The sequence below is a fragment of the Heteronotia binoei genome, chromosome 17 (assembly GCF_032191835.1).
Source record: "Heteronotia binoei isolate CCM8104 ecotype False Entrance Well chromosome 17, APGP_CSIRO_Hbin_v1, whole genome shotgun sequence".
In the NCBI taxonomy this organism is placed as follows: domain Eukaryota; kingdom Metazoa; phylum Chordata; class Lepidosauria; order Squamata; family Gekkonidae; genus Heteronotia; species Heteronotia binoei.
This window is the reverse complement of record NC_083239.1, coordinates 23,195,339-23,772,054: the sequence shown is the minus strand read 5'-3', so window position 1 is coordinate 23,772,054 and position 576,716 is coordinate 23,195,339. Positions and strand designations below refer to the sequence as shown.

At 46.0% G+C, this 576,716-nt stretch overlaps 1 protein-coding gene and 1 non-coding gene across 2 annotated transcripts; one reads left to right on the top strand and one right to left on the bottom strand.

Moving 5' to 3' along the window:
• Positions 1 to 44,347: 44,347 nt before the first annotated feature.
• LOC132586565 (U8 small nucleolar RNA) lies at positions 44,348 to 44,471 on the bottom strand. Its single transcript, XR_009556372.1, has one exon. It is a non-coding gene; the product is annotated as a U8 small nucleolar RNA (small nucleolar RNA).
• A 136,469-nt stretch (positions 44,472 to 180,940) lies between these two features.
• Positions 180,941 to 471,999, top strand: GRIK3 (glutamate ionotropic receptor kainate type subunit 3). The gene is made up of 16 exons (XM_060258608.1): positions 180,941 to 181,332; positions 351,185 to 351,361; positions 356,770 to 357,027; positions 359,410 to 359,591; positions 374,704 to 374,757; positions 383,034 to 383,207; positions 384,803 to 384,946; positions 395,444 to 395,551; positions 398,647 to 398,760; positions 401,685 to 401,888; positions 425,676 to 425,899; positions 431,485 to 431,603; positions 434,780 to 434,997; positions 468,609 to 468,831; positions 470,036 to 470,286; positions 471,100 to 471,999. The coding sequence occupies exons 1-16, from the start codon at positions 181,206 to 181,208 to the stop codon at positions 471,292 to 471,294; spliced, it is 2,772 nt and encodes a 923-aa protein (XP_060114591.1). The 5' UTR covers positions 180,941 to 181,205; the 3' UTR covers positions 471,295 to 471,999.
• Positions 472,000 to 576,716: the final 104,717 nt, after the last annotated feature.

Genomic DNA, 576,716 nt, shown 5'->3' with positions numbered 1-576,716 from the left:
CTTGGGCGTTGTTCCTTATAACAGCTGATGTTGAGGGATTTTCCTCTTGTGCGTCAGACATTATTGAATTCAGGCTTCAGCAGGAGAAAGCGGCCCTTGAGGAATGCAGTGCTTCCAGCTTCTAATTGAAATGCAGATTTTTGCTCAGCGGACAGCAATCAAGGGTGAAGAAGGCTCCCAGCGGGTCCTTTGTTCCTCTCGATCGCTCCGATAGCAAAAAACACGGCCTTTTCAAACAACTTCTGGTCACTCTGAAATTACTTTTCACTGTCTGCCTGTTCTGACTTCAAAAATCATTTCCCAATATGCCAAACTCCAATATAAACCATGCCCCACTGCAACCAATCCTCTGCTACCAATTCGTTGGGAAATACATGTTAAATTCAGAGTCTAGGAATGGTAATAATTGGAGACAAGGCTTAAGCTTATCAAAAGAAATAAAGTTTACTAGACAACATCAGGATAGGGTACTTGGGATAAAACAGAAAAAACAATTTAGCATACCAGCTAGTCTAAGTATGTCTGTCCTACATGGCTACATCCTTTGTGAGACTGTTCTCCCCAAAAAGCATTTTGCCAGGAAGAAGAGCAATTCAGCTTGCATACAAGATCAAAGCATTTCACACCTAACATCCTTACTGACCACTGTTGTGATCACATCTTTCGCGGGCAAAACAAAAACCAGCCCACAGTTGGGTTTAGGTCACAATACATCACTTCCTCTATCAGGTAAACAAACAGTTAACTCTATAATGGCTGGAATGTACATAGCTTGTATTCCAACAAAAAGAATGTGTAGGATTTTTCAGGACAGGCACTGCTAAACCCAGATCCACTATAGTAGAAAAAGATTTGGACAGCTAGATACTCAAAGGACTAGAGAGAGAGACATCTATGTAAACAAATTTTGGTTCCACCTGGCTCCATTCACAATATCTTGATAGCATTACATAGCAAAGCAAAGCAGAAAAGCTGTATCAACAGGTCAAAAGCTGGTACTGGTCCACATCTGTTAAGGACTGGGTTAAGCCACGCTATGACTGTGGGCTCCACAGAGCAGCCACTACTTGCTCCAGGCTCCTATGGTGGCCATACAAACAAATCTCCCACTGGAAAGAATAGCAATTGATATATTAGGAGACCATTACCTTTGACAGTAAGGGGTAACAAATACCCTTGTAATAGTGGCTTACTTTTCCAGGTGGTCAGAAATAGATGTTCTGCCTGATTCTAGAAGCAAAAGCAGTTACTCTGGTATCTTTGGAACAGTTTTGTTTGCCAGTGTGGTGCACCTGACTCTTCACACTGACTAAGGGTGAAACTTTGAATAATGAGTCTATCTGGAGGTCTCTCATTGACTTGAAGTTCTACACCTTACTACCCATAGTGTGTTCGGCCTGTGGTACATTTGGATCACATAGTGATGGCTGTGTTGTCTTCCTCTGTAGAAGTCAATCAGAAAAACTAAGACAGTTTGCTTCTGTGCATCATGATCTAGTGTGCAGTAATTCACACAGTGGATATGGTAATGTTTGGGCATCAGATCATTCTCACTGTAGAATTGCTAAATGGAGCAGATGTATCAGAGAACTATACCAGTCTAACAGCATATCTCACAGACTTGGCTGATATTCTTAGCACTGCAGGGCAAATAGTGAAGTTGCACCAGAACAAAGCTACTTAGATGCAAAAAAACCCAGTAAGATCTGTATGCAACAGCTCAGTAATGTTGTCAGGCATGGCAGGCAGGAGAGATGTGAGCAGGAATATGTGTGGGCTCAGTGTTGGAATATGTGTGGGCTCAACGTGTGGGCTTATTACTGGAAGAGACACAAGTAGCTCTAGGAAACACCAGAAACTCTATGGTAAAAACATAGAGTTTTTTCCCTGATTCCTAGAGCTACTCTTTTCCCTAGAACTGACATGATGCCACAGCTGCTATTGCACAAGGATGTATTTTCTCCTGCTGCTGTTCTGAGTGGTGTGGGCAACCAGGAGCAGGAGCTAAGCAGCCCTACCACTCAGACATATTGAGAGTATTGGAGTATGGACCACAGGACAAGGAAAGGCTCAAGTTCTAAGTCTCAGCAGAAGGGCCCATACAGAATAATTAGCAAACTACTAGAGGTGCAATACAAGCTTCCATCTGTCCTAGGTGGGACCAGGTATGTTATGCATTACAATGATCTGAAACCATACCTGGGTCTGGATCCAACTGAACAGCACAGAAACCATGAAACAAAGTATGACCCCCCATTTTGTAATCAACCAGAGCAGTTGTCAGAACTTGTATCTGTTATGTATGCTGAGCTTAGTGCTGTTAGCCTAACCGGCTCCATGTTGTAACTGCCTACTAATCCCATGTCCTTGTAGTCAGGCTACTAACCAAATGCCTTGCATTTCAAACAAACTGTAACCACTGAAGGGTGACAGATAGCCTCTGGAAAACATCTGCAGGTGTCCTTTGAAGCTAGCCTGCCAGAGCATCACAGCAGGGCTCCTTCCTCCTCTGTGGAGATAAGGGACCCTGGGAACAGACAACTGTCTCCCAGAGTGTGAGAAATGGTTTTATTGTTTCTGTTACAACTGCATAAAGAACGTATCGATAGCTGAACCCGTTATCAGAGTCAACTTGTGCTTTCCCTGAACACAGTTCTCAATAAACGTCTTATACTTTGGCAACAAAGTAATGAGTTTCGTTTGAAGTTCTTCAAGTTTTGACAGCAGTTCAGTAGCTACTCTTATCCAAGAGAAGACTTTGCAGAAGGGCTCTACAATGTGGTTTTAAAAAAATTTGTATATTTTGTGTGTGCGTGTTTGCACCCGGAAGTCATGTTGACCTCTCATGACCGAGCCCACTACCAGAGGCCTGGAGGATATTCAGAGAAGTGGCTGAATTAGAGTCTGCCACCCGTCCTTTCAAAGGAGGTCTCCCATCTAAGTACTTACCACAGTCAACCCTGCTTAGCTTTCTGAGGTCTAAGAAGATCAGGCTTGCCTGGGCTATCCAGGTCAAGGTGAAAGGGACTCTTGTGTATCCAGTCAGCCAAGAGTATGGGCTCCACTGATGGGGGATTCTGTCACTACTGAAGGACAACTGGAAGGTGAGAACCTGATGGAGAAGGCCCCTTAGGATATCAAGGCAAATTAAACCAGACACCCACGCGAGCATGCAGACCTCTCTAAGACAGCAGATGAAGGATTCTCAAGCTTGCAGATTCCCTACTCAAGTTTCTCTTCACATCTCCCTTTAGTTATGATTTCGATATTTACCAACTTACCAACATAGAATGAAAGGAGCACCTTGAGATGTAGTGATGCCAAAAGGAAATGTGCACCCTCTTTCAGGAGACTGAGTACCCCATCTTTTTCAGTGCTTCCAGATTCTTTGAAATTCTTAACTACTCCAACCTTTTGAAGACTTTTCTTCTTGGCCAGACACAGGCCTCAGATTCAGCAGGAGCTCACAGGAGCACAGCTCTTGAACCTTTCTGAGGGTTCCCCCTCTTTGTCTTTACCTACCTTGTCCATTGAATAGTAGGTGCAGCTGCATAACAATCCCTGAATTAGGAAGGCAGTCAGCCACCAGGGGCTTTGCCACACCCCCAGCAGCCTTCATTAAGATCTCTAGCCAGCCCAAGCAGGCCTCACTCACCCAGGGCTCTCCTTTCTTGCATCGGGTTGCTTTTGGCTGGGAGAGCATATACTAATGAGTTATGTTAATGAGCTCTGCCACCTATTTTTCTACAAAATGACCCCTGGTCAGACATAATGCCTTACCCCTTAATGAATTACCGTATTTTTTGCACCATAGGGCACTCCGGAGGATAAAACGCACCTTCCTCCTGGGGGGCGATCTGCTGCCTCTTCCTCCGATCCGGCGCTTCCCCCGCGCCTGCTTGCCTGGCTCCATCTTCTTCAGGCAAGCGCTGGGATCGCTCCATGTGGCCCCCTGCGCTTCGCAAGCACCGGCTGTGGAGGGGGCAGCGTGCTTCCTACTTGCCTGTGTCCCTGCCTTCAGCTGTGATGTTTAAAGCAAGTGCTGGGATCGCTCCCTCCCCCCTCCAATCCCAGCGCTTGCTTTAAACATCACAGCTGAAGGCAGGAACACAGGCAAGTAGGAAGCACCCGCCCCCTCCGCAAACGCAGCGCTTTGTGAGCGCCGGCTGTGGCGAGGGCAGCGTGCTTCCTACTTCCCTGTGTGCCTGCCTTCAGCTGTGATGTTTAAAGCAAGCGCTGGGATCGGAGGGGGGAGGGAGCGATCCCAGCACTTGCTTTAAACATCACAGCTGAAGGCAGGCACACAGGCAAGTAGGAAGCATGCTGCCCCCTCCGCAGCCAGTGCTTGCAAAGCGCTGGGGCCATGTGGAGTGATCCCAGCGCTTGCCTGAAGAAGATGGAGCCAGGCAGGCAGGCGCGGGGAAGCGCCGGATCGGAGGAAGAGGCAGCAGATCACCCCCCCCCCCGAAGGTACGTACCTTCGGACTATAAGACGCACACACTTTCCCCCCACTTTTTTGGGGGGGGAAAGTGCGTCTTATAGTCCGAAAAATACGGTATTTGGCAGATTCTCAGATAGTCCGATTGAACAGAGTCTGCCTGTGTGAAAAGGTGAAGATGGAAACACTCATTTTTTATCCTACTGTGATTTATACTCTCATATAAGATCTTTTATTTCTCCACTGATTTCACAATTCCCAGTATTTTCACATGATTTCCATTTATTATATTTGCAATCTGGCAAAGATAAGGCTGTTACTCTATCAGTAGCTTGTTATTTAATGGCTCCCTTGAAAATTCATCCAAAGGTATAATTAATTCACACCTAAATGCTTATTTGCACACAGGCGCTCTTTTGCACCGCAACAATAAGCAGACTTCTCTGCTGCCGTGGTTATTATTACTTTGATTTGTCTGGATACAAGGATGGACTTTTTAAGCAGAGGAGCTATGCAATGGAATTCCTTTCTCTCAACAGCCCTGACTGTGACTGAAGAAACACTTGCCTTTCTCCTGAGGGTCTATGGCTCAGTGCTAGACTATTTGCTTGGCAAGCAGAAGGTCCCAGGTTCAATCCCCAGTGCCTCCAATTAAAGGGATCCCAGGTTCAATCCTCAGCATCAAAGGATGAAAAAGTGAAAGACAAACTCAGTCCAAAATATACCAACAATGTTAAAAGGGTCAAGCTAACATTAAAATTAAATATCATCATCTCTCTGGAAAAAGTTTAAGAACAAATGGTCTGAAAATCAGAATACATATAGCGTTAACATGAGCTTTACAAAAGCGGTAATCATTTTATATAAAAAATGTAAAATGATAAAATATCAAGTGACCTATAAGACCATACACGTTTTGGCCACAAGTGCCTTCCTCAGTGACCAATTTAGAACATAAGAACACAAGAGAAGCCATGTTGGATCAGGCCAATGGCCCATCTAGTCCAACACTCTGTGTGGCCAACCCCCCCCCCCCACCAAGTGCCATCTAGAGGTCCACCAGAGGGGCTAGAAGCCCTTCCACTGTGCCCCTCCCAAGCACCAGAATACAGAGCATCACTGCCCCAGACAGAGAGTTCCAATGATAAGCTGTGGATAATAGCCACTGATGGACCTCTGCTCCATATGCTTATCCATTCCACTCTTGAAGCTGTCTATGCTTGCAGCCACTGCCACCTCCTGTGGCAGTGAATTCCACATGTTAATCACCCCTTGGGTGAAGAAGTACTTCCTTTTATCTGTTTTAACCTGACTGCTCAGCAATTTCACTGAATGCTCACGAGTTCTTGTATTGTGAGAAAGGGAGAAAAGTACTTTTTTCTCTACCTTCTCCATCCCATGCATAATCTTGTAAACCTCTATCACAGGAGTGTCGAACTCATTTGTTATAAGGGCCAGATCTGACATAAATGAGACCTTGTTGGGCCAGGCCATGTTGGGTTGGATCGAGCTATGCTGTGCCAGGCCATGTGTGTACCTATTTAAGATTAGGTAGGAGGGATACAAATAAAGAACACAGACAAATACAAATATATTTTTTAAAAAACAAACATGCTTAAAACGTTAGCACTCATTGGTTTTAAGTATGTTTTCTTTGTATCTCTCTCATGCAAACCAGGGAACTGGGCAAAGGGAGGAGCCTCAGCCAATAGGAGGAAGAGAGGCCTGGCTCAGTAGCTCTGCTGTGCAATTGAGAGAGTCTCACAAAGCAAGCTATTCCTCTCCCCTTCCTCTCTAAGGGCTCAGCCAATGGAATAAATACAGGTTTTGCTCTGTAGCTCTGCAGTGCGATTGAGCAAGCCTGGCAAAGCAAGCTGCTATGCAGAAGGAAGCAAGAGAGAGGAAAAAGGAAGCAGATGATAGCCAGTTGCTTGGGGGCCTGATAGGAGCTCTCTGGAAGCCCAATTCAGCTCCCAAATTGCATGTTTGACACCCCTGCTCTATCATGTCACCCCACAGTTGATGTTTCTACAAGCTAAAGAGCCCCAGGCGTTTTAACCTTTCTTCATAGGGAAAGTGTTCCAACCCTTTTATCATTCTAGTTCCCTTTTCTGCACTTTTTCAAATGCTATAATATCTTTTTTGAGGTGCGGTGACCAGATTTGTACACTGTATGCCAAATGAGACTGCACCATCGATTTATACAGGGGCATTATGATGCTGGTTGATTTGTTTTCAATTCCCTTCCTAATAATTCCCAGCATGGCATTGGCCTTTTTTATTGCAATCGCACACTGTCTTGACAATTTCAATGAGTTATCTACCACGACCCAAGATCTCTCTCTTGGTCAATCTCTGCCAGTTCACACCCCCATCAACTTGTATTTATAGCTAGGATTACTTTGCACTTGGCCACATTGAACCTCATCTGCCATGTTGACACCTACTCGCCCAGCCTCGGACAGATCCCTTTGGAGTGCCTCACAATCCTCACTGGTTTTCACCACCCTGAACAATTTAGTGTCGTCTGCAAACTTAGCCACTTCACTGCTTATTCCCAACTCGAAATCATTAATGAACAAGTTAAAGAGCATGGGACCCAGTACTGAGCCCTGTGGCACCCCACTGCTTACCATCTTCCACAGCGAAAATTTATACTCACTCTCTGTTTCCTATTAATTAGCCAGTTTTTATTAGCCAATAATACTATTATAAAGAAGCACACATCCAGAAGTGTGTGTGTATTGTTATTGTTCAGTCGCACAGTCAAGTCTGACTCTTCGCGGCCCCATGGACAAAGTCACTCCAGGCCCTCCTGTCTTCCACCATCCTCTGAAGTCCGCTCAAATTCGTGTTTGTTACATCAGTAACACTGTCCAGCCATCTCATCTTTTGCTGTCCCCTTCTTCTTTTGCCTTCTGTCTTTCCCAGCATCAGGATCTTCTCCAGTGAGTGTTCCCTTCTCATTTGGTGGCCAAAGTATTTGAGCTTCAGCATCTGACCTTCCAAGGAACAGTCTGAGTTGATTTCCCTTAGAACTGACTGATTTGATCTTCTTGCAGTCCAAGGGACTCTCAAGATTCTTCTCCAGCACCACAGCTCAAAAGCATCTATTCTTCTGCGCTCAGCCTTCCTTATGGTCCAGCTCTCACAGCCATACATTACTACTGAGAATACCATCGCTTTGACTATACGGACTTTTGTTGGCGGGGTGATGCCTCTACTTTTTATAATACTGCCCAGGTTCACCATAGCTGTTCTCCCAAGGAGCAAACGTCTTTTAATTTCATGGCTACAGTCACCATCTGCAGTGATCCTGGAACCCAGAAATGTGAAGTCTGTCACTACTCCCATGTCTTCTCCTTCTATTTGCCAAGGTGTGATAGGGCCGGATGCCATGATCTTAGTTTTTTTGATGTTGAGTTTCAAGCCTACTTTTGTGCTCTCCTCTTTCACCCTCAACAAGAGGTTTTTTAGGTCCTCCTCACTTTCTGCCATTAGAGTGGTGTCATCTGCATACCTGAGGTTGTTGATGTTTTTCCCGGCAATCTTAATTCCAGCTTGTGCTTCATTCAGGCCAGCATTCCGCATGATGTACTCTGCATATAAATTAAATAAGCACGGTGACAATATACATCCTTATCAAACTCCTATTCCTATTCTAAACTAATCAGTTGTTCCATATCCTATTCTGACTGTTGCTTCTTGACCCTTATACAGGTTTCTCAGGAGACATGTGAGGTGGTCTGGTACTTCCATCTCTTTAAGGACTTGCCACAGTTTGCTGTGATCCACACAATCAAAGGCTTTAGCGTAGTCAATGAAACAGAAATAGACATTTTTTTGATACTCCCGTGCTTTCTCCATAATCCAGCGAATGTTGGCAATTTGATCTCTAGTTCCTCTTCCTCTCCCAAATCCAGCTTGAACTTCTGGTAGTTCCCAATCTACATACTGCTGAAGCCTAGCTTGTAGGATCTTTAACATGACCTTGCTGGCATGTGAAATGAGTGCAATGGTGTGATAGTTTAAACATTCCTTGGCATTACCCTTCTTTGGGATTGGAATATAAACTGATCTTTTCAATCCTGTGGCCACTGTTGCGTTTTCCAAATTTGTTGACATAAAGTCTGCATCACTTTAACAGCATCATCTTTTAGGACTTTGAATAACTCAACAGGTTACCGTCATCTCAACTGGGATACCATCATCATTTTATATATATAAAAAACAGGTGTTGCTTTCTCATATGTTATGCGGTTGCTAAAAATTTATGATGTAAGCCATGGATAACTTCCCAGGGTGACTGTACACACATAACAAAATCTTCAGTGATATAATAATCTGGTATGAAATTTCCTAGGTCTTTGAATGTGTGTGTCATCAACTAAGAGTTTCAATAAAATGTGAAAGCAACACCTGGCTTCAATGTTTATATAAAGCTCACATTGATGTTATATGTAGTCTGATCTTTGCGCTGCTTGTTTTTAATCTTTGCCACATTATACCACACAGACGCACACAGAGCTTATTTTGAGCAGGAACATACAGGAAAGCAGTTCCAGCTGGCTTGGCCAGGGCTTAGGCTCTAAAAAAGGTCTCTGGCAGAAGGAAGGCATTAGGCAGCCATGTGCTCCCAGACCATGCACTCCATTCTATCTGCCGCCTCCAGTCTCCAACAGGCTTGTGAAGAGACCATGAGTGCCCCCTCCTGGGAGAAGCTGGGCCCACTCCACTGCACATGGCTCTCTCTCTCTGACCGTGTTTTTTGGGGGAGAAACAAGGTCTTTCATTGGGCTGTGTGAGAAAACACATCCATGAAGTGCAGCTGATGGCATTGTACTGTTCTGTGTTGATATGTGGAAAGTAACCTAGTGAATAGGTGACATCACTTCCAGTGATGCCAGGGGGTGTGGCCTGATATGTAAATGAGTTCCTGCTGGTCTTTTTCTACAAAAAAGCCATATATGAAACAGCTTTTTTATATAAAAATAAAAATTCCAGGACAGACAAGGATTGGACCTCTGGGGAAACTACAAGGGAGTGGCTGCTGCTAGGCAACTAACCTTGCTTCTCTCAGTAAAAAGCAACCAAGCTTGGTTCTCTCAGTAAAAGGCAGTGGGGGAGGCCCTTTTAAGTCCTATTGTGGCCTTTCAGGGAGAACTCATTGGTTGACTCCGCTCCTCTCTCCCACCTAAGTGGCTGTTGCTAGCCATCCAAGCTGCTTCTATCAGACAAAGGCAAGAACCTTGATTCTGGCAGTTTATGGTAGGGGTGTGCATTCGGTTCGGCCGAACCGCATAGTCCACTGAATCACCCCTGATTTGGAAGTATATGTCACCGTATACTCTCGATTCCATTTTTAGGCCATTAAACGGGAGCCGTATATGGCTCCCCGTATACTTCCGTATAGATATTCGGAAGTATACAGAAGTCAATGGAAAAGGCGGGAAAAGAGCTTCTGCAGCCTCAGGGGTGCTGCTTGCTTCCTTTCCCGCATTTGGAAGCCTTTTCCCGCCTCTCCCATAACCTCCCTGGGATCAGGGAGGGAGGGGGAGGGGGAGAGGTGCCCCAGCAGCCAATCCAAAGCATGCATTTGCAAAATGCATTGCAAATGCATGCTTTGAACGGCTTTTGTGTAGCTGATGGCTGGGCTAATCCCTCAGCCATCAGCTACATTGTTGTTCTTTTGTTCTTTTGTTTACTTGGGTATCCATTCCATTCCATTCCATTGCTGTTGTGTTTTGTGTTGGTGTGAGAGAGAGATTGTGCTGCGCTGGCCCTTGGCCTCAGCTGCTGCTGCTCTCTCTCAGCCTTTCCTGACCTGCCTTGAGAAGAGAAGACATCTAAGGTAAGACAGTCTTGGGGTTCTTGTTTTTATTTTAGTTAGTAAAAGGACTTTTTAAGACTCAGAGTCCCTTTACTTATCCAGATATGGGTGGGTGAGTACTGGGTAGCTTATTTGGGGTTAGGGGGTTCTGCTGGGGGTGGGGGCCTGGGGTGGGGGGTTTGCCAATTTGCCAGTATCTTACTTTAGTGAGAGGACTTTTAAAAGTGCAGTGTCCATTCACTTTTCTTGATTTGGTTGGCTTGGATTTCTTGGGGTTAGAGTGAAGGGGTTTTTTGGGAGGTCGGGAGGGGTTGGTAAAGTTCCTGTATTAAGTTAAGTTTCTTACTGTTTTAAAAGGATTCTGTTTTGTTTATTATTCCGTGTTGTTTATTTATTTCTATTTATATCCCGCCCTACCCCACTGAAGCGGGCTCAGGGCGGCTCACAACACAGAATTCTAACAATAAAATCAAGAATTAAAATACATTAATAATTTACACAGTAAAAATAAACACGATTGTCAGTGTACTATCCTACAATCTTCCTTAAAATTCAGATTCAGATGCCGGTTAGTTGTATGCCATCTGAAAGAGGACTGTCTTACAGGCCCTGCAGAACTGCCCAAGGTTTCACAGGGCCCTCACCTCTTCCGGCAGCTGGTTCCACCAACAGGGGGCTGTGATTGAAAAAGCCCTGTCCCTAGTTGACTTCAAACGGGCCTCCTTTGGCCCGGGGATTGTAAGGAGGTTTAGGGCAGGGCTGGAGAGCTGGCATCTGGGTTTGCTGCAGCAGATTGTGTTTTGTGTGGCAGTGACGTTGGCAACTGGATTTATGTTGGTTCCAGGCCTGCAGGGTTCATAGAGTAGATAGAGGGATGTAGTGCATTTGGGTCCTATAGAGATTATCTGGTGTGAAGTTAGGTTTGGCTTTGGGTGCCCCAGGAATTGGACCCCCTGGTCTAATTTTTTTTTTGGCCTTGTGGGTTTTGTGTGGGACAGTGCCCTGAAGCTGCACAGCAGTTTGGAGGGCTCTCCTCAAAACCTCCTGCTCCCCAGAGCCACTTTTCCCACAACAATTACAGTGAGGAAGTGGCTCTAATTGGTTTTTCCTCACCATTGGAAGCAGTGTTCCTTTTGGGGTGCACACTGATGGGTGCAGTCTTTTTGGGCCAGGGGGGTTTCATGCTGGGGAGTCCCCTGAAGCTGCCCTGCAGTTTTGGGGCCTCTCCCTCAAACCCCCCTCTGGCCAGAGCCACTTTCCCCACAATTATAGTGGAGTAAGTGGCTAATTGGGCTTTCACCATCATTGGTGGCAATGGGTCTATAGCAGCGCCCGCCTCACGGCCTCACTGGATCTCTTTAACTCAGTCTCTTCGGGGTATTTTACTTGTTTATTATCTGATGGAAATAGAATTTACTTCATAGGGGACCACAGCAGCTTTGTTTGTTCTACCCAAAAATATAGGCTCTCAAGAACTTTAACTCAAACCACAGATTTATTGTAACACAAAGTCTTTAAACTGGGGATATGGGAGATATTTACACAGGCTAACACATTGCTCAGTTGTTTCAGGCTTTACATTAACTTTTTCTTCCTTTGAGTCTCTCTCAGTTTCCCAGTTCACAGTTTCCCTATAACTCACTCTCCACCTCTAGCCAAGGTCTGGCCTCTTGGGAATGATGTGCCAAGTCTCACCCCTCAACTGGAGTCTCTCCTCTCAGCCCTTCTGGTGTCTCAGACCCACATCCACTCCCTCAACCACCTCACTAGATCTTCAGAGTTGTCTATAGGTGTCTGTGACCGTTCAGGTCTTGACTGACTCACACTTGTTCCTCACACACAGCCCTCTTGGCTGGTTTTGTCGAGCTTGCAGTCTCTGGAAGACTTTCCCGTCACTGTCTCAAGCTCCTTCACAGGATCAGCTGCCCTCCCAGCCTCGGTCAGGCATGAACTGACCCACTCAGTCTCTGTCAGGCCCCAACACTGACAGACTTCTCTGACAGGCACCAACTCTGTCAGACACCAACTGACTGAACGACTGCCTCAGCAGTTTCTGTCCCTCACCCACTTTCCCTCCCTGAGAGCTCTCAGCACTTTGCCCCCACCCTCAGGTCACCTGACGCAGGCCCTGTGCATCTTCAGTTTCTGGTTAACCCCTAGCTTTCCGTCACAGGGTCTTTTGGGGAGTCCAAAGACAGGGACCCCCTGGCCCAATCTTTTTGGGACTTGGGGGTTTTATAGGGGAGAGTTCCCTGCGGGTTCCCTGCAGTTTTGGGGGATCTCCCTCAAACCCCCTCCTCTCCAGGCGGCTTCCAATATACCCTATTTTGCCATTGATTTCAATGGCCATAGTGTATAATGGGGCCGTATATGCGGAAATAGTCGCGCATCTACCGTATATGCGGCTATTCCGAGTACGGTAATAGGAAATACACGGTATTCCGTATCTTTTCAGCCCCGTGTATTTCCGAATCCGTGTAATTCCGTATTTCTTTTTTTGCACACCCCTAGTTTATGGCTCTCCCTACTCTCCCATTGGCTAAGCTGCTTGTTGCTGTGCTTTGCAGAGGAGAGAAAGAAAGCATTTCCTTGACTGGCTGAGAAATGGAGAAGGGAAAGAGCCATTGATAAAGCCTTCTCACGATTGGCTAAGGGAGGGAGGAAGAGGGAAGGCTGTCTCTCAATTGGCTGAGGACTCCTCACTATCCACCTTTGGAAGGGAAAAAATGGTTTCTTTAGCAGTAGGCCAGATATATAAAGAGAGATACAATGGGAAAGTGAGTGACAGAGTTCTGTGAAATCCTGTGCTTAAGACCAACAACGTTATCATAGAGGGATTGTTGGTCTGAAAGGTATCACTAAAGGCCTCTGAGGGAGAACTCATTGGGGCTAGTCCTAACTATGGATGCCAGTTTCAGGTTTCTGGGAAATCCTTGGAGAATCTGTAGTGGAGTTTGAGGAGGGCATAAAAGTTAGGGGTTCAGAGTGGGGTCTGCCGGACCCAGGTTCTTGTGGAAGATGACTGGATGATTTTGGACCAGTCACAGACTTTCAGCCTAACCTGTCTCACAGGATTGTTGTTGTTTAGATCAAAGGTGGGGGCGGGGGGGAAAGAGGAGAATGATATAAGCTGCTTTAGTCCCCACCGCTTTGGAGAGAGACTGTCCTTTCCCTAGATGGAGGCTGCAGGGAGGGGGGAGGCAATGGAAAGCTGAAGTCAGAGGGGCAGATAAAGGGAAGGCGATACGGTTGCCAACTCCAGGTTAGGAAATTCCTAGAGATTTTAGGGGTGGAGCCTGGAGATGGTGGGGTTTGAGGAGGGGTGGGGCTTCAGATAGGTACAATGCCATACACTGCAGCCTTCAAACCAGCTATTTCCTCCTCAGGAACAACTGTTGCCAATCCCCAGGTGACAGCTGGAGAACACTCAGAATTTCAACTGCTCTCCAGATGGCAGAGATCAGTTCCCCTTGAGGTATGGGAGGGAATGAATGTCTTCACTTTGGTGGGTAGGAAGACAGCAAGGGAGGGCACTCGCCCAGAGCCTCTTTCTAGAGCTCGTATTTTTCTCTTAAACGTGCCTTATTCCTAGTATATATGTATATTCCCCGTGTGTGTGTGTATAATATTTATTTTTAGGTTGACCTTTTAACATTGTCATTCCCCAGCATTTCCTAGCAGCTGCTAATATACCTTCCATGGCCAGAGATCTATTGCAGAGATGAATTATTCAGAATGAGCACATGTGCCTGAGACATCTGTTTAGCCAGTGTTTAGTGGTTAGCTGACCACTGGTTCTTACTTTCCAGCTCTAAGGTATGTTTTGTGTATGATGTAACTACTAGCAACTTTCCATGAGCTTTGAAGGCTGGACAAAGGGCATCTTCCTCCAAAAGTGATGCACAGAGTGACAGAGACACTGTTGCCATAAACACTTTAAGGCAGGGGTGGCCAAACTTGCTTAATTTAAAAACCACATAGAATAAATGTCAGATGTCTGAGAGCCGCAAGACATGAACATTAGATGTTTTACAGCTGCAAGACAGGGAGGGAGGAAAGCAAATAGGAGGGAGGGAGAAGTAGAAAGAAAGCAACTTTAACTTTAAATGCGTTCTCCAAACTGCCAGCTAGCTTGGCTTGGAGAAGTGATTTAAAGAGACAAATGCCTTCTCCAGGCTGGCCAACAGGGCAGTGGGACTTCAAGAGCCACACAATATGTGTGGAAGACCCACATGTGGCTCCTGAGCCACCATTTGGCCACCCCTGCTTTAAGGGAAGCTTGACCAGGCTTCTGCTTCTCAGGTCCTGATTGTTTCAACAGCTGCTTGGCTCGCTGACTTTCTCCCTCCCCCTTGCACCTTGTGTGCATTTGCTTCATAAACCCATAGGTTTCAAAAAGCTGGTATGGATTTGCTGTTTCTTTGCATGTCAAGAGAGGAGATGACATTTTGCAGGAACTGAGGAGCATTGCACAAAAGCTATTGTTGGAAGAGGGGAAACGGCCCCACCGGTCTCAATCAATGTCAACAGAATCCTTTTTAAAACCCTTGACTGGCATGACAGAATGGGGCAAATATAGCGGGACTGAAATAAAGATGCCAACCTGCACACTCTTGTTCTTCTTTGAAAATGTCAAGAAGCAGGGAGTTGAGCTCTTGGTTACTAATCCTCTCTCCTGGACCAGGACATAGAGGATGGTTTAGCCAGGCCTCAGACTCAGCGGAACCTCACAGAAGCACAGCTCCTGAACCTTTCTGACAGTTTCACCTGCTCCTTCCCACCTTGCCCATTGAATAGTACTGCAGCTGCATAACAATCCCTGGATGAGCTCCACCATCTTTTTTTCTACAAAACGACCCCTAAGTTTAACCTAGATGACTTGGTGGAAAGGATGGGCTATGACCCATTCAAGAGAAAGAGAGGCAATGGATCCAGCTGGCCCATGATCAGAGCTTGGTTGAAAATCCGGGCAGCTGAAGTGGAAAGGTCCATTGGGGCTCATGACCATCTATCTGTGCTATCAATAAAAAGCAATGGACATCCAACATCTTTGTCTGGGCACTTGCCAAGAGTTCATTGGAATCTGTAATAATTAGCAGCCCCTTCTTTGAAAAATAGCAATGGTCAGCGTGAGAAGTATTCTGTTCAACAATATTAGGCAAAATGCATGGAATTTAGAGGCAACAGAATTTCTGGACTGTGGGAGAAGGGCCATGGGATTTCTACAGACATGACCTTCTCTCTGTTGGAGATATCTGGTGTGATGCTCCTGTGTCTCAGACTTCAAGAAGCAAATGACCACAAAGTAGGCAGGATAGGCAGGCACACACTAAGCTTCTTATTGCTTACTCTCTATTGTCACAGATTCCCTTTAAAGTGCAAATGAACACTTCTTGGGGAAAAGCAACCTCCTTCCTCCCTCCCTCCCTCCCTCACAAGACGGGTCTGCAGGATGCTCCTCTCTGCATCCCTCCCCACTTGCTAGGTAGATAGCTTAGGATCTTTTTCTGTCTTTTACCCTGCACTATCAGACATTTGTCTGTCTAACTTCATAACTTTGCAACCACATGGTCTGTTCAGATTCAATACAAGCACCTCTGCATTAAAGTTTTTTGTGCACTTTGCTAACTAAAGAAGGATCTGGACCACCAGAACCCACCGCTCTCAACTGATGGAATGAATAAGGTGATTGATATGTGTTGGGAAATTTTCCTTTTTTTATACTTCATAAACACTTTCTCTACCATAACTTCCCAAAACATCCTGATTCTCACAGCTTCTAGTGCATGGAACACGGAAACACTTATAAAGAACTGATGATTGTTTTAACAGAGCAATGTAAACACATTTTCTTAAATTTTGTTATTCAGTTACACAATGAACACACATAGGCCCTGTTCAGACGCACAGTATAATCAGATGTCGCTGCTGTTTCCTTCTGGCTTTAAAGTGGCTGATCAGACAGCAACATCTGCCTCCTGGTATTAACTCGTGGTAGCCCCCCCAGTCCTTCCCAGAACCGGATTATTTTGTTACCTGCTCCTTTGCGGTGTTTTTTGAGTTCTCCGGTTTCACCTCATAGTTTTCTCCGTCTGGATAGTTCTGCTGTGATATTAACCAACTCCCAGATGTCTGAAACCTGTCCCAGAGGAAAAGGAGCCTCAGACATCCGGTTTACGGTCGCCATTTTTTTTTTTACTACTTAGCGATATGTGCATAACCTCATAACCGCATAATGTTTTAACCTATGAACTGCACGGTGCTGTCGTGTGGACAGTGGAAGACGATTTCACTGCGGAGTGATTCGAATTGCAGTATGACAGTCTGATTGATAATATCTGGAACAAAGATATTCGGAACAGAACCGGGTCAGTTTAACACGGACTCAACATGCTGTTTGAACTGGGTCATAACCATATATTAACAAAACATAATGACTAAGAAGACACACAAAATCAAGTAAGCAGAATTTTAGAAACCAATTAAGGGTGGTGGTAGTCAATACTCCCTCTAAGCTGTGGAGGCTTGTGAGCAAAAATTCTGCTTTGTGAGCTACTGACATTAAAGTTATGAGCTACTACATAAATTACTTTGCTCTGGGACTATTTTTTCTGAGCTAAGACAAAATTGTGTGAGCTGGAGGTTAAAAACTCAGCTTAGAGGGAACATTGGTGGTGGTAGAAAATGAAATCAATTCACAGCCAATTTATGGTAGTCTGATAGAGCTTCCAAGGCAAGAGGTGAAGAGAGGTGGCTTGCTGTTGCCTGGCTCTGCATAGTGACTCTTGGCTTCCTTGGCATCTCCCATCCAACACCATAGCCAAGAACTTTTTCCAGGCAGGGGGTAGTTTAGCATGGAGAAGCTTAATTCTGAGGAAACCTGCCAAGAGGATTGGGCTGCACAAATGGAGAAGCTGCTCTCGTTTTGTTTTGACTGAGCAGCTGATGTGTGTCTATCCCAGGTCAGGGCTGGCAAACAAACCTTTATAGGAAATTGCATATTAACTTTACTCGTGGATTCGGAAGTTTGGATTGTTCAAAACTGTCACCTCCATTTTAGCATAGTCTCCAGCCTCACCTAACAGCCCTTTTGAAATGCTAATGACTTCCCTGGACAAACAATCTACACCTCTAGCTAGAAGCTGGGTCCAGCTAGAAGGGAAGTGAAAACAACTTTTACCTACCGGAGCAGACAAGGCACCTACCGGAGCAGACAAGGCACAATCAGTCTTCTGCCTGGGCTAGAAAAATTGAGGTGGCTTTGCCTGGAGAGAGCCTTCTCCTAGCTACCTGCCTGCTCCTATCCAGTGTCAACCCTGCTTAGCTTCTCAGATCTACTGATGTTGGGCTAGCCTGGGCCATCTAGGTCACAGTCAACGAGAGGAGCCCCCACAGAAAGCAAAATCTACAAGCTGGAGACATGCTCTATTCTTGCTGGTGCTCATAGATTGTTTTTCTTTTTAAAATCTACCTGAATTTTCCATTCTGGACCATATTTCCCCATGTACTCATTCTTGTATGGGTATTCTTCACTGAACTAAACTAAAGTGCTGGAATTCGTCTCTCCTTATCATATGCCTTGCTGATGAACCTTGCAGTAAGTAACCTTCCAGCCGAGCTCGGTGGCCTCTTCCATAGCTGGGACTTGTCTTGTGCTCTGCTGCTTGATTCCTGCCCTCCCTCTCCATCACCAGCTTGGCGACAGAGTCCTCCCCTGCCAGGGCCAAGTTCTAACACAAGTGCAATCAAGAGAGCTGCTCCCCAAAGCCATTTTAATTGAGCTTATTTACATACGTTATGTAACTCTCTGATATCCTGAAGGTGACAGCGGAGAGCGCCTGCCTCTTGTTAAAAGTTTGTCAGGAGGAGAGGAGGGGGGGAGCGCAATTAACCAACAGTTTGAGGCTGATGAAGTGGATAATGAGAGACGTGGTGATATATTTTTGTTCCTCTTTTTAAAAAAAAACCAACAAAGAAAGCAAAATAAGTGCCTGTGGAAGGAACTGGCCTGCAGCTGCTGCCGCCTTGCTGTCAGCTGCAAAGGCCTCACATTGAGAGTCAAAGGTTAGGGGTGTCAAAACCTGACAGAGAAATAAGCTGCCTCATTTCTAATAACAGGGATTGTTAAAGGCAAAACTTGCCTGTGGAGAAATGCATTTTCTCCTGGTGGGAGGCTGGAATCGAGCAGGGTTTCCCTGTGTGGTTTACCAGGTTTTTTCCTTTCTAGTCAGAGGAGGAAGTCCATTCATAGGCACTCACCTGCACACAGGTGCTAATGGATTTAGACAAAGGAATGGTCAGTCAGATTTTTGATGAGACTCCCACCCTCATCTGGCCTCACTGTGCACTTCTTCCATGGTTGACTGTTCAGATCAGGGCCTTTTTTTGAAGAAAAAAAAAGCCCAGCAGGAACTCATTTGCATATTAGGCCACACCCCCTGGTGCTAAGCCAGCCAGAACTGTGTTCCTGTGCGTTTCTGCTCAAAAAAAGCCCTGGTTCAGATTAGTGGTGAATGTCAACCACAGAACGTGCAGTCTGGTTTTTTTTTTCTTTTTAAACCCAACAATTTCTTGGGTTTGCATGTGTGCCCATGTGTCTGTGCACTACCAGTTAAAAACAACAGCAAAAACAGAATTAAAGGGTTACACTTCTGAACTGGTTTAAGCACACACTGGGGGAGTTCAGACATATAGCAACACAGGATGAATGTGTGGGGATTCGAAAGAACTTGATTTTCTCTGGTGGCTATTTACTCTATCCAGCTCATCATATGGCTGGGGAGTGGCTGTCAAACGTGGGTGTGTGAACAAGCCCACTGAATCTGTTAGGGAAAAGTAACGATATCCAAACTGCCCACCTGACTGCAGTCATCATGGTTTGGTAAGCGACTAACAGTCTCCAGGTGTCAGTAGAGAAGAAAGCAAGACGGCAGGAAACGAGAGATCTCAAGAACAATCAGCAGGAACCACAAGCATACTTAACTTTTAGGCTAAGCAGGATAGTCAGCTGATGTTCATCTAAACTGAACATGGCTCCTTAGAGAGATGGGCTCCAGCCTGAAAACTGCCAGGTAAGAATGCACAGAACTCCCAGATGGATGAGGACACAAGTCTCCCGGATGCCCAAGAGAAGGGAGGCAAGAGGCATCTTCTGTTGCCCTACCCCAATGCACTGCATCCGAACATGAAAGTTTTATGGCTAATAGTCATGTTTTCCATTCATTGAAATCTATGTAGGCTAGAAATAGAGTTGCCAACTCCAGACTGAGAAGTTCACGGAGACTTCAGGGTGGACCCTGGGGAAGGCAGGTTTTGAGGAGGGGAGAACCTCCATGGGGGTATAATGCCATACAGTCCACCTTCCAAAGTAGCTGTTTTTTCCTAGGGGCCTTCTCTCTGTAATTTGGAGATCAGTTGGAATTCTAGCAAATCTTCAGGCCCTGCCTGGAAGTTGGCATCCCTGACCTCTCATTAACATTCCAGACCTCTCATTAACATTCCAGCAAACAGGCACTCGTAAGATCACCTCACTCATAAGCACTGAGGGGGAAAAAAGCCCAGGGTTTACAGAAGAGTGTAGATTCTCATCCATGTAATCCAGCTCTGCACGCTGACCTGGGGTCAAACTCAGGGAAGAATGAATAGCTCAGTGGGAGTCGGTGCTGTCAAACGGTTGCTTTGAAGTGCTTTGGGTCTCATGGGATCTAACAGGCTTTTCATGGCTCAATGACTCATGACCTCTTCTAACCTCGGCATCCTTAAAATACCCCCTTGCTCATTTAATGAGAGAGAATTTCCTGCAGGGGGTCCAACACCCAGATCATTTGAGTCAGAAAAAGGAATGAAGGATTGACAATCTTTGGTGTTAGCTACAAAAAAGAAAGCTTTCTTCGGTATCCAGTTAGAAAGAAGGAAGTGGATGGCACTCCATGGTGAATGGAGCTTCAAACAGGTAAGATAAATTCTGGGTAGGTTTGTACCAAGTTTGCACTCTAGAATATCTTTGAGGTTAAAAGAAGACTTTGGAGGGCCACCAAAATGCACTGAAATCCCCAAAGAGTACTTTTTGCTATTTGTTCCACCACCACCACCACCACCACCCCTACTAATTTTTAAAAAGCAAGCTTCCTCTTTCCTGGGTGATCTCAGCCAGTCAGGGATCACATATGGAAAAAGGAGCCCTATCAGATTTGGCTGTGTGCCACCATAACCGGGGGGGGGGGGGGAATGAAATTAGTGCTTTCGCCTGAGTTTAAACCAGCCTTCAGAAACGGGCTATCCATATGGCTGAGGGAGCTGTAAAGTATTTTGCCTGGGTTTTCTGGTTCCTTCTGTCTGATGAAGATTTCTGCAGTCTTTTGAACCTTACGGAACAACTGGCAACAAGGAGAATCCTTCCTGTATGCGAGTGAAAGGGTGGCGTCAGCATCCCCTGCAGTGGGCCAGCTGCCAAGACCCAAAACTTCTGGCAAGTCCCACTTCCACCGACCACTCACTTCCCCTGCTGCCCACCCTCCCTCCCCCCTCCCTTGCCAGCACTCTGCCAACCAGCCCCCCCCCCCCCTTCAGCCTTAGGCACTTCCCAGCATCATCAGGGAATGGGCCTGTGGGTGGTGCAAGAATCTGTGAGTACCAAGTGGCAAAAGAGTTCATGGGGAGTGGGGAAAGATGTGCAGGCATATGGGCCAGTGCGTTGGAAGGGAGGAATAAGAGGAGGGCCTGATGGTAGCAAGAGGAGAAGGGAAGAGACTTGGACATAACAAAAACATGGAACTGACCCTGTGCAAGTGGCCTGATAGCTGGGGAAGGGCGACCTACCCAGAACAAGAATGCTTTCTAGAATAACTTCATCTGAACATGCGTGTGACATCTGCATAGTAGCCTCCCACCTCTCAACCAGGAAGCTAACATCTGGAAAGGCTGGTCCCTTGCTCTGTCCAGTTTGCACTGACTGTGAAGTTCTCCACAAAGCAAACCCCTTTAGACAGTCTATCTTTGCCAGGGCCAGCCCTAACTTCTGCACCCTCTCTGCACTGGTAACGTCACTGAGTCACACGAAGGGTGCCCAGTTCAGCACCCCAGAAGGCCAGCACCTAGGCAAATGCCCAGTTTGCCTAGTGGCAGGGTCAGCCCTGATCTTTGTGTACAATAATTTGAATGAAAGGAAGATGTTGTGTGCTGGGCCACCAAAAAGAACAGGGGAAGTTCAAGAGAAAGAATTTGTCATTTGGACTTGCATTATGCAGCCATCTACAGCTATGGAAAAATTAAGCAAAACTGGGGTGGGGGGAGAGAAAATAGCAAGAGACTCAACAAGAAAGTGGGACAAATCAAAACCATACAAACCAAAGGATCCCAACATAGGAAGGAAGGAACATATTTGGAAAGAGAGAGAGATCCCAATTTTCAAATAGGAAAACATTCCTGCAATAATAAAACTTAGTAAAATGACTGAGCTGATTCAGGCGGCTGCATCCGATAGTCATGGTTGCCTCGTTTGTGCTAATACTTTTACTTTTCATGAAGGGAAAAGTAATTTCTCTCCCCGTGCTCAAAAGCATCTGTTGAATTAAGTATGAACCTAATTCCTCTGGAATAGACTATGCATAAACTACTAAACCAAATCATAAGATAAACAAAAAAATCTCCTTTGTATTATGAATCAACCGTAATATGGAACAAACCTTAAAACGCATCATGAATAAGTGAGCAAAGACTCCATAGGAGACGGCCAAAGGTGGGTTTGTGAACCCCGACGTTCCATTTAGTCGAAACTGCAGCAGTGAAAGAGTGATTCCTTCTCATGATCAAATTGGTAATCGTTTCACAAGCCAGTATCAAAATTCACAGTATTGCAGGATCATACAATATGAGAGCATTACAGTATCAAATGTCCAAAAGGGTCAGGGGGTTTAAGCCTCGTAATCTATTCCTAGGAAATTAGTTCTCTTTCTGCCTACAGTTTCTGTAATTGCTTTTCAGTGCACCAGGAATATGGGTGATAAATAGGGCTGCCAGCTCCATTTTGAGAAATTCCTGGAGATTGGGGGAAGGGGAGGGTGGAATTTGGGGAAGGGAGGGAGCTCAGTGTGGATGTAATACCCTAGAGTCTACCCTCCACAGCTTCCATTTTCTAGAGGAGAATTGATGTCTGTGGTCTGATCTTTTGTAGAAAAAGCCCTGTGCAAAACAATGGTGATGTCAGGAGGTGTGGCCTAATATGCAAATGAGTTCTTTCCCTCCACCACAACCTTTCTTCAAAGCCCTGATGAGCCTCCCCTTTTTTCACCATTTTGGAACTGGATGTTTGAGCTTGAAGTCATTGGTACAGACAAAACCTGCTGGAGCAGAAAGGCAACATCTGTGACTGGGGACTAATTTGAGGAGAAACTTAGACATGATGCACTAGGAGGTTTGTTCACAAAATGTGACACGACGTTACACCTCCAGAATAGAATTTACAGGGCTCAGTATTCTCCATAAGGAAGGCTGAATGAAGAGAAAATGTTTCATTTTTGTGGTAATAAAGAAACATTCCCCTCTGTGTGCTTTTAGGAGCACCGAATAAAGCTACTGTGATTGACATCTGTCCACTTCTACGGTTAGGAAGGAAGAGCATTTGTAGAACTATTTGGAACAAATAAGCTTTCTACCCTTGATTTACAGAATGCATTACTGTTGCATGAAGACCGCAGACCTCTCAGAGCAGTTACAACACATGATGAACTGCTTTATTTTAAGCTTGCCCTATATTTTTATTTATTTAAACTCTTTATATACTGTGTATTTTTTTTTGTTAAATGCTGTATGGATTTGCATTCCCTCCCAGTGGTTTTTGAATCATGATGTCTCCAGTCCATAAGATCTGATGTGGAATTCGGTGTTATCTGAATGGAATTATAAGGTTGGTTTCACAGCATCTCTGAAGTAGTCTGCAGTCTGTACTAACTTGTGTCACTGTAGCAGGCCAAATGGAAAGTGGGCAAACAAAACTCTCTTTCCTGGGGCCTTCTAGCTACTCCTCTCCACAGTGAGGCAGAGGCGGGCTATAACTCCTTTCCTCCCCCTGACTCTGCCCTGCCAGAATCTGTAACCAGAGATAAGTGGACAGCATCCTTTGTTTTTTCTGGCTTCCCTGGGGAGGGGCTATGGCTGATTTGGTACAACATCACATTGTGTAAAGAAATGAATGTGTGTGTGTGGGGGGGGGGGGTTGAACTGAGCAAAACCTTCAATATGAGTTTTTCTTTCTTGGCAGAGAACAGACAAGAGGAGGGAAGTTAATTCAGTTACTTTCCAGTCTCACCTTAGCCAAGGCTAGGATTCAGTTCTTATTGAAGGCTGGAGGTGTTCCATCAGTAAAAGTTTTTGCCCCTGCAAATATTAGATTTTGAGGTACAGGAGAAGATGCTCTCATGAGAATAATAGCTGTGGATCAAGAACATTTGAAATCAGAATACATTGATTACTGGTTATGGATATTTATTTCAAGGTCTGGGAGTGGCGATTTGAAAAGACTGTTGTATTGGGTTGGACTTATCAGCCACGTGTTGGACTTATCAGGAATTTTTCTGAAGAGCAGTACTCTGCTTGCGTCATGTCACTTTGTTCGTTAGTGGGTAGTTATATTGGAACTTTTGAGATGTATTGTGAGCACTGTATTGTAATATTTTGATATTGATAATAATATAAATATTGCATTATAAATATTGTATAAGATAGTTGTAATGTACTGGGAGACGAGACGTGGTGAAGGCATAGGTCTTTATTGGCTGGTACATCACAAAACTGGGAACACGCGGCCGGGTCCGCTAATATATACATGCATCCCGGAACATCCCCTTCGCTGGCCAGCCCAATCCTGGCCAGTTAAACTTCCCGCCCTTGGTCAGGATTGGCGGTGGCTTTTCCCGCGCTGCGCACGGCGACCCGAGGGTGGCTCGGGTCGCGCGGCGCTTGCGCTGAGTCCGATACACTACACTCCTCCCCTCCTAGTTTAAACTACATAGTCCTGTAGGTACGCTGGCGCCCTGCGTTCCCGTGTTGATCTCCTCGGGGTTGCCGTTGGTGTGGGGCCCGATCCCAACGTGGGTGGCGCCATTTCTGGCTGTTGCCGGCCCGGGTCGGGTGCTGGCTCCGGTTCTGGTCCCGCGGCTGCGGGGGCCTCGTACGTGGGTAGCTCCTGTATTGGCGGGGCCCCTTCTGGCGGTTCCGTTGCTGGCGGTTCCCTACTCTCTGCCTCTTCTGCCTCCTCGGGTAGGGTGCGGCGGCGCAGCTGGTCGATGTGCCGTCTCAGCACCTGGCCTCCGGCGGTGGTTACCTCGTATGACCGGGAGCCTGTCACCCTTAGAACCCTTCCCGCCAACCACTCGGGGCCGCTTGCGAAGTTTTTCGCATACACTGGGTCGCCCGGAAAGAATCCTCTCACTGCTTCCCGGACCTCGGGGGACCCGCGGACATCCGGCGCCCGGTCCGGGTGTAGCCTATCTAGACGAGTGGTCAGTTTCCTCCCCATGAGCAGTTCTGCGGGGCTGAAACCGGTTACAGGGTTTGGGGTGATCCTGTTGTGGAACAGGAATGCTGAGAGGCGGTGGTCCCAATCCCCATGTACTATACGGCCAAGGGCCTCTTTGGTGGTCCGCACCATGCGCTCCGCCTGGCCGTTGGTGGCTGGATGGAATGGTGCGGACCTTATGTGCCTTATGAGGTACCGGTCGGTGAACTCCCGGAATTCCCGGGAGGTGAATGCAGTGCCGTTGTCCGTCACCAGGGTGTCCGGGATCCCGTGTGTGCAGAGGACCCTTCTGAGTGCCCTGACTGCTGCTGCGGTGGAGGTCGAGGCCACCGGGATTACCTCTAGCCATTTTGTATATGCGTCCACAAGTATAAAGAAGATCTGGCCCTGATACGGCCCCGCGAAATCCACATGGAGGCGGGACCACGGCCGCCCGTTCGACTCCCACCTGTGGACCGGGGCGGACGGCGGATTGGGTCTGGACTCCTGGCATGGTTGGCACCTTCTTACCTGTCACGGCTGGGGCCGGGTCAGGCAAAGTCCAGAGGCAGTCCGAGGTCTGTAGCCAGTAAGCAGGAGGGTCCGAGGCGCCAAATCCGAATCACTGTAGAAGTATCGCAGGTCTGAGGTCCAGAAGCCGAGGTCAGGGAGTCCAGAAGTCCAAAGCCAAAGTCAGGGAGTCAGGAACCAAAGTCAAGCCGGAGTGGATGCTAGAATGTCAGGGAGATGACTAGTTGCTTCCACAAAGCTTCCTCCCAAAGCCCACAGCTATATAGCCCTCTGCTGGCTGTTGCCCGTTTGGGCTAATTGCTGGCTCAGGGAGGCAGCCAGGATCCTGTTACCACTCAAGCATCCTTGCTCTTAGAAGGGCCAGAATCCTCTCAGAACTCAGGGCTCAGGGAGCGTCTTGCTTGTGAGCGTGCCGCCCTCCTCCGATCCCTGAGGTCCTGCCGGAGGCGGTCACGCACACGAGCCACCCGAGAGGGCGAGGCAGGGGGGCTGGGATCTTCTCCAGCAGGAGGCAGGGGCACTGGTGCAGGTGGCAGGGGCACAGTTTCCTCATCAGACTCAACTTCCTCTGAAGGGTCCCCAGCACCCATGACACTATCCCCCCCCCAGGGCCCCCCTCCGTCGAGGGACCTGGAAGGTCGGGGTGGTCGTTGTGGAACTGGTGCACCAAGTCCGGGGCATGAAGATTGTCCTCGGGCTCCCAAGACCGGTCTTCTGGGCCGTATCCCTCCCAGTCCACCAGGTACTGGAGGCCTCCACGATGGTACCGGGAGTCCAGGATCTGGCGCACCTCATATTCTTCCTCGTCATCCACCAACACTGGTGGTGGCGGCGGTGGGGAAGGAGTCCGAGCTGGGTCAGGGGGTGCAGCCGGAACAAGGAGGGAGCGATGAAACACGGGGTGAATGCGGAGGTGGGGTGGCAACTGGAGCCTGAAGGCGACGGGGTTTATTTGTTCAACGACGGGGTAGGGTCCAATGAACCGTGCATCCAGCTTGTGAGACCGACCAGGCCGGCGCAGGTAGCGAGTTGAGAGCCACACCTGATCCCCCGGCTGCACTGGAGGGCCTTCTTGCCTCTTTCGGTCCGCAGCCCGTTTATATGCCTCCTTGGCTTGCTGTAGCTGCTCTCGGAGCAAGTCTTGGCTGGCACGGAGTTCTTGCAGGTAGGCATCGACGGCGGGGACATTCGTGGGTGGTAGGATCGCTGGGAAGAACCGAGGGTGGTACCCGTAGGTTGCAGCAAACGGGGTCATTTGGGTGGATGAATGGACCGCGTTGTTGTATGCAAACTCCGCTAGGGGCAATAGAGTGGTCCAGTCATCCTGCTGGTAACAGGTGTAACAGCGGAGATATTGCTCTAGCGTGGCATTGGTGCGCTCTGTCTGGCCATCTGTCTGTGGGTGGTAGGCCGAGGACAGGTGCACTCGAGTACCCAGGCTGGAATGGAGGGCTTGCCAGAACCGAGAGGAGAACTGAGGGCCCCGATCGGAGATCAGATGGGCTGGGAGTCCATGCAGACGAAAGATGTGTTGCAGGTAAAGCTGGGCCGTCTCCTGAGCTGTGGGGAGTTTCGGGCACGGAACAAAGTGGGCCATCTTGGTAAATAGGTCGACGACCACCCAGATACAAGTCTGACCCTTGGAGCGTGGAAGTTCCGTGATGAAGTCCATCGAGATGGTATCCCAGGGTCCTGAAGATGTGGGCAAGGGCTGCAGCAACCCTGAGGGTTTGGCTGGGATGTCTTTGGCCCGTCGGCAGACGTCACAGGAGCTGACATAGCGGGCAACATCAGTGCGAACTCGTGGCCACCAGAATTCCCTTGTCAGCAAGTGGGTGGTCTTATGCTGTCCAAAGTGCCCGGCGGGTAACGAGTCGTGGGTCAGGCGTAGCACTTCTGCCCGCAAGGGCCCGGGCGGCACATAGAGGCGTTCGCGGTGTAGCAAGAGGCCGCCTCGAGTCGTGAACTCGCCTGTTGGGTCATCTTGGAGAGCCTGGAGGTGTTGCTGGACCCAGGGATCATTGGCCTGGCTAGCCCGAATGTCCTCCACGAGTGCTGGTGAAGTGGAGGTGGCTGCAAATACTGAGGGCGGCAGGATTGGAGCAGCGGGCGCGGTCTCAGTTGAGGCAGGGGCGTATTCCGGTTTCCGGGACAGCGCGTCTGCTTTCCGGTTCTGGGTATGGGGGATGTAGGAGATCCGGAAGTCGAAGCGAGAGAAGAATAGGGACCACCGGATCTGGCGCTGGTTGAGACGGCGGGTGGTCTGGAGGTGCTCCAAGTTCCGGTGATCGGTGAGCACTTGAACAGGGTGGCGAGCCCCTTCGAGGTAATGTCGCCAAACCTCAAACGCCGCCTTGATCGCGAGCAACTCCCTCTCCCAGATGGTATAGTTCCTCTCTGCAGCAGTGAGCTGCCGCGAGTAATAGGCGCAGGGCTGTAGTGGCTGGGACGGCTCCTCGCGCTGGGACAGCACTGCTCCCAGGGCCACGTTGGAGGCATCAGCTTCCACCGTAAAGGGAAGCTGGGGGTCGGGGTATCTCAGGAGTGGCCCGGTGGCAAAGCGAGTCTTCAGGGTGGAGAAGGCGTTATCGGCCTCTGGGGACCAGTGGAAGGGTTCTTTGGGGCGGAGTAGTTGAGTCAGGGGTGTGGTCAGGGATGCGTAGGCCGGGATGAATTGCCGATAGTAGTTGGCAAAACCGAGGAACCGCTGCAGGTCTTTGCGATTCTGAGGAGCCTGCCAGGTCAGGACCGCTTCTACTTTTTTCGGGTCCATGAGGATCCCCTGCGGTGACACAATGTGCCCAAGGAACTCGACGGAGCGCAGGTCGAAGTCGCACTTCTCCAGCTTGGCGTAGAGACCATGGGCTCGTAGGCGCTGCAGGACCTGGCGGACGTGCTCGGCGTGCTGGGCAGGATTGCGGGAGTAAATTAGGATGTCATCCAGGTATATGATCGCGAAGCGGTCGAGCAGGTCCCGGAATATGTCATTCATGAACCTCTGGAAGACAGCGGGGGCATTGGTCAGTCCGAAGGGCATTACCAGGTGCTCGTACTGCCCGTATCGGGTCCCAAACGCGGTCTTCCATTCGTCTCCGGGCCGTATGCGCACCAAATTGTACGCTCCACGGAGGTCCAGCTTGGTGTAGATTTGGGCCCCCTTTAGGCGATCCAAGAGTTCAGGGATCAGTGGTAGAGGGTACCGGTCGCGGATGGTGATCTTGTTCAGGGCCCGGTAGTCATTGCACAGCCGGAGCTCCCCACTTTTCTTCTTCACGAAGAGCACTGGAGCAGATAGGGGAGAGGTTGAGGGTCGGATGAATCCGCGTTTCAGGTTCTTGTCCAGGAAGTCTCGCAGAGCTGCCAACTCCGGCTCCGACATTGGGTACAGACGCCCCACCGGGAGTGGTGCCCCAGGTACCAAATCAATGGCACAGTCGTAGGGCCGGTGAGGGGGAAGCTGATCAGCTCCTGTCTCTTCAAAGACATCAGCAAAGTCCACATACTTCTGAGGGAGCTGAGGACCACCACTCGGGATGCCAGCTGCTAGAGTGGTGGGAGGAGTCAGATGGGGGCATGGGTCTCGGAAGCGTAGTTCCTGCTGGGCCCAGTCCACGATGGGGTTGTGCAGCTTCAGCCAGGAAAGGCCTAGAATCAGCGGGAAGCGAGGCATGCGGGCGACATCAAACCGCAGCTGTTCTTGGTGCTGCTGGACGTGGAAGGTGATGGGACAGGTCTCCTGGGTGACGGGGCCAGAACGGAGGAGGCGCCCGTCAATAGCCTCCACCAGCGACGGAATCCCTTTTGTCTGCACAGGGATCTGGTGCTGCTTCACAAAGGCGGCATCTATAAAACAGTGGGCCGCTCCCGAGTCCAGCATGGCATACACAAACAGCCAGCGTTCGTCAGGCAGACGGAGTTTGACTGGTAGCAGGAATGGCCCTGGGGTATCAGCCCGCTGTTCGGAGGACCCAGCTAGTCGCCCCAGGCTGGGGGGTCCACTTACGCCTGGGGCTGCCCTTTTGGCGGCGGTGGCAGCGAAGGTCCAGGTATCCGATGCTTAGCAGGGCAGCCAGAGGCATAGTGGCCTGCCGTGCCGCAGTAGAGGCACAGATTCTGCGTGCGGCGTCTGGTCTTTTCCTCTGGGGTCAGGCGGGGTCGAGCAGCTCCAAGCTGCATAGGCTCGTCCTTGGTGCTGGTACTAGCTGGGGACGGGCGAGGAGCCAGGTAGCACGGCGCAGGGAGCTGGCGCCCTCTGGTCTTGGCTTGGCGGCGACTTTCCAGGCGGCCATCGATGCGGAGGCAGAGGGTGATAAGTTCTTGGAGCGTGGGTGGCTGCTCCACCCTGGCCAGTTCATCCAGGACCTCCTCTGCCAACCCCTCAGTAAACTGGTCCATCTGGGCAGCCTCATTCCACGCCAAGTCCTGGGTCAGGAGCTTGAATTCAGTGGCATATTGAGCCACCGAGGAGTTGCCTTGTTTCAGTGCCCTGATCTTCCGGTTAGCTGTGGCTGCTTGGACTGGGTTTGAGAAAGCAGCAGACAGGTGGGCCTCAAACCCCTGGTAATCAGTCAGTAGGGGAGAGGACGCGACCAGTAAGGGTGTGGCCCATTTGGCCGCCTGCCCCTTTAACAGACTGATGACGAAACACACCTTGGTTTTGTCATTGAGGAAGTCCCGTGCTCTCAGTTCAAAGTACAGCCGACACTGTGCTAGGAAGGCAGGAAATTCTTCCACGGCACCCCCAAATCTGTCAGGTGGGGGAACTGGGCACTTGGCTGGAGCACTGGCCGCAGGTTGTTGCTGCAAGTGCACTACTGCCTGTGTTAGCTGCTGTACCTGGGCTTGAAGCGCAGCCAGTAGTTCTGTGGTTTCACTTGCTTCAGCATCCATCCTGTGGAGTGGGTGTTTGTCGGTGGAAGCAATCTGTCACGGCTGGGGCCGGGTCAGGCAAAGTCCAGAGGCAGTCCGAGGTCTGTAGCCAGTAAGCAGGAGGGTCCGAGGCGCCAAATCCGAATCACTGTAGAAGTATCGCAGGTCTGAGGTCCAGAAGCCGAGGTCAGGGAGTCCAGAAGTCCAAAGCCAAAGTCAGGGAGTCAGGAACCAAAGTCAAGCCGGAGTGGATGCTAGAATGTCAGGGAGATGACTAGTTGCTTCCACAAAGCTTCCTCCCAAAGCCCACAGCTATATAGCCCTCTGCTGGCTGTTGCCCGTTTGGGCTAATTGCTGGCTCAGGGAGGCAGCCAGGATCCTGTTACCACTCAAGCATCCTTGCTCTTAGAAGGGCCAGAATCCTCTCAGAACTCAGGGCTCAGGGAGCGTCTTGCTTGTGAGCGTGCCGCCCTCCTCCGATCCCTGAGGTCCTGCCGGAGGCGGTCACGCACACGAGCCACCCGAGAGGGCGAGGCAGGGGGGCTGGGATCTTCTCCAGCAGGAGGCAGGGGCACTGGTGCAGGTGGCAGGGGCACAGTTTCCTCATCAGACTCAACTTCCTCTGAAGGGTCCCCAGCACCCATGACATTACCCACCCCTCTATTTCCTCATCCATGCCCGGCCACCACACGTAGCTCCGGGCCAGGGCTTTCATTCTCACGATGCCCGGGTGGGTCTCGTGGAGATCCTCCAATACCTGTCTGCGCAGGGGGGGGGGCACCACCACCCGGCTCCCCCAGAGTATGCACCCCTTGTGTGTCGATAGCTCGTCCTTCCTGGACGCGAACGGCCGGAATGCTTCTTCCACCTTGCCCGAGGGCCACCCCCTTCCCACCCAGTCCCTGACCCGTGCGAGGATGCGGTCTCTCCCAGTCGCCCGAGCCACCTCGTCCGCGTGCAGTGGGCGCTCGGGGAGCGACTCCATGAGCATCACCCCGTGTGCCGGGGCGGGATCTGGGTCCGTTGTGGGTAGCGGCAGGCGGCTGAGGGCATCTGCGTGTCCCATTGCTTTACCGGGGCGGTGTATCAGTGCGTAAGTGTATGAATTCAGGAACTGGTTCCACCTTAAGACCCTCTGAGACAGAATCTGGGGGGTTTGACGATCGGGGGCTAGGAGGCCGAGGAGCGGCTTGTGGTCAGTGGCGATGGTGAAACGCCTACCGTAGAGGTAGTCGTTGAACTTATGCACCCCCGCCACGATCGCCAGGGCCTCCTTATCGATCTGGGCGTAGTTCCGCTCGGCAGGGGACAGAGTCCGGGAGTAGTAAGCGATCGGCGCCTCTCTCCCGTCCGGGAGTTGGTGCCCTAAGACCGCTCCTACTCCGTAGGGGGAGGCGTCGCAAGCCAGGATCAGGGGTAGGTTTTCATCGTAGTGATGAAGTACCGCGTTAGAGACCAAGAGGTCTTTCACTGCCTGGAACGCCGCGGCTTGGCGTTTACCCCAGACCCACGGGGCCTGTTTATCTAACAAGCGGTGCAACGGTTCCGCCACGGCGGCTTTGTGTGGCAGGAATGCATGATAAAAGTTCAATAATCCTAAAAAACTCTGTAGTTCTGCCTTGCATTTGGGGGCAGGGGCCTGGACTATGGCCCTGGTCTTGTCCGCCGTCGGGTGAATTCCAGCCGCGTCCACGGCGAACCCCTGGAACTCCACTCGCGGAACACCCAACAAACATTTCTCCCTTTTGACTCTCAGCCCCGCCGCTTGGAACCGTCTGAGGACCTCTCGCAGGCGGCAGCTGAACTCTCCTTCGGTGGGGGCGGCGATTAAAACGTCGTCAAAGAAGGGTTGAACTCCGGGGATCCCTTTCAAGAGAGCGTCCATTATGCTCTGGAATATCCCCGGAGCTACACTGACCCCGAACTGCAGCCGTTTAACCCTGAACGCGCCCCTGTGGGTCACGATCGTCTGCGCCTCCGCTGTCTTAGCGTCGACCGGCAGTTGCTGGTATGCTTGTGCTAAGTCCAGCTTTCCAAAAACCCTCGCCCCGGCTAGTGCTGCTAGGACGTGGCTAACCACCGGGACTGGGTAGGGGTTGTCTTGCAGCGCCTTATTGATCGTGCACTTGTAGTCAGCGCAGATCCTAACCTCCCCGTTGGGTTTGACTGGCGTTACTATGGGGGTCTCCCATTCCGCATACGTTACAGGTTCTAGGACGCCCTGGGCTGTTAGGCGGTCCAGTTCTGCCTCTATTTTAGGCTTAAGGGCGAACGGGACGCGCCTCGCTTTAAGCCTTATGGGCCTGACCATTGGGTCTATCGGTAAGGTGATGGGCGGACCCTTGTAGCTCCCCAAGGACCCGTCGAAGACCTCGGGGAACTCCCGGCAGACCCTGTCGAAATTGCTGGCCTGCAAGTGGTCCACCCCCACCAGCTGGATCCCCAGTGGATTGAACCACGCCAACCCGAGAAGTGTGGTCAGTTGGCGCTTGACCACTAGGATGTCTAGGGGCCCCCTAAAACCCCCTCTTTCTACATGCACCCGGGCCCACCCCACGATGTGTACTGGGTTCTTCTGAAAGTCCCTCAGTACGAAGTCCGCTGGCCTCGTTTGGATGCGGCGGCGGGGACATAGTTTCTTGAGGGTTTCCTCCGAAATGATAGAGATGGAGGAACCCGAGTCTACTTCCATGATGCAGGGGGCGCCCTCGATTAGGACCGACATTTTGACCTTGTCTGGGGCCGCGAGGGGCAAGTTCAATACCTGCAGACTGGGGGATGCCGTCGTGTGTGTGTCCAGGGAGTCGTGATGCGCTGACGGTTGGCGGCGGCTGTTCTTGGCCCGGCAAGCCCGGGCGATGTGGCCTGTCTTTCCGCAGCTGCGGCAGTCCAGGTTGCGGTACGGGCAGTCCCGTCGCTCGTGGGGGTCGCCGCAGCTGGCGCACCTGGAACCGGTGGTGGCGGTGGCCCTCTCCGTCGCTCGTTGTCTCGCGGGGGCCCGTGTGTCCGCTCTCTGAGGCCGCCGGAGCTGAAACGCTTCTTCCTCTGCTCGGTCTTCCAGCTCCGTTTCTCCTTGGTGGACTGCTTCGCCGCGTGGCTGGCCGAACGCCTTGGTGGCCCTCTCGAACGCCGTCGCCTCGTTGAAGGCTTGTTGTAGCGTGAGCTCCTCCTTAGCGAAGAGCTTCTGCTGCAGTCGTTCGTCTCGGAGGCCCCAGACGAAACGGTCCCTCAGGGCTTCGTCCCTTTTGTCAAAATTGCAGTTCCCGGCGATCTGCCGAAGGGCCGCCAGGTAGACTGCCGCTGTCTCCCCCGACTTTTGGTCCCTCTTGTGGAAGAGGAATCGGCGGGCGACGATGGACGGTTGGGGCGAAAAGTGGCCCGTGAGGAGTCTCACGACTTCCCGGTAGGTCCTCTCGGTCAGCTTAGCTGGAGCGGAGAGGCCTCGTGCGATCTCGAAAGTTTCTTCTCCACAGACGCTCAGCAGGACGTCTCTCTTCCTGTCGTCATCTTCGATCAGGTTCGCCCGCAGGTAGCACTCGACCCTTTCTGTGTAGGTCTCCCATCTCTCGGGGTGCTCCGGGTTGAATTCCGCAAGATGGCCCGTCGTTACTGAAGTGTTCGCCATGGTGGCGGCGGGCTGTGCGATCCTGCGGTCTCACGCCTTCCTCGTCTCCGGCCCGGTCAGGTTCCCCTCGGGGCGGCCGGACCTATCTAGATCCCATCCTCGTCGCCAGTGTAATGTACTGGGAGACGAGACGTGGTGAAGGCATAGGTCTTTATTGGCTGGTACATCACAAAACTGGGAACACGCGGCCGGGTCCGCTAATATATACATGCATCCCGGAACATCCCCTTCGCTGGCCAGCCCAATCCTGGCCAGTTAAACTTCCCGCCCTTGGTCAGGATTGGCGGTGGCTTTTCCCGCGCTGCGCACGGCGACCCGAGGGTGGCTCGGGTCGCGCGGCGCTTGCGCTGAGTCCGATACACTACACTCCTCCCCTCCTAGTTTAAACTACATAGTCCTGTAGGTACGCTGGCGCCCTGCGTTCCCGTGTTGATCTCCTCGGGGTTGCCGTTGGTGTGGGGCCCGATCCCAACGTGGGTGGCGCCATTTCTGGCTGTTGCCGGCCCGGGTCGGGTGCTGGCTCCGGTTCTGGTCCCGCGGCTGCGGGGGCCTCGTACGTGGGTAGCTCCTGTATTGGCGGGGCCCCTTCTGGCGGTTCCGTTGCTGGCGGTTCCCTACTCTCTGCCTCTTCTGCCTCCTCGGGTAGGGTGCGGCGGCGCAGCTGGTCGATGTGCCGTCTCAGCACCTGGCCTCCGGCGGTGGTTACCTCGTATGACCGGGAGCCTGTCACCCTTAGAACCCTTCCCGCCAACCACTCGGGGCCGCTTGCGAAGTTTTTCGCATACACTGGGTCGCCCGGAAAGAATCCTCTCACTGCTTCCCGGACCTCGGGGGACCCGCGGACATCCGGCGCCCGGTCCGGGTGTAGCCTATCTAGACGAGTGGTCAGTTTCCTCCCCATGAGCAGTTCTGCGGGGCTGAAACCGGTTACAGGGTTTGGGGTGATCCTGTTGTGGAACAGGAATGCTGAGAGGCGGTGGTCCCAATCCCCATGTACTATACGGCCAAGGGCCTCTTTGGTGGTCCGCACCATGCGCTCCGCCTGGCCGTTGGTGGCTGGATGGAATGGTGCGGACCTTATGTGCCTTATGAGGTACCGGTCGGTGAACTCCCGGAATTCCCGGGAGGTGAATGCAGTGCCGTTGTCCGTCACCAGGGTGTCCGGGATCCCGTGTGTGCAGAGGACCCTTCTGAGTGCCCTGACTGCTGCTGCGGTGGAGGTCGAGGCCACCGGGATTACCTCTAGCCATTTTGTATATGCGTCCACAAGTATAAAGAAGATCTGGCCCTGATACGGCCCCGCGAAATCCACATGGAGGCGGGACCACGGCCGCCCGTTCGACTCCCACCTGTGGACCGGGGCGGACGGCGGATTGGGTCTGGACTCCTGGCATGGTTGGCACCTTCTTACCCACCCCTCTATTTCCTCATCCATGCCCGGCCACCACACGTAGCTCCGGGCCAGGGCTTTCATTCTCACGATGCCCGGGTGGGTCTCGTGGAGATCCTCCAATACCTGTCTGCGCAGGGGGGGGGGCACCACCACCCGGCTCCCCCAGAGTATGCACCCCTTGTGTGTCGATAGCTCGTCCTTCCTGGACGCGAACGGCCGGAATGCTTCTTCCACCTTGCCCGAGGGCCACCCCCTTCCCACCCAGTCCCTGACCCGTGCGAGGATGCGGTCTCTCCCAGTCGCCCGAGCCACCTCGTCCGCGTGCAGTGGGCGCTCGGGGAGCGACTCCATGAGCATCACCCCGTGTGCCGGGGCGGGATCTGGGTCCGTTGTGGGTAGCGGCAGGCGGCTGAGGGCATCTGCGTGTCCCATTGCTTTACCGGGGCGGTGTATCAGTGCGTAAGTGTATGAATTCAGGAACTGGTTCCACCTTAAGACCCTCTGAGACAGAATCTGGGGGGTTTGACGATCGGGGGCTAGGAGGCCGAGGAGCGGCTTGTGGTCAGTGGCGATGGTGAAACGCCTACCGTAGAGGTAGTCGTTGAACTTATGCACCCCCGCCACGATCGCCAGGGCCTCCTTATCGATCTGGGCGTAGTTCCGCTCGGCAGGGGACAGAGTCCGGGAGTAGTAAGCGATCGGCGCCTCTCTCCCGTCCGGGAGTTGGTGCCCTAAGACCGCTCCTACTCCGTAGGGGGAGGCGTCGCAAGCCAGGATCAGGGGTAGGTTTTCATCGTAGTGATGAAGTACCGCGTTAGAGACCAAGAGGTCTTTCACTGCCTGGAACGCCGCGGCTTGGCGTTTACCCCAGACCCACGGGGCCTGTTTATCTAACAAGCGGTGCAACGGTTCCGCCACGGCGGCTTTGTGTGGCAGGAATGCATGATAAAAGTTCAATAATCCTAAAAAACTCTGTAGTTCTGCCTTGCATTTGGGGGCAGGGGCCTGGACTATGGCCCTGGTCTTGTCCGCCGTCGGGTGAATTCCAGCCGCGTCCACGGCGAACCCCAGGAACTCCACTCGCGGAACACCCAACAAACATTTCTCCCTTTTGACTCTCAGCCCCGCCGCTTGGAACCGTCTGAGGACCTCTCGCAGGCGGCAGCTGAACTCTCCTTCGGTGGGGGCGGCGATTAAAACGTCGTCAAAGAAGGGTTGAACTCCGGGGATCCCTTTCAAGAGAGCGTCCATTATGCTCTGGAATATCCCCGGAGCTACACTGACCCCGAACTGCAGCCGTTTAACCCTGAACGCGCCCCTGTGGGTCACGATCGTCTGCGCCTCCGCTGTCTTAGCGTCGACCGGCAGTTGCTGGTATGCTTGTGCTAAGTCCAGCTTTCCAAAAACCCTCGCCCCGGCTAGTGCTGCTAGGACGTGGCTAACCACCGGGACTGGGTAGGGGTTGTCTTGCAGCGCCTTATTGATCGTGCACTTGTAGTCAGCGCAGATCCTAACCTCCCCGTTGGGTTTGACTGGCGTTACTATGGGGGTCTCCCATTCCGCATACGTTACAGGTTCTAGGACGCCCTGGGCTGTTAGGCGGTCCAGTTCTGCCTCTATTTTAGGCTTAAGGGCGAACGGGACGCGCCTCGCTTTAAGCCTTATGGGCCTGACCATTGGGTCTATCGGTAAGGTGATGGGCGGACCCTTGTAGCTCCCCAAGGACCCGTCGAAGACCTCGGGGAACTCCCGGCAGACCCTGTCGAAATTGCTGGCCTGCAAGTGGTCCACCCCCACCAGCTGGATCCCCAGTGGATTGAACCACGCCAACCCGAGAAGTGTGGTCAGTTGGCGCTTGACCACTAGGATGTCTAGGGGCCCCCTAAAACCCCCTCTTTCTACATGCACCCGGGCCCACCCCACGATGTGTACTGGGTTCTTCTGAAAGTCCCTCAGTACGAAGTCCGCTGGCCTCGTTTGGATGCGGCAGCGGGGACATAGTTTCTTGAGGGTTTCCTCCGAAATGATAGAGATGGAGGAACCCGAGTCTACTTCCATGATGCAGGGGGCGCCCTCGATTAGGACCGACATTTTGACCTTGTCTGGGGCCGCGAGGGGCAAGTTCAATACCTGCAGACTGGGGGATGCCGTCGTGTGTGTGTCCAGGGAGTCGTGATGCGCTGACGGTTGGCGGCGGCTGTTCTTGGCCCGGCAAGCCCGGGCGATGTGGCCTGTCTTTCCGCAGCTGCGGCAGTCCAGGTTGCGGTACGGGCAGTCCCGTCGCTCGTGGGGGTCGCCGCAGCTGGCGCACCTGGAACCGGTGGTGGCGGTGGCCCTCTCCGTCGCTCGTTGTCTCGCGGGGGCCCGTGTGTCCGCTCTCTGAGGCCGCCGGAGCTGAAACGCTTCTTCCTCTGCTCGGTCTTCCAGCTCCGTTTCTCCTTGGTGGACTGCTTCGCCGCGTGGCTGGCCGAACGCCTTGGTGGCCCTCTCGAACGCCGTCGCCTCGTTGAAGGCTTGTTGTAGCGTGAGCTCCTCCTTAGCGAAGAGCTTCTGCTGCAGTCGTTCGTCTCGGAGGCCCCAGACGAAACGGTCCCTCAGGGCTTCGTCCCTTTTGTCAAAATTGCAGTTCCCGGCGATCTGCCGAAGGGCCGCCAGGTAGACTGCCGCTGTCTCCCCCGACTTTTGGTCCCTCTTGTGGAAGAGGAATCGGCGGGCGACGATGGACGGTTGGGGCGAAAAGTGGCCCGTGAGGAGTCTCACGACTTCCCGGTAGGTCCTCTCGGTCAGCTTAGCTGGAGCGGAGAGGCCTCGTGCGATCTCGAAAGTTTCTTCTCCACAGACGCTCAGCAGGACGTCTCTCTTCCTGTCGTCATCTTCGATCAGGTTCGCCCGCAGGTAGCACTCGACCCTTTCTGTGTAGGTCTCCCATCTCTCGGGGTGCTCCGGGTTGAATTCCGCAAGATGGCCCGTCGTTACTGAAGTGTTCGCCATGGTGGCGGCGGGCTGTGCGATCCTGCGGTCTCACGCCTTCCTCGTCTCCGGCCCGGTCAGGTTCCCCTCGGGGCGGCCGGACCTATCTAGATCCCATCCTCGTCGCCAGTGTAATGTACTGGGAGACGAGACGTGGTGAAGGCATAGGTCTTTATTGGCTGGTACATCACAAAACTGGGAACACGCGGCCGGGTCCGCTAATATATACATGCATCCCGGAACATCCCCTTCGCTGGCCAGCCCAATCCTGGCCAGTTAAACTTCCCGCCCTTGGTCAGGATTGGCGGTGGCTTTTCCCGCGCTGCGCACGGTGACCCGAGGGTGGCTCGGGTCGCGCGGCGCTTGCGCTGAGTCCGATACACTACACTCCTCCCCTCCTAGTTTTGGTACAACATCACATTGTATAAAGAAATGAATGTTTGTGTGGGGGGGGGGGGTTTGAACTGAGCAAAACCTTCAATATGAGTTTTTCTTTCTTGGCAGAGAACAGACAAGAGGAGGGAAGTTAATTCAGTTACTTTCCAGTCTCACCTTAGCCAAGGCTAGGATTCAGTTCTTATTGAAGGCTGGAGGTGTTCCATCAGTAAAAGTTTTTGCCCCTGCAAATATTAGATTTTGAGGTACAGGAGAAGATGCTCTCATGAGAATAATAGCTGTGGATCAAGAACATTTGAAATCAGAATACATTGATTACTGGTTATGGATATTTATTTCAAGGTCTGGGAGTGGCGATTTGAAAAGACTGTTGTATTGGGTTGGACTTATCAGCCACGTGTTGGACTTATCAGGAATTTTTCTGAAGAGCAGTACTCTGCTTGCGTCATGTCACTTTGTTCGTTAGTGGGTAGTTATATTGGAACTTTTGAGATGTATTGTGAGCACTGTATTGTAATATTTTGATATTGATAATAATATAAATATTGCATTATAAATATTGTATAAGATAGTAGTTGTACAGTGTCTTAGGGAATTGTTATTGGAGCTGGGGATTTCTTGATTGTTGTTTCCTGTGTGCCCCAGTTTTCCCGTTGTATTTTTTGATTTACCCTATTAGAAATGCTGTCAGGTAAGAGAGGATGGAAAGATCAAGCCCCCACCCTCTTCCTGGGAAACATAGATCTGGAAGAATTAAATACCAGAAGGACTTCAGGAAGAAACTCCTGGAGTCCTCAGGAAAAGTTTCTTTGACCCAGCCTGACCTGGTCAGTGGGAGGAGAAAGAGAAGTGATAAAACTCCTGGGAGCAAGAAGGAGGATCTCTTTGGTCCTGATATCATCAAGGCAGACAGAACTCTTTCCTGAGGTCTGTGAGAGGCAGCCATTGCCATGTGCCGGCCTGCACACCTGAGAGAGGCTTGAAGGTAATGGTGCCCTATAGAATATCTGTAACTTTCTAAGCGAGGAGCCTGCCTTATATTTAACATCTGCTAGGGCATGTATAGAGGGAGGGACAGATGAATTGTGTTTTACTATGTTCTTTTGAATCCTTTGCTCAGTCTGGTGCTGTGCTAAAAGTATACTTCTGAACATTTTCTTCTTAATAATATAACTTTTGATCCTGCTAGGGGTTCTCTTTCCTGCACAGATATGGCTGCCAAGCTCCCGTTGGGGGCGGAGAATCACTTGGTCTGGAGGGCCTTAACCCGCCAGCAGGGAGCAGGCTGCCAGGGGGATCCAGCTCCCGAAAAGCCTTATCGCCACATGCATGACATAACCTGGAAGTGACATCATCGTGCCAGAGACACTCTAGGAATTGCATCAAAACTCTGTGATACCATATCCTAGAGCACCCCCAGTGTGACACTCTAGGAATCATGGTAAAACTCTATGATACCATAGAGTTTTATCATGAGTCAAAGAGCATCCCTGGCATAATGTCCCCGGCGTGATGATGTCACTTCTGGATTATGTCATTGTACCATGCTCACTTTGCATGTGTGAGAGAGTAGTCCCTCACCACAGCAGTGGAGGGACTTGGCAACCCTATGCATAGACCTCCACCACCTTGGACACACTATTTTAAAAGGAGCACCAGGAGGGAGGGGAGGGCAGTCAGTTGGCAAGTGGCCATTGCCCCCAATAAACTGTCGCTATGGTAAGCAAACTTTGGGTAGTGGGAGACTCAGAGGCAAGGCCTCAGAACTTGGAAGGGTAGCTGGGACTCAGAATTCCCAGTGGGCAGTTCCTACAAAGGTCAGGTGGTGATAACAGTTGAACAGAAAAGCCTCTCCTGGTGCTGGGAAAACCTTGGAGGGCAGGGTGGAGCAAGGTCAGCAGGTCACAGCAGGACCATTCCATCACATCTTGGCATGCAGAAGGTCTCAGGTTTACCTTGGCATTCCCAATGGAAAGGATGAGGTTGTAGGTGATGTGAAAGTCATCTGCCTGAGACTTTGGGGTGCTGTTGCCAGTCTGTAGACAATACTGACTGTGATGGCCCAAAGTTTTGATTCAGTTTAAGGAAGATTCATGTATCCTCAGGCAGTATTGGCCAACCTACCTGACCTCTGATCTGGGTGTGTGTGACTGCAATAGCCAAAGAAAGGCAACCTGGAATTCTAGAAGAGGAAGATACACTGATATATTCCTTAAAATTTGCTGAAGTCTCAGATATTAGTTGTTGTTATCCAGGAAACACGCAGTGAAGAACATGAGAGATTATGCATGCATTGCATACATCTCAACATCTGCACAATCTCAAAATACCCCATCAGTCAAGGGGACTAAGAGCTTTGTATATTTAAAGCAGAGATTTTGAAGGGTGTCCACTGTACTTGAAACTTTGCAGCAGGTACTAGATACTGTGTGGAATCTCAAAAGAGGAATTGACCCAATTGCAGTAGTTCCATTAAGAGTTTATCTGAATGTTCAGGGAAATTCATTTCTCACTCTTTCAGAGCTCCTCATTGTCTGCATTCATCACTGATTCCAGATCAAGTACCAACCTCCCCCTCCCCCCCACCCCCAAATTAAAACATCTTTAATGGCAAAATCCACAGAGGAACAGGAAGAGCTCAGGGACAACTTTGCCATGCCTCTGAGATGGCCATTGTCTGTTTTGTGATTAATAGGGACAGGCAGGCTCACCAGATAATAATCAAATAAGCCTGAAAATAAATTTCAGACTGAACCAACCTGACCGGGCCTTATGATGACTTTGCAAACATTGTTTTGTAAGAGTTAAAGTCTGGGGGCGCATTCACAGGGCCAGGGTGGAATGATGAGCTGAAGGCAGATGAAAAGAGCAAGGGGCATTGGGGTTTTCAGGGGCCACTCTGACCAAATTTGACTTCAGCCCATCTGTGGCCTCATTATAGAACAAATTTCTCTACCACCCAGTTGGCATACAGAGCACAGAGAAGGTGGTCTCCTGCCCAGTTGCTCTTAGCAAACCTGTTGTGTGGCTGTTACTAGACTTGCATTCAGCATTCCATCATAGACTCAGAGAATTTTAATTCTCTATGACTGTTCCTTGCAGATTCCCTTTTGCCCTTTCCTTAGGGACATCAGAGACCAATAGAGGATGCTGGATAAGGTAGAGACAGCTCTGATCTTGGGAAGTCTTCGAAAGACACAGGGCAGGGCTTTCATGTTGTGCTGATCTCAGTTTTTATTTTATTGGCAGTAAGGCAGGAATTTGTATCCCACAAGCATAGGGGATGGTATTGCTTTCCTCTGTAGAAGGTAGCTTGACCTCCTTACATGAACTTCCATGAAGCTGCTAGGTCAGCAAGCACCTTCTCTGCAGGATGCCTGTGTTCTCTACCTAGGACAAATGGTGCGATAGGTAAAATACATGGATCTGTGTGGATGGGTGCGGTGCATCTCTGGTTTGTCTTTTGGGCAGACAACAGATTTGCCATTCACCTTCCTGTGGCTGGTAAACTGCTGTCCTTGACTCCAGTCGCCCACCGTGGAGAACTTGAGGAGCAAGAGGAATTAGCCAATGTGTCCATGGTCTTTACCACAGTGAGTAGGAGAAATTCCTTGGGCATTACCTGGAAGTGATGTCACATCCCCCCGTAATCCACCTCCCTGAAGCCCCACCTTCAAAATCTTCCAGTATTTGCTGAGGCAGTGCTGGCAGCCCTTTCAGAGGACTACACTGAGGGGGCTTTTGACCTGTTTCCACCTCTGTCATATGCCACTCATTGAACTGATTCTTGTTTGCACACCATTTTTCACTTCATGCAGATGCATGACTCCAGCTCTGAGGGAAAATAATTAAGAAGTGTGCCCTGCAGATGAGCTTCACAACTCTCTGTTTGGTGTAGGGTTACCAGATCCCTCCTAGCAACTGGTGGGGGATGGGAAGACTTACTAGGAGTGGGAGGGAGTTTCAGGCTGTGTTGCTGGCAATGTGGTGACATCACTTTTGGAGTGTACCAAAACTCACATAATCAAGTCAGCCTGTCCCATCAATGCTCTGTTATTTGGGCAAAACCTCTATGGTAAAAACCACTTCTACCATAGAGTTCAGCCCAAAGTCCAGAGCATCGCCCAAATGTTGCTGATGTGATGACATCACTTTTGGTAGATGCCAGAAGTAACTTCCACATTGTTGGCAATGTAGCCTGCCCCCCCTGCTCCTGGCAAGTCCCCACCACTGGCCAGCTGATTGGCAGCATATTTTGCTTGTTCTGGCAGAGCCTTATGGGAGCTCCTCTCCTTTCTCTGAACTTTGAAAACAGGAGACCATACTCGGCAGAGATTATCCTATTCGCTTTCCTTGAAGCAGTTTAGCCATTCTATACATTCAGAGCTGGATATTGGCAGAATAAAAGATGCTTCCTGCAGACATTCTCTGGGGGGACTTGAGAAAAGGGGAATTTAATCCACGTTCTACAAATGTGTAATGAAAGGGAAGTGCTTAAAAAGAGGCTGACATATGGAGGACATCTCTAGAATTATTCCTGGAGAAGAAAGGTGATCTTGCCCAGCATGTGTCTGATAAGCTACAGGCTGATTACCCATCTGTCTGGCACTTGGGACCACCAGGTAGAAGCAGGTGGTATATACACTGTGGTCTCACCATTTGTGGAAGCTGGGAGCCTTTATTTGTTATGAAAACTTAGAGGCCACCTCTCCAAAGACCTGCACAGAGCGGTTTATGACAATAAACAATGCCATAAAACAAGCCACTAAAAACAAGGCAGGCAGAACAGCAGCACAAAATGTATATCAAATGATCTAAAATCAAATAAACAAAATTATCCCCAGGCCGGAAGCAAACTATGAAACCTAAAACAAGGGTCCCCCAACATGGTGCCCATGCATGGCTTTTTTTTGTAGCAGGAACTCCTTTGCATATTAGGCCACACACCCCTGATGTAGCCAATCCTCCAAGAGCTTACAGGGTTCTTAGTACAGGGCCTACTGTAAGCTCCAGGAGGATTGGCTACATCGGGGTGTGTGGCCTAATATACAAAGAAGTTCCTGCTGCAAAAACAGCCCTGTGTTCATGGGTGCCTTTTTTGGCACCTACTAAGAGTGGAGCAAGGGAGGGTTTTTGCCAGCAAAGCTTTTGAACGGCTATCAGAGCTCTCTAATAGGCTGTGCAGATTTTTTTAAAAAATGTCGCTTTGTCAGCAGCTGCCTCCACAGCACAAAAATCTTCACTGTGTGACTGAAGTAAAGCTACGGCAATCATCCGGTAGCTGGATCTACCTCCTATGGCAGCTATTTTGTGGCTGCGCCCACCATGCTTTGTCAGAATTCCAAAGGTAGGCACCTGCAAGTCAAAAAAGGCTGGGACCCCCTGATCTAAGAGACAAACCTCTAAACTAAAGAAGACTATGCTGTTGAGTCACAGCTGACTCATGGCTACCCCTTCCATGGAACGTTCCAGGTAAGAAATGAGCAGAAGTGGTTTGCCTGTATCTTCCTCTGCATAGCAATCGCAGTCCTCCTTGGCGGTCTCTCATCCAAATACTGACCATGGCTGACCCTGTTCAAGACTCAACCCCCTGACAAGCTCAGGCCAAATTGAGGTGCTGCTTAGTTAAAAACCTGGAATGTTCTAGCCTACAAGAAAGTAAAACAAGGGCCAGGTGAGACTCCTGGGGGAAGGCATTCCAAAGGCATCCTACCTGGTACTATACATGCCCACAGGGCTTTTTTTGGTAGAAAAAGCCCAGCATGAACTTATTTGCATATTAGGGCACACCTCCTGGCCACACAGAAAACAGCTAGCCAGATGTTGCTGGGCTGTGGCATCTCATCTCATCTCATGTGCCAACAACATTCATCATGTGCTGTTCTCCCAGAAGATGAACAGGTAAGGATATATCTCACTGATGATCTTTTCAGGAATTCTGAAGCAAACACTCACCACAGAGTAAGCTCTATTGACATCTTTGGGACATTTAGGATTAGAATATTTGTGTATTATCCTGAAGTATGTTATCTAATCAAATAATAATGGTTGTTCAGGAGCTTCCTTTCTTCTGGTTTGGCCCAGCCAGCCTCTGAACAAGCAGGATACTAGAAAGAAAGACTGGACGTTCTGATGTCTCATGATTCCAAGCTAGCAGAAGGTTCATGTTGTCTTCTCCCTGTCTTCTGCCACCACTGGGATTGGTCAGTAGCCCTTTGCCATATCTGTTGTGGTCCAGAGGTGGGCTTCATTCAGACATTCTAACAATTGAGACCACCAGGATTCAGGTTACTAGGGCTGCCAGCCTCCAGGTGGGGCCTGGAGATCTCCCGTTTTTACAACTGATCTCCAGCTGGCAGAGATCAGCTCTCCAGCCTCTCCTGGAGAAAATGGCCACTTTGAAGGGTGAACTCTATGGCATTGTACCACACTGAGGCCCCTCCCTTCCCCAAACTGCACCCTCTCCTTGATCCACTCCCAAAGTCTCCAGGTATTTTCCAACATAGACCTGGCAACCCTACAGGTTACTAACCTCAATTTGGCCTGAGCTTGTCAGAACTTGACACCTGTGCAGGGTGTCAAGTCAGCAGAGTCAATAACCGGTTGTTTGTTGATACAAAGAAACTAGTTTATTGCTACAGTTACTTGAGGCAAAGCCAGCATTGAAAGACTAAAGAATATACCTTGATACATTGCATTTAAGGGGGCACTTCTGAGGAATTCCTAAGGGTGGGGGGATTATGTAGGGCACATTCACACATTGATGTTACCAATTCGTTTCCAGGCTGATGGCCTTGATCGTCCCGAGCTCTCGACTCCCTCCTGAGAGCCAAGCCTGAGAAGGCACAGATAAGGCTTTCACATCTTTCCATTTCAAAGCAAAACTATCCACTACAGGAAGGAGGGGATGGGAAAGGTTTGAGCTAGCAGCATTTGGTTAAACTTTGGGTTCTATCCAGGATGCTCTCTGACTGAGCCAGAGTTTACAGACAGACTTGACACAGGGTCAGCCATGGTGCGGCCTGAATATATCATGGATTTACAAGTAATCTCCAAACTACAGAGACCAGTTATTATTGCTTTAGATATTATTGCTCTGATGTTTATAGCAGACATTAAGACCATGGCTTAATTAATATAAATTATATTAATTAAGCTATGGTCTTAATGTCTGCTGCTGCTTTATTTGCTTTAATCTGCCAATTTAATTTTATGCTTTTATTGATAAATTGTTCCATTGCTACAATTACTATGATTGTGAGCTACTGCAAGAGCTTTCAAACTGAGAATGTAGCATGTAAATATTTTTATTGAATAACTAACTGGGAGAAAGAGGGAAGGCACCATGATATAGCTCGATCTTGGCGGATCTTGGAAGCTAAACAAGGTTGGTATATGGATGGGAAACCACCAAGGAAGGCTCAGCAGTGGGAGGTAATGGCAAACCACTTCTGCTTTTCATTTGCCTTCAAAGCCCATTGCTGGGGTTGCCATATGTGGGTTGCAACTTGACAGCCCATAGGTCAGATTCCCCACCTTTTTGAGCCTGTGGCCGCCTTCAGAGTTCTGGCACAGAGTGGTGGGCGCAACCCCAAAATAGCTGCCATACAGTGGCTGCTGCAGGAGGTGGAGCTAGTCACAAAATGGCAGCCACAATTCATGTTCAATAACATGGTAAAGATCTTTGTGTTGTGGTGGCAGCTGCTGCCAACGCAATGGAGTTTTTTTGGTATTTTGTATTTGTGTGTGTGCATGTGTGTGGGAGAACCAGGTTTGATTCCCCATTCCTCCACGTGCACCTGCTGATGTGACCTTGAATTAGTCACAAGTTCTCACAGAGCTTTTCCTCTCAAGAGCAGCTTCTGTCAGAGCTCTCTCAGCTCCACCTACCTCACAGGGTGTCTGTTGTGGGAAGAAGAAGGGAAAGGAGATTTTAAACTGCTCTGCAACTCCTAGTGAAGGGCGAGGTATAAATACAGTCTCCTCCTCCACTACTACTACTACTATGTCTTCATCTTCTTCTTCCCTTGAAGTCATATCAACCTCTGGTGGCTGACTCCTACTGGGGGCCTGGAGAATATTCAGAGAGGTGGCTGAATAGAGCTGTCCCGGCTTCCTGACTGGGTATTTCAAGGAAGTCGACCCTGCTTAGCTTCCAAGATCTGACAAGATTATTGGGCTTGCCTGGGCTATCCATGTCAGAGCCCAAAACAATGTTTATAAACGTCTGCACAGCCAGCCTTGTCTCCTGTGCATATGTTTAAGCCTTGCTGGGAAAAAGCCCACTTCGCCCCACCCACTTTCTAAAAATGCTTGGTGAGCACAAGGGAAAGTGTCAGTGGGTGCCACAGTGCCAATCAGGACCTCATTGTGGACCACTGCTTAGGTACATATAACTGGAAGATGCTGGTTCTGGACAAGTCAAAATTCTAAGAAGATACCATTGGATTGTTTCATAGCTATTGCCTCTTCCACATAAACATTACACTTTTCTAAGATGTTGCAGGCAATATCTAAGGAAAGGTTGTTAAAATTACCTCTGTTCTTTGGGTTGTGGGGTTATTCTTAATCACTGGCATTACTGTTTATGAAGTATTGAATCCCAAGTATTATGTAACAGAAATCCTGAAGAATAATTACACTTTTCAGAACTTCAGAGAACAATTTGCTAAGTCAAGAGTTCAAAGTGTTACCAAAGTAATCATTTGTTGCAACCGATTTCTTAACTTTTCTCAGATGATTTTAACAATTGAAAAATTTCACCGGCATTCATCACACAACCTTATTGATGTGAAGTGCTGTGTGACAAGTAAATCTCTTACCGATTTGATAAGCACTTTTAGGTTGGGTTGCTCTAACTAATTATTTGTGATTCTAATTATTTGTGATTCATGTTTTATGCTCTCTTTATGTCTTTGTGACTGCTCATAATGGCCTTTTGGCCACATACAATAAATGCTACATCCTGCCTTTTTGGTCAACTTGAGCAAAAAGAACAGCGCCCACATGTCATTGCAGTATTTCTGACTGAGGTAGGACTTGGGAACACTATGGGATGAATTAACTTGATTTTGGTTGCCAGTGACACATCTTTACCCCTAAGAATCTTTTCTAGTTTCTTCAAGCCTGCCTTTTCCAGTTTCAATCTCCTTCAGGAGTGGCCTGTTCACTAGGCAGCCTTAGGTGGCTGCCTGGGGCATGGCCTTGAGGGGGCGCGTGTTAGGCCCTCCCACCCATCTTCACCTCCGCGGCGAGAGAAATAGCCAGGCTCAGCCATGAAATGGCAGGGCGCCTGCGCCTCAGAGTGCACTGCCAGGCTGCCATCGCTCTGCCTTGTGTATGAGACATGGGAGGCAGAGCTACGGCAGCCTGGGGATGCACCCTCTATGATGCAACCATTGTGCCACACAGCCACTGCGGTTGCCCTCACTGGGGGCAGGGTGCCTTGCCTACGGTGCCAGCCATGTCTCAGCACCCAAGAGCCACCACTGATCTGCTTTCTTGGTGGCAGTCTTACTTTTGGTTGATGATGGAGCGAAGGAAAAGACCATTTTGAACAATTTCAGTTTCTTTGTCATCAGCCTTAAAGTTGTGTAATTGGACTTGGTAGTTCAGGGACATTCTAGCTGCTCTCTAGTCTCAGCCAAGAAGAAGCACTGTCTCTTTGAAGGAAACTGGTGCTTCTAAGTAGGGGTATGACCACACCAAGCAATTAGCCTGGTGTGATGGTGGCGCTATCAAACATACTGAAGAACAGTGTCATTGCCTGCCAGTTGATTTTAAAGCTGCAGGTTGCCATCTAGATTTAATGGCCAAGGTTAGCCACATCACCTTTGTGCATGTGTCCAGTGATAAGTATCAAGTCACAGGTGATGTGGAAGTCCTCTGTCTCAGACCCTGGAGAACGACTGCCAGTATGAGCAGTCAACACTGACCTTGAAGGACCAAGGGTCTGACTCAGTAGAAGTCACCTTCATGTGTGTTCATGTGCCACCTTAAAGAGAAACAACATCGTATCCCAGCAGAGTCCACATTTTCAGATGCGTTCATGAAAAACTCCATGAAAATGTATGCTGGAATATAATTTTTAAAGTCTTTACAATGTGACTTGATTAGTTTATTTTTCCTGTAAGGTAGGATAGGCTGAAAAGACAGTGACTGACCCAAGTTCACCAAACAAGCTTCAGGGCACAGTGGAGATTTGGATCCAGGTTCCCTATTGGGTTGCTAACTCTGGGTTGGAAAATTCCTGGAGATTTGGGGGTGAAGCCTGGTGAGGCTGGAGTTTGAGGAAGAAAGATGTCTCCATAGGTAAGGTTGCCAAGTCCTCCCTGACCACTGGCAAGGTGTGTGTGTGGGGGGGTAGGTTGCCAGTTCCATGTTGGGGGACTCCTGGAGATATGGAGATGGAGCCTGGGGTGGACAAGAACCTCAGTGGGGTACAGGGCCATAGAATCCACCCTCTGAAGCATTCATTTTATCCAGAGGAACTAATCTCTGTAGTCTGGACAGGAGCTGTAATTCTGGGGGATCCCTAGGTCCCACTTGGAGGCTGGGATCCCTATTAGCAGGGTACAATGCCTTAGAGTGCACTTCCAAAGTAGCCATTTTCTCCAGGGGAAGTGATCATTGTTGTCTAGAAATCAATGGATGTATAAACAAATTTATTAGTAACATATGGTAGCAGAATTATATCTACAACTTATAAAGAGCTTAAAATAACATTAAAAAAATCGTTCTACCCCATATCTTACTTTCCTCCCACCCCTCCCTCCGTTACTTGACCCCCGCCAGTGTTATTTTTTTAAAAAAAAACAAATATTAAGGTACCCTTAACTATAAAAATCTTAATCATCAAAAATTGTCCAATGTCCTTTTATTTTCCACTCTTTCTCTACGTATCTTCTAAATTTCTTCCACTCCGCATTAAAAAGTTCTAAATCATAGTCTCTTAGTTTTCTTGTTAATTTGTCCATTTCACTCCATGACATAACTTTTGTAATCCAGTCCCATTTTTCTGGTATTTTTTCTTGCTTCCATAACTGCGCATACAATGTCCTAGCAGCTGAGAGCAAGTACCATATTAAAGTTCTATCTTCTTTTGGAAATTTTTCCATTTGTAATCCCAGCAGAAAAGTCTCTGCCTCTTTGTTGAATTCATATCCCAGAATCTTAGAGATCTCTTGCTGAATCATCTGCCAAAACATTTTGGCCCTTTCACAAGTCCACCACATATGGTAGAAAGAACCTTCATGTTTTTTACATTTCCAACACCTATCTGGCATCTTATTGTTCATCTTTGCTAATTTTTTTGGAGTCATATACCATCTATACATCATCTTAAAACAGTTTTCTTTAATACTATGACATGTTGCGAGTTTCATAGAGTTCTTCCACAAATACTCCCAAGATTCCATCTTTATTTCTTTATTTACATTAATTGCCCATTTTATCATTTGAGATTTCACTACTTCATCTTCTGTAGACCATTGTAAAAGTAATTTGTATACTTTTGAGATTAATTTCTCATTGTCTCCAAGCAGAACTCTTTCCATTTCTGTTTGTTCTTTCCTTATTCCTTCGGCTTTAATATCATTCTCCATCAAGCTTTTTATTTGTTGCATTTGAAACCAATCATATTTATAACTCAGTTCTTCTGCAGTTTTCAGTTCTATTTTCCCACTTTGTATTTTTAGTAACTGGTTATATGATAGCTGTTTTTCTTTAACTGTTTTAGCCGTTAACTTTATCACTTCAGCTGGCACTATCCATAAAGGTCTCCTCTCATCACCATATTTCTTATACTTTATCCACACATTTAGTAGACTACTTCTTATATAATGGTGAGAGAAAAGACCATCCATCTTCTTTTTTTCCGTAATACAAGTATGCATGCCAGCCGAATTTTTTTCCATGGCCTTCCAACACTAAAAGTTTTTTATTTAACAGCGTTATCCATTCTTTCATCCATACTAAACAAATTGCTTCATGATACAGTTTCAAATCTGGTAACTGGAATCCACGTCTCTCTCTTGCATCTGTCAAAACTTTCATTTTAATTCTTGGTTTCTTCCCGGCCCACACAAATTCCGAAATTTTCCTTCGCCATTTATCAAACTGTTTAGCATCTTTCACAATAGGGATGGTTTGAAACAAATACATAATCCTTGGTAAAATATTCATTTTTATTGCAGCTATTCTGCCCAACAATGACAAGTTAAGCTTGTTCCACTTTAGCATATCTTCTTCTATTTTACGCCATAGTTTTTCATAATTGTTCCTGAACAAATCAATATTTTTCATTGTTATCTCTACCCCTAGGTATTTAACCTTAGAGGCAACTTCATAACCCGTTAGTCTTTGTAATTCTTGTTGTCTATTTATCTGCATATTCTTGCACAAAATTTTTGATTTTTCTTTATTTATATAAAGTCCCGCCAACTCCCCAAACTCTTGTATTCTCGTTAATAACAAAGGTGTAGCTTGTATGGGATTTTCATTTATAAACATTATATCATCAGCAAATGCTCTATACTTATATGTATAGCCTTTTATTTGTAATCCTTCTAGATCTTTTTCTTCTTGAATCTGCATCAGTAAAATTTCAAGAGTCATTATGAACAGCAATGGCGAAAGCAGGCAGCCTTGTCTAGTACCTTTGCTGATTTTCATTTCATCTGTAAGATCTGCATTAACGCACAACCTTGCCCTTTGTTCAGAATATATTGCCTTTATCATTCTTATAAAACTTTCTCCAAGCTCCATTTTTCCATCACTGCAAACATAAAGTCCCAGTTTAAATTGTCAAATGCTTTCTCTGCATCCGCAAAGAATAATGCTACTTCTTCTTCTGGGTGTCTTTCATAATATTCTACAATATTTACAACAGTTCTAATATTATCTCTTATTTGTCTTTTAGGAAGAAAACCAGCTTGATCTTCCTTTATAAAATTTATCAGATATTGCTTAAGTCGTTCTGCCAGAATTCTTGTAAATATTTTATAATCATTGTTCAAAAGCGAAATTGGTCTATAATTTTTCACATTTGTGACGTCTCTTTCTTCTTTGGGTATCAAAGAAATAACAGCTTCTTTCCATGTATTTGGTACATTCCCTTTAGTTCTTATTACATTCATCAGCTTCTGTAATTTTGGTATTAATTCATCCTTAAAATTTTTTAAATATTTAGCTGTGTAACCATCTGGCCCGGGAGCTTTATCATTTTTCATCGCGTTGATTGCTGCTTCAATTTCTACTTTTTCAATTGGGTCATTCAAAACTTTTCTCATATTTTCAGTTAAGGGCTCAATTTTTATTTTTTGTAGATATTCGTCTATCTTTTCTCTCTTTACTTCAGCACCTTTAAACAACTTGGCATAGTACTTAAAAAATTCTCTTTTTATTCCCTCTTGAGTAACTACTTCTCTTTCATCTGTCACAATTCTACTAATTATTTTGTTTTCCCTCTTTTTCTTCAGTTGCCACGCCAAATATTTCCCCGTCTTATTTGCTCCTTCAAACGATTTCTGCTGAAGCCTTTTCAAATTCCATTCCACTTCTTTGCTTAACAAATGTCTTAATTGAGTTTGTAATATTGAAATTTCCCTTAGAGTTTTCTTTTTCCCTGGTCTTTTCCTCAACTCTCCTTCTTTTTTCTTTATTTCATTTTGAATGTCCAAAAGTTGTTTTTCTTTTTCCCTTTTATCTTTATTGTTCAAAGTAATCAACAACCCTCTCGTTACTGCTTTATAAGCATCCCAGACCGTCTGGAAGTCAATATCTTCTTTGTCATTTACTTGGAAAAATTCTTTAGTTTCTTTTCCTAGAAAAGTCACTGGGCGTTTTCGCACTGACCTTCAAGTAGCGCGACCACCCTCTTCACACTGGAGGATCTGCCCGGATTTCGCACAAGAAGCGCCGGCGCACCCAAAAGAGCCGGCTACTTCCGTCACGAAACCCGCTCAAACGGAAACCGCCAAGAAGCAGGAAAACGTTTGAGCGGGTTTCGCGACGGAAGTAGTCGGCTCTTTTGGGTGCGCCGGCGCTTCTTGTGCGAAATCCGGGCAGATCCTCCGGTGTGAAGAGGGTGGTCGCGCCACTTGAAGGTCAGTGCGAAAACGCCCACTGTTTCTTTGCTCTGTAGCAAATCTTCATTCAATCTCCATCTTCTCAGTCTTTTGGACAATTTTGTAATCCACATTATTGGGTTATGGTCAGCTCCAATTTTAGGTAGGATCTCTATCTTCCTTGTTATAAGGCCTAAATCTCTGGTTCCCCACAGCATGTCAATTCTAGAAAAAGTCTTATGTCTTGCAGAAAAAAAAGTATAGTCCCTCACTTCAGGATTAAACTTTCTCCATATATCTTCCAAATTTTCTTGTTTAACTAATTCAAAAAAAGACTTTGGCAATTTCCCTTCTTTCCCATCATTTTTTTTCCCCTCCGGATCTATCCAGTGAATTCTGAACTGTTCCATTAAAATCTCCCATTAAGAGTATTTGATCATAAGTCAACTCATCTAACTGTTGTGTAATGTCTTTTTAAAAAGCATCTTTTGCACCGTTAGGTGCATATAGTCCCAATAACAGCGTTTTTTTCCCATTTGATGTTATCTCCACTGCTGCAAATCTTCCATCTTTATCTTTAAACACCAATTTTGGCTCCAAATCTTGTTTAATATAAAAAACTACTCCCCTTTTTTTCTGCTCAGCTAACGAAAAAAATTCCCTTCCCAGTTGCTTGTTCCATAAAAATTTATAATCCTTTTGTTTGATGTGAACTTCTTGCAAACAAATTATATTACAATTTTGCTTCTTGATCCAATGAAAAGTTGCTCTTCTTTTTTGTGGTGAATTTAGTCCATTAACATTCCAAGACAATAATTTGTAATCCATCATGGTGCAAATTCTTTATTTTCTTCAAAAAATCTCCTCAACTCTCGGGCATTTGTAATTGTGACTCTCTTCCCCTGAAGTTCAAAGCTCAAACCCTCGGGGATTATCCATCTGTACCTTGTGCCATTGTCTTTCAATTTTTCTGTCAACTTTTTGTATGTTCTCCTGTCGTTTATCACTTGTTTAGGTAGCTCCTTCATAATTCTCACTCTGCTGCCTCTTACTATCAATGACTCTTCAAGGTTTTTCTTCATGATCCTTCCCACCATTTCCTTTGTCATAAATCTTACAACAACATCTCTTGGTAAATTGTTTTTTTTTTTTGGCAAAAAGCGAATTAACTCTATACATGTGATCATACATGCTTTTAGTCTTATCAGGGTCTTCATCTAAGAATTCTGCAATTATGTTTATTATATATCCTTTCAGATCACTGTTCTCTTCCTCAGTACTCCTCTCAAACGTATCTGATTTTCCATTAATTTGCAGTTGTGGATAGTCACTTTTTCTTGAACTTTCAACAAGGTGGTATCATGTATTTTAACTTTCTCTTCCACCTCCTGCACTTTCTTAGCTGTTTCCCTAATTCTATCTTTGAGCTCATCCACTTCCTTTTTAATCACTGTGACAAGTTCTTCCTTCATTTCTTCCATCATTTTCTTAACTCCTTTCATAATTCTGGCTTCCATAGCCTCCATTTGGTCCTGCATTTTTTCTAATGAAAGGGCCCTTGTTCGGGGCTGCCTGGGCTCAGACATTTAAGCCAAAGACAAAGGAATAAAAATACCAAAAATTTCCGTTTCACCAATCTCAGGTTTAACTACCAAATTCAAAAGGTCTAAATTTCCTCTCTTAGTTAAACTTTATTCTGTTTTCTTCTGAGCTTCCCAGGCCCAGATATGAATTTTTAAAGATTTTTTTTCCTTTAAAAAAATGACAAAATTTTTGACCTCACCAAACTGAAATCTGACAGTCGGGTTCAATAGAGTAGGGCTTGCCCTTTCCAGCAAGCCCAATTTCGCTGGTTTCTGAGCCCCCTAGGCCGAGATATTTATCAAAAAAGTCTTCAAAAATTCCAAAATGGCAGCCGCGATTTTTTCTCCTTTAAAATTTTTTTTTCTTTTTTTTCTTTTTTTTCCTCTTTTTTTTCTTGGAGATTCAGGGCAATCTCCCCACCTAGAGGTTGGCAGTGCTACTGCAAAGCCAAAATTATTGCACGTTTCACCTGCCAGGGCCAGCCCTAGACTGCCTGGCACCCTAGGCAAGGCTAACTTGTGGTGCCCCTTGCACTGATTACATCACTGTCACATGGTGTGCACCCAATTCGGTGCTCCCAGAAGGTCAGTGCCCTAGGCAATCACCTAGTTTGCCTAGTGTCAAAGCCGGCCCTGCCACCTGCTCCAAGTGAATAAGTGGTCCAGCCTGTGTGAAACCCACCAGCGCAGTCTTACCAAGAATGGATAAAGATGGAGAGGGAGAAAATGAAATGCTGACTGTTGAACTGTTAATCCATAGTGTCTTTTCTGTTGTGCTGATTTTGATGTTCTTCCACTTCTGTTTTCATCAAGGGGGCCAAAAATGCTTATTATTTATTTGGAAAGTGCCGGGATCAGAGAGGTGAGACGACCTCAAAGCCTGGAGAAAAAGTGTTTGTCCAAGCTATCTTTGCAAAAGCAGGATGTCTAAAGGGGCTATCAGTTTGTTACCAAGGCAACGTGCACAGGTGGTGAATAAACCTGGAATGAACCCTAACCCAAATCCAGTTACATCTGGCAGGCAAAGTTCTCTAAGCAGAAATTGCATTGGGATAATCTTGTAGCACAGACATGAATAGGGGCTTTAGGTGAGCTGTTAACCCAAAAGGAAATGCCCAGTCACGGCTGGAGGGACATGTTGCCCTAGGCAGATTTTCATCTGCAAAGAGCAAGCTCTTTATGCCCACTGACTCTCCTTTGAGGATCTTGTGCACCGGGGCGCCAGTGAGGATGTCCTAAAAGGAAAGAACTATAGAGCCGCTATCCTCCAAGTGCATCTGCAATGACAAATTCTTTTAGTTTTTCACCTGATGATATTTTGTTTCCTCACCATCTCTCTCTCTACTAATACAAAAAAAAGGAAATAGTATTAACGCATTTGATTGTCCTCTCCTGAAAATTCTTGATCTGATTAGAAGTGGCAGATTACAGAAAACCCAAGCAGGAGGAAATATGGAAAATAATAAACATGAAAAGCGTGAGATGAAGGGGTTAGAGGGGGGAAGGCAGGCAGGCAACTTCTGTCTCTGGGGCTTCTGATTCCTCACAGAAGGAGGCATTTTCTTTTCTTTGCTTACTGCCCGGCTCATGTATCAGATTAAAAATTCACTCTGATTCCCACCTCTCTCTCACCTTTTCGCTGTGGAATAGATTTGCCCCATAGTTAAGGCCTGATTTTACTCCAGAGTTTTTTCAAGCTTGATAAAGAATCTCCCATTCTGGGGATGAAACAAACACAACAGATGCTGGATGTGAATTCAGTGTTCTCTTTAAATGCATGGATCACCCTTATTTATGGCTTACAATAATATATCCATGAAACTACTTGTGGGAGAGGAGCCTGTTTTATGCAATTTGTCACTGGCTGAATGTAAATCCCATGTAATACTGGAAATTCCCACTCTAAAGGATATCAAGTGGACCTAGGATTTCACTACCTATCCCAGCTGCCTGCATAATAATTCTAAGTTCTGGGCTTTAATTAGCTGTCAGTGGTGCTAAATTTGCACCCCATTCCCTAGTAAGCCAGCTAAATTCCTTTCTAAGCATTCAGCACCCTTAATTTTTTTCCTTTATGTGCACTGGGTAGGGTTGCTACAACCTCCAGGTAAAGTCTGAAGTTCTGAAATAACAGTGGATCTATGGACGACAGAGTCAGTTGTCCTGGAAGGAAGGGCAGATTGTATAGTATGTCATAGGGCGTTTTCGCACTCACCTTCAGCCGGCGCGACCCCCCTCTTCACCGCGCAGGATCTGTGCGGATTTCGCACTAAATGCCGCGGAGCAGCCGGAAGAGCCGGAAACTCCCGTCGCAAAAGCCGCGCAAACGGAAACTGCTTTTTGGCGGTTTACGTTTGAGCGGCTTTTGTGCCGGGAGTTTCCGGCTCTTCCGGCTGCTCCGCGGCATTTAGTGCGAAATCCGCGCAGATCCTGTGCGGTGAAGAGGGGGGTCGCGCCGGCTGAAGGTGAGTGCGAAAACGCCCATAGAGATGGCCCAGGCTAGCCCAGTCTTGTCAGATCTAAGAAGCTAAGCAGGATTGGCACTGGGTAGTACTTGGACGAGAGACCACCAAGGAAGATTAGGATTGCTACACAGAGGCAGGCAATGGCAAGCCACCTCTGAACACCTCTTGTTTTAAAAACCCCAAGGGTTTGATGTAAGTTGGGTGTGACTTGATGGCATATTCCATCACAGCCAAAGGTATTACATCCCTGCAGAGCTTTCTCCCCTCTCCAAACTCTACCCTTTACAGGCACCACTCCCAAATCTCAAGGAATTTCTGAAAGCAGACTTGGCAACTTTAGTACTGGGTTCCCTGCCACAAATGAACCATTACTAAGTCTCCTCTGGGCACCAGCAGGCGATGGGGGAATAGGATGGCCAGATTCAGATTGAAAAACTCCTGGAGATTTGAGGATGGAGCCTGAGGACAACAGGGAGCTTTGTGGTTACAATGCCACAAAGTCCACCCTCCAAAACATCCAGTTTTTTCTAGGGAAACTGATCTCTGTAGTATGGAGATGAACTGTAATTCCGGGGGATACCCAGGCCTCACCTGGAGGCTGACATCCCTACAAGCCAGGTTCCCCAGCATCATACTGTGAATCCAACCCTCAAGGTAGGATCAGAACAGTGCCTTCCAATCCCAGTCCTGAAAGGTGATCCAGAAGGATACCATGATCAATGGTATCAAAAGCTGCCAAAAGGTCCAGGAAAATTAACAGGATTGTGCTCTTGCTGTTCCATCTTCAGGCGTTTGTCATCCACTAGGATGTCCAAGGCTGTTTTGATCCCATAAACAGGCCTGAAACCAGATTGGGATGGATCTAAACAATCTGCTTCATTCAGGAATCTCTGAAGTTGGCCACCCACCACTTGTGCAGTCCTCTTGTTCAAAAACGGTACATTGGAGACTCCATGGTCATATTCAACACTCCTGGGTCCAGAGTAGATTTCTTTAGGAATGGATGCTCTACTGTCCACTTCAAGCTGTGTGTGTATGTGTGTGAAGGAGAGAGACAGAGAGAAAAGGGAGGCAGGAAGCAAAGCACCACTGAGGGAGCTGGGGAAAAGGAGGGTACTATATGACAAGACAGGTGTGACCGCACCATCTCTCAGCATTCACTGTCTCCTGGACCCGCACCCCCCCACAGATCTAAGCAACTAGAGAGGCAAGGGTCATACAAACAAGTAGTAGGTCTCAAACGATCAAGAATCCTGTCTACATTCTCAGACTGTACATAGGTATCCCATGCAACAGAACAAATTGACACCCTGGGACCATCCAATCCTGTGGCTGCTAATGTAGAGTTAGACATAAGGTATGTAGAGTTAGATGTAAGATGTTTTAAGTGTTTGTTCAAAATATGTACAATGTGAATGCAATAAACAGAGGCCAGTTGCAGGGACCCCAAAAGTATATATTTCTGGGTTTGCTGCTGTGTAATGTGGATGAGGCCCTGACTTTGATAGCCCAGGCTAGCCTAAATTCATTACATCTTAGAAGTTAAACCAGGGTTGGCTCTGGTTAGTATTTGAATAGCAGACCACAAAGGAATTTGAATAGCAGACCACAAAGGAATGGGAGACCACCCATTCAATAGTATTTGAATACTATTTGAATACTATATTCAATAGTATTTGAATAGCAGACCACAAAGGAATGGGAGACCACCAAGATTATTATGCAGAGGCAGACAATGGCAAACCACCTCTGTTTGTCTCTTGCCTTGAAAACCCTTGTGACAGACTGTGCTGTAAAAGCTCATAAGTGCTGTTTAAACATGTGAAGGACTGTGAAAGGTTAATACTGGAGGTGTGCAATTTTTTCCTCTGTATTGTTTTATTTGGGTCTATTGGACCTGAAAAAAATTCAGGGTTCCCGGGAAAAACCCAGATACCAGCAGAAGTAAAGTATTCAGATCAGGGATTCTTTGGAAACCCAGAATTTTTTTTAGAGTCCAATAGACCTGAACTGGAAGACACAGAGAGGAAAAAACAGCAGGAACGCTGCAAAAAACAGCTGAGAGGTGGCTTAGCTGGGGCTCTCTTGGGGAGCCTGGTTTTAACTGAACTGCCCAACAAAGCCTTCAAAGCAGCTTATCCTGCAGGAAGAAGAACTCTCCCCACAGGCTCAGCTGGGGCTCTCTTCAAACAGCCCAGAAGAGCTCCAGTGGGGAGAGTGCCCCCCTCAACAGTTTTGCAGGCTGTCTTCTGCAGTCCCTTAAAACCACCCTATTTAAAGGAATTGCAGAAGAGAGCCCCAAAACAGCTGAGCTGCGGGAGCAATTTCTCCATCCCCTCAGCTGTTGTTCCAGGTTTTCTGGTAATTAAAAAACATATCCGAGATTTGGGGAGGATTTCTCTGTTCTCCTGAAAAATCGCAGATACATTTGGGATGATGAAATATACCTGGAAAATACTGATAAAGTATTTTTCAGGTATATTTTTGTTTTGGGTAGACCCAGTCATACCCCTAGTTAAAATCTTACAGAGCCAGAAAGCTTGAGTGACAGGCAGCTCAAAGGGTTTTTATTGGTTAGTGTCTGTTGAGCAGAAAGACTTGGGAACTAATTGCTGGAGAGAGCTCAGTTTAGCTCTGACTGAGAACTAGAACAGTTTAGCTCTGACTTAGGAGAGTGTAGCACTGACTGAGCAAAGTTTCACATTGACTGAGGACTGGGAAGGTTGGCAAGGAGGAGTGAGAGGATTGCTTGAAGACCCCCATTTGGGTCAGAAAAAGGGATAGATCTTCTAGTTAGACAAGTGATTCCCTGCCCAGCTGAAAAAGAAGACAGCTCAAAGAGTGGAATGATCCCTGGTGTGTTTAGAGAAGGAATTTGGGTACTTGGTAGTGTACACCTGCCTTCTGAAACCTGAAGAGTCAGTTAAACTCAAAGTGAACTGGGGTGTTTAGGAAACACTGAAACCAAAGCCTCTCACCTCTAAGATAGGGTATTAAACAAATGGCCTGTGGGACAGATCCAGCATTCACAGGGCTCAGTTCTGTCCCATGGCCATGAGCAACTTCCTTCTCCTGCTTCCTTTTCCAGGGCTGTTGCTGCAGTCATATAGTACCCTCCTTTTTCCCAGCTCCCTCAGTGGTGCTTTGCTTCCTGCCTCCCTCTTCTCTCCATCTCGCTCTTTCATATACATACACACACAGCTTCCCCAGTGGCTGCTTCCTGCTTCATGTGGGTGAGATACCATCACAAACGGGACCAGAGAGGGCCTTCTACTGACCGTCGCCACTCTGGTAATGGTCTGTCTGGGAAGGCCCAGAGCATCCACCCAACCCCTGTCTTTCTTCTCAGCAAGCATCTTTTATCTGTGGCCAAAGAGGCGTGTAGACCCAGGCGCTATAACTACAAAAAGTTTATTGTAAGAGCTCAAGAACAAACAAGTGGGTTGTAACTTTTAGTGCAAAAGTGAACATGGAAACAGTAAAGGTAGTACAAAGCATAATAAAAAAGCCCTGAAGCAACTAACTATATGTTCTCTTCCTCTAATTCCAACTGACTCGCTACTCTCCGGATGAGGGAACCCTCCTAGCTGCAGCATCTTTCTAACTCAGTCTTTTTCAGAGAGAACAACCCTCCCTCTTTAGCTGGGCCTTTTATTTCCTTCCTTCCAGGCCCCACCCCTCTGGTTTCCACATGGCGAGTTTTCCCTCCAGAACTGCTGCCCACCCAATCAGAGGGATAGAAGGAATCCTGAGAAATGTTAGCCCTGTAGCTACTCTGATACTGGGTTCCCTGGAGCCTGTAGGCCTCACTAGGTCTAGGATCATGATAGATACAAAGACAAGCCCCACCCCCCTCTGTCACAGACCCCAACCCCCACAGAGTTTCTGCTTCCTTTTCCAGGGCTGCTCTTCCTCCTTTGGGAAGAAAAAAAGGGGTAGGAAAAAGAGATAGAGAACAGTTGAATCTTGTGACAGCTTTAAGACCAACGACATTTTATTCCAGGTATAAGCTTTAGTGCACAAGCACACTTCTATGGAGGGAGGGAGGTGGATGGATAGGTGGATTCTTCTGACAAGCACAATGTACATTGAGGAAATTATTTTGGCTTATTGTGAAAAGCTGTTTAAAAAAAAGATTGAATTTCTCTGTTCCTATCTGGATTTAGAACACTTGGATCTGGATTAGAACACTCGGATTAGTCCTTATATCTTGGAGAATGGAGTGATTTCAGATGCCAAATGATAATAGCACACATTGGTAATGAGGCAGGAAGCCTGGGTCTCAATTTAGTCCTGGAGGATGCATTGTCTCGAGTTTCATTATCAATTGCAATTCAGTAGTCTCTCTTTCTAATCTCCTTTTGGAATTCCTTTGTAAAAGCACTGCTACTCTTAGGTCAGCAGTGGAATGTTGTGTTTTCTAATGTCAGACTTATGTCCATTTATTCTTTGCATCCTCCCAGACAGAACTGAGGCCTAGGTTTCCTGCCTCATTACCAATGGTGGTATCTCCTGCCTCTGCATATCACATGTAATCCAGTCACTTGCTATTGCCATTCACTAGCTATTGCCATTTGGCATCTGTTATCAATTTTATAACGTTTATATCTCCAGTATCTTGTGTTACATTTTATGGTATGCATGCCCCAGCCCAACAAAGTGACATTTATGTCAGATCTGGCCCTTGAAAAAAATGAGTTCAACACTTCTGTTCTAAGACTTTGTGAAAATCTTTAAACTTTCACTCTAGGAACATATAAATATGAAATTACTAAGAGAGCCAGTTTGGTGTAGTGGTTAAGTGTGCGGACTCTTTTCTGGGAGAACCGGGTTTGATTCTCCACTCCTCCACTTGCACCTGCTAGCATGGCCTTGGGTCAGCCATAGCTCTGGCAGAGGTTGTCCTTGAAAGGGCAGCTGCTGTGAGAGCCCTCTCCAGCCCCACCCACCTCACAGGGTGTCTGTTGTGGGGGAGGAAGGTAAAGGAGATTGTGAGTCGCTCTGAGACTCTTCGGAGTGGAGGGCGGGATATAAATCCAATATCATCATCATCATCTTCTTCTTCTTCTTCTAAGTTGCCTCAGAGTTAATTATTGATTTACCTCAGACATTTTACCCCTGATTTCACCTGACCTTTCCCCCTCTATGAATAAAATATCTTATTTTTGAATGTTCTAAAGCATCTTATGTGCCATATTCAGAAGTTTAAGTTAAAAAGATGATTTTGTATTTTCCCTCAAGCTCGAAGACTGAGCCAGCATCAGAATATAATACTGTGACAGGATGGGACAGCCATACACCTTTACAAGAGAAGAAAATAGATAAAGGGGCTGCTCAGCCAGAAAGAAAGAAAAAACAGACAGAAAATCCGGTATCTGAGTGAGGGAACAGGGCTAGTCCATCATTATTCCAAAGGGATACCATAAGTAAGCTCTGATTTGATGGGGAAAAAAAGAGTGAGTGAACTAGCCTCTAGGTTTGCATTCCAAATCTGTGGAGGTAGGATTGTAAATTCACATATGCTCAGATACGCCCACAAATGCCAGTTGAGCAATGTATTGCTAAAAGGCAGTGGAATCCAACTTTCCCACAGCAGCTGAGGGGTCCATCTCTTGATTTTACCTCTGCCTCACACTGTCAATCTGACTTTAATGAGGAAAAGAGCAATATGTGGAAAGGCTGAAGCTTCCTGCTACCAAATTCTGTCCCTCATAAAGGACGTTCCCTAAGGCCTGGTGTCAGATACACTCAGTTCATCTTCAAAACCGGGGCACTGAATGAAGTACACACACGAAAACCCTTTAAAAGAGATTGGAAAGGTGGCGGTGGCAGGGGAGGGGGAAGGCTTTATCATCATCGCCTCTTTAAAAATGAATAAAATGATATTAACAGATGCTGCGCACTGTGAAGCTCCATCACAGGAGAATTATGTTGCTGTGCAGCCAATCGCCATGGCAACTTGCTTATGTGGCCAGAATAGAAGAAATGAGAAATTAGGGTTAGGCCTGGCCCTCCCAGGGGGTCCGGGATCAGCTTTCTGTCATCTAAGTGAATATCAGAAGGCGAGGGAGCTAATAGGTGTATCTACTGGAGCGGTGCTTGTGGAAGGGGCAGAACTTTTTTGGGAGAGGGAGTCAAATGGAGTGCCTTTTCCCCTTTTTTACCAGCAGAAAAGCTGCTTGAATCCAACCCAAAACAATGTATAGCTCAGTTACAGCAGCATGCTGCTGACACCCAACTCTCAAGCTATGAACAATTTTGCATAAAGGCTTCAGTATATATTTAAAAACAGGGGAAATAGCCTTGATGCTCATGGCATTCCTATGCTGCTGACTGTAAACCCCTTGCCGTAACTTTACAGCTATGGCTAGATAATAGCCTGGACTAGCCCAATCTCATCAGAGCTTGGAAATTTAGTAGTATCAGCCCTGGTTAGTGCTTGGAGAGGAGACTTCCAAGGAAGCCAGGTTGCTGTGTGGAGGAAGGCAATAGCAAACTACCTTAGTTCTTGCCATCAGAATCTTGTTTGTTTGGCAATTGCCATGAGTTGGCTGCAAGTTGACACCACACAATTATTATATAACTGCTTAGAATGGAATCAAACTAGTTCAACATTTTTTCTCTTTCTCCAGCTCCAGCTTCCAGGTGATTCAATAAAACTGAGTGGTCGACCATGGTAAAAGCTCCTGACAAATCTAATAACAATAAATGCCAGTAGAGACTGTCCATCAAAGCTGACTCTGTTCCAAAGCTGGCCCTGGAGTCAGATTGAAACAGATCAAGGGCAGATGAGTCATCCAGGAAAGCCAGGTGTTGCTATGCCGTGGCTCATCTCCAGAAAAGGTAGATTTGAAACTGACTTATAATTGGCCACAGGCTTCTCATCCTTTAACACACTGTATACTTTAGCACCCTTGGGAAAACACCCTCAGATAAAAGAAGTGTTTCATTAAAGGTTCTCTCACCATAGACTGACAAGTTGTTCTTAAACCAGGAATCAAAAATACCAAATCCAGGCTTTCATAACCTCCAGGGCTGTCAACATCCTTCACAGACAGTAAAACAAAACCATGCAAGGAAAAGACCAAGGAGCACTCCACACTCTTCTGTGCGTAAAGTACCGCCACGTTGCAGTTGACTTATAGCAACCCTTCATGCGATTCTTCAAGTTAGAGATAAGCAGAGGTGGTTAGCCATTGCCTTGCCTCTACATAGCAACCCTGGACTTCCTTGGTAGGCTCCCATCCAAGTACTTACCAGAACCCATCCTGCTTAGTTTCCAGGATCTGATGAGATTGGGCTAGTCCCATTCTCCAGGTGGGACCTGGAGGTCTCCTGGAATTACAGCTCATCTCCAAACAGAGATCAGTTCCCCTGGAGAAAATGGATGCTTTGGAGGGTGGACTGTATGGCGCTGTACTCCACTGAGCTCCCTGTCCTCCACAGGCTCCACCCCCTAATCTCCAGGAACTTCCCAACCTGGAGCTGGCAACTCTAAGTCAGGACCACCCAGATCAGGACCCACACACCTCTATTACTGCTCTATCCCCAAACTAGAACCTAAGTCACATACAAAAGAGTGCAAAAGTGTCAGAACCAATGGTTAATTCCTCCTCATTCTGGGACTCCACTCTAGGAAGTATTAAATAATAAAGCCTGATGCAATTTTACTGAAAGTAACATTTCTTTGCTGCTGTCACCAGTCACCTCATAGATTTTCAAATGAACTCTGTAGAATGCTTTGTCTGATTCAACATACACCAAACTTCAATCCACCCTCCATCTTTTGCTCTGGGCTTGTGGGGTAGGGCTCCTCCTCCCATATGGAGAGAATGGGCACTAAAGAACAACTTTGGTTATTGTCCCATTCAGTCTGGTAGTCCAGGCTGTGCCATTGATAGGTTTGCATTCTGTAGTGTTGTCTTTGGAACTATTAATTAATTAATTATATTTCTAGACTGCCCTCCCCTGTGAACAGGGCTCAGGGTGGTAGACATCAAGACAAACACAATCATAAATTAAATACACAATTAAAAACAGTAAAACACAACAGATACAACAATTTGATTAATGAGATGGTGCTAGAGAACTTCAAATTGTTACTTGTTACTTGAAGGCACTTGGGGTGGGGAGACAGAGAGAGAACCACAGTTTCCTTGCTGAGCTCCTCAGTGGAAGGACTGGATAAAAATGCATTGGTAGAATCTGAAATAATTATGAACAGCTTTAGAAATTGTCCTCTTGCAGATGATGAATAACCCCATTTGCCCGAGCAGACTTTCTGTATCTCAGAGAGCAGAGTTAAAAATGTTGCTGGTTTGCCTTTTGTTTTTAACAAGTTCCCAGGTGAGGTTGTGGAGGAGATCCAGATAACCGCCCAGTGTTTTACAAAAATCAGAAGACCATCTACTTTTCCTTACAGTGCTTTGAAGGGAATGGTGGTTCAATGCTATCTTTGTTTCAAAAAGATGTGTTGACTCCTTGATGCCTATGTATGCAGGCTGGATTCAAATACTCAGCGTTGTTTTTGAGTACAGCCACAAAAACTGATTCCCCCCTCCCCCCAGAGCAGAAATGCAGAGTCAGGAGGAGAGGCAGAGATTCCCAATGACTCAGTGTGCAACAAAGGGCCAAGCAGGGTTGAGAAGAGGGATTCCCAACCTTTTGAGCCTATGGGTACCATTGTAATTCTGACAGGGGGTAGTGGGCACAGCCACAAAATGGCTGCTACAAATTGGCTGCCACAGGAGGTGGTGCCCACCTAGGGCAGGGGATCCCCCAGTTTGGGGTGCCCCGACCTGCCAGCATGGAGCAGGCCGCTGGGGGGATCCCCACCCCCAAAGAGCAGGGCACACGGCATGATGATGTCATCTGGAAGTGATGTCATCATGTTGGGCACATTGTGCCGGAGATGCTCTGAGATTTGCGATAACTCGATCTTTCTCCTTCTTCCCAAAGACGGTGCCCCCCTCCTCCATTATTTCCAGTGGAGGAAAGACATTTAAAAGGAGCACAGTCATTTTAAATGTGATGGCTAGAGCTCCCTTTGGAGTTTAATTGTGCTTGTCACAACTTTGCTCCTGGCTCCACCCCCAAAATTCCCAGATATTTCCTGAGTCGGATCTGGCAACCATAATTGTTTTGTTAGTTATTATCTATCTTATTTTAAAACATTTTTTTAAACCAGAGAAGACAATTCCTAGTGTTTTGGAGAATTATGGATTTTTTACATTCCTGCCCTGATAGTCCAGAGTGTCACTGAGCTCAGAAACTAAGCAGGATCAGCAACGGTCAGTAATTGGATGGGAGACCACTAAGGAAGACTGAGGTTGCTATGCAGAGGCAGGCAATGGCAACCAACCACCTCTGCTCATCTTGAGTCTTGAAAACCCCATGAGGGGACACACATAGAAGCTTCTTACAAATAGATTCATGGTGTCCAGTGGAGGAGGAGAAGAGTGGATCTGTACCCCACCCTTCACTACCTGAAGGAGTCTTAGAGCAGCTTATCCTTTCCCTTCCTCACAACAGACACCCTGTGAGGTAAGTGGGGCTGAGAGCACCATCTTCCAGAACATTTACATGCTCCTCAGGCTCCACCCACAAAATCTCTAGATATTTCTCAACCTTGCACTTACAACCTTAGTAGGATGAAGATGTCACCTGGCTATGAAGGATGCTCAGGCTTTGCCATTCAGCACAAAAGGAAAGATGGTGCTAGGGTCTACAGCTGTGAGCCCTTCTAAGACTCAGGTACCTCAGCACCAGCCAACCATGCTAACTCTGGATGCCAGCCCTCACCTGACAATCACATATGTCTACAGAGGGGAAAAAGCAAAGAATGTGTTGGCTTCTCTTTTCTCCCAAGAAGTCCTCATTTTCTCCGACACTCAGGGCTATGAGATCAGGTGGCCATGACCTGCTCCAGAGCCAATGAACTGTTTCAGAGCCAATTTTTTTATATAAAGCCCATTCTTCTCCCCCTCCCCAACACTGAACTAAAATCTCCCTTTGTTTGCAGACAAGCCTGACCTTTGGATGGTAAATAGAACAAAACCCAGCTTCAGTTTAAAACTCCAGCTTTTTTTGTTATATTTGAATAAAGGCAATTTAAAAAGCCAACGTGATTTCTCTAAAAAGCACTTCAGCTTTTTTTTTTAAAAAAAAAATTGTCAGGGATAATAAGGGCAGGCTGAGAATTTAGGTACTTTCTTTTGTGAGGACATTCTGACCTTCTCCAGTGGCAGGCTTCTGGGGCACTTTATCAGGGAGCAAAGAAGGGCAGAGAGAAAAGCTTTGGAAAGAGGCCCTGAAGTCTCTTATTCTCCTGGGTGGCCAGAGATGGGCAGCTGAGGCTTTCATGGGCTCTTAATAATTGAACAAATGTACAGTAGCATGAAAGGGGACTTGCCTTGACACATCCATCCCATAATATTCATATTCTTCATTATCAAAGGTCACTGGCAAGTTCTTTCCCCCATTCTGAGTAGAAGCTTGCAATCTTCCCCGGGTATATTTTCATAAATCTCCTTTTGTATCAATGTTTGACTTTTTACACACATCTTAAAAATGTATTCAGGATTCTCGGTGGAATTTAAGGCAGCGGTTTCTAAAAACAGAGGTTGTGTAAATTTGAATTTTTCATTATGAACAGGAGGAATAGTTTAAAACATCATGTATCTAACCTCTGGCTCTCACCTGTGGCCCTATCTATGTTCTACAAGAGTCTATATAAGGGTGTAAATCAAATTACGTGGAACCTCCACATTCAGAGGCAGTCAACCTGTGGATCCCAGTGCCAGGAGGCAACATCAAGGGAAGGCCTCTATGCCCTGTTGTTGGCCTTCTAGAAGAACTAGTTAGCTACTGTGTGAGACTATGGACCACTGCTCGGATCCAGCAGGGTGCTTCTTACATATTATGTTGTAGGTAAGACATACCTGTCTGGGCTTTTTTCTTTTAGTAGAAAAAGTCAAGCAGGAACTCATTGGCATATTAGGCCACATCCCCTGACATCACCATTGTTTCACACAGGGCTTTTTTTGTAGAAGAAGCCCAGAATAAAAAGTCTATTTGCATATTGGGCCACACCCCTTATACTAAGCCAGCCAGAAGTGCATTCCTGTTCCAAAAAAGCCCTATAGCTGCTGTCACTGATTGGCATGATATTAATAGCCCTACCACATCTTAAGATAATTCTCCATGACTAATGGCACATCTCCTGTTTATTAAGAATGCTTCTGTGTCCCTCAGCTTTGGCTTGCCCGGAATTGTGCTGAATGGGTGTGTGTGTGTGTTTTCTTTTGAGCTCCACAGTGAGGCATGTGGGGTGCTGCAGGGCTCAGTACTGGGCCTGATGCTTTTTAACTTCTTCAATAATGATTTGGAGTTGGGAGTGAGCAGTGAAGTGGCTAAGTTTGCAGATGACACTAAATCATTCAGGATGGTGAGAACCAGAGAGGATTGTGAGGCACTCCAAAGGGATCTGTCGAGGCTGGGTGCGTGGGCGTCAACGTGGCAAATGAGGTTCAACGTGGCCAAGTGCAAAGTAATGCACATTGGAGCAAACAATCCTAAGGGACCACTCAAATGGCTGCATCCCACTTCCTGTGTTTTTGAACCACTTTTGGCTTTACCAGAAGTGGTCCAAAACATCAATTGGGTTTGGGGGTGGGATGGGGGACAATTAAAAATGATCATAAATCAGATTGACCTGATGTCGTGTGCCAAACACATGAATCAACACGGAAGAAGTGAATCTCACACTTGCTAGTCTTACTTGCATGTAACATAGAGGTTACTTCTCATGGCAGCTTTTGGGCAGGTTAGAGGTCTGCCACCACGGTACCCACTTTTAGTGAGACCTTCCAAATGGACCAGAGGATCAGGAAGGTCATGCCTTGGGTGCCATCCACATGCTCACATGTGGAGCTCAGCAGAAAAAAGCCCTCCCCCCATTCAGCACAATTCAGGGCAAGCCAAAGCTGAGGGACACAGAATCATTCTTAACAAACAGGAGATGTGCCGTTAGTCCTCCTGGAGAATTATCTTAAGATGTGGTAGGGCTGTGCCTTGACTTGGATGGCCCAGGCTAGCCTAGTCTCGTCAGACTCAGCAGCTAAGCAGTGTTGGCCCTGGTTAGTATTTGGATGGGGAGACTGCCAAGGAATAGCAGAGTTGCTATGCAGAGACTGGCAATGGCAAACCACCTCTGAAAGTCTTGCCTTAAAAGCCCTATGGGGTAGCTATAAGTCTGCTGCAACTAAATAGCACTTTCCACTGCCAGGGCTAGGTCTCAAGTCTGCCAAAGATCTGGATAGTTTTTTAAAAGGCCCCTGGCCATCTTTGAGGAAACTTTTTACCCACCTGTTGCCAGGCTTTGTGTTCTTTCCGTTTGCTCCAAAACCCCCCAAGAGTCTTCCTGCAGCATTTTTGGGGATGGTCCCTCTGTGCAGCCAGAGGAAACACTGAGCCAGACGCTCAGAGGGGGAACATGACACCTGGATATGACCGGCTGTAATGGAACCAGTCAACTGGTAAATGTAGCTTTTAAATAGCTTTTGTGTTCTCCATTAACTCCCCTGATGTTGATTAGTTCTGACAGGGGGGGAAATGGGCTGGTCAGCAACTTTTCTTCTGCCAGGTTCTGCCGGCTCACTGCCACTGTTGGGGCTTGCTGGATTGATCCGATGTCATGTGCAAAACACATGAATCAACATGGGGCTATCATGTTATAATGTTGTACTAGTATGTTTTTATTTATTACTTTGATTTTTGACTTGCCATTCGTCCAAGGAACTGAGGGGAAGGGATAGGGTTTCCAGCCTCCAGATAGGGCCTAGAGATCTCCCAGAATTTCAACTGATCTCCCAGCTACAGAGATCAGTTCCTCTGGAGAAAAAAAAAAAGGCTTTGGAAGGTGGACTCTAAGGCATTGCACCCCACTGAGGTCCCTCCCCTCCCCAAACCACACCCTCCCCAGGCTCTACACCCAGATCTCCAGGATTGATCTGGCAACCTTTCTTGCATACGTGGTCCATGCCCCAGCCTCTGTTTTCATAATTACTCTGAGGAAGGTCAGGCTGAGGGAGAGAGAATGACTGGCCCACAATCATCTTGAGATCTTTTGGGAAGAGCAGGGATTTTCCATCTGGGATCCCAAGCTGACAAAATCCTGGGAGTTCTGTGAACGGAGCATGCAGCATTTTTACTCTGAAGGAGTGGCATGCCTCCCCCAGCAGGGCAAAGAATGGCACTCTGGACCAGGGCTTTTTTTGAGAAGGAATGCACAGCAACCTAGTTCCAGCTGGTTTGGCATCAGGGGGTGTGGCCTAATATGCAAATGAGTTCCTGCTGGGCTTTTTTTCTACAAGAAAGCCCTGTTTGGAACCATTTCAGATCTGGAAACTTGACATGTGTTTGTGGGTGGGGTGATCTCCTCTTGCACTGTGGTGCCAAACTGATCTCTTGCACACCTGGCCTTTACTGGAAGAAAACCCTGTCAGCTTTTACTAGGCCTCCCCCCTCTGCAAAGCAATCTTGGTATTTGATGGACCTCTGGACTTGATTGGTCATGCTTGTCAAGGCAGTGTTTTTAAGTTCTGTATATTAGCTGTTTTATATTGTAAATTTTAACATTGTTTAATATTAATTTTTTTGATTGAACCCACCCTGAGTCTGATTTGTGGGAAGGGCGGGATATATAAATTGAATAAAATAAATAAACAAATAAACTTCCAGCATTGCACCCATATGAGCTAGGGTTGCCAACCTCCAGCTGGAGCCTGTAGGCCTCCTGGAATTACAACTGGTCACCAGATGACAGAGGTCAGTTCTGGAGAAAACGGCTACTATGAAAGGTGGACTCTATGGCATTATACCCTGGCGAGGTCCCACTCCTTTCCAAACCCCACCCTCCCCAAACTCTGCCCCCAAGTATCTAGGAGTTTTCCAAGCTGGAGTTGGCAACCATACTTCGAGCCCCTCTGCCTTCTCAGTTGCAGTCTGGCCACTGTGCCATGCTAGCTCTCTGTATCATCTGTCTCAGACTGTAATTCACAAAAAGAGTTTGCACAGTGAGCAGCACAACCAGTTGGCTGCCATAAGCTGCACTACGAACTCACATTGAGATGGATTCAGAGGGCAGTCATGTTGATCTTCAGTAGAACAGCTAAATTCAAATCTAGGAGCACCTTTGAGAGTTGGAGGGCATAAGTTTGGTGTAGTGGTTAAGTGCACAGACTGTTACCTGGGAGAACCGGGTTTGATTCCCCACTCCTTCACATGCAGCTGCTGAGTGATCTTGGGTCATTTACAATTCTCTCAGAGCTTTCTCAGCCCCACAGAATCACAGGGTGTCTATTGTGGAATGGTGTCTGTTGTGGGACAGAAAGGGAAAGGAGATTGTAAACTGCTCTGAGACTCCGAATGAAGGGCAGGGTATAAATCCAACTCCTCCTCCTCTTCTTCTTCTTCCTCCTCCTCTACCTCTTCTTTTTCTCTTCCTTCTCCTCCAACTTCTTCTTCTTCAGTCAAAGCTCCCTTCATCATGTATCTGATCTCAGAAGCTAAGCAAGGTTGGTACTTGAATGGGGAACCACCAAGGAATGCTACAGAGAGAGGAAATGGCAAGCCACCTCTGCTTCTTACTGGCCTTTCTGGGATCATTGGGGTTAGGGGGTTAGCCTTGCAATGGCTCTCCTCCTTCCTCTCAGGCCAGGGACAAAGGATGGCCATTGGGGGCGAGCGGTCCCGGAGACACACACTAGATTGTGGTGTGCCTCAGGGGGCAGTTCTTTCCCCAATGCTATTCAACATCTACATGCGCCCCCTTGCCCAGATTGCCTGGAGGTTTGGGCTGGGTTGCCATCAATACGCAGATGACACCCAGCTCTATCTGCTAATGGACGGCCGGCCCGACTCCGCCCTAGGGAACCTGGATCGGGCTCTACAGGCGGTTGTGACGTGGCCCAAGTTGAGTGGGCTGAAGCTGAACCCAGCGAAGACAGAGGTCCTTTGTGTGGGCCGCGGCGCTCTAGGAGGGGAAATAGCTCTCCCAGCTCTCGATGGCGTGCCATTGAAACCAGCGCGCCAGGTAAAGAGTCTGGGTGTTTTGCTGGAGCCTTCATTATCAATGGAGGCCCAGATAGCAGCCACTGCCAAGTCAGCCTTCTTCCATCTGAGGCGGGCAAGGCAGTTGGCCCCCTACCTGGAGCGTCGCGACCTCGCAACAGTGATCCACGCAACGGTCACCTCAAGATTGGACTACTGTAATGCCCTCTACTTGGGGCTACCTTTGTGCTGGACCCGGAAACTGCAGCTGGTGCAGAACGCGGCAGCCAGGCTACTGTTAGGGCTCCCGAAATGGGAGCACATACGGCCAGGGCTGTGCGAACTGCACTGGTTACCAATTGTATACCGAGTCCAGTACAAAGTGTTGGTTATTACCTTTAAAGCCTTATATGGCCGAGGACCAGCCTACCTGAGGGACCGTCTCTCCCCATATGAACCCCAGAGGGCACTGAGATCAGTTGGGAAAAACAAAATGATTATCCCTGGACCGAGAGAAGTCAAGCTGCAAAACACCAGAGTGCGGGCCTTTTCAGCTGCGGCCCCGGTCCTATGGAACCAGCTCCCAGAGGAGGTGCGGGCCCTGCGGAATCTCGACCAATTCCGCAGGGCCTGCAAAACGGTCCTCTTTAAACAAGCGTATGCCGGCTGCTGAATTAGGACCTAGAGTAACCGTGTCTCAAGATTCTCGTCAGTATAGATACTTAAACTGGCAGGCACCAGCGTCAGAATATTATTATGCTGCCAGATTAATTTAACTCAAACTGTGAATTTTAAAATTTTTTAATTATTAACGGGTTTTTATAATGTTTAGATGTTTTTACTGTTAACTAAGTCTTATCTATTACCTATTGTTATACATGTATAGATGTTGTTAGCCGCCCTGAGCCGCCTCGGCGGGGAGGGCGGGATACAAATAAAATTTATTATTATTATTCTTAATTTATTATTGTAAGTCAGATACCTGGAAAAAAGGAGCTTTCACTCTCAAGAGCTGATACCCAGTAAATCATTGTTGGTCTGTAAGGACTTGAATCTTCCTGTTCAACTCACATAGAGGGGATCTGAGCAATAATTGGAGGGAATCTGAGCCATAATACATGCCCATTGTTTTTGACATTCCAGGGACCTGCCTCATTCTGAATGAGACCGCCAGTCCTAGTAAAGAAACCTTATTAACCACCAATTCATTTACACAGTGAAATGCAGCTTGGGCACCACTCCAAATACACCTTCTTCACACAACGACAGCACCGGCTGTTGGGAAGGTGGTTTTCAAGGGATGGGCCTTTTCTATCCCAAAGAAAGCCTGCATGAATCACCAGTACGCACTTCCTGAAGTTCCATAACGTGCGCTCCAAGACTGAAAAAGTGTCTGTTGACACCCCAAGTCCATCTGTTCTTCATTCCCGTTTTTTAAAAAGCCTTTCTTCTTAAACATGCAGAGAAGACTGCTTGCGTAATTCAAGGAGGTTGTTATTTCCACTGTGTTCTCTCAACATCTCACACTTAGAACATCCCACGCCCAACAATACAAAAGCAAAAGATGTTTCAAGCCGAAGATGTTGCTTTTTCAAGAGACGTTTGTGCTGCTTTTGGAAGTTCCAAACGTCTGCCAAGAGTGCCGCACAACTCTGCATTATGCAGGTTCACATGTTAATGTTTAGTGTTAATAAGAGCATTGCCATTTTCTGGGGGTAAGGAGGCTGCAACACTTTCTCTGCAAAAGGCAGTCTGGTTTGATTTTGGTTTTTTACCTCTGCAGGGCATCCTGTATGCTGATGGAGCTGCATAAAACCAGCATTTGATACCATTATTATGCTTCTGTAGGAGAAATAACTTTAGATAATATGGTAGCCACATTGGTCCATAGCATGATCCCAAACTAAAAGCCATAATTGCCTTTAATTAAGAGCAGCCCAATTAACACAACACAGTATGCCAATGGTTAGCAATACACATTAACCAACTTATGGTGACCCTCAGCAAGGGGCTAGCAAGGGAAGTGAGAAACAGAGGTGGCTTGCCATTGCCTTCCTTTGCTGAATCTTCCTAAGTGGTCTCCCATCCAAGTACTGACCCTATTTAACTTCCAATATATGACAAGATCAGGCTACGTCATGCTGCCTTCCCTTCTCAATACACATTGTTAGTACCAGAGAAAAATGCCTTGTGTATTATTCAATAAGGCTGATGGGCATCCAATGAAGCTGATAGGCAGTAGGGGCAAGATGGATAGAAGGAAAAACTACTTTACACAGAGAATTATTAAAGCCAGAGGATGTAGTGATGGCCACCGGAATAAACAGCTTTAAAAGGGGATTAGATAGATTCATGGAGGACACATCTATCAATGGCTACTAACTATGGTGACTGAGAGGAACCTCCATGTTCAGAGGCCTCTGAATCCCAGAGGCAGGAGACCACATCAGGGGAAGGCCTCAGCCTCTATGTCCTCTTCTTGGCTTCACAGAAGAACTGCTTGGCCACCGGGTGAGACAGTATGCTGGACAAGGTGAATCGCTGGTCTGATCCAGCAGGGCTCTTCTTAAGTTTCTGTTCTCATGAAATAGTCTGTTTCCTGATATAAAGAATATGCCAATCAAACTCTAAAAATACACACACAGCCTTTACACTGAATGACAAAATGTAATCTTCTTATCACTAGTGAAAATTACCATGAGAAGATGTTCTAATGTTTGCCAAATACCTGAGTTTCTTCCAATGTTCACCCTGAGCTGATCAGCTTGCATTTCCTTCAGGCTAGAAAAGGGAGAAGGGAAAAAACAGGATGCCTGGAGGAATAGTCCTTGTTATTTATTAAAACAAAATGCATCTTATTTACTTATTTATTTCCTGTGCACTGGGGCGTGTCTTTGTGTTGTTTTTGTACTGTTATAACTGGCATAATCGGCCAGGGGAAAAACAACCACAAATCGAAATCATTCTGATGTTTGCTCTTCATAGACCCCTCCTTCCAAGGATTTATGGCTCTGTAAAAGAATAGATGCAATGCATCAGAATCATGCCGGCATGCTGAGCCCTCCTGTGTAATTAAGAAGATGTGATACTGTCTGTTCCTTGGAGTAAGGAGTCTTGGGAAATAATGGACTAGCTTTGGGGTCACATAGCATTCTTTGTCAAACTGAATAAATTAAGGGGAGGGACTTTCCCATGGCCAAGTAAAGTTATTTTCCCAGTCATTGCTACAGTTGAGTTTCTGTCTTGAACTGGAGATAATGAAGCGAGACATACCCCTGAGGGTACTTCCACTTTCCAATATAGGGTTGCCAGCTCAGGGTTGGGAAATACTTGGAGATTTTGTGGGTGGAGCCTGAGAAGGGCGAGGAAAATGAGAATCTGGAAAAGCCTACAGTTGCAAATAATTGCTAAAGTGCATTAGAAGTGCCATTATCCAATGTGTATGTAAGCAGAAATGAATACAGGGAGTAAATTATTCCCAGGAGGCACATGTATCCCTGCTCTCAAAACTAAGATTTTGTCAGGGTAGAGGATGGGGAGAGGGGTGTGTGCAAACGCAACTAGTACTTGCGGTCTACTGAGACTCAGTTGCCAACAACCCTGTCAAGCATGTATCTGCTGAAATAGCCTCCCCTTCGCTGCACATTCCACTTCCCACTGCCTGGGGAAAAGAAATCAGACAGCAAAGCACTGGAATTACTGTCTGATCAGAAACTCTCTGGCCCACTCTTGAATGTCAAGAAATAATTCCATTTGGATTCAGAGCTTTTATAATTTTTATAATTGAGTACCGTTCAGGTTGTGTTGACAATTCTAATTTTGGAGACAGTGAAAATGTTGAAGTCAGATGCAAGCCTGACTTCATTGAGATACATCTGTCAAATCTTGTGTGATGCGTAAATGAAGTCCTCATTAACAATAACACAGTGCTTTCACTAGTACTGATTAAGATATAGTGTGATTGCCTTTCTGGTCACCCTTCTTCAAAGAGAATGTCAAGGAGCAGAAAATGGTGAAGAAAAGAACAGACAAAAAGGGGTCAGAACATCTTCCCTCCATGGGAACACAAATGAATTTAGGGATTTTTATTTTAGAAAAAAAAGGCAACTAAGTGGGGGTGCAAAGATGGTTTGTAATAGTATACAGGACTTTTTTGAGCAGGAATGCACGGAACATGGCTGGCTTGGTATCACAGAGTGTGGCCTAATATGCAAATGAGTTCCTGTGGGGTTTTTCTACCCCCCCCAAAAAAGCCCTGATAGTATGCATAGTGTGGAGAAAATGGAGATAACTTTTTCTCCTTCCCAAATACTGCAGCTCCATAAAAGTCACCTCAATTAACACAAATATATTTGATTTGGGGAGTGAGTCAGGCCAGACTGGAATGCTAGAGAGGGAAATTCTGAGGGCTTTTTATGTAGTTTTTTGTGTAGTAGGAACTCCTTTGCATATTAGGCCACACACTCCTGAGGTAGCCAATCTTCCTGGAGCTTACAGTAGGCCCTGTACTAAGAGCCCTGTAAATTCTTGGAAGTTTGGCCACATTAGGGTGTGTGGCCTAACATGCAAAGGCGTTCCTGCTACCAAAAACCCCCCCAAAACCCTCTGCTCAAAACAGTTGATGCCCTGACCTGAATGGCTCAGGCTAACCTGATCTTGTCAGCTCTTGGATGCTAAGCAGGATCGGCTCTGATTACTATTTGGATGGGAGAGCATCAAGAGGATGCAGGGTGCTATGCAGAGGCAGGCAATGACCAACCACCCCTGTTCATCCCTTGCTCTAAATTGGCTGCTACTCGACAGTGTTTTATCCTCATACACAACGAAGTTGATAACATGGACATTTGAACCCTTCTTTAACATAGTGATTGTGTTACTTTCCACAGTATGTCCTTACTGCTCTGAAGCTCTGCAGGAAAGTCTTTTTTAATGCTGTGATTACTTCCATGGCAGGTGCTTTCCTGTGGCGTTTCCTTTGCTTATCACAAGTGTTTGATCCCCTGGCAACTTGATGGCCATTCGTAGTTGATAGGAAATTTATCAAAAGTTTATATTTGGGGTTGCCTTTCCCTCCCTGGAGGTGGGGGATCTCTCACCCCTGGCCCCCTGCTACGGATCAGCTGGACAACAGAGGAACTTACCCGCAACAGGGGAACACAATATAAGTAGCACAATAACATGATTGCCTTGGACTATTAAAAAGAAAAGAAATGGAAACAATGAGCTAATCAACCAGAATCTGTTCTGCAGTAACGTGAGGTTGGAGGGTGGAACATGCAAACATGGAGGGGAGTGCAGACCTCAGGTTGAAAAACACCAGATGAGAAAGATTTCCCCACTAGGATGGCGTGGGTTCAATGCTGGGATTGGAATACTTCCCAGAAACAGAGGATTCTGATGCTGTGCAGCAAGTGGGTGCAAATTGCATTTTTGTGCCTGGTTGGGCAAAATCATCCACAGAAACCAGGGAAAGCCAAGGATGAATACACATTCAGGTGCAGGGAAACTTGGCAATGCGGAATCAGTTTTTGATCACAAGTGGTGGGCAGCACCCTTGAACACTTGGGAGGGGTTGCTTTGGTTTATTTTAATCACACCTTCATCCTAAATGGCTTTGCAGATCTTTTGCACCTGGATGATCTGCCTCATGTGACAACCAGAAGAAAACAATCACTGACCAAAGATTTCCGCCCCACCCCCCACCCCCAGTCCTGCTTGGGGACTTGAAGAAGCTGCCTGCTCAGAATTTCCCTCTCTAGCATTCCAGTCTGGTCTGACTCACTCTCCAAATCAAATATATTTGTGTTAATTGAGGTGGACTGCACTATAAGCAAGTATGTAGGAATAAAATGCAATAGCCCCATGGGGATGGATTCTGTCAGAAGTAAACCTAGTGGCCAGGTATCAGTCTACATGCCTTTGTTTCTATCCCTGGGGATGAGAGATTTATGTTAGCATTGTCCTCAAGTTGCTAGACAGCACTGAGCAGTTCAGCCCTCTCCAGCTTTTATCCCTTTTGTGTCTCTCATTGCATCCACCAACAGGCCCAAGTGCAAATGCAAATATAATTGCTTTCTGTTAGCCAGGATGTGACCATAGGGTTTCCATCCCCCTGAATCTCCTTCATGACCATAGGGTTTCCATCCCCCTGATGAGGGCAGGGGTTCCCCTGCTCTTGGGACCTCCAATCTGCCAGCACAGAGCAGCCTGGTGGGGGGGGAAGCCCCATCCCTGAAGAGCTCCATCGTGGCTGATGTGCTTTAGGCAATTATGTCACCTAGAGGCAATGTCACCATGCTTGGGCAGACTGCATGATAGACATGCCCGGTGTGATGCCATCACTTCTGGGTGACATCATTGTGCTGGGCATGATGGAGCTTTTCAGGGGTAGGGCTATGACCTGAAAGCACTTTCCACCACCAGGCAAATCCATGCAAGAAGAAGAAGAAGATATTGGATTTATATCCCGCCCTCCACTCCGAAGAGTCTCAGAGCGGCTCACAATCTCCTTTACCTTCCTCCCCCACAACAGACACCCTGTGAGGTGGGTGGGGCTGGAGAGGGCTCTCATAGCAGCTGCCCTTTCAAGGACAACCTCTGCCAGAGCTATGGCTACCCCAAGGCCATTCCAGCAGCTGCAAGTGGAGGAGTGGGGAATCAAACCCGGTTCTCCCAGATAAGAGTCTGGGAGACTCTTAACCACTACACCAAACTGGCTCTCTGCAGGCTAGATCCACAAAGGATGTTAGTTACAATAGTTGTTCAAGCACTACTAGGGGTGTGTGTGTGTGTGGGGGGGGTTTGTAAATGAAAGGGAAGGCTGATTGCGTTCATGCCCTACTTGTGGGCATTTGTTGTCCTGCATAGGTAGCAGGAAGCTGGTCCTGACAGAGGCTTGGTCCGATCAGGCGGCACAGCTTTTATTACAGCCGTAATGATGATGATGATTATCTGATAAAATACCTACATATATCTTAAATGTTAAATTCACAACAAAAAAGAAAGATTGGTATCAGTTGATATCTATATTAAATCTCAAGCTTATAAAGTCAATATATGGTTCCCTAGCTTTTTGGGGGGAAATTCCATTTGCGGGAAAAGAGACTATTGGCTTTAAAAAAACCAAACCTCTGATGGCATAATCCATTATTTTAGCCATTATCTATCTCTTATGAGCTTTTTTCTGTCAAAGCTGGACTATCATGATGATACCATTTATTTGCTCATAAGACTTGAGTAGCAATTAATAAACCGATGCCTTCTGTTCCACCTAAGCAATGTAGAGTGACTGCCCCAGCTCTAGTCACCCTCTCTAGGCCTTGCTTTCTGCTTTTGACTTGTTTCTGATTGTGCATATGAAAGCTTTGCCTGGTTCCATATACTCCCATAGCAAGACCTTATGGCAACCCCATAGGATTTGCAAGGCAAGATATTAGTTGGCCATTGCCTGCCTCTGCATAGTAACCCTGGACTTCCTTGGAGGTCTTCCATCCAAATACTAACCAAGACTAGACAAGATTAGGTATCCTGTGCCATCCAGGTCAGAGCATAAAAACGCACCATCAAATTGCAACTAACTCATCACAACCTCATCTGCAGCAGTTTCAAGACTAGAGATAAGCAGAAATGGTTTGCTGTTGCTTGCTCTGCATAACAGCCGTAGTTTTCCTCCTTGGTGGTCTCCCATCCAAGTATGAACCATGGCTAACCCTGCTTAGCTTCTGAGATCTGACAAGATTGGGCCAGCCTGGGCCATGCCATATAAATATATTGTCAAGTCTCAAGTGTGTTATGCCAACCCTATCTGCAAGGTGTTCAAGGCAAGAAACAAAGAGAGATCATTTGCTGTTGCCTTCCTCTGTATAGCAACCTCAGATGTCCTGGTTAATCTCCTATCTAAGTACTGGCTGTGGCTGATCCTGCTTAGCTTCCTAGCTCAGATAACCAATGTTCTACCAAATTGATCAGATTATAATATATGGTTGTTTACATAAATGTGTTTATTCTATTCCTTATCAGTATTACATAAATGTGTTTATTCTGTCCCTTATCAGTATTTTAAACACTGATATTAGACTAAGAATCATTAGCTTTTCATTAACTATTCAGGAAACCTAAAATGTAAGTTTGATAAAGATGAAGTCATCAATATATTAATATGTAACTTCCTTTGTAACTTTGTTTGAATATTGGTTTATGGATAGATATGTTGATCTCACACACTAATTGTTTGTAATGCTTGGAATGAAACCCCTTCTGTTTGTTATGCCAGTTAAGTTTAAAAAAATTCAATAAAATTTAAATCAGAAAGCTTCATAGTTCAGAAGACCTCAACAAAACTAGCCGCTGAGGGAGTGGGGAAATAAAGTTGCTTGAAAAATCCTCCCCCCCCCTTACATTACATTAAGTTACATTAGAACCAGTTCGAGCCCCAGACTGTCTGGCACCTTAGGTAAGGCTAACTTCTGGTGCCCCTCCCCACACTGATAACATCACTGAGTCACATGGGGAGCACCCAATTTGGCACCCTTAGAAGGCCGGTGCCCTAGGCAATCGCCTAGTTTGCCAAGTGGCAGAGCCAGCCCTGATTAGAACTTAGCACTTCCTCAGGTGAGGACATCTGGGTTTGCTACTATGAAGACCAACTGTGCATTTAGCAAACTACCTCCTGCTCCTCCCCTACAGAACATTTGGAAAGCCTTTTCTCAGAGACCACCGTCCTCTCCTAAGCAAGATATCAGCTACAAAACCGGAGTGCACTTGGGGCTTCTGCAGTATTTCTTCTCCCAAGTGGTATTCAGGTACATTGCAGTCCTTTGCACAGAAACATTAAATTTTGGCACTCCAGCTTCTGTTTTATTAGGCAATAAAACAATGGACCTATAAAATTTCTGGACCTTAAAGGTCATTTAGTCAAGTGTATGAGACAAAAGAAAGCAGCAAATGTGATTTTTGTCACCGCAGAACTTGGAGGGTCTGGTCTTCTTCGTGTGCTATAAAGGGAATCTTCAGTCCTGGGATTGTTTTTGTTTGTTAGAAACAAAAAAAACAGAAGAGCACAAACCCTCTTTCTAAGGACAAGAAAGCTTTTTATCCCTAAGTAATAAAAGCTAGAGAAAAAGGATAAATTAAAATAAAGGCACTGTAGCATACCTGAAACAAGTGAATAGCCCATGCTGTAGTTGATGAATGGGTGGCAAAACCCTTTTTAAAATCTCTCTCTTATTTTATTTTATTTTTTTTGCAAAGCAAAAGTCTTTTGTAGTGACTCGTGTGACTTTGGGGAAGAATTAAAAAAAAATCCCTTTTTCTGAAGATGGCAAGAAAAAAGACTTCTGATGATAAAATGGAGAACATCCTAGTAGGGTTGTGCTGCTTCCTAACACTGCAACCCTACTAAGCAGAGTTAAGCTCTTCTACACCCCTACAAGACAGTAGACTTTCAAGGGTGCAGCTCTGCTTAGGACTGCACTGTTAGTTAAGTTAAGCCACATACTAAGTTCCAGGGCTTTTTTATTTTAATAGCAGGAACTCTTTTGCGTATTAGGCCACACACTTCTGATGTAGCCAATCCTCCTGGAGCTTACAGTAGACCCTGTACTAAGAGCCCTGTAAGCTCTTGGAGGATTGGCTACATCAGAAGGGTGTGACCTAATATGCAGAGGAGTTCCTGCTAAAAAAAAAAGTCTGGCTAAGTTCCTTTTGTGCTTGCTAGCAGGATGAAAGATATCATTTTCATTCAGCCCAACCATCACTGAGCCCTTGTTTTAGCTCTAGAGAACTGAAAATGACAAATAAGTGGGTTCAAATCAAGACTGAATTCTCATAGAAGCTAAAAATGACTAAACTGAGGCTCTCATACTTTGATTACATTACTGAGAAGATGTGTCACTGGGGGAGGGATGGTGGCTCAGTGGTAGAGCATCTGCTTGGTAAGCAGAAGGTCCCAGGTTCAATCCCCGGCATCGCCAACTAAAAGGGTCCAGGCAAATAGGCGTGAAAAACCTCTGCTTGAGACCCTGGAGAGCCACTGCCAGTCTGAGTAGGCAATACTGACTTTGATGGACCGAGGGTCTGATTCAGTAGAAGGCAGCTTCATATGTTCATATGTTCAAAAGACAATAATGCTAGTTAAAATTAAAGGCAGCAGGAAACTAGGAAGACAAAGACCCAACATCAAAATGAACTGACTCTATTAAGAAAGTCACAACCCACAGTTTGCAGGACTTGAGCAAGGCTGTTAATGATAGGACATTTTTAAAGTTATTAATTCATAGGGACTTCAGGTTGGAACCAACTTGATGGCATTTAATACACACACAAAATCAGTCCTTTTATGCTTCAAAATATTCCTCTTCCCACCTACATCAGGTCCTACCAGCAGGAAAGGATGGTAGAAAAACTCATCTCCAGGCTTTGTTTGCCTGCTCTGCATGTGAGAATTTTAGCTCCCCACAGCTACAGTATAGTCAGGAGCATCCTTGGGGTACAGTCCCTGCAAGTTTAATCCAAGCGGGAAGGGAAGGAAAAAAATGATAGCAAGAAACCTGTTATGCCTTCTGTCCAGGACTGTGGGGCTCCTGCCTCTTGAGTTCTGGGTGGGGGCTAGGGTTGCCAATCCCAAGGTGGGGGCAGGGGATCCCCCAGTTTGGAGGTCCTCCCCCTGCTTTAGGGTCATCAGAAAGCAGGGGGGAGGATGTCTGCTGAGCACTCCATTATTCCCTATGAAGACGGATTCCAATAGGGTATAATGGAGAGTTGATCTGTGGGTATCTGAGGTGGCTGAATTTTGAGATAGAAGCACCATATTTTCGGCATAGCATCTGGTGCCACTACTCAAAGCAATCTCCAAGTTTCAAAAAGATCAGACCAGGGGATCACATTCTAGGAGCCCCCAAAGAAGGTGCCCCTATCCTTCATTATTTCCAATGGAGGGAAGAAATTTAAATTTAATGGCCAGAACTTCTTTTGGAGTTCACTTCTTCCTGGCTCCACCCCCAAAGTCTTCTGGCTCCCCCCTCGAAGTCCCCAGATATTTCTTGAATTGGACTTGGCAATCTGATTGCCCCCCCCCCCCAACCTCAGGACCCCCAACCAGCCTCTGCAACCTCTGCTGTGGGCTCCTCCCTCCCACAATTGAAATTGCATTAGAGAGGTGGCAGGAACATGCCCCGGCCTCCATGTGTGATTTAAAAGTCCCAACAACTAGCTGGTTAGCAGGGTCTTTAAATCGCAAGTGGAGGCCACGGCATCTCGCCAGTGAGATTTCAATCATGGGGAGGGAGGAGGCTGTCAAGCCATGGTGGAGGCTGGGGCCGCTCCCTCCCCCATGGAAGCGAAGAGGGTGGGGCCCGCCTCTCCCTACTGAGCGATTTAAATTGCACTGGAGGGGCATCTAGGAACAGCCACTGGCCTCCAGCATGATCTAAAAGGCCCACCAATCAGCTGATTGGCGGTCCCTTTCAATGGCATGGGAGGGGCAGTGGCTGCTAAGAACATAAGAGAAGCCATGTTGGATCAGGCCAATGGCCCATCCAGTCCAACACTCTGTGTCACACAGTGGCCAAAATTTTATATATATATATATATATATATATATACACACACACACACACACACACACACACACACACGCTGTGGCTAATAGCCACTGATGGACCTCTGCTCCATATTTTTATCTAACCCCCTCTTGAAGGTGGCTATGCTTGTGGCCGCCACCAGCTCCTGTGGCAGTGAATTCCACATGTTAATCACCCTTTGGGTGAAGAAGTACTTCCTTTTATCCGTTTTAACCTGTCTGCTCAGCAATTTCATCGAATGCCCACGAGTTCTTGTATTGTGAGAAAGGGCTGCTACAGGGCACCCCCTCCTGCACAATCTAAAAACATCTTACCTATTAACACAACTTACCTTCAATTTCTCTCACTATAATTCTTTTTAACTTATGCTATCCCCTCTTTCTCTTTTTATTTAAGTATTCCCTTTCGTTTGGCTTGGGATGGAGCAAGGCATTATTCTTAGCTTAAGAGTCAAAAATTCTAGCCCAATTATCAGTTATTTTAGCCTTAATAAGATATTTATTTATCTATCGATTGATTGGCGAACTGGACGTTAGCTTAAATGCTAAATAAGATGTTCTACAAAGTTATATATACCATAGTACTTTATGCACAGTAGAATTTTGTTATGTGTGGACTTAATCTACTTGATACTACTTCATCCAACAAAGTTCTGTATAACTTGGAATTTTAAAAATAAACTTATCATATGTTAAAATAAACAATCACAAGAGATCAATTTCCTTAGAGAAAACGAATGCTTTAGACTGGGTGGAGTCTATGGCATTGTACCCCATTGGCATCCCCAGGCTCCATTCCCAAATCTCCAGGAATATCCCAACCTGGAGGCCCACATCTTTTGCCCGTGGCCTACTCCGGCAACCCTACTCTGCTGCCGCAATCAATCCAACTTCTCAGATGGGAGTTGGAAGAGAGAGACTTTACTTGAAATCTCAACAAGCAGAAGTTGTTCTTCCCACCAGTTCAGTTATGTTAAAAGCTTGGTAGACTCAGAAGGGAGAATTTTTAAGAAGAGCTTGTGGGCAGGGAAATTTGGTCCCCTGTCATTCAATGTAGTGCTGCAGAAATGAAATATTCTCACACATTCAAAACAGGAAGGTTCTTCCACATTCAAAGACATCATCCTGAAAATGTACATTCACATGAACAGATCCAAGTAGGGGATGTGGAATAGGGTTTGTTGGTCATAAAAAACAGTTTTCCAGTGGTTGAAACCTCCCCATCCCAGGTCCCACCCCCAGCCCAAACTGAAAGAAGGAACATTGCCCAGGGGAGTTGTAGCAAATTTATCCTGTAATGTTATAGCAAACAAAGAGGCAGTGGTCCATATAATAATTAGTGAGGGGGATCTTCTGGTAATAACATGGATTCAGGTCAGTGCTTTAATGCTGGCTACAAAGCACACAGAACAATGGCCGGATGTAGGTGACATGCTTATCCCATCTGCCAGCAGACATGGTGATTTTTGGCAAGCCTAAATCATATCCAAAGGGCAACCTATCAAAATGATGTATATGCCACGTTCATTTTCCTAAAGAAGAATTGTAAAAACTGTCATAAGCAGAGCTGTCAGTGGCAGAAACAGGAGCCGAGAGGTGAGAGCTAGAGAGGAGCTTCATGCTGAGAGCACGTGAGGAGACTGCCCATTAAACTGTTACCCAAATGGCCCATATAGGGACGTCCCCCTTTTAAGGGGTCAGAAGCATATATTCAGATAAGCTCAGAGCACATATTACTGGGACCATATTGCTTATATCTACCTGGGTCCGAGACTTCATCCAGCGCTTCATAAAGTTGTGCAAATTGCTAGAAATGAACAGACATTGCTTTAAAGTTGGATTTATTAAGAAAAGGAATAATAGCAAATGGAATTAGCAAACTGACTACAAAGTTAAAAAGTTGAAGTTATTAAGAAAAAGAATAATAGCAAAGGGAATTAGCATGTGCCTCTGGTTTCTGGCAGTTTCTGGTGCTTCTTGCAAAAATGTTAGCCTATTTGTTTAAACAGTCTTCAGTTGTCCAATCTAATTTGCAGGTAGATGGACATGGTTTTATGTACTGACATTTGTGATGCCCTCATTTCAGTAGAGGGGGCATTATCTGGGTTGCTACATGATATCTGATTGGGTAAGATCGCTCAGGTGACCTATTGAGAAAGGAAGCAGCAGTGGTTGCCAGGGGAACCAAAGGCCAGTTGCAACTGGACTGGCAAATACTTACACAAACAAAGTGGTTTTTTTGGAGACAGGGGGTTATATGCCAGTGAAATTGCTAATTTTGACCTGAAAATTTAAACTGGCAAATGTTCAGTGCAGCTATACTCCCCTAAGTTCTTTAGTGGGGCTATGAGTGAGGTTTCCAGGAAGCGGTGAGTCTTTCAAATTAAACTCTGGCATTACTCCTGAGCAGTATCAAGAAAACACTGCTGGCAAATCATCTCTTTTTTTAAAAGGGGAGAAAAAAACCCGCACCTCAAATGTATTCTTTATTTTTAGAAAATGATGATTTCCTAGCGCACTGTTCCTCACCCCATATTGGCTGATTTCCTTTAAGAACAGCCCCAAGCATCAATGCCGCTCTTGGCTGAAGACTGCAGGTTCACAAAAAGTCTGGAATTTTAAAATTATGGTTCCCACAGCAACTGCGAATGGCAATTATCCTCGTTTTGTCCATTTTTGAAACTGAAAGATATATTGATCTTCTCAGTCTTGAGTCCCCACTGTTTTATTGCCGCTTAAATACCCTTCTTTGCAGTGGTAGGTGGGTGGGTGTAATCGTGTTGGCAGGAACGGGCTCCTTTCCTGTCCTTTTCTTCCCATCCCTTCCTTCTACATCTTCTTCCCTTTTCCCTGGGTGCTGCCTTTGCAAAGAACACCCACTCCCACTTCACAACACCAAACCCTCTTGAAACGCATCGCGTTATAATTTATTTCCAATTAGATCATTAGATTGACTCTTTGCAACAAACATAATTCACGAGATGGGCTGCATCAATGGCTCTCGTTCTATACATCATTCGTAATAAATATTGCCACGATAAAATTCATTGCTTGCAGCCTCCTTATTAATGTCAGTGCATCTCAGCAAGGAGATCTAACATCAACCTGGCTGGGATGAATTTATACAGACCATGCTGGGCTTGATTGTTTGGTGGCAGCCAGGCTGCAACATATCTAAACACGATGCAAAGTATTAGGTGATTAGCTTATTAGAGGCATGGTTGGGCTTTCAAAGAGGGAATGCTATGATGTCAGGTGTTGATAGCAGGAGGGCATAGTGGAACTCAGGATCGTCTTGACTGCTATGAAGTTTCATTCAGTGAACTCCCCCTCTTCTGCACACTGATTTCCTTCCCTCCCTGTTTACTTTCCCTTCTACTAGAGCAGGGGTGTCAAGCATGTGGCCCAGGGGCTGAATTAGGCCCCTGGAGGGCTCCTATCAGGCCTCCAAACAACTGGCTGTCCTCTGCTTCCTTCTCCTTCTCTCTTGCTTTCTTCTGAATCACAGCTTGCTTTGCCAGGCTTGCTCAATCGCACAGCAGAACTATTGAGCCAAGCCTCACTTTCTGTTGACTGAGAAACAGCCTAGCCCATCCAAGTCAAGGCAGGGGAAAGAATGAGGGATGTACTGATCCAAATCTATTTAGTCACATTCCAGTAGAAAATAGCAGAATGGTTCCCAACCTGAACAAAAATATTGCATCAGAAGTCTTCTCATCTGGCTTGGTAGTTATTTTGGTGTCTCGTTGTCCGGTTATTTCCCCCCCCCCCTCAAAGGGGCTGAGGGCAATGAGGGAGGGAGACACAGCCCTGACACATTTGTGCATGACAAGGATCTCATCCAACCACCTAGCATGACCATCCTGATGACTGGCATGTTTTCAGCTGATGTCAATCATGTTCCTCTGTCTCACTGGCTTGTGGAGAGCTTTTTTAAGTACCAAGGAGTCCAACTTACCCGAGAAATTCTGTAATATAGGTCAGGAGTGTTGCATAGTGAGTTCAGTCAGCTCTTATATAAGCAGCAACAGTCACAACTCATTCAATATATACACTGTGGCTGGATTAAACATGCCCCCTTTAGTTGGCGGCAATCCCTGCTATTGCCCTCTCCAGGATCCTTCATTTGCATTTCCTGGAAAAAATGCTTCACGTCCCAATTGGCCAGTTCTAAGAGAATGGCCAATTGGAATGCAGGCATTAGGATCCTGGAGAGTAATGGAAGCATGCTTCAGGCTCAGGCCCACTAACAGTGAACACAGCAAATACATAACAAGGGTAGATCCGAGTGGGCAGCCGTGTTGGTCTGAAGCAATAGAACAAAGCAGTAGACAAGCGCACCTTTAAGATCAACTAAGTTCTATTCAGAATGTAAGCTTTCGTATGCTCTAAGCAGACTTCATCAGACAAAATTGGAGTGTCTGATGAAGTCTGAGTTCCGCAAGCCACCTTTAAATATAGAGAAAGTGGGCAGTGAGTTGGTATGTAGAATCATGGGAATGTTTTTAGCAGATTAAAAGAATCACAAATTGGGGTCTATGTTTGTTTGTTAGTGTTGTTAACTGGGCTGTAACAACAGTGGAGGGTGATAAAAGCAGATAGATGCCATAGGTGTGAAGTGCCATAAATCTGGGTGTCATTCTGGCCTTGTTAGTTGTGGGTTTAAATGGAGGGCAAGAGAGTATCTCAAGCGCTTATAACATCATTATAGTTTGCCATTAGAAAAAAAGAATACATTAAAATATAGTGGAAGATGGATTTGTATATGTAATAAAATAAACAGCCAATATCCCTATTTGAGTATGTCAATACAAAAAGCCAAAATATTCTGATACACTGTTCTAAAAGAGAAATATATTCTAGTTTGCCATTAGAAAAAAAAGGGTACTTTAAAATATAGTGGGCGGTGGGTTAGTATATGTAATGAGATAAAAAGCCTATATCTCATATTTGAGTATATCAACACACAAAAAACAACAACAAACAACAACATTATTCTAATACACTGTTCTAAAAGAGAAATACATTGGAATACTGTGAATGTATAGCTATACTTAGTGAGAGTTGGTTTAGCATATGTAATGAGTTAAAAAACCAATATTTCTGTTCAGTCCTGGGGAGGAGTTTGTCCCAAGTTTCATAATAATTTGTAATTCAGCAATTTCTCTCTCCATTCTGTTCTTGAAGTTCCTTTGCAGTAAAATAGCTACTTTGAGGTCACCCACTGAATGCTCAGGAAGGTTAAAGTGTAACAAGGGGCAACACTTCACTTGTACCCACTGCAAGGCAAAGCAAAGGCGAGGCGGAATAGAAGCACAGCTGGCCTGGGAGAAAAAGCTGCAAGCCTCAGTGCACAGTGGGGCCCAGCATGGGAGGGAGGCAGGATTTCACACTTCAAAACACTTGCTGCTTGAGGATCCTGGGAAAGAAAGAAACTGGCCAGAAATTACCCACATACTCAGTCCCATTGGCTTGTGCCCACCCTGGAAGTTGGAATTTTCACTGCTTGTAAAATGGAAACACCACACTTTCCACTACCTGCCTGAAATTAAGAAGAGATGCTCCTTGGAGTGATCAATGTCATTTCAGAATCTAAGGGTGGGTGGAGGGCAATGTTCCCTCTAAGCTGCAAAGTCTTTTGAGCAAAAATTCTACTTTGTGAGCTACTAGCATTAAAGTTGTGAGCTACTACATAAATTAGTGTGCTCAGGGGCCATTTTTCCTGAGCTAAGACAAAAATGTGTGAGCTAGAGGCTAAAAAACTGTGAGCTAGCTCACGCTAACTCAGCTTAGAGGGAACACTGGTGGAGGGATAGTGACACCTGGAAAAGTAAGACTTTTGAAGCTGAGAGTCCAACTCCAGGCTTCCCAGATGGTCATGTGCAAGTCAGGTTTCCACTCTTGCAGAAGACATGGAAGCCTCAGAATGAAATGTTAAGTATGTTTGCTCAGAGAGAGAGAGAGAGAGAAAAGAGGAACAGTGCGGAAGTGTTCAGCGGTGGCTCCACTGACAGTATTCTTCAGGGTACACAGCATTCATAACCTGTTGTGTTTCTGGAGCTTGGGTAGGCTTGTCATGTGCTCACCCATGGTGGGTAACTGCCTATCCTCTGCCTCAATTCCCCACCCTTGAAAATCAAGGGATGCCAGGAAACATGCCTGTAAAATGGTCTCCATAGTGACTGGCTAGGAATTTCTACATGCCTCCATGGTTTTTATCATAGCAATTAGGGGAAATTCCTTGAGCATCACTCAAAAGTGACATCACATCCTCCCCATATTTCACCCTTCCAAGGCACTGCCCTCAAAATCTCCCAGCATTGGTGGCAATCAGCTCAAGGCTTGGACTGACAAAGTGTGGAAGGAGAAGAGTAGTAGAGTACCTAGACCAACCTTTGTTCTTGAAAAAGGCATTGTGGTTTACATCTCAGCCAGGAGTCTGGTTCACACTTGTCCTGAAGGTTTCCAATGATGCTGCAGCTTCCCTCGGTAATTTATTACGCCACCAAACTAGTCATACCTTCAGGAAAGTCTTCCTGAGGTCAAGGCTGGCTCCTTGAGGTGAGAGACTTGTAATGTCTTGTTCAGTGGTCATTTTATAGGAAAATAGGTGGTGGAGCTCATCCAGGGATTGTTATGCAACTACCCATACTATTGAATGGACAAGGAGGTGGAACTCTCAGAAGGAGGAGGAGAAACTCTCAGAGAGATACAGAAGCTGTGCTCCTGTGAGCTCCCACTGAGTCTGAGGCCTGGTCTTGTTGCTCCTTCTTGCTATGTGGGACACAGACAAGACTTTTTTGAGCAGAAACGCACAGGAACACAGTTCTGGCTGGCTTGATATCAGGAGGTGTGGCCTAAATGCAAATTAGTTCCTGCTGGACTTACCATGCGAAACAATGGTGCCATCAAAGGGTGTGGCCTAATATGCAAATAAGTTCCTGCTGGGCTTTGTCTACCAAAAAACCCCCCTGGACACCGATAAGATGCAGCTATCTCTTGCTGGTGTCCAAAGAAGCGATCCGGGATTTGGCTTAATGCAGCTTTCAGGACAGAGATCTTTCTAATGGTTCTTTAAGTCCTGCTTGAAACACAGAGGTTGAATGGGCATTACTACCCCTTGGGGTACAAAAAGACTCCATTTGCTTTTTTCTGCACACTGACTGCTATTCAAAGCAAAGGGCAAGTTCAGAAAGTTAGCAGTGCTAGGCACCCTCCCTTTTTCCTGGAAAACTTTTCTATATTCTCAGCATATACACCTTTCATTTTTATTTCTCCAGACCAGAATGCTTCCCTTCAAGCCAACTATTGCCTAGTAGGCATAGCGGGGCACTGACCTGGATGGGCCAGGCTAGCCTGATCTTGGACTCTAAGCAAGTCCAGGCCAGGGTTTCTATGCAGAGGCAGGCAATGGCAAACCACCTCTGAACATCTCTTTGCAAACCCTATAGAGTTGCCACGAATCAGCTGCAACTCAACAGTACTTTCCACCATCAGGAATAGTTTGTGCTCTTTTCCCAGCCACTTAGAATCTGTGGATTGAAAGTATAATATAGTGGGTTCAATGCAATGAAGAGGCGAGGTGGTAGTGATCATAGCTCATTTATTAGGTACAGCATAGTATAGGGCTGCACTAAAAGACTGAAGACTGGGCCAACGGGGCCAACTATATATACAACATTGGTTCCCAACAGAAAACATCTGTGCCAAATAGCAATGATGCATCATCCTCGGAGTACAGTGACCAGACACTGGGCATTTAAGTGACAAATGCTCAACTAACAGAGCAAATCAACCCCCCCCCCCCCCCGACTAGTTTAGTCAGGTTTACCCTGGGTTTTAGTTCTTTGAAGTCAATACAAATGTATCAGCTGAAAACCAGGTCCTGCAAGATTCTAGATAGGCCATGCTTATATTTGAGCAGAAGACAGAGCCATCAGACAGACAGCCTCTCAAAGATCCCACCAGACCAATGGATGGACTTGCCTATCCACCAGCTGTTGTCTTGCTTTGCAAATGAGCCAGCTCCCTCTTGTTAGCAATCCCTTTATCCTCCTGGAAGGGTGATTTATGAGCATGGATCAGCAGTAGGAAATGCTGAACAGAAAGCAGACAGATATTTGGCCAGCTTTGAAAGGGGATCTTTCTTTTTTGGGAGGAGGGCAAGCAAATGCCTGGGATAATTTCAGGCACAGTTATCTGAGTCCCTGAAAACTGCTCTTCACCCTCTTCCAGGAAAAGCAGCATTACCTCCCTCACAGAGTCAAGTTCTGGTCTGCTTCTGGAAGGTAGTGAATGTAGTTAGATGGTTTATCTTCCCTTTGCTTTGCAGAGAAGTCTCTCTGCTTTTTAGTGCCCAATGCTGAACCCTGATCTGGCATTGCTGGTTCATGGAGAACCAGTTCCTTGAGGGGAAAACCTGGCCAGCTAAGTTGCATCAGTAACTGAATCCTGCAGCACAGCCGGCTTGTTCATTTCTGAATGGCATTAGTGTTGCACACTGTCTCAGATGGTTTTAATATTCATACTGTATTCAAGACTCTCAAACGTTGGTGGCACCTGATTTAAATTGCTCCTGTCAGTTTTGATTAAAAATTAACTTGCACACAGTTAAAAAGGAAATTACATTAACATTCTTTTTGAGCAATCCCATGTAATTTAATAGAACAATTAATACAACTGATTTTGTTGTATTAATCCTGAACAGAGAATTGTGGTGTTTTTTTTTAAACCCCTTCAGTCTGAGAAATCTGCTTTCCTGAGATGTTTTTAAAAAAAGAAAACTGGGAACCTTTTCTCAGGCAACTAGCTTTAGATATTGAAGTAGCAAATCAGAAAAAACACCTCTGGCCAGGTAAGGCACTTTGAGTCTTGTCAGAATGACCACCTGATGATGGCTTTGCCACAATGTAGTCAGTGTTGGGCCCAGAGACTGTAAATTATTCAACAGTTCTATTGGCGACAAACTTTACAGAAACATTAGGCCACTGAAATGTTATTTGTTCCCTTTGTTTGTTTCAGATACCTCTATCTATTAGGCAAGAAACCTCTCTTGATTTGTACGGAGTGCTGGTTAAGGCCTGAAGGAACCAAGCCAAATGTGATGAGCAGTAGGTGGCAGAGCACTGGAGCCATGAGCAGTTGTCCTGCAGCCAACAGGTCAGTTTTAGAAGCAGGACTGGTAGGAGTGGATTAGATGAAACACACCTGAGTCTCTATAGCTCCACCAGTGTTTGACATATGAGCAGTAGCATATCTCATATTCACTATACAGCAACCTAACTGGGTCTTGAGAGATTCAGCTGGGTAGCTGTGTTGGTAGGGCTGCCATTCACCAGGTGGGGTCTGGAGATCTCCCACTTTTACAACTGATCTCCAGCTGGCAGCTCCCCTGGAGAAAATGGCTGCTTTGAAGGGTGGACTCTATGGCATTGTACCATGCTGAGGCCCCTCCTCTCCACAAAGTTTGAGTCTGGTGGCCTCTTTAAGTATCAGACAGCAGAAATCTCATGCCTGAGATACCTCTTTGCTGGCCGTTTCGTTTTAAGAAGCATCTAACCTTCCCAGGCCCTCCAGCTGGATGGACCCCAACACAATCTGTCCTCTGTCCCCACCATTGCTGTTGCTATCAGTCATTTCTCAGCATGTTCATGTAATTTTTACCGGATATGGTGTCCAGAACTGTATTCTAATTGTGGCCATGCTATAGGTCTCTACAAAGGTGTAGCTTTATTGGCTATTTTATTCCCAGCCCCTTTCCTAATAATCCCCAGCATGCAGTTTGCCTTTGTATTGCTGCTGCACATTGAGTCATTTCTACTGGGCTATCTACTATGTCCCAAAGATCTCTTTCCCTCTCCAGTGCAGACCCCATCAGCATATATTCAGGGCCAGACCTAGGCTGTCTGACATCCTGGGCAAGGCTAACGTCTGCCCCCCCCACCCCCCCTGCACTGATAACATCACGGAGTCACAGGGCAGGTACCCAATTTGGCGCCCCCAGAAGGCCAGCACTCTAGGCAATCGCCTAATTTGCCTAGTGGCAGGGCCTAGTGGAGAGGCCAGCCCTGCATATAATTGAAGTTATACATAAAGTTACATAAAGGTATGAGTTTTTGTCCATCACCTTCCCCTTAATCTACATTGATCTTAATATACATTAAGCTTCACTTGCCATATTGTTGCCCCCTTACAAGTTTAGAGAGACCATCCTGGGCTTCACCACCAGCTTTAGTTTTCATTCTCCTGAATAACTTATCACCATACAGGGGGGCACCACACTGTTTACCCCCAATTCCAGATTCCAAAATTTTTGGAAGGAAATAGCACAGTTCTGAATGGAGATTCTTATGGGATCCTACAGCTCACTTCCCTCCAGTGAGAAAACTATCCGTTTATTCTTGTTCTCTGCTTCTAGATGTTTAACCAAATTTAATCCATAAGAGGACCCATCCTCTTATCCCATGACTGCAAAACTTACTTAGGAGTCTTTGGTGGCGAATCTTGTCAAAAGTGTGTTGTAAGTGGAGGTATATTATGTCTACTGGATCTAGGGTTGCCAAGTCCAATTAAAGAAAAATCTGGGGACTTTGGGGGTGGAGCCAGGAGACTTTGGGGGTGGAGCCAGGAGACATTGGGGTGGAGCCAAGAACAAGGATGTGACAAGCATAATTGAACTCCAAGGGAGTTCTTGCCATCACATTTAAAGAGACAGCACACCTTTTAAAATGCCTTTCTTCCATAGGAAATAATTAAGGATAGGGGCACCATATTTTGGGGCTCATAGAATTGGACCCTCTGGTCCAATCGTTTTGAAACTTGGGGGGTATTTTGGGAAGAGGCACTAGATGCTATACTAAAAATTTGGTGCCTCTACCTCAAAAAATAGCCCCCCCCCAGAGCCCCCAATACCCACGGATCAATTTCCTATTATTCCCTATGGGAATCGTTCTCCATAGGGAATAATAGAGTGCCTAGTAGACATTTCCCTCCCCCCCTGCTTTCTAAAGGGGGGAGGGTCTCCAAACTAGGGAATCCCCTGCCCCCTCCCTCTCACACACACACACACACTTACCAGATCTTCCAGATCTTACCAGATCTTCCTCCGGACAACTCTACTTCCTGTGAAAACGAAAGCAAAGAAAGGAAGGGGCCGTTCTCAGAAGCCCTTTCTGCTTCCTGCTTCCTGCCCAGCCTTAAAGGGACAGACATTTTGCAAATGGCTCAGAAGCTCTACAACATGAAGCCTAAAGGTATGTTCTCCCCCCCCTCCACCCCCACCCCCGCTTCCAGAGTTTTGAAGAGCGGGAGATGAGGCTGCGAACCCAGAAGTCTCCCGCCAGAGCGGGAGGTTTGGGAAGCCTAACTGGATCGCCTTTATCCATATGCTAGAAACCTGCTCAGAGAACTCCAAAAGGCTGGTGAGGCAGGGCTTTCTTTTACACAACCCATGTTGATTTCCCCACAGCCAGGTTTGTTGCTTGAAGTGCTTAATAATTCTATTTTAAATAACATTTTCTACTGATTTACCTGGAACAGATGTTAAGCTAACTGGACTGTAAATTTCCTAGATCCCCTCTGGACACCTTTTCAAAAACTGGAGTAATATTTGCTACTTTCCAGTCCTCTGAGGCTGAATTTAGAAACAGGTTTCATATACCGCTTAGTAGGTAAATAATTTCATATTTGAGTCTGTCTCTGCTGGATCTTGTTCCATATTCCCAAGCCCAGCAGCAAGGCTAAGATGGAGTGTTTTAGCAAGCTCTGGAAGGAACTACCCTCCATTCCCAATAGACAGGCACCATGGATGTGGAACAGGTTGCAGCAACAAACTTTTATTCAGCAACTGTACAGCAGGTCAGGCTTTCTCAGGGCAGTTTTGGCAATCCCTTAACCCAGCTGCCTTCACCTATCCTGCCCTCTTGCATCTACCTCTCACATCCTGAGGCACACGTGCTGCGCCCACCACTCAAACTCCTTCCCACATCTGTTCTTAAATCCTCCCCTAGCCGTGGCCTAGTACCTGGGTGCTCTGGGAGGGGTTTCCAACCATGCCAGTGTGGTGTACTGGTTAAGAGTGGCAGACTCTAATCTTGAGAACTGGGTTGATTCCCCACACCTTCACATGAAGCCTGCTAGAGAAGGTCACAGTTCCCTCAGAACTCTAGCAGCCACCTCACATGTTGTGCTTGTTGTGGGAAGAGGAAGGAAAGGTGATTGTAAGCTGCTTTGAGATTCTTTAGGGTATAATAAAGTAGGCTATAAACCCCAATTCTTCTTCCAGTTTGGTGTAGTGGTTAAGTGCGTGGACTCTTATCTGGGAGAACTGGGTTTGATTCCCCACGCCTCCATTTGGAGCTGCTGGAATGGCCTTGGGTCAGCCATAGCTGTCGCAGGAGTTGTCCTTGAAAGGGCAGCTACTGTAAGAGCTCTCTCAGCCCCACCCACCTCACCAGGTGTCTTTGTGGAGGGGGGGTAAAAGAGATTGTGACTGCTCTGAGACTCTGAGATTCAGAGTATAGAGTGGGATATAAGTCCAATATCTTCTTCTCCTTCTTTGACTTCTCCAGCCAAGGGACATGTCTTCTCCTGACCTAGCAGCATCAGCCCCAATAACCAGCCTCTCTCTCTCCCCCCCCCCCCCCCCGGTTTCCTTCTAGCTATACTTGGGCTACTGGCCTATTGCCCTCAGCTGGGCTACCAAGTGCAGCCCTTAAAAGTACCTCACCCTTCTCTGGCTCCCCAATGCCACAGGGTTCCTTAAGAACCCTCAGGCATATGCCATGTGTATCCACTTATGTGCCATATGTACTTATTCACTTTTCATTTGGCCAGGAGTTCAACATCATCATCTCTTTTCATGTCAATTTGAATCACTTCTTCAGATAACAGAATAGTTCTGTGCTGTTAAGTTGCAACCAACTTACGGTGCAAGAGATAATTTCAGAGCAAGAGATAAGAGGTTTGCCATTACCTTCCTCTGCATTGCAACTCCAGTCTTCCTTAGTGGTCTCCTGAGGCCTAACTGTGGCCAGCCCTTCTTACCTTCTTATCTTAGATGAGATCAAGCTTATCAGGACTAATCAGGCTGCTCAGTTCTTCTGTGTCTTCCTTAAGCAGTCCTTTCATTCCACTGGCATCCACAGGTTATGGCTGAACCAAACCACTGTGGCAATTCTTGCATTACCCCGTTACAGCAGATGCCACACTGTAGAAAGTGTGAAGGAAATACACAAGGCATACAGAACCCTAATGAATGATTGGGTCCCTTTCCTTCAACCGCATACCTCTGCATTTGATGAGGACCAGAACTTCAGAGGGTGAAGAACAACTGAAATAATGCCCCTTTTCATCTTGGCAAAGGCACAGATGTTTCCCTTAAGGCCTCTGCAACCTTATAGTTTTCCCTGGGCAATTTGTCCTCCAGAAGAAATATAGGATCATTTAAAAGATTCCCAATAGCTTCCTAGGTTGTGAGTGAGCTCAATGATTGGCATACGGAGTTATTTATTTAGCTGCTAGAGAAAGAGACAGGGGAGGAGGGGGAAATCTTCCCTTGTCATTTTTGCTACAGGTTGAGGAAAAGTCTCAGGGTCAGTCAGGTACAGAGACTTCAGCATCCATCAAGAGTGCAATTTAAATCACTTCATTAGGCAATGACCTGCTGACCTGGGACAGCCACAAGCTATAAAATGGAGCATTTGAAAAGCTGTCAGGTGTTCCTGAGGCAGCCATTTCTGAGGCTTTGTCAAGGTAAAGAATGGGTCACACCTCTGGATGGCTTAGGGCAAAGACATTGGTCTTTGGCAATCCAGAAAGGGAAGGAGGTGCTGCTCTTCCCAGGATCCTTCCTGGTTTCATTATCTCATATTGAATCAGACCATTCAGAATGGTCTACTCAGACAGGCAGCAGCTCTCTAGGGTCTCAGACAGAGGTCTTTCACATCACCTACTACCTGATCCTTTTAATGGGAGATGCTGGAGATTGAACCTGGGACCTTCTAAATGCCGAGCTGATGTTGTGTTACTGAATCTCCACCTTCCTTGAGCTTAGAAGATACAGCTAGCTTGGCCAGGAAACCAATCAGTCTTGCTTGGCTTACCTGCCAAGGACAGAAGACTGTCTTGTATCACTGTCCATATTGTGGTTGCAGCTGACTAGAAATGAAGGGAGTCTAAGTCTCCACACACACCCCTTTACCAAAAGACTTGGAAACTATCAGCACCAAATACAAAGAGACAAGAGGAGGACTCCTACACTTGTGTACATTTATGAGACTGCCCTTCTGTGGTTAACCATTTCATCACAGGTGTAGGCCTAAGAAACTCACCAATATACAATGTTTTGCTCTGTGAGAAGGATTCAGGCAGGCAGGCGGGAATCTGGTTTTAGTTTCAAATAATGGCTTCTGAGGTAAAATGACATTTTTTCTTCAGGCTTTAGCCACCTGCTGGGGGGAAAAAGGCTAAGAGGAGTTCTTGAAAACTTTCATTAAACACACCTGTCCTTGAAAAATGATTTTTTTTTTAGTCCTAATCTCTTCCCTCCTCAGTGGGAGGTCATGGACTTTCCAATATTATAGATACTGAACTGAGGCAAAGAGACAGTGGCTTTGCCTCAGCTCTGACTGAGCTGATATTTTGATCAGTGTGGATCTTCCCTCACGCTTTCTTGTTCTTGTGCCCTATTTCTTTATAACCTTTCATATATAATCCTTTTCCTACTTAGTCCTTCTCAGATCTCTTGATACTGAGGTGCACTCTGCTCGCCTGCCTCCTTCAGTACCAGCAAACTATCCTGACACCAGGATCACTGTGGATCCTCACTCATTTAAAACCTGCTTTTTTGGCAACAAAGGCTGACTAGCTGCTGAAACCATTCATCTTAAACAAAGAACTGTTGAGGACACCATATGTATAACATAAAATGGATAAAACCAGAGTTTATTTTCAGAATTTGTATTGAGTTCAGAATATTCAATCACTTCTCCCATCCTCCAGTATAATAGACGAAAAATATATATCAGACAAAGGAAATTCTACAATGCTGTTTGTTACTTTCACGCTTGAGAAGAGACAAATGGGCTGAAACCAGTCGGCTGGTTTGGAGTGGCTTGCGGCCACCCCAAAGAGAACCGGCTGGAAATAGAGCGCCCTGGAGCTTCCGGACAGCAATGGGAAAGAGGTGGGCCGTAGGCACCCAGGGAGCATCAGGAAAGCTCGTGCGTCCTGGCCGTGGCTCCCCAGGCGCTCTCCAGGCACTTCCTGCTCTTTCAGACAGCCAGGAGGTGCCTCAGAGGCGCTGTAGCAAAAAGGCACCACTTTTGAAGCGGTGCCTTTTTGAGCCGGGTGGATCGGCCCAGAGGACGGGGTGAGTATGGGACAGGGGCAGGCAGCAGATGTTGCCATCTGGAGGGGTTTTTTGGGTCAACTTCAGAGTTGTCTCTGAGTCGACCCAAAGTGCCAGTCTGTAATCAGCCATGGGGTGTAATAAAGGAATTTTGGTTAACCTATTTTTTATTTATTTATGTTGGTTTATATTCCGCCCTTTCCCATAAATGGCTCAGGGTGCTTCTCAAATTAGAAAAGGTTCTCTTAAACACTTACCTCCAATTTTGAAATGTTTATTGCTTCAACCCTTGCTCCCCCTTAATTGGATCCATACAGCTGTTGACCCTGTACACTTGGCTTGTTGTTCCTGTTTTGCCTCAAAAAGTCATAATCATTTTATATGCTAATTTACTTTTCAGCCCTGTCTATAAGCTGAATAATTTTCTTCAGTTTCATTTTATTTGAAGAAGTGTGTTTGCACACATAAGCTCTTACCTTGAATAAAACTTCATTGGTCTTTAAGGTGCCACTGGGCTTTATCCTATTGCTTCAGACCAACACAGCTACTCACCTGGATCTCTCTGCCTTTCCTAACTGCCTTACTTTACAATCCCTGCCTGTACATCCTAGTCCTTCCTGTTCTCCTTTTCTTTCTCTGCTCTCTCTTATTCTGTCACTTGAAATCCCTCAGTTTCTCTCTCACACACTTCCCTATTTCCAATCTCTTTACCTTTCAAACTGCCTGTCAAGAATTGTGTACACAATTCACAACATTTTAGGTCATTATATGCAGACAGGGATTTTTTGTTTTTTGTAGTGATACCAGCACTGAGAACCAATACCTTTTCGGGGAGTTTTCCCAACCCTTGAGGAGAGATTGGTGGAAACTGTTGCAATTTTATATACAAGCAACAGCACTTTTGTTTTAAAACAAAAAAGGAACTGTTTGCAGATACATTTCAGCAAACAGATTTCCCAAGTTTTAAACTATCTAACATGAATCCCTCCAACAAGCTAAGGGCCTAAAATGCCAGTACTCCAGATATAAACCTGTAACCAATTGCCTCCTTCGGTTTTCTCTTGAGGTTGGGGGTGGGAGGGATGAAGGACAGTGTTTCCCCAGATCTATGGCAGGGTGTCTTTGGTATTAGCTATGGGGCAGTGAGAACAGTTCACAAGCACAGAGAGATTAACTGCTGAGGAGAAGATGCCATCCCACGGAGTGCTTCTGGCTCCATACATCTCCCTGAAGAGGCCCTTCTTTATCTCCTTGAAAGAAGTGTCTTCACCAAAAGTCACCAGATGAATATGCTCCCCAACAATGGTTTTTATGTTATGAAGAGGATTTAGGCAGTTATTCACAGACTGCAGCTGCTGAAGTTCATGCAGAACTTCCTTTTTTTTTTTTCCGAGTGCATGAATTTATTTTTATCATAAAGTTACAAAACAAAATACAAAAAACCCTACAATTAAACAAACAAATAACTACCAATATTCTAACAAATAAAAAACAAACAATTAAAATTGGAAGATGAGAACTTGATCTATTTTAACATTTATTTAATCCATCAAGATCATCATTTCTCTTTTTCCTCACCCTTCTCACGTGTTGCAACAGATTCTACATATTCAACCAATCATACATAGGTTGCCATACCTCTTTACATTGGCTTAAATTCCCTTCAGACAATTTTATTGAAAGAAAATCCATTTCAGTTGCTTCCAACAATTTTTGTACAAATTCTTTTTGGGGAGTTTGTGGTACCTTCCAATACCTTGCATATATAATCCTCACAGCAGTAGTTGCGTGAACTAAGAATCTAGTTTGCATTTTAGAAATGTGGGATTGACATATACTCAAAAGATAAAATTGAGGTAGGTGTTTTATATTTATTTTGAGTATCTTTTGTAGCCAAGTATGCACTAAAATCCAGTAGCTTCTTTCTTTTTCGCATAGCCACCACATGTGGTAAAACGAGCCAACTACTTTGTGGCATTTCCAGCATCTATTAGAGGTATTCTGATACATTTTTGAAAGCTTCTCAGGGGTAACATACCATCTGTAAATCATCTTGTATATTTTTTCTTTAAAGGTCGATGATTCGGTCATTTTTATGTTCATTTTCCATAACTTCTCCCAATCTGCTAGTCCAATCATATAACCAATGTTCTGCATCCATTTGACCATACTCTCTTTGACAATTTCTTCTTGCATTCTTCTTCCCAACAGTAAGCTATGTTAGTAATCAATTTCTCTTCAGTGCCAATCCATATCTGATCTAATTCATTCATTTTCTTTTCAAAACCAATGGTCTTATCCTTCACATATCTGGACTGAATTTGTGTCTTAGTCCACCAATCCAGCTGTGAATGGTTATCAACCTTCAAGTTCCCTTGGTTATCTAGTAAGGTATGATAGGTATAGATTTCATCCCAATTTAGCAGGTTGGTATGTACCATAGCTTCTACCGGGGACAGCCACCTCGGCAGTTTAGTATAAAATTGCGGTTTTATCCATTGCCAAGCTCTATATAGTGTTTTCCTGGTTTCATGTCTGACAAAAATGCCATTTTTTGAGGGGGGTTGATACCAAATATAGAAGTGTCATCCCCGCGAAAGGTCGGCACCTTCAAAAGTCAATATCTTCTTGTTTTCTAAAATAATCCAGTCTTTGACCCACACCAAAGTACAGGCTCTATGATACAGTTTCCAGTCTGGGAGACCAACCCCCCCCCCCCTCTGTTTGAGACTAGGATATTCAACTGTCAAAAAAAAGTTTCTGGAAGAGCTATGGGAATCATCTGAAACAAAAATAATAATCTTGGGAGGATATTTGATTCTTCCTAGGAGTGATAATTGTATATCTCTCCATCCTTCTAAATCTTTTTAAATCTCTCTTAAAAGTTTATCATAATTGTCAGTTTTCAATTTCCTAATTCCCGCTGTAATATGGATTCCTAAATATTTCAACTTTTTCTCGTATCCAAAGCCTGATTTATTTTCCAGTTTTTTAATTTGTGCATCAGTAATGTTCACCAAAAACTTCGTTTTCTTGTAATTGATTTTCAAACCAGCTACTTGCTATATTGAGCCAATTTCTTTTTTTAATTTTTCAATTGAGGAATTAGGGTCTTCCAAAATAAACACCACATCGTCTCCAAAGGCCTGTACCTTGTAATGCTCGCCTTTTTTTTAAACCCTTAATCTCAGAGTCCTCCCATATGGATTGGATCAGATATTCCAATGACAAAACAAACAGCAATGGGGACAAGAGGCATCCCTGTCTCGTACCTTGTTGAATATTTATAGGTTTTGTCAATTTTCCGTTATTATTTACTCTTGCTGATTGCTTCGTGTATATGGCTTGAACCATACGTTTAAAATGTATCCCAGAATCAATATTTTCCAGACATTTTAGCATAAAACTCCAATTTACGTTATCAAAAGCTTTTTCTGCGTCTAGAAAAAAACAGGCAACTTGTTTGTCAGGATGCTCATGATAATATTCCAAAATGTTTAAGATATTTCTTAAATTCTGTCTCATTTGCCTTTTTGGTAAAAACCCAGTTTGGTCTTCTTCTATAATAGTCACCAAGGCTTTTTAAATTTTTTGTGCCAAAACTGTTGCAAAAATTTTATAATCATTGTTCAAAAGTGATATGGATCTGTAATTCCTTAAATCCATTGGGTCTGATCCTTCTTTATGAATCAAAGATATCATCGCCTCATTCCATGACTCCGGGACTTTAGCTGTACTTTCTATGCCTTCTATTACTTTTTTATATGGAAGCAAGAGCTCTTCTGAAAAAGTTCTATAAAATTCCGTTGGCAACCCATCCAAACCTGGAGCCTTATTATTTTTCTGTGATCTTTATGTATAGACAATTTTTTAAATTGTTATCTTTACGGATAAAATCTCTTTTAACTTAGAGGGGATTTTTTTCATCTTGATTTTCTCTAAATATTCTTCTTGATGTTTGTCTAGAATTTCTTGTTCCATATATAATTCTTGGTAAATTTTTCTGACAATCTGTTCCATTTGCTTTCTTTCCCAAATTTCAACAAGGTTATCATTCTTTAAGCTTTTTATCATCCTTTTTTCTCTTTCTTTTCTTAATCTAAAGGCCAACCATCTGCCAGTTTTAATAATAATAATAACTTTTTATTTCTATCCCGCCCTCCCCGCCGGGGCAGGCTCAGGGCGGCTCACAACATAATTTGCATTTGCATTTTATTTGCATTTTCAAAAAAGTTTTGCTTGGCCCATCGTATCTTTTTCTCTAATTCTTCATTTAACAATAAATTTATCTGATGTTGGAGGTTTTGGATTTTAATTCTGATTTCCTCATTACTATTGCTCTTCAATTTCTTTTCTTGAGTTCTTCTCTATTAGCTGCTTGTATACTCGTGTTTTTTCTCTGTTCCTCCTGGAAGAGTATTGTATTGAAATTCCTCTGAAGAAGGCTTTAAATGCATCCCAGATTATATGAATTGAGGTGTCTTTTTCCAGATTTTCTTGAAAAAACATTTTAATTTCCTCTTTGGCTTTTCTCAAAAAAGCCTCTTCCTTTAAAACTTGAGAATTTAAAGTCCATCGAAGTCTAGTTTTATGGCTTGACAAAATAACCTGTATTGGGCTATGATCTGCAAAGGATTGAGGTAAGATTGTTGCTTCTCTAAGGTTAAGAGACAAAGTAGATGAGATCCAACACATGTCAATTCTTGACCAGGAATCACGGGCGTCCGAATAAAAAGAAAAGTCTTGAGATTTAATATTTTGTATTCTCCAAGCATCTCTTAGTCTTAATTCTTCAACCATTTTAAGGAAGGTTTTGGGAAGTTGTTTTTGACATTTCTTCTTCATCTTCTTCCCTGATTTCCGATCTAACTCTGTATCAAATACTGCATTGAAGTCCCCTATAATACACATATCTTGATAGTCCAAGCTAACAATCTTGTCATATGTTGTTTTATAAAATCTCTCTTGCGTTTCATTGGGAACATAAATATTCCCTAATAACATTTTTTTATCATTATATATGATTTCAACCAAAAGCAATCTGCCGTCTTCTGCTGCATATAATAGTTGAGATTCAATCTTTTCCTTTATGTAGATTGCGACTCCCCTCTTCTTAATTTGGTCCAATGCCGTATATAATTTACCTAGTTTTTTGTTTTGTTAGTGTTTTACATCCTTCTGTGTAATATGTGTTTCTTGTAAACATAGTACATCAGTTTGTAATTTTTTCAATTGCAGAAAAACCCTTCTCCTTTCTGGGGTGCATTCAATCCATTGACATTGATCGACACTATTTTTAATACATCTCTATCCATTATTCCTTCTGATTATTCCTATCTGGGGTTGGTTCTTTTTCTTTTTGAGTTTGGGATCTTGTTTTAATTTTGTCTCTTTTCTTCTTTGATGTTTCCCGTCCTGTTCCTGACCATCCTCTTCTTCTTTGTATTCACATTCTTCTTCTGCTGCTGAGTCTGAGGATTGTCTGTCTTGCTTTACATAACGGTCCAAGAAATCTTACGCTTTGTATATTGAATTCAAGTTAAACCTCTTATCTTGAAAAATGGCTTCACAAGTTGAGACTTTTGTGAATTTTACATGGATCTCCCTTGGCAGATTAAATTTCCTAGTGTATGATGAGACAATTCTTCTGGTCCAGTCAATCTCTTGTTTAATGTCTTTTAACACTGCCTCTACACATGAAGCTAAGCATTTATTTTCTTAGGTATATCTTCTCCTTTTTCCTCAGGGACATTCTGGAATCTTAAAATATAAGCTGCTTTTCCCATTTCCAATTTAATTGTTCTATCATCATTCTCTTTACATTTATTTCCAATCTTGTATCGTAACAGACATCATTTTCATTTTTTCATCCAGTTCTTCCACTTTAAGTGATACCTTATGAGTTTGTTGACTATTAATTAACAATTGCTTTTGAAACTCATCAACTTTTTCATTGGTCTTTCTTAGTTCTTCTTTAAGCTCCACCTTGATCCCCTCTAATGTTTCTTGATTTTTCTTAAAACCTGCCAACACCATATTTTGTAGCTTTTTGATGGCATCTTGGCTTATTGCTGTAGCTACCGACTTGGGTACTCCAGGCGAAGCTCCTTGCCCCACTTTTTAAATTTTGGATTCTAAGTCCCCCCATTTCTGGCTCTACAATAAGTTTTTGCTATGTACTGTAAACTACACAATACAATTTGAGCAACACGTTCTGAAATTTCATCGATCTTATATTACTTCTTAGGTACCTATTTCATCAAATCAAATCAATTCAATCAATTCTTATTCCAGTCTAGTCAACCAAGATCATTTAAACAATTTTAATCAGCCTTACTTCAATCAATTTTTTAATCACAATCAAAAATAAATTTATTATCACATGGGGGCGGAGCGTCGCTGGCTCATGGCGGACGCGTTCTGAGGTAGCTCCCGAGCTATCCCTCTGATGTCAGACTTCTAACAGCACCAGACTTCGTTGCTATAGCCCTTCTAATGGGACAACAAACAAAACACAAGAAGAAATCGACTCCCAAAGGAGGAAAATCTGTGGCTGACTTCTTTAAGCCAGAAACTTCGGAAAAGGTCAGTTTCCCCCTCAATAGATCAGCATCAAAGATGGCCACCAGCAACCCCCCTTCCCCGGCATCGGAACATGAAGATGAGGGAGCTCCCATATGCAAACGGGACCTAGAGGGTCTAAAGACCGATATATATCGGTTCTTCACGGAATCTATGGATAACTTCTTAAAACCTATCCAGTCCCGAGTGCAAGAACTCTCAGAAGAACTAACAGTCACTCTGGATGGCTTCACTTCTGAATTTTATAAAGCATATAGTTCTACATTATCTTCCTACTTACTATCTCTTTTTAACTATATTCTCGATTCTGGCTCAGTCCCTCAGTCTTGGAGTCTTGCCAAAATTATTGTTTTACACAAAAAAGAGAGAGATGAATTAGACCCCAAGTCTTACCGACCGATATCTCTTTTAAACACCGACTACAAACTTTTTACTAGCATCTTAACAAGGCGACTGAATAGTTTTATGGCAAATTATATTGCCTCTGATCAGTCGGGTTTCATCCCTGGTCGTGACTTAACTGATGTCACCCAAAAAACACTGAATTTGATTCATCATTGCAAAACCAAAGCTGTTCAGGATGCCTGCATCCTATCAATAGACATAGAGAAGGCCTTTGACTCGGTCGAACCTCTCTACCTGCACTCCTTACTAGAAAGAATGAATTTTGGTCCCAAATTTCGTACTCTTATTGACTTCCTCTATCTCTCTCCTTCAGCACTACTTCGGATTAACAACTTAAACTCAGCTATTTTCAGTCTGTCTAGAGGCACACGGCAAGGCTGCCCTCTCTCGCCCCTACTATTCGCTCTTGCAATTGAGCCGTTGGCCATCAAAATCAGGAACGATGCTCTCATCCATGGTATTCTCGTGGGGACCGAAGCTTTTAAAGTTAGTCTCTTCACAGATGATATAACCTTGTATCTTACCAACCCTTCCTCGTCACTTCCAGCAACTCACTCTCATCTTTCAGACTTCGCTATCGCCTCAGGCCTCACCATAAACTTTGATAAATCTCTCTTGCACCCCATTACCCTATCTTCTACCTCTATTTCTTTTATCAGCAAGCACTACCGATACAAATGGGTTAGAAAATCTTGGAAACACCTTGGTGTTCACATCCCGTTAGACTTCACTACTCTCCCAACCGTTAACCAGACAGAAATTTCCAAATCTATCAATTCTCTCCTATCCCACTCGGGGAAAATTTTTTTCACCCTTTTGGAGCGTATCTATCTAATTATTAATTCTACCTAAGATTGTGTTCTATTTACGGGCGGTCCCTCTGTGCGTTCCAGCCTCTCTGCTGCATAAATGGCAATCCCAAATAAATGAATTTGTGTGGCAGCATCGGAAGCCAAGGCTCAACTTTGCCTCAAGTAGACGGCCTATTTCGCTGGGTGGATTAGCTTTCCCAGATATTTCAAACTACCACGATGCTATTATCCTCACTAATTTGGTGAAATATTATAGGTCCTCCTACGTGGCGGACTGGAAGTCGATTGAGGATTTTTATCTCAGGGCCCCCTCTTTCCAGGAGGAACTCTGGTGTGTGTCTAAGTGCGTCAAAACTTCTTCTTCTCCGAACCCTTTTTTGGCCTCCATGCTGCAGGTTTGGCGTAAACACCGTAATAAGTTAGCTCCCCCGACCTCCTCCTTAACCACTTTTGTTAGACAGCCCTGGTTCGCTCCGGCACTGAGTAAAGACTCGTTTATGCAATGGAAACGTCTAGGACTGACCCGATTTGCTGATGTTCTTCTTAAGGGGGTACTGAAAGATAAAGTGACTCTGGAGGCTGACTCTGACCTCCGACTACCCTGGTTCGAATACCTTCAACTTAAACATTTATTAGATACACATTCCTTCAGTCCCCCTCTGCGCGTCCACCTTGCTGGCTTTGAAAAGATCCTATTTGGTGATTCAATCCCGATCAAAGGACTGATATCAAAAATATATCAATTGCTACTCAGCCCCCTTAATGCAAAGCTGCACTCCTATCAAGGTGCCTGGGCTCGAGATTTGCAGATAGAACTAACTGAGGAGCAATGGCGAGCCATCTGGGGTTCTTCCATATATAAAACGAAAGCAATGAATGTCCAACTTCAAGCCCTTAAAGTCCTCACACGATGGTACCGTACCCCAGTGCAGCTAGCGCACTCGTCTTCCATCTCACCCCTCTGTTTCAAGAACTGTGGACAGAGGGGCACTTTTCTCCACTTCTGGTGGCACTGCCCAATCATAAATAGCTTTTGGAGACAAATCTATCAAGAAGTACAAGAACTCACATCATACTCTCCTCCATTTACGCCCGAATTTGCCCTTTTAAATCTTCTAGATAACTCAAATATCCCCGAATCTGCAGAGGAATTGATCTCACTCATGTTTGTGGCTGCTAAATTTGCAATAGCTCAAGTTTGGAAACAACACTCTCCCCCCTCACGACAAACTTGGTGGTTAAAATTGTGGGATTATTTTGCACTGGATAAGCTCACTTATGACTTAGGCCCTCATTGTTCCCAACAAATTGCTTCCTCAAATTTTATAGAAAAATGGCGACCTTTCATTGATAAAGTTTATGCTGATAATAGAATCCCCAATGCCTCATACCACACTATATTGATGTCCTGTCAATTACTTTCGTAACTGCACTCTGTAATGTTTCATGGTGTCATGTTTTGATATTTGATATTTGATGCATACTCATGGTTTTCGTTTGTTATATCTGTATCGCACTTCTTAACTCAATAAAGCATTCTTAAGTTTAAAAAAAAAAAACAGTCACCGCCAAACTGGCGGAAGAATCGGCTGAAGCCGCGTTGGGGCTAAAAGAGGACATCAAATCAATGAAAAAATACGAGTCCCAGCTTGAGAACAGAATTGCAATACTGGAACATCGCCATAGAGCCGCCAACCTCAAATTTAGAGGGAGAGAGGAGGGGGAGGAAAGAGACTCAGAACTGTCCATATTTATGAACAAATGGCTGGCAAAGGCATTAAAAAAGGAGGAGGGAAACTCAACCGCGATCGCGAAGGCACAAAGACTTGGCACAATGGCGACTGCAAAGCACGGGAGGCCACGAGACATACTAGTAACTTTCGTCTCCCCATCAACCAGAGACACGATCTTAAGAGAGGCGAGGCACCATGGAGCACTCACATTTAAAGGCAAAACTGTAATGGCTCTCCTGGATCTACCCCCCGAAGCCCTGGCGAAACAGAGGAAACTCAAGCCCTTCGTCACCAAACTTCACGACGCGAACATACGCTTTAGATGGAGCCCCTCATCTGACATCATAGTTTTTAAAAATGGCGCTCCGCTGAAAGCGCACAACAACGAGACCGGAAAAGAAATGCTGAACGCACTGGCCATCAAACTATCTCCAGCCGAAGAAGAAGCCCTAGCCAAAGCAGACGATACTGGAGAAAACCTACCTACTGGACTCTGAATAGCTGTAAATTGCCTCCTGTGTTAAGCTCGCTGGCGTCGCCTACTCCCGCCGGGTGCCATAACCGCAAGCGCGCCTTCCAGCAAAGACATCACAGCGACGCCTATGCAAGGTCGTACGGCGCTTATTATGGTCGAACGCCTCTATTGTAACTACGTTGAAATCCTACGGGAAGCCTACCTCTGTTTCAATGGTGCCGAGTGCAAGAAAGGAGTGATTGGTGGTGAGAAAGAATGGGATCTTAGTCTGGAGGGGGATGAGGGGGGGGGAGCGTGTGTGAATGGAGGTGAGAGGGACTGGAGCGCGAATGCAGTGTGAAAGGCGTGGAGCCCCTATCGGGACGGAAGGTGGCCGGCAGGTCATAGATGCTTTTATCCCCGTTAGCGATGTTGAACCCCCACCGCCGCCCGGAGGAAACTTTGTTTGTTGGAGGAGCGAGCGCGGAGGGCAGGGGAGGGAATGGGTGCGAATGGGGAATGTAGGTGTGACTGGTGTCGATCTCGAGATGTAGGGATTCAACTAAAGGCTATCATAGATGTTTTCTCGTTGGCTGGGTTTGCTGGACCTTCCCGGGGCGCTCCTTCGCTCGCCCCCTGGTTTTGCGCTGCCCTGCGCGGGGCCTCTGTCCTTCCTCGCGGTGCTTCTCCGGGCGGGCGTCCTCTCCTTGCTTGCTTGCCTTCCCCCCGCCCTGGGGCTGGCCCCCTGCTGGGCGCGCCCGCTTGGCTCCCTCGCTGCCCCGCCGCCGTTCCGCTCTCTCATACCTCCCTGCCCAGCTGCTCCGCTTGGGGCGGATGCGGTCTCCCCCGGCGTGCGCTGTCTGGGCTCCGCCTGCGCGCGGGGGGGGGGGTGGCCGCGGCGGCCTCCGATCGGGGGCCGTCGCGGAAGTACGCTCGCCCCTGGCCCTTCTGGGCGGGCGGGGCGGGGTTGGCATGCGCTGGGGGGGCGGGCCGGGGGGGCGGTGGGGGGGCGGGGCGGGTGGGTGGGGGGTGTGGCGGGGAGGTGGGGGGCGGCGGGTGAGCGCGCGGGGGGGAGGCGGGCCAGGGGGGAGTGCGCTTGGGGGGGCGGCGCGGGGGCGCGGGGGGTGCGGGATGGGGTGGCGGGCGGGGGGGCGCTGGGGGGTGGGGTGGGCTCAGTTGGCGAGGAGAGTAGAGAATTGACTGCACCAACAAACTACCTCTTGACCAGTAACGGAGTGAAAAGAATCATGCTAAATAAGCCTAATACAGAGATGGGCACAAGAAATGTGAGTGAGTGTGGATGAATGATACGTAGCTATAATGGTATTATAGAAACGCACCATCTAATATGTTAAACATAAAACCGGGCTACCCTGCACCTTTGAATGCTCCTAGTAACCCCTACTCCATATCTTCTACGGGAAGACCATATGGGACGCTGTACCACAAGGCTTGTTGTCCCAGACCTCACCATAATACTCAAGAAGACTGGAAAGGTACTCCTACGTATAACTAAAGAGGGGGGGCGTAGGAGCCACAATGCAGACTGTGTACACCTATTCGAATTTGATTGTTGCTCCCCAATAAGAGCGAAACAGTTTCACGTTAAGGGAGTACACTGAGTACTTCTCCCTTGGTCTCCCAGCTCAGGGAGTGGTGAAACCTCTCCCCTGAAGGGGGGTGGTTGTGATTATTTGCACTAGCTACGAAAAGTGGTATAGTGACCTTTTTAGCAGACCCCCGACCCGGCTGCCTCCAAGTTTAGGGGGCAGAGTACTGGACCCTAGTGTAAGGGGGGAGAGTAAAGACAGACAATCCCCAACTTAGTAACACACTCCTCACCCCTCCACAACCAAAGGGGGGCATAGAGTTAGTTAGTTAGTTAGTTAGAGTTTAGTTGTTTGTTATTGACCGTTTAATACCCGGGCACCTAGACCCTGATAAGCTCAAGATAGATACATGGCCGAACACATTAAAATAGCCTCCTGGAATTGCAGGGGATTTCAAAACCCTATAAAACGCAAACGTATTTCTAATTACCTGGAAAAGAAGAAACTCAATATCGTGTGCTTGCAGGAAACTCACATTAAAGAGAAACATATCAGCGTCCTCAAATCACGGTGGTTTGTGCAAACATTCCAGGCTCCTGGTACCTCCAAAGCAAGAGGGGTAGCTATTCTTATCTTTAAAAATACTTCCTTTGTCTGCTCTCAAACCAAACATGACCCAATGGGTAGATTCCTGTTCATCAAAGGCACATTAGACGGGACACCTACCACAATCGCCTCAATCTACGCCCCTAATTCTGGGCAGATTGAGTTCCTTGAAAAAACACTCTTAGAATTGCAAAACTTCCAAGAAGGCAATGTACTAATCGGAGGAGACCTTAATATGGTTGCTGACACCATGCTAGATAAATCAAACCACCATAGAGCATTAAAGGACCAAACCTCCACCTCAAAACTGGGCACGATCCTTAACAACTTTAACTTACTAGACACATGGCGTAATCTACACCCCAAAGCTAGAGACTACTCTTTCTTCTCGCCAGTACATAACTCCTACTCAAGAATTGACTTTATACTCGTATCCCAGTCCCTAATCAACAGCATAACTTACGCAGACCATGATATTAGAAATATTTCAGACCACTCTATGGTGGAATGCAAATTATCAACCCAGGCTACTGATGGAAAGGGCCCTAGTTGGTCTCTAAACAAGCTTCTACTGTCCAATGAACAGGCATGCCAAAAGATAGAACAACAAATACAGACATACTTCGAGCTTAACACCAACTGCGGGGCCCCTCAAGCGGTCGTATGGGACGCCTTCAAAGCGGTTATGAGAGGCAATCTTATATCTATCTCAGCTGCCTGCAACAAAGCACGCAAAAAAGCCATAGTAGACTTAAACTTACCCATTGCAGAACTCCAACATAGACATCAAAACTATGGGGGGAAAAAAACCTTAAGAAAACTAGACCAAGCTAGAAAGCAACTAGAACTTCTGGAGTCTTCCTCCATACAGAAGTCATCCCTATACCTCAAGCATAGGTATGTAACCAAAACTTCAAAATCAATTAGATATCTGAAATTCCGTACCGCCCAAAAAAATCCAACTAACGCTATCCATGCCATAAGGGACGCAAACGGAACCCTTCACTCATCCTCTAAGGAGACCTCAAGGGCCTTTCTTGAATACTATAAAAAGCTTTGTGAATCTGGGAAACCTAATAGTCAGAACATTGAAAACTATCTGCGATCAATCAATTTTAACTCAACCCTCACAGCAGAACATGCAGACTTCCTAGATAGGCCGTTCAACCTTACAGAGTTAACTACGGCCCTCTCCAAAACTAAAAACAACAAAACCACTGGCAGGGACGGCTTTCCCTCGGAATTTTATAAGCTATTTAAAATGGCTTTATCAAATCCCCTTCTTGAGACTTGTAACACAGCACTGAGGGATGGCCAGCTCCCCTCCAGCTGGGCGGAGTCACGTATGATTCTCATTCCTAAACAAGGCAAGGACAGGCTCAACCCCGCATCTTATAGACCCATCTCAATTTTAAATCACGACTTCAAAATCTTTTCCTCCATGCTGGCGGAGCGGTTAAAAAAAATCATCACACACTACATTCATCCTGACCAAGCTGGCTTTATGCCAGGCCGCTCCATCACGGATAATATCCGCAAAACACTAAATCTGATACACATGGCAAAGCTGTCCCCATCCCCTTCTCTGATTCTCTCGTTAGACGCTGAGAAAGCCTTTGACAAAGTGGAGGTCAACTACCTAAAGACCCTACTGCAATTTATGAACTTTGGCCCAAGCTTTTGTAAAGCTATATCTGCGATATACAGTGCCCCATCGACGCAGATACTCACCAACTCCTTTAGATCTGAGGACCTGTATCTATGTAGAGGTACCAGACAGGGCTGCCCCCTATCGCCCCTATTGTTTGCTCTATCGGTAGAGCCTTTAGCCCACCTTACCAGAACCTCCAGAGAAATCTCAGGCATCCAAGTCGACGAACACGAATATAAAACAAGCCTCTTCGCAGACGATATGGTGTTCTACCTAACCAACCCCTGCACCTCGTTGCGTCACCTCAAAACTAGCCTAGATGAATTCGGCAAACACTCTGGGTTCTCTATAAATTACACTAAATCAGAAATTTATCCTATTAACATCCCTGCAAACCTCCAAGCAACAATAAATTCCTCCCAGCCTTTCAAATGGGTATCAAAGTCATGGAGACATCTGGGCATCCAAATCCCATTGAAAATAGAGGAGCTATTCCGAGCCAACTATGGCCCCTTAGCCAGCTCTATGACCGCGTCTTTATCTGCTTGGGCTAAACTGAACTTCTCCCTATTAGAAAAAATAGACCTCCTCAAGTCCTTCCTGTTACCACGTCTACTGTTCTTATTTCAAAACCTACCAATCCCAATCCCCAAGAAGGAGCTCTCCAAATGGCAAGCACAGTGGTCAGCCTTCCTCTGGAATCACAGGAAACCTAGAATTGCTCTATCACTATTGACTAGACCATATAACTTGGGAGGGCTGGCTGCCCCCTTAGTAGATAAGTACTTCCTGGCTGCACAATTGAGAGTCATTGTCTTATACGCCTCGCCACATCCCCAACCCACGTGGGTTCAAATTGAAAAGGCAAATCTACCCACCCTACATCTACACGAGTTTATCTGGTCCCCGAGGGCAGACAGAAGGGAGTATCCAATTTCAAACCCATTTCTAAAATTTACTATACAACTCTGGGACCAATGGAGAAACACCATAACACCAGCGTCATCCCCGGTTATGGCGTTTCTGGGTCAGTCCTGGTTCCCCCCGGGTAAAGACAAGTCCCAATTCAGAGCCTGGAGGGAGAAAAACATTTTCAAACTAACTGACATCACGATGAATGGAAAATTGTGCTCTCACTCCCAACTGGAAAATAAATTTAAGACCACTATCCCATGGTACCAATACGCACAAATCCACCATGCATTACACCAAGTAATACCCATCGTGATGCATAATAGACCACTGAACCCAGTAGAGAAGCTAATCAGTAAAGGTAACACCTCCATAAAAGGAGTTATATCTATGATCTATACTCTCTTAAACCAAAAAATGTGGAAAAGCCCGTCTACCCAGCAAAATAACTGGCAAAAAGACTGCTCAGTCTCAATCAGTGACGACCAATGGAATCGGCTCTATTTAAATCCAAATCACTTTACTTTCGACTCCAAAACTATAAGATATTTGCAAGGTGGTACGCAACTCCTCTGAAACTGTTTAAGGCCAGGGTGAAAGCCGACCCTCTATGCTGGAGGAGGTGTGGGCTACCAGGTTCATTTATCCACTGTTGGTGGGAGTATCCGAAGATACACAAATTCTGGAAGTCTATCCTGGAAGCGACATCAAAAATAATAGGGGTTAGTATCCCTTGCACACCCGCAGTAGTCCTGTTAAACCTATGGCCGGATCAGAAGCTCCCGACCTTGAAACAGGAACTAGTTGCATTGCTTTTCCTAGCAGGCAAAATAACTATAGCCTCATACTGGAAACAACCTGATAGCCCACCACTCCAGAACTGGTGCAAAAAGGTGTGGGATATCTTGATACAGGATAAACTGACAACAGCTATCACTATGCTAGACAATACCAAACAGGGAGATTGGTTTCTACAAAAATGGCTTGACTTCCTTGAACACGTGAATAGCGCTGACACTATGTTCGGGAAAATGCCGGCAAAATATGTGAACTTCACGATCTATTAACACTGAATTGGACACAACCCATTGATCACTAACTCTCTGTTATATTTGCACTCTGCGAGAGATTTCTCCTTGCTGTAAAAGCTTTTTAACAACAACGAACGTGACGGCTCATGTAAGGTTATGTCTTGGACCACGTGTTGGGGTGTGTTGTAGTTGTTGAAATGTTATTTAAAATGTTAATAAAATTTTAAATTAAAAAAAAAAAGAAATTTATTATCACATTTTTTAAAAAACTTACCCCCTCTACTCCACTTAACTCAAATCTAGTTAATTTAATTCCTTCTATAGAATTCAATTCATTCATTCAGTAGTATACTATAATCAACCTTCCAATTAACAGCTCACAATTAATTCCCCCCCAATCATAAACAATCACCAACCATTTCAGTATCTAATATTACTATTCAGTTGTTAATCAATATCTGTTATTACTGTTAAATATCTGTTATTACTATTAAATATCTGTTATTACTGTTAAATCACTAATACTTATTTCATTAAACACAAAGTACGGTAATTCCACTTGGTAAATTCCAAAATATTTAGGACCTTTAAAGAAGTTAATTTCCAACATTCACATTCACTTCCTCCTCCCAGCTAGCGAGTTCTGTTTCTAGAATGTATCTGAATAGCACTTATATCCTTCCTTCTTCCTGTTTTTTCTCCATGCAATCCTCTATGGCACTATGTCCATCCTTCTTTCTTCTTCCTGCTTCTTCTTCCCACAATTCCCTGCAACACCAGTGCTGGTAAATGTCTTCAGTTAATCAATACATATCCCATGTCGCCCCTTCCCACTCAAGTCAGACTACTTCTCTCCAAGAATTTCCCAATCTTTTCTGCTCAACCAACAACAGGTTAAGCACCCTTTCTTCAGAGAAGAGGCAGCCGCGTGTTCGCTAAGAACTGCCTCTTCCCCCTTTCATTCAGACCAAAATGGCGATTTCTCTTCCACTCACTCTGTTATCTGCTCTAACCCCTCCGCTTCTTTACTTCTTCCCACAGCTCTTTCTCAACATTCACTCATCCTCTCCACATTCCGCCACCTCCTCTGTACATATCAATCTCCGTTTCTTCGTCTCTGTCCCACTACACTCCTTTCACGCCGCTGTCGCTACACCACCACCACTATTCCAACACAGCCGCCACGTCTCTTAGTCTTCTCCACTCCGCTTCACTGTCTCACCGTCTCTCCTCCTCTCCGCCTCTAAATCTTTCACCACCACTGCACCGCCACCACCACATCTCTCTGTCTCACCGTCTCTCTATCATTAAATCCTTCATCACCACTCTGCTCTGCTGCACTGCCACCACTACGTCTCTCCAGCTCACCACCAAACCTTCAGCCCTGTCTTCATCGTAAGTTTACGATTGGTATATTGTCTATTAAGTTGATTTATCCAATAGTGCTGCGACCAGCCATTCCATCTATTGGGTTAAATTAGTTGGATGTGATTTTATTCTCCTCCTTCAAGATCCAGAGACCCAGTTGAGTCACCAATGCATTTACTAACCTTGGCACAGGACAGATTAGAAGTTTGGGAAAGGTGGCCTCCGCTCCTCCCCCCACACCGTTCCAATCAGCTCCCTTAGCTACAGAGAATCTTACCGATTCTCCTTTAGGGGTCTTCCTTGCGAGGAGTCTCCCTCTAAGGCTAGTAATCAGTGCACTAGCTGAGGAGCCTCAGATCTATTCACTGTGTCACTGCGCCATTTTCTGGATTCCCATGCAGAACTTCCTGCAGGGTTCTTCCTGCCACATGACCCATCCTTGAGGGCAAAAAAGTCTTTGGCACATGTAGCAAATGCTGATGTGATGATTAGATAAAGTGAGGGGTGGGGTGAGTTTGTTGATGTGTGAAGAAAAAAGATCCCAAAGGGTTTTTATCCATGGCCAGAGGTGGCCCTCTCGGGAGACAAAACAAACCAGTCAGTTCAGGCAGAAGATTCTAGGAGCTTCTAAAGGCAGAGAAAAGGGGGTGGACCTATCAAAACCCATGGACACAATATATTGGGAAGCTTTTGGTGGTATTGTTGCTCAGGTACTAATTTCAAGGAGGGTCAATTGGTGAGTGGGGAAGGGCAAGAGGTCCTGTGGCCAGTCCCTGGCATTTCTGATTAAATGGTCTGCTAATCGGACTGGGAAAGGTCCTTCTTTGCCTGGATGATTCAGTGCGAGACATCACTATCATTGTGTGCACGTTGCGTGTCATCAAGCTGTTTCTGACTCATGGCGATCCAGTGAATTAATGACCTCTCATAGCATCCTATCATTGGCAGCCTTGTGCACGTCTTGCAAACAGAAGGCCTGCAGCTTCCTTTATTGAGTCAATCTATCTCATGCCGGGTCTTCCTCTGCCTTCTACTTTTAGTTCAGTGGAGAGATGCTCTCTGGACTTTTGACCCGAGGCATCCAAATATCTCTTACCTGCCTGGCTGTGGCTCGAAAGGGAAAAGGGGGGAGGGCAGCAAAGGCACTTGCCAATCGGTCCAGAGTTCAACATGCAGGCTTCTGCGCTCAGAAGCAGAAAGGAGATTGCAGTCCTCTCAGAAGTCTTGCTCAAAAGAAATCCTTTATTGTCTGCCATCAGGTGCTCCCATTTGGAGTCCTTTTCAGTTGCGTGGATGATGGTCTCTCCAGCAACGGACTGGAGGGATAATTGCGGTGCTTTTCACAAATGAAGTATGGAAGGCACAAGAGAAGGAATTAAGCTGTCAATAGCACGGCAACAATGCTCAGATATTGTTTGTGTTTGACACAAAAAGCATCAATCCTCCCTTTGGTGCGGCTGAGCCCATGAAAGGAAAATAATGGCAACGAGGGAATGAGGGAGTGGAGGGACGGGAGGCAAAGTGGGGAGAAAATGATCCACAACTCACTCTGGAGGGTAAAGATGGTCTCTGATCAACAAAGGCAGACGGGCCTAGAAAACTCTTTTCATCTGAGTGTTCTGAAAACTTGCTTATGGCTGATTTTTTTCACCTCAGTAATCCTGATTCCTTATTGCCTTCCCCAGCAGAGGCAAGGTGAGACAGCTTCCTCTGGCTGCAGCTCCACCAAAGGTGGCAACCCTGAGAGTTGGACCCATCAGTTCTAGGAGGCACAGCCCACACATGTGCTCTAGCACAGCACCTTGGCAGCTCTGGGTTGGGAAACTGCTGGGCATTTGGGGTTGGAGTCTGGGGAGGAGAGGGACTTCAGCAGGGATGTGATGCCATAGAGTCCACCTTTCCAAAGGAGTCATTTTCTCCAGGGGAACTTGTCTCTGCACTTTAGAGAGCAATTATAATTCTGTGAGAACTCCACAATCTGCTTGAGGTTGGTAACCCTAATTAAACATGAAGTAATGAAGCTCCCTAATACTGAATCAGACCCTTTGTCTATCATGGTCAGTATTGTCTACTCAGACTGGCAGCAGCTCCCCAGGGTCTCAGGCAGAGAGTCCTTTCACATCACTTTCACACCCAAAGGGTGATTAATATGTGGAATTCACTGCCACAGGAGGTGGTGGCGGCCACAAGTATAGCCACCTTCAAGAAGGGTTTAGATAAAAATATGGAGCACAGGTCCATCAGTGGCTATTAGCCACAGTGTATGTGTGTATATAAAATTTTTTGCCACTGTGTGACACAGAGTGTTGGACTTGATGGGCCGTTGGCCTGATCCAACATGGCTTCTCTTATGTTCTTACTTACTTCCTGGTGCTTTTCTAACTGGAAATGCTGGGGATTGAACCTGGGACCTTCTGGATGCAAAGCAGAGATTCTTCCACTGAGCCATACCCCCATTCCTCAAGGGGATCCTCAATGCATTCATACATGAACACACACATGACATTGCCTTATATGGAATCAGGCCATCAGTTCAGCAAAGCCAGTATTGTCTACTCAAACTGGCAAATCTTCAGGATCTCAGGCAAAAACTGCTTGGTCTTTTAAACTGAATTTTAGAATTTTTATTGTAGTTCAGTTATGTTATTCTACATTGCTGTTAGGTGTTATATTAAAGGTAAAGGTAAAAGTAGTCCCCTGTGCAAACACCAGTTGTTTCCAACTCTGGGATGATGTCGCATAACGATATTTTCATGGTAGATTTTTTACGGGGTGGTTTTTTATGGGGTGGTTTGCCATTGTCTTCCCTAGGAATCTACACTTTACCCCCAGCAAGCTGGGTACTCATTTTACTGACCTTGGAAGGATGGAAGGCTGAGTCAACCTTGAGCCAGCTACCTGAACACCCAGCTTCCACTGGGATCGAACTCAGGTCGTGAGCAGAGAGTTCGGACTGCAGTACTGCAGCTTTACCACTCTGTGCCATGGGGCTGCTCGGTGTTAAATTAGGGTTACGATATTTTAAAAAGCAAAAAAAGAGAACATATTTCCCAACTGACTCCTTCAAACAAGTGATCACAATGATAAATCTCATTTTTAGATTCCCTTGCTATTTCAGCTGCGATGCTTGCTACTAATGAATATTCCTAACCCTTCCATCATCAAAAGAGGACATTTTCATCAGTTTTTTTAAAGATCCCAAAAGAGGATGGACAGCAAATAAAGAGGACATCTTGTAATCCTAGTTATATGGTATTTAACTTGTTGAAATCATGTTATTTTACATCATAGATAGCTGTCTTGAGCTGCATTTGCTGTCAGAGAGATGGGATATAAACATGAAAAAATAAACAAATAACTGAAAACTGGGGATTGAACCAGGGACCTTCTGCATACAAGCAGATGCTATACCTATGAGCTATAGCCCCTCTCTAAGCACATATAGCACAGGCCAACTTTGGAGGTAGTGACTGAGTTTAAAAAAAAAAAAATTGACAGTTTACTTCACTTGCTGCTGCACTCGATTGCATTTTGAAGTCGGTCCAGTCTTTTTGTTCCTTTGGATAGAATTCTGCTCCAAATTGAAATCAACAACAGTAAGAATGGACTTTAAAGACATAAGTGGTAAAATGCACAGGAATGCTGGTGTGATCCTAGAGATGGGGAGTGGGGAGAATAAAAACACATTGGGACAGAAGTGGTGTTTTCAATATGTTTTTAATTGCCTGGGGCCATGGTATCTTCCTGCAGTTGGGATTGAGAGAGAGAGAGAGAGAGAGAGAGAGAGAGAGAGAGAGAGAGAGAGAACTAAAATACATTAACTTCCCCTCCACCTCCACAGAAGCAGTCTTGTTATTTTAAAATTTGTATTTATTGTTTATTGCTTTTCTACTTCAAAAGGTTAACAAAAATCAATTCAAATCAGTAGGGAGCAGAAGATGAAGCCCGGAGGCACTTTGCTTGACTATCCATCATGCTCATAACCCTCCTCGCCAGCTCCCCCCTGGCCAATGGAAGGGGAGGGTTGGCAAATCCAGGTTGAGAAACTCCTGGAGGTTTGGGGATGGACTCTGGAGTCTGGAGAAGACAGGGACCTTTGAGGGGTGCAATGCCATAGAGTCCATCCTCCAAAGCACCTGTTTATCCCAGGAGAACTAATCTCTGTAGTCTGGAAGTTTGCATCTATAGGAGTCAGTTCAGAATCCCTAGGAGGAAAAAAGCAAGTTTTTAAAAATATCAGAACAAAATTTCCAACATTTCCAACCCCCCCCCCCCCACCTTGGGAGTGGGTTTTCTGCCATCATCCCCTCTGGGGAATTGTGCCCCAGTGGAGATGGAATTTGCTGCCTCAGGCATCCATAATGCTTTGAGCCAGCCTGCTCCATAACTTTATCAACCTTCAGGTGGGGGCTGGAGATCTCCCACTATTACAACTGATCTCCAGAGGACGGATATCAATTCTCCTGGATTAAATAGCTGCTTTAGAGTGCGGACTCCACCCTTCTGAGGTTCCACTTCTCCTTAAACTCTGCTCTCCACAGGCTCCACCCCCAAAATCTCCAGGTATTTCCCAACCCAGAGCTGGCAACCCTCATCCAGAAAGGACCCTGTTTTCTGTGGTTAAGTAAGATATAGTCACCCTAAGTAGAGTTGCCATCCTTCATGTGGGGCCTGGAGAGCCATGTGGACCTGGAAAGAATAATTTATCTCCAGACTACAGAGATCAGTTTGGCTGGTTTGGAGGGCATTGTGCCCCCCCCCATCACTTCCAAAGCTCACTTCCCCAACCTCCACCCATAAATCTCCGGGAATTTCCCAACTCAAGATGGCAATCCAACATTCTCCTTGCTCTTCCCCTGCTCCAGAGCTAAGGCTATATTTGAACTGCTACCCAGAGTCCAGCCTCCAAAAGCAGGCATTTTCTCCAGGTGAACTGCCTTCTGTTGTTTGAAGATCAGTTGCCATTCCAGGAATATCTAGGCCTACCAGAAGGTTGGCCACCCGATCAGAGGGGTCTGGAGACCAAGTCCTATGAGGAAAAGTTGAAGGAGCTGGGGATGTTTAGCCTGGAGAGGAGGCGGCTGAGAGATGATAGGATCACCATCTTCAAGTACTTGAAGGGCTGTCATATAGAGGATGGAGTGGAATTGTTTTCTGTGGCCCCGGAAGGTAGGACCAATGGGTTGAAATTAAATCAAAAGCATTTCCAGCTCAACATTAGGAAGAACTTCCTGACCATTAGAGCGATTCCTCAGTGGAATAGGCTTCCTCGGGAGGTGGTGGACTCTCCTTCTTTGGAGGTTTTTAAACAGAGGCTAGATGGCCATCTGAGAGCAATGAAGATCCTGTGAATTTAGGAGGAAGTGTTTGTGAGTTTCCTGCATTGTGCAGGGGGTTGGACTAGATGACCCTAGAGGTCCCTTCCAACTCTGTGATTTTATGATGAGGGATGGAAGCAGCATGAGAACCAGGACTGGATCTAGATGTTTTTTGAGGGGGGGGGGGCAAAATTAAAAAATGATGCCCCCTTATGGCAAAATTAAAAAATGATGCCCCATTCTATCTTATGGTCCCATAGAATACAATGGACTCCATATGCAATTTGGCACCCCCTGTCAAGACGTGGAACTTCAAATAAAGGCGGATCATAATGTTGCAAAATTAATCCATTTATTTGAGAACAAACATGCTAGTTAGGAGGCAGATTGAGTTTGATGCCCTCCAAGGCTGAAACCAGCCTTTTCTACATTTCAAAGCAGGAAACAATACAGTCTTTTCACACCCCCGGAGACAGTCAATGCTTCCCATGGTCTTATCTCCTTCTCAGGGAAAAGGGACCTTGAATATGTTAACTTCAAAGACCACAGATGGCTTCTAGGCTGGGTGTGAGATTTTTCTCCTTGGGTTACAGAATGCTTTGGGGAAAGGTGCTTGCTACATTTCTCATGGTTAGTAAAGCAGAGGTCACACTGGATACATCATGGCGTTAGTCATGTCAAGTTACAGTTTCTAATCTACAATTTGATTCAAGTAAGTTACACGTCTGACACCCCCCTCCATTGGCACCCAGGGCAAGCACCCCCCTCTGCCCCGCCTAGATCCGGCCCTGATGAGAACACACATGCACTGCCCGCTTTCAAGCCATTTGCAAACATCTGTTGATGACAGTGTTCCTACTTGGTGCACAAACTGCAGTCTTTAAAAAGGGGTGATAGAGCTCTCCTGGCCACGATCCACTGAGGCTCATTTCCTTCACATACATCCCAACTGAAAGAATAGATCAAATCTCCACCAAACAAGTCCAGTTTGCCACCAGATGTTTTCTCCACTGAAGGCAATTTGTTTAAGGGAGGAAGAAAATCGGAGGAGTTGTCTTGCCATCTGTGACAGAAGGGAACTGGACACCTTTCACCCTCATTAATGTCTTTTTGTCATCTCGTTGTGAGGTCCCTTGACAAGTGCCCCAGTCTGTCAGGATGATGGACACAGGGCTGACCCTCTCTCTGTTGCCCAGCAGAGCTCTTGATCCCCAGAGCCGCCTCTCATCAGCAACTCCACAAGTTCTAGGCTTGAGTCCAACCTCTGTTCCAGAAGCAAAGCCCCACAGACAAAACCGCAAAGACTTCCCACCCCTCCTTTGCTTCCCTTTATTTCAAGCACAGCAGATCTGTCACAGCTGGGAGTATTTGTGAGTGCCAGATGCCAGCATGCAGATGTGTTCTCTCTTTCCTAATTTTTATAGGCAAATTACTCCAATTTAACCCATTAACCTGCACAGGAAGCCACTCAAAGTTAATCAAGATTCAGTCAATGCAAGGCCAATCACTGGACTGAAAGGTATCATTTTTTTTTAAAGGAAGTTTTGAGGCCTGCTTTGGAAGTCTGTGTGGAACTGAGGTAGGGCTGCCAATTCCAGGATCAGAAATATCTGGAGAGTTGAGAGTAGAGCCTAACAAGGGCAGGCTTTGGAGAGGGAAAAAAGAAAAAGAAGATATTGGATTTATATCCTGCCCTTCACTCTGAATCTCAGAGCGGTCACAATCTCCTTAACCTTCCTCCCCCACAACAAACACTATGTGAAGACGGTGGGACTGAGAGAGCTGCCACAGAGCTGCTCTTTCAAGGACAACTCCTATGAGAGTTATGGGTGACCCTAGGCCATTCCAGCAGCTGCAAGTGGAGGAGTGAGGAATCAAACCTGATTCTCCCAGATAAGAGTCTGTGCACTTAACCACTACACCAAACTGGACCAAATGCCACTCAGTCCATCTTCCAAAGTGGCTATTTTCTCCAGAAATGGAGGAATGTTTTAAATAAGCAAATAAAGAATAAGTGATTATGTACTCTGGAGATCAGTTGTAATCCAAGTGACCTCCAGCACTCACCTGGAAGTTAGAAACCCTAAACTGAGGTCCTCCATGTTGATTGACATACCTTCCCAATAACGGCACAAAACACTGGCTGCAGAACTATAATCAGAGCACTTTCCTCAGGCACACAAAGCTGAGGGGAGCTGAAGAAGTATATCATGTCTAAAAGAAATGTTGTGCTATTATTACATTTGTTATTTTTACAAAAACAATTACTATGCAAGTAGTGACTCATACCCTGCCACAAATTTTGTTAGTCTTTACGGTGCTCCTCCACTCTTGCTTTTTTCTAGGGTTGCCAGATCTTACCTTTTTTCCAGCGGAGGGCTCCAGGGTCCATTACTGGATATTCCTTTTGCATGCATGCTATGATGATGTCACCCCAAAGTGACATCATTGCACCAGGCATGTCACAAGGGTACACTCTAGCGGACGTCCGGGGTTGGAAAATGGTGAGCTGAGTTGCTTTCCCTAACGAGGGCAGGCTAGCATGTCAGCATTGGGCACTTTAAGGAGAAAAGTGCTGATGCACTGTTATGTAACTCCTACTATACCTGCTAATGAAAGGCATGTGAGAATCATGTGCAGCTAGTTAAGAATTGGGTAACATGATTGGCTAGCTGCACTATATCAACAGAGAGCCTAACTCTCATTCTCTGTGGGTTGATGAATACGGAGGACGTGCAGAGGTGTGGAGAGCTATTGTGATCAGAGGCTGTTACTCTGTCGGACTGATTGATGATGATGATGACTTGGTATGTGTAAGACTACTCTCTTGGACTGTGACTGTGTACTGCTAACTTGGATGGACTGAACTTGCTGTGTATTGACTATCTGCCTGCCTATTACTACTCTCTTTGCCTTACCCCAAATACAACTGATTCAACTGGCTTGTTGGAGTTTTTGTCTTCATAGAACTTTTACTGGTGGCTGCACTTATCAGGGCACTCGTACCTGCAGAACTTCCACGCACACTGACATAGCACTTCTGTTCAGGATAGCAAAAGGCAAATTAATGCCTTCTGCCTACATTTCTCAGCTAGAGAATTGTTCAAGATATGCACAGATACTTTGAGGAGACTTACCTTGGCTGAAAGGGAGTCCCAGGGGGGGCTCCTTTGAGGCTTTGAGGGATCTCCAGAGAGAAGTTGCATATTCATCGTCTGCAGAAGTTTCCAGAGTCATCAATTTGGCATAAGCTCGACAGGATCCAAACCTTCTTTTACAATTTTAAACATCTAATCTACAAAGGACTGGTGTTGATTTGGATAAACTATGGAAAAAAGGTACTGATTGCTATCTCTTCATTCCGGGACTAATTAAAGTTAAACAAAACAAAAGTAAAAGGTGGGAGTTGGAAATACTAAAAGCCTGAAAGGAGAAGAAGTTAAGGGGCTAAATTTGAACTTTGTAAACTTAAAAGACAGTGTTAAAAGAAGAAAGGAATTTATTGTTTAGTCTATCTGTGGTTGAGGAGGCAGCTCCATCGTTATAGATCTGCAGCGTTCACAGTCAACACAGGAAATATGTCAGATATCGTGAGATTTCTCTACCAGTGAAATGAGATTTGAAGGCAGGAAAAACAGGAAGTATTGGAGGAAGAAGAAGGAAGTCAATGAAGTAAACAGCCTACTCTAGGATTATAATACCAGAAACATCGGTGGCCATTGTTGTTGGGAGGACTAAGTTTTAACATCGTTTTTAAAGTGACTGGGACATTAAAAATTGGTGGAGTTAACAGATTTGGCAATTAAAAAATCACTACTGTTGGATAGTAGATAAGAAGACTTGAACTGGTAAAAGGGAAAAAAGAATTTTTTTTTAAAGTTTAGCAAAAGTTGCGACCGCCATTTTTGGAAAAATAAAAGCTTTTTGTCCTCTGGGAGACTCAGAGGACAGCAAAATTGGATGCATTGGAAAGGGCAAGCTTCACTTTATCAAACCTGATGGTTCAAATTTAATTTGGTGAGATCAAATTTTTGACCTTTTTTTACATGTCAGACCCAAAACAAACTCATGCTAAGTCTGCTTCAACAGAGAAAATGCAAATCCAATTAGATGCAATGGAAGCTAGGATAATGAAGGGGGTGAAAGAAATGATAACTGCCTCTAAAAAAGAAATAAGAAAGGATATTGAGGACTCAAAAAAAAAAATTAAAAAAAGAAATAGAGAATCTCAGAAATGACACTGTGGTAATAACAAAGAAAGTACAAGAAGTGGAAGAGAGAGTGAAAACACATGACTCCACCTTGTTAAAATTACAAGAAAAAGTGACAATTCATGACTGCAAACTGATGGAAACTCAGATCCGTCTGAGAGGTGTACCTGAAGATGAAGAATCAGACCTGAAAGAATACATAATAAAAATAATTGCAGAATTTTTGGAGGAAGATCCTGAAGGGAATAGAAATATGTATGACTATATGTATAGAGTGAATTCACTTTATGCAAAAAAGAACAATCTGCCAAGAGATGTGGTCATAAGATTTATGACAAAAGAAATGGTGGGAAAGATCATGAATAAAAACTTTGAAAAGTCATTGATAGCAGGAGGCAGTAGAGTAAGAATTATGAAAGAACTGCCAAGACAAGTGCTAAGTGATAGAAAGGCATATAAAAAATTGACAGAAAAATTACGTGACAATGGAATGAGGTACAGATGGATAATACCTGAAGGTTTGAGCTTTGAACTTCAAGGGAAAAGGATTACAATCACAAATACACAGGAACTGCGTAGATTTTATGAAGAAAATAAAGAATTTGCACCACAATGGATTACAAATTGATATCTTGGAATGTAAATGGACTAAATTCACCACAAAAAAGAAAGGCAACGTTTCATTGGATAAAAAAACAAAATTGTAATATAGTGTGTTTACAAGAAGTGCATATTAGACAAAAGGATTATAAATTTCTGTGGAATAAACAATTGGGACTAGAATTTTTTACATTGGCTGAACAGAAGAGAGGAGTAGTCTTTTATATTAAACAAGAATTAGACCCGAAATTGGTATTTAAAGATAAAGATGGAAGGTATATAGTGGTAGAAATTACTTTGAATGCCAAAAAAATGTTGTTGTTGGGACTTTATGCTCCAAATGGTGCTAAAGACATTTTCTTTAAAAATATTACACAACATCTTGATGAAGTGACCTATGAGCAAATTTTATTGATGGGGGATTTTAATGGAACAATTCAGAACACGATAGATAGATCTGGAAAGAAAAAAATGATAAAGAAGGGAAATTGCCAGTCTTTTTTTGAATTGGTTAAACAGGAGAGTTTGAAAGATATATGGAGGAAGTTTAATCCTGAAGTATGGGACTATACCTTCTTTTCAGCTAGACATAGCTCTTTCTCTAGAATTGACATGTTGTGGAGTACTAAAGATTTGGGACTTATAACAAAGAAAATAGAGATATTACCTAAAATAGGAGCTGATCATAACCCAATAATGTGGATTACAAAACTGTCGAAAAAGTCAAGAAGATGGAGATTAAATGAAGATTTACTACAAAATAAAGAAATAGTGACATCTCTAGAAAATGAAACCAAAGCGTACTTCCAGGTAAATGACAGAGAAGATATAGAATTTCAGATGGTATGGAATGCCTACAAGGCAGTAATGAGAGGATTACTAATAACATTGAATAATAAAGACAAGAAAGCAAAAGATAAACAGATGTTGGACATTCAAAATGAAATTAAGAAAAAAGGTGAATTAAGGGAAAGGCCATGGAAAAAGAAAATTATAAGGGAGATTACAATATTGCAAGCACAAATGAGACATCTGTTAAATAAAGAATTGGAATGGAATTTGAAGAAATTAAAACAGAAATCTTTCAAGGGAGCGAATAAACCTGGAAAATATTTGGCCTGGCAATTGAAGAAAAAGAGAGAAAGTAGAATTATTAATAAAATTGTGGCTGATGGAGGAGAGATGTAGATCAAGAAGTAATAAAGAGAGAATGTTTTAAATATTATGCTAAACTATTTAAAGGTGTTAAAGTAAAGAAGGAAAAGATGGAAGCGTATTTGCAGAAGATTAAAATAGCACCCTTAACTGATTATATGGAAAAAGTTTTGAATGATCCAATTGAAAAAATAGAAATTGAAGTAGCGATTAATGCAATGAAAATTGGAAAGGCGCCTGGACCAGATGGATTTACGGCAAAAAATTTTAACGTTTAAAGAAGAATTAATACAGAAACTTCAAAAATTAATGCATGTGATAAGAATAAATGGGAAAATACCAAATACATGGAAGGAAGCAGTAATTTCGTTGATTCCAAAGGAAGATAGAGATGTCACTAATGTAAAGAACTATAGACCAATCTCATTATTAAACAATGATTATAAGATATACACAAGAATCTTAGCAGAACAGCTTAAACAATATCTAATAAACTTTATAAAGGAAGACCAAGCAGGTTTTCTCCCTAAAAGGCAAATAAGAGACAATATTAGAACTGTTGTAAATATTGTAGAATACTATGAAAAACATCCAGAGAAGGAAGTTGCATTATTCTTTGCGGACGCAGAGAAAGCTTTTGATAATTTGAATTGGGACTTTATGTTTGCAGTAATGGAGAAAATAAAGTTGGGGGGAAACTTTATAAGAATGATAAAAGCAATTTATACTGAACAACGTGCAAGGTTATGTATAAATGCAGATCTTACAGAAGAAATGACAATCAGCAAAGGTGATGATATAATGTTTATAAATGAAAATCCTATGCAATTAACACCTTTGTTGTTAGCCAAAATACAAGATTTTGGAGAATTGGCGGAACTTTATGTTAATAAAGAAAAATAAAAAATTTTGTGTAAAAATATGCAAGTAAATAAACAAAAGGAATTGCAGAGATTAACGGGATGTGAAGTTACCCCTAAAGTAAAATATATGGGCGTGGAAATAACAATGAAGAATATTGATCTGTTTAAAAACAATTATGAAAAGTTATGGCGTAAAATGGACGAAGATATGATAAAATGGAACAAGCTTAATTTGTCATTGCTTGGTAGAATAGCTGCAATTAAGATGAACATTTTGCCGAGAATAATGTATTTGTTTCAAACTATTAAGATTGTGAAAGACAGTAAACAATTTAATAAATGTCAAAGAAAGATTTCAGAATTTGTATGGGCCGGGAAAGTATTAAAGAAAATTGTTTTAAGATGATGTACAGTTGGTATATGACTCCTAAAAAGTTGGCAAAGATGAACAATAAGATGCTGGATAGATGTTGAAAATGTAAAAAACATGAAGGTTCTTTTTACCATATGTGGTGGACTTGTGAAAGAGCGAAAAAGTATTGGCAGATGATTCAACAGGAGATTTCTAAGATCTTGGGATACGAATTTAACAAAGTTGCAGAGACTTTTCTGTTGGGATTACAAATGGAAAAATTTCCAAAAGAAGATAGAACTTTAATTTGGTACTTGCTCTCACCTGCTAGGACATTGTATGCGCAGTTGTGGAAGCAAGAAAAAATACCAGAGAAATGGGATTGGATTGTAAAAGTTATGACATGGAGGGGAATGGACAAGTTAACAAGAACCTTAAGAGACTATGATTTAGAAGTATTTAAAATGGAGTGGAAAAAGTTCAGAAGATACGTAGAAAAAGAGTGGAAAATAAAAGGACATTGGACAATTTTTGATAATGACTAAGTATAAGAGGGAGGAGGATATTAATTTTGGTTTTTATTAATTAAGGGTACCTTTAATATTAAGATTTTAAGTATATAACACCAGCGGGGGTCAAATAACGGGGGGAGGGGTGGGTAGAAAGTAATATATGGGATAGATAAAAAAAGTAATTATTAATGATGTAAGAACTTGAAATTTATTACCATATGTTACTAATAAAATTGTTTGAAACAAAAACAAGGGTACACTCTAGCATTTTGATCAAAAACTTTATGGTTACCATAGAGTTTTTGGCCAAAATGCTAGAGCACCTTCACACAATGTGCCCAGCGTGATGACATCACATCTTGGTGATGTCATTATTGAAATGGGAGCAGCTGTTCAGGAGTGAGGCTTCCCCCACAGGCCAGTAGGCTGGTAGTGGATTTGAACCCCTAAAACTGGGAGAAACTCTGCTTGGACCACCAGGGGATTGGCAATCCTACTCTTTTCTACTACTACAGATAGACTAACACAGTTACTCATCTTGAATGAGTGGGAAGGGCAGCGGCTCTCCCTCCCTCTTTCTCTCACTTGCTCCCCCCACCCACTGTCCGGGAAGGGGGCACCCAATTTGACACCCCCAGGGCTGCTCCCATAGGTGACCACCTAAGGTCGTCTAATGGACATGCTGGCCCTGAGAACAACTGGCCTAAAATCATTCATTAAGTCTCATAGTACTACTCCATACCACATGCATGCCTCTCAATCCTTTTCCTGACCAAATACCAACCTGCTCCACTGCTTTATCTGGATCATTGCCATTTTCAACTTTCTTTAACTCAAGAGGAGCCTGGAAAGCAGCATTTCTTCCCTCATGGTAAATGAAAAGCTCCAAATGAATAGAAGAATTGGACCAGTTTTGCACTAGGGCTTATTCTGGTAGGGTTAGGGTTCCCAAGTCCAACCCCAGAAATATCTGGGGACTTTGGGGGTGGAGCCAGGAGACACTGGGGTGGAGCTAGGAGGGAGGGGGGGAAACGGCGAGCCGCCCCGTCTTGGAGTGGGCGAGGCCGCTGCCGCCTCTTCTCCGCTCGCCGTGGCTGCTCCTCCAAGATGGGCTCAGGCTGAGCCCATCTCGGAGGAGCAGCCACGGCGAGCGGAGAAGAGGCCACTGCTCCTCCTCTGGGGTGGAATCGGAGGGGGGGTGGAGGCAGGCCTGGGGCGTGGCGAGCCGCGAGTCCGGGTCCTAGAAGGGCCTGGATTCGCGGCTCGCCATGCTTCTGGCCTGCCTCACCCTCCCCTGCACTGCTGCTGCCTCTTGGCTGCTCCTCCGAGATGGGCTCAGCCTGGGCTCATCTCGGAGGAGCAGCTGCGGTGGGCGGGGAGGGGGCGGCAGCGGCGCGGCGGCCTTGCCCGCTCCAGGATGCGGCAGCTCGCCATGCTCCCCGGCGCCATTTACCCACCTCCCCCTGCTTCTGTTTTTTTGGGGAGCGGGGGAAGAGGGTGGAAATCCTGGGGTCCCCCGCCAGGGCGGGAGGGTTGGGAAGCCTAGGTAGGGTAGAGAGCCCTTTTGCCCCTGGGCTTCTCTCCATTTTTGCATAAGCTGCCGTGGAGCTTCAAGTTGGCGCACCACTTTTCCACAACAAGCAGAAACCGCTTGTCAGAGGATCTCGCTCGCTGTGAAATAGCGGCATACCAACTCGCAGCTCCGGGGCAACTTGTGCAAAAATGGAGAGAAGTCCTGGTAGCAAAAGGGCTCTCCACTCGGAACAAGCCTAGTGCGAAATCAGTCTTGTTTTTTATAACCCACTTTTCTCCACCCCAAGGAGTCTCAAAACAGCTTGTGATGGCCTTCCCTTCCTCTCCCCACAATATGCACCTTGTGAGGCAGGTGGGGCTGAGAGAATCCTGAGAGAGCTGTGACTGGCCTAAGGTCACTCAGCAGGCTTCAAGTGGAGGAGTGGGGAATCAAACTGGGGTCTCCAGATTAGAGTCTGCTGCTCTTTACTATTACACCTCACAGGCTCTCATAAGCCTATTGTTCCATTGAGACAAGAAAGTGCTTCTTAACTCAATATGTAATTAAACAGTGGAATTCACTATTAATGCATCTAGCAAAGGCCATGAATATAGGTAGCTTGAAAAGGGGATTGGACAAGCTCATGGAACAGAATGCTGCTTGGAGACCTGAGCGAGAAAGTACTGGCAAGAAATATGAGTCATTCCCCTCACACACACATATGCTGGGTACAGACAGGCAGCTTTGCATGCACCGGAGGTGTCCCAAACCATGCCACCTCAAAGTGGAGTGGCCAAATCCTGTTCATATGCTCTTGCACTATGTGCCTATATATTGTGCAGGGGGTGCTTTGGCACATTCACACAGTTGTTGCATGTCATTCCCTTAGCGTAGTTTGGGTTTCTTTTTCCCTCTTACATTCTTTATTAGCCATGCGCTCATGTGCTCTGTGGCAATGCTTTTTTAAAAGAAATAATACCAGTGAGTGCCTAGAGCAGACTGGCGGATTCACACCACCGATCTACCTCACTTGTTCACTCCCATGTTCACATGCCCAGAAAGATGGATGGAGTGCAGAAGAATTTGCTACCACTTCCCAAGTGGTAGCTATTTGATCCATTTCAGAGATGTAAGAGGAGGGGGTGAGAGCAAGAGCGGGACGGGCAGCAGCTGTGCCTGTCTGTCCTTGCTTTTTTAATCCGCCTGAGGGCCGTGCCTATGTTGGCTCAAATTGGCTGTCTGAATTCAGCCATAGGGCCAACACCAGCCCTTTGAACTGTGTCCAGAGAGAAGCTGGGACCCAGGGAAAATTTCTGAGCACTGCAGAAAGATGCCCAGAGTGGGAACCTCCCTTCTTGGTACCTAACTGAGCATTCTGGAGGTGCTGAGCAAGTGTGGTGGAAGCAGAGACTCATCATTCTTCTTTACCTCTCTTTCTGCCACTGAGGAGGCCTTCACATGAAATAGTCATAAGCTACTCTAGCTGGAGTCTGCAGGACAATGCCTGTATTCACTCTCACCTTTGTCTGCAGCTGTGTTCATTCTTAACTTTTCCAAAGACCACACTGGCAGAAATGTCAGCCAAGAGAGATGAATTCCAAAACAGGTCTTATGCAGGGTTTTTTTTAAAGAGGGAACTCATTTGCCTATTAGGCCACACACCCCTGATGTAGCCAATCCTCCAAGAGCTTACAGTAGGCCCTGTAAGAAGAGCCCTGTAAGCTCTTGGAGGATTGGCTACATCAGGGGTGTGTGGCCTAATATGCAAAGAAGTTCCTGCTAAAAAAAAAAGCCCTGGTCTTATGTCTTTAATCAACAACAAACCTGAGTCAGATTCTTTAGTTTTTGAATTAGATATTAAAACAGCAGTCTAATAGCTGTTGCCCATGGGTTTTAGTAGGAAACATATTTCTGGAATAACTCCCATGCCCACAACTGCTCTCCCCAGTTCTTGGGATATATCATGTGCCATTCCTGGTTGGTGTCTGTTCTCCAGTTGTCTGTCAGCCTCATTGGCTTGGAAAAGGCTCTCTTCCTAGAGAAACACTTTGATGGAGGCCTTGACTTGAATGACGCAGGTTAACCTGTTCTCATCCGATCTCTCAGCCATTATTGATGCTTGGATGGGAAATCCCAAGGAATTTTGGGGTTGCTACACAGAGGTAGGCAATGACAAATCACCTCTGTGTGTCACTTGCCTTGAAAACCTTATGGGGCAACCATAAGTTGACAGGGGCTTAATGCCAGTTTCCAGCAGCACCTTGATGCAAAGACACCAGATGCCAGGTTTCTCCAAGTGCTGTCCTGGAAGCCAACAGCAATGGCTGAAGGTAAAGAGCATAGTGAGGCAGAAATTTTGTGCAGAAGTGTTGGCTCTGGTTAACACTTGGTTGGGAGACCGCCAAGGAAGTCCAGGCTTGCTATGCAAAGGCAGGCAATGGCAAAAGCACCTCTATTCATCTCTTGCCTTGAGATGAACTTGCACTTTACATGCACTCTCTCCCCAGGTATATTCAGGTTGGTAGCCATGTTGATCTGAAGCAGGGGTGGCCAAACTGTGGCTCAGAAGCCACATGTAGCTCTTTCACACATACTGTGTGGCTTTTGAAGCCCCCACCACCCCATCGGCTGGCTTGCAGAATGCATTTTAAGTTAAAGTTGCTTTCCTCCTCTCCCTCTCCTCCTTCCCCATCTTTAGAGGTTCCAGAGCTCTGCTCCTGTGAGCTCCTGCCCAAAATGAAGCCTGTTTCTACCTCTCCCTCCCCCTTCTATTCCTTCCTTCCAGCTCTCAAACACATGTTCATGTCTTGTGACTCTCAAACCTGACATTTATTCTATGTGGCTCTTACGTTAATCAAGTTTGGCTACTTCTGGTCTGAAGCAACAGGACACAGTTTGTCCAGCAGCACCTTTACCTTCCCCAGGTAGACTGCCATGCAGCCAATACCTTTGTGGAAGGGGCAAAGATTTTGCCAGTAAGGCATAAAAAGCTCTCATGCCATTGGTGGGACAGCCAAAGAACCAGAGTGGTTGTGCTCTGTCTTCTCCCCCTCTTAAGATAAACATTCCCTTAAACCCAACAGTAAAGAACAACAACAGATCACTCAGGTGCAGATGAAAGGCAAGGCCCTGTGATGGGTCAAATCTCTTGAAAAGAGAGAGACTCTGGACTAATTCCAGAAAACAGCCCTGGGGGAACCTGATGACGAATGGACTGGCTGCCCATATCTATGGTGGATGCAGGTGGATGCATTATTTACAAAAATGGAGCATGCAGGGGACAAGAGCTAAATCTCACACCTGTGCCTGTTTTATTTCACTGTGCTCCACACGATTTCCGTCATGCCCTGAAGCATTCCTCCCAACAAACACTTTTTTTTGTTTCGTGCTGAATATCCAGTTCTAGAGAAATTGCACACAATGTTTCCTGATATTTAGTTGGTCTTAATAAAAGACATGCTGTGCTGTTGTTTTTGTTTAGGAAATTATCTGTGGACCACCATGGCTACCTACCTATCTTCTTCAGCCCAGGCAGAGACACTCAGGCAGACTATGAACAAAATCCCTGAGTGCTTTTTTTGTAGAAAAAGCTCAGCAGGAACGCATTTGCATATTAGGCCACACTGGTGTGGAATTCTAGCAGGATCTCCTTTGCATATTAGGCCACACACCCCTGGTGTAGCCAGTTCTCCAACATGGTTCTTGTGGGTGCCACGGCACTTGCTGACACCTTTTCTGGCACCCACCATATGTTTTTAGAAAGTGGAAGGGGCCAGGTGGGATTTTTGCCTAGCAAGGCTTCTGATTGGCCACTGTGCAGATTTAAAACAAAAAGCATTGCTTTGACAGCAGCTGCCTCCAAAGCACAAAGATCTTCACTGTGTGACTGAAAGGTAAGCCAGGGCAACCAGTCCAAGGGCACCTGAAAGACCAAAAAGATCCCCAGGGCCTAAGCGTTCAAGAATCAGAACATAAGAGAAGCCATGCTGGATCAGGCCAATGGCACATCCAGTCCAACACTCTGTGTCACACAGTGGCAAAAAAAAAAAATCAGCACTTCCTTTATTAAATAAAGGCAGGAATAGGAATCCCTGAATCTTCATATCCCAGTCAGAAGGTGGGAGAGGTATTGCAAAAAAGGGAACCAGGATGCAAAGGTACAATGGAAAAATGTAAGTGACTTGATTAAAGCAGAGGAGGAAAGCTTGTTTGTACCTTGGAAATCTTGTTGTGTTTTGGCTTTGACCCTGACCTGCTAGTTCCAGGATGATCTGGACATGTGGGGCACTTCCAGACAAGCAGTCCCTGCTCCACAGGCAGAGCTGAGATGACTCAACCTGTCCCTTGTGCCTTTCTGAATGACTGAATGAGCTCTTGGATGTTGATGAGGGGTAGAGGGAATTGCCACCCAGGAAAGACAACGGACCTGTCACGAATCCTTTCCATGGAAGCAAACAAAGTGGATTCTTCTGCAGGCCTAAGCAGCTTCTGGAAGCAAGCCAGAGCCAGGCTACATCATGGGGGTCACAGTTGCTCTTTCCACCTCCTTCTTAACAGCAGGCACTAAAAATCTAAAAAGAACTAGTTTAATTTAGAATAATGCGATGTGGTTCCCCATTGAGCCCCTCACCCGTGAAGGGTGATTACATTGCTTTTTTGCATGTATGAAAGACCTGAAATATGGGTCTTTGGGGCCTCTTGTCAGGTGGGAAGGGGAGGGGAGAACAGCCGGAGTAATCTGTGGGGAGGGGTCCCCTTCATGGGTGAAGTATTGTCTATTTATTATTATCCAGGAATGGAGACGGAGGCAGAAGCAAATAGGTGTGTTCAGAAGGAAAGCATGCAAAATGAATCAGTGGCAAATGGAGGTAATCGCCATCTTATTAGCACGGTGATGCTTGTCTTGAAGCAAGACAGGACGTGCACAGAACAGCAGATGTCTCTGGGTAAATCAAATTTAACCCAATTTAAAAGGTAGCTTTGTAAGATGAAGAGATCCTTTGCAAAGATAGACAGATGATAGATGATGGATGGATGGATGGATGGATGGATGGATGGATGGATGGATGGATGGTAGGTAAAGGTAGTTCCCTGTGCAAACACTGAGTCATTACCGACTCATGGGGTGATGTCATATCATGATGTTTTCTTGGCAGACTTTTTAGGGGGTGGTTTGCCATTGCCTTCCCCAGTCATCTATACTTTATCCCCAGCAAGCTGGGTACACATTTTACCGACCTCAAAAGGATGGAAGGCTGAGTCAACCTTGAGCTGGCTACCTGCATCTACTGGAATTGAACTCAGGGAGTCAGACAGACAGACAGACAAAAGAAGAAGAAGAAGAAGAAGACTGCAGATTTATACCCTGCCCTTCTCTCTGAATCAGAGACTCAGAACAGCTTACGATCTCCTATATTTTCTTCCCCCACAACAGACACCTTGTGAGGTAGGTGGGGCTGAGAGAACTCTCACAGAAGCTGCCCTTTCAAGGACAACCCCTGTGAGAGCTATGGCTAACCCAAGGCCATTCCAGTAGCTGCAAGTGAAGGAGTGGGGAATCAAACCCAGTTCTTCCAGATAAGAGTCCGCACACTTAACCACTACACGAAACTGGCACTCAATAGATGATGATGATGTATTTATTTATTTATTTATTTTGTTCCACTTACATCCTGCCCTGCCCCCGAGGCAGACTCAGGGCGGCTCACACAGACATGCACATGCATGAATAAACATAATAGTGCAACATTAAAACCATAAAACATAGAGTAAAATAAACATAAATACATAAAAATATTTTGGTGCTATGATCTTACAATTTCCAAATTTGTAATTCTCTGTACAGCAGATCTTAAGTTGTCCTCTCTGAAGCTGCTGTACAGCAGATTGTTGGTGGTGGTTCATGTGTTGCTTTAAACTGTATTGGCCAGCAGCCTAGTTCACAAATGCCTGGTGGAAGAGTGCCGTCTTACAGGCCCTTGGAACTGTATGAGCTCTCACAGGGCCCTGACCTCATCCAGCAATTCATTCCACCAGCATGGGGCCACTACAGATAAGGCTTTGGCTCTAGTTGTCATGAGCCTGGCCTCCTTAGGGCTGGGGATTGTAAGCAGATTTTGCGAACCAGACCGAAGTGCTCTCCGGGGAACATGTGCAGAAAGGCGGTCCCTCAGGTATGCAGGCCCCTGGCCATATAGGGCCTTAAATGTGAGAACCAACATCTTGAAACGAATCAGGTATGCTATAGGCAACCAGTACAGCGCTTTCAGCACAGGTTGAATGTGTGCCCATTAGCAACCTGGCTGCTGTGTTCTGCACTAATTGAAGCTTCCGAGTTCGAGACAAGGGCAGTCCCATGTAGAGGGCATTGCAGTAATCCAAACTTGAGGTGACCATGGCATGGATCACCGTTGCCAAGTCACTGCGTTTGAGGTAGGGGACCAACTGCCTTATCAGCCGTAGGTGATAGAAGGCTGATCTGGTGGTGGCTGCCACCTGGGCCTCCATATTTAAAGAGGGCTGCAGGAGCACCCTTAAACTTTTGACCTTGGGTGCCGGTGTAAATAGTGCCCCATCCAAGGTCGGTAGTAAGACCTCAGTTCCCAGACCGCCACGACTTCGGTACGGGAGCTCTGTCTTCATCGGATTCAACTTCAGTGGACTCAGCCTGAGCCACCCTGCCACAGCTTGAAGTGCCATGGTCAGAACTTCTATGGAGGAGTTGGACTGGCTGCCCATCAGCAGATAAAGTTGGGTGTCATCCGCATATTGATGACATCCCAGACCAAATCTCTGGGCAATCTGGTCAAGGGGGTGCATGTAAATGTTGAACAACATCGGGGATAGAACTGCCCCTTGTGGCACACCACACACAAGTGGGTGCCGTCAAGACAGTTCCTCCCCTATTGCCATCCTTTGTCTCCGACCCTGAAGGAAAGAGGAGAGCCACTGTAAGGCCAACCCCCGTACCCCAGCGTCGGCAAGGTGGCAGGTCAGCAACTGATGATCGACCGTGTCAAACGCGGCCAATAGGTCTAAAAGCATCAGTACTGCCAAGCTACCTCTGTCCAGATGTCCCTGGAGGTCATCCGTGAGAGCAACCAGAACCGTCTCCATTCCATGACCCGAGCGGAACCCAGATTGAAAAGGGTTCAGTACAGAAATGTCATTCAAAAAGCTCTGTAACTGCACCGTGACTGTCCTCTCAGTAATCTTACCCAAGAAAGGCAAGTTTGACACCGGCCAGTAATTTGCCAATATGGCCGGGTCCAGAGATGGTTTCTTTAAGAGGGGGCGGACAATTGCCTCTTTAAGAGACTGAGGGAAGGTCCCTTCAGATAGGGACCGGTTTACAGTTTCCCTCAGGGGGACCCGAAGTTCATCCCAGCTAGTCTTTATAAGCCAGGATGGACATGGGTCCAGACTACAAGTAGCCTGACATACAGTAGAGAGTGTTCTGTCAACTTCCTCCAGGCTGAGTGGAGTGAAGTAATCCAAAAACTGACTAGAAGATGTACATGGAGCCTCAAATTCCTTTACTGACTCAAGAGTGGCCAGGAGGTTGTGGCGGAGTGACAAGACCTTATCTGAGAAAAAATTCGCAAAAGCCTCACAGCCTATGACCGAATTGTTAATGACCAAATTGTTCTAAACAATTGTGCCGGGCATGAGTTCGCAGATGCAATCGTGGCCATAAGATAAACTCTCTTAGCAGCTTTGACTGCCATCTCATAGGTTCTCATAAACGACCTATAGGATATTCTTGTCACTTCGTCACGAGCACGCCACCATTGCCTCTGCTGTCTCAGCCCCTGTTTCATCAGCCATAGCTCCAGGGTATACCACGGAGCCAGCTTTGAACGGGGGTGGAGAGGGCGCCTGGGAACGATCTCATCAGATTTATGATGATTATGATGATGATGATGATGATGATGATGATAAAGATAGGAAGGAAGGAAGAAAGGAAAGAAAGAGAAAGAAAGAAAGAAAGAAAGAAAGAAAGAAAGAAAGAAAGAAAGAAAGAAAGAAAGAAAGAAAGAAAGAAAGAAAGAAAGAAGAGCCAATTCCCACAATCAACCTGGATAGATGAGAATGCAGGAAGAACAGTGTAGCAGATCATCTAGCAGATGCTGAAAGAGATGTCATCAAAAGTTTGCTTTACTATGCAAAACTCCTGCAGCCCAATGTTTTTCTGCAAAGGAACTTTAAGAACAGAATGGAGAGAAAAACTGCTGAATTACAAATTATTATAAAACTTGGAACAAACACCTCCCCAGGACTGAACAGGGATATTGGCTTCTTATCCCATTATAAATGCAAAACCCATTCTCACGAAGTAGAGCTATACATTCACAGTATTCCAAAGTATTTCTCTTTTAGAATAGTGTACAGAATAATGTATTTTTTGTACTGACAAACTTAAATAAGGGATATTGGTTGTTTATCTAATTACATATGCTAAATCCATCTTCCACTATATTCTAACGTATTCTCTTTTTTTTTGTATTGGCAAACTGGAATAAAGTTTATAATGTGTGTTACATGTTAAATAGTAAATTAGGTGGACAGGAACACCTTTAAGAAAAGCATGTTCTCAATTTAACCCAGGCTTGAGGAGCAATAGAGCAATTAACAGACTGCATTTATTGCCTTGTGACACTTTCACTATCATTCTCCAATTCTGACATATTCACTGCCTTGTTTTCCCACACAAATCTTACCCAGACAAAATGTTTATTCTTTGAATTAGTTAATTTCACTATTTTGCCATTGGATTCTAACTTTGTACCACTTTGTATTCTTAACCACTGTCCACCAGCTATATGTAGCACTGCTCACTGGATCCCATTCTATTGTCTGATGAAGTGTGTGTGCTTACATTCTGAATAAAACTTTGTTGGTCTTAAAGGTGTTACTGGACTCCAACTTTGTTCTGGCTGCCCACCTGGATCTAGCTCAATATATGTTTACTACACCCTGCTTAGTCCTGTCTTGGTGGCTTTTGCAACAGCTGGGAGCCTGCCCTCTCACACAGAGAAGCAAGGATTCATTCAACAGTCTACCATATTCTAAATGGGATGGAAAGTGCCCATCAAGTCACAGGTGACTTATGGTGACCCCATAGTTTTCAAAGCAAGAGATGAACAGAGGTGGTTTGCTATTACCTGCCTCTGCACTGTAACCCTTGACTTCCTTGGTGGTTTCCCATTCCAGTACTAACTTGTGCTAATCCTGCTTAGCTTCCAAGATCTGATGAGAACACATTAGCCTGGGTCATCCAGGTCAGGAACTCCACCCAAGGGCACCTTGCTTATCTAGAAAGAGAGCCTTTCCCAAGCCAGTGAGACTGACAGACAACAGGAGAACAATGACACCAACCTGCTGAGTTTGTGAGATCTGATGAGATTGGGCTAGCCTGGGCCATCCTGGTCAGGGCCCTGGAAGCACTAAGTACTAACTAGGGCTGATCTGGCTTAGCTTCTGAGATCTGACAAGATCCAACTAGCCTGGGCTATCCAAGTCAGAGTGAGCTCCAAATACAGACTCTCATCTCATGCAAAACATGTCAGTTTGGTTGGTCATATGAGAGCCTATGACCTTTCTTTAAAAATTTCTACTCTGGAGTTCCTTCTCCAAGTAGCTTCCAGTTGAACAATTGTGTTCAGTTTGAGGCACCACATTTTAAGAAGAATGTAAATTTGGAATGGATCCAGAGGAGGGCAACAAAGATGGTGAGGGGTCTGGACTGGAGACCGTCCTATGAAGAAAGGTTGAAGGAGCTGGGCATGTTTAGCCTGGAGAGGAGGCGGCTGAGAGGTGACATGATCACCATCTTCAAATACTTGTGGCTGTCATATAGAGCAGGGTTTCCCAAACTTTTCATTCCCGTGGCCCGGTTATTTTTACAGTTCTCCTTTGGGGCCCACTAAAATTTGGGGGTGGAGCCATGAGACTTTGGGGGTGGAGCCGGGAGACAGGAATTATGTCATTTCCTGTGGTGTCAAGGACCAAGTGATGTCACTTCCGGGGCACACTGAACCAAAATTCCACCTTTCCCTGTGATGTCACTTCCAGGGCACTCCCCCAAACCTGCCTCTTTTTCAGAAGTAAATTCATTTTCAGAAAAATCTCTCTGAAACTCATGCTGAGCCAAAATGGGAGTGGAAAGTGAGCAGTCCTCTCTTTTCACCCCCACACCTGCATGCACCTATCTGTTTGTGTATTCTTCGCCAGCTTGCAAGCACTCCTAATGCCCATGTGCAGTTGCCTGCACCATCTACATATCCCTTCCCCAATAGCACTGGCCAGTGTATGCAGTGGGAACTGCTGTTGCCATTGCCATCAGGAATGCCAGCACTGTGTACCACCCACACTGAGCCCTGGCAGCTGCTCTACCTCAAAATATGCTGACACATTTAGTAGGCTCTTCCTTCAGCTGCTACTACTGGAACCCTGTCTCAAGCTACAACCAAGCTTGCTTGGTTTCAAGAAAATCTTTTGACAGCTATTTTTCATACTTTTCTTTGGTTGAAACACAGCGAAATTGCTGTGAAAGGTAGCAGAGAATTGTACTGCAATTAATGAATTAATTTCTCAAGTTATATGAAGTTCATACAAGCTTTTCTGCAGTTATCCCAAAAAGGATATTTATGAGGGGCTTGCAGCTTTTTACTGGCTGTGTTTCCCATACCTTTAAAAGCAACATGTTGTGCAGATACTTAGCCACTGAACTACTTTCATCCTTTTTAATATCTACAAGAGGAGTTTAATTTTGGTGTCAGACAGCTGTTAAAAGCAGGACCAGTAAAATGGTGCCAAGTTCAAAGTACCATCTCTTCCAGTGCTGTTGAGATATATCGCAGTAATCTCAAATAATCTCTTTCTGCCCCACACCTCTTACACTCACTCACTCTACACAGAAATCTCATAGAAGGCCACCTGGCTACAACTGGGAGTGCCAACTTTTCATTGGCAGAGCTCCTATGTCTGCAACAATAGTATGATGAACAGAAAAGTTTCATCCAGTACATGGAAAGACATGGAAAGAAAAAACATAAACATAAGAGGAACCATGTTGGATCAGGCCAGTGGACTTTCCAGTCCAAAATTCCCTCATACAATGCCCAAAAGGCACCAGAATGTCCACCAGTGGGGCCAGGGCACTAGAAGCCCTCCCACTGTTGCTTCCCCCCCCCCAGCACCAAGAATACAGACAGAGCATCACTTGCAGGGAAAGAAAGAAAGGAAGGAAGGAAGGAAGGAAGGAAGGAAGGAAGGAAGGAAGGAAGGAAGGAAGGAAGGAAGGAAGGAAGGAAGGAAGGAAGGAAGGAAGGAAGGAAAAAAAGCCTTCCTCACCATCAGATGACCCCAGCCAGCAAGAATTCTGCCCAGGGGTCGTTTGGTAAGAAAAAATAGCTACCGGAATGCTCACTCCCCGCCCCTCCTGGCTGAAACACACACACACCCTTCTTTGCCGCCCAGGCCTCGTGGGGAAATCTTCCCAAAAGAACATACTGCAAGGCACATGAAAGCTCATACCTTGAAGAACACTTCATGGGTCTAAAGTGCCAGTGGATGCTAGCTTTTCTCTCAAACACTGGGAGAGGGGAAGAAGGATGGAGAGGCAGCCCAGCTCCTCTCTACACAACACAGAGATGGGGCGGGGCTAGCGTTGCTGGGAGCAGGGCTAGCTTTGGCTTTTCTTGTGACCTGGTAGTGAGGCATCCATGGCCCAGTACCGGGTCACGACCCTGGAAATGGGAAACACTGATATAGAAGATGGTGTGGAATTGTTTTCTGGGGCCCCAGAAGGCAGGATCAGAACCAATGGGTTGAAATTAAATGAGAAGAGTTTCCAGCTGAACATTAGGAAGAACTTCCTGACAGAGCGGTTCCTCAGAACAGGCTTCCTCGGGAGGTGGTGGGCTCTCCTTCCTTGGAGGTTTTTAAACAAAGGCTAGATGGCCATCTGACAGCAATGCAGATCTTGTGAATTTAGAGGGAGGTGTTTGTGAATTTCCTGCATTGTGCATGGGGTTGGACTAGATGACCCTAGAGATCCCTTCCAACTCTATGATTCTGATTCTAAGCTTCCCTACAACTTCAGCGTTTCAGGACTGTTATGGTTACTGTTCAGTTGAGAACCTACGGAGGCAGTCTGTTTGAAAAACACTTCCATGGTCTTGACCTCATACCGGTTTCCATGCATTGATTTTGATGCTTGCCCAATCAGCCCCTTCGAACAAGCTATTTGTTTTCTGCCATCTGTGACTTCAGAGATAAATTCACCTTTTAGAGGGGGGAAAAAGCATGTTGTCACCCAACAACCTATTTCCACAGTATCAGAAGAGCTGAACAGCACTAACGGCAACTTCCATGCCATGTGGATTCCCCATACTGCAGAGCCAAGATACATGGCATTGAACCAGATGATAGCAGGGCAACGGTGGGAGGCATTTGCTCTGGGTTTTTGTCCTCTTTCCCAACTCTGCCTTTGGAGAAAATGGTTTGGATTTCAGATGCTCTGCCATTTGCAAACTTTTATGAAAATATTGTCTTTCAGAAAGTCTTCCTTCTAACACATCACAAGCACAGGCGGTCAGCAGGTGTATTGTAGGAAGGGAAGAAAGACCCCAATAAATCCCACATTAAAATCAGATCTCAAATTCTGCAGCAAAAATTGCTCGAAAAGGAGCAGGATCGATAGCAGGCTGTTCTTTTCTCTTCTGTGTGTTGGCCTTATTGTTTCTAACAAAAAAGCAAAATCAATAACAGATGCTACTTATAGTTCATTTTTCAGTGCTCAATAGCCACAAATGCAATTTTGACCAAGAGTTACGAATGATCTGTTATCTTGTCCAGCCAATCTTCTACAGTCAGGTATTCTTACATGGGGTGCAGTGTGGGGGGGGGCATAGCTTCGTGTTGAACATTGGCTTTACTCCCTCCATTTCTATCATAATAATTCAGAAATAGGCTGAGCAGACTGATCAATTGCATCATCTGAATGGAAGAGTTATTAATGCCTTGAAGCCCAGAGTCAAAAGTTTTCCAATCCATTAGCCGTGCACCCCATTGATTAAATAAACAAAGCACAGCCCCCTACCAGCCAGCCAGCTATTTCTTTACAATGGAAGGCTAGGTGCTGTTCTGAGCTACCATTATAATGTAATTATTAAAACAGCATGAGATGATTCTCCGATTCCAACACAATGACTTCCTCTTGTGGCTAGGAATGTCCCAATAGTTTACTGAATGTATCTCCTATCTCTCTCACTCAGGCTTGTCTTTAACCACCCCCCCCAACAATAACAATAAGTACGCTACATCCTTTCTTCAAAGAGAAATGTTCAAGAAATGCAGGAGAGTTAGGGTGCTATTTAAAAAATCAACATAGGAAGCTTTGTCTGGCTGACTGCTCATTTGAGACAACCTAGGAACAATATGTGGTAACCATCCACTGTCCTGTTCAAGGTGGTGAGTTGGGGTTGGCTGGCACCCTCCATTTGGATGAATTGTGTTCTTCATCAGTTTATTTACTTCATTTACAGCCAGTCTTTCTCCTCCCAGGGGGACCAAAGCAGCTTAAATCATTCTTCATTTTATCCTCACTACAACATTGTGAGGTATGTTAGACCGAGAGTGTCTCAATGGCTCAAGGTCACCCAGCAAGCCTTCATGGCAGAACAGAGATTCAAACCTGGGTCTATGAGGTCCTAGTCCAATGATTTAGCTGCTACACAGGGCTTTTTTTTTTTTAGTGGGAACTCCTTTGCATATTAGGCCACACACCCTGGAGTAGCCAATCCTCCAAGAGCTTACAGGGCTCTTCATACAGGGCCTACTGCAAACTCCAGGAGGACTGGCTACATCAGGGGTGTGTGGCCTAATATGCAAAGGAGTTCCTGCTGCAAAAAAACCCCCTTCATGTAGCAAATTGTCAAATCTATGATTGAAGGTCCTGTAAGGTCCAAGGTCCCTGGCATCTCCAGTTAGAAAGATCTCCAGGAACAGGCCTGGGAAAGACCTCTGTCTGCCAAGGACGGTGGAGAGCTTCTGGCAGTCAGGGTAGACAATAGATTGACCACTCTATGTCAGCTCTCTGTGTCTGTCTTCTCTGGGAAGTTTTTTTTATTTAGAAAATGTTAAAAGTCTGCTTCTAAATATCTCAGAAGTGTCCTGGGACTGCAAGAAACACTTCTCATAACACATTTGCATGACATCCCAGAAGTTATGATGCCAGATGTGCTGCTATCGCACTTCCCATTCTTAAGACACATGTTCTTGGGTTAAAGTTTTGGGTAGTCTCTGGGTTTCTTCCTACTGGATATTTTAGCATGAAACATCCCCATGGGCCCATTTCCACCTCCTTTGTCTAGAGTATTCAAGATGCACCACTTAGAAACTCATTTGTGCTAAAGGATCACAACTTCACTATGCCTTTTTATAGACATTTCATAACTTCTGTGTGCAGTGTGTTTATGACCTCTTTTGCACACACACAAAGACTGTTCAGCCTTCTCAATCCTCAGAGAAGATGACACATACCAACCCCAGGGTCATAACCTGTTCATTGAAGTGAACTGCTTTTTGCTCCTTCCTTTTTGCTGCCTTTTCTTTTGCTGGTCAATGAGACTGGAAATACTGTGTTGCAAACAGCTCCACAATATATCCTGTTTAGCAAGTGTTATGTCTTGCATCCAAGTCTTCATGTACAACACAGCGAATGCTACAGAGGCGACCAGTGGAAACCCACTGGTCCCCGGATGTAGCTCGCTAATACGCTCCGCCAATCAAGATCTGTGGCGGAAAGTTTAACTGTCCAGGATTGGACCAGGCCAGACGGAGGGTTGTTCCGGGGCATGTATATAATCGGGACCTGGCCCGCGTTTCCCTCTCTTGTGATGTACTCACCAATAAAGTATGTTGCCTTCAACATGTCTCGTCACTCAGTACATTACAGTGGCGACGAGGATGGGATCCTAACCAGGTAACTCCCAAAGCAGGACTTCGCTGACCTGGCAGGAGCTGAGGAAGGCACACAGACTAGGGAGACTGAAGTGCCCGCTGCTGCCACCATGGCAAACCCAAGCATGACGGGCCACCTTGCAGAGTTTGACCCAGCCAACCTCGATAGGTGGGAGACCTATGCGGAGCGGGTCGACTGCTACCTACGAGCGAACATGATCACAGACGACAGCCGTAAGAGAGACGTGCTCCTGAGTGTCTGCGGGGAGGCCACATTCGATATCGCAAAGGGTCTCTCGCCCCCCGCGAAGATCATGGGGAAAATGTATGAGGAGATAGTCAGACTCCTGACCATGCACTTCTTGCCCCAGCCATCCCTCATCGTCCGCCGATTTCTCTTCCACAGGAGAGATCAAGGGGCGGGAAAGACAGCTGCAGTCTACCTGGCCGCCCTTCACCAAATCGCGGAGAACTGCAGCTTCGACACTTTCCCCTCATTTAACAATATGTTTTTTATGTTGAAGATGTTGGTGTGCAGGACTTGGTAGTGGGAGAGAGGGAAACTGAGAAAAGAAGCATGATCTCATACCTCCATAAGTAATATTTTTTCTCACTGTCAGACATGTTTGAGTTGTTTGGATGGCAGATGCCTCATCCATCAAATATTTGGCTTCTGTGATCACTACCTGAGAGCGGGATGCGAGGTGATGCTTGTGCCATTATGCTCTTTAGCAGAATCTAGGACACGGACTCGCTGTTATCAGTTTCCTTGGCAAACTTACAGGGCCTAAACTGAGCTTTGTGCAGAGCAGAGATGCCAAAAAAGGTCAGAGGAATCATCATGGTGTTTCCAGACTTCTCATGGAAGTTACATGAATCCTAGTTAGGAGAAACTGGGGTTCATCTTGGCATGGTAGCAAAGACCACATGTTCTGCTTTCTGTACATCTAACTGCATGCTTTCCAAAACTTCCTTTCTGCAAACTATTTCATTTCTAAGACTATAAATCACACACATTGCTGCTTCCAATATAATTTGCACATGTCTAAATTAAAAGCTAGCATCACCTACTTCAACGGGGCAGAGGAAGACATACACAAACAGAGTAATTTTTCCGCAATTAAATGTCCATTAAGCATAGCTAATTAGTCCAGGGACTTCACATTTATTGAGCTAGGCAATTACTGCTTTCCCTCTTGGACTGAAACACAATTCTGCCCCCAATTCAAATTGCCCAGTCTTGTCTGAAGGGTGAAGAAAAGGAGGAAGAGAACGGAAATTTGACCGAACAATGGAAATCCTTTCATCCTCATGCATTTGGGAGACAGGGTTGGTGGAGGACTGTTATGAGTGTGTATATGACAAAGGTGGGGAGCCTTCCATGAAGCACATTAAAATTTCAGGAACATTTAGAGAGTTGTACATGTTCAAACATAAACACAAAACAATTCAGTTAATTTATAATTTTTGGATCATAATAAACAAAATAGTATAGATGTTTAAAGTTTTCTCAATAATTAGCTATTTTCTCTGTAAACAGGATGATCCTATTGTAGTGATTCTCAAGTTCACATGGAGGTGCATTTTCAAAAAGTTGCCTAGATCACTCCATGCCCCCTGCCCCACTTCACACATACATACATATGAAGCTACCTTATTCTGGGTGGGAGAACAGGCCTGCTCTAGCTTGCAGGCGCTATTCCACCCTGCACTCCAAGGTTTTCCCAATACCTGGAGTGGCTCTCCAGTAACATGCCCACACCACCTGACTTTTGTATCGAATTGCCTTATGGATGGTCAGGACTCCCAGCTTTTCTTCCAAGTTCTGAAGCCTTGCTTCTGTGTCTACTGCTGCCCATTGCCTGGTTACCATGGGAACTGTTACTGCCTTACGCACCCCTGAAGGAATAGCCACTTGCCAACTGCCTGCCTTCCCCCTAGGGCTCCTTTTTTACTATAGTGTCCAAGATGGTGGAAGTCTATGTGGTACAGAGAACCATTACCAGCACCAAAAGTTACAAATTATTTATTACAAATAAAATGTTCACAAGTATACTTTTAGTACGGCACCAGACTGAGCAAGGGATTCAAAAGAAATGGATTATTATTATTATTTATTAAATTTATGAATCACCTCATCCCAGCCAATGCCGGGCTCTAGGCAATGTACAACAAAAGGCACACATAGGCCCTGTTCAGACACACGGTATAATCAGATGTTGCTGCTGTTTCCTTCCAGATTTAAAGTGGCTGATCTGACAGCAACATTTGCCTCCCAGTATTAATTCATGGTAGCCCTCCCTCCCAATCCTTCTTGGAACCAGATTATTTTGTTAACTGCTGCTTTGCGGTGTTTTTTTTAGTTTTCCGGTCTCACCTCGTAGTTTTCTCCATCTGGACAGTTCTGCTGCGATATTAACCAACTTCCGGATGTCTGAAGCCTGTCCCAGAGCAAAAGGAGCTTCAGACATCCGGTTTATGGTCACCATTTTTTTTTTTTACTACTTAGTGATATGCGCATAACTGCATAACCACATGTTTTGACCTATGCGCATATGCACATAGTGCATGCGTGTGCATAGTGCGTGTATGTGCATAATACATGCATGTGCATAATAGTGGAGAGAAAAAAGGAACTGCATGGTGCCATCATGTGGACAGCAGAAGACGGTTTCACCGCGGAGTGATTCAAATTGCAGTATGGCAGTCTGATTGATAATATCCGGAACAAAGATATTCGGAACAGAACTGGGTCAGTTTAACAAGTCCACCACATGTGGTAAAAAGAACCTTGCTGTTTTTTACACTTCCAACACCTATCCGAAACGTTATTGTTCATTTTTGCTAGTTTTTTATGTGTCATCTACCATCTATACAGCATTTTAAAACAGTTCTCTTTTATGTTATAGCACGTTGATATTTTCATAGAGTTCTTCCATAGGTGTTCCCACGTCTCCATTTGTATTTCCTTGTTAAAATTTATTGCCCACAATCATTTGAGGTTTTACCACCTCCTCTTCTGTAGACCATTTCAGTATTAGCTTATAGATCCTTGAAATCAATTTTTCATTTTCACCCAACAGCACTTTCTCCATTTCTGTTTTTTCACATCTTATACCTGTACTACTGATATCTTTCTCTACCAAGCTTTTAATTTGTAAAAATTGAAACCAATCAAATTTATCTTTTAGCTCTTCCACCGACTTCATTCTATTTTGCCTCCATGAAATTTTAGCAGTTGCTCATAGGTGACCTATTTCTCTTCCTGTGAACTTTGAGACAGCTTTATGACTTCAGTTGGCACTACCCAAAGCGGTTTCCTCTCATCACCATATTTACTATATTTTTTCCAGGTATTCAACAAAGTCCTCCTTATATAATGGTGTGAAAAAAAACCATCTAACTTTTCCTTCCCATAGTACATATACGCATGCCAACCAAAAACATTTCCATGGCCTTCTAATACCAATAGCTTTTTGTTAATCAAAGTCATCCAGTCCTTAATCCAAACCAAACAAACTGCATCATGGTATAACAATAAATCAGGTACTTGAAAGCCTCCTCTGTCTTTTGCATCTGTCAGAATTTTCATCTTAATTCTTGGTTTTTTACCTGCCCAAATAAATTCTGAAATCTTTCTTTGCCAGAGATGGAATTGTTTCTTATTTTTCACTATTGGAATAGTCTGAAAGAAAAACATAATTATTGGTAGAACATTCATTTTAATTATTCTTCTTTAGCATATCCCCTTCAATTTTATGCCAGAGCTTTTCATAATTGTTCTTGTATAGATCAATGTTCCTCATCGTAATCTCCACACCCAAATACTTTACTTTTGACACAACTTCACAACCAGTAGCATTTTGTAACTCCTTCTGTTTACATGATGACAACTTTTTACTAAGGATTTTAGATTTTTCATTATTAATATAGAAGCCTGCTAGCTCACCAAACTCTTTAATTTATTTCAACAACAAAGATGTTACTTGTAATGGATTTTCATTGATAAACATCATGTCATCCGCAAATGCTCTATATTTGTAGGAAAAACCTTTCCACTTCAGACCCTCTATCTCATTATATTCATCAATTTGAGTCAGTAAGGCCTCTAGGGTCATTATAAACAACAGCGGAGATAGAGGGCAGCCTTGTCTTGTAGCCTTGCTGATTATCATTTGTTCAGTCAAATCATCATTCACACAAAGTTTGGCTTGTTGTTCTGTATAAATTGCTTTAATCATCCTTATAAAATCGGCTCCTAATTCCATTTTTTCCATCACTGCAAACATAAAATCCCAATCAAGATTATCAAAGGCTTTTTCTGCATCCACAAAAAATAAAGCCACCTCTTTTTCTGGGTGTTTTTCATAGTACTCTATAATGTCTATTACTGTTCTAATATTATCTCTTATTTGCCTTCTGGGGAGAAATCCTGCTTGTTCCTGTTGAATAGAAATGTTCAAATGCTGTTTGAGTCGTTCTGCTAGAATTCTAGGAAATATTTTATAATCATTATTCAGTAGTGAAATTGGTCTATAATTTTTAGCATTCGTGGAATCTCTTTCCTCTTTCAGTATAAGTGAAACTACAGCTTATTTCCATGTATTTGGTACCCTCCCCTCTTGCCTGATACAGTTCATCAATTTTGGAAGTTTGAGTACTAATACTTCTGTCAAAACTTTATAAAATTTTGCTAAAAAACCGTTAGGACCTGGAACTTTACCTACTTTCATTGAACAAATTGCTGCTTCAATTTCCATTTTCTCAATTGAATCATTCCATTTTTTCCATGCTTTCATTTAAAGGTTTCACTTTTATTCTTTGCAAATAGGCCTCAATTTTCTCTTTATTCACTTGTTGGCCTTTAAATAATTTGGCATAAAATTTGTAGAATTCCCTTTTAATTCCGGCTTGATCTAAAATTTCTTTACCATCTGAAATAATTTTATTTATAAATTTCTTCTCTCTTTTCTTCTTTAATTGCCAGGCCAGATACTTCCCTGGTTTGTTAGCGCCTTCAAAAGACTTCTGCTGCACTTCCTTATTCAATAGGTGTCTCAGTTGGTTCTGTAGAATTGTAATCTCTCGCAATATTTTTTTCTTCCCATGTATGGAAAATAATCAAACTTGACATTCCCCCTCCCAGCCTGTTCTCTGCCCAGAAAGAAAAAAAGTTTAAATCTCAGAGTAGAGGTTTTGCTCATTTCAAACCTCCAAAGGGGGAAAAAAAAATCTTCAATGCTGGTTCAATCCCCAGCATCTCCAGTTTAAAAGCCCAGGCAGTAGCTTATGCAAAACACCTCTGCCTGAGACCCTGGAGAGCTGCTGCCAGTCTGGATAGACAATACTGACTTTGATGGACCAAGGGCCTGAGTATAAGGCAGCTACATGTGTCCATGTATGTGACTGGCCACGGCTCTCCAAAGTCTCAGGTGTTTGTTCACATTGTCTGCTCCCTAATCCTTTTACGTGCTGAAGCTCTGTCATTGAGTCATAGCTCCTCCCCTAAGAAGTCCCCTCTCCAAAAATGTCCCTTTGAAGTCCAGCTTCGAAAAGGTAGTTCATAGTAAGGGTGGAGGAAAGGGCAAGAGACAATAGGGGAAGGGCAAGAGACAATAGGTGATGGGGCATAGAAAGCTAGGCCAAGTGGAAGAGCCAAAGGACTCTGAAGGGGAAAAGAGTGATAGAGAGGCTGCAAAGAATCATTTGATTTTACAAAATGTACATCCTGAGTTTCTGCCCTCATATGGGCCACTAAGTGGCTAATAATTTAAATATGTATAGATTTAGATTCCAGAAACCTTTATTGGCATAACTTAAATATGTATATAATATGTATATAATAAAATTGTCCTGACCAGGCTAGCCTGCTATTAAAAGATCTCAGAAGCTAAGCAGCCCTGATTTAGATGGGAGACCACCAAGAAAGTCCAGGGTTGCTACACAGGTACAGACAGGGACAACCTACCTCTAAATATCTCTTGCCTTGAAAACCCTGCAGGGTCACCAGAAGTCAGAAATTACTTGCTGGAAAAAATGAATAAAAACCCTTCTTAAAACCTAAGAAAACCAACAAAACATGCATCATTTAAAACAACTACACCTAGGAGCTATAATACACACAACCCCCTAAAAACAACAGTTTAAATTCTGAGCAGGGAGAAGATAATGTAAGGAGAAAATACCTAAGATAATGTAAGGAGAAAACAACCAAGAACGCTTGATAGATGGGATTCTGCAAATAGATACCAAGGGAACAATTGCTTGAGCTGTATATACCTATAAGAGCTGAAGAACATTTTAGGTCCAGCAGTGCAAGCTGGGAAGGAAGTAGAAGATGCTGACTGCTGCAGTCTGAAGCTGCTTCAGGAACTGACCTTCTGCCAGCTTGTGCTTGCCTTGGAGTAGAAAACACCTGATACATCCCCTAAGTGAGGTTATTTACAAGGGCTCTTCTAGCTTGGATCAATGCATTGGGCCTGCTGAAGTACTGTTTCAATATTCCCTTGAAAAACTTGGATCAAAGAATGCTGAGTCTGCAAAGTCTTTTCACTGTTGAGAGATTGAACTTGGGCTGTGCTCTTGACAAGAGGCTGAGCCTTCAGCGACCCGTGCAAGAGCCTAGCGAAAGCCCTCTCCTCCTGGTGAAATGGGCTAGGGGAAGTCAATTGTTGTGACCCTGAGCCTGCTTCGGCGGGAAGGGCGGGATATAAATCCAATAAAATAAATAAATAACCTAGTTGCTTGGGCTGCTGGGCATAAGCAGGAAGGGGGATTGAAAGCAACCTACCAGGCCAAGCTGGCTGTGGCCCAGGCTAAACTAAAGAAGACCAATAAGTGGGCAGAGGGCCAGGGGATGCTTGGCTCTGAAGGCCCACTGAGTGATCATTGGCCAGCTGCAGCATAACCTACTTCACAGGGGTCTTATGAGGATAAATAGAATGAAGTGTGAACAGCCCTCAGTTCCTTGGAGACTGGTGATGGAAAGGGCTGTAAAGTTGTAGCTGATTTATGGTGACTCCTCATAGGGTTTTCAAGGCAAGAGATGTTCAGAGGAGGGTGTGCTCTGGTTTGCCTCTGGGTAGTGACCTTGGACTTCCTTGGTGGTGTCCCATCTGAGCACTGACCAGGGCTAACGCTGCTTAGCTTCCAAGATTTGATGAGATACGGCTAGCCTGGGCCAACTAGTCTGAGCCATCCAGACCTTCGGGCATATTTAAAATGCAGGCCTCAGATTCAGTGGGAGCTCACAGAAGTGCAGCTCCTGAACCTTTCTGAGAGTTCCACCTCCTTGTTCATTGAATAGTATGTGCAGCTGCATAACAATCCCTGGATGAACTCCACCACCTATTTTTCTACAAAATGACCTCTGTAAAAATGAATGTGCGGATAAATGGGATGCTGAAGTCCTGGAAACACCCAAGCGCCTCTCTGCCATGCTGCTGTGTTTTTTTTTTTTTTTGGGGGGGGGGTTGGGGGGGAGCTGTCTTCTGCAGGCCTTTTAAAGTTTAAAGACATCCAGAAACAGCTGAGCAGCAGGGAGTGCCTTGCCACTGCTCAACTGTTTTTGCAGCTTTTGTGAGAAATAGAAAGCTGGGGGTTAAAGGGGCTCAGAGTCTTTTTAAACCTCTGCTTTCTGCTCCATCCATGAACCATCACTAACCACATGAATTCCCCTAAAAGTCTGTGGAAATTCGTGATGGTCGACCCATCATAAATTTTTGTTCTAGAACCACAAACAGGGAAATTCATGTCAAGTTTTGCTTCGTAATTCAGATCATGCCCATCCCTAACAGCATTCCTTAGAGATTCCCCTCTCCCCTCCCACAGTCTCTTGGATATTCTATCTTTCATGGTCTGAAGAGCTCATGATAGAGGAGCTTCAGGAATACAGTTTCAGGAATCTGTGCATTGCGGTGCTGATGGTCTCCTTATCCACCAAGCATCTGGATCTACTGTCTATGGCAGGTCAAATTCTTCTGTCTGCCATCTTTTTAAAAAGGGGGCTTAAGGCATCATGGTTTCTGTTCCCAAATTGCTCTTTGAAGCCAGGTCACAGCTACAGAAGCAGCAAGCTCTGCTTTGAGACCGGCAGGCCTTCCCAGTTTGAAAGGTCAGGACACGTAACAAAGCTGGGCTATTACAGCTAATGCTGCTCTGCTCATGCCAGTTAATTTGCCGTCGTGATGAGACACTTAGAAGAAATAGTGATTAGAGCTCTCTCTCCCTAGACAGGCTAATTGCTAGAGCAGCTAAGAAGACGCTGGGCCAAGCCAGAGAAAGGCTAGAGTGCACCTTGATGAGAGTGTCAGTAATTTAGGGTTAAAGTGCTGAAAGAGCTGTTGACCCTCCAAAAATTATTATGTTTGTAGGCAACCCCCCTGGCAAGAACAACTCTCTCTCTCTTCCCTCTTTCATGTGTTGAGTAATAGGTACTTGCCTGAAAGATCTACAGGCCTGTGTTTCTTTAAGGCTGACTACTTCTGCTGTCTGAAGGATACTTCTGTGTTCATACCTTGTAACACCTTGAGACTGGAAGGTCTAGGTAAAGAGCAACCAGTTACAAGCACTCAAACGTATTGTAATGGGACTGCCACTCCCCCCCCCCCTCACTCTGGTATGATTGCTGTCCCAACTGGGAGGAGAGCAGACTGCTCTGTCATTTTCAATTGAAGAGAGAGAGCTGGTGGAGAAGCCGCAAAATCAACCTAGGAGCCAAGGGTTCATATCCCTCTTTGGACAGTGGCTGTGTGGCCATGGACAAGTCACCATTTCCCCGCCTCTCAATGTGAAGGTAAATGTTAAGGTTTTACTTTAGCAAGGTAATTTTCTTTTTCTCCTCATGGAAGACAAACCACTTCTAAATGTCTCTTGCCTTGAAAACCCTAATCCACAGCCAATTTAGGGTGACCTCATAGGGTTTCTTTCCTTTCTTTCCATAGGGTTTCAGGTCAAGAGACATTCAGAGGCAGTTTGCCATTGCCTGCTTTGGTGTAGCAATCCTGGATTTCCTTGGTGGTCTCCCATCTAAGTACTGATCAGGGCTGGCCCTGCTTAGCTTCTGAGATCTGAAAAAACCAAGCCAGCCTGGGCCATCCAGGCCAGGGCACCTAATCTATAGCCTTTCTTTGTGATCCAGGTTTTTATAACCCTTACAGCAGTGGCAAACAATCTTGTTTCATGGATGTCTTGAAAGGCACAATTACAGGGATGATCAATCTGGAATATTATCTAATTCCCATTTCAGGAGCTGTAAACAGATCCTACTCCTCTAATTGCCCTTCATTGATGGAAACAAGGGGCAAATATTAGAGAACACGATATCCGTTTGCAGGGCTTTTTTGCAGCAGGAATTCTTTTACATATTAGACCACACATCCCTGATGTAGCCAATCCTCCAAGAGCTTACTAGGCCCTGTAAGAAAAGCCCTGTAAATTCTTGGAGGATTGGCTACATCAGGGGGGTGTAGCCTAATATGCAAAGGAGTTCCTGCTACAAAAAAAGCCCTGTTTGTACTTATACTTGGGGGAAGATTTCTACAGAAAGGCTATTGGGCCACTGATAGGATCCAATAGGGGCCGTTATGTTATTATGTCTTCAAGCTCAAACTTGCTCTTTCCCTTTACTCAACATGGCCCACCCCTCAGACAGCAGCAGGAGCTGCCTGCAACATTCCTTTGCTTGATTCATGCAGTCAATGCAGAGATGGAGCTCTGATGAATTCATTTTGCTCTCATTGTGGAACCTTCACTGTAACCCTTAGAACCAGGTGGCTCATCTCTGACTCAATTTTGATCAGGATGATGTGTGTTTTTTCAACAGGAAAGGCTGTATGCACACATTCTCTTTGTGTGCTTGCCATTTGGGACCTGTTTGTGCTTCAATATAAGCTGTGTGTGTGTCGTCAAGTTGCTTTCGAATATGGAGACCTTATAAATTAATGTCCTGCAAAATTCTAGTCAGACTTTAAAGGTGTGCCAGTTCTCCTAGTTATTTTTACTGTAGCAGCCTAATGCCTGTAAAATGGAGCTATTCCACCAGGCCTTCACCTGGGGCTGTGGATGTCTAATATTATCTGGCCCCTCCTGCTCAAACTCCCTGCCAAACTGCTTTCTAACTGTGGAGCACACAACTGTAGAGGGCAGGACTTGGTAAATCCAAAACCCTCAGATCTGGCCATACTATCAGAATGCTAAGAAACGCAGAAGTAGAACTGGTATGGCATGATCTTTAAATTGCCATCTTGAAGGGTTATCTTTCTTGCTTTCTGATTGAAATTGGATGTTGGTTTTTAATAAAAATTTTAATATTATTGTTGTTATAATTTTATGCTGTAACCCACCCTGAGCCTGTTCATGGAGAGGGCAGGATAGAAATAAACAGGGCTTTTTTTTGAGCAGGAACACACAGGAATGGAGTTCTGGCTGGCTTGGTGTCAGGGGGTGTAGACTAATATGCAAATTAGTCCCTACTGGGCTTTTTCTGCAAAAAAGCCCTGCATGAAATAATGGTGATGTCATGTGTGTGTGTGCTTAATATGCATATATGTTCCTCTTGCGCTTTTTCTAGAAAAAGAAGCCCTGTAAATAAAATAAAATTGAATGAATGAATGCAGGGCTTTCTTTGTAACAGGAACTTCTTTGCATATTAGGCCAGACACCCCTGATGTAGTAAATCCTCCAAGAGATTACAGGGCTCTTAGTACAAGACCTATGGTAAGCTCCAGGAGGATTGGCTACATCAGGGGTATGTGGCCTAATATGCAAAGGAGTTCCTGCTACAAAAAAAGCCCTGAATGAATGAATGCAGCTACTCCTCTGGCAATGCATCTCAGTTTCCACATCCTTGAGGCATTCATTGATCAACATACAAAGCTACTTTATTGGGAGTCAGGCCAGCGACCCACTGGGTTAAATGTTCTCTACCCAGATGGGCAGCATCTCTGTGGGATCCTTTTAAAGGAACATACTGAGGAATGAGCCTTGGTTTTTTGGTGCGCAAAGTATGTGCTCAGCCACTGATCCATAGACTCTTCTCTATTAGTTTAGAATCTACACAGAGAATTCTAACCCCTCACTAATTATTCAGGAGAAAGCCAGGAAGCATGATGCGGTCCCTTTGATATGGACTCAATAGGCCATATGCATCATTTTCTCTTGGCGAGTCCCTCTGCAAGCCATCAGGGTGGCATTGGGGATGGAAAGCAGGCACCTACCAATTCAAGCAAGCAGAGAATTCACCAGCGGCATCTTTCCCTTAAAAAAAAATTAACATTAGTTGAGTTCCATTAGCTCAACCCCGCAAAATTTACATGCAGTTTCCCATCTGCTGTGTTGAACAGAATCCCATCCTGGAGTTTGTAGTCAATAAAACAGATGGAACTTTTCTTTTTTAAAACTCATGGGGGACAAAAAGAAGAAAGAGGCTCAGAACAGAAATGTGGGGGTGTTTCAAGCAGCCCAGTGCCCTCACGCTTATTCACCAGGTGCCTTGGGGGAAAGGAGAAATGTTTACTTCTCTGGCAAGAGAACTCCCCATTGTGGAATTTCACTTGCTTCTGAGTTTGGGGAGTCTCCTTACTTGTAGGGCCCAGTGCAAAAGAGGGGAGGGATGTTTCAAGTTGAGAAATAGAGAACGTGTCAGAAAATGAGCGACTTTTGGAGGGTTCTGTGGGAAAAGAGGAACTGCTGGGGGTTGGAGTAGGGGAGTGTAAACAAAGCTAAATCAGTTTTGTGGCTTTAAATGCTCATCAGATTCTTAAATATGAGAATTAAAGCTAGTCATATTTATTCTCCAATCTGGCAATCATTTTCATTTGTATCTACAGGGGTTATATTTCCAGGTATAACTTTCCACTTCAATGGGATCAAATTCTCAATTTTGTACACCCCCCACCCCACCCAAGGGGTCTTCCTGCCAAACTGCAGACAAGTAGTAGAGAAGATCCCCCTTTAGAAACAATTAAAATTCTCTTGCAGAATGGAAACAGAGAGACACAGTGCATGACGGAGTTTCTCCTCCTTTCCTGGGATCCTCAAAATGACAACAGAACTCATGCTTATATGGAATCAGAAGGCCCTCCCAGCACCTCTGAGAGGATGCAATGATGAGCAGAAAGTGACAACACTGTGCACAGAAGTGCCAATCTGGACAAACCTGTTTGACAGGAAGATTGGCTGGCTGTTCTGGGTGGATAAGGTCCCTAGCATGCACATTTCTGCAAAGTCACCTTTCTCCAGGCTGCCTCTTCCACTGTCTGTAAAAATGAAATCACACAAGGGAACAGAGTAATTGTCAGACTTGAAGTTTTCTCACTGATCCTATAATAATTCATATGTGAGTCTTTACAAATGGGAGCAATTTCTAATTTTTTTGGTACAAATTACCATTGAGGAGCTGGGTTCTGTACCCCATTTTCACTACCCTTCTTCTTCCCACAACAGACACCCTGTAAAGAAGGTGGAACTGAGAGAGCTCTGAGAGAACTGTGACTGACCTAAGATCACCCAGCTAGCTGCATGTGATTAGAGTTCACTGCGCTGAACTACTACACCACAGCTGGCTCCACCACAGACAAAATAAGAACTGTCAAATGAGGATGTGGAAGATAAACCTTACAGCATAAAATCTAGGGTAAAATCAGATCCAAGCATGAGACAGGATGCAAAGTAGAGGTGGGTCAAGATTTGGTCTAGAATTGTAAGAAGAGAAATAAGAAAAATTCTGCTGGATCAGGCTTGTGGTACATCCAGCATACTGTCACACAGAGCAGCCAACTGGTTCCTCCAGAGGCAAACAACCGGGCATCTCCTGATGTTGCCTCAGCCAGGCAAACAGGCAAACAAAAACAAAACAAGTATCTGTGGGGGGAGAGGGGGACAGATAGATCTGGGTGTTCAAACTACAGATTGGTTAATTGCTCCTGGAATATGGCACTTCAAATAACCAGCATGTTAGTGGTACTCTGTGTTAACCCAGTCCAGTTGAGCCCTGAAGAGTGTGGCTGTGAATACCCTGCTATGCTCCCTTTAAAAAAAAAAACAGCCTAAACATTGGCTTAATGTTGGTGCAGCTATGAATTCTTCTCAGAGAAAGCAAATGGAGGTGCTGAGAGGTAAAGTTCAGGGGCTAACAGACAAAATAAGAAGTGACAAATTAAGGACTGACAGATCCAGATGGCATGTATCTAAGGACCTCATATGCAAAACTGCTGCTCTCCTAAACAAAGATATGCAACTTGTCACAAAAATCAGCCTCCCTTCCAGAAGACTAGAAGATACTAACGTAACACAAACATCTCTGATTTTTAAAAAGGGATCCTGGAGAAGATCCAGGAATTTATACACCAGTTAGCCTAATATCTCTGGTGGGCCAACTGTTGGAAACTATCATGTGCTGCCCCATTCTAATCTTGGCTGTGGTGCTGGTGTGGCAATACCAGGGCAGTGTCAATGGTAAAGAGCTCCAAAAAGATCTCTTCAACAACAGTGCATTAAATGAAGCTCATTGTAAGTGTAAAGTGATGCACTGTAGAGCAAAAAATAATGTTAACTTTAAATGGACATTGATCAGTTCTGAAGATAGACCGTTTGGGTAGAATTAAAACATCAGTTTTTAAATAATATGTTTAATGTTTAAGAACATAAGAGAAGCCATGCTGGATCAGGCCAATGGCCCATCCAGTCCAATACTGGCAAAACCCCCCAAGCACCATCAGGAGGTTCAACAGTGGGGCCAGGGCACTAGAAGCCCTCCCATTGTTGCCCCCCTAAGCACCAAGAATACAGAGCATCACTGCCCCAGACATCTATACTCTGTGGCTAATAGCCACTTATGAACCTCTGGTCCATATGTTTATCCAGTCCCCTCTTGAAGCCATCTATGCATGTAGCTGCCATCACCTCCTGTGGCAGTGAATTCCATGTGTTAATCACCCTTTGGGAGAAGAAGTACTTCTTTTTATCTGTTCTAACCTGACTGCTCAGCAATTTCATTAAGTGTCCACAAGTTCTTGTATTGTGAGAAAGGGAGAAAAATACTTCTTTCTCTACATTCTCTTTCCTGTGCATAATCTTGTAAACCTCTATCATGTCACCCTTCAGTCATTGTTTCTCCAAGCTAAAGAGCCCCAAGCGCTTTAACCTTTCTGCACAGGGAAAGTGCTCCAACCCTTTAATCATTCTAGTTGCCCTTTTCTGAACTTTTTCCAGTGCTATAATGTCTTTTTTTGAGGTTTTTAAAGCCCTGACCTGGATGGTCATGGGGTGATCATGGGGTCACTATGACTCAGTTGCGATTTGATGGTACACTTTACCTTAACCAAGAGAATGAGCTGGAAAAGTTGCAAGAAGAGGAGAAACAAAGGAGGTGTTCAGCTTCACAGAGCCTACAGGAGAAGAAAAAATTGGAGAAGAGTTTCTTGCATTGGGGCAGTTATTCATTTCACGTGGAATGCCAGAAAATCTACATATAACTGAGCCGGTACGTAGTGTATTAAAGCAAGCCAAAGAAAAGAGGCAATGGCTGACAGGGACTGTGATATAATATAAATAGTTACTGCCAGTGAAAAGAGGTGAGAGCAAACAGCCTGAATATAATGGAGAACAGAAGCACTTAGAGAATCATCCTGTTTATGTGTACAGTGTTTTCATTTTCTGTCAATCATTGCAGGGAAGAGATTTTTCTTATATTCCCCCAAAGACACACAACTGCAGAAGTATAATTTCAGAAGGAAGCTCTGTTGTTCTGCAGTAGAAGGGAACTTTGACTCTTGAAACCTTATACCCCCAAAATATTGTTGGTCTGTAAGGTGGTACTGGACTGGAATCTAGCTGTTTAACTGCAGAATGAGAGGAGACAGAAGCTGAGGCCATATTCCCCTTATTAAATAAGGAAATGCACCTCCTGGGGACTGGAACAAATAATCTTCAAAAGCAAAAGCAAAAGTGCACAACCTGATTAAAGTGTAGATAAAGATTTATTTAGGAACTAACAAACCTGACAGTAAAAAGGAGACAGAGGTAGTGTCCTAGCTACATCACTAGCAGAGAGAGAGGGCAAGGCTAATTGTTACAACGCCCACCCATCATGCAGGGCACATGTTAGACTTGGTCTTTGCGACGGGAGTTTTAGTGAACGATATTACTGCTAAAGCAGTGCCATGGTCAGATCACTATGCCCTCAAGGCTTGTATGGATGTGCCACCCCAAACCTGTTTAGGCGGAGAACGTATTTTAGCTCGCCCACGGAGCCTGATGGACCCGGAATGGTTCCTGACGGCGCTACGGGATCCCTGGCCCCCTGGTGATTCCTTGGATGATCTGGTGGAGTCTTGGAATGATAGGCTCTCCAGAGCCATCGATGAGATCGCACCTAGGCGTCCTCTGTGCCCGCGTTTAAAGCCAACACCTTAGTATAATCAAGAGTTGCGGCAATTAAAACAGGGACTCAGACGACTAGAGAGGCAATGGCGGTGTACTCGAGACGAAGCGACTCGAACATCTTATAGAGAGATTATGAAGTCTTATGAGATGGCAGTCAAAAACGCAAAGAAAACATACTTTGCGGCTAAGATTGCGTCCGCAATTTCACGCCTGGCACAACTATTCAATATAATTCGGAATCTTACAACGCTGCCACAAGGCAGACCAAATTCTAACGAATTGGAGATTGGCTGTGAGGCTTTTGCGAATTTTTTTGCGGATAAGATAGCGTCACTCCGCCGCGACCTCCCTGCCATATTAGAGACAGTTTGTGAACCCGAGGACCATGCCTGTCTTCGGATCATGTTCTAGATGGTTTCATTGCTCTCAGCCTAGAGGAAGTTGACAGGATCCTCTTATCTGCATGACCAACAACTTGCAATTTGGACCCATGCCCTTCCTGGCTGATTAAATCCTGCCAGAGGGAGCTTAGATATCCTGTACGGGATATCATAAATAGATCCCTGAGGGAGGGGCACTTTCCAACACCACTTAAAGAGGCGGTGGTCCGCCCCCTCTTGAAAAAAAACAACATTAGACCCGGCCGAATTGGCACACTACTGGCCGGTCTCAAACTTGCCCTTTTTGGGCAAACTTATCGAGAGGGCAGTGGCGATGCAGCTACAGAATTTCCTGAGGATGCTTCCATCCTTGATCCCCTTCAGTGCGGCTTTCGCCCGGGCCATGAGACGGAGACGGTGTTGGTTGCCCTGGTAGATGACCTTCAATGGCATCTGGACCGGGGCGGCTCGGCGGTGCTGATGTTGTTGGACCTGTCGGCAGCGTTCGACACGGTCGACCATCGGCTACTGGCCTGCCGCCTTGCCGACACGGGGATTCAGGGGTTGGCCTTACAATGGCTTTCCTCTTTCCTTGAGGGTTGGGGACAAAGGGTCACGATTGGGGGTGAGCTGTCCCGGAGACACACGCTTGATTGTGGAGTGCCTCAGGGAGTGGTTCTCTCCCCGATGTTATTTAACATCTATATGCGCCCCCTTGCCCAGATTGCCTGAAGGTATGGGCTGGGTTGTCACCAGTACGCTGATGACACCCAGCTCTATCTGCTTATGGACGGCAGGCCGGCCTGCGTCCCAGAAAACTTGGACTGGGTGTTACAAGCCGTGGCCAGGTGGCTCAAGCTGAGCGGGCTGAGGCTAAACCCGGCGAAGACAGAGGTCCTTTGCTTGGGTCGTCATGGTCCGGGAGGGGAAATCCCCCTGCCAGTTTTTGACAGCGGCGCACAAGGTCAGGAGTTTGGGGGTACTATTGGAGCCTTCCTTAACGATGGAGGCTCAGATAGCAGCCACTGCTAAATCTGCATTTTTTTCATCTTAGGCAGGCGAGGCAGCTGGCTCCTTTCCTGGAGCGCGACGACCTAGCAATGGTGATCCATGCAACTGTCACCTCGAGGTTGGACTACTGTAATGCCCTCTACATGGGGCTGCCCTTATGCCGAACCCGGAAGTTGCAGTTAGTGCAGAATGACGCGGCCCGGTTGTTATTGGGGCTCCCAAGATGGGAGCACATTCGGCCAGGGCTCCAGACTCTGCACCGGCTGCCAATATATACCGAGTTTGGTACAAGGTGCTGGTTATTACCTTTAAAGCCCTATATGGCCTAGGACCTGCCTACCTTAGGGACCGTCTCTCCCCACATGTTCCCCAGAGAGTACTGAGATTGGGATCTCAAAATCTGCTTGTTATCCCCGGGCCAAAGGAGGCCCGCCTGCAATCCACCAGGGACAGGGCCTTCTCCATAACGGCTCCTTTCTGGTGGAACCAACTGCCGGAAGAGGTGAGAGCCCTGTGGGACCTTGGTCACTTCCGCAGGGCCTGTAAGACAGCCCTCTTCCGGCTGGCTTATAATTAACTGGCATTGGAAGCTGAGCGTAGTTCTGATAGACTGCCGTTATATGTTTTATACGTTTTATTATTCTACTGTTTTAGCTGTGTAAGATGTTTTAAATTCAAATTATGTTAGATTTTTATGTGTTGTGAGCCGCCCTGAGCCACTTCGGTGGGAAGGGTGGGATATAAATAAACTTGAACTTGAGTGTGGAACTTCTGAGAAGAAGCAGGATAATGCCCTAAGAGTAACAAACTGGGAAAAGACTGGGAATGACATTCAACAAGAGAGAAGGTGCTGACCTCACTATCTTATCTAATCGTTTTCTTGCTGCCCCCTTCAGGGTCTTCTCTTCTTCCTTGTACACCAGACATTGCCTGTTCTAACACCAAACAAGATGAGGCTTGAGAGATCCATGGTGAGGATGGATGTGAGATCTCTCTCTCTCTTTCTCTCTCTGAAAGATAAGTGAAGCTCAAATTGCTGAGCAGTCTGGATGCCTTTGATTTCTATTCAAAGCAGTGCTGTTTCACCAATACAAATACAGCTGTCGGCGCTGTAGCAAAGAAAAGAAATGAGAAAAGAAAAAGACAGTCAAGCTTCCATTTGTATATAAAGAAAGAAGGGGGGAGGGTGGTCTCTAAAAAAACCAAAAAAACAAAACAAAACCAGAGTGTGAGGACAAGGAAAGCTAAGCCCTGTCTCTTCCCACACTTGACTCTGGTGGTCTGTGAGACAGTTTTCGTCCATCTTGGCTTTCTGCTGTTATCAGAGAGCATATTGCAACTAGGAGCACAACAAGGGAAGAAAAAGAAAGATTCACCATCTCCCACCCATGTGTTTTAGCTTTATTTAAAAACAGAGCCAAGCACCCACTCACCTGGGCAAGGAGGAAAAAAACATGTGAGGAGAATCTCTGCCTCTTATCCCAAGCACAGCTCACCAAAGTCCATAAATTCTGCTTGAAATTGCACTGTTAACGGCCTCTCTAAATGATCCACCTAACATTAGGGCAGAAGTATTCCCTGAATGAGGGGTACCATCTCAAAATACTCTCCCAGTTTGGTGGAAAATGAAAAAAAGTGATGTGCAAAAGTACTTCTTATTGACGTGAATAAAGAATAGATTTTAAAAAACAACAAAAAGAAAATGAACACAAATAATTAAACAACAAAACAAACTGCAAGCAACGCAGATAATATTTCCTTGCATCTCCCCAGTGGTAGGTGAAGTTTGTTCTGCTATTAAGTTGATCATTCTCCAAGCCTACCAAAGGCAGGAGGGGGAGACATGCCATCCTGGTTGCAGCAGCAATGCTCATAATTATAGTCATTTCCTTAGGCAATTAGGTTATTCTCACCAGTCAGGAGACTAGAATTTGGCCCTCCACACAAGTTAATGTTCTGTCTTGCAATTCCCCTTTTCTGCCTTTATCCCCACTGACACTTAAAAAATATTAGATAAACACCAGATTGTTCAGAGATAATTAACAAAGAACTGTCTCTATTCTTGGGCACTAGAAAGACTGCAGGAGATATACATTCACCACCCACATTTCTCTCCTTCTAGCACCCCCCCCCCCCAAAAAAAAAATCCACACTGAAGAACTGCCAGCTATAGCCACTTTGTCTAACTGAAAGAGATATGAATCTCTGAAATGCCGTTCCTCATTAAATAATATATCAGGGTGCTCAATGTTTAATCTAGATGGGGATAAAAGAGTCCAGGGAGACTGTGACCTCTTGGCCTGTCAGTGTCTGTATGAGGGAGGGGTATAAACACTAAACACACAGGAAAAGTCCTTTAAAATGCAGGTGGCTTTTAATCTGGAACATTCTAACACAAGACCTGGATTTATACCCCACCCTTCACTCAAAGTCTCAGAGGAGTTTACAATCTCCTTCCCTTCCTCAAAGAAGAAGAGGAGGAGATTGGATTTATACCCTACTCTTCACTACCCAAAGGAGTCCCAGAGCGGCTTACAATCACCTTTCCCTTTCCCTCTCTACAAAAGACACCCTGTAAGGTAAGTGGAGCTGAGACAGCTCTAGCAGAAACTGCTCTTGAGAGGAACAGCTCTGTGAGAATTTGTGACTGATTCAAGGTCACACCAGCAGGTGCATGTGGAGAAGTGGGGAATCAAACCCAATTCTCCCAGATAATAACCGCTACACCAACAGGCACCCTGTGAGGTAGGCAAGGCTGAGAGAGCTTTGAGAGAACTGCTCTTGAGAGAACTGTGCTAAGAGAACTGTGACTGGTCCAAGATCACCCACCAACAAGCCATCTGAAAATGGGCTGTTTGGCCACATGGCCCCTACAAGTTTGATAATGTCAACAAGAATCCGACAGGACTGTGAGCTGTATTTTATATACTTTGTTTACTTCATTTCTGCCCTGTCTTTCCAACCAATAGAGACCCAAAATGGCTTACATCATTCTTCTGCTCTTTGCAGAGAGCCAGTTTGGTGTAGTGGTTAAGTGTGCGGACTCTTATCTGGGAGAACCAGGTTTGATTCCCCACTCCTCCACTTGCACCTGCTGGCATGACCTTGGGTCAGCCATAGCTCTGGCAGAGGTTGTCCTTGAAAGGGCAGCTGCTGTGAGAGCCCTCTCAGCCCCACCTACCTCACAGGGTGTCTGTTGTGGGGGAGGGAGATAAAGGAGATTGTGAGCCGCTCTGAGACTCTTGAGTGGAGGGCGGAATATAAATCCAATGTCGTCGTCGTCTTCTTTATCCTCACAAAACCCCAATGATATAGATTAGGCTGAGAGTATGAATAGCCCAAGGTCAGTAGCAAGCTTCAATGACAGAGTGGCAATTTGAACCTTGATCTCCAGAACCTAGTCTCACATTCTAACCTCAGGGTGGCCAAACTTGCTTGACATAAGAGCCGCATAGAATAAATGTCAGATGTTTGAGAGCAGAAATAAATGGGATGACAAATGTTTGAGAGAAGGAAGGAAGGAAAATAGATGTGAGAGAGACAGGTAAAAATAAATCAACTTTAACTGTAAATGCATTCTCCAAGCTGCCAGCGGGCTTTTCTTGGAGAGGTGATGTAAAGAGACAAATGCCTTCTTCAAGCTGGACAATGGGGTGGTGAAGGCTTTGAGAGCCACACAATATCAGTGTGGCCACCCCTGATCTAGAGCCTTTATACCATCAGTCTCTGTGATCCCTGATTCCAGGAGCCCTGCTTGTTGAGCAACTATAGCTCGGTGCGGGCTTACCTATTTGTCTTGTTCCACCTCCCCATGCTCTGGCCTGGCTTGTTCCTCACTGGCTTGTTCCTCACTGTGTTCCTCACTTGTTCCTCTTGTGTTGGGTTGCTTTTGGCTGGGGGATATGCTAATGAGTTATGCTAATGAACTCCACCACCTATTTTCCCATCAAAACGACCCCTGGGGACAACTGTGGAATGACCAGTGCAGTGACAGCAGAAATGAAGACTGCAGTAACAAAATTAAGAAAAGGCAAAGCTCCCTGGGACGTTTAACAGCAGGACTGTTGGAGCACAATGCTGATGGATTCTGGCAAAAGTGTTTGGAGAGTGGCTCAAGAGTGATGCTAATACAAATGGAAGTTTGAGCCAAAAACCAGTAGGCATCTTGGATATTATCCTCATCATTTGTTATTAATGGGTAGTCTTGAATGCTACTGTCGTTGCGGGACCATTCTGTGCTGCGAGTTGCACAACAGGTATTTGATCATCCTCAGTCACTGGGTTGATCGTAACCTTTATTTGCAGCATCCGCTCAGGCATTTGACTCCATTAACAGAGAATTACTCTCGGGGAAAGTTAGACAGATTGCAGGTTTCTTACTTTGCCAATGCATTCTGTGTTCAAAACATCGCTTGGATTTTGAGGGGGATTGAAGGACAGTTCTTTGATCCAAGGGACTGGACAGGGAACTTGTTTTTGTATTTTATAGCAATAGGGCTGTGTCTATGGTGGTCCTATAATGAGGAAGCAGGAGAAAGGTGGCCTGGAGTGGGGTTTCAGTAGCCAAGAGAGCATCATGCTCTGGGACCACGTGATGCCTCAGGGGCTAAGCTGCACTGTCCACATTTGAGTTATATTAACCTTATGCTGCAGCTTGCTACACAGTTCAAATGAAGGAAAAATTAGCCTGAAGGTGCCTCCATCCAGTTTTGTCTCAGCCATTCTACAAAAGCCCTGATGTGGATAGCCCAGGCTAGCCTGATCTCTTTAGATCTCAGAAGCTGAGCAGGTATTGACCCTGGTTAGTACCTGAACCACCAAGGAAGTCCAGGGTTGCTATGGAGAGGCAGGCAATGGCAAAGCACCTCTTTTTCTATCCTGCCCTGAAAGCCCTCTGGGGTTGCCATAAGTTGGCTGTGACTTGACAGCACTTTCCACCACCACCATTCTCCAAATGGATGATTAATTTCCTGAGCCTCATTTCTTCTCTTCCTTCCTGTTGTTGTAGTCTGGGTCTGCTGCACTGGGAGCGGGGAAGGGGCTAGGACTTCTGGCATGTGGTGCAAAAAGCTCCAGCACTGGGAGTTAGGATAAAGACAAACATGACTGAAACCCAGCAGACTACCTACCAAGGACAACGGCAGGCAGCTGCCTGTTCTACAGGGACTAATTTCCTCGCCTGACAGACCAGGGACAATTAATGTCCGTCATTCCTAGGCAGCCCACAGTCTCAAGGGCTGGTTTGAAATATCTTGGGAGAAAGGAAGGATGAAAGGAGATTTCCTGCTTCCGCAGAAAAGGGAAGGAAAGCTAATGTGAAAGATTGCACAGCTCCGGCAGGAGTAATAAATGCATCCGAGGCTTCCCAGTCAAACTGAGCTCCAAAGATAGATCAGTATCTAAAGAAGTGAGCAGTGACTCATAAAAAGCTCATACCCTACCACAAATGCTGTTAGTCATTAAGCTACTACTGGACTCTTATTCTTTTCTACCAAGCTCCGGAGAGTCATTGGTGAGCCAATGTGACAGGACCTTGAAGGAGCCCTTTAGAGTAGGTGACAAACATGGATTGCCTTGAAGGTAGTGGCTGAAATGGGCCATACTTATTCATTTGCCCCTTTCCTACCCTTTTCAAGGCAGGACACACACTGCAATTTGACAGAATGTGGAAGGCACAAAATGGATATGGTGATCACAGCAGAGCTCTTGATGCTTCCCCATAAGCCCATCTATCCTACTTCCATTGATCTCCAGTTCTTTCTGACAGCATTTGATTCCTTAACCCTTGGAGTACTATGCATTCCACTGAAATTAATAGGAACTTAGGGACAGTTTGGGAGGGAAGGTGAAATGGTATAGCCTCATCTCATCAGATCTCAGAAGCTAAGCAGGGTTGGTACTTGGATGGGGGACCACCAAGGAAGGCTCTGCAGAAGAAGGCAGTAGCACTGAGGCAAACCTCCTCTGCTTCTGCCCTGAAAGCCCCATGCTGGGGTTGCCATACGTCTGTTGCAACTTGATGGCACATACATATGTAAGGATAGTTTACCTATTACGTTCCTCACTCTTGGTTGTAATTTATTTAATTAAAACATTTGTGTGAGTCCAGAGCTGGGCCCTAGTTTGATCCAGTTAAAGTCTCAAACTTTGGAAAGGATGGATTTCAGACTCTGTGCAGTTTGACATCAGAGACTGTGACTGATTTCCCACTAGCCTTACCTCGCTTACCTCTCCTCTTCTCAGTGGGGCTTCCATCAGATTTCGCACAAGCTGCCCCGAGGCTGCAACTCGCTCTGCCTCTTTCGCGCAGCAAACAAGATCCTCTAAAAACCAGTTTCTGTTTGCTGCACGAAAAAGGCAAAGCTAGTTGCAGCCCTGCAGAGAAGAGCAGCGTGAGAGCAGCATAAGGGCTAGTGGGAAATCGGTCTGTGACTTTTGCTGAGACTGCAGTGAAACAGTACCAGATTCTTCTTTGGCATTCCAGGAGGAACATCTAACTGCTGGTACACACTTGAAAGTGCCTCTAAATATCAAGAGGCAACTTTTGTTCAAGGCAGCTTGCACAGATGATCCCACCCTGCATAATATTATGGGATGAAAAGAAGCATGGTTTGCTGGACTCTTGGTCTTATTCTGAGTGATTGCCCCAGTGGCTTTGGGAGAATCTGTGGATTCAAGTGAAGGAAACCCAAAGCTGGTACATTCACTGCAATTGGGGGTTGGGTGGTGCCCCTCAATAGGAGAGCCACTGCTTTGCATGCAAAAGGTCCCAGTTTCAGTCCTTGGAATCTCTAAAGACCAGGCAGTAGGTGATGTGGAAGACACTTCCTGAGATCCTGGAGAGCTGCTGTCAGTCTGAGTAGACGATTCTGACTTTGATGGACCTAGGATCAGCTTCAGTACAAGGCAACTTCATGTGTTCAATGTGCTGTATTAACCATGCCAACTGAGTTAGGATAAGCAGCTGTTGAGATACCAAGAGACATCTGGATCAGAAGCCACCATTACAGGCATCCAGATTGCACAGGACCAGGACCTGCAGAATAGTTGGCATGTCTAATCATGCCATGGAGCGGTAACCCTTGCTTGGAGTCCTCATTTGAAATCCCTGTAAGCACTGCTGATTGCTGAGAAATGCAAGAAGTTCCCAGGACCCAGGTGCTCACCCATCTAAAGAACTTGGCTAGTGTTATTCACAATTTGGTGACTTTCTGTTCAGATGACAGCAATGTGAGCAGTGTGTGGGGCTGCCCTTGAAGACAGTCCAGAAAATCCAGTTGACTGAGAATGCAGCCTCCTAACTGCTGACCAGTCTGTCTATGATCACCTGAGGCAAGTCCCAAGAGCTGGTCTTCCCTTCTGGGTTTGTGACTTTCTCAAATGTACCTGGCAAGGCACTGCTGCAGACCAAGTGTGTGGCATTTCCACGGCCTTTTTTTTTTTAGCAGGAACTCCTTTGCATATTAGGCCACATACCCTGGATGTAGCCAATCTTCCTGGAGCTTACAGTAGGCCCTGTACTAAGAGCCCTGTAAGCTCTTGGAAGATTGGCTATGTCAAGAGGGTGTGGCCTAATATGCAAATGAGTTCCTGCTACAGAAAAAGCCCTGGGCATGTAAATTCTTAAATAAAGAACTTGTAACATTTCCAAACACAATATGTGCTTCTTTAAGGTCTAGCATGTTGGAAGAGAAACCCTGAGGTATGGCAGGATAAATGTCCTTGTTTCAGGGGCATCACCTGGGGACAGGTGAATTTAGTCTCCTGTGGAGTCCACCTGCCACCTGGCAGAGACTGGAACCCGCCACTTGTCTGGAAGAACACCAGTGCCATGAGAGAGAGAGACAGTCTGTGGCATAATTAATTTAAACAATGCTGCTTCTCTGTCTTGCTGTCCTAATTATTTCCTTCCTTTCATGCTCTCAGTTGGCCAAAATAAATCCCGCCTTAGGCAGGAACAGCTGCCAAAGTTTAAGCAGTTCCTTGGGGCTTGTCATTTTAGGATTCCAAGAGCAGGGTCACCTGTTTGTCCTTGATTTCTCTCCTAATATGGCAGAACAAAACTAGGGCCAGAGCAGACACAGATATTGTGGTAGGAAATGCTTAAGAAACAACCAGAGAGACAATCTTCTGTTAAAATGTCTCTCATTCCACTTCAGACATTCAAGACAGGCCCTCAAATTTAGGCCCAAAATTTCAAAGAGATTATTTGTTAGCATGAAAATATTTGCACCCTATTTTGCTAAAGGAAGTCTCATGATAATACAAAACCAGCAATACAATTAAAAATCAGAACAAATTAAGACAAAGAGTCATCTTCTCAAGGACCACAAGTGTCTCCGCAAATGTTTAAATCCAATGGAAGAAAAAAAAAAGTGATTTTGAACTGAGGACCATAGAGTGAAACATGAATTATAGTCCCAGAAGGTGCCAGGCAGGTTTCCAAGAAAAGGGAGTTCCACAATTGACTTATTGAAGTTGATAACTCACTTTTTGCCCGTACCCTCCTAAATTCACTGAAGTAGATGGGCTTAGAAGAGTGTAGCTCTGAATAAGATTGCAGTCAGAACATCTAACAAATACAGTTCCTCCTCCTCCTCCATTTCCTCTTTCTCTCTTCCTCCCTTCACATTATCAAGATAATACAAAACTATCTGGGTGCCATTGTTGAAAAGTCCATATGGTCACCAAAGGACCTTTGCACCAGAAATGGTACAAATAGATGGATCTGAGAGTCTTAATGTTCAGGTAGGCTAGCAGCCCTCACCTGGATTGCCCAGGTTAGCCTGATTTTGTTAGATCTCAGAAACTAAGCAAGGTCAGCCCTGGCCAGAATTTGGATGAGAGATCTCCAAGGAATACCAGGATCATGATGTGGAGACAGGCAATGGCAAACCACCTCTGAATATCTCTTGACTTGAAAACCCTACAGACCAAGTCCTATGAGGAAAGGTTGAAGGAGCTGGGCATGTTTAGCGGCTGAGAGGAGACGGCTGAGAGGTGATATGATCACCATCTTCAAGTACTTGAAGGGCTGTCATCTAGAGGATGGTGTGGAATTGTTTTCTGTGGCCCCAGAAGGTAGGATCAGAACCAACTGGTTGAAATTAAATCAAAAGTTTCCGGCTCAACATTAGGAGGAACTTCCTGACCGTGATAGTCTGGTTAGAACGGATAAAAGGAAGTGCTTCTTCACCCAAAGGGTGATTAACAAGTGGAATTCACTGCCACAGGAGGTGGTGGCGTCTACAAGCATAGACAGCTTCAAGAGGGGATTGGATAAAATTATGGAGCAGAGGTCCATCAGTAGCTATTAGCCACAGTATATTAGTGGAACTGTCTGGGGCAGTAATGCTGTGTATTCTTGGTGCTTGTGGGGGGAGGCAAAGTGGAAGGGCTTCTAGACCCACTTGTGAACCTCCTGATGGCATTTGGGTGGTTTTTTGGGGGGGCTTTTGGCCACTGTGTGACACAAGAGTGCTGGACTGGATGGGCAATTGGCCTGATTCAACATGGCTTCTCTTATGTTCTTATGTCAGAGGTGACTTGACAGCACTTTCCACTGCCAGGCTAGTAGAAAGTCCTTGATACACCCTGATTTCAAACTGTTTAAAATCCACATCAGTGCTTTGCACTGGGGATAGAAGTATACTGTCAGCTACTGCAGTTGACATGGAATAGGCATAAACAGATTCTACCGTATAGCCTCCATTAATAACCAGACTGTTCCGTTCTGCTCATTATAGCTCTGGATACCTTTCAAAGGTAGTGCCACTTCAGGTGCATTCATACTACACTAAATAATGCATTTTAGAATCATAGAGTTGGAAGGTACCTCCAGGGTCATTTAGTCCAACCCCCTGCACAACGCAGGAAACTCAAAAATACCCCCTCCTAAATTCACAGGATCTTTTTGGAAGTGTATTTTTGCTATTCTTACACAGTAAAAATCCAGTTGCAAAAAATGCATATTATTTAGTGTAGTGTGAATGCACCCACAGTCTGAACATAACCAAGGCATGAATGGCTACAGCTGGGTTGTGTCTTTCATAAGAATATAAGAGAACCCATGTTGCATCAGGCCAATGGCCCATCCAGTCCAACACTCTGTGTCACACAGTAACAAAAAAAGCCAATTGCCATCAGGAGGGCCAGGACACTCCCACTGTTGCCCCCCCCCCAAGCACCAAGCATACAGAGCATCACTATCTCAAGCAGAGAGTTCCAACAATACACTGTGGCTAATAGCCGCTGAAGGATCCCTGCTCCATATGTTTATCCAATCCCCTTTTGTAACTGTCTGTGCTTGCAGCTGCCACCACCTCCTATGTTTCCTGGAAGTAAGCAGCTGGAGAACCAGCCTGATCTGGTTAAACATGCTCCTCAAACCCCCCCCCCCCCCCCATCATTGGAGTATCCAGCTCATACCAAAACAGTGAATCTGAGTCTAAATGTACATCGGTACATAGATGCCATCAAGCAATCAATTTATGGTAACTCCAGCAAGGGGCTTTCAAAGCAGTCAAAAGCAAAGGTAGTTTGTCATTGCCTTCTTCTGCAGAATCTTCCTTGGTGGTCTCCCATCCAAGAACTGACACTTGTAGTTTCCAAGATCTGATCAGATCAGCCTATACCATGCTGCCTTCCCTCCGGGTCTAAAGAGGGAATGAAGTCCTATTCTATACAGGCTGTACAGCTCTGTCATCAATGAGAATTCTTTCTAGTCCAATATGCTTCCATCTTATCTGGATTAAGTTTCTGTTGATTCATCCTTGTCTAGTCTATTACAGATCCCGAATCCCAGTGGAGGGCCGATTCAAATATCTACATAGTGGACACATGGCCACCTCAAGAATTTTGGATCAGACATGTGCCTGAAATTCCATGCTAGAAACTCAGTTCCCAGCTCCGCAGGATCCTGATTTTGGATTGAGACTATGGCATGCGAACAGAGAGAGCTTAAGCCTTTATACCACCATTTTCCTGATTTGAAATAGCCATAGGGAGCAATTGTTTGCCACAGTCAGAAAACTCATATGGCTACACAACAGTTTCTCCAGGGGGCAAATAACAGCTCTGGGACCATTTAAGATCAAAATGGAACATTGAAAACCAAGCTGAAATGGTCTCAATCATCTCAAGAGTCTCTTTCTTTCTTTCTTTCTTTCTTTCTTTCTTTCTTTCTTTCTTTCTTTCTTTCTTTCTTTCTTTCTTTCTTTCTTTCTTTCTTTCTTTCTTTCTTTCTTTCTTTCTTTCTTCTTCCTTCCTTCCTTCCTTCCTTCCTTCCTTCCTTCCTTCCTTCCTTTCTTTCTTTCTTTCTTTCTTTCTTTCTTTCTTTCTTTCTTTCTTTCTTTCTTTCTTCCTTCCTTCCTTCCTTCCTTCCTTCCTTCCTTCCTTCCTTTCTCTCTCTCTCTCTCTCTCTCTCTCTCTTTCTTTCTTTCTTCCTTTCTTTCTTTCTCTCTCTCTCTCTCTTTCTCTCTCTCTCTCTTGCCTTTGTTGAGGCCCTACTGACCATCCTTTCCCTTAGATTTCACTCCTGTCTTGGAGAGGAATTTCTGATTTCCACTCAGGGTGGAGCCATCTCAGATTCTCATTGGCTCAGCACTATTCCCTGGTGCTTTCTTGCAACAGCAATTGCAGGAGAAGCGTGTTCATTTCCAACTGACACAGCAGAGTACAGTTGTAGTTCTTTCAAGGGCAAATCCTGGGCAGCGGAGTCTGGTCATATATTTTCCTGCTTTGCTTTTTTACCTCTCTTTCCAGATGTACAGTAATGACTTTGTACAGTAACTTTTGCTTCCCTGACAAATCTATCGAAATGTGTCCAGCAAGGGCAGGCATCTCGGCAGCATATTTAAAATGCAGGAGCTGTTCTTTTGACTTACAAATCATGTTCCCAAGACAAGCAAGATGCCCTCTGGTTACTGTGCAAGGCAAGAAGCTGCTGCTCTAATGAAAGAACTTTGGGCATTAGCGAGAAGGAGAAACTCCTGAACTAGGTGTCAGGATTTGTTTATTGTTCAGCAGCGAGATAAGAAGAGACCACTTATGAGTGGGGTTGCCAGCTCCAGGTTGGAAAATGCCTGGAGATTTTGGGGGTGGAGCATGTGAGCTGATCTCGGTTGCTTGGAGATCAGTTATAGTTGTGGGTGATTTCCAGCCACCACCTGGAGGTTGCCAACTCTACTTATGAGGCTAGTGAAGTATATCAAGACCAGAGGTGGCATCAGCATACCCTGAGGCAGGGCATCTGCCAAGGAGGCCCTGAGCTTCTGGCAGGGCCTGTTGTTGCTGATCATCTCTCTTGCTGCCTTTCCAAATGCCCCTGTGGCCAACCAACTACCAGCAAGCTGCTCTTCACTTGCAAGAGCTCCACCACCCATGTTTCTAACTTCCTGACACTGATGGAGGAGTACACATGGCATGGGTGGCTGTCTCAGCCCCACCTACCTCACAGGGTGTCTGTTGTGGGGGGAGGAAGGAAAAGAGATTGTAAGATGCTCTAAGTGAAAGGTGGGGTATAAATCCAATCTCCTCCTCCAGTGAAGTTCAGATCCCTGTCTGAAAGCCTTGACCAGTTCCACAGGGCCTGCAAGACCACTCTTTTCAGGATGGCCTTTGCCGGCTGAGCGACTGATGCTAGATGACTTCTACCACCATTATTTTTATGAACAGAATTAGCACCTGAAATGTTTGTGTTTTAAATTGGAATGTTTTAAGATTAATGTGATTTTAAACCCTTGTATAATTATATGGACATGTTGTTAGCCGCCCTGAGCCTGCTTCGGCGGGGAGGGCGGGATATAAATAAAATTTATTATTATTATTATTAAAGTCCCACTCAGCCAATGGCCTAAGCCATCCAGGAAGAATCCAAACTTTGCAGGTCCATGAAAACCCTTCTCCATCCAGAAGCTATAATACATGGAAACAGTACCAGACTGCAAGGTAGTGTGGACTTCCTTACAAGTGAAGCCTAGCACAGGAAGCTGGGCTTGCATGGGAATATAAATATCAGCAGGGGTAATTTTGTAGAAAAATTGGTGGTGGAGCTCATCCAGGAATTGTTATGCAGCTGCACCTACTATTCAATGGGCAAGGTGGGAAGGAGGAGGTGGAACTCTCAGAAAGGTTCAGGAGCTGTGCTCCTGTGAGCTCTCACTGAATTTGAGGCCTGAATATCAGTCTCTGCAGCTCTGTAGAGCTACCTGACTTAGAACTCATAACAGCGGCAGCTCACTTTTATGCACTTCTGCTTATGAATCTGTCCAGTCTGTAATGGTTCCAGATTCCAGAGTAAGCCACTAAAAATACAAGGCATTGGACATAAAACTCATAAAAAGTTATCCACAAAAGAGAAACTGGTGACAGAGAGCCAGCTTGGTGTAGTGGCTAAATGTGCAGACTCTTATCTGGGTAAAAAGCTGCATTTTGGCTTGGAGCCTAAAAGAAAGTAAAGTAGGTGCTAGGGAAGCCTCCAGTGGGAGGACGTTCCAAAGATGAGGTGCCACCACAGAAGAAGCTGTCTCTGGTTACCACCCACCTCACCTCTGAAGCCAGGGGCCCAGAGAGCAGTGCTTGAGAGGCAGATATTGGAGAGTATGGGAGGAAACAGTGCTCCAGGTACCTTAGCCTCAAGCCTTTTAGGGCTTTAAAGGTAAGACCCAGTCCTCTGAATTGTGACCAGAAACAGATGGGTAGCCAGTGGGGCTTTTCAGCACAGGGTGATACCAACCTCGGACAATAGCTTGATTGCCACAATTTGAACCAACTGAAGTTTCTGAACAGTTTTCAAAGGCAGTCCCATGCAGAGTGTGTTACAGCAGTCTAACTTGGATGTGATCAGACCAGGGATCATTGTTGCCAGATCATGGTTTTTACCCAGTTACTGCAATTATGAATGCAAAGAGCATTTTAAGGTCCAGTATTTTTGAAGCTAAAAGCCTCATGGTGCAGAGTAGTAAACTGCAGTACTGCAGTTCAACCTTTGCTCACAACCTGAGTTTGATCCTGGTGAAAGCTGGTTAGCCGGTAAAGGTTTTATTTTTTTTTATTTACTTTAAATTTCTATCCCGCCCTCTCTGCAAGCAACCTAGGGTGGCTAACAACATTCATATTTACAAGTTAAAACTAATAAAATATAGCTACAATTTAAAACCATTACGTGGTGCTGTACCACTGCAATATAAGCGAGTTCTTCTTTTCTGATTGTGATCACATAGTAGCTCTATAATGATGTGGGGTGGCAGTCCTCTTTTGGCTAGATATCAAAGGCCTGTTGGAAAGGTTAACTCAGCCTTCCATCCTTCCAAGGTCGGTAAAATGAGTACCCAGCTTGTTGGGGGAAAAGTGTAGATGACTGGGGAAGGCAATGGCAAACCACCCCATAAAAAGTCTGCTGTGAAAATGTTGTGATGCAACGTCACTCCAGAGTTGGAAATGACTGGTGCTTGCTCAGGGGGCTACCTTTACCTTTATATTTGAAGTTAAGTAATTAAAGAAGAGGAAAAAACACCTAATAGGATTGAAGGGTCTTTATTATTTTTTAAAAAACAATGAAAACTCTTAGCACTGGCTTTAATTATTTCAGTCAAATATTTATATCCCACCTTTCTTTGGGGCTCAAGGTGGCTTACAAGTCACAATTTAAAATGAATGGAATTTAACCCCCAGATCCCTACTCCAAAGATGCCTAAAATTTTTTATCTAATAGGGTTTTTTTTTAAAAAAAATATTATATATAGTTTGACCCCTGCCTCTCTGATACTTTGTTTAAGGCAGTTTAGGGCTATAAAGGGGGCAAAGGGTATGGATTTTGGCAGGGAAACGTGGCCGGTGGAATGAATTTCAGTTCAGCGCTCTCATCACTCAAGCTTCCAGCTATCAAATGTGAAGACATTGAGAGCATTTCAGTAGAGGGCACTCCAGACTGAGAAATCTATCCTTGCCAAATCCTGGGCATATTTACTTGGTGGTTTTAGAAACTCGGGCATATGAATCTCAGTAATGTGTACATGGGGTCTCATAACTCACGCTGATTGTGACTGTATTATACCTGATGCATATAAATTTAAACAAAATGCGGGCGGCTGTGTCTAATCCAGCCAAGAACCATTTTACCCACTTCCTCCTTTATTTCTGAAAAAGCCCTCCTTTTGTCTTCATTACTGTTGAAAACTTAAAATTCCCCAAGGCAAAACTGCTTATTTCACACCTCTTTTTGGGCAGCTCATCTTTCAAACACTGTTTTGATTTGGGCTTGAAAATACTCTGACCCATCAGCAATTTTCCCCCCTTCTCTCTCCTGAGATTAATAAAATGTTTCAACATTTGTCCTCTCTTGTAAGCAGTTTTCCTTTGTACTTGAGAAAACTGGCGTTGAAATTAATAGGAACAAGTCCACCAATAAATCTGCCCTTTTTGCTCCTGGATGGAGCTTGCACAGAGGGTATGATATGCTTTGCATCCCAGGGTTCACTTTGTCATGAATGAAGTCCTTGAACACACAACACATAGATGGGCAGGTTTGGACAGGATACCTTATCTTAACACCTAGTAGGGCTGACAACCAACCCACCTGGCTGACTTTAGAGGCCAGTTACCAAAAATGCAAAAAAAGCTTCATTAAAAAAGAAGAAACTGTACACCTTTACTGCAAAAACCTAAGGTTGTCAGAGCAGCACTTCAACGCAACTGTCCCATTTGTGTCAATTATAATGGTAATAAATAGGAAAGTCAACAATATTTGTTAGTATTCATTTCTCTTCTTTACAACACTGTCTTGCTGTCTGGTTTAGAGTTCAAGTCCTTTTCTTCCTTTCCCCACTCATTGTGTGGGCTTAGGATTTGGACTTGGGCTCCTGATACACACTTGTGAAAGAGGCTCTCTCTTTGTAACATCAATCGCATGAAGACTATGTTTTCCTGTGGGTTGGAAGAAGAGTTCAAGGCCCCAGGGAGGAGGCCTAAGGGAGTGATATTCTCATTCAGCCCACCTTGGGCCAGTAGCAGTCCTGTCCACACATAATAAGGGGAAATAAAAATGCTTGGTAATGAACAGAAAGAAAACAAAGATTCCTGGAGATGGGGCTTTCAGTGGGCTGGTTACTAGTTTTGGTGGGTCTCTACTCCCACCAGTACCGTAGGCAGTATGCTTATACAGAGCTTTTTTGGTAGAAAAAGCCCAGCAGGAACTCATTTGTATATTAGGCCACACCCCCTGATGTCACCATTGTTTCACGTAGGGCTTTTTGTAGAAAAAGCACAGCAGGAATTAATTTGCATATTAGGCCACACCTCCTGACACCAAGCCAGCCGGAACTGCGTTCCTGCTCAAAAAAAGCCCTGCTTCTATACATCAGTTGCTGGGGAGCATGGCCAAAATGATGCTGTTGCAGTTGTCTTGCTTGTGGGCCTCCTAGATGCATCTGGTTGGCCACTGTGTGAACACAATGCTGGAGTCAATGGGCCTTTGGTCTGATCCAGCATGACTCTTCTTACATTCCTTTTTTCCCCCTTCAAAAATGAGATTTCCCCCCATCCATAACTATCTTTCTATTGCTAAGAAAGCAAACTACAGCAACAGTTGTGTGGACATCAGAAAGCACTGCATATGAACATCTGCACTGAGCATTTGCCACCTTGCTTGGAACTGGCAAGTTCCACTTGTGTGGCAGAGCCTCTTGCCATGTGTGTTGAACTGGATGTTGGGGATCAGGCCCCTGGTGGGATCTTTGCTTGGGCAGACACTGCAAGTCGCAGCCAGAACATTTCTGTTCTTGCCAGGAACTCCCTAAAGAGGCTCACCAGAGCACAGAGCAAGAGTTCAGCAGCTGCTGCACCGGTAGGATCTGTGGCTGCTCCCAAGTAGCACAAACATCTCCTCTCTGTTTAGGATGCTGTAGCTGCTACTGCCAAACTGGAAACTGTAGCATGGTTTGAGCTTATGGATAAAGCAGGGTAGAAAGAAAGGTTGGACAATATTTCTGCACAGGCTGCGGTCTGAAGCATGCCAATTTTGCATCTGGGATGGGCTCATCTTTCAAGGATTTAGAACACCTGCAATCTTTTGGGCATATTTTAGAACCCAGAGCCCTTTTTCTATCATTACATTTTTGTGCTCCTAGGTTTGCATTGTGAAGGCAATGGCAAATGACCTCTGCTTCTCGCTTGCCTTGAAAGCCCCTTTCTGGAGTCACCACAAGTGAGTTGCAAGCATCGTGACAGCATATAGGCACATAGAAAAGAACAAGAGGCTGGTAGCAGACTAACAAAATTGGTGACAAGGTATGAGCTTTTGTGAGTCCCTGCTCACTTTTTCAGGCTACCTAGCTTGATTATCCACAGATAGGTTTAGGTTGCATATTCACCTTACCCTGCTTTGAAGCTTGAAAATATACAGTTTGCCTATTCACAAAATGGTGACTGCAACAACCAGGATGCGGGGAGGTCTGCGTGCACACAAAGGAGGTGCGCCAAAACCCGCAAGGACTGGAAAGAGCTGAGTGCATGCGCGTACACACACAGTCTAGCCAAACTCCTTTCAGATCCATGCTGAGCAGAGAACAAATCAACCTGCTGGAATCCGCCATGGGAGCAGGTGGGTGGGTTTGCCCGGCCTTTAACATGCAGAATGATCACATCTGATTAACTTAATGATTCTTCCTGCCTGAAACGAATTTACTCATTTTGCAGTTGCCGAGCAATTTCACGCTTTCAGCCGCTACCCACTTTTGATTGCGACGGCAACTCTGCGACAATCAGAGGATAAAACGGGCTTTCCCTTCGCTGGGGGGGTCAAAGACACTGGAGGCTGCCAAAACTGACTTGGGGGGTGGGTGGGAAGACAAAGTCGCTGTGTTTTATTATGGGGTATATGTGTGTGTGTGTCTTTTAGCCCCAGCCGCTGGAGTCTAGCAGAGGCCCAACAAATATATCACTGCAGGGTGGGACTTGCTCCCCGGTCCAGGCCACGCCCCTCGGGTAACTTTGGCAGAAAAAACTCACAAAACCCCCCAGGCATAAAGAGCCTCCTTATTTGCCTCACTTGTACCGCCGCCGGAAGTGTATTTATAGCTGTACGAGATCACTCCTCCCCCCACAACTCCCCTCTTTTCAGCCCCCCAGAGTCCACTCCGGGGTTCAAGCTCGAGCGCCTCTGCTGGCCGCCACGGGGAATTGCAGAGTAAGTGTGCCCACGGATCCCCCCCCCCTCTGGCAGCCGACTCTTCCCAGGGGGGGGGGGGCGGCGGCTCTCGTTCAGGCCGAAGCAGAGAGGGGCGCGCTCGTCCTAGCGGCGGAGCCATCACAGCCAGGAGGACTCGGCCTTCTGCCTCGGCTGTCATTTCGCGTTTTGAGCGCCTGGCCCTGGACGCTTTCCGGCCCCACCTGGACACCCTTGCTGCGGCCGCCTCTGGAAAGCCCGCTAAACAGAAAGCCACGTGGCAGCTACCAAGGAAAAGAGCACTCTGCACATGCTCACTGGAACTTCTCGCGCCGCTTCAGGTCCACACGGAAACTTGGCCTCGGCTTCCTCGCCCGGCCCGGCCTCCGGGTCGGCGAATCTGGCTCGGTCCCGGGTTTGGGAAAGCGGGGGAAAGGGTGCCTCTGAGCATGTGCAGAGCGCCGTTCTCTAACCCGTCCCCCGGAGATTAGGGGGCCGGGCTTTGCCGGGCAGAGGGCGTGCCTTGCTCGGAGGCTTGCGCCCAGCACCTCTCCGCGGAGTAACCGGCCGGCCGGCCAGCTAGCTTCGCCTGCGTCCGAGCCGCCCCCCCCCCCCCCGCTCCCCGCAGCCGGCGCGTGTGGACGCGTGTGCACAAGTCCCCGCCAGGGCTTGGAGCCAGGCAGGCAGAGAGCGGGCAGCGGCGGCCGGGGTGGGCTGCCTGGCTGGAGCCGACGAGCGGCTGCCTTTGGGGGGCAGGTGAAGCCCGAGCCGGGCGTGGCAGGGCAGGAGGGGCGGCGGCTCCCGGTCCCGCTCGTCCTCTCGCTGCTGCTGCCGCTGCCGCGGGAGCCAGTACGATGTTCCCCGCTGCGCCTGGCGCAGGCAGCCCGGAGTCGGACGCGCCCTCGCCGCCGTGCGTAGCCGCCAGGCTCCCCGTGCTCGCCGCCTGGCAGGAGCCGGAGCTGTAGCGGGCGCCCGAGCCCGAGCCGGAGGAGGGGAGCCGGGCTGGGGCTTTGGCGCGCCTCGCCCGCCCAGGATGCTGACCTGCTGCTGCGTCCCGCGCTCGCTCCTGCTGCTGCTGGCCGAGTCCTGCGCCGTCGGAGCCTTCGTCTGGCTCGTCTGGCTGCCCTCCTGCCACGGGATGCCCCATGTCATCCGCATCGGTGAGCGAGCGGGGCGGCGAGGCGAGGCGAGGCGAGGGGGGACGAGGCGAGGGGCCTCCCGCTGGCGTCGACGACCTCTCCCTCCCCGGGCTGCCGCTTGGCCAGAGGTCGGGGGGCTCGGCCAGGCGTGGGGTCCGGGCTTCTCCCGGGTGCAGAGCGCGTCCCTTGCCGGTGGGGGGAGAGGGAGCGACCCTGTGAGGGGCCGCTGTGCTTCCAGGGGGAGGTCGTTGCGCGCAAGACGTCCAAAGCGCGGACCTGAATTTGCAAAGAGTTGAGTAGGGGTTGGGTTGGGTTTTTTTTTGAATGCACCAGGAAGGACAAAGCGGCGCCATGGCGCGCAAGGCGGCGGCGAGGGGGGGCATCTCTGAGCGCAGTGACCGGTTAGGAGTGCCCGCTGGAGGGTGCGGGGATAGCCGCCGCTTTCTCCCCGGCTGAAGTGGTTTGGTTGGGGACTCGAAGCACTTCAGAGGTCAGCGTGGCCGTGATGCGGAGGCCGTCGCTCCCCGCTCCCTTCTCTCGCTTCCTTTGGCGTTGGAAACTTTGCTTGGCTCTTCCAGACTGCTTCTGCTTCTTTGGCGGCTTCCCCTTGGAGATGCTGTGGTCCAGCAGCGGCTGCGCTAAAAGGATGCTGTGGGCCAGGGACTTTGCTGGAGAACCGGCAGTGCCTGGATTTCTAGCTGGAGATCTTGGTGCAGGAGAGAGAGGCTGAGATTTGGACGCTCTTGTTCAGCCAGGAGAACTTGCTGATGCCTCTGCAGGGATTGCTATTTTTGTGGACTGGATTTTGGCCTTTGGAGTGGCTGGTGTGGCAGACCCCACCGGCATCTGCTTGTCGCCTTTACTGGTTTCAGTGAAAGCCACATTTGTTGCTTTGTTTATTCAGTGCATAAGGGGAGCAGGCAAGAGTAACAGCTGAATTTTTTTTAAACATGTCACGAATGACAAAAGTGAAACAGGTCTGGTGCCTTAAGGGAAGCAAAGTATCCCCCCTTCTCCCCACCCCCTTTTCTTCAAAATCACAGCAGCATCTCTGTGGCTGAATTCAGCTCTCTTTGCCTCGACTTCAGAAAGTTACAGGGTTCGGAATCTCATTGTGCCTAGGGTAGCCATAGCAAAGACTTTTCAGTGCCTGAGGTGGACCAAATCCAGATGCTCCCCTTCCCGCTGGTGAACAGTGCCCCTCCCATTTGGAAAGTTCTCCTGTGCAAGCTTTATTGTCCCGAGCAGGAGCTGTTGGGTCTCCCTGCCAGCCAACCGTGGGTACCCGGCAATCCTCTCCCTCAGGCAGCTGCTGCCGCCACTGCTGCACAAATAGAAGTTGGCACTGTAGCCATCTCCTGCTTTGGTTCTCCTTCTGGCAATGGGGCAGCTGCACCAACACCAGTTGAGTTGTCTGGTTGGGGGGGAGGAGGGAAAGGGGCTGCAGCCATGGAAGCCAGAAATGACAGTTTGTCAGTGCTCATCTGTCAAAGGCAGAGGACCACAGAAGTGCCGCTGGACCTTTTGCATAGTGACACTATTCTCTCTCCCCCCTCCCTTCCGCCTTTGTTGTGAGTTGGATGCTTGCCAGTGGTCAACCTGATAGGATGGTTTCCTGTTCATGTCTGCCTGTAATACTGCTTTGCTGGTGATGAAACACTCTTGAAGCTCCACAGAGACCTCCTGTGACTGTGGGTGGGGTGTGGGGTGGCAGCAGCCCTTGCCTGGTCTGAAGGCTCATGCTGCTGTGAAAATCTGGGGCTTTCTCTGCAGGGTGAGCTCTGGATTCTCCCCTAGCAAACCAATTTAAATGCTGACAAGCCTGTACAGTTCAGGCTGTGCGCTCTCCAAGTTCACTGTTGTTAACAAAAGGGTGGTGTGTAGCTCTTAGGGGCTTCCTTTTCTTCCCCAGGTCCATTGCCCCTGCCTGGGCCACCATCTTCCATATGCTTCCTAACAGGCCACCAAAGGGTGAAGTCGGCAACACTTGAAGAGTGAGGCTCAAACAGAGACTTGTGCTTTCTCGTGACTGCACACACTGCTGGATTGTAACTTGATTAGCCTAATTTTGGGTGCTGCCCAAGTGATGTGTGCACGTGGCCTGAAGAAGATGGGCTTTTAGGATCTCAGGGTGGGGGAAGACTGCAGATTTCAGTGGTTTCAAAATGGTGGTGGAATTGGAAGTCAGCAGTCTCTTTCTTTGACACCGAGTGTGGTTCCCACCCCATCACGTTTTGCGCTCTGCAGTTCCCCGTGTTCCACAGTTCTCGCTGTTTGCCAACAGTTAAAATTAATGCGCATCATTGAGAGGGAGGACCGCTCATTTGGGCATGCCCGAGTCTGTGTTCAGAGCCTTCATTGATCATTTCTGACTGTGGATAGCACTTGGCTTGTAAACATAACTCAGTCCAGGCTGCTTGATGCTGTTGCGTTGTGACACCGTCTGAAAGGAGTGTCTCTGGGCCACTGTTTCCCCCTTCTGGTCCTTGAATTAACCATTAAGGGGTCAGGAGGTAACATGCTCAGCTGCCTCCCACATCCCAAGGAATGGGATTTTGGGAGGGGGAGGGTTGTAAAGACTACAGAGAGGACTGGTTGCAGTTGGGCCAACATTTTGCTTAACTTCCTGCGGAGATGAACTGTTTGTAGTAGATGACTGAAGGTGTGCCTGACTGCCTGTACCATCATTTCTTGAATGTGCATGCCATGCTGCCAAGATATTCAGGGGGAAAGGATCATTCCTTGCGCTTCCTTGCTTCACAGATCTGTCTCAAGCAGAGATTCTGTTGATGTGGAGTGCTAGAGAGCCTTGCCTGCCTGTTAGCGTATGCAAAAAATCAACACTAGTCAGGTTTGAGTGATTGCTTCTCCCCCCTCTGCAAAAATCTGCTCATTTAACCTTTATAAAAATGCCAAATGAGAGGAGGAAGTTGAAAAGACAGTGTGCAAGAGAGAATTTTGTAGCAGCCAGCAGCTATTTCAGGTTAGCTGCAAGTCTACGGCGTGCGGATGCCAGGCACTCTTGTCGTCTTCCCCCCTTTTTAGGGATGCGCCGACGTTCTCCTCTCCGCTTCTTCAAATTTAATTTCTTTATCACTCCATGTTGATATATGAAATCTGATTTAATAAAGTGAAAGGCAGGGAAGAGCTTGGAGAGAAAAGCTTGTTGGATTTCAAATGGAATTGCTTAGTAAAACAGTTACAAGGTTTGATTCTGTGAAGGCGATTTCGAGCGTTGGAGGTGATGGGAAATCGGTGGCGCTCTGCTGCAGCCCAAAGTCAGATGTTTTTTGCGCTGATTTGTGTCTCAACAGGAATTTATTCCAGTGTTTTAAACAGTCTGTGACTGATGCAAATGAAGTAACATGTTCCACACTGTTCCACATCTTCAGATATTCCAGAATGGCCCTCATGAAATTCCGAATGCGATCTTTTTATTTTTTAAAGTGCAATTTACTGTAACTGGTGCAAATGTAGCTTAGTCATCAGAATGATGCTTGCAGAGCAACAAAGTATTGTGGTGTAAATCTGAATAATTGAATTAACTGGCATGGATAGTAGCTGGCGTAAATGAGGGGCTTCTAGTTAATTTCAAATACTACTGAATTAACCGCTTTTTTTGGAGTTGTAAGTATCCTCTGATTCTTCCCATGAAACAAACTTACTTTGACTCAAATATGCTCTGTATTTATCCATCCATATGTTTTGTGCCTTCCCATCTTTGCAGGCTTGCCAATAATGCAGGAAAGCTGGGTTTCCCTCCTAGTGCTGCCCTGCGGCCCGTGACACCAAAAATCCCTTCCGAAAGGAAACAGTGCTGCATTTTCAGTTGTCTATTCAGATGTCATATTTGATGTTTTGATTGCCATGGCAAAAGAATTCATCCCTAGGAAGCTTCCGTTAATAGCTTGCTTTGCTGGAACAGGACAAACATTTGCAGAGGCTGAAGAGGGTTAAAAAAAAAGAGTACATCCTTGTGTATTCTTGACCTGGATATAATTGTAAGAGGGGCTTCACATTTCTGTGGACTGCTTGCATTCTGTGTGTGGCCCGAGTCTCTCCGGGACATGACAGAGCTCTGCAATGAGTCTTCCTTCACCTCACTGTCTTGTGCTGCCTTTGTTCTGGCTTAGACTTGAATGGGAAAATTGGGCTGGACCCAAAGCGCAGGACTTAGGCCTGGCAGCTTGCCCAAATGTCTTAGCATGGAGCCCCAGAGTGCTTGCTCCGGCTGCGACCTTCTGTCTCTTCTGCATGCAAGGACTGTGGCGCCAGCTTGCAATTTTGTTCAGTAGAATAATTGTAAGAAAGGATGTGTTTGCTATTCATGGGTGCTGTAGCGGCAGCCCCAACAAGGAAAAGGGGAGAGATGTTGCTGGTTCGCAGTATTCAAGGGAGCCGGGCCACAATTCTGATTCCGAAACAAACAGGAGATGAGCGATGCTACTTTGTGACAGAGCAGAGAAGGTCGCGCCATCAGTTGTTGGGATAATCCACAAGGAACACAGCACGGAGGCATGTGGGCGGTTGCAGCCTGCCAAAAATAAAAGAATCCATTGATTTATTTTATAGAAATTCATTGTGAACAAATTCAATTCATAATTATCTTTCTTTGAGGGGGTGGGCTTGTTATTTCCAGGACATTATTTGGTGTTTCCTTTTATAAGCGTCATTTCTAATCTGCCCCCCCTCCACACGGATACAAAGGGATTTTAACAGCATTTTGTTCTTCTTCCAATCCCCCACAATAATAATTTGACTAATGTCAAATCAACGGCATTCAATTATGCCTTTTCTGTATGGGCCTGGCATCCAAGTGGGAGGAAAGATTCAAATATTATTTTATTTGCCACAGGCATGAGTAATTATTATTATTATTATTTTGCTTTCAAGTCTCAGCCAATTTTTGATGACTCTGGGGGGCTTTCAAGGCAAGAGATGTTCAGAGGTGGTTTTGCCTTTGCCTGTCCCTGCATAGCAGCCCTGAACTTCCTTGGTGGTCTCCCATCTAAGGACTAGGCAGGGTCAACCCTGCTTAGCTTCCACGGTCTGTCAAGATCAGGCTAGCCTGGGTTGTCTGAGTCAGGGTGATGTGAGCAACAGTGTGGAGACAATCTTATATGGGCAGGGGCTTGAGATCAGGTGTGTCCCCAGGGCCTTCATGTGAATTGTGTGTCTGTGGCAAGAAGGTATCTTGGGTTACATGTGGTCTCCAGAGAGGAGGCCCTGAACAAATGGCAAGCGTTGCTCTTCTTCTGGGGTATGAGTTCCATCCCTTGGACAGAGCTTCTCCTCGTTCTGTACATAGAGATCTACCCTCCAAATACCTACGAGCAACATTTAGTTCTGTAGCCACAGTCAGCATGGAGAAGGGGTGCCAAATTCATTCCCGTATAAACTTGGAGCAGTGCCTTGAGAAGACAATGCCTTGGCTGCACATTTGTAGAGGCATAATTGAAAATCGATGCTGTTGAAGCAAAGCTGGTATGGAAATGTTTGTAAGCTCAGGAAATGATTTTTGTTAGGGTAATTCGGCAAGATTAGGGTCCTCGGCCGGTGGGATCTGTTCACTTTGTCTCTGTGCAGACGAGGCAGCAATCCCTGCTGGCTCTTTTCTTTCTGAACCGGTGATTCAGTGTGTCACCGTAGCCAAGCAGGGCCTGTCTCCGAGTTGGTGAGTGTAAAACAAGGAGGGGAACCCTTTCGGCAGCAGCGGCTGCATTCGTTGTGATGAAGCTCTGCTGTATAGGAGCAGACACAAACTGAATGAAGATCAATATGTCCTCCCCCCTCTTCCCCTGCTTCACAAAGCAAATAGCTTCAGACAAGTGGCTTCTCACCACCCAGGAATGGAACAACCAAGTTAGAAAACATTAACCTGAGGACTTGTCCCTGCCATCTCAGGAATTCCAGATGGCTTTAAAAATCGGAATTTAATCGGAAGCGGAAGCAAACAGAATGAAGCATCCGTCTGTTCATATACGGGCCAGTTTACAATGGGAGATGTAACACCAAGGTTAGGAATGTGAGTAGCCTGATGCACAGGGGAGAAACAATGAGAGACAGTATCTCTCTTGGACCGGCCCAAAGTGGAAAATGCTGGCATGTCCCACTGAGTTCTTTGGGCCAAGAAAAGGTACAAAAATACACTGGTGCCATTTTCTTCCTTGTTTCTTTTCAAAACAAAAGAGGAAGATGCAGTATACACAAATGCTACTATTTTCATCCTGGGTGGGTTGGATACAAGGTGTAGGGGGCAAAGCAATAAATGGGAAAATTGTATCCTCCCTTTGGACTGAGTTGTGCCAGGGTTTCCATATTGATGCTTAATAAAAATGCCTTTTTTGAATTTCTAGATTTCATTTTTTTTTTAAAAATGCAGGCATAAAACCCTCATAGGCTAAGGGCCAGATGATATGTGAAGCTGGAGTTCTGTGGATGGAACTCCAGGCATATAAATATCAGCTTGGGGGGCTGGAGGGTGGTGGGATTCTGTACTGGGACTGCTGAGCTGTGGAAGGCAGGATTAATTCCCTCCTTGTCACAGCTGGACATGCTGCCTTCCTGGCTGCTTTAAGCCATTGTTGTGGGGGAAAGGCAGGCCCAGTGCCCTCCTTTTATTAAGGGGAATTTCTGCTTGGAGAAATGGGGTGGAGTTAATTGTGATGCCTTCCCCCCCCTCCCCCAATGCCTTGGTCCAGTTTGCCTCCTCCTCCCAAGCCTGCAGCTGCCTTTTGTAAGGCTAATGTCAACCTGGCACTCCCACCATGCACCATTTGACTCTCCTGGACCCCCTGTGCATAGTGTTTAAAATTGGGCCCCGCCTGTACATGACGTTGCCATAGCCGGGAACGGTGCTGAAGACACAAAGGGTCGTTTGAGCTCCTGCTTGGAAGTGTCTTCAGCATCACCGCATATCTTTGGGCTCTGAATTTCCATACATAAATTGAACAAGCAAAGCTTGTTCTAGTTATTGGGATTGTGGAGTCGGTGACCAAAATATCCCGTCCCTTAGCATGAACCCAGGGCCCACCTTGTTCATTTATTTCAGCCAGATTCCCTCCACCCCCAGCTTCAAATTCTGAGGCTTGGGGCTCCCGCCTTCTCATCCTCATTGCCGATGCTTCTGAAATAGTTTTGCCTTCTCTCTGGATCATGGACATAATAGTTAATTTTAAGTCAAGCCGTACCTGGTAATTTGCATGGGGGAGGGTGGTGATTTGGACAGCAACAACTGAGAGATACATCTGGAGCCCCTGTGTCCTTTTTGTGGCAGGCAAATTGAGCTTAATCCCTGCTCTCTTGCTGGAGAGCCACGGACCTGCTCCTAAGTTCTGGCGGCAGAACAGGAAACCCTGCAGTGGGGAATGGAAGGTTGCAGAGGCCCAGAATTAACCAAGAGCAGGAGGGCTGGGTGAGTCCTCTATGATCCAAATGCAGGTGTTTGGGCTTTGCCTGGAAGAGAGTCACTAGGTCGGTTGCTGGGAGGAAACAAAAGGCTTCAGAGTTTTCTGGACAAGTATAAATAAATCTCACATCCGGAATCCTGTGGGTTGTGCTACAGTCCCCCGTATGAAAAGTAGAAATAGCTTTTTTTGCGTTTTGCCACATTTTCATTCACTTCAAAAGTTTGTCTTTTTCTGCACAGAGCACAGATCGTGTGTGTTTGGTTTTTTCCCCTGAGGGTGTGCTTTCTGATCATTCTCTTTGTCTTGCCCTTTTAATGGGCTGCCTCTTGAACAGATCCCATTAAGTTAATAATGCCAGGTGAGAGAGGGCTGATCCGCTACGACTCGGCAGCCGGTGCTTTGCTTGGAGACGGCAGAGGGCAGCCTGCCGCATAGGCCTTTGGGAAGCTTCGCCTTCCCCACCCCCCTACCTGCAGAGCTATACTTTGTTAGCCTTTGTATGGTTGCTGAGTGACCCTTCCTTTGCTTGTTCATGTCTGAAGCTTATTTCTGTCCCTGTTCAAAACTCCGTAGCTAAGGTTGTCATACGGTTTCAATAAAAATACTAGATACTGTTTTATGCTGTTTGAGTGGGAGGTAATGCTGAGAACATGCTTCTACTTCAGTATTTCCTCTGGTTGTTGGCCTCCTTCACCTGGCAGCCATCTTTTGAGGGTGAAGGTGGCTGGAATTGGCCCCACCCCTCCACTGGAATCCTGGCACTTCCGCCAACCCTGGCTGTCTTCTCTTCTAGCCAGGCTGGCAGGAGGGCCCTGATACAGTCTGGGCTTCCTTGCAAAAGTACTACACATTTAAATGTCTGGTATTTTTGCCAGGGTTTACTCGGTGAGATTACCAGACTATCCAGGTCAATCCTGGGTACCTGCCAACCACACCTGTAGCCACTAGGCATGCTGCTATAGCTTTCTGAGGTGAGGGAATGTCAGCCCCCCCCTCCTAGTATGTGCGGATCTCCCACCCTCTCATCCTTTGCTGTTTTTCTTGGCAAAAGTGTTTCATAAGCTGTGGTCTGAGATAATTGTATTTCTTCCATAGCATCTCTGCCCCAAAGTGATTTCTCCCTTCCCCCAATGGATCAAGATTCTGTTCCTTCCCTGCTAGAATTCTGCATCTTCTCAGGTATCTCAGGGTTGGGGTGTTACCTGACAAGGTGAGTCCCCTCTTTTCTACCTTCAGAGGCTCTTGAGCTGCCTGCTTCCCAATCTTTGAACTCTCTGGGGATTTGGTACTTAGTGTCATCGCCCCCTCCACCCCGAATCTTGAGATTGTGTGCATGTGAAGGAAAACTCTTGTCAACAAGGGATGTTGATGGGGAACTGACTCCTGTGGTACATTCAGAAGTGCTCCTGAGGGTGGTTAAGGTTTAGGAGATGGTACAGTGTCTGTTCATGCGTATGCTTTTCTTTGTCACAGTTCCATGGCGAAATCTTTGTTTAGGCATTCTGTAGCTCTCCCAGGCCCTATTGAAGTACTTCTGGACTCCAGGAGTGGTGGTCTTATTGATGCTGGGCTGAGGCTGTGAGCAGATCCACCCCGAGCATGTGTTTTCCAGGGCTTCTGTGGTCAGTGGCAGGAGCTAGGAATGTGGCAGACAGAAATGCCTGCTTTGTTGACCAGGTGAGGGGCAGAACTGGCCTAGATCCTAGAGTTTGTGCCCACCCTGGCTTCATGCTGCCTCCCAGTCAAGGTTCCAAGGGGGCTCTCAGCAAGCTTGAGATCCAGAAACATGTCTTGTTTTATAAAGAAATCCACTTGATGGTTCACCCCAGGCTTTTGCCTCAGCTGCTGCACTATGTGCACCAGCCCTTCTGCCAGATTTTGATTTACTCTTTGCCTCAGGGCTTTTTTTTCTGGAAAAAGAGGTGCCAGAACTCTCAAGAGGAAAATGAAGGGGAAACACATGGGTGCCCCTTGTGAAATTGTAAACATTTTTTGAGAACTTTGTTTTCACAAAGAGGTTCTGGAGCTCTATTCTATCATGTTCAGGTACCTTTTTCTCCCAACTCACGCAGGGATGGGTGAGAGAGAAATCTATCATTCTAAACCCGACTCCTCTGAGTTAAAGGCAAAACCAAGCCCGGCTGTTTTGAAAGGCACCAAAGTGGATCATGATGAGAACAGAAAGGCTTCGTGGAGGCTGTGTATTTTCCAGTTTAATAAATAGTTGGCTGTCATCTTTTGTCTCCTGCAATAAAACAGTAAATAAAATACAGAATCAGCCACAGGCTGCGCTAAGCGAGGGAGGCCTTCTGGGACCCAACGTCAGACTTGCCTGCTGCTTCTCTGCACTGAATTCAGAGCGATCAAAAAGCTTGATTTTTGGGAGACATCCCTTGAAATTCTGCCTTCTGCCTGGGTCCCAGGGGCATCTTTCCCATGCCAGAAGGGTGGTCATGCATCACTTGGACAGTGGCTGCAACAGAAGTAGTCTGTTCATGCTGGGGCTTGAAGCAGTGGGGTAGATTTCCAAATGAATTAGGCTCCCACCTCCATTCCGCTGCTCTGAGTTCTGTATAAGGAATCAGCACCGGCTTTGACCAGACCTCTTCAGGTACTAGAAGTGTTCTGCTTGGACACAGAGGCAGACTGTGGTTGCAGAGGTTGGAGCTCAGACTGGCCCATCAGGAGGGCTTGGCCTGCTGTCTTTTAATACCAAGCACACAGGCAAAGACATTTTGCTTGAAAAACGGTTGTATTAAGTAGTCCCTGTCCTTGGCATGCTGCTACTTTGCATCCTGGGATGGAGAACCTTGCAGAACACTAAAATCTCTCTCCTGCTTAGCCTTCCTCTGTCTCCTAAGATTTTTGGCTCCTGCACTTTTTTGTGGTCTTTTATTTTTTTTAAAATAATAATAATAATTGTTTTGTTTATACTGTAAGTTGCCCTTGAGGTAGAAGGTAGAAAAATGGTGAATAAATGTTTATAAAATAAATAATTCTGCCCCTCCAATGGTAGAGGATGAAATTTTCACTCTTTGAATTGTTCCTTTCTTTTAAACTTGAAATAAATGGGGTTTTGGTTCCCCCGCCCAATCTAAAAATCTGATTGAGTATTCCCACACACATTCTTCACCATTTCTCCCCTTGATAACTTTTAGATTTCAAAGGAGACTAGGCAATCTCCCTGCCCAACAACATTCACACTGAAGAATCTGGGACTACAGTACAAAGAGCCTGGGAAGGTTCGTTCTTGTCTTGTCCCACATCCCTGGAGCCCATATGTTGATTTCAGCATAACCCCTACCACCCAGCCTACCTCCCAGATTGAAAAGCAGTGATTCTCTGCTGACAGAGTGTGAGGTTGCCGAAGTGGGGAATACATAAAAGCCCTGGGTGAGAGAGCCTTTTGTTGGCTTTGCAGCTGGCTTTTTTCCTCGTGCCTTCTGTGTTTGTGGTTTAGTTTCCAGCGATCATGCTTCTAAACCTGATGAGTGCAGACTTGGCCTGCAGGATGAGTCCAGGGGATTTTTGTTTCTGCAGGAGAAGATGTTGTGTGCCCTGTGGGAGCATGCCCTGTGGCAGTCTGCCATTGCTGATGGCTGCAAAGATGCCAGGCAGAGAAGAGCTCCCAGAAAGACACAGCCCTTGTCCTGAAACCAAAGTAGGCAGTGAGGTGCAAGTGAAGAAGGCAGGCAGGGTAGACCATGGGGAGAGCTGTGATAGGCTTTGCAGAAGATTTTGGGGGAAGATCTGGTGGGTGAAAACATCTGGGGAGAGGATGCCCAGAGGAAGCTCAGGCTGTAGTCAAGAGGTAAGTTTTAATTCTGAGAGACCTCCATGCCCTACCTGGAGTCTGGCAATCCTAGTTTATGGTCACTGGACCCTACTTAACCACAGAAAACAGGTTCACTTTCCCTCAAAGGCCAGATCAAGAAGGTGGAGGAAGGGACACTTTGACAAAACCGAGCCAATGCCTCCTTTGCCCAGAAAAGACTCCCAGAAAATGCAGACGCCAGAAAACAGAATGAATTAATGATAAAGGCAGCCGAGGCAACAAGAACATCTGAGAGCAGTTGCTTCTTGTCAGGGAAGGAGCCTTGCTGGGGGGCTGCCTTTGATTTCCCCCACACCAGCAGCTCTAACTCTGCAGCTGGGAAGAACCATTCAAAGCCCACCTGGAGAGGCTGTGGAACCTTCTACAAAGGAACAGGAGGATTCCAGAAGAATGTGATGTGTGTGTTGGAGGGGGAGCTACATCATAAACACCCAGAGATTTCAGACAATCCTCCAAGCTCTTCCACAAGCTCCCCCCATTTTATGTTGTACACCTTCTCAGCTAACCTGCAAAAAAGAACTTTTTAGCCATCCAACTTTTGCTCAGCTGGAAAGCCTCTAGAGGTAGCACACATTTTCACCTGTTTTATTTATTTATTTGGTGTGCTAAAATCACAAAGCTTCACGCTTTCGGCTAAAATGCTCAGGAACCACTCAGCATGCACCAAGAGGAATCTGCTATCTTTAGACGTCACATTTCCATCCACTGGGGATGGAGAAAACCATGGCTTTTATTTCCTTTTTAATGTACAGGATGTCAGAAACATCATTCAAGCAGCCCAAGAGGATTCCATCAATACCCATAAACCTAGAGTTGCCAGCCTCCGGCCAGGGCCTGGAGATTTCACAGAATTACAACTATTTCTGGGCTATGGAGATCAGTTCCTTCGGAGAAAATGGCTGCTTTGGAGGGTGGGTCCATTATAAACCCATGTGCTCTTGACTGAGTCAGCAGATGCCAACTGGACCCTATCAGAAGGGGGAAGCACAATTCTCCTTCACAGCCTCATAAAATGGATGAGTGTCATAGAACAACTTTTCACAAATGCTTCAAATGTGGACAGGGGTCAGCAGGTCATTTTCATGTGTGGTGAATCTAGTCGTTCAAACATTTTGGGGGAAATATTCAAGAAGTTAACCATCTGTTAACCATCTCTTGAGGTTTAACTCCATAATAATTCTAAAGTTACCCTGTTAAGTCTTTTCGGAAGGTACCCCTGTCATTACCAACAAGATTTTCAGGATGTAAGCTTTTGAGAGTGGAAGCTCCCTTTGTGAAATGATGGTCTCAAAGGCTTTAGCTCTGAAAATACTGTTGATCTCTGAGGTGCTAACTGAACTTGAATCTCGCTGTTAGGTCCTGTAGCTGATCAGTGTGAGAAAAAAAAAGAATGTGATGTTAGATCTAAGTTTGGCAGTTACTGTTAATTGCAAAAAAAAAATTGGAAATCAGATCTGAATCTGAATGTCAAAAATTGGGTGAATAATGTTTCGCAAATATTGAAACTACTAAGGGTATGTGGGAGGTGGTAGACGCTAAAAGATGTCTTTTCTGATAACATGATAGCCTTTTTTGTCTTTTCTGGCAGCAGAAATTTAATTTGAATGTATCTAATTGTTATTTTAAGAAATCAGAAGAAGTAGGCTATTGTCTTTAGGTGTGGATTGTTACAAATATAATTAAAGAAAAAAAATTGCATATGATTTGTTTACTTGTATGTCTAAATTATTTTCATTATTATTTAGTCTGCCTATATGATAAACTTTCCAGCCAATCAGTAAGCAGATTGCCTGATGTTGTCATATTTTGTAATCTGTGAGTGAATTGCAAGAGATGAATCTTAACAACAAAGAGTTTTCCTGTCTTTTCTAAGAGGAGTTCAGTGGCCTAACTGCAAAATAATCTCCGGTTCCGCTGGGCATCAGATGCTTCTCACAGATGCAAACCCTGCTTGGATTCCTGTTGTTATGAACTGGACCCTTTGAACAGAACCACTTCCCCCCTCCCCAACTCCCAACTGGGTTAAGAAACCATGTTGGCTGCTGCTAGAAAACCTGCCACTGTACAAGAATTTACTCTGTTGCACAGACAGAAAAGACACTGAATACAGAGGGAAATGCAGTTAATGATTTTAAAGCCAAAGGATTTCTGGAGAAAGGTCTTCAGCTTGGTCTGGGAGGTCTCCAGGAATTATGCTACTCCTAAGGGGGGGGGGGGACTTCCATGATCTGGGAGTAGGGTTGCCAACCTCCAGGTGGGATTTTCTTGAGTTACAAGTGATCTGCAGGTGACAGAGATCAGATCCCTGGAGAAAACAGCTGCTTTGGAGGGTGGTGTCAATGTCATTATACCCTGCTGAGGTCCCTCCCTTCCCTAAGCCCCACCTTCTCCAGGCTCCCTCCAAATCTCCAGGAATTTCCCAACCTGGAGCTGGTAAAATTGTCTAGGGGGTAAGGTTGGCTGAGGAGACCCTCTTCTGTGTCCTACTAGCCTGGCTTCAGTGAAGTCTGATTCCCATACAAGACTCCATGAATGGATCATAATTCCTGGGCCTATCTTAAATATCCTCAAAGCAGAGCTAAAAACTTAAATCCACAGTCCAAAAACAATAACAGTCAGACGGGGTTGCTGAAAAAGAACTGTCGGGTTGGAGAGAATGAACAGGTTTGCTTGGTGCATAACAGAATATAGCAGGGATGGCCAGTGGTAGCTCTCCAGATATTTTTTTGCCTACAACTCCCATCAGCCCCAGCCTATGTGGCCAATTACTGGGGCTAATGGGAGTTGTAGGCAAAAAACATCTGGAGAGCTACCGTTGGCCACCCCTGGAATATAGACTTGGTGTCAGCAAACTGAGCTTGGAGCGGATTTCAAATTACCTCCATAGTCTTATATTCACCTGTGGAGCTGCAGAATGGGAATCGTGGTGATGACCTTGTGTCATCTTCCCTCTTCAGTGTATGCAGTGGGAGGAATGTGCCTTGCTTGATGCAGGTCTGCTCAAAGGGCCGACCAACCATTGGCTAGAACAGGAGTGGCCAAATTTGCTTCACGTAAGAGCCACATAGAATAAATGTCAGATGTTTCAGAGCCACAAGACATGAATGTCAGATGCTTGAGGAAGGAAGGAAATAGATGAGAAGGCAGGAGGGAAGAAGTGGAAAGAAAATAACTTTAAACGTATTCTCCAAGCTGCTGACTAGCTTGACTTGGAGGAGTGATCTAAAGAGACAAATGCCTTCTCCAAGCCAGCCAACAGGGCAGTGGGAGCTTTGAGAGCCACACAATATATGTGAAAGAGCCACATGTAGCTTCCACGCCACAGTTTGGCCATCCATGGGCTAGAATATTGGATGGTGGGAAAGAGTTTGCTTCTTGCTTAGCAATTGGACAAATATTCCCTGCCCGTTTTCCCTGCTATTACAGTGATTGCAAGAACCAGGCATTTCCTTTTAAAAATCATAGTGAGGAATCTGGGCCAGCTCATGCCCTGAGTGGCACAAATCCAGTCAAAACTTACCTACCTGAGCTGCCTCAAGAGTATGCACCAGGTAGGGATGAAGAAGAATCAAGGGCTGCTACAGTACTATGGTAAATTCCTTAAGAACTTCAGAAGATGTGTTGTCTTTGCTCATATAGCAGATGCTAGGTGACTGTTCACCTCCTCCGCTCAAGAGTTGCTGTGGCTGACCGCTACAGACTCATATTTCTCCCTTTTTATAACTCTGCATTCATAGGGCACACGGTGATTTATTAGATAATCAATTTCTTTATCTACCTAATGCTTTCAAGTACTCCATCACTGCCAAGGCAATAAATCCAGCCCATGATTTTAATTCTGCCTTGGTTGCTCTGTGGGTAGTTTGGTAAGACTGGCCTAGCATCTTCTGTGTTTGCCCTGTGCTCAGTCCTCCTTTTCCCAGTTTATATGGCGCAAAGAGTTCTCCCCAAATCTTGGCTTGAATCAGGAGTTCCAAAAAAGGGTGCTGGTTTCATCTGAGGGTGCACAGTTATTTGAACATCCAGTCATATTGAATTGACCAATCAGTGGGAGCAAATTAACATGGCTGAATGGCAGCCCTGGAGTTTTGTTCTTTCTGCGTTGTGGTGTGTTGCTCAGTTAGCCTGCCAAACTATTTTCCATTGAACTGTGAACATCTTGCTTTCCAGGGAGATGTGATGGGACTCTGAGTTCCTCCCTAGTTGTGATTGGATGGATTGAAAATTAGATATTCGTATTTAGGGAGATAGATCCCAGGAGACAGCCATGGTAATTTGAAGCAGTAGAACAAAGCTTGAGTCCAGTGGCACCTTTAAGTCTGACAAAATTGTATTCAAGGTATAAGCTTTCATGTGCACGCACTCTTCCTCAGATACATTGAAATGGAAGTTAACAGTTCCTATATATAGACAGATGCCTCACATAGATGAACAGCAAGTTAGCGTACAACTTAATGAAGATGTTTTGACATATGCAAAGGCCAAGCAGCAATACCAAGCTAGGTTTGTATGGTCACCATGTCACCATTTGTTTGGACTGGAACAGAATGATTTAGGAAGATTACCCAATTGGCCTGCATACCTGTTGGATCAGCTTGGGTTGCATATTGTATATTATTATATGCTTCCCGTGTGTAACTTTGCCGTACAACAACTAAAATAAATAATATGAATTAAGTGTGGTTAAGTTGCAACCTACCTCCAGCAACCCCTCTTGGATTTTTCAAGGCAAAAGGTGAGCAGAGATGACTTGCCATTGCTTTCCTCTTCATAGCAATGCTGGTCGTCTTTGGTGGTAATTGTGGTTGACCCTGTCTAGCTTCTGAGTGCTGACAAGCTCAAGCTGTTCAGGCTGCTGTGCTACTCAAAGACAGAAGGAAAAGCAAAGTGTTAACACAGAGCTTTCTCTCCTGCCAATGGCCTGCAGCTTTTGCTTGTTACATTGTAAACTCTTATGCTTTTCTCAATAGCCTAAAAATGGCACATTCGTTGACATCTGGATTATGTGCACATTTATTAAGATTTAATCAGTTAATTGATGACTAATGAATTTTCGTTAAAAGCCTATTTAATTGGGTGATAAACTTTTTTTTTAAATGCTTTTGTTTTGGCCCTTTTTGCAAATGCCTGCATGGGACAAAGGCCCAGGGGCTTGGGCTGAGAATGATTTTGCAAACCTGGAACGGAGGGCAAGCTAAAGATAGGCTACCTCTGCAACTCCACTGCATGAAGAAAAGGAGGTATTTCAGTTGCCGTGGCGCTTGTGTTCTGTCCACTGTAGCAGGAGAGGGCATCCCCCCCCCCCCCCCCCGGCGAACCTGACATGTGCTCTGCCCATCTTTCTCTGCATTTTTTTAAAGTACTCAGGTGCAATACTCCCTCTAAGCTGTGGAGTATTGTGAGCAGAAATTCTACTTTGTGAGCTACTGGCATTAAAGTTGTGAGTGGCTGCATAAATGAGTTTGCTTTGAGGCCATTTTTCCGGAGCTAAAACAAAAATGTGTGAGCCATGGGCTAAAAAAACTGAGCTAGCTCATACTAACTCAGCTTAGAGGGAATTCTGCTTGCGTGTACAAATTCTCCTTCCAGAGAGAACTGACCCATCCTGAGTCTACTGCTTCTGCTAGAGAGCAATGAAAAGGCTGAATTAAAAAAGATAGGCTTTGTGAGAAAGTCTTGTTGGATGCTGATGCTCTGGGTGAAGAGAGGGGCTTTGCCAGTCCAAATCCCCCCTCTCCCCAGTAGCTGCTTTTTTTTAGAACAGGGGTGGCCAAATTGCGGCTCAGGAGCCACATGTGGCTCTTTCACACATACTGTGTTGCTCTTGAAGTCCCCATTGCCCCATTGGCTGGCTTGGAGAAGTCATTTGTCTGTTTAAATCACTTCTCCTAGCCAAGCCAGCCTGTGACTCAGAGAATGCATTTAAAGTCAAATGCATTTAAAATCTTTCTTTCCACCTCTCCTCTGTCTATTTGCTTCCCTCTCTCCCAGCTCTCAAACATCTGATGCTCATGTCTTGTGACTCTCAAACATCTGTTTTATTCTATGTGGCTCTTAACATTAAGCAAGTTTGGCCACCCCTGTCTTAGAACGTGGTGGGTGCTTGGATCCCATCTCCCCCCCCCCCCCCCGCCATGTTCTATCTGAACATTCATCTGCCTCACCAGCACAGTTAAGGACTGTACCCATTTATGAGTGGCAAAGGGGCTGTTCCACATGGAAGGAATCAGGTTGGAGTTCTCTATTCAGGGGGTCTGCCAGATATTAAAAGAGACATTCTGTTACCAACAGGCTATCCCAGAAGTTTCCCCCCTTCAGTTGCCACTCCGCTATTCACCGAGGGCCCATTTGTGTTATCTGTTTTGCTTGGCTCAAATAATGTCACTGTTTGTACCATTTTGTTATATTGAAATATTAGTGTTGCTTTGGCTATTGGATTTTGAAGTGGAACTCGTTCTTTTCGCCTGCTGCGAAGCTGTTTTACATTTTGAGTACCTGGCTTCTGGGGCCAGATCCATTTCTCCCAATTAGACAGAAAGCAAATTGCACACTAAAAGCTGTAACCCTGCCCAATTTGCATCTCATTATCCATAATACTGTCCATTATGAATTCGCATTTAATTTTAGTGCATTTTGAAGGCAACTTTAAACCTAATTAAATCTTGCTTTTTCTCCCCCCCAGGAACATGCTGCGGCTTTTTCTCCCCCCTCCCCAAACACCCATCATTCTGGCTGCAATAGCAGCTGATTCATAACAGGAAAGCGCATGCACACACGCAGACACCACACACACAAATTGCTGGGCTTATAGCCCTGGCAGATGCGCTCTCTGCGTCCATCTCATCTTGCTCTTAAATAATAGTCTTGCTTTGTAATTCTGATTCCCATATGCTGGCTCATCCAAATCCTGGTTTTTGGAAATTAAATGGCTTTTCTCAGCTTCTGCTGTGAAAATAGGGGTCCTGGCCACTCCTCTAACTGGGGTTGTGCTTTCCGTCTTGTACCGAAGCCAACTGGAGACGTTGCTCAGTTACAGCACAACAGAAGGGGCCTTTTTTAAAAAAGGAAAAGGTTGAACAGCTCTAGCAATTTCTAGTGTTGGGCTCCTTTCCAGGGATTGGGCAGGGAGAAGGAGCATCCTCTTGGGCTGGTTATATAGAGCAGTGTTTCCAAATCTGTGGGTCAGGACGCAAAAGTGGGTTGCAAAGCCTTTGAAAGTGGGTCATGGGCTAGCTCTCCTAATGGCTGCCCCTTTCTTTTCATTGCTTCTAGATCTAACCCTGGAAACAGACTCTTAAGGGCTTTAGAGCAGGGGTGTCAAACTTATTTGTTCTGAGGGCCAGATCTGGCAATGAGACCTTGTTGGGCCAGGCCATTTGTGTCAGGTAGCAGAGATATAAACTTTATAAAGGACACAAACACAATAAACACAATTAAAGATTTTTTAGAAACTTAAAGTATGCTTAAAAGATTAGTACCCTTGCAATATTTTGTTTGTCTCTGATAACTGACACCTCTTGCTCTGAAATATTGCACCAAGATCTGGAGACAATGTCTGTGCTGTAGCCATCTGAATTCAGGTGTTTATCTGTAAGTTGCAAACCTACTTTTGATTGACATTCATTACAGAAATCTCATTGTCAATGCTTTGAGCCTAAGACCCAGAGGAAAACATGAAATGGCTGGGCATTGTGAGCTTTTGTACATAAGTTGCTTCATGAGCTGGTCAGCCAATGGAGAAAATAGAGGCTTTGCTCTGTAGCTCTTGTGCGATTGAGCAAGCCTGGCAAAGCAAGCTGTGATGCAGAAGGAAGCAAGAGAAGGAAACAGATAACAGTGAGTTGCTCACGGCCTAATAAGAGCCCTCCAGGGGCCTGATTGGGTCCTTGGGCCACACATTTGGCACCCCTGTTTTAGAGGGAGTGATGGAGAAGGAGAGGATGGTCAAAGATTGGAATGTGGTTGGGAACAAATGGTATAGAGGAAAAGCTAGGCAGCTGTCATGGATTGTTCTTATCTTTATTTTGGGGGGGGGCAGGGGAACTGGAGCAGCACTGTGAACATGTCTGCATACCAGATACAGCTCTTTGGTTCCTGAAATGACCTACCAGCCACCCTATGGGTCGGTCTCGAGAGCAGCCACCTGGCTCAGTCACTTGCCTCATGGTGGCATTTGATGCAGAAGGATTTACAGGGAAAAAGAGCCCAAGGTATATTTGTTGGGGCAGCCCTAATGAGCATTGCACTAATGAGTGTTCTGTATAAGGATAACCTGAATTGTAGGTGAAGGGAAGCTCATTTCTATGCATAGTTCATTCTGCTTTGCATAATCTTATTTTGACTTTTGCAGGCTATTGGGAAGGGGTTCTGCAGGACACAGGCAGCCCAATCCAGACATAAGTGGCAACCAGCCGCGGCTTAGCTGCCGCGCTACTAGTAGACTTCCTGAGGACTTTGGCATGCTGGAGTGTGGGGAGGGGAGAGGTGTAGCTTGCCGTGAGGGAGACGGTCACCATGGCAACGCCGCTGGCGGAGGCACAAGGGAGGTGGAGGCAGCTGGAGGGGAGGGCCAGCCCACCTCTCCCATTGGCCAATCCTGGCACATGCACCATGGCTAATGACAGTCAGGGATAGGGAGAGGCAGCCCCAGAGAGGCTGATAGCCATCCCCAACCCGCCCCCAAACAGAGAACGGAGCCAATGATGGGCAGACCATCACAGGCAAAGGAGAGGCGTCCCACCAACATGGGGAGGGAACAGGATGAGGCTGGGCATGTGCGCACTAGAAGCCTGGCTTGGTGGCGAGGTGGGGGTCGGGGCGAGACAGGCCTGCATGGGGCCATGGAGAAGCTGTCAATCCCTTCACACCCTCCCACTGTCAGAGACTCTGCCAATGGCAGGCAGACAAGCAGGAAGTACCAAGTGCAGGAGTTCACTGTCATAGACAGCGGCTGGAATGTGTATCTGGGAGTGAGCAGCCCAGCAGCAGACACCCCCCCCCCCCACCCAGAGACTCCCTGTGTTGCCCTGACACCCCTCCCATGTGCACGGAACTCCTCCCCTGGGGGCCGCGAAACTCAGAGTGCGAGTGAATCAGCCACAGAACTCTGAGTCCACCTCATCAGCCCCCCCTTAGTGCCCTATGCACAACAGCACTGCGGGGTCACATAGCTGTCAGCGGCACTCCCCTCCCCTGTCCAGCCATGCAGGGGGCAGTGTGGCGGCTCATAGACCATTCCCCCCCAAAACCAAATCTACCCACCCTCCCAGGCATTCCCTCGGAGAGGCCAGGGAACGTGCAGCAGATGCCAAGCAGGATAGACAACAGAGGCCATAGCTCAGACTTTATTTTTCCGGAACAGAGTGCAACAGTCTCCCTGGCGCGCGCTGGACAGTCTCACCTTGGGCAGGGCTCCATTCTGAACGAAGGGCAGAAACATCTGAGGGAGTGGGGGGGGCAGTGGAGTGGCACACGCGGAAGCCTCTGTTGGAGTCCCACCTGCAAAACGGAGATAGAGATCAAGAGCACCTGCAGGGGCGATGGCTGGAAGAGCAGGCTGCGTTTCAGCTGGGCGCTCTCTTAAAGGGACAGTCTCTGACCCACCTCCCTGCAACGGGGTAGCTGCCACCCCCCCCCCACGCCCTGCCAGGGGTTGGGAATGCGGCAGAGAGCAGACCCAAGGGAAGGGAGCAGGCGGCAGCACAGGGGAGTGGGGTCAGCAAATGCCCCCTGTTGGAGCCCACTGCCTGGTTCAAGTGCCAGAGATGCTTGCACATCAAGCGGTTGAGAGCGAGGCGAGGGGGAGGCTGGGGGGGGGGGTGGGACAGTGGAACTTACCCAGCAATGGGCAACAGTCCTTGCATGCAGAACCTCCGGGAGCCCGGAACCTGTGGAGACTTGGAAGCAAGAGCAGTTAGCCTCGCAAGTCAAAGATACTGTCAAAGCAACCGCCCAGTGCATAACCTGTCACCAACATGCCTGCCTGTCCCTCATTCTAAGTATGTATGACCGGGAGCTCGCCGGTAGTGCTTCCCACCATGCACTCCTCTCCCTAACGACTGAGTTGTGCAAGGTCAGAGTGGAAGTATTTCTAGGAGGGCGGAGACTGCGATTGGGTGCTGGGGAGGGGACTTGTCAGCCCGAGACGCGAGGGGATTGGTGAGGCAATCACGCCGCTCCCTAAGGGGTTTGCGAGCTTCCACAGAGGCGACCTTTGTTTTTGGTTTCAACGAGTGCCTATGGGCCACATCGCCATTTTTGCCGGTGTAAAGTTGCGCCTCTTGGGGGGGCGTTTCATGGGCCAAACTGCTCAGGAAGCTGCCTAAGCTTGGCCGCACCCCCAACTCTACCCCCTCCTCTGCCTGAATGCCGCACTCCGCCTCACTTCTGCCCATGCTTGGCGGAGTGGGCGGAGTGGAGCGACGCTTAGGCGGCCCCTCACGCATGTAACTCCCCCCCACTGTGGTGGCACCGGTCGTATGTTGGTGCAAACCCTTCCTGCGCCCACGCGGCGGCTCGTCTGCTCCCAAAAGACTTTCCAACACCCCCTGGATTGTGCTGCAAAGCTCCATTCCAGCTCACTGGAAAGCTAATTCCACCCTTATCAGGGCTTCTGAGAATCCACTAGACATTGCCTGCCAGTTTTCAAGCAGATATTTCCAACCATGAAGTCTAGAAACTTTTTTGGGTGTGTATGCGTATATATCTGTAGGTTTTTTCCCCGCACAAAAGTCCCTGCAACTCTCTAGAAGCTGCGGTTCCACAACCCATATATTTGGGTGCTTGTGCACAAGAGTGCAATTCGCATTCAACACCACTCTCACCAATTCAGGAAAAAGCTTTTGGAATGAGACTAATGAAGCTATCAAGCCTTGGGGTTTGGTAGAGCATAGCTTGGACTGTGTTGGGCCTCTTTCATATAGGCTGAACTTCACTAACATGTAAGCAGGATGTACATTGGCCAGGTTTCTACCTGAGCTGTTGTGGGCACCTCCCTCCACCCTCCTTGCACATTAGGCATGAGCTCTTCTTACCTGAGACAGACAAATGCAAGCATGCAAGTTAATCATAGAGAGTATCCTTCCTTTCCTCAAGCCAAAATTCTAGGTCTGGGTTAAACTTTGATTTAGAATCCTGGTTTGTGTGTGTCTGTGTAGGGTGGGGAGACTGGTTTCTAGAGCATCTCCCTGAATCATTTTGTTTCAGTGCAGCCACAATCCCTGTGTAAAAATGCATTGTTGGTGGAAAATGCCATCAAGCCGCAGCCCACTTGTGGCAACTTTGGGGTTTTTAAGGCAAGAGATCAAGGTGGCCAGATCAGCCAAGTCAAATGGGAGGAGGGGATCTTCTGAGTCAGAGCTGAAAGGATTTTTTTTGCAGCTTTATTAATTTGTTTCTCCAGCAGTATTGTTAGATCCAGTGTCATGTCAAGCAGTTCTCCCTCTAAACTGTGGAGTCTTGCAAGCAAAAATTCTACTTTGTGAGCCAATGGCATTAAGGTTGTGAGCTGCTGCATACATTAGTTTGCTCTGGGTCATTTTTCCTGAACTAAGACACAAATGTGTGAGCCGGAGCAAAAAAACTGTGTTCTGGTTCACACTAAGTCAGCTTAGAGGAAACACTGATCCCAAGGTTTTTAACTGATTCAGCAAGGGACAGCTGAATTAATTTTATTGAAAGTGGGAAATGCAACGTCCTTCAAGATATCCACCTTTCCCGACCAGTATTACCTCAATTTATTTTCAGCTGAAAGTGACATCTAAATACAGCCATAGAGAAACCCCATCACAGTGAGCTACATCTTCCTTTTCCCATGGAGCACCTGGTATGTGTGTTCTCTGGGGTGTTTGGGCTGGGCTCCAAGGAGATCTCAAAGGGCAGGTTCTACGTGTGCAAGTCTTTGCACTCTTTCTGTCCAAGATGAGTAGAAAGCTGGTCCCTTGCATTCATTATTAATCAATGTAACAAGAAGGTGTGCAAAAAAGGAAAAAAAACTCCCACAGCTTTATATTTCCTAAATTTAATGAATTCTGGAAGTTTATGACTAAAGGTTTTCTAATAACAATATGCATATCTCTGCTGTCAAGTTGCCCCCCACAAGGGGCGTTCAAGACAAGTGGTTTGCCATTACTTTTCTCTGCAGAATCTTCCTTGGTGGTCTCCCATCTGAGCACTGACCCTGCTTAGCTTCCAAGATCTGGCTAGATTCGGCTATACCAGGACTTTTGGTGACCTCAGCAAGGGTCTTTCAAGGCAAGTGAGAAGCAGAAGTAGTTTGCCATTGTCCTTCCTCTGCAGAGTCTTTCTTGGTGGGCCCCTAGCCAAGTAACAGTTTCCAAGATCAAGCTGTACTGTGCTGTCTCTTCCAATAACAACAATGCCTAAAATTCTGGTCGGTGTTGGCTTGGCACCTATGATGTACACTCATGTAATCCTGATTCCTAAGTGTACAAGTATGCACAGTCTTCCAGTCCATAATGTGGAAAGGTGACCTTGGAGGTCTGTTGATGTTCTAAAGCACTTTTTTTGCCTTCTTCTTGAGGTAGTTTTTTCAGTCAGATTGTTTCATTTCTCCCAGGGAGCTCATCCACTTGGGTGTGATGTCTGAAGTAGCCGTTCTGGTGAGAATATGAACTCCAAGGCAGCTGCTGCTTGAACCTAGAGAGCAGTTGCCTCCGAGAAGCAGCCTGGCTCTCCTTCAAGAACAGGCTTGGTCTGAAAGGGCTGTAGAGACCCTCACATTTGCAAACACATTAATTCCTTTTCTTAAAGCATCTGACCTCAAAGGCCACCTTGCCTCCAGCTGGCAGTGTTGCAGTCTTGCTGTCTTTCAACTCCTGGCGTTGGGCACTTAGCATTTCTTTCATATTTTGAAGAACACAAAAGGTCATTTCCATTTAGACTGCGGCACTGATCGTTGTAGAGCCTGGGTGCCATATTGCAGATGCAGACAAAGCATTCTGGTGCCGTCTGGAGAGTCCAATGTGGGCCTTTCTGCCCAATAATTCGAGTTTCTGTATTAAGGATTTTTCTGTCTTTCACTCATACACATCAGCCTTTAAACCTGTAGGCACCTTTAGAATTCTGACACGAGGGGGTAGGCACAATCATAAAATGGCTGCTGCAGGAGGCGGAGCTGACTGGAAAAAGTCAGGGAGCAAGGTTATAGGTAACTCTCATAGCAACTCTTCAACATTTCAAGCTAAAGCTCTTTAACAGGATGCCTTTTAATATGCCCTGCTGAGCATAAGCCCCACCTAACCCCACCCACTTTCTAAAAGCACCTGGCAGGCACTAGGAAAGGTGTTGGCAGATGCTCATGGGCACCATGTTGGTCCTCTGCTTTAGCTGCTTTATTAAGTTGACTTTTGTGTTGCTTGGTGCTGCCTGTCTGTACCTTTTTCAGAGTTCAGTTCTGTAGGAATCAAAATTCCATATAAATTCTGACTGCTTGCACTGCAAATAGCTAGGTTCTGAACATTTTTTTTCCTGTCGTTTGTGAAAGAAAACCTGGGGAAACCAGAGGGGTGTGTATGGTGGGTGGGACGCAGGAATGGTAATTCTTGCCTCTCACTCTCAAGGCAAATGGGCCTGTCAGCTAGGGAGAGGAATGTCTGGGCCAACAATTATTGATGATCATTACCCCACAAAACTGTGTGTTTGCATTTTTATTGGAAGAAAATTACTTGTAAACCACAGGGGAGCTAATGATTTTTTTTTTTGCTTTTAAAGCCATGTTGTATGTTTTATGGCTTGTTGTAAACCATCTGATTCAATTTATAATAGTGATAATTACCTCCGAATCAGTCATTCTGGAAAATAATCAAGCACGTTCAAGGGATGGTTTTTAGTGGACAGATTCTGGCATTCCGAGGGGAGGCTTGGGAGAAGGGGAGTATTGGAACGAGAAGCTGGGCTCTGAGCTAGCAATAGAGTCCGATCGTGCTGTACAGGCTTTCATAGTTCTTTGCTGTCTCTTGCAGGACATTGGAGTGGCATTTGCTCCTTATATGCTTGTGTTGTTCTTGCCCAGCAGTATTGTGAACTGGATTAAATGGAGCTGATTTATTCTTTTAATGGAGAGCTTGGATTTCTTAGTGCTCTCTCTCCTGTAATCAGTGCCTATATCTAAATTCATTTCCTTCTGGTTACACATGAAGCTGATGACTATACAAAGCAGATCCTTGGCCCATCAAAAGTCAGTGTTTATCTACTGAGACTGGCAGCAGTTCTTCAGGCAGAGATCTTTCATATTACCCACTACCTGTTCCTGTCAACTGGAGATAACCAGGGATTGAACCTAGGACCTTCTGTGTGCAAACCATAGGCACTTCCACTGAGCCAGAGCTCTTTCCTGAGGGTTATGTGATAAAACAGGCTTGTTCTTCAGGCATAGAAATGGATACACACCAGGACTCCCGCCCCCCCACCCCGCTCCTGAAAAAGAGGTGCCGGAACTGTTGAGAGGGAAGTGAAGGAGAAACACATGAGTGCCCCTCATGAATTTTAAACATTTTTTGAGAATTTTGTTTTCACAGAGAGGTACCGAAACTTCATTCCTCCGCATTCCCCCAGGAAAAAAGAAGCCCTGATACACAATGTTATGTAACATTTCTGCTTTTCATTGATATTGTATGGGCTTTGGAACAGAGGAGACATGAGGGCATGGAGAGGGAGAAATATTTGGGGTGGCTGTGGACTGAGTGGCTGCTGAGTTAGAACCTTAGAACTTGACCAAATTGGTCCCGCTTTCTGTTTCAGCACAGGCTGCCTTTTGATGTTGAACTCCAGGCCTTTGACCTTTTGAGGATTCCATGAGAATCCCTTGGAAGAGAGTGGAGTTCAGGGATAGAAACCATAAATGTTACTCTCAGATGAATTCATTGTTAAGTGTAATATTTGGCATTTGCTGCTGTTCTGTGGAGGCTTGCTAGGTGATCTTGGGCCAGTCATGCACTCTCAGTCCCACCTACCTCACATGTGATTATTGTGAGGGTGAAATGGATAAGGAGGACATTTTAAGCTACTTTGGGTTCCTGCTGGGGAGACAAGTGGGATGTAAATGAAGTAAATAACAACAAAACAAATAAATACAAAAAGGCAACTAGTTAACTTGCAACAGTAATAAAATTCTGCTGAGCAGAGAAGATCCCTCATACTGGCTTTACTATCTTAGTGCTGTTTTATGTTTGATAGTTGAGAGAGCCCTCCAAATACAAAGAGAAGCCATTGTTTCCATTGATCAAACGTCCACCAAAGTGTCTGCTTTCCTTCCTTTCTTTAAATATCCGCTACTTCCATTTCAGAGATTCTGAGGATGGGAGCTGTTTTACCCAGAAGCTCTCTTCCTGTCCTGATTGTGTCTGTGTATGTTCAGGCGTTACTTTCCATGTCCTATGTTGCAGTACCATTCCTGCTGTAATATTAAACTATCTCTTTACTGTGCCAGATTCTTAATCTATATAAACATGTGCCTAACTGAGCCACCACCTGTAACTGTTTATGATCAAATTGTATTGTTTTATTGATATGATCTGTTTTGATTGTTATTTATACTGTTTTTATAATGTTGTTATCCGCCCTGAGCCCTTTTTGAGATAGGGTGGAATATAAATAGTCTATATAAATAACTAAATAATTGCTGTCAAGTTTGACCAATTTATGGAGACCCCATGTTCTTCTATGCCTGACTGAATCATTTTCTGGTGGGCAGGTCACAGCTTTTGTATTTGAGCTCTGTAGAGCTTGCCTACCGTTCTTGGGTGCTGAGTACTATTCCTCACAAACTGAAATGACTCCTTGGGGTCTGAGGAATCCTTTGATGTGGCAATGCCCTTGGCAAAGGTATCTCTGCATCCTGTGTGAATGCTGAGAGTGGAACAAGTTAGAGCCCAGTGATACCTTTAAGACCAACAAAGTTTTATTCCAGGTGTGAACTTTTGTGTGCAAGCACACTTCATCGGACAAAGAGTGGAAATTTCCCTCAGATTTGCCTTAGGACTTATGGCTTTAGGACTGACCCAGTCAGCCTGTCTACATAGCTGCTGCCATTCTTGGCTGTGTTGCGTTTCCTGGAGACTTCAGTTTCTCTGCGTATTTCTGTGTTTTTTACTGTCATGGGTAAGTAATCATGAGTGCTGGGTGAATGCAGAGAAGACTAGGATAAAGTACATTCACAGTTACAGGCATTGTTTAGCAAGTACATGTCTCTTTGATAATTTCCTTTAAAGGTTATGTACATGTGCAGTAACTGTCTGTTAAAAAAATAACCCTTGGGTGGAAGATTCCTGGTTTGCTGGAAAGTCAAGAATCCTCCCTTGTTCTCTGAAATCTTGTTTTTTACTGCTGACTCTCACACTGTGATGGTATAAAAGATAGAGGGAGGGCAGAGGTCAGTAAAGCTCCCACCCTCCTGACCTTTCTCAAACTATGCTAAACTGAACTATTCAAGAGGGCTTTTCTGTGCAAGTGATTAGGCTGGCACCATACAATATCATTCACAGACTTAACTTGAAAAAGACTTGGAACTTGTGGTCTGTGCTGCCGTATGTACCGCATTGTAAGTATGATCTTATGTGATTTCTGTATTGCTTAATCATGTGTCATGTGAATACTTTATACTCTGCTTCTCTTTCTTTCTGGTGGTTCCAAACTTCTAGATCTCCTAATGGATTAGTTTTCTTGAATGCCCAAATTTTGTTGATTGTGATGAGTCACTTTGTGTAATCTACCTTGAGTCCCTGTGAGAAAGGTGGACTATAAATAACATAAATAAGAGCCACCAAAGTGGAGATGTTTGAGGCCTGAGTTCTCCCTTGCTGGTACTTTTCCCACGGAATGCTAATTCTTGGTAGTCTAAGATGGAAACTGCCCTCCCTCTCCTCTTATGGGCCCAACTTTGAGGTGTCTGTCAGCCAGGCTGTGTTACAAGGTTTGTGTGAATATTCCTTTTTTCCTTGGGAACTTTTTTTTGGGGGGGGGGGCATGGGGGGTATGCAAGGGCCAGCTTCAGGGCATCTGGCACCTAAGGTAAAGCCCTGCCCCACTGCCCTACCACCTGCAACCTTCCTCCCCCACCCTCACCTCTGGCAAGGTCAAGTGCTATGGCAGCAGCACCTCAGAGTGTGCGTGCCACCTAGCTGCTGTTGCTCAGCTCGACTTCCATCGCTGGTGGCTGGGCTGAGTGACAGCAGCCGGGCAGTACACGAACCCTGAGTCACAGGAGCTGCACTGCTGCACTTGCCTATTTCCCTCATTGAGGAGGCGAGGGTGGGCAGGAGGGCCTAAATCAGTGCTCCCTGAGAGCCACACCCCAATGGATGGGCCAGACCTGTGGGTATGGATTGGAAGTGTGAAGGTATTGCCTCATCCCCAGATCTGGAAAAATGTACAGAGCTCCACAGTATGTTAGGCACCAATTAAAGGAGAAAACCATGGAAAACAAAGTTGGAGTCCGGTAGCACTATTAAGGCCAACAAAGTTTTATTCGGAATGTAAGCTTCCATGTGCTAAAAGCACACTTCATCAGTGCTTTTAGCACACAAAAGCTAACATTGCGAATAAAACTTTGTTGGTCTTAAAGGTGCTGCCGGACTCCAACTTCGTCCTGTTGCCTCAGACCAACATGGCTGCCCACCTGGATCTATCACCATGGGAAAACAATTACATAAAAATTATATCGAATTTTTCTATCACATGTGTTAAGTGCAGGTAGGTAGTTCAACAGGCAAAGTCAAAGTCCACTATCACATAAGTACAGGAATGTAGTTCAACCAGTAAAATCCAGATCCGTCAGCAGCAACGATGTCAGCAAAGCAACTGTCCTGAATAGGGTGAAAAGTTTCTAAGAAAGTAGTTTGACTCAGAATCACTCCTAGTGACTCTTCCAGTGTAGACAAGTGTGGAGAAAAATGTCCAAGCTGACAATTGTTTCAGGATTTAGTTCCCTTTATCAAGAGCCTGGTACCTTATTCACATAATAGTGAATAGATGCATCAGTTTCAAATGGAACAGCAAGCCTACAAATAATCAGCTTCACAGATTGCAGAATTGAGTTGAATATATGTAGGCTTATTGTTCCATTTTGAAATTGATGCATCTATTCACTATTATGTGAATAAGGTACCAGATATGTCAGTTCATCATATTCCTGCAAATAGGATTTCTTGGAAATGATTTTTTTTTTAAGTCTAATGCCTCAGCAGCTACATCCCAGGCATTGTAGTGTGTGTGGCAGGCAAATACAGTGCTGGTAATGGAAGGTCCATTCTTTAGGGCTTCCCCATAATGGAGCTGTGAAAAAAATGAGTATAAGTTATGGGGGGTGTGGTTGTTGAAGGAGGAGCACAGAGATCAGAGACGCTTTTAGTCTGCTCTGTGTCCAGTTGGCAGACTGTTTTGCATTTTCCATCTCTCAGTTTTTCAGCAATAATTCTGTGTTGCACTGCAGTGCACATCCTGCACTTGCCTTCAGGTGTCTGGTAGGTGGCAGCGACTTTTAAAAACCTTTAAAAGGGTATATTGGGGAGGGCACCATGGCTCAGTGGTAGAGCATCAACTTGGCATGCAGAATGTCCCAGATTCAATCCCCAGAATCTTCAGTTGTCAAGTACTAGGTGATGTGAAAGACTCAGTGTGGGACCTGGAGAGTCACTTCCAGTTTGAGATGGACCAGTGAGCCAATTCAGTATAAGACAGTTTCATATGTTCACATTTCTCACCCTCTTCTAAAGGTGAAAAGAGGTTTCCAGATGTTTCCCCTCAGATTGCAGACAGCGATGGCAGGGCCTGGCAGCTCCAAATCCAGACTTTCCCCCCACCCTAAACTTTTCCCATGGATGGAGTTTTGCTACTGATCTCTTGTGCCCTTTTCAGTCTGTGCACCAAAGCTTGTGCAGCAAAGCATTACTGCCTCAGCCCTGGCAATGTTATAGGTTCAGACAAAGGAGCTGGGGTAGCATCTCCATTGTATATTGTTTAATTTAATGTTGTTTGCATAGCCAGTCCACTTTACCTAAAGAAGCAAAGATTTTAAATTGGGACTTCTGGGGCCCCTACTTCATGATGGGTTGCTGGAAAAAGGCATTGCCCTTGGGCACCTTGATGGGCTTTCTTTCATTGCAGCTCTGAGAAACTCTCTTATAAATAGGGTTGCCAGCCTAAGGGTTGAGAAATTCTTGGAGATTTAGAGTGGACCACAAATTTTGGGAGATCTCCAGGCCCACCTGGAGGTTGCCAACCCTCCATATGAAACTACTTGATCGCTCTCTGGTCATCTGCAGAGGGCCTGCTTGGCAGACCTTGCCATCTGAGGTTAAACATTCATCTGTCTCCTATCATTGTCTTCATCTGTCTCCTGTCATCTTCCAAGAGCAGATGAAGAGTTTTGGTTTGTTGAATTTCCCTTGCTAACTCATTATTAGCCCTCCTCCCTGTTTGTGTATTTTATGCATTCATGTGCTTTGCTTCATTGTTTTATGTATCTTATATATGCTTATGTTTTTAAGTGCTGCTTTTAACGTTTGAAATCTTTTAATGCTTGTTTTTTAGTGTTCACCACGTTGGGGACCGTTGAACTGGGTGCAGTGGTGGCACATAGGAGTGTTTTAAATAAAATAAAGTAAACAAAACCTTTCGCCAGAGCCCTGCTGCTGACAGTTGCAGTGCCCCCTCACTGACCTCAGTGGGTCACTGCTGCTGCTCTCGGCCTTGGAGCTCTCTGGCATTCTGTGGTCTTCAGCAGGGGTTACCAGCTCTTGCACCCGGGGACAGCTACTGCATGCTGTGGATCAGGCTGCTGAAACTTAGCGGATGGGTCCTTCTCTTCTGTCCCTTGTGCTCCTCCTTCATTTTCCCCTGTCTTCATCTGGTGTGGAGAGCAGCTTGGTGTAGTGGTTAAGTGTGCGGACTCTTATCTGGGAGAACCGGGTTTGATTCCCCACTCCTCCACTTACAGCTGCTGGAATGGCCTTGGTCAGCCATAGCTCTGTCAGAGGTTGTCCTTGAAAGGCAGCTGCTGTGAGAGCCCTCTCAGCCCCACCACCTCATAGGGTGTCTGTTGTGGGGGAGGAAGGTAAAGGAGATTGTGAGCCGCTCTGAGACTCTTTGGAATGGAGGGTGGATATAAATCCAATATCATTTCTTCTTCTGTTCTCAGCTGCACCAAAGTGCAAGGCACTCTTTAAGTTTTTTCTTGTAAAATGAACGCTTCAAAGAACAACTCCTCATGAATTCTGTGTCAGACTTTCACAAAAGACAATGCTATGACTGTGTATGCAAAGAGGGGAAAGAATTGGGACAATTGCTACTCTCACCAGCTGCCTCAGGTGCCAGTCCACACTGGAGAAGATAGTCCTGAGATTCCATTCAGAGTCAGAAAAACCATAGAATCATAGAGTTGGAAGGGACCTCCAGGGTCACCTAGTCCCAACCCCCTACACAATGCAGGAAATCACAAAATCTGCTGCATGCCCAGAAGATGCAAAAAAAGAAAAGAAAAACCTCCACACACAAGGTCTGAAGCAGGGCAAATACTGATAATGTTGTCTGGATTCTCCATACTGAGTCAACAAATGATAATTCCAGAGGAAATAGCTATTGTGGAGGGCTCATTTTTGGAACTAGCATTTCTACTGGATGGCTTCCTGTAGGAAGGAGCTTGTGCTTGCCTGAGAGGTCAGATGTTCCCCTGCTACTCTTAGCTTGGCGAGTGCAAGGCATGTTAGTTTTGGCACTGTTTTCTAACTCTCTTAGGTTCTTTAGTGAAAACAGTTTGAGGCCAAAGGCGTGAAGACTGTCGCTAGTGTTCCTGCTGAAATTTCTCAACCTCATGTGATCACTTTGTGGTGCTTGAGGACCATTCCTATGTTGCCATTCAGGTTACTGACGTTGCATAACTTTATGATTCTGGACTTTGCTTGCTGCTTGAATTTATGATAAAGAGTGGACATTTCAGGGTGTAGCTTGACGTGGCAACTGAGTTTGACAAGTGATGGGAGGATAGAGACATTGGGGGGGGGGTTGTGTGTGTGTGCGCGCGTATGTTTATTCTGGACTTTCTGACAATTCCTAGAGCTACTGCTGTCATTCTGGATATTCCCCAGAATTGACTTAACCACACAAGCAACTTCGGTGGGCTTTTATTCATTTTTTTTCTTTATTGGAGCAGTGTTGGGGAATGGGAACTTGGTATGGGGAATTTCTCGGTCTGACTGGGGGTTTGGCAACCTGCACCTGTCTACTAGTCAGTTTTCTCAGGCGCAGAAAGAGAACTTGTGGATGTTTGTCAGCCCCAGGTTTCTATGAATATTTTTTTGCTGCAAACACAGCTGGGATCTTGTGACCGATTTACACATTCCCTCAAAATGTTGGCTTGTGCCTTCTTTCTTACTCTTTCTCTTGATCAAGAAATCTATTCTATGATAAGTGACAGAAATAGCCGCAAAGAGAAGTTGCTTCCAGTGAGTTTTGGGAATCCCAAAAGGGGTGGGGTGATCTTTGTCGAGTTCTTATAGCCTCTTAACTGCCTGTCCCCTGAGTGGAATGACTCCTTCCCTCAGAGTTGCCAGTGCATCTCCAAATCTTTGGGAGAGCTGCCCACCATCTCCCTCCTCCCCAGCCACCCTTCACAAACATATGGAAGCTAATCAAAGAGGCAATTGTGGTGTTTTGCAAGGAGCGTTAATTGGCGAGCAAGAGAGATCATGGATCTCTTAGAAAGGCAAAGTGTTTTGGAACTCGTTATAGTCCCCCTTCTTAATTAAGTGAATCAAATAAGGACTTAATTGGAATGTAATAGATGCTATTACATGTTTAAAAACCAGGGGATTATTAAGCCTATATTTAAAACAAACATTTTAAAGCTGTGTGCCTGGTATACAATCATGCAATCTCAATAAATATTACTAAAAATAGGAATTAAATGCGGTTATGTACAACAAATTTGAGATTCTTTCAAAGTACTGGCTGTAGGAAATTCCGAGCATGACTTTTAAGAGAATGAAACTCAGGTTAATCAAAAGGCTTTGTTAACATGACAGCTATCAGCTGGGAGGCCACCAGTCCTAGTTCAGAGTTTAGATCAGTGGTGTGGGTTTTCTTGAAAAATTAGAGTTGGATTTTTTTTTTGGGGGGGGGGATTATCTGATGTCCTAAATGGTCTGATTTAGCATATTCATTGTGACATATTTCAATAATTAACATTTTTATTAGTTTTTTTAATATATATATGTATATATTCATTTATATACTTACAGAAACACGATAAGAAAAGCACAAATATTTGCATGCATATAGTAAAATATAAAATAAGACATATAAAACTGTCTCGGTGTGCAGATAAAGGCAGAATTAAAGCAGCATGTAAAAAGCAGGTTGATCAAACACTTGACTAAGTATGGAAATTATATCTTTTCACGGAGCGAGGTCAGAATTTATGTAGAAATAAAATTATAAAAGTAATTTAATAAACACATTTTAAAAAATCTCCCATGAGGATACATCACAATAGCAACAAATATTTGAACTTAAATATTTGATTAGGGGGGAAAATCAGGTGTGGGTTAAACATTACAATAAAACGTGTTCAAAACATTATGTGGAAATGAGTTTCGTTGGAATAATACTTGTAGAAATTTAAATATAAGGCAGAGTGCACTTCTTTTATATTAAGGGTGGGGAGAGGCACTGAAAATTGTTGATGCACTAATTTTAGCACACCCAAAGAACTATGTGTCATGTTACCATGGACATAATTGCAAACTCATCTGTTTCAAGCAAAGCTTAATTCTTCTCTGCGGAGGTCATGGGGGCACCTTGGTTTCACTGTCATTCTTTGGCATCACTTGCATTGTTTGCTATTTCCATTCCAGATTGCCAGCCTAGTGCCAGCAATCAGTGAGAGTTGGGGGCAGGGGGAGAGAAGGGAGCCTGATGAAATGGCATTGTGGGACACTGCAACATCCCTTCTGGTGGTACAACCAGAAGTGATGACACCGTGTTGCATGATACTCTAGGTTTTTGCCCAAAACTCTGTAGTAGAAACATGATGTGGCAATGCCCCTTCCAGGTTCCTAGCCAGAAGTGACATTGTGACATCAGATGATGCCTCTCCCCCACCCCTAATTTGTCACCCAGCTGGTCCATGGAATGCCAGGAGGAGTCAGGAAGCACCGGAGAGGGGGAATCCCCTGCTCCTAGCAAGCATCTGATAACCCTAATCACAGTACCACTTCCATCACATGAGAGGAGACATATCAATAAGAATTTTATTTTTGCTTTGATGTGCTCAGCCAGTCAGTTAAATCTTTTTATTTAATTATTTTTACTTTTCATATTTTCCAGGCACTTAAGCTTTCCCTGTCTACTATGTAGTGTGGATTTTGTGATTCACACTGTAGTGCCATTGTTCAGAATTAGACATCGTGATTTTAGCTATAGTTTTGATTTGACCTGCACAGCCAGTCTGATGAATTAACAACTTTACTTTTTAACTTGGTCATATGTTTGTGGGTTCAGCTGCTCTGCCACAAATTCTACTGATATTAGGCAGAGGAGGGAATAGAGTCCTGAAGTGATTTTGTGTTAGGACAGGGGTAGCCAAACTTGCTTAATGTAAGAGCCACATAGAATAAACATCACATGTCTGAGAGCCACAAGACATGAATGTCAGATATGTAAGAGCTGCAAGACAGGAAGGATAGAAGGAAGGAAAATGGAGAGGGAGAGAGGTGGAAAGAAAGCAACTTTAACTTGGAATGCATTCTCCAAGCCGCTGGCTTAGCTTGGAGAAGTGATTTAAAGAGACAAATGCCTTCTCCAAGCTGGCTGATGGGGCAGTGGGGCTTCGAGAGCCACACAATATGTGTGAAAAAGCCACATGTGGCTCCTGAGCTGCAGTTGGCAACCTCAGTTTTAGGAGCTAGAATTTTTGTGTAAATTCATCAAGGTACTTCTCCATTGCTGTAATGTAGATTATCTAGGCTTGCCAGATCTCATCAGACCTTGGAAGCTTAGGCGTGTCAGCCCTGGTTAGTACTTGGTTAGGAGACCTCCAAGGAAGCCCAGGGTTGCTACACAGAGGCAGGCAATGGCAAACAACCTCTGTTTATCTCTTATTTATGTGGTTACCATGAGCTAGCTGTGACCTAATGACCCGTTCCACCACTTTGCACCACTTCTTGAAAGATGCAAATCTTTCCCAGTAGAGGAAATGAAAGCAACTGTTAACTTCTTTGGGCTGCTCAGCATTCCACTGACATTGCAGTTGGAGTGAATGCATTTTCAATCCAGGCAGCACTGCCCAGGTAAACTAGAGCATCCCATGGGTGAGTGTTTTCCTCCTAATCAGGCTTTAGCAAGTGCTGCGGAAAGTTGTTTGCGGCTGTCCTCTTGCTTTACATTTCAAATGCCTTATTGTCCCATGGATGAAGATCCCTTCTTTGGGAAATGTATGTACTTCTCTCCCCCCATCTCTGGCTAAGCAAAGGAAGGTGCTGGAATAAACTGCAGCTGTGTTGGGAGTAATTACAGCTGTGGGTTCTTGTCAAGGGCTCTCTTGTCTGGCTCTGCTGCCATCTGCGACGTACTGAATGCAGAGATCGTCGGAGTCTTGGGCATTTAATGTAGAGAATAATTCAGGAGCTCTAGATATTTATGGTAAATTATTTAACTTTACAGTTGGATTTTACAGCCTCATCATTCCACACGTGCAGTGAGTCCTGTTGTGTTGGCATTTTTAGAGCTTGGCTTTCCCAGCTGCTGGAGAAGAGGTGGAAGGAATTTGAGAAATGCTTTTAAGAAGTGTGGAAGGTCAGAGCCTGCCTTTCCCATCTTGTGCCCCTCCCACGTGTGGCAGTAACTGTATTGGCCCCTTCTTAAGTAGGGGAACATCATTGGCTATTACAGTCATGCCTAGGGTTGTCATACTCCAGGTGGGCAAGCAAAACCAAGTAAGAACTACAGTTTGAAATTGTTGGTAACCAATGTAGCACAATAACAATTATGACAACAGTTATGACAATGGAGAAGCAATTCCAGCTACAAAGTGTTTGCACTATGTCTGCTTAAATGAATATAGACTGGAGCTTCCATAGCCAGCAGATATTTATGGCTGCAGGTGGAGCCTAAAAGTTGAAGAAGGTATCTACTGAAACCGGTCCTGAGCTTCTTGATTTGGCTGCAGCGTCCATTCCTTTGTTATTCTTCAGTGATCCACTTCAGGATACTTTTGGAATAGTACTTGGACTGTGCACTCATATTGTTTATGGACATTATGTGTTTAATCTTATGCACAGTGCCTATTTGTCAGCTACATTTATTTTCTTTATTACAATATACTAGTGGTTGGATACAGAAATTGTTGGTGATGCAAGTGGATTGCAAACTGGGCTGTCTTCCAAGGAGATAGACATGGCAAGGAGAAAAGGAGGAAAGGGAGGGAGAAGTTCAAAACAGTTATGGCAGGGTCTGATTGAAGCAGAGAAATAGGCAAGGCACATATCACAGCTCCTTTGGGAAAAGGAAGTTGGGAGACTTCAAAATGTCTCTTCCAACCAATGCTCCCTCTAAGCTGTGGAGTCTTGTGAGCAAAAATTCTTCTTTGTGAGCTACTGATATTAAAGTTGTGAGCTACTTTATAAATTAGTTTTCTCTGGGGCCATTTTTCCTGAGCTAAGACAAAAATTTATGAGCTGGAGGCTAAAAAAACTGTGAGTTGGCTCACACTAATTCAGCTTACAGGGAACATTGGTTCCAACCACTTTGCATGGAGGTACTTCAAGTTACTGTGTTTTCAGAATTTATTTCAGTGGGTGCTGGCACATGGGCCCTGGTGGTAGAAAGCCCCATAAAGTCACAGCTGATTTATGGTGACCATGTAGGGTTTTCAAGGCAAGAGATGAACAAGAAGAAGAAGAAGATATTGGATTTATATCCCGCCCTCCACTCCGAAGAGTCTCAGAGCGGCTCACAATCTCCTTTACCTTCCTCCCCCACAACAGACACCCTGTGAGGTGGGTGGGGCTGGAGAAGGCTCTCACAGCAGCTGCCCTTTCAAAGGCAACCTCTGCCAGAGCTCTGGCGGACCCAAGGCCATGCTAGCAGGTGCAAGTGGAGGAGTGGGGAATCAAACCCGGTTCTCCCAGATAAGAGTCCGCACACTTAACCACTACACCAAACTGGCTCTCCAGAGGTGGTTTGCCATTGCTTGTCTCTGCATAGGAACTCTGGGCTTTCTTGGTGGTCTCCTACCCAAGTATTAACCAGACCTGACTATGCTTAGCTTCTGAGATTTGATGGGATCAGACTAGCCTTGGGTCATCCAGGTTGGTGCACTCTTTTACATAACAAAAATGACTGGCAGCTTCCTGTATGGATGGAGAAACTAGAAGTTAGCGTACACTCCTCTTGGACCAAAAGCTGTCATTTCTGCTGTCTCAGATTATAGGAATTAGCTGTGTAGGATGTTATATCAAGCATCTGTGTTTGACCCAGTGCATGCAAGCGCTAGATGTGCTGGAAGGTGATTAATGTAACAGTTGGAGGGTGGAATGATGTGTCAAGGATGTCCCCGCTGCTCTCTCTTTTCTTGTGTTCATGGGAGATAATGTGGATGTTTGCTCAGTGTTTTCATAGAATTATGTTTGATAGGGATTGGTTCTGTTTGTGGCTGTTATCAGAGGCCTTTGAATGTTTCAGCATTCATAAAATACCTTAATACAGGGCTGTCTTGTGGTGGTGGAGGTGTGGAGTGTTCTCTCCTTGTTTTCTGTCTAGGACTGTATAAAAACATGTTCTGTGTTTATCACTTATATTTCACTTTTAATAGTCTTCTTTGTGTTTTCCCTTGTAATAAGCTCGAGGCCATTGCTGTCATTCCCACTGTAGGGGGCTGAATTGCTGAGAGAAGAAATGGCTTCCCAAGACCAAAGGATGAGAAGATTAGAGGGAAAAGGCCTCCCACAGTAATGGGCCCACATTCCCCACTGTGTTTTAACACGCTGCTGAGGAGAAAATGAAGCACTCACCCTGATGTGCAACATCATTTCCATTTTAAAAAAAGGAAGTGATGTCATTGTGACATCCTGAGGCTCTAGGGCTCACCCATAACTCTATGGGTGAATCTTAGAGCATCATCTGGACACAGTGACACCAATCCTGGGTTTTCACCAGTAGTGACGTTGTACATCAGCGATCAGTGATGCTGAGAGGATTGTCCCAGACCACACCTCCCTCCTGACTTTCCCAGCATGTGGCTGGCAACTTCAAAACAGATACAGGGCAAGTGGTCCTGTGATTCCACATTATCTGGATCTGCTTGTCCACTTCTCTGAGAATAGGGAGGGGTGGGAGATGGGGTTGGAGTGCTTTGCTGTGTCTGGAGGCCAATTCCGTCAAGCCATCCAATCAAGCTAATGAGTTGTATGTATTCTGTAGCGCCCACTGGAACGCTCCTCTGAGCCTTGACCTTGACCAGCATTACTCACAAGCTATAATTAGAGGTATTAAATAAAATCATTGTAACATCTGGAGTCTAATAAGTAAGTTCATGGACATTAATCTCAACATCAGGTTTTTGAAAAGGAAAATTGAAATATTTGCAATACTTACTTTCCTGTCAAACCTAACCCTCTTTTTACTGATTTAGCAAAGTAAAATACATCATTTATAACTTAATTAGCATATAGAGTTGTACTCTTTGGCATATTTGTGGAATTTGAAACCACAAATGTCCTCATTTTCTAGAAAAAAAAAGATTTGCAAGTATGCCGAGTACCTGCGGAACAATAGTAAACAGCTTCTCCCTGTGAGACCATAGCACATGGATCTTAATTTGAGAGCTAGGAGAAAATAAAAGTTGGAGGTGGAAACCAAACTCCAAACAAAGTGGATCAGGGATGTCAAACTCATTTCTTATGAGGGCTGGATCTGACATAAATGAAACCTTGTTGGACCGGGCCATGTGTGTCATAAAATGTAATGCCAGATAGTGGAGATATAAACTTTATAAAGGACACACACACAAACACAATTCAAGATTTTTTTAAAAAAATATGCTTAAATGATTAGCACTCTTGCAATGTTTTGTTTATATAACAGTTTCTGATAACTGACACCTCTTGCTTTGAATTATTGCATCGAAATCTGGAGACAACGTCTGTGCTGTAGCAGTCTTGAGTATACTGTTCAGGTGTGTGTCTGTAAGCTGCAAACCTACTTTGGATTTATTGACGTTCATTAGAGAAATCTCATGAACAGTGCTTTAAGCCTTAGATCCTGAGGAAAACAAGAAATGGCTGAGTATTGTAAGCTTTTGTACATAAGCTGCCTCATGTGCTGGACAGCCAATGGAGAAAACAGAAGCTTTGCTCTGTAGGCCCTGTGCGATTGAGCAAGTCCGGCAAAGCAAGCTGTGATCAGAAGGAAGCAAGAGAAGGAAGCAGATGACAGTGAGTTGCTCGTGAGCCTGATAGGAGCCCTCCGGAGGCTTGATCTGGCCCTCAGGCTGCATGTTTGACACCCCTGAGGTAGATAGTTTAGATAGAAACAGACTCTAGCAGACAAAACTGGCAGGACTACCAGCATGCTTGGATATTACATCAAACTTTCCAGCATTGAACTTACTAATAAGTATATCATCATTAAAACACATTAGAGCACATGACTTGTTGCCAAAATTACTTACTTTTAAACACCAACAAAAATATATTCTCGAACATGATGTACATATCTACAGTATGCATAGGAAAGATTATTATTTAGTGTCAGTGATGTAGTTTGTCTCACATAAAATTTTCATCGCTCGATTTGAGTCGAGTAGCACCTTAGAGACCAACAAGATTTTGGGGATATAAGCTTTCATGAGTCAGAGCTCTTTCTGATGAAAGGAGCTTTGGTGTCTGACGAAAAGAGCTTTGACTCTTGAAAGCATACCCCGAAAATCTTTTTTGGTCTCTGCGGTACTACTGGACTAGAATCCGGTTGTTCTACTGCAAACCAACATAGTCACCCTCTGAAAGTATAAAATTTTTATACTACACTTTTTGAATGAACGCTTGTCTTTTCATTTCATGCATCCCAAAAGCAAAAAAAAAGTTATAGCTTTTTTTTTTCAGCATGCCCCCAAATTTCCCTGTTTTTCTGTCGGCTAAATTGAAAGAGTTACTGAGGCTTTTTCACGCAATATATTTTGAGTGAGAAAAACTTTGGGGGGAAAAAAGCATTTCACTCATTTTAAAAGAGAAAGCGTTTCATATGTGGCTTTTATAAAGTGCCTCCAAACCCCAAATTCCTAGACTTTTTCAAGATGCGCATTTGCAATGAGTGAAATATTTAAAAAAAAACAAAAACCAGGGGTTTCTAATTCAAAAGAGCTTTCCTCCCATTTTTAATTGACATTTTTAAAAAGTGTTTGCTCATTGCTAGGAAATGTTTTTGCTCATCCCTTTGTATCCCTAGAAAGTATTGTAGTGTTGCTTCAGTTATGGTGGCAGTACATGCAGTCAAGTCACAGCTGACTTATGGTGACCCTGTGTAGGGTTTTCTTGACAAGAGACATTCAGAGGTTTGCCATTGCCTGGCCCCACATCATGACCCTGGTGTTACTTGGTGGTCTCCCATCCAAATATTAGCCAGGGCCAACTCTCTTAGCTTATGAGATCTGATGAGATCAGACTAGCCTGGGCTGTCCAGGTCGGGCCTGATTTGGTTGTATCAGGACAGATTTTCACGATTTAGGTGATAGCAGATTTGGACTCCTACATCCTACAGTCAACAAGGTCTGAACACTCAGATGAGATATTTGGCAATGAGAACCAGAACTCTGTATTTTGTTGTACGTTGCAGAAACAGATCCTTTTGTGAGCTGTGGAAAATAGGAGATTGATTTATGAACTACAGTGCAGCGCTCAGGAGTTGCTCAAAAGGACTTGCTTCCCCTTGGATTCTAACAATGCGACTACAGCCTTCCTGTACCAATAAAACTCCATAAAACAGAAGACTCTTTAGATGCTCTTAGAGTAGTCAGTGCAACACTCAGTTTGGTCATAAAATTGACAATGGACTTTTTGTTCGATGTGATGACATGATTGGTGAACACACCAGTAAAGCTTCAGGAGAGTTAAGGACTGATTAAAATGTGCAAGAGTAGTCCATGGCCCCTTCCTGTACCATGAAGCCTATGGACTTCACATGTTTTAATGTTCTTCCATTTTAAAAAAGTTTGCATGGAAAGCTGAATTATTAGGAAAGGTGTTGAAAGTAAAATGGCTACTATTTCTTATGCCCCTGTGTGAATCTATGGTGCAACCCTGTTTAGAATATGTATATGTAAGATTAGCTTGATCTTGTCAAATCTTGGGAGCTAAGCAGGGTTGGGCCTGGTCAGTAATTGGATGGGAGACCACCAAGGAATACCAGAAGGGCATCCAGGCACCGTGTCCCAGTAGGCCAGGTAGGCAGCTGCTTAGAGAGCCACCTGGTCACAGGATCGGGCAGTGGACGCCCCCTCCTTGCCATGGAAAGCTTCCGTGGCTAGGGAGGGCAGGTTCCTCAGAGTGCACGCACCGCCCCACACAGATCCGGGAAGGTGAGAGTGGTGGGGCAGTGCAGCAGTGTGTGTACTCCGTGGAGCCCGCTTTCCCTTGCTGTGCTGCCGCACTCACCCTTGCTGATGGGGTGGGGGTGGGGACAGGGGCCTAGGGTGCCAGAAACCCTGGCGCCGGCCCTTGGGGCATTGGGAGATTGAGGCTGTGATTGTCACCAACATGCTGGTGAAATCTAGTCATATCTCCCCCTTCCCCCTTTGAATGAGGCAGTAGATTGCCTGAACAGATATTTGAAAGCAGCGATGCGCTGCATGAACTGAAACAGAGCAAACATTCTATTCAGCAAAGGTGAACAGCTATTCCGTGTGTTTAGAAGACCCAGAAAGCAATGCAGCCGTCTGTGATGACAGACTGACATAGATAGACCTATTAGAATCCAGATTCCTATTTTACTATGAGTACAAAGCAAAGAACTAAAAGAGCATCTAGCAGCAATAGGTGAGAGCACTAAGTAACTTGAAGTATTTATTATTAGGCACTTAGAATCTGTTGTGGAAATCTGTTTTTAGAACTGAGACTGAGATAAAAAAGGGGGGGGAAGGTTCAAGACATATAAAAAAGGGGGAAATGGAGTTTGAAATTTGTGCAAAGCAGATCTCTCAAAAAAGGGAGTCACACTGCATAGCAATTGTTGACTCCATAGCAGGGTATTCAAATCCTGATCACCCAAGAAAGGGAGCTAAAGTATAGAACAAGAGAATCCACAGCACTGAGCACAGAAGAGCAATCCAGGCATTTATTCTTTCATCCTCTCTCTCTCTCATACACACTTTCTCTCTTCTGCATAGAAAAGTACTATTTTTACTTTGAAGCCCCAAGTTTTATTTTGACTGCAACAGACTAACATAGCTAGCTACCCCTCTGAATTTTTAAAGCTGTTAACTTTGAACCTTTTACCCTTTCAGATTTGAACCTTTTCCGCCAAATACATAATGTTCACAAGTAGCTTAAATAGGATACCACAAGTTTGGATCAATCAATCAGTAACTAACTCAATAATTATATTTGGGACTGTTTTATTCCACAGAATGTTAGCGCTCTCTAGTAGGGGAGCATGCTTGAAGTACTATAGTTCTGAATTTTTGCTATTCTTACACAATAATTAGCATTAGTTAGTGTAGTGTGAATGCACCATATGTGTGTATCTGCTGTAAGAGAGGCCAGTTTGTGGCTTAGCTGAAGTCCCTGCCCAAAGAAATTAATTACAGATTAATCAGCAGGATTGCCAGTTCTGGACTGAACAATCATAGGGATTTTTTTGGGAGGGGGGGAGTTTTTGAAGGGGTGGGAGCTCAGCTGGCTTTTCTGTAGAACAAGCCCAGCAGGAATTCATTTATATATTTGACATCACCATTTGTTTCACACAGGCCTTTTCTGTAGAAAAAGCCCAGCAGGAACTTATTTGCATATTAGGCCACACCCCTGATGCCAAGCCAGCCAGAACTGTGTTCCTGTGTGTTCCAGCTAAAAAAAAAAAAGCCCTGGTGCCATAGAGCCAATCTTTAAAACTGCCATTTCCTCTAGTGGAACTGACCTCCATAGTCTCGAAATCAGTTGTAATTCTGGGAGATCTCCAGGCCTCACCTGGAGGTTGGCAGCTTCACTAGCAACTTTTCCAAGGACAAGGATTTCTGAGCCAGATGGACGAGAGGTCTGACTTGGGAGAAGGCAGCTTCATGTGTTCAAGGCTGCAGTCCCATCTACACTTATCTGTAAGCCCCATTAAACCCAGTAGGACTTGCTTCAGAGTAAACCTGCATCATGCCCAGACTTGACTTCAGCACTGCTTGGGTTTTGGAGAGCTTTCTCAGAGAAATAGATAACAAATCTAATTAAAGCTTTTAAAAATAATTGCTGTGTTCTTACCTGCCAGATACCACTACAGCACTCCATTTTGTGCAGCCCTGCAGTCTCTTTTCACGGAGAGTACCCCTCTCTTTTCTGGATAGAGAGAAAGGAAGCAGGAGGGGCAGGGAAAGACAAGGTTGCAGCAGTAGAGAAGTATGGAAGATCCTCATTTGAAAATGAAAGTAAAAAGAGGCTTGGAGTGAACTTTTTAGGTGGAGGGTCTCTTCTCCTCTTAGTGGGTAAGGATAATTCTACTTTTGTTCTAAAATGAGCCTAGCTTCCAAAGGAGTATTGGGAGCAGAGACTCCACACAGCCTGCTGGTAGGAGTCAAGGTTCATGAGGTTTTATCCTTGCCCCCACCAGTCTGCTATATCTCCTGCAAACTGACTCTTAGGTTACCATATATCCCCTAACTCTGTTGATGTCAAATAATCTGAATAAACAAAATGGACAAATATTTATTTTATACCTCACCCTTCCTGCAAAGTGGGCTCTGGGCAGCTTACAGATTTTAAAATTCAAAGTAAAAAGCAAAAAATCATATTAAAACCAGAACAGAGTTACCACTAAGGTAACACACACTTCTGCTGAGGTAGACACATAATAGAAGCCCTTTGAGTAGTGCCATGGAATGTTGAGCTCACCAGTCTGAGCTGATGGCAGGGGAGGCCGAGATGGGAGATAGAACAAACAAGAGCTACAAGGTAGCCTGGCCATTCTCAATAGGCAACAGGGATGGGACTATTCTGTCTTGGCTTCCCTACTATCTACAGGTCCATTTTTGCAGGTAATTTTCTGAGTCTCTTTGATCTGCAAGGCAAAGGCAGCAGGCTGGCATCTGTTCAGATCAAAGTCCTCTGCTTGGTGTCTGTGGGTGCCATGGTGCCTACCGTTACCCTTCTGGTGCCTTCCAAGTGTTTTTCAGGAATTGGGTGGGGCCAGGTAGGGCTTTTGACTAGCGAGGCTTTTGATTGGCTATTGGAGATTTGTTGGAGGGGTATGCAGATTTTCTAAAATGTTGCTTTGGCAGCAGCTGCCTTCACAGCACAAATATCTATGTTGTGTTGCTGGAGTTAAGCTGTGGCAGTGGTTTTGTGGCTGGCTCTGCCTCCTGTGGCAGCCATTTTGGGTAGCTATTTTGTTGCTATGCCGTGTGAGAATTCCAAATGTGCCTGCAAGGTTGGAAAAGGGGCCTCTGGATCAGATAAATTCTGGAACAGGTCAGAGGCTGAGGAATCCTGATCTCTCACATGGAGAATTCTCAGCCCCCAAATGTGAACATTGATCTAGTTGTGGTTGTGATGGCTGTGGCAGAATTCACCCCAGGCACAACTTTTCCTCCATTATTCACCTCAGCATTCACGAACTTAAGCTGTCCTAGTAGTGCTACAGGAGCATCTAGGGCAGAGGTGGCCAAACTGTGGCTTGGGAGACACATGTAGCTCTTTAACACATATTGTGTGGTTCTTGAAGCCCCCACTGCCCCATCGGTCAGCTTGGAAAAGGCATTTGTCTCTTTAAATCACTTCTCCAAGCCAAGCCAGATAGTGGTCTAGAGAATGCATTTAAAATTAAATTTGTTTTCTTTCTACTTCTCCTTTCCTTCCCCTTTCCCATCTATTTTCCTCATAATCATACCATCCTGGATTATATAGAAGAGTGATCTAGTTTGTGATAATAAGAACATTGGCATCCACTTGGATTTCCTAGAAAAGTTCTTGACCAACATCAAGTGTGGGGTGGCTGCTATCAAAAATTTTTTTCATGGATACCCATTTCTGAATGATTTTATGGTGCATATTTGCTTTCAGCTGGATGGGACCTTAGAGTGTTGTTCCATATATAGCAAGAATGCAGGAGATTTTTGTAATGGCCTGAACCTAGGGTTGCAAACTCCAGGTTAGGAGTTTTAAGGGATAGAGCCTGGAGACTGTATTGCCCTTTCCACAAATCCATTTGTGGTTGGAGGGAATGATGCCAAAGTGATATGCTGGATCCTGTTGATGATCAGGAATGCTCTTAATTTATCTCTCTTAGATATGGAAGCATAGCCCAAGGATGCTCAGTAATGTACAGGGCTCTTCAGTGGTTGCACATGAATAAGCCACTTTGACTACTTGTGGTGTGCATCCCACTATGCTCTTACTATCTGCATGAGGCTATTAGCTGTGATTATTTGAAGCTATGGAACTGAGCTTCTTCGGTAGGTTGATGACACCCAGCTTTCACTTAGCCTCTAGTTGCAGCTGTCTCTGTTCTACATCAATGTCTGGATATGTGGTGGATGGCTGAGAACAAACAGCAGCTGAATCCAGATAAGACAGTTGGTAGTCCTGAGGAAAGCAGATGCTCTTGAGGGGATCAACTTGCCTCTTTTGGATAGAGCTACATTGTCTGTGTCTGATCAGTTAAAGAGCTTGGAAGTACTCTTGAAGTGAGACATTAGTAGAAGGATGGGTTGTCATTGTTGCAAAGCATGCCTTCTATCACTTATGTCTCATTTGTGAACTGTCTGTACTTTGTGATTCTATTGCACTGGCTATGCTGGTCCCGATCTCATTTACCTTGAGACAGGATCTCCATGATGTCAAATATAGGCCAACCCTGAAACAATTTCCTAGGTTGGCTATTTGCTTCCTGATGCAGTTCCAGGTGTTGGTTTGTGCCTTTAAACCTCTTCATGAGTTGGGACTTAAAGGCCTGCCTCACCATGCGTATACCAAGTCCCACCTTACACCAACCCTGCAGACTTGGTGAGCTCTGCACCCCTCCCCTCGCAAGACAGTATGTGTGACTACAGGGCAGTATGCCTTTTTGGTGGCTGCTCTTTCTCTTTGGAAGAGTCTCCCTGAGGGCTTCTTTCTTTGGCTAGATTTGAGTCCAGCCATACCCTTGAAGAGTAACAAGATTTGGTATAAGCTCTTAAGAGTCGAGGCTCCTTTTGTCAGATACAAGTAGGACTGGCGATCCCTCAGCCCTTCTTCCCCAGCATTTCTCCCAGAAGGGGGCCAGGATGCAAAGGTGCAATGTAAAGTGTTTAGAGCAGAAGAGAAATGATTAGGGGTAGGAAATGGAGAGGAAAACCACCCTAAAAATAAAAATGACCTGAAACTGTCTGGTTTTTTGAAAGGTCTTCTGCACCGTTAGGCTTTCCCAGATTTATCTGTTGTGTTGTTTTGGTTTCTCTGCTGAGCGGCTGAAATTCTTGATTTGGTCGTGATGGGGGGGGGGGGAGTGGCGTTTCAGTCCTTTATCAGTGTTTGGAGTGTGAAAGCTGCAGAGGAACAGACAACTGCAGTAACTGCACATGTGTAACCATTTGTACAGCATTCAGGACATTTAAAACATTGAATAGTTGACTGTTTCCTTCCAGACAGAGAATTGATCTCATTGCTATTGGTAGCAGCCAAAGCCTCACTTGGTCAGTTTTGGAAATCTCCGACCATCCCATTGATGAGATACTAGCATCAAAAATCTAGGAGTTTCTAGCCGTGGATAAGATCTCTGACCAATATTCTATAGCTGAAAACTCTATATATCACTCCTTTTTAAATTAGAAAAATAGTTTCCTTTTTTTGAATATATAGTATATAGAGATATCATTGTTTTAGCACTCTTCTGATACTTTTGCTATATGTTATCCTTTTCCTGTACATTCCTGGTTCAAGGCTGTTACACACTGTTGCATTTTTATTTGTTTAAAATCAACTCAATTGTATTATTCATATTCTATGTATAACTGAAAATAAAGAGTTGTAAAAACACTTTAAAAATAGTAGAGGATACTTAATTCATTGGCTTCACTTTGGAAGCAAAACCAGGTAATTCAGAATTCTGTATGGTGTGTGCATGTGCCCGGAGGGGAGGGGAGAAATTGGCTGGAGAAAATTTCAGAGGCATTCCTAGCTCGGATGGGAGCTTCCTTGAACCTGATGAGACAAACTCTGGAGCTGGCCCACATCTTTGGAGTAACCCTCTGCTGTTCTTGTGGGCTAGCCACAGGACTGAACCGTTGCCTGCAGCCATGAAACTGGGTCTTCAGTGTGTTTCTGTACAGAGCTGGACAAGAAACAGCTGTCACTTAGAGGAGGTAGGTGGACTGCCTTTTGAAACTAACAAAAGCAGAAATGAAGCTAAACCGATAGCTTCAGCTTTGCTCCGAAATCTACGGCTCTCTGTAGATAGGCTGTTTCTTCTTCTCCTTCTTCTCCATGCTATCCAGTTGTAATAATAATAATAATAATGGTAACAAGAAGAGCAAATATGCATTGTTCTGTCTCTACTGCTGGAAATCCAGTTGCAAATATTATTGTGTTTATTGATAGGGCTATAATGCGGGAGCGGTATTGCCAGACGTATATATTTCTTGGTGCTTAGAGAGAATCGGCAGTAACGTATTGCACGGCATTAGCATAATAATTGGTAAGCATTCACAGATGAATAGTTTACTGACTGATAGATTTTGTACAGGAACTGTGAAGGTTACATGGAGGGTGAAAACATTTTTGTTGTGTCAATGAATATACTTAATTTTTCTGGAAGTCCTATTTAAGTTGCGTGGCATTCTTTCATTAGCATAACAAAGACATAATGCATTTGGCAGTGTGCTATTAAAGGGAACACAGCCCCATAGTGGCTTCATCACATGACCCACAAAGGATGGGGGAGAAGTCTGTGCTTCATTATGAATCTCCAGCAGGCAGTCACTTGAATTTTGGGAGCTCTAGTCTGCAACTGCAGATCATTCAACAGGTGAAGAAAGCCCTTCAACAGTGATACTTAGACTGCGATCACACACACTAAGTAATGCACTTTCAATGCACTTTCCAACTGGATTTTGCCAGTTCACACAATAAAATCCAATTGGAAAGTGCATTGAAAGTGGATTTGAAGTACATTATTTAGTGTGTGTGAATGCAGCCTTACTGTGATTTATGGTGATCCTGTAGGATTTTCAAGGCAAGAGAGGTTCAGAGGTGGTTTGCCATTGCCTGCCTCTGCATAGCAACCCTGGACTTCCTTGGTGGTCTCCCATCGAAGTACTAACAGGGGCTGACTTCTTCGCTTATAAGATCTGATGAGACTGGGCTAACCTGGGCCAGCTGGGTCAGAGCTGAACTCATATTATTGGTGGTGTGAAAATGGGTATCACTGCTGAATGGCTTTCTTCACCTGTTGAATGCTGTGATGCTTTGGCTTGCCATGCTAGAAAGCTGTCCTGCAGTACATTATCCACATGGTGCAAAAAATGAGGTCAGCAAGTTGCAGAACATGAAATGGGAGGTTGTGTTCTGCAAAGCTGCTTAGTGCTTATGCATTTTGTTCTAAGAGGAAAATCAAGATTCTCAAGATACTAAACTCTTGCTTTTCTGGAAGCATGTGGTGGTCCCTGTTGTGGGAGTTTCCGTATTTATTTACTTCATTTTTAATCCCACATTTCTCCCCAGTGGGGAGTCAAGGTGATCTACCAGTCTCCTCCATTTTACCCTTATAACAACCTTGCGAGATCGGTTAGGCTGAGATGGTGTGACTGACCTGAGATTGCCCAGCAAGCTTCCATGGCAGAGTGGGGATTCAACCCTGGCTCTCCCAGATCCTAGTCTGACATTCTAATCACTGTTGACCTAGCAACTGTTTCCTTCTCCTTTAGCCAGACCTCTTGAAATGAAGTAGTCTGCTGTTGAGGGAAAGGACAAAGGGCTGTGGTTCAGTGGTAGAGCATCTGCTTGGCATGCAGAACATTCCAGGTTTAGTCCCTGGTATCTGCAGGCTGAAGGTGATGTGAAAGACCTGCACCTGAGACCCTGCAGAGCCTCCACCAGTCTGAGTAGACAATACTGACCTTGGTGGACTGACAGTCTGATTCAGTGGAAGGCAGCTTTGTGTGTTCTCATGTGTATTCAAGTTGTGTATGTAGAAGAAGATGATGATGATATTGGATTTATATTCACTCTGAATCTCAGAGTCTCAGAGTTGTGTACAATCTACCTTCATCCCCCACAACAGACATCCTGTGAGGTAGGTGGGGCTGAGAGGGCTGTCACATCAGCTGCCCTTTCAAGGACAGCTGGGTGAGGGCTATAGCTAACCCAAGGCCATTCCAGCAGCTGCAAGTGGAGGAATGGGGAATCATACCCAGTTCTCCCAGATAAGAATCCGCACACTTAATCACTACACCAAACTGTAGGGGAAAGAAACTGTCTTGTTGGCCTCTGTGAGCCAGCTGACCCTTGGGTGGATGGAGGGGCATAGAGCCATGCACTGAAGAGAGGCACCTCAGGATTGCATGGGTCAAAAAGGGGGTTCCTTGTGGCTGGGCTACAGACCAAACTGTTGTCAAGAAAGTCAAAGGGCATCCCTGATTTGCTGTTCTCTAAACTGCCAGGCACCCCTTCCATCTGCACTCAGCCAGGCTTTCAAGCCCTGGAGTGATACTGTTTGTGTGCATATTTATATTTACTCCATAAATAGCTCCACATCAGAATTCCAAACACGTGGGGTTATCTATGCCAGAGATGGAAGAAGAAGAGAAAATCTATTTAACTCAGGATACATTAGAGCTGTTGCCACAGCAAAAACAAATTGCTTGTGATGCCTGGAATATCACCCCTTGTTAGGTTTCTTGCTAAATATGGTGTGATCTTCCCTTTTTAAGACGTTCAGGAATTAGCGCTCAAAAAATTAAAGGGGGCAGCAGACAGCGGAAGAGCAGCAGCAGCTGAAGAAGAAAACGGATTTATACCCCGCCCTTCACTTGGCATCTCAGAATGGCTTACAATCTCCTGTCCCTTCCCCTCCCCACAACAGACACCTTAGGGCTGGGTCCAGAGGGCTGGTATAAGCCACCTCAGGGACGCCTCACAACCAATGTTCCCTCTAAGCTGCAGAGTCTTGTGAGCAAAAATTCTGCTTTATGAACTACTGGCATTAAAGCTGTGAGCTACCGCATAAATTATTGTGCTCTGGGGCCATTTTTCCTGAGCTAAGACAAAAAGGTGTGAGCTGGAGGCTAAAAATCTGTGAGCTAGCTCATGCTGACTCAGCTTAGAGGGAACACTGTCCACAACTGGACCAAAAAGGGTGTTCGAATGCTCACATCTGGATCCCACCCTGCACCCACCCTCACTCTGTCCTTACCCATTGTCGTGCCACCTTTAAAGCTACCAGATAAGAAATGGTAAATCAGTGAGGCGTAAATCAGCAAGGCACTTCTGGGGCACCATTCCAGCAGCAGGCCGTGTGCTGTCTGACCACCCCAGGGTGCTTCTCTTTCTGCTGGCTTGCTTCCAGGATGGCCATCTGTACTCAGCCTAGGTGGGGCTGAGAGCTCTTTTGAGAACTGCTTTGGAGAGAACAGCTCTGAGGGAAGGTCACACCAACAGCTGCATGTAGAGGAGTGTGGAAACAAACCCGGCTCTCCCAGATTAGAGTCTGCACACTTAACCACTATGCCATATTGGCTTGGTTGTGTGTACAGAAGCTGCCTGTCCTGGCCTAGGTTGAGGGGTCCGCTCCACCATGAGGCTCCTACTATGCGAATGCAGTAAGATGAGTTCTGCACATGTAAATCTCCCAGTAGTCAGATGGGTGTGTTGCAAATTCCAGTACATTTTGCAGAACGGAGGCAGGGCTTAAAGAGTAGAAAGAGAATGGAGAGTGCTCATTAATAGAAACAGCAGTGTCTGCTTTTGTTAGTCAATTGGCCCAATGCCTGTGATGATGGCAGGTGCTTTGGTTGGGGGTGTGCTTGCGTGATGAAAGGGCTGCTGGGAGATGATGACTCAGAGATGGCTTCTCTGTTACAGACTGGCAATGCCACTGTTTGTTTTCAATGGAAATCTTTCATGTCTTGCAGATGGACTGGCAGCTCTTAAATACAAAACAAAACAAAACAAAAACCAAGGTGGGGAGGGGCTGTCGGTCAGAGTGGTAGAGCATCTGCTTGGCAGGCAGAAGGTCCCAGGCTCAATCCCTGGCATCTCCAGTTGAAAGGATCAGCAGGTGATGTGAAAGATGTGGGCCTGAGATCCTGGAAAGCCACTGCCTGGCTGAGTAGACAGTGCCAACTTGGTGGACCAAGGGTTGGATTCCATATTAGGCAGCTGTATGTGTTCACATCCCATGTTTTCTCCTGTTGTGGTGAGCTGTCCCTAGGAATAAAGATGGTGCAAAACATGCCCCCTGAATCAGCCGTAGGGTGCTCTGCCTGTTGTGTCAGCCTGAAGTGGCTGGCCTTGAAGAGGACCCAGTGACTTCAAAGGACCTGTCCTGGAATAAATGGTCTGAACCAGGGGTGAAATTCTAGCAGGAGCTCCTTTGCATATTAGGCCACACACCCCTGATGTAGCGAATCCTTCAAGAGCTTGCAGGGTTCTTTTTTGTAAGCTCTTGGAGGATTGGCTACAGCATGGGTGTGTGGCCTAATATGCAAAGGAGCTCCTGCTAGAATTCCACCCCTGGTCTGAACATTGTTCCTGGTGGGTAGCTGTGTTGGAGTGCAGAAGAAGAGCAAGATTGGAGCCCAGGAGCACCTGAAAGACCACCAAGATTACCAGAGTGTAAGCTTTCAGGAGTCAAAGCCCCCTTCATCAGATTTTTGGCTCTCCAAAAACTTATATCCTGAAAACCTTGTTGGTCTTTAAGGTGTTACTGGACTCAAACCTTGCTGTACATTGCAGCTTCTGTGGAGCTGGGACTGACTGAGCATGTTTTTGCACTTGCTGATCCTGCTCTTGCTCCCATATCCAAGAGGTGACTGCTTCGAGCAGAAGCTACCTTTGGGGGGGGACATAGGTCCCCCAAACAGCTGTGTCTGTTCTGGCAAGCTGGCTGCTCAGGAGACACAATCTCAAAGCTTTGTGCTTGTGGTAACAGTCTGAACAAATACAGCAATTCATTCCAGGTCACAAAAGCAAGATGGAAACGTTTCACTTTGCTTCCCAGGACATTCTTCTTCCTTGGAAATCCAAATTTGCTGTATCTTGTACCGCTCCTGAAAAGATGGCAAGATTAACAGCTCTGTAAATTTCACTCCAGCTTCAAGCAAAAAATGAAACCCTAAATAAACAGCCATAGTGTGCTGCTTTGGAAGTTCCCTCTCTCCAGATTTCACTCTGAATTCAGTCCAAGTTGCTTGGTTCTGCTGTTGGAGTGACACAGCTGGAGAGGTGTTCCCAACTCCAGGCACTGAGGGAAGAATGGCCTTTGCAGGAGCAGGACTTCCTGGGTGGTGTAGAGCCTAGGTCCCAGGGTGTGGAATTTAGAGCCAGAGCTCAAGAACTGGAGCCTTGAAATGGTGACCAATTTCCCACTCGCCTTATGCTGCTCTCAAGCTCCTCTTTTCAGCAGAACTTCCGTCTGATTTCACGCTATCTGCCCTGGGGTTGCAACTAGCATCACCTTTTTTGTGAGGCAAACAGAAACCTCTAAAACCAAGTTTCTGTTTGCCGTGTGAAAAAGATGACACTAGTTGCAGCCCCGGGGCAGATAGTGTGAAATCAGACAGAAGTCCCACTGAGAAGAGGAGCGTGAGAGCGGCATAAGGCGAGTCTGAAATCGGTCTGTGATTGATCCATCCAGATTCCACTCCCAGCTCAAGGCTTAAATAGACCAAGAAGGATGGTGCCACCTGCTCTTAAGGCAGCCCCGGGCACTCATCCTGTCAGGGCTTCCTTGGGGCCAGAATCCTGCTAAGGGGTTCAGTCCAATGAAGCAGTGGTCTATCTTACAAGGTGGAGCATGTGCTGCCAGCCTGGTGTTGTGTGTCCGCTGCTCTTCTTCTGTAAGGGCTAGGGTTACCGAGCAGCAGTGGGAGAAAAATATCACCCCGGCAAACCAAGCACAAGCACACTGTTTCCCCCGGAAGTGACATCATCATGTCCGTGCTGCTGTTTTTCCTTGGTATTCAATTTGGAGCCAGTGCAGCTGGCAGAACACTGGTTGAATATATGCTCTCAATGGCATACCCGTGAGAATCTGCGCCACCACATTCTGCACCAATTGCATTTCCGGGATCAGGCGTAAGGGTAGCCCTTCGTAGAGCAAGTTACAGTAATCTAGTTCAGAGATGAATCATAAGCCCCCCCCCCCCCCAAGCATTCTTTTGGTTTAGATTTACAGATTTTGGAGTAAGATCTCTGCACATGTGCAGGAATTCTACTACATCTTTGTTTTCCTGTTGTTTGTTTGCAGGTATGCTCTGTATCTGGATGATTTGTGTTCCGCGTGAAGCACCTCTGGCAGAGGAGTTAGTTAATGGAAAGCAGTGTAGTTGAATTTAAGGTCTTTTGCCTCAAGTGAAGTTTGTTACGGTGCTGAAGGCTGTCTGCTTGTTAATTCCTCTTGAACAGGATCCCTAGGCTAATCTGTTAAGTACTTTAACTAAATGGAAGGTTGATGCACTAGTGTGCATCACTCAGAAAAAAAGAAAGAAATGCTTGGAAGTGTTATCCTTGGGACAAACAAAGCTTTCTGTTTTCAGCTCAGTGTAGTGGTTAAGAGCCAGTTTAGCGTAATGGTTAAGTGCGCAGACTCTCATCTGGGAGAACCTGGTTTGATTCCCTTCTTCTCCACATGCACCTGCTGGTGTGACCTTGGGACAGTCTCAAGCTCTCTCAGAGCTGTTCTCTCAAGAACAGTTCTTTGAGAGGTCTCTCATCCCCACTTACCTCACAAGTTGTCTGTTGTGGGGAAGAGGAAGGGAAAGGAGATTGTAAACTGCTCTGAGTGAAGGGCGGGGTACAAATATATTTTCTTCTCTTCTTTTCATCTGCTTTGAGGTAATTTTTTCTTAAGGTCTGCGAAGACATGTCACTTACAGTTAAAGTGACTCTTGATTTTGGTTTCACTTTACTGCAAGAGACTTGCACAGCTATGCTTTTTGAATTGGTGCCTAAGCAGTTATATCCTTCAGTGGATTGGGAAAGGTGTGACTCTGCTTCAGAGACACTGTTAGACTGGCCTCCTGGCGTGTTAGAAAGCAGCAGGGATTTTTTTGAGCAGGAACACAGTTCAGGCTGGCTTGGTCTCAGGGGGTGTGGCCTGATATGCAAATGAGATCTGGACTTTTCCTACAAAAAGCCCTATGTGAAACAATGGTGAAATTGGGGTGTGGCCAAATATGCAAATGAGTTCCTGATGGAAAGCAGTAACTATCCTTCTAAAGCCATTATTGCATACTTTGCAGACTTTTTAACTTAATTTGGGTGCAAAACCAGCCTGACTTTGGCCATAATATATATGCTCCTGTCCAGGTAGTCTGCTTTGCCCTATAAGCTGTTTTCAAGGATGGCAAGACTACTGTGATTTGACTTCAAGGGTCCATTAATTTAAAAAAAGAGTAATGTGTCATTGTACAGAGCTACTTATGCATGTGAATTACTTGCAAAGAGAAAAATTAATGCAAACCAATGGAAATGTGCATGTACAGATTTCAGAATTAAAAGCAGCAATTCTCAAAGGCTATTGGAAGACAGGGACGGGGGTGCTGACAGTCTACGGAAGATACACACAGACTGAAACTGGGAAATCCAGCTGTGCAACAAAACTGATTTTGCTAGAAACGTTTGACACATTCCTGGGTTTCCCTTTTTTACAAGGACCCTTTGAAAATGACTTATCCAGTGGGAGCCGTGGGAGCCTTTTGAAGAGGCATCTGGATGAAATCTGTTGGGTCTCCGTCAGAGGTAGACAAGTGACAGTCATCAAGTGGAAGAGCAAATGTGGACTTTTCCTACCCTGTTGTCAGTAGGAAAATTCTGACTCTGTCTTTAGTTGCTGGGAGAAAGTTCTTGTGATTGTTGGAACATTTTAAGATGTCCTTCTTGAGTGCAGAAAGCCAAACCCAAGAAACACCCCATAATACTGGCTCTTGCAAATGCAAAGCAAGGCATTTCTGTCCCAGGGCTGGCATAGCACCTCCTGAGGTGGGACACTGACCCCCGGGGGCACTTTTGCCAACTGCCTAACCGTACCCCTACCCTGCTGCCCACTGGTGTGCCTTGCCCCATCACCTGTGCTCCCTGTCATGCTCCACTGCACATTGGTGGGGAAGGGCATGCATATGTACAGGTGGTGGCAATTTTGGCAGCTGTAGCAATGGCACTCTTAGACATGCTGTGCTTGGCAGCATTGAGGAAAGAGTGTGAGAGCTGCTGAGAGTGGAAGGGCTTGTGAATGGGCAGAGGAAGGACACACAAGCAGGTGGGGAGGCATGTTAAAGGAGGGACAAATGTCAGGGGGAGAGGAGAAGTGGCCCTGAGCACTCTCTGCCCAGGACCTTCCAAACTGGCCCTGATCTGCTCTGTGAATGGCAATTGCCTTGGTAACTTTAGCCATTGACATAAGAGAGCAAAAAGATACAAGAACACAGCAAAAACAGGCACACCAGCTTTGCAGACTTCTTCTAATTTGGTAATTGCTGGTACTCCCAGGCACAGAGAAGGCAAGTGAAGAGAAGGAAGTTTTGGGAAGTTTGGCAACATCAGCTCAGTTGCTTTTAATGCTTCTTTGCTGACGCGTCTGTCTGATTGTGGATACTTCCATGAGAACCCAAGACTAGCCGAGTGAAACCTACATGTTGTGTCGTTGGGTAGAATGCTGAAACGTTAATGGGAGAGGGAATTAGTCTGGGGTTACTTAGACAAGAAATTTTAATGAGACTCCGATTTCATTTGAGAAATATGAACAGGAATGAGAGCGCACTAATGGGGTTTCAGTACTTAATAATTGTGTGCTGTCGAGCTGCAACTGACGCATGGCGACCCCAGGGTCTTCAAGGCGAGAGATGAACAGAGGTGGTTTGCCACTGCTTTCCTCCACAACTCCAGGCTTCCTTGGGAGAGTCTTCCATCCAAGCACTAACCATGGCCAACTGTGCTTCGCTTCCAAGCTGTGATGAGATCAGACCAGGCTTGGGATTTCAGAATTCACCTTTGTTTAACCAAGTGGGATGTGACTTTTTCAGAGTACACTTTGTTCTGCGCTGAAGGGTTGTTGAGATGAAGGACATTCTTTGTGGTCCAAGTGCTGGCAGGGTGGGAAGTATGGGAGTGGGGAAGACGCATATTTTCTTTCTCTGGAACATCCGGCTCTGGAGATCCTCCAGCTTGTGTTTCTTGATGTTAACGATTGAAACTGGAGGAGAATGGCTGTTGGAGTGGGAAGTGCTGTAAAAACACGGATTAATTTGGGGATGTGTATTCAAGGTTGGGGCTTGCAGCCAATTGAAATTTATGATGAGTCAGCGGCAATCTGTAGCCATGTTCAAGGACCAGCTCATAGAAACAACTGCTGAGTAAGCGGCTTCAGAGTTACTTGCAAAAGCAGATAGCCATGCATCTGAGCAAATTCATAACTTATGAATAGATTTGAAGCCAATGTAATAGCAAGTGTAACTCCCCATGAGTCTGTGGAATACTAAACGGAGAAATGCTTTGCTGAAATCTAAGCCTCAGTAGGATCTTGCACAGCAGGTAGCTTTAATGGAGGAGGTATGTAGAAACCAAATCCAGCAGAAACTATTTATGGCCCTGCCTTCTGAAGGTGGTGGGTCTTATAAAGGGTTTCCTGGGAGGAAGCTGCACCCACAAGTCTCATGGTTCATAACAGAGACATAAGGTTCTTCTGCTGGCAAATGGAAGTACAACTTTCCCCGCAAAATGCATCTTTCTCCGGCTTTTTGCCCAATAGTGGGTGGACAGTGTTGTCAAATCACAGCCAATTCATGGCAAACCCATAAGGCTTTCAAGGCAAGAGATGTTCAGAAGTGGTTTGCACCTCTCCCTTGGTGCAGCAACTCTGGATTTCCTTGGGGGTCTTCATCCAAGTGCTAGCCAGGGCTGACCTGGCTTACTTCTGAGATCTGATGAGACTGGGTCAGGCTGGGCAGTCCAGACCAGGCCTTGCCCGATGAGAACAGCTTTTCCCCCAGGTTTGTGAATTACCACCAAAGCCCCGTGAAGGCTCAGCCAAATCAACGTTGATTCCATGGTAAGGATTAGATTAGCAAGTGAGACTTACTCTGCTACTCTAGGCAATGATGGACACACGAATTTGCCTAATACTGAATCAGACCATTGCTCCATCAAGGTCAGTGTTGTCTACTCAGACTGGCAATGGCTCTCCAGGGTTTTGGTCGTTCCCATCACATATCACCCGCTCCTTTTTAACTGGAGATATTGGGGATTGAGCCTGGGACCTTCTGCATGCCAAACAAGGGCTCTGCCACTGAAGAAGAAGTATTGCCCTTCTCTTTGAATCAGAGAGATTCAAAGAGAATATACCCCGCCCTTTTCTTTGAATCAGAGACTCAGAGCAGCTCACAATCTCCTATATCTTCTCCCCGCACAACAGACACCCTGTGAGGTGGGGCTGAGAGGGCTCTCACAGCAGCTGCCCTTTCAAGGACAACCTCTGCCAGAGCTATGGCTAACCCAAGGCCATTCCAGCAGGTGCAAGTGGAGGAGTGGAAAATCAAACCCGGTTCTCCCAGCTAAGAGTCCATGCACTTAACTACTACATCAAACTGGCTCTCACGACCCCCTCCCCACGATGGGCCTTGTAAATGCACAAATCCCTCTATTGCTTTTCTTGAAACCTGTGTAACTCTGATGTTTAACGGGTAGGAGTAAAGTTTTTTCCAAGAGCACAGGCTCAGTCTCCAGCTAGCCCCTTCCCGAGTCTCCAGAGAGATACTGTGCATTCTGTTGTGCTTCTTTTTGATTGTGGGCTCATTTACGGATGGCTGGAGTGTCCATTGCCCCACAGCATGGCCAGCTCATCTTCCTAAAGAAGCAAGCTGTGAGGCTCATAGAGAGAAAAGACAGCAGGGCAGGTCTGGTCCCGGCTCCTCTCCCTGTGAGTCAGCAGAAGAATCAATCCCACAATGGTGTGTTTAGAGAAGTCGTCCTCCCTGCTTGCAAAGGCTGCTCTCTCCCTCTTTCGCCTCTTTGCTTGATCAGCTTTCTGGCAGGGAAATTGAAATGATGAGAGACTGTCGCCCTCCTTGCCAGTGATACTGCTGACCTGCGGATTTGTCATTCTATTCGAGTTACCTGTGGGTAGTCTCCATTGAATCTGTGCATTTTGAGACATAATAAATTTCTCTGCTTGCTGCTGTTGCTAGATTGTTCTTCATCAAGAAACTGGGATTGTGATGCTACTGGAGGTTGTCCCAGAACACAGACATTACACGGTCTGTCTCCCTTAATAGGACAGGGAGTGGATGGGGCTGGGCTGACATTTAGGCCATGGCTTGTGCTGGTGTTCCAGCTGTGAAAGAAGTTTGTCATATTGACTTAGTCCAGGGGTGGCCAAACTTGCTTAACTTAAGAGCCACATAGAATAGACATCATATGTTTGAGAGCCGCAAGACATGAACATCATATGTTTGAGAGCTGGGAGGGAGGGAGGAAGGCAGGCAGGCAAATAGATTGGAGGAGGGAGGAGGGGAGGTGGAAAGAAAGTAACTTTATCTTTAAATGCATTCTCCAAGCTGTTGGCTGACTTGGGTTGGAGAAGTGATTTGAAGAGACATATGCCTTTGGCCCTTCTCCAAGCCGGTTGATGGGGCAGTGGGGTTTTTGAGAGCCACAGAATATGTGTGGAAGAGCCACATGTGACTCCTACGCCACAGTTTGGCCACCCCTGACCTAGTCCTAGGATGCTGTGATGGTGAAAAGTGCTGTCAAGTTGCAAGAGATGAGCTGAGGTGGTTTGCTGTTTGCTTCTGTGTTGCAATGCTGAGCTTCCTTGGTGGTCAGGTCACCCATCCAAGTACTAACCTAGGCTGGCCTTGCTTAGCTTCCAAGATCAGAGTAGCCTGGGCCATCCAGGTCAGGGCTGAGGATGTTCTGGGGAGTCATAATGACTTCTGTTGCAAGGGCCTTGGATTGACTCACTTGAGTCTCATCTGGGATGGTACGCTCTGCAGGGACCTTGCTGTGGTCACTATTTTGACCCTAAATTGGTGCATGTTGAATGGATGGCTCTTCTCTTGGGTTTTGAAGGTCTTCTAGTTCTTTCAATTTCGGAGCAGCCTCAATCAGGTAGTAAAAGCAAGTAAGCTTCTGGGGATCTGGTCGAGAAGTGATGTGGTGCAGGTAAGGTGGAAAAGATTAAAATGATTAAGCATACTCTGTTTGGGTGTAGCCTTTATAACAAAATACGTGCCAAATACCTACAATTCATATTGGTGAAACTTTAAGGGCCTCTCAGAATCCGAATCTAGGAATATATCCCTAGCAGATACCAACCCACAAGTCACTCTTGCATGTTCTAGATTTCTACTTTCAGCTTCTAGAATCCAGAAAGATTATCTAAAAGAATGATCCTGAGGTGCAAAGGACATCTGTATCCTTTTGTCATTGACTTGACATTAGTTCTTTTTAAATTAGTATAATTTATGTAATTATCTGTATTACATACAGATTGTGCTTCCTTGAATGCATTCCTGTTGGCTGTAGGCTGTAACATTAATAAATTTGATTTGATTTGGTTGGTGTCTGTCCAAGCCACCTTCTTGCAATTCAAAATCACCTCCAGTGATTTTGGAGATAAGCAGCTCTCCAACTCCTCAAGTGACCTAGCTGGATGTGGGGGGTGGAAAGCATGCTTGGGTGAGACATCCACCCAAAAACATGACTAGACAAGAGAGAACATTGGTTGGGTAGACTGGGAGAAGAGAGCAAAACCCTCTGTGGTACAGGGGAATGGAACATGCAGATTCAGAGGAGAGCCCCGTGACGCAGAGTAGTAAAGCTGCAGTACTGCAGTCCAAGCTCTGCTCACGACCTGAGTTTGATCCCGATGGAAGCTGGGTTCAGGTAGCTGGCACAAGGTTGACTCAGCCTTCCATCCTTCCGAGGTTGGTAAAATGACCCTAGCTTGTTGCTAGGGGGAAAGTGTAGATGACTGGGGAAGGCAATGCCAAACCATCCCATAAAAAGTCTGCCATGAAAATGTTGTGAAAGCAACGTCACCCCAGAGTTGGAAATGAGTGGTGCTTGCATAGGGGACTACCTTTACCTTTTACCACACAAACATATATTGGCCACTGTGTGACACAGGGTGTTGGACTGGATGGGCCATTGGCCTGATCCAACATGGCTTCTCTTATGTTCTTACCACAGTTGTGGGCTTGGCCATGGTTGAGAGGCTTTCAGCTCCTTTGCATTGCCTTTTCTTTTTCTCAGCATACTGATGATCCTTGTGCAATAGTGGGGAAGGCGGAAGGTGCATGTGTGTGTGTAAACTGCCCATCAAGTCATAGCCAAATTATGGTGATCCCAGCAAGGGGCTTTCAAAGCAAGCGAGAAGCAGAGGTGGTTTGCCATGGTCTTCCTCTGCAGAGACTCCCATCCAAGTACCGACTCTGTTTAGCTTCTGAAATCTTGTGAGATGAGGCTATACCATGCTGCCTTCTCTCCCAGGAAGTTGAATAAGAGGGCAAATATTTAAAACTGTGTAAAGCATTTTATGATGTTTGTTTAAAACCTCCGCAGATCTTGGTCTTATGGATATTCCAAAGTACTTTCTTGATTAATGGATTAAAAGGAAAGTGCGATATGAGCCACAGCTGTAATAATAATTCTGCTGCAGGATGATCCCACAATCTACATTCTACTTGGTTTCTGTGGAGAAAAAAGTGGGTAGAGGGATTCCCAAAAGTCATTTGTAAATGCTTCTGGCACTGAAAGCTGAAGCTGCCTCAATAAGTGATGTCAGGTTGCAACTGAGTTAGGGCAACCCTGTAGGATTTTAAGGCAAGAGACAGACAAAAGTGGTTGGCCATTGCCTGCCTCTCTGTAGTGACCTTGGACTTTTTTGGTAGTCTTTCATCCAAGTACTAACCAGAACCGATCCTGCTTAGCTTCCAATATTTGAGAAAGTCTGGCTAGTCTGGGGCTATTCAAGCGGTTAAAGCTGCCATACAGAGTAAGATAAATCAGATTATGAGGGCATCTTGTCCAGGAACCTCTAAACTAGGGGTGGCCAAACTGCAGCTTGGAAGCCGCATGTGGCTCTTTTGCACATATTGTGTGGCTCTCAAAGCCCCCCCCCCCCCCCGGTTGGCTTGGAGAAGACATTTGTCTCGTTAAATCACTTTTTCCATGTCAAGCCAGCTGGAGGCTTGAAGAATGCATTTAAAGTTACAGTTGCTTTTCCTTCCTTCCTTCCTTCCTTCCTTCCTTCCTTCCTTCCTTCCTTCCTTCCTTCCTTCCTTCCTTCCTTCCTTCCTTCCTTCCTTCCTTCCTCCCTTCCTCCCTTCCTCCCTTCCTCCCTTCCTCCCTTCCTTCCTTCCTTCCTTCCTTCCTTCCTTCCTTCCTTCCTTCCTTCCTTCCTTCCTTCCTTCCTCCCTTCCTCCCTCCCTCCCTCAAACATCTGGTGTTCATTTCTTGCAGCTCTCAGACATCTGAAGTTCATTTGACATGGCTCTTACAATTAAGCAAGTTTGGCTACCCTGCTCTAAACTAACTGCCCCCTCTCTCGCCTTGCTTTGTCAGATCTTTTGATGCCAGGGACCTTCAGCATGCAGCATGCAGAGACAGACTGAGGTCTCCCTGGCATAAAAGTGAGATTCTGGCTCAGATGAAGCCTCATGAGCCAGTTTGTTCTCCGGGGATGCTCCCGAGTCCCCACCTCACCATTAATACAAAGCCCTGGTGGCCCCGACAGCAGCAGTGTTGCTTTGCCATTTGCATGATGCATGAGAATGTCCTCCCCTCAGACAGGAAGAGAAATGCATCTGGCAAAATGTTTATACTTTTGTGTGCCGGAGAGAGAAACCGCCTCTAATGTTTATTCAGCAGGCCCAGCCCCCCTGGCAGGAGCTGGATAACCTTTGGAATGTTTCTGCAGCTTCTCTCTTCCCAGGAGCCTCCAGCTCTTGTCGGGAGGGGGCTGGACTCCCTTTGTTCTGATCTCACGCAACACTCTCCGTGACAGAATGGTGATGAGTGAAGCAAATCTTTAAGTAGGCTAGTGAGGAAAAAATGTGCTCATTAACAGAAGGCAGCCATAGGATTTGCCCACAGAGGAGGGTAACTGCTATGTCCCTGTATGAGTCACTGCTTTGGGTTAGCTTTCTTTGTTTTCTGCTGCACCACTCTCTGCGTTGCTTGTGATGGAACCACTCAGTTGGTTTCAGTGTGGAGTTGCAGCATAAGGACCCACTCTTTTAATGACTTTAAGGTGGGTAGCCATGTTGGTCTGCACCAGATGATCAAGATTCGAGAGTCGCAGCCAATGCTCCCTCTAAGCTGTGGAGTCTTGTGAGCAAAAATTCTGCTTCTTGAGCTACTGGCATTAAAGTTGTGAGCTACTGCATAAATTAACTTGCTTTGACCCCATTTTTCCTGAGCTGAGACAAATGTGTGTGAGCCAGAGGATAAAAAACTGTGAGCTAGCTCACACTAACTCACCTTAGAGGGAACACTGGTCAAAGCACCCCTTGTCAGATACTGTATCTGACTTAGGCAGCTTTGATTTTTGTTTATACCCAGTAAAATCTTTTTGCTCTTTAAGCTGCTGCTGAACTTGAATCTTTTCAGGGCTGTTTGTTGTGTCTCTGCATATACTGGGCTTGTGTCCTTCCAGTCATGAACAGATCAGTGAATCACCACTAAGGAACCGCTCTTACAGTCAGGAGGTTCTTTCTAATGTTGAGCCGGAAACTCTTTTAATTTAATTTAATTTCAACCATTGGTTCTGGTCCTACCTTCCGGGGCCACAGAAAACAATTCCACACTATCCCTTATATGACAGCCCGTCAAGTACTTGAAGATGGTGATCATGTCACTTCTTAGCCGCTAAGAGTATGGTCAAGAGCACGTATTCATATGTTTCAGATTCCAGGCTAGGCTAGCCTTTATTCTCTTCTTTGCAAATAGAGTGGTGAGTGTTGTCTTGAGCTACAAGAAAGAGGGACTTCCCCAAAGCTCCAGGCATATCGTGGTTCAACTGGGATTTGAACTTAAATCTTCCCGCCCTTCAGCCCTGAGCTCTTGATGCCTGAATGGCTTTGTATGAAGGTCTCTGAACCAGGAGTTCAGGAAGGGGCCTGGCTGAATCCCTTCCCCTTGTTAGAGGGATTTAGGCAACATGTGTGACTGCAGGACCCAGGGGTGTGCTGCAAGCAGGCAGGCAGACTCTGGAGTGGGGAAGCCATATGTCTGGAGAAACGGAATAGGGTGGCTTTGGGATCCCATTACCTGTGACATTTCCCAAGCCTTTTAGCTGGTAAAGACATAGGAATTATGGAGCATGTAGACGTGGTGTAACAGCACAGTTAAGACCAATCAGTGTGCTTGATAGGTGTGCATGGCATTAAAATGTGTTTTTCAGTCCTCAAGATGTGGCCTTCAGAACTTATATCAAAGAAGGAGTGCCATAGAACATGCGCAGAGTGTGGTTCTCCCTAGGAGGCGGAGGACATCTTGGGTGCTTTCCCACCGTCCAATCAGGGAGGCAGGAATCAAAACTTCCTCTTCCTGTGGCTGTGGGGAACCACCCATCTTCAGTTCCTTTCCTGCCTCGACAGGGAGAGCATGTGCTTAGGATAGGTCCTATCCCTTTAAGTGCCTTTCCCTTTCAAAAAAAAAAAAAAAGATCTTTCTTCCTCTTTCCTTCTATTCACCTTACCAATCCTCCTCTACTACTTCTCTGGATCCTTATTCATCTGCCAATACTTCTCCTTTGCTTCTTTGCTTCTTGGCTTCTTTGCTCCTGGGGATTCTCGAATCCCCCCCCTCCCCCGAAGAGAAGCGGCGCGCCGGCGGCTCGGGCTGCACTCAAGCCGCGGCGCGGAACAGATGGCGCGCAGGGCAAAGGACGCTTGCCCCAACGAGGACTCGGCTGCCGGCGCATCGCGCGGGACCGAGAGGCCGCTTCCCGGAGCCGGCATGACCACGGGGCTTGCCGCGGCTGCCGGCAACGTGCCCTGTAGGGGGCAGAACAGGGAGAAGACCCGAAGAGGAGTGAGCGGAGCGGAAGCGGCGCTGGTCGTCCTCGGCAGCGGAGGAGGCTTCCTCCTCAGAGCGCCGTCCTGGCCACGAGGGCCATTTTGAAAAGCGCAAGCGCGCACGGAAGGACGGAGACCAGCAACTGAGCAGCCTCCAGGGGCGGGGAACCCCCCATGCCAACCTCCAGGCGGGAGATTTCGACACCTTCGAGGTGCAGCCACAGCAGGAGGCCACGCAGACCCTCCAGCCCCAGACGGGCTTGGGTAATGTACCCATGATGGGACCTTCTCTATTTTCTGATTTCCTAGAATCAATCAGGCAGACTGTAGGAGCTGCAGTTGAGGCAGCCACCCTCAAGAGGCCAAGGCCCTCTAGCCCACCCTCTCCCCCCGGGTCTCCCTCACCCAAAAGGTCTAGGGAACGGGGCTCCCACTACAGGACCACCAGAGACTCCCTAGCCGGTGACTCCCTGGAGGGCGAGAGATCCCAGTACTGGGATCAGTCAGATGAGTCAGAACAGGGGGAAAGGGAGGAGGGCGAATTCATCTCGGATGAGGAGATAGAAGGTACGTCTGTACCAGAACCCTCCTCACGCTTCTTCAGGGCAGAGGAGTTCCAATCCCTCTTACCCAAAGTGCTGGCTGCACTGGACCTCCAGGGGTCGCCAGAGGACCAGGAGGCTGCCAACCCCCTGACTAGCCCCAGGAACATACCCAAGGGGAACTCAGAGTTCTTCCCCAGGCAGCGACCCTCTGACAGGATCTTCCCCTTTCCAGAGTTCTTCGAGCGCCAGCTAAGAGCCGAATGGGCAAAACCAAGTACCAGCAGGCAGGTTCCCAACTCTATTAAGAAGCTATATGAGCTACCTGCCTTTGCTAATAACTTACTGCAGGTTCCCCTGGTTGATGCACCTGTGGCAGCCCTGCAGTCCCAGGGTCTACTAGCAGAAGATGGCCAAGGGTCAATTAGGGACAACTGGGACAGGAAGATTGACCTGGCCCTGAAGAGGAGCCATGAGGCTACCGCCCTGGCCATCAAAGCTGCTGTCGCCAACTCTATAGTCTCTAGGGCGGCAATAGTGTGGATCAGGCGCCTGTCTCAGCTCTTGCCGGAGACAGATAGAAGGACCCTGGAGGGCACCAGCAGACTCATGCGGACGGCTGAGTTCTCAGCGGATGCCTCCCTAGACGCCCTTACCTTCTCCGCCAGGGCGATGGCGGCTAACGCGGTAGCCAGAAGGGGGCTTTGGCTTAGAGCCTGGCCAGCCGACGTCCATTCCAAGTCGATCGTCTCAGGATATCCCTTTCTGGGCAAGAAGCTATTCGGTGACACGCTGGAAAAGATCCTCGTGGAGACACGAGATAAGAAGAGGGCCATGCCTAAGTTCCTGAGACGCACCGACAGGCGAGGTTTTGGCTCCAACTCCTTTCGGACCTCCCCCAACTTCCACAAGCCGAAGCAAGAGTACAGGAAATCAACCTGGAGCCAGCCTAAGCAGGGTTTCCATAAAAACCACTCCAACAACCGGTTTCAGAGGAACCAGCCCGACAGATCGGGCAAATTCCAGAAGGGCCACAAGCCCAACCAGGCATGACTGGGACCACATCCCAGTAGGGGGCCGCCGCTACACTTCCACCAGGCTTGGGTGGAATCGCAGGCGGACTCTTGGACTCTAGAGATTGTCTCCCGGGGCTACCCGATAGAGTTCAGGCGTACACCCCCAGATCGTTTCATCATTTCCCCACTCCGCTCAAACCCGGAGCGGAGGGACATCACCCTCAAGGCTATACGCCACCTTCTGGACTCAGCGGCCATAGAACAAGTCCCTACGAAGCAGAAATATCAAGGTGTCTACTCCATCTTCTTCACAGTTCCCAAGAGGAACGGGGACTGGAGAGCAATCTTGGACTTAAAATTCCTGAACCGAAACATCAAACTACGGCACTTCAGGATGGAATCCATCAAGTCCATAACAGAGGCCCTGAACCACAGGGACTACATGACATCGCTGGACCTGACAGAGGCCTACCTACATATCCCGATTCTACCCTCACACCGCAAGTTCCTGCGTTTCTGCGTGAAGGGCTCTCACTACCAGTTCAGAGCTCTACCCTTCGGGCTTGCAACGGCTCCACGGGTGTTCACCAAGGTGTTGGCGAACCTGATTGCACACCTCAGACAGAGGGGCATACACGTGCATCCATACCTCGACGACCTGTTGCTGAGGTCATCGTCAAGGGAGAAAGCAGAACAGGACTTACGGAGCACAGTCAGCTGCCTCCAAAGACACGGCTTCCTGATCAATACAGCCAAGAGCCACCTTCGACCGACTCAGAGACTAGAGCACCTGGGCATGATAGTGGACACAAACCTCAAAGCCATCTTTCTCCCAGAGGACAAGATCTTAAAGACAGTGACGTTGGCACAACAGGTGATCCAGGCGTCATCATCATCACTACTGACTCTAGCAAGACTCATGGGCCTCCTCATCTCAAACCTCGAGGCACTACAGTGGGGTCGGCACCACACCAGACAACTCCAGATGTTCCTTCGCCCCCACCAACTACACATCATGGAGAGACGCTCCATATCCCTTTCACTGCCCCCGGCGGTGAAGGAGAGCCTCAGGTGGTGGACCAAGGCCAGCAACTTACGCCAGGGGAGAGTCTTCCTCATAGAGGGGGAGCTGCAACTGTTCTCGGACGCCAGCCTCTCCGGTTGGGGGGCAACCCTCAACGAGATCCCAACACAGGGCCAGTGGTCGACCAGGGAATCGAACCTCCCAATCAACCTACTAGAGCTTCGGGCAGTTCGCCTAGCCCTCCTACACTTCCAGGACCAAGTCTCAGGCCAACACGTCCTAGTGCGAACGGACAACATAGCAGCGAAGGCCTACCTAAACAATCAAGGGGGGTCCAGGTCCAGCTCCCTCTACAGGGAGGCCGGAAAACTGTTCGGCTGGGCAGAACTTCATCTGAAGTCAATAAGAGCAGAACACATCAAGGAGGCGCACAACGTGCAAGCGGACTGGCTCAGTCGAGAGAGCATCCAGGCAGGGGAGTGGTCTCTCAACAGGACTATATTCCTGCAGATAGTGGATCACTTCGGCCCGCCAACCCTGGACCTCTTCGCATCTCCACAGAATCACCAGCTGCCCCGGTTCTTCACAAGGTACTTTCACAGTCAGGCGGAGGCCACAGACGCCCTAACATCACCGTGGCCTCAAGGTCTCCTGTATGCCTTCCCGCCAATCCCAGTCATCCCAAAAGTTCTCAGAAGGATCAGGTCGCTGGGGGCAGAAGTCATCTTAGTTGCGCCCTGGTGGCCTCGGCGTCCCTGGTTCTCTTCAATCCAGCAGATGTCGGCGGAGAAACCCCTCCACCTACCAACCGGGCCGGACATGCTGCTGCAGGGACCAGTGTGGCACCCCCGCCCAGAATGGCTGAGATTGACCGCGTGGAGGTTGAGAGGAGATCGCTACTAGACCTAGGGTACACCAGCGAAGTGACGAATACCATCCTAGCATCCAGAAAGGAATCCACGACGCGGATCTACAACATGTCTTGGAAAGCCTTCCACAGGTGGTGCCGGAGAAAGAGTGTGGATCCATTACACCCTACTGTTCCCAGGGTGCTGCAATTCCTTCAGGATGGGCTACAGTCCGGCCTGAAGCCAGCCACCCTCAAACGCCAGATCGCGGCACTGTCGTCAGTACTTCAGCAGGTGGATGGTGTATCCCTGTCATCTCACCCTCACATCCGACGGTTCCTTAGAGGGGCTTCCTTAAGCTCCCGACCACAGACTCATCGGTTCCCGACCTGGAGGCTGAACCCAGTGCTGACCGCCCTAACAGGTCCACCCTTCGAACCGCTCATGCAAGTGCCCTTAAAGATGCTTCGCATGAAGACGATTTTCCTGGTGGCAATAACATCGGCCAGAAGGGTCTCCGAGTTAGGAGCCCTATCTGCTAGGAAGGAGCTATGCATGTTCCACAAGGACAAAGTCGTACTCTACCCGGACCCTACCTTCCAACCAAAGGTGTCATCCAGATTCCACCAAAATCAAGAGATCAACCTACCATCCTTTTGTCCGGATCCCAGACACCCCAAAGAACGAACCTGGCACACCCTGGACGTGCGCAGGGCGATCAAAGTCTACCTGATTAGAACAGAGTCACTACGTAAGTCAGATTCTATGTTCATCAATATCTCTGCACCCAGAATGGGGCAAAAGATGTCCAAGTCGGCCATTAGTTATGCCATTAAGCAGTGCATAGCGGAGGCCTACAAGGCCTTGCACCTCGAGGTTCCGCCTGGGATCACAGCACACTCGACCAGAAGCGCAGCTGCTAACGCAGCCTTCAGCAGAAACGCCTCAGTCGAGGAAGTGTGTAAGGCAGCTACGTGGTCGTCAATCTCCACCTTCGTTCGACACTACAAGCTGAACTCTTACGCGTCGGCCGATGCGGCCTTCGGTAGACGAATCTTACAACATGTACTGCCTGAGTAGGGCGATCCCTCCCTAGGTAACCTACTGCTCTAGGAGCACCCAAGATGTCCTCCGCCTCCTAGGGAGAACGACCCTTGGCACTTACCGTGAGGGGTCCTTCTCCTAGGAGGAAAGGAGGACATCTTGCCCTCCCATCTATCGCCCTACCTTGGGCAGCTGAATTCTCCACTGTATCTAACTACATCTCTACCAACTTTTGATGGTCTTTGGGCCTGTTCCCTAATTTTCCTATCTATAAAGTTTATACTTTCGTCGATCGCCCATCTCCCTTATGGGCACCGACAGACTAATAGTTGTTGTTGTTTCACTTGTTAGAAGTTTTTTATTTTTATAGATACAGTTAACGTTATACTGCTGCTCGGAGTCACCCGAACTGAAGATGGGTGGTTCCCCACAGCCACAGGAAGAGGAAGATCTTCTTCGTGGTCTCTGTGCATTCACACATATGGGTATTCCGCAGGATAGGCCCTGACCTCGGAGAATTCAAAGCAATCTTGATCGTAGATCTGGCATGCCTCCCACTCGTCCTGGGGAGGAGGCAGCTACTGCGCATGCCTGGACGAGGGGGAGGTGCTTAGCCACTCAGTTTCTTCCTTACCGCCGACCGGATCGCACCTCCCTCGTTGATCTCCAACTTTTTCACTGCAATCTTCACAATCCAGCCTCCTCTTCACTTCATCCTCGTCTTCTACACTTCTCCTGGTATCGTATAAAAAAAAAAAAAACCCTCTCTTTACTACTTTTCCGGACTTTCTCCCTCCCCCCCCCCCCCCGGGCGGATGGAAGGAAGGGACAAAATAACTTTCAAACGTTGCACCCGCTGCTCCTCTAAAATCCCTTCGTCCGACGGCCACTCTCTCTGTCTATTTTGTCTCGGGGAGGCCCATCGTATAGACTCCTGCGTGCACTGCAGCCAATTTGGCAAACAGGCCCGTAAAAACCGCGCCGCGAGGCTCAGGAGCCATCTTATGGAAACCTCCCTCCGACCGACCATGCCGCATGGCGGACAACAACAACTCGCGCCATCTTCCCCACTTCTCGCGGGAGAGACGCAGCCGGCAGCTTCCGTGGCTCAAGGTCCCTGCAAGCCTAAGTCCGGCAAACACACCAAGAAGTCGGATGACTCAAAAAAGCGCCACCGATCAGATTCCGCCCACGCGGACCCGACGGGCACGGCCAGCTCAAAGAAGCCTAAGACCGGACACTCGAGTTCGAACCCGGCCACGGGCTCGACCACAACCAAACCGAAGGCATCGAACCCGACCACAAGCGGCTCCGGCTCGATCCCGAAAACTCCGGCATCGAAGTCGACCACAACACCGCCGATTACACCACTAGAAATCGTGCGCATCTCATCCAGGTCCCCGTCGATCCCGAACTCTCCACCGGACCGGATACTGGAGACCCACTCTCCTATCTCCACTAAGAGCCGCCCTCTCGATCCTCGTCAATTTGTGGATCTTTCGCAACCGCTGGATGCCCACTCGCTGACCAGAGAACCCTCGACTCCGAGAGTTCTCCCAACCAGACCAAGGTCCCGCAGTCGCCGACGGTCCCACAGCCGACGCAGGGGGAGATACTACTACTACTCCCCATCGAGGTCCAGGTCTCCGTCCCCACGGGACCGAAGAAGGTACCGACGATCGCCATCCTCCGGCGCCTACTACGCGGACCCGAGAGACCGCCACTATCGCAGCTACCACGAATCTCCTCGATACCGAGATCGCAGCGACAGACCTGACCGCAGTCGATACCGTGACATCTCTCCTCGCAGACACCACCCTGATCTAGAGAGACCTCTCCGGCCCCGTGACGACCCCGTGCGCCCCACCACCGAACCGGAACTTCCTTCACCATTCGAACCCGGACAAGTTGCTCCCAACAAACAACCAGCACTTCAAACCCAACCGGAATCTCACCAAGGAACCGATGTCGACTCCGAGGCGGAACTCTCCGACTCCGACCACTCTTCGGGTTCTGACCTACAATCTCCAGACTCCGATATAGCCAAACCAGCAGACCTATCACCGTCAGAGGGTCCCAAGTCCTACCTCGACCTCGTTTCGAATATGGCAAACTCTCTGAACCTCAAACTTAACACAGACGCACCCAGAGTCTCGGACGTTGTATTCGACCTAGTGCATGTGGACCTTCCATCGAGTTCCTCTCTTCCCATGCTCCCTGTCCTCCTCGAAACGCTTAAAGAAGCATGGGACAAGCCAGCATCGGTACCACCAACATCCAAGAGGGTTGAAGCACTGTACAAAATACACGCACCAGACTCCAAGTTCCTATTTACCCACCCGGCTCCGAACTCGATCATCGTCCACTCCTCCTCGAAGTCGAAGCAAATGAGACACCCAGTGCCCCCAGAACGAGAGGGCAAGAAGCTCGACACTATCGGGAGGAAGATATACTCCCTCACCACGGCCACGACTAAAATACACAATTACATGGCGTGCTTCTCAGCATACGCCTACAACCTGACTACCTCCCTCAACGCATTGATCCCCTCGCTGCCTGAGACATCCCAGAAGACAGCGACCACTGCCCTACAGGAATTGGCCAGAGTGAGCAAGCAGCAGATCAATACAGCTCGTCACGCTGCACAGTGCTCTTCCAAAATCCTGGCCTCAGCCATAGCCCTACGCAGGCACGCGTGGCTTAGATCCTCATCCCTCCAACCTGACATCAAATACAAGGTTGAGGACCTACCCTTCGATGGTCTTGGGTTATTCAACACAACAACAGACGACATCCTCACATCAGTAGACGATGGGAGAAAAAGGGCAAAACGACTAGGAGTCTCGCAACACCAAGGTCAATTCAATCGACAGAGGAGTTGGAGACCCAGCCACTACAAAGGAACCAGGTCTCCAAGACAACAGGAACCATGGAGACGTAAACCACAGTCCAAACCCTCCTTCCAACAAAGGTCACGCCCTCAAACGACCAAGAAAACCGCAGCTACCTCCAAGCCGTCTCTTTGACCATCCTGCCCCGAGTCGTCCAGTTTCCCCCCATCAGCCAAACCATCACACACACACTCGACTGCACCCATTCTACCCTGCCTGGAGGGCCATAACATCGGACTCCTGGGTCCTCGCCGTCATACAAAGGGGCTACCTAATAGAGTTTACATCCTCTCCGAAACACCACAGATTCCTCACCACACCTCCGTCCACACCCCTGCAGACGGAAATCGCATCCCTGCTAGACAAGGGCGCGATAGAACCAGTTCCACCTCAATACCATCGCACCGGGTTTTACTCCCGCTACTTCCTGGTGCCGAAAAAGGACGGAGGACTCCGCCCCATTCTCGACCTTCGCAAACTCAACCTGCACATAGCCTACAAGAAATTCCGTATGATCACGCTCCAGGCAATCCTTCCGCTCATCCCAGAACAATCATGGATGGCGTCCATAGACCTTCAGGATGCCTATTTCCACATTACAATCAATCACCACCACAGAAGGTTCCTCAGGTTCGCCATCGGGGAGCAGCACTTCCAGTTCTGTTCTCTCCCATTCGGCCTCTCCACAGCCCCAAGGGTCTTCACCAAGTGTATGGCAGTGGTAGCCGCCACACTACGACAGCAACACATATCAATTTACCCGTACATAGACGACTGGCTGATCGTCGCCCATTCAAAAGAACAACTGCAACTGGACGTCTCCACTACCCTCTCTCTCCTGGCCACCCTAGGCCTCCAAGTCAACCTATCAAAGTCCAAACTGGTTCCCACCCAAAGAATCCAGTTCATAGGAGCAGACATCTCCACGGTCTCTCAAACAGCTTCCCTACCTCAGGACAGAGTACGCAGCATATAGTCTCTGGCCAACGCCATCATCGCCCAGCGCTCCCAAACAGCTCTCACATTTCAGAGAATGCTAGGCCTTATGGCAGCAACCACCGCAGTCCTACCTTTCGCAAAGCTGCACATGCGACCCCTGCAAATGTGGTTCGTCAGGACCTTCCGTCCTCACACACAGCACCAGTCCACTCTACTCACCCTTCCACTACACATCGTGACTTCCCTCAAATGGTGGACAAGGGAACATCACCTCCACAGGGGCATGCCGTTCAAACAGCTACCCCCTTCGGTGATTGTCACCACAGATGCCTCCAAGTGGGGATGGGGAGCCCACTTGGGAACCCTCACGGTGCAGGGCCAATGGTCAGACTATGAACGCTCTCTCCGCATAAACTGCCTAGAGCTCCTCGCAGTACACAAGGCTCTACGCTCCTTCCTCCCATCGCTGAGGCACCAACACGTTCAGGTCACCTCCGACAACATCGCCACGGTCTTCTACATCAACAGGCAGGGAGGCACCGCCTCCATCAGACTCTGCAAGAGGGCTCTGGCGTTGTGGCACTGGAGCATAAGCCAGGGCATCTTCCTCACGGCTGTTCACCTACCAGGAGCCGAGAACACCCAGGCAGACGCCCTGAGTCGCCACTCGACCAACAACCACGAGTGGTCCATCAACAGCCGCTACATCCGACAGATCTTCAACTTCTTCGGAACTCCGCAAATAGATGTATTTGCCTCACCATCAAATGCCCAATGCACCCACTTCTACATGAGAGGCCCTCCATCCCAACGCTCCAAGGGGGACGCTTTTCTCCAAACTTGGAACGGGGCACTCCACTACCTCTTCCCCCCCATTCCACTCATCACCAGAGTTCTGCAGAAGATTCAGCTGGACCGCACGGATTGCATCCTAATAACTCCGTGGTGGCCGCGCCAACCATGGTTTACAACCTTGCTGCTTCTGTCGAACAACACATTCCTTCAACTTCCTCAAACACAGGACCTCCTCTCCCAGCAGGACGGCAGGGTCCTTCATCACAACCCAGCATCATTCAGACTGACAGCCTGGAGGATCAGTTCCTAGAGTTTCCCCCTGATGTCCGCCAGGTCCTAGTAAACTCCAGAAAACCATCCACTAGAAAATCCTATCTCCTTAAGTGGAAACGCTTCTCTCACTATGCCTCCCAACACAACTTCGACCCTGGCGCCGCCACCATACCCCAGGTGCTAACTTACACCCTAACACTCTCCAGGGCGGGACTCTCATATTCTTCACTAAAGGTGCACCTGGCAGCCATCTCTGCCTTCCACCCCCGTATTGGGGGCACGACAGTTTTTTCTCACCACGCTACAAGAGCCTTCCTAAAGGGCATCATCCGCCTACACCCACCAATCAAACAAATCCTCCCTACCTGGAGCCTCTCTCTCGTCCTCAGCCAGCTCATGAAGCCACCCTTTGAGCCCATGGCTTCTATTCCACTACACCTGCTATCATGGAAAACAGCGCTGCTCACAGCTCTCACCACAGGTAAGAGGGCCAGCGACATCTGTGCACTCAGGGCGGACCCACCATACACGATCTTTCATAACAGCACGGTGGTACTACGACCCGACCCGACCTTCCTGCCAAAGGTCGTATCTCCCTTCCACCTGGGAAGACAATCAACCATACCAGCCTTCTTCCAGCACCCCGTGGATGCAGGGCAGAGGGCGCTCCACAACTTGGACGCACGTAGGGCCCTAGCTTTCTACATAGACAGGACCCAACAGTTCCGTAAGGACCCCAGACTCTTTGTCACCTACGCCGCCCACAATAAGGGCAGCAAAATATCTACTCAGAGACTTTCCAAGTGGCTCGTTGCCGCCATCGAACTCTGCTACCAACTGGCAAAACAGCCAGTCCCCCAACACATACGAGCTCACTCGACCAGAGCCGTAGCTACCTCATCGGCCTTCATGAAAGGCATCCCTATAGAGGACATCTGCGCTGCCGCCGTCTGGTCCTCTACATCTACCTTCGCCTCGCACTACGCTCTTGACGTCCGTGCCCGGCGTGATGCCTCCTTCGGACAAGCAGTGCTGCGCTCCATCTTCGATTAGCCACTGTGAGTACTATACTCATTACGTTCTTTTTTTGTTCTAACCATACATATTCTTACAGATCCAGCACCCACCTCCGAAAGAATAGCTCGCTAATCACCCATATGTGTGAATGCACAGAGACCACGAAGAAGATGGACAGGTTTCTTACCTGTAACTGGTGATCTTCGAGTGGTCATCTGTGCAATCACACAGACCCACCCAGCCTTCCCCGCTGCTGGACGCTCATCTAGCTCATTTGTTTCCACCTGTCCGGCGGCGGGAAGAAACTGAGTGGCTAAGCACCTCCCCCTCGTCCAGGCATGCGCAGTAGCTGCCTCCTCCCCAGGACGAGTGGGAGGCGCGCCAGATCTACGATCAAGATTGCTTTGAATTCTCCGAGGTCAGGGCCTATCCTGCGGAATACCCATATGTGTGATTGCACAGATGACCACTCGAAGATCACCAGTTACAGGTAAGAAACCTGTCCTTTTGATTCCTGCCTCCCTGATTGGACGGTGGGAAAGCACCCAAGATGTCCTCCTTTCCTCCTAGGAGAAGGACCCCTCACGGTAAGTGCCAAGGGTCGTTCTCTGAGCTCTTCTCATCAAGGATTGGAAGAGTAGTTTCCAAGCTGCTCTTGGATCCTTCTGCTTTGGCAAAGAAGGATTTGATCTATTAGTAAAACGGCTAGAAGAAGCTGGATCTACTTAATAGGTGTTTTTAGAAGGTGGATGGGGAAAGTGAGTCTCTGACTGATTTTGCACTCACCCTGACGTTGCTCTTAATGTCTGTCTTCTCAGCGTGGCGTCCTCCCAATTTCCCACTATTTGCGCCTGGGCTGCAGCAAACATTGTGGTTTTTGCACAGCAAACGGAAACTGCTAAAAACCAGTTTCCATTTGCTGCACAAAAACCGCAATGTTAATAAAGAAAAATCAAAATATTTATGGAAAAATATGCAAGTAAATAAACAAAAGGAGTTGCAGAGACTAACAGGATGTGAAGTTACCTCTAAAGTAAAATATTTGGGTGTGGAAATAACAATGAAGAATATTGACCTGTTCAAAAATAACTATGAAAATATTAAAACTGAAGGAATAAGACGAGAGCAAACAAATGGAAAAAGTTCTGCTTGGAGATAATGAAAAATTAATTTCAAAAACTTATAAGTTTTAAAATGGTCTACAGAAGATGAAGTAGTGAAATCTCAAATGATTAAATGGGCAATAAATGTAAATAAAGAAATATAGATGGATACATGGGAATATTTATGGAATAACTCTATGAAACTTTCAACATGTCAGAGTATTAAAGAGAACTGTTTTAAAATGATGTATAGATGGTATATGACTCTTAAAAAATTGGCAAAGATGAATAACAAGATGCCAGAGAGATGCTGGAAATGCAAAAAACATGAAGGTTCTTTCTACCATATGTGGTGGACCTGTGAAAGAGCGAAAAAGTATTGGCAGATGATCCAACAAGAAATTTCTAGGATCTTGGGTTATGAATTCAAGAAAGCTGCAGAGACTTTTGTGTTGGGATTACAAATGGAAAAATTCCAAAAGAATATAGAACTATAATTTGGTACTTGCTTTCAGCTGCTAGGACACTATATGCGCAGTTATGGAAGCAAGAAAAAATACCAGAAAAATGGGATTGGATTTTAAAAGTTATGACATGGAGTGAGGTGGACAAATTAACAAGAACTTTAAGAGACTATGATTTAGAAGATTTTAAAAGGGAGTGGAAAAAATTTAGAAGTTATGTAGAAGACGAGTGGAAAGTAAAAGGACTTTGGACAATTTTTGATAATGATTAAACTTTAGAAGAAAGAAGAATATTAATTTTAGTTCTTAGTAATTAAGGGTACCTTTTAATGTTAGCATTGTGAGTAAATAACACTGCTGGGGGTCAAGTAATGGGGGGAGGGGTGATTAGAAAGAAGCATATGGGATAGATGAAAAGAAGTTATTAACGGAAATTGTTACCATATGTTATCAATAAAATTGTTTAAAACATAAAGTGATTATGCGCTTAAGGTTAAGACAGCTTTTCAAAGGATTAGGTGAATTCACAGAGGACAGGCATATCAGCCATAATTAAGCACCTCAGTTAATGAAGCTGCCATGCTGAGGGGCAGCATGCATCAGAATATTAGATGTCTTTTGCCCCCAGTGAGACAGGTCTGCTTCCTTCATGACCTTCTTGCTTGTGAGCTTCTAGAAGCATCTGACTGCTCATAGCTAGAAGGTTGCGGGCTCTATTTTGGACTGCAGAGGGAGGTAGGAGGTGAAAAAGAACCACATTCTGCAGGCAGAAATCCTTTCCTCCATTCCAGTGGATCCAAGCCTGGCAGATGGGAACCTTCAGTTGGTACACAGCAATCCAAGGTTTCATGTGACTTTGCAGTCAGTCCATGTACCATGAAGTTTCCTGGAATAGAAGTAGTTCACAAACCCTGTGCTGAACAGAAGCAATCTGGGAGGGGCTGTGGCCGAGTGGTAGAGCACCTGTTTGGCATATAGAAAGTTCAGTCCCTAGCATCTCCAGTTAAAAGGATCCGGTAGTAGGTGATGTATAAGATCTTTGCCTGAGACCTGGAGAGCTGCTGCTAGTCTAAGTAGAGAACGCTGACTTCGATGGACTGATAGAAGTACTCTCAAAAGGGCTGAAGCCTGTTCCTAATGAGCAAGTGGTTCAGAGAGCCATTACTTAGAATGAGTTCTGAACTTCATCTGGAACCAAGGAAATGGCATGCTTGCCCTGACACAATCACAAATCTTGTAACCTCTTTGACTTTATGAAATCGAGATTGGTGTTAAAAGTTGCTGCTGACAATCTGAGCCTTGCATGGCTAACAGACTGCTTGCATTTTCTGCTGGGGTGGAGGTTCAAACACAGTTTACAAATCCGTTCAAGAGTTCTAAAAAATCCTGTTGTTCCCACGGCCCTCCCCTATCAATAAATTGTTGGTGGCATCTTTATGTTTCAGTAAATCCTGGCTCCCTTGACTGTGTAATTGTCAAGCACTAAATAATTTCATTTAGGGCAGATGAAGAAAGATGGGCACTGCTTTTGAAAGCATTATTTCCAATCTGATCAGGAGCAAGAATTTGTCCTCAGAGGTGGCTGGTGCTAAAGGGACATTTAACAACAGAGCACATTTTTCTTGATGTTCTTTCTTACCTTATAAATCTAATATGCAACTCCCTGGACCTTGGTTCCATTGAGTTTACACTGATGTGCTCCTTGGGACTAATAGCTGACTTATTGTAGGTTGGGAAAACCAGAGTTGGTCTATTCTGTTCCCCACCCCCCATTTCTGTCCTGTTCACAGCCCCATCTTCTCAACTTGGAGTGGGTGTTGTCTTCTTCTTCTGCCTGTTATGCTTCTTCCTCCTAGTCCTTCAGTCTTCTCTTCTCCTTCATTTATTTCCATGAGTCAAGTTCATCTATTATTGATGTCATCTTCACAAAAGCCAGTCAACCCACTGATCACTAAGCACTGAAGTGTGAGTCATTGGTACCACTAGAAGACACATGAAGTTACCTTATAATGAATCAGATCATCTGTCCATCAAGGTCAGCATTACCTGTTCAGCCTGGCAGCACCTCTCCAGGGTTCCGGTTAGAGGTTTTCACATGACCTTCTGCCTGCTAACTGGAGATGCTGGGGATTGAACCTAGGACCTTCTGCCAGCAAAGCAAAGGCTGTTCTCCTGAGCCACAGCCCCCTCCACACCTTTATCTCTTCTCCCATCTAGACATGTAGTTAGTCCCTAGACATTCAGTCCATATGCTCAGTTCTCCTATCCAGTTGGTTGAGAATTCCAAATCATGTAGACAGTTGGGAACTGAGGCATAGATCAGTGGTTTTCAACCACCAGTCCATGGGCTGGTGTCGATCCACCAGAAATTCCTGCCTGTCCATGAAAGGAGGGAATCAGAGTGGCATCCCCCCCCCCTCGTACATGAAACTCTCCCTCCTCCTGAAGCCACTGGGATGGGCCGGCTGAAGGGAGCAGGGTTTTTTCCCAGCCCTATTACTGATAAAAACCAAACAGAGAAACCGAATGGATGTCAGTGTAGTGTTTTGTCTCTCGGAAACAACACTGCAGCCATGGTTATCAAGTATTCTTGCAAAGAAGCAACAGCAGATTTTACACTAGCTTTATTTTAATTAAGTATTGCTCTCTAAAAATTTCAGTTATATTCTATGGTTTTTATTTTTTCCTTAGCAGTCTCCAAAATAATTATCCTATTTTCACTGGTCCCCAAGTGCAAAAAACTTGGAAACCACTGGCATAGATGGCAGTGTGATTCTTTGAAAATGTGGCTCTTCTTTATGTGTGCTTTGTTGTTGTTGTTCAGTCGCACAGTCAAGTCTGACTCTTTGCGACGCCATGGACAAAGTCACGCCAGGCTCTCCTGTCTTCCACCATCCTCCGAAGTCTGCTCAAATTCGTGTTTGTTACATCAGTAACACTGTCCAGCCATCTCATCTTTTGCCGTCCCCTTCTTCTTTTGCCTTCTGTCTTTCCCAGCATCAGGATCTTCTCCAGGGAGTGCTCCCTTCTCATTTGGTGGCCAAAGTATTTGAGCTTCAGCTTCAGCATCTGTCCTTCCAGGGCGTGTGCTACAGACCCTTAATGTGCCACCCTCTGTCCATCATGTTGTACCATCTAAGTGTTTTGATTGTTTCAGGGCAAACATTGCTGTTATGGCTGATGATCTTGGGAAAATCCCAGGCATCTGTGCTCTAGTACACTATGAGGTCAGTCCTTGTATTCCTGTAGAGCAAGCCCTGGTCCTTGCAACAGCAGCTATTGCTGGTAGAGGTTGGGGTGGACCTCTTGGTCAGCTATGCTAGAACCCACACTAGCCCTGTTCACAAGTTACAGTGAATGCACATATAATCCTTTGTATTATTAATCCTTTGTATGTATTAATCCTTTGAGGACAAATCCCTTCAGACTCTCCTTTGATATTTCTTTATCCGTGTGTTGAGTAATGCTCATGTTACATTCAGTGCATGCACTGCTAAATGTGCAATTGAATGTGCACATTTATCCAGGTACTGGTCCCTGTTTTCATTTTTAGAGTGAATACACATTGGCCTTTTCTTACAAACATGTACATTCATTCACTGTAAGGTGAAAGGGCTACTGTTGTGGGGGAGGTGTTGGAAGGGGAACTCCGTGCCGTGTTATTCAGTTTTCCCCATCAAGCACACAAACTGTCTCCTTAAAGTCTTGGTCATTTTTTTGAGCTTCTCCCCCCCCCCCACCAATTTGTTCTTGCTCAATGACTCTCCTTCCGGGATCTCCTCTCAGACTTTGGCTGTCAACCCTTTCACTCTGGTTAACTGTTGCATCATTTGGCATCATTAGTACTGTGATTTTTTTTTTTTTTTTGCAGCAGTGTTTAGAGGTGTAAATGTGTCTTACAAATGAGGAGCAATTCTTTACAGCACTATTAAAAGCATAGTCTAATTGTTCACACTTCTAAGGAAATACCACGATGCACAATGTATTCATTTCCGATGCATGTTTACAGTTACCACTCTGATAACGATAACAGAAAAATCCGGAAACAACAGTCGCTTTTAATCAAGATGAACCAAATTGCCCCAAAGTCGTGAGCCCAGATTTAATAACTTGCATAAGCTCTGAATGACTGCAACTGGAATCCGGATGGCGAGCTGGGTGCCGCTTGTAAAATCTGAAAAGTCTGCTGGCTTGGACCCCTTTGGAGATATGGCAGGGAGGATGGCAGGGGCAGATCTCTCCATTTCCCACTTGCTCTCTCTCCCTGCCTATCTCAGGGGCTTTTGTGGCACCTGCTAAAGTTTTTTGAGGCCAGTGCCAGTGGGCTAACTAACGGAGGGTGTGAAAGATCAGGTGAACGAGGATGCTCTTGACTTCTTAGCAGTTGCCAAGAAAAAGAGTCACAACAACTTAATATGAGGAGGTCAATCAATGTAGAGCACAAAGCTGGGGGACAAAGCATGGACAAGGGGGAAGGAGAGGGGAAAGTTGTGCTCAGAACTCACAGTCTAGGCCAGCACTTTGATTGAGCACTGGATGGAAGGGTGCCCAGCCCCAGATGCACACCACAACCTGGCCCATGCCCACACACCTCAACTGTCTCCAGTGTTTCCAAAAATCCAGGGGACATTGTTCTTCAGACCCTCCTCTCTGCCCTATGCTTAACCCCTCCATACCAGATGCAGGAGGGTGAAGGGGGAGGTGCCTTTCCAGAGTAACCTGCATAGTATTAAAGGATTTTGGAGATCCCCAGTTTCCCAGCCGCCTTTCTCCCAAAAACAATTTCAAACTAATGGAGGGCTCAGGCTACAGATTTAATTGTGCACATGTGGAGAGGTGTGTGGGTGGTGCGTGTGCATAGCCACATGGATATCCCTGCATGTACCTAATAGAGATGGTTTTGAGAAACATTCAAGGTGGCCAGGAGTATCAGCGGTGCTCTTGCTGGGGGTAAGTTGCCTGGTGGGTGGCTGGTAGACTGCAGTGGTAGCTTTTTGCAGTGCAAATGGGGCAGCCCCTGGACAGGTTGGGGGCAGGAGTGGGAGGCAGATGTGTGTGTTTGGTTGTGCTTTTTTGGTCCGCCCACGTCCCATCTGCCTACCAGCTCAAAATGCCGATCTGGATCCAGCCTGGGAATAAAGAGTGAGAGAATTAAAACAAACACAGTGGTGGCAGCTGCTGCTGAAACAACATTGTTCCAGTCTGCGCAGCCAATCCCAGAAGCCCTACTGGGCAAAAGCTCCAGCTGGCCCCACCCTCTTTCTAAAAACACTTTATGGGCACCAGTAAAGCTGTTCCACCAGGCATTCAACTGAGGCAGTGGACATTTTGTGATTCCGTGGCCTCCCTGCTGCAGGGGCCTCAATGAAATAACTCTGCTGACCCATTTGTCTTATACCCGCTGGGGAATGTATGGAAGGAGTGGAGGCTACTGATACCACCAGCTGCAGAATTGGTTTTTAGACTGTTATATTGTTTTTAGATTGTATATTGTTTTATTACATGTATATGATTTTAACCTTGTATTATTGATTGTTGTTACCCACTCAGAGCCCATTTGGGAAAGAGCTGGCTATAAATAGGAAGGTAGGTGTTAGCAGGCACAGTGGCACCCCTGGCCACTGTCTTGGAAACTCTTGCTCTATCTAGAGCACCTCTCCACTACAGTTAAAATCATTTATAACTCTGTGCCCTTTTCTGTCTTGGATCCCATCTCTCACACAACCTACTTGCTTTAGTGGCAAGAAGCTTGAGTTAAAAATTATTTGTTTCTTTCCAGTCCCGGGAAGAGGGTAGGGGCAAGGGAGGTCATCAGGTATTCCTGAATAGGATGGGGTGGTGCAGGACCCCTGGAGTACTTCCCCCAAAGTAAGAGAGAGCAGGTGTGTATTTGGGATGGGGTGTTGAGAAGCAGGCTTGGTTTGATCAGAAGAAGAGGCAGCTGGGGTGACAAATACCCTCAGTTAGATCTGTCTGATGCAAGATTCTTTTGCTAGGAAATGATTATGTGAAGGGAGTTCTTTCCTCGGCAGAGGTTAATGTAGTAGGTTGCTTTTGTGGCTAAGGGCTAACTACAGAGAGGCCTTGATTAATGATTGGATGGTCAGATGCTGGGTGAGGCATGACTTCTCCTGTAGACAGCCTGACTGCATTTAGGTGCCTTTTTGATGTGGAAAGGACCAGAATCCCCTTTTCTTGGCCTAACAAAAACAGAGCTTTTCTCCTAATCAAAATGGTGGTGGAAACTGCCATTGAGTTGCAGCCAACTTATGACAACCATGTAATTTTTTCAAGGCAAGAGACAAACAGAGGTGGTTTACCATTTGCCTGTCTCTGCATAGTAACCTTGGTGGTCTCCCATCCAAGTATTAACCAGGGTCAACCCTGCTTAGTTTCTGAGATCTGACAACATAAGAACATAAGAGAAGCCATGTTGGATCAGGCCAACGGCCCATCCAGTCCAACACTCTGTGTCACACAGTGGCAAAAAAAATTTATATATACACACACACTGTGGCTAATAGCCACTGATGGACATCATCTCCATATTTTTATCTAAACCCCTCTTGAAGGTGGCTATACTTGTGGCCGCCACCACCTCCTGTGGCAGTGAATTCCACATGTTAATCACCCTTTGGGTGAAGAAGTACTTCCTTTTATCCATTTTAACCTTTCTGCTCAGCAATTTCATCGAATGCCCACGAGTTCTTGTATTGTGAGAAAGGGAGAAAAGTACTTCTTTCTCTACTTTCTCCATCCCATGCATTATCTTGTAAACCTCTATCATGTCACCCCGCAGTCGACATTTCTCCAAGCTAAAGAGTCCCAAGCGTTTCAACCTTTCTTCATAGGGAAAGTGCTCCAGCCCTTTAATCATTCTAGTTGCCCTTCTCTGGACTTTCTCCAATGCTATAATATCCTTTTTGAGGTGCGGCGACCAGAACTGCACACAGTACTCCAAATTGGACCGCACCATCGATTTATACAGGGGCATTATGATACTGGCTGATTTGTTTTCAATTCCCTTCCTAATAATTCCCAGCATGGCGTTGGCCTTTTTTATTGCAAATGCACGCTGTCTTGACATTTTCAGTGAGTTATCTACCACGACCCCAAGATCTCTCTCTTGGTCAGTCTCTGCCAGTTCACACCCCATCAACTTGTATTTGTAGCTGGGATTCTTGGCCCCAATGTGCATTACTTTGCACTTGGCCACATTGAACCGCATCTGCCACGTTGATGCCCACTCACCCAGCCTCAACAGATCCTTTTGGAGTTCCTCACAAGCCTCTCTAGTTCTCACCACCCTGAACAATTTAGTGTCATCCGCAAACTTGGCCACTTCACTGCTCACTTCCAACTCTAAATCATTTATGAACAAGTTAAAGAGCATGGGACCCAGTACCAAGCCCTGCGGCACCTCACTGCTTACCGTCCTCCACTGCGAAGACTGCCCATTTATACTCACTCTCTGCTTCCTATTACTCAGCCAATTTTTGATCCACAAGAGGACCTGTCCTTTTACTCCATGACTCTCAAGCTTTCTAAGGAGCCTTTGATGAGGAACTTTATCAAAAGCTTTCTGGAAGTCAAGGTAAACAACATCTATCGGGTCTCCTTTGTCCACATGTTTGTTCACCCCCTCAAAGAAATGTAACAGGTTAGTGAGGCAAGATCTTCCCTTACAGAACCCATGCTGAGTCTTCCTCAATAACCCGTGTTTATCATTGTGCCTACTCATTCTGTCCTTGATAATGCTTTCTACCAACTTTCCCAGTATTGAAGTCAGACTGACTGGCCTGTCATTTCCCGGATCCCCTCTGGAACCCTTTTTAAAGATGGGGGTGATATTTGCTACCTTCCAGTCCTCAGGAACGGAGGCAGATTTCAATGAAAGATTACAGATTTTTTTTAGAAGCTCTACAAGTTCAACTTTGAGTTCTTTCAGAACTCTCGGATGTATGCCATCTGGACCTGGTGACTTATTAGTTTTTAATTTTTCTATCAGTTGTAGGACCTTCTCTTTTGTCACAAGATAGGGGCTAGCCTGAGCTGTCTCATCAGAACTTGAATCAAAGCGGAGGGGGAGAAATATGAACCCAAACGGAGACTTGTTGGCAAGGTGTTGTAATTCAAGCTGCCCGCAAGTGTGTGCCCATAGGGACTCTTGTGCCAGCTGCCTAACTGGACATTGCCATGACGCAGCTGCAGAGCTGTTTCTCATGATGCTGCTCGTTTTGATTTTCAAACAAGCCATCGGGGTAATCCTACAAGGTGCTCGGCTGGACAGAAATTATCACTGCAGAGGAATTAAGTGCAAATAGAGATGTAGATGTTTCTGGGAATTTGAAGTTGTGGTTGGAGGAGAGTTTCTTCTAGAAGGAGGCAGAAATTTGAGAGGGAAACTGTATCAAGACTAAATTTACTTTAATACTTTAACAACAGAATATGCATCATTTCTGACTTAGCGTATAAAATTGTACTACTTAGAATATTTATGAAATTGAAAAGTATAATCACTCCCTTTTCTACAAGCAAAATTTGTCTAATTCTCCGCCCCCCCCCCCCCCATCAAGTCTCAACAGATTTCTGGTGACCCATAGAGTTTTTAGGGCAAGAGATGTTCGGAGGTACTTACTTCGCCATTGCCTGGCTTTTTGTAGTAAAGTTGGTGTTCCTCGGTCCTCTGTGGTTCAGATGCTAACCAGGGCTGACCCTGCTTAGCTTCCAAGATCTGACAAGATCGAGCTACACTGGACCATCGAAATCAGGGCATTTCATGCCTATACCCAGGGCTTTTTAAAAGCAGGAATATACAGGAACGCAGTTCTGGCTGGCTTGGTGTCAGGGGGTGTGGCCTAATATGCAAATTAGTTCCTGCCAGGCCTTTTCTGCAAAAAGCCCTGCACAAAACAATGGTGGTCAGGTGTGTGGTTTAATATGCAAATGAGTTCCTGCTGGGCTTTTTTGTAGAAAAAGCCCAGCAGGAACTCGTTTGCATATTAAACTATTCCCAGTGCTAAAGAGAGAGACTGTTGTACTCTGTTCTGCCTTAGCCCACCTATCTTGCTTTTCCCCATCTGAGAGGCAAGAGAATATGGAAGATGAAAATAGAAACACAAATTTTATAGCATGACAAAAGAGGTATTGTATCTCTACAGCCCTCTCATAACAGAACGAGAAACATATTGAATGTCGTTAAACTGTTAACTTTGAACTTTTTCAATAGTGTATTATCTATATGACACTATATAAACTGTATAACACTGTATATTAATACTGAATGTTTTCAATAGCATCCTATACACATTATGGGGCATGAATTGTGGGCACAATTTAGTCACATTCAGATAATAAAGACATGCTTTGCAATGTGTTTTATATGTCCATAGTATACACAGGAATTATCATTGTCTAAGAGACATAAAGAGAGAGCTTCACACAACACGTTCTGAGTGACTAAACCTTTCTATAAAAAACGCACCTTATTCATTCCAAAAGAGAAAATATTTCATGGAAAAAAAATTCAGTGCTCCCCAATTTTTGCATTTGGAAAGAAAAAAGAAAATTCATAGAGAAGAAAATTAACCTGAAGATAGTCTTTAACATTTTACATATTAAACATAAATCAAAGAAAACATACTTAAATGAGATTATTCTCTGTGGTATCAGAAAAGTTTCCAATTTTAATTTTTTGAGGAAACCAAGATAGCTGGCAGTAGCTCAACATACATCAGAAATGCAGTTTTGGACTTTGAAGCATCAGACATACAGGACTTCTAGTCATCATGTGAATTGAGGGGAGGGGTACTGGGATTGACCCATCCCCTGGCAGCAGAGCAGAGCACCCAGACAGGTTCTGAAGATGGTATGCAGGAGCAGGGCCTTAAGATGCCAATCCTAGCCCATTTAGGGAATCCATTGGAGATCTCTATATTGCGGGGTTGTACAATTGAGCTCTGTGGCACTTAAGAAAAAAAGAATTTCTGGGAGTTTGTAGTCTGGACATGGGTGTGTGTGGGGGAAGTGGAGAGTGGTTGGATTATTAATTGGAAATCCCATAGATTAAGGTCAAGCACAATGAGCAGTTGGGAGGGGAGAAAGTGTGGCTTGTTTGCAAAACTCATCCTAATCAGACTTTGTGTGTGTGGTGGATTGTGTTGTGAAGTCACAGTTGACTTGTGGCGACCTGGTAGGAGTTTCAAGACAAGAGACAAACAGATGTGGTTTGTCTGCCTCTGTGTAGAGGCCCTGGACTTCCTCATTGGTCTCTCATTCATATGCTAACAAGTACATGAATTTTGATTAGTACATGAATTTTTAACTACATAAATTTTGACGCTACTGAACTTCAGAGATCTGCAAAGATCAGACTAGCTTGGGCCATGCAGGTCAGGGCAGCCAGACTTTGTGGTCCTCCCTAAATCATTCCTGACTCTATATATAGACAGAAGGGGATACAAGCTAGTAGCTACTAACTAGGAAAAAGATTTTAGGGACGAGGTATCTAGCTCTATCAAAATAATGCTTCCTTGTGCAGCTGTGGAGAGAGCAGGACTTGGGAACAAACAGGCCACTGGTGTGATGTTTTTGTGTGGTCACGTGTGGAATGGTGTGGACAGCTTTGGCCAGACCTTTGGATTAGCAACTCTGCCAGGTTTCCCTCCAAAGTTTTACAAGGGAGATATCAGCGAGTCCCTTTAGCCGACAGACTTTGCTCCTGTGGAGCGAATACCCCTGACTCAATCCAGCATATATTGCTTGATTGTTCTTTTTACCATAACCTCCGTAAAGATTTATTTGGCAAGCTTTCTTTTTCTCCAGATTTGTCTATTCTGCCACCCTGTTATTATTTATTGAGTGATACTGAGGGGGTGGTTAGTGAGGCTGTGGCAAAATTTCTGGCTGACATCCTTAAATTTAATTCTGACCATGTTTGAATGTATCTGTAAGCTCGGTTTTATTTTGATTTTATCTCCAATGTTTAAATTTTTATATTCTGTGTATTTTTATCTGAATCTATTATGCCATTAAAGGTTTGGTATGGTAACTCTGCCAGGTGCAGTTGCTGTTTCCAGTGCCACAAGTGTGAAGTGAGGTAGGGTGCACTAGCATTTCCTCAAGAGCAGCACTATGTCTTCTTTTTCCCTAGAATGCTGACCCTGACGCCAAAACACTAGTCAACAGACCATCAGATGGCAGCAGCTAGGATGTAGCAAGCCTGTGTGCAAGCTGTCTAGAAATAGGGTGGTGATGGGGAAGAGCAGATTGCTCTGAACCGGAACAGCGGTCCAGGCGTTTGGAGTAGCAAGGTTATCCCTTATGTTGGCATCCGTCTCTGAAGCCTGAGCAGCACCCATTATCGGAGTCAGAGCCAGAGGCAAAATGGAGCATCTGTTGCGTGGGAAGCAAAGAGCTGTGTATCATCCACAGTGGATTATTTTGACTGTCAGAACCCACAGCGGGAGCTTATGTGGGGGGTCCTAAAGTTGACTGAGGCCAAAACATTCAGCAGTCAGAATGCAAGAAGGAAAAAAATAATAAGCTCCCAAATAAATGAATTTGAAGCAAACAATGATTAGGGGTGCTTGTTTAAATTTCTTCCCGGACCTAACCCAAAGCAATTCTTCTTATTGATTCTTGTGTGTGTGCAAAGTGGGGTGGGGTAGAGATTGAAACCTCTTTTGAAATCACAAATAAGATTACTTTGCGGTTGTCACTCAAGGCTTTTGCATCAACATGTATCAGGGGAAGGGGAGGCTATTTGGACTTCTAAGGCATTTTCACTCCACAGGCTTTCATGCTTCGGTTAGTTTAAAACATGAGCCCCACATTGACTAGAATGCTCATTTGCATTACAAATGTCTCTCCTGAACTTTCTGTTCTGCATTAGCAATGATTAATGATCATATAAATAGCAGGAGCGAAGAGGAGGGAAGTCTCTTGCATGGAAACCGCCTCAAGAGCTTCTGGTGTTCCCTGAAAAAAAGATGGGATTTAGTTGAGCTAGGCTCCGCAAAGGAGGGATGAAGAGATGTAAAGTGTAAATCTGCATGTTCAAAAGGCAGGATCGGCCCAGCTAATGGACCATAGCAGTGTTTTAGGGTTGCCAGCCTCCAGGTGGGGCCGGGAGATCTCCCTCTTTTACAACTGATTTCCAGGTGGCAGAGATCAGTTCCCCTGGAGAAAATGGCTGCTTTGAAGGGTGGGTTCTATGACATTGTACCATGCTGACAAAAGTCCCATCAGGTAAAGCTGCAGTACTGCAGTCTGAGCTCTCTGCTCACGACCTGAGTTCGATCCTAGTGGAAGTTGGGTTTCAGATAGCTGACTCAAAGTTGACTCAGTCTTCCATCCTTCCGAGGTCGGTAAAATGAGTACCCAGCTTGCTGGGGGAAAAGTGTAGATGACTGGGGAAGGCAATAGCAAACCACCCTGAAAAAAAGACTGCTGTGAAAACGGCGTGATGTGACATCACCCCAGAGTCAGAAACAACTGGTGCTTGCACAGGGGACTACCTTTTCCTTTTAACCATGCTGATGGCCCTCCCTTCCCCAAACCCTGCCGTCTCCAGGATCCACCTCCAAAAGTCTCCAAGTATTTACCAACACAGACCTGGTAACCCTACAGGGGGCTGAAGTCCAGAGGTGATGGGGCATGGGTCTAGGTGAACTAAACATTTGGCTGGGGAACCTTGCTTGTGCCCATCAAACAGCCCTGTCATCTGACAACCACGTGTAGGGCAGGTAGGATGAAAAAAAAAGATTCCCTTTAGAACCACATGACTAAGAACAAATTTCTTCCAATCATGTAGCCACCTCTAAAGCAGGTTGAATATCTCAGATGATCCTGAACTGGTCAGAGTTTGGAAGCTAAGCAGGGTTAGCCATGGTCACTACTTGGATGGGAGACTGCTGAGGAAGACCTGGGTTGTTCCTGGGATCTCTTGAGTGGGTTGCAAGTAAATAGAGGAAACCTGGTAACCAACTTCTAGCCAAGAAAGAGTGGGTTGCATACGATGAACAGGAGGAGGAGTGAGCTGGTTGGGATTTAGCAGGACCAAACTCTTGTAGTGGCTTGGTGGGCCTTGAAGACTGCTGTTGGATTTGGACAGGGCTTTTTTTTGTAGCAGGAACTCATTTGCATATTGGGCCACACACCTTGATGTAGCCAATCCTCCTGGAGCTTACAGTAGGCCCTGTGTGAAGAGCCCTGTAAACTCTTGGAGGATTGGGTACATTAGGGGTGTGTGGCCTAATATGCAAAGGAGTTCCTGCTAAAAAAAAAGAAGCCCTGGATTTAGATGTCTTTTGCCTTTACATCCTGCTGATTCTTTTGTTAACTGCCCTGAGACCTTGTGGAAGGTGGGCTTAGGGTTGCCAACCTCCAGGTGGTGGCTGATCTCCAGGTGACAGAGGTCAGTTCATCTGGAGAAAATGGCCACTTTGGAAGGTGGACTCGTCTTATAGCCCATTGAAGTCCCTCCCCTTCCCAAACCCCACCCTCCTCAGGCTCCACCCCCCAAATCTCCAGGTATTTCCCAACCCTGAGCTGGCAGCTTTAGCTGGGCTTCAATATTTATAAAAAAAACAAATGAAAAACCAGCACTGGTGATGTGCTTCCAGCTGCACACTTTCAGCTCTTTCTCAGATCTGCTTCCTAAACAAATATTGCAAAAGTACCAGGAGTTATGAGCTCCTTCCCTCTTCCCTGGGCTGCCTGTGGCTGCCCTGAGGATAAGTTGGGGGCAGGGGGAAGAATACAAAACTGTAATAGAGGATGGAACATTTAGTGTTAGGAGTGGTGAATAGCAAGGAAAATCCCAAGAGGCCCCTAAATCTCATGCAAAATGGTGAAGGGCTGTTGGGAAGTTTTATGCCAGCCTGTAAATTCCCTCGGAAACACTTCTGGAGGAACAGCATCAGCAGCCATACCTGCTGCAATGGCCCTTCTTCTCATATCAGTGATACTGAGCTCACATACCCTGAGGCTGGAGAATGCATTTTGCATAATGATTTGTTTTGGCAGTCGGTGCAAATGGCACTGGTGTGGTAGAACCACCATGGACAGCTGGCAGGGTGCAAGGCAGTCCAACTTCCCTCAGGCACTTCTGTGAGCTGTTGCATCTTGGTTCTGTGGGTAGAGGGCATCAGTGCCCATTGTAGTATTCACTGCAGACTTCCCTTTGTTCTTTTAATCTCAAAAGTTCATCTGAGCTTTTGGATCAGGTTCTGGACTTTCCCTCTGGGTACTCTCCACACAAATTTGGGTCCAGCGTGCCTTCTCTTCCATCACTTCACCTTATGCAGCCATGATTGTAAATGGGTGCTTTAAAGAAAGTGATTGGGTTGCAGCACTTCATCCCAGGTTGGGTTGCAGCACTTCATCCCAGGGTGGCCCAAGTTCTATCTTGGCTATCAGTTTGTTACCAGGTTTCCTCTTATATTTACGTACTTTGAATTAGAGCTGCCAACTCCAGCTTGGGAAATTCCTGAGGTTTAGCGGTGTGGTGTGTTGGGAAAGTGGATGGCACTCAATGGGGATGTGATGCCATAGTCCACCCTTCCAAGGTGCCATTTCCTCCAAGGGAAATGATCTCTGTCATCTGGAGATCAGTTGCAGTTCTTGGAGAACTCCAGGTGCCACCTGGGGTTGGCCACTCTACTTTGAATCCATTTCTTTTTCGTATTCTGGTTGCAAACCTGGGTGTGCTTCTACTCATGGCTGCAAATACATTGACTAGAAGGAATTTCAGCATCTGCACATCTTTCCAGCTCTTTGGATCACTGTCTCAAACCGCTAGTTTTGGGACTGGAGGGCATGTCTGCATCGGAATAGAAATAAATTTTATTATGGACCAAACACCTCTTGCAAACTGGAAACTAACCAGGCTCCCAAAGGCTGTACCCTGAAATGCTTTCTCATTCATCTGCAAGGGAGGCCCATCTGTGCCTGTGACATAACTAGGCCAGGACTCGTGCTGTGCCGGAGGAGGCGGGGTGGTGGCGGCGGTGCCCGTATGCCTCTTCTGTTTGCCGTCATCAGATAAAGTCATGATGCACTGCAGTTACATGCTGGACTGGCAGGTAAGGGCAGGGCCACGTTCAGAAATCAGACTCTGAATGGGCAACAGGCAAGTGGGTGGCTTCAAGAGACAAAAAACATAAGGCCAGCCAGACATACCCAGAGATGCCCTGCAAGGTTATATTGCAGCCAGTCAGAGGACGTTGGCTTCCTTGCACAGCTAATGATCACCGAGGCACAATGATAGTGGAACTGCCCAGGTCAGTCTTGGCATGGAGATCTTAAGTATGAACAGCAAGGAATGATAAACTACTGAGCATATGCAGAGTGCTTTTCCTGCACCATCAAGCCAATGAAACCTCATCTACAGCTGTCTTTTTAAAACTGGGGTGTAGTTCTTGAACATGGGTTTGCCTTTTGGAGGACAGTCTGAATGCAAGGACTGCTGAAGCTGAAATGTAAAACTCACAGGGCCTCTTTTATGCATTAAAACACTTTGTCTTTATATAAATCTTTGATTTACCTTTGGAATTTCCAGAAGGATTGCACGGCTTATTAACGAAGAGAAAGGGGTTCAGTGCAAAGAACTGTCTCAGTTGGAGACTGTCTCTTACCACCATCTCATTTTAATAATAGTTCTGTTTAATTAATGCATTTCGAACATTTGTATCCCATCTTATCTCTTTAGTCTCAAGGTGATGAACAGTGTAGCAACCAAGTTACAAAGCCCTAAATAATAGTCCAGTTAACAAAATTAAAACAGATTAAAATACACAATTGACAAATTTAAAAACATTCAGATTTAAAACACACATCACGATTAAGACAAACAGGATCAACAGCTTCACAAACAGAACTGTTGGAGCAAGTCACCTTCCAGCAAATGCCCTCTGGAATATGATTTTCTGGAAGCCCTGATCTGGATTGCCCAGGCTAGCCCGATCTCATAAGCAGGATCGCCCCTGGCTAATATTTGGATGGGCAACGCCAAGGAATACCAGGAACATGACACAAAGATAGGCAATGGCAAACCACCTCTGAAATATCTCTTGCCTTTAAAAAGTCTAGCTTGCCACCTAGTGGTTCATAACACTTAAAGAGCTAGAAATTCTGGCTGCCAGACAATCTTAGGATCTCCTGGCTATACTACTTCTCTCTCTCTCGGCTTGGCTTCGCAAACGAAGATTTAAGAAGGGTGCAATAGTCCACGTCTGCTGCAGGCTCGCTGGTGGCTGACAAGACCAATGCGGGACAGGCAGGTCCGGCCACAGTGGCTGCAGGGAAAAGTCTGATTTAGGGTTGGTGCTGTAGCAGTGCGATTCTTCCTCAATCTTCTTTTGTCCTCAAGACCAGCTATGCATGCATTCTCAAAAGAAGAGACAGCCTGGTGGATGGTGTGCCTCCATGCTTTGCGATCTGAGGCTAGGTCAGACCACTGGTGATGGTTGATGCGACAGGTGCCAAGGGATTTCTTCAAGGAGTCCTTGTACCTCTTCTTTGGTGCCCCTCTATTTCGATGGCCGGTGGAGAGTTCGCCATACAGGGCAATCTTGGGAAGGCGGTGGTTTTCCATCCTAGAAATATGCCCTGCCCAGCGCAGCTGCGTCTTCAACAGCAGTGCCTCGATGCTGGTAACCTCCGCCCGCTTGAGAACTTCAGTGTTGGTCACAAAGTCACTCCAGTGGATGTTGAGGATGGTGCGAAGGCAGCGCTGATGAAAGCGCTCAAGGAGTCGCAGGTGATGACGGTATAAAACCCACGATTCGAAGCCGTAGATGAGGGTTGTCATCACAACCGCTTTGTAAACATTGATCTTTGTGCCTTTTTTCAGATGCTTGTTGCTCCACACTCTTTTGTGCAGTCGGCCAAAGGCACGGTTTGCCTTTGCCAGCCTGTTGTCAATCTCCTTGTCGATCTTAGCATCTGAGGAGATGATGCACCCCAGGTAGCTGAACTGCTGGACTGTCTTCAGAACTGATTCACCCACAGTGATGCAGGGAGGGTGATAATCTTCCTGGGGTGCAGGCTGGTGGAGAACTTCTGTCTTCTTCAGACTAACTTCTAGGCCGAATAGCTTGGCAGCCTCTGCAAAGCAGGACGTCATATGCTGCAGAGCTGATACCGAGTGGGAGACGAGTGCAGCATCATCAGCAAACAGTAGCTCTCGGATGAGTTTTTCCTCAGGTTGAACAGGCTGCCATCGGTGCGATAGCGGATGTAGACACCATCGTCATCATCTAGATCTACTGCGGCTCTTTGAAGCATCATGCTAAAGAAGATCGTAAAGAGAGTTGGCGCGAGAACGCAGCCTTGCTTTACACCTGTGCCTATTGGGAAGGTCTCCGAGAGGTCGTTGCAGTGTCTGACTTGGCCTCGCTGGTCTTCGTGTAGCTGGATGATCATGCTGAGGAACCTTGGGGGATATCCTAAACGTTCCAAGATTTGCCACAGGCCTTTCCTGCTAACGGTATCGAAAGCTTTGGTAAGGTCGACAAAAGTCACATACAGAGCCTTGTTCTGTTCCCTGCATTTCTCTTGGAGCTGCCTGAGAACAAATACCATGTCGGTGGTGCTCCTGTTAGCTCTGAAGCTGCACTGGCTCTCTGGGAGGAGTTCTTCTGCAATGGCGGGCACCAGTCTGTTCAGGAGTATTCTGGCAAGGATTTTACCTGCGATGGAGAGCAGGGTTATCCCCCGGTAGTTGGAGCAGTCTGACTTTTCCCCTTTGTTCTTGTATAGGGTGATGATGATTGCATCGCGAAAGTCCTGTGGTAATTTGCCTTGTTCCCAGCAGGTGACAAGTACTTTGTGAAGTGAGCTATGTAGTACTGTGCCCCCATGCTTCCAGATCTCTGGTGGAATTCCATCAACTCCTGCTGCCTTGCCACTTTTCAGTTGCTTGATGGCTTTAACAGTCTCTTCTAGAGTGGGGATCTCATCCAACTCTGTTTTCACTGGTTGAAGTGGGGTGAGGTGAATTGCTGAATCTTGAACTACGCGGTTGGCACTGAAGAGAACCTGAAAATACTCCGACCACCGGTTCAATATGGATGCCTTGTCTGTGAGGAGCACTTGGCCGTCTGCACTACGCAAGGGACTCTGAGTCTGATATGATGGACCATATACTGCCTTCAGGGCTTCGTAGAACCCTCTTAAATCACCAGTGTCTGCACACAGCTGGGTTCTCTCAGCAAGCTTGGTCCACCACTCGTTCTGAATGTCTCGAAGCTTGCACTGGAGGTTGCTACATACAGCGCGAAAGGTTGCTTTTTTCCCAGGACAGGAGGGCTGAGCAAGATGTGCTGGTATGCAGATCTCTTTTTCGCCAGCAAATCTTGGATCTCTTGATTGTTCTCATCAAACCAGTCCTTGTTCTTCCTTGTGGAGAACCCGAGGACTTCTTCAGAGATCTGCAGGACGGTAGTTTTTAGGTGTTCCCAGAGTGCTTCTGGAGAAGGGTCTGTGGGGCAACTGGGGTCCTCAATTCTTGACTGGAGTTTTGCCTGGAAGGCAGCTTTAACTTCGGCTGACTGGAGACTGCCAACCTGAAACTTCCTCCGAGGGATACCTCCTCTCCTGGGTGTGGGTTTAAAGTGAAGACGGAGATTGCAGCGTACAAGACGATGATCCGTATGACATTCTGCACTGGGCATTACTCGGGTGTGTAAGACATCTCGAAGGTCTCTTTGGCGCACCAGAATGTAGTCGATAAGGTGCCAGTGCTTGGACCGTGGGTGCATCCAGGTTGTCTTCAGACTGTTCTTCTGCTCGAAGATAGTGTTGGTGATGGTGAACTGGTGCTCCATGCAGAATTCTAGCAGGAGGCGCCCGTTGTCATTGCAGTTGCCAATGCCGTGTTTGCCAAGTACTCCTTTCCAGGCTTCCGAGTCTTTACCTACTCTGGCATTGAAGTCACCAAGGATGATCACCTTGTCCTCTGTAGGGGTCTTCCGTACAAGGTTGTGTAGATCAGCATAGAACTTGTTCTTTTCTGCAGGATCTGCTTGAAGGGTTGGGGCATGCACACTGAAGAGTGTTGCATGCTGCTTGTTTTGAAGTGGGAGGCGCATGGACATGATGCGATCTGAGTGACCTGTTGGCAGGTTTTCGAGTTTGGAGGCAATGGAGTTCCTGACCATGAAGCCAACGCCAGAAAGGCGGCTCTCAGCCTTTGACTTACCTGACCAGTAGAGGGTATAGCCAGCACCGTGCTCTTGAAGACTACCTTCCTCAGGGAAACGGACCTCACTGAGAGCTGCTATGTCAATATTCAACCTGAGAAGTTCGTGGGCAACTAGAGCAGAGCGTCGTTCAGGGCGACCACTGTCTACTGTGTCAAGCATGGTTCTGATGTTCCAACACGCAAGCTTTAGTCTTTGCACACTTTGTGAGGCAGGTGCATGCCTTTTCTTTGTTGTTATTTTTTGACCGCAAGTAAGGATGCCCGTTGACCGCGGCTAGCCAACTGGGGTAGAGGAGATGAGCTTTGTTTAGGCCACCTTTTCTAGGCCCCTCTCCGTGTGGAGCAAGCAGTGCTGTCCCTAGATAAGGCTGCTTGGTCGTTCAGGGTGCTGCCGAAAAATGCTTTCGTCTCCGGGTTAGCATCAGGCGACCGATACCCTGAACCGCCTACATGCAGGATCGGGACTGCGGCTTCCAGTGGCACCTTCCACCTGCCGTTTCGCCCCTTGCCCATCGCTGCAGGACTTGATGCGTTGTGGGTTGTGTATGTGGATATGCCCTTCAGGCCTGCGCAGAGGAATTTTTTAGGTGAAGCCCAGTGTGCGCGGTACTGGCTCCACCCTTTCACCTGGGGGTCATCTGCCATGGCCCAGTAAGCCGGGACGCCGGCAGCGAGTCTTCCAGGTGGTAGGTGTTACATTAACGAGCTCTATCTGCCCGGGTTTGATGTTAGAGTTTTCCTTCTCTTAGGCTGGCAAGGTTGGTGGGCCCAGCCTGCCCATCCGGTTATACCACCGGACAATTTGGTCGCACCATGACGTAGCAAACTCTGTGAAAAACGGGGGGGACCAGCGAGAAGGTGTTGCTACGGATGCAGTAATGCAGGAGAGGCCATTGCAGTGACCATCTGCCAGGCATAGCCAGACAGTGACCACGCGGCATTCACTACACCGGGAGAGGAGAGGCTATGTATTGCGCATACACTTTCCCTGGGGGGGTAGGATACCCAGAGGGAGCCCACCCCCCACCCCCCATACTACACTACACACTATACTATACTACACACTGCCATATGGTATATGGCTATACTACACACACTGCCATATGATATTATTATTTAGCAGCCTGAATAGCCTGAATAGCCCTGCGTAGCCTGATTTTGTCAGTAGCTAAGCAAGGTTGCCCATAGTATTTGGATGGGAGCTCACCAAGGAAGTCCAGGGTAGCTATGTAGAGCCAGGGGGAGGCGGATTGCATTTGCATCATTAAGATGCATAAGAGGAGTCTCTCTGTTTTTGCATGGCTTCTGTGTACTCTGCGTAGGTTCACTTGACATGTGATGGGGCTCACTTCCTAGAAGCTTCTGCTTTGCACAGGTTTTGAATTGCCTTTCAGACTACAATGCATCATTTTCACTGTTCCAGATGAGTTGTCACTGGGTGGGTTTTGGGGGAAAGCTTTAATCAGGCAAGGGAGGGGGGTCTCTCATGCCTGTAGGACTGGGGAGGAATTCAGATTGGCCTGGCCATTTAACTTGGCTGTCACTGGGAATGGGGCAGAAGGGAATTGGGGAAGTCAAAGAGGGGTTCTTGTTGAGTCCCCTGAAGCAGATCATCCTTTCTTTACTGATCAGCTCAAGGGAATGGCAGCCTCATTGAACCCCTCTTCTCAGCATACCTTGTGTTGCAGAAGAATGAGCTGTGGTATGGTTCTTTGCTTTCAGATCAGCTGGGGTCCAGAGGTGGGACAGGCTAGTAGTTATTGGCCCAGTAGTGGTCATGGACTTGGCTGTATTATGTGCATGCGTGTGATTTTTTCATTTTAGGATCGGGTGGTTTTGTATATTTGTAAGTTACCTTGAAAGCATGATTTTTTAAAAAAGTCTCTTGAGTAATAGGAAAGAGTAAGGTTGCGATCACACACACTAAAAAATGCACAATCTACTTACAATGCACTTTCCAACTGGATTTTACTGTGTGAACTGGCAAAATCCAGTTGGAAAGTTCATTGAAAGTGGATTAAAAGTGCATTATTTAGTGTGTGCGATTGCAGCTGAAGAGTCCAGTAGCACCTTAAAGATGTACAAAAGTGAACGGTGATTCATGAAAGCTCATGCCCTGCCAGAAATTTTGTTAGTCTTTAAGGTGCTACTGGATTCTTGCTCTTTTCTACTGCTGTGGGCAGACTAACACGGCTACCCATCTTGACCTGACTCTTGAGTAATGAGATATGTGTAGGCTTCAGGTGAATGGCTCTGACTTAATTGGCCCAGGCTAGCCTGATTTCATCAAATCTCAGAAGCCCGGCAGGGTCAGCTCTGGTTAATACGTAGATGGGAAGGAAGTGGCAGGAAGTGGCAAACCAATTCTGTTCCCCTCTTGTCTTGAAATCCCTACAGGAGCACCATAGGTTAGCTGCGACTTGATGACACTTTCCACCTGGGCTTTTTTTGTAGCAGGAATTCCTTTGCATATTAGACCACACCCTCCTGATGTAGCCAATCCTCCAAGAGCTTGCAGGGCTCTTCTTTACATGGTCTACTGTAAGCTCTTGGAGGATTGGCTGCATCAGGGGTGTGTGGCGTAATATGCAAAGGAGTTCCTGCTACAAAAAAAGCCCTGCCCAATGTCACCACCAAGTGATTGAGACAGAACCTGAATACTTAGTTATTGGAAGGCTTAAGGAACATTCTTTTTAACTGCCAGTTATAGAGGAGGGTGACTGAAGCTGGGGTGTACCCATGGTCACCACAGGAGGGCATGGCTGAGAGGAGAGCAGAAGGAGGTTCTTCCTGCACCTCTGCTTCTGTGCAGCATCGGCTGATTCACAGGAGCAGACTCCCTGCACAAGTGTCTGGCACCTTGCTAGAATGCAGCCTTTCATTAATAAAGTTATATGAACAGGAAAATTAATGACATTTAAAAATAATGAAGAAAGGTCGTTAATCCTTGCCGTGTTTTCTGGGGCTTTGCTGGCACGGTTTCTGTTCCCTGAAGCAGCAACAGGGAGAGCAGTCCAAACAAGTCCATCACTCAGCCCCTGAGAATTTGATTCCAGTTGGCTGGAAGAGATGGAAAACTCCAGGTGAAAAATGCATTTCCCTTTGTAGCAGATGGAAATGGGTAACATATAAAATAAAGAATCCAAGCAGGTGTAATAATGGAAATGAAGGAAATGAATAATGGAATAATGTAATAATAATAAGGAGTCAGTGAGGAGTGGTGGTGGCTTAATGGTACAGCATCTGCTTGGCATGCAGAAGGTCCCAGGTTCAATTCCTGGCATCTCCAGTTATAAAAGCACCAGGCAGTAGGTGATGTGAAGGACCTCTGCCTGAGATCCTGGAGAGCCGCTGCCGGTCTGAGTAGGCAGTAGTGACCATGATAGACCAGTGGTCTGATTTAGTGTAAGGCAGCTTCATGTGTTCCATAAATATCATTAATATGGGCTAAATAGAATTTCTTTGCACAGTGCTAACGGAAATTGGGATCCTTGTGCATCCCTGTTCTCAAGATCACTGGCTAATGAGATGGTGCACTGTTGTTCGCTTCTTCTACATGGAATGCAAATGCAGTGGGCTTAACATCTGCAGCAATTAAACTGTGAATCTCTCCACATCTAATGCCAAAGGCTGGCAAGACAGGGGCTGAAGGTCTTGACCTGGGAAACCTGCTGAGTTCTGCTGAGCTCAAAAGCTTGCGCTTTTGTGCTGGTTTGGTTGGCCTTATTAAAAGGGACTGCCTTGACCTGGATGACCCTGACCAGCCCGTTCTCATTTGATCTTGGAAGCTAAGCAGTTGGCCCTGGTTAGAACTTGGATGGGAGACCACCAAGAAAGCCAGTTTGGTGTACGAGCATCAGACTGTAATCTGGAGACCTGGGTTTGATTTCCCACTCCTCCACATGAAGCCAGCTGGGTGATCTTGAGTTAGTCATAGTTCTCTCAGAACTCTCCCAGCCCCACCTATCTCATGAGGTGTCTGTTGTGAGCAGAGGGAGGGAAGAAGAAGATATTGGATTTATATCCCGCCCTCCACTCCGAAGAGTCTCAGAGTGGCTCACAATCTCCTTTATCTTCCACCCACAACAGACACCCTGTGGGGTGGGTGGGGCTGAGAGGGCCCTCACAGCAGCTGCCTTTTCAAGGACAACCTCTGCCAGAGCTATGGCTGACCCAAGGCCATTCCAGCAGGTGCAAGTGGAGGAGTGGGGAATCAAACCCGGTTCTCCCAGATAAGAGTCCGCACACTTAACCACTACACCAAACTGGCTTGTAAGCCACTCTGAGATTGCTTTGGGTGATGAAGGGCGGGGTATAAAACAACAGCTTCTCCTTCTGCTCCGTCACTATGCAGAGGCAAACAAATGGCAAATGCAAACCACCCCTGTTCCTACACCTCTTGTCTTGAAACCTCCACGAAATCACTATAAATTGGCTGCACCTTGATGGTAATATTACATAGATTTTGTTTCTTGTCTAAGGGCCCTCACCAATTGCTGGAAGGTTTTCTCTACCGTTGCCTTCTCTTCCTTCTGAAGCACAGCACCTGATTAACTCTCCAACAACTTCTTTATTTTGGAAAATGTAAAACTACAATAGACTGCTCTCATAACAAGTTGTCATGTATTTATTATAGGGTGTCTGTATCCCAAAAATATTTAATGACCGTATAATGAGTCAGACATACATTTCTGTGCTGCTCTGCATGCTCATTGAACTGTGCTTGTGGCTCAACATGGCCATTGAGAGAGGACTAGAGCAATACTCCCTCTAAGCTGTGGAATCCTTTGAGCAAAAATTGAGCTACTGGCATTAAAGATGTGAGCTACTGCATAAATTAGTTTGCTCTGAGGCCATTTTTCCTGAGCTGTGTGAGCCAGAGGCTAAAAACCTGTGAGCTAGCTCACACTAACTCAGTTTAGAGGGAACATTGGACCAGAAGACCCCAGATTTCCCTCTCCCCCTCCACTTTCAGATGATCATCTGCATGATACTCAATTAGAAGGAATGCCACTCCCATACTTGTTATTTTTATTTAGCAGGGGTGCCAAACATGCAGCCTGGGGGCCGGATTAGGCCCCTGGATAGTTCCTATCAGGCCCATGAGCACCCCACTGTCATCTGCTTCCTTCTCTCTCTTTTGCTTCATTCTGTGTCACAGCTTGTTTTGCCAGGCTTGCTCAATCACACAGGTACTACAGAGCAAAGCCTCTGTTTTCTCCATTGGCTGAGGCTCCTCCCTTGGGGAGAAAGGGGAGGAGGGAGAGCTTGCTTTGCCAGGCTCTCTCAATTGCACAGCACAGCTACTGAGCCAAGCCACTTTTCCTTCCACCTCTTCCTCATTCCCTGGGGAAGGAGGGAAAGAGCGAGAGCTTCCTTTGCCCAGTTCCTTCAATCACACGGGAGAGATACAAAATCTTTAATTGTGTTTGTCTGTGTCTTTTATAAAGTTTTTATCTCCGCTATCTGGCATTATATTTGATGACACACATGGCCCAGTCTGACAAGGTCTCATTTTTGTTCGATCTGGCCCTTATAACAAATGAGTTTGACACCTCCTGATTTATAGCTTGCTTTTCTCCCTGATAGGGACCCGAAGCGGCTTATATTGTTCTCCTCTCCTCCATTTTGTCCTCACGCTTAGGCTGAGGGTGTGTGACTGGCCCAAGGTCTCCCAGCAGACTTCCATGGCAAAGTGGGGAGTCAAACCTGAGTCTTGCTGATCCTAGTCTCACACTCTAACCACTAAACTGGCTGCTCCACATACTTTCCTTCTCATCCTCCAGAGAGTTTGCTGGAGATGGGGTAGCCACTGGCCTGTCGTGACCAAATGCTCTGAGAGCTGCATTAAAACTCTGCAATTTCTGTTGAGGCTGCTTCACAGGAGTCTCTGCTTCTGCAAATGCAAAAGGCATGTTTGGCAGGCAGAAACAAATGCTCAGTGATTGCCCAGAAATAACCTTGTATGTGAAATTAACATGGGTATGACAGTTGCAGACTGGTGATGTTCTGCCAGTGTATCTTCAAACTTCCCTCTCTCACTCCCACCCAAAGCTCTGTGCTTACTTACTCTGTACCCCCTGCAAGAGAGACATTCCTAGCAGCTGTTGAGGCAGGTTGTTGAGACAATGCGCAAAAGGTGCATGCTGTGTGTGTGTTGGAGGCCAATATTTGCAGCAGTCACAAGTTTGCAGTGAGGACTCTCCTTACCTTGCTTAGCTGTGTGGGACACATTGCCCTTGTATCCCCAGCGGAAGGAAGGGAAAATCAAGTTTTGTGTTTTGTCCTGAGGGAGAGGCTCAGAGCAGAACGTCATAAGCAAGTTTTTGTTCCCATCGCTAGTGTGTGTGACATGAGGCCAGAGAGATGGCTCCTTAGGCCACTCATCCAAGCATCTGAAACCTGTGCATCTTGGCAGCGATTGGCTGCAGGCTTTATCGTGGTTCATGGCTGGGGTAGGAAACAAGCAGAGAAGCTTTTGTGTTTTGCTCTTATTGAACTCATTGTGCTGCCCATTTCTGTCTCCTCCAAGATTCAGCACAAACAAAAGAAAAGACCTCTTTACACAATTATCAATTAAAATGTGGAACATAGCAATGGCAGTAAAAGGAGATTTGACAAATTTATCGGTGACAGATGCATTAGCAGCTACTAGTCGTGGTGACTAAAGGACACCTCCATATTCAGAAACAGTACACCTCAATACCAGTGCCTGGAGGAAACTTCAGGGGCCTCTGCCATGTTGTTGGCCCTCCAGAATAACTGGTTGGTGCAAGCAACTTTTTTTTTTAAACCAAAATCATTCCTAGTAGGACCCAGTAGTCAAAACAGAAATGATAATGCTATTTCTGAAAAAAGCATTCTTGTTACTAACAGGGGCAAAAAAAGAGAAGGGAGAAAAGATACAAAAAGATCGCTCATTACAAAAGTTTCAGCAAACATAAAAGGAGAAATAAAACCATTGTTAGCATTCTGGTCCATGACGTTATAAGCTTAGCTCGTCTTTCCATGAACTTATCAGCCCTTCTGTCTTCTTGATCTGAGATTCTATTTTGATAAGTCAGTTGAAACAATATTCCATACTCTCATAATCCAAGCATTAATTGGAGGGACCACAGGTTTTCCAGCAGAATGGGACGCATTGTCTTGCAGCTGTGAATGGGCTCATTAGAAGCTCTCTGTCTACAGTAAGTGCGCAGTCTTTGTATAATGTAATAAAGCACACAGAAGATCAAATGGTAACTCATGGCCTGTTAATTCTAAAATATACAAAAAGATCTGGAGCCATCTATCTACCTATCTATCTTTATTACAGTCTACAAACCACGCAGAAGCAGAACAAGCAATGTTCATTAATTATCTAAAATTTTATCTCTACATATTGTTCAACCTAGTACATCAGACAATGAAGGGTTAGGGGTTATCACAATAAATTATACAGAAGGCATTATCTCAGCCTGTATTTTCATAGCTGAAGTCAGAAACTTGGACAATGATTCTTGGACAATGATTCTTTGGTCAATACCGATCAATAAAATCTGGTGCTCAAAGGGTTGCATTTTAGAACATGTCCAGAGAACATATAATAAACTTGTCTGCAGTGAGTAGTATCCCCCACAGAAATCCTGGTGTTCAGGGATAATCTGCAAGTTTTTCTTTTTTCTTTTAAATGAGGCTCTTCCTGGAAAATAGAGATGGTTGGTTTGATTTTAGTGATGCATTTGCTTTGTGGTCTGGCTCTTTCTCCAAGTTTATGTACTAAAGCCAATGCGTGTGCTGATGTTCCACCAGCCAAGCATGTGAGAACAGAGCGCTCGGTTGCTTTCTTCCTCATTCACTGCTCACTTCAGCGAGCCCGAATGACTTCCCTGCTCTTTTTTCTCCTGGAAACCATTCTGCCCTCCAAGCATGTGGAATTTTAAACGCTGAAATCCCAAGTGCCAGCTACTTGACTTTCAAAATTCCTGACCTTCCCTCGCCCGCAGTGTTTGTTTTTGGAAAGCCCCTCCATGTTAGCGAGCTGAAGGAAACCATGTCCTTCAGCCCTGTACTTCTTGCCTATTTATACACGTTGTGTCTCCACGCGGACAGCAAAGGTCGCCACCCAAGTACTGGAGAGTTATTTGCTACATTAAGTGGATCTTAATGCATCTTTTGACACAGGCAGGAGGTGACCCAAGTTGAACCGTCATTAACTCTGAAAAGAGTCGCGGGTTATTAGCATCGGTGCATACTTCGGTATAAAGGAAAAGAAAAATCGCAAACCCCATTGGCTCTTTCTTTCTGTCCCCATGCATATTTATAAGATTTGCAGATATCTCTCCTAAAATATAACATTTCACTGTCGGCAATAAATAATACATGTAAAACAGGCTTAAAATCAGTGTATGCTCTTTCACTGTGAAGGAGCCCCATTAAGAATTCAAAGAGCCAGAGGAAAGGGGGTGGGTGGGAAACAGAAGAGGGGCTTCCTGGAAATGAGGAAAGGGAGGGTGAAGGGAGGCTTTCAGGGACCCAGCTCTGGCCGCTTCTTCTGGAGGAACCAAATTGCACTCTGTCAAACATCTGTATTGGAGAATCTTCACCCAGGGACTTCCAGGCAGCGTCCTTCTAATTGCGCCCCTTGGGAAGGCCCCAATAGAAGGAGCAGAACAGCTCAGCATTTTAAAAGCCTGTGATTGCCATTCTGTGTGTGTATGTGTATGTAGGGGAGCCTTCCTTTCTCTGTGTCCAACAGCCAGAGTGCGCCTCAGGATGCACCAGGGACTCTTTGTCCTTGATGGGTTCTTTGTTCAGAACCCGTCCCTTTCTGCCTTTCTTGGCAAAATTATTTGCTTTGAATCACAGTGGAGTTCTGGGCACCATTTTGTCCCATGCATCTGTTCAGAAGCCACCTTTCGTTCCATCTGGATCCTGCCCTGCTTTCCTTAGGTTCTGAGGCACCGGTGAAGGAATCTGGAATGTCTCTCTCCAAATAGCATCGACTTTTGTGTGTTGCAGTGAGACTGTTGGCTAGTTGAATTGTTGTAGACATTTATCTGTACCTTACTAGGCCACTGCTTAGATTGGCCCAATGCAAGGGGCAGCAGGGATTTGTCTCCTAACCTAGTTCTTTACCTTGTGAACACCTGTGGTAATTGCCGAACTACATATGTGTTCGTTATGCCCTTCCTGTGAATGCCACTGTTTAGCATGAATTCTGAGTGTTGGTTTCAGGGTGGTGAGTGTAGTGAGACCTCCAGAACTCTCCTGCAGTTCCAAAACTGCTAATCCTATCTTGAAGTTGCTTTGAGATCTTCTCAGTTCAGATTGCTTGGATATCCCAAATAATCTAGCGAACAAAAACTATCACCTGAATCATCTCCTTTTGCTCCCCTTAAAATATTTGGTCTGATGTTTTGGAGTACTCTGAAACTTGTGCATGATGTTGAGTTGTTTTAGTTGAGCAGGTCTTCCATGGCACTGGGTTTTGCATTTGGGGCCATGGTGCAGTGATGAAGAATCTGCTTGGCATGCATATAGTCTCAGGTTTGATTTCCAGCATCACCAGTTAAAAGAATGAGGTAATAGGTGGTTTGAAGGACCATGGAGTAGGTGCTGCCAGTCTGAGTAGACAGTGAGGGTGTGCTCTTCAGAAAATATTTCTTTTTTGCAATATCAGAAAGAGCATGATTATTGTCTTCATGGAATTTCAGGAGTATCAATACTGTTTTATAAATTTGTTTTAGGAAAAAAATTTCAATTTTGGAAAATTAATATCTGCCTTAAGAACATAAGAAAAGCCATGTTAGATCAGGCCAATGGCCCATCCAATCCAACACTCTGTGTCACACAGTGGCCAAAAAAATAATTATACACACACACACACACACACACACACATACATATATACACACATATACACACTGTGGCTAATAGCCACTGATGGACCTCTGCTCCATATTTTTATCTAACCCCCTCTTGAAGGTGGCTATGCTTGTGGCCATCATCACCTCCTGTGGCAGTGAATTCCACATGTTAATCACCCTTTGGGTGAAGAAGTACTTCCTTTTATCCGTTTTAACCTGTCTGCTCAGCAATTTCATTGAATGCCCACGAGTTCTTGTATTGTGAGAAAGGGAGAAAAGTACTTCTTTCTCTACTTTCTCCATCCCATGCATTATCTTGTAAACCTCTATCATGTCACCCCACAGTTGACGTTTCTCCAAGCTAAAGAGCCCCAAGCGTTTCAACCTTTCTTCATAGGGAAAGTGTTCCAGCCCTTTAATCATTCTAGTTGCCCTTTTTCTGGGCTTTCTCCAATGCTATAATATCCTTTTTGAGGTGCGGCGACCAGAATTGCACACAGTACTCCAAATGAGACCACACCATCGATTTATACAGGGGCATTATGATACTGGCTGATTTGTTTTCAATTCCCTTCCTAATAATTCCCAGCATGGCGTTGGCCTTTTTTATTGCAAACGCACACTGTCTTGACATTTTCAGTGAGTTATCTACCACGACCCCAAGATCTCTCTCTTAGTCAGTCTCTGCCAGTTCACACCCCATCAACTTGTATTTGTAGCTGGGATTCTTGGCCCCAATGTGCGTTACTTTGCACTTGGCCACATTGAACCGCATCTGCCACGTTGACCTCAACAGATCCCTTTGGAGTTCCTCACAATCCTCTCGTTCTCACCACACTGAACAATTTAGTGTCATCCGCAAACTTGGCCACTTCACTGCTCACTCCCAACTCCAAATCATTTATGAACAAGTTAAAGATCATGGGACCGAGCCCTGCGGCACCCCACTGCTTACCGTCCTCCATTGCGAAGACTGCCCATTTATACTCACTCTCTGCTTCCTATTACTCAGCCAGTTTTTGATCCACAAGAGGACCTGTCCTTTTACTCCATGACTCTCAAGCTTTCTAAGGAGCCTTTGATGAGGAACTTTATCAAAAGCTTTCTGGAAGTCAAGGTAAACAACATCTATCGGGTCTCCTTTGTCCACATGTTCACCCCCTCAAAGAAATGTAACAGGTTAGTGAGGCAAGATCTTCCCTTACAGAACCCATGCTGAGTCTTCCTCAATAACCCGTGTTCATCAATGTGCCTACTCATTCTGTCCTTGATAATGGTTTCTACCAACTTTCCCGGTATTGAAGTCAGACTGACTGGCCTGTAATTTCCCGGATCCCCTCTGGAACCGTTTTTAAAGATGGGGGTGACATTTGCTACCTTCCAGTCCTCAGGAACGGAGGCAGATTTCAATGAAAGATTACAGATTTTTGTTAGAAGATCCACAAGTTCAACTTTGGATGTATGCCATCCGGACCTGGTGACTTATTAGTTTTTAATTCGTCTATCAGTTGTAGGACCTCCTCTTTTGTCACCTCAATCTGCCTTATTACTTCCCATGGGGAAATAAACTCAAGTTTCTTAATCTTAAAATCTTTTCTTAGTTCTACCAAAGTAGAGCCTCTAAAAATTCCACAAAACATTTCAAAATGTTTCTGTGCCACTGGACTAAGTTTCATTAGCAGTTGTCTTTTAAACCAAATGGCACCACATTTTTTTTAGGAAACTTGTCTTCCCTGTCTACTAAAGACCCCCCAAGTTTCAAGTGAATTGAGCAAATGGGTCTTAATTTATGGGCCTCTGAAGTAGCTGCCTCCAGACAACCTTACCTCCATTGTTTCTCATGGGAAAAAAATACCGTATTTCCTCTAGGACACCTCAATTTGACCCTTCAACCCCACTGCTTCCAAAATTGGAGGAGATCTAGTCCTATCACTCTACTAAAGACTTCCTTGTTTTCAAAACAATTCAAGAAAGGATTGCCACTACAGAGACTCCTCAGTAGAATGCTTCTACTCCCCTTTGCTCTGACCTGGATGGCCCAGGCTACTCCACTTTCATTAGATTTCAGAAGCTAAGCAGGATCAGCCCTGGTTAGTACTTGGATGGGAGACCACCGAGGAAGTCCAGTGTTGCTACACAGAGGCAGGCAATTGCAAATTAAACCACCTCTGTTTGATACTTGAAATCCTTTCCATCCCCAGCTTCCCTCCTCTTTATCTACAAAAACTAGAACCTGCCCCGGACTGTGTCTGCAAATGGTTCAGACTCTCCAGAATGCTTCATCAGGCTGAACGGATGAACTTTGAGTTTAAAAAAAAAAAAAAAACGGGATCCAGAGAGGATCCAGGGAATAGCAGCCCAGTTTGTAGCAAGAGACTTATGGCTTCCCCACAGCCACTGAGGTTGTGCAGCTCCAAAATATTTACCTTGGTAGCATCTTAACCATCAAGGCTTGGGAGAAAATACTCTGTGACAATATGGAAGGTTACGACTGAACCTCCTTCAGGTGGATGTCACTGGTGACGATGGGGGTGGTGAAGCCAATGAGAAAATCCAAAGACCCCTTCTCTCCTGGACCTTAGACTTTCTGGGTAGAAATGTACTGATTCCTAATATGGCTGGTAATAGGACAGCCACTTTGTGAACATAAGAAGCTGACTTGCTGCCTACTCAATCTGACAGTAGCTCTCCAGGGTCTCAGGTGGATGTCTTTCATGTCACCTATGACTTTTTCTTTTTAACTAGAGATTGAACCTGGAACCTTCTACAGCAGGAGTGACCAAACTTGCTTAATGTAAGAGCCATACAGAATAAACATCAGATGTTTGGTTTGAGAGCCACAAGACAGGAACATCAGGTGTTTGAGAGCCCAAGACGAGGAAGGCAGGCAGGAAAATAGATGGGGGAGAGAGATGGAAAGAAAGCAACTAAATGCATTCTCCAAGCCTCAGGCAGGCGTGGCTTGGAGAAGTGATTTAAAGAGACAAATGCCTTTTCCGAGCCAGCCAGTGGTGGTGGTGGCGACTTCAAAAGCCACAAAATAAGTGTAAAAGAGCCACACGTGGCTCCCAAGCCAGTTTGGCCACCCCTGTTCTACAAGAACCTGGGTCCTCATGCAAGTGCCATGCATAGGCAGACAGATTGTGGGGGTGGGGGATGTATTTGTTTATAAAGATGACCCAGGAGTTGTGAGAGTTAAGCAGTGCTACTCCAGTGCAGCCCACAGAACTGTTGGAAGTAGATTTGCCACAGTAATTACGACACATCCTTGTATAACCTTGGTGAATATCACAGGGCTCCATGAAAACTTAAAACCCAAACATACTTGATTTAGAGATGGAAGAACAGGGGGAAGAACTTGGCTATCTTTATGCAACATGAAGGTCAATCCGTTGATTGCATTATGTCTTTTGGAAGTGGCAAAGTTGCATAGAACTCAGTGTCAGAAACAGGCAATACCATGGGAAATGGTGAGGAAGATTTGAAAAAAGTATAAGATCAAAGGGGAACTTGATCCTTGTTAGTGATGGGTTTTTGGAAAGGCAGAGCTTGGGGAATGGGGCAGTGGGATGATCCAGCACAAGCTTCCATGTTCTCTCCCCCACCTGTATAATTCCTGCTGTGTAAAGATAGCCTCGGTTCAGTGGACTTGGCAGGGGGTGGGTCTCGAGAAGCAGGTTTCCCCTTTAGGAGATTGCTCCTCTCCATTGTTGAGCCCAGTTTGCATCAAGAGGGTGACTTTTCCAAGGAAATCTCTGCGTCTCTGAACCCATGAAGCTGAATCAGAGCTCTTGGTGGGTCCATCAAGATCAGTACTGTCTGCTTAGACAGGGAGCAGCATCTCCTTTTAATTGGAGATGTTGGAGATTGAACCTGGGACCTTCTGCGTACCAAGCAGATGCTCTACCAGTGAGCCGCAGCCCTTTTCCTTGAACTTTGCCCACCTCCTGAGCAGAGTCTCAGTGTTCCTGCCGGTCTGTTCTTTCATGTTGGCATCTCTTATGGCTGTTTCTGAAACGGGATTAAGGCATTTAAAAGGACTGGGAAGGGCACAGCTGCCTGAGGTTGTAGACAGGCCATCTGCACCAGATCTGGAGCAAGGAGCTGGCAGAAGGCCTTCCCCAGCTGTGCTCCCCAGTGGAGCTCCTGCCCAGGCAGGTGTGTCTGATAGGACAGGTGGGGAACAAAGGTGGGGAGTTGGTGAAAACTGGGCTGGGGCTGGTGTGGGAAGAGGGAAGATGGATGGGAAGACGTGGAGCTCCTTCAGCCTCGCATGACCAGACCTGCTGCTAGACCCCTGCCAAAATGACTGACAGCTTTTTGTGAATGTATCCAGCAGTGGTGAAAATGCCTTCACCTATGGCAGTGTTTACCTGTTCCTTCTCATTGCTCTTGCTTGCCTTTTTTCCTGCTGCTCTCAATTTCTCTCAGCTACTCTATGATCTAGCAAAAATCATGGAAGACCCTGCCTGATTCCGGTGGTTCTGGTTTTTACCTACTAGGGTAGGCTTCTTGGCTTTGTTTCTGAATGAGGTTTCCACAGAAGGCAGCATTTCCTTTGGGCTACTCTGTTCCACAGACAGCCTTCCTCTTTCATGTGCTTCTCAAGTGTAAGAGCAGTCTGCCCAGGAGGGGAGGAGGGTGTGAAAGGAAAGCTGCAGCGGCCATCTAAAAATAAATGTGTTTTTGTAAGGAGGCCCCCCTCTGTGATGGTGCCTGTGGAGGGGAGAAGGCGAGACAGTGGAAGAGGCAGGGGGAAGATTTCACAGCACAGCCTGAAGGGACGCACTGTGTAATCTCCCTTGATATCGAACCAAGGAAGGATTTCTCTTCACGTCTGTGGAATGTGTGAAAGTGGCACCAGTCTGGGTCTCAGCGTTCTGAGGGGCTTTGTCATCTGAGAAAAGCAATTACAGCTCTTTTGCTGCTTGGACCCATCTCCTCTTGGCCTGACCATGAGTGGGGCCTCACTGCTTAGACCTGCTTGCCAATCCTCCTGGTGAGACCTGGAGATCTCCCAGAATTACAACTGACCTCCAGACCACAGAGATCAATGCCCCTTGAGAAAATGGCAGCTTTAGAGAGTGGACTGTATGGTATTATACCCTACTGAGGTTCCCCTCATCTCCAAACCCCACTCTGTCCAGCCTCCCCCCTCCCCCAGTCTCCAGGAATTCCCCAGCCCTGTCTCTACTCCAAGCTAGCTGTCCATAACTGGCTCTGTGTTTCTAGTTTGCATTTACTGGTGCTGGCTGGAGACTGGTGGCTTTTCTTTGCAAATATGCAAACAGAGCATGGAGGAGTGGACAGACCCTCTCAGTCATTGCTGGTTCTGAAAGCAGAATTGTTTTCCTTTGAACAGGAGGATCATTTCAGCCCTTGCAGGCCTTTCTTTCTGCAAAGTTCCAACTTCCTTCATCTCCACTGGCTGTATTCCACCTGCTGAACAGTGCCTCTGCAGCTTCCCTCACAGAAGGGAGAGAGCCAGTATGGTAAAGGTGTTTTTAAAAAGTATCAGGCTAGGATTTAGGGAACCCTGGATTGAATTCACACTTGTGCCATGGGAGTTTTATGGGTGACTTTGGGCCAGTCACAAACTCTGAATCTAACCTGTCTTCCAGGATTGAGGTGAGGATAACATGGAGGAGAGGAGAATGATGTAAGCCTGTTTGGGGAGAAAGGTGGGGTATAAATAAATAAAAATAAAGTGGAGTGTATCCAACAGCTTGTTGCTACTAGCCCTCAAAGCCAACAGTGGTCTTTTAAATACTCAGGTATTTTCTAGTCACTGATGCTTTAGCTGTTAGCTATATGAAGAATGGGCCCTGAAGTCACAACCTACTCATGGTGACCCCATCCTGGAGGCATTCTGGGCAAGAGACAAGCAGAGATAGTTGACTATTGCCTCCTTCTCCATAGACTGTTTAGACAGGCTTTTCTGGTTGACTGAAAATGGGCTGCCACCGGACATCCTACAGAAGCTGGCGATCATAGTCAGAACCCAATACCGCCAGACTGGATTGAGACAGCGCAAATAGTTTTAAATTGATAAGTGAATTATGGTTTTATATGTTTTATGGAATTGATTGTTTTTATGATATTGTAAGCCGCCCTGAGTCCGCTTGCGGAGAGGGTGGGATATAAATGTAAAGTAATAAATAAATAAATAAATAAATAAATAAATAAATAAATAGCCACTCCAGTCTTCCTTGATCGTCTCCCAGCCCAAGTACTAACCCTGGATGACCCAACTTGGCTTCCATGTTTTGACAAGCTTTGGCTAAGTTGGGCTAGTCAGGCTGCTATTTTATGTTTAACATGAAGGTTGATGGAAAAGGCTATGTTCTCTCTTTGCACAGAGCTCTTGCTTGGACTGAGGGTTGGGGAGCACAAATACAAAATTAAATTTGTAAATAACATATAAATACATTGCAAACTGGTTTAAGTGAATGGAACCTTGCACTCTCTGTCTCTGTCTTTCTGTCTGTCTCTCTGTGTCTCTCTATCTGTGTGTCTTGCTCTGTCTCTCTCTGTCTGTCTGTCTCTCTCTCTCATGCACACAAAGTTCTAATTGAGCATTATCTAGGAGTCCTTGGGAGCATGAGACCTAACAATGGTGTCAGAGAGAGGAAGTTTCTTGGCAAGAATTTGTGAGGCAAAGATTCCTCCCACGTGTGATGGCTGAACCTGGACATTTAAGCAGCAGCCACTCCAGGATGCTTTCTAGTGTCTGGCTTCATATGCATAATCTTTAGACCTGAAATTTCACCAGCATGGTGGTGGGAGATTGGTTAACCCCGTTAGCTGGGAGAAAGGTGACTGGTGCCATGCCCTTGCATCTGAGGTGGCTCCCCACAGAGCTGCTAGGGAAGTACAGTCTACTCAAGGCAGGAAACCTGGAGCAAATGGTCACAGGTGGCTCCACAGGGGCAGGAACAGCTTCAGCCTTTTTGAGCCACCCACAGGGAATAAAATGGCAGCCTCCTTTAATGAGGCTCTGTCTCCTCACCATGCATGACAGGTTGGCTTCTGTGCCACCCCCACTCATTGCAGCAGGATTTATTAAGTAGAATCAGTGGCTAGTTGGTGCAATCAGTTTTGATTGGAAATGTTGCCACCGGGCGACAGACTTGAAATAGCTCATTTGTGTCTGTGCAGAAGTTCAGTATCCATCAGAAAAAGAAGTTGTTTTCTCACTATGTGGTGGTATTTTCCTGTAAAAAGAGGATTCTGAAAGCTCACTTGTTTGAAAGGCGTCATGGTGATTCTTCTCAGTAGGTAAGTGCAATTGTTGACTCTTGATTGCCTCTCAGATTGCAAAAGGTTGGAGACAAGAAAAAGGGGAGTCTGGCCATAGCTCCTCCCCATCACTGAATTTCCACGTTGTGCTGAAGATTTATAGTTTATAATAGTTTCTCTAGCTGGGAGGGTTTCTGGAACTTGCACTCACCTGGAAGGCCTTTACAAAATTGCATTCCATCACTTGCTTAATTAACAGTTAAATGCCATCTTCTCAACTGTGACTGACGGTGAGCCCCCGTGAGAAGAGCTGGTTTGCCATTGCCTTCCTCCACACTTCAACTCCAGTCTTCCTTGGTGGTCTCCTGTTCAAATATTAACTATGTCCAACTATACTTAAGCTTCTGAGCTCTAGTGAGATCTGGCCAGTCCGAGCTCTCCAGGCTGTTTCACTTGCTTAGGAAGTCCCACTGTATGATGGCAAATGAGCTTCATAAGGCAATTCTAAGGTGGTTATATTGGGTGTTTTCTTCTGGGCTTCTCTGAGAACATCAGACTGAGACCGATTTCCCACTGGCCTTATGGCGTTCTCACTTTCCTCTTCTCTGTGGGCTTCCATCGGATTTCACACTATCTGCCCTGGGGCTGCAACTCGCTCTGCCTCTTTCGTGCAGCAAACAAGATCCTCTAAAAACCCATTTCTGTTTGCCCCGCAAAAAAGGTGAAGCTCGTTGCAGCCCAGGGGCAGATAGTATGAAATCCAACAGAAGCCCCAGAGAGAAGAGGAGTGTGACAGCGGCATAAGGCTAGTGGGAAATCGGTCTGAGTCTGGTCACAGAATTGGTCACTGGGGTTGTCCAGTGGCTTCTGGTGCCATTGTTTGAATTCTAGCCTGGGGCAGCAACAACAGACAAGAAACTTGTTTTACGAACCATTGGTTTCGGAAATCTTTGTATCATACATGGTCATGGTTAAAAACGAGAATTTACCAAAAAATTCCAAGACGAGTCTCTCCAATGGAAGCATTTACTCATCCAAATCTTTTAAAACCTAACCAGAGTTATAGATATGATGACTTGTTGGGAAAAGACAATCAATTGAAAACCAGTGAGGAGTTGGAAAACATGGACATTAAAATGAATTGGTGGTTGAGAATGCAAGTCGAATCTAGGTATGTCAAAGACAAGACAATAGGCTTTAACACAGAACAATACCCGTTTGATAAAAGTTTCCTTGGCCCTCAAGAAAAACTAATCTCTAAACGATATGCATACCTACTACAGATGAAGACGCAAGATGAAGTTGTAAAAGACTGTATGGTCCAATGGACGAAAAATTTGGGCCATAATATTACATTAGAAGAATGGGAGAGATTGTGGAAGTTCAATATTAAATTAACTTGGTCAGTAACTTTTAAAGAAAATTTTTATAAGATGTTTTATAGTTGGTACTTGACCCCACAGAAATTGTGCAAGATGTATACTAATATGTCTAACAAATGTTGGAAATATGCTAAACAGGTGGGTTCTTTTTATCATATGTGGTGGACATGTGAGATGGTGAAGGAGACAACAATATGTGACAATTTATGTATTTTAAGAAAGTATTGCAGATGCAGACTTGTATTCTTTGAAAGTATTCTCTATGCAGATTAAGGGTGTTTTCGCACAGAGCTTACCCCGGAGCGACGTCCCTCTTCACCGCGCAGCGTCTGTGCGGAGTTCGAAGTGCCAAGCCTTTTGCGTTGCAAATGTAAACCGCTAAAAACCAGTTTACATTAGCGACGCAAAAGCCGCAGCTCTTCGCGGCTCTTCCTGGTTCTGCGGAGCAGTTGGTGTGAAATCCGCAGGGTAAGCTCTGTGCGAAAACGCCCTAAGACTATTTGTAATCTTTATTTCTCATCCCCTCTTATTCCCTATTTCCAATTCTTTGAGACTAATAAAACTTATAAAATCTAAGAAACTGGAGGAACAATGAAGAAGAGCTGGGAGGCTGATCAGGAAGTCCTCTGGGGCTGACCAGTGGTCCCATATGCTGTTCTTACTTCATGATCACTTCAAGCTAATCCTGCATGTAGTAGTGGTTAGAGAATGGGACTAGGATTTGAGAGAATCAGGTTCAAATCCCTGCTCTGGCACGTAGACTCCCTGGGTGACCTGAGGGCAGTTACTTCTTCTCAACCTACCGCCCAGAGTGATGATGAGGGGGGAAAAGGCTGAGGAGGTGAAAGCAATGCTGAAAGCTGTTTTGAGTTCCAGAGGCAATGAGCATTCCAGTAAATCTGTTATTTAGATTTACTTACACATATCTCATTGTTTGATATAGAAAAACTGGGGTTGGGGGACTCAGGTGGCAGTTGTGTCATGAGAGTATTGCCTGCAGTCATTAAGAAGTAAATTACCTGTGGTTTCTATTTTGACCTAAAATGGGGTGGGGGATTTGTAGCACATCAGAGAGAGAGAGAGAAAAGAAGTCTGCTATTATACTCAAATGCCTTTGTGGTCCCCAGCCCTCTCCTCAAGAGCTCCTGTTTGTTGTATTGTCTGACCTTTCCTATGTTTAATCACTCACCACATGAGCCTTGAAGCCTAGTTGCTCCTCTACTAGCAAGCAGGGCTGGATCTAGGGGACGGCAGAGGGAGGTGCTTGCCCTGGGAACCGATGGGGGGGGGAGGGCGCCAAATTGGGTATGGAGCCCATTATATTCTATGGGACCATAAGACAGAATGGCCCATAAGGGGCATCATTTTTTAATTTTGTGCCCCCTCAAAAAAATATAGATCTGGTCCTGCTAGCAAGGCCACAATTTGTGGCTTGTGGCTAGAGAGTGGGGTCTTGCTTGCTGGCACCTGTAGTAACTCCCCCATGGGGGCTTGAGAGAGACAGACATATACTGCCTTGTCTTCTATCTCTGGAAGGCCTCCAGGGATATGTCACCCTGGGTATCCAGAAACTCTGGGCTGGAAGTAGACTGAGTTTTCCATTGATGGAAAAGGAGGTGGAATTCCCGCCTACTTCCCTTTCCTGCTACAGACCACCAGTTTGCTCCCTGTGCAATTCTTGAGGGTCCCTTTTCCCCATGAACAACATTTTGAGGAGGCCAGTGGACTATAGTGGAAAGCAAGGAGGCAGATGTTCTGTTCCGCTGATGGAAGTCCCTTCTGTTAGTGGAAAATTTAGTCTGGACCCAACCCTCTGTTTTAGGAAGAAGCAGTGATATCCTGGTCTCCCACCCATGGTGAGTACCTGGAAGAGCCTGTGGGGTGGGGGCAGCAGCAGCCCCCCCTCAGTCTGAAAATCAGTCAGAGTCTCAGTTCAGCATTCCCTGCTTTTCACCCTTTAATAATGTTCATTCTGCAGTGACTAAAGTTTGTCGTTAATTGGATTTGCATCCATTAATAAGTTTCCTCCTGCTCTGCCTCTTCTGTAATTGGTGTTAAATCACAAGAGTTCCAATTATGTAATTGACTCTCTTAATTTCCTGACTCAGAGCCTGTTTGCTTTAGTTATGAAGAAGAGAGGAAGAGCTCCGTAGGGGCAGTGCATCGTCCACTTTCTCCGTTCCATCTGGTTGGTTCAGTCGAGAGGCTAAAATCTTCTGTCTCCCTCTCTCACTCCTGCTTTGGCCTTGAGCCACAGTTGCTGCTCTGCATATTGCAGGGGAGTCTATGTCTTCATTACAACCAACTAAACGTCCAACAAGGGGGTGACACAGGTTCCCTGACACTGTTAAAAAGTTAAATTTAGTCAACTGGGCAGGCAGTCAGATTTGGGTTTTGGCTGAAATGCTTTGCCTTATGTCATTTTCCAGTGTAGTATTCCATGCCACATAAACAGCTTTCTGCTTAGTTAAGTAAAACAGCCAAAAACTGGGGCAAAGAACGGTTTGGGAAGGAGGGATAGTTAGATGAAGAGAATGGCCTCAGGTTACACAGACATACAAAGCTGCCTTATACTGACTCAGACCATTGGTCCATCAAGGACAGTATTGCCAACTCAGACTGGCAGCAGCTCTCTTAGTCAGAGGTCTTTCTTGTCACCTGATCCTGATGCCAGGAATTGAACCTGGGACCTTCTGCGTACTGAACAAATACTCTACCGCTAAGCCACTGGTCCCCTCAAGTAAAGAGGTTAAACCTCCCTGGTGCTGCAGCCATGATCCACTGTGACCATCCCAGCCCTGCATCACATCTGCTCGATCCCTTCAAATACCAAGAAAATGTCTAAGCCAGGGGTGTCCAACATGCGGCGCGGGGCTGAATCAGGCCCCTGGAGGGCTCCTATCAGGCCCCCAAGCAACTGGCCGTCATCTGCTTCCTTCTCCCTCTCTCTTGCTTCCTTCTGCATAATAGCTTGCTTTGCAAGGCTTGCTCAGTTGCACAGGAGCTACAGAGCAAAACCTCTATTTCCTCCACTGGCTGAAGCTTCTGCCTTGGGGAGGGAGGGGGGGAGGCAGAGCTTGTTTTTCCAGGTGCTCTGAATCACACAGCAGAGCTACTAAGCCAAGCGTCTCTTACTTCTGTTAGCTGAGGCTCCTCCCCCACCAGTCCCTTGGGGAAGGAAGGAAAGAGTCAGAGCTTCCTTTGCCCAGTTCCCTGGATCCCATGGGAGAAATACAAAGGAATCACCTTTTAAACCAATAAATGCTAACATTTTAAGCATGTTTTAAGTTTGTGTTTGTGTTAATTGTATTTGTCTGTGTCTTTTATAAACTTTATATCTCTGCTACCTGATCTTATATAGATACACACATGACCCGGCCCAACCTGACATGGCCCGGCCCAACAAAGTCTCATTTATGTCAGATCCAGCCCTTTTGACACCCTTTTGAGTTTGGCACCTGCGGTCTAAGCTTTCAGAGTCATCAAAACCTTTCAGGAAGCTGAATATTAATTGCACAGACATATATACCCAAACAAATGAAAAAGGCTAGGAGAAAAAAGGATGTTGTTGGAATGAAGAAAACCTGGAGTTCTAGTTAGGGTGTTGGAATAAGCTATAGCTATGCAAGATTAAGCTAGGAGCTTAGTTTAAGTCTTCAAGGACAGATTCCCTACCAAAGTCCAAATTTCTTTCTGGTGGAAATGGATGTCATTTGAGACTGGCATGCATGATAAGGAAACCATTTCTTTCTGAACTGTAATCAAGATCTTCTTGAGTAAAAGCTGAGATAGTAGCTCACATCTAGTGAGACTTGGGAGTGGGGTCTTTCCCACTTTCCTTGGGGTAATGATAACTGGTATAGTGAGAGTCAGGGTGGCAGGTGGTTTGGAACTGTGCCCAACAAAGCATCCTTGGGATAATATTTGATAGATGGATATTCTCCACCCTCAGGGGCTGACTGAATAAAATATTTGAATTTCAGAGTACATAATGGCTAGGAGACTGACGGATGAATCAGGAAGTTCAAATGTTTCCTCTGTTGTGTGTTCACCAGGCTGCCTGAGTCAAGCAGCTATCCTCTTTTGACCTCAGCACATGTGTGTAGATATCTCAGTACTCCATATGAAGCTGGCTTAACTTAAGTCAGACCAGTTGTCTATCAAGAATTGCCTACTCTGACTGGCAGCCACTCTCCAGGATTTTTTTATTATTATTTTTAGCCATCAAGTCATGGCTGATTTATGGTGACCTCAGAGGTTTTTCGAGACAGAAGACAAACAGAGGTGGTTTGCTACTTGTCTGTTTCTGAGGAGCAAACCTGGACTTCCTGGACATCCAAGTATTAACCAAGGCTGCCCTTGCTTGGCAGCCAAGATCAGGGTAGATCAGGCTAGCCTTGGGCTATCCAGGTCAGGGCATTTTTTACACTCTGCTTTCTCCATGTGTGTATTCAAAGCAGCTTACATTATTCTCCCGTCCTCCATTTTATCCTGACGTCAACAGAAAAGGAAAGGAAAGGTCCCCTGTGCAAGCACCAGTCGTTTCCGACTCTGGGGTGATGTTGCTTTCACAACGTTTTCATGGCAGACGTTTTACGGGGTGATTTGCCATTGCCTTCCCCAGTCATCTACACTTCCCCCCCCCCCCAGCAAGCTGGGTACTCATTTTACTGACCTCGGAAGGATGGAAGGCTGAGTCAACCTCGAGCCAGTTACCTGAAAACCCAGCTTCCGCTGGGGATCGAACTATGGTCGTGAGCAAAACTTAGGACTGCAGTTCTGCAGCTTTACCACTCTGCGCCACAGGGTTGTTGATGTCAACAACCTACGAGGTAGTTTAGGCTGAGAGAGTGGCCTAGGCCCACCAGCCATACTGGGGCTATACCAGTGAGCCACAGGCTCTTCCGTGTAAGACCTTGGGGTGATAACAACACTGACTTACTATATGGGGCTGTAAGGATTCCACTTTGACTGTTCTTATAAAAAGTGGGCCAATTAAATGTTCCAACATAATTAAAATGTCTCTAAGGGTTCTCCACAAGTACCCCAGAGCATTCAGCTCTCTGAAGAGATGCTCCCAAACTATAGGCTATTTGGTTCCTTTTAATTCACAGATTGGCAGGGAAGGAGGAATAATGTCATCATCTCGGCAGATCTCAGAAGCTAAGCAGGGTTGGTACTTGGATGGGAGACCACCAGGGAAGACTCTGCATGGCAAACCACCTCTGCTTCCCACTTACCTTGAAAGACCCTTGCTGGGGTCACTAAAAGTTGGTTGCACCTTGATGGCACATATGTAAATTCAGATTCTGGGAATGGGAGGGAGCTCAACTGAGAGCCACTGGTGGCTTGTGGGCAATCCTCCCTCTAAGCTGTGGAGTCTTAAGAGCAAAAATTGTACTTTGTGAGCTATTGGCATTAAAGTTGTGAGCGTGAACATGAATTAGTTTGCTCTGTGCTTCTTCCTGAGCTAAGACAAAAATGTGTGAGCTGGAGGCTAAAAACTGAGCTAGCTCTCCCTAACTCAGCTTAGAAGGAACACTGCTTGTGGGAACCCCTCAAGGCACTGTGAGCCAATAGGACAGCAATAAGAAAGTCACTTGCTGGGCTTTGAAGGGTTTCACTGAGGCACCCTGGGAATTCAGGACCTTGATGGATTCTGTGCTGCCATTCTTAAGAGTTGTACGGACCTTCTGCCACAAACACAGCTTGCAGTGCTTCATCTTTCAAACAACTGCGTTCATCAACAACTTTCAGCATCATGCCAGAATACAGGCTCTGGTTGCATGGACATTTTCTGTCTGGATGTGGAAGATAAGGCCTCCGAGCCTCCCTCCCCTTTCCTCCAATTGTATCTTGAGCAAGATAGCAGCATACAGCAGTTTAATCGCCCATCTGGCTTGGCACCTTCAAGCCTTCCCAATGTCCTCCTTCCTTTGAAACCTGTTGAAATCTATTACACACCTTTGATCTTTACCTTCATAAAGGACTGGCTGCAGAGAATGGAAGGGATTAAAGAAACAATTCCCCCTTCCTCCAAAAAAGATCCCCCCCTTCTCCTCTTTCCTCTCTCTCCTCTTATCTTTTTGAAGGACATATTGCAGCCAAAATGGAGTGGAAGCTGATGGCGCCCGGATGGAATCTCTTTTTTATCCACTTTTATTGTAAGGGAAACATCAATGCCAGCTTGAAGAAATTCATTGGAAGCATTTGTCAGAAGTAACCCAGCCAGATTCGGCTGGTAAATATGTAGGGCAAGGAAAGAGCACATATGTGTATGTGATGTTTTTGGATTTCCATTTCCCACACCTCCTTGTTCTCTCTGCTGAGTGTTGCTACTTCTGGTTTGATACTATTGCCAGCCTGGGCAGGCTTTCTCCTTAAAATGTTTGGTGTAGTGGTTAAGTGTGCGGACTCTTATCTGGGAGAACCGGATTTGATCCCCCACTCCTCCACTTGCAGCTGCTGGAATGGCATGTTAGCCAAAGCTCTTGCAAGAGTTGTCCTTGAAAGGGCAGCTTCTGTGAGAGCTCTCTCAGCCCCACTCACCTCACAGGGTGTCTGTTGTGGGAGAAGAAGATGAGATTGTAAGCTGCTCTGAGACTCTGATTCAGAGAGAAGGGCAGGGTATAAATCTGTGGTTGTTGTCGTCTTCCTTCTTTCTTCTCCTCTTGATCTTCACTTCAGAGAAGAAAACATTTTTCCCTAGCTCTGCCCTGACTTGGATGACCCAGACTAGCCCAATCTCTTCGGGTCTCAGAAGAGAAGCAGGGTTGGTCCTTGGTTAGTTCTTGTATGGGAGACCACAAAGGAAGTCCAGGGTTGCAAGGCAGAGGCAAGCGATGGCAAACCACTTTTTAATCTCTTGTCTTGAAAAACATACAGGGGTTACCATAAGTTGGCTGCAACTTGACAGGGGGTGGGGGGTAGGGGGAAGCAATGAAATTTCACTGAAGGTGGTCATCATTAACTCAGGACTGGTAGCTCATTTTGATCCAGCCAGTCTAAAAATGGCCCCAGGACTAGTAGAGGCTTTTCTTTGCATGCAGAGGTTTCCAAATTCCATCTCTCATGAAAGGATCGCTCTCCAGTTATGAGGTTCAGGGAGGGCTATGCCTTGGAGAACTGCTTTCAGTCAGAATACAAAGTATGTGTCTAGTTGCAAAGGAAGGCCCATAGTTCTGTCGGAGAGGGCACAGTTTGAGTTAAAACAATTTCACACAGTGTTGAGCATATGTTATCTCGGTGACAGATACAAGGAGAGGCAGGCTGGCTGGCACTCATTCCGTGGACCGAGGAATGCTTAAATTCTCTTTCTTTGAATTTTGGATTCATGCAGTAGACTCACAGCGACTAAATGATAACTCTAAGCAATGAGAAAAATCAACACGTGGCTAAATTCTGTGCCAAGAATTCTCTGACATATCTGCTGGATGTGAACCATCAGTTTCTATAAAGAAGAATTCCTTCTAGGCAATCTAGCAGTGATAGGCAGATCCTTGGCACAGCAAACTGTGATTGGGCGGTGGGGCCTTCACGACGGAGAGCGTTGGCAGTCTGGTTGGGACCTTCCCTTTCTGACATGCATTTCTGGAGATGGAAATTAAATTGTAGACGTTACTGAATACTTTGTTTTATTAGCCCTGGCGCCTACATAATAAGCTGTTTAAGCTGTTTATTTTTAACTAATTTAATTGATGAGATGCTATTGTTTTAGCCTAGGGTACAGATAATAATTATGATAATCATCAGTGAACCAGTGTCTTTATTTGGTAGAAGGCGACTTGATTTGTTTCTTCTATCCTGATTTCTTGGCAGCAGTTATTTCTGATAGTGGCTCCCGTCAGTCCCGAGGCAAAGCCCCCTGTCCTCCGGTTGAACAAATTACACAGGTAGAAGAGAGAACAGAGTGGGCAGCAACTGAACAAAGCCAGCATTGGCCCAAATAGACCTTTCTTTGGAAGAGTGTTCTTTCTGAAAGGGAAGGGGGCACTCTCTCCCAGTGTCAGAGGCCAAAGTATTCTCTCTCCAAGTGGCAGAGAGCCTTAATGTGACTCTCTTAATTTCATATCGTACTTTATGTCACTTCCAACCTGTGTTCCATTTCCCTCTTGAGGCTTCTCAGCTCTCTTAAGTCTGAGGCCCAGTCTGTTTTCCTCAGGGATTTTTTTGTAGCATGAACTCCTTTGCATATTAGGCTACCCCCCTGATGTAGCCAATCCTCCAAGAGTTTACAGGGCTCTTCTAACAGGGCCTACTGTAAGCTCTTGGAGGATTGGCTTCATCGAGGGGTATAGCCTAATATGCAAAGGAGTTCCTGCTACCCCCCCCCCCCCCCGGTTTTCCTCAGAAGCAACAAACTACTCTGACACCAGGATCACTCCAGATTAGGGGTGTGCATTTGGATATTTCCAAGCAGAAATTAAAACCCTGGAATAGCTAACTTGGGTCAGCTCGGGGATGTCCAAAATGACCGTAGAATGCTTCCTAAAGTCCATGACTAACTGTACATTATCTCCCAGAATTTTGGGGACTGTTAGGGGTTTCAGGGAGGCAGCAGGAGTAGAGAGGGAAGAGGGAGAGAGGTTCTGTGATGCATTGTCCCTTTAAATTTGTTATTTTCAATGGGAAGATCCGGACTCTGTCTCTGGAGCCTGGGTCTACCCCAGTACTGAAAAAATAGAAATCAGTCAAACAAACATTTGTAAAAGACATGGCACTAAACCTAATATTTCTTATTATTCATATCCTCCTCCCCTAACTATTACACTGTATGATTACTGTATATCTAGTCTAGGCCATCCTCTACCACCTTCTTTTCCCAAGCCCCTATCTGGTTGTCCTCTCTCTTTTCCCAAGCCCCTATCTGGTTGTCCTCAACATAGATCTCCTCCAATCAGAACACTTCACTCTGGGATGTCTCATTTTGGGCTCCCACACTTCTCTCACACTCACTCCCCACCCCCAAACCATCCTCCATGCCTTTTAACCCACCGGTCAAGAAAGATATACACAATTCACAACATTTCAAGACATTATGTATATGAATTGCATCACATTCCTCCCCTTACTGCTGTGGTCCATGGGCGTTGGGATGTTCCCACAGTGGCTTGGAGAACATCCTGGGAAGGGATTTCTGTAACTGTAGAGCATCAGGACCCTTCAAGATCTGTGGTCTATGCTTGTTTTATTCTACTCTCTTTGGTTTCCATGGCAGATTGTCAGCTGTTGCAAAAGTCAGACAATGGGTGCTCTTCTATCTGGGTGCTTAAGAAGATAATTTTGGAACTAAGTAGCACAAAAGTTAATCAGTTGAACTGTTCACCCATTTGGTAAGCTTTCAGCTGTAGTAGCCCATAATTTGATTTTCCTTAACAAGTACAAGTGATCTCAGGAGCATGAGAACAATCGTCTTACTTGGTGGTTTCAAAGTTTGTTTGATACTTTGGTTGGTGTTCTGTTAGTTTTAGGGTGCACAGAATAGGGTGAGCTGCAGACAACTTACATTATTCTCTTAACACACACTGCCAGCTTCCCACCTGTGGTTAAAACTGGATGCACATACATCAAGCCACTTTTGAGTGCTTTTTTAGTCAGAGAATGCATCCAGTTTTCTTTTTTAATATGAATTTTATTAAGAGTTTTGAACAAAGAGCAAAAAAAAACCCACAAAACAAGAAGTAAAAGAATATTTTTCCCCCACAGATACACTATGAACGATGTGCAGAAATGCTTCCTTTTGTCTGTCCTGAATCTCCCACCCTTGAGTTTCAGTGGGGGACTTTAGGTTCTAGTATAATGGGAGAGGTTCACCCTGTCCACACTCCTCTTTGCCATGCATAATTTTATAAACCGCTCTCAAGTCTCCCCTCACTCACCTTTTTACAGCCATAAGTGTTTTAACTGATCCTCACAGGGCAGCTGCTCTTGCCTTCAAATAATTTTGATTTCTCTTTCCTGCCCCTCTTCAAGCTCTACAATATTATTTTCCAGGAGCGATGATCAGAAATGAATCCAGTATTTCATGCGTGGTCTCACCACAGATGTGCAGAAGGGCAGTTATGATAGCAGCAGTTTTATTTTCTGTTCTTGCTCTAATTATGGCCAGCATGGAATTTGCCTTTTTCACAGCAGCCACCCACTGGGTCAACATTTTCATGAAGCTACCCACTCCCACCCCAGTAGCATTTCAACCTGGTTGTGCTTTTAAATGCATATTGTGTGATTTTGAGCTTTGGCACTCTTCAAAACGATGACTGTGGGAAAGAGAAGCAGGCAGAGGAGCAGCAAATGAGCACTCTGCAGAGGGAACCTGGGAATGTCTGGCCTAGATTGACGTCTGTGAGCCCAGTACATAAAGCAGCCTTACACTGAATCAGACCGTCATTCCATCAAGGTCAGTATTGTCTACTCAGACTGACAGCAGATCTCCAGGGGCCCAGGCGGAGGGCTTTCACATCACCTTACTACTTGTACAGTTTAAGTGGAGATGCCAGGGATTGAACCTGGGACCTTCTGTATGCCAAGCGGGTGCTCTCTAAGTGAGCCACAGCCTGTTCTGCTGAGAGCAGTGGCCAGAGATTCTGTGAATATTCTGTGCCACATTCTAAGACTGGGCAGGGGGGAAAAAACCCCGGTTAGAAAAATGAATGATACAAATGAAATACTTTATTTTCATGCTTTATACTTTTATTTACTTTGTGCTTTTTTATACTTAAATCCCGTTCCTCCTTAGAAAGCTGCCAAGGGGGTCCCCTTGGGCACCACCAAGCATACAGCTGCTTCTCTTCAAAAACGCGATGGCTTCAGATGTTTCCAAAGCATTTGGCGGTAGAGAGTGGTGGTGGTAATTCAGTGTCCATCTTTTGCTTTTCAAATGATTTGGAATTGTTTGAAAGAGCACACAGATGCATGCAAGTTTCTCCCCCGCCTCTCCACAGCCAAAAACTGGAACCTGGAGATTCTCTGAATACTTTCCAGGTAGCCGCAGGCCTTACAGTTGAATAAACAAGCCCATGGGGGTATGGAACAAGCCAGCCAGCCTAGTAAATCCTAAAAAAGACAAACACATTTCCCCTGCTGGATTGCTTTCGTGTCTACAAATCTGACCATCACACTGGTTTTATTTGACTTGTGTGTGTGTTCTGCTGTGGGCCTTTCAGTGGGTCTTAATGCGCTACATGGTAGGATAATAATAATAAAAACAAAACACAGTAAAGAATTGGCTTATGGCCTCGTTGCCTGGCATGAGATAAGCCCTGATTGCAGGTGCCTGTTCATTGGTCATTTGCCAACCCATTCTGCATTTTCTGCCGTGTGTTAAAGCCTAAAAGGGAGTTGGTAGGGTGAAAAACCAGCTGTAAATGGCACCTCTCTGCATCCTTGATTTATTCGACTATCATTGGATTGCAGGGGAAGTTGGCGGCTGTTACAGAAGTCAGGTGAGGAAGCACTTATCTTTAGCTGTTGCAAGATCAGCCTGTTGTTGGCAAAGAGGGTCAGCATATTCCACTCGTGGGCGATGAGAGAAAGAAAGAGCTCTTGCAATATATTGGTTTCAGGTGCCTCAGGTTTCTTTGTTGTTTTGGCTGCAGCAAGATCTGCTGGTTCGTGTCCTCCACGGCCACTAGGGGTACAGGTGGAGTGAAGAAGAAGACATTGGATTTATATTCCACCCTCCAATCAGAGTCTCAGAGTGGCTCACAATCTCCTCTATCTTCCTCCCACACAACAGACACCCAGTGAGATGGGTGGGGCTGAGAGGACTTGCACCAGCTGCCCTTTCAAGGACAACCTCTGCCAGAGCTATGGCTGACCCAAGGCCATTCCAGCAGGTGCAGGTGGGGAAGTAGGGAATCAAACCCAGTTCTCCCAGATAAGAGTCCGCACACTTAACCACTACACCAAACTGGCTCTCCCAAAGTGGGGAATGTCTGCAGCTAAAGAATTAGATTTTGCATGTTTGGCAGCTAGTCTCTGTGTATTCAAATTCCAATCTGCCACTCATAGGGCGTTTTCGCACTGACCTTCAAGTAGCGCGACCACCCTCTTCACAACGGAGGATCTGCCCGGATTTCGCACAAGAAGCGCCGGCGCACCCAAAAGAGCCGGCTACTTCCGTCGCGAAACCCGCTCAAACGGAAACCGCCAAGAAGCAGGAAAACGTTTGAGCGGGTTTCGCGACGGAAGTAGCCGGCTCTTTTGGGTGCGCTGGCGCTTCTTGTGCGAAATCCGGGCAGATCCTCCGTTGTGAAGAGGGTGGTCGCGCTACTTGAAGGTCAGTGCGAAAACGCCCATAGTGAAAAACAGTAAAAAGAGCTTGATGAAACAGAAGTTATGTGTCAGCACTGTCAGGCAGGACCAAACCCCTCATGAAGCTGTTGCTCTGTAGTTAGCACTGGTAGTGTGTGTCCTGACCCTTCAGAGCATTCACCAGATTGATCAGGGTTATGATGCTGGGAAGGTGGGTTTGTTTCTTTGTCCCATGAAGTTTTCCCACAGTTGAAAATGCCCCCCCTCCCCCAGGCAGCTTTAAACTCTGGGAGAGGGGGAAAAGAAGGGGCACCATACAGTGCTGCTGTGCTAGGTGCATCGTTCATGGAAAGTTCCAGTTATGTGCAGTTTGGCTCTCTAAGATGAAAAGATACAAGATGGCTTCTCTCCTTCTGATGTCAACTTCAACAACATCGGTCCCTACTGGTGGTGCTTGGAATTACAACATGCTATCTGCTAAGGAGTCAGTCTGCCTCCCTGTTGTATGGACCTGCTGCTTAAGGCTATTTTTGAAATACTCAGATCATCAGGCATGCATTGGTTGGAGTTCTAAACTTGAAAATGGTTTTGTGAATCTGAGCCGGTGAGACCTGCTTCAGAGATCCTGCTTGCTTTTGTAGCCTTTCTCTTTACATTGGTAAAAATTGAGCTGGTGTCTCGTAGCTTCTGAGCTTGATCTTGGGCTATTCTCCTGAGTTTGTATGGGTTTGGTTTTGTTTCCCCCTAATTAATAAAGCATGAAAATAAAAACAGGGGTGTGTGTGTGTAAGGGGGGGATGTTTCATTTTAATCTTGTTTTATGCAAATCAACAGTGTACATATCCTCAAGAAATCCGCAGCTAACTTAATTTGTTTCCACTGTAGCAGTGCTGAAGGCCTTTGATCTGAGATTAGCACTTTGATCCACTCCGTTGATCAGGGATGGTTGCGTGGTGCTCCACGGGGTTGCTCTTTGGCACTTTCCCCCACCATATAGTCAAAGTGGGTCATTCAAAGAAATGTCAAAATAACAACTCCCGCTCACAAGCAAACAGTAAGCTGCAAAGTCACCCGGACTTTAGATGTGAGGAGGGAGAAATCTTTTGTGCAGTACTAGTTTGGTCTTAATCTGGAGTTTGCAGTTATGCCCTGACCTGAATGGCTCAAGCTAGCCTGATCTTGTCAGATCTGCGAAGCTAAGCAGGATTGGCCCTGGTTAGTACTTGGAAGGGAGACCACCAAGGAAGTTTAGGGTTGCTGTGCAGAGACAGGAGATGGCTAACCTGATCTTCTCAAATCTTAGAATTTTAGTAGAATCGGCCCTGGTTTCTACTTAGATGGGAGACCACCAAGGAATACCAGTATTGCTACGCAGAGGCAAGCAATGACAAATCACGTCTCAATGTCCCTGTCTTGAAAACCCTATGGTGTCACCATAAGTTGGCTGTGACACTTTGAGTGTGTGTATAGGCATATAAGATTTTAGATTAACCAGGCTCCAGAAAGAGCAACCCTGTCTCCTAAAAATAAGTCTCCCCCTCTTTTGGCAAGTGAATCGAGGTCTGGAAATGTCAGCATTTGATCACCCTTGAAAATGAGTCAACAGAAACTATGTGTCCACCTGCCCACATTGCAAATTAAGGGCCTCAAAAGAGGCTTTTGCGAAACTCTCTTGCCAAGTCACTGGGATATTCTTCTTAGCCACCCAAGATGACTAGGCTGGTGGCTATAGCTGAGCCAAAATGGCTAGCTGGGCAACCTTGGGACAGACATACTGTCTCAGCCTAACCTACCCCAGAGGATTTGAAGAAGATGATGCTATTGGATTTATACCCCACCCTTCAGCGGCCCCATGGCGCAGAGTGGTAAAGCAGCAGTACTGTGGTCTGAACTCTCTGCTCACGACCTGAGTTCGATTCCAGTTGAAGCTGGATTCAGATAGTCGGCTCAAGGTTAACTCAGCCTTCCATCCTTCCAAGGTTGGTAAAATGAGTACCCAGCTTGCTGGGGGAAAAGTGTAGATGATTGGAGAAGGCAATGGCAAACCACCCCGTAAAAAGTCTGCCGTGAAAATGTTGTGAAAGCAACGTCACCCCAGAGTCGGAAACGACTGGTGCTTGCACAGGGGACCTTTCCTTTCCTTCACTCTGAATCTCAGAGCAGCTTACAATCTCCTTTGCCTTCCTCTCCCACAACAGAAACCCTGTGAGGTAGGTGGGGCTGAGAAAGCTCTCAAAGAAGCTGCCCTTTCAAGGATAGCTCTGAGAGAGCTATGGCTGACCCAAGGTCATTCCAGCAGCTGCAAGTGGAGGAGTGGGGAAACAAACCTGGTTCTCTCAGATAAGAGTCCATGCACTTAACCAATACACCAAACTGGCTCCAAACTTGATGTGATGATCAAATGGAGGAAGGGAGAATAATGCTGTAAATTGCATTGCATCCTAATTGGAGAGGAAGGTGAGGTTATCTAAATAGATCACTTGAGCAGGGCTCAACACTGAGGTCAGGGCATAGAAAGCATTTTCTCCTCCTGCCAGCATTTAGAACATAGGGCTGCTTCTTCTGGTTACAGAAGTTGTGCCACCTTTGCAGTCTCTGAGCATCTTCTTCCTCCTCCTCCTCCTCCATTTGGGTAGATGTGATTCCTCCCCTGCTTCCTTTCTGCCTGCCTTTTGTCTTTCTCTTCCTTGTCTCTATCAGCCCTCGTGGAACATCAAGCTGTCTTCTTACATACCTGACAAACTGCGGTGGTTTGCAACAAAGCTGGTTTTGTCTTAATCGGCAGCAAATTGCAGTGTGAGGATTGAGGAACAGCCGGCCTTGAGGGAGCCAGATGTTTGTCAAGCTCTCAAAAAGGATGAAGGAAAAATAGGCTGCACCCAGCAATGTGCCAGCAAAACAAAAAGGGGGAAATGCCAAGTGAATTATGATTGATTTTTTTTTTAATTGTACAAGGTCTCTATGCGTTTCGCTGTGCAGTCTTTGTCAAGGGGAATCTGAGTGTTCACCTAATGCTGGAACTGTGCATGGGTGGCATTTCCCCCTTTTTGTTCTATTAATTCTCAAAAAGCACTGGACTTCGTGGTTCCTTCTTGCTCACTCCAATACTGGAATGTAGGCAGGAGTTGCTGGTTGTCCCAGTTTTCTCTCTGCCCTCCCCAAGGGCTTGCTGCATCAATGTGAGGCAGCGACATGGAGCTTTTTCTGCCACGGCACTTATCCTGGCTCGAGCACCTGGGACTGTACATATATTGCTGTCTTATTCTGAATGAGACCACTGGTCCATCAAAGTTGGTATTGATTACTCAGACTGGCAGCAGCTCTCCAGAATCTCAGGCAGAGGTCTTTCACATCAACTATTGCCAGATCCTTTTAATTGAGGATTGAACCTGGGACCTTCTGCATGCAGAGCAGCATCTCTTGTGCTGAGCCACTGAACCCCCTTCCCCTGCAGCAACGCCATGTTGAAATTCCTGGTGAAGCATCATGTTCTTTTGGAACTGCTACTCTCCTTTTGACAGCCAACTACCAAAGTGCCAGCAGTTTGGGTTGGGAGTTGTTCTGTGTTTCATATGTTCCAGTGTTCTGTGTGTCATATCCTCTCCAAAGGAAAGGATTCAAACTAATGGAGGTACAGCCAATGTTCCCTCTAAGCTGCAGAGTCTTGTGAGCAAAAATTCTACTTTGTGAGCTATTGGCATTAACTTTGTGAGCTACAGCATTAATTAGTGTGCTCTGGAGTTATCTTTCCTGAGCTAAGACAAAAATGTGTGAGCTAAAGGCTAAAAATCTGTGCGCTAGCTCACGCTAACTCAGCTTAGAGAGAATACTGGGTACAGCAGAGTAACCCTTTTGAGTGAGGGAGGCCAGAGACTACGTAGAGAGGGGTCTATGTTTGCCCTGTACAAACAGACTGTGCTCTTTGAAGTGTTGGATTCTTTGGTTTCGTTCAGCCAGGAATTAATTAGCAGAGTGCTCAAAGCTAACCATGCAGTGAAGTGTTGATGCTGAGTGTGCTAGCAAACTGAAAGTTACACAGAGTCTTTTTGTCAGTTTCAAGCTGGTAAGAAATGTTTATTAAAGGAAGGATCACCAAAGTTTTCCCCTGCTGGTGAGGCAAGAGTTTATGCAGAATGCAGGTGGGCATTCCTGCCTTTCTACCCAATCTGGGTAGCAGCATCAACCTGCTGCACATTCTTTGGAATTCTTGAGTCCATTTCTATGTCTCCATTCCCATTAATATATCCCTAATATGCAAATCCTGTTACCTTTTCAGGCAGTTACTCTCTGCTGTTGGTTACAAAACTACCCGCCATATTCCATTAATTTCTCATTTAGTCTGCATAAAGTGCTGATATGTACATTTTTACCCTGTGTGTGTGTGTGTGTTTTAATCAGTTAATTTAACCTGAAACATTAATAATGTAGTTCCTTTGCCACTTGACTGCTCATCTGTTAAATGGGTTATGCACAGGAGAATACTGTCACCCTAAGTGACAGGAAATATCTAATATAATGCAAACAGAATGTTAAATGCCAAAATGAACAAAAAAGAGAGAGTGCCTCTTGGGAGCATGTATTACAGGTTGGTAGAAAAAAAGATTACAATTCTCCCCCCCGCCCCTCCTCCCATACCCTTGCTTGCTAACGAAGCAAATCCTCTTCTAGAGGAGGCAGCGTGCTTTTGGATTGCCACTCAGCATTGGCCTCTTGGCACTCCTTAACAATCTGACCCATTGTGTTCTCCTGCAAGTCACAGCCAAGTCTGGGTCTCTACAAGAGGCTCCCCAGCAGAAAGCTGTCTTAGATGTTTAATAGGTGGATGGCTCTTTGAAATCCAGAGACATGATTAACTTTATGGGTGAGATATAAGCAGCTAGAGTTACCCAGACTAGACTGAGCTCATAAGAGCTTGGAAACTAAACAAGGTCAGCCATGGTCAGTACTTAGATGGGAGCCCATCAAGGAAGACCTGGGTTGCTATGCAGAGGAAGGCAATGGCAAACCACCTCTGTTCATTTCTTGCATTGAAGGACCCAATGATGTGTCACTGTGCATTGGTTGGGACTTGGTGTATTTAATTGTAAAGCTGAATCTTTAGGGCTTAATGGGAAATCATTAAGGAAGACCTGAGTTGGTATGCAGAAGATCTGCTTCAACTAATATCTACTTCAGCTGATATCTTGCCTTGAAAATCCCATGAGTCAGCTGTGACTTAATAGCACATGGTTTATATTATAGAACCATATCTCTTGGGCTTTTAAGATAGATCCACTTGAGAACTGTGTTCCTGTTGCCCAAGCTGTGTTATTATCTTCTTCTGTATTAAGGCTTATCATGGCCAATGTTGACCTTCCTCCTAACAGTAATGACAATTAGACATTAACTGGGTAGAGCTTTCTAACTTCATACTGATAATTACTCAAAAGAAATATGCCCTGTCCAATACCAATGTAAGCAGCTGTCCTTCTTACTGCTCAAATAAAGGTTTGGTTTATGCAACTGAAGTAGTTTCCACATCTGTTTTCAGTCTGATTTTTTATGGTCATTATATTATCTGTGATGAATAAACCACTTCATGTCTCTCTTCTGAGACTGTTCCATATTGTGAATCAGCATACCTTTCCTCAACCCCTTTTGAGAAGCCAAGAGAGGAAAAACCGACCTAGGAACCAGGGATGGGAAACAGTCACAAAGTACATTCTAGTTTGGTTGATCCATTGTGTATAGCCAAGAATTCCTCAAACAGAGGTTGTCCCTTTTTCATTTGGTTAAATCTGCCCTCCTAGTCATTTCCAATGGCAGTTCCCTGGTCTTTGACACCCCATTTATTTCACTATCCAAATCCTTGGGGGGAAGTGCTAGCTTTTCATAACAGCATGTTAGACAACTAGCTCTTTAGTACTTCCACTGGTTCTAACAATTCTGGATTCCATATTTTGAAAATGTCTCTAATGATTATATCATGAACATTTAAGGACAGGAGCCCCCAATGTGGTGCCCACCAAGAGTCTTTCAAAAGTGGTTGTGGCCAAGTGGAACTCTTGTTCAGCAGGGCTTCTGATTGGCTATTGGAGATACAGTTAACTATACAGATTACAAAAACGTTGTTTCAGTGGCAGCTGCCAGCAGTATTGGATTCATTTGCTCTGACTCTTCATTCACAGTGTATTTTTAATTACTCCTCTTCTTCCTGCCAATCAGGTGTCTTCTTTGTGGTTGCTTTTACCACCCTGAATCAGAGCTCTAAAAGTGCCCATAGAGCCAAAAAAAAGGTTCAGGAATTCTACAGGATAGGTAGTAAACTTGCTACAAACATCTTCCTGCACCAAAAGATCTTTTGAAAGGCATCACCTTTGAGGTGATGATCAGCTCCAAAACCAAGAGCAACTTCTTTCTCACATTGCCTTGCCTCAGACCCTTTAGTTAGCATCCAGGGTTTTTCTTGCAGACCGATGACTCCGATAATCACATTTGGGGTGAATCCCACACGTCAGCACCAGTTTTCCTCATGATTAGAAGGTCATGAAATGAGTAGAGACAAGGCTCATCCTGTCACAGCAGAAAATCTGTCATGTTTTCTGTCCTGTTGGGGAAGCATTATGCCTCTGTTGTATTTACTGAGGTGAGGGGCAGGCACACATGAATAGCATTACAATGTCTGAGGCAGAAAGTGGAGGCCATTCTTATTTGTAGAGTTTGAGAGCATGGCCGCTCCCCTTCTGTTAGACTTGGAAGCATCTGGTTAAGGGAGTGACGGCCATCTGTGGTGAATGCATGGGGATGGAACCTGTCGAGCCAGTTAGCTAGGCATTTTTCTCAAGAATCTGAGTGATAGAAACAAGGCAAAGACTGAGGAACAAGTAAAGGAAAAGTATATATGTAATCACTCAGGAAAGTTTTAGCTGAGTAATAAACACATTTTTTTCCCTTTACTTGCACCATTGGCATTGGCCTTGTGTTTCTCTCTCAGTGACTGGTGGGGCCCTTTTATTTTCTTCAAAAATTGTAGGCAAGAATCTTTTTGCTATCTTTCCGTCCATTGCCTTCCATACAGAATATACTGATGTGGCAAACATTCTTCTCCACACTCAAATTCTTATCTTAGACCTGCATCCAAGAATGAATGATTCCCGTTGCTATGTATGGATGTGAAAGCTGGACAATGAAGAAAGCTGACAGAAAGGAAGTTGATTCATTTGAGGTGTGGTGTTTGAGGAAAGTTTTATGGATACTGTAAACCACCCAAAAGACAAGTGGGTTAATTCTCCTCAGCAACCCTCCCCAGAAGCTAAAATGACTAAATAGAGGCTATTGTACTTGAATCACATTGGGAGAAGACAAGAGTCACTGCACCTCAAAAAAGATATTGTAGCATTGGAAAAGGTGGAGGAAAATGCAACTAAAATGATTAAGTGGATGGAACACTTTCCCTATGAAGAAAGGTTAAAGAGGTTAGAACTCTTTAGCTTGGAGAAACGATGATTGAGAGGTGACATGATAGAATTTTACAAAATTATGCATGAGATAGAAAAGGTGAGAAAGCACTTTTAATTCTTTGTCGCAATACATGAACTCATGGGCACTCAAATTAATGAGCAGTAGCCTTAGAATAGATGAAAGGAAGTACTTCTTACCCAAAGAGTAATTGATACATGGAAGTCATTGTTACAGGAAGTGGTGGCAGCTGCAAGCATAGACAGCTTCAAGAGGGGATTGGATAAGCATATGGAACAGAGGTCCATCAGTGGCCACAAGGTATAGATGGAACATTCTGGGTGCACTAAATGCATTTTGCAACTGGGTTTTTGCTATTCATACACAGTAAAAATCCAGTTGCAGAATGCATTATTTAGTGTAGTGTGAATGCACACTGTGTCTGGAGCAGTGTTGCTCTGTATACTTGGTGCTTAGGGGGCAACAGTGGGAGGGCTTCTGGTGTTCTGACCCCACTGGCAGACTTCCTGATGGCACTTAGGTTTTGTCCACTGTGTGGCACATAGGCCTGGTACAGATGGGCAGCTCTGTGTGCACTGTAGGCATCCCAAATCTTGCTGCCCCAAAATGGAGTGGCCAGATCCCAATCAGACACTCCTGCATGATGCGCCTGCATATCATGCAGTGTGTGGGTGCATGTGAGTGTGCATCAGCATGTTCACACAGTTGTTGCACATCATCCCCTCAGCACAATTTGGGTTTCTTTTTTTCCCCTTACAGTTTTTAGTGGACATGTGCAGGTGTGCTCATCTGCTCCGTGGCAGTGATTTAAAAAAATATATTGGTGAGCACCTGGAGTGGATTGGTTGGGTTCACAACGCCAATGCACCTTGCTTGCGTGCTCCAGGAAAGGCAGGAGGAATGTGGGAGAAGAATTTGCTACCATTTCCCAGGTGGTAGCTATTTGATCCATCTCCGAGACATCGGAGGACGGGGTGAATGCGAGAGCGGGACGGGTGGCAGCTGTGCCTGTCTGACCTTGCTTTTTTAATCTGCCTGGGGGCCATGCCTGTGTTGGCTCAAATTGCCCATCTGAATTCAGCTGTAGTGTTGAACTGGATGGGCAGTTGGCCTGATTCAACATGGCTTCTCTTACATTCTTAAAAGATAATAATACTAGGGAAAAGTTGAAGGCAGCAGGAGAAGAGGAAGACCCAATATGAGATGGATGGACTCAATCGAAGATGAACTCAATTTGCAAGAGCTGAGCAAGGCTGATAATGATATCATGCTTTGGAGGTCATTAATTCATAGGGTTACCATAAGTCTGAAGCAAATTGACTGCACTTAACATGCATCCCAGAATGAAGGCAGGAGGCACCAAATTATGAGTTAAACTGCATTGTCAAAAGGCCTCTTCATCTGGGTTAGATTTCTGCAATGTGCTTTATGTGGAGCTGCCTTTGAAGACTGTATAGAAACTTCAGTTGGTTCCAAGAGAGAAAACTGGCTGTCCCGAATTTAAACTTCCTGTGCCAGCTGTTGCCCTTAAAACCCTAAACAGGTTGAGGATGCAGTACTTGAAGAACTTCCTTTCCCATACTGCCCATCATAGAGATGTAACATTTCTGGAAATTTTAAAGCCCTGGGGAATAATTGTTCCCCCCAGGGAAAAAAGAGAAATTTGGAGGGGGATTGAAATATATGTAATAGTTTCCTATTTTGCTGCTTTAGCAACACCAAACGCTTGAACACCTGCTGGAGTCTTTGCATCAACAATGCAAGAATGTGCTTCCTTAGGTCTCAGGATATCTTGCAGGAAAATCCAATCCTGCAAAAGGTATTTAAAAGTGTCAGTAACAGAGTATGATTCTGTATTACTACACCATTGGAAATGTGTGGTGAAGTCTATTAGAATGCAGATGTGTTTATTCCCCTTCCTTGCTTTGGGACGGGGTTCGATGTCTACCCTAGGAGAAAGGTATGAATAACCCTTTGTTTACTTATGGTCACGCCTGCATCATCTGCAGAAGGATTCATGAGAATTAAGTACTTCTGTTGTTGTTAAAGCAACACTTGTAACTTCATTAGCACATAAAATTGCATTATAATTGGAATAATTATGGCATTTAACAGTATGAATTTCTTAGTTTTCTATGAGCAAAATTGCAAATACATTTAATACCAAAGTGTGAGAGAACATTAAACTGTTGCATCCCATCCTATCCTAGCATATTTCATTCATTCCAAAATAATAATTTATTTGCAGTTCTTCCAATTTTCCCCAAAACATTTTCTGATAGGACCCCCCCCCCCTCCCAGAAAAGCAGGTTCTCTGGTTTTTCATATTGTGCATGAGTGAATTGAACCTCGTCTTAAAAGACATTACACTCGTTCAAATGAAAAAAGACTCTTAGAAGGTTTTGGCTCTCAGAATCTCCCAATTTTTCCCCACTGGAAAAAAGGAAAAGGAATCCTTTAAACCCCCAATTTTCCCCCTGGAATATTCCCATATTTTCCCTCACAGCACTTGACATTTGTTTTATTTTATTCATGCTATTTATAGTCAGTTTTCTCACAGGAACTTGAGGCGGATTACACAGAGTGAGTCAGTGCAGTCAACACAACAGGCCGTTCAATGACTAATGCTTTAGGAGATTAGAAGTCTGGAACCACCAGAAATAAACAGAAGTATAGTACAAATATTCACATGACACATTAAGCAATACATCTCTAGTGCAACCTGCCAGCTAAAATTTTCTTCCCAAACCTACAGAGATGAGACAGGCGGTGACCAGAGACAAGGCTTTTATGGCGGTGGCGCATTGAATTTGTAGTGCCCTTGCAGCTCAGCTGGCACCTGGCTTACAGTCTTTTTAGATGCCAGGTCCAAACATTTATTTTTACTCTATCTGTTTTTATTTGTTTGTTTATTTAATAATTTGATTTTCTAAAGCACCCTCCCCTGGATACTCGCGGCTCAGGATGGTGAACAACACAGTGATAAAAACATTCATAAATAGTTGAAAAAAATTAAATAATATGTAGATAAAACATTCTCAGAGGGCACTGAACACCTAAGATTCCAGTTGTGTCACTGCCTCATGGGGAGGTGGAAAGAAGTAGGGAAATAGTATGGGGGAGGGGGAGAGGGAGTACCAGTAGGATGGTACCTGTTGCTGTCCTCAGCCAAAAGCCTGGTGGAACATCTCTGCTTTGCAAGCTCTGCAGAACTGCATTAAGTGTCACAGGGTGTGGATGTAGTTTGGCAGGGAGTTCTACCAGATGGGAGCCAGTGCAGAAAAGGCTCTGGCTCTGGTCAAGGACAGCTGGATGTCTTCTGGGCTGGGGATCACCAGTAGATTATTCTCTGCAGAGTGTAATGCTTTTCAAGGGACATTCCAGAGGAGATGGTACCAAAGATGTTTATTGTCTCCTGTAGCCTGAGGTCTGTTTTATGAATACCATTTTAGATCATTGAGTATTTTATGCAGTTTTTATGCCCCGATTTTAATGACTTTATTATTGGTGATTATTATGTTGTTCTTATGATTTCATTTTATTTTTTTAAAATACATTTTATTTTAACTTTTAAAGAGAATACAGAATTTTAAAAGGAACAGGGGAAAAAGATTAAAAGGAAAAATTATGAAAACACACAACAGAGGATAGTTTTGTGGATATTAAGGACAATTCTTGATTAAAATATGTGTCTATATAAAAAAGAAGGTATGACATGGTAGCGTAAGAAACCACCATAACAACCTACTTGTCTTATTCCACAATTTGTCATCATATATTATTTTTATCCTATTTTATCAGTCTGATCCATTACATGATAAAAATATGAGTAACCGTAGAAATTTTGTATATTATTTTAATGTAACAGTTCGTTGTAATAAAGCCATACAAAAGATTTCATATTGAATTCATATTGAAAAGATTTCATATGGAAAATGTCATATAATATATTTTATCTTTTGATCTTTGATTAATGTCATTTTTCAGTTTTACCATAGCTGTGTATTTTCTTGAATTTTGTCTATCCAGTTCTCAAGAGTTGGACAACCCTTTCATTTTCCACTTTGCTGGAAATACTACTTTTCTTTCAGCTAACATATATCTAAGCAATTCGTGCATTGCTCTAGATTTCATTTTGTTGTTTTTACATTGCAAGCCACATCAAGCTGGTCTCTTGGGAGGCTGCATAGACATTATCTAAATAAATAAAGACTTAGGGTTGTCAACTCCGGGAAGGGAAATTCATGGAGATTTGGAGGTAGAAACTGGGGATGGTGGATTTTGTGAAAGGGATAGAGCTTAGCAGCTCATCTGAAGCTGCCATTGTCTCCATGGAAACTGATCTCTGTAGCCTGGAGATCATACCAGGAGATTCCCAGGTACCACCTGGAGGTTGGCAACCCTAGAGTTTGCTTCTCACAAACATTCTAATAGCTGCCAGCACTGTGGGAAACCAGACCTTAACTCCAGATTGACCTGAGTCTCTGCTGGTTTGCTTAATCTAAGGCTGGACTTCAGAAAAGTATTGCAAGGTCTTAAGCGTTGTCTCCCCCCTGCTGCCATGTGCATCTTAAGCAAATAAGGGAGTTGTTGATGCTGTTCAGCACCAAGGGAATCCCCTCTCCAAACCACCCTGCTGCTCAAGCCAATTCTCATGCAAACAAAAATCCCCTCTAAGGAAAGGACCAAGGAGGGGGATGTTGGGGCAGAGACATAGCTAAGAAAGAACCACACACTTGGTCCCAGTCCTGGTACAACTTTGGGACTAAAAGCTGCCCACTGAGCTGGACTGCCAAGCTGGGACATGCCTGCCTGGCAAGCAGAGATTTCAGACCCTGCAAACCTGCTTCCTCCACTGCCAGGGCACTGGGCTTTTTCTGGGACTGCTCAGGCTTATTCTAATTCAAGCAGTTATATGGTGGTTTGGAAACAGACTTCCATCCTGGCATGTGTCTCCTGGTGCTGGCCAGTTAGCTCTGTCTATGCTCAGACAGCCCCATTCTTGACATCTCTAGTTCTGGTCCAGGCACTCACAAAAGCCCGTCCAAACTATGGCTGCTTAGGATGGGGCCATGACTCAGTGGTACAGCATTAGCTTTGCATTCAGAAGGTCCCTGGTTCAATCCCCAGCATCTCCAGTTTAAAAGGACCAGGTAAGAGGTGATGGGAAAAACCTCTGCCTGAAACCCTGAAGAGCAACTGCCAATCTGAGTGCACAGTGCTGACCTTCACATGAACATGAACACATGAAAATGTCATGCTGAATCTGACCTTTGTCAATTCTTAATCTGATCAAAGTCAGTATTGTCTACTCAGACCGGCAGCAGCACTCCAAGGTCTCAGCCAGAGATTTTTCACATCGCCTCCTGTCAGGTCTTTTAACTGGAGATATTAAGGATTGAACCTGGGGCTTTCTGCATGCCGAGCAGATACTCTTCCACTGAGCCAAAGTCCCTTCCATCAACGAATTCCACCAACTTGTCCAGGATTAATATTAGATCGACTGGCTTGTAACTTCCTGGATCCCTGGAACCTTTTTTCAAGATGGGGGTTACATTAGTTACTTTCTCGTCACTGGGAATTGGAGGCAGATTTTAGTGACAGATTTCATGTTTTTGTCAAGAGATTGACAAATTCACATTTGAATTCTTTCTCTAGGATGTATGCCATCTGGGCCTGGTGATTTGTCAGTTTTTAATTTGTCCTGTCAGTTATAGGACCTCCTCTCTCATCACCCCTGTCCGACTCAACCCCTCCCAAAATCAGTAGTTCTGAAGTGGCAAGCATCTTCAACAGAGAAGATAGAGGCAAAAAAAGCATTCAGTTTCTCTACCATTTCCCTATCATTGTTTAGTATTCTTTTTACCCCTTGGTCATCCAAGGGCCCCCATGCCCCCTTAGCAGTTTTCCTGCTACTACTGTATTTGAATAATTTTTTTATTAGTCTTCATATTTTTAGCAATATGTTCCTCATAGTCCTTTTTTGCCTGTCTGATCACTGATTTGCATTTTATTTGCTACTGCCTGCGCTCCCTTTTATTTACCTCACTTGGACTAGCCTTCTACTCTTAAAGGAATCCTTCTTACTTTTTACTGCATTCATTACTTTGTTCATTAACCACGCAGACCTTTTAAAATACCTATTTGTACCTTTTTGTACATCTCCTAACCTGTGTCGTATGTCTCCAAGGCAGCCCCCATGTCTTGATGGGCCAGTGATTTGACTTGGTATAGGACAGCTTCACATGTCCCTATGCCAATTGGAAGGGAGCCCAAAATACTTTTCCTTGGCCACATTAGATCACCTCATCTCACTGGCTCCAAGAGCAGGAAATGTGCTTCCTTGATAAAGTTCCTCATCAAAGGCTCCTTAGAAAGCTTGAGAGTCATGGAGTAAAAGGACAGGTCCTCTTGTGGATCAAAAACTGGCTAATTAATAGGAAGCGGAGGGTGAGTATAAATGGGCAGTCTTTGCAGTGGAGGATGGTAAGCAGTGGGGTGCCGCAGGGCTTCAGTACTAGGTCCAATGCTCTTTAACTTGTTCATAAATGATTTGGAGTTGGGAGTGAGCAGTGAAGTGGCTAAGTTTGCAGATGACACTAAATTGTTCAGGGTGGTGAGAACCAGAGAGGATTGTGAGGAACTCCAAAGGGATCTGTTGAGGCTGGGTGAGTGGGCGTCAACGTGGTAGATGAGGTTCAGTTTGGCCAAGTGCAAAGTAATGCACATTGGGGCCAAGAATCCCAGTTTCAAATACAACTGGCAGAGAATGACCAAGAGAGAGATCTTGGGGTCGTGGTAGATAACTCACTAAAAATGTCAAGGCAATGCGATTGCAATAAAAAAGACCAACGCCATGCTGGGAATTATTAGGAAGGGAATTGAAAACAAATCAGCCAGTATCATAATGACCCTGTATAAATCGATGGTGTGGTCTCATTTGGAATACTGTGTGCAATTCTGGTCACCGCACCTCAAAACGGATATTATAGCATTGGAAAAAGTCCAGAAAAGGGCAACTTGAGTGATTAAAGGGTTGGAATACTTTCCCTATGAAGAAAGGTTAAAACGCTTAGGGATCTTCTTCGTGGTCTCTGTGCATCACACTGATGGGATATAGGCGCCCGCGCCGATCTCGATCGGTATTCTTGAAAGCTGCGGATTTCCGCGCCCAGGGCCCAGTGCGCATGCGCAGAAGCCCCACCGCGCATGCTCACAGGGACCGTAGCGGACATCCCGCCAGTTCTCTTCTGACCGCCGTTCGGATCAGTCGATCTTCACCACGGTCGGTAGAACCCTTTCTTGGAAGTTGCGTTATTACCATTTGGACTTTACTAGGACTTTATTCGGACTTTAGATACAATTTTCCAAAAAATTTGGGAGCGAGGGAAGCGGACCTTCTTGGAGGAAATTTTCCCTTCAGCTTTCCCCCCCACCTTTCCCCCCCCTCCTCCCCCCCTCAGTGTCCACTCTCCCCGCATGGAAAAGCAGTGGGGATTTTTCAAAAGGTGTGCGAACTGCGGTAGCAAGATCGCCCCTCCTGACGGGCACACCCTTTGCCTCTTCTGTCTGGGAGAAACTCATATTCCTGACGCATGTGCACACTGCGCGAAGTTTTCCCGCCAGACAAAGAAGAACCGAGCTGGTCACTTAGCAGCAGCGCTAATGGAAAAGGCGCTATCGCCTAAGAAGATGTCAGCGGCAATACACAAGCCGTCGGCATCGGAGTTGGTCGCTACCGACAAAACCCTTTCCGACGCCGATCACCCCACAAGAACGGGGTCGGCACCCAAGTCGGACTCCTCCACTCCTGCAAAACGGCCAAGGGAGGAGAAGGATCCTCAATCGGGAGCAAAGAAGAAGAAGAAGTCCGACAAACACCGGTCGACCACAACTTCGCTCCCGACGTCACCATCGGAATCGGCAGCAAAGATACCCCCTTTGAAGCTCTTCGCTTCACCACGCCGCCGACTAAGCCCTCCGGTGCTGGCTTCGATGTCCACACAAATCACCATCTCTTCGGACTCCTATCGCGATTTGGACTTGACTCAACGATCGGGGATAGAAGATAGCCCCCCCCCCCCCGAGATACATACGGTGGAAGAATCCGCTCGGTCCCGTTCACCGATCCGAGACCCATCGGTCAGTCCCGGACATCGACGAGCCCGCAGCCCAAACAGGGGTCGGTCTACCACACCTCGGCGCGGAATCTTCGGACGAGACTATCCAGACAGCCCGCACAGAGACCACAACAGCCCTCGGCATCGACACCGATCCCGAGATTCCGAAGAGAGATCCCTCCATAGAGATCGCTCTCCTCTCCGAAAACCACTGCCACCGATGTCCTGGGACCAGAGACAGTGGCAATACCTATACGGGTCCTGCCCGATGCCCTCTATGTTCCCGTGGTTCCCCCCGAGACAGTTAGACTGGGACCAGCAATCTGAAGCTTCGGGTAGGTCCCGTACCTCATACTGGACCCCTCGACACGCACCATCGGCGTCGATGTCAAAACCGCCGACCACTACATCTCCCAAGAGACAAAAGATCTCGCCACGCTCACGGAGCTCGGAACGGCGTAAGACCCCAGAGTCACCGAAAGCCCCGGAGACTCCTAAGCATTCCTCTGAGCGCTCAGAGTCGAGGGAAGGTTCCCCTGGACCGGAAGAGGGTTCGCTTCAGGAGGATCAGGGCACCTCCTCCCCAGAGGAGCCAGCTCCATCAAACAAAGTGGGTGAAGAACAACCTATATCTCCCTCTGAGGACCTGAAATCCTATGGGGACTTAGTCAAGAGGATGGCCCAAACTCTACCGCTACCGATGGTTCAACCAAAGCCGGTAGTAACCGACAACGTGTTTGACGTAGTCCAACTAGACACCTCGACGGCTGTCGCCCTTCCCCTTACGACGGTTATGCTCCATACTGCGAAATCGTCATGGGACAAACCGGCGTCGACCCCGATAAGCTCCCATAGACTGGACCACATGTATCGTGTCCAGGAGGCCACAGCAGAGTTTTTGTTTAACCATCCGAAACCAAACTCTATTGTGGTAGCTTCATCCTCGAAAGCGAGGAAAACTCACGCTTCTCCCCCAGACAAAGAGGGGAAGAAGCTGGACAATCTAGGTAGAAGGTTTTACACTGCGGGCTCACTCGGAGTGAAGGTTGCAAATTATAGGGCATGCATGGGGCGATATCAGTATGCCTTATGGGAGCAACTGTCGAGCTTACCAGACCTCTCAGAGCAAACCAAACAGGCAATGAAAAAGATCCAGAGGGAAGGCATAACATTAGCTAAGCAGCAGATCAACTCAGCAAAACACGCAGGTGACATCTCAGCGAAGACACTTACCTCAGCGATCACTCTGCGTCGCCACTCATGGTTGCGATCGACAGCACTCCAGCCGGATACACAGTCTTATGTCGAGGATCTCCCTTTCGATGGGAATGGCTTATTCAGCTCCAATACCGACTCTGTATTGCAAGAGATGGATAAAAGTATCAGAACATCACGAAATCTATGAGTCCCCATCTCAGCCAGATTCCAAGGTAAACGCACCTGGAATAAGCCGTGGAGCAAGAAACCATTTCCCAAACAATCCTCTGAACAGCAATGGAAACCAAAAGGTTCTGCAACCTATTCAAAACCTCCATACAACCAGAAATCAAAGTACTCCCCAACTTCAGCTCAGACATCTAGACAAAAGGGGAGCAGGCCACCCAAACAGGGCCTTTGACTGCCTTTTCTCCTATTCCCCCCCCCTCCCCACACGCCAGGACCATACCAGACTTCTCCCTTATTTCCAGGCATGGTCTTCAATTACTACAGACAGATGGGTTTTAGCAATAATCTGGCTGGGTTATCAAATCGAATTCTGAGAAAACCCTACAGTTCCTACCGTCATTCACACCACAGCATCCCCTACTCTACAAGCAGAGGTCCAATCTCTCCTTCAAAAAGATGCAATCGAAGTAGTTCCAACCAGCCAAGTGGGCCAAGGCTTCTACTCCCGATACTTTACCATCCCCAAAAAGGATGGGGGCCTTCGACCCATCATGGACCTCCAAGGCCTGAATTCTTTCATACCACACCAAAAATTCAGAATGATCTCCCTACCAATCATCCTGCCTCTACTCAACCGAGGGGATTGGATGGCCACCTTGGATCTGCAGGACGCCTATTTTCATATAACCATACACCAGTCCCACAGGAAGTTCCTCAGGTTCTCCATAGGAAACGCCCACTACCAGTACAAGGCCTTACCTTTTGGCCTCTCCACGGCACCGAGAGTTTTTACAAAGACTATGGTGGTGGTAGCAGCACATTTACGACTACAAGGGATTACCATATTTCCCTATATAGATGACTGGCTGCTAGTGGCAAGTTCCAAACCTCTACTATTACGTCAAATAGAGGTCACCCTAGCCCTCCTACAGAACTTAGGTCTACAGGTCAACTTAAAGGAAACGGCACTGCAACCCTCCCAAAGGGTGCAGTTCATAGGGGCCATCCTGGACTCACAGGCCTGCAGGGCATTCCTTCCAGCACAGAGAGCGGAAGACATTGTATCGCTGATACAAGTATTTCTAACAAGCTCTACAGTCACCGCGTTCCAAGTCCAACGCCTCCTGGGCTTAATGGCAGCGACCACAGCAGTCCTACGGTTTGCCAGATTCCACATGCGAATACTACAGCTGTGGTTTCTACGAACTTTCAACTGTCAAACAGACCCTCCGTCTCGCAAACTGACTGTCCCAGGAACAGTACTCTGGACCCTGTCATGGTGGCAGGAGAAGGAGAACCTTCTCCAGGGAGCTCCGTTCCACAGGAAAACCCCTACTCTGACCATAACAACGGATGCGTCTGTATGGGGCTTGGGAGCGCATGTAAACGGCATGTGTGTGGGGGGCAGATGGCCTCAGGATCTTCTGCAGTACCACATAAACTTTCTGGAGCTATTGGCGATCCATCATGCCATTCTTTCGTTTCGGCCCTTGATCACAGAAAGGACAGTAGCGGTCTTGACAGACAACACCACTGCCCTAGCTTACGTGAACAGACAAGGGGGCACAGTCTTGAGAAAATTATGCCTCTTGGCATTGAGAATTTGGGAAATCTGCAGAGAATCGAACACGACTCTAGTAGCAACCCATCTACCGGGCAATCTGAATGCCTGTGCAGATTACCTCAGTCGCGGAGGAGCTACTCTCCACGAGTGGGAACTCAATTGGGAGTTCCTTCAGCCGGTGTTTCAGAAATGGGGCACACCGGAAGTGGATGTCTTTGCTACGTGCAGCACCTCGAAATGCAAAAGGTTTTGCTGCAGGGGAGGCGCAGACCCAGTGTCCCTGGGAGATGGACTACTGATCTGGACTCACAGACACGTGTACCTATTTCCACCAATCCCTCTAATAACGAGGGTAGTTCACAAAATTTACTGTGAACGCCCCAGAGGAATCCTCATCACACCGTGGTGGCCCAGACAACAATGGTTTGCCCTGGTGTTGAAGCTGTCTTGCGGAACGTTTCATCAGTTCCTGATGAGCCCGGATCTTCTGCTGTCCCACGAAGGCGGAGTGATTCACCACGACGTGCCTCACTTGAAATTGACCGCTTGGAAGCTGGGGTGACGAGGTTGTCTGACAGAGCCCTACACGTCATGCTGAACAGTAGAAAGTCTTCCACCAGGAAGTCTTATGAGTACAAGTGGATGAGGTTTGCCCAATTCGTGGCTGGGACGGGCAGAGAACCGAGAACAGCAGGTCTCCCGTTAATCATGGACTTTCTACTCTCATTGCTAGATAAAGGTCTGGCTGTATCCTCAGTGAGGGTGTATTTAGCAGTGATATCAGCTAACCACGAACAGCTGGAAGGCCACTCGGTGTTCTCACACCCTGACACCAAACGGTTCCTCAAGGGTCTTCTGAGGTTGTACCCAGCGGTATGGGACCCAGCCCCAGCCTGGGACCTTCCGGGTGTGTTACAGGCCCTAACAGGGAAACCCTTCGAACCCATGGCAACGTGTTCCCTGCAACTATTGTCTTGGAAGACAGCCTTTCTGGTGGCTATTACTTCTGCTCGTAGGGTAGGTGAGTTGGCAGCGTTACGTTGTGATGACCCGTATTTGAAGTTCAGTGCTGAAGGAGTGTGGTTGCGCCCTGATGTGACCTTTCTCCCGAACGTGACGTCTGCCTTCCACCTAAACTTGGAAATATGCCTACCCATATATTTTCCAAATCCAAGTACGGACCTGGAGCGAAAACTCCATACCCTGGACGTGAAGAGGGCACTCTCGTTCTACTTACACAGAGTAAGATCAGGACATAAGGACTCTAGACTCTTTGTCTCGTATTCCCCAGCATCGCAAGGTGCTAGAGTTTCGTCACAGCGAATCTCTAAATGGATAACGGAGACTATAAGACTGTGCTACTTGCTGAATAAGAAACCCCTGCCGAGGCAGATCAGAGCTCATTCTACTAGAGCCCTAGCGGTTTCGGCAGCCTTCATGAGAGGGGTTCCGTTAAGAGACATTTGCGACGCGGCTACGTGGTCCTCCTCGCATACGTTTGTCAAACACTATGCATTGGACCTGAACTGGCGTCGGCGTTCATTGGTGGGCCGTGCTGTTCTTCAGGAGGCTTCTCGCTGATGGACCTTTGCACCCTCCTCCAGGTAGGACTCTGGCTTGCTAATCTCCCATCAGTGTGATGCACAGAGACCACGAAGAAGATAAACAGGTTTCCTACCTGTAACTGATGATCTTCGAGTGGTCATCTGTTCAGTCACACTACCCGCCCTCCTTCCCCTCTGCTGCCGGTCCATCTCTAGGGCTTATGCAGCGGTCAGAAGGAACTGGCGGGATGTCTGCTATGGTCCCTGTGAGCATGCGCGGTGGGGCTTCTGCGCATGCGCACTGGGCCCTGGGCGCGGAAATCCGCAGCTTTCAAGAATACCGATCGAGATCGGCGCGGGTGCCTATATCCCATCAGTGTGACTGCACAGATGACCACTCGAAGATCATCAGTTACAGGTAGGAAACCTGTTTCTCTTTAGCTTGGAGAAACGTCGACTGCGAGGTGACATGATAGAGGTTTACAAGATAATGCATGGGGTGGAGAAAGTAGAGAAAGAAGTACTTTTCTCCCTTTCTCACAATACAAGAATTTGTGGGCCCTCGATGAAATTGCTGAGCAGTCAGGTTAAAATGGATAAAAGGAAGTACTTCTTCACCCAAAAGGTGATTAACGTGGAATTCACTGCCACAGGAGGTGGTGGCGGCTACAAGCATAGACAGCTTCAAGAGGGGGTTAGATAAAAATATGGAGCAGAGGTCCATCAGTGGCTATTAGCCACAGTGTGTATGTTTGTGTGTGTGTGTATATATATATATATATACACACACACACACACACACACACACATATACATATACATTTATATATGTATATAAATATATTTTTTTTGGCCACTGTGTGACACAGAGTGTTGGACTGGATGGGCCATTGGCCTGATCTAACATGGCTTCTCTTGCGTTCTTAATTATACAGAACTGAATTCCAGGAAAAGGATCTCTTGTTGGCCAGGGAATGTTGAGAGTTGCTGGATACCACCCTTTCCCCTTATTTTTCTCTCAAGACACTTTTCTTGGGGGCAGAGGGGAGCCTGTTTGACATTTCTAACGCAATAGTAGTGGTTTAGTGAACTGAACAGTCAAGACGTTTCCCAGCAGCTCTGTAAGGAAGTGGCCACTGGGCAGCATACTGCTTTCAGCTGCCTGAGAAAATAAATCAGTGTGATTTTAAAATCTCCATTCAAATGATATGTTTGGGGAAATGGGCCCAAATAAAAGCAGTGGTGGCAAATCTTCAGACAGTGTCATATGTCTCCAACACATCCCATCCTGTGCCAATAAGGCTGATTCAGCTGAAGGGCAGGTTGAGGAACTGGACAGATGTTTAATGAGGTGGCAATACTCTTAGCCAGGCCCAGCACCGCATGCTTAAGGCATCAAAATATGACTGGGCACCCAAGATTTGATGGGTTTGTCTTTACTTGCCACGCCTAGTGAATTTTCTTGCAAACTTGCCCATGATGCAAGACCCTGACCTGGCTGGTCCAGGATAGCCAAGTTGCATCAGATCTCGGGAGTTCAGCAGCATCAGCCCTGGTGAGTACTTGCATGGGAGACCATCAAGGAAGACTCTGCAGAGGCAGGCAATCAGGGCCGGTCCTGCCATTAGACAACTTAGGCAATTGCCTAGAGTGCTGGCCTTCTGGGGGCTCTGAATTGGGCACCTCCTTGGTGACATTATCAGTGTGTGTGTGGGGGGGGGGGTGCCAGAAGTTAGCCTTGCCTTTGATGCCAGACAGTCTAGGGCCGGTTCTGAAGGCAGTGGCAAACCACCTCTGCTCGTCTCTTGCCTTGGAAACCCTATGGGGTTACCATGTCAGCTGCAACTTGATGGCACTTTCTACCACCCATCACAGACGAGGGCACTGTGTTCAGCTCAAATGCTATGAGTAGAGTTTGGTCCTAGACATTATGGCTGTTTGGGCACATGGATGGCTTAATCTTTTTTAAGATGTAGTTTCTGCTCCCAGATTGAGGGTGGATTGTATGGGGGGAGGGGTGTCTTACATTTCATCACAAGTGAAGTACAATGTGTACCCTTTTGAAGAGCCTATTCCAAGATCTCTTTTGCAGTGTGAAATTTTATGTTCAGATCCCCCCCCCCTTCCGTACACTGGGTGCTGTACATGTATGAAATTTCAGCTTTCACTCCTTAACCAATTATATACAGAACCACAGGATCATAGAGTTGGAAGGGCCCTCCAGGGTCATCTAGTCCAACCCTCTGCATAATGCAGGAAATTCACAAATATTTTTCCCCACATCCCCCAGTGGGCCCCTGTTCGATGCCCAGAAGATGGCAAAAAAACCTCCAGGATCCCTGGCCCAAATGGCCTGGAGAAAAATTGCTTCCTGACCCAAAGTTGTGATCAGCATTTCCCTGGGCATGTAAGAAGATGCTGATCTGTATGTATTTACTTCATTTATACTCCCATCTTTCTCCCCAAGAGGGATCTAAAACAGCTTACATCATTCTCCTGTCCTCATCTCGGTATATATTTAAAGCATCTATCATACTGCCTTTCCTCAAAAGGGCTCAAAAGGACAGACAATAAAATTAAATCGGCACAATGAAGCATTTTAAAATAGAAAAAAAATCAAAAATAATCCTGTGAAGATGGTTGTTGGTCACTGAAGCCCAGGCCCTGTCTGGGAGACACTGCAGCCTTTTTATTGACTTCTTTTGATTTGTTTCCTTTTCTAGGGATCATTTTTAGGGAGACTTATCATGCAAAGCTGACTCTTGGCTCTGTGGATTTTGTATTAATCAAGCGCTGGGAAAGGGACAGGAAGGAAAGGTGCTCTTTAATTGGGAGCTTGCTGTGATTCTCCGTGCACATAGATTTTTTTAAAAGGATTATTTTAAAAGAAGAGAGAGAGAGACTGGGATAAAGCCAGTGAAAGGAAAGAATAAGGGATGGGGGGAAACCTGTTCATCAGAAAGAGAAATCCTGACCTTTGGCTCCTTGCTACTTTCTGCCTATTTCCCCCCCAGATTTTTTTCATCTTTGAAGTGCCCTTCTGTTGATACATTTTTGGGGGCCATTGAAGGGTGATGCTTAATTATTTAATTTCTGCTCCCTCTCAGTCACATTTGGCAATGCAGTTTCCAAAGCAAGAGCTGACATCCAGAACAGCTACAGAGCCAAAAGCCAATTGGGCCTGGGCAGAGCTTTTCCTGGTGGAAAGCTTTCAAGTTGCAGCTGGTTTAGGACATCCCAGTAGGGTTTTGAAGGCAAGAGACATTCAGAGATGATTTGCCATTGCCCGCCTCTGTGTAGCAACCCTAGAATTCCCTGGTGGTCTCCATTCAAGTACTACTCAGGGCTGAGCATGCTTAGCTTCTGCCCCGTCAGGACAGATCTTTTCCTGGCTCACCCTTTCCCCCCACTATCAAAGAAATGAGGGAGATACAACCTGCATTCTCCATTGATAGCCTTTCAACTGTTCTTTCAGGGCTACCTTGCTCAAAGGCTGTCTAGATGTCTTAGTGGCACTGAGGGGATATTAGAAGGGACTGCTTGAGGAATCTGTCCAAAGCCCTCAACTCCTTTGGGGGAGGGGAGGCATATTTGGGTGGGAGATTTGTTGGCACGCAAGTGCCTCCATGGATCTTCTTTTTATTGGGGATTAGCTGCTGCAAAGGTAACAATAACCAGCCACTTATATCAGTGGCATTTGGGCTGATATTGTATCTGCCATACAGGGCCAGTTCTGCCACTAGGCAATTGCCTAGGGTGCCAGCCTTCTGGGGGCACCAAATTGGGCTCCCTCCATGTGACTTGCTGACATTATCAGCGCATGGGGAGGGGCGGAAGTTAGCTTTGCCTAGGGTGCCAGACAGTCTAGGGCTGGCCCTGGTGCCATGCTTGCCAGAAAAGAACAGGAGTTGTGGCAGAAGGGTACTGAGCCAGGTTTTCCTTTCAGGCAGCACGTTTCTCTCACCAGGTTGCTAGGGGCAGTGAAGTATCTGAGGCTGATTGTCACATTTCCAAATGCAGCTGGAACTCTTCTATAGCTTAGGAAGGGACCTCTCCTGGGAAGCTGCCTTCAGGTCCCAAAGACCTGGTACCGTCCTCTTCACTGCTCTCTGCAAGGGTTGGAGATTGCTTATCTGAACATAATGGAAATCTGCTGGTCTGTGAAAAGAAAAGAGAGAAATACACTTTTAAATAGAGCCTGGCTGTTCCATTGGCTTAGTTAACCATGTGAAGCTGGGGAAAAGGTCATTCCCTTTCCTCAAGTGTGATGGATTTTTAGGAACGAGTTTAGAGGAGCTGGGGACCATTTGATGTAGTGATTAAGTGCATTTGGTGTAGTGGTTAAGTGCGTGGACTCTTATCTGGGAGAACCGGGTTTGATTCCCCACTCTTCTACTTGCAGCTGCTGGAATGGCCTTGAGTCAGCCATAGCTATCACAGATCTTGTCCTTGAAAGGGCAGCTTCTGGGAGAGCTCTCTCAGCCCCACCTACCTCATAGGGTGTTTGTTGTGGGGGAGGAAGATAAAAGAGATTTTGAGCTGCTCTGAGACTGAGAGGAGGGTGGATTATAAATCCAATGTCTTCTTCCAATGTCTTCATTTGAAGCCAATGCTGTTTCTTCCTTGGATGCCCATCCATTTACCTGTTCAGCCTTCCTGCTGACTTCAGCAGCATCATTTCGGTTTGTGACAAACAGTTCCTTTCTAGACACAGAGGAAAGGGAGTTTAAACGGTGGGGACGGCCACCATCGCCGCAACTGCCAAATGAGTCTGTGAAAGTTACTAGCCCAGCTTGCCCATGTATGTTTGGGTTAGCCATCTGGGCTACATTGCTGGCCTAAAGAAGAAGGGAGAAATCCCAGGAAGCATAATGCTCCCTGTTATGAGAATTTTCTTCTCTTGGTCACCTAGAGGCGATTTTTAACCTATCACAGGCAAGCAGTGGATGTCTCTTTATAGCCCTGATCTGTGTACCTTACCTGTTTTAACTTACATTGATACAGAACACAAATTGAAATTGAAGGACTATGGAACACAGGCTGATTGTGCGATTTATGAGGACATAATTGTGGCACCCCTCATACAGAAATGGGAGAGTGTTGCAGGCCCTTGAATCCACTTTCCCACCTGCCCCTTCACCGGCACCCTCCCCAACTCTCATTGTTTTCTCTGAAACTTTCCCAACTGCTGCCAGAGTTTTGACGGTCAACCCAATCCAAAGGAGAGCTGGTTCTAATTAGTGCCTTTTCTCATTTGTTGATTGAGGCACTCCAGGGAGCAATTAGCCGCTTTTGAAATCCAAGAGAGGATGTGAATAAGTACTTAACCTGCCTGGCAGTTGATATTTAAAATACAATGAGGCAGGCATAATAAAACAGAGAAAAGATGGGTAATATTTGATGAGCAGGGATCTTCTCCCTATCGCCTTGGCCCTACATCCCTTGGCAAATACTCCTGTCTGTTTCATCCCATGACAATCCAAGGAGGGAGAGGGGAAGACGGAAGACTGGGGGATGTCCAACAACCCTTCCTTGGGAGAGGCACCATTGGCTGCATTATTCATCACATAAGCTAATTCAATCTAGATCTGCTAATGAGCTCACAGCCTGTCAGGTAGGTTTTCCCACCCAAGGTACCAGCCTGGTGAGCAACTTAGGGAGGGATTCTCTAAGAGGAACACAGACTGGTACTCTACTTCTGACTTCAGTTGAAGGCTCCCTCTGCTCAGAGTCTTTGGAGACTCTCACTGTGTGATGTCTTCATTGGTTGCTTTTTCAGCTGTCCAGTGAATTCCCTCCCCCCATTCCTCACTCCCCACCTCTTCTGTCTTGTGCAAAACTGGTGGTGGAAAGTGCTGTCAGATCACTGTCAGCTTGTGGCCACTCTATAGACTTTCCAAAGCAAGAGATGAACATAGGTGTTTTACCATTGCCAGTCTCTGCATAGCAACCCTGGAATTCTCATCTACTACTAACCAGGACTGACTCTGCTTTGCTTCCAGCATGTGATGAAACTGGGCCAATCTGGGCCATCCAGATCAGGGCAAAACTACCTGATGGGACTGTGGCCAGGTGACAGCATCCTGGGGAGTGGAAAGGTTGTGTTGAGGTAACTTGTGAGCTTCTCAGGTGGGGTGCTTTGTGCGATGGTTCTACTGTTTGTATTCAGAGGGCAGAAGTTAGCATGTTGCAGGGACTTGACCACCCCTCTCCTCTACAAACAAGCATCTACAGGTGAGGAACATTTCTTGGCTCCCAGCTTCAGGGCTGCTCGCCACAGAAACAAATGATGGAAATGAGTTACAAGGAGATGCTGAAACTAAGTGGTTCCTCAGGCCTTTTTGGCTGGGTATGAGGCGATCTGGACCGCCCAGGCTATCCTGTCTTGTCAAATGTGCATTCCTGCTGCCCTCTTCTGCTTTATGACTTCCCCAAATAGAACGGAGCTCAAATGATGAAAGTTCAGGCTAGGACATGAGCCACCAGCTCCAAAGCCTGGCTTGCAAGGGGCATCTTGAGAGGAGGAAGAGGCTAGATTCTCTGATGGATGTTTGCACCCCATAATGGACTCCAGGGCTTCAGCTGCAGAGGAGATCTAGCCAAATTGCAGCTTGGGAGCCACATGTGGCTCTTTCACACATATTCTGTGGCTCTTAAAGCCCCCACTAACCCGTCAGCTGGCTTGGAGAAGTCATTTGTCTCTTTAAATCATTTCTCCAAGCCAAATCAGCTGATGGCTTGGAAAATGCACTTAAAGTTAAAGTGGCTTTCTTTCCATCTCTCCATATATTTGCTTTCATTCCAACTTTCTTCCCTCCCTCCCTCAAGTAATTGATGTTTATGTCTTGTGGCTCTCAAACTTCTGACATTTATTCTGTGCGGCTCTTAGGTTAGACAAGTTTGGCCACCCCTGGTCTAGACAAAGTCAGTGCATCATAATGGGAACTTGGGATGCCAACTATAGAGGAGCTTTTCAGCCTTTACTTTGGTTGGATGCTCCATTAAGACTTTCTAGGAAGGGTGGTGCAGCAATATCTACAATAGCCTCTTCCAATAGTTGCCTGAATATGGCTGGTGCAACACACTCCTAGCTCTCCATGTTGTCTCACCTTAGCTCTGCTCCTTGATACTTTCAGCAGTTTTGTCCTGGAGTTCTTTAGGTGCCCTGCTGGGAGGCTTTTCTGCCTTTGTATTCTCATTGGGAATCTGAGCCACCACCACTATCTCAGTGTTGGCAGGAATGATGTTGGACACAGTAGTAGATCCATCCCCAACCTGAGGACCCTGTGATGGGTGACTCTGCTTAAGGACAGGACTTGGACTCCAGGTATCCAGGTTCAAATCCCACTGCTGCCACAGTTTGAGTTAAGGTTGCCAGATCCAAGTTGGGAAACTCCTAAAAATTTGGGGATGGAGCCTGAAGAAGACAGGATTCCATAGAGTCCACTCTCCAAAGCAGCTTTCTCCAGGCAAAGTGATCGCCATAGCCTGGAGATAAGCTGTAATTTTGGGGAGTCTGTAGGCTGGCATTCCTAGACTGATTGCATGGCTTTAGGTAGGACATCCTCTCTGTCCACCGCTGTTCCTCAGCACTAACTTCAGCACCAGCTGTTTGGAAAGGAATGCCATTAATGCAAAGCGCAATGGTAGGAAACGAATAATGCTTACCATTTATGTTAGCGTTTAAGACTGTTCCAGATGATTATCTGTGGTTCAGTCTACATATAAGATTTTCTTTCATGATCATTTTAAGGACTTCACACATGCCCCTATTTTTTTGTTTTGTTTTGAGAGGGAGAAAAGATTTGGGGAAAGGCAGAGAGATTTCTAACCCTTTCCTGCCATGATTTCCCCCACTGAGAAATGTCTCCCCCCCTAGCTGCTTCCACTGCTGCTGAAGAAACTTTACAGCAATATTCTCCCCCCACCACCAGAAGAGGTACAAGCAGCTTGGATGGGGCTTTTTCAGTGGGAAAAAGGCAGGGGCAATTGGGTTCCCCCCCCCATCCCCCATGCCTTCCACTTCAGAAAAGCAGCCCCTCTAGTTGCATTTGGGAGGGGGGGAACCAATGATTTTACAGTGACCAAAATGCAAACTTAACATGGCACCTGAGCCTTTCAGCATCCCTCAAAGGTAGGCCAGTATTTGTACTCTCCTGTTGCATTTGAGAAGCTGGCTCACTGGAGGACCTTCTCAGCACCAGGGCTTTTTTTGTAGCAGGAGCTCCTTTGCATATTAGGCCACACACCCCTGATGTAGCCAAGCCTCCAAGAGATTACAGGAGGCCCTCTAAGAAGAGCCCTGTAAACTCTTGGAGGATTGGCTACATCAGGGGTGTGTGGCCTAATATGCAAAGGAGCTCCTGCTACAAAAAAAGCCCTGGTCAGCACCGTCTAAGGCAGAGTCTAAACCCATTGATTTCAAGGCCCTGAACAGGCAGTGTTTGGCCAGTGGCGGACTTCCTGATTCAAAGCTCTGTTTCTCAGCCCCCAGGCTACACTTGATCCATCTCACAGCATAAATACATAGTGGAGAAGAGTTCCCTAGTCAACTTGTAATGGGGATAGAAAGTGCTGTCAAGTCACAGCTGACTTAATGGTGACTCTGTGGGGTTTTCAAGGCAGGAGACGTTCAGAGGTGATTTGCCATTGCCTGCATCTGCCCTGGTATTCCTTGGAGGTCTCTCATTCAGACACAAGCCAAGGCTGGCCTTGCTTTGCTTCTGAGACCAGGCTAGCACACTAGGTAGTAATTCTGGGGGGGCTTGATTATATCCCTCCTCTGCAGCAAAGAACAAGCGGGAGTCCCGCAGCGTTGCAAGTCATTTTATTTATGAGTGTGAAAAAACAAACAGCCGGTGAGCTCAAGGTACCATGAAAAGCAGGAAATACAGAATGAAATGTAATTATGTAAAATTCAGATCTAATCATGAAAAATGCACAGACCATTCCCTGACTATGCTGTGCTAGTTAAAGCTTGTAATGGGTGAGGAGTCACAGGTTTTGCTTAAATAGTCAGCGCTTGGGTGTAATATGCCATCAAGTGACTATAAATTAATGACCTCCAAAATGTCCTGTAGCTAAAAGCCTTGTTCAGGTCTTGCAAACTGAGGGCTGTGGCTTCCTTGATTGTGTCAGTCCATCTCATGTTGGGTCCTCCTCGTTTCCTGCTGCCTTCAGCTTTTCCTGACATTACTGTCGTTTCCAGTGATCCTTGTCTTCTCATGAGGTGACCAAACACTTATAACGAGTCAGAAATCCAGAGTTTGTGTTCAAAGCAAGTGTATGGGGATGGGAGGTGTAGGCTGTGTTAAACAGTGAATTCTAATTCAACCATTTCACATTGGGGTCTGCTTTTGAAGCTCTTTTGTTGAAGAATTGGGACTTTTAGGTCAGAAAGAGAATATTCAGGAAAAATGACGTGTTCTCTCAGTGATTTCTAAATACTGCAGTTTTTAAAAATGTCCATTTTGTGTCCCTTTATTCTTTCTCATAGGGACGACTGTATTTCCTAAGTATAGAGAGCACTCTGACCTGGATGATTTAGACTAGCCTGATCCAATGTAATCTGGAAGCTAAGCAGAGTCAGCCCTGGTTAGTACTTGGATAGACAACCAAGGAAATTGAGGGTTACTACACTGAGACAGGCAATAACAAACCACTCCTGTTTGTCTCTTGCCTTGAAAACCTGTTGGGTCTCCATAAGTCAACTGTGACTTGACAGCACTTTCTACAAAAGGAAGCCAAAGGGTATTGTTAATACACAGCTGACTTGGATACCCCAGGCTATTCTGATCCCATCAGATCTTGGAAGCTAAGCAGGGTCAGTTTTGGCTAGTATTTGGATGGGTGACTTCCAAGGAACTCCAGGGCTGTGACGTAGAGGCAGATAATGGGCAAACCACTTGTGAAATATTTCTTGCCTTAAAAACAAGTCTAGCTTGCCACCTAGTGGTACATAACACTGAAAGAACTATAATTTCTAGCTGCCAGACAATCTTTGGATCTCCTGGCTATACTACACACACTGCTATGCAATAATAATAATTTTTTAAATACATGGCGGTATGTATATTACTGCATTGGAGGATGAGTCCAAGATGACACAGCTGGTGTTATTGGGCCTGTAGACGTGGCCTGAATGCCTAAGGGAGCAAAGTTTGTTGCAGGCTTTGATGGTCAGATCTGTGCCTTTGTTAAGCAGACTATTTTCCTTCGGTTGAGGTTCACAGCTTCTGGTAGTGCTACTGTTGTTGACAACCCCTCTCCCTGCTCACTCACTTGGTAGTGCCTCTACCACCCATGCCGCCAGTTACATGCACAGCCAGTGCCACAGGAGAAAGATCTGCTGGCAATTTTGAGCATGAGACAGCTCACCAGCAGGCAGGAGAAGAACGCACAGGCAGCTGGGAGGCATGCAAGTGGGTGGGAAGGAAGGAAGGCTCAAGCAGGTGACCTGATGTCTATCCCCACCACCACCTTGAACTAACCCTGCTGTGGCACTACAGTTCTCAGACTTCCAGTGTTGGAGGAATTTTTGCTGTGTCAACTTTTCTGCCAAGGAACTCCTCCACAATTGTCACTTGTGTACTGCAGTCCATTCTGGATTGCATTTTAGTCCTGTGTTGTCCTCATTCTATTGAGACCTCCCATTGCCCAGGCAAACTGAGAGTGCACCTGAATCCTACCCTCTTTGAGTATGCATTGCAGGGAGAGGCCAGCTACCTTTCAAGGAAGCTGCTCTCCCTTTATTGATCTATCTCCAGGACAACTGTTTTCAGTTTATTTCACAGAATCTGGATTATGCGGGTGGATTCCTAGTAGTTGCCAAGTTTCCTCTTGGCCCTTCCCCACCTCAGTGATTGTCTGCTATCTACCTTGTGGAACTGGTGACGCAGCTGAAGTCCAGAGCTTCTGCCTTTGGGTGACCCACCTGCTGATTCCTTCCTTGCAAAGGGATGTCAAAGTGACCCTCTGGGAGACTTGGGTAGGCAGACCCACTCAGTGACCCACTCAAAGACCTTGGGATGGGAGGAAGCTTGGCTTTGCTTATTGATGCCATTTGGAGTTGGGGACATTTTGACTTTATGACTTGGGCACTTTATGACGCTGGTCAGTGTGACACACACTGCCAAAGAGAAGCGCATTAGTATCCAGGTTCTTTTTCCAGTTGATGAAGACAGCTGTGGTTCCCTTCAGGGAACTGGTGGTGGGGGGAGCATCTCCAGTTAGTTTTTAAAAATCATTATTGTTCCCATGGTTGCTGTTAAAGGCTGCAAATTTGTCGTAGGTGCTTTGGTGGACCGAGTGTAGAATATCCATTTTGTGGAACTGGTGGTTGTGTTCAAACAGCAAGTGCAACAGGACAAAGGTTTAAACATTACTATTTTGAAAGAGTTGGGTCCAGGCTCCCAGCAGCTTCTGTTTGTTTGTTTTTTAAAGGAGAGCCCAAAGGGGCTCAGAATGACACAGCGAAGGGAAAAACAGCTCCCAGCCATTTCCCCACATGAAAACTGTGCTGGATGTGGGGGGAGGGCAGTTATTTCCTCAGTGTTCTTGGTCCACATGCCTGTATACTCCAGACTCAGCTCTTTAATAACAATACTGTTTAAATTGGCCCAAAGGGTGGTACAAACAAGCCATCAACATAAGAACATAAGAGAAGCCATGTTAGATCAGGCCAATGGCCCATCCAGTCCAACACTCTGTGTCACACAGTGGCAATTTTTTTTTTAAATATACACACACACACACACTGTGGCTAATAGCCACTGATGGACCTCTGCTCCATATTTTTATCTAAACCCCTCTTGAAGGTGGCTATGCTTGTGGCCGCCACCACCTCCTGTGGCAGTGAATCAAAAAACATGAAGTCAAAACAGGGTTGTGTGAACAAACTCAGCCAGCCTTCAAAGCAAAGTTCCAAGCTGGAATGGTTCCAGAGGATGGTGATGAAGATGGCAAAGGGTCTGGAGACCAAGTCCTATCAGGAAAGGTTGAAGGAGCTGGGTATGTTTCGTCTGGAGAGGAGGCAGCTGAGAGGTGATATGATCACCATCTTCAAGTACTTGAAGGGCTGTCATATAGAGGATGGTGTGGAATTGTTTTCTGTGGCCCCAGAAGGTCAGACCAGAACCATTGGGTTGAAATTAAATCAGAAGAGTTTCTGGCTCAACATTAGGAAGAACTTCCTGGCAGAGCAGTTCTTCGGTGGAACAGGCTTCCTCGGGAGGTGGTGGGCTCTCCTTCCTTGGAGGTTTTTAAACAGAGGCTAGATGGCCATCTGACAGCAAAGAAGATCCTGTGAATTTGTTGTTGTTCCATCGCACAGTTGAGTTCGACTCTTTGCAACTCCATGGACAAAGTCACGCCAGGCCCTCCTGTCTTCCACCATCCTCCAAAGTCTGTTCAAATTCATGTTTGTTACATCGGTAACACTCTCCAGCCATCTCATATTTTGCCATCCCCTTCTTCTTTTGCCTTCTGTCTTTCCTAGCATCAGGATCTTCTCCAGTGAGCGCTCCCTTCTTATTTGGTGGTCAAAGTATTTGAGCTTCAGCTTCAGCATCTGACCTTCCAGGGAACAGTCTGGGTTGATTTCCCTTAGGACTGATTGACTGGATCTTCTTGCAGTCCAAGGGACTCTCAAGAGTCTTCTCCAGCATCACATCTCAAAAGCATCTATTCTTCTGCGCTCGGCCTTCTTTATGGTCCAGCTCTCACAGCTGTGAATTTGGGGGGAGGGGGAGGTATTTGTGAATTTCCTGCATTGTGCAGGGGGTTGGACTAGATGACCCTGGAGGTCCCTTCCAATTCTATGATTCTCCCCTTAACACCATTTCTTCTTTCAAATATATGGAACCTCCTTTAACTCACTTCTGGAGCAGATGGAGTGAGGGCTTTGAAAGAAACAAATTTCATTTGTTACCACAGCTGTATATGTGTGAGAGAGAGAGAGTGTGTGTGTGTGGGGGGGATCTTTTGACATACAAACTGGAGGGAATTGTGACTTTAAAATATTAACAAGAGGTCTGTTTGTCTGCCAGCATTTGCTGCTTTGATGACCTTGATGTGTCTGTTGTTGAGCAGGATGGGATTTGGTTCTGAGATCTTTCCAGTCTGTGAGTTTCCTTTTATGGTGTTTGCTCCATCCAGATTTCACTGTCTACCTTCAGAGGAGCATCATCCAAAAGGCCAGGCCAAAGCAGGAGTGTGAGCCGTACCCCACCCTTTTCTCCAGGCTCAGGGTAGCTGACAGCTTATTTTCAGTTCCTGAATGCTTGGTTCATTCACAGCACTGAAGGGCAATATCTTCTGTGTATTGCTCTCCGGGTTCATCCTTCACATTAAGGTGTATCTTTAAAAAAAATAAACTTCTCTTCTACAAAGGGTAACAATATGGCCTAGCTGGGGCTAAGGGGTGGTGTCCAAGTACAAATCTGGAAACTTTATTCTGGGCAGGAGCTGTGACTCAGTGGTAGAACAGCTGCGTGGCATGCAGAAGGTCCCAGATTCAATCTCCAGCATCCCCAGATAAAAGGAACAGGCAGTAGGTAATGGGGAAGAGCTTTGACTGAGACCCTGGAAAGCTGCTGCCAAACCGAGCAGACAAGGCTGACCTTGATGGACCAAGGGTTTGATTGAGTAGAAGGCAGCTTTTTGTGTATCTGTCTTTCAGCCCAAGATCAGTTAGTGGAAACAGAGCTGGGGTAGACTGAAATTCAGCTGAAGCCTCTATGGCAGAAAGTAGAAGGTTGACCAAGCAGTTTCAGGAGGCCAGGCTGCTTATACCAGGGTTCCATAGAGCTTTCCTGTTGCAATGGCTGATGCTACAACCTTCTGTGCTTGAAAAGGGCTCCAGAAAGCCTGTGCACACAAAAGACCAGATAGAGGAGGTCACTAGTCTAAGCTCTGGCCATCGATCACAAGGTTCCTGGTTCAAGTGCTGGAGTCCCTGACACTATGGGTGCTTTCACACATGCTAAACTGGAGAGCCAGTTTGGTGTAGTGGTTAAGTGTGCGGACTCTTATCTGGGGGAACCGGGTTTGATTCCCCACTCTTCCACTTGCAACCTTCTGTGCTTGAAAAGGGCTCCAGAAAGCCTGTGCACACAAAAGACCAGATAGAGGAGGTCACTAGTCTAAGCTCTGGCCATCGATCACAAGGTTCCTGGTTCAAGTGCTGGAGTCCCTGACACTATGGGTGCTTTCACACATGCTAAACTGGAGAGCCAGTTTGGTGTAGTGGTTAAGTGTGCGGACTCTTATCTGGGAGAACCGGGTTTGATTCCCCACTCTTCCACTTGCACCTGCTAGTATGGCCTTGGGTCAGCCATAGCCCTGGCAGAGGTTGTCCTTGAAAGGGCAGCTGCTGTGAGAGCCCTCTCCAGCCCCACCCACCTCACAGGGTGTCTGTTGTGGGGGAGGAAGGTAAAGGAGATTGTGAGCCGCTCTGAGACTCTTCGGAGTGGAGGGCGGGATATAAATCCAATATCATCTTCTTCTTCTTCTAAATAATGCAGTTTCAATCCACTTCTTTGCCTGTTTTGCCATTTAACAAAGCAAAATCCAGTTACAAAGTGCATTGGAAGTGGATTTAAAGTGCATTGTTTAGTCTGTAAGCGCCCTATAGAGTGGCGATCCTCAACCTGGTGTCCATGGATGCCATGGTGCCCGCCAATGTGCTTCCTGACACCCTCTTCCCCAAATCAAAAAGCTAATCCTGGAATTCCTCCACTTCATTGGAGCAGGGAGGTTCTTCTGAAAACCCCCATTTTGCATCAGTGGAATGGAAATTTCCTGCATCCCGCTACCATCTGCTGCTCTTTGTGAAATGTTGCTCCCGGGGGATCGGGGACCCTGAGGAGTGATGTGGGGGAAAGGAATCAGTGGAAGCTGCCAATTTAGTCTGGATTCAACCCAGCCATTTTAAAGTTGGAAGCCCACTTGAGTGCCATTGGCAGAGTGTTATTAAAAAAATGGCCCTGTCAGTTCTTCCTAATGTTTAGCCGTATAAGCAAAGTTCTCCTACACAAGAGGAGTCAGTGGGAGATACCTTATGGGTCAGATCCATCCATCTCCCACTCTCCTGCCCTTCTTACGGTCACATTATAGAGCTCCCTTGGAACAGGGACCTTCTCTACACTTCGTGGCCTTTGTTTCTGGTTTTAGGTTCACCTCCAGTCAGTACTGAAATTTTGTCTTGAAAAGAGCCACAAGGCAAGCTCAGGGATGGGTTTCCTGATGCCTTGGGGATAGCCCCATCCCTCCTTTAATTTATAGCCCAAGCACATTTTATTTCATTTTATTAAAACAGGAAGGGGGGAAAAAAACACCGACAATTATTTTCATAATTAACTGGCTCCCCTAAATTAACGCCAATTACACTGTGTAATCATGATTAAGATTATGCATTAATCAACGGCACCAAGTTAGTGATTAGGCTTTTTAATGATTGCAAAGAACTTGCACAGAGGTGTGTGCGGGCGTGCATGTATGTGTGTTTGTACGCACACAGCTGTCGTGCAGAAGGAGACTGACTGATGCTACAATATTTGCTTGGAGGTGCCAGTGGACCTTCCCAGGCCTTTCAGCAGAAGAGTAACTGCAGGCAGTACTCCCTTTTATCCCAGCACAATGGGACTGTAGCAGTAGAATGTGCAAAGGGCAGGCAGATTCTCTCTAAATGTCGAACTGGAAGTTCTGAAGGTTTCCAGTTTATTATGCCAGAATTCATGTGTTCTCACACACACTGGATAATACACTGTCAATCAATTTTCTACGGACTTTAGCTATCGTTTGCAAGTGGATTGTGCTATTTCACATAGTGAAATCCAGTTGTAAAGTGCATTGTAAGTGCATTATTCAGTATGTGTGGAAGCACGTCTGTGGTCTGTGACTGTGTTGTGCTGTGCTTGTCCGAAATCAGTGATTGGAACTGGGACACGACTGCCATGAGGGTGATGTGCATTGATAGTCTTGGAGCCCCTAGAGATTACAGAGGGAAGATTGCTGGAAAGCTCACAAAGAATGTGAGGCGAGGACAACATATAGCAACACAAGATAATAAAAAGTTTGATTAATTCTTCTGCCTACTTGGTATATACATTTTTTGTTTTTAATTAGTGGTTTTTATGTATCATTGTATTATTCTATTCTATTCTTTTTATTTTATCTTATTTTTATTTTACTACATTTCTAGCTTGCCCTCCCCTACATAGCAAGGCTCAGGGTGGGTTACAACAATACAGAACCACAGTATAACAATACAAATATGAGGTTACAATAAAACAGTCAATGATATCAATAAGTTATTAAAATTGAATTACAAAACTATTTCATTTGTGGCACTAAGTACAGCTATTTCCGAGACTGCTCCGTATATGGGCATATAGATGGTAAAGCACTGCTGCGGGAGGTGATGAAGAAGAAGATGATATTGGATTTATATCCCACCCTTCACCCTGAATCTCAAAGTGGCTTACAGTCTCCTTACAATCTGAGAGCCAGTTTGGTGTAGTGGTTAAGTGTGTGGATTCTTATCTGGGAGAACCAGGTTTGATTCCCCACTCCTCCACTTGCAGCTGCTGGAATGACCTTGGTCAGCCATAGCTATTGCAAGAGTTGTCCTTGAAAGAGCAGCTTCTGGGAGAGCTCTCTCGGCCCTACCCACTTACAGGGTGTCTACAAAGGAGATTGTAAGCCACTCTGAGACTCTGATTCAGAGAGAAGGGCAGGGTATAAATATACGGTCTTCTTCCTCCTCCTCCTCCTCCTCTTCTTCTTCTTCTTCTTCACCTTCCTCCCCTGCAACAGATAACCTGTGAGTTAGGTGGGGCTGAGAGAGCTCTCACAGATGCTGCCCTTTCAAGGACAACTCCTTGAGAGCTATGGCTGACCCAAGGACATTCCAGCAGTTGCAAGTGGGGGAGTGGGTAATTAAACCCAGTTCTCCCAGATAAGAGTCCGTTGCACACTTAACCACTACACCAAACTGGCTCTGAACAAGAGAGAGCAGGGAACAGACCTTGCCAAATGGGCCAGAATCTTGTGGGCAAATTTTTCAGGGGCAGATGACAAAAGATCATATAAGAAGAAAATGCGCTGAAGATGCTTGGGGGAGGCCAATACTGATGCTTGGGGGAGAGCTTCACTGCCTCACTGTAGGAAGTGCTGCAGGATCTCCCCTGGGAGAGTGTTCCACCAGGCTGGTGAGTTCCTATAAGGTGACTAATACATGTTTTAAATCACTGAATAATTAAATTGTGTGCAAGGCACCCTATTCACACCCATTGCTCAGCGCTGCAGTCATTAAGTTTTGCACATGCGCAGCTCCTTGCTTGTCCTTCTGGTTTCCTGGGAGTCTTCCCTCACTTGGAACAAAATAGTGCTTGGAAAGAGGACGCTGCAGACTCTATAGGGGGGATCGCCCTGTGCCCCCCCTGCTGGCTACAGGCCTTACTGGGGATGCAGTGGAGCTCTCTGGGTCCCTTAGCATCCTGGCTTCCCCATTAACTGTTGATTGGGGAGATCCATTTGTGTGTGTGTGTGTGTGTGTCTTTGCTCTTCAGAGCTGTCTGATATCAATAGGCCATTCTTACAGGGCTGAGATTATAGCCTGTAGTGGACCATAGGGTTGCCATTTGCATTTGCACCACCCCTCTCCCCCAGCACAAGAAGCGGTGCCTGTCACCCAGGGTTCCTGCAGTCTCACAGTCCTGGCAGGGAGGCTTTGCTTCGCAGCTGGAGCTGAGCTTCTTTCCGCAGCCTCATTTGAAAGGGCTGATCGGCTCCTGCCTGTTGTCTCCTCGCTGCATGCCAGATGCACACCTTTCCCTGAAGAGAAGCCTATGATGTCCAAACGGTTGCCTGGAGTGCTAATTTGGTTTGGATCAAGTGCAGACAAGAATCCCCATCCCAATGTGGCTGGATTCTCTCATCAGCAGGCAGGCTGGAGAACAGAGACTCTTCTCTCGAAAAGGCCCCGACCAAAGAGGCACAAGAGAAAGTCTGCTGTTTATTCATCACAGCGACAGAATGTTGTCTCTTGTTTTCGTCATAACAGGAAAAGAGAAAGAGCTGATCCTTGTTGTGTGTCCTTTCCAGTTGGTCCTGCAGCCAGAGAGGCAATAGAGAAGGGGGTTCCTTCCTGAGCCCCTGAAAAATCCACCCACAAATTTCTGGCCCATTTGGCGAGGTCTGCTCCCTGCTCTCTCTTGTTCAGAGCCCGCTGGCATTTCCCATCTTTGCTGCCATCTCGGGCTGCACTGGGCAGAAGGAGCAGATGGTCTCCCGTCTCTCTGCATTAAGTGTTTTCATTGCTGGAGGATACTTGGCAGCCGCTTGGATCTTTCTCGTGTGGTGCTCCAGTGATAAGGTCCTCGTTGACTGTATTATTCTGAATAATTGATCCCGTCATGGCGGAGTCAGAGTGCTGCCGTGATGGAAAAAAAAGGCCGTTGCCTCATAAATGGTTCATGGAGAGTAGGAAGGGAGCAATCTATAGGTCCAAGGCTTGAGGGGGGAGGCAAAGCATGTTTGCCAGGAGAGCCAAGTGCCTTTGGGGGTTTGCCTCAGAATGCTGCTTCTCATTTGTAGCTTCCAGAGCACTGAAGCATGGGAAAACAAGCCATTGTGAAGGAAGACTTAGAGACTTTAGCCATTCGGTTGTGGGACATCAAAGTCATTGTTGTGGAAATCAAATGAACCTCATGTATGCCATTCATTTTGGGCAATAGGCTTCCTTGTTTTTGTGTTTTTATTCCCATAGAGCTCTGCAGTGAAGCTGTGAAAAGCCATAACCAGGAAAAATCACAGCTCCTGAACATTTCAAGCCGGGACTAGCAATTATTTGATGTTTGCAAAAAGGCGACTTGAAAATCAGACCTACCCTGTCCCCAGCAACCCAATTTGCTTGCAATTCAAAATGAAATGCACTTTGAGTCATTTTGCATATGTGCAATGGTGGCATTCAAGTATGGCAAGCTGGTGGAAAAGTTGCAGTTGATGTGTGCTTGTGGATTCCCTGGCCTGCTGGGATTATTACCTCATTGGGTTGGTCATCATTAAAGGCTGCTGGCTATGTGTGCATGTGCCTGCACAGGAGATAGCTGCACAGCAGTGTTCCTTGTGCAGCTGCATGCTCAGAAGTTGCTGGATCAAACTATTATTTCCTGGGCAGCAATGCAAGAACAAGCAAACAATAGTCAATAAACACCAGCACATGAATGCGGGAATCAAACCATCAGTCCATCCAGGTCTGTATTGTCTACTCAGAGTGGCTGTGGTTCTCCAGGGTCTGCGATTCTTTGACATCACATGTGAGCTGGTATTTTGAACTGGAGAGGCCAGGGATTGAACCTGAGGCCTTCTGCAAAGCAGACACTCTACCACCAGTGTTCCCTTTAAACTGAGTTAGCATGAGCTAGCTCACAGATTTTTAGCTTCCAGCTCACACATTTTTGTCTTAGCTCAGGAAGGATGACCCCAAGCACACTAATTTATGCAGTAGCCCACAACTTCAGCGCCAGCAACTCACAAAGTAGAATTTTTGCTCACAAGGCTCTGCAGCCTAGAGGGAACATTGTATACCACTGAGCCTCAGCTCCCCCTCCCCCAACAACCATCCTTGGTTTGGGAGTCAGGCCAGGAGGCAGAATGGGCAGTGCTGGGATTCCCAGAGGGGAAGCCAGAATGTGGTGGTAAGCTCTCCTCCACAGCACCCTTCACAGTAGAGGCCATCTTGTCTTGCCACTGTTGTCAAGGTGATACCCTCTATCATGAATGTTAGGCAGATGGTGAAAGAGCTGGTTTGTCCATTTGTGGAAGGTGTACATGTGAAAGCTCAGAGACTGAAAACAGCTTTATTTGAAATTATTTTTTAAGAACCTGAAGGCATAAATTGTTAAGGGTAGGATTGCCAACATCCAGGTGAAGCCTGGAGATCTGGAATTAGAGTTGATCTGCAGATGACAGAGATCAGTTCCTCTGAAGGAAATGGCAGCTCTGGAGGGTAGACTATATCACGTTATACCTACTTGAGGTCTCTCCCCTCCCCATACCCCACTGTCCCCAGGCTCAAATCTCTACTCAGAGCTGGCAGCCCTATAAATGGTGGAAATTTGGGTGCTGCAATTAAATTTAGGAGAGTTCAGTGGCTTGAAGAAGCAGAATGGGCCAGTCCTTGCTTCTGTGCCTCACGTGACTGTGAAGATAAAAGGGAATAACTCCCCCGTATCCCTGCTGGAGAGCTCACTGGGGGAAGGAAGAGTGGAATACAAATGTAATAAATAAAAGATAATGAAGTGCCTGGAGAGCCTTGTACCGACGCAGCTCCCAACAAGCTCTCCTGACACCGAAAAGGGAGGCCGGCTTTTCCGCTAATGAATCAGGAGATCCATCTGTTACTGCCTGCATCTCCGTATTTCATTCATCCATTAATTATTTTGAGTTGCTTGTTAATCAGACAGTGCCTGGTTTAGGTCTCTCTCCACCGTTCCGTGGGGGAGCAAGGAGTTGGGGGTTGAGAATAATGTGCCATTGTTCCTACAAGCTCTGAAACAAGGCGAAACAATTACATGATTTCCACCTGGGCTCTGGTGATGCTATGGTTGGAGAGATTGCCAGTGGGGAACTGAGGATGGGGCCTTGCAGATGTACAGCCAAGGAAAGCTTTGTGGTGCTGTGATGTGAATAGCTTTGCCTTTTGGGGAGGGGGAATGACATTTGTAACTTCTGAATAGCATGACGCAGGCAGGCGTTCCAGGGTCTGGATCCTCCAGCAGCTAAGAATGGTTCCGGGAGGGAAGGCAGCATGGCATAGCCTAATCTTGTCAGATCTCAGAAGCTAAGCAGGGGTGGTACTTGAAGGGGAGACCAACTAAGAAGGATGTGCAGAGGAAGGCAATGGAAAACCACCTCTGCTTCTCACTTGCCTTGAAAGCCCCTTTCTAGGGTTGCAATGAATCAATCATATCTTGATGTACCTACACAGAATGGTTCCTCTGAGGTTGGTTGTCAGGAAACTTCTGCTTGTCTGGGGAATCCAAACATAATCGGCAAAAAAAGAAAAGAGGAGGAGGTAGTAGGAATTATGACATGTAAGAACTGGCCAAAAAAAAAAATTAAATGCAGTGGAAGGGAAAGAAAATAATTTTCTCCCTGTATGTAATAGGCTTTCAACTTCCAACTATTAGCTGGGCTGTTGTGATGCTATGGAATGTTCTCTAACATTCTAAGCACTGAGAAGGAAAGTATTGTGAGAGATGAACTACTTGTGACAGCTAAGGAAGAAGATTGTGTGTGTGTGTGTGTTGGGGGAAAAAAAATCTCACAATGACCTGATATGGGATGCCAGGGGTGGGGAATGTTAGTGGGATGATGAGCTGAGGACATGGATTAAAAGGGAGATGAAGAAAAATGCAGGTCCTAGGAACAGGAGAGGCTGCCTGGAGTTGGTAGTATTGATATAAAGCCTGAGGAAGGCTGAATATCACACAGACATTTAAAATAGCTAATCACGTATTTAATTATGGCTGTCTGTTTCTTGATGGTTGTCCTACATGTACCATGATCTGTCATGGCCTTTCCTCTTCCATTCCTCACAGAATAAAAAGTCTGTTTTTGAACAGGCCTTGGTTTGGATAATTGACAGTTTCTGGTCATGATAGTTACCTCATATTTCCCCTTGTTCCAAGGAGACAGGAGATTTGGCCATGTTTCATCTCCTTTTCTTCCATTTTATGATTACAACAACTTTGTGAGGTTAGGCTGAGAGTGTGTGAGTTGCCCAGGATCACCCAGTGAGATTCCAGGCAGCGTGAGGATTTGAACCTGGGTCTCCTAGATCCTAATGATCCGACACTTGAACTGCTGCATTACATTGACTGATAGTAACAATGGAGTTGCAAATTCGTGGCACCTGAGCCCATAAACAGGACATGGGGAGGTCACTTGCAACCCTAATTCTGACCTTCCTGAAACTTCTCAATGCTCAACCCAGAATGTGTAACCATTTGCTGTTGCAGCCAAAACAAATCACAAAGACTAGCAGGTTTATTGTTGCATATGCTTCTGTGAGCTGGAGCCCATCGTGAAGTAAATCTCTTGCATGTGGAAATATGTACTTCAATAAATCTTTGTGTCTTTGCAACAGTACCACAGACCTCATTTTTTTATTTGGAAGTGGACATTTGTAGGCCAGAACTCTGTTCCATGATGGGGAGTGGCCCATTAGTATCATATGCTGCAATGACTCTTTTAAGAGGCCACAATGTTCCTTTTGGCTGTTAATACTTTATGTGACATTGTGGACACCCCAAAGGCATGCAAGTGTTTGTCCCAAGAAACAAGGGGCATGTGAAGGGGAGATACCCCAAACAAACAGTAGTTACATGTTATCAACATCTCAACCACGTGAGCCTGAGTGTTCACAGATGTGTGTAAGAACATAAGAGAAAGCCATGCTGGATCAGGTCAATGGCCCATCCAGTCCAACACTCTGTGTCACACAGTGGCCAAAAAACCCAGGCACCATCAGGAGGTCCATCAGTGTGGCCAGGACACTAGAAACCCTTCCACTGTGGCTCCCCCCCAAGCCACAAGAATACAGAGCATCACTGCCCCAGACAGTGTTCCAACAATATGCTGTGGCTAATAATCACTGATGGACCTCTGCTCCATATGTTTATCCAATCCCCTCTTGAAGCTGTCTATGCTTGCAGCTGCCACTACCTCCTGTGGCAGTGAATTCCATGTGTTAATCACCCTTTGGATGAAGAAGTACGGTACTTCCTTTTATCAGTTCTAACCCAACTGCTCAGCAATTTCATTGAATGCCCATGAGTTCTCATATTGTGAGAAAGGAAGAAAAGTTCTTCTTTCTCTACCTTTTCTGTCCTATGCATAATCTTGTAAACCTCTATCATGTCACCTCTCAGTCAACGTTTCTCCAAGCTAAAGAGCCCCAAGTGTTTTAAACTTTCTTCATAGGGAAAGTGTTCCAACCCTTGAATCATTCTAATTGCCCTTTTATGGACTTTTGCAATGCTATAATATCTTTTTTGAGGTGCAGTATTCCAAATGTACACAGTATTCCAAATGAGGCCACACCATCGATTTATATGTCTGTCTCACTTTCACAGTTTCTCTTTTTAATGATGCAAACACCATTGCTGATTATGAGAACTATGAAAGGATGCCCAGCAGTGCGCTCTGACTTTGACCTGGTTGGACCTGGTGTTCATATTCCGTTATTTTCTTGCAGGAGGGATCTTTGAATATGCAGATGGTCCCAATGCCCAAGGAATGAATGCCGAGGAGCAAGCCTTCAGATTCTCTGCCAACATTATCAATAGGAATAGAACTTTGTTACCAAACACGACCTTAACGTACGATATCCAGAGGATACATTTTCATGATAGCTTTGAAGCCACTAAAAAAGGTAAGTACCAAGCGCACATCTTCTTTTGGGTTCCATCCAGTGAAGGTCTTTGTTCTGTTGACCTGAACAAGGAATTTCTTGCCTTATCAATATGGTATAAGATTCCATGCCTTCCTCAATTGGGCCTTGTGGATCACAGAAGCCTTGAAGAACATACTGAGTATTAATATCAATGGGCCTTCTGTGGGAGTGATAGACCAAGGTCTGACAATGTCATGAAATCCATATGACTGGCAGTTTGGAGGTCTATCATTTCCAGAACTACAGTGACAGCAAGGAAATCATCCTTGAGTTACTCCCCTTGGTATCCATGGACTCCATTAAAACTTCAGATTTGTGTCCCAGGAGATATCTTAACATATTTGCATTGCTTTTTCTGAAATCTTAATCTACAGTTATTTAAAAGGAAACAGAAGTGTAAGTGTCCAGAGAAGTCTAAGGCTCATGAAGAATCTTCAGAGAGTTGAAATACAAAGTTTGTATTTGTAGTTTGGGTTTCGATTTTTTTTAAGGAAAGGTCAAACACTGTAACCATTACCCTCTGACAATGCAATTTAATGACAATGTACTTATTTATTTATACCTGGCTTTTCTCCAAGAATATAAGAACAACTCTTCTTCTGGCTTTTATATTGTGTTTACAGCAGTCTAGATTAGCCTAGAATTGTTGAGCTGGTTCCAGCTACTCAGGAAAGTGGAAATAATCTGAGCCCTCTTTTGTGAGGGAAGGGGCAACTTTCATTCTGGAAGGGATGAAAAAACTCTTAGAGCCCCTAGACACAAAGAGTTATTCGAAACAAGCTGAAAAACAAGCCAGCTCTTACCAGGGTGTGGTGAAGCAGTGGGGCAAGCAGATCAGAATCCAGGTGTGTATGTGGGGGGAGAGCTAAAAGGACAGAATAGCAGTGAGATTCTGGAACCTAAGAGAATGGAAGCCAGAGGGTCCATCAGTGGCTATTAACTACGAGGTATAGATGGAACTCTGTATCTGAGGCAAGTGATGCTCTGTATTCTTGGCGCTTGGGGGGTGGCAACAGTGGGAGGGCTTCTAGTGTCCTGGCCCCACCAGTGGACTTCCTGATGGCACTTGGGGTTTTTGGCCACTGTGTGACAGATTGTTGGGCTGGGTGGGCCACTGGCCTGATTCAACATGGCTGGGATCAGAGGGAAGAAGCAGATGGGCTAAATGTAATGGGCTAAAAGTAAGGCCTAGAGACAGGAGCAATTGTGCTGTTAGTAGGAGGGAAGTGGACAGGCAAGCAGAATATAGAGACTATGGACCTTTTAAGTGCTGAATTGTAAAGGAAGGTCCTGCCAGTGGCTGTCCACCCCTTTACATAAGAAGCGGCTACCAGTCCGTTGGATTACGTTAGGTTGATAGTTGCTTTCCCAAGAATCTCACTTGTTTCTCTTCCAGACTACTAAGAGGTCAAGTGAATTGCAGGCAGGAAGTAGAAATCCCTTAAACTCAAATACTAAGTGGGAAAGTCATTCTCTTAAGCCTGCATCAGAGCCATTACATGGCACATCTCTACCAGCTGTCAACCTTACCAATAGTTAATCTGGTTTTTTGAAAAAAATTAGAGATTTTAAAAAAGACCCTTACATGGTTCTGCTTAGAGATGATGATAAAGAAATGTGACAAGTAAATAAGACTGACAGGTGTTTGTGCCTGTCTTTAATTAATATCCCACTATTAAGGACTTGTGCATTACGTAGTAAAGACTGGAAACTTTCCACCTAGAAATACATCTTTCTTTAATGCCATCTTTATCACTCTCTCACATACACACAACCAGAACAAGCATTTGAGCAGATGGTTTTTGTAATCACTTAAAGGGATCATCCATATGATTCCTTTACACAGATGGAGAATATTGGGCTAATCTTTTCAGGGCAACTTAGAAATTGGAGATGAGGAATAGAAGAGTGACTATTCAAGGCCTTGGTTAGCCATGCCAGCAATGCAGTATTCGAAATGTTAGTAACCCATTCCCAGTGTCTTTATCACAACATGGACTTCAGTGATCAAGCCATAACTTGAGACCTCTGCTGCTTAGAATTCCAGGTAATGGTCAACTATTAAAAGAATCCTTTTGAAGCCTCCCTAGATATTATCTCATGTTCTATGAAAATATGCTTTCACATCCGTTCCTCCTCCTCCATTATAAAATATACATGATCTATTTCTGGAGAGATCCATCTTGGTGCAGTTCCCACATGCCCTTAGTTGTGGTGACTTTTACAAGGAAATATTGATAGTCGAAATCTCTGTAATTTCCAGTTGTTACTAATCTTGAATTTGCTCTTAATTTTCAGCAAAATAAATGCCATGGATCCATTGACTGGATGGATAGTCATATATAGTCCCCAGGCCAGTTTTGCCAGGGATCCTGGAGAGTTTGGGTTTGTTTGTTCTTTTTTTTTGCCATCTTCTGGACATGGAGCAGATGTCACTTTGTGTGTGGGGGGGGGGAGGTATTTGTGAATTTCCTGCATTGTTCAGGGGGCTGGACTAGATGATCCTGGAGGGTACCTTCCAACTCTATGATTCTGTGTAGTTTGCTAGTAAAGGGAGGTGAGTTCTAGGTTCTGAGAATGGGGTCTAATACAGAAGCAGAGAGTTCCTGCTTAATTGGAGTTATCTATAGTGTACTGGGCTGAACTTTACAGATGAATCAAGTCCATCTGGGGTGGGATTGTTAGTTTTTTCTTAAAGACTGAGGCTTTTTCAGTATTTATTGCACCAGAACTTTGCTCTAGCATCCTTGTGGAATTCTGGAGCTGCCATGTAAATGTCACATTTGGCTTCACTTGAAAGATCATGAGTAGAAGGAGAGGAAGAGAGGAGGAGGCTTCTTTCATCAGACTGTCTGACCAACTGGTCCCCGGCCCTTCCCCTCTTGGACTTCAGCAGCCAGCAAACCTGCAGATGGAGAAGAACAAGGCCCCATCTGCTGAATTGCAGTCAACAAGCGTACTCTCTTAATTTATGTTGTGTATGATCTTTGGGTGCAAAACACTGAAGGGCTGGGGTATAAATGTTAAAAATAATTCAGTGTCACATCACTAGAGAAGCAGGAGTATTACTGTGCGTGGTCAGTGTGACCACACTGTGACCATGTCATTATGAATGTGGCCCAATTTTCAATCGAAGTCCAAGTTCACACCAAAGGAGTGAGCCCCTTAGCAATGGGTCTGTTGCTCTGCCGTAGAGCATCTGTGTGATACGCAGAATGTCCCAGGCTCAATCCTTGGCATCTAGGATCAGGTAGTAGGTGAAGTAAAAGGCCTCTGCCTGAGACCCTGGAGAGCCACTGCCAATCTCCAGACTTTGATGGAACAATAGTCTGGGTCAATAAGGTGGGTTCCACACGATGAGGACTTCCACATCATTTGCTACCTGGTCCTTTTAATTAGAGATGCTGGAGATTGAACCTGTGACTTTCTGACACAAAGCAGTGATTCTCCGACCGAGCCACAGGACAACTGGTAGAGAAAGAGATGGCAATAATAACTTATCAGGGCAGAAACCCAGATCCCCTTGTCTGATGAAGTGTGCTTAGAGAGCACACGAAAACTTACGTTCTGAATAAAACTTGGTTGGTCTTAAAGGTGCACTTGACTCCTGCTTTGTTCAGCCACTTCAGAACAACACGGCTGCCCACTTGGAGCTATCTACCAAGAGAAGAGAAGTGAGGACATATGCAGAACTTCCACACAACTTCCACAAACCAGAAGAAGCATTCTCTTTGGTGTAGATTCTGGCCACAGTTATCAGACTGGTCCCCATCCAAGGCTACTTTTTGGTAGGCTTGGAAAAAGGGGAAGACTGATGAAAGAGAAAACATCCTGGAAATATTTACAAATAGCATGAAAGGGCGAGAAGCCCAGGCTGAGAGAAAGAATGTTTGGGGACAGTCTTGGGCCAGTTGGTGATGTGTAGCTTTTGTCAGACATTTATAGATCGTTGTAATGAGATTGCTTTGAGCCAAGAATCATTCAGTGGGACATGATTGTATGAAGGATAGCCTTTCATTTCATTAATGTGTCTAAAAGCACACAGATTTGTCACAGAGAGGTCTTGGTCTGAAGGAGCTTTATAGAATGACCAAGGTGTGGCTTCTTCTGGAGACTACCTTATTCTTGTTAACATGCAGGGCCTTTTTTATAAAAAAAGCTCAGCAGGAACTCATTTGCATATTAGGCCACACCCTCTGATGCCACCATTGTTTCTCACAGGGTTTTTTGTAGAAAAAGCCCAGCAGGGACTAATTTGCATGTTAGCCCACACTCCCTGACACCAAGCCAGCCGGGACTGTGTTCCTGTGCGTTCCTGCTAAAAAAAAAAAAGCTCTGTTAGCATGACTGAATTAGTTGTTTCATGCACTCTTCTTTGTGGTGGAAATGGCCAGAAAACATGCTGTTGGCTAGTGAGGAATGCAGAGAAGAGAAAGTCCCAGCGCCAGACTGTGGATTCAAGTCAAAATGGTAATGAGCTAACAACAGGAGGGCAGAGAAAGTGAGCACTGAACTGTTCTACTTCATGCACAGTTTGCATGCATGAGGTGTGTGTGCGTGTGCTTCCGTTGAAGATGGGGCAGGTATTGCTCCAGGGCAGGGGTGGCCAAACTGTTGCCCAGGAGCCACATGTGGCTCTTGAAGCCCCACTGCCCATCAGCTGGCTTGGAGAAGGCATTTCTGTCTTTAAATCACTTTGCCAAGCCAAGCCAGCCAACAGCTTGGAGAATGCATTTAAAGTTAAAGTTGCTTTCTTTCTACCTCTCTCGCCCCTCATCTCCTTCCTTCCTTCCTTCCTTCCTTCCTTCCTTCCTTCCTTCCTTCCTTCCTTCCTTCCTTCCTTCCTTCCTTCCTTCCTTCCTTCCTTCCTTCCTTCCTTCCTTCCTTCCTTCCTTCTTGTGGCTCTCAAACATCTGGCATTTATTCTATGGGGCTCTTACATTAAGCAAGGTTGGCCACCCCTTCTCCAGGGCAAGCCCATGAAGCTGCCTTATACAGAGTCAAATCATGGGTCTATCAAGGTCAGTCTTGTTTACTTTAGCTGGCAGTCTTTCTCCAGGATGTCAGATCAAGGTGTTTCACATCACCTGTCACCTGATCTTTTTTAACTGAAGATGCCAGAGATTAACTGGAGACCTTTTCCATGAAAAGCAGATGTTCTGCCACTGAGCCGTATCCCTTTTTCCCCTCATTGAGCAAAGAATAGCAATAATCAGGTGAAGATCTGGCTAACACATGGAAGGGATGCAAAATTGTACTCTTATGCCATTTGATCACACAGACAGACATTTGGTAGGTGCCAATGGGTTTTGCAATGCTCTCCGTGTCAGTTGCTTGTTTTCTGCCCAGGTGTAATTTCTGACAGCTTTGCTCCCTTTTTGTTCCAGCCTGCGACCAGCTCGCGCTTGGTGTTGTAGCAATATTTGGACCTTCTCAAGGCTCCTGTACCAATGCTGTCCAGTCCATTTGCAATGCACTGGAAGTGCCCCATATACAGCTACGGTGGAAGCACCATCCTTTGGATAACAAGGACACTTTCTATGTTAACCTTTACCCGGACTATGCCTCTCTCAGCCATGCCATTTTGGATCTTGTACAGTACCTGAAGTGGAGGTCAGCGACCGTGGTATATGACGACAGCACAGGTAAGTTGAGCTGGGAGCAGCCAGTGGGGAGACATGTATATTTAATCCCTAATGGAGCAAAAGGGACTTTATTGCAGAATGAAAGCCCATGTACTGCATGATAAAAAGGTAAAGGTAGTCCCCTGTGCCACCCCTGTGCCTACCGTTGGCCACCCCGGATCTACACTTTAGCCCCAGCAAGCTGGGTACTCATTTTACCAACCTCAGAAGGATGGAAGTCTGAGTCAACCTGGAGCTGGCTACCTGAACCCAGCTTCTGCCGGGATCAAACTCAAATTGTGAGCAGAGCTTGGACTGCAGTACTGCAGCTTACCACTCTGCACCATAGGGCTCTTTGTACTGCATAATAGGCTTGAAGAAAATGGCCAGAGAAAGATCAGGAGTATGCTAATAGATAACTTCAGATGGGTTGCTGTGTTGGTCTGCAGTAGAAGAGCAAGTCCAGTAGCTCCTTAGAGACCAAGAAGATTTCCAGAGTAGAAGCCTTGGTGTAGTGGTTAAGAGCAGTGGACTCTAATCTGGGAGAACTTGGTTGGATTTCCCACTCCTCCACATGCAACCAGCTGGATCACCTTGAGTCAGTCACAAGTTCTCTCAGAGTTGTTCTCTCAAGACCAGTTCCCTCAGAGCTCTCTGAGCCTCACCTACCTCACAGGATGTCTCTTGTGGGGAGGGGAAGGGAAAGGAGATTGTAAGCTGCACTGAGAATCCAGTAAACGGCAGGGTATAAATCCAATCCCCGCCTCTTCCTCCTCCTCCTCCTCCTCTTCTTCTTCTGCTTCTTCTTCTTTGCTGGAAATCTCATTAGGCTTTAAGGTGCTACTGGACTTGAATCTTGCTCTTCTAACTGATCACTGCATCTCACGATTGTATAGCAAAATTAAACAGACACTTTAGTTTAGCTACATATGTCTGGGTTTTCTAGGTTACTTGTAAGTAACATGAAGTGTTCTACAACAGCTGCTGCTGACTGTGGCAGCCGGCATAGTGTCATGGTCTGAGGATCTGATTGAGACCTGGGTTCAGCTTTTCCACTCAGCCATGCAACATATTGGGTGGCCTTGAGACAGCTGCTTTCACAGAATTGTTCTGAGGATAAAATGGAAGAGGGCAGATCTGCATGCTTCACCCTGAGGGAGTGTAGGATAAGAATGAAATATCCAGAATGTGTGTGATTGTGTAATATTTGAAGGTCGTGCTGCCCTAGACTCTTCAGGCAAGTTTTGACCATCACAGAGAAATCTGTCATTTCTTGATGGAGCAGCCCATTTAAATCCTCTTGGAATTACTGTGTCAACTGGTTGCTAGCAGAAATAGATGCCTCACCTTTCCACCATGAATCTCTTTAGGAAAGATAGCAAAAAGGAATCAACTAAGGCATCCAAGTAAACAAATACTGTTTTCGCACACAGCTTACCACGCAGTCACAATCCTGTTCCCTCCGCAGCGTCCGGTCGGATTTTCCACCATCTGCGCCGAAGTTACAGGAAGTGCCGCGGCTTCTGCGTAGCAGACGTAAACTGGGTTTTAGCGGTTTACGTTTGCTACGCAAAACTCTGGCACAGATGGTGGGAAATCCGACCAAACGCTGCGGAGGGAACAGGATTGTGACTGCGTGGTAAGCTGTGTGTGAAAACGGTCATAGTGATGTTGCTGTCTAGTCCAGACCCAGGACCCATTGAGCTTCAAGCATGTGACAGAAAGCCATGTGATGACAGGATCATCTGACAGGAAGCAATGGAGCCACATTTATGACCTCACTAGTGTCAAGGCCAAGATCCAAAGAGCTGGAAGAGTTAACACGCTCATATACCAGGAAGTATACTTTAGTGAGGGACAAGTCAAGGATTTGGAGCTCTGATGGAATACGACCCACCACTGAGGGACGCAGCCCTGCTGTCCCACTACTCTTCTGCAAAGAGAGGCATCCGACTCCTTTGCATATTAGGCCACAAGCCCCTGATGTAGCCAATCCTCCTGGAGCTTACAGTAGGCCCTGTACTAAGAGCCTGCGAGCTCTTGGAGGATTGGCTACATCAGGGGCGTGTGGCCTACTATGCAAAGGAGTTCCTGCTACAAAAAAGCCCTGGATGAGAGACCACCAAGGGCATCCAGTGTCGCTATGCAAAGGCAGGCAATGGCAAACTATCTCTGTTCATCTCTTGCCTTGAAAACCCCTTGAGGGGATCACTGTGACTCCATTGCAGCTTGACAGCACTTTACACACACACACACACGCAGAGAGACACAATTCAGCCAGCTATAGTTAGCTTAAAGTGGCAATTAACTTTGCTGGGAGGAAAAGACTGTGGGGAGAACAGCAGAATGAGCCTGAATTTTGAGTCTCCCTGCAGCTGACGTCTGCGGTTGCTGTCTCCCAAGGTCTCATCCGACTGCAAGAGCTGATCATGGCCCCATCAAGATACAACATCCGCTTGAAAATCCGCCAGCTGCCCCCAGAAATGGACGATGCCCGGCCCTTGCTGAAGGAAATGAAGAGGGGCCGGGAGTTCCGGATCATCTTTGATTGCACCCACACGATGGCCGTGCAGATCCTCAAGCAGGTGAGCCTCCCTTGGGTGGCTGGGGGGTGGGGAGGGTTAGTGTCACCTGATGATGCAGAGGATATGAGAGCAGTTTTTGATTTCTGAAGAAAGTGCTGTGGCTGGGGCTCAGAAACTGTGCTAACTAATCCAGAAGACTTCCTGAAGGAGAAGACCTTGCTGTAGCTACATGCTGGGGGAAGGGAAGGCACTCTGCACGTGCTTAAAAGCATTTTGATGACCCAGACTAACCCAGCATCATTGGGTTTCAGAAGCTAAGCAGGGTTAGCCCTGCTCATTACTTGGATGGGACGAGAGACCACTCAGAAGAAGGCAGGATTTGCCTCTTGCCTTGGAAACCCTTGTGGGTGCCTTCATAAGTCAGCTGGGACTTGGCAGCTCTTTTCACCTGTGCTTGATTCTTCATGTTTTCCAAGGGACAACTGTTCTGATGCCATTGTGAGTCCCTGGGAAAGGGTAGGCCGAAGCCCTCAGGTAGTCAGGTGGGACTTCCCATTTCACTCAGTACAGGAGTGATCTGGAATAGGTGTAGGTGAGAACAAAACTTTTACGTGAAACAGCTCTGCAGATTCTCACACAAAAAAGGGAAGGCAACAAAGCAGAATTGCATCTGAACAAGATCAAGGAACAGTAATCTGAACAAGATCAAGGAACAGGGGCACCATTGCTGTTCTCTTTGCTTTTAGGATTTAGTATCATTAAATTAATTATTACAGTTCTTTTTTTGGTTTGTTTCGATTGATTTCAGTGGGAAACATGAAGTTCCCCCCCCCCCTGTAATTATTTCACCCCCTCCACTTGCAATGAAATCCTCAAGGATTGTGCCCCTCACCTGGTCAATTTCAGACTGAGAAGAGAAAGCACCAGCACTGAATAGACAATTAAAATATTCACTAATGTTAGGGACACAAGAACATGCTTGTCTGCCAAAGAAAGCAGGCACAACTATTTTATGATCATAAGGGGGTGGGGCTGTGGTATATTCGCAGCTTGTTCACATGTAAAGAAGTGAAGGGTGTGGCGTTTCTTTTTAAATAAAGTCAGATGGCACATTGTAGGGAGCAAGGCTCTTCCTGCACAGTGAAGCCAGGCGTGGAAACTGGCAGTGTTGTCTTCCTCGCAGGTTGTGCCACAGGTTTCCAGCAAGCACAAGCAAAATATACGTCTTTGTGCTTTGTCCCAGCACTGGCAGCACATGTCGCCTAGGGAAGGGGGTCGTGGCAATATTTGCCAGACCGCGCCCTCCCTAGTGTGCACATTTGCTGCCTGTATGGTTGTTTTGTGTGCAAAATGTTTGCTCCTGTGCCTCAGAGAACAGAAGAGCAAGTGGGCAATAGCCACTGGACTTACATCAAGTCAACTCAAAGTGCAACCAGTGTAAACAACACTTTGGAAAGACAAATCTATCAGCACCGTTTGGTGGTAAGATCTGTGTGTTGAGTTTAAAATGTCCCTAATTATCTTTCCTCATTCTCCCTTTATCCTCTGACTTGCTTGAAGTCAGATAATAGAACTGAAGCTTTTATTGACTCTCAATAATTTAGTGTCTGAGTCCAGACTGATGAACAAGGAAAAGACCCCTCCTGTGGTGGCAGAAGCAGCCCCCGGGCCCCAAAGTCCCAGCTCTATGGCTGGCTGGTGCAGCATCCAGTTATGCTGGGCAAGACACCCCAGGTGGGAGTTCTAGGGGTTGGGCAGAGCAAGGTGAGGCCGAGGGCTTTGGGAGCTGTGCTTCAGAGCCCAGTACCCCAACAGGCAGTGGCAGGAGAGGGAAGTCCCGCTCATAGGAGGACAGTAGGAAGCGACCCAGAAGTTGCTGGGAGCTGCACCACCAAGCCAAGCACCCCAGAGGGCAGCGGCGGTTGTAGCAAAGAAGAGGGGCAGGAGAGGAGGCAGCTTTCAGAGGGGCAGGACAGGAAGCAGCATGGCTATGCTTGGAGGGCAGGGCTGTGGGGATGTTGGTGGCCCCCATGAGCCCAGCTGGGGCATGATTGTCACCAGGCTATGCCTGCCCTATGCCGAGCAGTGATAGACAGGGAGGTGGGGCAGCTGAGCAAAGCTCTTCCTACACAGGAAGGCAGTTCTAGGCTAATGGGCCCCGCACAGCCCTGACTGCCGGGAATCATCTCCCCTAGGAGGAACGGGGCAGGCACAGGAGAAAGGCAAGAGGGAATTAAAAAAGACTGTAACCAAAAGGCCAAGGAGGGAAAAATGCTGAATGTCAGGCCCACAGCCAGAAGAATTGTGGCTGGGAGGAGGCAGCCAAGGGTGAGCAACCCCCCTCCCCTCCTCTTCTCTGAGCCCTTGGCGATGTCCCAGCATGAGGAGAGCAACAGCCGAAGGTGGCATTCCCCCAGGCGGGCAGTCAAGGCATGACTTTTGTCAATTTGTAGTAGTTACAATAAGCAATTATTAGTGAATGGTGCCTTTTTGTTTGAATTTTGATGAGTTAATTTCCAAACGCATATCCTTAATAGTAAAAAGATGATCACATTGATTTATTTGCATAATTTCTTTTTTCACCTTTCTGCCCAATCAGGGCCACCAAGGTGGCTTAATAATAAAACAATAAAACCAATTTATAACCAGGAGTAAAATACATATATAAAAACAAAGACCCAACCATTAAAACATAGTGCAAGAAGGATCATCGAAGGAACACCAGGCAAAATTTAAAAAGTCTTCAGCTGCTGTCGGAAGACAGCAATAGAAGGGGACAAAGATGGGTGAAATATGTTGTGATCATACATTAGCCAAGATTAACGCACAGGCCGAATCATCAGCACATCCACATACAGTAAAATTTCAAAGCCACATAATTGGCTGATGTCACTAGTACAGATATAATTAATAAAAAACCTAACCAGATGCTTCTTTCTTAAGCATGCTGAGGTGCAAAATTTGTCTACAAGGTTTAAGTAGCTGGGGCACCCCTCTTGTCATCTGAGAGTATTATCTGCTTCATGATGATGAACAGCCTCCCTCTTGGAGATTTCAGCAGCCAGGAAGAACATGGTTCTCCCAGGCGACTGGTGGGTCTCATTTCTCTAAGGGCGTTTTCGCACTGACCTTAATCAGCAGCGACGCCCCTCTTCACCGCGCAGGATCGGCGCGGATTTCGCACTAATTGCCGCGGAGCACCCGTAAGAGCCGGAAAGTCCCGCGGCTTTTGCGGCGCAAACAGAAACCGCCAAAAACCAGTTTCCATTTGCACCACAAAAGCCGCGGGACTTTCCGGCTCTTCCGGGTGCTCCGCGGCAATTAGTGCGAAATCCGCGCCAATCCTGCGCGGTGAAGAGGGGCGTCGCTGCTAATTAAGGTCAGTGCGAAAACGCCCTAAGAGTTCTGTCTGCATCTTCAGGTTGCACCGACTGAAAAAGATCCATATGGGCATAACAAACTGTATTAACACAAATGGAGTAATGACTCTCTTGTGTGTTATCATAATATATCAGAATAGAGAACCAGAATAAAGACCTAGCTGTCCTTTTCTGTTGATTCCTGAATATCAAAACTGCGTGCCCAGAAAGTTAACAGTTTCCCAATTGCCATTCTTGGTAGACATCAGGAAATCTTAGCAAGCACTTGGGGGTACTTCTCTAAAATATAAATATACAAGGAAATGGTTTTTTCTGTGGTTGGGAAACACCGCCATTTGGCCCTTCCCTTCCATTTTCCACTGAAACTCTTTCTCCCTTCCTCACATATGCAGGGTAAATGCATCTCAGCGGTAGGGCTGTCAATCAAAAAAAAAAATGGTAATATCTGGATTCGAAAATATTTGGAAATAAAATTTTCGTTATTCTGGATATTACCAAATAGGGTATTTGGATATATCTGAATATACCGCTATATTCGGATATATACCATTGAAGTCAATGGCAAAATAGGGTATATTGGAAGCTGCCTGGAGGGGAGGGGGTTTGAGGGAGAGCCCCCAAATTTTCAGGGGACCTGCAGGGGACTCTCCCCTACAAAACCACCAAGTCCTAAAAAGATTGGACTAGGGGGTCCCATTCCAGGGGCACCCAAAAAGGGTTCCCCTATCCCACCATTATACCCTATGGGCCATTGAACTCAATGGCAACATAGGGCATACTCAAAGGCTGCTGGGGGGCAGGGGGTTTGAGGGAAAGCCCCCAAAACTGCAGAGAACCTGCAGGGGACTCTCCCCTACAAAACCCCCACATCCCAAAAAGATTGGGCTAGGGGGTCCCTGTCTGTGGGCTCCCCAAAAGGCCCATTTTGCTGGGGAAAGCCCTATTAGTCACTTCCTCCACTATAATTGCTGTGGGAAAAGTGACTCTGGCCAGAAGAGGGTTTGAGGGAGAGCCGCCAAAACTGCAGGGAACCTGCAGGAGACTCTCCCACATGCAACCCCCATGGCCCAAAAAGACTGCACCTATCTGTGGGCACCCCAAAAGGTACACTACTCCCAGTGGTGAGAAAAAACCAATTAGCCACTTCCCCCACTGTAATTATTGTGGGAAAAGTGGCTCTGGGAGCAGGGGGTTTTGGGGAGAGCCCCCAAAACTGCTGTGCAGCTTCAGGACACTGTCCCACACAAAACCCACAAGGCCAAAAAAGAAATTGGACCAGGGGATCCAATTCCTGGGGCACCCTAAGCCAAACCTAACTTCAAATCAGAGAATCTCTATAGGACCCCAATGTGCTATGTTCATCTATCTACTCTGTATGCACCCTGTCACCCACATAAACCCAGTTGCCAACCTCAGTGCCACACAAAACACAATCTGGTCAACGTCCGCTCTACAGACCGGGCTGCAGCGAACCCAGATGCCAGCTCTCCAGCCTTGCCCCAAACAATGCGGGGAAAGTTGGCCAAGCACAACACGCATGCTGGTTCTGGGTCTCTCACCCAGATGCCAGCTTCCCTGCCACAGAACACACAGTCTACAGATGCCAGCTCTCCAGCCCTGCCCCAAACAACGCGGAGAGAGCTGGCCAAGCACAACACGCATGCTGGTTCTGGGTCTCTCCCCCAGATGACAGCTTCCCTGCCACAGAACACACAATCTAGAGATGCCAGCTCTCCAGCCCTGCCCCAAACAACACAACTCTCAAACTACAGGAGCAGTGTACCACACCTAGGTCCACATCTGTATTTGACACAAAGCAAGATGAAGCATTCAGACTTACCTTGAGTGATGAACGGTTGGCTAGTCTAGGCTCTTTGGCGTTACCCAGGGTGCACCATGAGGAGGCGAGCCAGAGTTGCACCTCAAATGAGGGAGATGTATGGGAGGGCCTCAGAGAGTGAGCTACGCCCTGACCTGCGCAGCACCAGTGTCTGCTCTCACAGTTTCAACGCTCCGGGAGGGGCCAGAAAACCACCTGAAGAGTGCCATCTCTGCAGTCTTCGGTGTGGGAGCCTTGTGGGAAACTCCGCCTAGCAGGGGAAGTGGGGGATGAGCAGCAGCCACCAAAGCAGAGGAGCTGCTTTCACCCCTCACTTCCTCAGCTCCTGCTGACCTTGCCCTCTTTGCTCAACCTCCTGCGAAAGCTCGTCTTGTCATTGATTGAGTTTGCTGACCCACTTTGCGACCTTGCCGTTACAGCGCAGGTCACACATGGCCGCCAGCATGTAGACCTTCTGCTTCATGTGTGCCCCAAAATGTTGCTCAAGCCCGCTTTGAAGATGTCTCAAGAGCATGTGCACTGCTGGAAGGTAGTCTGCAAGGCCTTGCAATAGCCAGCCTGGGGGCCCTGACCCTGCCTGTCGCTTCCACCACCCCCACCCACCTCCTCGGCTTGCCACCAGTGTGCAGTCAGGGACAGATACCCTTCATGTGAATTGTGGGGAGTCCACAGATCTGAGGTGATGTGAACAGTTGCCCCAGCAGCATGGGACAAATACACCCTCACCACAGATCTCATTGCCCTGAAGAATTTTGGCACAATGCTCCCGCTCATCATGGTGCGGCAGGGAACCTTGTACCAGGGGGCAAGTTTACAGGGCATCCCCCGCAAGCCATTACTATCCACTAAGGAGAAGGGACGTCCCTCGGCGATCATCTTGGCAATGTGCTGAGTGATCTCCGCACTAAGGCGCTTCCTCACCGCGCTTGTTGCCATGCTAAAGCCACCCCCACCAAGCATCTCGGTCACAGTTGCCTGGCGCTCCCTCCTTACCACAGAACTCCCTGGGATAGCTCTGGAGGTGGATGCAGCAGAAGGATCCACCTTCATGCTGGGTGGCGTGACCCGCTTGAGCACCCCACCAGCAGTCTTTCTCTCCCCTCGAAGAAACTCTGCCCTATGGTGCTTCTTCAAGTAGTTCCTCATCCCCGCAGTCGAGAGATGGGCAAGATCCCTCCCATGACTGATGGGGCCCTGCAAAGCTGGCACTGCAAACCGGGGATCCTCCATGATCTGGAAGTGCTTCCAGACATCGGAGGAGAATGGGTGCCCACGCTTACGAGAAGGTGGGGTCATCGAAGCCACCTCCTGTGAGGGGCTCGGGGAAGGCACATTGTGCCTTGCGGTGGCAGGATGAGATGGCTGTCGGGGTGGAGATGTCAACACCTGGGAGTGCCTCTCCTCTTCCTCCTCCACCTCCTTCGGTGGCATCTCCTCTTGTGCATCCCCAGAAGGCCTGCTGGAGTCCAGAGGAACCAGAGAAGTGGGTTGGTCGGTGGCCACCGTCTCCTCCAGCTCCATCATAACCTTCCGCATACTTGGGGTGATACTGCGAGACAGAAAACTGTCACTCAGCCCCAGCCCCAAAGGCAACCGCTCTTGCTCCCCCTCCTCCTGCTGCTGAGGTTGAGCAACAACAGCTTGAGCAGCAGACCCCTGCCCAGTGCCAGCACCTACAGGCACCTCTGCTGGGGCAACCCCTGAGGCAGCCATGGGGGAAGAGGCGGGGCCTCTTCCTCGCACCACTGAACCGCGAGGGTGGAGTGGCGAAAAGCCCCTCTGGAGCAGTCCCACGCACAGGTGTGGGGGTCCTCCCCCTTCCCCTCCCCTCCACCCATCTGGTCTTCGCCTTCACTTTGCCCCCAGGGTCCCTAATAGTTCCCTTCCTGCCACTCATCTCTTCCCTTGGCCAAGCTCTGTCTAGACTGATAGTGTTTGGGGTGTTTAGATCACCTAACCTACTACACTATGCAACCTTACCAATTAGAACCTGATTCCTTTTTAATTACCTTCCTCCCACCAAATTTTCTTTTTTTAAAGAGGCCCCTAACCTATCCTGCTAAAACTTTCCTTTTTTGTATTTGAGCCGGTAGTGGTGGTTTAAACTAGGGAAACCTGACCATACCTGGCTGAATGTTTTAAAAGGCTTCCTCGAGATGGACAAGTAAACCTTTCTAGCGGGACTTTAAAGCTTCCCATAACAGGACAAACCTGATTTTGGTTTAAAAAAGAAATGCAGGTGTCCCTTAAATGAAGATATATCTGGTGTAACCCTGTCTAAATCAAATAGGCTGGCACTGACCTTCAGTCACTGAAGGCAAAGTGCAGTTTTTCTGTGCGGTTTTTTTTAGTACAACCCCCCGTTGCCTAGGTTAGCTGCCTTTATGGTAAAACCTTTGATCTTTTTAGATTCCCGACTCTTTCTATTAAATCACCAAACTGCAGCCCTACACTAAGGTAAGTGAAAGGAAAAAAACGTATCAGACAGTCCCTCCTAACACTAGCCTAACAGATATGGCTCCTATTTAAATCCCCTGCCAAAACCCCCCAAAACTCCCAAGAGCACCAGACCAGAAGACCAAAAAACAGCAGGCAAACCAAGCCCCCCCCCCCGAAAAAAACCCCCTCAGGCCACAGACAAGTAGACTTTGCCAAAGGACCACCAGACCAGGCTACTGGCTAGCAAGCACCAGAGCACAGCAGAGACCAAGAAGGGTCACTAGCCCTCCCCCCCCACAATCCACCCACAAGCCCAAACTAGCACACCAACCAGACCAGGTAGGCCAAATTGGCACTGAGGCCACAGGAGAAATAAAGACTGAGAATAAGCCAAGGGACTGACCAGACCAGGCTACTGACTAGCAAGCAATAGAGCACAGGACAGAGAGCCCAAGAAGGGTCACCAGCCCTCCCCCGCAACCCACCCACAAGCCCAAACTAGCACGCCAACCAAACCAGGTAGGCCAAATTGGCACTGAGGCCACAGGAGAAATAAAGACTGAGAATAAGCCAAGGGACCACCAAAAAACCAGGCTACCAAAGGCCCGCCACAAGCACAACAACCAGAGCCCAGGTAGACACTCAGGCCACAGAAAAATGGCCTGTTCCAAAGCAAACAAACAGAGGCCCAAAACAGCAGCAGAGCAAAGCAGATATTATTTTAACAAACTAGGCAGAAGTGATTAAAGCAAACAACCCCGGCCAGGCCAAGCCAGAGCCACCCCCTCCCCCCCGCAGCAACCCCCCCAGCACAAAACCACCAGACACCTACCCAAGGAAAACAGGTTTTCTAAAAAATAGAAACAAAAACCTACTTATAAAAATTCCCCAATCCCCTTCCCCATAATAAAGAAAAAAAGGAAGGATGTCACCCAGTCAGATGCTGAAGTCCAGGTCCAGGATTCAGGTTCACCATACCAGGCCACAGAGAGCAGAGCAGTGGAGCACTTTGCCAAAGCAGCAGAGGCTCAACATCAGCTCACAGTCTCTCTATGGCAATAGGAACAGCAATGGAGTCCAGGGGGCAAGAGATGGTAAATAAATACCCTCTCTCTGCCCATGGACAGAACAGAACAGTTTGAAAATAAATTGTTCTGTTCTCTGATTGGCTTGAGGGGGAAAACATGCAGTTCCATTGGAGAACTGCAGTTTCTCCCTTCCCCCTGCAGAAACAGCCCTGCAGGGTCCTGCAAAGCCACAAAGTTGCACTTTGCAGAAATGCATGCCTCTGATTGGTCAGAGGCCTCCTTCCCCCCTCACCGAAGCCAGAGGCTGGAAAAGGCCAGGGAAAGGTGGGAAAGGCAATCACAGACTGCCTTTTGCCTTTCCCTATTGAAAAAAATGGAAGGAATAGGTTTACCAAATATTTCCTAATAGTACTGTAAATATTCGGAATTCAGAAAATTCAGAATACCTATTTCCGAATATTTTCTGAAATGGCTCTATTTAGTAAAAATTTGGTAAACCTTTATCCGAATTGACAGCTGTACTCAGTGGGCAAGAGATTTTGGGAGAAATGGGTTGGCCGGGAAAGGATTCAGCATTTCCATGATCTCTTTCTTAAATGCAAATCAGCCCGAGGGGCATTATTGTCCATTTACCACAATTTGCACTGTTAACTGCCTGCACGCTAGTTTGTGCAAGCAAAACGTTTGCCCCTGAACTTAGAAGATGCAGCAACAGAGAGAACAGAAGCATAGGCAAAAATGATACACTTCCATTTGTACTGAATTATATCAAACTCCTCCACAAGCTAGCAATGTAGTTGGTCTAAATGACACTTCAGAAAGAGGACTGTAAAGCTGTGGATTGGAAGACATCCTTTTCAGTTACATTAATCTGCTGAGTTATTACTTCCTCTCTCTCTTCTCGCCTTCTTAGAGTCTAAGCTAGGCAGCTAGCTCCCATATTAACTGGTGAACATCACTTCAAACATCACTTGTCATTTTTTAAAAAAGTTCAGATGAGTTGTAAGATGTCTATGAGGCATTTGGTGCTGATTAGTTATCCAACTGCTTATCCAACCAAGTTATGATGTTCTGCTTACCTCAGAAATTAGATGTCATGAGTAATTAACTTCTTTTTCCTAATAAATTCTTCAGCGACATGCAGATCAGGGAAAAGACCGGAAGGAAAAACAGACCCGTGACGGAGTCTCTCACTGCTCCCCCTCACCGGTCCCTGTGGTTTTCTTTCCTCCGCCTCCTGTTTCTTTGCAAACTGCTCCGTTATTCCTCTAAGCTAAATTCTGCCCTACTAATTTCAGCAGAAGCAGCACAAAGCCAGGAGCCCCTCTGGCAAGAGGGGGGGGGGGGGGATATGCTGGCTGCCATACTGCAAGTTTGAGCATCTTCGAACACCTGCTTTCTGTGACAAGAGCTTAGGGCAGGACAATGAGGGGGGAGCTTTGCCAGACCAAGGCTCTGTGGAATCTTCCATCTCAGTGGCAACCTGGATACTTTTGTCTTTGGATTAGAGGGCTGCAGCCTGGGATTTGACTGCTCCTGTTCCAATCCATTCATTTTCTCTGTGGTCTCCGGCCTAGGCCCCCTGCTCCTTCCACAAACTGTGCCCTCCTTCTCCTGCCACCCCCAGCCTCTTGTGTTCCATCTGTTGGTGTCACCTTCCCTTTGGTGGCTACCTTTGAGGCCTTCTTCCCAGTCCCTGTGGTGGCCTTCTACTCCTCTGCCTGTGCAGCCATCTTCATTCCTGATTCTTCTCCCCCGCTCCCCACACCCACACACAGGCTGCTCTTTCTGGCCCTAGGTCTCAGTTGCCTGCCACCTCTCATAGGCCTGGATTTCAGCGTGATGTCGGTAAGGCAAAAAGAACTCACCTGCAGGACTCGGTGCTCACATAGCATCTTGTTCAAACCAGACTGACGCTGTGGAAAGCAACTGGACAGCATTTATGGCAACCCAGCTGAAACAGGATGATACAAGAATGCACAGTTCTGAATGGGAGTTCTTTTGCCTCTCCAGCAGCACCCTGAACTCAGTCTTGAAATCACAGTTGTTCACCAAGTTGCCCAGAAGGTCTCTACAGCCTAGGAAAGGGGTAACGTTGGGGACCCTGCCATTACCCCACATGAGGATGTATCCATATATGAACCCAGATGAAGGGAACACATACAAGAATTCTTGCATAGGCTCAGGGGTCATTTTCTAGAAAAATAGGTGCCAAAGCTCAGTGGCACAACTCATTTGCATAACTTATTTGCATTTGCCACACACCCCTGACATTACCAGAAGGTGTACTAAATTCTATCAGCTCAGCATCTACCTTCAAGTACTTCTTGAATTATAAGTGACAGCTCTTGGTCTCCCCCTCCCCCCCACTCCTCCCCCTGTAGCTACCTCTGCAGTGTTCTTTGACCCTAGAAATATCTCTAATTAGCAATTTTACTGTAAAAGGCTGGGGGTTGGTGACTATCTTCTGCTGAACATATCAGCAGTGTAGAGATGTGAGATTTGTTTTCTTTGGGGGGGGGGGATATCCGCAGCCCTGTTCTCTTGCCAGCGCTTGCAGGCCTCACAATTCCAATCTACCCATTAAGATCCTCCGTTCACCTTCTTGGAAACATTAAATCTTTCTGTGGGCGCCAGCATCAGCAGTCTTCCCAGGTTATTTTGGTAACATTTTTAAATTTTATTTTATTTTTTGCAACCTGCCAGGTACTTTCAATTTGTACTAATTGACTTGATGGCATCGGCGATTATGTGCAACAGCTCTTGGTCTCCCCTCCCCCCCACTCCTCCCCCCCCCCCCCCGCAGCTCCCTCTGCAGTGTTCTTTGACCCTAGAAATATCTCTAATTAGCATTTCTGAATACTAATCCTTGCTCTAACGAATATGGGGTACATAATTGCTTATCTCTTAATTAGCTGCCTGTGTGGGTGCATATTAAGGGCCCACACACAAAAAACTGATTCAGATTTAACTCGATAATAATAATAAAAAAATTCTCTCCCCTTCCAGCTTCATCATGCTTTCTGCAAGCTTGGGGGTTTTGCCTCTATTTGGCTTTTTTTCTCTTGCAGTCATTTTAAATCAGAAAAGCAGCCTCTGAATGAGGAACGGACCAGCCTGGCTGCACAACGCAACTCTTTTAGAAGTTGCACTTCTTCCAGCATGTGCTCAGCCAGGCTCAGACATGGGAGTAGAGAGAAAAGGGTACAGTTCACTGGGGCTCCAAGCACACACACTAAATGACGCACTTTCCATCCACTTTCAGTGCATTTTGCAACAGGATTTTACTGCATGAAATGGGAAAATCCAGTTGCAAATGGTCATTGAAGCGGATTGAAAAGGCATTATTTAGCATGTGTAGAAGCACCCCAGGACTGCAAGCCCATGACCATGATGTGCCTAGGGTTGTCAGCTGGCTTGGAGAAAAACTGTCCTGTCCCTTTAACAGAGGGTCAAGTTGTGGAAATGGGCAGCTGAGGCTTTTTCTTGGCAGGAAGGTACCTTTCCAGTAAATTGCAGCCTATTGATCCTCTAAAGGGACAGGACCATTTCCCCCTCCAGGCATGTTGGTAACCCTAGGTATGGTCTACTGCTGCTGTCAGGAAACAGTCTCACAAGTTCCATTCCTGTTCATCCGGGAGCTTGGAAACTGCAGCTCAGGAGCCACATGTGTCTCTTTCACACATACTGTGTGGCTCGTGAAGCCCCCACTGCCCTATTGACTGGATTGGAGAAGGCATTTGTCTCTTTAAATCACTTCGCCAAACCAGCTGGCAGCTTGGAGAATGCATTTATAGTTAAAGTTGCTTTCTTTCCACCTCTTTCTCTCCATCAATTATTTTCCTTCCATCTTTCTTTTCCTCCCTCCCTCAAACATATGATGCTCATGTCCTGCGGCTCTCAAACATCTGGTGTTTATTCTATGTATCTTTTATGTTAAGCAAGTTTTGCCACCCCTGCTATACAGCCATCTAGATCTCTGCCTGGCAAGACATTCTTTTGTCTTACTCCTGGAGTACTAACTTCTCTCTAACTGTTGCCATCAACTTATTTGGAAGAGTATCTCCTGCTAAAAGGATTAGTGTGTCTAGCACTCTTTACTGCCTTGCTGTTTATAGGCTCTGCCTAGTTGTTACATCTCCTACTCGATCATACTAGCTAGTACTGGGAGAAATCTATTGCATTTTCACATTGTGGAGAAGATGAGCTTAGCTGCTGCCCTTCCTTGTTAGAAAGGCTAAATTGGTGTGGTGTATTTACAGAGACCAGGCTTTGAACATTCAAAATATAAGAAAGTTTAATAAACAAAAAGAGCACACATGGTCTGTACAAGCATCAGGCTGAACAAGGATACAAAGAAAAGATGACAATACTCAATCCTCTCACCGTACACTTGGTACTTATTGTAAACAATATTAAATTACAATAGGCTAGTACAGGGGTGGCCAAACTTGCTTAACGTAAGAGCCACATTAAACATCAGATGTTTGAGAGCCTCAAGACATGAAAGTCAGATATTTGAGAGCAGGCAGGCAAACAGGAAGGGGTGGAAAGAAAGCAACTTTAAATGCATTCTCCAAGCCGCCAGCTAGGTTAGTATATCTTAAAACTGCAGTATTTAAAATTCTGTATTAGGTTAGTCCTCATAGTTCAGGACCTCCATCCATAGTCTCTCAACATGTGGTCATGTTGCCCTGTTGTAAAAGTTCAGTCCTTCATGACTTGAACTTCACTAACAAAAGATAAAAGAGATATTCTTCCTCATGTCCAGAAATTTATAATCTCTCCCTGCAAAAGCATTCCCTTCTCGGGTTGTTCCCAGACTTCCTGACTGAAGAAGAAGGAATACAGTCTAGCCTTTTGACTTTCTGGGTCTCTATCCATCAGCTTTGCCAATCTAGCTGAGATTTTAGAGGGTAAACTTTTTTGTCTCATTCCAGCTGAGCCCTTTGTAACTCTAAGCACTGTAGTGCATGGTGCTTGAGGAGTGATAACTCATCTCCTATACTTTTCCTTTTTGCCAGCTGCATACTTGTGGCTGGGCTCCAGTACATAGACAGAGGGCAGTCCCAATTATCATAATTTAAACGTGCTGTGTTGTGTGGAAGATATTTCTCCACAGATGTGATTTGTGAAATAAAAATAGAACTTTCTTTCATGACTCAAGAGATTGTATCGGGGGGGATGGGGTCATTGTGAGAGGTCATGTTACAAGTATCCAGGGCTTTTTTTGTAGCAGGAACTCCTTTGCATATTAGACTACACACCCCTAATGTTGTAGCAGGAACTCCTTTGTATATTAGGCCACACACTCCTGATGTAGCCAATCCTGCAAGAGCTGTACTAAGGGCCCTGTAAGCTCTTGGAGGATTGGCTACATCAGGGCTGTGTGGCCTAATATGCAAAGGAGTTCCTGCTACAAAAAAAGCCCTGCGAGTTTCTACTGGACTCGGAGAATATCCACAAGTAGAAATGATCTGTGTGACTTTTGAAGACTCAGGGCTGGGAGAAGATCTTCTAGACCAGGGGTGTCAAATTCATTTGCTATGAGACATTAATGAGACCTTGTCAGGCCCGGCCATGTGTATCATAAAATGTAATGCCAGGTAGCAGACATACACATTTTATAAAGGGCACAGACACACAATTAAAGATTTTTTAAAACTTAAAATAAAACATGCTTAAAATATTAGCACGCTTGCAATATTTTGTTTTACAGTCTCTGATAAATGTCACCTCTTGCTATGAATTATTGCATCAAAAACTGCAGACAATGTCCTGTACCAGTCTTGAATATGTGCTGTTCAGGTGTGCACATCTGTAACTTGCAAACCTACTTGTGATTCATTGACATTCATTACAGACATCTCATGGTCAATGCTTTGAGCCTAAGACTCGGGAACATGAAGCAGCTGGGCATTGTGAGCTTTTGTACAGAAGTTGCTTCATGTACTAGGCGAGAACATATGAAGGCACCATGGCACAGGCTGAGGGCTATGTGCTTGTCAACAAAACTATAATTTCCCCCAGAAAAATGACTACAACTAAAAAAAAATACAACTTCCCCCCAAAAACAACTACAAGAACAGAGGGACAGCCATGTACAGTGGTCAGTGTCAGCCTGCTATCTGGGAAGTCTAAATTCAAGACCCGCAATCAAAGGAAAATGTGAAAGAAAAATTAAGGAAAATTTGCTGGGTAAGCCTGGGGTGGAACACACAGCCTAATGCTGATATTTCTCTTCTAAATAGTTCATATGCTTTCCTATTGAGAAAGACTGGAGGGCATGAGTACAGTGAAAAAGAGGAGGGGAACCCAGATGCACCCATAACAAGCCCAACAAAACTCTCTCTCTTTCTCTCTGTAGCAAGGCAAAAAGCTCATACCTTCACTAAAACGTTGGGCAGCCCCTGTCCTGCATGGCACTGCAGGCTCCTTCCTTCCTGCTGCTGCTTTTTCTCATGCTACCTTTCACTCTTCCACAGGCCATGGCGATGGGGATGATGACTGAATACTACCACTTCATCTTCACCACACTGGTAAAGTATCTTGCTTTGCATGCCTCACATCTCCACCCCCAGGGTTTGCTCCCTCTCAGGTACTGGTGGATCCCATTAATCCTGGTCAGGGAGGACCAATGACAGGCTTGGCTTAGTCAACTGGGACTAAGTCAACGGGGACACTGCTTATGGAAGGACTGGACCATTGGGCGCACCAACCAGGCCCATTGCCTCACTAAGTGGGCCTGTAAATCCATCATAGCAAAAAATGCTTGAATGAATGGAAGAGCTTCCTGGCTGTGGCACCTCTTGGCTGTTGGGTACCTGCCATCATGAGAGGAGGAAAGACTTGAACTCAGGTCTCCAGTACCTGCCAAAATGTATTTCATCAAGTGTTGATGTAACAAAGGAATGCAGATTCCCCCAAAGGTTTGAAGCAGTGGCTTATGAGTCTACTAGACATAGATGTATCTAGCCTGTGTCATGTTTGACCTCACTACAACCCTGTGAAGTAGCAATCAGTTAAGGTTTCTAGCACTGCCTGAGCAAATAGCAAGTTTTGAGGGTGGTGCCTGGTGAAGGTGGAATTTGGGGAAGACGTGACATCACTTCCTGGTGATGTTCTTGGAATTTCCTCTGAATTCTAGGGTAAATTCCTTGGAAGGTACTATGGAGGCCATTTTTCCTGCCATTTTTTTCTTCCAATCCTCAGTTCCTCAAGGGCAGGGTGCTAGAGCCAAGGGCAAGGGTTTGCTTGCCTTTGGGGATGATGAATACCAAGCCTATATTCAGATTTCCTTTAAAGGGGGAGCTAGGCTAAGGACTGGTGACCCTAAGTGAGATCAGATCTTCCACCTCAGTGGGAGACTCCCTGCCTTCCACCCATTCTGCCCACCACTTCTCTGTTGGGCAGCAGGAGGAAATGCTGGGGTGATTGGTAGCATGCCGACATGCTGTCACTTCCAGTGCATTTTGAAAGCAGCGCAACCACTTCAGAAAGTCCTCCAGCATTGGCCTCAAACTCTGTTTAAATCATAGAGTTCTGGGGTGGGTGCTAGAGTGTCATTCAGATGCAATGTAGTCACTTCCAGGTTGTACTGAAAATGGTATCATGAAGTTCTCCGCCCCCGTGGTCTCCTGCTGGTTGCTGTAGTTGGGCAACTCTATGTGTCCCGCCCAAGGGCCCAGAGGGAGTGAATGAAAGAGGAGGTGGAGAATGTGGGCGGCTCTATGTGTCCCACTCAAGGGCCCAGAGGGAGTGTGTGGCAGAGGAAGTGGAGAATGTGGGCAGCTCTACATGTCCCACCCAAGGGCCCAGTGGGAGTCCGTGGCAGAGGAGGTGGAGAATGCAGCCCTCTCTTTATCTGCCAGATCTCATTCCCCAGAGGAAAACACACACATGCAAGGAAACAACCACACTAAATCTTTTGTTTAAATTCTCTTCCCTCCCTCAAATCAAGAGACATTTTAATTACTGCTGCTGCCGTTATCTGTCTGTAGCAGCTTCATGGAAATGCCTGATAACTTCCTATTAATCAGGCCTAGCTGAGCTGCGGCAACCTTTTCTGTGAGTAAGCAAAAGCCCGAAGGTGACGCTGAAGAAGGGGCTGGGGGCAGAAAGGAGCAAAAAAGAATTATAATCCATTAATAGATAAGCAATTAGTGCCACTTTCCTGAAATAACAGCTGCATCTTGGGAAAGATATTTTAAATTGTTGTGCCTCTAGGCGATGGCTTTTTCTCCGTCTCTCCAGTGCCGCTGTTTCTGCCATACGAGGCTCAAGAGGTGCGATTGAATTAGTCTGTTGTGTTGAGCTAAAAGGTCCCCAGCGGACATCAAACGCTGCAGAGCGGTGCTCGGGCGAGGAGGGGCCAAAGTATTTCACCAAATGGCAAGGTTGAATCACGCAGGAGCCTGCAAGAGGCCATTCTAGCCTGGCTGTTTGTTGCTTTGAAAATGGAGGGAGCTAAAAGGACACTGGCTTGGCTGTGCAAAGCTTCGCAAGGGGTAGGATCTGCTTTGGCAGCAGGCGCCGCTCCGGTTTTTGCTTTGCAAAATAATAACCCGGTTGTCGTCTTTTTCACCCCTTCCAAAATGACGGGCTGTTTCAAATGGGATGCTGGCAGTCATGACCTTATTTGTGTGACATTGCACACTCAGTCATTTAAAGGGAGTGGCTGTTGTGTGTCACATTAGCAGGCTGCTGCAACGCCTACCCTGGTTACTGATCTTGGTTCTCCTGCCCCTGTTATTGGAGGCCATAAAAAAAATCTCAGAAAATCCACAAGTAACAGTAGTCATCAGCCTATTGTAACACAATTGTAGTAAATACAGATAATGAAATAGAATTGATGCTTATGATTCAGATATAGGTAGCAAGAAATAAATTCAAGAAACATTCTTCAATAGTGAGCACGAGTCCAACAAGAGATTTCTCTGTGCTCCTTTATATAATAGTGTCCAGAAGACTTCCTGAAGTCCAAAGAAAAGGCAGAGGATATCTCAGAGAAATTTCTACAGCCAATATGTCCTTCCCAGCTATACAAGACATTTCAAAACAATTCTTCATCAGTTATACGGCTGAAAAACTGAACCCGATTTCCACACTACTCTGGGCACAGCTCATAATATATCTCAAATGGAATCTTGAAGTTCCATTCTAGCCTGAAATGGAATCTTGACCACTGATTCTATTTCATTATCTGTATTTACTATGATTATGTTTCAGTCTACGGGTACTTGTGAATTTTTGAGGTTTTTTCGGTGGTCTACCTTTACATTTTCCATCTTCGCAGTTTTCATATGCTTGGAGTCCCTGTTGTTTGGCCACTGCAAGTGTAGCACCGGGGCAGCAGTTTAAAGGAAAGGCTGCCAGAGTAAAGGCGATATACCTCATGTTATGGCAGACATGGGTCCAACCCATGGGAGCTAAAACCTTTTGGGGGGAAACTGAGCCATTTAAAAATATTTGCAGGGGCTATTTTCTTATGAAGCCCAGACTACAGTGGCACCAGGCTCTCTTATCCCACCCACCCCCCATGTACATGTTCAGTGCCAAAATAGCGGCACTTTAACAGATGTGGGAGTGGGGAACATGCTGGGGATCAGACCCTTGTATCAATTTTTAAATGGCTAAATATTTCTTTTAAGTAGTATTGGCAGCCATAGGTTGGAGCCATGTCCACTGGAACGTGCAGTTTGGCTCTACTTCCTTGTCCACCAGCCTTAAGTTTATATTGCTTCTGAGTGGTGGCAGTTAGGGAAACACTGCATGCATCTATCTTGTCAGGGATGATCTAGGCTGATCCTGCATTGAGCAGGGGGTTGGATTAGATGGCTTGTATGGTCCCTTCCAGTTCTGATTCTGTGATTCTATTTTTGGGAAGGGGTGTTCTTCTCCTATAACAGTGTATTTCAGAGTGTTCCAAGAATTCCAGCTTTCCTCAAAAGTCTCCTGGGAATGTCAGCAAGAAAGATGGAGAGGCTGCCATGTTTCCAGAGGCGTACCATCCACTAGGCAGACCTTGGTGGCTGCCTAGGGCGTGGGCTGGGGGTATGCCAAATTGGGCCCACCCCCACCTCCCAGGCAATTGATATTGCCCAGGAGGAGAGGCCCTCTGGATCTGGGAAGAGGCTGCGTGCTGCCTGGCCTCCTCCACAACACCCACACCACTGGCAAAGCTGGAGGTGGGGAAGACGCATGTGGGGGCGCAGCAAGGTGCAGAGAGGCTGTGCGCTGCCTGGCTGCTGTTGCTCCACTTCTGAAAGGCAGAGCAATGGTGAGCAGGCAGCACATGGCCTCTCTGTGCTGTTCAAAGCTTGCTGCTAGGGTTGCCAAGTCCAATTCAAGAAATATCTGGGGGCTTTGGGGGTGGAGCCAGGAGACTTTGGGGGTGGAGCCAGGAGACATTGGGGCGGAGCCAAGAGCAAGGGTGTGACAAGCATAATTGAACTTAAAGGGAGTTCTGGCCATCACATTTAAAGGGACTGCACATCTTTTTAAATGCCTTCCTTCCATAGAAAATAATGAAGGATAGGGGCACCTTCTTCGGGGGCTCATAGAATTGGACCCCCTGGTCCAATCTTTTTGAAACTTGGGAGGTATTTTGAGGAGAGGCACTAGATGCTATACTGAAAATTTAGTGCCTCTATCTCAAAAAACAGCCCTCCCCAGAGCCCCCAATACCCATAGATCAATTCCTCATCATTCCCTATGGGAATTGTTCATGGAGGTGCATGATGGCTGTGGGGGAGGGGCTTCCCCCGCCGGCCAGCTGGCTGGGGGAGGGGGGAAGCCTGTAAAACCGGGGGATCCCCCTCTGGGACCTGGGGATTGGGAAGCCTACTTGCTGCGCCACCAAGAGATGCTCTCCACCCTCTGCCTTTGCCTGTGGGAGTGGGAGGGTGGGGCCTCACCTAGGGCACCAGATGCCCTAGGGCTGCCTGTGCATGTTTCTCTTGCAGGGGGGGAGTGCTGGTGGGGTCCAAGGGCACCAGGAAGACCCAGCCAATGTGTGAGTGGTTCTCTGCATGTTGTAACTTTGCCCCAGGCTATCCTGCAACATTCAGTGGAAAAGGCTCTTCAGGTGAAGAAAGACTGAACACTCTCAGGCCGTTTTCCCACTTACCTTACCCCAGAGCAATGTCCCTCTTCACCGCGCTGCGTCTGCGCGGATTTCGCACAAACTGCTGCGCAGCACCAGGAAGAGCCGCGTGGTCCAGGGGCTTTTGCGTCGCAAATGTAAACTGCTTTTTGGCGGTTTACATTTGCGACGCAAAAGCCCCGGGACTACGCGGCTCTTCCTGGTGCTGCGCAGCAGTTTGTGCGAAATCCGTGCAGACGCGGCGCGGTGAAGAGGGATGTCGCTCCGGGGTAAGGTAAGTGGGAAAACGGCCTCAGTTTCCTAGTATTGGGCAACATGGACAGGTTTACAAAATAAAATATGTGTCAACTATGACTGGTCGCATGATATGGGGAAGTTCCAGGCTCCTCCCACGTCCTCTCTGACCTTCTCCACTTAAGCCAGGCACCTGCTGGTTGCAATGGCTTCTGGTGTCCAAGAAAAAGGCTTGATAGCTTCTTTATTCCCCCTCCCTGCCACAAAGGTCGTTAAACCATGCAGTTAAGAAGCCAAGCAGCAGCAAAAACTTGGTGCGGAAAAGCCTAGTTCCCAGCTGCAGAGCCTAGAGAGGCTTCCATATTGGGGCTTAGACTTTCTTGCATTTCTCACTTCCACGCAGCACCCTCTTGCTTTGTAAATTTCAGGAGTTCCAGCGAATTTCAGAACCATGAACGAGAGGGTCACTGGCTGGGTGGGGTGAACCTCAAAGAACTTCCACACAGGAGCCTCAGCTGGGTTTGGGTGCCTGGTGGGGTGGCTGGGCATGCACAAGCAGTCCAAGCTGGAGAAGAGCTTCAGGAGGAAATGGCACTTGATTCGTGAGACAGCTGACCTGTTCTCAGACTGGAAGTGGGAGCTTAACTTGGTGCCATCACCAGCAATCGTTCCCTTGAAAGTGGCCAGGGAGGGTAGGGTCAGGGCTGCCAATCTCCAGAAGGGGCCTGGAGATTTCTTGGAATTACAACTAGTGATCAGTTCTGGAGAAAATGGCTGCTTTGGAAGGTGCACTCCTCAAGGACTTATACTCCACTGAGGGTCCCTCCCCTCTCCAAACCCTTCCCTCTGCTGGCTCCACACCCTCCCCCAATCTCCATGTATTTTCCAACTTGGAGTAAGCAGCTATTGGGCAGGGGAGGGAATCCTTTCCCTTTGGCCAGCCAGATTGCCAGTCCCATAAAGGGCTGAAATGGCCTGCCTGTCATTTAAGGTTCTTCCCTGCGGCGCTCTCATCTTCCATGCTCCACACTAGGAATGACGTTTCTGAGCCCCATCTTCCTTCCCCTCCCCGGGGTCAGCCATTTCTCCGTTCTGCTGAGCGGAGCAGCTGTCAGTCGCTCCTGGCTTGCTTCATTCCGACTTGCTTTCAGTGAGGCTTGAATCGAGGTCCTCCCCGTGGCAGGGAGTTAATATTCTGGCACGGCTCTGCAGAGCCAAGAGATGCATTAAGGAAGTGCGCTGGAGCAGGGCTTGCACGTGTCCCCCCCCCTCCTCTCACTTGTGTGGACTGCCAAGTGGCAGCAGCGGGCCGCCTGCCAGGAGTCTGCTGGAGTGCTTCCCCTTTCCCCCCTCCTCCTCAAGTAATTGCATAAAGGGCACGCTCATTCATTTGCAGCCAGTGGAGGCCGGTCAGAAAGGCCAGGGGTGCGTCTTTGCTCCTCTTTGATAGCGATCTGCAAGCGGACACAGGTCACATTCCAGGTCTTCCGCAAATCTAAATTCATAGCTCCTAATGCAATAACAAGAAGGAGTGGGGGAATACTTTTGTTGCCGTTTTAAAGGAATCTTGCCTATCGAGGTGGATTGCACTTACATCTTTAACTGGAAGGGAGTTAAAGATAGATCTGTAGACCACAACCAACCTCCCCCTCCAGCATCTTGAGTCAGGAGACCAGGACAGTTTGTGAAGGGATCCAAACACCATTAAACCAGGCAAGAGCTGGAAAAAGAGGGCTGTGCAGCTCAGTAGTCCCAAGAGCCTCCCAGTTCTGGCCAAGTGGAAAAGGTCTGTCCTTGCAGCTTGGAGGAACCCAGTCTAGGGTTGCCAACCTCCTGGCAGGGTGTGGAAGTCCTGCAGAATTCCAACTGATCTTCAGACTGCAGAGATCAGTCCCTCTGGAGAAAATGGCAGATTTGGAGTGTGAACTCTATGACATTTTACTCCACTGAGGTCTCTCTACTCCCCAAACTCCCCCCTCCTCAAACTCCATCCCCAAATCTCCAGGAATTTCCAAATCCAGAGTTGACTAGTGGTCTGAATTCAGCCACTGTAAGATGGAGTTGATATCTTCTTCCCCCAGGGCCTCTTCAGTGTAAGGGCTTTGCCATTTGTTCAGGATGTGCATGCATAGAAGTTGCAGGCATGCACTGGGCTAGTTTTACACGTTGGGGAAAGTTGGCTTCCAGGAGGCAGGCTTGTTTCACAGAGCACCTGCGAAGGTGAGCCAGAGGAAGCAATGAGAGAAGGAAGATGCTCTTCTCTCCAGATGCTTTGATGCTTCACTTGAAACATCACCATTGCTGGCACCGTGTTCAGTGTCTTCCGGGTATGGCCCTCCATTTCTCCCTGATTTTTTTTGCTCCATTTCTCCCTGATTTTTTTGCTGTTTTGTTTTCCCCCCACAGAAAGCCAGAAGATGTTGAAAGTGCTGGCTGCATTAGCATTTGATGCTTGGAAGTGGCAAGAAACGGGAGATTTAATGTCTCACTTTTCAAATGCTGTTTTTTTTCCTTCTCTCAGATATTTAAAATGTATGCTTCTGGGCTGGAATTATAATAATTATAATTAATTATCCTAATGGGTGACAAGGCAGTGCCTCTCAGCTGGAATTGGCAGGAAGCACCATTCGAGGCCCATTTCATTGGCGTCTGCACGTACAGATGTCTGTAGGAATTTGCAGGGAAGGCAAGGGAGTTAGTGAAGATGAGCTGCCCATCTCCCAGGGTCTTTTTACTTACCCTGGGCCCCAATCCCCACAGGGCTGCTCCTCCCGTGCAGCAAAAAACCAGCATGGTCCAGAGGAGGGGGAGACAAAGTTGAAACTTCATTTATTCCTTCCTTTCGTGCTGAAACTCTAGGTGAATTGCACAATTAAGAAGAATGTAATAAAATCAGTGTAACAATACCATCAGTGCATGAAGGCCAGACCACAAAGTTAGAGAACAGCCCAGGGGATAACAGTATCATATGTACAACCAGGGCTTTTTTTTTTTTTTTTGTAGCCCTGTAAGCTCTTGGCGGATTGGCTACCTCAGGGTGTGTGTGGCCTCATATGCAAAGGAGTTCCTGCTACAAAAAAACCCTGTGTACAACAAGCAAAGAAGTAAAACAGAATTGCAAAAATTGGAAAGCAGCGCACTGAATTTTGTTTCATCATTTATTTGTTTGCATTATTTATAGTTCACCTTTCTCATTTGGACTTAAGGTGGATCACACAGAATAAATCGGTATAATTGACAGGATGGGACATTCAGTAAAGAATGTAGTTGGATTAGAGTTGTGGAACTCGTCAGAAGTCTAAAAGCAGAACTGAAGCAAAACCTCATTTAATGACACATTAAATGATGTAAAAATGATGTAGTAGTGTCCTAGCACACACATAAAATGAACAAGGTAATGAAGTTGGAGGACAAAATCAGAAAAACAAAACAGGCAAAACCAATAGCATGAAAACAAGTTTCTCTCTTTCTCCAAAGGACCTTTATGCATTAGATCTGGAGCAGTATCGCTACTCTGGGGTGAACCTGACCGGCTTCCGGATCTTGAACGTGGAGAACCCCCACGTGTCTGCCATCATTGAGAAGTGGTCCACGGAAAGGTTGCAGGTGGCCCCCCGGCCAGAGCCAGGGTTGAGCGCTGGAGTGATGATGGTACGTGATACGAGGGCCACAGCCTTTGTTTTTGCAGAGACCAAGCATCTGATTGGGGTTTGAGGTCGATCTGTCGCAGGAACTTCCTTTTAGGTGAGATGAAGGGGAGCCCGGGGCTTTCCTTGAAGTCAGTTCACATGCTCAGCAGCAAGGCATTGGGCAAAACTGGTCATCCCATATCAGTATCTTCTAGAGTCAAGCCATTTGGAGAGATAAGCAGCATAGGGGCAGGCTTGATTCTATTCCTGCCCACTGCAACCTCTCTCTCAGTTCTCCTCGTGGCATCCCAGAGGCATGATGGTGAGAACCTGTGCTGAAGTCACCCTTAGACATGCATTCATGCGCAGAATAGATGAAAGCCAGATGTGCCTCTTGGTTAAAAGGATGGAGGTGTGTCTTACAGAGGGCTTCAGAAGGCAGGAGCCAGAGAACATAAGAAAAGCTCTACTGGAGCAGACTAGTGGTCCATCTAGTCCAGCATCCTGTCTCACACAGTGGACAACCAATTCCTCTGGAGATCCAACTAGAGGGTATAGAGGCTGAGGCCTTCATCTGATGCTGCCTCCCTGCACTGGGATTCAGAGACTGTCATGTGGAAGTTTGCTTTAGTTCCCATTGCTAGTAGCCACTGATAGATCTATCCTCCCTGAACATATCTAATCCTCTTCAGGACTGGCACTACCAAATAGGCCAGGTAGGCTGCTGCCTAGGGCACCACCTGGCCCCTCCCCCTCCCCATGCATGGCCTCCCTTTGCCTACCCCTCTACTAAGAAGCAGCAGCAGTGGCAGCTCAGACTACAACTCCCAGGGAGTCACACTCTGGGAGGCAGGCAGCAAGATGGCATTGCAGCCAGGTCTGGGAGCCAGCAGCACCTCTGCTCCTCCTACTGCTGGGCTGTTGCCACCTCCCCCAGTGCTGGAGTTGGTGATGGTGGCACTGGGGTTGGCTCAGAGGGAGGGAAGGAGACCACTGCTGGGCCAGGTCAGGCGGCAGGTGCTCTCCCGCTCGGCCTTGGCACTCTTGGCTTCTCCCCACTGCTGCTCTGCCTCTTTCCGCCTAGGCTTCTGTGGCTATTGCAAGTTTGCTGGGGACCTGGCAAGAGGAGGAGTCATGGGCAGCAGCCACCCAGCTCTTTCCAACGGGGGTGGCAGGTGCACTCCCTCTCCCATTGTGCCAACTGAGGACAGGGGCGCCCTCAGCTTGGGCCCCCACCGCTGTGCTCACCTCACCACATCCAGCCCCCCCACCCAGGCCTACGCTGGGGTAAATAGGAAAGCCCTGACTATATCCATGGGTGAGGGGGGGAGATGGGCATGGGTAGCAGGGCAGGAAGTCAGGGGTGGGCTCACCTAGGGTGCCGTAAACCCTGGCCCCAACCCTGATCCCCTTTTAAAGCAATCTGTGCCTGTGACCATCACTACGTCTTCTGGAAAAGAATTCCGCATTTTACCTATTCACTGGGTAAAGAAGAAACATCCTATCCGCTCTGGATTCCCCAAGCCGTGGTGGGGGTGTGGAGGGGCTAGAAGTGTGTTGGTTTTCTTTTGCCTCCCAAACACTTATCAATGCCAATCCTGCTCCCCTTCATTTTAGACAGATGCTGCCCTGTTGTACGATGCAGTCCACATTGTCTCGGTGTGCTACCAGCGGGCCCCCCAGATGACGGTCAACTCCCTCCAGTGCCATCGGCATAAAGCATGGCGGTTTGGTGGCCGCTTCATGAATTTTATCAAGGAGGTAAGAAGAGCGTCATTGACTGGCAGCCACTGTTCTAAGGGGCAGGGGCAATGCGGGCCTCCCAGAGAGGCACTTTGGTTTTTGCAGCCAGATTTGGCTGAAATGTCGAGCAAAGTGACACACTTCAGTCTGCTGAATTGGCCGACTGATCGATGAAAGCTTTAATGGGAGCCTGTTGAAACCAGCAAGAGGGATCTTTAATAGATGGGGCGGAGATATAAAGCATGCTTTAAAAAAACCCTAGTCTTTTGGTTTGAAGAAGTAGCATTAAAGATTGCTTTAAATCCTAACCATTGTGGTGGCTTTTATTTGCTGCACTGCAAATTCTTGGATGCTTCCCTCGGTGGCTCAGAAAGGCACCTATAATAAAGTTCAGCTTTAGCAATTTTATGTAAATGTAATTAAATTCAGTAATTAATTGATTGAAAGGCAGATGATTAATCACCTACATCTCAATCTGCTGGCAGCCCTAGCGTTTAGATTGGGTGGGGGAAAACCCATCCATGAGACTGGCAGACACAGGATGGGGTCCTTTGAGGCTGCTGCCTTTCAGGAAGGATTTGTGGGGCTGACTTTCACTGAGTGGGGGTCTGATTGCCTTTGTGCCAGCTGGATGCCATACTTCTCTGCCCAGATGTCTTCTTCCTTCCCAGGTACAAACAGACATATTTTCTGCAGGGGTATCCTGTCCTGACCTGGATGGCAAATCTCATTAGATCCCAGAAGCTAAGTGGGGTTGGCCCTGGTTAGTATTTGGATGGGAGACCACCTAGGAATACCAGGGTCATGATGCAGAGGCATGCAGTGACAAGCCACCCCTGAACATCTCTTGCCCTGATAACCCTCCATAAGTTGCTTGGACTAAGTCGCCTAAATAGCTCTGAGTAGCCCAATTGTGTCAGAGTTCAGAAGCTTAGCAAGGTTGGCTGTGATTGGCCAGGAAGACTGGGGCTGTTATTTGCAGGAAGAATGTACCAAACTGCTTCTGCTCATCTCTTGCTTTGAAAACCCTGCAGGGTCACCATAAGTCAGTCGTGACTGGATGGCACTTTCCACCACCTACAATAGTATGATTGGCCTGATCTGGATGTCCCAGGCTAGCCTGATCTCATCACATCTCAGGAGCTAAGCGGGTTTTGCCTTGGTTGGTACTTGGATGGGAGACCACCAAGACTGTTCCTCAAAGGAAGACAATGGCAAACCAACTCTGCTCATCTCTTTACTTGAAATCCCACAGTCCTAGGGTGGCCATGAGTCTGTTGCATCTTGATAGGACGTTGTTGTTGTTGTAATCCTGGATTGAAAAGCTAATATTCTAGGCTGAGTACCACCCCCAGGAGAACTTACTGTGCCTGAGGTTCATCACTAGTGCAGGACTAGGGTCAGTATTTAGTTCTAGCCAAGACTGGTGATTGAGCCATTTTTAAAATCACCTCAGATCCATATACACAGTCAAGGTGTGGGTGTTCTCCTTTTCCTCTGCAAGCTGGCACAAAAAGCATGTTTTCTTCTTACTACTGAGCACCCAATCCTAGATGCATGCACTCCTTTCCCCTCTCACAAGGACTCTGCGGTACCACAGAAGCCTTAACTGATGCAGACTCCTGTTGCTAAAACTGGTTGGCCGTGGTTACAGATACTTACACAGAAGCTGCCTTGTTGTGATTCAGGGCCCCTGTGGCTCAGTCTTGTTCACTTTGACTGGAAAGCTTTCCCCAAGCCACCTTCCTGAGATCCTAACAGGGATGGAACAGGGGATCTTCCACATAGTTCCGGGGAAACTGTGAGCCTTCTGTCACCCACTCTGTGAGTTTTTCTTATGAAGATCCTTTCTTCCTGTTTTGTTGAGGAGTGTCTGTGAGCCACTGAAACTGAAGTGGAAAGCAAGCAAGAGACTCCTCAGCCTTGGCATTAAGTCAGTAGCAGGCAATTCCCCATCTCCTTGCTTGCAACCCTAGCTGCTTTTTCCTGACTGCATGTGGCAGAAGCTAAATTGGAGAGGTAAAGAAGAAGCCCCTTGTGCACAGGCAGGCACTGCGGCAGCAGCTGAGCTTGCCCGTTCTCACCATTCTTGTGTTTGCTTCTCCAAGACCCCCATCCTTGCAAAAATGGAAGTGGCAAGCTGGGTTCTGATTTAAACGGGGAGCCTCAGAAGGAAACCTTGACAGATTTGATTGCCCTTCAGCCTTTGAAGGTTGCAAAGATGCAAAATGCAGCAGCAGTTGATAGTCAAGGGCATGAGAGGCTTGCAATTCATAAGCTAATTGTGAGGTGCTTTTGCTGCAAAAGCTGGGCGTTTGCTACAGTGAATCCTACTAGATTCACTCTTCCACACAACTCTTCCACTGCCAGGCTCTACAGCACTTGCCCAGTACAGAGAGCTGACATCCACAAGAAGACGACCCTGGGAGAATCAATCTTAATACCAACTCTGAGACTTCTTCCAGCAGTGTAGAGCCACTGTTAGGCAGCAGAGAGGGCAGAGAACCCAGGTACCTTGTCTTTTGACCCCCAGCACTAGGTATGTGGTAGGTAGGTATTAGGGAGGGATGGTGGCTCAGTGGTAGAGCATCTGCTTGGGAAGCAGAAGGTCCCAGGTTCAATCCCCGGCATCTCCAAAAAAGGGTCCAGGCCAATAGGTGTGAAAAACCTCAGCTTGAGACCCTGGAGAGCCGCTGCCAGTCTGAGAAGACAATACTGCCTTTGATGAACCAAGGGTCTGATTCAGTATAAGGCAGCTTTATATGCCCATATATGTGAACAAGACTCATCGGAAATAGAAAAGACTCACTGGGAAAGATAATAATGCTAGGAAAAGTTGAAGGCAGTAGGAAGTGAGCTGGAATTACCCAACATGAAATGGATTGACTCAGTCAAGGCAATCGCAGCCTTAAGTTTGCAAGACACTGAGCAAGGCTGTCAATGGGTGCAATCAGATAGGCTTTTTGGCCCGCCATAGTCATCTACCCAGCCCCGGATTTAATGTGCGCAATCACACATGCGCATCTGTCCCCTGGGGCCTGCCCATCCTTACCTCATCTTCTGATGGCCCAGGGACAGATTAAACAGCCACCAACAAGTTTACCACACTTCAATAGCACATTTCCGGCCATCTGAATGGCCAGAGCACACCATGGATGTGCCATGCACATGCAGGAGTGGTGTGAACACTCCATCCTGTGCATGCGTGGCCTGTGGCTATTGCAGGCGCTGATTGCCACAGTATGTCTCTTTCTGGAGTGCCTTTTGTAAGCTGACAGACCGCCGTGGCAACGTCCTAGTCTGATCGTACCCAGTTATAAGACATTTTGGAGGTCATTCATTTATAGGGATTGTGTAAGACAAAAGCAATTTTTTTGCATGTAACACACATACACCAGCTATGTGCACTCGGCAGAGGTATTCTGGCCAAAAGCACATCTGCACTGGGTAGTGGAAGCTCAGTAGACCACAGCCACTTCCCATGCTCCTTAACCATGGAGTTTTGGCTGAATTCTGCACCTAGCTTTTGTATCCCTCCACACATCCCGAGGACCAGACACTGGTGGAGCAAACAAGAATAAACTGCAGACTAAAGCCTCCCCTAAAGTAAACACATGTCCCTTGTGCTTTTGCATTTTCAACCAATGCTGTCCTGTCCCCTTTCAGCACAAACTCTTAGAGTTATTTTAGTTGGCGTTGACATGTTTAACCCACCCCCCTTTTCTAGCAGTTCATTAATTTGTTTTAAATATGTAGATCCTTATTTTCCAAAATAAATCATTCAAAGTAACTTACAGTCAGTTAAAATATGCAATGCGCAATAAAATCACCAGAGACAAAAAAAAGGGACTGAGATGACAGCTAGTAATTTTAGAACAGCTGTAAATAACTACAGAGCAATTGGAATAGTACAGGCATCAGTTAACTCACAATATAGCAATCAGAATCCAGAGCTGGATTAACCAGAACCAAAATAGCTAACCTGAAGCTGAGCTAATTTTTTAAAAGAAAGATCTCCTTGTGGTGTCTAAATTCAAGTGGGGAGTGTACCAGCAAGTCCAGCATTCCACAAATGTGATACCCCAACTGAGAAGGACTTAAGAAGATCACAGTGTGCCTCCATAGAACCCTAAGAAGGCCCTCCAAGGATAGTCATCTTGGAGAGACCACAAAGCAAGGCTCATAGAAGGAGGTAGCCCCCTGCTGAGTCAACCGTTAGTGAACGTGTCTAGCTAAGAGCTGGTGAGACCCAGCAGACCTTCTCCGGTACAGAGAAAGGTTGGTGGTTCCAGCCCACCCTTAAAGAAGGCCATTGCCTCCTCCCAGCGATGCTCAAGAAAAACACTCTGGGAGAAGAGCAAGTCATAGCAGAGAGAGAGAAGGTCAGCTGGCCTCGGCTTCCAGGGCCACTTCACATGTCACCTTCTCTCTAGGTGCTTAATTTCAATTTATCTCATAGAGATTTCCCTCTCAAGTGGGAGTAATTACCATGAGAAAAATAGGAACACCAGAGTGCTGTTGAGCTTGTCGAGGGGAAGGTGGGGTGACCTCACCACTGCGCGGGTGGAAAAAGCCACTTGATGTAGGTGTTTCTTTGAGTCCTGCAGACAATGATAGGAGACCAAGAGAAGGCTGAAGGGTAATTGGTTCAAACGGGTGGCCTCAAACTAAGGAAACCGCTTCCTTGCATTGAGGGTGACTAAGCCATGGAAGAGTCACTGTGTTGACAACATGACACTTGGCCGGCCTTGTTGTCTGGCTGGGCACATAATGGTTTTTTGGAGAAGGAAAGATATCATGGGAGATCTACCGCTGGCTGGCTCTCAGTCATTTGTTGTTTTCTGACTCATTATAGTTTCTGGTTAAGCAGGCTTTGCAGATTTCTGCAGCACTGAAAAAAAAAAAGTGCAAACTGTGTTTGGTCGGAGTCATAAAGCTACCTTTCCACTGACTCAGGCTCTTGATCTTTCATGTCTACTCTGAGTGGCTGTGGATCTCCAGAGTTTCAGCTTGTGTGTTTTTGCATCACTTACTACTTTACCTGCCCTGACCTGGATAGCCCAGGCTAGGCTGACCTTGTCAGATTTCAGAAGCTAAGCAGAATTGGCCTTGGTCAGTATTGGGATGGAAGACCACCAAGGAATACCAGGGTCAGTATGCAGAGGCAGGCAATGGCAAACCACCTCTGAACTTCTCCTGCCTTGAAAACCCTATGGGATTGCCATAAGTCAGCTGCAAATTGGAAGCAAAACAACAATAGAAACCTATGTGATTTGGATAGGCCACTCTCATCAGATCTTGGAACCTATGCAGACTCAGATCTGGTTAGTATTTGGGTGGAAAACTGCCAAAGAAGTCCTGGCAAGCTACATAGAATTGTGTGAGTGTGTAAATTGCTGTCCAGTTGCAGCTGACTTGTGGTAACCCACTGGGTTTTCAAGGCAAGAAACATTCACAAGAGCTTAGCCATTGCCTGCCTCTGGGCAATAAACCTGGATTTCCAATGAAGTGTTAATGAGGGCCAGTCTTAATACCAACCTCCTTAGCTTCTAAGCTCTGATGAGATCAGGCTAACCTGGGCCATCCAGGTCAGAGTCAGCTCAAAAGGACATTATGACAAGCCATCTTTGTTTGTCTCTTGCCTTGAAAAACCTGCAGTGTCACCAATAGCCTGGCTTTGACTTGATGGCATTTTCCTCCACCACCCCCTGAACCTTTTCTCTGGAGATTGCACTACTGATTGAACCACAATGAGCCACAGAGCCCCTCCCCTCTGGACAGAGCCAAAAAGCACACCTACAGCAGGCTGTAATGCCTCTTGCATAAGTGGGGCCGGTGCGTGGGAGTAGGCCAAGTAGGCGGCCGCCTAGATCACCATGAGGTGCCCCCACGCCCTGCGCCTGCTGCCATCCTGACTTTGCCAAGGCCTCCCAAAGCTCAGGAGGCCTTGGCAAAGTGGGGGGGGGGCGTGGCAGTGAGTGTGCTCAGAGCCGGCTCTGAGTGTGCTTGTTGCCTTCTGGACTTTGCCAAGGCCTCCTGAGGCCCAGGAGGCCTTGGCGAAGTTTGGGGGCATGGCAGTGAGCATGCTCAGAGCCAGCTGCCTTCTGGACTTTGCCAAGTTCTTTCGAGGCTTGGGAGGCCTTGACAAAGTCGGGGGGCATGGCAGCGAGCATGCTCAGAGCTGGCTCTGAGCATGCCCACTGCCTTCTAAACTTTGCTGAGGCCTTCCGAGACTTGGGAGGCCTTGGCAAAGTCAGGGTGTGTGGCCATGATGTCATCGTGACATCATTGGGGCACGTGCAAATACAACGATGAGAGGACAGAGGAGCCGGGTTTGGCCTAGGGGTGCAGGCACCTCTAGCCCCGGGCCTGTGCATAAGGCCTTAAGAGAAACTCTGCAGCTCTTGTCGGCTGAAATGGATGGTCCCATTTTACTTCTTCCGAAGAAGGATATGCCCGCCACTTATAGCCATTCTCTCTCTCTATGGCTGAACTTCTTCTCCTTTGCACCCACTAACTGGATTCTCTGCCTCCTCAGCCAAGGCAAACACAGGAAGGAAAAGTCAGTGTTGTTTTGTCATTGATATTTTGCTCCTTCTGAAGTAGCCTCTTTCCCCTCAAGTGGTTCTTAGTCCTGGGCTGTTGCTTCCCTGCTTTTTCCAGCCCGTTTGCAAAGTCAGCTGCTGGAAGCCAGGAACAAAGAGGGAGCTTCGTCCTCTGGGGTGTCCTAGGCAGAAGGCAATTTTCTGTAAGATAATCCAAGAATTCCCACCTGTGTTTCTTTTGTCAGCATGCGGCAGGCTTTCTGCAGCTCTCACTGTGAGCCAGAAAGTGCCCAGATTTTCAGGTGGATTTGTTTTCCCTCCTGCCTTGCCAGCTCTCTTCTGACATTGTTCTGTTTGCATACCACTGTTGACATTGTTGGGCTGAGCCGGGATTGTACGGGGAAACACTGCTCAGGATTTGTAAGTTAACCAGGAGCCCTCAGAAGACCTGAGATTGGAACTGTCTCAGAGGCTGCTGTTTAGGAAGGGGGTTGTTTATTTTTATATGCATTCTCAGCTGTTCCCCCCTGGGGGGCCCACAATAACTGACAATATCATTTTCCCCTCCCCCCTGCCTTATCCTCAGGACAGTAACACACATGGACGCACACAAAGCTGCCTGATACCTCATCAGTCCATTGGTCCATCAAGGTCAATCTGATTTACTCAGACTGGCAGGGCTGTATTTGTAGCAGGAACTCCTTTGCATATTAGGCCGCACACCCCTGATGTAGCCAATCCTCCTGGAACTTACAGTAGGCCCTGTACTAAAAACCCTGTAAGCTTTTGGAGGATTGGCTATATGGTTGGGGGGGGGGAGTGCAGCCTAATATGTAAAGGCGTTCCTGCTACAAAAAAAGCCCTGCAGACCGGCAGTAGTTGTCCAGGGCCTTGAGCAGAGGTCTTTCACATCCCCTGCTGCCTGATCCTTTTCGCTAGAGATGCCAGGGATCTGAGACCTTCCGCATCCCAAGAAGATGCTCTACCACAGAGCCACAGCCCCTCCCCAAGCCTGTAGGGCTATGAAAGTAACTTCCTCAGTGGGCTTCTATGGCAGAGCATGGTACCTATGCCATGCCAGCTCTCTTGGCGTGTAGCTCCTTAGCTTGCAAGCTCTCGGAGTTGCATTTATGTTTGGTTGGTTCTTCCCATCTTTTTAGCTGTAAATGCAGCATGCCTTTGGGTTGTTGCTGTTATCATCATTGGTTACTATATTTAGAAACACAATCTGCAACAAAGAAAACAGTAGACCCCTTTCCTCCCTCCTCTCCCCTTTCACTTTCATTGTATGTGAAGTGCCTCAGCCACCGTCGCCAGAGTGTTCCTGGGAGGCTGCTCTGAGGATGGGAAGTGATTTGCCAGCCGCATTATGGCAAATGTCATGGCAAGCTGGTCCTTAAAGAAAGCTGTGCAGGGAGCCCTGATCTGGATAGGCCAGGCAAGCCAAATCTTGCCAGATCTCGGAAGCCAAGCAAGGCTAACCCTGACTAGTACTTGGATGGAAGACCTTCTTGGAATACCAGAGCTGGGAGGCAGGGGCAGGATTTATTTAGCCACCTCCCTGAATATCTTTCGTGCCCCCAGTAAAAGTCAGTCTCCAGAGTTCACCATGACTTCCAGGTGCGCACACAGACTCACATGCACATTAAAAAATACAAAAAAAGAGTGAGAGGGAGAGATAAGCCCTGCACAGCACTGGAGGGCCTCCAGAGAGAGACTTTAGTGGGCAAGGTGTTTCTTCCACCAAGCCACCTAAGCAGCTGCTTCGGGTGGTTAACAAAGCCATGGGAGGGTGGCCACCATTGAGGCTGTGGCTCAGGCACTGCTGATGAGGGAGTTCATGAAGAAAAAGAGGAGGAGGAGATTGGATTTATGCCCTGCCCTTTACTACCCGAAGGAGTCTCGGAGTGGCTTACGGTGGCTGACGGTGGCTCAGTGGTAGAGCATCTGCTTGGGAAGCAGAAGGTCCCAGGTTCAATCCCTGGCATCTGCAACTAAAGAGGGTCCAGGCAAATAGGTGTGAAAAACTTCAGCTTGAGACCCTGGAGAGCCGCTGCCAGTCTGAGAAGACAATACTGACTTGGATGGACCAAGGGTCTGATTCAGTATAAGGCAGCTTCATATGTTCCCTTCCCCTCCCCACAACAGAAACCCTGTGAGGAAGATGGAGCTGAGAGAGCTCTCCCAGAAACTGCTCTTGAGGGGAACAGCTCTGTGAGAACATGTGACTGACTCAAGATCACATCAGCAGGTGCATGTGGAGTGAGGAATCAAACCCGGTTCTCCCAGATAAGAGTCTGCACACTTAACCACTACACAAACTGGCTCTCATGGGGTGGCCAGCGATACAGTGCCTATTTGCCCCAGCAAGGAGGGAGGTGTGGCTAGCATGGGTGGGCATTGGGGAGGCTAGAGGGGCTGCACTGGTTGCCAATCCCATCCCAGTCTCAAAGCAGCACACTTTGCTGCTTTGGCCCCTTGCCTGGCCCCACCCAGAGGGGGCTGAGGCCAGAACCTGACTTGGACAACTCAAAATGTTGGCAAAGGCTTATTTTCGGGGGAGGTGGGACCCCCCCTCCCAAACTATGTTGCTTTTACACACAAAGGAGCCAAAAGATAGTTTCAGTCGGGTATGCTTGCTGGTCTGCACTAGAAAATATAGATTTGCATCCAGTAGCGCCTTAGAGACCAACAAGAACCAAAAGTGTCGCTACTTGCCCACCTGCTGTGTCCATGTGCTGTATTGCCCTTGCACAAGAAATGGGTGGGTGGGGAAGTACATTGTCCATTCATATCACAACCCACTTATGGCACTCCCATCCATGGGGCACTCCAGGCAAGAGAAGAGCAGGGGGGTTGCCATTGCCTTCCTCTGCAGAGCCTTTTTTTTGGGGGGGGGGGATGAGATTGATTTGATTTGATTTATTAGATTTATATCCCGCCTTCCTCACCGAAGCAGGCTCAGGGCAGCTGCTCATCCAAGTAACAGGCTCTGGGTGGTTTCTCATCCAAGTAGCAGAGGTCTGCCTTGGCCTGGCCACAGGAGGTGGCATAAAGTAGTTCCCTGAAGGTCCAGTGGGAGGAGAAGCCAAAGCAGCCAGAGGGCTCCCTTGTAGCTGTAATGGGCATGGAGAGGTGAAGGAACGGGCTGGTCTAACAGCAGAGAGTGGCCAGGCACTGGATCTTCAGCCTGCCTCTTGACCTGGAAGTCATGCCCCAATGATTTTAAAAAAAAAGTTCAAATGGCCTGGGTTGCCAGCCTCCAGGTCCCACCTGGAGAGATTCCAGAGTTGATCTACAGATGACTGAGTTCAGTTCCCCTGGAGAAAATGGCTGCTTTGGATGATGGATTCTATGGCCTTATATCCTGCTGAGGTCCCCTCCCCCCCAAACCCTGCCCTTCCCAAGCTCCACCCTCCAAATCTTTAGGTATTTCCCAACCTGGAGTTGGCAACCCTAACTGTAGTTGTGGGGGAGGCCTGCGCACATGCCCTTTCACTTTGCATGTCAGTCCCAAGGCCAAACCATGGGGCAGATTTGAGCCCTTCTGCGGCTCAGGTTGACTTCTCCTCAGAGTCTGATTGATGGACACTCAGGCAGCTTGGGGAAAAATCCTTTTTAGCCACTAACCTGTGCTCAGCAGACAAGCCCTGATTTCTTTCCCCTGCCCAACCCAGCTCCACTCCATACGGAGCCAGAAAGGTGCAAGTGTAAACAGGGCTGGGGAAGTGGTGGGACTTCTGGAACATTCCATCCTCGGCAGCCACCCCACGAGCACTGACAGAGCTGATGATTAATTAATCATGCCCTGTGGGGAGCGAGTGTTGGTGTACGGAGTAATTAAAATGAAGCATCGTGCTACTCAGAGCAAACTGTGATTTATGGGCTTGACAAAGGGGCTCTTTTGTCCTCCCCCCCATTCTTCACCCCCCCCCCCCCATTGCCATCATTTCCGCTCTTTTTCCTACAGGCCCAGTGGGAAGGCTTAACTGGACGTATCGTCTTCAACAAAACCAGCGGGCTGCGGACAGATTTCGACTTGGATATTGTCAGCCTCAAAGAAGATGGGCTGGAAAAGGTCAGTTGGCTCCTTGCTGGCACATTCTTCCCCACCTCCCCTCCCCAGCTTCCCTCAAAGCGGTTGGGGTGGGGGCCAAGGAGTGGGTCACCATCCAGTGTGGGCTGGTCCTTGCCAGCGATCCTTACAACGTTCATTGAATCCAAGAAGGATAGGGAGGAATCAAGTGGTGGACTCTACACTGGGGTGTCCCAGTCCCTGAATAGCCCTGGTGCTAGCCTGGTGGACCTCACTGTATCTTGCCCTGGCCTTTAGGGGGCCAATCTGAAACCTGTGGGGTTGGCTCAGCAGACATGGAAGGATCTTGAGAGGTTTGCTTGTGTGATATGTGCTGTCAAGTTGCAACAAACTTGTAGATAAGATACCCCATCAAGGACTTTCAAGGCAAGTGAGAAGCAAAGGTGGATTGCTGTTGCCTTCCTCTGCAGAGTCTTCCTTGGTTGTCTCCCATTCAAGTAAAGACTCTGCTTAGCTTCCAAGTTCTAATGAGATCAGGCTATCCATGGACTCATGGCAGCCCCAGCAAGGGATTTTCAATGCAAGCTGGAAGCAGAGGTGTTTGCCATTGCCTTCCTCTTCAGAGTTTTTCTTGGTGGTTCCCACATCTGGGTACTGGAAATCTGCTTAATTTTGCCAAAGAAGGCAGCATGAAATTGTTATGCTGCATCAGAAAAGTAGCAGCCTGAATAGCCCATATTAGGCCAGACTTACTGGCCATGGTCACTTCGTGGGTGGGAGACCACCAAATAAGACCAGGATTGCTATGCAGAGGAAGGCAACGGCAAATTACCTCTGCTCATCTTTTGTCTGGAAAACCCTGGCATCATGAGTTAGTTGTGACTTGATGGCACTTTGCTAAATTTGGATCAGTTGAAAGTTTTGTTTAGTCCAGCATCCTGTTTCCCTCACTCCTTGAGGGCTCACAGGGGGGGCTACATTGCCCCCCCAACTTCTGATCTTCTGAAGTATACCATATACTTCCCATGATTGTGGTTTTCTCTAATATGGCTAATATTTGTTGAAAGTTCTGTATCAGTGTTCTTGATCTTCTTTTAAAGCCATCAGAGCCAGTAGCCATTACCATGTCTTGTAGCAGTGAATTCCACAGGCAGATGCATTATGTGAACATATCCTTTTATATGTCAACAATATATTTTATCCTGAACCTCCCGCCCACCAGCTTCATTGGGTAACCCTGAATTCTAATGTTATAAAAAGCAAAAGCCTCTCTCTTCCTTTAGAAGGTGACAGATGTTTATATTTCTTCCACCACACCCTCTTACTCAAGACAGTTGTTAGATATGGTTATTGAAGGTCAACATGGAGCAGAAACATTCCTTGTTTCCAACAAAAGCTTCCTGATAATGGCTGTGGACTCCATGGTTAATTCCTGTCAGTTCTAGCAAGTTCTGCCCACAGAGGCATCTTTCTCTCTCTCTCTCTCCCCCCCCCCCCCTCACAAATGTGTGTTCAAGCTCCTTGTCAGCTCAAGAGAGGCTTTACAGTATCCATGTCAAATCTCTGTGGACATTAAATTCCTGTCACTGGATAATCTGAATTAATGGCATGCCCAAACAGGGAGCGAATCCCAATATGTACTTTTGTATTACATTTAATAGCTTACGTTTGCCCAGGTTTAGCGGTGGGCTTCTGATCTTCCTTGCCTCCCGTGAGTTGGAGGATTACAGCAGTTTTAAGCATATGTAATTACAAATCCCGTATTATCCATCTAGCGTGACAGCGTTGGTGGTGGGATAGGAGGATAGTAATGGGGAGGTCTTTTAAAATTGATACACTGCCCCATACCGAGAGCTTTCTCGCTTTCTCCTGTTCCTCTCAGTGGATCTGCTGTGGACTCACTAGTTTCTTGTTGCTTGCCATCATGGCCACGTATAACTTTTGAACGCATAAATTGTCATAGGATAGAGGAGAAAACGGGGGAGAGGGAGTGGGGAGTGGAGCTGGATTTTGTGTAAACAATCTGGCCTTTCAGTAAACTCTTGTTCTGTTACTGCAGTGGCTGTGGAGAATTAGAGATTTAGAGAAGGAAAAGAGCTCTTTTGGCCACCCAGACTGAGACCAGAGATGTCTTTCATCCCTGTAGGGTTCAGACACAGAAGTGGGGAATGTATTGGTCACACTTTTGAGTTAGTTTTGACAAATGCTTAAGGACTGCTTCCAGGCACAACTGAAATCTGTGCTTCGAGTCCATGCATATGTGCATCCCTTTTTCTGCTTCCACATGTTGAGCTTGCCAGTTCCTAAATGTTTTTTTTTTTCAGTGCTTCGTGATTCAGCAAGATTTTCTGGGTAAAAGCTTTTGGAGTCGTAGCTTCCTTTGTCAGACACTGAGGAAGTGTGCATGCACATGAAAGCTCATACCTTGAATAACACTTTGTTGGTCATAAAGGTGCCACGGGACTCAAATTTTGTTCATCTGGGAAATCTTGTTGGTCTCAAAGATGCTGCAGGACTTGAGACTTGCTGTTCTGCTGGAGACCAACATGGCCACGCTCCTGAAACTTTGTCAGAAGTGCATCTGAGCAGTGCATTCAACATGGCACCTTTGGCTTTGGCACATGCCAGCTTATTGAATGCAGTGGTGCTGTTCATCTATATTGCAACTGGGCAAAGTAGGTCAGTAGCTGTTGTTCCTCATTTTATAATTCTAGCACTGAGGCAGAGATAAGGTGAGAGAGAATGGGTGCTCTGCATTCACAATGAGAATGGAGAAAAGAGGCCTTCACTGGAACTAGGTCCTCTGAGGTTAGACTTTTGTCCCTCCTCTTACAGAACTACTCTTACTCAGCTCTCTCCCCACTATCTTCTGTTTCAGTGAAAACATAGTGACAGTACAACCACATGAATGTTATCTTTAACTGAAACGACTGTTGCCTGAAACCTGGTTGCCTATTTAACTGAAATTACTGTTGTCCGAAACCTCTCTTTCCTCTTTCCAACCCTGCCATAAATCAGTCTTCTTGCCTATGATTTACTACCAACCCAACTTCTCCCAAAAGCTTTCTCTCTGTTCTCCAGCCTGATGGTTTCTACTGCAGTCTCCAAATGAGTGTTTCCCTTTTTCTCCATCACAGGTTGGAGTCTGGAGTCCCTCTGATGGACTGAATATCACTGAACCCACCCGAAGGCAGGGGCCCAATGTTACTGATTCCCTGACAAATAGATCTTTGATTGTCACTACAGTCCTGGTAAGTGGCTGCAGGATTCTACTGGATCAGGCCTATTTTGCCTCTCCAGTGTTTGGTACTTGGAGGAACTCCATACTTATGAGTATGCTGGAAGGGAAGGCAGCATGGTATAGCTGGATCTCATCAGATCTCGGAAGCAAAGCAAGGTCAGTACTTGGATGGGGGACTTCCAAGGATGGTTCTGCAGAGGAAGAGCATGACAATCTGCTTTTGCTTCTCACTTGCCTTGAAAGTCCCTTGCTGGGATTGCCATAAGTTGCTTGCAACTTGACGGCCTGTATGTATGTATGAGTAGGTTGGTTTACACTTTCAGTGCCTATACTTGTCACTTTTTTTCTGACAAGCAAGGATGGAGCTTTGACTATGCTAGCATGCCTTGCATGAAATGAAGGTATTTTATCCTGATTGAAAAAGTGTTGAATTTTCTGTCTATAGCAGAGAAAACTACCAAGAATAAGTTTGTTTTGACAGTTTTTGTCAGAGCCTAGACAGAGGCTCTAAACTAGCAGGGCAGATTCACAGGGATAAAGCAAGGCGTGCTGATGCATCACAGAGTACTCAGTCCATGTTGTAACAAGGATTCACAGGGTTTGGTTGCAGAGGCAGAGCTAAGGTTGCCAACCTCTAGGCGGGACCTGGAGATCTGGATTTCTGGCTGATCTCTAGAGTTCAGAGACCAGTTCCCATGGAGGAAATGACTGCTTTGGTAAATGGAGTTTATGCTGAGCTCCCCCAGACCCCTCCCTCTCCAGGTCCTACCCCAAATCTCCAGAAATTTTCCAACCCAAAGTTGGCAACCTTTGGTGGAGCGGCTGTGTAACTAGGGAGCTGAAACAGAGGCACCTAAAGGCATCTGTGTGAAGCATCTAGTGCTAGAAGACAAGAAGCCAGCTTGGAGTCCCACCACCATTTCTAAATTATGGCATATCCTTCTCCTGGTCACCTCATGACTCTGGGCTGTGGACTGCTTGTAGTTCACCCCTCTACATCATTCCTGGACATCCCAGTGGAACCATGGAGCAGAGTGAAACCTCCTTACTTTGGGGAAGAGCCACGCTTATGCAGAGAATAGCAAAATTTCACTTAAAGAGGACATTTGGTGCCAAGAGGTGATCTGGCTTAGGGATCAGGTGGTCTTTACTCAGATCTGTCATTGCTCAGTGCAGGAAAAAGGGTCAGCCTGTGGAGGTGCTCCTGAAAGAGGCCTTGACAAATTTCCCAGGGATCCAGGAGCCAGCCCAGAGGGTCAGGCTGTTTCCACAGTGTGCCAGAAATGATGAGTTCCATATTAGGATGACCAGGATCATCAACACTAAGGCAGCTGGAGGTCATGTGCCTGGATGGGGTGAAGGCAGAAGAGGGATGCTGAGAGGGATGCAGTTCAGAATTTGTTTCCTTGGGGGGTGGTATTGTGGAATGGACTGGGGTATCTGTCCAAGTACTAATCAGGGCTACTCCTGCTTAGCTTCTGAAATCTGACAAGATTCAGCTAGCCTGCCAAACCTGTGCCCTGCAGACTATAATTATGGAGCCACCAAGCTCTTGAGGGCCTGCCTGCTCTCTTGCTCATCATCTCATGCCACATAGACACCCTTATGCACCCAAGTGACAAACTAGCCCAAAGGCATTCACTTAGCCAGCGAGGCCTGGATCCTTATCACTAACTGTCACTGTGCATTTAACACACAAGCTGCCTGTTGGATTTGATAGCAGGCATCAGATCAGAATATATTTCCATCCAGTCTCTAATGAAGTATGACAAGGCTCACAGGGTTGACATTTGGGTCTATTACATACTGCTGGGCATTGTTGCACGAAGAGGAAGAGACCTGGAAGGGATACTGCATTTGATGCTGTCTTGCCGCTTGGTGGAAGAGATTCCCTTTTGAACACACACACTTTTCTTTTTCCTGGTATCGGTGGCAAGTAAGCCAGGGTAGAGAGGTGAACAGGTTAGCTCTGCTGAGAAAGTGCACAAGTTCTCCCTGACTGCATCCACATCCATTTGAGTGTCCAAGCTTCAACAGGTTATCCCCCCACCCCTGCAAATGATCCTCTAATCAACCAGCTTTTAGAGCTTCCCCATCCCTGGTGTGTTCCTTTCCACACCCGCTTTAGCCTGATCTTTCTGGAAATAATGTAGTCCATCCAGGCTGTCTGGTTGTGAGGGTGTGCAGTTCTGAAGTCCATGCCCACATCAGTACCATTTTTCCTTCTGTCGGCCTCTTACAGCCCCCCCATTACCCCTGGTGTGCCACCACAGGTTTTTTTTACTTGGTAATTGCCACTGTGCTGTAGAGCAAGAATGTTAGCAGAATCAGTTGCTAGTTCCTCTGAATTTCCAGATTCCATTTTGAAAATGTTGCTAGACCTTAATATTGAAAAGGTATAGGGGAAAAGGTGTAGCACACTGTGCCATCTCAGTTTCAGTTCCAGCTCATTAAAGAGTCAAGCTCTACCCGGTTGACCACAATGGCACATTTCAGCATCAAGTTACACCTGCGTCAAAGCATTTTTGAGTTCAGGGGTTGGTTTGGGTTGTAGCAAATGCAGTTGTGGTTGGGTTGAAGTTGGTTTGTGGGTAACAGATTGCTGCTAATGCAGATAGTAAATCATTTGTAACCAGTGTTCCCTCTAAGCTGAGTTAGTGTGAGCTAGTGCACAGATTTTTAGCCTCTGGCTCACACATTTTTGTATTAGCTCAGGAAAAATGGCCCCAGAGCCATTATGCAGAAGCTCACAACTTTAATGCCAGTAGCTCACAAAGTAGAATTTTTGCTCACAAGACTCCATGGCTTAGAGGGAGCATTGTTTGTAACTCATGTTCAGTTTGCAGTGTGGTGCCATGCTGGGAGGGGTGGAAGATTCATCTCTTGGCCGCTGTCTGAGTTTTGTCCCCCTGGTCTTTCTTTCTTGGCTCTTAGGAGGAACCTTTCATCATGTTCCGCAAGTCAGACACCGTCCTCTCTGGGAATGACCGCTTTGAAGGGTACTGCATCGACCTCCTGAAAGAGCTTTCCCACATCCTTGGCTTTGTGTATGACATCCGACTAGTGGAGGATGGGAAATACGGAGCCCAGGATGAGAAAGGGCAGTGGAATGGCATGATCCGAGAGCTGGTCGATCATGTAAGTAAAGCAACCTTAATCGGCCATCAGCTGTCCTCTGACTGAATGTGTTTGGAACTGAAATCCACATGATTTGAAAAAGACAAGTCTGAATTTTGACAAAAGATTTGACTGGTGGTGTAGTGCATTAGATTTAAATCTTTCCTACAATTGTAACTGTAGATCTCCAAGTGGCTTCTGCCTGCCTGCCTGCCTGCCTGCCGGTTTATCTCATCCCATCACACTCTGCCATGAACAAGATAGAAGATGGGTTTTTTAAAGGGATAGATGCCTCTAACACACCACATGTGTTGTTTGCTATAGCACTATTGTCTTGGGAAGAGTGTTAAGGGAAACACATGTTTTAGCTTGCAAAAGGAGTTTCAGGAAGCAGGTGGATTCTCCACGGCTTGCGGCTCAGACTTGAAAGTCGAGTCGCTCTGAGAAGTATGCATTGAATTCCCATCCGATCCAGATAAATCCATCTTGCAAGGAATTAAACCACTGCCGGCAGAGGCAATATCCACATATGAGGATCTCTGTTTGCGCTTCTGTAACCTGACCCTGACGTGGTGGGTTGGAATGGAGGACCAGGTGTGCGAGATACAATTTCATTTATTTAGAAATGCAGTTTGAGTCTTTGACCTGAGCAAAATGGAAACTGATGTTGCTTTCCCGTGGACTAGATGTCAGCTGCCTTGAGTTGTGTGTATGGCTCCCCCCCACCCATAATACAGCTAGTCCCCCTTTATGAGGGGCTGTGGTTAGAGGCAGAGCACCTGCTTGGCATGCAGAATGTCCCAGATTCTGCATCTGCAGTTGAAAGACCAGCTAGCAGGGGACAGGAAGAGTCTGTGCTAAGACCCCAGAGAGCTGCTGCCAGTCTGAGTACTGACCTTAATGGACCAAGGGTCTGATTCAGCATAAAGCAGCTCAATATGTTTTCTCCCCAGAGTGGCATGCAGCATCCTGTCCTCTCACTAGGTAACATGAGCCATATGCAGGCATGGTAATACTGTTTCAATACACACACAATGAGATAACCCCCAGAACTCTCCAGTGTTTCCCAAAGGGATGAAATGGAGAATTTTGAATCTCTTCCTGTGACTGGGGCTCTTTGAAACTTCATATACTTTAAGCATTGCAGATCCTGTATGGAATAGTGGCATGTTGGTGGAGAGAAGGGACTCGAATCTGTTGTCTCCCCCACAAACTTATTGTTTGTATCTTTATCCTGTGCCCACCTACCTATGCATGCAAATGCTGTAAGGTCGCAACCAGATGTATAACAACCTCAGCAAGGAGCTTTCGAAGCAAGTGAAAAGCAAAGGTGGTTTGCCATTGCCTGCCTCTGCAGAGTCTTCCTTGGTGGTCTCCCATCCAAGTACTGACCTTGCTTAACTTCTGAAACCGACAGGATCAGGCTATACCATGGACTTACAGCATCCCCAGGAATGGTCTTGCAATGCAAGATGGAAGTAGAGGTGGCCTCCGAGTGCCTTCCTCTGCAGAGTCTTCCTTGGTGGTCTCCCATCCAAGTACTGACCTTGCGAGTTGTGATGAGATTGGGCTGCCCTGTGCCACCTTCCCTACAAGTTGCCCACTTGTGTACCTACATACTTTTGCACAACTAAGTGGTAAAAAATTATTAGCTTGGGGTGGGAGGAGAACTTTGAAAGGTCAGCTAAAAATTAAGCACACTTTTAAGGCCACTTTTCAACCAGTAATCACCGCTTGGGTATAGAGAATTTTTTTTATCTGATTCCCCCGAGCATTAATTACAACCCCCCTCTCCTCCGCAACGCTGAGTGGCCTCCATTTTAATTGAAATTGCAAATGGCTTTGCTCAGAGTTATACAGCGTATCAATGGGAGAACATAGACATAAGCCCAGAATCTTAAGTAACCCAGAATCCAGGCCCTGTCAGCTGTGAGAAGGACATGTGATATTTCATTGGGAGGACGGTTCCTACCATTGTGGGGATTACTGCTACTAATAGCAATCCCTTGGCAAAGTACAATAACCTCAGGGCTGGAAGAGCCTTGTAAGACCTTGTTAAGCTTGACTAGCCGCCGGACTCGGGCCCTGCTATCATTCCAAGACTGAGCACCTATTAATAGGATCTCGACAGTTTGCCATTCCATTCCAGCCATTCTATAATTAATCTGGCTGGCTGCAAAGTGCAGGAATTTGTGTGACACTCTGGAATTTGCGTGGTTTTGCTGTAACAATAGGGAGGATCGGAGTGGGGGGTGCAGGATACCAGTGGAGGGAATGCTAATTTACCAGCCCACTGAGGACTCCTCCATGCAAATGTCATTTCAGGGGCCTCCCTCAAAACAAGCTTGTAAAACAGAATGAGATTAATTAATTGCATAATTACACTCGGTGTGCCGTTTGGGGAGGGCTGTGGATGCGTGAGAGGTAGGAAGGGCTCACATGTAGTTGAGTGGAGAGTCTCCCTTGGAAGCCTGGGCAAGTCTAGGCATGACCTAGAAGGATGCACCTAGTCCACTGGGAGTCAGGGCTGGTCTCCTTTTGTCTGGGTCAGACCACTTGAAAAACAAAACTCAGACCAATTTCACACTCACCCTATGCCGCTCTGACATTCCTCTTTTCACCGCGGCATCCTTCCGATTTCCCACTAACTGACCCGGGGCTTCAGCTTGTGTCGCTGTTTTTGCAAGGCAAAGAGAAACTGGTTTTTAGAGGTTTCTCTTTGCCTCACAAAAACGGCAATGCAAGCTGAAGCCCCGGGGCAGATAGTGGGAAATCGGAGGGACGCCACGCTGAAAAGAGGACCGTCAGAGTGGCATAGGGTGAGTGCGAAATCGGTCTCAATAAATTAATTCTGGGACCTTCTGTGCGGAGCTGCTGTCCATTGGGGTGCTCAGTCACCTCTCTGTTGAGACTGCAGTGTGTCTGTAAATGACAAGCAGGGTCCTTGGACATCGTCTTTGGAGTGAAAATATTCTTTGCATTTTTATTCTCACACTGCTTCCCCCCAAGCCTGTCCATCCTCCATCCTTACATGCTAAAAATATCAGTATTAGCTTAGGTGTTTCAGTTCTGCTTTGGAGGAAGGGGGTTGTTGTGTGGCTTGTCTCCTCAAACTTCTGCTCCTTGCCCAACACACCCAGTTGGGGGGGTGGGATATCCCCTTACTAGAGAACTTTTCCCCTTTTTTGTCTGACTCCTGCTGGGCTGAGCTGGTGTGGGAGGAGGGCTGCCTGCCTTGTCTCCAGCTCTGACCATTTTCTCTCCTTGCCTGACTCTCATGGCTAAGTGTCATTGCTTGTCCTTGAGCTTTAATGGGGCATGCACATTCTCACACTAAGAACATAAGAACATAAAAGAAGCCATGTTGGATCAGGGCAATGGCCCATCCACTCTATCATACAGTGGCCAGAAAAACCAGGTGCCATCAAGAGGTCCACCAGTGGGGCTAGAAGCCCTCCCACTGTTGCCCCCCACCCCAAGCCCCAAGAATACAGAGCATCACTTGCCCCAGACAGAGAGTTCCAACAATATGCTGTGGCTAATAGCTACTGATGGACCTCTGCTCCATGTTTATCTGATCCCCTCTTGAAGACGTCTATGCTTGCAGCTGCTACCACTTTCTATGGGTGAAGAAGTACTTCCTTTTATCTGTTCTAATTCGACTGCTCTGCAATTTCATTGAGTTCCCATGAGTTCTTGTATTGCGAGAAAGGGAGAAAAGTTTTTTCTTTCTCTACCTTCTCTGTTCCATGCATAATCTTGTAAATCTATATCATGTCACCCCTCAGTTAGAAGAATTATTTTTTTAAAAATGTCACCCCTCAGTCATTGTTTCTCCAGATTAAAGAGCCCCAAGTGCCTTTAACCTTTCTTCATAGGGAAAGTGTTCCAATCCTTTAATCATTCTTGCTGCCCTTTTCTGGACTTTTTCCAGTGCTATAATAGCTTTTTTGAGATGTGTTGACCAGAATTGTACACAGTATTTTAAATGAGGCCACACCATCGATTTATACAGGGGCATTATGATATTGGTTGATTTGTTTTCGATTCCCTTTCTAATTACCCCCAGCATAGCACTGGCCTTTTTTTTGCAGTTGCACACCGTCTTGACATTTTCACTGAGTTATCTACCATGACTCCAAGATCTCTCTCTTGGTCAGACTCCACCAGTTCAAATCCCGTCAATGTTCGGATCCCATCAATGAATTCAACTGTGGTTCAATCCAGTCGGTTCTGAACGTGCAGTAGCAAAATGTAGACTGCTGGTACAAAAACGTCACATAGCTGGTTTTGAATGTTGTGTGTCTTGCATAACCTTAGCAAGGCGACCATGCATCAGCAGCGGTCACCAAGTTGGCTGCCATGCCGAATGCTGTTGCTGTCTTGGGCAGATCCAAAACTACCCAAATGCTTCTCATTTTGAATGGTGAGCAAATTGCTAAGGTGATCATATCGAGACCTTTGATTTGGCACAAAGTGGACATTGCAGCCAGGGTAAGTAAGTGGTGTGTTTTGGAAACAGTGTCTCTCTAGAAAGCCGCCTATCAGAGAAAGACTCTTGAAAGTGTATCCCCTGGGAGTCTTTTTGGTCTTTCAGGTGCTACCAGATTCAGATCTTGTTCTGTTTTGGCGTGGAATCAGATTAGACTTGTTTTTTTAGACTGTGAATCAACCATCTCTCTCTCTGCAAGTTTCCATTTTTAAAAACCCAGCCTTTTCCATGTTGTAGTAAAAATAACTGTTCTTCTTTATTCTTAATCAGACTCCTCCCACCAAATGTTTTCATATGTTGCAAATTAAAAATAGATTCAGCTGAAGGTTCAGCTTCATCACTGTATGCCTCATCAGTCTTCAAGAATTCATGGGCACCCCAAGGAGCCAATTAAATGCATTAACTTTCAGTGGGGGACATCTGTCCTTCAAAACCCCTTTAAAAGCAAGTGGGGAGAAAAACAGCCAATATTTCTTCATGGAAGAGGGTGAGAAAAAGACATATATGAACAAGGGGTCATCAAGGTTCCAGGGCTGTCAGGGGCAAGAGCCAAAGGGTGAGATCCAAAGGTTCTTAGAAGAAGAATTGCAGATTTATACCCCACCCTTCGCTCTGAATCAGAGACTCAGAGCGGCTTACAATCTCCTATATCTTCTCCCCCCATAACAGACAACTTGTGAGGTGGCTGGGGCTGAGAAGGCTCTCACAGCAGCTGCCCTTTCAAGGTCAACTCCTGTGACAGCTATAGCTAACCCAAGGCCATACCAGCAGCTGTAAGTGGAGGAGTGGGGAATCAAACCCGGTTCTCCCAGAGAAGAGTCTGCACACTTAACCACTGCACCAAACTGGCTCTCTTAGACAGAGGTGTTTCATATCACCTACAGCCTTGGACCCTTTCTGTTGAACCTGGGCCTTCTGCATGCCAAACAGATGGTGAGTTACAGGCTGTCCCCAATCTGATTTCTAAAGAAGCAATAACTACTGCAGGAAGAGGCAAGCTGAAATGCAGTTGGGCCAGGTTTGCAAGCCAAGGAGTTTTGAAGAACCAGAGATATCCCAGTTGGTCCCAGTTTCGTGGGGTGAAACCTGTTACCTGAGCAGAGATTGCTCAGAGAGTGACGATTTGATCTCCTCAGCCTGCATTCAACTTTAGTTAGCCTGCTGTAATTTGCTTATGAGGAATTTGTAGATCAAATCAATCAAGCCTGCTGTGAACTGGGTGCTACAGGTTCTTTACTGGATTGGTTTTTATTTGGTGGCAGCATCTATATGAGCTTCAGCTGGTTTCGCCTAAAGAAGCCAGCAAACTTCCATTCCAAGATTGTGCAATGTGCCATTCAATCCTTGTCCTTCTTAATGGGTACAAGCTAGCCAGAGAAACCTCCCAGTATGATCAGTTTAATGTTGAATGGTTTATTGGAAGAGGGTGTAAACCTGCTGCTGAAACAAATCTTGACCTTTACTGATCTTTGGGATTTCTTAAATTTGTTTGGTGGGGGTTTCTGGAAAGGATTTTTGGTGAGACAATCCTAGTTCTTCTTAGACTAGGCTGATCGTCTCAATCCGTTTCAGCTTAATTTCAGGTCTAGTTTGGGGATTGAAAGTAGAGATGATCTGATCTTCCCCCAATCATTTGAAAATTAAGTCCCATCATCCATTCCTAGAGATGTGTTCCAAAGTTCTTCCATCAAATGCCACAGACTTTGAACAAATCTCCAAAAGTAGAAGGAATGCCCCCCCGCTTCACCAGGCTTATTCTTTCATAAGAACATAAGAGAAGTCATGTTGGATCAGGCCAATAGCCCATCCAGTCCAGCACTCTGTGTCACACAGCGGCCGAAAAAAAAGCAACCCCAAGTGCCATCAGGAGGTTCACAAGTGGGTCTAGAAGCCCTTCCACTTTTCTCCCACCCACCAAGCACCAAGAATACAGAGCATCACTGCCCCAGACAGTTCCAGTAATATACTGTGGCTAATAGCCACTGATGGACCTCAGCTCCATATTTTTATCCAATCCCCTCTTGAAGCTGGCTATGATTGTAACTGCCACCACCTCCTGTGCCATTGAATTCCACATGTTAATCACCCTTTGGGTGAAGAAGTACTTCCTTTTATCTGTTTTAACCCGACTGCTCAGCAATTTCATTGAATGCCCATGAGTTCTTGTATTGTGAGAAAGGGAGAAAAGTACTTCTTTCTCTACTTTCTCCATCCCATGCATAATCTTGTAAACTTCTATCATGTCACCCCGCAATCGATGTTTCTCCAAGCTAAAGAGCCCCAAGCGTTTTAACCTTTCTTCATAGGGAAAGTGTTCCAAACCTTTAATCATTCTAGTTGCCCTTTTCTGGACTTTTTCCAATGCTATAATATCTTTTTTTGAGGTGACCAAAATTGGATACAGTATTCCAAATGAGACCACACCATCGATTTATACAGGGGCATTATGATTTCATTTAGAGATCATCCCAGCAAATACATCAAAAGCATCTTTTGAGACCAGACCATATGCAGGCATTATTTTTATCTGTTGTAGTTAGGGATGAGCATTTGGATATTTTCAGTCCAAATATATATCTAAAAAATAACTTACTGTTATTTTTTTCAGATATATTTGGGTATCCAGGCAGTATTTATGATTTTTCAAGATACTGGTAAATGAATCCTGAAAAATTCAGGAATATGTGGGAATATTGGGAGATGACATTTTAGGTCTCCCAGGACTCTTTCCCCCTTAATATTACATCATGTTTGTGTCAGTGTTTTGCTTGGTCTCGATATTGACTTGCTTGGTTGGTTTTGCTTTGATTCTCTGTTTTGGCATTGTTTGGCTTGCAACTGTCCAGGGCTGCTTAATGCAAAAATGTAGAGTAAGGAGGTGAAGGGGGCATTTCCTCATATTCAAGGACGTGGCCCATCTTTCCTTTCTGGCATATGAAAATGATCACCCCAATAATACTATGCTGGGAAAGATTGCTGGGGGGGATTTTTTCAGGCAATGTCACAGAGTAGGAGGTATCACAGAGAGTGATGGACTGGAGGGGGCTGCTGTGTTGTGTTTGTGGTGTCCCTTGCTTAAGTTGGATTCTTTGGTTTGACATTGGTTGTGTTGGGCTTGTAATGGTTGGACGGTGTGAGGATGCTGCGATGACACAATGAAATCTGTTGCCACCTTATTGAAGTGCCTTGGATCCCACTCAAATGTCTTGGGAACTGTAGTTTCTGAAAGACTAGGTCTCCCCCCTCAAAAACATATCCTAACCTTCACAAAACGATTCTTTCCAGACACCTGGAGGGAAGCCGTTGCAGCTTAGCTGTTTTGCAGTGAAGATGCAAAGCACGCGCTGACTTCTAGTCAGACCCTGAATCCTCAGAGTCTTGTAAAAACCTGTGACGCTTGCATCCTGACAGCAAACCTGATGCTTGGCCGACGCATCAGGAAAAGGGCAACTTTTCAGTGTAGGAAGTCGATGACTCATGTAACTCTGTGATTTGCAAACAGCATGTTGTTTCCCTCAACAGGCAGCCTGGGCTGCACCAAAGCCACTCTCTCATTTGTCAGCTTGTGGCTTTTGGAGCTGTGCGTGTACCCCTCTGCCCCGGCTCTGTGATCCAGACAGGGCTGACCACAGCAGTGCAGCCTTGGGGGAAAGAAGCCTTTGAAAAAAGAAAGCTGGTTGTAAAGCTGGCCTGAAGCAACGAACATTAGCACAGCAAGTCCTGCATCAGAACTTTTCCCTGCCGAGTCTCCCCTTCCTTCTTCCATCAGAAAACCAGTTGACCCCCCGATTCTACAGCCATTATGCTGGCTACTGAGCTGCTTCCAAGTCATAAGAACATAAGAAGGGCCCTGCTAGATCAGACCAGCAGTTCATCTAGTCCAGCATCCTGTCTCACAGTGGCCAGTCAGTTCCTTTGGAGGGCCAACAACAGGACATAGAGGCCAAGATCTTTCCCTGTTGTTGCTTCCTGGCTCTGGGATTCAGAGGTTTAGTGCCTCTGAATGTGGAAGTTCCCCTCAATCACTATGACCAGTAGCCATTGATACATTTATCCTTCAGGAAATATCTAATCCCCTTTTAAAGCTGCTTATTCCTGTGGTCATCACTATATCCTCTGGCAGCAAATTCCACATTTTAATTACTCTCTGTAGTACTTTTATTTATTTCTGCGGTCAACACTATATCTTCTGGCAGCAAATTCCACATTTAAATCACTCTGTGTAAGATAGTACTTCCTTTTGTCCATCCTGAACTTACTGCCCATCAGCTTCATTGGATCACTGAAGGCCAATTCAGTATGTTGGTTTTCCCCTTTGAAGCTTTGCATGGCTTGGAACCAGGAAGTCTGAAAGACCATCTTTTCCCATACATTTATGCCTGGGAATTAAGATTATGGGGAGAGGCCCACCTGACTATTCCATTGTCCAGTTTGGTGTAGTGGTTAAGAGCAGTGGACTCTAATCTGGAGAACTGGGTTTGATTCCCCACTTCTCCACATGAAGCCAACTAGGTGACCTTGGGTCAGCTTTCTCAGAGCTCTCTCACCCCCACCTACCTCACAGGGTGTCTGTTGTGGAGAGAGAAAGGGAATGTGATTGTAAGCCGCTCTGACACTCATTCAGGTAGCAAAGAACAGGGTATAAAACCAGCTCCCCCTCCTCCTCTTCATCTTCTTCTTCTCTCGTCTGGTGGGTACACTAGAGATGGCCTTTTCAGTGGTAGCCCCACAATTACGGAACAACCTTCCCAGAGAGGTGTACCTGGTCCCCTCACATTTGATCTGTAGGAAGCAGTTGAAGACAGTTTTATCTCAGACAGCATTTGATTAATTTAATTTTTCTGTTTATTAGCTGTCTTAATTTTGATTTTAAATTGAGGGTTGAGGAGGTTGGGTATTTTTAGGGTTAATGTTTCATTTGCATTGTAAACCACCTCGAGTCCGCTAATGTAGGAAGGTGGCTAATTAATATCCTCAATGAATAAAAAGAAGCCTTCCCACCACATTTACACCAGCTGGCCTGTCTGGCATAGAAACCATCTCAGACCAGAATCCTGATACAACAGCATTGCTGTGTCGCACACATGAGTATATATCTGAACCCAGGAAAACATACCAGAATTATTTTGTGTGTCTGGATTACTTTTAGCTCCAAAGTTAAATCTGCTTCAGTGTTTAGAAGATGCTGCTTCTTTTCAGAAGTGGACTTCATCGAACACCCAAGCCACTTGACCTTTCTTTCTCAAGCCTGCAAGCTTTTCCACAGACCAGCGTTAAAACAAATGATGTTCCAGAAATGTATCAGTGTGCTTTCAGAGTCTCTAGTGTGAATTCTGTGTCTTGATTTTTATTCTCTGCCTCTAAGAAGTTAACATCTGAGGTGGAGCTACCCACCATGCTTGCTCATGGGTCAGTTTCTTGTTTCACTCATGGCAAATGGATCATTGGCCTTAAATAAGAAACTGTAATTTTGAATCAGAAGTGTTCACATTATTGCCAGAGGGTTTCCAAAATTCCCAGTTCTGTTTGTGGTAAAGGAGCTGGGTGTGTTCGGAACATAAAAATGGGATTAAATCAGCTCAGCCTGTGTTCTGATTCATGCAGAAGCCAGCCTAATGCTTCTCGGGAGTTCACAAACAGGGTATGTATGAAGGCAGTATGCTGTTCTAAGCAAGGTAGGAGTTACATAATGGCCATTCTTCAAACTGACCTTCATGAATTTTCCTAACATGCTTGAAAAGCATCTCAGTTTATGACGATCACCACATCTTGGGGCAAGGAGTTCCATAAGTTAACAACATTCATAACTAACTTCTTGCAGCAATGCATAAGTTGATTCCAGTCTTCTGCATTTTTTAAAACTGGGGCAGCTCTGATAGAATTGTTGTAGTACTTGGTTTTTCTTTCCAAGATTTGCATGATTTATATCAATAATCCATTCTGCAGAAAGGCAACATTATAAAAACCATATTCTTCTCTTGTGGAAAGCAAAGTCATTTTTTTAAAAAATGTTCTTGCTCCATCATAAAACTAAGAGGCCAAGGAATTAGCATTTTTTCTTCTAAGCAATCTCCCCTGCCCATTTTTTAAAGTTTAAAATTAATTTTATTGTGTGCTGGTGCATTCCTGCAGAAAGCAGTGAATAAGTAAATAGCTCAAAGGAACATGTTTTTATTTGAAAGGAAATAAGGTCTCCCTCCTCCCAATTTTTTAAAAAATTAAAAGCTCCCTGCATTTTATTATTGGTTCAGCTTCTTGGTGGGAACGCAGTAAGTTTTTGAAAACGGAAAACAAATTTTAAAAGGGGGAGGTCATGGCAGAAGATGCCACTGTTCCAGAAGATGATCATTCTTATTCCTTTTTTTTTTCTAGAAGGAACATGCTTTGGTTTTTCTTGCAGGAAAGCAGCCTGTTCTTATGTGTGTGCTAAATCCATTGCCAGGATTCAGAAGCCTTCCCTTCTTTGCTGGAAAAGAAGCAAAGTGGAACCCTAGGCATAGCTGATCTATGGAACAATAGCAGGGAGGGGAGTAGGAATTAATTCTGCCCTTTGTTTCTTTCACTGTTTTTTGTTTCCATCTGTCATTGGTCTGCCTCTTTGCTTTGCTGCTGCTGTTGGCTTGTTTGGTTCTTTTATGCCAGGATTACACAATTTATATGCAATTTGTACAATATTTAAACATATTGTGTATTTATGTCATTTATAGATATACTGTGGTATTTTCCACATGGCAACAGGCATGTGTAATTTCCCTTTTGCTTCAGCAGCTGCCACTAGAGCTTCCCAGCGCTGAGGCTTCCACAGCAGGTATCTCTGTAGTTTCTCTGGTTTGGTCCCTGCCATCAATCCCCCCCCCCCCCCACTCAGATTTTTTTTTCAGGTTTGAAAAAAACCTGGCAAGTAATTATTGTTATGTTGGTAAAATATTACTAAAAATGCAACAGATTGCCTGAATTCCCACCTTTCATTTTTTTAAGAAAAGTTTGTCTTGCCCCTTTTGTTGCAGAGATATGCCTTTCCCCTTATCTCTCTGTAATAAAAATGGTTAGAGATTTGCTTCTCAACAAAATGGAAGCTGGGAATTGAGAAAACCTGGGATATACATTGTTACAATATTATATTAATACAACAATATTCAACAGTCAATTTTAAAAGCCCCCTAGTGATGGCAGGGAGGAAGTGACCACTGTGTAGGAAGTGGCTGCCATATGAGCAAGAAGGGGTAAAACTCAGCTGTCCCATCCACACAGCATCTTTGCTGCACACTTTCTGAAAAATCTCAGAGCAAAGCTGGTGTAGAAAAGATAGGGGAGAAGCCAAGGATACCCCTCGAGATACATGAATCCACCATGATACTATGGGGAAGCGGGGGTGGGGGTGGGAAATCACTTCCCAACAGCATCAATGTAATGTAATGTAAAATTTTATTTATATCCCGCCCTCCCCCGCCGAAGCAGGCTCAGGGTGGCTAACAGCATTTCAAATAAACAATACAGTATTAAAAACATTAAATTCACATTAAAATTCATATTAAAATCAATCAATAATTAAAACATTCCTAAATCAACACTGGCGGTAACCGTTATTAGTCTGGCGGTAAACATTAATTCAGTTATTGGTGAACGCCTGTTTGAAGAGGGCGGTCTTGCAGGCCCTGCGGAACTGGTCTAAGTTCCGCAGGGCCCGCACCTCCTCTGGGAGTTTGTTCCAGAGTTGTGGGGCCGCAACGGAAAAGGCCCGAGTGCGGGTGCTTTAAAGTTTGACTTCTTTTGGCCCAGGGGTATTCAGTCTGCTTTTCCCCACTGACCTCAGTGCTCTCTGGGGCTCATATGGGGAGAGACGGTCCCTCAGGTAGGTCGGTCCTTGGCCATATAGGGCTTTAAAGGTTATGACCAGCACTTTGTACTGGATCCGGTATACGATTGGCAGCCAGTGCAGTCCGCGCAGCCCCGGCCGTATATGCTCCCATCTTGGGAGACCAAGTAACAGCCTGGCCGCCGCGTTCTGCACTAGCTGCAGCTCCCGGGTCCGGTACAGAGGCAGCCCCATGTAGAGAGCGTTACAGTAGTCCAGTCTTGAGGTGACCGTCGCGTGGATCACCATTGCTAGGTCCTGACGCTCTAGGAAAGGGGCCAACTGCCTCGCCCGCCTCAGGTGGAAAAATGCTGATTTGGCAGTGGCTGTTATCTGGGCCTCCATTGATAATGAAGGCTCCAGTAAGACGCCCAGGCTCTTTACCCACTGCGCCGTCTTCAGCGGCGCCCCGTCAAAGGCCGGGAGAGATATTTCCTTCCCCAGAGTGCCACGACCCACATGGAGAACCTCTGTCTTCGCTGGATTTAACTTCAGCCCACTCAGTCTAAGCCACGTTGCAACAGCCTGCAAAGCCCGGTCCAGGTTCCCCAGGGCGGAGGCGGGCTGGCCGTCCATTAGTAGATAGAGCTGGGTGTCATCTGCGTATTGATGGCAACCCAGCCCAAATCTCCGGGCAATCTGGGCGAGGGGGCGCATATAGATGTTGAATAACATCGGGGAGAGAACTGCTCCCTGGGGCACCCCACAGTCTAGTGTGCGCCTCTGGGATCGCTCACCCCCAATCGCCACCCTCTGTCCCCGACCCATGAAGAAGGAGGAAAGCCATTGTAAGGCCAGCCCCTCAACCCCTATGTCGGCGAAGCGGTGGATCAGCAACCGATGGTCGACTGTATCAAACGCAGGACATTTAATCTGTGTGGAATACAGCTATGTGTATAGAGTATAATACTGATTTATTAACTCAGAAATAGCTGTGAAAGATGCATATATTTTATGCAGAAAATAAGGGGTCTGAATGAGGCTTTACTGCTTGTAGCAGGAACTCAGGATGACTTCCTGGTTCCACCTGTGGGAATCCACTTACCAGATGCCATAACCCTTCCTACTACTCCCCATCCCCTGTGGGCAGAATGGAGGGGGGGAATGGGGGAACAGAATCCAGAAGGGATATCACTTCATTGTGTAGCACTCCAGGAATGTTTGCAGTCTTTACGAGGGAACATTCCTAGAGTGTTGTGTGATTTGGTGACATCACTTCGGGGTTCCTAGCAGCAAGTGACATCATGGTATTGTGCAAAATTGTCCCGCCCCTTGTTTTTTTAGCATAGATGTCAGGTGAAATTGGGGGGGGGGGAGATCCTAAAGGGTTGTGCAATGCCTTTTTGCCAGTCTCTGCCCACAGAATATTCCCACAGGAACTGGCGACTCTTATCCTAGCAGCCATGTTGTACTCATGGAGGGTCATCCTGGGACATAGCCAGATGGATATAAAAAGCACCACCATTAGGAATTGCAATTTGTGACCATTTTGTAACCACGCTTATGCACAGGCAAGCCTCTTTTGGACATGAATCCAGAGGGCGGGGGACAGGTGGTTGAATGGAAATCGTTCTTCATTGGCAACTGCAGCTCAGGCTGGATGGCTGTCACTGGGGATGGTTTGAGAGGTGATTTAACGCTCTCATAAGAAATGAGCACTAAATCAATAGTAAATTCCAGCCCACTTAAATCTTCATAGTCTCCTCTCTAGGGAGTAGACTCTTTCGTACAAAAGCAAACCTTTGCCTGCAGAAGGGAGCAAACAAGTGTGGCCATGGTCCGATTTCTTTACATTGCAAGAATTGAGCAGGAACAAAGAGTTGTACAGTAAGAAATAGCTCTTGGTTTTTGTGTTAAGTGCCAATGAATTAGTGACCTCCAGGGCTTTTTTTTGTAGCAAGAACTCCTTTGCAGATTAGGCTACACCCCCTGAAGTAGCCAATTCTCCAGGAGTTTACAGTATGTCAAGTCTGATGTTTCAATAACGAGACCTTTTTGATAAAAGTTTCTAGTTTATTGTAACATGTTGTTAGACTATAGAGTTAAATTGAAAGACTGGCGAGTACACAATCAAGGCAAGCATTTAAGGTAAACATCAAAGGGATTCTTGAGGGAGGGGTACTCTATGCAGGGCACATTCACACATTGCTGTTACTATTTCGTTCTCAGGCCTGGCTGGCCTTGGCCATCTTCTTGGCACCATTTCCCCCCACGCTCTCCTGAGAAGGCACTACTATCTTGTTCCCATATTCCCATTTCAAAGCAGTACTACATAACAAAAGGAGGGAGGGTGGAAAGGAGGGATCAAGCTAGCAGCATCGGTGTACAGTATGGTTTTTACCCAGGATCCTTTTCCTGAACCAAAGATGCATTTTATAAAACTACAGCAGACTTGACACAGTAGGCCCTGTAAGAAGAGTCCTGTAAGCTCTTGGAGGATTGGCTACATTAGGGGAGTGTACTCCAGAACATCCTGCTGCTCACAGCCTTGCTCAGGTCTTGCAAACTGAAGGCTGTGACTTCCTTGCTTGAATCACTGCAGCTCATGTTGGGTTTTCTTCTTTTCCTGCTGCCTTCTTCTTTCCCTTGCATTATTGTCTTTTCCAGTGACTCTTGGCTTCTTATAAAAGAGCTCCTTAAGCATCTTTTCTTATTTTGTGTGTTTAGGAGCAGGTGCTCATCAGAATCCTTGTTTAGAGTAGCTTGAAGCAAGAGCCATTCGTAGGCAGAACATCCGGCGAAGTTAAATGAGGGACATTAAACATTCCTGTAGGGAAAGAGGAAGACCCAACAGGAGATGGGTTGACTCAAGGCCGTGACCTTCAGTTTGGTATCTGAAGAAGTGAGCAGTGACTCACAAAAGCTCATCCCCTGCCACAATTTTGTTCGTCTTCAAGGTGCTGCTGGACTCCTGCTCTTTTCTACTGAGCAAGGCTGTTAATGACAGGGTGTTTGGGAGGTAATTCGTTCATCAAAACACTATAAATCAGAAGTGACTTGACAGCAAGTAACACATAAGCATTCCTGTAAGATGTGCCAGATCACTAATGGTGTGGAATGAGATGTCCTAATGTACTACCATGCTTCCCTTAAATTGGATTTGGGGTTTGCTCCCCAAACAGTATGTCTTGGGAATGTTAAATAACTGTGAAAATATTAATGATATTTCTTGGGTGGGTTTTGTGCATCTGTTGCAGTAGTCTTTTCCCCCACTATGCTTACTGTGTCATGTGGTGTCCAGCATGAGTGATCAGGTGACATTCAGTGTGGTGGGTTTTGTGGCAGGTGTTGTGGTTATGCCAGAATTTCACACCACCTGATGTGTGTTGCTTTTATGCAGCCTGGGAACTGGGACCTTAGAAAGTTACCTGAGAAATGGGGCAGATCTGAAATCCAGGTGGGAGGGGAGACTTTATGAAAACAGGACAGTAGGCTCCCATGGGCACAGGGAACGTTTATGGTTTAAATGATTTGGGTAGAAAAGGAAGGATGGGACAGTGGCCAGAATGGGGAAAATGAGCCAAATGTATGCCTGTTTGACCACAGTTTACACCCTGTGGAGGGCCATTCCACAGGTTCTGTAAGGCAGAGATGTTCCATCAGGCTTTTGAATAAGGACAGCAATGGCTGGCAGAAGTGTTCCCTCTAAGCTGAGTTAGTGTGAGCTAGCTCACAGTTTTTTAGCCTCCAGCTCATATATTTTTGTCTTAGCTCAGGAAACGTGGCCCCAGAGCAAACTAATTTATGGAATAACTCACAACTTTAATGCCAGGAGCTCACAAAGTAGAATTTTTGTTCACAAGACTCCACAGCTTAGAGGGAATATTGGCTTTCTCCCCATCCTCAACTAAGTTCCCCCTCCCTCCCCCATGCTCCAGTAATCTGGACAAAGAACAGAATCACTTGGACATTGTTGGGGTTTTAGAAATGTATTGCTTTCATCTATATTACTGTTCATGTTTTTACTTGTACATCGCCCAGAGCCTGGCTTAGGCTGGGATGGGGTGATTCAGTAAATCAAATTAATAATAACAACAACAACAGTAACAACAACCTTAGTGCTGTTTTTGGACATAATGACTGTATTTTAAAGTGGAAGAAAACCTGAATGTTTCCAATTAAGGCAAGCGCAGCTGAAATCCTCTTCCCCTTATGAATTGCCAGCCAATGGGCAGCCTGTTGCATCTTCCTTCCTTTGCAGCCTCTGTGAGCAAAATCAATGAAATCTACATTATTTGCCTTGTCTTCCAAACAATTAGTTTCTATAATATGGAAAGTAAACAGGGTCAACTGAAAGCAAACAGCAATGTTATTCGAGTTTTTCCCCTCTTCCTTTGGCTCTTGCCGGCAATTGGCTTGCTTGCTTACCTACATTGGTCACGTCTCCTGATGAGTCAGGGCTAGGGAAAAGGGAGGGATCTGCCCAGCAGGGCCATCGTCTACACCCCTGTGCTGCCAGAACAGCCCAAAGTAATCCAAATGGCTCTTGGGTGACAACTTCTTTCTCAACAGGGGAGGTGCACGTTCTGTTCTCAGGGACTTTGCACACAAGTCTGATTATCTCAGTGGGAAGGATATTGAACAGGTCTTTGGGGAAAAGGTTTTCCTTATAAGAACTCAGGGGGTGGGCAGTGCTGTCAAGTCACGGCCAATTTATGGCAGCCCCATAGGATTTTCAAGACAAAAGATGTACAGAGGCGTTTTGCCATTGTCTGCCTCTGCATAGCAACCCTGAACTTCTTTCTACCTTCCCTCTAAGCTGAGTTAGTGTGAGCTAGCTCACAGTTTTTTAGCCTCCAGCTCACACAGTTTTGTCTTAGCTCAGGAAGGATGGCCCCAGAGCAAGCTAACTTATGCAGTAACCAAATTGCTCACTCACAGCTTTAATGCCAATAGCTCACAAAGTAGAATTTTGCTCACAGGCCTCTACAGCTTAGAGGGAGGAAGTACTAACCATGGCAACTTCTGCTTAGCTTCCAGGATGTGATGACTGGGCTAGCCTGGGCCATCCAAGTCAAGAACTCAGGGGGAAATGCAATTAGTTTTACCCAGTATTCATAACCTGATAAACACCAGTGAGAGGCCCTCAGGATTGACTTGCCACATAGCTAATAGAATACAAAGAGGCTTTGGCAGCTGTGCAGAACTGATGTTTAAATGGGGCAGACTAACAGGGCCCAATGCAATTGTGGTGCAGCCCGACAAACTGATTTCCATCTGTCACAGGAATGTGAGCATCGTGCTTTCCAGGAAGATGTGATAGAGTTCTTTGAACTCTCCCCAGCTGCAATTGAGTGGATCGAAAATCTAGATATTAGTATTTAGCGGGATTGCCCAATCAGTCTTCAAACCAGTTGTATCAACTTGGTTACATATTTTATATTATATACTTGATGTGTGTAACTGCCATGTGATAAAAAAATAATACTCAGGGTAGGGGAGGTATTTGGATAAACATCCAGCAGTATGTTGCCATTTGCATGTGCAAGTGTCCCACTAAATTGAGTAGTGCGGGTATATAGGTTTACCTGGGGAAGGAGCTGGTTTTTGTGTATGCATCAGAGTTCTCAAAGCGCTACAGGTAGGGAAACACACAAGCAGCCATCTGGTAATACTTTTTATTGGTAGTGGAAAATGCCATCAAGTCATTGCTGACTTATGGCAACCCCATAGGGTTTGCAAGGCAAGAAACAAACAGAAGCATTTTGCCATTGTCTAGCCCCCCTGAAACGTCACCAAGTCATGAGCAATTTTTTGAGTTCTCCATCAAAATGGTTATGCAGATTTTGGACTGCATTTGGCAAGGACAACAATTGGGGCTCAGCCCTGCAGCAGATTCACTCTCTGGTCTGGAAGGTTTTCCCTTAATCACAGGTGCAAGGGGAGGAGGACGGGCAGTAACTCTGTATTGAGGGGGAATGCCCTCTGTACATGCTCAGAGGAATTTTTTTTCTGCATTGCCCATTGAAAATAGTTGGTGGATCTGAGGTTTTGGCGGGCGGCGGGGGGGGGGGGGTGTGCAAATTAAGAAGCTCACCTACTGTTAGCTAATTTAGCAAAGTGCTAAGAATGAGCGTTTGGAATGTGGTGTTGTAAACAAGATGAACCCTTCAGGCACTTTTGATAATTGCTTAGAAAATAATGGTGAGATGCTCTCCACCAAACACACACCTGCTGCTTTCCTGGGTATTTGGGGGGAGGGGGTTGTACTGAAGCTCAGAATTGACTTTGCAGTCTTCAGTGTCAAGTACATGAGAAATGAAGTCTCATTCCCTCTCGCTTCCTTCCTTCCTTCCTTTTTTTTTTTTGGCTGAGATCCCCAAGGTCAACAAATCCTTAATTAAATGCCACCGGCAGGAAAATCCACATCAAGGGGAAGAATGCTATGCTGGCCACAAGAGCCAGCGGTCTCCTATGCAAGGTGCATTCACTGTGCCCTTGCAGTTTGCTCAAGAGCAAAACTGTGCCTTTGGCCGTCAGTAGCGAGGAAGCGGAAGGTGTGTTGCCTCATTCAGTTCACAGCTTCAAAGGAAAGAGAATGCATTCTTCTTGAAACAAGAACAGGAATCTTGGAGGATTTGGGCAAAAGCTGGAACAAGATCACACTTTGAGGGTGCTGCTGTATCTGTATGTGCTGGTGGACATCTATAGCCCAAAGCAGCATTGGCTGATTTCAGTTGGCTTGGCTTATATCCATCTATGCTCTGATCACTTCCAAATTCCATTACTGTGCTGTGCTTGATACTGGGCAGCCTTTGTAGATGATTCAGAACCTTCCGCTGATTCAGAAAGCACCAACACTGCTTTTTCTTTTGCTGCCGTCAAGTCACAGCTGACTCATGGTGACCCCGTAGGGTTTTCAGGGCAAGAGATGGTCAGAGATGGTGGCTTGCCTTTGCCTGCCTCCAAGTCATGACCCTGGAATTCCTTGGAGGGCTCCCATCCAAATACTAGCCTGGGCTGACCTTGCTTAGCTTCCAAGATTGGATGAGATTGGGCTAGCCTGGGCTGTCCAGGTCAGGGCATCAACACTGCTGGAGCTTCCAGATATAGGAAACACAGTTTTGCACCCTAATGTTGGGAGAAATGTAGTATGCAGATTTTTAAAAAAAATAAAATAAATGGGCTCCATTGACTGAGCCCAACTGGAAATGCTGGCTCTTACTTTTAGAGCCTGGCATGCTCTGGGCAGGGGGGCATTTAGGGGGCAGCCACCTGCTGCCACTAAAGTCTGCTGGACAATTAGAGTCTTCATCATAGGCTATCATTTCACATCCCTTCAGAGGTGAAGGGGCTGCTGCTTTGGGGGGCTGAACCTCTGCAGAGAAATGCCCACCAGCACACTAGAATTCATCCTTGTAATTCAACCATTGGGTTCTACTATATCCCTTTCAAAGGAGCCGCTGTGATGAGAGGAATGGTGTATCCATTTACAAATAGTGAGCAGGCGGGGAAGGTAACAAAAGGTTCAGCCATCTCACACCTTTCTCTGATGTCACACCTCAAGGACAGAGCCCAGGAGCACCAAATGGCTAGAAAGTTTTCCTCTTGAAGCAGGAAGATCAGAATGGTTCCAAAGGGGGGGGGGGATGGATTTCCAGCAGTAATTTATAAATTCCGGCCATGGAGAAGTAAACCTTTACCTAGGGACTCCATCTTTCCCGTCACTCTAGACATCTTGCAGCAAGCAACAGGGTTGTCACATCTTTCCTGGGCACTGGCGGTGGGGGGGGGGGGGATGTTGGGGGTTGGATTGCCAACTCCAGGTTTGAGAAACTGGAGATTCAAGTGTGGAGCCTAGGGAAGACAATAGGAGAGCACGATGCCATGGAGTCCACCTTCCAAAACATCCATTTTCTCCAGGGGAATTGAGCTACATAGTCTGGAGATGAGTTGAAATTCTGAGGGATCTCCAGGTCCCACCTGGAGGTTGGCATCTCTCCTAGATAGAGAGACTTAAGTGGCAATACAGGTGTGCAAATCCAGCAGGAGATGCTCTTGGATTTGCTGCTGGCGGCTGTTACTACCCAGTTTGTTTTCAGTGCTTCCTGAGGGTTAGGGAGGCTGTTGTCATTGGGAGGGGACCTGGAACAACTGTGGGGTTTTCCAGCCGCTCATACACTCAAAGGAACATGTCGTTTGAGTCCGCTCTTTCATCCCTCCCTCCACTATCTGCCAGGTGCTAAAGGTGTTGTCCAGTGCTTCTCTTTGCTCAGTCATTTATAAAGGATGGTTGGAGTTGGTATTGGTGGTGGGGGGGGGGGAGGATTATGTTGTTTTTAAAGCTCATGCTGTATCATAAGTTTCAAACTTGTTCTGCTCTTCCAGTGTGATTTTACAGCAGCCTTTTAACTGTTCCATTTTTTTTCTTTTTTACTCTTGCAGTCCAAAATATTTTCTGCTGTTAAGTTTCCTGGCCTTGATTTCAAGGGTGGTTCATTCTTACTGCTGCTGTGATTTCATTCAGGGCCTGGATGGCTCTGTGCATCTTGCACTCATAACTGGGCAACATCCAGCATGGTGTAGTCTTGAGGCAGCATCAGCCATTCTTCTTCTGTTTTTCCTACGGTGGCTGCATCGGCAGGGCTGGACTGGGCTTTGCAGTGTCCAGGAGCAAGTAGAGCCCTGTTGCCAGAACCACTCAGCTCAGATGCAGCTGGTAGCCCCATAGGAGGAGGCCGTGGGTGAGCCTGGCTGGCTGGAACTGAGCCCAATGGCCCCTGCTCCCCACCTTGATAGGTTTGTTTCCAGTGGTCTACCTGGAACTTCCCTGGTGAATTAAAGGGCCAACCAACCCTTAAAGCCCCACAGGTGAAAATGTTGGGGAAAGGATGATGGTTTGACCAATGGGCTTAACAGCATGCTAATCGGATGGTTCAGTATTAATATCTGTAATGCTTCTCTGTACAGACGTGACTTGTTAAGTGGATTCACTGCAGCCTCACCTGTAAGAGATTATTAAAATCCACCTTCTCCATTTCTAATGCTCTCACTTCAGGGCTACCAGATTAGAATGGGAGTCTCGAGATGTGAGTTGTAATCTTCCCTTTGTTTTTTAATTTCAGCTCACAATTAACTCTTTTTTTCAATAAAAATGTGACATTTTTGTAGCAGTTTTCAGTTTTGCTTTTCAAAAAAGGCCTCGCAGCAAGCAACAGTTCAAAGTACTTTGCTTACTGCTCCGTGAACACTTGAAAAGCCTGCAGAACAGCTATAAAGGTGAAGTGTGCTGTTGAGTCACACCTGACTCATGGTGATCCCATGAAGCTCCACCTCATGAGGTTCTTCAGGGCAAGAGATAAACAGAGGTGGTTTGCCGTTGCCTTCCTGCACAGCAGTCCCAGTTTTCCTTGGTGGTCTCCCATCCAGTACTAACCCTGCTTAGTTTTGGGGCTCTGATAAGATCAGGCTAGTATGGGCTATGAGGGCTGCTACTGTAAGGACCCCCAAATATGAATGCCTTGCAGAAAGCCAAAATCCATTTCCACAACATCCCTGCAAAACAGGTGATGCATGGGCATATTGTCTTCTCCAAATGGCAGCAGCTCTCCAGGATCTTAGGAAGAGATCTTCCACATCACCTGCATGCAAAGCAGATCCTCTGCTCCTGAGCCACAGCCCCAACTCTCATCCCTGTTTCATATACTTTATTCCAACCATTTGCACATTGTTACATTCCTGAATTTCAGTATGGTTGGAAATTAAGAAGGAACTCCAGTTGGGTGAAAATGCTTCTAGAGGGACATTAAGGCACCCTTCCTTCCAGGATGCACTGCCTGCCAGGCACACAGAATTCGTCTTGTCACTGGCCATGCTAGGTATAATTAGGAGTGAGCCCACATTCCAAAGTGTCTAGGAGTATCCTGAGCATTCAAGAAGATTTCCTTGCACAGTCTGAATGCTGCCCATGGGTGGTGAAAATATGACCCACGTCATGCCCATACCTCTCAAGTTATCATGTGGCCTCACAGCATTCTCTCATTGCCTGTGCACCAAACAGAGCATGCACAGAGAGAAAGACCAGCAAAGCATATGAATTACAGAAGCTGTTCCAGCTTCCACACTACAGATCAGTTTGGTGCATTCTGCTTTCTGTCAGAAATTTGCAGAGAGGGAAGTAGTTGGTTCAATACCTAGTGCAGGGGTGGCCAAACTGAGGCTTGGGAGCCACATGTAGCTCTTTCACACATATTGTATGGCTCTTGAAGCCCCCACAGCTCTGTCAACCAGCTTTGAGAAGGCATTTGTCTCTTAAAATTACTTCTCCAAGCCAAGCCAGTCAGAGGCTCGGAGAATGCATTTAAAATTAAAACTGCTTCCTTTCTACCTCTCCCCATCTATTTCCCTTCCTTCCTTAATGTCAGATATCTGACGTTCATGTCTTGTGGCTCTCAAACATCTGAAGTTTATTCTATGTGACATTTATGTTAATGTTTGGCCACTCCTGACCTAGTGCTTCCTAATCCAGCCAACACTTCCTTGCATCGTAGCAGCCTTTATCCTACTGCTCAGCAAAGTTAGGCTTCCTACAGCTTAAGGTGCTTTCCTATATATGAAGTATCTCTTCCTCTAGCAGAGGAGAGAAGGTGGCATGGAATAGCCCAATCTCATCAGACCTCAAAAGCTAAGCAGGTCTTGTACTTGGATAGGAGACTGCCAAGGAAGACTCTGCAGAGGAAGGCAATGGCAAACCACCACGGCTTCTCACTTACCTAGAAAGTGATTTACCTAGATTTATGGCAATCCCTTACTGGGATTGCCATAAATCAGTTACAACTTAAAAGCACTTACATACATTCATCTTCTAGCAGAAGAGCCATTTAGCTCTTTAGGCTGGGGAAGTACAGTGAGTAGAGTCGTAGGATACAAGCCACTATCACTGACAGGTGGGGCATCCATCTTGTTCAGGAACTCCAGCCCAACAGTGCTAATTGTATGGGAGAAACCCACCTGCTTGGTTCAGCCCACTACTGGTGTCGTTCTGCATTAACCCTCAGGAGCCTGGGACCACTAGTAACCAAAAAAATGGTTGTGGGTGCACCTTTAAGAACACCCAAGACTGACCCAGAACCTCAAGGAGAGTCTGTTGTGTAGGAGCAGAAGTGATACAGGAAGGGTGAGAAGTCCAGAATGTGTCCATGAAAGGCTCAAGTTACTCAGTCTCCTTGAGTTTCAGGAAATCCAAATTCCAGCATGCTGCTTTGAGATCATTCAGATTTCTTTCCTGTGTTTCAGCCTTTGATCGCCATAATCCCTTGGCAGCACCTGAGTTTTGAAACACAGTTTTTGTTTCAACAAGAACTGTTAGATTTTTTGGAAGTGGTCCCTAGGGGAGACACAGCTGCCTCCATGAAGCCCAAGAAATGCCCTGCCGTTGTCGGTGCCCTTTTCTCTCGCCATTTCTAACAGCTGCTTTCTCTCTCTTTCTCTCTTGTTCCCTTCCGTCACATTGGCCCCACAGAAAGCAGATCTGGCCGTTGCACCGCTGACCATCACTCACATCCGGGAAAAAGCGATTGACTTCTCCAAGCCCTTCATGACTTTGGGGATCAGCATTCTCTACCGGAAGGCCAACGGGACCAATCCCAGCGTCTTTTCGTTCCTCAACCCTCTGTCTCCTGACATTTGGATGTACATCCTCCTTGCGTATTTGGGAGTCAGCTGTGTGTTGTTTGTGATAGCTAGGTAAGACAAGACACTCAGACATAGTGGTAGAATCAGACCGAACAACTCCCCAGGTGCCCAGGCTGAGACCAGCTTTACTTTCCCACCAGCCTGCATTTGACTTCTTAGAAATGATTCAGAGCAAATCAAGACTGTTGCTTTCAATATGGTCCTAGGATAAGGGCTGAAGGCACCTCATGTAGGCACCTTGGTACAACTAAGCAAGACTGAAGTTGGTCAGTGCCTGGGTCAGGGGGAGACATCCTGGGACCTCCCCCCTCCAATATCCCACATTGAGTTCCATTATAGAAGGCAAGTGATAGGGATAACATCTCTTTTATTGGCTGTTGGCACCTCAGGTAGTGGTGGTAGGCAGAGCTATTTTTGTAGCAGGAATTCCTTTGCATATTAGGCCACACACCCATAATGTAGCCAATCCTCCTGGAGCTTACAGCAAGCCCTGTACTAAGAGCCCTATAAGCTCTTGGAGGATTCGCTACATCAGGGCTGTGTGGCCTAATATGCAAAGGAGTTCCTGCTACAAAAAAACCCCTGGTGGTAGGAAATGGGAAGGAATTTGTGCTATTGTGTCAGCATCATTTCCATGCAAAACAGGAAGTGGCATGAGAGACGCTCTAGTGTTTCACAATGTGAAACTGCTTTTAAACAGAAATGACATCAGTGCACTGGTGTGATGTTGGTGTACTAGGCCCCACCAACCCTCAGTTCATCCTAAGGATTGCCAGCTGTGGCCTGGCAATCCTAGGTATAAATACAAGTAAATAAACCCTTTCATAGGGAAAGTGGCCTGTCAGGAAAGGGAAAGGAACTGCCGACTCCTGGCTTCCTCCTTCCTAGCCTCATCCGCTGCACACTCGGTAGTCATCTTGCCCATGGGAAGCACAAACTCCCTCCCCATTCCTCACATCCTACCAGAATAATTGAGTCTGTGGGAATTCTGTCAGCATCCTAGTTGCCCTGGAAACCAGGCCAGTGCATCTGCCTTGGCCACTACTGAAAGTGGTGTGGGAGCTCTGCTCAGTTGCCATGACAGTCTGGCAGCCATCCTCTTCCCCACCACTTTTTAGTGACTGACTTGGCCAAGCTTATCAACTTCCCATTGTGTGACCTTGCCTGTCTCCCTGCCCCACTTAGCCAGGAGCAGGCTTTCCCCGCATATGCCCATGCATGAGAAATTGGTGAGCGCAGAGGGACAACTTGAAAACATGGTGCTTCTTTGTGTGGCATTACTTCAACTTCCTGAAGTACAGGGGGGCAGATTTGGTTTGGAGTTTGGGAGACTTTCCTATATATACATTCAGCAACCAGCTTTCTTCAAAAACTGAGGGCAGAAAAGTGTCTTGCAGAAAAGATTAGCTGCAATGCATGCCTTTTCAAAGTCAGGTCTTGGACAGGACACCCCACTTTCTTGCTCTGTGGACAGCCAACTCTCACTCTCTCTGTTTTAAAGGCAGCAGTGAGCTTTAGGTGTCTTGGTCTCCTATTCTCTTGTAGCTGATCAGAGGCTACTTGCCCATATCCATGGACAGGGATGGGCCTGCTACCGGGGTCTCTAGATCCCATTCTTCTTCACCCATTGGCCAATTCCACACATTCTAGAGTCAGTGGAGGAGGAAGAGGACGTATTCACTAAAGGCAAGTGTTTGGAACAGCAAAACCACAGCATGCACCATTAAGAACTAGTGGGGGCGAGGGGGAGGAATTGAGGCCACTTGTGCTGCTATTTGAGAGAAAGAGGAAGCATGGTGTATTAATGAGTTAGATACAATTACCTGCTGCCTCCTAATCAGGATGATTGCACCCACCCACATCCCAATGTTGGGTTAATAGGAATTAATTGGGGAAGAGAGCACATTGAGCTTTGGTGCACCACATCTCTGGGGTCACCTTCCAGGCTGCATTTGTCCCAGTCTGTCCAGCCCTTGACACAGAATGGCAGCGTCATTTTCTCCATTAGCCCCCAGTGTTCCGAGCAGCGCACGCCTCTGCCAGCTCCCTGAGGCCATTATAGCATTTGGAGGCGATTACCTGAGCTTAGTGCCTAATACCCTAATTTCATGTAATGCACTTGTCAAAATCATCTCTGTGGGGAGCAGGCCGACTTTGTTTGCTCTGGCACATCTGGATCGGCTTAGCGGAGCTCAGAAAAGAGGGGCTGGGATGGCAACCGTGTCGGGAGGCATCCATGCCTGACCATGAAGATTTATCATCCCTGAAAAGATGCACTTGATGTGCACGAGAACCTTGGATTGTTGGGGGTAGGGGTGGAGTGGGAGGAGCAAGACAACAGATGCCTTTTCTGAGGATGGAGCAGCTGAGGAAAGACAGGTGCATGCCCAGCCTCAACACTCCCCCCCTCCCCCACCGACTAGCATTGGGCAAATCAGAATCTGTTTACTTTGGCTCTTCTCCTACAAATGAGGAGAAACAGTGATCTCCTTCACAGAGATGTTTAGTAATAACTGAGCAGTGCGTCAAGTTACGGCCAATTCATGCCAACCCAGAGCCACCTCTGTTCTTCTCTTGCCTTCAAAACCTCATGGAGTTTTGAATGCAAGAGAAACAGAGGTGGTTTGCCATTGCCTGCCTCTGTGTAGTGATCCTGGACTTCCTTGGTGGTTTCCAATCCAGAGGGACCCTGCTTAGCTTCTGAGATCCAATGAGATTGGACCTAGCTTGGGCCATTGAGCTCCCTTCTGGGATCAGTGGTGGAAAGTGTCATCAAATTGCAGGGTTTTCAAAGCAAGAAGGAACAGAGGTGGTTGTCCATTGTCCGCCTCTGTACAGCAACCCCTTCTCCCTTGGAGGTCTCCCATCCAAATACTAACCACAGCCAACCCTGCTTAGTTTCCAAGATCTTATGAGATTGGGTTAGCCTGGGCCATCCGAGTCAGGGATGTGCAAAGCTACTGCAGGGAAATTTTGTCTGCGGAGGAGATGCCAGGATACAAACCACTCTTTACCCTTGCCCGGCTTTTGAATTCTAGCCATCGAAAAGAAACGTTACTAAAACCAGTACTGCTGAATTCAGAGCCATTAGTCTCTTGCTATAGGCCTCCATCCCCAATGCCACATCAAGGCCTCCAGCTGCACCAGCACAGGTCACGGCCATTGCAAACCATTTCTGTGACTGCCTCAAAACTTTGATCTATCCAAGGTACAATGTGGCTTTGAAGCCTTATTGACGCTTCCCCTTAGCTTGATTCCACCAGCTGTCACAAAGGTCAGAGGCAGATCATGATGTCATCTGCGTAGCTGCTTTTGCCTGGTGACATTTTGTAGCATGGCAGAGGCCCTGGTGCAGATGAGGGGCTTGAATCACAGCTTACTGGGCATTAACTCCTGAGCATACGCATGCATGAAGTTTTCTCTTTGAGCCGCGCTCTGGCTTCAGCTCCAGTCGGCCCACGGGTAGCTGTTCTGCAAATGCATTTCTGTTGCAAGGAATGCTGATGCTTCCTGCAGTTGAGGAACATGGTGTCTGCCTAAATGCTGGGGAGTGACTGAAACAGATGGCTGAGAGCTCCTAAAGTCAGCTCCCAGGTCTCTTGGGTCGATTGCAGCTTTGAGACTTAGAGAGGAGGCAGGGTTCTTGCAAAGCCGGGGGGGATTTCTCAATGAAGCCGAGATGATAATAATTAATACGTTTGGTTCCCAAGTGCCTGTGCCAATTATGTTTTTATTTAATTTCATTTCATCGTCTTGCAAAGTACAAGACCCCTGGGAAATGTGAACAAATACCTCTGAAGGCATTAGCATCTCTCGCCTTATGTAAGACTGCTGTCTGTACACCTTCCCCAGTCCACAGACTGTGCTTGGCTGTCCCTGCTCGACTGTAGCTTTGAAACAGAAGAGGCAGAAAGGTGGATTCGTAGGGCTTATTGATGTGACGATGCTCAGCCAGGAGTGCCAGCATGGTGTAATGGTTAGAGTGTCAGACCAGCATCTGGGAGACCCAGGATCTAATCCAAACTTGTGCCATGGAAGCTTGCTGGGTAACCTTGGGCCAGACACAACACCCTTAGCCTAACCTACCTCATGGGTTGTTGTGAAGATAAAATGGAGAAGAAGAGAAATGTGTCAGCTACCTTGGGTCCCCATTGGGGAGAAAAGTGGGTATAGATGAAGTAAATAAAAATAATAAAAAATAAACCAGAATTCTTTTGAAAGAATTAGACCAGAAATAAATCAGAATCCCTTTGAAGGAATTTGAATAAACCAAAATCCCTTTGAAGGATATGTACTTTCAGCTTTTCCCCTGTATTGCACCCCTTGCTGCCTTTAAAACAGATGTCAGCTATTCAGCCTGACTGCAAAAGAAGAGGGGGTGTTGAAAGGGGAAAGCAATGTATCTAGGTTCCAAAACTATCTCAGCTACTCTTTTGCTCGCTCTCTGTTGTAGTCGGGAGGCTCTAATGCAGGGAGGTTTGGTTAATCAGTTCTTATGTGAATGGTGCTTCCTTGGACATCTGCTCTGTTGGAAGGGAAACAGGGGTGGCTGATGCAGCTCATAGCAGTGTCCATGGGTGAGGGGCAAACCCTGGCCCTCCCAAGAGCTATCCCCACACCTCTCCTTTTGCCCACTACAACCCCTTTGCAGCTGGGGTTGGTTCACACATGGCTTTCTTCCTCTGCTGTGCCTTGCTCAAGTAGGCTGTTCCACATGTGCTTTGTGCAGTGTCCCTCTACTCTCAGCTGATTCTTAACTTTTGGACTTATTGGTTCAGATAAAGTTCCCCACTCCAAGAAACAAAGTACAGAGAGGACATTTGATTTAAGTAAGGGTGGGTACTCAGGCAGATCCAAAGGGTAGTAGAGTTGTTAATAACCTCATCTGGACACAGAGGGGCCCATGGTTCTGTGACAGAGCACCTGCATAATATGCAGAAGGTCCCAGGTTCAATCCCTGGAGGCTCCGGGTAATAATGATCAGGTAGTAGGTGATGTGGAAGAACTCTGCCTGACAACTTGGAGGGCTGGTGCCAGTCAGAGCACACAAGACTGACATGGACAGACCCAGTCCATCTCAGTATAAGGGAGCTACAAGTATTCCTTGTTCACAGGAGGATCTGTGGCTCAGTGGTAGACCATCTGCTTGGCTTGTGAAAGGTCCTAGGTTCAATCTCCAGCAATCTTCAGGTTTGAAAGAACAAGGTAGTAAGTGATGTGAAAGACTGCCCTCTACCTGAGACCCTGGAGAGCTGCTGCCAGTCCGAGTAGACGATACTGAACTTGATGGACCAAGGGTCTGATTCTGTATAAGACAGCTTCACGTGTACCATCCATGGGTACTTTGGCTGTGATCACATATACTAAATAATGCACTTTCAATGCATTTTTCAACTGGATTTTACTGTGTGAACTGGCAAAATCCAGTTAGAAGGTGCATTAAAAGTGCATCATTTAGTATGTGTGCTCACAGTCTTCCTCACTCCTGCTCTGCAGCACCAGCAGAGGCAGGGCCCTTGGGTGCTCCTCTGCAGCCTTGAGGCCATCCCCACTTCAGCAACTGTCCATCCTCCCTTTCTGCCCTCCCATTCGGACACCTTGCCTGACATGACTCCACCTGCCTACTCCATGCACAGGTTCAGCCCTTATGAATGGTACGATGCCCACCCGTGCAACCCGGGATCTGATGTTGTCGAAAATAACTTCACCCTCCTCAACAGTTTCTGGTTTGGAATGGGAGCCCTGATGCAGCAAGGTATGGGTGATCATTCCCTTCTCCCTCTGTCCCTCCCCACACTACTCACCCCCCACCGCCTCCTCCATGCTGCTTTTGTTTGTTGTGTACCTGCATGCACATGTTGTGTGTGTTTTCTTTGTTGACAGGTGCAAGATAAACGGAGTTGCGCTTGTCAAAAAAACAAGCCTCTGTAGCAAGGAAAATAATGTCGGGCCTCCTCTCCCTCGTCGTCACGAGGCAGCCAGGCAGTACCAAGGAGTTTCTGTCATCATACACTGACAAGCAGAGACATAGGTTTTGAAATGGTGGAATTTGTCTCTTAACAATTACAAGGCGTGCTTGTCAGGACTGGGTTTTGTCTCTTCTCTGTCACTGAGCAGGTGCTGATGGGGGGGGCACTGTCCCCCTGTCATCTTTACCATTGACCCAGCATGAGGTGGACTTTCTGGCCTCTCTCTTGAGGCTCTCCCCTTCCTTGACTGCTCCAAGTCTGAGGGGCCTACTGCCCCGAGGAATAGAAGGGACCAGAAAAGGGGAATGTCCTGCTCTGGAAGTTTCCCACTGTTATTAACTGGGAAAGTGGAATCCAGGAGCAGTTCAGAGGTCAAAATTCACTGAAGGAAATCACTGGGAGCTTCTAGGCAGTAAGAAGGGCATGAAATGTCTGCGTTGCCCTGGCAACGAAGGTTGCTGTTCAGCACTGTTTTCTTGAGGGCCAAAAGCCAATGGTTGATGAGGGAAAGGAGGCCTGAGGTTGCTTGTAGGCCTCAATCCGAGTCAGGGCTTGGACCTTTTATTTTCCAAGTCAAGACTCAGTGGCATGATAACAAGTATAGTTGCCAACTTCAGCTCAGGAAATTCCTGGAAATTTAGGGGTGGAGTCTAGAGATTTGGGAAGGGGAAGGAGCTCAGTGTGGTATAATCCACCCTCCAAAGCTGCCATTTTCTCCAGAGGAACTGATTCCTGTCATCTGGAGATCAGCTGTAATTCCAGGAGGTCTCCAAGCCACACCTGGAGGTTGGCAGCCCTAACAGCAAGAAAAGCAGAACATAATAGTATGGCAGAAAGTAGCCAGCTTGCCCAGTGGTTACATGCTCAATCAACTGCTGTCCTTGGGGCAAAAGGCTGTCTGCTTTCCCAGTGTGAGTTAAGGGCAGTGTGGGGCTTACTCTGGCACTGTGGGTAGCCAATGTATGGGGGTAGGAAGAGGAGGTGAAACGTACTGGGTTCGATACATGAGGAGACTCAGGTAGAGTTGATCACAGCTCTTTATTTGTGTGTACAAAGTAGCAACAGTTAAACTAAAACTCAAGAACTGGGCCAACGGGGCCAACTATACAGTCAAAATTCCCGAACCTGAATGTCATTGGATCATTTGAACCAGCAGGGGGCTAGCTATTGGTCCGGGGAAGCAGAGATTTGGATCCTGCTTCCCATTGTTTCAGTTTCCCCAAGCTCAGTCCTAAAAGGCTCCAATGAGCCAGGCAGGAACTAGCAAGCCACATTCAAACACAGTATCCCATACCCAACAGGAGGTATAATACGTGTCTGTGGATAGGGCCTCTTGACATTCTTCAGACATCATGCCTGGGGAGTGCTTTGACCCCAGATCACCAACATCCAGATGCGAGGCATGTGCTTGGGGAGTGATCCAGTTCTGCAGTTGTTTGGAATGCTTTTGGGTGCCCTAATTTCAGACAAAAAAAAGTCTGCTCCACTCCTCCCCCCTTCTCTTGTTTTAATAGGGTTTGGAGAAGGGGGAGTCCAAAAATAGAGCTGCTCTTTTGCCCCTGTTTGCTCAAAGTCATTACAAGCCTGTTACACCTTTTTTCATAGTCGCGCTCTGATTTCCCCTCTTCCAGCAGCTATTCAGAGCGTTAGGCCTTGATGGTTTCTTCCTCGCTATTGGACCCTTTCTTTAAAAAAAAAATTGCTTGTGTGTTTGAAGAATCTCCCTGGAGTGCGGCCTTTCTGAAAAACAATCCGTATAAAAGAGAAGCCTTTTTTTATTTTAAATGCGAGAACAAAACACTCATAAAAGTTCATGAAGGGCTTGCTACTTAAATCTCATGAAAGCTGCTTGGTTAATTACTTTGGTTTGAACGTTCCCTATAAATTTCCGTCTGTGCCCAAGGTCAATAGCAACAAGGAGGAGATTTTTGCAGATGTTACTGGGGATGAGAGTGATGAGTATTTCCTTGTGCATCGTTTGCCCAACTCATTTAGTTGGTGCAAGAGTTTGGCAAAGGAGAATGTTACTGGCGAGCCTAGAATAGGCAGGGCCCCCCTTTCCTTTCCGAGAACATGTCTAGGAAGGAGAAACACTTGAGGCTTTGGGCTAACAGAGCACACAGTCTTTATAAAGGATGATCATCCTGATGCCTGCAAGAGCAGATCATGCAAGCATCCTAAAGAAGATCCTGAGTCTTTCCTTTATAGCAGGGATGGCCAAACTGCGGCTCAGTGGCCACATGTGGCTCTTTCACACATATTGTGTGGCTCTTGAAGCCCCCATTGCCCTGTCGGCTGGCTTAGAAAAGGCATTTGTCTCTTTAAATCACTTCTCCAAGCCAAAGCAGCAGCTTGGAGAATGAATTTAAGGTTGCTTTCTTTCCACCTCTCCGTTTCTCTCCCTCCCTCCCTCCCTTCTCTCAAACATCTGACATTCATGTCTTGGCAGTTCTCAGACATCTGATGTTTATTCTATGTGGCTCTGGCCTTAAGAAAGTTTGGCCAATCCTGCTTTATAGGATAAAGTAGCATAAAGGTTTAGTGTTTCAAAGAGAGTTGATCAGTTCTGTTCTCAAACATAACTCTCTTTTTTTAACTTCTGTTCAGAATACATTCTACATTCCCAAAAGAAAACTATGAAACTCTTCCCTGAGAGTAAGGTGGCATCCGCCCTTGACTAAGATAATATTGCTAAGAGAACAGAAGTAAAAAGAACAGATCTACAGTGCGGGGGAATGAGGCAGGAACACAACATTTCTAAAATCTGGCAAATAGGCTCATAATTATAAGACACATAACATTCCTTAAAAGAGAATATTTGGGACTTGCCATATCTGTGTATTGTGGTTTCTTCTCTTCCAACTTTTCCCCACTTCATTGCCATATCTGTGTATTGTGGTTTCTTCTCTTCCAACTTTTCCCCACTTCATTCCCTCTCTACCTTGCCCTAAATTCTTCTCAGGTTCTGAGCTGATGCCCAAAGCACTCTCCACACGCATCATTGGAGGCATCTGGTGGTTTTTCACCCTCATCATCATCTCTTCCTATACGGCGAACCTGGCTGCCTTCTTAACTGTGGAGAGAATGGAATCCCCCATTGACTCAGCTGACGATCTGGCCAAGCAGACCAAAATTGAATATGGAGCAGTGAAGGATGGGGCCACCATGACCTTCTTCAAGGTGAGAAGTAGCATGTTGGATTGTTCCTTCAGGCTGGCATGGAAATGGCGGCAGTGTTACTGGAGCATTTCACATGATCTAGGCTGTCTGCAGCCTGCCCTGGATGGCCCAGGTTAGCTTTATCTTGTTGGAAGCTTAGCTGGGTCATACTTGGTTAATACTTAGATAGGATACCATCAAGGAAGTTCAGGGTTACTACACATAAGCAGGTAATGGCAAACCACCTCTGTTGTTCTGTTGCCTTGAAAGCCCTACAAGGTTACCATAAGCTCCAGTAACCATAAGGTACTTTCTCTTGCTTTGAAGAAGATGATGATATTGGATTTATATCCCGCCCTCCACTCCGAATCTCCTTTATCTTCCTCCCCCACAACAGACACCCTGTGAGGTGGGTGGGGCTGAGAGGACTCTCACAGCAGCTCCCCTTTCAAGGACAACCTCTGCCAGAGCTATGGCTGACCCAAGGCCATTCCAGCAGGTGCAAGTGGAGGAGTGGGGAATCAAACCCGGTTCTCCCAGATAAGAGTCCGCACGCTTAACCACTACACCAAACTGGCTCTCACAAGTCTCTGAAAAAAAATTATGTGGAAAAAAACCTACTTTTGACCTGCAAGTGAAGCATCAATATTTAGCAAGGCAGAAAATGATTAGCTTTCTTGAGAACCTTATGGGGTTGCCATAAGCTCGCCATGACTTGACAGGTAGTCTTTGAGACATTTGGAAAGGGCTTTTCTCCTTGGAATCTTTGAGACCTCTGCATTCAGTGGAATTTGCTGGCACTGGGAGCCAGATCCTGAACAGATTGGATGGGGACAGTGGCCATAGGATTGGTAGAAACGTGGCCCCTGTTAATTAGCTCACTGTGAATGCATTTTTTTCCCTGTTTTGCAAGGATAAATATTGCCAGCATGGTTTGAACAGCAGGTTGTATTCCTGAGGAAGCAACTTCTGAGCCATGCTGAAACAAGCATCCAGAAGTATAGGGGGATGGGTGGGGTGGAAACAGACTGGGGGTGGGAAGAGGTGGGTATTAAAAAAGCAGAGGCTAAAGGGGGATGTCAAAGGCAGAAAGTTGGTAAAAGGAAGGAGGAAATCCTACACAGGGCCCAGGTGTGCATCGACAGGAGAGAAGAGGGCAAGCAAGATTGCTTTGGAGTCTAGAGGCCTGGTGTCCAGAGAGGGTGGTGGAGGCGCATGGAGGCCAGACAAGATTTCACGTTATCAATTTCAGTTTGGCTGCAGGTCATTAACGACGGTATATCCAGTCTCTGAAAAAAACCTGCTTTTGACCTGCAAGGAAAGCATCAATATTTAGCAAGGCAGGAAATGATCAGCTTTCTTGCACTGGCAGAGCAGAGACCAGTCCTGCTGGAATGAGAACTTTAGCAGTGAGGGAATAGCTGGTTAGAAAATGCACAAGTTGGTGTTTAAGAAGACCTGTGGCACAGCCCACGGCTGTTTCCTGACTCTTAGTCAATAATCTCTGATAATGACCTCTCAAGGGGTAAAGCAAGCGGCTGCCTAACAATGGGGAGTAAATAATTGATCTTGCGCTTCCCCTCCCACCCTCTTGATTCACAAGTGAGGACGCTTTTCTTTGCCATTATTTTCTCTGCTATTGTGTTTTAAAAGCGGCTCAGTTTTAAGCAGGCATTTCGGGGACACTTGGGGGGCTGTTAGATAATCAAAATAACCTGTCACCAGCGTTGGTCTGTGGATTTGTGTCTGTAGTCAGCCACAAATTCTTGAAAACAGGAAATGTTTCTGATGCACAGGATCACATATGGATCATTTATATCATTTCCAGCATCTGAGGCACATGATTACAGCAGATGTTGGTGCTCTTGCCCACACTAGGCTAGCCCAAAGGCTGGGGCTGCAGAAGAAGGCCTTAGACTCAGCAGCTTGGCATATGATTGCCAACTCCTGAAAATCTGGGGGTGGAGCCTGGGGAGGATGGGGTTTATGGAGAGGAGCTATTCAATTCAATCTTATTATGGTCAATAACCAGATCCTGCTGACAAGAGGAGAGGAGTTCTAATGCCATAGAGTCCACTCTCCAAACAGCCATTTTCTCCAGAACAGATCTCTGCATTCTGAAGATCTGTTGTAATTCCGGGGTATTTCCAGGGTCCTGGAAATTGGCAACCCTATCCATGGATTGCCAAGACACTTCACTTTCAGCAGCTACTCCCCCCCCCATTGAAAAACCTTCCTCCAAGGCCCTTTAAATTCAAGGAAATTTGAGTGCTGCTACATATCCTGCTTGTGCCACCACTGCAGGAGGAATTAATTTATTTAGATGTTTGCATACTTGCTTCATTTATAGCCCACCTTTCTTGTTAAAACACAATGCAGATTACAGAATGAGAAAAATGCAATAGAAAGCCTGTAATCAACAGTGCAACAAAACTGGATGCCGAGACCGTTGATCTTCCCCCACCTTGGAAAGACTTTGTTCAGATAAACAAAGCTGTCTCAGTGAAGCATATTGAGAGGGGCAGTCCTGCTGGTGTGTGGGTCCTAGACCATGAAAGGCTTTGTAGGTAATAACCAGCACCTTCAGTCGAACCTGGAAACTAAACAGTATCCCACAGAGTGACTGCAGAAATAGGTGTAATGTGCGTAATCGTAAAAGACCTGAATCGTAAAAGACCTGGTAGAGTTCCAGGTTGTCTTCAAGGGCAATCCCATGAAGCATACAGAAGTCTAGCCTCTCGATTACTGTGGCATGGATCCATGTGGCCAGGCTGATCATATGGGCAAAATGCCGGTGCCACTAGCCAGGTATACTACATGGGCAGTTACAGCACTGAAGAACATAGCATAGTTGCCCAATCTACCTGTGGAGGAAGTACAGGTATAGCCATTCACACATGCATCTTGAACTCTGGTCCTTTTGTGATCTGTGTGTGCAGCTCTAGACATCCCCAAGTCCTCTTTCAATCACCCAGTCCCATAGTAAATCATGGCACTGTATTCTGCCCTTAGAGTTGGAGAGCAGAACTTTATTTTCTAATGAGTTATCAGAATGGAGCACTAGCACCCATTCTAGGTTTGAACAATCAAATCAGCTCAGGAATGCTCAGTGATGAGTCCAAGGGGACAAAGTCTGCTGACTGCTACAGTCCCTCCTGGTTCATTATGTGCAGTCACACAACATTTTGATAGGCTTGTCTAGTTAAGTGAGCAGCTTGGCCTATCTCCTTTTGTTGGGGGGGTGGGATGTTTCCTGGGCCAGGATGTGCAATCAGATGTTGCCAACCTGATAAAATGCTTGCTATTTCCAGAATCACAACAGACTGGCAGGATCTAGTACTGTGGAAGGCACTCCCACTGTTTTCCTATTCAGATATTTCACACTCTATCAATATTAGAAACATTCACAATCTGTTGGGGAGGCCTTTCTGCTGCTCGGCAGGTGGCACTTCAGCCTATTAAGCTTTAAAGGGCCATAGTTTCAATGGATGATAGACCTGGCCTCCAGAGTTCAGATGCCCGTCTGCTTTCCATTGAAAATAATGGCCCTTTAAAGGGGCTAATACACCACAGGCTAGCTGGGGCACACTTCCTTTTCTCCCCCCCCCCTCCCCGCACCATGCTGCTACTTGCAGGCAGTTCAAAAATGAAATTTCAATTTTATTTTAGAATGAGCATTATTATTGCTTGTGAGTACTGCTATTTTTCCAATACTATTTTTTTAAAAAAAATTAAAAATTCCAACATGATGTCAATACTGCTGGTTGGTAATGAAAATTATAAACATGCCCTTCTTATGCCCTGCAGGTATTTTCTTGTTAATCAAGTGCCGTATTCTGCATGGCAAAGGAAATGGTGTTATAAGTAGCAGATATTCTCTGAGCCATCAGAGAATTGTTGTGAGTCCATTGCAAAGCACCAAACTCAGGATTGACCTCAGATCTGGACCTTAGTGGGATGGATCTCAGGAAGGGGTTACCATCACATTGCTGGTTATGGTGCTTCTGTTGTCCTTCTCATCATGCCCCATTCTTACCTCCCATGGTTGAAGGAGAAGCTGTTGCTGCTGCCACACTGAACCGTGTCACCTGAGGGTGTCTCATCTCTCCTCTTTAGCTGTTGCTGCCATAAACACCATGTCTTTCTTCTTCAGCATCCTACTAGGAACAAGGAGGAGGAAGCCAAGAAGGTGCCTTGCCTGATAACAAAAATACCTGGTAAATTGGGGCTATCTACTTTGGTCACATTACAAGCAGTGTTCCCTCTAAGCTGAGTTAGCATGAGCTAGCTCACAGATTTTTAGCCTCTAGTTCACACATTTTTGTCTTAGCTCAGGAAGGATGACCCCAGAGCACACTAATTTATGCAATAGCTCACAACTTCAATGCCAGTAGTTCACAAAGTAGAATTTTTGCTCACAGGACTCTATGGCTTAGAGGGAATATTGATTACAAGAGGAGTCACTGGAAAAGATAATAATGCTAGGAAAAGTTGAAGAGAAGCCTCAGCATGAGATGGATGGACTCAGTAAAGGAAGCCATGGCCATCAGTTTGCAAGACTTGAGCCAAGATGTCAATGATAGGGTATTTTGGAAGGCGATTCATTCATAGGGTTGCAATAAGTCAAAAGTCACATGATGGCACACAACACATAGCTTTCCCAGAGCATCTGGCTTGCCAGTTTCCAACTTGATGAACTGCTGGTGTGATCCAACAGGGATGCTCTGAGTGTCTCTCTGTCATTCCCTGGGACCCAGTCCCAGCTCGTTTCAGCAGTTGTTCCGAGCCCAGAAGGAAAGGCCCCACAGAATGGAGACTGGCGAAGATGCCTGGGGGGAACAGCTGCCTGCTGTAGTTAAGATGTCTGCAGAAGGCAGCTGCCTACTCTGGCAAAGACTTTTGCAGGCAACCCTGCCCATCCTCCTCACCCGCAAGCTATTGCACCAAGCCAAGAAAGTTCTCTTGCATTGACATTGCCAATTTGAAAAGAATTCAATTGAGGCAGCCAGTGGACAGACGAGAAAAGATACCACGCTTCTCCCCGCCCCCCCTCCACCGCAACGCTTCTTAAAAGAGTGAAATTAATTAAGAGGTTGAAAAGAGGCCTTTGAAAGCATCTTGTGTGTGTGTTCAAGGGAAGCAAAAACTGGGAGGGAGGATGGTGCATTTTGCCCAGGGATTATCCTCAGTTGCAAATAAAGGTGCCTTTTTTGCCTAGAAAATGGGAAGAATGAGTTTGTACAGGGGAGAGGACAGGTGCCAAGCACCCACTTTCAAATCCTGCTAAAAGAGGTTCTGCAGGCAAGAGGAGTGGACTCATGCTGTGTCCCCAAGGATGGTGTGAGGAGAATGGGATTAAGGTCATATTAGGGGGAAAGCTGCCCCAAGGCAAGAAGAGCTGGACAAAGGAGTCCAGGAGGAATGTCCACTCAGATGACCATCTGTCAGGGATGCTACAATGACCAGGGGTTCGGCTAGATGAACACCAGGATCCTTTCCAATTCTGACATTCTATGATTGTGAGCTAAAAATAAAAATGTATCCCAGTTTTCCCCAAGGAGTTTTAAGGTGGCATCCTTTACCCTCCCTCCCATTTTATCCTGATGTGATTGATCCTTATGAGCTATGTGGCCAAATAGGGATTTGAGCTTGGGTCTTCCCAGGCAAATCCCTCTGCACTTCTGCTGCAGTTCTGACTGTAAGGCATTGATGGATAAACTGAAGGCACCTGATAAGCTGCATACTTGAAAAGGCTGGCTCTCCCAATAAGGTAGCAGGTACATAATTTGTGAGTGCTGTTCTAAGCCTGCTGATAGAAGCACACATTTCCTCTGTGATATATTGCACATTCGATCACCCTGGGTTGGTGCAGCAGATGCAGCTCTTCCTCAAATAACAGGATTTTTAAATCATATACAAATCATTGTATATTACATACAAAAATACAAAGTACACAAAAGTTTGAACTCCACCTTGGATGTTCTTCTCTATTCCCATACCTAGGCGGAACCTAGCAACCAGCAGGAGGGACAACATGGGGCCATGACACTATGGCATGTCTGGTAAAAATCTGAAAGACATAGGATAATTCTAGAAATTGCTGGAAACTATGGTAAATCCATAGAGGGTTTGGTAATTCCTAGAGCAACCCTGTATAACTTCAGGCTTTTACTGGAAATGACATAGTGCTGCACACAACCCATATGATTAAAAAGTCAATTTCTCAATAAAGCGGTCTTTATATGTAGTTGTGCCTAGTTGATTTCTTCTATAGCGTATCAGTTTGCTCAGAAAAGCCATTCTCCAGATCTTGTACAACCAATCAGGAATATTTGGAGACTGAATTTTTTCCAGTATATAAGTCAAAATAACTTCTGTATCAGTTTGTTCAACATAAGCAAAATATAATAATGGAAAGCCTGTCATGTCCTGAATCATGACTACTATTTGCCTGTGAAATGTATGGCTATGAGGACAGTATCTAAAATATGCATGAGATCTGCCTCACCTGATATCACCAACATAAATTTATGGGAGTTGAGTACACTCTAACTTGTGTTGAACCAAGGCCGCGGTCACACTCACGATTAAATCCATCCCTAACCTGTTGCTATTATACCCTGCAGCTTTTTCACCATGAATTTCCTGATCAGACATCCCTCCATCCTTCAGTTCTAAGCAGCGTTGGTCCCATCGCTGGTGGACCAGAGGTCTCAACTGGACCTCATTTTTTGAGATGGCATTCCACACTCGCACAAGCACAGTACATGGGATATTGTGCTTGGCTTTTTTTTTTTTAAAAGGTGCCAGAAAAGGTGGCCGATCTGCCCCCCCCCCCCCATTTAAACACCCAGAAAGGAAGGGGAAGCCCAGGCATTCTCTTTGCTGTCTCTCCGCCTAGCGGGGAGAGAGCAAAGGTGGGAGATCTTCCTCCCCCCCATTTAAACACCCTGCTGTGGTGTTTAAATGGGGAGGGGGAGCACGGCAACTCTCTTTGCTGTCTCTCCGCCTGGCGAATATCTTTGCTGTCTATCTGCCTGGTGGGGAGACGGCAAAGGTGGGTCATCTTCCTCCCCTGGCAGGGAGACAGCAAAGGTGGGCGATCTGCCTCCCCCCCCTCCCATTTAGGAAAGGTCCCCTGTGCAAGCACCAGTCGTTTTCGACTCTGGGGTGATGCTGCTTTCACAAAGTTTTCATGGCAGACCTTTTGCCATTGCCTTCCACTGTCATCTATACTTTCCCCCTCCAGCAATCTGGGTACATATTTTACCAACCTCGGAATGTTGGAAGGCTGAGTCAACAATTGCTGGCGCAATGATATCATTTAGAGTGGGCTCTCGCAGGGAAGCGGATGTGCGCTTGCGACGAGTCGGCTACAATGGAGCGTTCAAACATAGAAAGTACACGCGGAAGTCGTTGGAAGCATTCTTATTCTGGATTTAATGTACTATCAAAAAAGTCCGCATCTCAGTCGTGGCAGTTCGGGACACAAACAAGCCAACGACCATTGCCAGATGCTGATGTTTGGACAACCGCATAAAATCCAACATGCATCTGGCTTTCATCCATGCCCATCTTGTCAGTTTATGTGCATCTGACCTCAGCCCAATGGAACCATATTTTACAAAGATTCTCTTTCAGATCCACCAATATTAGGGTCACCGGAATTGTTCCCCAAATCCAAGAATGTTCATCTAGTGGTACCTCCCTCCCTAGATCTCTTTCCCATTTCTAAATATATCCACTGTTGTAACAGAATTTATAATTTATGGACATTCCTTTGTATTTTACAGGAAACTGGTAGTTTGAGGACTTGCCCTAAGATCACATGACTTTAGTTCTAGAACCAGGTTTAGAAAACGCTGCACAAGACATTTTAGTGTTTCTTCATATTTAAAGTACTTTTTAAAATGCCATTCCTAATCCTGATTGTCTCGCCTGTGGATCCAGAAACATTATGCTCACCAGAGGCAGGATCCATTCAACAATAAAGAATAAATCACTGAAATGCCACCCACAGTCCCACATAATTGGCCATGGTACTTGTGATGTGACAGATGGCATTCATGGTTCCATTAAAATCTCCCCTATTATTATTTCCTGTTAAGCTAATCCATCTACCTTCTTCATTAATATTCAGTAAAAAATTTTGCCTGGCTGTGATGAGGACCAAACATACAGATAAGCATGAATGTTCTATTCCAGAATACTATTTTAACATTAAATATCTGCCTTGATCATCACAAACATTGTCTAAAATAACTCTTATTGTTAATCAGAAATTAGATGCATTATGTACTCTATATGTGTTACTTGCTTTCATTTGTTCCAAGTACTTATAACCTTCTTTATTCAAATGAGTTTGAAGTCATTTGAAACCATACTAATTTTCTATCTTTTGAGAAGCATGTCAGATGTATAGCACTTGTTGGGAGAGTTCAGTCTCTTAACATTCAGAGTCAAAACTGTCAATCCATTCTGACAGTTTATTTATTTATTTAGAATATTTATTTGCTCCTTCTTGAGAGTCTTGCTAAAGGTGGCTTACAGTTAAAAAAATTCAACCCCAAAAGCCATTAAAACAAACAAGCAATTCTAAAGAAGCCATTGGGGATAAACAGCATAAAAACTATCCACAGATCAGTAGCAGAACATTTAAAAGACAAAATTAAATTCCTGATTAAAAAACTGGGTTAAAAATATGTGTTTTGGTTTGATGTTTGAAAAAGCAAAGTAGGTGCCAGACAAGCCTCAAGGGGAAGATTATTCCAAAGGTCAGGTGCTGCCTCTGAAAAGGCCCAGTTTCTCGCTGCCACCCATCTCACCTCTGAATGTGGTTACAGAAAACCACAGCTTGAGAGGCAGATCTTAAATGGTGGGCTTGGATAGTATGGGAAGAGACCCCAAGAACCTTTCTTCAAAAACAAGGAAATTTAGCGAATATCTCTTATCTGCTTTCTAAAATTGTCATCTATGCTTCATCTTGAACTCCCACTAACTGTTGTTCCTCCTCTAGATTTTTTTTATGGCTACCCACTCCTTTCTGTATATTCTATGTGAAAGGAAGGTCCCAACAATATGGAATATTAGAAGACCTTAGCTTCTGTATAAGAAGTGAGAACAGATAACTATTAGCAAGCATCTGCAGATGTAAGTCACATACACTGCCAACCTGAGTAGAGTTGCATCCAGGACTTTTTTTGAGCAGGAATGCACAGGAACGCAGTTCCAGCTGGTTTAGCATCATTGGGTGTGGCCTGATATGCAAATGAGTTCCTGCTGGGCTTTTTCTACAAAAAAAGCCCTGGTTACACCCTTGTAAGTCAGTTGAGGTAAAATGCTGTAAAGGATGTAACGCCACCTAGGAGGGCGCTGTTAAAATCTGAATGTCATAATTGCATGTGGATCAATCACTTCCCCTTCATGTTGCATTTAAGATGATGTCTTTTGTTCTTAAAGCAATAATGGTGGCCAGCACATCTCATGGTTTCCCTAATTGTAGCTGTTATGTGTTTTACACTGTTCCTGTAGCATTGCTTAACTTTGTAATCCGCTGAGTCTCAGTGAGAAATGTGGACTGTAAATAAAGTAAATAAAAAAGTGGTTGACCTAATTTCTCAGCAGTTAGCACCAAATGTCCTTCCTTTCAATAATTCTTCCAAAACCCAACTAAACTTTTGCCCTCAGTCTTTTCCAGAAATCTTTGGAATTTTAAGTGTTGATTCCTGTTCTCATTTTAGACTTCATCCAATTTAGATGGCAATTCTGCAACATCCCAAAACTGGACTTTCTTCCTAAGCCATCCTCAAGTTTTGTTTTTTTTAAAGCCTATTTTCCTCTAGTTATGAATATTTATCCTCCAGGTCTCTAACATTATGCTTATATTCATGCAAGCTGGTAACCGAGGCTTCTACTTTAGTCATGTTATTATTCAATTTATCCTTCAATTTCTTGCCCCGTTCTTCTAATTTATCTCCCTGCTGTTTCTCCCAATCCCCATTATTCTGATTAATCCTTTCTTCAGTATTCTTCAATTCATTAACTATCAAAGCTTTCAAGGACTCCATTAATGAAGACGAGTCCCCTCCTTCTTCCTCCTCCTCTCTTACCTCCTTTGATGTCTTCTGGGGAGCCATGAAGAAATCTATTATTTTGCTTTTGTTCTGACCAATTCCAATAAACACCTTTTTACAGTATAATGTTGAACCCATCAAGTTCCTGATCCTCCATTTACAATTCATAATCTACCTAATCATACCATCCTAGAAAACAAGTAAACTTGGCAAAAAAATAAAATCCCTTCAATGCCTGCTACATTTTTGATCCAGTATTAACATCGGGGCTTTTTTTAGCAGGAACTCCTTTGCATATTAGGTCACACATCCCTGATGTAGCCAGTCCACCTGGAGTTTACAGTAGGCCCTGTACTAACAGCCCTGTAAACTCTTGGAGGATTTGCTACATCAGGGGTTTGTTGCCTAATATATAAAGGAGTTCCTGCTACAAAAAAAAGCCCTGATTAACATACAGCCTTTCACAAGTCTTCCAATGCTGTACAGCAATTTGCAAAAAAAAAACCCAAAACCCACAAGTAAAGAGTACTATAGTAAACTTAATGCATTATAGATGCCTATTCATCAATCTAAATATATGAACTCAACAAATGATACTATAAAGTGCTTCAGTGCATTAAATTAATTAATTAGTGGTCCTAGCTAATGCTAAAATATAGAAACAGTGTGAAATGATTTCATTGGCCTCATTAGTGAGTGAATAAATATAATTCATCTACCTATGAAATGACTAAGTACTGAAAGTTAATTAATATTTGGTCAACTAGCTTAAAAAGCTATTAGTGTGAAAAGCAGAACACAATATTATCCCAGTAGCTAAATGTATACATAAGGCTGTGTTGAATGCGATCACTGCTTTACAGTGGTATGAAGTTTTGTCCATATTGATATAGTCTTTAATATATTTGTTTTGTGAATTACATACTTATTTACAAAATTTGTATCCCACTTTTCTGCCCTTACAAGGGCCACTGAGGCAACTAACTAAAACCTGCTCATTTACATCACCTTTTAAAACTATTAAAATCAACCCCCAACACACATCATCACAACCATTAAAAACAGTTAAAATACATACGAAACATAAAAGCAGCAATTAGATAATTGGTTAGGAAGAAGGGATCATTGAGGAAATGCCTAAAGAAGATGGCAGCAGAAGGAGATAGAATAGACAAATCTCCTTCAGGAGAGAGTTCTGAAGTTTTGGTGCCATGACCAAGAAGACCCATCTCAGAATGTGGGGGCACCTGAAGCCAGGCCTCTGATGATGGACATAGCGATCGGGCAGGTTCATAAGAGGGTAAAAAGTCCTTGAGAAACGTTGGTCCCAAACCATATAAGACTTTGAGGGTTAAGGTCAGTAAGCACCATGCATTGTGCCCAGAAGCAAACTGGAAGCCAGTGTAAATGGGCCAAGACTAGAGTGATGTATCCCTATAACCCACTCCAGTCAATATCCTGGCTGCTGCATTCTATACTAACTAAAGTTTGTGAATGCTTTTCTTTTTTTTTGTAACAATTTTTTTTATTTTGCAATATATAATATAGTATTCTACTATCAAAGTCTAAATATAGTTCATCAATACATTACACAATTTCCCACCCATCCCACCTTCCCAGTTGTGACCTCCGCCAGTATACAAAACAAATTAAAAACCTTTTAAGAGTAAAAATTAACATATATAGAATATAGAACTAAAAGTTATCGTTCATTTAACTTTATCTTAACTCCAATATAACTACTATTCTTGTTCCTTTACTTAGTACTTACTGCTTAATCATCAATCTTAACCATAATCTATTCTTCTTTGCACTTTAAAAATTCAGTTATTACTTATTAAACATTAAACATAAATTTCATAGTCATTAAATCATCACTAAAAATTACTCAAATCTTAATCTTATCTTAACTCACGTAAATTTACTATATGAACTCAACTACTATATTTCACTACTAAAACAATACTCAGTAATCACAGTCCTTTTCTCTTTTAAAGTTCAGGTAATATTATCAAAAACCACTAGATGGCTCTTCACCTTCCATTGTATCTCCACATAATTTTGGAATTTATTCCAATCTTCTTTAAATTCCTCCAAATTACAGTCTTTTAAGATTCTAGTAAGTTTGTCCATTTCACTCCAATTAATGTTTTAAACAATTTATTGATAACATATGGTTACAGTATCTAATTATATTCTTGCTATCTCTAACCCATATGATATTTTCAATCCCCCCTCCCTCCGTTACTAGACTCCCACCGAGGTTATATATTTAAATTCAATTATACAGGTACCCTTAACCAATCAAAGTTCAATGCCTTTCTTTTCCCACATTCGTATTAAAAAATTGCCCAATGTCTTTTTACATTCCACTCTTGCTCTATATATCCTCTAAATTTCTTCCACTCCTTTTTAAACACATCCAAATCATAGTCTCTTAAGTTCTTGTTAATTTATCCATCTCACTCCACGATAAAACTTTCACGATCCAGTCCCATTTTTCTGGTATTTTTTCTTGCTTCCACAACTGCGCATACAATGTCCTAGCAGCTGAGAGCAAATACCAAATTAAAGTCCTATCTTCTTTTGGAAATTTTTCCATTTGTAGTCCTAGCAGAAAAGTCTCTGCAACTTTCTTAAAGTCGTATCCCAAAATTTTAGAAATTTCTTGTTGTATCATCTGCCAGAACTTTTTTGCTTTTCACAAGTCCACCACATATGAAAAAAGAACCCTCATGATTTTTACATTTCCAACACCTATCCGACATCTTTTTACTCATCTTTGCCAGTTTTTTCATATAGTGGTATATAGAGTCATATACCACCTATACATCATCTTAAAACAGTTCTCTTTAATATTCTGACACGTTGATATCTTCATCGAGTTCTTCCAAAGATACTCCCATGTATCCATTTGTATTTCTCTATTCACATTAATTGCCCATTTAATCATTTGAGATTTTACAACTTCTTCTTCTGTTGACCATTTCAATAATAATTTGTAAACTTTCGATATTAATTTTTCGTTATCTCCAAGCAGAACCCTTTCCAATTCTGTTTGCTCACGTCTAATTCCAGCAGATTTAATATCATTTTCCATCAAGCTTTTTATTTGTTGCATTTGAAACCAGTCATACTTGTTGTTTAACTCTTCTGCAGACTTTAATTCGACTTTATTACCTTGAATCTTTAGCAGTTGATTATATGACATTGCTCTTTCTTCATCAGATTCAGCTGTTATTTTTATTACTTCCGCTGGCACTATCCAAAGCGACTTTCTCTCATCACCATATTTCTTATATTTTATCCAAGTGTTTAGTAAGCTATTTCTAATATAGTGGTAAGAAAAGAGACCGTCCATCTTATTTTTCCCATAATACAAATAAGCGTGCCAGCCGAATTTATTCCCATGAGCTTCTAACCATAAAGGTTTTTTTACCTAACAGCATTATCCAATCTTTAATCCATGTCAAGCAAACTGCATCATGATACAGTCTTAAGTCTGGAAGTTGAAAACCTCCTGTCTCCTTAGCATCTGTTAAAATGTTTATCTTAATCCTTGGTTTCTTCCCGGCCCATACAAAATCCGAAATCTTCCTTTGCCATTTATTAAATTGTTTGCTATTTTTCACAATCGGAATAGTTTGGAACAAATACATTATTCTTGGCAAAATATTCATCTTAATTGCAGCAATCCTGCCCAGCAAGGACAAGTTAAGTCTGTTCCATTTCATCAAGTCTTTGTCCATCGTGCACCATAACTTTTCATAATTATTTTGGAACAGGTCAATATTCTTCATGGTTATTTCTAAGCCCAGATATTTAACTTTAGAGGTAACTTCACATCCTGTCAAGGTCGGCAATTCTTTCTATTTGGTTGCATATTTTTACATAAAAATTTCGACTTCTCTTTGTTTATATATAATCCTGCTATTTCTCCATATTCTTTTATCTTGGCTAACAACAAAGGAGTCACTTGAATCGGATTCTCAATTATAAACACAATATCATCTGCAAATGCTTTATATTTATAGGAAAATCCTCTAATTTTTAATCCTTCTATTTCTTTATCATTTTGTACTTATAATAAAATTTCAAGAGTCATTATAAACAACAATGGTGAAAGCGGGCATCCTTGTCTTGTACCTTTGCTCACCTTCATTTCTTTTGTAAGATCTGCATTTACACACAATTTTGCATATTGTTCCGTGTATATTGCTTTCGTCATTCTTATGAAGTGTTCCCCCAAATTTATTTTTTCCATTACTGCAAACATGAAGTCCCAATTCAAATTATCAAAGGCTTTTTCTGCATCCACAAAAAATAAAGCCACTTATTTTTCTGGATGTTTCTCATAATATTCCACAATATTAATAATGGCTCTTACATTGTCTCTTATTTGCCTTTTAGGGAGAAAACCAGCTTGATCTTCTTTTATAAAATTAATCAAATATTGCTTAAGTCGTTCTGCCAAAATTCTTGTATAAATCTTATAGTCGTTATTCAGTAGTGAAATTGGTCTCTAGTTCTTTACATTTGTGACATCTTTATCTTCTTTAGGAATCAACGAAATTACCGCCTCCTTCCAAGTATTTGGAATTTTTCCTTTTTCTCTTATCGTATTCAACAATTTTTGCAGTTTGGGTATTATCTCATCTTTAAAATTTTTATAAAATTTAGTTGTAAACCCATCTGGCCCAGGAACTTTACCCTCTTTCATAGCTTTTATTGCTGCTTCAATTTCAGTTTTTTCTATTGGATCATTTAAGATATTTTTCAGGTACTCAGTCAGGGGTGCTATTTGGATATTTCGTAGATACTCTTCCTTTTTTTCTTTTCTAATTTTCACACCTTTGAATAAATTTGCATAATATTTAAAAAATTCTCTTTTAATTCCTTCTTGATCAGCTATCTCTTTTTGATTTGCCATGATTTTGTTGATAATTCTATTTTCTCTCTTTTTCTTCAGTTGCCAGGCTAGATACTTCCCAGGTTTATTCGCACCTTCAAACGATTTTTGTTGCAAACTTTTTAAATTCCATTCTAATTCTTTATTCAGCAAATGTCTTACTTGGGATTGTAGTATTGTAATTTCCTTTATTAACTTCTTCTTTCCTGGTCTTTTTTTTTAGTTCCCCTTCTTTTTTCTTTATTTCATTTTGTAAACCTAGCAACCGCTCTTCTTTGGCCCTCTTATCTTTATTATTCAATGTAATTAATAGTCCTCTCATTACTGCTTTATAAGTATCCCAGACTGTCTGAAATTCCATATCATCAGTCTCATTTATTTGAAAAAACGCTGCAGTTTCCTTTTCTAAAAATGTCACAATGTCTTTGTCCTGTAGCAAATCCTCATTAATTCTCCATCTTCTTATTTTCTTTTGCAATTTTGTAGTCCAACATATTGGATTATGATCTGCACAAACCTTTGGTTAGAATCTCCACTTTTTTAGTTATGAGGCCCAAACTTTTGGAGCCCCATAACATATCTATTATGGAAAAAGAATTATGTCTTGCTGAAAAGAAGGTATAGTCTCTTACTTCAGGATTAAATTTTCTCCAAATATCTTCCAAGTTTTCTTGTTTAACCAACTCAAAAAAAGAGTTTGGTAGTTTTCCTTCTTTATCTTTCTTCTTTTGGCTTGATCTATCAATATTATTTTGCATTGTCCCATTGAAGTCACCCATCATCAAAATCTGGTCATATGAAGTTTCATCTATCTGCCGATTAATGTCTTTAAAAAACTTGTCTTTCGCTCCACTGGGCGCATATAATCCTAACAACAACTGGTTTTTTGCCTCCATCATCACTTCCACTGCAATATATCTTCCATCTTTATCTTTAAATATCAATTTTGGTTCTAATGGTTCTTTAATATAAAAGACCACCCCTCTTTTCTTTTGTTCCGCTAATGAAAATTTTTTTAATCCCAAATGTTTATTCCACAAAAATTTGTAATCCTTTTGTTGTATATGAACTTCCTGTAAACAAATATTACATTTTTGTTTTTTAATCCAATGAAATGTTGCTTTTCTTTTTTGTGGTGAATTTAGTCCATTTATGTTCCAAGATAGTAACTTGTACTCCATTTTGATGCAGAGTCTTTATTCTCTTCAAAAAAGCTATACATATCTTGTTCATTCTTTATTATAATCCTTCTTCCATGTTGTTCAAAGCCAAGACCTTCAGGTAATATCCATCTGTATCTTGTGCCCTCCGCTCGCAGCTTCTCTGTTAACCTCTTGTATTTCTTCCTGTCATTAATCACTTGTCTTGGTAACTCTTTCATTATTTTGACTTTGCTCCCTTCTATTATCCAAGCTTTTTGAAAACCTTTGTTTAGAATTTTTTCTGCTATATCTTTGGACCTTAATCTTATAACAATGTCTCTTGGTAAGCCTTTGTCTTTTGCATACGCTGAGTTAACTCTGTAAACACTATCCAACATACTTCTGAATTTTTCAGGATCTTCTTCTAAATATTCAGCGATGATTTTCACCATATATTCCATTAAATCTGTCTCCTCCCCTTCAGGTAGACCTCTCAGATACACTTGTGTTTCCATTAATCTGCAATCATGGATTGTAACCTTCTCTTGGAGTTTTAACAAGGTAGAAGCATGTGTATCCACTTTCTCTTTAACTCCTTTAACTCTGTCCTTGACCATACCCAGTTCATCTTTAAAGTCCTCAACATCCTTTCTAAGATCTCCAATAACTTTTTAAAGTTCTTTTTTAAGGGCCATTAGCATTTTGTCCACGCCTTTCATAATCCTAGCTTCCATGGTATCAAATTGGCTTTGCATCTTGTCAAAGGAGTGAGTCCTTGCACGAGTTGCTCTTCCTTCTGACATAAAAATCTCACCAAAACTTAAAAGGTCTCCAAGTCTAAATTCAACACCCAGTCCAGTAGCTTAAAACATGCTCTTTAAAACAAGACTAGTTTCGTTTTTGTCCTGCCTTCCTGGGCTGAGATATTGATTTTTAACAAATTTGGCAATTTTCCCTCCTTTCAAAATGGCGATCGTTGTTTCTCTATGGTTAAAAAAAGTTCCTAGTGAGGACCTTCTTGGTCTTGGTCTTGTCTCCTTCCTGGTTCAACTATCATGATCTTTGTAGTCTTTATTTCATTGGCCAGTAAGCTTTTTCTTCCTGGGTCAAATTGCTCAGTTCTCATCCATCAAGTATCGCAGTCTTTGAAGCTTGTTAAGTTAATTGCCAGTGCAGAGTGAGAAATGCAGGAGCCTGTGTCATTAACCACAGGTATTCAAAACAATTTCTTTCTTTTTCAAATTCTATTGAAGCTTTTAGATTAACAAAGTCCAAATTAAGCAGACTCTTATCTTCCCCTTGTTTCACCCCAGTTCAGGCTAATTTTAGTTCCAGCTGTTATTTATATTAACTTAGAAACGTCCCGGAGCGGAGATATAAATCAAAGTACCTTTGCAGCTATGTTCTTGCACCTTCGGTCTTTCTGTTCATTTAAACGTAAATCAGTCCTAAAAGAGAATGAGGTCCGACAGGCTTAAGCCAATTTTATGGCTTTTATTCCTTTGTAGACGAATAGAAGATGTTCCCTCTTCGCGTCGGATCTTCAAGGCTTCCAAAAGGCAGCTTCAGTTGCCAATTTTCAGACGAGATCTATGACAAAAGGTGTTCTGACATCGTCCTGGTCTAATCTCTGACTGAGATTAGTGGGCAGAGATCCCGGGGGGGGGGGGGTCTTTACTACCCTGAACAAAGGAATAAAATTCCCCCTTATTCAGAGGGCTGCAGCTCTGTCGGTAACTGTGACCGGAAGCCCATTTCACTCCAATTAAGAACCTTTAAGATCCAGTCCCATTTTTCTGCTATTTTATCTTGCTTCCACATTTGCGCATACAATGTCCTTGCAGCTGAAAGCAAGTACCACAACAATGTCCTGTCTTGCTTTGGAAAGCTTTCCATTTGTAATCCCACCAGAAAGACATCCGGTGCTTTCTTAATATTCGAAATCTCTTGTTGAATCATAAGCCAAAATTGTTTCTCCCTTTCGCAAGTCCACCACATATGGTAGAAAGAACCTTCATGTTTTTTTACATTTCCAACACCTATCTGAAGCTTTTGTTCATTTTTGCTAGCTTTTTAGGTGTCATATACCACCTATACAGCATTTTAAAACAGTTCTCTTTTTTATATTATAACACGTTGAAATTTTCACAGAGTTCTTCCGTAGGTGTTCCCACGTCTCCATTTGTATTTCTTTGTTAAAGTTTATTGCCCATTTAATCATTTGAGGTTTCACAACCTCCTCTTCTGTAGACCATTTCAATAGCAACTTGTAAGTCCTTGAAATCAATTTTTCATTTTCACCCAACAGCATTTTTTCCATTTCCGTTTTTTCATATCTTATACCTGTACTTTTGGTATCTTTTTCCACCAAACTTTTAATTTGAAGCAATTGAAACCAATCAAATTTTCCCTGCAATTCTTCAGCTGATTTCATTTCTACTTTACCTCCCTGAAATTTTAGCAGTTGTTCATATGATACATATTTCTCTTCTTTTGGACTTTGAGACAATTTTATAACTTCAGCCGGCACTATCCAAAGTGGTTTTCTCTCATCACCATATTTATTATATTTTTTCCATGTATTCAACAAGTTCCTACTTATATAATGGTGCGAGAAAAAACTATCCATCTTCTCTTTCCAATAATACAGATATGCATGCCAAAAAAAAAAAAATATTTCCTTGACCTTCTACAGCCAGTAATTTTTTATTAATCAAAGTCATCCAGTCCTTAATCCATACCAAACATACTGCAACATGATATATCATTAAATTAAATTGAAAGCCACCTCTTTCTTTTGCATCCATCAGGATTTTCATCTTGATTCTTGGTTTCTTGCCTGCCCATATAAATTCTGAGATCTTTCTTTGCCAACAATTAAATTGTTTCTTATTTCTCACAATTGGAATGGTTTGAAAAAGAAACATAATTCTTGGTAGAATGTTCATTTTAATTGCAGATATCCCCCCCAACATAGATAAATTCAATTTATTCCATTTTATTATGTCTTCTTCAATCTTATGCCAAAGCTTTTCATAATTATTCTTATATAAATCAATATTTCTCATCGTAATTTCTACACCTAAGTATCTTACTTTTGAAGCAGCTTCACAACCTGTAACATTTTTTAGTTCTTTCTGTTTGCCTGATGACAGGTTCTTTGTAAGGATTTTCAATTTTTCTTTATTAATATAAAAGCCTGCTAACTCACCATAGTCTTTAATTTTCTTTAACAACAAGGGTGTCACCTACAATGGATTTTCATTAATAAACATCACATCATCCGCAAAGGCCCAGTATTTATATGAAAACCTTTCAACTTCAAGCCCTCAATCTCATTATCATCATTAATTTGAGACAGCAAGACCTCTAGGGTCATTATAAACAGCAACGGAGATAGAGGGCAACCTTGTCTTGTGCCTTTGCTAATCTTCAATTGCTCAGTCAAGTCAGCATTCACACAAAGTTCAGCTTGTTGTTCTGTGTATATTGCCTTTATCATCCTTATAAAATCATCTCCTAATTTCATTGTTTCCATCACAGCAAACATAAAGTCCCAGTTGAGATTATCAAAAGCTTTTTCTGCATCAGCAAAAAATAAAGCCACCTCTTTTTCTGGATGCTTATCATAATATTCCACAATGTCTATTACAGTTCTAATATTGTCTCTTATTTGCCTTCTGGGGAGAAAACGTGCTTGTTCCTCTTGAATAGAAATGTTCAAATGCTGTTTGAATCATTCCGCTGGAATTCTAGCAAAAATCTTATAGTCATTGTTCAGTAGTGAAATCGGTCTGTAGTTTTTTACATTAGTGGAATCTCTATCATCTTTCGGAATCAAAGCAATAACGGCTTCTTTCCATATATTGGGCACCTTCCCATGTTGCCTTATACAGTTCATCAATTTTTGAAGTTTTGGTACTAGTACTTCTCCCAAAACTTTTACCATTTTCGCACACAGCTCACCTCGCAGTCACAATCCTGTTCCCTCCGTAGTGTCTGGTCGGATTTCCCACCATCTGCGCCGAAGTTACAGGAAGTGCCGCAGCTTTTGCATAGCAAACATAAACCGCTAAAACCCAGTTTACGTTTGCTATGCAAAAGCTGCGGCACTTCCTGTAACTCCGGCGCAGATGGTGGGAAATCCGACAGACGCTGCGGAGGGTACAGGATTGTGACTGCGAGGTAAACTGTGTACAAAAATGTTTTTTATAAAATTTTGCTGAGAATCCGTCAGGACCCGGAGCTTTTCCTAATTTCATTGAACAAATTGCTGCTTCAATTTCTATTTTCTCAATTGGATCGTTTAAATTTTTTCCCATATTCTCACTTAAGGGTTGTACTTTAATTTTTCGCAAATAGGCATCGATTTTCTCTCTGTTTACTTGTTGACCTTCGAATAATTTGGCATAGAATGTGTAGAACTCCCTTTTAATTCCAGCTTGATCCACAATTTCTTTACCCTCCAAAAAATCTTGTTTATGTGCTTTTTCTCTCTTTTTTTTCAGTTGTCAGGCCAAGTATTTCCCCGGTTTATTAGCGCCTTCAAATGATTTCTGCTGTAGCCTTTTTAAATTCCACTCCACCTCTTTATTCAATAAATGTCTCAGTTGATTCTGTAAAATTATTCTCTCTCGCATTATTTTTTTCCCCTGTCTTTTCTTCAAGTCATTTTCTTTTCTGCCTACTTCTGCTTGCAAGTCCTTCAGTTGTTTTTCCTTGGCTCTTTTATCTTTATTGTTCAATGTAATTAGTAATCCTCTCATAACAGCTTTATATGCATCCCATACAGTCTGAGTATTGACCTCTTGGTCTTCATTAGCCTGGAAGAAAGCTTTGGTCTCTTTTTCAAGAGATTTCACTACTTCAGCTTTTAACAACAGGTCTTCATTTAGTCTCCATCTTCTTCTCTTTCTCCTTCCCTTTGCTAACCACATTAATGGATTGTGGTCTGCACCTATTTTCGAAAGTATCACTATTTTATTAATAATAAGTCCCAAACCCTTCGTAGTCCATATCATATCAATTCTTGAGAAGGAATCGTGCCTTGCTGAAAAAAAAGTATAGTCACGTACATTAGGATTAAACTTTCTCCAAATGTCTTCCAAACTTTCTTGCTTCATTATTTAAAAAAAAGATTTTGGCAGCTTACCATCTTTTTTCTTTTTGTTTCCCGATCTATCTAAAGAGTTCTTAATTGTTCCATTGAAATCTGCCATTAACGTTACCTGTTCATAAGTCGTTTGATCAAGTTGTTGCTAAATATCTTTAAAGAAAGTATCTTTTGCCCCATTAGGGGCACATAGTCCCAACAACAATGTCTTTTTTTCGTTCATAAACAGCTCCACGGCAATGTATCTCCCTTCATTGTCTTTAAAACCAATTTTGGCTCCAATTCTTTTTTAATATAAAAGACCACTCCCTTTTTTTTTCTTTAGCTAATGAAAAAATTTCTTCCCCCAAAGCCTTATTCTACAAAAATTTGTAATCCAATTGCTTAATATGTACTTCTTGTAAACATACTATATTACATTTCTGCTTTTTAATCCAATGAAAAATTGCTTTTCTTTTTTGAGGTGAATTAAGTCCATTTACATTCCAAGAAATTAATTTGTAATCCATAATGATTTTTCAATTATTTTGTATCCTCAAATTCTTTATTGTCTGCCAAAAATTCATTCATGCCTTGCATGTCCACTATTGTCTTCCTCAGTCTTTTGTATTCAAAGCTAAGACCTTCAGGTAAAATCCATCTGTATCTTATATCCTTGTCTCTCAACTTGTCTGTCAGTTTCTTAAATTGTTTTCTGTCAGTGATGACTTTTCTCGGCAGCTCCTTCATCATCCGGACTCTGCTTTCCTCCACCACCAATGGACTTTCAAATTGCTTACTTAAGATCCTTCCCACCACGTCTCTTGTGGTAAACTTCACTATCACATCCCTGGGTAGTTTGCGCTTTCTGGCAAATTCTGAACGGACCCTGTAGACATAACCACACAAACATCCCATCTCCACAGGGTCAGCTCCCATAAAATCAGCCAATATTGTAGCAATATAGTTCTTTAGATCCTCTTGGTCAGTCTCAGGTACTCCTCTTAGACGTATCATGTTCTCCATCAGCTTGAAATCTTGTAGTATTACTTTATCCTGCATCTTTTTAATGGTAACATCTTGATCTTTTATCTTTTCTTCAATCTCTTCAGTCTTTTTCGCTGTTACTTGAGATTCTTTTCTCAGTTCATCAATTTCTTTTTTAATATCCTTCTTTACTTCTTCAGCACTTGAATTTGTTTCTTTAATTATTTCCTTAGTGAGTTTCTTTTCACTTCCTGTTATTAAATCCTTCATTGCTTTTAAAAGTCTTGCTTCCATAGCATCCAGTTGATCCTGCCCTTGTTTAGACATTTTTCCTTCTGCCAACGAGGAGGCTCTTGCCCTTGTAGCTCTTAATCCCAATTTCTGGTCTAGACATTACTGGCTGCCCATTGCAAGTAATGGGGTTCAAATTGATCTCACCAATCCACAATCTGATAGTTGCATTTAATAGATTAGAGCATGCCCTTTCCAGCAAGCCCAAAATTGCCATCCTCAGAGCTCCCTGGCTCGAGAAATTAATTTTCAAAGTTTTTAAATTTCCAAAATGGCGGTCGCAGTATTTCCAAGCCTCACTTTTTAAAAACTTTTCCTTTTTCCCCAGGGCTTATTTTTCATTTTCGAATATATAGTCCAGATTGTTTCTCCTTTTGGGGATGATTTATGTTGATTATGAGTATTATTACAGTCCAGTTTCACTGTATTTTATAAAAAAAAACTTTGACCTTTCCGTAATGGCCTCCAATGTTTCTCTATGGTTTCTGGTTCTTGAAAATACCCGAATGTTTAGAAGTTGCTCTTTCTCTCAGCAATTACTTTCTGACTCTCTGGCAATGAAGTCCCGTACTCACTGGTTGTAAATCTCACGATATTTGAAGCACATGTCACTTCCTGCTTTGTAATAAGAGACTGCAGTGGTTTTGGCTGGGGGGTTTTCCAGAAGCCACAGGAATTTTCAACAGCAAGTATTTATCTGCATTTTTCTGCTTTCCCTTAATTCCAAAAGTTCCACTATCACCCCCTTCCACTTCTCTTTAATTTCATACTGTAGCCAATAGCTCTGGATCTTAAAACTTTTTTTTAAACAGTCTTAAATTAGTCCCGAAGTGAAATATAAGAATCTTTTACCTTAACGATGTTAATCATTAATTATACTGTCCACAGTCTTCTGATGTTATTATAATCCATAGGAAGCTGGAACCTTGATGAGTTTGTCAACTCAACGACTCCAGAGATTCTTGGTAGACGATGGAATGCAAACTCTCATCGGGGAACTTTCAATGCCTTACTTTACTTACTTTACTTTATTCGATTTATATCCCGCCCTACCCCACCGAGGTGGGCTCAGGGCGGCTTACAACAATAAAAGCTAACAAAGGTCGATTGAAATACAATTAAAATTATACAATAAAATACATAAAAGCCTAAAATGCCGAAAAAAGACCCCTCCTGGAATCTCTCGCTAGCCAAAGTGAACCCCCTCGAATGATTTATGCACATCCTAGACAGATTCCTTTGCTGGAAAATGTAGGCAGCAGGCATTAAAGTGCCTTTTATGCCCAAAACAAAAATCTCGGTCTGTTCCTCTTAACAGAAACAGGTCAGCTCATCATGCTCCAACCCCGGAAGCCTCCACAAGTTTGGCCCCATGGATGCATGCTAAAGCTAGACTACTGTAATGCTTTCTACACAGGTTTGCCCTCAAAGACAACTCCAAGTAAAACGGAATGCTGCAGCATGGCTAGTAGTGGGCACTAAACAGAATTTGCATACCAATCCCATTCTGCAGACACTCCATTGGTTACAGTCACAAGGTTTTGGTTATCATCTGCAAAGCAGCTGGGCCCATGTACCTGCAGGGCCATCTCTTGCTGTGCACCGCCATGACAGCCTTGCGCATCTGAGCAAAGCCTTCTGATGGTGCCATCCTAGAAAAGGATAAAATAGACAAGTCCTCATCCATGTGCATTTCCTATGGAAAGGCCTGCCTGAAGTGGTCACAAAGACCCCCACGCTTCTAACTTTTCACAGAATTTGCAAAACAGAAATGTTCAAGAGGACATTTTTTATAAAGGGATTAGAACTATAGTATAATGGAACAGCACAGGAGCTTGCTTCTATGTGGGAAAGTATTATTGTCTGTTTATTGTATGTATCACCAACCATTCTTTTCTACCATACTGTCTGTCTTTGCAACCACCTTTTTTCATTATAGTATGGCATGCCTTAGACAGTTTATCACTTGTACTCCTTTCTACTTATGCAATCATAGTCCTAATGCACTGTTTATTGGACGCCCTTGCTCTCTGAGTTGCTTCTCATATTTTGTAATCCGCTTTGAGTTTCAGTGAGAAAGAGGTGTTTTCCCATTGCCTGCCTCTTCAAAGTGACCCTGGAAATTCCTTGGTGGTCTCCCATCCAAGTACCAACCAGGGCTGACCCTCCCTAGCTTCTGAGATCTGACAAGATTGGGTTACTCTGGGCCATCCAGGCTAGGGGGAAAACTAAGACTGTCAAAGATAAAATAGTGGGAGGAACCTGCTCCATAAGGGGAAAAGCCCCAATTCAGATGGTCCACCTGACAAGGATGAGGATGTTGAACGAGCTTCATTTCCCACCCAGCATTATCATTCTGTTAAGCCAACCCACCAGATCTGGCTGGGCTTTTCTTACATACAGGTTAGATTACCATATTGGGCTCTGTGGGTCTGTCTCAGAATAAGGTCTGGAAGCTTAAATTAGTGCAAAATGTGGCAGCCAAATTACTGACTGACATTAATTATAGAAATTGCATCATGCTGGTTGGACAACTGCACTGGTTGCTATTTGCTTCTAAGCCCAATATGAAGGGCTGGTTGTTCCCTTAAAGGGTTAGGAACCAGTGTAGCCAAAGTCTTGTGCAAACTTTTCTATCTTTGAATAGCTTTATCTGAGCCCCTGTCTGCTGTCAGACAGCACAATGAGCAAAACCCAGAGTGGGAGATCCCTAGTTACAGAGAGTCCTCTATTGACCTAGCACTGAGCTTGTTAAGGCGTTGATGCCAGTTAAAGGCTCCTTTGTCATGACCTGGGTGGCCCATGCTGGCCTGATGATCTCATCAGATCTAGGAAGCTAAGCAGGGTTGGCCCTGGTTTGTATTTGGATGAGTGACCACCAAGCCCAGGGTTGCTACACAGAGGCAGGCAATGGTAAAACCATAGAACTGCCAACCCCCAAGTGGTGTCAAGAGATTTCCTGGAGTAACAACTGGTCTCCAGGTGACAGAGATCAGTTCCCTTGGAGAAAATGGCTACCTTGGAAGGTGGAGTGCATGCCATTATACCTTGTCCCCCCCCCCCTCCGAAACGCCACCCTCTCCATCCCCAGATACTTCCCAACTCTACAAAACCATTTCTGTATCTCTCTAGCCTTGAAAACCCTCCATTGCCATTTAGGAAGTTTGTCGAGCTTGTGCTTTTTCTGATTAGATATTGTTGCTGTTGTTAGCCATTTTTTAAAAGTATATTTGCATGGGTTTTTTAGTCTATGATGCTATTCAGATTATAGAACAAGTTTCAGGCCCTGTAGCACCTTAAAGGCAAACCAGATTTCCAGGGTGTAAGCTTTCAGGAGTCAAAGCTCCCTATTCAGGGGTGGCCTCCCACCCTGTACTCACATCTCTGGAGGGGTCCAGGCAGCTGCCAGAGGAAGAAACGGGCAGTGCAAATTTGGGACGTAGGGTAGTGCTGCCAGCACCTCCCACGCTGGAGGCAGGAAGAGAGTTGGAGGGACTGTCCTCTCTTGGGCAGGAGCCAAGCACAGAGGCAGGCAATGGCAGTGAGGGAAAGGTAAGGGATGGGAGCCGGGGAAGCATCGGCAAGGACTTCAGTGGTGAAAGGAGATGGGACACGAGCTCAACAGCCCCACGCCATGCTGAGGGTAAGGCCAGGGGATGAAACCAGGGGAGAAGTGCTCCACTGGGCTCAGGGGATGTCCATCAGGCAGACCCTCCCTGGAGAGGAGGGGGATTTGATAGCTTGGTAGGGCTCTACCCTGAAGGGGAAGACTTAAGCAGCTGGTACAAGGCTGGCCGAGGAGGAAGAGCATGGGAGAAACCCAGAGGTGCCAGCGGAGCATCAGGGAAATCGTGTGCAAGAGAGAGGAATTCAGGTGCTTGTCAGCCTCCTTCCTCCTGCATTGTCTGAGGCCACTGCCAAACAAGTCGCACCCTGGAGGACTCTACTGCACTGCACTTGGACCCAGTGGTGCCAGGACTCAACACTCTCCTCTTATCACATGATTTAATCAAATGCTGGACTTGAGTCTTGCTCTTCTCCTGCAGACCAACATGGCTACCCACCTGAAATATCTTGCATATGGTAAGATGAATCTTCTGGCTGCAGAGTGCAGGATATACTTTTCTAAAATACACAAATAATATGCTGCAGAGCTGTGTCTTCTCAGGTCGAGTGTGCTATTTTGGTGTCCCTTGTGGCGTGTTAAAATGAGAGAGCTTTGTTCAAGTGGTTTGGTGAATGTACAGCAATGGTACATTCTTAAGATTTAGTAGCTTCACTTGGTTGCTGAAAATCAATTTGTATTCCCCCCCCCCCCCCCCGCACAATCTAGAATTGAAAAACGTAAACCAGAGAGCTATTTCAGATGATAAAGAAGCACAAAGGTCTTGGGGAGGAACCTCTCACCGGCTCCTCTAAACAGTCTCATTAATTTGCTTGGGCGACTGGGCTTGAAACACTGGTTATTGAAGGATGTGGCTCAGCCGTGGCTGCAGAGAATGCATTTGGAGTTGCCTCCACTGCTTGTTCCATTTGATACGGTCAATATGGTTGTTGGCCAACGTTATCAGCTTTCATTTGTACACTAGGAGGCTGTTTGTTGGGTCAGGTGCTCCACACAGACCAGACAAAGAGACAAAAACCTTCAAAGCTCAGGAGAATTAGTAGAACAATGCCATTTTTTTCATTTTGTTTCTTTGCATTTTCATTTTTAAATGAATATTTTTGGCTTTTAAATTTGTTTTCATCTCCTGTTTGTTTCAGCTGGTAGCAGATTTCTAACTCGAACTTTTTGTTTTCCGTCAAATTGGGATGAAAAGTGTGGAATTACACTCTCTGCACAAGGAAATACGCCTTTTGAATGCCGTATTTGACCCTGAGTTGGATGGCTCAGGCTAACCTAATCTTGTCAGATTTCAGAAGTTAAGCAGGGTCGATGCTATTTAGTACATGGATGGGAGATTGCCGAGGAAGTCCAGGGTTACTCCATAGAGGTAGGCAATGGCAAACCAGCTCTGCTTGCCTCAAAAACACTATGATGGTTCATCCATACATGGGCTGTGATATGACAGCACTTGCCACCATGCTGTTATTTCAGGCATGCAGGAAAGAAAGTTTTTACTCACTTGCCGAGGTGGCTATTTGGCATGCTCAGAAGGCAAACAGAGATGCTCAGTAGGCAGAGAGGAGTGTTTGGCCGAAAAACAAGTAGGGAGTGTGACATAGCAGGTGCAGAAGAGTACATTTTTTAAAGCCACAAAATGTTAAAGGCTGTGGATCTCTGCATGTCCCTCTCTGGATAGCCCTTGTTTAGCAGTCAGCAAGCTCAGCTGACTTTGAGAGAACACATCAAGGGCATTGAGAGCTTTGTAGCAAATGCAATTTCCTGCTGAACAGACTCTGATCAAACTCCACATTCACATGTGAATCGAGCCCCCCTGTAGATCACCAGCATGTTAGTGTTTAACATCTGACTCAAGTAGTGTGCTGAGCAGCTCAGTGTCTGGATAGGAATCCTCCTGTGCTACAGGGTCATGGCTCTGCCACGCCTTGTCAGAGACACTTCATGAGTTCTGTGTGCTGCTTGATTGCAGCCTCTTTTGCACCTGCACAAAGACTGCTCCTTCCCTGAAGAAGATGGCACATACCTCACCCCATAGTCATGAACCTGTTCAATAAAGTCTGCTCTTCAAGCACAGCACTTCCCCCTTTGCATCAATTTATCCCCGATTAGGGCAGTTTGACTGCCTTTCCTTTTGCTTGTCAATGAAACCAGGAACACTGTGTTGCAACCAGCCCCAATGTGCATCCTTTTTAGCAGGTGTAAAAGTTTAAAACCAAATTTTCTATGGGTGCTGGGAAAGGAGAAAACTACGACTCCCATGAGGCCATGTAACAAAGAACATGTGTGAATTGATCTGGATCTTCAAAGCTGGGCATCCCTTAACAAAGACTAAGTTATGCTGTCATAATACACAGAGACAGCCCTTCTTTGCTTAGGGTGTATAGCCATGTCGGTCTGCAATAGAAGAGAAAGATTCAAGTCCAATAGCAAGTCAAAACCAACAAGATTTCCAGGGGAAAAGCTTTCAAGAGCAAAAGCTCCCTTTGTCAAATACAGCTTGGTGGTTGAATCTTAACACAAAATATGGAACTTCCCCCCTCTGACAATGTTCCTTTTAATTGGAGGTGATGCTGCTGCTACATGTGATGAGGGTGGCAGCTGTGAAAACCATGCCCAGTTATCTTCCCCACTATTGGACATATTATCCTTATGTAAATGAATGGCATGTTGAATGTTTGGTTGCTGTGACCATTACCCATGAGGAGGGTGCAAGCTGTGAACTAGCAGGTAAACTGAGCATTCCTGGTGCAGATTGCCAAGGGAGCGTACTGTGATCATGCAAGAGAAAATACCAGGGAGAGTTCACGGTAGGCATAGAGGATGCCATTCTACAATCCCAGAAAGGCTGCATGGCAGCAAGGTGGAGCAAATAAGAAGAGACTGGCAGTTGAGACCCTAGACAGGCAGGTAGCCGAGCAGAGTGGGAAGAGTTGGCATTGAGGTGCCCAAGAAAATCAGGAAGCCAAGCATACAATTTTAAGGCTGTCTTCATGCCCACTGTTCAATTTCCTTCTCTCCCTGATGAAGGCACTCACTGTCTCTTGCTTCATGTTAAGCCCACCATCTCAATGTGGTAGAGCAACACCAGCCAGACACTCTGCCTTCCCAACCAGCATCACTTCTATCTAGGGGTGTGCAAAACAAAAATGTTCTTTTGTTTCCAATTTGGGACTTCTGGTCCAAATTTTTTTTGGTATTCTTGAATATTCCCAAATCCCAGTAGTGGTATTGTATTGGAATCTGGATAAATATAAATATAATAATAATAATAATAATAATAATAATAATAATAATAATAAAATTTATTTGTATCCCGCCCTCCCCACCTCGGCAGGCTCAGGGCAGCTAACAACATTTCTCAATAACATACAGTATAATAAAACCTTTAAATTTAACAATATAAAACAATATAAAACATTATTTAACAACATTAAAAACCAGTCTATACAATTAAATAGTTTAGTCTGACAGTGCTGATGATGTTTGACGCTAGTTCTGCCAGTTTATATGCAGCGGTCTAGATCTTTAAGCCGCATTGGCGGATCCTTATTAACAGCCTTCTTCAGCAGTCTGGGTAAGCAAGTTTAAAAAGGGTGGTCTTGGAGGCCCTGCGGAACTGGTCAGGAAACCCAAATCTATTTGGCTCCATATCCCATGGGGACCATCCCCAGGCATAGGGTATAATGGAGTTCAGAAGGAATTTAAACTTTAAATGCCTTGAGTTTACTCACCACCATGGCAGAACAACTCAGTGAGTTCAGAAGGCATTTAAACTTTAAATGCATGGCAGCACGACTCAGCAAGTTAACTCAGAAGGCATTTAAAGAGACCATGGTCTCTTTAAATGCCTTCTAGCCACACCAAATAAAAACCAAATATTATTGGCTTTTATTCAGGCACAGCTACTTCAGTTGCCAAATCAGATTCTCTAATGTGATTCAGCTGAATACTCAAAATATACCAATAAGATTTTTTTATATATTTGTTCGGCTCAGTATATACTGAGCATACACTCCTACAGTTCTGTCTTGTCAGGATTAAGCTTCAGTTTGTTTACCCTCAGTCACTTGACTATAACCTGAAGACACTGGCCCCAAGACCTTCACAGCTCCATCTGAAGGCTTGTTACTCAGATGTAAGGATAGGTGTCATCTGCATGATGGTGACAACCCACTCTGAAGCTCCTGATGATCTCTGCCAAAGGTTTAATGCAAAGATTAAAGAGCACTGGTAAGGAAATGTATCCTTGTGGGACCCCATACATCAGGTCTCAAATAATTGACTCTTCCTGTCCTATGTGAACCCTTTGCTTCCTGCCAACAAGCTGTTCAGCACACTCTTTGAGTTGGGCGACTTCAAGACAAGATCTGTGGCTCAGCTCAAGAGGGATTGGATTTGTCCAAAATGGCATTTTCACCCACCAAGTTCATTGTGAAGTTCACTGTAAAGTTCTCAGCATGCTCACTCTGAACATGTGAGACAATCTCACTGATAAACTTGTGCATCTGAAGTGATGTTATGGATAATCTATATTTTTGATTGCTTGTTCTCATGCTCAGTAAGGGTCAATGATGGCTGGACATGCTTCCTGAGAGGCAGTTAAGGTGTGAAGCTGGGGAAGGTTCAGGAAAGGGTCTTAAAAGAGGTGAAGTACTGCTGCTGACACTAAGGGTTAAAATGAACTGGGCATGAGTTTGAGTTTGATGGAAGGAGTATAAAGGGAAGAATGGGAGTATGTGTGAGTGTGTGTGAGAGAGAGAGGAAGACAGAAGAAAACTGAATTACACATTCAAGGTAGGAAATTTGGGCTTACCTGTCATCAGACAGAAGCATAAATGGCATACCAGATATTGAGTGTGGGCTCCTGTTGGAACCTGCTCTGGAGACTTACCAACTGCCTTGACCTGGATGGCCTAGGATAGCCTGATCTCTTCAGAACTCATTAGCTAACCAGAGTCAGCCCTGGTTTGGATAGGAGTGTGTATGTGTGTGTGTAAAGTGTCATCTACAGCCAATTTATGGTAACCCTTTTAGGGTTTTCAAAGCAAGAGACTAACAGAGGTGCTGTCCCATTTCCTTCCTCTTCATAGTGACCCTGAAAATTCCTTGGTGGTCTTCCATCCAAATATTAACCAGGGCTAGCCTGACATGATCAGGTCTGACACTATCAGGTTAGCCTGTGCCAATCAGGTCAGAATGTCCTGGGTTAGCATCCGTTTGTGTTGTACCTTAAAAATCCCATGGGATTGCATAAATTGGTTGTGACTTGATGACACTTTCCATCATCAACCTAATCTTTGGCATCAACCTATGAATGGCAGAACCATCATCTCCACAGAAGCCAGTACTAGTACTGTTGCTTGGCAAACAACTAGTTCAGATGAGCTTTTGCTGGTGGGCAGTATTCCCTTTAAGTTGAGTTAGTGTGAGCTAGCTTGCAGTTTGTTAGCCTCTGGGTCACATTTTTGTCTTAACTCAGGAATGATGGCCCCACAGCAAACTAGTAGCCAAATCACTCGCTCACAACTTTAATGCCAGTAGCTCACAAAGTAGAATTTTTGCTCACAAGACTCCACAGCTTAAAGGGAGCATTGCTGGTGGGTCTTTCCCACCTCAGGCAGCCTGCTGTTCTCTCTCCAAGGGTGGAGCACTTTGAGTCTCTTGGCCTTCTCAGTGCACTGATGGCTTTTGGAGGGTGGAGTGGTAGTGACGTTTCCTACCAACCTATACTGAGAGCACCTGCCATCACAGGACAATGCATGCCAATACCAGCAGATGGACTGCCCATCAAATGGCTGCTATGACAAGACATTCTATTAATTTGAACAAAACAATCCATTTAAAGTGTGATTTCACTTGCTAGCAACCACCATATGCTTATAACATCCAGTCATCACATAACAAAGGTTGTCGTCTCAATATAGCTTCTGTTTTGTTTTGTTTTCAAATCACTGTTTAGCATTTAAATCAATAGGTGACAGATACCTGATCCGCTTCAAAAGCTGACGTTGTTAATTGCCTGTTGTATTGACTGTTCACTTTTAATGGCAAGCAATTACAGTGGACATTTGACGACTAATATGGTTATTAAAAAAGAATATACCCTCTTGGAGGTGATGTGCCAATAGAAAGCGGGAGTTAATTTGCATGTAATCAAAGCCTAAGCCCTAATTGGAGATGCTGTCCCGTGAAGCATGACTGACTTTTATGGCAGCATGAAGGCAACTAGTGAGAACATGGTGTGCATGCACACAAACATGCACCCCTTCTAACAGCTAGGCATGGAAACCTGGGAGGCCCATCCTGCTTTAGATATTTGCAGCGGATGCTCAGTGGAAACCAGCTGAACTAGAGCAGGGGTCTCCAAACTTTTTAAACCTGGTGGCACGCTTGAAATTCTGATGCCGGACAGTGTGCACAACCAAAAAATGGCTGCCACCAGAGTAGCCAACTACAAAATGGCTGCCACAGGAAGTGCTTGCACATCCACAGAGGAAGTCCAAGAGCAGCAGATCAGAGGAGTAATTTTTTAAAAATACCTGGGAAAGACAAATCTGAGATAGTAATATATCTCTACTGTGGTGGCAGCTGCCACAGAATCAAAATTATTCTAATCTACACAGCCAATAAGATCTTCAGTGGCCAATCAGAAGCTCTGCTGGGCAGCATCCCCACCCATTTTCTAAAAACCTTTGGTGGGCACATGGAAAGGTGTTGGTGAGTGCCATGGGGTCAAAGGATGGAACTCGGAGACAGACAAGAATTGTTCAAAGAGCTGCTGGTCATTGTTTCCGAAGGGGGTAAATACTCATCATTTTCTCCTGCTGTTGACTCTAACCAAACAAGTTTTGGTGGGTTATTCAGGCATGAGAAAAAAATCTGCACAATCTAACACAACCAGGTGGAATAAGTGTGCCCATTCTGGGCAATCAGCTTCATAAAAAACATAAGAAGGACCCTGTTGGTTCAGCCCAGTGGTCCATTTAGTCCAGCATCCTGTCTCACACAGTGTCCAGCTGATTACTCTGGAGAGCAACAGCAAGGCATAGAACCTGAGGCCTTCCCTTGACGTTGCCTTCTGGTACTGGTATTCAGAGACTTAACTGCCCCTGAATAGGTTCCTTTTAGTCTAGTTACCACTGATAAGACTTGTTCTCTATGAAATTGACTGTTGTTCAGTCTCACAGTCGAGTCCAACTCTTTTCGACCCCATAGACCAAGTCACGCCAGGCCCTTCTGTCTTCCACTATCCTCCAAAGTCTGCTGAAACTCATGTTAGTTACATCAGTGAAATTGACAAATCCCGCCTTAAAAGATCTATGCCTGTGGTCTTCACTACATCTTCTGGCAGTGAATTATTCCATGGAAGACTAAGTTCCCCAGTGCCTTTGGCGGCACTTACAGATGCCAGAAAAGCAGGCTCTTTGAGGCTTTTTTGAGGTGGCAGAAATGCACAAAGAACACAAAATGCACATCTGTTTGGGGCTAAATAGCCTTTTGTTTTGTTTTCCAGAAATCCAAGATCTCTACTTTTGAAAAGATGTGGGCCTTCATGAGCAGCAAGCCTTCAGTTCTAGTTAAGAATAACGAGGAAGGGATCCAGCGCACCCTCACCTCCGACTACGCCCTGCTGATGGAATCCACCACCATTGAATACATCACTCGACGGAACTGCAACCTGACCCAAATCGGGGGGCTGATCGACACCAAAGGCTATGGGATTGGCACACCAATGGGTGAGGGGAGGCAGCAGTAGGGGTGGGGTGGGAACAGAGGACAGAGATCATTGTATCGGGGACCAGGCTACCTAAAACTCTTTATTTTATTGTGCTTATATCCTGCCCTACCCCACAAGCAGGCTCAGCGTGGCTTACAACAAAAACTTGCTGAATGTGTTGTGTGATTGCTAGTCATTTGCTAGCAATCCATTTCTGTGTCCAAGGACAGGACAGGGAGCTGCTTGTTTCAATAGTACCTTGTTTCCTGTGCCTGATGAGTCAGCACAGAAATAACTGGCTGTGCTGGCCAGGAAGGGCTCCTGGCTAAGCCAGCTGCTCTGATAGGGTAATATCAGGATGTACTATATTGATGTGAATTGAGTGAGATTGTGATGGGTCTCGGTTGTGCCACATGTCTCCAAAAGCCTTCCTAAATCTTCCTTTGTCATAAAACCCTCTCACAAGGCAATTCTTGGACAATCTTAAGTGATTGGGCTAGCGGAGGGTGGGAGCTAGACCTCTGCAGAGCTCCTTGCCCCTCCCCACCACTAGGAATGCCAGGACTCTTCTCTCCTGACTCTCCTCAGCTGTTGCTTCCCTTTCATATAACAGGACATCTGCTCAGGGATGGTTCCATGTTTTGAGGGGACCCAGGGGCAGAAAGTTCCCAGGGCCCCTTTTCTGCCCACCACCAGGCTGGAAAGCCAGTTTGGTGTAGTGGTTATGAGCAGCAAACTGTAATCTGGAGAGCCATGTTTGATTCCCCACTCTTCCACATGCAGCTGCTGGTGTGACCTTGGGTCAGTCACATTCTCTCAGAGCAATTCTCTCAAAAGCTCTCTCAGCCCTACCTACCTCACAGGGTGTCTTTTGTGGGAAGAGGAAGGGAAGGAGATTGTGAGCTGCTCTGAGATTCTGAATGAAGGGCAGGGAATAAATCCAACTACTACTACTCCCCCCTGTCTCCTGCCTCCCTATGTATCCTCCCTGGCCCACTGGTAAGCTCTCCCACTGCCTATGTTCACCACTGCTCACAAGCCCTTTTCCCAGTGGCACTGGGCAGTGAGTGTAGCTGGGTGGAGAGAGGAGCACTAGTAACCAAAGGGGATGGGAATGATAGCCGCAGACTGTGCCAGAAGCCCTGGGCCCCGGCAGCTGCCCCACTTCAGGGTGCATTGACACCAGCCCCACATCCACTTCCATTGCCTCTTTCCATTTCCAGGCTCACCGTACCGGGACAAGATCACCATTGCCATTCTTCAGCTCCAGGAAGAAGCCAAGCTGCACACCATGAAGGAGAAATGGTGGCGAGGGAACGGCTGTCCGGAGGAAGAGAGCAAAGAAGCCAGCGCCCTCGGAATCCAGAATATCGGTGGACTCTTCATTGTCCTGGCAGCCGGCCTGGTCCTCTCAGTGTTCGTAGCCACAGTGGAGTTCATCTACAAGCTACGCAAAACAGCAGAGCGTGAGCAGGTACCAGCCACAGTGACTTCCAGTAACCTGGAGTCTTTTCTTTCCCCACCTGATGCCCAGAGGACTTTCAAATGTCTCAGCTAGAAACAGGTGCCTGCAAAGTCCTCATGACTTCAGTGTCAAATCCTATGTGAAAGACCTCACAGATCTCAGTCACTCTTTTAAAGCTGAATGACAGCTACACATGCCGGGCTCAATTCATATTGGGACCATGGGAAGGGGGTTTAACCCTTTCACCCTTGCATGAAAGCTTTTTAAAAGCAAAACCATAAACACCCACCGGCTGTTCATTTGCCTTTCCCCAAAGAGCCCCCTTTTGTCCACCTTTTCTTTTCAAAGCATGGTCACATCCTGGGGAAGGGGGGATGCTGTTTTCAATTTGTGAAGCTTTGCAGGGGTGACAATTTAACCCTTCCTGCAGGTTCCCGTTCAGGGTTGGGGCTCCTGTGCAGTTGTCATTCAGCTGTGAAAGATTCTGGGAAGACAGTGCACTCATTGTTAATTGTGACCCAAAGAGGCCCTTTCAAATAGAAACCGCTGCATGGTTACCAGAATGCTTGTGGCCCAGGTCTCATTATATGTATGTATTGCTGTCAAGTCACCACTGATTTATGGTGACCCCAGCAAGGGGCTTTCAAGGCAAGGGAGAAGCAGAGGTGGGTTGCCCTTGCCTTCCTCTGTGGAGCTTTCCTTGGTGGTCTCAACCTGGTATAGCTTCCTAGATCAGTTTATACCATACCATTCCACATCCCCAGGTTTCTTAATAGTGAGTACATCTCTCTCTCTCCTTCTCCTCTTTCTCCCTGTGTCCAGCGCTCCTTCTGCAGTGCCATGGCTGACGAAATCCGCCTGTCACTTACCTGCCACCGGCGTGTGAAACACAAGGTCCCACCCCCTGTCCTGGTGAAGACGGATGCTGTGATCAACATGCACACCTTCAACGACCGGCGGCTACCCGGCAAGGACAATATGACCTGCAACACGGGGCTGACACCCGTGTTCCCATAAAGAACGTAGGGGTGAAAGAAAGGGGGAGGGGCTTGCTGGATATGGGAGGGGGAAACCCACACAGTCCATATTGCGGAAGCAGAGAAAAGGGAGAGAACTGAGCCAGGGTTTGGGGGTTTTACTTTGCAAGAACAGGGCCTTTGATGCAACTTCAGCCATCATCCAGCTCGGAGTGCAGAGTGCAGAGCCTGGACTGCAATGTCTTCTGTTTGGGATTGTTGTTGAATTAAAAAGAAGTCAAGGTTTAAAGCCCTGCAGGCCTCTTGGCATCCAACATGCTCCTCCGCCTCCGCCTCCCCATACACACATCCAGGAGTCTTGATGTTTACATATCAAACCGATGGAAGCAACCGAGCAGGGCGTAGACTGATCTAGCACTGGAGGAAAATGGCAAAGCCCTCTGAATCCAACGCTTCCTTCTAAATATGGCAATAAAACAAAATGACCTTTGGTTAGGACAGGTGTGGAGCCCCAGGTGGGATGGAATCTGAACTGGTCTACCCAGGAGGTTTCCAATACAACATTGACTGGAGGCACGGGGGGATAGGGGGGGGGCCAAGAGGATCCGTCATCAAAGCCACTGCTTCTCTCGAAGAAGCAAAACTGTGACCTGTTACCTCAAAGCTGTTCTTAAGCATACGAAAGCCCACAAAATCTGTGCATCTGCCTCACACGGGTGCCTTCTCCAGGTAGGAGGCAGCACCGTGGAGGAAATGGCTGAATCCAGTTCCATGTCTTGAAACAAGAATAGATAAGAGGAGTGGAGTGGAGGCGTCCACCATGATACGAACATTCCCTTTGCTTGTTGTTGACCCCCGGAGCTATGGAGGAGGAATCTTGACCTTCAGATAGTGGTTTCAGTGCATCAGGGCCACTGGCACCAATCCTGTTGAGTTAGCCACAGGGGAGAAGGGCCTTGGCCCAGTGATGGAGCATCTTCTTGCATGCAGAAGGTCCTACATTCAGTCTGCAGCCTCTCCAGTTAAAAGGACCTGGCAGTAGTTGATAAGAAAGGCCTCTGCCTGAGGCCTTGGAGAGCCACTGCTAGTCTGAGTAGACAGTATGGACCTTGATGGACTGATGGTCTGATTTAGTATAAAACAGCTTCATGTGTGAGAGATGCCACCATGACAAATTCTGGCAAAATTGGTTAATGGAAACATACAGCCCCCAGTTGATGTCACTGACATGTCAGGGAAACAGGGTGGAGAGAGGAGGAAGTAGATAAAGCTTCACATTGTGCCCTGGGTTGAGAAAGAGCAGCCCAGCTTAGTGGTACCTGCTGGGGTGAAACTGAATTGGTGAGGAGGGTTGGATGGGATATGCTTGTGCCACTGAGTCAGCCACGATTAGAAGTGGTCTCATCTTCAGAAGATACTGCCCTGTGCTAGGTGCTGTTTGTTGCCCACCTTGCTTTTCCTTCCAGGCTGAAATGTTCTCTCCAAATGACCAAAGACCGCCTTTGCTGGCCGCTTCAAAGGACATGAGATCGGCTACTCAGTCTGTAACATCTTCAAACGACAAAATGCAAAGAGAGCCTTCTTTTCAAGAAACAATGGAACGCTTCATGTTCAGCCTGCTGAAGCCTAAGCCAAACCTTTGTTTGGACTTGCGGTGAAAAATTTGAGCTTCACAGGCAAATTTCTAGTTGGGATTCCAGTTTCAAAAACTGCAAGCCATTGTTGACATTCCAAGTCAAGTTGGTCCTGGTCTGGGTTAGAACAAGTGCTAGCGAGTAGTCCACAGAGAGACCTTAGGCTTGAGTTTGGCATAACCAGGTAAACCTGATAACTCTGTAGCTACTGAAACTGTGTGAGCTGAAAGTTACTCTTCTAAGCAGAGTTTTGGAGGCTGTCACACCCCAGTCCTCACTACTGTGTTATCTTCTGCTAGGTATCGAGTTCACGCCAGGTGCTGTCCTCAGGTAGCACAACAGGTAAGATGGGGGTGGTGGGCCCTTATCAAATAAAGCAGGTGCAAGTCTAGAGATGTTGTGGGGGAGAGAAGTTTGGCTGCCCACCCCATAAGACAAGAGCAGAATATCAGGCCGCTACCTTGCTCAGTACTGGAGTAAAGGACATGAAGTTCTGTGTAACTTCTCTTCCCTGACCCAGGTTGCTTTTGACAAAAAGCTGCCAGTTGAGGGTCTTATCATGAGCTGAGGAAAGGAGAGTGAGGATGGGGTCTTGGTGGACTGTTTTTCTTTTCACACCAAGTAGCTTATCCTACCATGGAAGGAAGCAGAGGGGATTATTTTTGGAGGGAAAAAATGAGTTGAAGGGAAAGGGGTTATCGCTCATTTCCCCTCCCCCCCACTCCATCCATGCCCAATTGCAGCTTCCAGCAACCATTGTTCTTGGAAAAGAACATCTAGTGTTGAAGGAAGTTCTGCAGAAGTTCACTTGATGGCTCTCCAATGTGTTTCCTTTTCCATCAGAAGGGGAAATGGTTGCTAGAGATGGCTGGCTATAAGACCCCTCTCTTTTTCTGTTCAGCATGAAGGGATTAAAAGCATCAGAAACTTTCCATCTGCCCAGCTTCCATGCCATAAGAAACCCAGAAGGCCTCTGACGTCCTCTTGCAGCCTCAGGGAACAATCTGAGAGCATCCATCACTTGCAAACACATGGCAGGGTGTATTTGGTTGGTCATTTCCCAGTGTCCCTCACCTTCTCTTCAGACATGTTTGACAATAGGGACTCTTGTGGTCCTCCGTACCTCCTGATGTCTCTGGGCTGGGCTTATTATGAGGATTGTCTCCAACCTCTCTTGGTGCACCTCTCATTTTCCTAATCCAGCCTCCAGAGATGTGCAATTATTTTTTGTATTTCCATTGCAAAAGATTAATTCTTTTCCATTATTAGCCTTTTCCCCATTCATTTTTGGTTAATCCAGCAGCTTTCGTTCAACGGGAAATACATTTCCAGCTGTAATGTCTTTTGTTTCAATCTCATTTGGATGAAAATTTCCATGATTTCATTGTATCTCTCGCCTAAGGGATAGTCTCTGCCAAATTTCAGGGAACCGGATGAAAGGGTCTCAGATTTTTAGGCAATTAAAATGATCACTTGCCAGACATGCTTAGGCAGAAGAAAGTTGAAATAAACAAGCTGCCCAGAGAAGAAGTATTACGCAGTAGGCAGAGGCTTGGGAAGACCAGAAGAAGGCACACAACCCCAGGAAGAATGGCAGCAATATAAGATAGCTGGCAGAGGCTGGCACTGGGAACCCCCAGGAAGACAGGCTGCAGGGGATATCAGGGAGACATGTGCATTTAGTATCTTAGGAAGGCAGGGAGCAGCAGAACAGAGGGGCAAAGGCTTGAACTAGGAAGCCCTAGGAGAACAAGTAGCCAGGTTCCCCTCTGTGCCATTGAGCCATGAAGGACTGGTAGAAACTCTGAGGAATGAATGACATAATGAATGAAGAATGGTTTTCTTTTTAAGACCCATTTGACTTGGGGTCCGCAAGCTTTGAATGACAGCCCTGTGCTAACTTTTGTTGGTGGGGGTAGAAAGTGGTTCAGAACCTTCCACTGGTTCAGAAATCACCAACTTTGCTTTTTCTTTTGCTGCTGTCAAGTCACAGCTGATTTATGGAGGCCCCGTAGGGTTTTCAAGGCAAGAGATGTTCAGAGGTGGTTTGCTGTTGCCTGCATCTGGGTCACAACCTTGGTATGCCTTGGAAATACTCCCATCCAAATACTAACCTGGGCTGACCCAGCTTAGCTTTCAATAGGACCAACCAAACAGAAACAAAACATTGTGCACATTTTTGAGCTCACCCAAACTCATCACACTGGATGTTAGGAAATTTTAAAAGATAGAAGGGTAGAAGCAGATTTTTCAGGCTATGAAATTCTGACCTGATCTTAAAGCAGCTTTATATCTCCTGCCTCTCTTTTCTCCCACTGACCTCGTTGAACTTTCTGCCAGTTGCAATGATAGTTCACTGGTATTTCCATTCCTTTTTGTTTGTTTGTTATATTAACAAATGTATCACACAGCATTATTTTTCATTCATTCATTCATTTTTTTTAATTTTTAATTAGATTTTAAAATTGCCCTCCCCCTATAAAGAGGGCTCAGAGTGCTGTACATAATAAAAGCATTGACATAATGTCTGTTTAAAAAACAACATTCCCAATATTTTAAAACAGTAATGCACTTACAAACAGTAAGATGGTGATAAACTGCCAGGGTATGCCACTGCCTTGTGGGGAGGAGGAGAGGCAGGGAGAAAAACCAGGAAGAATAGGAATGCCAGCCAGATGGGACACCATCATTGTCCTCAACCAAATGCCCAGCAGAAATCTCTGCTTTACATGCCCTGCAGAACTGCATTAAGTCCCACAGAGCACAGATGTTGTCTGGCAGAGAATTCCACCAGGTTGGGGCCGAGGCCAAAAACGCCCTGGTTGAGGATAATCAGATACCTCTTGAACCACGGACCACCAGAGGGTTCTTCTCAACCAAGCACAGCACTCTCTATGGGTATACCAGAAGAGGTGATCCTGAAGATACATGGGTCCCTGACCATTAAGGACTTTAAAAGTCAATACCATAGCCTTGAATCTGATCCAGTACTTCACTGGAGGCCAGTGCAGCTCACAGAGCTCACATTGAATATATGCTGTATGCAGGATCTCTGTAAAGACTCATGCAATTGCACTCTGGAACAGCTGGAGTTTCTGGGTCAGCCTCAAGGGTAGCTCTATGTAGAGGGAGTTACAGTAGTCCAATCTGGAGGTGACCATTGCATGGATTACTAAATTTATTGTAATCCTACCCCTTTCCTCCTCCCATTGGTCTGTCAATCTCCAGGTGTAGGCTGGAGGTCTCCCAGAATTACAACAGATCTCCAAGCTACAGACATCAGTTTCCCTGAGGAAAATGACAGCTTCCGAGGGCAAACTCTAAGGTATTCCACAGATTCTGGGTGAAGTCCCTCCCCAAATTTCCCCCCTCCATAGTGAACAGCTGCCCCATTATCCAGAAATGTCTCAAGACAGAGTTGGCAACCTAACCTGCCACCTTTATTGTTCAGCCTGTAGTTGAGTTGCCAATCTCCAAGTGGTAGCTGAAGATCCCCTGAGATTACAACTGATCTCCAGGTGATAGAGATCAGTTCACCTGGAGAAAATGGCTGCTTTGGTGTTATAAACTATTGAAATCCCCACTCCCCAAACCCCGCCCTCCTTAGGCTCCACCCCCAATATCTCAAAGTGTTTCCAAGCCCAGAGCTTGCTGGCAACTCAGCCTGTAATCCATCGCTTTCCCTTTCTGCTCTGGTCTTGCCTCTCCAAAGGCATGCATAACGTACACGAGAAACAGGATTTAGAGACAATAAGTTTGTGTGACAGTCTTAAGCGATAGCTAACCCAAAGCATTCCAGAGTAGTTCTCAAGCTTCTGAACTATATCCTTGAAACAGAGGAAAGTTGGGCTGAATGGCTGCTGATCAGCGTGACTGAAATCCATGGTACTTCACAGCTCATGTTATGAGGCCCAAGAACTGCTATCATGACTCCTCCACATCCACTCAGACTTTCAAAGAGAAGACTGGAATTCATGTCCCTTTATTAAAAAAAGAAATAACTCTCAGTTCCGTCAGTTCCTCAGGCCTTGCATTATCACCGCATCACTGAACGTGCTTTCAATAGGCAGTCTTTGTATGTACTCGTTTTCATTTTTCTGTTATCCACTCCAGAAAATCCAGGGGATAGAAATTTGTTATTTGAACAGGGAGGTGCACCCTTCAGAGTTTGACTCTCAATATTTAGATTTGAGGAAGGGGTATAGGGGTTTTTTTGTTTGGTTTGGTTTTGCTGAGAAACTGAAAATATGTATACAAAATTTTACTAAGTCAGAGTATTCTAATGAGTCAATAACTTTTTTAAAAGTTTCTTTTGAAAAATCAGGCTGTTCTTGTTCATCATCTGATCAGTTGAGTCTCAACTAAGTGCAAAACAGCATTTCTTAAGAGAGAGAGAAAGAGTTCTCCATTAATTTGCTTTTGAAAGTCTTGTTTTAAGCAAGTCTTTTCAGCAGGTGCATAACAACAAATGAAACTTGGGGTCTTCACTAATAGGACTGAACTTGAACCAGATCATGGGAGCAAGCAAGTGATGGGAATGGAGCATGCTATTATTGCCCTGGGTGCTGGCCATCCACAATGGAGTAAGCTGAATGGCCAGTGTAAGTGACTTAGGTAGCCTGCCTGTCATGCCCTTATGTTCTGTAATCAGGCCTTTTTTTGTAGCAGGAACTCCTTTGCATATTAGGCCACACACTCCTGATGTAGCCAATCCTCCTGGAGCTTACATGGCTGTTATTTCAGGGCCTACTGTAAGCTCAAGGAGGATTGGCTACATCAGGGGTATGTGGTCTAATATGCAAAGGAGTTCCTGCTACAAAAAAAGCCCTGTCTTTAATGTACTTAGACTTGGGGAAACATCACCAGATCATTGAGCTTTGTTCTTGAGTGGCTTGAATATACCAGGGGGTAACTGGTCAGTAAAGCTTTTACTCCCTCAGTCAGAGAGAGCTGGCGTCCTTTTCCATAGTTGAAACTTTTGCCAGGGCAGTGCCCTGGAAGTCCCACAAGAAATGTTCTGTCTGGTCTTCTGATGGTCTGCAAAACCTGATCAATCACACGTACAGGTCTCCAGATGGCGCTGCAGGAGGATAGAGTTGATGGCTTTGTGGGGGATTCTTCCAGTCTTGAACTATAAGCTCACAACTTTCAGAGTATCGCAAAGCTGATATGTGAAGCTGTTGTCAGAGATTGATTCAAACACACCCATGAACAGATTCTCACAAACCCACGGTCTTTTGTCTGATCACCGATACTTAGCCTGGCTCTAGAAAAGTCACATGATCAGATGCCTGCAGAAGGCCTGCCTCTTTGCTCGGAGAAGGGACGTAGCCGGCCATGGTTGCAGACTGCACATTCGCGGTTGGTTCCAAGCTTCCCTTGACATACTTCTCAACAGCAACCAACAGAAACTGGTCTCTGTGACATTCAGGGGAATATTCCTTTGTGAACATGCAGAAATTTCTATAAATATAGTTTTTTGTAAACATTTTGTAACAATTTTCGGTTTCATAGTAACTGTGTTACTTGCAGATCATTCTAGGCGGATGTAAATAAAATTTCCAAAAAAATAAAACAAAAAAATTGCATTTAAAGTTTTAAAAGAAAAGAAACCCGGATTATTTTCCTTTTTAAGACACTGTGATATATCAAAGTGCACAGTTTGCTGTATGAGGTAATATTGTTTTAAATTTTCAATAAATAATTTCTAGAAAAGGAAACCCTAAAGTCTTTTGTGTTCCTAAGGACACTTCAAAGTTTGTTTATGTTCCCAAGACTACAAAATTGTTTAATGCAAAGTGGAATAACAAAGGTCCATGGGCATTACACAGGCTGGTGAAATATGGAATTTACAGGGGATCCCAGTATGTTTTCTAGCTATTTTGTATGTCCAAAGTCCCATCAAGAGATGAGTCAGGTTTTGTGTTTCCCAGTAGGGGTGTGCATTTGGCTGTATCCAAACTGAAAAAATAACCCCCAAATGCCTTTCTGGTATTTTTCAGATATATTCTAAGCCAAATACAGATCAGAGAATCTGACCAGCTACTGGCAGGCCTCATTTTGGGCAGGAGCTCACAGGAGTGCTCTTTACTGTGCTTTCTTACCCACCCACCCCAAAAAAAAACCCTTGCTTCTGGGCTCCATTGTTCAACTCCCGTGAGAATTTTGCTGATTCAACAAACTTTCTATTTCTCCCCCCCCCCCACAAAAAATGGGGAAATAACCAAAACATATAAAGCTGGCAGATGGAAATCTTCATCATGCTACTGAGTCCACATAGGAGAAAGCAATTTAAAATGTATGATGGGAGCAGTGTTCCCTCTAAGCTGAGTTAGTGTGAGCTAGCTCATAGTTTTTTATCCTCCAGTTCACACATTTTGTCTGAGCTCAGGAAAAATGTCTCCAGAGCAAACTAATTGAGGCACTAGCTCACAACTTTAATGCTAGTAGCTCACAAAGACTCCACAGCTTAGAGGGGACATTGCTCTTGGCTACTGGTATAGCTGATCCTGATTAAAGCTGGTGATGGAAAGGTTTCAAGGGCTACAAAGTTAACTTTCAGTTCTTCTCTAGGGCTCTTTCCCAACTTTTACACAGGTTTCCAGGGCAACAGGAGAGGGGGGGAAAGGCAGCCCAATGGCAAAGGCACCTCAAGGGAAACGGTAGTACCTTACAGCCAATCACTGCAGTGTTTTTGCAAATGGCATTGCATTGCAGGTTTGTAAGTTGCAAGGTTGTTGGCTTCAAATGTGAAGTCCAACTAAGTAATTATCTTACTTTCCCCACTCATTTCCCAGGGAAGAGGAGGGAGAGGGGGAAGGAGCAGTGGCAATTTGGCGAAAAGGATTTCAGGTTAGGCAGAACACTGCTCTTTAGCCAATCACAGAGTTTGTTCTTTTAAAATATATATATATATTCTGTGAATGGACAAAGACTATAAAGGCAGGAGTCTGACTCTCTCCATTGCTGAGAGAAGTTTGGAGGGTATGCACTGGCTGCTGCTCTGAGCCTGCCTCCTGTTGCCTGACAGACTCTGCTGCGGCCTTCGGATCAGGTCCTGCCTGCCTGGAGAAGAGTGAAGACAGCCACTGGTTTGACTGAACAGCATTTCAAAAAAGTTTTCTTATTTTACAGCTAGTTGTTCTTTGTGCTTGATGGGTGGTAGGCTGTGGTGGAGTCAGGACAGGGGCTCATTCCTTCTGGTTTGAATCTTTGGAGTTGGTTTAAAACTTGGTCAACATTCATTTTTTGTTTTTTGGGAGGACTTGTGGATGGTTCTGCTTGGTTTTTTTAAAAAAATATTACTTTACTTGAATTCTCTGTCTCTCCATTACCTTTCACTTTTCTCCTCTACCACCTCCTCCTCTTCTCTTTTTGGGGGGACTTAGGAAAGGGAGGCTTTGGTGCTTGTTTCTGTTTACCAGCACAATTATACAATTACAATATTACTATCATAAAAATAATTAGCAGAGTTTGCTACCAAGAGAAATGTAGTAACTGAAGCCTCCCACACACACACACACACACTAGAAGACAAATTGTTGATGAAGATGGTCATGTATGCCAGGGCACTAGAGTTGCCAGTCTCCAGAGCCCTGTAGATCTTGCAGAATTGCAACTGAACTCCGGACTCCAGAGATGAGTTCACCTGGAGAAAATGTCACCTTTGGAAGGTGGACTCTATGGCATTGTTCCTCACTGAGGTCCCTCAGTTCCCCAGGCTTCATCCTTAAATCTCAAGAAACTTCCCAAGCTGGAGTTGGCAACCAGATGAACACAGCAGAGACAGGACACTAGAAAACTGCTTGAAGAGAAGAAAGGCCAAGAGGACTGGGGAGGCCCACTGCCTCTACTCTTTCATAGCAGCTCCTTATTCTCAGAGGAGTTTGCAGAGTACATGTTCTCCTGGCATATCTGAATGCAATCCCAATGGGTTCCTTGGTAGCGGGGCTGGGGGAGAGGATGGGAAAGGAAAATTTTTAATATAAGTTAATAAATAAAAGTGCCTGCTTTTTCCAGATAGCAAAAACATATTGCTTGATCATGCAGCTCAAAATCTAAATGAAGAATATCATTTTTGCTGCAAAGACAACAAAAGGTAATCAAAGTATTCCCTTGCCCAGTTAAGGATCCACTCAGGGATGCTGAGGCCCTGGTAGGGAGAATCAGAAGGGTTTTGTTGTTGCTGTTATTTGGGATAAGTACAGGCAAGAGAATTTAAAGGAACAGTCACCTAATCTGCCTCAGCAAGTCTGACTGTTCACTTGTGTAGCTGAGGCTGCAGTTGTATTTTAAATGGAAAAATCCACTGCAAATGATATTTGGAAAAATAATAGAAAAAGAATGCAGAAACTGCTGAAGTGCCACAAACTGATTATGCTGTTCATTCTCTCTCTTCCCACCCACCCCCCGTCCGCCAAGTCACAGCCAACTTATGGCAACCCTGTGAGGTTTTCAAGGCAAGAGAAGTTCCGAGTCGGTTTGCCGTTGCCTGCCTCCACTTCACAACCCTGGTATTCCTTTGCATTCTCCCATCCAAATGCTAACTAGGGCTGACCCTGCTTAGCTGTTGAGATCTTTCAAAATCGAGTTAGCCTGGGCCACTCAGGTTCGGGCATGCTATTGTCTAAGTGCTCCTTATCTGTCTGTCCATCACATTTCTCTGCTGCCCTTCCAGGAAACCCGCTCAAGATGACATGTGAACAAGTAGTTTCATATCCATCGATCATGTGGGACCAGCCTATGTTTACGTGCAGTTTTTCCATAAGAAAAGATTCTCAGTGACATTTTTTTAAAAGCATAACGATCAATAGGATTGTCAGCTCCCAGGGGGGTCTGGGGATCTCCTGGAACTACAGCTGATTTCCAGATTCCCGAGTTCGCCTGGAGAAAATGGCTGCTTTGGAGGGTAGACTCTAGGGCATTATGCCCTGCTGAGATCTCTGGTGGTAAAAAATGCTATCAAGTAGCAGCTGACGTACGGTGACCTGTAGGGTTTCTATAAAATATTCAGAGGTGGTTTGCTATTCCTTCCCTCTGCATAGCAACCCTGGACTTCCTTGGTGGTCTCCCATCCAATTACTGACCAGGGCCATCCCTACTTAGCTTCCAAAAATCTGACAAGATTGGACTAACCTGAGTCATCCAGGTCAGGACAAATCATAGAGTTAGGCCATGGATATTTATGTTCGGGATTCACATCCTTGGCTCTTTCAGTACAACTTGTGCAAGAATGCCAGAGTTCAGTCTTTCTACTTAAATAAAGATGTTAAAACTTATTTTTTAACAATTTTATTGATAACATATGGTAACAATTTCCATTAATAACTTCTTTTCATTTATCCCATATGCTTCTTTCTAATCACCCCTCCCCCCGTTACTTGACCCCCGCCAGTGTTATTTACTCACAATACTAACATTAAAAGGTACCCTTAATTACTAAGAACTAAAATTAATATTCTTCTTTCTTCTAAAGTTTAATCATTATCAAAAATTGTCCAAAGTCCTTTTACTTTCCACTCATCTTCTACATAACTTCTAAATTTTTTCCACTCCCTTTTAAAATCTTGTAAATCATAGTCTCTTAAAGTTCTTGTTAATTTGTCCATCACACTCCATGTCATAACTTTTAAAATCCAATCCCATTTTCTGCTATTTTTTCTTGCTTCCATAACTGCGTATATAGTGTCCTAGCAGCTGAAAGCAAGTACCAAATTATAGTTCTATCTTCTTTTGGAAATTTTTCCATTTGTAATCCCAACAGAAATGTCTCTGCAACTTTCTTGAATTCATATCCCAAGATCCTAGAAATTTCTTGTTGGATCATCTGCCAATACTTTTTCACTCTTTCACAAGTCCACCACATATGGTAGAAAGAACCTTCATGTTTTTTGCATTTCCAATATCTGTCTGGCATCTTGTTATTCATCTTTGCCAATTTTTTAGGAGTCATATACTATCTATACATCATTTTAAAACAGTTCTCGTTAATACTCTGACATGTTGAAGGTTTCATAGAGTTCTTCCATAAATATTCCCATGTATCCATCTGTATTTCTTTATTTACATTTATTGCCCATTTAATCATTTGAGATTTTACTACTTCATCTTCTGTAGACCATTTTAAAAGTAACTTATAAGTTTTTGAAATTAATTTTTCATTATCTCCAAGCAGAACTTTTTCCATTTCTGTTTGATCTCGTCTTAATCCTTCAGTTTTAATATCATTTTCCACCAAACTCTTTATTTGTTGCATTTGAAACCAATTGTATTTGTTATTCAACTCCACAGTAGTTTTCAATTCTATTTTGCCACTTTGTATTTTTAATAGTTGATTGTATGACAGCCATTTTCCCTCACCTGTCTCAGCTGTTATTTTTATCACTTCTGCTGGCACTATCCATAATGGTTTTCTTTCATCACCATATTTCTTAAATTTCATCCAGGTATTCAACAAATTATTTCTTATATAATGGTGAGAGAAAAAACTATCCATCTTTTTCTTCCCATAATACATATAAGCGTGCCAGCCGAATTTATTTCCATGACCTTCCAACACTAAAAGTTTTTTATTCAACAGTGTCACCCAATCTTTTATCCACACTAAACAAACTGCTTCATGATATAATCTTAAATCTGGTAATTGGAATCCTCCTCTTTCTTTAGCATCTATTAAAACTTTCATTTTAATCCTTGGTTTCTTCCCAGCCCATACAAATTCCGAAATCTTCCTTTGCCATTTGTTAAATTGTTTACTGTCTTTCACAATCAGAATAGTTTGAAACAAATACATTATTCTCGGCAAAATATTCATCTTAATTGCAGCTATTCTTCCAAGCAATTACAAGTTAAGCTTATTCCATTTTATCATATCTTCATCCATATTACGCCATAGCTTTTCATAGTTATTTTTGACACTATCCAATTTTTAACACTGTCCTTAATTTAACAAAGTCCAAAATTCACCCCTTCTCCTCTTCTTCTTCCAAGCTTTCAAACTTTCTCTTTCTCACCTTCTAATATTATTTTGTTTGCTTTAAAATAGTCCCAGAATGGTAGATAGCAATCAGTACCTTTTCTAAGGTTATCCAGATCAACACTGGTCTCGAACAGCATCAGATGTTTAGCAGTCTCAAAGAATATTAGGATCTTGTCAAGCTTATGTCAAATAAATGACTCTGTAAGCTTCTGCAGATGATGAATATGTAACTCTTCTCCGGGGATCCCTCAAAGTCTCAAAGGAGCCCCCCCCAGGACTCCCTTTTAGCCAAGGTAAATCACCTCAAAGTTTCCTGTGCATATCTTGAACTAATTTCTCACTGAGAAAAGTAGGCAGAAGGCAAAAATTTGCCCTTTACTACCCCGAACAGAAGCTCCAGTCTGCCCCCCTTAGAGAGGCAGGTCAGCTCAGCATTCTCCAAATCCCGGAAATAAAGATGTTAAAACTTGATAAGAATTCAATTTTTCCCTCAGAGGAGTTTTTTTTTTTTTGCAGGGAATTTTTTTTTTCCCGGGAAAACTAATGTAGTGATGATTTTGCACTTTTGTTCTCTGAGGGAATCCTTAGGGGGAATACTTCGCCTACATAGTCAGAGATGTTTGGGTGGAAATCTTGGGTCTCTTCAGTATTCCAACCCAGTCCTAATCTGGGGACAGTCATACCAAACATCCTAATATAACTAAGTCTGAACTCCTTTGTGGTTATTTAACATTGTGTGCTTGAGGAGGGCCTGTGGCTCAGTGGAAGACTATCTGCTTTGCATTCAGAAAGTCCCAGGTTCAATCCCTAGCATCTCCAGTTAAAAGGATCAGGTGGTAGATAATGCAAAAGACCTCTGAGACTTTAGAGAGTCACTACCAGTCTGAGCAGACAATAATGTCTTTGATGGACCAAGAGTCTGATTCAGTATAAGGCAGTGTTGTATGTGGTCATGTGTGGATGTGTTAAGGATCCCTTTGAGGAACAGGGGCATGGCTTAGTGGTGAGTTAACTGTTTCACAAGCAGAAGGTTTTAGGTTCAATCCCCAGTGCCTCCAGTTAAAAGGATCAGGTCACAGGCGACGGGAAAGACCTCTGCCTGAGACCCTGGAGAGTTGCCACTGGTCAGAGCAGACAAGGCCAACCTTGAGAAGCCAAATGTCTGGCTCAGGCTAAGACAGGTTCATATAGTGCTTAACCAAAATATCTTCACTTGGTTGCACGACAATTCAGCACAGTGACTTAATTGGATCCTTCAGTGTCACCCTGAAAGCTCCCTACTTTCTATTCTCAGTGGGCCCTTGTGGAGCTTGACATCGCCATCCCCAACAAGCGACTTTAAAGGGAAAGACGGAGTCTCCTTTTCATGTTCTGAGTGCTGAGAAATATGCAGGAAGCCCAGCAGCAGCACGACTGATGTCTTTGTGCCTCCTCCCCAACAGGCGCCCCTCATGTACAGCAATTAAACTGGCTAGCCTGCACGGTTGGCGCTGCCTCGGGAAGGAAGCTGGTTTGTCTTTGTAGCCGAGCCCCAGTCAGGTCAGAGAGAAGTCCTCTAGTGCGGAATTCCAAAACTCTGTGAAGGTAGCCAATTAGCTTTGTCCAGACAGAAGCCTGCGTTTGCCTCCTGGCCTGACAAAAATCCATACACGAATCATCCACCTAGCCATGGCAATTGCTTGTCAGAAAAAGAGAGCAAATCTCGCTTGCTGCCTGCCACCAGCAATTCATCCAAATAACAAATTGGGGGTGGGGAGGATGCCTACTCTTTCCACACTGCATAAACAAGGATATTTGCATACAAGACACTGAAAAGGCATTTGGTCTGCAGCCTCTCTTGCTCCGCGTCTTGTTCAGCTGTCATCAATGTGGGAGAAAATGCAGGACTCTATTCCCCAGCTGATGTAAAGTTTGCAAAATGGCCTTTTGTACTTCATCCTTTGGATTTTGCATGTGCCTTTTGTATAGGCTGGGGTGGACAGATGTTTTAGATACACAAATTTTGGTGCCAGATCTCAGGCCTGGACAAGCAGTGACCAAATGCAGCTGAGCATGTGCAGAAAGCCTCACTCTTTCATCCTCAGCAATCACAACCAACTGGGGTTGCCAAATATGGGTTGGAAAAAACCTGGAGATTTGTGGGGTGGAGCCTGGCGGGTTGGGATTGGAGGAGGGGGGCCTCAGGGAGGGATCATGCCAGAGTCCATCTTCCAAAGCAGCCATTTTCTCCAGAGGAACTGATCACTTTAGTCTGGAGATCAGTTCTAATTCCAGGAGATCTCCAGGTCTCACCTGGAGGTTAGCAAGTTCACAGCAGTTGGAATGAAAGGAAAGCTGGGATGAGAAAAAAGGGATCACGGCAAATAGCACTTCCAGGCAATCTCCCCATCTTGCCTTTCATTCTCAAAATTAAACAATGCAAGATTTTATGCAGACTAGAAGACTACCCAGAGGGGCCCAAATTCAAACCCCTGATCAGTTTTCCTTAAAGTCTCAGGTCATGTGGCTAGTGACTTTCCTTTGCTAAGCAAAGCAGTCACCATGAACAGGCAGATGGATTTTCTATCATCCCCAGCTAATGTGCTGCACCCTTGAGGTTTCAGTCATTTTTGCTTTCAGTTCCTGTTCCCCCCACATTCCCCAAAGACCCATCTCAGTTTAAATGGTTTTAACCAAGTTCTGACCTAAACAACTTCATTGCTGAGCTGAGCAAGACCAGTTTCCTGGAAAGCTGGGAACATGGGCAGGAGAATAGACAGGAAAAGAGAAGGCTACACAACACAATTGCCTTTCATTTCAGAAGACAGGATTTCTTTAAACTGGGATCAGGGGGGAAATGGAGAATTGGAGGACCTAAACCACTAAAACATGAGGGACAGATAAGAATGCATATCATAAATAAGTAGGGTTGCCCACCTCCACAGGTGCTGGCTGGAGATCTTCTGGTATTGATCTTCAGACTACAGAGATGAATTTCCCTGGAGAAAATAACTGCTTTGGAAGGTGGACTGAAAGGCATTGCCCCCTGTGGAGGTCCCTCCACTCCCTAAACCTTGCCCTCCCCATGCTCCACTTGCAAAATCTCCAGGAATTTCCCAGACCAGGCAACCCTAAGTGCCCGTGTGGTTAAACCGCTATGTCAGGGAAGCCCAACAAAGTTACAAAGATTCCTTTCAGGGACCTGAATTCTTGACCAATTAAAAATAATAAATAACACAAACTTGGGCAAAATGTACATTCAAAATAAGGCAAACAAAGATGGAACATGCAGGAACAGGTTTCTAAAGGCAACCAGCATTTGTTCAAATAATGCAAGAGCAGATAACCAGACAGGGAGGTGTGCCAGAAGGGTACCTTTTAGATGGCAAAGGTATGGAAGGAGGTCGAGGGGGCAACCGCAGATAAGTGCACTTCATTTGCATGCAGTTACCATCCTGGCAAGCATGAAGGCAGAAGAATTATGGGGAAGAGGAAGTGAAGGGGCAATAGAGCAGAGCATGACCATTTTGCTACAAATCTAGGAATCAGATGCAAATTTAAGAGCCAGATACCATCCTTAACAAATTGGGTTGTCTGCAGGCTTGGAGGAAAATGCTTTGTCCCTTAAATGGAGACATATAATTGATTGTCATTTTGTGATATTGTTTTAAGGTGGTCGGGTCTCCTGCTCTGGCCCAGAGCCTCTCATCAAGCAGACTTGGTTCAACACTGCTGTTCATTAGAACACTGAGGGGAGCTAGGAGGGAGACGTGGTCCATAACACTATTGACATTGCAGCACTGGATCAATTCATTCAAGCTCAGTGGCAACAGCCAACTGCACACATAATGTTTGGAAGCAGCAGCTATGGAACTCACCCAGGTCAGGTAGGGAAGTGTGATAGAGTTGCCAGCCTCCAGGTGGTGGCCAGAGAGCTCCAGGGATTACGACTAATTTCCAGGCAACAGAGATCAGTTCACCTGGAGAAAATGGCCACTTTGGAAGGTGGGCTTTATGGCATTATACCCCACTGAAGTCCCTATGTAATTCTATCATGCTGAAATTATAAAATACTAACCAAATGGACTCTCCATACTAACCCACAGCCTTTTGTTATACTGTAGCTAGCATGCATATCAAAGAAGGGACGTTTGAAGTGTTAACTTTGTTAAGGTTGTAAAAAGAGCAAAGGAACGCGACCGTTAATAGATACCGCGGTCGGCCAGCATCTTCCCAGAGGCAAAGAGATAAGCAGAAGCTCTCGTGTGAAAGTTTGCACCTTCACTCCCTGTTGTTTTGAGAAAAGGGGTTTTTGTTTAGATATCGCTTTGATGCAGAATTCCATAAGACCAAGAGTCACCCATTCCCAAGTATTAGTCTCAACTTTTGTAACCAGCTATGAGTTTCCAATAAAGTATACATTGTTTCAATGAATACTGCCTTGAGTCTCCATTGCCTGACATTTTGAAACTAATCTTTGAAAAGGGGGTTATCTGAACTGGCCACTTTGAAGTCGAATGGCTGAAAAAGTTCCAGATAATGGAGAACCTCCAGGGGAACCGAAAACTCCCCCGTGGCATGTCCTTGGACATAGGCGCGCCACGGGAATCAAATCCCCTTCCTACATACAAACCCTGTTCATCAGCCCACAGCAGTGGAAGCCGAGGACCTCTACTGCGCTGATGGATGCCCTGGCTCGACACGAGACCCTCCTCACCAGGCCACCAGCGGGAGAGCCAGGAGAAGAGGTTGACGCGTCACGCGTGAGCCTACCCGACTCAGAGGATGGAGCTGGAGGTCCGGGGAAAGAAGATGAAGCAGCCCGCTTGGAGGAGAAAATCTTGGGGGAAGTGAAAACCCAGATGAAAGGGCTGGCGAGGGACCTCCGAAGCGAGATCCAGAATAATACCCAGGCCATCGCCCGGGAAGTGGGGAGGCAGATGGACCGCATGCAATCCCTGTGGGAGATGGAATGCCGGCAGCCCAGAGGATCGGGACCACCGGCGCCACCCCCTCTAGTGAACCCAGGCGGAGGAGGCAGTGGAGGAGCCCTGGCACCACCGGCACCACCTCCCGGGGGTCCAGCACCTAGAGAGCCAGGAAAACCCCGTGAACTCAATCTCAAGTTCGACGAGGACCCAGAAGAAGTGGAATACTTCACAATCCAGGCAACTAGCTATATGCACTACTGGGGGAACTCCTTCCCCGATGAACCGAGCAGAGTGGACTACCTAGGATCAAAACTCACGGGAGCAGCCAGGAGATGGTATGTGAGTCTATACGAGTCGAGAGGTCTGGAATTGGGGAGCGTGCCCGCCTTCTTACAAGCCATGCTGCGCCAGTACAAGGACCCTCTCCGAGAGGCTCGGGCCCTCAACGTGCTGAAAGACCTGAAGCAGGGGACCCGCTCGGTGAGAGAATACATGGCCGAGTTCCAGACCCACTGTGCCCGGGTGAGAGGATGGGACGAAGTGATGAAGATCAAGGCCTACTAGAGTGGCCTCAGATCCACTCTACAGGATCGGGCCCTCCACCAGGCACGACCAACTATGCTGGTGGGGTGGGTCCAACTAGCGGGTGAAGTGGAAACCAACATGGATCGGGTGGCTCTGCAACGACAGTGAGAGGGGAGCAGAGGGGGACGTGAGGCTCGGTCAGGGGCAAAGACTGAGCCCAAAAAACCTACCCCCCAAGCAGCTCCGCAAAGGGGTCTGCCACCTGCAGGTGCTATCGATGTGGCGACCCAGGGCACCTAGTTGGGGAATACCCCAAGAAACCTCGAGCCCCCCCCCCCTCTGCACCAAAGACTATGGGTCCCAAGGCGAAGAAGACACTGGGAAGACCCAAGAAGCCCAGTCGGGGCAACACCACATTGTCAGCGGTGCTTGACGAGGATTTTACCAGGGGGAACGAGTCTGGAGACGAGACGGAACCATCGGGAAACGAGCACGACCTGCCCTAAGTGGTGCTGAAAGGCAGGTCGACGCCACACCGGCACCACTGCAGGTGAGAATATCCGGAGAACTATTTCTAGTCCCTTTGACTTTATTAAATCCCAAATCCAAACGGTTTATGCATACCCGAGCACTAATCGACTCGGCGTGTACTAGGGAGATCATCACCCCAAGGTTAGTAGAAGTGCTAGGGTTAGCCAGAACGCCCCAACCCCACCCGCTACAATTTGAGCAGATGGACGGGACGGTGATCAAGGGGGAACCGTGTGTAGAAGAAACCCAGTTCTTCCCAGTAGGAATTAAAGAACACTGGGACATGGAAGTGTTTGTAATTGCCCCTTCTTCATCCTTTGATGTAGTGCTGGGGGTAGGATGGTTGGCGAGACATCAACCAAACATCCAGTGGGCTGAGCAAACCATAGACTTTGACAGCAAGAAATGCACCCATCACCACTGGTCGGTAGAATGGGGTCCCTCGCCTCCCCCTCAGAAGAGAGACTATGCTTAACCATAGAAGAAGTATCCGGACTTACGTAAAGTGTTTAGTGAGAAAGAAGCGGATGAGCTCCCCCCACACAGAAGCACAGACTGTGCTATTGAACTCATACCGGGGCAAGAATTACCCAAAGCGAAACTGTATTCAATGGGATGGGCAGAGAAGGCTGAACTAAGAAAGTTCCTGGACAAAAACTTAAACCGGGGGTTCATCCGACCAGCTACGGCGCCGCACGCAGTACCAGTACTGTTCGGAAAGAAGAAGGATGGGGGGCTTAGACTTTGCACAGATTTTCATGGGATAAATGCCATATCCATGTCAAACGCCTACCCCATCCCCCTGATTAAAGCGTTGTTAAGCACAGTATTGGAAGGGTGCATCTTCACAAAGTTAGATCTGAGGGACGCTTACTTCCGAGTCAGAATTAAAGAAGGAGACGAATGGAAGACAGCGTTCAACACCCCTTTGGGACAATTTCAGTACTTAGTGATGCTGTTTGGGTTACAGGGGGCCCCTGGAGTGTTTATGAATTTCATCAACGAAGTACTGAGAGAGTACCTGTACAAAGGGGTGGTGGTGTACCTGGATGACATCATTATCTATTCGAAAGATCTACCCTCCCACATAAAGTTGGTGAGGAAAGTGCTCAACACCCTACAAACTCTATGCTAAACTGTCAAAATGTGAACTTCACCAAAAGGAACTCGATTATTTGGGCTTCAGGGTATCGGGGAAAGGCTTAGCCATGGACCCAGTGAAAATCCAAGCAGTGTTGGACTGGGAACCCCCGAGAACACGTAGACAATTCCAATCTTTCATCGGAGTCGCAAATTTTTACCGGGGGTTCATAGAGGGCTTTGCCAAAGTAATGCTACCACTAACAGATTTGTTAAAGACTAAGGGGAGGGGACCCGAGGCGAAAAAACCAAGTTCGAAACTAGCATGGTCCCCCGAATGCCAGAAGGCGTTTGAGAAACTAAAACAACTATTCACCAGTGCACCCACTCTAACGCACCCCAATGAACTGAAACCTTTCATGGTGCAATGTGACACCTCCGATGTGGCCATCGGAACCATATTGATGCAGAAAGACCCTGAGGGCAGATTAAAACCCTGCGCCTATATATCGAAGAAATTTTCCAATGAACAACGTAATTGATCAGTCTGGGACAAATAAGCCTTTGCAGTAATGTTCGCCTTAAAAACTTGGCAGTCCTGGCTGGAAGGGGCCAGGGTGCCATTTGAAATATGGACCGATCACAAAAACCTAGAGGCGCTTACCGGGCGTTGAAAATTAACTGCCAAACAGATTAGGTGGGTGGGGTTCTTTGCCAAATTTGATTTCACATTACGACACATCCCCGTCTCGAAAAACTTTTTAGCTGACGCCCTCTCTCGGCTGCCGCAACACGAAAGCCAGCAGGAAGAGACCATAGCCTCCCTCATCCCGCCTTCAGCTGTCGCAGGAGGCGTGACCACTCGGTCAGGGAAAAAGACCAGGAAACCAGAACTGTGTGGGGGGGGGGGAATAAACTAATCATAGAAACAGAACAAGAAGGGGAGGAACGGCCGGAAGGGCTGATAAAAGGGGAAGGAGGATTTTGGTATCACGAAGGGAAACTGTACGTTCCCAAAAGCCTCCGCCAGGAAGTGCTGCAGCACTGCCACAGCAGCAAATTAGCTGGGCATTTTGGTTATGTAAAAACGCTGCACCTAGTGAGTAGACAGTTCTGGTGGCCACAAATGAAAAAGGATATTTCAGAATTTGTAGCGTCTTGTCTCACCTGCATAATGGCCAAAAGGAGGGGAGGGAAAACACCTGATTTACTTCGCTTCACCTCCACGGCGGGACGACCTTGGTCGGTAGTGTCTATGGACTTTATAGTCGAACTGCCTGTATCGCAAGGACGGACAGTCATTCTAGTGGTGGTGGACACGTTTTCAAAACAAGCCCACTTTGTCCCTTGCAAACAACTCCCCACCGCTAAAAAACTAGCACGCCTATTTTTCCAACACATTGTGAAACTACACTCATTCCCGGACAAGGTCATTAGTGACCACAGCTCACAGTTCGTTGCCAACTTCTGGCGGGAGTTTTGTAAACTAACAGGGATTGAACAGGGACTGAGTTCCGCCTACCACCCGCAAACGGATGGACAGACGGAACGCGTGAACTCTCTTCTCGAGCAATATCTAAGGTGCTTCATTAATTACCAACAAGACAATTGGGTGGAGCTATTGCCTTTTGCAGAGTATGGTTACAACAATAGCCTGCATAGCTCAACAAAAACCACCCCATTTCAAATTGTAAAGGGATACGAAGGGAAACCCTTCCCCAATCTACCAGTCACCAGCACCACCAGCTCCCCCACCTCGTGTTGTCAATGGTGGGAAACTCTGACCAAAGGGTGGGAAGTAATTCAAGAAAACCTAGAAGTGGCAAAAAGAGATTACAAGGCACAATTCGATAAAAAACACTGGCCAGAATGGAACTTCAAAGTAGGGGATACTGTGTTCCTCTCAACCAAAAACTTGCCTTTGCCACAATCATCCAGGAAACTGGCATACAAATACTTAGGACCTTTCAGAATCAAAAGAGTAATAAATGCAGTGACTGTTGAACTAGAACTACCTAAAATGTTTAGTAAAATCCACCCTGTTTTCCATTGCAGTCTTCTGAAAAAAGATCCTGGAGCTACGTCTTGGCATCCACACCCTACAATGCCCACCCCTATTCAAGTCAGAGTCATCATGAAGTGCAAGAAATACTAGATGCCAAGCTCAAGCGGGGGACATTGCACTTCCTGGTTCGCTGGAAGTACTTTCCCCCCTCTTGCGATGAATGGGTCAAGTCAACAGATCTAAGGGCATCTCTTCTTCTAAAAAGATTTTACCTACTGCACCCAGACAAATCCCAAGCGAGAGCTTAGGGGGGCAGTATGTCAGGCTCTGTAATTCTATTATGCTGAAATTATAAAATACTAACCAAATGGACTCTCCATACTAACCCACAGCCTTTTGTTATACTGTAGCTTGCATGCATATCAAAGAAGGGACGTTTGAAGTGTTAACTTTGTTAAGGTTGTAAAAAGAGCAAAGGAACGCGACCGTTAATAGATACCGCGGTCGGCCAGCATCTTCCCAGAGGCAAAGAGATAAGCGGAAGCTCTCGTGTGAAAGTTTGCACCTTCACTCCCTGTTGTTTTGAGAAAAGGGGGTTTTGTTTAGATATCGCTTTGATGTAGAATTCCATAAGACCAAGAGTCACCCATTCCCAAGTATTAGTCTCAACTTTTGTAACCAGCTATGAGTTTCCAATAAAGTATACATTGTTTCAATGAATAATGCCTTGAGTCTCCATCGCCTGACACCCTAAATCCTGCCCTCCTTAAGCTCCATTCCCAACATCTGCAGTTTTCCCAAGCTGGAGCTGGCAGCCCCAGGAAATAAAGGGCGATTTCCCACACAGCTTACCGAGGAGCGAAGTCCCTCCTCACCGCGCAGCGTCTGCTCGGATTTCCCACCAACTGCTTCGCGGAATCATGAAGTGCTGGACCTTTTGCATCGCTAACGTAAACTAGGGTTTTAGCGATTTCCATTTGAGATGCAAAAGGTTCGGCACTTCCTGATTCCGTGGAGCAGTTGGTGGGAAATCCAAGCAGACGCTGTGCAGTGAGGAGGGACTTCGCTCCTTGGTAAACTGTGTGGGAAATCGCCGAAAGAGTTTGTGCTTGGCTAGGCCAGTCCTGTTGCCCCCTCAACATGATTGGGGAAATCAGAAGAGGCACCTGTCTGCCCTGGATTTGTCCAGGTGGCCCGTTGGGAATTTCACTGAACACAGTTCTTTCTCCTCACTTCTGACTGCTCCCACTATTTTGCAGCCACAAATCCCTGTCTCCTCCTCCTCAGCTTCTCTTGCTAGAGTTTAAAGTTCGACACAGCAGACCTAAGCAGGTCTACTTGGCAGTAAATCTCATTTTATTCAATCTGGCTGACTCCCAGGAAAATGTTCTTAGGATTGTAGCCTGAATAACTCAGCAAGTCTTATTGGGGCTGTATTACTGTCTGCAGCAATAGGGACAGCACTGAATGCTGCCCCCCACCCCCGCCCTGGTTCCTTAAGCAGGAGCAGCAGCCCTCAGGCAACCCCAGCAGGCTGGAGGCTTGGGTCAAAGTGTTCCTTGACCTCAGCTCGATCTCTTCTTGGGGGTGGGCCATGACTCCCAGCTTATGGAGTCAGCTGGCAGGCCCCAACTCTGCCTACCCCTCCTTACCTGAAGAGGCCATTCCACTCCATTGGCTCCGGGTATTGATGCCACCACTATCGCTGTCTTGGGCTCTGGTTAGGCGGGACAGCCCCCTAATCTCCCTCCTATGCCACCAGGAACCCACCTTGGGGCTTCCCAGGGAACTTTGGGACTCCCCTGGAGAGTTGGCAACCAGCCATTTTGTCATGTCTTTCCTAGCGATTCCCTGACCCATTTATACCACTTCCAAGCAGTTGGGGAAACTATGTGGTACAGAGAGAAGACTTCACTCCTTCAACGGTTAAATATTTCCAGGCATATCAGAAGTGAATGGAAGAAATAATATAACATAGGCAAAAATATTCCATATCTCTCCCTGCTATAAACTCACGCCCTATCTAGATGGTATTTGGGGCAGGCACCTTACTTAGTTACTCTGGGATAAGCTGATCAAACATATTCCCCCAAATGGCCACTGACTCTGGCCCAGGAGCATGGCTCTGTTTGTTGCAAGCTCCAACTGATAACTGACTGGCTTCCCACCTCAAACTCAATAATACTATAAGCAGTAGTTCCCTCTCCTGCAGCATTCTGGGACATATCTCCTCTAACCTTGAGGGATTTCCTGTCTTTTCTAAGGAGTTGTCCTCAGATTACTGGTCACAGGCAGGAGGCGAGGGGGGAATGAGGAGGAGACTAGGCCAAGGCCAACCTAGGGTTTGATAGTCTCCTCCTGTCCAATTCACAGACAGTTAAACCCATACACACAAACTGGCATTTCCCCACAGACAGCAACCGTATCCAGGCTTGAAGTAGCCAGCACAATAAGCCACAAACAGTAGGATGACGGGAATGGAGATCCAGGCAGGGTTCCCAGCCTCCCACTGGGGGCAGGGATTTCCCTGATTTTGGGGCCTCCAAACCACCTGTACACAACTGGCCAGAGGGGGGAGCCCCAGCCCTGAAGAGCTCCATCAGTGCCTGATGTATCCGGTGCAATGACGTCACTTTTGGATGACATCATCATGCCACATGCACAAAGCGAGAGAAAGAGGAATCCCTCCACCAGCAGCCAAGTAAGACTTGGCAGCCTTAGATCCTGGTGCCATGCAGAGATTTTAAGTCACGATGATGATGTGGTGCTTGGATTTGTCAAGCTCTGCAGTAGGGTACTGCTGGTATCATTGCTTCTTCAGAGACAAGATCCAGTGTTAAGCTGTGAGTATCTGAAACATCATTCTGCCATAGATGGCCCAGACTAGCCTGCTTTCATCAGATCTTGGAAGCTAAGCAGGGTAGGTCCTGATTAGTACTTAGATGGGAGACTACTATGGAAGTGCAGGGTCGCTGCACAGAGGCAGGCAATTACAAACCACCTCTTTTGGTCCCTTGCCTTGAAAACTCTTTGAGGTCACCACAAGCCAGCTTCAACTTGACAGCATTTCCATCACCATCTGAAACACCTCTCTGCAACAGTGAGGCTGTACCTATCTAGTATAGCAAATAATATTTGCACTTCACAAATCCCAGCTAAATCCGAGAATAATAAATCCTAATGACCTTTGTGCCCAGAACAGGATAGCCTGACTGCATCAGGTCTCAGAAGCTAAACAGGGTGGACCCTGATGAGTATTTGGATGGGAGACCACCAAGGAAGTCTGGGGTTGCTATTCAGAGGCAGGCACTACAGAATGCTTCTTGCCTTGAAAACCTTCCAGGGTCACCATAAATTGTCTGAGACTTTACAGCACTTTACACACATACACAATGACAGCTGTAAACATTAATGTTAGTTTACATGATAATAATGAATGGAACATTTTCATTTTATTCTTTTATTTGTGCACATTCTCTGGAGAATTTTGAAGATTAGCTGCTCCAGTCAAAGGTCTCTGTGTATACAGAGGAGAGATGTTAACTGAAGGCTGAAAAAGAACCACTCCAGTAAAACAGAGCCCAGACTAGAGGCATGGTGGAGGAATGGTGTTTTCCCAGGAATTGCCATTTGCTGTGTAATTCCAGCACCACTTTGTGAGCTACCTCTCAGATCCTGCCAACATCTGGTAGTTAAGTGCTCATCTAAGGGGGGGCTGCGTCCCCAAACGCCTATAGATTAATTCTACTAACGATGAAAAGGTGTCAGTGGTGCCATTTAGCGTTCATAGAAGATAAGGGGAAAGCAAGAAGTTAGTAAACAAGGATTTTTTTTTTAACCAGCAAAATTAGCAGCAGATGGAGCATCTCCCAGAGCAGTTTCAGATGGCCATCGGCAAAGCTTCTGTTTTGGAGGAGACAAAAACAGCTCTTGATGATCCTTGGTCAATACAAAACAAAGCAGTGTCTCGGTGGTCTGAGATGCTGGACGAATGCGACCCCCTTTCCCTTTGCTTTCTTCTCCCTCTAAAGCCAGTCCCACCCTATTGGTTGCCGGGAAGGTTGCCATAATTTTCATTGTACATACAGACAGAGGTTCGGGACAGCTGTATTTGCAGATGAGCAGAGGCATTTTTGTAACCTCAGATAGTTTGGGGATCCTGAAGAGATAAGGCTCGCATAGTGTATATTCTTCTCCCCATCCCCAAATAAATCACTGAGGAGATGTCGCCAACTTTGGGCATGTGTCTATCCTCCATCACAGATTTAATACAAATTCTAACCCTGTCTCATCAGATTTGGCGTGCCAGCCTCCAGGTAGTGGCTGGAGACCTCCTGGGATTACATCTGGTCTTCAGGTGACAGAGATCAATTCACCTGGAGAAAATGGCCACTTTGGAAGGTGGATTCTATGGTGCTATACCCCATCGAAGACTCTCCCCTCTGCAAACCCCACCATCCTCAAGGTCCACCCTCCAGTTACTTCCCAGCTCAGAGCTGGCAACCCTGCGTCAGATCTGGGAAGCTAAGCAGGGTGGGCCCTGTTTTGTACCTGGGTGGGAAGCCATCAAGAGAATCCAGGGTCACTACACAGAGGCTGGCAATGGCAAGCCACCTCTGTCTCGTTTTGAAAACCCTATGGGGTCACCATAAGTCGGCTGCAATTTGACAGCACTTTCCACTACCACATGTGGAATATGGAATGCCCAGATGTGGACTAGGCCCAATGTACGGCCTGTCAATGGTAGTTGCATTACACCTTATTTTTGACCTGCAAAATTGGGAACCTTCAACATATTGCCTAAGCTAGCTCAGTTGTATCTGATCTCGGAGGCTAAGCAGTGTCAGCCCTGTTTAGTACTTGTATAGGAGTCTGCCAGGGAAGTCCAGGACAGCTACACAGAGGCAGGCAATGGCAAGCCACCTCTGAATATCTCTTGCCTTGAAAACCCCACAAGGGATCACCATAAGTCAGCTGTGATTCGACAGCAAACCATTAAAAGGAGGCCACAATATTGAAGCAGCAGCATTTTGCTCTCTACAAGAAAAAACTGGATGATGCTAAAGAAGCTGAAAGTGAACAGAGGCTGGAGGGAGGGAGGGGGGAACAAAAAAACCTGAACCTGAGCGACGCTGGCACATGGTTTGGTGGAGAGTCGCAGGCAAGAGCCCCTCCTCATAAATGACACTTAATAACAGCCTTGTAATTGCAGGCTGCTGTACGGCGCTTGATGTCAGAGAGTCATGCTTGAGCTGGCGCGGTAATAATCGTACATTTCCCAAATGGAGGCCTCTTCTGTTCTAACTTAGCGCAGGCACACGGAATCCGTGTTGTTTTGGCAGCATTTTAAATGACTCGTTATGTGGACAGATTCTGCCCATGGAAAGCAGGCAACTCGGCTTCCAGAACTCCAGATTCGAGGCACAAGAGACAGAGGGAGAGAACAAGAGGTCATCGGAAAGCCTCATCTTGATCCTGCAGAAATGGCTTTTTTGCTTCTGGATGGCCGATATTTTGTACATGAAGAAACTGATGGGGGTGTGGAGCATAGTGTAGCAAAGACAGGAAAACATGGGACTTTCTCCAGTTCTTGCTGGATTATTCTGATCTTCCAGTGGGATGGGGTGGAGGGAACGGGGTTACTCTCCAGGCAGACGAGGAGGGAAAATCGAGGATGAAGATCTCTCTACTAGGGCAGGTTGTAGCTGTGGCAGCCTCTACCTGTTGCCATCCCCTGACTGGCAATAGGTGTGGGAGAGGAGAAGCAGCTTAATTACTCTCCCCCTCCATCCACTTTCCAATGGGATAACTTTGTCCGTTTGATTTCCATTACCTTATTCAAATGAGTCCCCCTTTTCCTATCTGCTTTATTGGCAGCCTGAATTGGGGGGGAGGGGGGACCCACTGGGGAAATTTCCTGGACAGCTTCTAACAAAATCGCCAAGCAGAAAGCAAAGGGATGTAATTACTTCCTTTGTAGCTGCTCCCTCCACATGACTGCCATTTTATTTTTATTTCATTATTGAACAGCATTATCAATGTGTGAGGCTCTTTGCGGGGGTTTTTTTTGGGGGGGAGGGGGAGGCATCAAGTCACAGCTTGTGGGGTTTTCAAGTCAAGAGGTGTTCAGAGGTGTTCTGCCCTGGATAGCCCAGAAAAGCCCAATCTTGTCAGATCTCAAAAGCTAAGCAAGGCTGACCCTGGCAAGAACTTGGATGGGAGACATCCTTGGAATACCAGAGCTGGGAGGCAGGGACAAGCTTTATTCAGCTACCTCTCTGAATATCTTCTCTGCCCCCAGTAGGGGTCAGTCACCAGAGGTTGTCATGACTTTCAGGTGTGCACAGAGAGACATGCACATGCATATACACATAAAAATACATTAACACCAAAGGGGAAAAAAGAGAGATGTTCAAAGATGGTTTGCCATTGCCTGCCTCTGCATAGTGGCTATCACACGGCAAGGGCCTAGCAGGGCCTTCTACTGGCTGCCACCACTCTGGTAAGGGTCTGTATGGAGGGCCCAAAGCACCCAACCACCCTTATCTTCCTTATTAGTAAATACCTCTTAACTGTGACCAAGGAGTCATGAGAACCCAGGCAGTATAACAACAAAGAAGTTTATTATTAGTGCTCTACAGTAAGTGGGTGATAAAGATTTAGTGCTAAAGTGAATATGAAACAGTAAAGGTTGGTGCAGATAAACAAAAGCCCTGACACGTTTAGCTATACACTTCCCTTGGGTGAGGGATCTTTTCCTACTGCCTATTCCAGAGCACAGGCTTTCTCTGTCTGCAGCCTCTCAAGACAGAACCTCTCCACCTGCTGCCTCTTCAGGAAAGAATACACCCTGTCTGTGCTTGGCCCTTTTTATGCTCCCTTCCCAGGTCCCACCCCTCTCTGGGCTAGTTTCTCTCCAAAACCTTGTCACCCAATCAGAGGGGCAGAGGGGATCCTGGAAAATGTAGGATTTCCCCAGTAACTCCTAACTCTGGGGGCTGCAGGCCTCACTAGGCCAGAATCGTGATAGTGACACTCATATTTCTTGGTGGAATTCCATCCAAATACTAATGGCCAACGCTGCTTAGCTGCTGAAATTTGATTAAATCCAGCTAGCTTGGGCTATTGAGGTCAAGGCCTTTGTAGATTAAGATTAGATGAATATCCTATCCTGACAAGAACCAAAACCATGCAAGTGACAACATGGATGTTCTAGGATTTTGCCCATCTCCATGGTTTTACTTCTGAGTTTTAGCAGGAAGTGATATTGGTGCATCAATGGCATCTTTTCCCCCAGTGCCTCACCCTTTGGGGGGTTCCAGGCATGTGCCTAACTACCCCTACCTGAAACTGCGGTGAAGGGCTGTCATGAGTTTTGGAGTGGGGATCTACCAATCTGCAGACAACACCCAGCGGAATCTAGAGGGTCTAGAGGGTCTGTGGAAGTCCTGTCTCTGAGAACTGTCCAGAAACTTTGATAGGTCCAGTATGTGGCAGGCCCATTACTTTTAGGGGAATCATATCTAGGCTTCCCAACCCTCCCACCCTGGCGGGGGACCCCAGGATTTCCACCCTCTTCCCCCGCTCCCCCAAAAAACGGAAGCGGGGGGAGGGGGGAAACGGCGCCGGGGAGCATGGTGGGCTGCCCAATTTTGGAGCAGGCGAGGCCGCCGCGATGCTGCCGCTTCCTCCCCTCCCACCGCAGCTGCTCCTCCAAGATGGGCCCAGGCTGAGCCCATCTCGGAGGAGCAGCCAAGACCAGCGCAGGCAAAACCAGAGAAGGAGAGGGCGAGGCAGGCCAGGAGCATGGCGAGCTGTAAATCCGGGCCCTTCTAGGACCTGGACTCACAGCTCGCCACGCCCCCGGCCCGCCTCCACCCCCCCCTCCGATTCCACCCCAGAGGCGGAGCGGGCGAGGCCGCTGCGCTGCTGCCGCCTCTTCTCCGCTCGCCGTGGGTGCTCCTCCGAGATGGGCTCAGGCTGAGCCCATCTCGGAGGAGTAGCCACGGCGAGCGGAGAAGAGGCGGCAGCAGCACAGTGGTGTTGCCCGCTCCGAGATGGGGCGGCTCGCCGTTTCCCCCCCTCCCCCCTAGCTCCAACCCAGTGTCTCCTGGCTCCACCCCCAAAGTCTCCTGGCTCCACCCCCAAAGTCCCCAGATATTTCTGGGGTTGGACTTGGCAACCCTAATCATATCGCCCCTGTGCCAAGCCAGGAGGAAAGGCAATCTATAAATGTTTTACTAAGTAATAAAGACCTGTACTGGCTTCTATCTGTTTCCAAAATACTGGTTCTCACCTTGAGCCTGAAATTGCTGATGCTTGGGATACCTGAACGACTGCCTCTTACCATACTTTTCAGCCTGGTGCTCCATGTCCTTCTGAGCAACCTTACTCTGTGTGTCCCCTCCTGCAGAAGTAAGCTAGGTGACAACCATGCAGGGCTTTTTCAGTACTGGCACCTCACCTTTGGAAATGTGCTTCCCTCTGGAGGCTAATGCTTACCTTATTCCTCTGTATGTGCCAAGCCAATACACCTCTTTCTGTCCAGGCTTTTACCTGTGTGGTTCCATCTTTTTTGCTTTAGGCTACTGAATGTTGATTTATGCTCTTTTTTAAAATGTACCTGGCTTGTTTTTATGGCTTGTGTAATTAGCGTTAAGCTGTTATATTTTCAGTTATCTTATTGGTATTGTTTTTAGCTGTGAGCAACCTCAGGTCTCTAGGGAGGAACTATTTACATTTCCCAGATAAATAAATAAACAAACAAACAAACAAACAGAAGCTCAACCTGGATGAGATGGCGGTGCACTTGGTCAATCAGGGTTTGAGGAATCAACCTCCTCTATAGAGGATTAGAACCTGCCACCATAAAGGAATACCCTGGGGATATTGTTAGATCTAAATCTATAAATGGATGCATAGGTCTTTTCTGCATCTGTAATCAGCTTTGTGGCCTTTTTTTGAGAGACAAAATTTAAGCACACTCATCCTTGCTCTAATCAAACCCAGATTACTGCAGTGTGCTTCACTTGGGGCTGCCTTTGATGATTTTTTGGGAGCTTCAGTTGATGCAGAATGCATCTATTTGCTTTAGGATGGCAGTTATTTAGTGCTTCACCTGACTCATCACTGATTCTGACCCTTGTCACCCTAAAGGGCTTGGGTCAAGGGCTGCCTGCTCTGCTCCCCTTACGAACCTGCCTGCAGCTGAGATCTTCAGAGGCTCTGCCTTTCTCCGTTTCTCTTTCACAAGGCAGGCTGCAACAAAAAAAGCAGGGCCTTTCCCTTTTTGGCACCTTGACTATGAAATGTCCTCCCCTCTTCTGCTCACCTGACACCAGGCTCCCTGAACTTTTGGCAGCAGATTAAAAGAGCCAATTTTTCAAAAGCTTTTAGTTGACTTTGTAATTTTGCTTGTTCTCATCTCATTCTTGGGAATTATCTATGGGAGTTTTAAACACATACATATGTGTTGTCAGTGAAGTCACAACTGACTTATGCCAAACCCAGTAAGGGGCTTTCAAGGCAAGTGAGAAACAGAAGTGGTTTGCCATTGCCTTCTTCTGCAAAGTCTTTCTTGGTGGTCTTCCATCCAAGTACCAACCCTGCGTAACTTCTGATTAACTGCTGATGGATTGGGCATAACCTCTAGAGAATCAAGCTACACCATGCTGCCTTCCATACCAGTTATTTTACACTTAACTACTTTGTGTGGCTTTTTAAAAATAACACACTGTGCTTACTGCGCCCTTGTTTTAACTAGATGCTTTTAGCTGAACTTTCCTATGTGCTCTGTCCTTTCCAGCAGAAACTGTATTGATTGCAGGAGGATTTCACCTTTGTTCATGTGTACCTGATGGCTGACAGCTGAATGTGTGGTGTTGCTGCCCTAAAGTGACACACCCTGAAATGCAAACCCAGGTTAAAACTCAGAGCATTTCCACATGCGAACCTTAAATGCCCTCTAGGCATTCCCTGTGCTACATGTGGAACAGAAAGCAGAACAGAGGGAGGGACGGTGGCTCAGTGGTAGAGCATCTGCTTGGGAAGCAGAAGGTCCCAGGTTCAATCCCTGGCATCTCCAAAAAAGGGTCCAGGCAAATAGGTTTTGAAAAACCTCAGCTTGAGACCCTGGAGAGCTGCTGCCAGTCTGAGAAGACAATACTGACTTGGATGGACCAAAGGTCTCATTCCGTATAAGGCAGCTTCATATATTCATATATATATTCAGAGGCGGTTATAATATGAGCACACATTCTGGCTAGAGTCCATCTTACATTTGCATTATAAATAGAACAAAGCAATAACTGGATGAAGCATCATGTCTGAAAATATCCTTAGTCAATCAGACCTCTGAGAAATGAAAAAGAGCTCTCCCTATCCACATTCACAGTGGCTCGACTATTCCTCCTTTCAGCTACTGCTATTACTTAGCATTCATTAAGTACCAGATCTGTGATAGGCACTGTACAGGCAGCACAAAAGGTATGCAGTGGTCCATATAGGACTTCCCAATGCTCCCCAAATAGACACTTATGCAAAAACCCAGATATTCAAGAAGTAGAATCACAGAGGAGGAGAGTGTCCCTCTTCCACACATTCATTTCTTTCCTTAAAGGGTCTGTTCTATCAGGGCATGTCCTGCATCTTCTTACATCTGTTGGAAATATGAATGGAGGAACAATGTGCAGGGTGGGGCTGGAAGCTCACAGGATGTGCTCCCAAGCCATTGCCAATGTTAAACAAAATATGGGACAACCTCCACAGAATGAACCTTCAGGAAGGGAATTTATTGATTAGATTTTTTGGTTGCCACTCACCCTAAAGGGTCTAGTGGCGACTTACAACATAACCAATATAAACTATTAAAATACATGATGGTGATCACCATATCACTGTTACCTTCGAAAGGTCAACCTAAGTAATTCAGCTTTGCATGCCCTGAGGAAACTAAACAAGTACAGTAGGACATGGGTGTCATCTGAGAATGCATTCCACAAGGAAGGGGCCAAAACTGAGAAGGCCCTTTCCCTGGTGACAGTTAATCAATCCATTCTTGGGCCAAGCACTTGCAAGAGGTCCCTAAATTATAATTGAATGAATATCATAAAAAACAGACATCCTCAGACTTGGAGAGAGAGAGAAATGAAAGATTGGACTTACCTGAAGGTTTCTTCTCTTAAGTGGGAGAAGTCCATCTACATTGGTTAGGTTATGCCTCCTCTTGCTCGAGGCAGGGCTGTACAATTTTTTGTATGCCTTCCAGGACAGAGAGATGCCTGGAGGGCACAATATGGCCCAGCCCCCAAAGACATATTATCTAACTCCGGAAGTAATTTCAATGTCTTTATTAACTAGAAACTAAAAAGTCCAATGTTTCGTTCTTCTTCAGTGGAGAAAGTCATCCACATGGTTATGTAACCAAGCAGAAAGACAGGGTGGGATGATCTACCTGCATTCTCCCAAATGCAGCCTCCACAGAATTCTGTTGGTCAATTCTATATTCCAACAAAGATAGAAAATGAAGACCAGGTCATTGCCTGCAGATCCTGTCAATCAGAGCTCTAGTAGTGAAGGCAGTCAGCGTAGCAGCTGCACTTGTAGAATGTGCTGTAACTTCTAATGGTGTCTTGAGACCCTGGACCTCAGATGCTTTGCTGATGCACAGTTTAATCCAAAGAGCTGTGGTCAATTTGGTGATCCTCTTGCCTAGGTTTCCAGTTCTGTGGGTCACGGCATCTGACAGTCTGAAGGGAACGGTCCTGCTAATATCAATACAGGTGGCTCTTCTGACATCAAGCTCGTGCCACCTCTTTTCATTTGAAGATCTAGGGCAGAAAGATGGCACAATCAACGATTTACATGGTAATACGAATTGACCTTGGGTATGAAAGAGGGACCAATTCTTAACACAACAGAGTCCTTGTCGAAGGTACAAAGTTCTTCCCTTACTGATACCCAGCTCGGAAACTCTTCTTGTGGATGTAATTGCAACTAGAAAGGCCACTTTCCAGGATAAGAATTGCAACTGTACAGAGTTCAAGGGTTCAAATGGTGGTTGATTAAGGTCTGTAGCACCTTTGACAGGTTCCATGCTGGGAATCTATGCTTGACAAGAGGTGCTAATTGCATGGTGCCTTTTAGGTACCATTTCACATCTTTGTTAGCAGCCATGCTGGCTAATCCCATGTTGCCCAGTAGTGGCTACTTGTCTCTTTAGAGTGTTAGGCCTGAGACTCCTCTTCCAGCCATCAGGCAAGAGGGCAATAACATCTTGATGTGATGATTTCAGAGGATTTGCCTGCTGTTTGTCTGCCCATTTCCTGAAGGATGATGATGCATAATTGTAGGTGCATCTGGTCGCCTGTCTTCTGGCCTGAAACATTATGTCTACGATCTCTTTTAACAAATCAGAATGCTCTAAGTCTGCCTGCTCAACTTTCATACTGTCAGTTTGATTCATTGCTGGTCTGGATGAAGGATGGGTCCCTGACTCAGTAAATCCTTCCTGACTGGAATTCTCCACAGATCATCTACTGACATCTCAGCCAGTCCAGAGAACCAGGGATGTCTTGGCTAGAACGGTGCCACAGGGATTATTTTCACATTCTCCTTCTGTATCCCACACAGTACCCTGCTGAGTAGTGGCATTAGAGGAAATACACATAATGGACCTGGTGGCCCACAGTGGTACAGGGCATCTACCCCTTCTACTGTGGTGTCTTCAAACCTGGACAGAAACCTTGAGACCTTCCAGTTGCTCGATATTGCAAACAGGTCCATGACTGGGGTCCCAAATCATTTTGTAATGTCCTGAAACATGTGATTATTCAGTGACTATTCCACCTGGTCCAGGTCCTTCCAACTCAGCCAGTCTGCTCTTCTGTTCAGTACCTCCTGAACTTGGTGAGCCTTCAGTCCCTTTTCTTGGCCCACTGAAAAATCTACACAGCTTCCTGGTGAAGAACAATTGCCTTGGTGCCCCCTTGGTGGGTTTTCATTGTAATTCTGTTTTTATTAGGACATGCTCGTGCTGAATTAAGCCTCAAAAGGTGAGCAAGGCTAGCTACATAACCCTCAGCTCGAGCCAATTTATGCTGTTTTCCTTCTCCTTTGCAGCTCACCTTCCCTGGGGTACCTGGTCCAAGTAATGCACTCCCGACTCCCTTGTGCTGGCATCCATGGTTACTAGGATGTGGGAGTTCTGGGGGAAGGAAACTCCCCGGTTTAGGTTGCTCAAAAAGGTCCACCACCTCAGTGACTTCTTTAGAGCTAATGACAACAGAATCTCTCTCGCGCGCTCTTTATATTTTTATGTGTGTACATTTGTGTGCACCTGGAAGTCATGGTGATCTCTTGTGATTGTCCCCTACTAGTGGCCTAGTAGGATATTCAGGGAAGTGACTAAATAAAGCTGCCTCAGCCTCCTGACTGCTGGTATTCCAGGGAGGCCTTCCATCCAAGTACTTGCCAGAGTCAGCCCTGCTTAGCTTCCAAGATCTGATGAGACTGGATTTGCCTGGGCTATCCAGGTCAGGGCACAACAGAATATTTTCGTGTTGCCTGTTCCATTCACCTCTCTGGTAAGGGAGCAGGCCCCACTGTAAAGATCTCTTGTGGAAATGCACCCAAGGCACCAGATCTATTGCTGATACAAGTAACTGAGACAGTAACATCAGGTCCCCCTGTTCCTGCTTGCAGATTACCTGAACTGACCTTTTGTTCTTTTCTTGTTTCTCTGTTGTTAGAAAAACTTTTGACCTGTGAGTGTCTATTCTAGCTCTTAAATGAACAAGGTTCCTGATGGGTACTATTTGACAGTCAGGCAGGAGATGCGGATAGGTGGAGGATGCCACAACTGCAACCTCCTCTAGTTGACAGATTTGCATCCTTGATCTCCCCTCCTGGTATGTCTGGACAGTGACCCTGTTCCTTACTCCCCATCCCACTGGAAGATCCAGCAAGAGCTGGCATTGTTTGGGATTCAAGCAAATTGCAGATTTGGAAATGAAGGATTCTTACTTCCCCGTTGTTCATTGTGCAGCAGAGGATTCTTTGCAGTCCCTGTGTGCATTCTCATTTTCCTGGCTGGAAAGTTTTTCATTAAGGCCAGGGAATTCTTCATGTGTATAACTCCAAGGAAATAAATGTCCAGAATTTCTTCTGTGCATTAGCCTTTCAGGATTTTACTAGGCAATGAATTCACAGGGCAGTGCATTTGTGAGGAGACAAACGGGTCAATATCAGAACTGGCAAAATATAGACCCAGCTTAAAGTGCTTTAAGCCAAGTTTTTGTGAGAGAATTTCAGAAGTATTTTTAATAGCTTTAGCTGCCATTAAGGTCAGTGGAAATGCAGCTAGGCCATTAAAAACATGGGAGGCATTAAACTGAACAGAAGCAACTGTTTCAGTTCATTCTCTGGAAATTTGGGGCAGAAGAAAAAGGGAGACTTCAACAGATGCTGAGTTTATAAGCTGTCAGTTCTGGGCCAAAAGGCAGATTGGAACTCTGAGCTCAGGTGGTGCAGTGGAAAGTGTTTTCAAGTCACAGCTGACTTATGGTGACCCCGTAGGGCAAGAGACCTTCAGAAGTTATTTACCATTGCCTGCCCCCCTGTCATGACCCTGGGATTCCACGGAGGTCTCCCATCCATATGCTGGCCAGGGTTGATCCTGCTTAGCTTCCAAGAGCCTAGAGATCAGGCTAACCTGGGCTATCCAGGTCTGAGTCTGGGCTCAGGTAGGGATTCGAAACAGTCACCTGTCCTGCTCCCTCTTTTGCCCAGTTTCTGGCTTTGGACTTCTTAGCTTCCAGTGTGATCTTTTAAGGGACATGCACAAATGAGAAGTCCAACAAAAGATACAGGACTCCAGATGAGCTTTAACTTGCATGGAATTGAGTGAAACTGTTACTTCTCATCAGGGGTTGTTTTGTAGAAGAATAGGTAGTGGAGCTCATCCAGGGATTGTTATACAGGTGCACCTACTATTCAATGGACAAGGTAGGTAAATGGGGAGGAGGAGAGGGAACCCTCAGGAAGGTTCAGGAGCTGCGCTCTTGTGAGCTCCTGCTGAATTCACGGCCTGCTTCTCATGATTTGGAGCCCCTGCTTCTTTTAATGTGATCTGATCTTGCATTAGCCTTTTATTGCAGCCACATCACACATTTGACACATCCCAAGTTCAGCTGGTGTGTGTGTGTGTGTGTGTTAGTGTTATGTTCCATTAAGTCACTTCTAACTTATGGCAACTGTATGAATTAATGACCTGCTAAATATCCTGTCTTCAAAAGTCTTGCAAACTCAAGGCCGTGGGTTCTTTTATTGAGTCCGTCCTTTTCATGTTGAGTCTTCCTTTTCTCCTACTGCCTTTAGCTTTTCATAGCATTATTGTCTTTACCAGGGAGTTCTCTTTTCTCATGACATGGACAAAGTATGATAACCTCAGTTTAGTTGTTTTAGCTTCCAGGGAGAATTCAGGTTTGATTTGATCTAGGACCCACTTATTTGTGTTTTGGTATTCCGTGGGATCTGGGAAATGCTCTCCTGACATCTGGTGTCAGCTGATGATAAGCCACAATCCTGAGATCTTATTCACATGTACTGCTGCTCCCACCCTGTACTTGCGATTTTAATTATTTTGCCTAAATGCAGAACTTTGCATTTATCTGTGCTAGGTTTCAGTTTGTTAATTCCTGCCCAGTTTTCCAGTCTCTAAAGGTAATTTTGAATATTATTTCTGTCTCCTAAAGTGTTTACTTTCCCTCTCCAGTTGCTATTACCTGCAAATTTGATAAAGATTCCCTTCATCAATTCACCCAAGTAACAGATTAAAATGCTACGGGGAGGGGGGAACCTTTCTCCAGACTGATGGTGATGTTGAGAAAACATCAGGTGTGCTGTCCAGTAGCAACTGGCTCATGGTGACTTCATGGGGTTTTCAAGGCAAGAGATGAACAGAGATGGCTTGCCATTGCCTTCCTCTCCATAACAGTTCCTAGATTTTCTTGGTGGTCTCCCACTTTCAGTGCATTTTAGCAATTCTTTGTGAGTGGATTTTTCTGTTTCTATAATATAGTGGGTTCAACTCATGGAGAAGAGACAAGGCAGCAATGATCAAAGCAAAGCTCTTTTATTAAGTACAGCATGGCAGTGGCTGAACTCAAGACTGAGGAACTGGGCCAACGTTATACACTTCAAGGTTCCTGCGCTAGGACACCATTGGATCATTCAAACCTGGGCTTCCCAATCCCCAGGTCCCAGCGGGGGATCCCCCGTTTTTACAGGCTTCCCCCTGGCCCCCAGCCACCTGGCTGGTGAGGGAAGCCCCGCCCCCCACAGTCACCATGTAGTTTTAGAGCTCCTGCAGGTCGATTTTTAAAATATGTGCCTTTAAGGCTGAGCAGGAAACAGGAAGAGCTTCATGGGAAAGGGTCAGTAACAGTTTCTTCAGAGAATGGCCCCTCGCTTTCTTTTGGTTTCGTTTTCAGAGCAAGTAAAGTTCTGCAGGAAGAAGACCCAGTAAGTATTTGTGTGTGAGAGAGGGAGGTAGGGTTGCCAAGTCAAATTCAAGAAATATCTGGGGACTTTCGGGGTGGAGCCAGGAGACTTTGGGGGTGGAGCCAGGAGACATTAGGGGTAGAGCCAAGATCAAGGCTGTGACAAGCATAATTGAACTCCAAAGGGAGTTCTGGCCTTCACATTTAAAGGGACGGCACACCTTTTCAATTCCTTCCTTACATAGGAAATAATGAAAGATTGGGGCACCTTCTTTTGGGGCTCATAGAATAGGACCCCCTGGTCGAATCTTTTTGATACTTGGGGGGTATTTTGGGGAGAGGCACTAGATGCTATACTGAAAATTTGGTGCCTCTACCCCAAAAAACAGCCCCCCCAGAGCCCCAGATACCCGCAGATCAATTCTCCATGGTTTTCTTTGGGGATAAATCTCCATAGGGAATAATAGAGTTCCAAGCAGACATTTCCCTCCCCTCCCCCCGCTTTCTGACGACCCTGAAGCGGGGGGAGGGCCTCCAAACCGGGGGATCCCCTGCCCCCACCTGGGGATTGGCAACCCTTGAGGGAGGGGGCAGGGGATTCCCTCATTTGGAGGCCCTCCCCCCACTTTAGAAAGCATGGGGGGAGGGAAATGTCTACTGGGCACTCTATTATACCCTATGGAGAATGATTTCCATAGGGAATAATGGGGAATTTATCCGCGTGTATTGGGGGCTCTGGGGGGGGGCTATTTTTTGAGGTAGAGGCACCAAAATTTTAGTATAGCATCTAATACCTCTCCTCAAAATACCCCCCAAGTTTCAAAATGATTGGACCAGGGAGTCCAATTCTATGAGCCCCAAAATATGGTGCCCTAATTCTTCATTATTTCCTATGGAAGAAAGGCATTTTAAAAGGTGTGCTGTCTCTTTAAATGTGATGGCCAGAACTCTCTTGAAGTTCAATTATGCTTGTCACACCCTTGTTCCTGGCTCCTCCTGCAATGTCTCCTGGCTCCACCCCCAAAGATCTTGAATATTCAAGACCAGCAGGGGCCTGTGATTGGAGCAGGGCAGCAGGGATTTGGATCCTACTGCCTATTGTTCCTGAGTCCCCAAGTTAAGTCCTACAGGCTCCAATGAGCCAGACTATTAATACATACTATTGGTCTGCATACACAACAGTTTCACACAGCAATATCCAGCCGCAAATGATTGCTAAAGTGTGTGATCCAACGTGTGTGAAAGCAGATTTCCTGTGCCCCATGATGCCGTGTCAAATCACTCACTGTGCCGCAAAACCCCTGCAGGGGTAAGGGGCCAAATAGGATGATTTTCTGATACCTCAAAGAAGGGGGATTTTTAGGCTAAAACATTTCTACTCACCCAGGTTTTTAATAGAATTTTTATCCCATCTTTTCTTATTTTTATCAAATCTGGTTTGTTTTCCCCTCCCCTGTCGATGCTTTTATGGTCTTTTATCATATACAGAACTCTTTTGTGCTACTGGTTTTATTGACTAGCTGTTTCAGCACAGAGCTGGTTTTACTGCAGGGAAATTAGTTGTATTGAGTCTTTCTAAATTGTTGCATTGCTTTATTGCCTTGCACTTGTGTTGTTTGTTTTATTTGTCTTCCTTTTGTTCCCCTGTGCTGGTTGGGACAGATAGTCAGAGAGGCAGGATTTAAATGAACTAAAGAGATAAACAAAGAATGCTTGCATATGGGCAGCGCACAAAAAAGGGGAGAGAAGAATCAATGCAGGAGTCTAAAAGGCTGTCAAGTTGCAGTTGGCTTACGGTGACCTCTCATGGGATTTTCAAGGCAAGAGATGAGCAGCAGTGATTGGCTGTTGCCTGTCTTTGTGCAGTGAACCTAAAACCCTAGACTTCCTGGGTGGTCTCCCATCCATGTGCTAACCAGGGCCAACTCTGTTTAGTAGGTCATGATCTGACAAGACTGGCCCAGCCAGATCATAGTGAAAAATCAGTAACACAGCCCTAAAACAATACAACCTGACTCCTTGGCTACCCACACCAGCACAGAGCCAGCTCTGAAGTTTGGGCAGATTCAGCACCGGTCTTTCTTCAGCGTTGCTCTGGCTGTGGTCCCAGCTGCTCCTTTTCTAATGTTATAATCCAGTTTGTGAGCAGGAGGGGTCATAAAAGGTTAGGGAAGGAATTTTGTCCATGTTTCACCTTTGTCCTTGGCTCCAGAGACCATCCAGTGCAGCAGTGGCAGTCTTTAATTCATAGACCACTGTAATTACACAGAGCCCAAAACTATTCAGCCTTCTTAGTTTCTTCTCCATGCCTCTTTTATCGGCCAGCTCCACCCATGGATGAAGATTGTTCTCTCCTATGATAGCCTCACCTGATCATCTGAGAGGGTGGAATTTCTCTTCCCATATGGCTACCAGCTCTGGGTTCAGAAATACCTGGATATTTGGTGGGTGGAGCCTGGGGATGGCAGGGTTTGGGGGGGGGAGGGACCTCAGCAGGGTATAATACCATAAAGTCCACCCTCTGAAGCAGCCATGTTCTCCAGGAGAACTGATCTTGGTCATCTGGAGATCAGCTATATTAGCGGGAGATCTCTAGGTAGGGTTGCCAATCCCCAGGTGGGGAATTGTACAGCAGAAAAAAGTCGCACAGACAGGAGGTTTACAAAAAAGTAATGACTCAGTGTAGGAAACGCCTCTTCTCCAATACCAAATATTCACAAATGTCCAATAAAGATGTTTTCTTCAATAAGTGTAGAAAAATCAATTTCTTTACTCATAAAAAAATGTTCATACACCATTCACAATAATTCTGGGTTTTTGCACAGGTAACTAAATTTCATTTTCCAAGTACCATCAGCTTACAGGCATAACCGGTCTGAACTTCCTGTTTCGCATTACTGCTTTATCCAAGCTAGAATTTCATACCACTATATTGCTTCGCTCTTCACATTCAATAGTACACCTTATTTTACTCCACCACGTTTGCTGACATCTTAGATGTCATATAGTGGTATGAAATTCTAGCTTGGATAAAGCAGTAATGCAAAACAGAAGTTCAGACTGGTTATGCCTGGTACTTGGAAAATGATGGTACTTGGAAAATGAAATTTAGTTACTTGTGTATACAGAGAGCTAATCCGGAATTACTGTGAATGGCGTATGAACATTCTTTTGATATGAGTAAAGAAATTGATTTTTCTACACTAATTGAAGAATGCATCTTTATTGGACATTTGTGAATATTTGGTATTGGAGAAGAGGCATTTCCTACACGAAGTCATAACTTTTTTGCAAATCCCCAGGTGGGGGCAGGGGATCCCCTGGTTTGGAGGCCCTCCCCCCGCTTCAGGGTCATCAGAAAGTGGGGGGAGGGGAGAGAAATTTCTGCTGGGAACTCTTTTATTCTCTATGGAGACTTATTTGCATAGGAAATAATGGAGAATTGATCCGCGGGTATCTGGGGCTCTGGGGGGGGGGCTGGTTTTTTTAGGTAGAGGCACCAAAATGGCAGCATAGCATCCAGTGCCTCTTGTCAAAATACCCCCCAGATTTCAAAAAGATTGGACCAGGGGGTCCAATTCTATGAGTCCCAAAAGAAGGTGCCCCTATCCTTCATTGTTTCACACATTGTTTTTCTACAAGAAACCACCCAGCAGGAACTTATTTGCATAGTAGGCCACACCCCAAATGCCAAGCCAGCCAGAACTGATTTCCTGTGTGTTCCTGCTCAAAATAAAAGCCCCAGTAGTATGTATTGTAGTGTTTTAATTGCATTTTTAGATACCCCCTGAGGGCAATGCTCCTTTTAAACTGTGGAATCTTGTGAGCAAAAATTCTACTTTGTAAGCTGCTAGCATTAAAGTTGAGAATGAATGATTTGGCTATTGAATAAATTAGTGTGCTCTGGGGTCATCCTTCCTGAGATCAGACAAAAATGTGTGGGCTGGAGGCTAAAAAACCGTGAGCTAGCTCACACTAACTCAGCTTAGAGGGAATACTGCCTGAGGGTCAAACTCCATGTTATGAACATTGATATTTTGTGTCTGCATTCCTCCAACATGACTTTGCTTCAGCCAATCAAACATAACATCATTTTGAAATGCAACTCATTTCTCTATTTTATGAGGCCTTAATTTAGATTGGGACTGTGGCAGAGGAGGAGAGAAAAGATTTCTCCCTTCCTCCTGTGCCATTTTCCTGAACTGAAACAGCCCCAAGAGTGTGATCTTTCACCAGGGGTGGAGGGTTGCACATGTAGAAAATAAGCAAATAAAGAAATCACTGCTTTCCTGTCCTGACTGAATATATACGGTTCCATCCAGGGCTGCTGCTTCTAGCTCTAAGAGATCCGTTAACATCTCAGCTCTCGAGAGGATAAAGTAGATGTCTCGGCAGCTCATTTGACTAATTTGCTAAGTACTTCACAGATAAAATCACTCACATCTGATCTGACTTGGACACCACATTAACTAGAGACTTGTTGAATGAATTAGGCCGGTTTTCTATGAATATATCTCTGCACGTTCTGAGTATGTGGGAAGAATACTTGGAGATCTGAGACTCACCACTACTCAGCTAGGCCTTTGAAAAAGTGGTGACTTTGTGGCACCAGGTGTTTCTGAACAAGGTGGATGACTAACATCCAGTTCAAGCTGGCTTTGGTCCTGGACATGCCACTGAAATGGCCTCAATTATTCTAGCAGAGAAATGTTGTCAAATCTGCAAAAAAGGAAAGTGTGTCTCTGGTGGTTTCAGTACTATCCGTCCATTCAGTACTATCCATCCACTGAACTGGATGGCCCAGGCTAGCCTGACCTCATAAGGTCTTGGAAACTAGGCGGGGTCAGTCCTGGCTAGTACTTGGATGGGAGACCATCAAGGAGTCCAGGGTTGCTACATAGAGGCAAGCAATGGCAAAACACCTCTATTCATCCCTTGTCCTAAAAACCCTATGGGGTCACTGTAAGTCAGTTGTGACTTGACAGCACTTTCCAGCACCACATCATGGTATCCTTCTGGGCTTTGCAAGCATTAAAAATGGTGGTTGGGTTATTTGATTCCACCAACGTCACCAAATGTGTAGATGGAGTTTTTTTTTTTTTAATTCACTGCGATTTCCAAAATACTCAATAATGGTCTACCTTTAGACCTAGTCTCTGCTATGTAAGCAACCATCAGTGGTCTTTGTTGAGATAGTCTCTTCTGCTTCCACTTCCTGATGGAGCCTACTGTTTCCCCATTTTGAGAGACAGTATAAGGGGTAAAGTGGGGGTCTTTGTGGGGAATGAATCAGCAGACCTTATTACTATTATTGTTACCGTTGTTAAAACACATATACCCTGCTTTTCCTCATGGTTCAAAGTGGCTTATGATAACAGTTTTTAAAAATCCTGTTAAAATCAAAATAAAATATCAAACTCCATCCCTCTCTGTCCTTCTCTCCTCCCCCACCTTTGCTGCACCCTGCTGTTAAGTCTTTGGAATTGTGGGGTTGAGTCCATGGGTGTGGTCAGATGGGCAGGTTGCCATGGCAGTATTTCGGCGATAAATAAGCCATGTGAGTTTGAGGTGGTTTATGTCCATCAGACAGCATCCTCTAAGCTAGCATCATAGCACTGCAGGCCCGTAGTTGGTTGTCCACATCATTAGCATGCCACAACCATGGACCTGCTGCTGGGTTGGGTGGGTTTTTTTTTCAACTTCCCACTGTGCATGCACATATGAAGCTGCCTTCTACTGAATCAGACCCTCGGTCCATCAAAGTCAGTATTGTCTACTCAGACTGGCAGCGGCTCTCCAGGGTCTCAAGCTGAGGTTTTTCACGCCTACTTGCCTGGACCATTTTTAGTTAGAGATACTGGGGATTGAAGTATACAAGTGCACACGTGCTCCTGGCCAGTTCTATGAGGGTGCTGAAGCACACATTGGGGTGGGATTTTGGGGGGAAAAGGACAGAGTGGAATAAGCACACTGCTCTTGTGTTTCCATGGTGCACTAGGGCAATCAGATGGCCAGAAACCCACCATGGAAGTGCTTCACTGAGAAAGCTACTGGCTTTTGCTGGTGGCTATTTAAGCCACATGGGTGTCATTTTAGTGTGAGCTAAGGACAAGTGGGACATGGGGGGCAGATGTGTGCATGTGATCGCAATTTATACCCATTTAATCTAGAGGGGGGTGGCTATGGAGGGTCAAACTGCTTGTGTGATTGCACCCTATATCAGGGTGTGACTTGATTATTTTAATTTGTGGGTATTAAACTTGTGTGTGTGTGGAAAGTGCTGTCCATTTGCAGTAAATTTATGGCAACACTGTAGAGTTCTCAAGGCAAGAGCTGAACAAAGGTGGACGGCCATTGCCTGCCTCTGCATAAGTACCCTGGCATTCAATAGTGGTCTCTCTTCCCAGTACTAACCAAGGCTGATCCTGCTTAGCTTCTTAGATCTGAGGAGAGTGGGATAGCCTGCACTATCCGGGTCAGGGCTTTTATAGCTATGGTTATATTCCACTGCCGCCATTTCCATGAAGCTACACATCCTGATTATGGAAAGCAGGGGGGGGGGGGGGTTGTAGCAGGAACTCCTTTGCAGATTAGGCTACACACCCCTGATGTAGCCAGTCCTTCACAAGCTTACAGTAGGCCCTGTAAGAACCCTGTAAGCCAGGGGTGTCAAACTCATTTGTTATGAGGGCTGAATCTGTCATAAATGAGACCTTGTTGGGCCGAGCCATGTCGCGGTGGGCCGGGCCACATGTGTACCTATTTATGATTAGGTAGCAGAAATATAAACTTTATAAAAGAGACAAACACAAAGATTTTTAAAAAAAAAACCCTTAAAACATCCTTAAAACATTTGCACTCATTGGTCTTAAAGGTGGTTTCTTTGTATTTCTCCCATGAGATCCAGGGAACTGGGCAAAGGAAGCTCTGGCTCTTTCTTTCCATCCCCAGGGGACCAGGATGGGGAGGAGCTTCAGCCAATAGAAGGAAGAGAGGCTTGGCTCAGTACCTCTGCTATGGGATTGAGAGAGCCTGACAAAGCAACCTCTCCCTCTCCCCCTTCCTCCTCAAGGGAAGACCCTCAGCCAATGGAGAAAATAGAGGCTTTGCTCTGTAGCTCCTGTGCGATTGAGCAAGCCTGGCAAAGCAAGCTGTGATGCAGAAGGAAGCAAGTGAGAGGGAGAAGGAAGCAGATTACAGATTAGCCCTCTGGGGGCCTAATTCAGCCCCCGGGCCACATATTTGACACCCCTGCATAAGCTCTTGGAGGACTAGCTACATCAGGGAGATGTAGCCAAATATGCAAAGGAGTTCCTGCTACAAAAAAAGTCCAGATGAAAAGTATATTGAAGGATTTGTCCATCCCTACTCCAGGCCTTCTGCGGAGGCTCTCCAGAGTGACTTGCTAAACATCTGGGGTGCCTTCTTCTCTAGCAGACTCAGGGCAACATTAACAATGTACTTAAGTGCTCGCTGAGAGCTACTGCTCACAGTCTTCTGCCTCTCGACCCACTTCATCAGAGATTCTCCTTCAACGTATAGCATGTCAGCAGCTTAAGTGCCTTAGCAGTCGGCGTGTTCGCAGTCTCCACTTGCTGCACCTAATCAGCCAAATTAATCACCGAGGTACAGATTTTGTTTCAGAAATAATTGACAAACAACATATTCTACTCGTGCCAGGAAAAAGGCTCCATTTTCTCACCTGATGGGTGCTATAAATTTCCAGGAGACTGAAAGTAGGAAAAAATGCAATCTGAAAAATATTGATCTCAGGCAAATTGAATCCCGCAACAGTAAAAATGGTGAGATTTGTATTATTATTTTTATCATTTGTTTTATTAGCTGCCTTCAGCAACATTTTGGAGGGGTCGGATAAAAATATTGCAAATAAATGCATAAAATAGGTTGGAGGTGCTTCAGCTTGTATGGCGCTCGGGGTGGGAAGGGATGGAGTTTGCTGGGCAAATGAGTTTGCTAGGCAAGGTTTGGTGTAGTGGTGAAGTGTGCAGACTCTAATCTGGGAGAACTGGGTTTGATTCCTCACTCCTCCACTTGCAGCTGCTAGAATGGTCTTGGGTCAGCCATAGCTCTGGCAGAGGTTGCCCTTGAAAGGGCAGGTGCTGGGAGAGCCCTCTCAGCCCCACCCACCTCACAGGGTGTCTGTTGTGGGGGGAGAAGATATAGGAGATTGTAAACCGCTCTGAGACTCTGATTCAGAGAGAAGGGCGGGGTATAAATCTGCTTTCCTTCTTCTTCTTCTTCAAATGTGGTGGAAGAGGGGATCTTTCTTTGATGCAAATTATGAGTACATTTCTAAACATGTTGGTATCCATGTGCTTACTTTTGTTGTGGGGTGGGAGATTTTACTCTGTTGTTGGGGTGCGCTGCAACCCTTGCTGGGGTTGTTTACTTGTTTATTTATTTTGCCATCAAGTCATAATCAACTTATGGTGATCCTGTAGGGTTTTCAAGGCAAGAGACATACAGTGCTGGTTGGCCATTGCCTGCCTCTGCATCACTGTGACTGACTTATTTGGACCATGTCATACAGAAGAACTCACTCGAAAAAGTAATTATGCTTGAATTGGTTGGCAGCAAAAGGTCACAGAACTTACTAGAAGAACTCACTAGATCGCAGAAGAACTCACTAGAAAAAGCAATTATGCTTGAAAAGGTTGGCAGTAAAAAGTCGCCAAAGTGGCTAGGCACCATAAAAGTCAACACCAGCCTGAGCATAGAGCAACTCAAAGAAACAGTACAAGATTGGAAAACATGGAGGGAGCTGGCTCATAGAATCGCCAAGAGTCGGACATGACTGAATGGTTAACAACAAAAAGTCTCTGTGTTACAACCCTGGTGTTTCTTGGTGGTCTCCCATCCAAATACTAACCAAGTATTTGCCCCTGTTTAGCTTCCAAGATCTGACAAGATCAGGCTAACCATTGCCTTCTTCTGCATAGTGACCCTGGACTTCCTTGGTGGTCTCCCATCCAAATACTAATCGGGCTGACCCTGCTTAGCTTCTGAGATCTGACAAGATCAAGCTACCTATTGCCTGCCTTTGTGCAGCAACCCTGGTTTTCCTTGGTGGTCTTCCGTCCTAGTACTAACAGGGGCTGACTCTGCTTAGCATCTGAGATATGAACTGGGTCATCCTGGTCTGTGTGGGGGTCTATTAAACTTCCAATTTTGGTGCAGTTTGGTATCTTGGGTAAGCCTTTGTTGCAAAGGCTACTAGAGTGTTTTACAGAGTGTGTGATTTGCATGCACATTCCTCTGCTCATTATCCAGGTGGACTATCATGCCTCCTTTTTTTGCTCCCCTTTATACCACTCCTTGCAGCTTTGGTTAACATGAACCTAGCAATCACAGGATTCAGTGACGTAGCGGCACTTAACACACACACACACACAGAGCAAAGCCTCGATTGTCTAATTGGTTGGTGTATTGGGAAGGAATCTTCTGGACTGCCACTAGCAGAGGATCACCGGCCTGTGGCTTCAGCTAAGACGGTGGACACTGAGGTTGCCACATGTAGTGGAAGTATTGTGGCTGGGGGTTCCACCACACTGGCAGACCAACCTCTCGAACTGGAATAACACTAAGCAGTCCAGTGGGGTTTAGAGGGGGGTAGGATTGATGCTGGGCATCCATTGTATATATTTTAAACCATCCAACATCTGGAGAGGACAGCTGATAGGTTCGTCTTGATCTGCTAATTTGGAGAGCAGGCTAGGAAAAGTCAGGTGCAGCAGTTTGGCTGGCTAGATCATTGAGCCAGGTTGGGCTTGCGCAGGATGCAGGCTCGCTCTGGGCACTTCCTTTGAACAGAGAGCCTTTCTGCTTTCTGGTTCTTGTTGTCATGTGCTGCTGCTGGCTCCAATCCTTTGGATGTGTTTAATTTCTTTGTTTAATTTCTAAAGAAAGACCTTTCCATCTATTTTTATGCAAACCCACAGCGACCTTAGCAACAGTTCTGCAAACCTACCAAGAGAACAAAACTAAGCCGTAGACAATAGATGGCTACAAATTTCAAGGCATGCATATGTATGCATTTATCAGGACAGGCCTGTTAGAATAGATCAATCAAGTCCTGCATCTGGCTCTCACATGATTGTGCTTCTGGGAAGCTAGCACCAGCCGCATGCACACACACACATCTTGTTGCGGCATCAGTGACAACAGGGTTGCTAGCTCCTGGTTGAGAAATACCTGGAGATTTTGTGGATAGAGCCTGCAGATGGTAGGATTTAGGAAGGGGAAGGAACTCAGCAGTGTATAATGCCATAGATTCCACCACCCAAAGCAGCCATTTTCTCTGTTGTCTGCCATGGCCATCGGTTGTATTTCTGGGAGATCTCCAGGCCATAGTCATTGTCTTTTCAGTGCTCCATGAATTTGTCTCCTTCCATCTACTTGGAATCAGCTTTATAAACGAGTAATGTTTAGAAATGTGGGTTCTGCATAATAACCTTTGATGTAGAATTCTTTAAGACATGCTCTAGTATGCAACACTTTCTCCGCTCAAATACTATGGACTCTCGAATAAAGCCTAGTATTCATTGTGTCAGACAGTGGAACTTCAAATCAACCAGACCTTGAGTTGATACAAAGTTTAGGCTTTATTCCAGAGTCCATAGTATTTGAGCAAAGAAAGTTTGGAACTGATACAGTGTTGCATACTAGAGCATGTCTTATAGAATTCTACATCAAAGGTTACTATGCAGAACCCACATTTCTAAACATTACTGGTTTGAGGTGCAAGGTTTCACACGGTCATTCCTTCTTATCTCATTGTTATTGCCGCTTCACAGGGATGGCTGAACTGCCATCCCTGGAGGCGCTTATCTTCAAAGGAAGGTAGCTTTTGTTAGTTTCAGGGAAAGGAATGTTCACACCAACTGTTAGTAACATTCTGGGCCTCTACTTTGATATGCAAGGCTGTTCCCAGGGTTAGTAGCGTGGGTTAGAAGATGGAGTCAGTAAGGCTAAGCATTTCATCACAGTTATATTCCATTGTCTGAAACATTGTATTAAAAGATACTTTCCTTGTCTCTTCTGAAGTGGAGGGTCACATCTCTTCAACTTAGTTCCAGGACTTCCCAGGACACAACCATTTAAGGTTTTTAAAAATGGATCCAAGTATACATTTTACTCAGCCAATATGAAGGTTGGTGAAGCCACCCATTAAAGCAAGGTACCTATTTTAGGGTGCCTCTCTTATTTCTTTCCCCACCTAGGCAATAGTATGTCACCATTTTTAAACTACTTCTGAGGCCTGGCATTTCCCCACACCAGTGGTCCTCACTGGGGACTTTGGAGGTGGAACCAGGAGACTTTGGGGGTGGAGCCAGAAACAAGGTTGTGACAAGCATAATTGAACTCCAAAGGGAGTTCTGACCATCACATTTAAAAGGACCATACACCTTTTAAATGCCTTCCCTCCATTGGAAATAATGAAGGATAGGGGCACTTTCTTCTGGGGCTCATAGGATTGGACCCCCTGGTCCAATTTTTTTTTTTTAAATTTAGCAGGTCTTTTGAGGAGAGGCATTGAATGCTATGCTGCAAATCTGGTGCATCTATCTAAACAAATAGCCCCCTGAGAGCCCCAGATACCTGTGGATCAATTTTCCATTATACCCTATGGGAATCAGTCTTCTTAGGGAATAATGGAGTGCCCAACAGGCATTTTCCTCCCCCCCCCCACTTTCTGGTGACCCTGAAATGGGGGGAGGACCTTCAGACTGGGGCATCCCCTGCCTCCACCTGGGGATTGGCAACCCTAGTCTCCACAGGCACCACAACACCCATCAACACCTTTCTTGGTGCATGTTATTTTTAGAAGGTATAGAGGGCCAGGTAGGACTTTTGCCCAGCAAGGCTTCTGGTTGTGTATTGGAGATCTGATTAGCTATGCAGATTTTTAAAAATGCTGCTTTGGCAGAAGCTGCCACCTAAACACAAGGATCTTCACTGTTTGAATGAAAGTAAACTGCAGTAGCCATTGTGAGGCTGGCTCCAGCTCCCATGGCAAGTATTTTGTTGCTGTGCCGGAATTCCAAAGATTCTCACCAGCTCAGAAAAGCTGGGGGCCCCTGCCTTACATAGTGGCTTCGTGAAGGAGGCTATTCCTCTTAAGTGTTCTAGTTTATTGGATTCTATCCCCTCTTTGGCACACATGAGAACATAAACCAAGTCCTGCTGGGTCAAACTGAACAGATGCCTGGAGAAGATAATGGGCTGGAGGGGGACCAATAAACTGAAGCAAGTCTGTTTTAGTCTGTCGTTACCTGGAGAAATGATTAAGATCCAGTTTAAGCGGCTCCATATTTTATGCTGTTTTATGCTCTTGCTGCTTTCGAATGTTGGGTTTTAATAACTTTTATGTCTTTATTATGCTTTATTTTATAAGCCACCTTAGACAGGTTACCTGGAGGGGCAGCACAGACGTTTCCCAAATAAATTAATAAACGAACAAACTAATGGTCCATCTAACCCAGCATCTTCTTTCCCACAGCAGGGGCACAGACATCTTCCTGGCCTCTCCCATCTTTCCTTCTGCAACTGGCCTTCAGAGGTCCACTGCCTCTGAATATTCTTAGCCACCCAAGGAGACTGATGTCCAAGTATCTCCGCATGTGCATGTCTCAGACCTGGATCCAGAGATCTTTTGGTCCAGGTGTGACTTAGGCTTTACAGCCCTTTCAGAAAGAAAAAGAGAGAGACTTTTAGAAAACATTATTACTCTAACAAAGAACATAGCATTGGAATGAAGGGGAGAAACGCAATTATAAATGCAAGAATAAATTCAGCACAGTTCTAAATATGAAGGCTGTTTTTAAAAAGGCAGTTCTGAGGAGTTCGATAATTGCAATTCTAACATGCAGTCTCAATGCTCAGTCACAAATCCCCAGCGTCTAATTTCACTCAAATTTACCCAAATACATTTCGTCTATGGATACTTCAGGACAACACCTTGGGGAAGGGACATGATGTGTGTACAGGGCCGCCCCTGCCACTAGGAAAACTAGGCAATTGCCTAGGGTGCTGGCCTTCTGCGGGCACCGAATTGGGCAGCCCCCGTGACTCAGTGATGTCATCAGTAAGGGGGGGGGAGGCACCAGAAGTTAGCCTTGTCTAGGGTGCCAGACAGTAGGCCAGCCCTGTGTGTGTATGTCCCAAAACAGGACAGGAAAGATCAGTGATTAAGCTGGATAGGACAGGAAGGAGAAGAAAGAAAACCATAAGAGAATTTACACTTGAAAGACTCAGGAGAGAATTCACACCTGCCTCTCTGTCTCATCCCTTCTCCCTGACCCAGTAATCATCCCTTTATATATAATTTCCAGTTTGATTTTCCTCCACCTGTTTGAGGAAATGAGCTATGACTCATGGAAGCTCATATGGAAATAAATGTTAGTCTTTAAGGTGCCACTGGAGTACCTTTCATTTTGCTATAACAGACTAACACACGGCTACCTTTTCTCAATTGTGCTTTAGACTCCCATGTTAGTTGTGTGATATCCCAGCTGTGTGATGCTACAGTCCCAGAAGAGGTTTCCTGGCTTGCTAAGAGATCTCTGCCCTCAACCGGATTGCCCAGGCTAGCCCAGTCTCACCAGATCTTGGAAGTTACGCAGGGTGTGGCTCTGGCTAGTTTTTGGATGGGAGACCTTCAAGGAATACCAGGGTTGTGACACAGAGGCCGGTTTGGCATAGTGGTTAAATGTGTGGACTCTTATCTGAGAGAACCGGGTTTGATCCCCCACTCCTCCACTTGCAGCTGCTAGAATGGCCTGGGGCCAGCCATAGCCCTCACAGAGCTGTCCTTGAAAGGGCAGCTTAAGAACATAAGAGAAGCCATGTTGGATCAGGCCAACGGCCCATCCAGTCCAACACTCTGTGTCACACAGTGGCAAAATTTTTTTTAGCTTCTGGGAGAGCACTCTCAGTCCCACCCACCTCACAGGGTATCTGTTGTGGGGGAAGAAGATAAAAGGAGATTGTAAGCCACTCTGAGACTCTGACTCAGAGAGAAGGGCGGGGTATAAATCTATGGTCTTCTTCTTCTTCTTTTGCCTTGAAAACCCAATAGGATTGCCATAAGTCAGCCATGACTTGACAGGAAAGAGAGAGAGAGATCTCCAACCCCATACCTGGTTGCTTCCAGGTCACTCCAGCTTTATAAAGCAAGGTTCTTCCTGCCCATTGCACCTTTCCAAAATTGCATTGGTCAACTCTAACAGTGAATTTGAGAAGCTGGTCTGGTCTACCCCATCCAGCAATACAGCAAGGGCCTGGCAGTTACACGCAAAGAGTGCCACCTAGCGCAGCCTGTGTGCACGCTGGGTCCTTGTGCTTGGGGGTTGCTTTGCCATGAGAGCTCGGCTGTGCCAAGTCTCTGGTGTCTCACAGAGCCTCATTAGCATTCACTTGATCCAGCTGCATTTTAATTATTGTTTGTTTACCTTCCCTACCTGTTTGCACTCATGTTCTTTCATCTCAAACAGCTCTCTGGGGGCACCTGTGCCGTGCTGGGTGGGGGGAGACATCCCATGCCAAGCGAAGTGTGAGCCTGTTTGTTTTGCTTAGTCAAATGCTTATGCTTACTCAGGGAAAGACCTTGAGAAACGTAATTTGATTAGAGAAGGCCAACTTATCTTTGCAAGAGGGAAGGCTTCCCTTGACTAATCCGCTGGAAGCCGTCCAGGTTTCCACAGCCACGCTGCTGATTGGCCGAGTTCTTTGTCACCGTTGTGTTGGGAATACGAGATCATGGACAGCAAGTCTGCTGAACACCCATTTCTTTTCCATGGGAACTTCCCCTTCACTTACAAAGGCAAACACTCGTTCTGTTCAGTTGCCCAAGATGAAAGTGGGAAAAAAGATATCCCTGAAGTTAATATGATTGATTTTATTTTCCGTGTGCCTCAGACAGCCAGTGTGGCCTAGGAACTGGAAGGATATTTTGGATTTCTCTGTAATAATCTGCAGTTCAAACCAGCCCACAGCTATAAAGTTCACCAGGTCGGGTTGCCAGGTCCAATTCAAGAAATATCTGGGGACTTTGGGGGTGGAGCTGGAAGACTTTGGGGGTGGAGCCAGGAGACTTTGGGGGTGGAGCCAGGAGACATTGGGGGTGGGGCCAGGAGCAAGGTTGTGACAAGTATAATTGAACTCCAAAAGGAGTTCTGGCCATCTCATTTAAAGGGACTGCACACCTTTTAACTGTCTTCCCTCCACTGGAAATAATGAAGGATAGAGGCACCTTTTGGGGCTCACTGAATTGGACCCTCTGGTCCAAATTCTTTGAAACTTGGAGGGTATTTTGGGGTGAGGCACTGGATGCTATGCTGAAAATTTGATGCCCCTATCTCAATAAACAGCCCCCCTGAGCCCCAGGGGGATCAATTTTCCATTATACCCTATGGGAATTGGTCTCCATAGGGAATAATGGAGTGCCCAGCAGACATTTCCCTCTGCCAGACTGCTTTCTGATGACCCTGAAGTGAGAGGAGGGCCTCCAAACCAGGGGATCCCCTCCCCCCACCTGGAGATTGGCAACCCTATTGCTTGGGTGTTCTTGGCAGGTCTTTTTCTCTGCATTTAACCTAGATCTATTGGTTATTTTGCAGGCTAGCTATCAGTTGTTTTGCTGACCAGCTTGATAGTGGATATATTTTAACGGGGATAGATTTTTAAAAATTGTTTTATATTTCAAAGCCCTGACCTGAATAGCCCAGGCAAGCCCAATCTCATATTTTAAAGATTATTTATTATATCTGTGTATTGTTTTTATTGGCGTATTTTGTAGGCTGTTAGCTGCCCTGAGTCCTGCTCGGGAGAGGGGGAGCAGGATATAAATTTGATAAATACATTGTTTAGAGTTCATGGAGGGCAGAGGGAAATGGGGGGGATCCTTGGGTCACCACCCTCCAGGTTGGGCCCAGAATTACAATTGATTTCCAGGCTACTGAGATGAGTTCCCCTGGAGATAACTGCAATTCAGAGGGTGGATTCTATGCTAGATCATAGCCTAGGATACACTTCCTCAGGTGCTGCCCCTAAATCTCCAGGAATTTCCTAACCCAGAGATGGCAAGCCTCTCTATAAAATGGGGGAGAGGGTGTCAAAAATCTATGTGGCATAGTAACTGGCACCCTCCAGTGAGCAATTAAGGGTTGGGACCTGGTATGCCAGCAAAACGCTATGCCAATGTCTATGGTTTTACCATAAAATTTTCACAGAATGGTAGAGTGCCCCATGTCACTTCTGGTTAGGGTTGCCAAACTCCTACTATAACAAGTTCTCCAGGCTATCAAGATCAGTTCCCCTGGAGAAAATTGCTGAGTTGGATTATGGATGCTATGGTACTATATCCTGCTGAGGTCACTCCTCTCCCCACCCCAGATCCACCCCCCCGCCAAATCTTCAGATATTTCCCAACCCATACCTGGCAACCCTATTTCCAGTTTAAACCAGAAATGACATAGGCATGCTGGCATTATGCTGGTGCACCAGGCCTATCCTCCCCACCCCCGCCAGTTCCTCCCACTGGTGCCCAAGGCACTGGGGGGCATCAAAGAGAATTGCTGAAAGGTTTTCTGCTATAGCAAGGGGCCTGGCATCCCTAACCCAGTATTTCAGGGGTGGCCAACGGTAGATCTCCAGATTTTTTTTTGCCTACAACTCCCAATGGCTGGAGCTGATGGGAGTTGTAGGCAAAAAACATCTGGAGAGCTACCGTTGGCCACCCCTGCAGTATTTGACAGGTGAAATCCTTTGGGTAAGGGTAGAATCCTCAGAATTTCATCTGAATTGGATGGGAAAAGAAAGTTGCAGCTGGAGGAGTGTTTTCCACTAGAAAATGGAAATGAAGAGGGGGAGGGCTCACTTTAAGAATGAATGTGGCAAAACTGAAAATAAAATTTTTTGAAAGGCAAAAGAACTGCTAATGAGAACTGGGGGGGGGGGGCAACCTCCCTCCTGCCTGTTTATGGCTCTCTTCATCTTTAATTACTTTCCAGGATTTTACAGCTCCCAACAAAAAGGAGTCAGGAGAAAATATATTTCTTGTACCCCCTCAGCTCCAACAAAATTAATTTTATTGTGTACTAAACAACCATTTGATATTATTATGAATAAAATGCCATAAAATCACTTGTTTGCCAGAGAATCTGTACTAAATAAAAGCTGCTTAGAGCCGAGCGAGTCAAGAGTTCAGCTCTTTAAGCATCGTTCCTGCCAGACAGGTCACAAAAAAATTGCAAAAAGGCTTGCAGGGAAACCGTGACCACAGTACTCTGCCTGTGTGCACTCTGGGAAGTAGCAGGCATTAACCACACCGTGGTTAGGAGTAGGGCTTTTTTTGTAGCAGGGACTCCTTTGCATATTAGGCCACTCCCCCCCCCAATGAAGTAACTAATCCTCCTGGAGCTTACAGTAGGCCCTGATAGGGTTGCCAAGTCCAATTCAAGAAATATCTGGGGACTTTGCAGATGGAGCCAAGACTGAGACTTTGGGGGTGGAGCCAGGAGACATTGGGGTGGAGCCAGGAGTAAGGGTGTGACAAGCATAATTGAATTCTAAGGGAGTTCTGGCCATCACATGTAAAGGGACACCTTTTTAAATGTCTTCCTTCCATAGGAAATAATAAGGATAAGGGCACCTTATTTGGGGCTCATAGAATTGAACCCCCTGGTCCAATCATTTTGAAACTTGGGGGGTATTTTGGGGAGAGGCACTAAATGCTATACTGAAAATATGGTGCCTCTACCTCAAAAAACAGCACCCCCAGAGCCCCCAATACCCGTGAATCAATTCCCCATTATTCGTTATGGGAATTGTTCTCCATAGGGAATAATAGAGTGCCCAGCAGACATTCCGCCCCCCCCCCCCCCCGCTTTCTGATGACCTTAAAGTGGGGGGATGGCCTCCAAACCTGGGGATTGGCAACCCTCTCTCTTTCTCACACACACACACACATTTACTGGGTCTGGTTCCTCCATGACATCTGACAAGAACAGGGGTTTTGGTGCTCTCTCTCACACACACACTCTTACTTTTTCTGAAATGAAAGCAAAACAAATGGAGGGACTGTGCTGCTGACCCTTCCCCATGAAGTACTTCCTGTTCAACTTTAAAGGCACACAAACACACACACATTTTGAGCAGGACCTGTTTGCAGGTTTCTAAACCTGCCCGAGATCTAGAGGTGCATGGTGGCTGGGGGGGGGGGGCTTCCCCCATTGACCGGCTGGCTGGGGGCAGGGAGAAGCCTATAAAACCGAGGGGGGTCGCCCACTGGGACCTGGGGATTGGAAAGCCTAGGCCCTGAACTAGGAACCTTGTAAACTAGATTGGCTACATCAGGGGAGTGTGGCCTAATATACAAAAAAATGCCCTTGTTAAGAGTAGAAAAGAGCAAGAGTCTAGGAGCGCCTTAAAGACTAACAAAATCTATGGCAGGACATGAGCTTTTGTGAGTCCCCATGGCTCACTTATTCAGATATCATCTTCACTGTAGGTATTTGGCATTTTGAATAGTGAGTTAGTCTTGTTATTGTATTTGTACTTGGACTTAATAGATAATATACTGGAATTTTGTTTTTTAACTTGTAGAAACAAAACATCTTTGTATTCTCTTTGGTTTTATTACTGTGTGATCAGGAATCAACTTGGAACGCATGGGGAAGTAGCTTGGTGGCTTTCTGAGCTTTTGGAGATGCTGCTTCGGGTTCCAGGTGTTGGGACTGGGAACAACATCCCTGTAAGGCAGATGATCCTGGCTGACCATAGCATTGTGCTGCAGCAAAGACAAGGAGCTGGCCTTTCCTAGGTCTCCTGAGCCCCGACTCTGGAACGGAAGACTTTTCTTGTGTCTGGCTTTGCTTTCAAATCTCGCCCTCCTAAGGAAGCATTTAAAGCAGAGCCGCTCTTTGTTTCTGTCTGGCTCTCCCTAAGGAAGCTGAGGGTGGATGCTCGCCAAAATCAGCCTCCTTTTCTCATTCTGTCATTATTCCAAACATCAGGCAGTCCAGCTCCGAGAAGCAGGTGCAAAGGTGTCCAGCAACAACAGTGCGTTGTGACAGAGCTGCAATGAAAGCAAAGTGCCAAGGCAGGGCCCCTACCACCGCCCCCCACGCATATTCGTCTCCACACTCCCTGCTGTTTGGGTGGCATTCACTTGGCTCCCAATTCCTTTTTAACATCAGCAGCTGCCTCCCCCTTGTTTACTGTCAGGGGCTTGTATATCTCCTACGCAACACCAGAAGGCATCTAAAATTATCCCCTGCATTCAGCAAAGAGAAGCTTTTGTCATTCCCTCCTTTTTAGGACAAAAATATCTTGGATGGTGAATTTCCGGCTAAGCACAGAGGAAGAAAAGGGTGTGCATGAGAGACAGAGAGACACATGCACACGCAGAGACAAAGAAGGAGTGCCCCCTTCCCTCCAGACTAATGCTGTGGTCCTGTTTCTGATCGGACTTTCAATATTTCCTACCAGCACCCAGCCTCAGCATTCCAGGTGAGGGCTCTCCTACTGGAGAGCAGCAAAAAAGCCCTCCATTTGGAAATGACTGTCAGCATTGCTGTCAAGAATGTGTGCCTCTGCTGGCTTGCTCCTCCCTCCCAGGTACTGCCTCCCCGCCACACATGAACACACATGAACCCATGAAGCCCCCTTATACTGAATCAGACTACTGATTCTTCAGAGTCAGAATCATCAGCTCAGACTGGCAGCAGCTCTCCAGTATCTCAGACAAAGGTCTTTCATTTTATCTGTTGCCTAGTCCTTTTAACTGGAGATGGTGAGGATTGAACCTGGGACTTTTGTATGCCAAGCAGAGGCTCTGTCATTGAGCTTCAGCCCCTTTCTCCTCTTACTTTGCTGATGGGCAAAAATGGAACCTTCCCACACACACCACATGATTCTCCTATAGCAGTGGTGGCCAAACTTGCTTAACAAAAGAGCCACTTAGAATAAATGTCAGATGTTTATTTATTTATTTATTACTTTAAATTTATATCCCGCCCTCTCCACAAGCGGACTCAGGGCAACTAACAATCAATTATATAAAACAATTTAAAACCAATAAAATACATTTAAAACATTTTGTGGTGCTATACACTTTGATATGGCAGAATCTTTCTTTTTCTGTTAATGATCCCATGATATTCATAGCTCCTCAGCGGTGAGAGATGGTGGTTCTCTCCTGGATTCAGGTGTTGAAGGCCTGGTGAAACAGTTCAGCCAGTTCAGGAGAGCCAGTTTGGTGTAGTGGTTTAGTGTGCGGACTCTTATCTGGGAGAACTGGGTTTGATTCCCCACTCCTCCACTTGCACCTGCTAGCATGGCCTTGGGTCAGCCATAGCTCTGGCAGAGGTTGTCCTTGAAAGGGCAGCTGCTGTGAGAGCCCTCTCCAGCCCCACCCACCTCACAGGGTGTCTGTTGTGGGGGAAGAAGGTAAAGAAGATTGTGAGCCGCTCTGAGACTCTTCAGAGTGGAGGGTGGGATATAAATCCAATATCTTCATCATCATCTTCTTACAGGCCCTGTGGAATTGTGAAAGATCCCACAGGGCCCTTATGGCCTCCGGGAGGGCATTCCACATTTCTGGTGCCGCTACCGAAAAAGCCCTAGCCCATGCGGAGCATAGCCTGGCTTCCTTTGGTCCAGGGATGGACAATAGATTTTGTGTCCCTGAATGCAGTGCTCTCTGGGGAATATGCGGAGAAAGGCGGTCCCGTGGATAGGCAGATGTTTGAGAGCTGCAAGACAGGAACATTGGACATTTGAGGGAAGGAAGGAAAGCAATGCCAAGTAAAGGGAAAGAAAGCAACTTTAAATTCATTCTCCAAACTGCTGGCTGGCTTGGCTTGGAGAAGTGATTTAAAGAGAAAATGCCTTCTCCAACCCAGCCAATGGGATGATGGGGGCTTTGAGAGCCACATAATATATGAGGAGCCACATGTGACTCCTGAGCCACAGTTGGAACACCCCTGTCCGATAGTCTGTTAAGGTAAGGTAAGGTAAGTTTTATTCTTATATCCCGCCCTCCTCCCATCTAGCAGCCAGCCTGCCTCAATGGACATCTCAGCATCCCTGTCATTTTGAGGAAGATCTCATCATCATGGCAGGCAGGGATGATCCAGTGGATTACCAGGCCCCTCCCTTTTTTCAGTGGCCTGCTGCACCTGTGCTTTTGACAAAAGCCTGATCCCAAAACCCTGTTCTCATGTTACAGTGAAAGTGTAGAGATTCTGCCTGCATGTGTATATATCTGCAAAGAGCCAATGAATGTTCAATTCAGGAACGGTATCATGGAATCCAAATGGAATCAGAGAACAGTAATAGAGTAAATGTGGGGTTTCAGTCACATGTTCAGCTGTACATAGAGTGTCTGATTCTGGGCTGGGAAATTCCTGGAGATTTTGGGGAGGAGAATCTGGGGACATCAGAGTCTGGGGATGGAACTCAGCAGGGCATAATGCCATAGAGTCAGTCCCCACTCCCTTCCATAGTAGCCTTTTTCTCCAGGGGAACTGATTTTGTTTTCTGGAGCTCAGTTGTAGTTCCAGGAGATCTCCAGGCCCTACCTGGAGGTTGGCTACCCTAGTTGTAGATGTGTTAGTGAAACATGAGGATTAATCCCACACATTTAAAAAACCTTAATGTGTATACTGTTCATGGATTGGTTCAATAACTGCATCATTTGACATTCTACCAGGAAACAAGATCATTGGCTAGATTACCCCCATTAAGCTGCTGCTCAAAGTAGGGGAGCCTGTTTGATAGAAAGGCCTCTTTGTGAGCTCCCCAGAAGCACCTGCTGGAAATGAGCAGCTGCATCAACTGGACCCTGGTTGGATTTTGCATAAACACGTTTGTACAGCGTTGCCAGCTCTGGTTTGGGAAACACCTGGAGATTTGGGGAATGGATCCTAGGAAGGGGAGGTTGGGGGATATGATGCCATAGAGCCCACCCTCTGAAGCAGCCATTTTCTCCAGGGGAACTGAGACCAATTGTTATTCTGGGAGATCTCCAGTCATCATTTGGAGACTGGTGACCATGGCACCCCCATCCCTGTAGCTTGCCCAGGCCTATTTGCAATGCCAAGTAAGTAATTATGTCAATTGGGATGCTTTTTGTAGCCCTAGCCAGCAACTGACCACCAGGATTTGGGCTTCCAGGGAAGACTAAGCCCCGGCACAACCTCATTTAGACACTGACTCTTTCCTTCCCCTTAAGGGCCATGATTGAAAGATGCTCCACTCCTGGCAGGAGTCACTTTGTCAGCTTCCTAGTGTTTCCCCTTGTTGCCAGCAATTAATGAGGCCTCCTTCACTCCTTAGCCAAACGATTCCTCTCCTTTTCTCCGGGGATCCATTAGACTTTTAGAATATCAATCCATTGCAGACCTTTCTGAGAATTTTTAAATTAATCACCCTGATTACTGCTTTATTTACTCACCCAGGCCTACTTAGAACGTCCTTTGTTGCTGTAAAAAGCTTGTTATTCTCTTTAATTGAGCTGGCTTTTGTTAGCGGCATGCATTCTTGCTAATCACTTGCCTTGATGAGAGTGGAATTCCTAATTGCTAGTGCTTGTGCTGAAAATCCATCGTGCGACAAAGGGGCTCAGAAAGGAAACGCAGGCGAATTGTCAGAGAGTGGCCAGTCTGAGCTGGTCCAAGAAACGTCCATGAATTGAATCCATGGCCCTTGGCCTCTGCTAAATGCTCGATCAGAGCCTTCGCCATCTGGGTCTTGTTGGGAAAACCTTCTAACTAGGACCCAGACTGAACTGTTCTCTGTTGTCTGCAAACATTTCTTGACGGTGCCAAGAAAGCCTTCCTTTGTTTTTTTGGCATTTCTTGTGAAAAATGTCCATCTCGGTGACATTCGGTCTCCGCTGTCCTCACTTGCCTTCGGTGATGTCACGTCACACAGTCAAATCTCATTAGCTACGTAGTGCTATGATGTCATCGCATCCACTGTGTGGGTGGGATCAACAATGTGATCCGTCCACAGAAGATGAAGCATCCAGGGCAAAACCAGCAATGACATAGCAGCATCCAAGAGAAACGATGGCCCCAAATTGGGTGACAAGGTTACATAAGCCTGTTTTTCAAGGGAAATTTCTTCCCCCACTGAAATGCCCAGTTCTGACTCAAGAATTGAAGGTGGAGAATATTCACGACAGACATCATAACCAATATTCATGACAGCTAGGGTTGCCAGCCCCCAGGCAGAACCTGGAAATTTCCCAGAATTATAACTGATCTCCAGATGACAAAGATCAGTTCCCCTGGAGAAAACTGTGAGCAGCATAGCATTATAAGTCCCTCCCCTCCCCAAACTGAGGCACCACCCCCAAACCTGGAGCTGGAAACCCTAAATAGAGCACAGGCCTGTATGCAGCACATACTTCTAGATTTCAGGACAGGATTTGTTAAATTTCTCTATGGTGGTTTGACATAATGAACACAGTGGCACGCCAGGGTGTCAGAAGGTTCTGAATTTAGGTATTTGCACATCTCCAAAGCGCTCAGGACTGCATAGCAATCATTCCATGTCTGCCTGCACAGCAACAAAAAGGGAATCCAAGACAGTCCATGATTCTATGTGAATGATGCAAGAACTAATGCCAAAGACCTGTCAGTAGCTTTCAGTGCCATCAGCCCTGGTATGCTTCTGGATGGCTCGATTGGAAGCATGCTTTGGTGGGTCTGCTCTTACTTGGTTGACCAATTCCAGAAGGCAATTTTGGGGGACTCCTTATTGGCTCTTTGGCATTTTTCTGCTATGGGATCCCACAAGGGCCATGTGGGCCACCATGCTGTGTAACATCTACAGGAAACTGCTGGGAGAGATTGTCTAGGGATATAGAGTGCTGTTCCACCAATATGTAGACAATACCCAGTATTTCTCCTTACCAGCTGTGTTGGGTGGGTTTGTGGTGCCTGGAGAAAGTAATGGAATAGATGAGGGCCAATATAATCCAGACAGGACTGAGGTGCTGTTAATCAATGAAGAAACTGCTCAAGAGAGTCAATTTGGTGTGATTAAGTGCACAGACTCTTATCTGGGAGAACCCGGTCTGATTCCCCACTCCATGTGCAATTGCTGGATTGGTCTTGGGTCAGTCATAACTCTCTCAGAGGCTGTTCTGGAAAGAGCAGTTTCTGTCAGAGCTCTCAGCCCCACCTATCTCACAGGGTGTCTGTTGTGGGGAGAAGAAAAAGAAATTGGATTTATATCCTGCCCTCCACTCTGAAGAGTCTCAGAGCGGCTCACAATCTCCTTTACCTTCCTCCTCCACAACGGACACCCTGTGAGGTGGGTGGGGCTGGAGAAGGCTCTCACAGCAGCTGCCCTTTCAAGGACAACCTCTGCCAGAGCTATGGCTGACCCAAGGCCATGCTAGCAGGTGCAAGTGGAGGAGTGAGGAGTCAAACCCGGTTCTCCCAGATAAGAGTCCGCACACTAAACCACTACACCAAACTGGCTCTCCACTACACCACTACACCAAACTGGAGGGGAAGGGAAAGGAGATTGAAGCTGCTCTGAGACTCCTTTAGGTAGTAAAGAGCAGGGTATAAATCCAATCTCGTCTTTTTCTTTTTTGACTGAAAAGTTAGCCTGTTCTACACAGAAGTTGCACACCCCCTGAAGGAACAGGTTTGTAGCTTCCAGCTGCATCCTGACCTACAACCAGAGGTTCAGGTCTCCCCTGTGGCACATAGCACTTTTCATGAGCTTCGACTGATATACCAGTTCTGGCCACTCTTTGAGAAACTTGATCTGGCCATGATGATCCATGCTCTCCCATCACATCTAGTTAGGCTACTGTAATGTGCTCTATGCAGGGCTGCCTTTGGAAACTGTCTGGACACTTCAGTTGGTCTGGAATGCAGCAGCCAAGCTATTGTCTAGGGCAGGATATAGGGACTGTATCACTCCTTTGCTGAAAGATCTGCACTGGCTGCCTGTGTGTTTCTGGATAAATGCAAAGTGCTGGTTCTAAATGGCTTGACTGAGGAGTACTTCAAGGACAGCTTGCTCCCGCATTATCCTGCCCATGTCTTAAGCTTCCCACAAGCCCAGTTCTCTGTGCCACTGTGGGTGACAACCACAGACAGGGTAGTGCCACCATGCCCATAGAACACCTTTGCTGTTGAGGCTGGCCTGGCACTGATCATACGCTCTTTTAGGCAGCAGATCAAGACTTTTCTTTTTCACCCAGGCTTTTAATTAAGGGGATGAGCTTTTTACCTTATTATTACTATAATCTGCATCTAGTCTGAGAGCTACTGTAAGAGACTCAGTTTTAATGCTGGGTTTTCAAACAGTTTTATTAATTTTTAACAGCTTTTAATGTTCTTATTCTGTTTTACTTTGTAAGATGCCTTGAGCAGGTTCTCTGGAGAGGCACCCCAGAAATTTCTTAGATGAAGAAATAAACTCCAGAGATGCTTCTCTCTAAATTTATACAAAGTCATCTGCTGCTGATTTGGACACAAGTGCAGCCAGAGAGAGGAAACCCTGTGGATAATATCAGATATTGATTCATTCAGGGAAATAATACAGAAGCAACATAACCTCCAGTCAAGGTGCTTGTAGGATCCCATTTCTCCTTTGTGTCTGTTGCTTTATTATGTTCAATGGACAATGGCACAATTTTATTACCACCCTGACACTGGAGTTGATGGGAAGTGTTGAAATAGCATAAGGGGATAATGTGAAAATTTCCTGGTCTCTCTGTGTCATTGTGCCTTGAGTGCTGTCTTCCTGGTGTGTGTTGTCCTGAGCTACACTGAAGGGCTGCTTTGGGGAAGAAAGCCACATCTGTGCTTTTTAGATCCTGCATTTTTAAAAAAAAAATTAGGTGTATTGTTGGATACAGATCTCCTGAAGAATGGGAGACCTCTGTCTCTATTTTTATCCCACTCTTCTTTCCTGGAGCTCCAAGTGGCATAGTCCTTCCACATTATTTTCCCTCACAACAATCCCATAAAATAGATTAGGTTGCGAGAGAGTGACTGGCCCAAGTTCATCCAGAAATCTTCATGACAGCATGGAGATTTGAACTATGCGCTGGGGGGGGGGGGTTGTCTCTCATCACTTGCTCCCATTGCACACCACCACTCTCGGAATTTTTTAAAAAACCACAATGCTGGCTGCAGCACCATGTCACTTCCAGAAAAAAAACCCGCAGGAGTGACATAGGGTATCTATAAGAATTGCCAGATACTCTATGGTAAAGTCATAGAATTTCCAATGATTCCTAGAGCTACATTATGTCACTTCCTTTTTTTACTGGACATGATGCTGCAGCCAGCTCATATCCCTCCCTCTTGCCTGGCAACTGACTGGAACCCTTAGTAGAGGTACCAACTCCAGGTTGGGGAATTCTGGAGATTTGGGGTGGGAGCCTGGGGAGGAGAGGGCTTGGGGAGGGAAGGGGCCTTAAAGGGGAACAGTGCCCTAGAGTCCACCAGAGGGCCTCTGGGGGCCCTGCCCCCAACTTCCTTCCAAGGCCCCCAACTCAGGGCCCCTGACCCACCAGTGCAGGAAAGGAGGGTGAGAAGCAGCCATGGTGGGTCTTCATTCTCTTGCCAGCTGCAAAAGCAGGAAGACCTAGCCTGGGGAGGCTGCCTCCTGTCCTTTCCTTCTGCTCAGCCAAGCAGGAGGGGAGGGTGAAGGCAGTGGCCATGGTGGGCCTTCATGCTCTTGCAGCTGGCTTCAAAGCTGGCTGCAGAAGCACAAAGACCTGGCCCAGAGAGGCCCTGCCTCCCTCTCCCCTCCTGCTCAGCTGAGAAGAAGGGAAGGTGAGAGGCAGCCAAGAGTCCCCCCCCCCCACAAGTTTTTAAAATGTCCCCAACTTTAAAATCCTGGCTACACCCCTGCCCTTAGTTGTTGTCCCCCATGATCCCTCAGCTGGAAGCCAGACACTAGAATAATGAAGAGATCCATATATTAACTAATGTTATCATACACCTTTAATTTTATTATCCTTTTTTGGAATAACAACACTAATGAAGAAACTTCTTTTCATTTTGTTATGCAGTTTGTTGATATTTGAATGCACACCTCTGAGTGTTACCTAGAGGATCTTGGGGAAATGAGAAGTTGCAACGTATTGCCAGCTAATCCCCACGTCAGAGCTGTGCACGGCCAACCTCAATCGCAACATCGGCAGCAACAGGCGCTCTTAACTAACCTCTCTGAAGCTTTCATAATTCACCTCTCCAAAAGCATCATAACAGAGCTATTCACAACAGACATTAAATAAGGCAATAGCTCAGTATCGATTTTGTGACTTCCCCCACTGGGCAACCAGCTTTTGATAACTCAAACTCTATAGATTTTCCTATAAACAAAAAATTAATATCTGCAAAAGGAGAGGGGAGCATAGAACTACTTACAGCAGAGACAATATGGCAGAAACTCCAGGAGATGGATTTTCAAAAACAGCCCTAGTACATTAGGGCACTGTGACGGGAGGAACAAGGCCTCTAAAAATAAGGCACTTAAGAAGATGGAAGTGGCGTGCAGCGACCTTCCAGTGCGTAGAATGCCTGAAAGTTTTGTTCATTGATTTTAAAAGAACGGGAAAGGAAAAGAAGGACGGTCTGCTAAGTAGCACAGTCAGTGTTAAAAGATTTGCTACCGCTGAAATGATATGGGGGTTGAATGGGGGGGGGGGATGACACAGGTATTACTACCTCTGCACTGACCCTTGATAAGATAAATATCAGTGTGGTTACGATTTGTCTTAAGAATTTCTAAACAGCTTTGATCCTGCATGGCTCGGCAATGCTTCTTCATGACTCCTAGCAAGCCTTATGGGACACGTAGTTACTGCTGGTCTTTAGGTCATGGTACAAAAATTATTTTCCCAGCTACAGGATTTTTTGGGCATGGGGTTTCCAGCAATTTTTTCCCTGGTTATGCATTGTGTGTGTGTGTGTGTGTAAGCACCCCATCTCCTGGTTTAGGTCAGGAGTTCCCAACGCAGTGGTGCCTGCGGGTGCCATGACACCCATCAACATCTTTCCTGGTGCCCACCAAGTGTTTTAAAAAACTGGGAGGGAGAGGCCAGCTGGGGCATTTGCCCAGCAAAGCTTCTAGTCGACCATTGGAGATGTGATTTCCTGTACTGAGTTTTAAAAATGTTGCTTTGGCAGCACATGCCACGACTGCACAAAGATCTTCACCGTGTGACTGACTGAAGGTAAGCTGCGGCAGTCATTTTGTGGCGGGCTCCTCCTTCTGCAGTAGATGTTTCGTGATAGTCATTTTGTAGTGGCCACCTGCTATTTTGGGTCAGATTTCCAAAGGTGCCTGAGGCTCAAAAATGTTGGGGACTCCTGTTCTCAGTACACGATGCCTCAGCATCTGCTAGCAGATAACAACATTTGTTGCAAGGTGTCACGTTCTGAGGGTGCAGGCAGGCAGGAGTCCAAAGACAGTCCAAGGTCAAAGTCCAGGAAGTCAAGCAGGAGCCAAGTCACCAATCCAGAATCACAAACTGGAATCAGAAGTCAATGTCCAAAAGTCAAAAGGTCAGAGTGCCAAGGAAATCAAGCAGGTCAGGATCAGGAAGGAGAGTGGATGCAAGCCAGAGAATAGATTTGTTGCTTCCACAAGGTTACCAGGTCCTGGGTGGGAGCTATATGGGAGTCTCAATCAGCCTGCTCCCTGGGTGCCAGTGACTCTGCTAGAACTCAGGGCTGAGAGATCTGAAGCATTGGCATGCCTCATGTCTTCACTCTGAAAGTTCTTTCCAGAGTCTGCTTCGAACTCTTGAGATGGGAGGAGGAGAGCTTGGAGGAGATTGATCGTCTACAGCTGACACTGGTGCCTGGAGAGCGATTGATGGGCCAGCTGCTGTTTGTTCAGCTGAGGAACTGGCTGGCAACTCTTCCAGGTCTGTTAACCCTTCCAGTTCCTCCTCGTCAGGACTCACGACACAAGGTCTGTCCAGTCCTTGGTGCATTACTGAAAAGGTTGTGTGTCTTAGGGACTTTTTTTGCCTGAACAAATCCCTGCATAGGGAGTTCACCAAAGATGAACAACTCATGGCGAAGGATACTAAGCTGCTTCATCTCACCTTCCCTTCCAAAACCAATTCCCTATGAAAAGGGTTTTAATTTGTAAAAAGTGGAGAGAGAGTACAACCATGCATTGATGCAAATATAGCTTATTTTAATCATCCAGTCAAACAGCAGGACTGTCATCTTTGTGTGGTCTTTTTGTTTTTTAAGAAGAGAAATATGAACACCCAGAATAAAGGCAGTAATAACACCCCAGTATGGATTAAAATAACATTATGAAAATTAATGTTATATAAAATTATTGTTGTTGCTTTTTTGAGTAGGAATGCACAGGAATGCAATTCCAGCTGGCTTTATTTATTTATTTAATTTATATCCCACCCTCCCCGCCGAAGCAGGCTCAGGGCAGCCCATAACATAAAATCCCACAAACAATTAAATTAATAAGTATTAAAATTACACACTTGGTAATAAAATATACAATGATTAAAACAGTTAAAACAGAAAAACAGAATATTGAGTTGGTGCTATTCTGGTGGCAATGACCTTCTTCCACTTCTCTTAAGTACCGGTGCCAAGTCAATTGAATGCCAGCTGGAAGAGGACAGTCTTGGCAGGCCTTGCGGAACTGCACAAGGTTCTGCAAGGCCCTCACTTCATCTGGCAGTTGGTTCCACCAGCAGGGAGCTATGATTGAGAAGGCCCTGTCTCTAGTTGATTTCGATTGGGCCTCCTTCAGCCCGGGGATTACTATTAGATTTTGTGATCCCAATGTAAGTACTCTCTGGGGAACATGTGGGGAGAGACGGTCCCTAAGGTAGGCAGCTCCTAGGCCATATAGGGCTTTAAAGGTAATAACCAGCACCTTGGAACGAATCCAGTATACTATTGGCAGCCAGTGCAGTTCCCGTAGTCCCGGCTGAATGTGCTTCTACCTGGGAAGCCCCAATAACAGCCGGGTGGCCGCGTTCTGCACTAGCTACAACTTCCGGGTTTGGCACAAGGGCAGCCCCATGTAGAGGTAGTCCAGCCTTTAGGTGACCTTTGCATGGATCACTGTTGCCAGGTTGCCGTGCTCCAGGAAGGGGACCAACTGCCTTGCCCGCCTAAGATGGAAAAACGCGGATTTAGCAGTGGCTGCTATCTGGGCCTCCGTTGTCAAAGCAGGCTCCAGTAGCACCCCCAAGCTCTTGACCTTGTGCGCCATTGCTAGTGGCGCACCGTCAAACGCCAGTAGGGGGATTTCCCTTCCTGGACCACCACGACTCAAGCAAAGGACCTCTGTCTTCACTGGATTGAGCTTCAATCTACATAGCCCAAGCCATCCAGCCACGGCTTTTAGTGCCAGATCCAAATTTTCTGGGACACAGTCAGGCCGTCTGCCCATCAGTAGATAGAGCTGGGTGTCATCAGCATACTGGTGACAACCCAACCCATACCTCCGGGCGATCTGGGCAAGAGGGTGCATGTAGATGTTGAACAACATCGGGGAGAGCACCACCCCCTGAGGCACCCCACAGTCAAGCGCATGTCTCCAGGACAGTTCACCCCCAATCGCCACCCTTTGTCCCCGACCATCAAGGAAAGAGGAAAGCCATTGCAAGGCCAACCCCTGAATCCCTGCACCAGCAAGACGGCAGGTCAGCAACCGATGGTCGACCGTATTGAACGCTGCTGATAGGTCCAACAACATCAGTACTGCCGAGCCGCCTCAATCCAGATACCGCTGGAGGTCATCCACCAGGGTGACCAGCACTGTCTCTGTCCTGTGACCTGGGCAGAAGCTGGACTGGTGAGAGTCATCCAGAAAGCTCTGTAACTGTAGCGCTTGGTGTCGGAGGGTGTAGTCTAACATGCAAATGAGTTCCTGCTGGGCTTTTTCTACCAAAAAAGCCCTGGTTGTTATATTGTAAGACTATGGCTAGGAAAAGCTGAAGGCAGCAGGAAAAGAAGAAGACCCAGCATGAAGTGGATTGACTCAGTAAAAACCCATGGCCTTCAGTTTGCAAGGCTGTCAATGAGAGGACATTTTGGAGGTCATTCTTTCATAGAGTCACCATAAGATAGAAGCAACTGGATAGCACTTAACACACACACAGTGCTGAAGGTTTTAAGGGGCTTTATTTTAAAAAGGCTGCTCTGAAATTTCCCCAGCAAAACGTTTGTGAAAAGGGAATGTCTGGGTCTGTGTTTAAAGCTGCTCACATAACCCTTGTTTGTCATTTTGGTAAACCATTCACAGCAGCTTTTTCCTCCACACAGCAATACCAACTTTATCAGCAAGCATCCAAGTGTCCTCACTCTGGACTAGCTTCCTGGTGGCAATAAGGCTAATCAGATGGACAGTATTGTGCTCTGAAGCCTAATCAGAGTGAGGGCAGGACTTCCTATGTCCACTCGGAACAAGAAAATATTTATCTCCATTTTGCAGTCCCCCTCTGAACAATCACTAAAAAAAATATGTGTTTCACACAAACGAGCCCCTTATTTTGATTTGGCCCATATTAAATGTTGTTATTGACAATAATCCTTAACAAAAATGCAGAACAAGGCAGAATCTCCTCTGTATGCAACCGTCTTTTTTTTCCATCGAAGAGGAACATCAACTGAACTTGTTGAACCAGATTTTTAGATACAAGCATATCTGATGTGATTATTTTTACAGGAACTAAACATACCACAGTTCATTTTTTTTTTTTTTTTGCATTTGGTAACTAACTGGCCACAGGCCTTTTGATCAGGAGCTCTGTCATGTGGTGACAGCAGATGGAACTGATAGATAGGGGGCTGTTGCCAACTTCCAGCAAGAGATAACAGTGTTCCCCCCTCCCATTAGCCAAGTGCTGTGATAAGCAATAATGGATTTTATAGCCACGATGAATGGCCTGGAATCCAAGCAAGGGCAATTCACTGATAACAGTTTATCAGTTTATTGATGCATGATAGCGGATAATCACCCAATGCAGTACTGTTGGTCTGCTTTCCCCAATCTCCATTCATTAACGAAACTCAGTGGAACCTCCTGGAATGGGATTTCCTGGCTTTTTAGCACCCATGGGGAGGAGAAAAAACTCTGAGGAAAGCATTCCCACGGCCTCCTTGAGCAGAGGGTATTCCCTGAGAGGCTACTGTCTAACTCAGGAATGTCAAACTCATTTGTTTATGAGGGCTGGATCTGACATAAATGAGACCTTGCCAGGCCGGGCCATGCTTTTCTTAAAATGTAATGCCAGGTAACACAGATATAGACTTTATAAAGGACACAAACACAATTAAAGTTTTTTTTAAAAGCTTAAAATAAAACATACTTAAAACATTAGCACTTGTTGGTCTTAATGGTGCTTTCTTTGTATCTACCTGAACCCAGCTTTTGCCGGGATTTGGACTGCAGTACTGCCGCTTTAGCCATGAAATTAAAAGACATTTGCTCCTTGGGAGGACAGCTAAGGCGAATCTGGGCAGTACAATAAAAAGAAGAGGCATCACCCTGCCAGTCCATATAGTCAAAGCGATGGTATTCCCAGTAGTAATGTATGGCTGCGAGAGCTGGACCATAAGGAAGACCGAGCATAGAAGAATAGATGCTTTTGAGATGTGATGCTGGAGAAGAATCTTGAGAGTCCCTTGGACTGCAAGAAGATCCAATCCGTCAGTCCTAAGGAAAATCAACCCTGATTGTTCCCTGGAAGGTCAGATGCTGAAGCTGAAGCTCAAATACTTTGACCTCCAAATGAGAAGGGAGCACTCCCTGGAGAAGATCCTGATGCTGGGAAAGACAAAAGGCAAAAGAAGGGAGGGGAGAGACTTCAGCAGAGAGTGCCATAAACTCCAGTGTCCAAAGCAGCTATTTTCTCCAGGGAAGCTGTGCTTGGTTGTCTAGAGAGCAACTATAATAGCAGGAGATCTCCAGGTGCCACCTGGAGGTTGGCAACCTGGTACCTATTTGTTGTTACTGTTTTCTGGTAAAACACTGTCTGGAATTTATCTCTGTTGCACTTTTGCAGTGATGATGCGTCTGAATCACTATGTATGGTTTAAAGCAAGGGTGTCAAATGTGCGGCCTGAGTGCCAGATCAGCCCCGCAGAGGGCTTCTATCAGGCCCATGAACCTCTCACTTCATCTGCTTCCTTCCCTCTCTCTTGCTTCCTTCTGCCTCACAGCTTATTTTGCCAGGTTTGTTCAACCGCACAGGAGCTGCAGAGCAAAGCCTCCATTTTCTCCATTGGCTAACCAGCACATGAAGCAACTTGTGTACAAAAGCTCTCAATGCCCATCCATTTCATGTTTTTTCCCTGGGTCTTAGGCACAAAGCATTGACCATGAGATTTCTGTAATCAAAAGTAGGTTTGCAACTTACAGACACACACCTGAACAACACCATGACTGGGAACCAAGGTGGGTGAAGCTTCTCTGTACTGCCTACTGGCTTAGCCTTTGAGGCTGGGTCCTGACAGCTGATTTGGGCTGCCTCAGGAATGCCCTGTGTCTGGATTGAAATTCCATGGTCAGATATGCGCACCTGGGTCCTTCTTTGCTCCTGCCCTTACCTCATCCTTTGCTGTCTTCCTGCCACTTCAAAAGCCACCGCTTACAAAGTGGTAAAGCTTCTAGGACACCTTTTCCAGCCGTCTGAAAGGCTGGGGAGCACCAGGAAAGTGCCTCACTTTCGCTTGAGCGGTGTGACCACTCATCCCCGGTGCGCATGGCCCGTCCCTGTTCCAGCAGCAGGCTGCATGCTGTCTGACTGCCCCTGGGGTGCTTTCCCTTTTGCCAGCTTTCTTCTGGGATGGGAGGCTGCCACCCCAGGCTGCTGACCTGGACCCAGTCTGAGAGTGTCAGCCACCCCAATATGCCCAAGCTAGGGATGCCAGCTTCCAGGGGGGTACAACACTATGAGAGTTGTCATAACCAAGGGGGGTTTTTTTGTAGAAAAAGCCCAGCCAGACCCTCCGGGGGACTCTACTTCACCCCCAAACCAACATGCACCTCAGCCAAAAGTTGCTGGTTGTCATCACCTCAGCACAACTGGTCTCCTGGAGCAGCACACAGGTGGGGGGAGGGGGAGGTGCTTAGCTTGGAGGCAGCTGCGCAAACACACAATACCATGGGGGTAATTACATTTCTACTCTATCTTTTTAATTTTTAAACAAAATATTTTAACAAAAAGTTTTTCAATTAACAATAAGCCAGCATCAGTAATAACGTACAGTAAACTGTAATCCAAGGTATTCATGAAATGCCCTGTGCAAGAAGGGTTGCCAATCTCCAGCTGAGGGCAGGGGATCCCCTGGCTTGAAGGCCTTCTGCCCATTTCAGGGCTATCAGAAAGCGAGAGGGGGGGGAATATCTGCTGGGCACAGACTGGTCCCCATAGGGTATAATAGAGAATTGATCTGTGTGGTTATCGGGGGCTGGGGGGCTATTTTTGAGGTATAGGCACCAAATTTTCAGCATAGCATCTGGAGCATCTCCTCAAACCCCCCCAAAAAAGTTTTAAATAATTATACCAGGGGGTGAAATTCTGTGAGCCCCAAAAGAAGGTGCCCCCATCCTACATTATTTCCAATGGAAGGAAGGCATTTAAAAGGACATGGTCCCTTTAAATGTGATGTCCAGAACTCCCTTCAGAGTTCAGTTATGCTTGTTACACCTGAGTCCACCCCCAAAGTCTCCTGGCTCCACCCCTAAAGCCCCCAGATATTTCCTGAGTTTGACCTGGTGACCCTAATGTAAAGAGTGTAGTTAGAGTCCCATAACATATAGAACCAGTTAGCATATATTATGAAGGCACTGGGATGCCAGTGGGATACTTCCTTTTGTCTTCTACTTTTATAAACTATTTTCTGCATTCTGTGTGGAATGTCAAGGGTTAAAGCAAGGGTGCAAAATGTGGCCCGGGGGCCAAATCACGCCTCTGGAGGGCTCCTATCAGGCCCCCAAGCAAATGACTCTTGTCTGCTTCCTTCTCCCTCTCTCTCTTGCTTCCTTCTGCGTCTCAGCTTGCTTTGCAAGGCTTGCTCAATCACACAGGAACTATGGAGCAAAGCCTCTATTTTCTCCATTGGTTGAGGCTACTCTGCCTCCTGGTCCCCTGGGGAGGGAGGGAAAGAGCCAGAGCTTCCTTTGCCCAGTTCCCTGGATCCAATGGGAGAAATACAAAGAAAGGACCTTTAAGACAAACAAGTGCTAATGTTTTAAGCATGTTTTATTTTAAGGTTTTGTGGGTTTTTAAAAATATTTAATCATGTTTGTCTGTGTCCTTTAAAAAGTTTATATCTCTGCCACCTAATCTTAAATAGCCCGGACTTAAACACATGGCCCGGACTGACAAGGTCTCATTTAGGTCAGATCTGGCCCTCATAACAAATGGGTTTGACGCGCTTAGGTTAAAGTGTTCATCTATATTGTCTTCTGATTTTGTAAGCTTAGCCCTATCGTATTATTCATTGGGTGTCTTATGATGTCTGACTGCATTGTTTCCATATCTTGTAATCCGCCTTCAAGTGTCAGGAAAACCTTGATGAAATAAACAAATAAAGTGATAGGAAAACGGCTTGAACTGCGGCTTATTCTGTATTTGCAAATGCAACTAGATCTGTCATTTGGTAGGTAACATGCTCTGAAATCTTAAGCCTTTTTTTTTTTTAAGCAAACTGTTAGGTAGGCTCAACATACAGGAAAGGGAGAAGAGATTGCAGCAACGGGCAAGGGATGTTTGTATGCTCAGGTCGCAATCAGAGGTTGTTTAGAGGGATTTTAAGCTTCTCTTCCAATTTTGTTTAGCTGTTTACATACACCTGTGCTATTTGCAAGGCAAACAAAGGAAGCAATTTCACACCTTTGCCAGCTACAGGCTGCATTTCAAATGGTAATTGGCCAAGCAAAGCCAGGCTTTTGGTTTAACAGAGTTCACACTTCCTACGTGTTCCCAATGGAAGCTCTCCCTTGAACATTAAGACACAAGCATCAAAGAAGATAGAAGTTCCAGATATCAGGTGTTAATCCAAAGAAAAATCCCCCCCACACACACTTTATTAAGAAGAATTAATGGACTCATGGCAACCTCGTCCACAGGGTGTTCCAGGCAAGAGATGAGAGGAGGTGGCTTCCTGTTGCCCTTCTTCTGCATAGCCACCCCAGTCTTCCATAGAGGTCTCCCTTCCAAGTCCCAGCCATGGCTTGCCTTGTGGAGCTCCCAAGCTTTGAGAAGTTCAGACTAACCAGGCTATTCTGCCTTGTCTCTTGCCTGGAACAGCCAGCCCGTGGATGGAGTTGCCTTGGGTGGGTAGCACAGTGCTGCCAAGCCCCTGGTCTGGGCAGGGAATCCCCTGCCCGGAAGGCTCCCAACCCACTGGCCCACATTGGGCCAGCAGGGGGAACATCCCCTTACACCACTGGCGTGATGATGTCATACAGAAGTGATGTCATCAAAATGGTGGCGCCCATGGGGGCCGCTTTAGGCATTTCCAGAAAAACTCTATGGTTTTCCTGGATGCTCTAGCCATTTGGGAGGGAAAACTCTATGGTACAAAAGAAGCTGGGGACTTGGCAGCCCTAGGGCAACAACTTGACAGCACATTCTTTTACTTCTAGTGCGAGAGTGCTTTTCCTCACTGAGGTTGCAACCCTGTACAACAGGGGTGGCCAACGGTAGCTCTCCAGATGTTTTTGCCTACAACTCCCATCAGTCCCAGCCAACATGGCCAATGGCTGGGGCTGATGGGAGTTGTAAGCAAAAAACATCTGGAGAGCTACCGTTGGCCACTCCTGCTGTACACATTGATGAACAGGGCCAGCCCTAGACTGTCTGGAACCCTAGGCAAGGCTAACTTCTGGTGACATCACTGCATTGCATGGGGGGCACTCAATGTGGTGCCCCCAGAAGGTTGGTGCCCTAGACAATTGCCTAGTTGGTGCTCAATAATGAATTGTGGCTGGTTCAAGATGGCCTTCCAGGCAGTTTGGCCATTGACCAGAGCGGTGGGGGGGGGGGGTTAGATTTGGAAATATGACGGGAAGCTTTTCTCCTCACCGCTGAGTCCTGTGTTTGTAAAACAGCACCCACCAGATTTCTGCGCTGCTGCAAGATGGGAGCAAGCTCTGTGCAGCCCTTTGATTTAAAAAGCATAGGAGTCTGAACGGTACTCCATTTGGCAATCCAAGCTGGGTCAAAAGAGGGTGGATAGCAGAGAGATTCTGGTTTAGCTAAGGCCATAGTCCTATGCAGATTCATTTGGGGCAGCTTTCCATGCTGCTTATTCCAGAAGGGAAGCAGCAAGACAAACCCAGAAGTCTTGGGGTACCACTGATCTGTTTTATTTTATGTAGGAGTAAGTCATAGTGAATGTCTCCATAAGCAGGACCAGACTGCACACCTCTCAGAGACCCTGAGAAACACTCACTGTGGCTTCTGGGCTTGCCAGGTACATTCAGGGTTAGAGATGCCAACCTCCAGGTGGGGCCTGCAGTTCTTCTAGAATTACAACTGATCTTCTGACTATAGAGACCAGTCCCCTTGGAGGTAGGGTTGTCAACCTCCAGGTGTAGCCTGGAGAGCTCCTGAAATTACAAATTATTTCTAGACTCCCAGAAATCAGTTCTATACATTCTACCCTGCTGAGGTCTCGCCCCTCTCCAAACCCTGTCCTCTCCATGTTCTACTGCCTATGGAGACCAATTCCCATAGGGTATAATGGAGAATTGATCCATGGGTATCTGGGGCTCTGGTGGGCCTGTTCTTTGAGATAGAGGCACTGGATTTTCAGCATATCATCTAGTGACTCTCCTCAAAATACCCCCAAGTTAAAAAAAAAATTAGACAAGGGGGCTGAATTCTTTGAGCCCCAAAAGAAGGTGCCCCTATCCATTATTCCAAATGGATGAAAGGCATTTAAAGGAATGTGGTCCCTTTAAATGTGATGGCCAGAACTCCCTTTGGAGTTCAGTTGTGCTTGCCACACCGTTTCTCCTGGCTTCACCCCCAAAGTCTCCAGATATTTCTTGAGTCAGATTTGTCAACCCTAGATTTTCCCCCTCCACAGGCACCATCCCAAATCTCCTAGGAATTTCCGAGGCTAGAACTAGCAACCATTCACATCCTCCAAGGCGCTTCCCTCCCCCAGCTGTTTTGCTGAGTGGTGATACAGAATGCCCTGCCTGTGAGTCATGAGGTTTCGCTTGGTGATTACCAAACAGGTCCCCCCTCCCACATTCCTGCTGAAGTGTCTGCTTCTCAAGAGTGGTAAGAAGTCAAACTGCATTTGAGGAAGGGATTTTGTTTGTAAATATGAAACTAATCTAGGTAGCTATTCATGCACAGCTAGTTCAAGTGGGATGTGATTAGAATGCTGTGCCTGTATAAAAGGATTAGCGGCGAGAATCTGACTGAGTCCTGGATTAATTTTAATTTGGAGCCACAGCAGGCTTTTTAAACACGTGGAATGTTCCCCTGGGTCTGCTGTCACTTCTACCTTCAGGAAGAGAAAGTAAGTGGTGTGTCATGAACCCTTTGGTTTCAAAGGGGGTCATTCCACCTTGGAGTTCTACTCTCTGAAGACAGAGAAGACAAGTCTCGCAGGGAGATTCTGGCAGTAGTCCTATGGTGGTCCAGTTTTGGAGGAAAAACTCAATTGCCACATGCTGGGGTATCATCAGATGTCAGCAGGGGAAGGACTGACCAGGCCACCTCCTTGAAAAGCAAGGTCATTCCCTACCACCAGCACCCCTACCCCTCTGCATGCAACCCCCTCTATTACAAGTTTGCTATATAATGTAGAAAAGAGGAGAGTGTATAATCCCACCAAAGTTAAGCAATTTTAAGCCCCACTGACTTAACATACTATGGGCGTTTTCCTCGGAGCGACGTCCCCCTTCACCGCGCAGCGTCTGCGCGGATTTCCCACCAACTGCTTCGCATAACCAGGAAGAGCCACGGCTTTTGCGTCGCTAACGTAAACTGGTTTTTAGCGGTTTACATCTGCGACGCAAAAGGTCGTCGCTCCGAGGTAAGCTCTGTGGGAAAACGCCCTACATTATCAGGGGTGGCCAAAACACATCTCAGGAGCCACATGTTGATTGTTTGGAGGTCAGCTGAAGAGATGCTATCTGATCCTTGAATCGGGATGTTTTCCTTATTTGCCTTGTAATACCGCGCCGTCCAGCTTCTCTTCATGAGGGGGGGACGCGCGGACTTATCGTTCTTAAGTATGCGGTGCAGCACATCAAAGTGAGGGCAGTAAACTGGGGATGCTCCAGTCTTTTCATTGTGGCTAACGCATCTTCGATAGTCCGCACGCAAGCCCTTGGTCTTTGTGCGGCACTCAAGCGCCGACCTCTTGTGCCCCATGGCATGCATTGCCTTAGATATATCCTCGTAGACATAGATGTTTTTGCGGTTAGAGGCCAGCGCCTTCTGGATCTTTTCCTCAACCCAAATGGACAGCAAGGCTTCTGTTTCGCTCTCCCGCCACGAAACACCACGAGCCCCCATTGGCCTGCTGATGGATGCCATTGCACGTAGCTGCTGTGCGGTGGCGGGAGTAAGATGCTCAATGGCAGCCAGCAATATCTGTCCCTTCTTCCTCCCAGTGTTCTGTTCGGCTCATGCAAATTGTGACGATAGCTGCTTCTCGCCTCATGATTGGCCACTAGCGATTCCCTGATTCTAGGTCAGCAGTCGCAATTCTCGCGAGACCCAACACCCTCAACTATAATGTATCAGCCGCAATTCTCGCGAGACCCTCGCCATAGCACCCATCAGAGTCTCGCGAACCTAACACCCTATCAATAATAATGCATATTATCAATAATCATGTATCAGCCGAAATGTGTTATGTGTGATGCAACTGTGAAATAACGAAACGTCCCTCGAACTGACCCGTCGGTTTAGCGAAGTAACGCAACTAAAGTTAAAAATAAAAAAAAAATTCTAATGCATCCACCTTTGAAGTGGCGTAACAGTGCAGGGACAGCGTAAAACTACAAAAAAAGTTGCAATTGAGGCTATTCCAGGAGGGAGGGGGGGGGTCTTTTTTTTTTTTAATTTCGAAATATCGCTATTACGCAAAACTGTGAAATTTTTTTTAAAAATGGCCGTGCCGGCACTTTGGGGAAGCGCCGCGAAAGGCTGATGATTGGCCAAGGGGGTGGATGGGGTGGGAGGACGGAAAGGGAGAGGGTGCCGCCCACACAGCAGTCGATCCGGCGTGGATGGATTTCCCACAGCAAACTCCGCGGAGTGGATCCGGCGTGGATCCGGAGGTTTTCAAAAACTCCGGAAGCAGGTGGATCAAGATACTCCAGCGTGAAACCCCTGCAGCGCCGGAGCAAACCGCAGCGCTGGAGCAACAGGTGCGAAAACCAGGAAAAGATCCGGAGGTAAATGGGGTGCTACGCCGGAGTAAACGCTAGTGCGAAAACGGCCATTGTGTGGCTCTTGAAGCCCCCATCGCCCTGTCAGGCAGCTTGGAGAAGGCATTTGTCTCTTTACATCACATCTCCAAGCCAAGGCAGCTGGCGGTTTGGATAATGCATTTAAAGTTGCTTTCTTTGCACCTCCCCCTTTCTCATCTCTCCCCATCTATTTCTTCCTTCCTTCCTTCCTTCCTTCCTTCCTTCCTTCCTTCCTTCCTTCCTTCCTTCCTTCCTTCCTTCCTTCCTTCCTTCCTTCCTTCCTTCCTCTCTCCCTCCCCCCCATCTTATTTTTTTATTTTTTTATTTAATAGGCTTACATTCTGCCTTTTCCCGTAAACAGGCTCAAGGCGGATCACAATATATAAAAATAACAATAAAACCTACATATCAAAGTTAAAACACCAATTTAAAATTTGCAGTAAAAACAGTAAATAAAACGCACCACCGGCGGACAGGGCACAGCATATCAATAACCAGTTGTAGGCCCACCTTATATGATGGTAATAACAATAGGATAGCACTGTAATAAGCATGATGGAATAATAGGACGCCCGCTGCCTCAACCAGAGGCCCGGCGGAACAGCTCCGTCTTGCAGGCCCTGCCAAATGGCAGCAATTCAGGTAGGGCCCAGATCTCCACAGGGAGCTGATTTCACAGGCAGGTTGGGGAGGGACTGTGGCTCAGTGGTAGAGCATCTGCTTGGGAAGCAGAAAGTCCCAGGTTCAATCCCTGGCATCTCCAACTAAAAAGGGTCCAGGCAAATAGGTGTGAAAAACCTCAGCTTGAGACCCTGGAGAGCCGCTGCCAGTCTGAGAAGACAATACTGACTTTGATGGACCAAAGGTCTGACTCAGTATAAGGCAGCTTCATATGTTCATATGGATGTCCTTAGGGACAGGGGTGGTCAGGAGGTGTTGCGTAGCCTATCGCAAGGACCTCTGGGGCATATAGGGGGAAAGGCGGTCCCTCAGGTATGTTGGTCCCAGACTGCATAAGGCTTTAAATGTCAGTACCAAAACCTTGAAGCAGATCCGGTACTCAATAGGTAGCCAGTGCAGTTGGCACAGCACTGGCTGAATGCTTGCCCGTAAAGGCAATGCAGTTAAGAGCCATGCTGCCGTATTCTGCACTAACTGGAGTTTCCGGATCAGCCACAAGGGTAAGCCTGTGTAGAGCGAGTTACAGTAATCCAACCTGGAAGTGACCGTCCCATGGATCACAGTAGCTAAATCCTGGCGGGATAGGTAGGGTGCCAGCTGCCTGGCCTGCCGAAGGTGGTGAAAGGCAGATAGAGCAACTGATGTGACCTGGGCCTCCATGGTAAGTGAGGCATCCAGTATCACTCCCAGACTCCTCACCTTCTGAACTGGCACAAGAGATGCACCGTCCAGAGTAGTGTCTGAATGGCCGTCCATCAACAGATAGAACTGGGTGTCATCCGTGTATTGGTGACAGCCCAGTCCAAAACCTTAAGCAATCTGGGCAAGGGGTCGCATATAGATGTTAAACATAATTGGGGAGAGAATAGCTCCTTTTGGTACACTACACTCTAGTGGGTGTCACAAAGAGGTCTGCTCACCAAGGGCCACCCTTTGTCCCCGATCACGAAGATAGGAGGAAAACCACTGTAAGGCAATCCCCTGGACTCTTATGTCGGCTCTCAAACATCTGATGTTTAATCTATGTGGCTCTTACGTTAAGCAAGTTTGGCCACCCCTGCGCTATATGTTCTGGACCTGGATGGCCTAGGCTAGCCCAGTCTCATCAGATCTCAGAAGCAGAGCAGCCCTGATTAATATTTGAATGGGAGACCACCAAGGAGGTCCAAGGTTGTGATGCAGAGGCAGGCAGTGGCAAGCCACCTGTTTGCCTGGAAAACCCTCTGGGGTTGCCATAAGTTGGCTGCAATTTGATGGTGCTTCCCACCACATGTTCAGAAACACCCTATTGCATGCTGATTTATATGTCATTGTTAAGCCCTAAAATTTTAAGCAGTTTCCAAGGCTGTGCCCTGGCAAGCCTGGTCACAAATCAAGTTTGGAAAGCTATGCAGCTTGAAATCCTAAACATACTCTAATCGGTAGGATTTACATCCAAGGAGACAAGCATATTAGAAGGAACACTGAGCACACTGAAATATGGGGCTTGACTCCTGTCCTGTCAACGGTTCATGCATGCTTTCCTCAAGTGTCTCTTTATTATATATAATGCATATATCGGTATTCAAGGTGGAATGCTTCACCAGCACACAGCATCTGTGGAATCCATGAGAGAGGGATTGTGTGGGCCCAGATCTTCAAGCCTCATTTGAGCTTCCAAACAGTGATGAGGCTGGCCGGGTTTTACTCCTTGTTACCATTGCTTCTGTCCTTGCAAGGTCTTTAGTTTATAAAATTCTATAGAGCTGCAGGTATGCCAGTGGAGCTGGGTAGGACTGGGTCGCATACTTAGTGATAGAAAGTGCCATTAAGGCAAGGGATGAATGGAGGCAGTTTGCCACTGCCTGCCTCTGCATAGCGATTCTGGACCTCCTTGGTGGTCCCCCATCCAAGTACTAACCAGGACTGACCCTGCTTAGCTTTAAAGAGCGGACAAGATCAAGCTAGCCTGGGCCATCCAGGTCAGGGTGGGCTACATGCATAGCCTATGGAAACAGTATAAGTATAATTGGGTGTGTATATAGGCCTTTTCACCACCACTGCACCAGCAAACACACCATTTCCGCATGATGGAGGTTTTAAATAAACCCAAGGCTTTGTTCCTGAAGCTGCTAACTACAGTGGTTTTGCTCTGACAGAAAGGCAGAGATGAACAGGAGTCTTGTGCCATCTTGAAGACTGACAAAATTTTATCCCAGCGCTTGGTTTGGGGGACTAAAGCCCACTTCCTCAGATGTCAGTGACAACAACAAGGTGTGCTGTGGTATTATCAGGAGTAATGTTCCTGATGGCTTGTAGTTGTAGCCCATCTTTGTGTATGAGATCGCCTGACAGCACTTTACACACACATGGTTATGATGGAGAGAAGGCAGCAAAGGATAGCTAAGGAAGCTAAGGAGAGTCAAAATACTTGGATGGGGGACTGTCGAGGAAGGCAATAGCAAACCACTTCTGCTTGCTTTGAAAGCCCCTCACTGGGGTTGTCATAAGTCAGCTGTGACTTGATAGCACACACATACAAGGGTTATGATGTCTGAATGGTTTTCAAGTAGGGTTGCCAGGTCTGTGCTGAAAAATACTTAGAGACTTTGGGGGTGGATCTGGGAGAGGGGTGGGGGGATGGGAAGGGAGGGGAGGGGCCTCAGCATGGTACAATGCCATAGAGTCCACCCTTCCAAGCGGCCATGTTCTCCAGGGGAGCTGATCTCTGCCAGCTGGAGATCAGTTGTAAAAGTGGGAGATCTCCAAGCCCCACCTGGAGGCTGGCAACCATATTTTCAAGGCTGTTTAATTTGTGGCAACAAATCTCCCTAAAAGATGACTTTCCCCTTTTCTTTAGCTTTTTCTTGTTAAGAGAGGATTCCTGACCCTGATCTGTCTTAATGGGGAAATGACTCCTACATTTTCCCCCTATGGAATCTAAGCTGTTTCTCCCCCAGGGAACAAATTAGTTTTCCCTTTTGACAGCTGTCATTAAAGAACCACTGACTGCCATCTGTTCTGCTAACTGCAGATTTATTACCTATTATTTTTTATTAGCATACGTAACATGACATCTTTATTTCATTATATTTAGATAATAAATAGATGGGGCCCAGTTGCCCACAAACTCAATTATTGTCAACTTACCCCTGATACAATTAGATATACTTCATTACTTTGGCAGAAATAAGATATGCTTGCTTTCTAACACAGAGCTTAACATTTTTCAATATGCGCAGCCCCAAAGTGTTTTTTATAAAATTATATAGCACCGTATGTATACATATACATATTTATAACAAGTGATAACTGTGAAAGGAAAATGAAGGGGAAAATACAACAAAAACAAAACTGAAACTACAGTAAAGAAAACAGAACAGATGGTGGGCTGTTATCATTAAATGTTTTGTTCCAAGTAATGAATTAACGGTGCGTGGTGAGGGTTCCACAGACTTATTGTCTATTTGATGACCTTCCCTGACTCTTGTATAGTTTAGTTCAGGGATGGCCAAACTTGCTTAACATAAGAGCCACATAGAAAAAACTTCAGGTGTTTGAGAGCCGCAAGACATGAACACCAGATGTTTGAGAGTTGCAAGGAAGCAAGGAAGATAGATAGACAGACAACAGATAGATAGATAAGTGGGGGGAAGAGGTGGAAAGAAAGCAACTTTAACTTTAAATGCATTCTCCAAGCTGCTGTCTGGCTTTGCTTGGAGAAGTGATTTGAAGGGACAAATGTCTTCTCCAAGTTGTCAGCTTGTGTTCAATTGCATCCTATTGATCCTAACCACATTGCCTATACTGTTTACTTGCTTAGAACTAACCCTAGGGCCTTTGGTAGAATGCTAGATATGCCAAACGGCGGGAAGACCAGAGGGAGGCGCCGCCGCTTCCCAGCCGCCGCAAGGACATCGGCCGAAAGGGGGAGGATGGATGGCCCAGGAAGGGAGATAGCCAGCGTGTGAATCAAACACCTTAGAAAGTGAAAATAACTTTGTTTTGAGAATGATTTAGAGGCCCCTGCCTTTGATGTGCCCCCATATATGCTAGTACCTTTTCAATGTATGTTATCACTCTCAAAGACCTTCTGCAGTAGTAACATTGTATACTCAATAAAAAGAAACTTATTTCAAAAGAAAGAGTTCTGTTGTTTTGAGGATTCGATGAACTCTGCGCTGACACAAGTTGGCTGACGGGGCAGTGGGAGCTCAGAGAGTCACATAATATGTGTGAAAGAGCAACATGTGACTCCCGAGCCACAATTTGGCCACCCCTGCTCCAAAGCAACCATTTTCTCCAAGAGACCTGATCACTTGTCATCAGGAGCTTTCAGGCCCTAACACAGAGGTCGGAAACCCTATCTGGTCCTCATACATCATATGACTAGGGTTGCCAAGTCCAATTCAAGAAATATATGGGGACTTTGGGGGTGGAGCCAGGAGACATTGGGGGTGCAGCCAGGAGCAAGGGTGTGACAAGCATAATTGAACTCCAAAGGGAGTTCTGGCCATCACATTTAAAGGGACCACACACCTTTTAAATGCCTTCCTTCCAGAGGAAATAATGGGGCACCTTCTTTTGGGGCACATAGAATTGGACCCCCTGGTCCAATCTTTTTGAAACTTGGAAGGTATTTTGGAGAGAGGCACCAGATGCTACGCTGTGAATTTGGGGCCTCTATCTAAAACAACAGCCCCCCCAGAGCCCAGCGGATCCATTCTCCATTATTTCCTATGGGAATACATCTCCATAGGGAACAATAGAGTTCCCAGCAGACATTTCCCTTCCCTCCCCTCCCCCTGCTTTCTGATGACCGTGAAGCAGGGGGAGGGCCTCCAAACCGGGGGATCCCCTGCCCCCACCTGGGGATTGGCAACCCTACATATGACATAGATTGTGTTCTTGACCCACTGGTAGTCATGCATAACAAGATAATCTAACATTAACTACTGAGTTCTTTCGTGTCTGTGGAGAAACGCCATTTTAGGCTAGGGTTATCTCTGAGTTGGCAGGAAAAGGCTGTCAAACTCAAAGGTTTTGGGCCTAGTCTCTTCCTCCTTCCCCCTCCCCTCCTGTCTGGAACCAGCAATTCTGAGGATGCCTCCTAGAGAGAAAGGAAATCTTTCAGGCTGGTTTCCCAGAAGACTGCAACGGGGCAAACCAGTTCATGGTTTTATATTGAAGATTTTGGGCGGGAAGCCTTCAGTTTGAGTTCAGTCAGTTCAATTGAGTTGGTGAGTCTGTCTGTTCTGGAAGGTATGGTCAAGGCAAGTAGTACAATAGGGAGAGAAGGAGCGTTTTTTCTTCCTACTATGATTTGTTGCTTCTGTTCACTTTTTAAAAATGCCTGTAAATAGTGTTTGTTGTAAATAAATGTTATGTTTGTTTAAAGTGGAGTCCCCCTGTGCCACATAGTTTCCTCAACCACCTTAGACCACGCTACTGTAAAGAGGGGAGTCCAGGGAAGGGGGAAGGCATGCAGTTAGAGCAGTGGCGTAGGGAGGGGGGGGCGGGTCGCCCCAGGTCTGGGGGGTCCCCCAAACAATGGCCGTGTTGCTGCACTGCGAGGGGGGGGAGAAAAAGAATGGAGGCGCCCCGCGCCCGACAGCGAGGGGGAGTGCGCGCGCATGGCAGAGGAAGGGGGTGTGGTGGGGAGGGGCGTGCGCGCGCACGTCGGGGCTCCTCGTTCCCTTCCCTTCCCCCTCCCCTTTTTTTCCCCTCTCTCTCACGCAATCCGGCTGAAAGCGCGGGAAAGGCGCGCCGCTTTTTCTCCCTCGCCTCAGAAGGCGCGCGTGTGCACCAGCCTCCTTCTCGGGCATCTCCCGCGGCGGGGGGAGGGGAGTGGACGGCAACCGCCGGCCTGACTGGCTGTCTGACTGACTGGGGTCGGGCGGCCGCGGGACGCGCCTCCTCAGCGCCCGCGTGCGCCCCCGGTGCCCGAGGCGCCGTTGCTGCCCCACACGCGCGTCCCCAAGATAGGGGGCCCACATAAATCTTGGGCCGCCCCGGGCCCCCAAAGCCCTAGCTACGCCACTGAGTTGGAGGGTGCCAGTCCTCCAGAGGTCTCCCAAAGAAGGACTTTGGTCTCTGAGATAACCAGGTGCTGGGTTGGCAGAGGACCTTGAGGCCAGATCTCAGAACCGGAAAGGGGGATTGGGAGTCCTGTTCCTCTCAGTCAGGAACCCCTAAAGTGAGCAGGTGGTGGCAGTGCGCCCAAGTGGCAGGAAGAAGATTAGCTCCTTCCAGGAGTTGGCAACCCAAAAGGGAGTTGACCAGGTCTGAAGGTCGAATCAGGCCGGTTCCATCACAGTGTCCTTCAAAAGGAAGAAGGTGGAGTAAAACTTGTGTAAGAATACAATATTGATCACAAATGAAGGCCTTGTTTACTAGGTCTGGGGTGTGTGTGTCTGACTCAGCATAAAGTGGCCAAGTCCAGGTTGGAAATACCTGGAGATTTTGGGAGTGGAGCCTGGGTTTGGAAAGGAGGGATCTCAGCAGGATATAATGCCACAGAGCCCACTTTCCAAAGAAGTCATCCCCCCCCCCCCCCCGGGAAACAGGCCTCTGTTGCCTAGAGATCCCTGGTAATTCTGGGAGAACTCCAGGCCCCACATGGAAGTTGGCAACCTGAGTCTTGGTTCCAAGTAAATGATTCTGCTCTTGCAGATGGCTCAGACTATTTATTTATCACACTCAGTGGATTTGGGGCACAGCACTAAGTGGATTTGAGTCACAGCACTAAGAACATGTAGGACTTGTAGGGAATGGAATCCGCAGCACTCAGTGGATTTGGGGCACAGCACTAAGAACATGTAGGACTTGTAGGGAACGGAATCAGGCAAGCAACGGTTCTTGCCTTTTCTGCTTCTCCCTCCAGTTGTTCTTGTTCAAGATAGTTTCCCCCTAACGGCAGTGGGTGTTGCTTCTCCCACCCAAAGAGACCGTAGTAAATCTACCACTTTTTACTGTGGATAGTAGTTTTCAGTTTTTAAAAATTTGCTTCCATTTCTCCCAAAGCTGCTGAAGTCATCAGAGTCAAAGCACTGAAGTCAGCTCAACGCAGGGGTTTTAAACATTCCAAGTAATGGAATATCATCTGCCTTGAGTTAAAGGGAGAGGGAGGGAAAGCCCTTAAAACAGTTAATTGTCCTCTCTCCAACCTGTGTGCTTTTTTGCTCTTTTTGCTACAATGCTATATATGGTGTGTATATATATATATATATATATATATATATGTATATATATATATGTATATATATATGTATGTATGTATATCTCCCTCCCACATACTCAACCAAGGATGGTAAAAAACAGCAGGTCTACTCTTGCTGATTAACTGTGTCCTTAAGGGAAGAGGGAAATACATTACAAAGAACAGTCTCAGAGAGAGGTTGCTGTGATTTATTATGCAACTGGCTTTTCCCTGTTGTGTGATTGCATTGTTTCATTCAGAATAAATGAAGGTGGAGCAGAGGAAGGGAAGAAAAGGGGAAAGATCTCCAGCAACCAGGCAGAGGGATTGTCGCTTTCACTGGCATCCTTGGTGTGAGCTTACAGGTGAACGGGCCTTAAAAAGGGGAGTCCCCTGGGCAAGCACTAATCGTTACTGACCTATGGGGTGATGTTGCATCATGATGTTTTCTTGGCAGACTTTTTACAGGGTGGTTTGCCATTGCCTTCCCCAGTCATCCACACTTTACCCCCAGCAAGCTGGGTATTCATTTTACTAATCTCAAAAGGATGACAGGCGGAGTCAACCTTGAGCCGGCAGCTACGTGAACCCAGTTTCTGCCTGGATCGAACCTAGGTCATGAGCAGAGCTTGGACTGCAATACTGCAGCTTGCCACTCTGTGCCACAGGGCTCTGATATGGCCTTAGTTAGCCTTTTCAGAAGGGCTAGTGAAAAGCCATTCCTTTTCTAGGGATGCCAGCCTCCAGGTGGGACCCGGGATCCCTCGGAAGTGCAGCTCATCTCCAAACTGCAGAAATCAGTCCCCCTAGAGAAAATGGCTGCTTTGGAGGATGGACTCTATGGCATTGCACCCCACTGAGGTGCCTGTCCTCCCCAGGCTCCACCCCCAAATATCCAGGAAGTTCCTGGCAATCCTACCTCTACATTTCCCGCTCGTGGCCTGAGGGGACCTGGCAACCCCTTTTGTCCCTCTGTTTTGCTGCCATGACTTCTCTGGCATTGGCTTCCAGGGTCCCCTTAGCCCCCCTCAGGGTCAGCTACAGGTTTTGAGGGGGCCCAAGCAGAGGGTGCCCAAAGGCCTCCATCAGCCCCTACTGCAAGGTTTTGCGTTTTGCCCAGGTTCAGTCACGAGACTTCTTGAGTGGAATCCAAAGAAGTTTTAGTGATGATACTTAAAGCAAACATTACATGGCAAGTGTTCACTAGTCCAGGTCTTGCCAGTACAATTGAAACTTATCACCTATTACAGATGAGGGGGCAATGGCTATTCACTTTACCACGCCTGCCGAAAGTATGTTGAAGGTCTCTTGAATAAAATACAGTTCTTCCTCAGGCCTCAATAGTCAAAGTCAAGTCTGCTCGTCTTCAGTTGATGTCTATCAGCGTTGCCCAGGGAGACTAGATTAGACTTGTCTCCCCGCGGCCTCTTTCCACCTGTGAGTCTGCATCCCACATCGCACAAACTGCTATCCATTCCAGCAAGAGACCTTGTGAGTGTTAGTAACTGAAAACAAGTTTACACAATAAGGTTAATATAATATGGGATCTAAAATGGGTTATAGTTAACATACACTTGTTAGTAGGCAAGGATAATAATCCCAGGATAATAACATCAGCAATGCTAATGTCAATTGGAAAACAGCAACTATGAAATGGAACCTTGTCAGGGACTTGCCACTGACACCTATCCCTTCCTACCTCTTCCACCACTGTACCGCCGACCTTCTGCCACTGCTGTTGCTCAGTTGCTTGCACCACCTGAACACCCTTTTCCCAACTTCACCGGCTGGCATGTGCATCTGAGAGGGCTGCTGCCGTGGCCACCTCCTCTCGCCTTTCCCCAGTGATTCCGAGCAGCTGAAAGCATTGTGAGGAGGGGGGGGGGGGGCAGAGCATTGCAAGCATACACAGAGAGAAAAGCAGGCAGGCAGGCGGCAGGGGAGGTGTGGGAGGCAGCAGCAGTGGGCCCCACCAGAAGCCATGAGCCCTGGCAGCTGCCTCATCACAGGGTATGCTGATGCTGGTGGCCCTGGTCCCCCTCCCCTCCCAAAAAATGGCTGGCTATAGGGCTGGCTGGGAAATTCTGCAGGGCAGTGCTGAAAGAAGCAGAAATCTCCCACCCACTTGCACCCTTGCAATGATGGCTCTAAGACAGTCCCTTTCTGTTGTGGGGATTATGGGGGATATTTGAGCAATATCCTGAGTTGACAGGTTGGTCCATTCACATTTCCATGGAGGTGAGCTAAAGTAAAGGGGGAAATGGGTGGAATGGAAAGGAGACTTTGTCTTATGAATCGAATTTTGTTAGGATTTTGCATCTCCATTCCTTTTCCATAAAGGTTGAAGGTTCCCCCAGATAATCAAGGTTCAAAGCATCCACTCGGAAGTGTAAGGAGGAATGATGGAAATGTCTTGAACTCCAGTCAAGATCGCGTTGTCCAATTGATAAGGATTTGTTTGTGACCTACACTGTTCCACTAAACAATACAACATGTCGAGCAGGTAGTTCCATGGAGTTGAGCCGGTTGTGGGCTCTGAATGTTAAATCAGATGGTCCTCCCGAGACATAAAATGCTGCCTTTCTGTGGGCAGTTTGCAATGCTGGCAAGGAAGATGATTAGAAAGACAGAAAGGTCATGAGACAAAGAACAAAATAGGAAAGGAGAGTTATGTACAGCTGGAGATGATCAGTGTGTTCATTACAAAGAGGGCTTATGGATTTAGTACATCCGCTGAATTTGCAAGTTTCCTGTTGCAAGCTTTGAAGTCCCCCAATTTGGTCCAAAATAGCCAGTTCTCCTATTTATATGCTGACACCATTCTAGAAAAGGTTGTCCTGGAAAGATAACTAAGATATTAAAGAGGTACGTTTCACAAAAGATTTCATTAGTGGCAAAAGCACCCACTGTTTATTCTATTTACTTCATTTATACTCTACCTTTCTCCACACTGGGGACTCAAAGCAGCCTACATAATTTTCCTCTCCATCATTTATCCTCACAACTACCCTGTAAGGTAGGATGGAGGATACAGAATCAGAAGCATTGGATCCTGAAGAAATATTGTTCTATGAATTTGAAGCTTAGACAAAGCATTCCGTGAAAATGTGGGCCTAATATCTGGAGATGCTCGTTTAGCGGCTTCTTGCAACTTGTTGGACCTTGGTCCAGTCAGCAGCGACTGAAATGGAAGATGTCCTCCTAAGAAAAGTTTTTGGTGATTGCATCACTATTTTGAACTTTACCAGTCGGACTTTTGGATTGAACTGCTTGTTCTGTGCTTAGGGTTGCCAAGTCCAATTCAAGAAATATCTGGGGACTTCAGGGGTGGAGCCAGGAGACTTTGGGGGTGGAGCCAGGACCAAGGGTGTGACAAGCAGAATTGAAGGGAGTTCTGGCCATCACATTTAAAGGGACAGCACACCTTTTTAAATGTATTCCTTCCATAGGAAATAATGAAGGATAGGGGCACCTTCTTTTAGGGCTCATAGAATTGGACCCCTTGGTCCAGTCGTTTTGAAACTTGGGGGGTACTTTGGGGAGAGGCACTAGATACTATCCTGAAAATTTGGTGCCTCTGCCTCAAAAAACAGCTCCCCCAGAGCCCCCGAAACCTCCAGATAAATTTCCCCTTTATACCCTATGAGAATCGATCTCCACATAGGGAATAATGAAGTGCTCAGCAGATTTCCCCCTCCCCCCCCCCCCCGTTTTTGGCGAATCTGAAGCGACGGATTGGCGTCTCTACTCATGAGTTGCTGCCAACTTCTTCGAAGTAACACAGACACACCATCCCAAGAGGAAGCCTTTCAATCGGAGACTGAAGCCTCCAAAGGCACATGGTCCTCTGGGGGCAGGGCTTCTACCTGCCAGCCAGCTGACTGGGGGTGGGAAGGAGCCTGGGAAAGCGGAAGAACCCCCGCTGGGACCTGGGGATTGGCAAGCCTATCTGTGCTGCATCTGTTCCATGCTTGTTTGTTATCTAAAAGGATCTTTGTATTGCTTATCAATGTTATATTGTGAGTGCATTAAGTGTAAGTTAACTTTTTCAAGACATTTTTTTGGTGGCTTTGCCTTGTCTTCTTCCCCATATTACTGTGTATCTCACTTTTGTTGCCAAACCTACAGGCAGAACCTGGAGTTCTCCCACTATTACAATTGGATGGTGAAGATCAGTTCCGCTGGAGAAAATGGCTGCTTTCAAGGGTGGACTCTATGGCATATTGCCCTGCTGAGGTGAGGTTCCTCCTCTCTCCCAAACCCGGCCCTCCTCAAGCTCCACTCCCAAAATCTCCACGTCTTCCCCAAGCTGGAGATAGCACCCCTACATTAACAGAATGCTAAGAGTGGTTTGCTGTCTAGAACCTTTACAATATCAAGCTCTATGATCCCTGATCGCTCTTCCAGGAAGAAGATGACTCAGTCAAAAAGGAAATGAACCACCACAGCTTCCATCTGGGGAACAAACATCCAGCAAGAACATTGGTTGGAAATGCAGGGAGGCTTTGGAGAAACCTTCCTTGCCCCTTCTCCCTTAGCACTTCTTTTGTGCCAACAGTTAAAAGAGGCACAAAAAGGACAGACTTATGTTGGGAGCATCAGGTGTGGGTTTGAACCTTCAGAGGTGTGGGATGGAGCCCTGCTTCTTCGGTTGCTGTAGCTCGGTGCAGGCTTACCTATATGTCTTGTTCCACCTCCCCATGCTCTGGCCTGGCATGTTCCTCACTGTGCATTTTTGTTCATGGACTAAGACTGTGCAATGGCAAAACCCCTTGACTCTTTCCCTTGCTTTACCCATCTTTACTTACTACACTCATTAGTAAAACAAATGTCAAACTGGAGAGCCAGTTTGGTGTAGTGGTTAAGTGTGCAGACTCTTATCTGGGAGAACCGGGTTTGATTCCCCACTCCTCCACTTGCACCTGCTGGAATGGCCTTGGGTCAGCCATAGCTCTGGCAGAGGTTGTCCTTGAAAGGGCAGCAGCTGTGAGAGCCCTCTCCAGCCCCACCCACCTCACAGGGTGTTTGTTGTGGGGGAGGAAGGTAAAGGAGATTGTGAGCCGCTCTGAGACTCTTCGGAGTGGAGGGCGGGATATAAATCCAATATCTTCTTCTTCTTCTTCAATTCAGGTTAGGAAGGCAGGATATATAGTTGTTAAATCTGGGCAGGCCTCATTTTGGGCAGGAGCTCATAGGAGCTGAGCTGTGGAACCCCTAAATTTTATTGTGCTCTTTCTTTTGTACCCCCTTCCCCCAAAAATACTTGCTTCTGGGCTTCATTGTTCAAAACTCCTGTGAGAATATTACTGAATTCTAAGATTTGACCAAAACATACAAAGCAGACAGATGGAAATCTTTATCATGCCAGTATGGCCACATAGGATAAAGTAATTTTAAAAGTATGATGGGAGTAAGGTTTTATTATGACAATTATAATTCAAGAAGCATTTTAAGGTAGATGCTGAGCAGATATAATTTAGTATACCTTCCAGTTATGTCAGGGGTGTGTAGCATATGCAAATGAGTTGTGCTAATGAGCTCCAGCATCTCTTCTTCTATGAAATGACCCCTGGATCTTGGGATGTCTCAGCAGGACTTGTGGGTGCAATGATGAAAGATTAATCTGTATTTTAGCAATTGGTTGTCAAAGGATCTGGTGACTTAAAATTACTACAGATATTTTCATTTATGCTTTTAATAGTCTGCCTTTCTCACTGGTGAATTATATGGAGTCAGTGTTGGATATTCTTAGCAGAGTAAAAAGAAATGCAGCCACATGTGCATGTTTAGTTTAAAAAAATCTTTGCTTGAAATTAGGGAAGGAAACATGGAGATGGAAATAATAAAATAATAAAGAACATGACTATAATCTACATTTTGTCTGCATTTTCTAGAACAGAGAGAGTTTACTCCTATGCCCCCCTCCCTTGCGAATGTGACAACACACAGTACCCCAATAAAACTGATTAGCCAATAGAGATTCCCGACCAATGCATTAAGAATTTTGCCACCCACTCTCTGGTGGGAAATATGTGCCTAGTTCCTAATTGGCTCTTAAGCTAACTAGCTACGAATTAGCATACAAAAACAAATATGTTAACTCTTTCATGACATCAGGGAGAGAATTTGTAAATCTCCCAACAGTAAGTCAGCAGGAACAACAGGATAGAACTTTCAATAAACTATGCAATAGGATCTGGTTTGTCGAAATCTGAAACCAACCAAAAACCAGAAATCTAAAAACAGAACTGAAGCAAAGCATGCGTATTAACATGACACATTAAGTGATCCAAAATTACATATCGGGATTACCTCAAGATACACACACACACACAGATGGGAGAAAAATTGGGAACGTTTTGTATAATACCATGCCCAAGAGTTACCTTTCATAGGGACAACTGTGAAATGACCATTGCAAAGACAGCAGAAATGAAGACTCCAGTGGCAAAATTAAGAAAAGGCAAAGCTCCCTGGGACATTTCCCAGAAGGACTGTTGAAGCACAATGCCGATGAATTCCGGCAAAAGTGTCTGAAGAGTGGCTTGAGTGATGCTAATACAAATGGAAGTGTGAGCTAAAAACCAGTAGGCATCTTGGATATTACCCTCATCATTTGTTATTAATGGGCAGTCCTGAATGCTACTTGTGCTGCGGGACCATCTTGTGCTGTGAGTTGCACAACAGGTATTTGATCATCAGTCACTAGGTTGATCGTAACCTTTATTTGCAGCATCCGCTCAGGCATTTGACTCCATCAACAGAGAATTACTCTCGGGGAAAGTTAGACAGATTGCAGGCTTCTTACTTTGCCAATGCATTCTATGTTCAAAATATCATTCGGATTCTGATGGGATTGAAGGAAAGCTCTTTGATCCAAGGGACTAGACAGGGAAATCTTGACTTTTTGCATTTTATAGCAATAGTGCTGGTTGAATGGGGAGTGTCATGGGTGCTGGGGACCCTGTAGAGGAAGTTGAGCCTGCAGCAGAAACTGTGCCCCTGCCACCTGCACCAGTGCCCCTGCCTCCTGCTGGAGAAGATCCCAGCCCCCCTGCCTCGCCCTCTCGGGTGGCGCGTGTGCGTGACCGCCTCCGTCAGGACCTCAGGGATCGGAGGAGGGCGGCACGCTCACAAGCAAGACGCTCCCTGAGCCCTGAGTTTTGAGAGGATTCTGGCCCTTCTAAGAGCAAGGATGCTTGAGTTGCAACAGGATCCTGGCTGCCTCTCTGAGCCAGCAATTAGCCCAAATGGGCAACAGCCAGCAGAGGGCTATATAGCTGTAGGCTTTGGGAGGAGGCTTTGTGGAAGCAACTAGTCATCTACCTGACGTCCTAGCATCCACTTCGGCTTTTGACTTTGGACCTCCTGACCTTGGCTTGACTTCTGGACCCCCTGACTACGGCTTCTGAACCTCTGACCTACGATACCTGGACAACGATTTGGCTTTGGCACCTTGGACACTCTTGCTCACCGGTTACAGACCTTGGACTGCCCCTGGACTTCGCCTGGCCTGGCCCCAGCTCGTGACAGATTGCTTCCACCCACACAAACACCCATTCCACAGGATGGATGCTGAAGCAAGTGGAACCGCAGGACTACTGGCTGCCCTCCAAGCCCAGGTACAGCAGCTGACACAGGCAGTAGTGCACTTGCAGCAACAGCCTGCAGCCAGTGCTCCAGCCAAGTGCCCAGTTCCCCCACCTGACAGATTTGGGGGTGCTGTGGAAGAATTTCCTGCGTTCCTGGCACAGTGTCAGCTGTACTTTGAACTAAGAGCACGGGACTTCCCCAATGACAAGACGAGGGTGTGTTTTATCATTAGTCTGTTAAAGGGGCAGGCGGCCAAGTGGGCCACACCCCTACTGGTTGGGTCCTCTCCCCTACTGACTGATTACCAGGGGTTTGAGGCCCACCTGTCTGCTGCCTTCTCCAACCCAGTCCAAGCAGCCACAGCCAACCGGAAAATCAGGGCCCTGAAACAAGGCCAGTCCTCGGTGGCTCAGTATGCCACCGAATTCAAGCTCCTGGCCCAAGACTTGGCGTGGAATGAGGCTGCTCAGATGGACCAGTTTACCGAGGGGTTGGCAGAGGAAGTCCTGGACGAACTGGCCAGGGTGGAGCGGCCCCCCACGCTCCAGGAACTTATCACCCTCTGCCTCCGCATCGATGGCCGCCTGGAAAGTCGCCGCCAAGCCAAGACCCGAGGGCGCCAGCTCCCTGCGCCCTGCCACTTGGCTCCTCTCCCATCCCCAGCTAGTACCAGAGACGAGGGTGAGCCTATGCAGCTTGGAGCTGCTCGACCCCGCCTGACTCCAGAAGAAAAGGCCAGACGCCGCACGCAGAACCTGTGCCTCTACTGCGGCACGGCAGGCCACTATGCCTCTGGCTGCCCTGCTAAACATCGAATACCCAGACCTACATTGCCACCGCCGCCAAAAGGCCAGCCCCAGGCGTAAGTGGACCCTCCAGCCTGGGGCGACTAGCTGGGTCCTCCGAACAACAGGCTGATACCCCGGGCCCGTTCCTGCTACCAGTCAAACTCCATCTGCCCGATGGACGCTGGCTGTTCGTGTATGCCATGCTGGACTCGGGAGCGGCCCACTGTTTCGTAGATGCCGCCTTTGTAAAGCAGCACCAGATCCCAGTGCAGCCAAAAGAGATTCCGACGCTGGTGGAGGCTATTGACGGGCGCCTCCTCCGTTCTGGCCCCGTCACCCAGGAGACCTGTCCCATCACCTTCCACGTCCAGCAGCACCAAGAACAGCTGCAGTTTGATGTCGCCCGCATGCCTCGCTTCCCGCTGATTCTAGGCCTTTCCTGGCTGAAGCTGCACAACCCCATCGTGGACTGGGCTCAGCAAGAACTACGCTTCCGAGACCCATGCCCCCATCTGACTCCTCCCACCACTCTAGCAGCCGGCATCCCGAGTGGTGGTCCTCAGCTCCCTCAGGAGTATGCAGATTTCGCTGATGTCTTTGAAGAGACAGGAGCAGATCAGCTTCCCCCTCACCGACCCTATGACTGTGCCATTGATTTGGTACCTGGGGCACCACTCCCGGTGGGGCGTCTGTACCCAATGTCGGAGCCTGAGTTGGCAGCTTTGCGAGACTACCTGGACAAGAACCTGAAGCGCGGATTCATCCGACCCTCAACTTCTCCCCTGTCTGCTCCAGTCCTCTTCGTGAAGAAGAAAAGCGGGGAGCTCCGGCTGTGCAATGACTACCGGGCCCTGAACAAGATCACCATCCGCGACCGGTACCCTCTACCACTGATCCCTGAACTCTTGGATCGTTTAAAGGGGGCCCAAATCTACACCAAGCTGGACCTCCGCGGAGCGTACAATTTGGTGCACATACGGCCCGGAGACGAATGGAAGACCGCGTTTGGGACCCGATACGGGCAGTACGAGCACCTGGTGATGCCCTTCGGATTGACCAACGCCCCCGCTGTCTTCCAGAGGTTCATGAATGATGTCTTCCGGGACCTGCTCGACCGCTTCGCGATCATATACCTGGATGACATTCTAATTTACTCCCGCAATCCTGCCCAGCATGCCGAGCACGTCCGCCAGGTCCTACAGCGCCTACGAGCCCATGGCCTCTACGCCAAGTTGGAGAAGTGCGACTTTGACCTGCGCTCCGTCGAGTTCCTTGGTCACATTGTGTCACCACAGGGAATCCTCATGGACCCGAAAAAGGTGGAAGCGGTCCTGACCTGGCAGGCCCCTCAGAATCGCAAAGACCTGCAGCGGTTCCTTGGTTTTGCCAACTACTATCGGCAATTCATCCCAGCCTATGCATCTCTGACAACACCCCTGACTCAACTACTCCGCCCCAAAGAACCTTTCCACTGGTCCCCAGAGGCCGATAACGCTTTCTCCACCCTGAAGACCCGCTTCGCCACCGGGCCACTCCTGAGATACCCTGACCCCCAGCTTCCCTTTACGGTGGAAGCTGATGCCTCCAACGTGGCCCTGGGAGCAGTGCTGTCCCAGCGCGAGGAGCCGTCCCAGCCACTCCAGCCCTGCGCCTATTACTCACGCCAGCTCACTGCGGCAGAGAGGAACTACACCATCTGGGAGAGGGAGTTGCTCGCGATCAAGGTGGCTTTTGAGGTTTGGAGACATTACCTTGAAGGGGCTCGCCACCCTGTCCAAGTGCTCACCGACCACCGGAACTTGGAGCATCTCCAGACCACCCGCCGTCTCAACCAGCGCCAGATCCGGTGGTCCCTATTCTTCTCCCGCTTTGACTTCAAGATCACCTACATCCCCCATACCCAGAACCGGAAAGCCGATGCGCTCTCGCGGAAACCGGAATACGCTCCTGCTTCGACTGAGACCGTGCCTGCTGCTCCCATCCTGCCACCCTCAGTGTTTGCAGCCACCTCCACTTCACCAGCACTCGTGGAGGACATTCGTGCTAGCCAGGCCAATGATCCCTGGGTCCAGCAACACCTCCAGGCACTCCAAGATGGCTCAACAGGCGAGTTCACGACTCGAGGCGGCCTCTTGCTACACCACGAACGCCTCTATGTGCCGCCCGGGCCCTTGCGGGCAGAAGTACTACGCATGACCCACGACGCGTTACCCGCTGGGCACTTTGGACAACATAAGACCACCCACTTGCTGACACGGGAATTCTGGTGGCCACGAGTTCGCTCCGATGTTGCCCGTTATGTCAGCTCCTGTGACGTCTGCCGACGGGCCAAAGACGTCCCAGCCAAACCCTCGGGGTTGTTACAGCCCTTGCCCACACCCTCAGGACCCTGGGATACCATCTCGATGGACTTCATCACGGAACTTCCACGATCCAAGGGTCAGACGTGCATCTTGGTGGTCGTCGACCTATTTACCAAGATGGCCCACTTCATTCCGTGCCCGAAACTTCCCACAGCTCAGGAGACAGCCCAGCTCTACCTGCAACACATCTTTCGTCTGCACGGACTCCCAGCCCACCTGATCTCAGACCGGGGCCCCCAGTTCTCCTCTCGGTTCTGGCAAGCCCTCCATTCCAGCCTGGGGACTCGAGTGCACCTGTCCTCAGCTTACCACCCACAGACAGATGGTCAGACAGAGCGCACCAATGCCACACTAGAGCAATATCTCCGCTGTTACACCTGCTACCAGCAGGACGACTGGACCACTCTGTTGCCTCTAGCGGAATTTGCATACAACAACGCGGTCCATTCCTCCACCCAAATGACCCCGTTTGCTGCAACCTACGGGTACCACCCTCGGTTCTTCCCGGCGATCCTGCCACCCACGAATGTCCCCGCCGTTGAGGCCTACCTGCAAGAACTCCGCGCCAGCCAAGACTTGCTCCGAGAGCAGCTACAGCGGGCCAAGGAAGCCTATAAACTAGCTGCGGACCGGAAGAGGCAGGAAGGCCCCCCAATCCAGCCGGGGGATCAGGTGTGGCTCTCAACTCGCTACCTGCGCCGGCCTGGTCGGTCTCACAAGCTGGATGCACGGTTCATTGGACCCTACCCCATCTTAGAACAAATAAACCCCGTCGCCTTCAGGCTCCAGTTGCCACCCCACCTCTGCATTCACCCCGTGTTCCATCGCTCCCTCCTTGTTCCAGCTGCACGCCCTGACCCAGCTCGGCCTCCTTCTCCACCGCCACCACCACCAGTGTTGGTGGATGATGAAGAAGAATACGAGGTGCGCCAGATCCTGGACTCCCGGTACCATCGTGGAGGCCTCCAGTACCTTGTGGACTGGGAGGGATACGGCCCAGAAGACCGGTCTTGGGAGCCCGTGGACAATCTTCATGCCCCAGACTTGGTGCAACGGTTCCACAACGACCACCCCGACCTCCCAGGCCCCTCGACGGAGGGGGGCCCTGGGGGGGGGATAGTGTCATGGGTGCTGGGGACCCTGTAGAGGAAGTTGAGCCTGCAGCAGAAACTGTGCCCCTGCCACCTGCACCAGTGCCCCTGCCTCCTGCTGGAGAAGATCCCAGCCCCCCTGCCTCGCCCTCTCGGGTGGCGCGTGTGCGTGACCGCCTCCGTCAGGACCTCAGGGATCGGAGGAGGGCGGCACGCTCACAAGCAAGACGCTCCCTGAGCCCTGAGTTTTGAGAGGATTCTGGCCCTTCTAAGAGCAAGGATGCTTGAGTTGCAACAGGATCCTGGCTGCCTCTCTGAGCCAGCAATTAGCCCAAATGGGCAACAGCCAGCAGAGGGCTATATAGCTGTAGGCTTTGGGAGGAGGCTTTGTGGAAGCAACTAGTCATCTACCTGACGTCCTAGCATCCACTTCGGCTTTTGACTTTGGACCTCCTGACCTTGGCTTGACTTCTGGACCCCCTGACTACGGCTTCTGAACCTCTGACCTACGATACCTGGACAACGATTTGGCTTTGGCACCTTGGACACTCTTGCTCACCGGTTACAGACCTTGGACTGCCCCTGGACTTCGCCTGGCCTGGCCCCAGCTCGTGACAGGGAGAACCCAGTTTTTTTCCCTGCCAGATATATATTATGTAGGGTTGCCAACTTCCACCTGGAGGGCTCCTGGATTTACAACGGATTTCTAGGTGACAGAGATCAGTTCTCCAAGAGAAAATGGCTGCAAAGGCTCTGTTCCATCACATCCTTGCAAAGGGCCCACCATGGTGACAGCAGCTTTATACCTCTAGGCTAATCTTATTGGATTCTTCAGTCAGCTGATCCCAGCGGCCCTCATGAGGTCCCTCCAGGGAGGGTGTGCTTCCTCAGCTGGCCATCTTGAGGAAAGCACTGTGGTGAAGAGAATATTTGACCTGCAGCCCTTTCTGAAGGCAAGCAGCTCCCAAGGGCACATAGAGTAAACCTGTGGAGCTTCTGATCCCAGGTTATGGGTTCAAGTATGGTGCCTGATAGTTTACTGGGGGTCCTCTGGAATTACAGCTCGTCTCCAGACTGCAGAGATCAGTTATCTTGGAAAAAATGGAAGCTTTGGAGGGTAGACTCTATGGCAAGTCCTTGATCTCTCCAGGCTCCACTCCCAAATCTGCAGGAGTTTCCCAACTAGGATCTAGCAGCTGAACCTGCCCCCCCCCCCGAACTCCTGTTGATGACCAGGGGGGACCACCAGTTAGATAGTTAAATGCTGTAGATCAGGGTCCCCAGCTTTTCACACCTGTGGGACACCTTGGGAATTCTGCCACAGTGTGGTGGGAGCAACTGCAAAATGGATGTCATAAAATGGCTGCCACAGGAGGTATAGCCAGCCACAAAATGGCCACCACCGCTTAGCTTTAGTCACACAGTGAAGATTCTTATGCTGTGGTAGCAGCTGCCACCACAGCAACAGTTTGAAAAATTTGAGCAGTCAATCAGATTTTCAATAGCTAGTCAGAAGCCTTGCTGGGCAAAAGCCCCACCCAGACCCACCCACTTTCTAAAAACACTTTATTGGTACCAGGAAAGGTACTGGCAGCAGTCCATGGGCAACAGTTTGGGAGCATCATTATGCAAAGGAGAATTAGGAAGGATGGTGAAATTTATGAATGAGAATTGCTTTAATTTTCAGAAGACCAAAACAATAATCTTGGTCATTGTTCCCAAAAAGATGAAATGAACAAGCAGTGAAGGAAATGCCTATGTTTTGAAGGTTTGCATCTGATGGAATGGATTTCTGTTAGCGAAACAGGGCTTTCTTATTTCCTCTTCCTACTGTAGCCAAAAATGGCAGGGGGGAATTGGGTTTATAGCATATGGCAGGGCTTTTTTTCTGGAAAGAGAAGTGCTGGAACTCTCAAGAGAGAAATGAAGGAGAAACACATGGGTGCCCCTCATGAACTTTTAAACATTTTTTTTGAGAATTTTGTTTTCACGAAGTGCTTCCAAAACTCTGTTCCACCGCATTCCCCCAGGAAAAAAGCCCATCTTAAATACTTGCAATGAAAAGCTTCTCCTGCCTGTTAACTGTGCACAGAGCTGAGCCAAGGGGCTAAGAATTCCTTGTGGGGTAGCTAGCCCCATAGCTTAATTCCTCAGATAGGGCACAAGCCTACTGCAGCCAAGTCCTACTCTCTGATATAAATGTCCAACTTGAAGGACTGAAGGCATATCTCTCCATTCCAGCCACACCCCTGGCAACAAGGGCCACATCTTGAACAGGCAGAACTGTCCAGGTAGTTCCAAAGGACTTCTCTATGGTTGTGGTGAGGGAGTAATCTTTGGAAGACCCTCACCTGGATGGCCCAGGCTAGCCTATCATATCATCCCAGTCTCAAAGCACAGCTTCTCTAGCTAATGACCATCATTCCACTCTGGGGGCTGCAACCTACCTTTCCAGTCCTAGAGCACAGATTCTGTTCCCAGAGGTTGTCATTGCACTATCAGGGCTGTCATTCCAGTCCCAGAATGCTTCTGCTATTCCCAGGGGCTGTTATTCCATTCTGGAGGCTGTAATTCCAGTCCCAGAATGCTTCTGCTACTCCCAGGGACCGTCATTCACCCTGGAGGCTGTCATTCTAGTTCTAGAGCACTAAGACAATACCTAGGGCCTGTCATTCCACTCTGTGATCTGTCATTCCAGTCCCAGAGCAGATATTCTATAGTACTTTAAGTTTTCAAATCACACCTTATATTACTATAATCCATAAAAACAACCCTATAATGTTTAGCTGGGGTAGCCAAACCTGCTTAATATAAGAGCCACATAAATAAATGTGAGATGTTTGAGAGCTGCAAGACATGAGCAAATATTTTACTCACATGTCTTTATTAAAACTCTTAATTCTTCCTTTGCGCAGAATGCTGAAATAGATATGTATTTACTTTACAACATGACCATGCTAGAAGGAGACTTTTAAAAACAAACAAACGCTGGAATAAGAGTTTCCATAAGACCAGTATAAGGAAAGGGTAAGGAATTTTTTTTTTGCACCACTGGGAGACGGAAACACACATGTACCATGTTAGTAAACACAACTCCTATAAGAGCTAGGGTTGCCAATCCCCAGATGGGGGCAGGGGATCCCCCAGTTTGGAGGCCCTCCCCCCGCTTCAGGGTCATCAGAAAGCGGAGGGAGGGGAGGGAAATGTCTGCTGGACACACTATTATTCCCTATGGAGATTTATTCCCATAGAAAATAATAGAGAATTGATCCGGGGGTATCTGGGGCTCTGGGGGGGCTGTTTTTGAGGTATAGGCACCAAATTTTCAGTACAGCATCTAGTGCCTCTCCCCAAAATATCCGCCAAGTTTCAAAATGATTGGACCAGGGGGTCCAATTCTATGAGCTCCAAAAGAAGGTACCCCTATCCTTCATGATTTCCTATGGAAGGAAGGCATTGAAAAGGTGTGCCGTCCCTTTAAATGTGATGGCCAGAACTTCCTTTGGAGTTCAATTGTGCTTGTCACAACCTTGATCTTGGCTCCACCCCTTATGTCTCCTGCCTCCACCCACAAAGTCTCCTGGCTCCACCCCCAAAGTCCCCAGATATTTCTAAAATTGGACTTGGCAACCTTAATAAGAGCTATGAAACTAAGAGGGAACCCTGCACTGCCCTCTTTAATTCTGTCCCTCCTTCCTGTGGCTCCCTCAGCTCTTGCACTCTCTGTCACCCACTCTAGGTCTCTGGACGACCTCTGTGCTGAAGGAGAAGAGATTGCAAACCTGCCTATTTCCCCCTCCTTCCTCGCTTCACACATGGTGGAAAACAGTTGCTTACCTATGGCCCATACATAGGCTATGGGTCAGTGCTCAGAGAGTGAGTGAGGTCCCAATGCTAAGCACAATTACTTGAGAGTAAGCATGCATTAAGTTCCTTCTTGACCTCTGGGAGCCACATAATATGTGTGAAAACACCATATATGGCTCCTGAGCCACAGTCTGGCCACCTGGTTTATTTTGTCAATTTTTGTCATTTCAGCTCTCTGCTGAAAGCCTTGAAGCTTCAGAGCATCCCCCCCCCCACCCCCACCCCCACTGGCTGGTAAATTAATTCTAGCAGCAGGTAGGAGATTAACAATACATTTAAGATAAATCTTCACATTTCCTTTTCAATCACAGAGTAGAAGAGTCCAGAGGTGGATGATAGTCTGAAATATCTTCGGGAAGCTGAATAGCTGGCAGCAATGCCTTTGTGTTTTGGGATATTGCCACCAAATAGGAATTGAGTGGGAAAGGCTTATTCTCCTAGGCTCAAAAAGGGAATCTGATGCAGGAGATAAGTTTTTAGAAACAGTTGATTGGATTAATGCTGGTTAACCATAAGGGCAGCCAAGTTCCTGCATTTTATTCAAATCCTTTCTCCTATTTCCCTTGGGGCACCTGAATGCTACCCAAATTTACACCTAACATTATGGAATAATAGTTACTATCCTGATTTCCAAGTTGGGAACTTCCCAGGGTTCATTTTTTAGAAAAAGAGGTGCTGGAGCTCATTAGCACAACTCATTAGCACAACTTATTTGCATAACTCATTTGCATATGCCACACACTCTCCTGACATCACTGGAAGGTGTACTGCATTATATCAGCTCAGCATCTACCTTAAAATGCTTCTTGAATGATAATTGTCATAATAAAACCTTACCCTCATCATACTTTTAAAATTACTTTCTCCTATGTGGCCACAGTAACATGATGAGGATGTCCATCTGTCTGCTTTATATGTTTTGATTAGTTTCCCATTTTTTGTGAGGAAAAATATTAGAAAGTTTGTCAAATCTTAGAGTTCAGCAAAATTCTCACAGGGGGTTTGAACAATAGAGCCCAGAAGCAAGGGGTTTTCTTTGGGGGGGGGGGGGGTTAATAAAGAAAGAGCACAATAAAATTTAGAGGTCCCAGAGCTCCTCTCCTGTGAGCTCCTGCCTGAAATGAGGCATGGACCTTCCATTTAACTCTCCAAAATATCCAACTACAAATCGTGGGCCGCTCCACTTCCATCCCCCAAATCTCCAGGAATTTCCTAACCGGGGGCTGGCAACCCTATGACCATGCATTCAATTTTTTAAAAAAGTAACATACAAACATGGTGTCAAGAGCCGGGGAGGCCTCAGGAAGGAGAGAGAAGCTCCTTCACACACGCACCCCCCCCCCTCCTTTATATATTACCTCTCTGGAAATGAGAATTTTTTGAATAATTTCTTACATATGCCTGCAATTTGAGAGAGAAGATCCTTTGAGTGAGAAATACAGAGAATTCATCTCCCTGACCCCCCCCCCCCGGTGCGATGTATGGTAGAAATTGCTACCCATTGAAATCAATGGTAATTACTTTTGAATTGGTCTTAGTGGGCCACACTTTACTTCCCTAGACTGGAGAATCTGCCTCAAACCAGATCTGCCCCCCCTCCAAATGCATCTTTCTTTTTTTCCCCCCACACACCGCCAACTAAGTAAATGTTAGGACCATGCTGTGGCTCATTGTCTACCTCTGAGGTGCAATACCTGAATTAATGAAGACTGAAATCAAAACTGCTGGGAAAACAGGTCAGGGGAAGTTTGTAGAACTGTTTTTATGACTGTGAGCACCATAATTAAGCTGAAAGCACCGGTGTGCACCAGCCCATTTTACCTGTGTCCGCCCATTAAGATTTGTTCATTCATTAGGGTGGCGCCAAATGAGGACCAGCCGAATTTTCATGAGTTCTTTTAATAGCAAAAATATAGCATTTAAAAGTGCATGAGCTTTGCTCCAAAAGTAGAGCATTTTCTGACACCGTCTAAGGTTGTGCTAATGGAGCCCTGTGGTGCAGAGTAGTAAGCTGCAGTACTGCAGTCCAAGCTCTGCTCGCGACCTGAGTTCGATCCCGGTGGAAGCTGGGTTCAGGTAGCCGGCTCAAGGTTGACTCAGCCTTCCATCCTTCCAAGGTCAGTAAAACAAGTACCCAGCTTGCTGGGGGTAAAGTGTAGATGACTGGGGAAGGCAATGGCAAACCACCCCGTAAAAAGGCTGCCAAGAAAACATTGTGATGTGACATTACCCCATGGGTCAGTAACTATCCGGTGCTTGCTTGGTGCTTTTTAAAGGTTGTGCTTCATCACCCAATCAGGGATCATCGCATCAATTATTGCATCAATGATCATAGCATCATTCTGGTGGTTTGGAGGATATTGGCTCAGGGACAGCATACCATAGTGCCACTCCTGACACAATTAACTTCAGACACTTCAAATCTGAGCCCCAAGGAGAATGATAATGCTTATGGTAGGTTGTCAGCACTAGGTTGGAAACTCCTGGAGATCAGAGGTTGGGGCTTGGGGAGATCAGGGACCTCAGTGGAGTACAATGCCATAGAATCCACCTTCCAAAGCAGCCATTTCTCCAGGGGAACTGATCTCTGTAGTCTGGAGATGAGCTGTAATTCTAGAGAATCCCCAAGTCTCACCTGGAGGCTGGCATCTCTAGCTTGTTCAGACTATTTCAATTGTATGTAGAAGAGTGCATCTACCTGGATCTCTAACCACATCATTATGCATTCAGTACATGAAGATAGTTGTGTTGTATGTGTGAGTGTGTTGACTGTGTCTCTCCAGTACACAAATGTGTGTTCTGCGGATCTAACTAACCAAATAACTTTGCAATGGGCGCCATCCTGCATTTATCTTCATTTGTCAGAAAAGATGGGCTAACTCACATGTGACTGCACCTTTTCATCTTCCCCTCACTCATGAAGATTGATGTCCTCTCAGATATTACTCATAATAGATTCCTTAAAGCTACTGAGAGACAACGAGGGGAATTCTGTTTGCTCAGTTGGTTTGGTAGCAGGCTGAGGAAACGAGAATCAGTGCAATGTCTGCTAAGAACATGCCATGGTTTTTAGGTCACTTTTCAGGCAGGACTCCTGTTGGTTCTTCTTCCACATTCCATTATTTGCCAGTAGCCCAGATGTGTGTGACCAGCATTTATCCTCTTGTGCTCTTATTCTCTCTCTCTCTCTGTATAAATTACCGTCAAGTCACAGTTGACGTACGGCAACCCTGTCAAGGGGTTTTCAAGGCAAGTGAGGAGCAGGGGTAGTCTGCCACTGCC

Bases quoted from the DNA above. Each gene is read 5' to 3' on its own strand.
- GRIK3 (XM_060258608.1), top strand. From the start codon at position 181,206: ATGCTGACCTGCTGCTGCGTCCCGCGCTCGCTCCTGCTGCTGCTGGCC. The intron at 468,832-470,035 runs GTGAGGGGAGGC...TTCCATTTCCAG, and splicing joins TGGGATTGGCACACCAATGG to GCTCACCGTACCGGGACAAG. The intron at 470,287-471,099 runs GTACCAGCCACA...CCCTGTGTCCAG, and splicing joins AAACAGCAGAGCGTGAGCAG to CGCTCCTTCTGCAGTGCCAT.